We start from the raw sequence: 570,366 nt of genomic DNA, 5'->3' as shown, positions 1-570,366 counted from the left end.
TGAATGGGGCAAGATTGACGCATTTGTCATAAAGAGAGAGGGTGACAGATCTCTTCATAAGGGAGTATGGTTAAACAACAGAGAATTCTCTTTGGCAATACAATACTATTTTTATAGGTAGAATGTCAGACTGTCAGCCTGAGGGCGGCCTTGCAGTTAAGGCCACCACCCATGGCACATATGTGTATCTCCTGCCTGCGTGTGTACAAATCCCGGCACCTACTGAACCTACTTTAAGGGGTGGAGGGGGTAGGAAAGAATGTAAGACTGTCACTGAGATTACTGCTGATAATTTATGTCCTCCCTGAGGTGGATGAGTACATCATTGTCTTAATAAGAAGCTAAATCACAGAAGCTCTGATGTTTCCAAGCCATTATTTAACTCGTACTAGGTCAGGGATATTCAAACCAGAGCCTCAAGGTCTGTAGTAGTGCTGGTTATTTTCTTCCTCCGGTAGTTCATTGATTTATTTATGTCTTTGATAGGCCAGAGAGTCCGCTGACCTGGGGGTATCCCAAGCTTTGTCTGTTGTTAGTTTACCACAACAAACTGCATAAAGAAAGCAAATGCTGACAGACCACCTTCACTGTAAAATAAAAGTACATTTTAATATACAATTGTAAGGCAACCAGCTGAAATAGGATTGTGAATATGCTCAACAAAATAGCATTAGATTGAGTGAATTGATTGATCAATTCAACTTGAGAATTAATTCAACCTTGTTTGCATATTTCTCAGTGTAAAATTATATTTTTATTAAAATACATTACATATAGTAATATCCTCCATGTAGCCTAACTCTTACACACTCACATGGACACACGCACACACACACACATTTAAACAAAACAAATATTATACTTTTTTTCATGATTACAGATCAATTAATTTATACATTTATAACTAGTAGGTTTTAACAAACCTTTTTTATTTTTGTACTTACAGTATGTATTGTATAGACATCTATATTTTTTTGTGGTGTAATTTCATATATGCCTTGTGCTTCCAACCACACCTGCAAACAGTTTTTTTTCTTTCTATATTGCTATCTATCACTTGTTTTCTTTGGTGTAAATGAATAAATACATATATACAGTACCAGTCAAACGTTTGGACACACCCTACTCATTCAAGGGTTTTTCTTTATTTGTACTATTTTCTACATTGTAGAATAATAGTGAAGACATCAAAACTATAAAATAACACATATGGAATCATGTAGTAAACAAAAAAGTGTTAAAAAATCTAAATATATTTTAGATATTAGATGTTCTAAGTAGCCACCCTTTGCCTTGATGACAGCTTTGCACACTCTTGGCATTCTCTCATCCAGCTTCATGAGGAATGCTTTTCCAACAGTCTTGAAGGAGTTTCCCACATATGCTAAGCACTTGTTGGCTGCTTTTCCTTCACTCTGCAGTCCAACTCATCCCAAACCATCTCAATTGGGTTGAGGTCGGGTGATTGTGGAGGCCAGGTCATCTGATGCAGCACCATCTCATTATTGGTCAAATAGCCCTTACACAGCCTGGAGGTGTGTTGGATCATTGTCCTTTTGAAAAATAAATGATAGTCCCACTAAGCACAAACCAGATGGGATGGAGTATCACTGCAGAATGCTGTAGTAGTCATGCTGGTTAAGTGTGCCTTGAATTCTAAACAAATCACAGAGAGCATCACCAGCAAAAAAAAACACACCATAACACCTCCTCCTCCATGCTTCACAGTGGGAACCACACATGCAGAGATCATCTGTGCACTTACTCTGCGTCTCACAAAGACACGGTGGTTGGAACCCAACATTTCTAATTTGGACTCATCAGACCAAAGGACAGATTTCCACCGGTCTAATGTCCATTGCCTGTGTTTCTTGGCCCAAGCAAGTCTCTTCTTATTATTGGTGTCCTTTAGTAGTGGTTTCTTTGCAGCAATTTCACCATGAAGGCCTGATTCACGCAGTCTCCTCTGAACAGTTGATGTTGAGATGTGTCTGTTACTTGAACTCTGTGAAGCGTTTATTTGGGCTGCAATTTCTGAGGCTGGTAACTCTCATGAACTTGTCCTCTGCAGCAGAGGTAACTCTGGGACTTCCTTTCCTGTGGCGGTCCTCATAAGAGCCAGTTTCATCATAGCGCTTCATTGTTTTTGCGACTGCATTTGAAGAAACTTTCAAAGTTCTTGAAATGTTCCACATTGACTGACCTTCATGTCTTAAAGTAATGACGGACTGTCATTTCTCTTTGCTTATTTGAGCTGTTCTTGCCACAATATGGACTTGGTCTTTCCCAAATAGGGCTTTCTTCTGTATAGAAAAAATGAAGAAAATCCCTTGAATGAGTAGGTGTGTCCACATTTTTGACTGGTACTGTTGTGTAATTCCTATTGGAATCCAGCCAGAGTGAGGATATCCAACAATTGGAACTTTTAATCACCCACAACCTGCATTGAAAATGACTGCCAGGGTAGAGAATATTGATTCTTCTTCTATGGTATTATGGTGGTTCGCAAACATTCGTTAGAGGTGCATGCCACCACCTACTGTGTGGGCTGTATCCGCCTACTTTTTCTGTATACCACCCCTACCTTGTCACAACACAACTGATTGGCTCAAACACATTAAGATAAGACTCCTGAACAGGTAATCAAATGGCTAACAGGACTATTTACATTGTGTACCCCCCCCCCCCCCCCCCCCCCCCCAACCCCTCTTTTACACTGCTGCTACTCTCTGTTTATCATATATGCATAGTCACTTTAACTATACATTCATGTACATACTACCTCATTTGGCCCGACCAACCAGTGCCCCCGCACATTGGCTAACCGGGCTATCTGCATTGTGTCCCGCCACCCACCACCCGCCAACCCCTCCTTCATGCTACTGCTACTCTCTGTTTATCATATATGCATAGTCACTTTAACCATATCTACATGTACGTACTACCTCAATCAGTCCGACTAACCGGTGCCTGTATTTAGCCTCGCTACTGTTATAGCCTCGCTACTGTATATAGCCTCGCTACTGTTATAGCCTCGCTACTGTTATAGCCTCGCTACTGTATATAGCCTCGCTACTGTTATAGCCTCGCTACTGTTATAGCCTCGCTACTGTATATAGCCTTGCTACTGTATATAGCCTCGCTACTGTTATAGCCTCGCTACTGTATATAGCCTCGCTACTGTTATAGCCTCGCTACTGTTATAGCCTCGCTACTGTATATAGCCTTGCTACTGTTATAGCCTCGCTACTGTATATAGCCTTGCTACTGTATATAGCCTTGCTACTGTATATAGCCTTGCTACTGTATATAGCCTTGCTACTGTATATAGCCTCGCTACTGTATATAGCCTTGCTACTGTATATAGCCTCGCTACTGTTATAGCCTCGCTACTGTATATAGCCTCGCTACTGTTATAGCCTCGCTACTGTTATAGCCTCGCTACTGTATATAGCCTCGCTACTGTTATAGCCTCGGTACTGTTATAGCCTCGCTACTGTATATAGCCTCGCTACTGTTATAGCCTCGCTACTGTTATAGCCTCGCTACTGTATATAGCCTCGCTACTGTTATAGCCTCGCTACTGTTATAGCCTCGCTACTGTATATAGCCTCGCTACTGTTATAGCCTCGCTACTGTATATAGCCTCGCTACTGTTATAGCCTCGCTACTGTTATAGCCTCGCTACTGTTATAGCCTCGCTACTGTATATAGCCTCGCTACTGTTATAGCCTCGCTACTGTTATAGCCTCGCTACTGTTATAGCCTCGCTACTGTTATAGCCTCGCTACTGTATATAGCCTTGCTACTGTATATAGCCTCGCTACTGTTATTTTTCACTGTCTTTATACTGTTGTTTTTATTTCCTTACTTACCTATTGTCCACTTAATACATTTTTTGCGCTGTTGGTTAGAGCCTGTAAGTAAACATTTCACTGTAAGGTCTACACCTGTTGTATTCAGTGCACGTGACAAATAAACTTGGATTTGATTTGATATAGAGGTCCTGGATGGCAGGGAGCTCGGCCCCAGTGATGTTGGGGCAGTATACAAATTGGAGTGGGTCTGGGATGATGGAGTTGATGTGTGCCATAACCAGCTTTCGAAAGCACTTCATGATTACAGATGTGAGTGCTACAGGGCGTTAGTCATTGTGGCATGAAGCCTTAGAGTTCTTGGGAACAGGAATTATGGTGTCAGCTTCATGTGGGGATTACACAAAGGAACAAGGAGAGGTTGAAAATTACATTGAATATGCCTGCCAGCTGATATGTGTATTCTCTGAGAACGCTTCCTGGCATACCGTCCAGCCCCACGGCTTTGCAAGTGTTGACCTGATTAAAGACTTTACTCATACCGGCCTCGGACAGCAAGATCACCCAGTCCTCTGGGTCAGCGGAAGCCCTCATGCGTGGCTCGGTGTTGTTGTTGTCAAAGCATTTAGTTAATCTGGTAGGGAGGCATCGTTGGGCAGATCACGGCTGGGTCTTCCTTTGAGATCCTTAATGGACTGTAGCCACTGGCACATGCGGCAGGAGGCAGAGCCTGTGCGATATGATTTCCCCTTATTCCTATATTTTCCTTTTGCTCATTTGATGATTCTGCAGAGGTCGTAGTGGAACTTCTGGTACTTGTTTTAATTCTGAGTTACTTTCATTGATTCAATAGTCCCCAACCTCATCTCCACCCAACCTGACACCACATATGGATCAGCCAGAAGGCAAGGATGCAGTTTCTCAAAAAATCTCACTCCCAGTTGGCCAGAATCATCTTTGTCATCATCGGGCGCCATTGTCCTCGCTAATGATGTGCAGTTCGCAAATTATACGTTCTTTTATAACAACTCTTTTAACTGACTCGAGAGTCATGATTCGTTTTTTCTGAGTGACTCGTTCATTTTAGTCACTCATTGACCTCATAGTGCTGGCCACAATGAGTCCTACAGCAGAATTAATACACGCTCATCCTGCTCAGCAGCTCCAGAGACATGCTCCGATCACCAACTGTCTGTCATATGCGCACAGGGAAATACTGATGATTGTGAGCATAGAGAAGAAAAAGACATTTAGAACTGATAATTGATCGCATGGTGCGCAAATTACATTGTGCTTATCATCCTCATGAGAGTCAAGCAATGCATTCCGCCAAGAGTAATTCACAATTTATTCCGGTTGTGGCCACAACTAGGTCTCGTTTCAAATGTATCAAGAAATAATCGTGTCTGTATGCCTAGCAATCAACAATGGTACATTGTTTAAAGCGCACTTTTACAAGTCTCACTCACAAATGACAGCTCCAATAAGTCTCCTTTGGTGAATGACGTGAACAAAAGGCTTGTAGAGTCGTGACTCTTTCGAGTTTTCAGTTGATTGTTCGCCGATAGGTGATCCTGCCTGGCCCCTATGGTGAACAAGAGGCTTGTAGAACCATGACCCACACTGGCACACACAGGCCGAATCAACGTTGTTTCCAAGTAATTTCAAACCAACATGGAATAGACATTGAATTGACGTCTGTGCCAAACTTGGATGAATTTTCAGTTCATTGTTCACCGGTCCTGCGTGCTCTGGGCACTACTGACTCAAATGAACGAAATTAGCAGAAAGATTTGTTGTTTTGACTGAACGAGTCAAAAAGATCTGAATCAGTAAAAAAACGCTACCCTTTCCATCACTAGTCAGTCCGCCCATGACGCCAAAGAAGACGCTTTTGATCATTGACAGCAGGAAAGGGATTATCTCAAAGACCTCAAGATGCAAACCAACTTCTGGTAAAACGACAATACTGTGTAGTTAACTGAACTAAAATGGTTATTTATATGCATCATTGCTACATTTCTACATGTTTTATTGGTTTCAAGGAGCTGGCATAGCATACCTAATGACCCGAAAAACAACAACCGTGTTTACACTTCGATTTATTGAACTGATGAGTAACCCGTTGAACTTTCTGCAACGATCAGTAGTCTCCATATCTGATTATGGCAATGTCTGTTGTATATTCCATAGTATACTTTCCAGTTTTCTATTTCTTGTTCCATCTTTTACTGCCTCTCCCTTATTTAAAAAAAAATACAGAACAATCCTCAGTCAGTCTCACTTTCTGCTCCACACCCCTTCGCTGACAGGCTCCCCTGGGGTCATACTCTGTGCTACAAGTACCAGCAGAAGCCTGCACTTCTGTGCCAAAAACATTAACGCCTGTCGGCTATAGAGCCACACCTCAAGTTCTTACACATACTATTTGTGACAGGTATTCAGCTGGTCTTGGAGGCCAAATGTAAGTAATTTTTTGTATAAAAATCAATTGAAAAGTAGGACTAATTTGGCTGACCTGGTGACTTACTGATTTTGTGCCTTCACACACAGAACAGATGTATGAAAATGGGTCAGTGAAGAACATGACACTGAATCATGAACCACGACAGCTCATTAGGTTTAAATGTATATGATGACGAATTCCCCAAATATTCTCAACCTGCTGCAGATCCTCTGTACAGTCCAGCATTGCCAGGCTCCTGGGAAAGTTGTTGGTACATGCCCAAGAGACAGTGTCATACCGTTGGTTGGCTGTAGTATAGTAGAGATGCCGGCGCTTACATAAATAGGTGTGGACTAGATGAGTGCGCCCGATCGCACCACTGTCACATGACTGACAATTAAGCCATGAGCCAGATGATCTAGTTGGCTGCAGCTTGGTATCACTGTGTGGTCTGGATGGGAGACTGCTTGGCCAATGGTGCTGCTTTCCCAGGTCTCATTGGCTGGATGACAATGTGTGTTACTCCATCAATCTGTCTGTACTGGACCAATCATAACTAGTGCCATTGTTTTGACAGAGTTTATGTATATATATAAATATATATGCACTGAAGTCTCTTGAGAGGGAACAATCCCTAAACCTACTATGGGGAGTTTGTAGAGTCAATATTGGAGAAAATCGATGAGGATAAATACCATGATTACTATAACACAAGATTAGGATGGTATTTGGTATTTTATTAAGATCCCCATTAGCTGTGAACTGTGAAAAGATCCATGGTGGCATGTCTGGTGGGGTAAGTGTGTGTCAGAGCTGTGTGTAAGTTGACTATGCAAACAATTTGGAATTTCAACACATTCATGTTTCTTATAAAAAGAAGAAGTGATGCAGACAGTCTCTCCTCAACTCTTAGCCAAGAGAGACTGGCATGCATAGTATTTATATCAGCCCTCTGATTACAATGAAGAGCACGATGTGCCACTGTTCTGGACCAGCTGCAGCTTAACTAGGTATTTCCTTGCAGCACTGGACCATACGACTGGACAATAATCAAGATTAGACAAAACTAGTGCCTGCAGAACTTGCTTTTGGAGTGTGGTGTCAAAAAAGCAGAGCATCTCTTTATTATGGACAGATCTCTTCCCATCTTTACAACCATTGAATCTATATGTTTTGACAATGACAGTTTACAAGGTAACGCCAAGAAATGTAGTCTCCTCAACTTGTTCAACAGCCACACCATTCATTACCAGATTCAGCTGAGGTCTAGAACTTAGGTAATGATTTGTACCAAATACAATGCTCTTAGTTTTAGAGATGTTCAGGACCAGTTTATTACTGGCCACCCATTCCAAAACAGACTGCAACTCTTTGTTAAGGGTTTCAGTGACTTCATTAGCTGTGGTTGCTGATGTGTATATGATTGAATCATCAGCATACATGGACACACATGCTTTGTTTAATGCCAGTGGCAAGTCATTGGTATAAATAGAAACGAGTAGAGGGCCTAGAGAGCTGCCCTGCAGTACACCACACTTTACATGTTTCACATTAGAGAATCTTCCATTAAAGAAAAGCCTTTGAGTTCTATTAGATAGATAGCTCTGAATCCACAATATGGCAAAGGTTGACAAGCCATAACACATATGATTTTTCAACAACAGGTTATGGTCAATAATATCAAAGGCTGCACTGAAATCTAACAGTACAGCTCCCAAAATCTTCCTATTATCACTTTCTTTCAACTAATCATCAGTCATTTGTGTCAGTGCAGTACATGTTGAGTGCCCTTCTCTATAAGCATGAAGTCTGAAAGTCTGTTGTTAGAAATAGCATTGTATTTGGTCGAACACAATTTCCCCCAACAGTTTGCTAAGAGCTGGCAGCAAGCTTATAGGTCTGCTGTTAAAACCAGTAAAAGCTGCTTTACCACTCTTGTGTAGGGGAATTACTTTGGCCTCCCTCCAGGCCTGAGGACAAATACTTTCTTCTAGGCTAAGATTAAATATATGACAGATAGGAGTGGCTATAGAGTCAGCTACCATCCTCAGTAGCTTTCCATCTAAGTTGTCAATGCCAGGAGGTTTGTCATTATTGATCAATAACAATAATTTTCCCACCTCTCCCACACTAACTTTATAGAATTCAAACTTGCAATGCTTTTCTTTCATTATTTGTTTTTTTATGCATGAATACTTTGGCTCACTGTTCGTTGTTGGCATTTCCTGCCTACGTTTGCCCACTTTGCCAATGAAGTAATCATTAAAATAATTGGCAACATTAAATGGTTTTGTGATGAATAAGCCATCTGATTCGATGAAAGATGGAGTTGAATTTGTGTTTCTGCCCATAATTTCATTTAAAGTACTCCAAAGTTTTTTTTATCGTTCTTTATATCATTGATTTTGGCTTCATAATACAGTTTCTTCTTCTTTTTGTTGAGTTTAGTCAAATCATTTCTCAATTTTCAGTAAGTCAGCCAGTCAGATGTGCAGCCACTTATAGGTCACTCCCTTTGCACTGTCTCTTTCAACCATACAGTTTTTCAATTCCTCATCAATCCATGGATCCTTAACAGTTCTAACAGTCAGTTTCTGAACAAGTTCATGTTTATCATTAGTTGGGAGAATCAATTTCATAAATTCATCAAGTGCAGCTTCTGGATGCTCCTCATTATGCACATCAGACCAACAAATATTTTTTTACATCATCCACATGTATGATCTCTTATATATTATTTTAGGCCCAGCTGTTGGAACTTTGGCTTTCCTGGATATAGCCACAATATTGTGATCACTTCATCCAATGAGTACAGATAGAGCTTTAGAACATAGTTCTACAGTATTAGTAAAAATGTGATTGATACATGTGGATAATCTTGCTCATGTAGTGTTTGTAAACACCCTGGTAGATTAATAACCTGAACCAGATTACAGACACTGGTTACAGTAAGAAGCTTCCTCTTGAGGGGAAAGGAAGATTGAGAATTTTACATGAAGCAGACTGACATTGTACCTGACCTTTTTCCATGACCTCATTCCATAACACAAGGTTGAGCTGTTACATATAAACTGTATATAACCTGTATACTGTACTGTATAGTAAAGTATTGTCCACTCAGAAGCAACAAGATGCTTTTGGCTTCTCCCACAACATACTGTACTGTATATCAACAAGATTGTGAAACCTGTATGAACAAATCAAATCAAATGTTATTGGTCACATACACATGTTTAGCAGATGTTATTGTGGGTGTAGCGAAATGCTTGTGTTTCTAGCTCAAACCTAAAAGTAAAAGAATGGAATTAAGGAATATATAAATATTAGCAGGTATATCTCTCTGGTCACCCCCAAATCCAATTCTTCCTTTGGCCACCTCTCCTTCCAGTTCTCTGCTGCCAATGACTGGAATGAACTACAAAAATCTCTGAAACTGGAAACACTTATCTCCCTCACTAGCTTTAAGCACCAGCTGTCAGAGCAGCTCACAGATTACTGCACCTGCACATAGCCCATCTATAATTTAGCCAAAACAACTACCTCTCCCTCTACTGTATTTATTTATTTATTTTGTTCCTTTGCACCCCATTATTTCTATCTTTACTTTGCACATCCTTCCACTGCAAATCTACCATTCCAGTGTTTTACTTGCTATATTGTATTTACTTCGCCACCATGTCCTTTTTTTTGCCTTTACCTCCCTTATCTCACCTCATTTGCTCACATTGTATATACTTATTTTTTCTACTGTATTATTGACTGTATGTTTGTTTTTAATCCATGTGTAACTCTGTGTTGTTGTATGTGTCGAACTGCTTTGCTTTATCTTGGCCAGGTCGCAATTGTAAATGAGACCTTGTTCTCAACTTGCCTACCTGGTTAAATAAAGGTTAAATAAAAATAAATAAAAAAATTAGGATGAGTAATGTCGGAGTGGCATAGACTAAAACACAGTAGAATATAATACAGTATATACATATGAGATGAGTAAAGCAAAAATATGTAAACATTATTAAAGTGACTAGTGTTCCATTATTAAAGTGGCCAGTGATTTCAAGTCTATGTATATAGGGCAGCAGCCTCTAACGTGCAGGATTACGTAACCGGGTGGAATCCGCCTAGTGATGGCTATTTAACCGTCTGATGGCCTTGAGATAGAAGCTGTTTTTCAGTCTCTCGGTCCCAGCTTTGATGCACCTGTACTGACCTCACCTCCTGGATGATAGTGGGGTGAACAGGCAGTGGCTCGGATGGTTGTTGTCCTTGATGATATTTTTGACCTTCCTGTGACATTGGGTGCGGTAGGTGTCCTGGAGGGCAGGTAGTTTGCCCGCGGTGATGCGTTGGGCAGACCACACAACCCGCTGGAGAGCCCTGCGGTTGCGGGTGGTGCAGTTGTTGTACCAGGCGATGATACAGCCCGACAGGATGCTCTCAATTGTGCATCTGTAAAAGTTTGTGAGGGTTTATTCAGCCTCCTGAGGTTGAAGAGGCCCTGTTGCACCTTCTTCACCACACTGTCTGTGTGGCTGGACTATTTCCGATTGTCAGTGATGTGTACGCAGAGGAAGTTGAAGCTTTCCACCTACTCCACTGCGGTCCCGTCGATGTGGATAGGGGTGTGCTCCCTCTGCTGTTTCCTGAAGTCCACAATCAGCTCCTTTGTTTTGTTGACATTGAGTGAGAGGTTATTTTCCTGGCACCACACTCCGAGTGCCCTCACCTCCTCCCTGTAGGCTGTCTCATCATTGTTGGTAATCAGGCCTTCTACTGTTGTGTCGTCTGCAAACTTGATGATTGAGTTGGAGGCGTGCGTGGCCATGCAGTCATGGGTGAATAGGGAGTACAGGAGGGGGCTGAGCACGCACCCTTGTGGGGCCCCTGTGTTGAGGATCAGCGAAGTGGAGGTGCTGTTTCGCACCTTCACCACCTGGGGGCTGCCTGTCAGGAAGTCCAGGACCCAGTTGCACAGGGCGGGGTTCAGACCCAGGGCCCTGAGCTTAATGATGAGCTTGGAGGGTACTATGGTGTTGAATGCTGAGCTATAGTCAATGAACAGTATTCTTACATCGGTATTCCTCTTGTCCAGATGGGATAGGGCAGTGTGCAGTGCGATGGCGATTGCATCATCTGTGGATCTATTGGGGCGGTAAGCAAATTGAAGTGGGTCTAGGGTGTCAGATAAGGTAGAGGTGATATGATCCTTATTAACTAGCCTCTCAAAGCACTTCATGGTGATAGAAGATAGTGCTACAGGGCAATAGTAATTTAGTTCAGTTACCTTTGCTTTCTTGGGTACAGCAACAATGGCAGACATCTTGAAGCAAGCAGACTGGGATAGGGAGAGATTGAATATGTCCGTAAACACTCCAGCCAGCTGATTAACGGCTTTCAAATACACCCCTCTGTCAAAGGGTAAACAATACTTTTTTTGCGGTGAATCTGTTGCCTTGTGATGTGGGGATGCTGAATTCCGCACACTCCCTGGTCGCAGATAGATTTAGGACTTAGTTTCAACTCTGTGTGTGAAATAAAGGGCCTCTCTCATTGATACGCCCCCTTCATTGATAGGCCTACACCTCCATCACATATTTTTCTAGGATGGCAAGCCCCGACAAGCGGCAAAGCCCATCCTAGAACCCTTTGAAGTGAAATGTGAGGTTTTTAAAGGTTGAAGGAGATTAGTTTGCCTTGTCCCAGCCTGCATTGTGCTAGGGGTATCAACTGTACATTATTTGTATGGAGCCCAGTCTATCTGCTCTTATATTTTAAGCTGACAACCAGAACAACCCACTGGGCACATACTGGTTGAATAAACTTTGTCTCCACATGATTCTCAATGAAATGACATTCAACCAATGTGGAATAGACATTGAATTGACCAGTTCTAACACATTTCTTATGTAATTTACCTCAATGTGGACTTTAATATTCAACTTGTCTAACAATCTGCTGTCTGCACTAAATCAAATCAAATCAAATGTTTTTTGTCACATGCGCCGAATACAACAGGTGTAGACTTCACAGTGAAATGCTTACTTACAAGTCCATAACCAACAATGCAGTTTTAAGAAAAATAAGAGTTAAAGGAAAAATTTAAATAAAAGTAACAAATAACTAAAGAGCAGCATTAAAATAACATTAGCAAGGCTATATACAGGGGGTATCGGTACAGAGTCAATGTGTGGGGGCACCGGTTAGTAGAGGAAATTGAGGTAATATGTACATGTAGGTAGAGTTAAAGTGACTACGCATAGATAATAAACAGAGAGTAGCAGCAGTGTAAGGGGGGGGGGGGGGGGGGGTAGCCATTTGATTAGCTGTTCAGGAGTCTTATGGCTTGGGGTTAAAAGCTGTTAAGAAGCCTTTTGGACCTAGACTTGGCGCTCTGGTACCGCTTGCCGTGCGGTAGCAGAGAGAACAGTCTATGAAGGGTGGCTGGAGTCTTTGACCATTTTTAGGGCCTTCCTCTGACACCGCCTGGTATATAGGTCCTGAATTATTGTATTTAACCTTTATTTAAACAGGGAGTCACATTGAGATAAAAAAATATATATTTTACTAGAGAGCCCTGTACACGTTACAATAAAAACAGAATATTAAAACAACATACACATATACACTACCATTCAAAAGTTTGGGGTCACTTAGATGTCCTTGTTTTCCATGAAGACATACATGAAATGAGTTACTAAATGAATAGACGTCAAGACGTCATAAATAATGATTTGTAATTGTGTCCTTCAAACTTCCGGTGACTGTGCTGGCCACTCCATCATAGACAGAATACCAACTGACTGCTTCTTCCCTCTTGCATAGTTTGGAGCTGTGCTTTGGGTCATTGTCCTGTTGTAGGAGGAAATTGGCTCCAATTAAGCGCCATCCACAGGGTACGGCATGGCTTTGCAAAATGGAGTGATAGCTTTCCTTCTTCAAGATCCCTTTTACCCTGTACAAATATCCCACTTTACCACCACCAAAGCACCCCCAGACCATCACATTGCCTCCACCATGCTTGACAGATGGCGTCAAGCACTCCTCCAGCATCTTTTCATTTCTTCTGCGTCTCACGAATGTTCATCTTTTAAGGAAGCTGCCAGTTGAAGACTTGTGAGGCATCTGTTTCTCAAACTAGACTAATGTACAGTACTTGTCCTCTTGCTCAGGTGTGCACCGGGGCCTCCCACTCCTCCTTCTATTCTGGTTAGAGGCAGTTTGCGCTGTTCTGTGAAGGGAGTAGTACACATCGTTGTACGAGATCTTCAGTTTCTTGGCAATTTCTCACATGGAATAGCCTTCATTTCTCAGAACAAGAATAGACTGACGAGTTTCAGAAGAAAGTACTTTGTTTCTGGTCATTTTGAGCCTGTAATCGAACACACAAATGCTGATGCTCCAGATACTCAACTAGTCTGAAGAAGGCCAATTTGATGTTATTTTAATGGTGTCACGTGTGCTCCCTCTCCGGCTGCTTGTTAGGGCGCACACCTTTCACCAGCGTTACGCACATAATGACACTCACCTGGACTCCATCACCTCCTTAATTACCTGCCCTTTACAGTATATGTCACTCCCTTTGGTTTCTTCCCCAGTCGTCATTGTTGCTGTTTCATGTCAGTGCGCTGTTTGTGTTTCTTGTTTTGTTCATTTATTTATTAAATGTATTCACTCCCTGAACTTGCTTCCCGACTCTCAGCATACATCGTTATAAATGGACAATAATGGACAATGCTTTTCTTTCAAAAACAAGGACATTTCTAAGTGACCCCAAACTTTTGAATGGTAGTGTATGTGTATAAAACAATATAATTCAGCACAATAAACAAAAATAAACATATTTAATGAAAGCAATCACATTCAACTACATAGAGGTCCTCAATCAATGATTTAAACTGCCTGAGTGGCACCAGCACATCTTCCTGCTGTCACGCCCTGACCTTAGTTCCTTTTTTATGTCTCTATTTTGGTTTGGTCAGGGCGTTAGTTGGGGTGGGCATTCTATGTTTTGTTCTATGTTTTGTATTTCTAGGGGTTTGGCCTGGTGTGGTTCTCAATCAGAGGCAGCTGTCTATCGTTGTCTCTGATTGAGAACCATACTTAGGTATCCTCATTCCCACCTGTGCTTGGTGGGTAGTTGTTTTCTGTTTTGTGTATTGCACCTTGCAGAACTGTTCGTTTGTCGCTTTGTTGTTTTTGTTCAAGTGTTCGTATTTATTAAAAGTATTATGAATACTTACCACGCTGCACCTTGGTCCTCTTCTCCTTCTCCCGACGACGTTCGTTACACCTGCAGTGATCTCTGCATATTGTTCCACAAATTAAGGGCAAAACAACAAAATGTAGATTTTCCCAAATCTGTGGAGACTGAAGGGATCTCTAATGTTATCCATTCCTGTGAACGGGTTTGGTAACTTATGATTCTTATCTTAATTAATGATGTTACATACAGAGGGAGTTTCTGTAAGATTTCTTTGTAAATAAATAAAAGAGAATGCAGCTCTCTTCTTAGAGACAGAGAGGTCCATCCCACATTTTTATAAATTAATGGACCCAAAATCGATCCCTGAGGAACACCTTTTTGAATTTCAAGAAATTCAGATTTAACCCCATCTATTAAGATGGCCTGAGGTCTGTCGCTAAGATAATTCTGAAACCATAAACAGGCTGTATATCCCAGGCCTACTCTTGATAATTTCTTCAGCAAAACAGAATGATCAACAGTGTCGAAAGCCTTTGACAGCTCAAATAACAAGGCAGTCGAGCTCTTTTTAGCATCCAAGGCATTGACAAGATCATTAACAACTAGCGTGGTTGCTGTGGTAGTACTATGCCCAGGCCTAAACCCTGATTGGTTTATATTAAGAATACAATTATCAGATAAAAAGGAACAAAGTTGGACATTAATGTCACACCATGATCTGTTTCACCTGTCTTTGTGATTGTCTTCAACCCCCTCCAGGTTTCGCCCATCTTCCCCATTATCCCCTGTATATTTATACCGGTGATCTCTGTTTGTCTGTTGCCAGTTCGTCTTGTTTGTCAAGTCAACCAGCGTTTTTGTATCAGCTCCTGCTTTTCCCCAGTCTCTCTTTTCTCGTCCTGGTTTTGACCCTTGGCTGTCCTGACTGTGAGCCCACAGTCACCCACTCTGCCTGAGACTGCCTGCCGTCCTGTACATTTGCCCCGTCTCTGGATTACCGACCTCTGCCTGACCTGACCCTGAGCATGCCTGCCTTCCTGTACCTTTGCCTCTGTTGCTGTAATAAACATTGCTACTTCGACACGGTCTGCATCTGGGTCATACCTTATCCTGATAGTAGGAATTGGCCATGACTGACCCAGCAGACCCGGGCCAGCTGCACGACGCCATCTCCTCATGTGAAGCCACCATCGGGAGGCACGAGGAACTGCTTCGTAGCCTTATGGAGGGGATCCAAATGTTGGCTGAACGCCATGACCGGGCATTGAACAGTTTGCTGGAGAAATTCCACGGGTTGTCTGGGAGGCAGCCTACCACGGTGGTAACCCCACAGCCCGACAGTAACCCAGCTGCTAGCTGCACCGTCTCATCGGCCACTCCATCTTCTCAAGAACCCCGTAGTTTACCCCCCCCCCCCCCCCCACACACCTATGGTGTTTCTAGCTCAGAGTGCCCTCATTTTCGAGCTTCAGCCCTCCTCCTTCCCCTCGGATCGCTCCAAGGTAGCCTATCTCATCACGCTGATGTCCGGGAGGGCTCTCACCTGGGCTAATGCTGTATGGGAACAGCAGCTGGCTATATGCATTAGTCTGGAGGGGATCGTGGGAGAGGTGAATAAGATTTTTTACAGCCCGTTCTCCGGGAGAGAAGCTGCCCGGGAGCTAATCCAGCTTCGGCAGGACTACTGCAGTGTGGCTGACTACTGCAGTGTGGCTGACTACAGTATACGCTGAATTTCCGCACGTTGGCAGCGGAGAGTGCTTGGAACCAGGAAGTACTGTTCGATATGTTCCTGCATGGCATCTTGGAGGAGGTCAACGACGAGCTTGCTGCTCGGGAGTTACCTACGGATCTCAATTCCCTCATCGCTTTGACCATCCGCATCAATGGACGACTACGGGAACAACGGAGGGAGAGGAAATTTGACTTTGCTCGCACGTCCAACGATTCCACCTTGCCTCCGAGTCATCCCGGAAGTCCCAGACGATCCCGTTGCCGAGAGGACCCGAGGCCTCCCGACCTTCCCCGAGAGTCGCCGGAGCCGGCTGAGTCGCCGGAGACGGCTGAGTCACCGCTTCCTGAGCCTATGCAACTAGGTAGAGCTGGGCTATCGCCAGCGGAACGGCAATTCAGGATCAACACGAAGAGTTGTCTGTATTGCGGGACTCTTTGTCATTTTGTGGCCTCTTGTCCTTTTTAAGAGATCAGGCTCACTGGTCAGGCTCACTGCGAGTACTCTGGTGGGCCATAGGTAGAACTTTCCTGCTTCCCTTGCTCACAACCCTGTTCATGCCATTCTGCTGTGGGGTAGCCGGTCTAAATCTTTTCGTGTCCTCATTGACTCCGATGAGAGTTTTTTGGACGCTACCCTGGCTTCTGAGCTAAAATCACTGGCCATTAGGAGCGCCAACTCTGGGTGAGCATTTTGTCAGGATTTGGCCAGGATTGTTCAGGTTTTGGTCACTAGATGCCCCCATTGTGCTTTTTTGACCCTTTTGTTTTTTCCCTTGTTCCAGTTATTATTTGCACCTGTGCCTCAATTCCCTTGAAAGTATTTAAACCCTTAGTGTTCCTCAGTTCTTTGCTCTGTGTTTGTATGTTAGCACCCAGCCCCAGCCATGCTGTGAACATTTGTTTCTCTAGTTGGATTTTCTTGAGGTACTCTGGTTTTGTTCTTGTTTATTTTTGATTATTCTTTTGAGGTTTGTTTTTCCCTGCTGTTCTTACCACTTTGTGGATTTTCCTTGTGTCTTGGAGGATATACATTTTTTCTCTTGGAATTACTGTTGACGTTGTGGATTTATATTTTTTGCCTGAAGATCTTTTCCTTTTTACTTTATTAAACCACCGTCTCTAGTACCGCTGTGTCTGCCTCATCTTCTGGGTTCTGCCGACTATTAGTGGCTCAGTTTACTAAGTGACTGTTTCTCACACCGGGTCCTGACACATTTTCTTGTTTGCTTATTTAAGGCACCATACAGCTCTTTGAATGCGCTCTTAGTGCCAGCATCGATTTATGGTGGTAAATAGACAGCTACGAAAAATATAGATGAAAACTATTTTGGTAAATAGTGTGGTCTACAACTTATCATGATGTATTCTAACTCAGGCAAGCAGAACCTCGAGAAACTTCCTTAATATTAGAGATCGCGCACCAGTTGTTTTTAACAAAGAAATACACACCCCCTCTTCTAAGCTTTCCCAAAGCAGCCGTTCTGTCCTGCCGATGTAAACAGCTGGATTTATATTTACCATATTCAGCCACAACTCGTAGAAAAATAGGATATTTAAATTCTACAGATCACGTTGATAGGATAGTCTTGGACTGAGTTCATCCAGTTTTGGATGTGATAGCTGTTGTGATAGCTGTTCTGATGTCCAGAAGCTCTTTTCGGTCACAGGAAACGATGGCGGAAACATTATGTACAAACATAATTGAGGCTGTTCTGAGGGCAAAAGGGGGTGCAACTCAATATTAGGAAGATGTTCCTAATATTTTGTACACTTAGTGTAGAGGGAATGCTGCCACAGGGTATTCCTTATTTCCTGTCAGAATATTCCTTTACATACACTCAATTAGTATTTGGTAGCATTGCCTTTAAATTGCCTTCAAACGTTTTGGGTAGTCTTCCACAAGCTTCCCTCAAAAAGTTGGGTGAATTTTGGCCCATTCCTCCTGACAGAGCTGGTGTAACTTAGTCAGGTTTGTAGGCCCCCTTGCTCACACACGCTTTTTCAGTTCTGCCCACAAATTTTCTATAGGATTGAGGTCAGGGCTTTGTGATGGCCACTCCAATACCTTGACTTTGTCGTCCTTAAGCCATTTTGCCACAACTTTGGAAGTATGCTTGGGGTCATTGTCCATTTGGAAGACCCATTTGCGACCAAGCTTTAACTTCCTGACTTATGTCTTGAGAGGTTGCTTCAATATACCCACATAATTTTCCTGCCCCATGATGCCATCTATTTTGTGAAGTGCACCAGTCCCTCCTGCAGAAAAGCACCACCACAACTTGATGCTGCCACGGTTGGGATGGTGTTCTTCAGCTTGCAAGCCTCCCCCTTTATCCTCCAAACATAACGATGGTCATTATGGCCAAACAGTTCTATTTGTGTTTCATCAGACCAGAGGACATTTCTCCAAAAAGTATGATCTTTGTCCTCGTGTGCAGTTGCAAACCGTAGTCTGGCTTTTTTATGGCGGTTTTGGAGCAGTGGCTTCTTCCTTGCTGAGCTGCCTTTCAGGTTATGTCGATATAGGACTCGTTTTACTGTGGATATAGATACCTTTGTACCTGTTTCCTCCAACATCTTCACAAGGTCCTTTGCTGTTGTTCTGCGATTGATTTGCACTTTTCATCTCTAGGAGACAGAACGCATCTCCTTCCTGAGCGGTATGACGGCTGCGTGATCCCATGGTGTTTATACTTGCGTACTATTGTTTGTACAGATGAATGTGGTACCTTCAGGCGTTTGTAAATTGCTCCCAAGGATGAACCAATTTTTCTCTGAGGTCTTGGCTGATTTCTTTTGATTTTCCCATTATGTCAAGCAAAGAGGCACTGAGTTTGAAGGTAGGCCTTGAACTACATCCACAGGTACACAGGCCTATCAGAAGCTTCTGAAGCTATGACATACTTTTCTGGAACTTTCCAAGCTGTTTAAAGGCACAGTCAACTTAGTGTATGTAAACTTCTGACCCACTGGAATTGTGATACAGTGAATTATAAGTGAAATAATCTGTCTGTAAACAATTGTTGGAAAAATGACTTGTCATGCACAAAGTAGATGTCCTAACTGACTTACCAAATCTATAGTTTGTTAACAAGAAATTTGTGGAGTGGTTGAAAAACAAGTTTTAATGACTCCAACCTAAGTGTATGTAAACTTCTGACTTCAACTGTATATGCTGTATACCCATGTATTTTTCAGTGGGCATTGCATATACTCAGTTCTTCATCCCACGATGGATATCAAAGTAGTGTAGTGGAGGTATACACCATATCAATTAATAAGGTTTATGGAACAGATCAGAATGTTTAGCTTAAAATGTCGATAAACTCTTATTTCTTCACATTTTAGGTGCAGCAATGTGCACACGGGGGTTAGGCCTACGCATGAATGCTTCAAAATGCAATTTGCAGGAAAACACCATTCTAAAATGAGCACCGCACATGTGAACAGTTTCATGGACAGAGATGGAAATATCCGTTAGAAATTTAGAAAGAGGGGAGATCTCAAGATGCAACCCTATCATGGGTTGCTAATATGACAAGGATAATGCCCTTGGCTCTTAGACAATGAAAGAACGTTGAACGAAAACCAATAGAACAGCAGAATGCATAGAAGGAAGTCTTTATAAAATAATTGCCTCCACGTTTCTATAGTGGGATTTTGGCTATAGGCTACTTTGAAGCAAGGTAAGACATGCCTCATAATATGAAGTAAAACGTCCAGGTTTCAAATAATTAAGGGACAGGAAAAATGTACAGATGCTAATGATAGGCTTAAATTCTAATGGTAGTTGGAAAGGCTTTCCTGAAAACCTTTCTCAGTTAAATGCTAACTAGCTACAACGTAGCCTATGCTTACCTGGCAGAATGATATCATGATTATTTGCATTTATCCAGTGGCCGTTAGTTTAGCTAACTCCATCTCATGTGCTACAGAACCACCTAAACAAACAACAGTGCTAGGTGCCTGTGCACTTGACTTAAAGAGTCATTCTCCCCCCCCCCCCCCAAACCTCAAAAGTGGTCTATTGATGTGGTATAGCATTGTTATGCACTTAGATCATCCAATTTAGTTTTTTCTTCTATTCAAAAAGTGGGACTGAAACCTGAAAGAAAAAGGAAACTTGTGAATTTCTGACTCAGTTGACAGCCTCAGTTATCTGTTTCAATAGTAGGCCTACTATTAGCCTACGTGCACAGTACAGCTTGAGTTGGCCTGACTGTGAAAGACCAATATGGAAGTTATTATTTTAGGTCATTCAGAGTGTATGTCGCTGATTCTCATATAATTTGTCACACAGGGTGCCTTTCCTGAGTTTGGGATAAAAAATATATAATTTGGAGTACACCCACTTCTCCAGGCACCTGTACAACACTGGGTGACTGCTGTGTTATTGTTTGAACTGCAGGTTGCCAACTGCAGGGGGAAAAGCACATCTCTTTACTCCTTCACCAAAATGTACTGTAAGTACACTGGCTGCAGTGGCACTCGTACTCTCCTGCTATAATGACAAATCTTAAAATCCAACGTAATGCCCTATTCTGTGCCGATTAGTGCACTTAGAAGGTGGCACCGTGGTAGTATCTTGGCTTGTTATACGGTTTATCTCCTTGTATGCATATCTATCCTTGGCCGTAAAGAGCATGGAATCCACAGCTGTCTCAAGTGACGGTGTCTCAAAGAGGCCCCAAAGGAGACAAGCAGGTTTTTGATTTTAGAGCTTTTTGAGTCGATGCGACATGGAGGTCAAATTCAAGATACAACCCAGCTAGCACATAACATTCTGAGAACCATATGTTTCTTAGAGCTTGGTGAGAGCGTGGTTGTCCTATGGTTATTTTGCACACAACCTTCCTACAACTTTCTGGGAATTGTTGCTTTACTTTGGAACATTCTCAGCACAATTAAGGAACTTCACAAAAGAAAACGTTATTTTCTTGGTATTTTATTACTTTAACAGAACTTTCCTAAAAGTTCTAACATGGTTACATTTAATTTACATTTTGGTAATGTTTTAAGAACGTTCTCCAACTGGTTTGACATTGGAAGTGTTCCCAAATAGGTCAGTGAACGTTAAGAAACTACGTTCTTCTGTGGGAATTTCAATACGTCCGCATAACGTTTTCTGCAGTCATGTTCTCAGAACATTAAGACAACTTTTTATTTAAAAACAATATACATTCAGTTCTTATCATCAACAAAACTCTCTCTATCCTCTGTTGGCTGACACACTAATTGGCCACACCTTATCTTGTTTCATTTGAAATGGAGTCGGTTTGAATAGACTAAAATAAACAGCTTTAACGAGTCACGCTAGCTCCATCCTGGTGGCGCAGTGGACTAATTCCATGGACAGAGAAAAGAAGATCATAGGTTTGAAACTCACTGATGCCGTGCCACAATAAAATATAAATGTTTTTGCATGATTAATGCCGAAGCAAATTAATTTCCATTTGTCCTACAGTATCTGTGCTTGGAGATCAAAATAGTTAACCTAAGCTAGCAGTGTTATTAAAAGTCTTATTTAAACATTCAGTGAATGTTTTAAGGGAGATATTCAAAAACATTTTGTTCACAACATTTAGAGAATGTTCATTTCCGTTCTCAGAACGTTAATAAATCGTCCCAGGAAAACTTTCAGGGAAACATAGTAAAACATTTTCAGAACCTCCCCGCCTCCTAACATTTTTCCCAGAACAGGCTAAATTTTCACTTCCGTTCTAAGAATGTTTAAAAAGTGTTCAGTTTTAATGTTCAAATTACGTATGGCTTTGTTCTCAGAACCAATGGGAAACCAAAAACATACGTTCCCACAACTGGGAAGAACCATTTGAACAGTTTTCTACTACATGAATGTGGTGCTTTACATTAATCTAACAATTCATAAGAGATATAGGTTGGAGCACTGCATGCCAGAATGTATGTTTTATGCATAGTAAATACATGATATGTGCACTCAGGCTGCATTAGCTGGCCATGTATCTCATTGGTATCAGGCCAGCCTACTTAAGGGAAAGCCCACCTAATTGATAATGTCATATTTTTGTACATGTTTGTATTTTACATGTAGTATCACACCACTTCAATTACAGCATTCTGAAAAAGGGAGTGGTCAACAGCCTATGAAGGAACATATCAAGGTGTTGGGTGATGAGGAGGAGTGAAGATATTGTTATACTATGCTGCCCCCTAGTGAGCAGTGCAAAATAACTCAATCTGACTTCTATCACAGAGTACACCACATTTTATACTGCTCCCTCTACTGGCTGAGAGGACGTATTGAGAGCGCTTTGTCTCTGGTAGGCCTTCAACTACAGGTAACTGCCAAAATAATGGAAACATTTGTGTAAATGAGGGATACAAAGTGAATTGAAAGCAGGTGCTTCCACACAGGTGTGGTTCCTGAGCAAATTAAGCAATTAACATCCCATCATGCTTAGAGTCATGTATAAAAATGCTGGGTAGGCCATAATTTTTTGCTTACCATGGCTATGCCCCCATAGGATAACAATTCCCCCATCCACAGAGCACAAGTGGTCACTGAATGGTTTGATGAACATGACAATTATGTAAACCATATGCCATCCAATAGAGTTCCAGACACTTGTAGAATCTATGCCAAGGTTCATTGAAGCTGTTCTGGCTCACGGTGGCCCAGATACTTTATGTTGGTGTTTCCTTTATTTTGACAGTTACCTGTATGGTTTCTTTAAATTACATTTTTGACAGTCACTCAAAGTTTTTGTGTTCTGAGCGCAAATACAATTATTGCATATCTAGGCTGCTAGTGGTGAAATGAGAATATAAAAAAATACATGTTTTTTGGGACATGTTGTCTAAAGGCTTCTTAACTTATCTGGGATATGTGGGACGCTAACGTCCTACTTGGCCAAAAGCCAGTAAAAATGCAGAGCGCCAAATTCAAATAAATTACTATAAAAATCACACATGAAAGACACAACAAGCTACACTTGTTGTGAATCCAGCCAACATGTCTGATTTCAAAAAGGATTTACGGCAAAAGCACACCAAACGATTATGTTAGGTCAGTACATAGCCACAGAAAAACACAGCCATTTTTCCAGCCAAAGAGAGGAGTAACAAAAAGCAGAAATAGAGATAAAATTAATCACTAACCTTTGATGATCTTCATCAGATGACACTCATAGGACTTCATGTTACACAATACATGTATGTTTTGTTCGGTAAAGTCCATATTTATATCCAAAAATCTGAGTTTAGGCGGGACGCTACTGTCTCACTTGGCCAAAAGCCAGAGAAAATGCAGAGCGCCATATTCAAATAAATTACTATAAAAATCGAACTTTCATTAAATCACGCATGAAAGTTACCAAATTAAAGCTACACTGGTTGTGAATCCAGCCAACATGTCAAAATTCAAATAGGCTTTTCGGCGAAAGCAAACAATGCTATTATCTGAGGATAGCACCATAGTAAACAGAGAGAGAAGCATATTTCAACCCTGCAGGCGAGACACAAAATGCAGAAATAAAAATATAATTCATGCCTTGTTGGCACTCCAATATGTCCCATAAACATCACAAATGGTCCTTTTGTTCGATTAATTCCGTCGATATATATCCAAAATGTCAATTTATTTGGCGCGTTTGATCCAGAAAAACACCGGTTCCAACTTGTGAAACTTGACTACAAAATATCTCAAAATTTACCTGTAAACTTTGCCAAAACATTTCAAACTACTTTTGTAATACAACGTTAGGTATTTTTTTACGTAAATAATCGATAAAATTGAAGATGGGATGATCTGTGTTCAATACAGGATTAAAACAAACTGTAGCTAGCCTTCTGGTCATGCGCCTCTAACAAACAGGACACAACAAGTGACCCCGATTCAAAATGGCCATACTTCTTCATTACACAAAGGAAAAACCCTCAACCAATTTCTAAAGACTGTTGACATCCAGTGGAAGCGGTAGGAACTGCAAGAAGGTCAATTACAAATCTGTATTCCCAATGAAAATCCATTGAAAAGAGAGTGACCTCAAAAAAAAAGAAAACTGAATGGTTTGTCCTCTGGGTTTCGCCTGCTAAATAAGTTCTGTTATACTCACAGACATGATTCAAACAGTTTTAGAAACTTCCGCGTGTTTTCTATCCAAATCTACTAACCATATGCATATCTTATCTTCTGGGGATGAGTAGCTGGCAGTTGAATTTGGGTATGCGTTTCATCCAAACGTGAAAATGCTGCCCCCTATCTTAGAGAAGTTAATGCATACAGAAAGGAAATGGAAGCAACGTTGATTCAACCAGTGTGTGCCCAGTGGGTCATCACTGCATTCAGTCTAGGACATAGACATGTATGTCACTGTGTTACTCGTACTGCACGACACTGGTGATTATTTTGGTGTTATGCACAGTAGAAGGATGTGCAATATATTATCACAGCCCAAAAAAGGCTTGTGTAGAGGTGTGGAGTCATTTGTTGGGGTGCTGTGTATATCACCTTCAACTTGTGTCCCTTCTCCTTTACTACCACTGGATGCTTCTATGTCTCTTCCTGTCACGTTCCTGACCTGTTTTCCCTTGTTTTTGTATTTGTTTAGTATGGTCAGGGCGTGAGTTGGGGTGGGCATTCTATGTTGTGTGTCTAGTTTGTCTGTTTCTGTGTTCAGCCTAATATGGTTCTCAATCAGAGGCAGCTGTCAATCGTTGTCCCTGATTGAGAATCATATATAGGTGGCTTGTTTTGTGTTGGGGATTGTGGGTGGTTGTTTCCTGTCTCTGTGTTTGTGTTCTGCACCAGATAGGACTGTCTCGGTTTTCACGTTTGTTGTTTTGTATTGTTGTAAGTGTTCACAGTTCGTTAAATTAAACATGTTGAACACTAACTGTGCTGCATTTTGGTCCTCTCCTTCATCCCAGGAAGAAAGCCGTTACACTTCCCCATTTTCACTTTTACTAACGTCGGGCTTGCTCGACATTGCAGCCGACAGCCGACTGACTGATCTATAAAGAACCTTGCATAATAAATAACTACTCTTTATTATATGTAGATCAGTCAGTCACAATTTACCCATGGTTTTGATTGTCTTGAACAAAGCCATTATCTCCGTTTTTTTTTTTTTTTACACCTTTTTCCTCCCCAATTTCATGGTATCCAATTGGTAGTAGTTACAGTCTAGTCTCATCGCTGCAACTGCCGCACGGACTCAGGAGAGGCGAAGGTCGAGAGCCATGCGTCCTCTGAAACACAACCCAACCAAGCCGCACTGCTTCTTGACATAATGCACATCCAACCCGGAAGCCAGCCGCACCAATGTGTCAGAGGAAACACCTTACACCTGGTGACCTGGTCAGCGTGCACTGCACCCGGCCCGCCACAAGAGTCGCTAGTGCGCGATGAGACAAGGATATCCCTGCCGGCCAAACCCTCCCTAACCTGGACGACGCTGGACCAATTGTGCGCCGCCCCATGGGCCTCCAGGTCGCGGCCGGCTGCGACAGAGCCTGGGCTCAAACCCAGAATCTCTGTTGGCACAGAGTGCAGTGCAGTAACTTAGGGGCCTCCCGGGTGGCGCAGTGGTCTATCTCAGGTTTTTACACTGACTTCATGACATCGGATGCTCATTTATGTGTGCAAGCCAAGTTGGGAAATTCTGAGTGACAGGGTTGAACACAGCTCATAATTCTAGATTACGCAATCATGGCTGCCATGTTGGAATTCACAATAAAAATGTTTTTTTATTTAGCTTGGATAGTCAGTTAAGAACAAATTCTTATTTTCAATGACAGCCTAGGAACAGTGGATTAACTACCCTGTTCAGGGGCAGAACGACAGATTTTTACTTTGTCAGCTCGGGGATTTGATCTTTCAACCTTTCCGTTACCAGTCCAACGCTCTAACCACTAGGCTACCTATATGCATACAGAATCAAGACGAGAAACTCAGACAACCCAAGCAGTTTCCAGTAAACACATTTAATTGTTTGGTAGCAAAAACAGCACCTCAGGCAACAGTACACTGTGGGCAGCTTCCTTGGCGTCCAATAGAACACGACAGGGAAGTCATGCTACTTCTACTTAAGCCTAGCAGACATTTTAGACTAGTTGACCAAAAACACGGCTGCTGCACTGTTACATTCACACTCACTCTGAGCAACACTACTCATGAACACAACGTTATCATCCATTTCATGCAACTGAACTCAGAGAATGGCCCTCTATACAGTTAACAGGGTTGCATAGGTTTGGACAGAATGTACTACAAGTTGCAACTTATGGTTTTGCTTATTTACTTGTGGTGTAGCAAACTGCAGGCATTTTGTTTTAGTACAGAATTAGAAAAGGCAAAAGACATACAGTATGAACAAGAAAAATATTATTTGGTCCCTTTCAAATCTTTGGTTGGATTAAAAATGTTTATTGCTTAACAGCCACATTTATATTTCTTCTCATGTAGCATTGTTTGCCTTTCACTTGAATTGTTACAATGGTGAGCAAGAGAGTAGACAAGGGGGCATTATCCAGTCGCTCAATCATCCACCACTTCAGAGGACTCAGAAACAACTTTGCCATCCTTGGTCTCGATCATCTTGATGACAACACTCTTCTTGTTCTGGGTGGTGATGCTGGTGCCGCTGCCACCGCCGTAGCGGCTGCCGCCGCCGTAGCCGCTGCCAGAGCTGTAGCTGCTGCCACCGCCGTATCCACTGCCGTATCCACCACCGTATCCGCCAGAGAAGCCACTGGAGTAGCCGCTAGTGTAGCTGCTGTTAACACTCTCAGAGGGGAAGGAGTTGTAGCTAGCTGTAAGGTGACACAGAGAGAGACAACAGGTGAGTAGGGGCTGGCTAAATATGAATATCAAGATGTTATGAATGCACCACAACACATAAGGGGAAAACACAGGGTTTTATTTGAAGAAAGCAGGTACTTACAGCTCTGTTTGGTTATGTTGATGGACTGGATACCAGTTGCTAGCCTGGTGGTGAAAAGAAGACCCTTTTGAAAATGTATGTTTTTGGTAATAAATGTCCATTATCTTATATTAAGATTACACTGTACTTTCAAATTGATGTTTCCCATTTCCGCTCACCTGTCTTCCTCTCCTTCCAGCAGTTTCCTGTAGGTGGCGATCTCAATGTCCAGGGCCAGCTTGACGTTCATCAGGTCCTGGTATTCCCTGATCTGCCGGGCCATGTCCTGCTTGGCTCTCTGGAGGGCATCCTCCACGTCCCTGATGCGGAGCTTGGCGTCCTTCACTGCTATCTCACCGCGCTCCTCAGCCTCGGCTATCTGGTTCTCCAGGTTGGCACGCTAACAGATGACAAAGACGCAGCATGTCGCTACTTCTGCTCTTTATCAAATTGATAATGCCGTTGAAAAATACTCTATTCTGTCAACATCATGTGGGTCTACATGCCACCAATCTAATTCTTAGCACAGAGATTCTTTATTGTGTACCTGTCCCTTGACGGAGTCGATCTCAGACTGCAGCCTCTGGATCATACGGTTCAGGTCGGAGATCTCTGTCTTGGTGGATCTCAGGTCATCCCCATATCTGGTGGCAGATGTCTGCATCTCCTCATACTAAACATCCAACAGAGGCGAAAGTGGATGGTTTGTTGGTAATACATGGTTAGTGTGGACGAACCATGTGACATCAACTTATGTTCATTTGAACCACATACAATGTACTGAAAGGCTATTAGCAGACCTGAACATAATTAAGTGGCCAAAGGGAGAAAAAATATATTTAAGCCCATTACTGTACCTTGCTCTTGTACCATGTCTCCGCCTCTGCCCGGCTCTTGTTGGCGACGTCCTCGTACTGGGCGCGCACTTCAGCCACGATGGCATCCATGTCCAGGTTACGGCTGTTGTCCATCTCCACCACCACTGAGGTGTCCTTAATCTGGCACTGAAGCTCACGCAGCTCCTGGAAAGAGCGAGAAGGAAAGAGAGAGAAGGTGAGAGAGACCATTAAACACTTGGCCTACTGCAGACAAGGCTTTCAGACGTCTGCCTTCCCCAGAGATAAAAACCCACCCAGATTGAGTCCATCAGTTTGACATCAAAGTCCAGATACCAAGCAGATCCGTATGCCATAACTTAGTGAATAAATAAACTATACGCAAATACATCAGAGCAGTTGTTGGAAGCCGCCAACAACACAACTGGTTGTAATGAATGAGTGTCTTATTAACAACTGAAGTAGCTAAGCGATGAGCTCAGTGCCGTACCTCCTCATAGATCTGCCTCAGGAAGTTAATTTCATCTGTCAGACTCTCCAGCTTAGCCTCCAGCTCAACTTTGTTCATGTAGGCCTCATCCACGTCCTGAGTGGAACATTCACAATCAATACGTTACTAAGATGGCAAGATGACAATAAGAGAATGACAGAAAAACGAATGGGATCCAAACTTAAGTTACTAACCTTCTTAATGAGCACAAAGTCATTTTCGCACTCTGTACGCTTGTTGATCTCGTCTTCATACCTGAGAAGAAGATACAGAGCCATTGTTAGCTTTTTTCTGATATTCATATATTCAAGATTACATTTTATATATTTCTATGTCATAATTATATTGTAACTATTTATTATGTGTTATTATAGTTATATAGGTAATGTACAATTTTCACACTAGGGGGCATGAGTGCTACGTCCACAACAAATATGCGTCTGGGAATTGTTTTCTGCTGTGGTAACTTGACTCCATGCCAAACTTGTGTGGTGTTTCTTTACTTTGTGCTTTTTCTCCTAAGGACATAGACTGCTTAAATGCTCATATAATTTGTCAGGACTGACACACTGATGTGTGCGCCATGATGCAGGTGTGTGACATGAAGCTGAAAGACATCCAGCTCTGTCATCTAAATGAGTTTCACCTCCAGATATATGAAATAGAATGGTCCCTCCAGGAAACGCTTATTCAATGGAGTAATCCCTATGATATGAAAACAATTGACCGCAGTTGGGTGTTGTCCATCCATAGTACTGAAATGACCTATTACTGGTGTGTCCTGTATTACTGATTAAATCAAAAACTCCATGAAACTCCCTTTACTAACATGCATTCCATGACCTTATCTCTACAATGGTGCTATGCACTGGGACAGAAGCCTAATCACAGCATTTGCTGAGAATGTGGCTGAGGGTCTGCTAGGTAAAAGGAGTAACATTTGTAGTCACTTCTTCTTGAAGTCTAACTCACTTGTTCTTGAAGTCCTCGACCAGACCCTGCATGTTGTGCAGGTCAGCCTCCAGCCTCATCTTGTCGTTACCCAGGCCGTCGAGCTGTCTGCGCAGGTTGGCGATGTAGGCCTCGAACATGGCATCAATGTTGGAGCGGGTGGTGGTCTGTCCCTGGAGGAGACCCCACTTGGTCTCCAGCATTTTGTTCTGCTGTTCCAGGAAGCGTACCTATGTGTAGAGAGAGGGGGTAGATGTTTATTCATTTGATAGGCACACTGAGTTTATCATATTATATTGTTGCCTTTGGGACTTTTTCTGTTTTTATATGAGAGAATAAAGAGAATAATATAATTTTTGAATAAAAGGACATTAGGAACTTTGATGGTGGGCTAACATGACTCATCCATGACAATCATGTCATCCTCATTAAATTAGGGTGTTTATTGCTTCAATTAGTGTTTGGAACTTGTACGGACAGCTGCCTCTGTTTTCAGGATAGACCTAGCAAGCTGTTTTTCCAAGGAAGCTATGACGTGCATCCTGACAGGAGGCAGAGGGGGCAGATGGAAAGAGCTGGTGATTTAGGCTTCCTTCATGTTTTCCTGTTTTAAAAGGGCACGGTCGGGAAGTGGAGAAAAGAGAGGAACAGGACAAAGTTATAGGCGGGGCTTCATCCAAACGGCTAGAATGTAAATATTTGATTGCAGTATACAGGTAGGTGTAATGGGGGAGGGGGAGAGCATGCAGACTGACATGTTGGCTACTAACAATAGGGTGAGAAAATAGATAGATGGCTGTCAGTGGACAATGCTCCTGGCTGAGCCTCAGGTGAGATCAGGAATTCTCCTGAAATGGCTGCGTCAACTGGTATTGGTTAAGAGTCAATACTTAGAAATAAGTATAAAAGGGAATTGTTATCACGATAAGAAAAGAGAGTCTATTTGCACATTTTTATTTAGTTTCTTTGGAAACATGCAGAGGTGAAATCTCTTTCTGATTAGTGTTGCTCCTTTTTATGTAATCAATCCACTAGTGTTAGCTCGAACATGAAACCAGCTGCCCTTTTAAAATATTAACCCACTGGAGCAGCCTACGCATGTGGGACAGATAGGCCAGTAGAAAACCCAGAAAGAAAACGCCCCCCAGGCATGAATGAAAGCAATATCAAACATTGCTATCACTTGTAAATGTTATCTATTGATGTTAGACCGTGTTCAGATGTTGCCCTCCATCTACCAGTATAGGCTACCCTATCAATGAACTTCACTCCATTGTTCCAAGACTTGTTAGGAATGTGAAATGTGCGTAAGCATAGCAATGATGGTGATGACCAAATGCTCCTGTCTGTGTTTCAGGTGTATGACCTTTTTTGTCATGTCATCCAGGGTAGCGGCGGGTCACATACACCCCTCCGCAGGGTCAGGGTAGCCATTCCCAATGTAAACCAGATCACTAGCTATGAGCTATACTCTAACCAGAGACAGACACCCTTCTGTATAAACTCTCTCCCCCACCCCACCCTGCTGCACATTTGTTATTCATCACTATAAAAGGACAATTACTGCAAAACCATGAGATGTGAATTCTTGAGAACCCAGGGAAAAACGATCACAAGTAGTTAGTTTGACTGTATCTGTGCTTTGTTCAATAACAGACTTTTCTACATTTCCTTCCCTTTTCCAAACTCATGAGTTTGCTTGTGCTTGTAATCAACCTAACATACTGTAACAGAGCTCTAATGGCGTGTACCAGCATTACACAACGTGGACTTTTCTATGGATCTTCTCTGTTGTTCCACATTCATTACACAACAGACACCTCAGCATTCTAATGGCTAATAGAGATAGATTCATAAAATCCCATAGTACATGACTGTCTCTACTTCACTTTTACATTTTCTGGCAGTTTACAAGCTCCAGGCAAACTACATTGTCAGATATCTTCATAGGCACAGAAAGACAGACAGACAAGTTACCAGGACTGACCTTATCAATGAAGGAGGCAAAGCGGTTGTTGAGGCCCTTGATCTGTTCTTTCTCATGGGTGCGGACGATCTGGATGTTGGGGTCGATGTCCAAGTTAAGGGGGGCAAGCAGGCTCTTGTTCACTTGGACAGCAGTGATGGGGGCATGAGAGGCGCCACCCATCCCCATCCCCATCCCCAGGCCCATGCCACCTCCATAGGCAGAGGAGCTGGAAATGTAGCTGCCGCCTCCACCACCGGCACCGAACCCACCTCCCATGCCTCTGTTGGCCCCTCCATAGGAGCTGCGGGCGCTGTAGCTCTGGCGAGAGACCCCCTGGCTGGGTCCAGAGTAGGACATGCTGCTAAAGCTGCGAGGGGCTGCCCCGGAGGAAGAGGACTTGACTGTGTAGCTGGTGGTTTTCCTGACCGACATCCTGGCTGGTCTTGAGTGGTTGGTGAGTGCAGGAGAATAAGGGGGAGATAGAGTGGCAGGTGGCTTGTCTGGAGTACTGGGGAGACCTGAGTGGATAGACAGAGAATTAGCTACAACACTGGTTTTAAGAGCCTCCCTGGTGGGAGGGGCCAATGGCTAACTCTCATTGGCCAGGCCTCTGGGTGAATGGTAGGAGAGGGAGGAGTTGTGCAGTGTAACAGAACACTTTTAGTTTCTAACACAAGCCCACGAAACCGTAACCTGGCTTTTGGAGCCTGTTAGGAAAAACACCATTTTGTTGGTATTTTGGGGTGTTTTTTCCCGTGATGGAGGTACGGCATAGGGGCTGGGGCTTTAGAATAACTGTTAGAATGTGAAATCTGTGGTGAAATATGAGAGCAGTATGTCCTCAGCAGGCTATTGTGTAAACAGATCTGATGTCTTGTGTCAGTCCTTACCCTGCTCCTTGCTAAACTTTCTGATCTATTTATGTTGTTGTATGCTCAGGTATTATTGTATTTGAGTAAGTTTGGATGGTAACACTTTACATTAATATAAGGCTTTCTAGGCTTTATAAGTAGATTGTTAATCATTAGTTTAGTTTAGGAATCAATAATAAACATAACACATAGCAAATTGGTTTAAATGGTGTGATTTTCTTACTAATCACACTATTTGCCAAGCATCAAAACATCAACCACACAATTTCAACCAATGTCTTACTAACCGTTTTCTACAGATTCATAATGATCTATAAGTAATAGTGTATCAACTGACTTATGAACCCTTTTTAATATATTCATCTGTTAGAGATTTCTGAAATGAATGTTGAATGTCATGAAGTTAATCAGCCTCATATGAACTTTGTTTTACCTTTTCTTGAGCATTCCCTCAGCTTATTCAAATTGTCATGTAGTTGAACAGTGTCACCTCTTAGCATACAGTTGAAGTCGGAAGTTTACATACACTTAGGTTGGAGTCATTAAAACTCGTTTTTCAATCACTCCACACATTTCTTGTCAACAAGCTATAGTTTGGCAAGTCGGTTAGGACATCTACTTTGTGCATGACAAGTCATTTTTCCAACAATTGTTAACAGACAGATTATTTCACTTATAATTCACTGTATCACAATTCCAGTGGGTCAGAAGTTTACATACACTAAGTTGACTGTGCCTTTAAACAGCTTGGAAAATTCCAGAAAATTATGTCATGGCTTTAGAAGCTCCTGATAGGCTAATTGACATCATTTGAGTCAATTGGAGGTGTACCTGTGGATGTATTTCAAGGCCTTCCTTCAAACTCAGTGCCTCTTTGCTTGACATCATGGGAAAATCTAAAGAAATCAGCCAAGACCTCAGAAAAAAAATTGTAGACCTCCACAACTCTGCTTCATCCTTGGGAGCAATTTCCAAATGCCTGAAGGTACCACGTTCATCTGTACAAACAATAGTACGCAAGTATAAACACCATGGGACCACACAGCCGTCATACCGCTCAGGAAGGAGATGCGTTCTGTCTCCTAGAGATTAACGTACTTTGGTGCAAAAAGTGCAAATCAATCCCAGAACAACAGCAAAGGACCTTGTGAAGATGTTGGGGGAAACAGGTACAAAAGTATCTATATCCACAGTAAAACGAGTCCTATATCGACATAACCTGAAAGGCAGCTCAGCAAGGAAGAAGCCACTGCTCCAAAACCGCCATAAAAAAGCCAGACTACGGTTTGCAACTGCACATGGGGACAAAGATCATACTTTTTGGAGAAATGTCATCTGGTCTGATGGAACAGAAATAGAACTGTTTGGCCATAATGACCATCGTTATGTTTGGAGGAAAAAGGGGATCCTTGCAAGCCGAAGAACACCATCCCAACCGTGAAGCACGAGGGTGCATCATGTCGTGGGGGTGCTTTGCTGCAGGAGGGACTGGTGCACTTCACAAAATAGATGGCATCATTGGGGCAGGAAAATTACGTGGATATATGGAAGCAACATCTCAAGACATAAGTCAGGAAGTTAAACCTTGGTCGCAAATGGGTCTTCCAAATGGACAATGACCCCAAGCATACTTCCAAAGTTGTGGGAAAATGGCTTAAGGATGACAAAGTCAAGGTATTGGAGTGGCCATCACAAAGCCCTGACCTCAATCCTATAGAAAATTTGTGGGCAGAACTGAAAAAGCATGTGCGAGCAAGGAGGCCTACAAACCTGACTCAGTTACACCAGCTCTGTCAGGAGGAATGGGCCAAAATTCACCCAACTTATTGTGGGAAGCTTGTGGAAGACTACCCAAAACGTTTGACCAAAGTTAAACAATTTAAAGTCAATGCTACCAAATACTAATTGAGTGTATGTAAACTTCTGACCCACGGGGAATGTGATGAAATAAATAAAAGCTGAAATGAATAATTCTCTCTACTATTATTCTGATATTTCACATTCTAAAAATAAAGTGGTGATCCTAACTGACCTAAGACAGGTCATTTTTACTAGGATTAAATGTCAGAAATTGTCAAAAACTGAGTTTAAATGTATTTAGCTAAGGTGTATGTAAACTTCCGACTTCAATTGTAGCTTAAAATAGTCAAATTTGACACATGACAAGGATTCAGAGGCTCGTCAGTAAATCTCATAGAATGAAGTTGCCAAGCAGAACTATTGCTCTTTGTTTCAATCCCTGGTTGCATACATGAATGAACTTGTATGAATTACTGCTGCCAATAGGCCATGTCCTGATATCATATCACAGACACCGTTTTTTGATTAATTGACCTCATAGGCGCTTTACTATTAGTTAAATAATACTTTTCTGAACCATCATGTTCTCAATCAGCCATAGTTGTCTCTCAGCACAACCAGTTATAAATGGAAACCGGGACAACCGCACCAACTGGCTAGGTTCTCATTCAAATTCCCCCAATGGGACTTGTAGTAGTATGGAGCGAGGCCTGAGGCTGCATGCATTATCTGTGTCTGGGGCAATATGTTACAGAAAACCATGTCAGAATATCATGGTGATGAGATGATGATGGTTAACTGTGTTGTGATTTACTGAAGACTGACAAAAGTTGCAGGCAAGTAGACATTTGTCTAGGTATAGTGCTGTTGTGTTCGCAATCTTGATTACCTCAATACTACTTGTATAATGTAGGAATATGTGTGGCCTGCCATAACGAGTAGGGTAATCTTTTCAGGAAGAGAATTCCAGTATTATTGAGCTGTACAACATCAATCAGCATATACAGTGGCTTCGGAAAGTATTCAGACCCCTTGACATTTTCCACATTTTGTTATGTTACAGCCTTATTCTAAAATTGATAAAATTGTTTTTTCCCCCTCAGCAATCTACACACAATACCCCATAATGACAAAGCAAAAATACTTTACATTTTGTAAATGTATTACAAATAAGAAACTGAAATATCACATTTGCATAAGTATTCAGACCCTTTACTCAGTTCTTTGTTGAAGCACCTTTGACAGCATCAAGTCTTCTTGGGTATGACGCTACAAGCTTGGCACACCTTTATTTTGGGAGTTTCTCCCATTCTTCTCTGTCGGTCCTCTAAAGCTCTGTCAGATTGGATGGGGAGCGTTGCTGCACAGCTATTTTCAGGTCTTTCCAGAGATGTTAGATCAGGTTCAAGTCTGGGCTCTGGCTGGGCCACTCCAGGAAATTCAGAGACTTGCCCCAAAGCCACTCCTGCGTTGTCTTGGCTGTGTGCTTAGGGTCGTTGTCCTGTTGGAAAGTGAACCTTCGCCCCAGTCTATGGTCCTGAGCACTCTGGAGCAGGTTTTCATCAAGGATCTCGCTGTACTTTGCACCGTTCATGTTTTCCTCCATCCCGACTAGTCTTCCAGTTCCTGCCTCTGAAAAACATCCCCACAGCATGATGCTACCACCACCGTGCTTCACCGTAGGGATGGTGCCCGGTTTCCTCCAGACGTGACACTTGGCATTCAGGCCAAAGAGTTCAATCTTGGTTTCATCATGGTCTGAGAGTCTTTAGGTGCCTTTTGGCAAACTCCAAGCCAGCTGTCATGTAGCTTTTACTGAGGAGTTACTTCCGTCTGGTCACTCTACCATAAAGGCCTAATTTGTGGAGTGCTGCAGAGATGGTTGCCCTTCTAGAAGTTTCTGCTATTTCCACAGAGGAACTCTGGAGCTCTGTCAGAGTGTCCATCGGGTTCTTGGTCACCTCCCTGACCAAGGCCCTTCTCCCCCGATTGCTCAGTTTGGCCGGGCGGCCAGCTCTAGGAAGAGTCTTGGTTGTTCCAAACTTATTCCATTTAAGAATGTATAGTTATTTATTTATTTAACCTTTATTTACCTAGGCAAGTCAGTTCAGAACAAATTCTTATTTACAATGACAGCCTAGGAACAGTGGGTTAACTGCCTTGTTCAGGGGCAGAACAACAGATTTTACCCAGTCAGCTCAGGGATTCAAACTAGCAACCTTTCGGTTACTGGCCCAACTCTCGAACCACTAGGCTACCTGCCGCCCCAGAATGATGGAAGCCACTGTGTTCTTGGGGACCTTCAATGCTGCAGAAATGTGTTGGTTCCCTTCTCTAGATCTGTGCATTGACACAATCCTGTCTCTGATCTCCACTGACAGTTCCTTCAACCTTATGGCTTGGTTTTTGCTCTGACATGCACTGTCAACTGTGGGACCTTATATAGACGGGTGTGTGCCTTTCCAAATCATGTCCAATCAATTGAATTTACCACAAGTGGACTCCAATCAAGTTGTAGAAACAACTCAAGGATGACCAATGGAAATGATCAATGGAGTTCAATTTCAAGTCTCATAGCAAAGGGTCTGAATACTTAAATAAATAAGTAACATTTCTAAAATTTCTAAAAACTGTTTTCGCTTCGTCATTATGGGGTATTGTGTGTAGATTGCTTAGATTGCTTAGATTTGTTTTTTATTTAATCCATTTTAGAACAAGGCTGTAACGTAACAAAATGTGGAAAAAGTAAAGGGGTCTGAATACGTTCCGAAGGCACTGTATGTTATGTCAAGAGAGAGGCTAGCATTTGTCTACTGTTTTTTTTTGTTGGGTGTGACCATTTGTGTTAATAAATAAATAATTTGTGATCGTACACAATACCTTGGCACTGTTTCCCCTCACCTCACCTTTCCTCTCCAGTCTCAGAGTGAGTCACGACTCCTTGAGCCAAACCGTCCATTCCCTCTCGTCCCGCCAACGAATCCCTTGCCCTTGTCATTGCCATGGAAACCTTGAGAAATACATTATGGACTCCCTCACTCTCTTGAAATAGATCCAAGTGTGTGAGCTGTGTGACTGGAATGTCCACAGACTGTTAAACCGTCTTACATACCATGAAAAATATGTGCAGGTGAGTGACAATATCGACACAATATTGTCAATGCAAGAGCCATATACAAATCTTGAAATATATTCATTGAAGCACCTTACAATTTCTTTTTGGGCACTTACTACCATTTCAGATTAGCATGGGATGTGGTTATCAGTTGACCCTATTGCTTTCAAAACAGTTGACCTATTCATTCCAAACTTGCATCAGAGCGTCCTCTACTTAAGCAATAAGGCACGAGGGGGTGTGGAATATGACCAATATACCATGGCTAAGGGCTGTTCTTAGCACAACAGATCGTGGAGTGCCTGGACACAGCCCTTAGCAGTGGTATATTGGCCATTCACCACAAACCCCTGAGGTGCCTTATTGCTATTATAAACTCGTTATCAACGTAATTAGAGCAGTAAAAATACATGTTTTGTCCTACCCATGGTATACGGTCTGATATACCATGGCAGTCAGCCAATCAGCATTCAGGGCTCTAACCACCCAATTTGTAATAATCAATTTATCACCTGATCTAATCACCTTTCGCCTTATTTGGCCTCAAAAGTGTCAGTGAAGTATTTATGACCACTCCTTTCTTAACTGTACATCAGGGAACAACATACAGGACCCCTTTTCTACTGTCTGAAGAGTCTCTGTCCCTCCCCGTGCAGTGCGCACACGATGATGATTACTTCATCGACTGTGTTTACCTCTTTTGTCTTAGGCTGGTATCTATTAGATAACCTCTTAGCTACAGGCTTACTGAAGAGTTCATCCCTCGTGGACTGATTCTCGTGGACAGATGACACGGCAAGAATCTGTCAAGGCTTACGTAGAACTATGTGATTACGAGCAGCTGTAGTTGCTAGTTTTTCGTTTTTGTCATTGATTATTTGGATGAATCGGGATTGGGTGAAGGCAGTGCTTAAACTGGTGCAGTTATTTTCAAGCCATTGTGCAGATGATAAACGGTTTCCAAGGGTTTGTCCGAGAGTTTCCATTTGCGAGGAAGGAGACTTCGCTTCCTTCCTTTGCACAAAGGTAATCACAATTGTTAATGGCATTCCACCCAGAAGCTAAAGAGGAAAATGACAATCTTTCGCAAGCACATTTTCCTTCTGGCTATCCGAGATTACTGAAGAATCATCTCATTTTAAATCATGTAAAGTGGTCATTTTACATACAGACCACTTTACAGAGAGATCATTTTATTGATGGACGTTCAAGCTTTGTGTGCAGTCAGCTCTGGGTAAAAGGGCAGTAAGAAATATCTCTCTCAACCTTTGACCCCCACAGAGGACCCAGAAAGGGTGTGTCTAGGTCTGGGTGTGTATGTTGTGGAACTTGTGCAACTCCCTCAGGTCATAAATGCTTTAATCCAATGAATTGTTCTAGAATAAAGGGGTGGAGATTGAATCTCATGACCATAAATATGCGCAAAATAGGTGTTGACAAATTTATAAGGATTTATTCAGTTGCGGTGCTTTCACAAACATTCTTCTTTATTGAGGACATCAGATGCGCTGTGGTGAAATATCAGTTCCAAGCAAAACCCAGACCACTTTCAATGTGTAAACACAATGATAATAGATTGATGTCAATATGGTGTTTATGTTTTGTTCGACTGTTGTTAAACTGTTGTTCAATTATTGTTGTGTTTATTGCTCAAATGTGGGTACTCAAGTAGCCATCGCTGACAATGCATGTGCATGACCTAAGAGTTGTAAGGCCATTGTAAAGCAATCGCTCTGCACCATACTTCAAACTGCTGAAATGCGACCCTGCCTCTAAAATTGCACATACCCTTTTCTTACTGTACTTTCACCCAATTGTCTGGTTCTTAGATCCTGTTTGGAGACATAAGAAGGTTAACCACATCCCCAACCTCAAGTTAAGAAAACAAATAACATGTGTATCAATGGAAAAGCATGGTCCTACAGCGCTGAGCCCGATTGAACATTGCCTTCAAAGTGGGTTTTTGACTCCAGTTCTGCTAGAACATTCTCTTTCTCTCTCCCATTCCGGAGCATTTTCTGTTCAGTGAAAACAGACTCTTTATGTGAAAGATGTGTGTGGGGCTTTTGTTTGCTGCAATTTCTGCTGTTCTTTGAGGATCTTTCTTTCACTTTCATGAAACTCTGTGCTGTCCTGCAGTGATCCTTTTCTAATGGCTTTTCCTCTCTCTGCCTTCGCTGCCACACCCACTGTCGTTATGGCAACAGTGTTACCACAGATCACTGATGACTTTGCCAGATATTCTTGCCATACTCTTGCCATGGAAAGTTGAGGGATGTTGCCATGGATACCGGGATAAGTATAGCCATACAATGTGTAATCACTTGTGAGGATATACCGCAAAACTGCATGCATAGTGGATCATTTGTGACTAAAGTGTGCTTGACGATTTGAACAGTGCAATCTCATTCAAAGACATACACATGCATGCAGCAAGAAAATACCTGCAAATTCAAAAATTGTGGTTCACCAACAAATGTAAATATTGACAGTCCATCCTCCTGGCACATTTTCTGTGCAGGAACACCTCCCCGTCTCCACTAGACTAAACACACCTGTAGTAAAAATGCAAAGACAAATAAATTGACATTGTGACTTTGAATGGAGAGGAAGCATCTGACTTACGCTTGTTTATAAGTCAACGTGTACAGTTTGTGATTTTCTAGCCATCAGGTTTATGTCGTAAAATATTAAAGTATGAATTGTAGTCCACTTCCTATTCCCTGTCCTTAATCAGACTCATTGATTTAGTTACGTGTCTGTTTTCTTTTTTTTCTTTTTTCTTTTTACATCTGGCAACAAAACATGGAGCTCTACGAAAGTAATCAACCAACTCTTCATTGTCATCAATCAATTTCATCACATAATAAAAACATTATCTAAGAAGGAAAGAAATTCCCAAAATTCACTTTTAACAAGGCACACCTGTTAATTGAAATGCATTCCAGGTGACTACCTTATGAAGCTGGTTGAGAGAATGCCAAGAGTGTGCAAAGCTGTCATCAAGGCAAAGGGTGGCTACTTTGAAGAATCTAAAATATAAAACACTTTTTTGGTTACTACATGATTCCATATGTGTTATTTCATAGTTTTAATGTATTCACTATTATTCTACAATGTAGAACATAAAAAATAAAATAAAAATCCTGGAATGACTAGGTGTGTCCAAACTTTTGACTTTTACTGTATACATATATGATCTAATCAGATTACTTTTTATTTCCAATAGGAAAAAAAGTAGTACAACAGAATTCCAATAGGATTCTGATTGAGATGACATACAATCCTATAGGATTGTGGTGGCAGGTAGTCTAGCTAAAAATCTAAATGTATTGGAAAAATCACTAATCTTATAGGACTTTTTGACTAGGGCAAAAAATGGGAAAATTTGTGTTTTATATATTTCCACACTATGAGGTGAGAATAGTACTGTGAAATTGTGAAAACTATAATAATTCCTTTTTAGTGTAAGAGCTGTCTGAAAAGACTGCCTGTTTTTGTGGGATGGAGTTTTTGTGACATCACCAGGTGGTAAATTAGTTAAATGACCAATAAGAAAGAGAGTTCCAAAACGTTCTGCTTTCCTAGCAAAATTATTGCTTGAGAAACTGCTCTTTGCCAAGAAACTATTTTTGCTTCTTTTTGACAATTGTTTTCTATTACAATCACAGTAAGCTACTTAATTGTAACCCAGGAATGATTTGATGTTGAGATAAAAACTGCTGCATTGGACCTTTAAGGAAGAGTGTTCAAGTAAAACCTACATCAAGGCCCTCAAGATGTGGAAAACGTTCAATGTTATACAATCACAAAGCTGACTCATATTGTCAATTTTATAAACCACTTTTCCGCTGGTAGTGTATTTGCTGCCAGAATGTATACAAGGATTCTCACAAAATTAGTCATAGTGAGAAGGGCTCTTCGAGAACATTGAGGTGAACAGATGTGGTTTATCCATAGACTGTAAGGGTTTATCACTGACTTTCAATACAGCTTATTACGTTACTGTGGTAAAAGTACCCTCATTTGAAGTTAGGAGGATAAGTTCTATGTTAAATAAATGGAAATGTAATTCTCCCCAGAGAGCATCAAATGTTGAAGTTTTACTTCCAGAAGCCTGTGGGACATTGGGAACTGCATGGAAAAGAAAAACATCATGGAGGACTTTGGCTTCAGCCTTGGAAAGCGTAAAGAGTATTTGACCGATATCCCTCCAACTTTATTTCATAATAAATCACTATGCACTGACAAATCACTTTGGAAGTTGGGTGTGTATGTATCAACAACGTGGTCTTAGGGCAATTCGTATTTTTCTGTATGTAAATCTGTGACACTCCAGTAATGTATGATATATTACTTTACGTTCAGTTACATTATGAATACAATAGCTATCGTACAATATCATATGAATTATAGGACATATAGTGTCATACGTCTTACCTGTTCGCACAATGGTATATGAATTGGCTGAAGTACCTAAATAATCTTGGAGGACGTATAGTATTATATGTCTTTCACTTAGACCAGGTTGCTTGTTGCGCTGTAACCACAAAGGAGAATTGTAGGGAGTATTTACGTTGGCGCTCAGGGGAACTAACGGCAAATGCTGGATAATATACGTCAAAGGTTAGGAGAACTAAAATGACAAAGATTAGGTGAATTTAGGTAGCAGGTTAGGTGAATGGTGTTCCATTTTAGAATTAGGGTTAGGGGGAAGGGTTAGCTAAAATGCTACATGATACGTAAAGTATGTTTCGTATGCCTCTGAGACCAGCCTGGTATCAAAGAGGTACAGTAATCTTTTCAACAGGACTCTAAAATGTCCTAACAGTCTTGACAGTTGCACCTTTTCTCATCGCTGAGCTGGTCCATTACTCATAGCGGTGATGTTCACAGACGTGTGAGAGATTCATTCATAAAAACAGCCGGTCTGTGAAGTAATCATAGGGTACAGTAGCTACCGTGAGATATCTTCTACAGACATGACTCACACGTTGCGCCTATCATGATGAAGGATAGTTGCCAAATCCCTTGGCACCTTGTTATATAGACATGGGAGGTGATATCTCTCTGTCTCTGGCTTCCCCACTACCTTCATTGCTTCCTACCCACCCACACACACACCTACTCACCTTAAGACCTTGACTATGAGACATACCCTACCATATAGTTGTTGTAAAATGTGCAGGTTCTAATTACAGGTTTCTAGAATGAGTGTTTCACAACACTGTGTGTGCATACACACATACAAACACATGCACTCTTGTCACCCATCGAGATTGTCTCATCATAATCCCATATGGAATCTGTGGGTGACAGTTGAGTGGCTGTGTCTTTAGCCTTTGGTCGTTACCAGTCACACTTTCTGTCTGTGAGGCACAGTCAACATGTGGTTGCCAACAGGTACATCTAGAAGACATGATTATAATCATGTAACATGCTCAGAGTCACATTCCAGATAGATTAACAGCATGTATTTTACAGTTCAATGTAATAATTATAGACAACAGAAATTGATCAGAATACATTTTTTCTCAATGTTGCAATGAATGCCCTGCATATTTGTCCGTGTTTTACATTGTAGTTTGTGTAAATAAAGCAGGGAGGTGATGTTAGATGGGGCTTATGCATTCCAGCTAAATTATATTATAAGTATAATATGTGACCTCATGAGCTTGACATTTTTTTTATTTCAACTTTATTTAACCAGGTAGGCTAGTTGAGAACAAGTTCTCATTTACAACTGCGACCTGGCCAAGATAAAGCAAAGCAGTGTGACACAAACAACAACAGAGTTACACATGGAATAAACAAACATACAGTCAATAATAGAATAGAAAAGGTCTACATACAGTGTGTGCAAATGAGGTAGTATAAGGGAGGTAAGGCAATATATAGGCCATAGGGGCGAAATAATTACAATATAGCAATTAAACACTGGAGTGATAGATGTGCAGAAGGAGCAAAATAAATCAAATAAATAACAGTATGGGGGATAAGGTAGTTGGATGGGCAATTTGCAGTTGGGCTATGTACAGGTGCAGTGATCTGTGAGCTGCTCTGACGGCTGGTGCTTAAAGTTAGTGAGGGAGTGATTTTTGCAGTTTGTTCCAGTCATTGGCAGCAGAGAACTGGAAGGAAAGGTGGCCAAAGGAGGAATTGGCTTTGGGGGTGACCAGTGAGAAATACCTGCTGGAGCGCGTGCTACGAGTGGGTGCTGCTATGGTGACCAGTGAGCTGAGATAAGGTGGGGATTTACCTAGCAAAGACTTATAGATGACCTGGAGCCAGTGGTTTTGGCGACGAATATGAAGCGAGGGCCAGCCAACGAGAGCATACAGGTCGCAGTGGTGGGTAGTATACGGGGCTTTGGTGACAAAACAGATGGCACTGTGATAGACTGGATCGGTAGGATAGTCAGTTTTATGAGGGTATGTTTGGCAGCATGAGTGAAGGATGCTTTGTTGCGAAATAGGAAGCCGATTCTAGATTTAATTTTGGATTGGAGATGCTTAATATGAGTCTGGAAGGAGAGTTTACAGTCTAACCAGACACCTAGGTATTTGTAGTTGTCCACATATTCTAAGTCAGAGCCGTCCAGAGTAGTGATGCAGGACGAGCGGGCAGGTGTGGGCAGCGATCGGTTGAAGAGCATGCATTTAGTTTTACTAGCATTTTAGAGCAGTTGGAGGCCACGGGAGGAGAGTTGTACGGCATTGAAGCTCGTCTGGAGGTTAGTTATCACAGTGTCCAAAGAAGGGTCAGAAGTATACAGAATGGTGTCGTCTGCGTAGAGGTGGATCAGAGAATCACCAGCAGCAAGAGCGACATCATTGATGTATACAGAGAAAAGAGTCGGCCTGAGAATTGAATCCTGTGGCACTACCATAGAAACTGCCAGAGGTCCGGACAACAGGCCCTCCGAAATGATGTAAGTAACTCTAGTCTGAGTCAAACTGAGGAGAGAGACTGCTCTATTCGTCATAATATGGTTCCTGGTCTGAGAATTAACGACAGTAACAACAGTTTAGAAAAGTTACTATTACTGTGCATTTTCTTTTAAAGCTAGAATCCTTAGTTACCACACCCATTTTTGGACTATATATATATATATATATATATATATACACATACATACAGCATCATTTGTTTTTCAACAGGACAATGACCCAACACACCTCCAGGCTGTGTAAGAGCTATTTGACCAAGAAGGAGAGTGATCCAGTGCTGCATCAGATGACCTGGCCTTCACAATCACCTGACCTTAACCCAATTGAGATGGTTTGGGTTGAGTTGGACCGCAGAGTGAAGGAAAAGCAGCCAAGAAGTGCTCCGCATTTGTGGGAACTCCTTCAAGACTGTTGGAAAAGCATTCCTCATGAAGCTGGTTGAGAGAATGCCAAGAGTGTGCAAAGCTGTCATCAAGGCAAAGGGTGAGTACTTTGAAAATTCTCAAATGTCAAATATATTTGGATTTGTTTAACACTTTTTTGGTTACTACATGATTCCATATGTGTTATTACATCGTTTTGATGTTTTCACTATTATCCCACAATGTTGAAAATAGTAAAAATAAAGAAAAATAATTGAATGAGTAGTTATGTCCAAACTTTCGAGTGGTACTGTATATATTTATATACAAGGGTAATGAATAGTTTACTTGCCAAACCTGAGTGGATAGTTTTACTCAAACAGGCATTTTCTAGCTTCCTGCAAGTTGGCCTAAATTATAGTGCCCAGGGGTCTGATCTAAGCTGACTGTTGAATTTAAAGAGATCCATTTAGATCTGATTCTCTGTCACATACAAAGCAGGGCTTGGGGTTAGCTCTCTAAACTAAAACATGTGTCATTGCTAGTACTGAAGCTAGACGTTTCCTGTTACCTTAGCTGCAGACAGCCTTCAGCCACAGACTGACAGTGGTATTCTATAAAGCCTTGTCATGTCTTACCCCATAATGTGTTATCATAAGCCTCTTATCTTATGCACGATCACGTGTACAAGCGTGTAGGAGTGATGCTTATGCCTGCAGGAGAGTGTTTTTCTAGGTGTGTGTGCCTGTGTGCTGTGTGCATGCCTGTCTGTGTATACATGCACATGCTATGTGTGTCTGATCCTGTTGGTGTCTATGCATGTCTGTGTGATTGCATCTTGGTTTTTATGTCTATTGGCATCCGGTCTGTATGTTCTTCTCCTTGCATTTTTTTGTATGAAGATAGTATGTGGCCCCTGTTTGAGCTTTGCTCTGGGTTCTTATCTGTGCTCGAGTGTGTCTGTGTTTGCACGAGTACAACAGCAGCTTGATTACAGTATTTACATTGTGCAGCTCTAATGTTTAGGTGTAGATTGAGGGTCTCAGAGCACACTCTTCTAATGAGGTTTGGTTAGTGATAGAGTGGGGTGTGCCTTGGCTGCTACTTACTACTCACATAATAGTCATGATTTGGGATGTATGGCTATTGGCTACTATTTAAATGACATGCACAGAATGGAATAGCTGTTTATCTAGACACTATAGAGGTGCAACGCATTAATCTGTTTGAAGATCTGTTTTTGAGTAAATAGAAATTCAGTTTTCTGTATTGCCTTGGTTGTGTTCCTCAGTAGAGTTTCTCTGATATGTGTGGGAGGGGCTCTTACATCCCCTATAGGCAGGCCAAAGCAGCAAACATGCATATCAATCATCAGGTCTGAAGTGTGAACCATGTTCCTTAAGGAGGTGAGAGAGTGGACAAAACTAGACGTTTCTGTTGAATGTCTACCAACTTGAGTAGTTCAAATGGTGACAAAGCTGTCTGTGTGTACATGCACATAGACTTTGTAGAGGATAGAGAAGCTATTTTTTAAGTGTGCAGTTTTCTTACTGGCAACTTCTTGGCATGGGATCACTCGAAAGCTGATATCTCTAATCTCACACTTAATTACAAAAAAATAAATAAAATACATAACAAAGTGTCTTATCTATGCAAACTAACAAAGACACTTTTCAACATTTGTCAGAACACCTTTAACGTGACATGAAGGCGTGTCAGAATGAGATCCACAATGTTGACAGAAACCTTTGGGTGGACTGTAGACTGTACCTCAATTTCATCCTCCTCGCCCTGAGAAGTATCTACTCAGAACCTTAGCAGGAATGCAGTTTTGGACATCGCCATGAGCCAAAGGTAATAAAGTCAAACACAATAGCGAAGCAAAACAGGAGGCACTCACAGAAGGGAAATGAAATGGTCTGACTCATTCCCCAAAGGCTGCTTCTGTTTAAGAAAGCAACGTTTGAAAATTGTAGTTCTAGCCCTCAATTTCTGGATCTGTAGTTCTCAGCTCACCACTCATGGAGGTTATTATTACTACTCCTTTCCACAGAGGTGCAGACTTATTATGTGCTGCCTGGCTGCTTATAAACTTGCCAAAAATAGCCCGTAACCAGAAACAAGGGGCTGTATAAAACAAAGAAACAGGAGGAAAGTCAGCACACGTGCAATGCACTTGGGCAAATATTTCCCCTGTGTTGCTCGCGTTGCCAACCAGATTTTTTCCCCCGTGGATCAAGCTAGCATGGGCCAGGAGTCCAGCAACACCAGAGCCCTTTGTCCAGGCCTGTTTTACAGCAGGGAGGACTGGGGAGCTTTAGGTCTGTGTGAAAAGCTTGCAGGAATGATGGCAGGGGATAGGAATGCACTGAAACGGGCAGACAGAGGAGCGGGTGAGGGGTTGGAGAGGTGGAGTTAGAGGGCAGTAGAGAGTGAGCAGTATTGCTGTGGAACAGATGCAGCAGGGATAAAGATTAATAGGCTTCAGGAAAAACATGTGAGGTGTTCAATTCCTCACTTCTTCTGTCCACAACCCATAATCCAGCTCTCGCCGACTCTGTAAAAAGAGACATTGTATCTGCTGCAGCCTACCTCACCTGTGACCTTGTGTTAAATGTGCCTGAGAGAATGGGAATATTAATTCTTCAAACACACCATCTTGCTACACCCGGTTGAATGTTAAAGAATGCTGAACGGTGGCCATGTGCATTTCTTATCTCATTGTTCTTTCACTCAGCACTCCCACACTGTTCTGATAGGGAGCTGCTTTGGTTATTCTCAGAGAAGGAACACTCCCTGCACAATCATTTTGTCAGGCATTTGGGTTGAATTATGAAGAGACTTGGCCTGTGGTTAGCGTTGCTGGAGGGGCCTCAAGGGAGAGAGGAGAGCAAGTTTATTGTGTTACCCAGTCCACACTATCTGGGGACAAATGTGTGTTGTGTGTCCCACATCGGCATCTGCTCTGATTGCGTAACACCCCCAAAAAAGGCCAAACCCAGATAAGAAATGTAATATGTTTCTTCCCAACTCAATATTCACACATACCCTGTCCTTCTGGTCAGTTAGATCTTGTTGTCTGTATAATCAGCTGATGGACAGCTCAGCTGGAGTCCACGTTTACACACAGTGTTATCTTAAGAAGTGGTCACAAAGTAAATCCTCAGAACATGGGGCTGTTTTGGGTTGTTTCCCTGTTGACAGTCAGAGCATTTATTTGGGGTGACTTTGGGGTGACTTTTTTCTGTATCCCTGCATGGGGCTTGGAACTAACACTGTTTTGCCAGTTTTCCAATGGGTTCAGATAAGTTGTTCTTTTATTTGATTACATTGAGAACGTATGACAAGCATTGTGCAGAGGACTAGTACTCTAGGTCTCTGTATGGTGAAATTAGCATATTTGGATATGTTAACATGAGATTCAGGACATCTTGTTTTCCTGCCTAGCATGATTATGTCAATTGACCCAAGTGGGGAATTAGTATTCATAGTCATATACTATGTCATAAAATGGTACTTCAGTAAATGATGGGTCAACAGAAAATGCAACGACTCATAAGTAATCAAAATGAATATATATATTTTTTTGTCACATGCGCCGAATACTCCAGGTGTAGGCCTTACCGTGAAATACTTACTTACAAGCCCTTAACCAACAATGCAGTTTTAAGAAAAATAAGAGTTAAGAAAAGATTTACTAGATAAACTAAAGTAAAAAAATAAAAGAGCAACATTAAAATAACAAAAGCGAGGCTATATACAGCGGGTACCGAGTCAATGTGCGGGGAACAGGTTAGTCGAGGTAATTGAGGTAATATGTACATGTAGGTAGGGGTAAAGTGACTATGCATACATAATAAACAGCGATTAGCAGCAGCATCAAAAAGGGGGGGGTGGTCAATGCAAATAGTCTGGGTAGCCATTTGATTAGCTGTTCAGCAGTCTTAAGGCTTGGGGGTAGAAGCTGTTAAAAAGCCTTTACGACAGACTTGGCGATACGGTACCGCTTGCCGTACGGTAGCAGCGAGAACAGTCTATGACCAGAGTGGCTGGAGTCTTTGGCAATTTTTAGAGCCTTCCTCTGACACCACCTGGTATAGAGGTCCTGGATGGCAGGAAGCTTGGCCCCAGTAATGTACTGGGCCGTACGCACTACCCTCTGTAGCGCCTTGCGGTCGGAGGCAAAACGGTTGGCATACCAGGCGGTGATGCAACCATTCAGGATGCTCTCAATGGTGAAGCTATAGAACGTTTTGAGGATCTGAGGACCCATGCCAAATCTTTTCAGTCTACGGAGGGGGAATAGGCGTTGTTGTGCCCTTTTCATGACTGTCTTGGTGCGTTTGGACATGATAGTGTCGTGTCTTTACTATCATTAACTGAAGACTTAGTTTTTATCAAAGATTCTCTGTAATTATTATTACGCGATTAAACTGATTAATCATGTAACTGTAATTAACTAGGAAGTCGGGGAACCAAGGAAAATATTCAGATTACAAAGTTATAATTTTCCTAATATAACTTTTCAGATATTTTCATATCTGATCAATAGTCTTCTGAATGAATGAATTATTTAATTTACCTCACGTTAGTCTCAGTCCAAACGTCGTAAATTGTTGGTTATCTGCACGAACCCAGTCTTCACTGTGAGTCATCCATACATCAATTGTCTTAAATCATTTATTTACTAACTAAGTAATTCACAGAAATGCATAAACAAACAGTAGATAGTTAATAGGAAATGATAACGGAGTTTCCCTAGTGGGATAAACCGGTATCCCGGCTTGGTGGACAAAAAGGGAAGTGGGGGTCAACTGTGATGAGACACTACAAAGTTGATAATTATAACAATGGAAATGCTAATCCTTGGCACATGAACGCTCACTCATTCGGGAACAATTGCAATCAATATATATATTTACACTCAGTGTGTCGTTGGGATCTCTGTTGAAAAGTTAGTTTTTGTTGGAGAGTTTTCGTCCTCTCTCTCTCTCTCTCTCAGTCGTGGTTAGAATGGATAGTTCAGAGTGACATTCATTAATTTCGTTATAGATGTTTCGGTAGTTGGTCTGCAACATTTGCTAGCTGCAGACTAGTAATTAATATCAAAGACTTGTTCTTATTCTGTCGGTATCGATAGTCTAAGAGTTTAACCACGTGGGATGGTTAAAAGATTCAGCAATCGTCTCAAACCTTGGCCCTCTTGTTATCGAGGTAAGCTGGTCTGCAACATTTGTCCTCTCGTAATTGAGAGAAACATGGTCTGTTGAGAAATTGTCAAAGTTGGGGTTTTATTCGGGAGTTGCAGAAAAGGGCCTGTCCCAGGATGCAGGACCCTAACTGGGCTCATGGGCGGTCCTCTGATTTAGTTAAACTCAAAAGGGAATTGGAGTTTCCTTCATTAAACAGTCCAAAATCACATTACACAGTTTTACAAACAGTATCATCCTCACTCATTCATCTTATACAACAATTAGATGTAAACCTCATATCTGAGGCTATTATATAAACAGCGTTATGGTAATGTGGTCCTATTGTCTCCCATGAGTTTCACCAAGTTGTAACAAACGGACCAGTTCGTAGCTGGAATCTTCACCGATCTTTTATACCTTCTCTGGAACATAAATGTTGTTCGGACCTCAAGTTCTGTGAGGTGGAAGAAATTCCTTTGTTCTCTATGAAAATTTACTCTGTCTCTATACTGTGGCCATGAGGAGATAATCTCCTCCAGGAATTTACGACCTCTCTGACCACAGCAGCCTAGTTGTAGGAGACAGAGAGAGGGGGATGGTACTCGCTGTACCCAAAGAGGGCAACGTCATGACAATAGTTTGTTGGTGATGTGGACACCAAGGAACTTGAAGCTCTCAACCTGCTCCACTACAGCCCTGTCGATGAGAATGGGGGCGTGCTCGGCCCTCCTTTTCCTGTAGTCCACGATCATCTCCTTTGTCTTGATCACATTGAGGGAGAAGTTGTTGTCCTGGCACCACACTGTCAGGTCTTTGACCTCCTCCCTATAGGCTGTCTCATCATTGTCAGTGATCAGGCCTACCACTGTGGTGTCATCGCACTTGGGTTGGTGTGTTGATGCACCCTACCCTGCTCTGAGAACAATGAGCTGAATCTATCTTCAAAAACATATAAACTCAAGTACTTGTGGTTGTCAGAAAAATGATACACTCCTATAAAGATGTGACAACCTGATTTGTGTAACTTATTTTTATTGTTTTACCTTTATTTAACTAGGCAAGTCAGTTAAGAACAAATTATTTTTTACAATGACAGCCTACCAGGAAACAGTGGGTTAATTGCCTTGTTCAGAACAACAGATTTTTACCTTGTCAGCTCAGGGATTCGATCCAGCAACCTTTCAGTTACTGACCTAACGCTCTAACCACTAGGCTACCTGCTGCCCCAGATTGTTCTCATGGAGGCCTATTGTTCTGTTACATTCAATTGTGTTTTAATTAGCATTAGTTTTGTATCCAGGAAAATTCTTGGGATTCCAGATCCAGGAAAGGAGTGGTTAACTAGCAGGACCGACTGGTCTATCTGACAGCACAGGCCTCCTGGCTAACCTCAGAAGACTAATGGGGGAGAATCTGGGGTCACGGAGCAAGAGACAGGAGGCACTGAAAGAAGGATAGTGAGAGTGTAAAACAAGGCAAATGGTGCAGGTTAACTGAGAGATAGAGAGAGCTACAGGACATTTCTTTCCACAGGGCCGTGGGACAGGGATGCAGCTTAAGCCCCAGCCTCTTTAACATATATATCAACGAATTGGCGAAGGCACTAGAAAAGTCTGCAGCACCCGGCCTCACCCTACTAGAATCTGAAGTCAAATGTCTACTGTTTGCTGATGATCTGGTGCTTCTGTCACCAACAAAGGAGGGCCTACAGTAGCACCTAGATCTTCTGCACAGATTCTGTCAGACCTTGGCCCTGACAGTAAATCTCATTAAGACAAAAATAATGGTGTTCCAAAAAAGGTCCAGTTACCAGGACCACAAATACAAATTCCATCTAGACACCGTTGCCCTAGAGCTCACAAAAAACTATACATACCTCGGCCTAACATCAGTGCCACAGGTAACTTCCACAAAGCTGTGAACGAGCTGAGAGACAAGGTAAGAAGGGCCTTCTATGCCATCAAAAGGAACATAAAATTCGATATACCAATTAGGATCTGGCTAAAAAAACTTCAATCAGTTATAGAACCCATTGCTCTTTATGGTTGTGAGGTCTGGGGTCTGCTCACCAACCAAGAATTCACAAAATGGGACAAACACCAAATTGAGACTGCATGCAGAATTCTGAAAAAATATCCTCCGTGTACAACGTAAAACACTAAATATTGCATGCAGAGCAGAATTAGGCCGATACACTCTAATGATCAAAATCCAGAAAAGAGGTGTTAAATTCTACAACGACCTAAAAATAAGCGATTCCCAAACCTTCCATAATAAAGCAATCACCTACAGAGAGATGAACCTGGAGAAGAGTCCCCTAAGCAAGCTGGTCCTGGGGCTCTGTTCACAAACACAAACATACTCCACAGAGCCCCAGGACAGCAACACAATTAGACCCAACCAAATCATGAGAAAACAAAAAGATAATTACTTGACACATTGGAAAGAATTAACAAAAAAACTGAGCAAACTAGAATGCTATTTGGCCCTAAACAGAGAGTACACAGTGGTCCACTGTGACTGACCCAAACTTAAGGAAAACTTTGACTATGTACAGACTCAATGAGCATAGCCTTGCTATTGAGAAAGGCTGTCGTAGGCAGACCTGGCTCTCAAAAAAAGACAGGCTTTGTGCACACTGCCCACAAAATGAGGTGTAAACTGAGCTGCACTTCCTAACCTCCTGCCAAATGTATTACCATATTAGAGACACATATTTCCCTCAGATTACACAGATCCACAAAGAATTCGAAAACAAACCAATTTTGATAAACTCCCATATCTACTGGGTGAAATACCACAATGTGCAATCACAGCAGCAATATTTGTGACCTGTTGCCACAAGAAAAGGGCAACCAGCGAAGAACAAACACCATTGTAAATACAACCTATATTTATGTTTATTTATTTTCCCTTTTGTACTTTAACTATTTGCACATCGTTACAACGCTGTATATAGACACAATATGACATTTGAAACGTCTTTATTCTTTTGTAACTTCTGTGAATGTAATGTTTACTGTACATTTTTATTGTTTATTTCACTTTTGTTTATTATTTACTTCACTTGCTTTGGCAATGTTAACATATGTTTCCCATGCCAATAAAGCCCTTGAATTGAATTGAGAGAGAGAGAAGTTAAAGGGTACAGGAGGAGGGGGGAGCTTACAGGTCTGTAATTTCCTATTGAATTTTTTATTTTTTATTTAACCTTTATTTAACTAGGCAGTCAGCATGTATTGTTAAGATACATTTCATACGTACTTATTGTTGAGCTAAACACATTATAAAAGTGATGGTAATGTGCCTGTTATTTTCTTTCCGCTGGTTGTAGTTGGAAACCAGTCACAACACCTTTTATTTGGTGGATTGATGGCAGCTGATAAGAACCTGCATTCCCAGAACACTGCCAGGGCTGGCCAGATATGATCATGGAGGCGGAGGTGATGAAATACATGTTATTTATTTATTTTAAATATAACCTTAATTTAACTAGGCAAGTCAGTTAAAAACAAATTCTTATTTACAATGACGGCCTACCTCGGCCAAACCCAGACAACGCTGGGCCAATTGTGTGCCACCCTACGGGACTCCCAATCACAGCCAGATGTGATACAGCCTCTTGCACTGAGATGCAGTGCCTGAGACCACTGCAACACTCGCATAATGTCAACAAGTCTGCATTGAAACAAGAAACCCATGTGAGGCGTCTACAAAGAAAACCATGTGGGGAAACGAGTGCAAAGAAAAGAAAAGGGCGGAGACTAGAGAGACCCCGTCATTGTGCTTACCTGTTCTTTACCTACTATACCTTGTAGCCTACCTGTGCACAGAACACCTACCCTCTTCTGCCCCCTACTGAAGTTTAAGAAAACAATGGTGCCCTGCACAGTGGCTGTTGAATGTGTAACTATCTATGACATGAAGTAAGATACAGCCTTAGACCCTTGGCACTTGTATTACTATTTAGCCGCGCAGTGCGTATACACTTGGTTTTTCCTCCCTATTCGCCAGTGATTAGACAAGATAAAATGTCTCTTCTGCAAAGGGTTCAATACTGTATCTAATGTTGACCACCTAGTCAATCACAACTGACCCAGTGCCCTGGAAACCCATATATTTACACCTCTCATTTCAAGGAAGTGCCATTGACTCAGGCATGTGTGACTAAGTAGATGTATTCCTTACCTAACAGCTGCACGTTCCATCTACACACGTCTGAAGTTTCCTGCTCTTCACTCAAAAGGTTTTAACCATCTAAAGCAATGTGGGAAAAATAATCATATAAGGTTTTCTTCTGGGTGTATTGACAAACCAAACAGAAACCTCCAGAAATCAAAATGACCTTGCATTCTCACATCTCTTGTGAAATACGCGAGTGGGATGTTGAATAGATAGATGTAGCAATAAATAGAGAGGAGAGAAGAGTGTGAAATGGGCACCGAGAGAAGAAGTCAGTCGAGAAATAAAGTAATGGGACAGGTCAAGGCCTTCCTTCCAATGTCACTCTGATATCGTTCGATAGAAAGCTGTGCTTCTTGCCGACGACTCTGCTCAGTTCTTATAATGTCATGTTTCCACCTTGGGATATGGGGTCAGAAGGAACAAATTCCTACATTGCAGCTAAAGGGTCAGATCGAAAGAGAGACAGAGACATATTAAAGAGAGAGAGAGAGGGGAGAATGAAATAAGAGAAGAGAGGCAGTGACGGGCAAAAGAGAGGGAGATCTTTTTGGGTCACTGAACTGCAGCCGCTTCTGCTTTTTCCACAGGGTGTGTTCATTGGTCATATGATGCTGCCACTCCCATGTCAAAAGGCCAGATGTTAAGCAATTTATTTTTTGGTTGTTATTTTGATAGAGGCACCACATTTCACACATGGATAGGGAATGTCTAAAGAAGCATTTTTGGCTATAGTGCCATCGCAGATTTTGTGCATTACCACCCTGGCGGTCATTTCCAATATGGCTGCCAACCAGCTCATGTTGGACAGGAGTCACATGGCCATATCCCCATACATAATTGGTATATACAGCCCAATGACAGCTTAAAATGCTAGATGGGGTCTGGAGAACACAATAAAATGGTCTGAATATGCTACATACATTCCCCTACGTATTTATTTGGACAATGAAGATACAACTTTTAGTTCTATACCCCGGCATTTTGGATTTGAGATCAAATTCATATGAGGCGACAGTACAGAACGTCACCGTTTATTTTGAGGGTATAATCATATATACTGTATTTGTTTTTACATTTCGTTTCTGAACACTTCTACGTGAATGTGGATGCTACTGTGATTATGGATAATCATGAATGAATTGAGAATAATGACGAGTGAGAAATTTACAGAGGCATAAATATCATAACCCCAACCCCCCCCCCCCCCCCCCAAACCTCCCCTGTTATTGGTAATGGTTAGAGGTTAGCATGTCTTGGGGGTATAATCGTTGTGCCTCCATCTGCCTTTCTCAATAATCATTATCCGCAAAACATATTATTTTATTAATATTTACAATAAAAGGTACTCCAAAATGACACAATACATTATTTGCCACTAATTTCTATTGGGCACAACATAATCTGAAACACAATCAAAACAAACTGCAAATGCATCCAACAAATGTGTAGAGTCAAGCTTGATGTAATCATTGCGTGCTAGGAATATGGGACCAAATACTAAATGTTTGACTAATTTAACATACATGTAAGTTAACTTGTCCCCAAAATTATGCAACCTTTAAAATGGGGGGATGCTTTCGTTTCAAAACGGTAAAAGAGATGAAAATACCCTCAAATAAAGTGGATATTCTGTATTGTCGCCTCATATGAAACATTTGATCTTTTGAGTATAGAGCCAAATTAAAAGTTTTACTGTAGCTTCACTGTCCAAATAAATATGTAGGGGAGTGTATATGTATTCTTCAAAAACATAATAGAAAAGTGCTGACAAAGTGCCCAAAATTAGAGTTTTTTTTGACATTTTTTTCATGTCTAGTTCCACTATTTTACATGTAAACACTACAAGTTATATTAAGTGTTCCCTGAAGTCTACTGTTTAAAATGATGCATAATATCATCAAATGAAATGTTATTGGTCACATACACATGGTTAGCAGATGGTAATGCGAGTGTAGCGAAATGCTTGTGCTTCTAGTTCCGACCGTGCAGTAATATCTAACAAGTAATCTAACAATTTCACAACAACTACCTTATACACATAAGTGTAAAGGGATGAATAAGAATATGTACATATAAATATATGGATGAGCGATGGCCATGCGGCATAGGCAAGAGGCAGTAGATGGTATAGAGTACAGTATATACATTTGAGATGAGTAATGTAGGGTATGTAAACATTATATAAAGTGGAATTGTTAAAAGTGACTAGTGATACATTTATTACATCCAATTTTTAATTATTAAAGTGGCAAGAGATGAGTCACTATGTTGGCAGCAGCCACTCAATGTTAGTGATGGCTGTTTAACAGTCTGATGGCCTTGAGATAGAAGCTGTTTTTCAGTCTCTCGGTCCCAGCTTTGATGCACCTGTACTGACCTCGCCTTCTGGATGATAGCGGGGTGAACAGGCAGTGGCTTGGGTGGTTGTTGTCCTTGATGATCTTTTTGGCCTTCCTGTGACATCGGGTGGTGTAGGTGTCCTGGAGGGCAGGAAGTTTGACCCCGGTGATGCGTTGTGCAGACCTCACTACCCTCTGGAGAGCCTTACGGTTGTGGGCGGACCAGTTGCCGTACCAGGCGGTGATACAGCCCGACAGGATGCTCTCGATTGTGCATCTGTAAAAGTTTGTGAGTGTTTTCCAAAGCCAAATCCAAATTTCTTCAGCCTCCTGGGGTTGAAGAGGCACTGTTGCGCCTTCTTCACCACGCTGTCTGTGTGGGTGGACCATTTCAGTTTGTCCGTGATGTGTACGCCGAGGAACCTAAAACTTTCCACCTTCTCCACTACTGTCCCGTCGATAGGGCGGTGCTCCCTCTGCCGTTTCCTGAAGTCCACGGTCATCTCCTTTGTTTTGTTGGCGTTGAGCGTGAGGTTATTTTCCTGACACCACACTCTGAGGTCCCTCACCTCCTGCCTGTAGGCCGTCTCGTCGTTGTTGGTAATCAAGCCTACTACTGTAGTGTCATCTGCAAACTTGATGATTGAGTTGGAGGCGTGCATGGCCACGCAGTCATGGGTGAACAGAGAGTACATCATATTACATCATGTGTGAATATTTACAAATGTGATAAACTTGAACTGTACACATCTCTCTAATTATAATCCCATAGGAATGCATTATGTCCTGCAGAGAGACAGGTCACCCATTTCCACAAAATGTCTTTGTGATGACACCATTCAACCTTTACAAAAAGCTAGCTATAGTCTAGCTATAGAGCACAGGAGGTTGGTGGCACCTTAATTGGGGAGGACGGGCATGTGGTAATGTCTGGAGCGGAATAAGTGGAAAGGTATCACGCCATTCCATTTGCTCCATTCAAGCCATTATTATGAGCCGTCCTCCCCTCAGCAGCCTCCACTGCTATAGTGCCATTGTAGATTTAACCTATTGTATTTTAAAAAGGGACCAGTATTCCAAAGTGGCCGCCAACCAGCTTCATCTGTTCTTCTTAGGCAGGAGTCAAAAGGCTATTTCTATCAAAAATAATCGGTACATGAAGGCCAATGACGGCTTAAAATGCTTGAGGTGCTGTGGAAAATATAACAAAATGTCCCAAGTATGCCAGATATATGTATCCTTTCAAATGTATACAGAATAGTGTTCAAAAGGTGTCATCAAATGACATTTTAGTAATTTTCAACTGGCCATAACTTCATCAATAAGTGGTATATTAAGCCCAATAATGGATTACAATGTTTGAGGGGGTGTGGAAAATACAATAAAATGTCCCAGTTATGCCAGATATACAGTACCAGTCAAACGTTAGGACACACCTACTCATTCAAGGGTTTTTCTTTATTTTTACTATTTTCTACACTGTAGAATAATAGTGAAGACATCAAACTATGAAATAACACATATGAGGAATGCTTTTCCAACAGTCTTGAAGGAGTTCCCACATATGCTGAGCACTGTTGGCTGCTTTTCCTTCCCTTTGCGATCAAACTCATCCCAAATCATCTCAATTGGGTTGAGGTTGGGTAATTGTGGAGGCCAGGTCATCTGATGCAGCACTCCATCACTCTCCTTCTTGGTCAAATAGCCCTTACACAGCCTGGAGGTGTGTTTTGGGTCATTGTCCTGTTGAAAAATAAATGATAGTCCCACTAAGCGCAAACCAGATGGGATGGTGTATCGCTGCAGAATGCTGTGGTAGCCATGCTGGTTAAATCACTGACAGTGTCACCAACAAAGCACCCCCACACCATCACACCTCCTCCTCCATGCTTCACGGTGGGAAAACCACATGCAGAGATCATCCGTTCACCTACTCTGCGTCTCACAAAGACAAGATGGTTGGAACCAAAAATCTCAAACTTGGACTCATCAGACCAAAGGAAAGATTTCCACCGGTCTAATGTCCATTGCCTGTGTTTCTTGGCCCAAGCACATCTCTTCTTATTATTGGTGTCCTTTCGTAGTGGTTTCTTTGCAGCAATTCGACCATGAAGATGAACATTCCCAAGCTGTCTTTCATACCATCATGGTCACCTAATCATCCCCAGCTTGGGGATTGGCTCATTCATCCCCCTCCTCTCCCCTGTAACTATTCCCCAGGTTGTTGCTGTAAATGAGAACGTGTTCTCAATCAACTTACCTGGTAAAATAATGGTAAAATAAAATGTTAAAAAATGAAGGCCTGATTCACACACCTCTGAACAGTTGATGTTGAGATGTGTCTGTTACTTGAATTCTGAAGCATTTATTTGGGGCTGGTAACTCTAAAGAACTTATCCTATGCAGCAGAGGTAACTCTGGGTCTACCTTTCCTGTGGCAGTTCTCATGAGAGCCAGTTTCATCAAAGCGCTTGATGGTTTTTGCAACTGCACCAAATAGTATACCACCCCTACTTTGTCACAACACAACTGATTGGCTCAAACGCATTAAGAAGGAAAGAAATTCCACAAATTAACAAGGCACACCTTTTAATTTAAATGCATTCCAAGTGACTACCTCATGAAGCTGGTTGAGAGAATGCCAAGAGTGTGCAAAGCTGTCATCAAGAAAGACCTAGTTTTAAGCTGCAGCTGGCCCAGAACAGAGCCGCACATCTTGCTCTTCATTGTAGTCAGAGGGCTAATATTAATACTATGCATGCCAATTTCTTTTACCTGAGAGTTAAGGAAAGACTGACTGTGTCCCTTCTTGTTTTATAAGAAACATTAATGTGTTGTAAATTCCAAATTGTTTGCATAGTCAACACACAGCACTGACACACATACTTACCCCACCAGACATGCCACCAGGGGTCTTTTCAGGTACAGAACAAATTTAAGGAAAGGTATAGTATTATACAGAGTCAGGAGTGCATGGAACTCCCTCCGTCTTATATAGCGCATATATATATATAGTGAACAGCAAACCTGGTTTAAAAAATAAAGCAACACCTCTCGGCACAACGCCTCTCCCCCATGTGACCTACTTGTTGTGTATATGTACTGAAAGGTACTGTATGTGTAACTGATCGATACAAAAACATGTAGTGTGTGTGTGTATGTAAATTGTGAAGTATTTTGTCTGTAATGTATTTTTCGTTGTGTGTCGGACCGCAGTAAGACTAGCTGTTGCCGTTGGCGTCGGCTAATAGGGATCCTAATAAATACTCACATGCCAACACCTGTGTCAACGCCACAGTCCAAAGATATTGCTGTTGAGAGTCAGGTTGTGATTATATTTGAGTTATTTAGCAGGCGCTCTTACAGTAGTGAGTGCATACAGTTTTATACTTTATTGTACTAATCTACGAGAGCTTGGCAGGCACCTAGATGCTTGGACTTGTAAAACAGACTCTCCTGACAGTTCATGTAAGAGGGGAGGAGTTTTTGTGTATTAGGGTTGTACCATTTGCACCTCCATACTTACCGTAGTTGTATACGCAGAGCATCATAATGTGTATTCAGATCACATTCCAGATAAGTGGTTGAACTAATTCCTGTCTCCCATCTCATCATTATTGTATTTTTATAAAGACATGGTTTTGGAACCCACAAGGCATAACAATAATTGTGTCAAATCACCACCATAATAGGAGTTCAAAATGTCCAGTATTTCTGTGTTCATATTTCAGAACAACATATGGATTCTTTATACATTCAGAATAGTTAAAAATGCATTCTGAGGGAAAATAGCCACTCTAGGAATCATCACTAATCCAAATGGGTCTCTAAATAGATAAAAATACAAAATATGTTACAACTTCCCCCGGTCTCCCCTTACTAGTGAGCGTGCAACTTTCAAACAACTTCCCCCGGTTTCCCCTACTACCGGAGCAAGGAAATTCTGATGAGCGTGACTAGGGTTGAGGATATTTTTCAACTAAAGTAAAGGACAATAATGTTACGAGTAAAGTAGGAAGCCCAGGTTTCCATTGGCGATAATATCATGAAAGGAGTTTAGAAATTTGGTCTGGGGAAACAGTTTTATGCGCTGACTAAAGGGGGGCTGATAAGAGTTTGAGTTTTTACTCCACTGGTCTCGGCTGGTCTCAGGAAATAATTACAAGTCCTCATTGTCCGAGGCCGAGTCAAGACGGGGTAAACACAGTCAATATGGGGTTTGAGACTGGACTCAAGTACTACAACACTGCTCTCCAGACCCCCCCTCAAACAATTTAAGCCGTCATTGGGCTGTATGTACCTATTATTTATGCTGATACGGCCACGTATCATGCCCAATTTGGCCCCATGGAGATGGTTGGCAGCCATATTATAAATTGCCACCAAGGGGGTAATATAAAAATGTGCACTATAGCTAAAACACTTCTAAGGACTTGTCCTAGCTGTGTGTGCAATTTTGTGCCTATATCACAAAAGTCACAATTCCCCTCAAATGTTACGATTAGCCGCTGAACTAAAAGGCTACTGGTGGAGACAGATTGAATCATGATCCACACCCCTGTTAAAGGTTCCATTTCCTGGTTGCTAAAATTCTAATAGTTTGCCTAATTCCCGTTTATGTGACAAAACAAGCAATCATTTTATGACCTAAACCGCTGTGAAATATATTTTCAATAAGCAGAAATATTGTATTTTCAGCTTTTTGAAGCTGGTGTACAAACAACGCAAAAACAAAACGTAAGAATGGAAGCATAGAAATAGTGCACAGAGAACCTATCTACTGCTTCTTAGACTTGCTTTCAATGAGAATGACAGATCCATAACTCATATTTCTATCTGAATTTGGTCAGGTCGCCCAAAAAGTTACATATTTCAGAATATGAATACTGTATACAGTCACAATAGAGACATAGCACAGAGTCAGAATGTCCAATATATATTATATTTGTCATGAAGAAATAAGAATGGTGCAATTTAATTGGTCATGCTTTATAGATTTGTACTAAAATGAGGAGACATGACTCAAAAGGTCAAGACTCTTATTGTCTATCCCAGACACCAAAATGCCAACAAGTCATTGCCAGACAGATAGATTAATCTTGAACTTAGACTAGAGATATACCCCTTGTGACTGACAGAGATCGCTCTACTGTTTGATTTCTTGATAGCAAACCATGAAGAGAAAAAGTAACTTTCCAGGTCGTTTTCATACTCATGTGGTGCTCTCAGCAAATACATGAGACATTCCTCTGTGTATGTGTGTGGCGGCCTGGCGTGGCGCAGCGGGGAAAGGGGCCAAGGAAGGAGTGACTGAGCAAGCCTTTCCCAATTCACGCCAGTATGAATAAAGTTGAGCAGTATGCTGCTGCCACTGTGGCGTGACATGGAAAAAAGAAAAGCAGTGGAATATGTGATGGTTTCCATGGTTGTAAAGGAAGGGTTCTCTTGGGACTGGGGATACCCCATTTGGAGGGGGTTTTCCAGACCAATCATCCCTATTGTAGGTTCAGTTAAGTGCACAGACTGTTGCTGGTAGCTAAGGTATAATTACAATTCTGTTAACAATTTGTGACTCAGATCCTGAAATAGACTCACTTCCCAAAAATGACTTGGTTACCCACGTGTCAACTGAAAGCTTTTACAAACTCCTTGATTCATTTATTGGACTAACATTGGGAGATTCTGTAGCTGCCGGTTCCTGATCTTACTTGGTGAAGAAGCTGAGTGGCATTTTTAAGGACCAAAAAAATTGACAGCTGTGCCATATAAATTGCAAAATAGTTGGGAAGAGATTTTCGATGTACCGATTCCATGGCACATGGTTTATGAATTGACACGCAAAACGACACCGGATTCAAAACTTTTTCATTTTTCAATTATTATACAAAATTCTTGCAACCAATATCATGTTATATACATGGGGGTTACAATCTTCCCAGCTCTGCAGATTTTGCTGCGAGGAGGCAGAGTCATTAGATCACTTATTTTGGTACTGTCCATATCTAGCTCGTTTTTGGTCACAGGTCCAGGAATGGCTGAAGAATTGCAACATTTACCTAGAAGTAACGCTGCAGATAGCAATACTGGGTGATTTGAAAAGTCATAGTCAATCGATCAATAATATAATAATTATTTTTGCAAACATTTTTATCTTTAATTTACAATCTGTAGAAACTATGAGAATAGAAAGGTTCAGTACTTTTGTGAAGCATCACAGCACAGTTGAAAAATGTATGGCAAATAGAAATCCAAAATGTTTGGTGTCAAGAGATAGATGGGAGGGGTTGAATGGAGCTGAAGGGTGGGACTAATAAAACCAAGATAACAAATGTAAAACATACAGGGACTGTAAAATGTACATAGGTTCAGAACTTTTGTGAAATAGCACAGTTACAAATAGAAATCAAACTGGATGGACATCAGAAATAGAGGAAGGACTAAAAACAAACCAAATGTAACTATTACTCCTATTGGGGCAGGGGTGGTAGGGTTTGCGGGGAATAATAAAGGTATATCCTAAAAAAAAAAGTGCATGTATGTATGTATGTATATGTATGCATGTTTATGTATGTATATATGTATGTATATAGATATATTTACCCCCAAAATATATGGTGGATCAAAAAATACAATAAAAAAATAGGTTCTATTTGCCTCAACGTTCCATGACACTAAGGCATTGTTAGCAGAATAGATGGATGCAGTTCAATGCATGATTCACCAACACATTTCTTGGTACTCCCAAACATTTTTGCTATTAGGTTGTAAATCACAGCTGGCCTGGTACATTGTTTGCTGCCTCATTCGGGATGCACTGTTACAGTTTCAATGGCTCAATATTTTGGACAAAAACAGTAATGATCACAAGTCAGTCATAACGTGGGCTAATAAGCTAGTGTATCTATTTGCGTAGATACAGAGTGTGACGTTAGCTAGCTAGGATGATGTCATGTCATTGGAGGAGTTGGTGAGTGACTGACTTTTTCCCCTCATATTGTTTTTCGGTGGCTATACTGTACACAGCTAAGGATGCAGGTGTCATTTGGTTAGCTAGCAAGAACTTGAATGACTTTTATCCAGTTAGCATATCGCTTGCATTCGCAAATTCACTCTAGCTATCAACTCCGATTTCGGGGCACTCTCATCTAAGTGTGCCAGAGCGCAGAATAAGTGATGAATTTACAAACCCACAACACCCACTGAATATATGACCGACCGATGCCTGTAAACATAGGCAAAGAAAGGAATAGTTAGTTACGAACACTCTTGATAAAATGTAAACAGCCTAGCCAGCTCTGCTAGGGTGAGTAAAATGGTAAGTAAGGTGTTTTTTCAATTGTGTTGGATGTAGCTAGCGAGCAAGCTAGACAACTTTAGCCAGTTAGCTTTGGGTGCTTGGTTGGGTCAATCATGGATTGTTGGCAGGCAAGCTGCAGAAGGGTGAGTAGGCTACAATTCCCCATCGTTTATCAGTGCAATTTTGACGGCCAACTAACTGAAAAAGTTTGAGAGGGTTTATCTAATGTTCCTTTGTTAGATTTTATCTCATCTTTCTCTGGCTAGCATTAGTTGTTGATCTTTTTGTTGTTGATGTACATAACCGAGGAAGAGAGAGCCTACCTTTTTCCATGGTTGTTTGATCAATAGGACTGTTAATGTAATGACACATTTGCAGAAATCCATTCAGATGTATTTTGTGGCTTTTGGCGAATGCGTTCTAATGATCTAAAGTCGCGCTGTTGCAACTGCTGCTTGTAAACACAGTCCAGTTCAAAGTGAATGATGGCAGGCCTGTGTGGCAAATAAAGGCCTACTGTAGCTCTGATTGGCTATGGTGCACCGGTCTGTGTAGACTCTGGTCCTGGACGAGACAGATGTTTTATTAGGTTTTATTTACTGTAGTTAATTGTCCAAATGCACGGCCGCTTTCCCACTCCATGGGTGCATTCGTAAATTCACTTTGGCTATCTACTCCGATTTCAGAGCACTCTCCTCTGAGTGTGCCAGAGCGCAGAACTACTGATGAATTTACAAACGCTCAACACCTGTTGAATGTGGCCGGTGTCAGAAAACGTTGGCAAAAAAAACATAAGTTGTTGCCAGCAGCACAGCTACAGTCACCAAAGCTCTAGATAACATGAAAACAGCCTAACCACATCTGCTAGGGGGAGTAAAATGGTCAGAGTGAGGTGTTCTCTCATACATGTCTGGAAGTAGCTAGCAAGCTGGTCAAAGTTTGCCAGTAGCTTGGGTGCTTGACTGCCGTTGTGAGGTCAGAACGCTCGGACCAATCCTACTCCTACTCTGAGAACGAAAAGCTCTGAATTGATGAACAGACAATCTGACAATGCTCTGAATTTACTAAATGCCCAGAGCGCAGTCTGAGCACACTCTGACACTCCAGAATTAATTTACGAACACACCCTACCTACGTTGCTATAGAATTTTCACAAATGCCTTAGTATATGTAATTCCCAAACATTCGAAGAATATATGAAAACGTAAAAATGACAGTATCTAAGTGCTCGCTTGTCAGAAAGTGTCATATTCTTTCTGGCGGTGTACAGTATATGAACAGATTTGAATAAGATTTCATGTTGGTAAAATGCTGTCAGTTCCACTTTAAGATTTCATTGAGAGGCAAGGGGAAGGGAATGGATGAGACAAAGCAATTATTTGATCTTTCACACCACTGGCCTTCAGTGTTGTTGTTGGTGGTGAAGAATCTGCCTACTGAGTTCTAGGGATACATATAGGTCCCGAAATAATACAAAGAGGGTGACATCCCAGCCACATCTGCAGCTCTATCCAACAGACATTAAAATGGAACTGGAATATATTTTTATTTATCACAATTTTCTTTAACCATTTTTGGTCTTTAATTTTATATTTAATTCTTTCAATTTTTTATCAATTAGTATATTGGAGTTTAACCACAATATTTGTTCTGTCTTTTCAGGTGGATTAATCTGAAATTGCAACCAACTTTCTAAGGCTTGTTTAAAAAATGTGCGATATTTGGGAGATTATTTCATTTTCAGACAACTGAAAGTGAGCAGTTGTAATCTGAATAAAGGGGAAAAGACCATCCTTGAACATGGGGTGAGACTCTCTTACTCATTTATTATAGAACCATTTTGGATTTAAGTATAACTTTTGTATGACTGCTGCCTTTAGTGAGAGGTCTAATACTTTAATATTGAATCATTCTGCCCTTCGAATTCATATTCACCCTTTTAATTTTGTCTGGCTTGCAATTCCAAATAAAATTGAATATTTTTTGTTCACATAATTTAAAAAGCAGGTCACTAGGTAGACCCTGGCAGCAAGATCTATTTTTGAGAACTTTCTATTAAAATGTATTGGAGTGAGATTTCTTTCATTCGGGATATGTATACCGAGTATGTCCACAATCGTGTTGATCACGTGGACTGGAATATGTTGGAATATGCCTCAGAGAGCAACATCGACCACTCGGTGAGTGAGTTTACAAAGAAGTGCAATGGAGATGTTGTACCCACTGTGACTATTAAAACCTACCCTAACCAGAAACAGTGGATGGATGGTGGCATTCGGGCAAAACTGAAAGCGCGCTCCGTCGCATTTAACCATGGAAAGAGTTCTGGAAGTATGGCTGAATATAAACAGTGTAGTTATTCCCTCCAAAAGGCAATCAAACAAGCGAAATGCCGGCACAGGGACAAGGAGGAGTAGCGATTCAACGGCTCAGGCACGAGACGTATGTGGCAGGGTCAACAGGAAATCACAAACTACAAAAAGTTAAACGGCCACGTCACCAACGTCACACTTCCAGACAAACTAAACACATTATTTGCCCACTTTGAGGATAATACAGAGCAACCGTCGCAGCTCGCTAACAAGGACTGTGGCACCCCTCCCCCTCCTTCTCCGTGGCCGACGTGAGTAAAACATTTAAACATGTTAACCCTCGCAGGCCTGCTGGCACAGACGGCATCCCTAGCCGCGTCCTCAGAGCATGCGTTTACGGACATATTCAATCGCTCCCTATCCCAGTCTGTTGTTCCCACATGGTTCAAGATGGCTGCCATTGTTCCTGTACCCAAGAAGGCAAAGATAACTGAACTAAATGACTACCGCCCCGTAGCATTCACTTCTGTCATCATGAAGTGCTTTGAGAGGCTAGTCAAGGATCATGTCACCTCCACCTTACCGGCCAGCCTAGACCCACTTCAGTTTGCATACTGCCCCAACCGGTCCACAGATGACGCAATCGCCATCACACTGCACACTGCCCTATCCCATCTGGACAAAAGGAATACCTATGTAAGAATGCTGTTCACGGACTACAGCTCAGCATTCAACACCATAGTACCCTCCAAGCTCATCATCAAGCTGGAGGCCCTGGGCCTCAACCCCGCCCTGTGCAATTGGGTCCTGGACTTTCTGACGGGCCACCCCCAGGTGGTGAAGTTAGGAAACAACATCTCCACTTCGCTGACCCTCAACACTGGGGCCCCACAAGGGTGCATGCTCAGCCCTCTCCTGTACTCCCTGTTCACCCACGACTGCATGGCCATGCACGCCTCCAACTCAATCATCAAGTTTGCAGACGACACAACAGTAGTGGGCTTGATCACCAACAACGACGAGACAGCCTACAGGGAGGAAGTGAGGGCACTCGGCGTGTGGTGCCAGGAAAATAACCTCTCACTCAACATCAAAAAAACAAAGGAGATGATCGTGGACTTCAGGAAACAGCAAAGGGAGCACCCTCCTATCCACATCGAAGGGACAGCAGTGGAGAAGGTGGAACGTTTTAAGTTCCTCGGCGTACACATCACTGAAATGGTCCACCCACACAGACAGTGTGGTGAAGAAGGCACAACAATGGTATCATTTTTATTGCTATCTATCTGTACTGTTAGTCCTTCAATTTCCTTTGTTAATATGGACTCTTTTGACCTAAATTGCTTTTGTTTTATAGATGAGTACTGAATTGCATGGCCTCTAAAGGCCCATTTAAAAGTGTCCCATACAATAAGGGGATCTGCTGTACCTATGTTATGTCAGAAAAAGAAATTCTTCTGTCCTATTTAAAAACAAGTTATCATCCAGTAGGCTTTGATTAAATTTCCAATATCCCCGCCCACGTGGAAATTCTGTAAGAGTAATATATATGCCAATTATGTGATGGTCCGACTGCATTCTGTCCACTATCAACACTTTTTAAACTTTTGGTGCCAGAGAGAATGACATAAGAAATTAATCAAGACGACTAGCGTGATTGAGCCTCCGCGATGTATATCTCACTAGGTCAGGGTATTTAAGCCTTCATATATCCACTAATTCCAATATATCCATGACATTCATGATTACTGTTAATTAATATCATCACCCCTTTTGAATTTCTTTGCCCATGGGAGAAATATATTTCGCTTTTCCACAAAACTTAATCTAAAATTGTTGAACGAGTTTCCTGTAAACAATAGATATTATATTCCTTCTCTTCTAGCCAGGTAAATACTGATCGTCTTTTCTTATTATCTGCTAAGCCATTTCAATTATAACTGGTTATACTTATTTCATCAATTACCATAATGAGACTCAAGTTTCAATTCTATTTATCATAATATATGTTTGTAAACGTACAATTAAAAAGTAATAATGATCGAGTGTCTATATAGCTGTACCATGATATTTGCATTGCTACTAAGTAAACCTCCAATTGGTCCCCACTATTCCACCTGCTAAAACCCCTCTTCATCCCGAGTTGGGTTGTCATCCCAATGCCCGGCAGATCACCCCCGACCCACCGCATCCCATGGCCCCGGAGAGACCGGGACCCATCCTTCAAAAAGAGCACACAGTGCCACCCACAGAACAGAAGCAGATCAACCGCCAAATGCATTTCCATCGCTCTCACCTTGATTTGTATTATATACACTGCTCAAAAAAATAAAGGGAACACTTAAACAACACAATGTAACTCCAAGTCAATCACACTTCTGTGAAATCAAACTGTCCACTTAGGAAGCAACACTGATTGACAATAAATTTCACATGCTGTTGTGCAAATGGAATAGACAAAAGGTGGAAATTATAGGCAATTAGCAAGACACCCCCAATAAAGGAGTTGTTCTGCAGGTGGTGACCACAGACCACTTCTCAGTTCCTATGCTTCCTGGCTGATGTTTTGGTCACTTTTGAATGCTGGCGGTGCTTTCACTCTAGTGGTAGCATGAGACGGAGTCTACAACCCACACAAGTGGCTCAGGTAGTGCAGCTCATCCAGGATGGCACATCAATGCGAGCTGTGGCAAGAAGGTTTGCTGTGTCTGTCAGCGTAGTGTCCAGAGCATGGAGGCGCTACCAGGAGACAGGCCAGTACATCAGGAGACGTGGAGGAGGCCGTAGGAGGGCAACAACCCAGCAGCAGGACCGCTACCTCCGCCTTTGTGCAAGGAGGACCACTGCCAGAGCCCTGCAAAATGACCTCCAAAATGACCTCCAGCAGTACTACTCCCTTCACAGAACAGTGCAAACCGGCTCTAACCAGAATAGAAAGAAGAGTGGGAGGCCCCGGTGCACAACTGAGCAAGAGGACAAGTACATTAGAGTGTCTAGTTTGAGAAACGGATGCCTCGCAAGTCCTTAACTGGCAGCTTCATTAAATAGTACCCGCAAAATACCAGTCTCAATGTTAACAGCGAAGGGGCGACTCCGGGATGCTGGCCTTCTAGGCAGAATTTTAAAGAAAAAGCCATATCTTACACGGAACCCAAACCGGCTGCGCGCGTGCGCCATCGTGCGCTATCGTGCATAAATGTATTTTGCCCCCCCCACACCAAACGCGATCACGACACGCAGGTTAAAATATCAAAACAAACTCTGAATAAATGACATTAATTTGGGGACAGGTCGAAAAGCATTAAACATGATTGCCAATTTAGCTAGTTAGCTTGCACTTGCTAGCTAATTTGTCCTATTTAGCTAACTTGCTGTTGCTAGCTAATTTGTCCTGGGATATAAACATTGAGTTGTTATTTTACCTGAACAAGGTCCTGTACTCCGACAAATTAATAGTTTTTTAGTCATCTCTCCTCCTTCCAGGCTATTTCATCGTTGAACTTATATGGTGATCGCATCTAAACGTTCATAGTATTATCACGACTACCGGCAAAACAGTTCGTCTTTCAATCACCCACGTGTGTATAACCAATGAGGAGATGGCACGTGGGTACCTTCTTCTATAAACCAATAAGGAGATGTGAGAGGCAGGACTTTCAGCGTGATCTGCGTCAGAAATAGGAATGACTTCTATTTTAGCCCTTGGTAACGCAGACGCTCGTTGGCGCGTGCGCGCAGTGTGGGTGCAATAATTGAATAACATGGATTTCTAAATGTATTTTGCGACGCTCGCGCACGCAACGTGTCCGGTCTGGTCAGCATGTTAGACTGGCCAATAAAAAGAAAAATATTTAAGATGGGCAACAGAACACAGACACTGGACAGAGGAACTCTCTCTAGAAGGCCAGCATGCCGGAGTCGCCTCTTTACTGTTGATGTTGAGACTGGTGTTTTGCAGGTACTATTTAATGACGACTCCATTCTCATAGAGGAGTAGTCTTTGTGTCTCTTTACAATTGGTTATCAATATGCAGTTTATCTACTATGAGAGCTACGCGTTTCCCTTTCAGTCTCTTTTCCTTGAAAATTGGATACAGAACTTTGCGCTGTTCTGTAATTTCCTTAGGGAACTGATCATTCATGCCAGCAAATCTTTAACCCAGGCTTTTAACCATTATTTTGTCTTTAAAGAAAGCACATTTGGCAACGATTGGGAGTTCATGAAGTTGTTTTTTTAGCATAAACTGGGAATATTATATTTTTGACTGATACCATGATTGTCTGTTTCATATCTGCAAAGTAGTTAAAACACTGTCAGTTCCACTTTAATGCGGCATTTTGAGAATTTAGCGCAATGAGCCATGTGCATTCTTGTAGACTCTTTATCATCTTGAGTAAAAACAGAGTGTTTTTTCACTGTGCCCATCCACTCAAATGAACCCATTGTGTCTCTAAAATCCCAGCCTCTATGCAGGGAGTTACTAACAGAGAAGTCAAGCGAGCGACTCCAGCTGTGCCTAGCAAATGCTTGTGAAATATGGTGTGTCAACTCCACTGAGACCTGCCAAGAACTGTCTGGGATCGTTTCGTATGAAACCGGCTATGTGCTTCCAAATGAAACCGAATCTTTGTTTTCTGTTGCCATGGGCACCATGGGATCGTTTTGGAATTTTCCTGTGGTTTCGACGTCAGAGGGAGGATTCCTAATGGTAATTACTGAGAATGTGTGGTGTGGAATAGGGGGAGATAGATAGCCAGAGTGGGAATGAGCGTGCAAGAAGGAGAGAAAGCGAAAGAATGAGAAAGAAAGAATTTCTGAGCGAATAAAGAGTTTGTAGAAATAGAAGGAGAAAGACAGAGAGGGGATTGTAATGTATGTGTGTACGCGTGTGCGTGCTGTGCATACTGTATGTCCTTGTCCTTATAGCTTGTCCTCCAGGGCCGTGTCTCACTCTCCATCACCACCCTATGTCATAGCTCCCACCCTATAGACCTCACCCCAGTTATATGTCGTTCACGTTACCAACTCATTACGGCAGGACGAAATCGGATGTCATTGTTTACAATTAGGACAGAACTGCAAATTCCACCAGGGCAGGCGGCAGACGGCATGGGCGCCAAAAGTAAAAATATCTCTACGTTGACTGTGGCGGCAAAGCCAAACCAGATGTTAGCCCTTGTGACTATTCTTAACTAAAACAATACAACAGTGAGTCATTTATATTTAGCAATATCATCTAGCGTCTAGCTAGGAAATATTGTGGTTCAAAGTGCTGTATTTATTTTGTTTAGAATTTTTGACATAACCCACTGTGCACATACATCAATTCAACATCTATTCCACGTTGATTCATGTAATTTCATACAAGCGGCTATATCGGTCCAGTAATACAGGCCCAGTTATTCCCTTTGTGAATAATTGTTATTTTATTATTATGATTTTTCAGGGGGTGCTGCTACTTCCCGCGGCTATGATGCCGTCTGATCAGACTTTCTTTGAGTCTGTAATGTGAGCGCGGCATTAGCACTCATTTACAGATTCGCTCCACCCGGTATAGCTCACCCCACCTTCTCACACTCATCCCAACCCAACCCAGAGACCCCCACCCTCCGACCCTCCAGACCTGGACAATAGCTGCTGTAATTTGCTCAACAGGAATCCAGGAGTCATCTTTACGGTCAGCCTGCAAGCTGATGCATTGAGCCCACCACCAGGAAACCTGAAAAGAGAATAACACCCCCCCCCCCCCCCCCCCACACACACACACACACACAGACCTGTGATGTCAGGTGGGTTTACACTAGGTGAGTGATGTCTGTGGTGCACCATTCACCCTCAGGAATGTTGAGCACACCTGAATTGTTTGCAGCCATCTGCATCTGCACAGTCGTATGAATCAGATGAGCTTTTCTTATGCCATGCTACATTACTAAGTCCATCCATGTGACATGCACTTCTGTTTGTTGTTTATCAACTTGAGACAGCCTGTTGTAGCTAGTTGATCGAAGGGGCTTTGTGTGTTTAATGGGAGTTTCTGGGAAAGGTCTATTGTCAGTTGTAATTTTCAGGGGTGAGAGATGTCCTGCCAAGTCACATTGAGAGACTGACCCTGGGTCGGCTAGTCTCTCCAGTGGCTGGCTTTAGATATAAGGCCCTCTGTGGGTGTTCCTTGAACTTGAACAAGATGTGCATGGCTAGAACAGAGCCTTACAGACCGTCTAACAATCCTGCTCAGTCAGAGCCTAAGAGGAAACTCATTCTTACTCCAGTGAAAAAGGGCTCTCTGAAGATGGGCCAAAGCCAGAACTCAATGGGGCCAATCACGGTCAGATCACGAGGCTCATCTGAGGACAGTCCAAATAACTCTTCCCAGAATTTAAAAGTAAAAGTGCAACCCGGCAAACCCACTCCTCCCTTTAACAGAACTGGTATGACTCAACCACCGTAGCCTCGTCTACACCTTGCGCTAAGATGCGAGTTTCGTGATCTGATCAATAAATCCAATCACTATCTGATCAAGGTTTGTCACATCTACACATTGTATTAAAATGTGTATCTTATCCGTCCACTGTGTCCTCATTGTAACCAGATTAGCTGGTGCCAACCTATATGCAAATGATTTTACAGTTATACTTATTTATTTTAAGACAATTACTGATGCCATAAATTAATGATGCTACCCGTCAATATTTTAGAGGCCGGTATATGTCTCCAAATGTTTATTGATTGAAAGCATTTTAAAAATTGCACAATAAGAACTTGTTGTCTCTCAAATACATCATTACAGTTGTTAGTTAGCTAGCTAGTGAATTTGATCCATATAAGTCCAAACACCTCAAAACACAAAATGGTATCAAGAACAAGATACCACTACAGTAGCTGAAACGAGCCATCTACGATTACCCACATGGCAGCTTCTTTTCATTGTTGCCAGCTATCTGACCGTTCACAAACACACTGCCTTTTACCCCTGCACACACATAATTTTCGTGAATTTGTCAGGCAACCCTATCTATACACCTGCCTTCCAAAGTTTTTTCAAGGTATGATTAATTCATAATGTGAAACAATATGGTGCCATAGTAGCCTACAGTCAAGTTATCCTACATTTCCCTCACATTTTGGTCATTTAGCAAATGCTCTTATCCAGAGTGTCTTACAGTCACTAAAGTTGTCCTTAGGTTTCACAGGAACCATTAAGTAGCACTTTTTACAACCTGTTTATGAAGGACCATAAACTATTATGAGTTTACTGACATTATGTTGAGAATAGAGATACCGCTAGTCTTGCATCACCATATTCCCAAGTCTCCATCAACCGGGAAGCTTCGTACAGAGGCTAATGCCAGGATTAAGTCCGTCATGCGTTAGATCCTAGTTATAGTGTAACGGATGTGAAATGGCTATCTAGTTAGTGGTGGTGCGCGCTAATAGCCTTTCAATCGGTGACGTCACTTGCTCTGAGACCTTGAAGTAGTGGTTCCCCTTGCTCTGCAAGGGCCGTGGCTTTTGGGAAGCGATGGGTAACGATGCTTCGTGGGTGACTGTTGTTGATGTGTGCAGAGGGTCCCTGGTTCGCGCCCGGGTCGGGGCGAGGGGACGGACTAAAGTTAAACTGTTACAATAGCATGCTTGACATTGAAAGTTAATTTCCAATTGAGCCGACATTTGCAGCGTTTAGCTTGAAAGCAATCTCTGCGAACGCGGTTATATTGCCTTTAAAAGTTGCACTGTCTACAAGGGCAATCGGATTGACTCCTGGCCTAAGATAACACTGTGTTATCCAAGATTGTGAAAAAGAGGACTAATTTTAAAAAGGTGGGTTAGCAGGGTGGTTTGCTTATGAGATGGAACACTTCAGATAAGACAGACAAGCTCCAACAGGATGGGCCACATGGAGACAGTTATCCCTATCTGCATTAGCCCCCATCAACATCTCTGTGTCCCAAGCCGGTGTGGCACCAGGGAGGACCAGGCAAGACTCTGCAGGCACGGCCTTACAACTGGATGAGCTTGGAATGCTAACATTAGCAAACCATAAAAAATACCATATGAGGTCTGAGTGGCTGTGCCTTTGGAAAATATAACTCACATTATGGCTCACTGCATTTGGATCAAACATTCCATTATTTTATAACCACCACACCAAAAGGGAATATCTACTGTACATAGGGTACCTTCTCAAACTGTCTAAAACAGAGTTTCTCATGGTTCTAACCACGCATATGCCTCCAAGAGAGGCAAAGATAGTTGTTTTAAATTTGTCAGGAATTCTTTCTTGACTTAATTTCCTGCCTCATGCTCCTTCCTGATTCTCTGGGACAGAAATACCTTCTACTGGGATGAGAAAAGAGACAATAATACCACAGGCAGCATAAAGAAAGTGATCTTTGTTTTATCGGCTTTGTAGGACAGGCTTGTTAGTTCATGGCCTCGTATATTAGGTATATTCAAACACTGCTATACTATTGGTGGTACTATGTGTAAATACTGTAGGTGCCTGTGTGTACACTGCTAAGATATCCACAAGGAGAGAGTGTGCGAGAAAGAGAGAGGTAGATAAAGAGAGAGAGAGAGGCCACCCTTACCACCCTTATCTTTGCATTGTTCTTATGCTCTTAGAATTAATGGGGCAGTATCAATTTACTACCAAGGGAACGGCATCTGAGAAAAAAACCCGCCTTTAACACTTTTCTCTTGTTGGGAGCCAATTGCAGCTTTCCACATCTCAGTGGGGAATGTCCCGGGTAAAATTACAGGGGGTCTCTTCCGGATATGTTTACAAGATTAGAGTTGTCTTTGTTCCTGCATGTCTGCACAGGGCTAGGCTAATTGTTCTTTTCTTTAGCTTGTCTGGAACTCATATCCTCAGATAGGTGGAGGACAATTAGGTCCATGTCCGGTTCTTTACATAATCTCATGTGGTGTACTAATAATGAGGGGTTTAACTGGTCTACTCTGTTTCATTTTTCATTATTTTTTATATAATATGCTTATATTTTGGGTTCTGATGGGTTTAAGACAGTTGAACAAAGCTCATGCGAATAAGTTATATTCTTCAAGAATCAATGGCTATATATAATTGATTTAAAAAGGTCCAAAAATGGATGTATCAATCCTGAATTGCCCCTTTAACTTTCTGTGTGGTTTGTGATGCAAACTGGCAAGGACATGAGTCGCATGTGATTCCAGGTTTTCAAGGTATGCCAGTGAGGAAATTGAGAAACCCTGTATATGGAGTGGAACACAAATACATTAATAACACATGACAGTTCAAACACAAGCAGTTAATATAATATATAATCATATTTGGGCACATGATTAATCACAAATATGTATAAACAGAAAATATTTCTGATCACCATCATTCAGTTTGACCCGTCCATACTTATTCTGTGACATTACAATTAAAGAGATGGCAATCTCAAATTACCAACGGATTTTGATAGGAAAAGCTACAGACTGAGGCAAACAAAAATAGTACCATATCACTCACATTTGAAGAAGTGTACTTTAGAGTTTCACTTTTGAGAGAGCAAAGCCAGACATGAGGACAAAGGAGTATGAAAACTGCTTTTGGGGCATAGAGGAGAGAGGGAGGGAACTTGGGCAGAGGGGAGTGTCTAGTGGGAGGGACTGTGGGGGCCTGCAGGCTTATATAGTTAGAACGGCTTCCTCTCTGCCCCTGCTCTGTGTGTCTGTGTGCTCCGGTTTCTGCTGACCCACTCTTAACTCTCTGTGCCTCTCTCAGTCTCTCTCGTTCCAACGAAAATGAGTGTCAAACGAAGCAGCGTCAGGGGACCTGGTAGTGGGTACAGCCAATCCATCACTCGCAGCTCTGCTGCTCCCGCCTACCGGGCCGCCAGCACCTATGGTGGGGCTGGGGGTCAGGGAACCCGCATCTCCTCTGTGTCCTACTCAGGTGTGCGCAGCGGGATGGGAGGGATGGGGATGGGAGGCTCCGGGGGCTCCATGTCCAGCAGCATCCAGGTGAGCTCCAGCGGGGACACTGCTCACATCATGGGCAATGAGAAGTTTGCCATGCAGAACCTCAACGACCGTCTGGCCTCTTACCTGGAGATGGTGAGGAACCTGGAGCAGGCCAATGGCAAACTGGAGCTGAAGATCAGGGAGGCCATGGAGAAGAGAGGCCCAGACGTCAACGACTACAGCCGCTACAACGCCATCTTGGATGACCTGAGGAAGAAGGTGAGAGGGCTGTGGGAGGAAGGAAGGTGCTATTGGCTAATATTAGAGATGCTGGAGAATCTATACTATAGAGCTTTAGGGAAGTAATGTATCTTTCAAATGCAAGTTCACTGTCCTAGAATAGCTGACCCAACAGATAAGACAGTAACAGTGTGTCAGAATGTAGTTTGGGAGTGAAAGAGGGAAGACAGTGGCCCTACTTAATTTCCTTGTCAGGTTATTCCCCTTGGTAGTAAAGACCCAGGTCAGCTGGTTTGTTCATTAGAGCCGTGCTGATCAGTGATGGCAGTGTGCCAGCATCTCCAGGCAGAAGGGCAAAGGCAGACATAAAGCAATAAGAAGGGGAATTCCAAGGGGCTCTGCTAGCTGACTTTCGACATGGCCAGAGTTCTGGGTCCAGCTAGCTTTTTTGGAACACAGAGATGGTTAGCAATAAAAGGATTATCGATGATATACTGTAACCACTGACAAGTTTCCCCATGAAAGCAAGGATAGCTGTTACAGTTCAAGATAAAGTTCAAGAGGTTGTTTTTATATTGTCTCTCTGCTTTGGTGAGTGTATAAAAGTTAAATGGAAATACAATTCACTAGTATCGATGAGAAAGAAGGGAACTCACACCTTATAGTACTATTTGATGGTGTGGTCCTTACTTTTAGGGTGGAGCAAGGTAATGAGTTTCGGAGTCAATGTGTGCCATTAAAAAGTTGTCCATCTAACCGTCTAAGTAATTCCAATCCCATTCATCTGATAGTGTTACATTCATATATATATATATATACTGAAAAATTGACATGTGGGTTTGTAATGCCTTTATGTGTGTACACTGTGGGAAAATTCTGTGAGTCATCCAACTGTAAATGAGAGCTGATGATACTTCAAAATAGGCTAATTATCTGGGTGGAAAATACTGTTATAAATCAAATTATAGGCCTAATGCATTTGCATTTGCATTAGAGTATACAGCAAATCCTTTATACTATATTTAATTTTTTATTAAAAAAATACATATCTGAACAACTCTTTCCATTGGATTCTGGAAGATTCTAGTCATCCTACTATGGCTTGGCCATTTGGACCTTGCTGAAGCAACATGCCAAAGTAACAACCCAAAGTGACAGAGTAACTATGCAAAATAGGGAGATTATATGGTAGATGTCAGATACCAATAGTGAAAGACAAAATGCAAATAGGACAGACTATCCCCACAGCATTCCTATTGCTTTGTCCTTTGAAAAGAAAATCTGAATAAGGACGTTGAACTCAGCCTTGAAAAAAAGAAATGGGAAAAGCAACATGAGTGGTTTAAATATTTGTTTAGTCTGCTGCTCTTGTTTTGGATCTCATTATGAAGCCTTGCATAAAGGGTTAGGGGAGGAAGGGAGTTAGGGCTGATGTTTGCCTTGCTATTAATGCTTGTCTTTGTTGGCTTTACCAACCGCCCATGGTCTCTAATCGACCCCCGACTCCATAGATTAGAGTCCCAACAGGTTTCTTTTTCTTTGTCATGATACAAGGATGTGGTTGTTAGTTCAAATGTTCATCCTTCAAAAAACAAGGCTCATCTTGCCAGGAACAACAGGATATCCAACCCCAGTAGCCATCCCACACACACACACACACCAACCTCCCACCTGATGCAAATCCGCTGCCTTCTTCCTGGCACGTCAACTAGCTCACCAGCAGCTTGGCTGTTTGTTAATGATTGCCCAGATTGTGTAACCTGCACACGCATCCATCCCCACCCTTATCTATTGTACCATGGAGAGCAAACACTGTGGCCGTGGGGTAGCTGGCCTTCACTGCTCCGGCTTCGAAATTCCCACACCTGCCTTTTCACTTCGATACCCATTACAGAAAAGGATTGAAACTGTTGTGAAAAAAAAATGACATTAAAAGCGTGTTGACTTTAACTCATTCCTCCTCGTCATTGGTAGGTGTTTGATGCCACAAAAGACAACGCCCGTCTGTGTCTTCAGATCGACAATTCACGCTTGGCTGCTGATGACTTCAGGGTGAAGTAAGTCATGCTTAGTAGAGCACAAAACCAACCATCAGTCAGTTGCTGACACACCTTAATTAACGGCAGCGCGATGCACATCCAATGAAAACAAAACAAAGACAGTTGATGTGCCAAGTTATCTGCATACCCTCTATACTATTAGTGACACTTTAGAGAATATTCCACCGTAGCTCTCCAGGTCACTGTATCTGATGCTGTTTTCTGTGTGTCTTGCAGGTTCGAGTCCGAGCTGTCCATCCGGCAGTCTGTTGAAGCTGACATTGTTGGCCTGAGGAAGGTCATTGATGACACCAACATGGGCCGCATGAACCTGGAGAGCGAGATCGAGTCTCTAAAGGAGGAGCTCATCTTCCTGAAGAAGAACCACGACAATGTAAGCTCTTGACCCAACCCCACCCCTCAACCACCAAACCATATATATTACACATGATCCAACCTCACCTCTCTTGCACCCCCAAATGTATATTTACCATATTCCTTGTCATTACAATGGTTTAGCAAGAGTAAGACCTAGCATGCCTACATAGGAGACAAAGTCAACCTTACTGTATAAACAGGGGTGTTTTGTGTGAGAACTTTTGGATTTAGCGGTAGGTGCGGCGCAACCATAGGATTCCCCCAAACGGCCTAAACATGGACGCTGACTTCAGTCTTCAAAACATATTGCTTAATGAATGTTAACGTTGTTGTCCTTCTACCCCAACAGGAAGTGATGGAGATGCGTAACATGATCTCCCAGTCTGGAGTGCAGGTGGATGTGGATGCTCCTAAGGGACAGGACCTGGCCGCTATCATGGCTGAGGTCCGGGCCAAGTATGAGAAGGAGGCCCTGAAGAACCAGGAGGAGCTCAAAGCATGGCACGAAACACGGGTAACACCTAGCAGCATAATCATTTGAAAACAGTGCTGACTTTAAAGTGAAACCGTCACATGCACAGCCACAGAAACGCCCTCTTAACCAATGATTTTTAAACTGACCTATATCCTCTCTCCCTTCCAGATCACAGAGGTGCAGTCTGTGGTGTCACAGAACACAGAGGCCCTGCAGGGCGCACACACGGAGATCAATGACCTCCGCAGACAGCTCCAGACACTGGAGATTGAGCTGGACTCACAGAAGAGCTTGGTAAGATCCCTCAATAACACTATACTCACCCAGCCAGTGTGTACAAAATACATCACGGCATCAATGCCATTGGTTAAGTTCATGTTAATTTACAAGTCCAACCACCTGTCCTGACGGTCTTCCTCTTTCTCTCTCTAACAGAAAGGTTCTCTGGAGGGAACCTTGCGCGACACAGAGATGCGCTGCAACATGGAGATGGAATCCTTGAACAACATCCTCATGGGTCTGGAGTCTGAGCTGACCAACCTCCGCTCCAACATCCAGCAGCAGACACAGGAGTACGAGCACCTGCTCAACATCAAGATGAAGCTGGAGGCGGAGATCGCCACATACAGAAGACTGCTGGACGGAGGAGACTTCAAGTGAGTAAGACAGAGGGTGAGATCGCCTTAATTGGTGTTGCATGTGTACTTCCAACCAATGAAGTAGACCTGAGAAAGATAACGAGGTTTGTTGTCGGCCAAGAGACTATTGGGGTAAATGGTGATCTAAAGAGCCATTTTCTATCTTGGAGGCACAAGTAGCCATATTGAAACCTGGTTTCTGTTGGCTGACAGTTGTGAAACTCTCTCCCTCTCAAGGCTCCAGGATGCTCTGGAGGACCAGCGGACAGTGAAGACCAAGGTGATGACCGTCACACAGACTCTGGTGGATGGGAAAATTGTCTCCTCCAGCACAGAGACCAAGGAGAGGAAACAGTGAGACCACACCCATCGTTCCCCGTCATCCTTAACGTACAACACCAATCGACACCTCATAGGCATACGATAGCTTTCTTCTTATCCAGCTAGATGTTATCTCATCACTTTATTTATTTCATCATTGTTTCTTTTGCTTTTGGGTCTTAAGTGTTTTGTATCTTACGCATGTAGGCATACATACGTTTATAGTATACATTTGGGACGAAGTTGGTTTAACTAATGTTTTAGACCTTTAAACTAGCAATTGGATGAAGTAAAATATCTGTCTATCTATTAACGTTCTTTTTCTACCATTGTCATCTTAGTTTCCTTTCTGTCCAATTGAATTTGCCTGATGTGATGTACCTTCATTGTCCAATAAAATTTTTACCAGAATCTTGACTATTGTCTTTCAATGGCTGTGCACTTCTTTGAACATTTTACTCCCAACATGCACTATTGCTGCATAATAGAACAAACAGGTTTTCGCGGTTATCACTTTTCATAATGGATTGTGGTTAATGTCAAAATAGCAACTTTACTACAACAAATTGAAACTAATAACAAATGCACATTGAACAGAGAAGGACAATTATTTACACAGATGATGAAGGTGGTAGTTGTATTTGCTCTATTTTCTTCTATAGGTTAACTACTGATAGTGCTTTACAAAAGATCACATAGGTGAAAGTAATATTTGCTCTATGGGTTAGCTATGATAGTGCATTGCCGCGCCATCGTCCTCTACCCTGTTTCCAACCCAGGAGGTTTCTACCTCAGGTTCGAATCCTCCGAGCTCCCCCTTCATCAGACCGCGAGAGTCTGAGGCTCCGGCCCCTTCGTCAGCCATGGTGGATTCTACGGCTGGCTCGGGTCCACCATGCCCCAGCTTCCATCGGTCCTCAAGGGGTCTCCTGAACCACTCATCAGCTGTTATCATCGGAAGCTCTATGGTGAGAAACATCTCGGTTCCTGGGGCAAAAACCATGTGTTATTCTGGGGCACGAGTACAGGACATTACTAGGCGGCTTCCTACCATTCTACGACAACTGCCGTGGGCTGACACTGTCATAATCCATGCGGGCTGAAACAACATTAAGGAGGGCTAGCTTGGAACTGCTGAAACTGGATTTTAAAGAATTGATTCTAGCTCTGAAAAACACTAAAAAGTGGACGATTATTTCAGAACCTGTGCCATGGCTGGGCCGCTGCAACGAAAGATTCAGCAGGCTACTGGCATTACACATCTGGCTAAAAGACTGCTGTAGCTCTATAGGTATAACTTTCATAGAGAACTTTGACACCTTTTGGAAACAGAAAATTCTCTACAGGAATGATGGAGTCCATCTAAATCATCTTGGGTCCTGGACCATTTCAAGGCCGTGTTGAGACAATGATTTATCAGTGACCCAAACCCTCCTCAGATCATCCCTACCATTGTGTCGCTGAGTTGTCGTAGCGCTGCTGCAAATGTACATTTTCCCAGAGGTGTTGTCAGTCCTTATGTAAATAACCTCATTTATCTTCCTCTAGCTCCTCTGAATAAATCTGTCAATCCGACAGTTATTCCCACGAGGCACAAATGTAATGTGACATTGAATCCAAGTTTGAAACACATTCGGATTTGCAAAAAGTAATCAACCAGTACTGTTTTCAACCAGCATTTCAACCAGTGTTGCAAACATTGAAATTAGGGTAAACTTCAACATAAATACAATGACTTAACCTGACTAACAGATTGTTACGTCAATCTAATTTCAACGTAATCATCAAAACTATGTATACATTGGGGCGGCAGGTAGCCTAGTGGTTAGAGCATTGGGCCAGTAACCGGAAGGTTGCTGGATAGAATCCCTGAGCTGACAAAGTAAAAATCTGTCGTTCTGCCCTTGAGCAAGGCAGTTAACCCACTGTTCCCTGGGTGCCATGGATGTCCATTAAGGCAGCCCCCCTCACCGCTCTGATTCAGAGGGGTTGGGTTAAATGCGGAAGACACATTTCAGTTGAATACATTCAGTTGGACAACTGACCCATTTACATTGAAATTGCATTGACAAATCCACATACTGTAGAATGGTTACAAATCTCACATAGAATTTACGTGGAAATTGCAACACATTTCATGTTGTAAATACATTGAATATGCAACATCAGATCCATGTTATATTTTAGATATTGACTTCAATGTATGTGATATCTATGTGATAGGTATATCTTCCTGTTGACCTGAATATTGACTGGCTTTCATCGAGCTGTCCACTCAATTAAAAGCTGCAAACTGTAACCAGTGCCTGCAACCTGGTTCAGGTTATCAGTCAACGTACCAGGGTATTTACAAACAGCACAGGAATGAAATCATCCACATGTATTGATCACATCTTTACTAACGCTACAGAAATCTGCTATAAAGTAGCATCCACATCTATTGGATGTAGTGATCATAATATAGTACCCATATCTAGGAAAACCAAAGTTCCTAAGGCTGAGCCTAACATAGTGTATAAGAGATAATACAAGAGATTTTGTAGTGATTTCTATGTGGTGTGTAATGAGGAACAACCAGATGCTGCACTTCACACATTTATGAAATTGCTTATACCAGTTACTAATAATGCACCTATTAACCCTTTCAGTCTCGAGACCCCAGCAAAAATCAGCTTTTCGTATACAGTGAATTCGGAAAGTATTCAGACCCCTTGACTTTTTCAACATTGTTACGTTACAGCCTTATTATAAAATGTATAAAATTATTATTTTCCCTCATCAATCTATGCACAATACCCCATAATGACAAAGCGAAAACAGGTTTTAGACATTTTTAACCATTTGCTATGAGACTCGAAATTGAGCTTCTGTGGAGATGGGAGAACCTTCCAGAAGGACACCATCTCTGCAGCACTCCACCAATCATTTGTGGTAGAGTGGCCAGACTCTTCAGTAAAAGGCACCTGACAGCCCGCTTGGAGTTTGCCAAAAGGCGCCTAAAGGACTCTCAGATCATGAGAAACAATATGTTGCCAGAGAATTGAATGTTCATTTCTCTACCATAAGTCGCATCCAAAGTCATTTTCAAGAATTTGGCAGTAGGTCCAACCGGCCTCACAACCGCAGACCACGCGTAACCATGCCAGCCCAGGACATTCACATCCGGCCTCTTCACCTGTGTGATCGTCTGAGACCAGCCAACAGCTGATGAAACTGAGGAGTATTTCGGTCTGTAATAAAGCCCTTTTGTGGGGAAAAACTAGTTCTGATTGGCTGGGCCTGGCTCCACAGTGGGTGGGCCTAGCTCCCAAGTGGGTGGGCCTATTCCCTCCCCGGCCCACCCATAGCAACGCACCTGCCCAGTCATGTGAAATCCATAGATTAGGGCCTAATGTATTTATTTCAATTGACTGATTTCCTTATATGTGACCGACCACCTTGATTCGGTCTTATGTAGCAAAATTTGAAATTGTGTTTTTTACATTGGATAAAAGCAGAGACAGAGTTACAAACGGGTACAGTATATCATACACTGCATTTGAGGAACAATGGGAAATTAATTCTGCTTTGAAAGTTGATAAACTTATAACCTCGCTTTTGAGAAAATTGCCTAGTTTCCTGAAACAGATCACATATGAACTGTAACTCAGTAAAATTGTTAAAATTGTTGCATTTCTATTTTTGTTCAGTATATGTATGTACCTTTGCACCATTGCTTTCCCACCAAAGAAATGATGACACTTCCTGAATGTGGTGACATTTTTGAAAGGGGTTGTTTTCTTAAATGGAGAATTACAACAAACTAACAGGGTGGAAAGAGATATCAGGGACACACAGAATCTTTTTTAAAAAAAGTATAAATACAATAATCATGAAAAAAAAAACACTTAAATGTAATAATTTAACTATAAAATAATAAGAAATTTGAAATATTATTTTAAGGCTTATATTTTTCATGGAATAACACCCGGGGACATGGCAAAACTGCCTACATCCACTGAAAAAAAATGCATAAAATTCCCTTGCAATATCAGATTTTTGTATTTTTAAGGACAGCCTTTTGGAATACACATTTTACACTAAATAAGAAGAGATATTTCCTGGGGACAGAAAAGGCACCACATTGTAGGAATGACCCAGCTGCCACCACTATTCCAGTGCCATTTCAACTTCAACATTTGAAACATCATCAAATCACCTATGCTTAGTCTAATACAGTGACAACTAAAATATTCCAAAAACAATTTAGTCCGATCAATGTGAGCTAAATATAAATGTGGCTTTCCATTGTTCCGATTTCTGTGAGTGTGTGTAAGTAGAAAAAACATGTTGACGCACCCTACTTGCAGAGCAACGCCAATGACATCCTCCTTTTATTCATGTTGCCAAAATGGTCTATGACTCTGTCATACAGTACACACTATTAGTTTTTGTTGTCCTGGACTACCTGGCTAAAATGCTTGCTCGCTAGCCTAACTTACTTTCATGTGCAGCTAGTTAACATTAGCCTATTGTCCCTTTCCTAAATTAGCCATGGACGGAGATAGGGATTTGGACTTGTGGTTTTACTTCAATTCTCCGTACTAGCTAATGATTATAACGGTAAATCTGATTCAACCATGAATTCATACATTGTGTGCCCGGCCTGAGAGGATGGAAGTTCAATATGTAGCTAGATGTAGTATTTTTTTCTTGGTACATTTTTGGGGGAATCCTGGCTTCCCTTGGCATCCATCAGTGGCGGCCAGTGCCATTTTAAGATGAGGGAGGACAATTTTTTTTTTATGAGTATGGCCTTATTTTTATTACAGCACATTGGATGACTGTCATTCATATTCCATTCACCTAGTTCAATGTAACATAGATAGGTTCAGACTACCACATTATACTCAAATTTTCCCTATTCCCATTATGAGGTTGCTACGTACAAACTAGCCTATGAATGAAAGTTGACAACGTAGGTGCACAAGTCGAGAGATAGATTTGAAGTGATAGACAGTGACACGTGGACAGACAGTTACACATTCAATACCGCCTTGCACACACTTGCCTGCATCTAGCTGATCTAGGGTGTAATCATTAGTTGTAAACAAACGTTTTCTATTGGACAAATTCAGGTATTGGACAAATTCAGGTATGTTTATCCCAATTTTGTTCCGGTTAAGAAACGTTTTTCAACAGAATTGATGGAATGAATACACCCACTGATCACATGCAAACAGTTCACTTCCGTAGGCACATACAAACAGTTCATTATATTCCTTCTCGCATCTACATGCTCTCCTCCTCTCACCTTTTCCCTTTGCTTGTGGATTTCACTGCAGAACACATCAGCTGTCTGTGACCAGGCGAAAAAACCTTTCCAAGCCAAACCATCATATCATAACCTAACGCTACATCATTGTCGCCATATTAGCTAAAGTAATGTCATAGTAAACATAGCTAATAGAACTAACGTAGCTAATAGTACCGTGTGCAGTCAGTAAGCTGTTTGGCAGTTACTAACGACCCACTTAGCTGTTCAACGAGTGGTCTGAGGCAGGCATTGGATTCCAAACATTTTCAAGTGCAACGTTAATAACGATGGTCTTGGGAAACGGCTCTGAGATTTAATGATGCTCCTACGAAGGTTATTTTGGAAAACCGAGCCCTGATATGGAAAGTGATGTGACTGTGTTTTAGTTACAGTATCCAATGGGTCTTTCATCTGTGCTTTTTTGTTTTTACGTTGTTGTCGAAGAAAAAAAAAACGACAAAATATTTCCGAACAAAGACTCTGGTTGTCCCCCAGACACTGATGGATAGCAAAGATAACTTCCCAGTCAAGAAACATCTTCTCTCTCATCATTATCATCCTCATCATGACACACCACAACACTCGTAGAATAACAGTTAATTGTTCAAAAATGATAAATGAGACAATAACAATAAACAATGCGCTGGCTGTCTGTCTGTCTGTGTGTGTCTATTTTCATTTAGTGTGACATGTATAGTACATTATGAAAAGTCAGTTCGTTTCCTCTAAATGCATACAGAAGAACTGCAAAGTTGATGCGAGGTGAAAAGCAATACTACTCAAGCAACAAACTTAAAATCCCACACAATTTTATAGAGCTGCAAAAATAATTGTCCCTAGGTCACTTAGCACACTTCATCCAGCTCTGTTCCCAGTCTAGACAGAATGTTTTTTCTCATGAAATCTCAGTTTATTCTTCATTTTGACCCAAAGTTCTCTATATACCCCCCGACTGCTGGACTGGGCCTCAATTCCCATGCTATTTCACATTATTACTCACAGTGCACTCTTGCTTTGGTTTATTTTCATTCACATTAGCTAGTCTGCATTTTGTTTGTTTTAAGTACCATTGACATCATTTGGTCTCTATGGTGATCCACTTGTATTGGTTAGTTAGAATATTTGTTCAATTAAGAAAAAAAACTAGACCAAAATATCAAGCAAAGGTTGAGAGAGGTTATGACACCTAAAATATTGTTGCCCAAATCATGATTATCTTATCTCTTCCTGCATTCCAGTTGTTATGTAAAACATGTGTAAAAGTTAGTCTGCTGATGGTGGTTCCTCCTCTCTACCTGACCATGCACTGGCTAGTGTTGTATATTTTGTTAGAGCCAGAGATCTTCAGCCGCCTTGCATTAGAGGGATGAAAGTAAAGCAACTGGTGTATCAGGGAGACGGAGCATTCCAAGCTGATTCCAAATGGGGCGTGCAGAATATCTATACTGCATACCTGCCAATCCTCTGCATCGCTGGGCTCCACTGGACTCTCTGGCCAGGAGAATAGCCATGCAGCTTATCACAAGTGAGCCCTTTAGGTCCATATAGATCATCCACACTATTATTCTGTCTCTCATCCCATCCAATTCAAAGGAATACACAGGAATGTTCATGGAGTTTTTCCTTGGAGGAAGTAGGCCAATTATATTCATACATCAAATTGTGTTTTTTACAGAAATCTATTATAGAGTAGGAGGGAGAACATCTTTGGCTTCGCTCTGGGTGGTTTGAGCCCAGTCATGGTCAGTGTTGTAACCTGACATGAATGAGAATTAAAGCTTGTGCTCTAAAATGGGATAAAATTGGAATGAACAAACAGCAAACTTAACGGAAGGGAGAGACAGGCAAAGACTAAACAGCGCAAAGTTATTGTCCAGTTATCTCAACCTATTTTATCTCAGCCTATTTTATAACTTCATTCAGAGTATATAAACAACCCTGCAGCATCAGATGATGAACAGTCACTTCAGAATAACAGACTTCAAGCATGAGTCAAATACATTTTTGGTCAAAGGTTGCTAATAACCACTCTCTTCTCTACCAGACACATCTGTAGGGTGTGGCCTTCTCTGCTCAGAGTCAGAATGGGCAGCGTTCCCTCCCAGACTGCTCAGAGAGAGGGGGAAGACAGGGGGAGGGAAACGGGTGGATTAAGTAAGAACAGAACTGGGAAAGAGGCCACTGCCCAGCTAGCTGCCGGTCTCTTCCTCCATTTCATTTTTCCATTTCTGATGCATGGGTGGAGAGCTGGAAATGTCAGACGAACCGCACAAAGACGTGTTTTTGCTGCTTTGGTAGTGCATGAGTCACTCAGTCTGGTCACAGTGGTCTGTCCCAGTGGAAAGTCCAACCAGCGAACTCAACGACCAGTCACAGAGAGCCACACAGTATAGTACAACTAACATGATTACCCCTTTCGGCTAAAAATACAAAGAAACCAAACTTCTACTTCTTGCTGTAAGATTTCACAGTGTGCATGAGCTCTTCCAGTAAATCTGTGAGGAGTTACCATGAAAACAGATCTGAGAGTAAAATACATTTTGAAATAAACTCAGAAATGATTCACAAACTATCACGAAATGAAACTAAACAAATGTGAACTTGTTATTCTATGCCAGTACCAATGCAAGCGCGGAATCTAAAACCTAACCTTGGCATTCGTTGAATGAGTAACTACCACAGATTCCAGAATTGAAGGTAAATGATTAAAACACGCGGTAATGGTGTCTGGCTACAGTAGCTCAGGGTCCTTTCGTTCCTTGTGTGCAACGAACACTATACTTTGCCATGTGAATACCGTGTAGAGAAAGGAATTTTATAGCAGGAAGGGGAGAGTCGATATTTACAGTGAACAAAGGTTCACCCACCCACACCTTCACACCTGCTGAGTTCATCAACAGATCTTTCCGCCAACATGAAAGGCCCATGGACACAACAGGTTCACTGTGTTCTGGACAAGACATTGGAAAACAAAGTCCAGCTAGTTTCCGTTATGAGTGGAAAACGTTATGAGTGGAAAACATGGTCTTGGGTAGTCCTGTCCACCCCATTTACATTCCTTTGTATCTGGGCACTGAGACAGAGGTACAAGTCAGGCCAGAGGAATGTAGGGAGTGGAGACCAAGTCATGGGGTTAAATGTCAACAGTACTTTGATGATTAGGTCAGACATTCCCTCAGAGTCCTGTCCACAGCCCTGTCTGAGTGCTAATTGTCTAAGAATCCATCTTAGAGATAACCCTCCCCCCTATTTGTTATATGGGTATATTTGTTGTGAAGGTCCTTGGTCTTCAGGACATTGTGTCAATACTTTGTCTTGACATCACTCTAGTAACATGTTGGATGTTAAGTGAGTTTAGTGACGAAATTCACGTACATCCATCAAGTTGGCATGAGGTTTGATTTACTCAGAGGCAAATGGGGTCATTTAAGGCATAACAATCCTGTTTTTGCCCAGTTGTTCTGGCAACCATCACAGAAAACTAGCTCTGTAACAGATATCAAGTCAAAGTTGTCATACACATGGGATACATTATTTGTTTACAGAGCAAGTTTTTTGGGAATGTTGCCAGAGAAACAGGGCAAACACACTCATGGCTTCTGAGTAAACCATCTTTAGGCTATAAAATAGATAAGAAAGTAGCATTCTACATAAGCATTAGCTGTGAGAAATGGCTGCCATCTCTGGCCTGGAAACCTGTCATCAAGGTGTGTGACTGTCACCACACAGCTTTAACAGAGACCACAGTGAGGACAGGATCATCAAGGGACTGTCACCATCATCACACCCCTCTACTGGCCAGGCCCCAGGCATGGCTGGTCACAGCACTTTGCACAGCAGTCATGCCGCTTTAATCCTAGCTACTTCCCGCTCCTCAGGAATGATGACCCACATGGGATTCCCTGTTACCAATTACTAATCCACAACAAAACATTACTTTTGGAATGCCTTGGCTTGTATCCTGGTTATAATTTCAGATCACTTCCCGTATTTTCTGATAACAGCCATTGGACCATTTCAGAATACCACAGAAAAAAAGTTTTAATTACATACAGTATAATTACCAGCAGGCTTTGTATAAATCTAATTTCATGCTTGCTTAATCACTTTTCTTATCTGAGTATTAAATCAGAAATTCCCGGCATGACAGCTCTGACTATGAAACAAGACAGGAGCAGCCCAGGCCAAGTTGCAATCGTGCAGCTTGGCTAAGTCTACTGTGTTCCCCCCTTTGGACTAGTTGGCTTTTGGCCTCCCATTCCAGTCAGATATGACCAAAAAAGGGTACTTTCTGCAACTGCTGGGAATCAGGCAATGTCTCTCGCCTACACAGCAGTGGGAAAATGACTCAGTAGTTGTCGGGCAGAGTGGAGGAATGTTGCAAACTGCTACTTGACTTAGCACTAAAACGCTTAAATTATTATACCAAGGGTCTCACAGAAGCCAGGAATGATTTACCTGACTGTAAGAAACGTGTTATCTGACAGTGATATCTGTTGAATTATCATGTTGTTTTACACTGTATTACCTGCTTGATCATCATGCATTTTGATGGGCCAGATTACTGTAGCGTCTGAGGTGTCTCTCGTTGGAGCTTTGCAACTCACTGCCTTCAGGATTGTCTGAAGGCGCAACAGGAAAATATCATAGCTCGGTCCTTGTTGTTGAATGCTCTTTGGTCTGGCATCTGTCTGGAGATAATACTGTATGTCTGAGCCAGGAGACGTGGGAGTGTGTGTGTGTTTCTCACAGGGAGTGTGTGTGTGTGTGTGTGTTTCTCACAGGTAAGGCTGACTCACAGATGAAAGATATTGTTGCGTAGAAACCCGAAGGGGGTGGCCAGCAGAGATAGATGGGATGGGCTGAGGGAAGCTGAGGGTTGTGGAATTGGAGACAAGTGGGAGTGGAGTTGCTGTGTGAGAGATAGAATGATGGTCAAAGATAAAAGTTTAAAAAAATAATAATAATAATTAAAGTACATTTGAATGACACTAAGTGGCAGTGTTTTTACAACTAATGCCGGTTTGCCTGAGGTTGATGCCATGCAGGTGTTTGTACACATGCATATACACACACTGTCATTCAAATAAACAGATACAAGAACACACAAATACATGTAATAGTGCCAGACATGCACACAAACATATAAAGTAGGCATTGCTGTTATGATTTCAGTTGGCCTTGATGTCCTTTGTTTTACATGTATTATTTTTTTAGATATTATTTTGCATTGTTGTTTGCTGTTTTCTTCCATCTTCCTTTTGTCTCTTTAGTTCATTCTCTTGGTTGTTGGTGCATTGGGGGGTTCTTGGGGGTGGGGAATGGAATTAATTGTTGTTTTTTTTCCCTTGGGGGGGACTGTGTGAGGGGTCTCGAATGGTTGAGGGACAGCTATTGGGGAACTATGGGGGGGATCTTGGAGGGTTTGGGTTTACATTTTTTGGCCTTGAGCAGGGCATTGACCCTGGATGCTTCTGTGTGTCGCTCTGAATGGGAATCTGTTGGATGACTGGTATGATGTAGTTATTGAGCGGCTTCACTGCAAGTATATTGTATGTTACGAATATTCAATACATTTAAAAAAAATAATAATATTATTTAAAAAAAGGCTGACTCACAGAAGAGAGGACACACACAGACATAACAGCAGGGCTTTCTCACAGCCACACATATGTGCATGCAGCACAGGACAAACAGTCATAGTGAAGGAATATGAGAATGCTGCTAAGGCTTAAACCTGGACATGACAAAACAGTGTCAACTGACACGGTACGAATTCAACCCATACCATTTCAGTTGCACTTTCACTGCTCACTTAACCCTGGTGTTACGTTCTGACCTCCTCCCAGGGCTTCTCCGGCTAACTTATCAAACGCCAGCCCAGCTAAACGCTCCTTATGAAAACAGGAAAAAGAGAATTGACAGTTTGGTAGGATCAGGATGTTTAAACCATATCTGGTCTGTTTATACAAAACATGCCCCGTGGGAACAAAACAGGTCATTTTTTAAAGCTGACACATCAGGTACTTAACTAAATGCACAACAGTAACATGAACCATTGATCCTTTTTTACATTTTCATTTCCCCACCTATAAGAATCAGAGAGGATCTTTGCCAATCATCAGGGCCCAGTTTTTCTAAAGTTATCTGATCGGATTTCAGCAATATAATACAGTATATACATATGAGATGAGTAAAGCAGAATGTAAACATTATTTAAACATTATTAAAGTGACAAGTGTTCCATTATTAAAGTGGCCAGTGATTCCAAGTCCATGTATATAGTACAGCAGCCTCTAAGGTGCAGGGTTGCGTAACGGGCTGGAAGCCGGCTATTTAACAGTCTGATGGCCTTGAGATAAAAGGTGTTTTTAAGTCTCTCGGTCCCAGCTTTGATCTACCTGTATTGACCTCGCCTTCTGGATGATAGCGGGGTGAACAGGCTGTGGCTCGGGTGGATGATGTCCTTGATGATCTTTTTGGCCTTCCTGTGACATCGGGTGCTGTAGGTGTCCTGCAAGGCAGGTAGTTTGCCCCCGGTGATGCGTTGGGCAGACCGCACCACCCTCTGGAGAGCCCTGCGGTTGCGGGTGGTGCAGTTGCCGTACCAGGCGGTGATACAGCCCGACTGTAAAAGTTTGTGAGGGTTTTTGGCACCAAGCCAAATTTCTTGAGGCTCCTCATTCTATTTCTATGCATTTAATTCTATCCGATAGACAAAATCCAGATCTAAGTTTTTTATATTTGGCCCCTGGATAGGGATAAGGATTTGGTAATTCAATCTGACATTTAACAACTGTGGTCAGTTGTTGCATTTATTTAAAACAATATATATATCTACTTACATAAGAAGTGATATATATGCAGGCTCTATTATTAATCAAGGTACCTTTATTCATATAGTATACTCAACACCGTTTCCTTATGACAGTGTAGAAGTAGTACCACAACCTGTCCAGTAGATGAAAAGGTTGTTCAAACCACTGAAAATCCTGATTCTGTGATCTTGATATTGTGGTATCTGGATCAGAATGATCCTATAAGATTATTTTGGGGGAAAAAACTGCTAAAAAAAAAACAGCCAGGTTGATCTGATCCTGGATCACAAAAAAGAAGATTACAGAATATATAATATTCTGATCCAGATTTTAAAAATTGAAAAACTGTGCTCCAGATGATGATGATGCATATAATGTACCACAAGGGTGATATGACCTTAAGTGGGCCCTACATTTTGAAGCCTGCTATGTATCTGGCACAACAGGCATATCTTATCTCCTGACTGTAGACATTACTGCTGAGATAACACGTTCATCATCAAAGCCCAGACAGGCCAGGCAGACACACCGAGAAATACTAGCTACCTTGAGCTGAGCATTGAATTTCTTAAAGAGTTGGCTCTGTGCCCATCAACACAGACTGGGATGAATTCTCAAGGATTCCGATAATTAAGAGAATTGACTCAAACTACCAAAGCTGACAAAACTGCTAACAACAAAATAATGAAAACTGGCTGCTGTTTTGACCCAGATCACTATTCCCTCACATGGTATTGGTGAGGATATCAGCCAACAACACTCTCTCACAAAACAATACTTCGTCATAGTGATGCCATTTTCAGGGTTCACATGTGAACATGTATGGATGGCTCCTACCGGTAATCTTAAGACTTCAAGTACTGTTCAATGTAATAATACTTTGCTCAAAGACCCTCCTGTGCTATAGTCTATGTTGCCACAGTAGCAGCAAATGGGGGAATGACAGCCACTTCTCTTGGGTGAGTTCGAGATAGTCAGTATCAATCACTTGTGAGCGACAAAAACAAACCCAGGACAGTAAATGGAGTCCTGTATCTTAGATTCCCAACCTAGATTCCTCTGTCTCCCCTCATCGGTGCTCATCAGTGAGGATGAGGAGAGTAAAGATTTCCGTGAGCGAGGCATCTGTAAAACCTCAGGAGACTAGCTTGCCTGCCAAGAGTGACAGTGGGAGAAGGGAGGGTGTCATTAAAACTGAGCTTAAACATTGTGATTAACTGCCACTCCTGCACACGCTTGAACAGTTTCAGATGGAGCATGATCCACTGCAAACATCCCACTTAGCTCTGTAAAATCATATTTACCAGGCTTTTACTCAACTCTTGTTTGCAAAGCAAGGAGTGTGAGAGAACAGATCTTTACTCAATCACGCGGTTCGTCTGCACACCTTTTGCAATGTTGACAGACCTGCCTTTTGTGGTGCACGAGCGGTGATGTTTGTGCAAATAGCAGAGTCCAATTCAGTACAGCTGCACGGCCGCTGCAGTTATGGCTTTACCGACCTCCCCCAGGTTTTAGCTCATCTTCTGGCCTATCCAATGTCTTTTCACAGGTCACTCTGACATCTGCGATTGCATATTTTCTCAAGACAGCACAGACACAGCTTGAAAGGTCATAAGGATAAATTGTGTTTACTTGACTTCTCTCAGTTAAATAGTACAATAAACTATTGTGTGCTCTTCCAAACCTCTAAAAGCACTTAACTAAGTCCAGCAAATCCAGCATGGTCAGTGCGGTTCTTTCTAAAGAGACAGTGTTCAAGTCAATCTTTTGATTATGTAATGAACTTGAGCCACACTCCTTCTGCTTTCTGTGCAAAAACATCTAATAAATGATCCTGTCAATAACCCCTGAATAATCTTGAGTGAACCTGGCCACGCTGTTCCCGAGGGAGATCCATCTTGGCATCCTGACTGGATGCACAATTATGACTTGTTAAGCTTTTAGTGGAATTCATTTGTTGTGGCTATTACATGCCAATTACACATTAGAGTGGAACACAGCCTCCTTTACAAATTGTACAGTCTCCTTGCGAAAAATATGGATATTACTGATATGGCTTAATATTAAAATAGCATCTGGAAACTGATAAGGTGAGACCTATAACAACTGAGCTGGTGGTGTTGCACTGTGAAGCCACAATCAGCAGAACCCATGGAACGTAATAAATATCGTAATATAATGTCATTGCTAAAGGGCGTCGGAACTGCGCGGAATACGCATCCATGTATATCTGGAGGGCTTTAGATCAAACTGATGGTGGAGGTGAGAGTGAAATGAGACCTCTGTTATACTACCAAATCTATGGAACTGTGCACTCAATGTCCTTGAACAAGTCCAATTTGTTATTATTAATAGTTTGAGAGGTGTTCTATTGTCCATGGTACTGTATCTGTCTGTACACACAGGCAACACATTGATAGAGTATGACTGATCATAATGAGATGCTGTTGAAACATGCAAACAAAGTACTTACAGTAGTCAATTGGCAGGTGCTGTCTGTTGCTTTTCAGTGGACCAAGAGAACAATCCCAAAACAAAAAGGACAAGAACCCACTTGCACTGACAAGAATCTAAATCCAAAAATTATTTTCCAATGAAAAATGTTCTGAAATATTTGTCTATCATCCCATCTAGCCTATTCTTTAGAAATGGTACCCACATGTTGTGTATATACAGTATACTGCTGGTAGTATACAAAAACAAATCTGTCGTCAATTACCCCCTCCTCCCCCCGATGTCACACACACACACACACACACACACACACACACAAAGAAACCACATTGAAATGATTTCCAGGAAGACAGGTCAGCACCAGAAAAACTGCCTAAAGGAGCAGGCAACACAGAGCAAAGAAGCAATGCTCCACGAGCTTAGCTCAACCAACCACTGACTGACTGGCATCCATGTCCCGTGCTGGAACAAGGACCTTGTGATAGAAGAGAGAGCATGAGCTCGACTCACTGGTTTTCCACCCTGTCACACACACCAGCAGCTTCTAGCTTGGCAACATACAATGGTGCAGTCCAACTAAATCAGCCCAGAAATTAGTCGGACCTCACAACGTTACATTGACTTTATGATTTAATAAGCAACACTCACATAGACACCCATAGACACACACACACAATCAGACCAGGATTTCATGTCTTGTCATTGAGCAGAAACTCTGACGTTCACCAGTGCTTTCCACAGTAATGAGGATCAAGGCAAAAACACATACAGTACATTTGATATACTGTACACATATGTTTAAAATACTTTGGCCTTGGACAAACATAACAAAATATCGATAAACATACATAAAGACGTCAATAGTGCAGTTTTGCAAGTGAGGGTTAAAAATGAGCTTTCCTCATTTTGCCTTCTTCTACAACAGCTGTATCTTTTCACTTGACAGAAAGAAAGTACATAATGAGATATTTGTCCAGCACAACCTAATGGCCATATGTCAAACTAGCACGTTAAGTCAAACAAAATTAGATAAAAGTGGAAGACCAAGGTTTTCATTTCAGTCGTATCACAGTTACATTGTACTCCAAAGTCTAAAGGCTACTGTGTGGAATGCATGTGGGAGCCACTGTTTCCAAAACACTGATTGAAGTGTTTTGGAGTTACTAAGTATTTCAGGCCTTGGTTGCGGTGACCAAGGAAATGAGGGAGGGAGTTAAGACCGCCCCTTGGCCCTAACAACAGGGCCGGCCCTATAGCCTTTTGTGGGCCCTAGGCGAGATTTGATATTGGACATTTTAGTGACCCCCCCATCTTGACGGTGGAGAGAAAATGTTTTGTGTTAAAGTTAATTTCCTGTAATTCTACACATGTTGCTATGGGGAATAGAGAAGTTTTGCAATTTTGAAACAAATTTCATGCAATTCTACTAAGTTTCACACGGGGCAGAGAAAACATTGAAACGAAATTGGGATCCTTAACAAAAACATTTATCACAAAACATAATATGTTTTATAGCCTAACTAGATGATAGGCTATAAAGGCCACGGGGAAGTTGTGTAATTGAAAAGTAAACTCAGCGATATGACGTAGATGCAGAAAGCAAACAGCATAGTGGGTCAATCTCCGCAACAACCAAGACTGTTGAAGTGCAAGGTTCAACTTGTCCGCTGTTTAGGTGCCTTGGCTACCACGCTGTGATGATAGGCCCTGCTTTACTTAAGTTGCAAGACATTGCAAGCCAAGAAATTACGAGATACAGCATTCCATTGCAAGATACAGCTTTTGATTGCTGATAGATAGGCCTAGTGCACGGTTCTGACTGTCTGCCTGGTGGCCGACCTGCCTATACTGTGCCCCTGTGCCCCTCCCCTCTCTCTCCGTCCCTCACTAGCTCGCTATGGAAAGATGACAGTGTTTGTGTTCTCCTAAGTACAGCAACTAATCCGTTTCCTCCGTTCCAAAAATACTGAATCTTAGGAGTCTAATCTTGACACTCAGAAATGGGCGTTGACATCGGGCGGCGAATTGCAAGGATTTGAGGAATCAATTATTTTGGAGTTGACCTCACCACCACGTCACCGTTGTTAACAGAAAAAACTCATGTCAGAGAAAGGCAAGCGACCAGCAGTGAAGTCCTGTATGGCAATACTTTGAGAAGTTAATTGAGAAGGAAATGCAAACTTTGCGAGGTGGAAGTGAGGTACAGTAATGGTAGTACAGGTGCAATGCTTAACCATCTGAAAGGAAGCACCGTGAGATCAAACCGTTGCTGGCAGCAGCTGCATTGTGAATTCACGTGGGATTTTATGCATTTTATGCTGTTTAATCATTAAGAAAAATGTTCCATTTGTCACATCCCTACCCTGGGCATATGCCCTGTGTGCCTGGTCGGTATTCAGCCATGATTACTAGAAGTTTAGATCGCTGGCTAGACTAACTCACCAATCTTAATTGTTAGCTGACATGGCTAATTGAGTGACTGTCAGTGACTGACATAACAAGAGAAAATCTGCTGATGCACAACCACATTTTTAAATTGCACCTTGTGTATTCTACTATTCTAACTCTCAACAGTAAGCCGAGACCCCACCAAGTTCCTAAAACAGATATTTGTAAAAAAGTATTATAACTTTTTGGTCGGGGGCCAGGGGCCCTAAGCGACCATCATATTAGTGTCATCATGCAATGGAATTAACACAGTGAACATGCGTACAAAATGTTAAATTGGACAACAGATCCCCTTCTCATGAATTACTTTTGAGAACCTCGCTTCAATTCTGTTAACTAGGCTTACACCGCCCCCCAGTGGTGATAGAGTGACCTACACCATTGCAGTGCAGCCCTGTAGGTGGACACGTTGCGAAACATGCACGCGGAAACTTGCGTGCCCACGTCTCCGGGATCCAGGGCAGGCTGTCGATCTCCAACATGGCGGCGTTAGGTGAGGATTATGTTAGCTAAATTCTGCATGGGCCGGGTGTGGCAAGCATGGAGATATGCATTGAGTAGCGTCGACTAAACATTTTAGAAAGGGATGGACTCACCTTTTGAAATACATACTTTCTCCGGGTGTTTCAGAATTGCGTGCTCTGTGTCAGGGCTGTATCACGATCGACGCTGCAGGGTGGGAGTGGGCATGGGACCGAGTAAACATCGCACTTACAGTTTTTTCCCCCCCCAGGAAGAGGATCTGGTCATTGACCACAGGAATGACCATGCGTCTTCATAGATATTGTTTGTTTGGGACTACGATAGTTGCATACTGTGCCGACAGTGAGTTATCTGCTGGGTTTTTAGAGGTAGTTACCTGTAGACGCTTGACATCTATACTATATATACCGAAGTATGCGGACACACCTTCAAATTAGTGGATTCGGCTATTTTAGCCACACCCGTTGCTGACAGGTGTATAAAATCGAGCTCACAGCCATGCATTCGCCATAGACAAACATTGGTAGCAGAATGACCTTACTGGAGAGCTCAGTGACTTAAAACATAGCACTGTCATAGGATGTCACCTTTCCAAAAAGTCAGTTTGTCAAATTTCTGCCCTGCAAGAGCTGCTCCGGTCAACTGTAAGTGCAGTTATTGTGAAGTGGAAACGTCTAGGAGCAACAATGGCTCAACCGCAAAGTGGTAGGCCACAGAAGCTCACAGAACGGGACCGCCGAGTGCTGAAGCATGTAGCGCAAAAAAAAATGTCTGTCCTTGGTTGCAACACTCACAACCGAGTTTCAAACTGCCTCTGGGAGCAACGTCAGAACAAGAACTGTTCTTCGGGAGCTTCATGAAATGTGTTTCCATGGCCTAAATCACCATGCGCAATGCCAAGCATTGGCTGGAGTCGCGTAAAGCTCGTCGCCATAGGACTCTGGAGCAGTGGAAACGCGTTCTCTGGAGTGATAAATCATGCTGCACCATCTGGCAGAGAACACTACCTGCCCGAATGCATAGTACCAACTGTAAAGTTTGGTGGAGGAGGAATAATGGTCGGGTGCTGTTTTTCATGGTTCGGGTTAGGCCCCTTAGTTCCAGTGACGTTAAATATTAACGCTACAGCATACAATGACATTCTAGACGATTCTATGCTTTCAACTTTGTGGCAACAGTTTGGGGAAGGCCCTTTCCTGTTTCAGCATGCCCCTGTGCACAAAGCGAGGTCCATACAGAAATTGTTTGTCGAGATCGGTGTGGAAGAAGTTGACTGGCCTGCACAGAGCCCTGACCTCAACCCCACCGAACATCTTTAGGATGAATTGAAACGCCGACTGCGAGCCAGGCCTAATCGCCCAACATCGGTACCTGACATCACTAATGCTCTTGTGGCTGAATAGAAGCAAGTCCCCACAGCAATGTTCCAACATCTAGTGGAAAGTCTTCCCAGAAGAGCGAAGGCTGTTATAGCAGCAATGAGGGGATCAACTCCATGTTAATGCCCATGATTTTGGAATGAGATGTTCAACGAGTAGGTGTACACATACTTTTGGTCATGTAGTATATTTAAACAAGAGAGTTGACAGCTGGCTAGCTTACGTTGACTGTATCTGGGGCATGCACAGTAGACCAGGGTGAGGTATTTATGTTTTGTGGGGTGTGTCAACATCTGATGGAGGATGGTAAATCAAATAGGGACCCTTGTGCGTCATGGCCTCATTTCATGCCATTGTGAGCTCTCTGCAAGTCTGTAAAGGGAACATCCACACAGCACTGAAATGGTCTGACTGTGAACCATATGGCCGGCTTGGAATGACCCTTAAAAATCAGGGAAATGTTAGTCTTGCAGGCTTATCATTTTTCCTTCACTGACTCACTAAGGGACCATCATCGACCCAGTGCAACATCCCCAAACACTTTTGCCTGATTCACACTATAGGCCCAAAAGCAAACCAAGCCGAGCTGGCTTGGTTACGCAGCCACCATTGTTGCTGGAATCATATTGGAAAGGACAGCGTGACTGTGAAAATAAAATATCCAAGCCAACACAGTAAGGTTTTGGGTCGGCCCTTTGGTATGAATCAGGCAATTGAACCAAGAGGAGTGTGTATGCCACTACATGATGCACTAGGTCTATGTTGGTCTGTTAGGCTATGAAGCAGGCACTCTGATAGCAGTAATACAATTTCCCCATCACAGTCAGTCTTATAAGAGACGTGTCAGAGAGCTGTTTGATGGTAAATGTTTTCCTCTACTCACAGCAGCTAAGAAGAAGGGGAATAAGAAGGTGAAGACCCTATCTCTGACTGACTTCCTTGCTGATGACAAAGGGGGCAACGCTCCCACAAGTTACGCTCCCACCAAGCCCGCTAGCAGCTGGGCAGACGAGACAGATGACCTGGAAACAGAGGGTGAGATACTTCAGAAAAATAAACAATCGCCATAGATATTTTCTCCTGTTTAGGCCTATATGTTGAGTGTTTTATTCAACCAGGATAATGTTGGCTACTGTAATTCGTTTAGGCCCAATCCTGTTTTGTGATATTCACCTTTGGTGTAAGTGCACCTGTGCTTGGTATTCATAGTCAACGTGTCAACAGCTGCTGACACGTCTTATTGTTAGGATCCGTACATACAGTACCTAGCCAGCGTGACCTTAGAGGCAATTTGCAGTACAAACAACAAAAGGGACACCCTGCCACTGTTTTGTTAAATAGCTACGGGATGGTGCTGGATAAATGTAACCACTCTTAAATTAATAGACAGCTATGGATGCAAGGACTCTCAACATCCATGAGATCAAAATTATAGATCAAATCAAATGTTATGCCACATGCGCCGAATACAACAGTGAAATGCTTACTTACAAGCCCTTAACCAACAATGCAGTTTTAAGAAAAATAAGTGTTAAGTAAAAAATCGCAGCAGTAAAATAACAATAGCGAGGCTATATACAGGGGGTACCAGTACAGAGTCAATGAACGGGGGCACCGGTTAATTGAGGTAATATGTACACTACCGTTCAAAAGTTTGGGGTCTCTTATAAATGTCTTTGTTTTCCATGAAAACACATGAAATGAGTTGCAAAATGATAGGAAATATAGTCAAGATGATGACAAGGTCATAAATAATGATTTTTAATTGAAATAATAATTGTGTCCTTCAAACTTTGCTTTCGTCAAAGAATCCTCCATTTACAGCAATTACAGCCTTGCAGACCTTTGGCATTCTACAGTGGCTTGCGAAAGTATTCACCCCCTTGGCATTTTTCCTATTTTGTTGCCTTACAATCTGGAATTAAAATGCATTTTTGGGGGGTTTGTATCATTTGATTTACACAACATGCCTACCACTTTGAAGATGCTGCAAGTCTCTTGGGGTATGTCTCTATAAGCTTGGCACATCTAGCCACTGGGATTTTTGCCCATTCTTCAAGGCAAAATTGTTCCAGCTCCTTCAAGTTGGACAGGTTCCGCTGGTGTACAGCAATCTTTAAGTCATACCACAGATTCTCAATTGGACTAGGCCATTCCAAGGCATTTAAATGTTTCTCCTTAAACGACAAGTGTTGTTTTAGCACTATGCTTAGGGTCATTGTCCTGCTGGAAGGTGAACCTCCGTCCCAGTCTCAAATCTCTGGAGGACTGAAACAGGTTTCCCTCAAGAATTTCCCTGTATTTAGCACCATCCATCATTCCTTCAATTCTGACCAGTTTCCCAGTCCCTGCCGATGAAAAACATCCCCACAACATGATGCTGCCACCATCATGCTTCACTGTGGGGATGGTGTTCTCGGGTTGATGAGAGGTGTTGGGTTTGCACCAGACATAGTGTTTTCCTTGATGGCCAAAAAGCTACATTTGTCTCATCTGACCAGAGTACCTTCTTCCATATGTTTGGGGAGTCACATGCCTTTTGGCGAACACCAAACATGTTTGCTCAGTTTTTTTCTTCAAGCAATGGCTTTTTTCTAGCCACTCATCCGTAAAGCCCAGCTCTGTGGAGTGTATGGCTTAAAGTGGTCCTATGGACAGATACTCCGAACTCTGCTGTGGAGCTTTGCAGCTCCTTCAGGGTTATCTTTGGTGTCTTTGTTGCCCCTCTGATTAATTCCCTCCTTGCCTGGGCTGTGAGTTTTGGTGGGTGACCCTCTCTAGGTAGGTTTGTTGTGGTGCCTCATTCTTTCCATTTATTTTATAATGGATTTAGTGGTGCTCCGTGAGATGTTCAAAGTTTTGGATATTTTTTTATAACCCATCCCTTGTCTGTACTTATCCACAACTTTGTGCCTGACCTGTTTGGAGAGCTCCTTGGTCTTCATGGTGCCACTTGCTTGGTGTTGCAGAGTCTGGGGCCTTTCAGAACAGGTGTGTGTATATATATTGAGATCATGTGACACTTAGATTGCACACAGGTGGACTTTATTTAACTAATTATGTGATTTCTGAAGGTAATCGGTTGCACCAGATCTTATTTAGGGGCTTCATAGCAAATGCATATGCACGCACCACTTTTCCATTTCCTTCTTTTTTTTTTAAATGTCACTTCACCAATTTGGTCTATTTTGTTTATGTCCATTACATGATATCCAAATAAAAATCCATTTAAATTACAGGTTGTAATGCAACAAAATAGGAAAAATGCCAAGGGGGATAAGTAGTTTTGCAAGGCACTGTAGTTGTCAATTTGTTGAGGTAATCTGAAGAGATTTCACCCCATGCTTCCTGAAGCACCACCCACAAGTTGGATTGACTTGATGGGCACTTCTTACGTACCATACGGTCAAGCTGCTCCCACAACAGCTCAATAGGGATGAGATCCGGTGACTGTGCTGGCCACTCCATTATAGACAGAATACCAGCTGACTGCTTCTTCCCTAAATAGTTATTGCATAGTTTAGAGCTGTGCTTTGGGTCATGGTCCTGTTGTAGGAGGAAATTGGCTCCAATTAAGTGCCGTCCACAGGGTATGGCATGGCTTTGCAAAATGGAGTGATAGCCTTCCTTCAAGTTCCATTTTACCCTGTACAAATATCCCACTTTACCACCACCAAAGCATTTCAGACCATCACATTGCCTCCACCATGCTTGACAGATGGCGTCAAGCACTCCTCCAGCATCTTTTCATTTTTTCTGCGTCTCACAAATGTTCGTTGATTGAATTAAATTAAATTAATTTTGGGCAAAACTCCTTTTTCTATTCTGGTTAGAGCCAGTTTGCGCTGTTCTGTGTAGGCAGTAGTACACAGTGTTGTATGAGATCTTCAGTTTCTTGGCAATTTCCCACATGGAATAGCCTTCATTTCTCAGAACGAATAGACTGACGAGTTTCAGAAGAAAGTTCTTTGTTTCTGGCCATTTTGAGCCTGTAATCAAACCCACAAATGCTGATGCTCCAGATACTCAACTAGTCTAAAGAAGGCCAGTTTTATTAACAGTTTTCAGCTGTGCTAACATAATTGCAAAAGGGTTGTCTAATGATCAATTAGCCTTTTAAAATGATAAACTCTGATTAGCTAACACCACATGCCATTGGAGCACAGGAGCGATGGTTGCTGATAATGGGCCTCTGGAAGCCTATGTAGATATTCCATTAAAAATGAGCCGTTTCCAGCTACAATAGTCATTTACAACATTAACATTGTCTATGCTGTATTTCTGATCAATTTGATGTTATTCTATGGACAACAAATGTGCTTTTCTTTCAAAAACAAGGACATTTCTAAGTGACCCCAAACAACGGTAGTGTCCATGTAGGTAGAGTTAGTGACTATGCGTAGATAATAAACAGAGAGTAGCAGCAGCATAAGAGTGGGGGGGCAATGCAAATAGTCTGGGTAGTCCTTTGATTAGCTGTTCAGCAGTCTTATGGCTTGAGGGTAGAAGCTGTTAAGAAGCCTTTTGGACCTAGACTTGGCGCCCTGGTACCTTGTGCTGTGCGGTAACAGAGAACAGCCTATGACTAGGGTGGCAGGAGTCTTTGACAATTTCCAGGGCCTTCTTCTGACACCGCCTGGTATAGAGGTCCTGGATGGCAGGAAGCTTGATGTACTGGGTCGTACGCACTACCCTCTGTAGTGCCTTGCAGTCGGAGGCCGAGCAGTTGCCATACCAGGCAGTGATGCAAACAGTCAGGATTATTTGGTACAGGTACAGCTAACTAGCGCAAAAATTATATTGCGATATTGTCAAAACTATGCGATATATCGTCAAAAATAATATTCCTAAATGTAACTATCGTCCCCCCCACCACTATCTTTGAGTCTAGACAGTGATTACAATGGAGGAAAACAAACTTATATTTGGGGTTCTGGTCGGGTATGATAGTTGAACTAAGCTCATGAGGCATTTATACATTATATTCTTAATTAAGAATCAATGGGTATATATGTGGACACCCCTTCAAATTAGTGGATTTGGCTATTTCAGCCACACCTAGCACACCGCCATGCAATTGCCATAGACAAACATTGGCAGTAGAATGGCCCGTACTGAAGAGCTCAGTGACTTTTAACGTGGCACCGTCATAGGATTCTACCTTTCCAACAGTCAGTTTGTAAAATGTCTGCCCTGCTAGAGCTGTCCCGGTCAACTGTAAGTGCTGTTTTTGTGAAGTGGATGCGTATAGGAGCTACGTCTAGGAGCTGCCACACAAGCTCACAGAACTAGACCGCCGAATGCTGAAGTGCATAGCACGTAAAAATCATCTGTCCTCGGTTGCAACACTCACTACCGAGTTCCAAACTGCCTCTGGAAGCAACGCCAGCACAAGAACTGTTCTTCAGGAGCTTCATGAAATGGGTTTCCATGGCCGAGCAGCCGCACACAAGCCTAAGATCACAATGCCAAGTGTCGGCTTGAGTAGTGTAAAGCTCACCGCCACGGCAGCCAATCAGTCCTGTCCATTTGTATGTCTGATCCTTTTGATCAGAGTTTTAAGAGTTTTTATGTATTAATGACCCTGATCCTGTTTACAGAAGCAAACACTTTTGATGTGAAGGTGAATGCTGTATATAACAACTATGTCTTTTTGACGAAATATATTTTTTGAGAAGGCTTTTTTTCCTGCCTCGGGCCGCTCGTAAACTGTAGCCTACACCTTTTTGGAGTTGGAGCCTGCCGAGTCAGGAGCGTCTGTCTGCACGCTAGGCCTGCTACGTGAGCGCAGGTGCGCACTGAAGGCTAGGATAGGAGAAGCGGTTGCCAGATTGGAAAATCTGATGCACCGCGGGCAAATCTACGTCGTTCTACACAACGTCTACTGGTTGTTGCACACCTGTGCTGAAAGAGCTATAAAACACGGCATTATGTATCTGTTACTGTACTTGCTCTTTACTCAGTGACATCCTGGATTAAATGGGATGAATGATCAATGGGATGAGTGAATGATCTTCGCCTTATGCCCTATAATTTGCAAACACTCTGACGAGACCATCATGTCAATACCACCAGGTTCTCGCGCTGCAATTGCATTTGTACCACTCTAACGCAAGTGGGCCTTCACTTGATGGTGTACTTCCAAAATCTCAATCTCTTGAATTACCTTTTTTCTGTGTCGAAAGACTCAGCTTGTTTTATTGACAATGGTGCTGGCTCGCCAAGTCCTCACGCATTGGGCAACTGAGATATACCTGGGCCGGTAGATGCAATGCAATCTCTACTGACTGCCTAGGATTTTAAAATCAGAGCAGGTTTTGGCCTCTTGCATGTTGTCAGAAGTCTATTTCCAAAAATAGATATGATTTAGAATATGTGCCAATACGGCAAATGCAGACATAATGGTTTTTATCTGAAACTTGGCTAAAGAAATAACTTGATTTTATTGATGATACACGGTTTTTAGAAAGGATTGGATGAGTAAAGGAGGACGGGTTGCAATTTATGTGAAATCCAAGTTTAACACTTGAAATTCTCTCGATTTACCAAACCCAAACATTTGGAATTTCTTTAGGTTAAAGTGAACGTATACAAGGACTCCCACATCACTGTACTCGGCTGCTACAGACTGCCCCCGGCTTCGGGAGATGCAAGTAACTCTCTGATGTCCTACACAAGCTAAATGACTCTGAATTCATTCTTTTAGGAGATTTGAACTGGGTCATGATTACATCCGTATTGGACTCTTTTAAAGAACTGTGTGACTCTCTGAATCTCGCTCAATTAATCAATGCGCCTACAAGACCGAGTCCGAGTACAAGACCTAACAAATCAACGCTATTGGACATTCTTCTAACGAATACCCCTCACAAATACACTGGACTGGGATATTCTGTAATGATGTCAGTGATCACTGTGCAATAGCTAGTGTTAGAAATACAACAATGACCAAAGCCAAACCCTGTTATAGTTTAAAAGACATTTTAGACAGTTTGATGAGCAAGCGTTCTTACATGATCTTTACCATAATATTGACAGAGTGATAAGCACGCCCCTGTGAAGAAATTTAGACTCAGTGGTTTTCAGATGACTTAGCAGAATTCATTAGAAAGAGAAATGTATCTTGGGCTCAAGCTAGACATACATATGCTCCTGTTGACTGGGCCTCCTTCAGTGCACTAAGAAATAAATGCACAGGATTGATCAGGAAGTCCAAATCAGATTTCTATCTAAATGCAGTCACAGAGAACCTAAACAACCCTACCAAGTTCTGGAAGCTAATCAAATCAGTGTCAGGTTCTAATGTATCCTCTGACCTTCCTGACCATTTAATGATGGATTCTAATGAAGTGAAGGATAAAGCCGATATTGTAGTTTTTTTTTAACAAGCATATCTGCTGGTTCAGTTTTTAATAATGGTGGGGCCCAGGCCTCTAATGTAAGCTCTGTTACAGTCAACTGTGATATAGGCCCTCGTGAACCAATTTAACTTTGAGCCTGTTTCTTATGCTGAGGTCTATAAAGCATTAAAGGCAGTAGACGCTAAAAAGTCTGCAGGTCCAAACAACCTGGATCCCTACCTCTTAAAGATAGCAGCTGGTATTATTACTGAACCTGCGGTTCACATTTTCAACTTGAGTCTCTTGACTAATTCCATACCCAGCATTTGTGAATCAGTTTATGTCCTCCCACTGCTAAAGGGTTTAGATCCCTCAGATGCTAATATCTATCGTCGTATTTCCAAACTCCCAATCCTGGTCAAAGTATATAAATCCCTTGTGAACGCAGTTTCTTTTTTTTTCTCTTTTTTTTTTTTTTTAAATTGAAATTAACATAGTGAGCAGGGTTCAGTCTGGCTTTAGATCGGGACACAGAACCACAGCTGCAGCTATAGCAGTGGCAAATGACATCATAAATGCACTTGATTAAAAGCAACATTGTGCTGCTCTGTTTTTGATTTATCAAAGGCATTTGATTCAGTTGACCATGAATTGTTGGTAGCTAGACTCAGTAACATTGGTCTCAGTGAAGAGACAGAACTCAATGTGTATATACTGACAAAAGTCTAGCTTTCTAGAGATTAATAGATGTGTGCCTCAGGGTTTCGCTTTAGCTCCTGTGTTCTCAATTTTATTAATGATTTGGGAAAAGGGATGCAACCAGCAAAGTTACATCTATATGCAGATGATACAGTCATATATTCATGTGCTCCTTCTCTGGTTCAGGCTGTTGAAGAGTCCAGACTGCTTTTCAGTCACTGCAGGCCTCCCTTTATGGTCTCAAACTGGTCTTGAATGTACAAAAAACGAAATTCATGACCTTTACCAGAGCTCGCACTCAGCCAGAGAAGGTTAGTATTGTCACATCTGGTGGCTTATCCATTGAAAAAGTGTCATCCTACAAATACCTAGGTATATAGTTGGATGACAAGTTGTCCTTTAAAGTTCATATGAATGATCTTGTAGCAAAGCTTACATTGAAATTGGGTTTTTATTTTCGTAATAAGGCTTGCTTCCCACTTATGTCTAGAAAGAAGCTTGTTCAGGCCACTTTTCTCTCTCTGTAATTGATTATGGTGACTTGTTGTATATGCATGCAGCCTCCTCCATTTTACAGAGACTGGACTCTGTTTATTATGCATCCTTGTGCTTTATTACAAATGCCAAGTCACTCACCCACCATTGCACCTTGTACCAAATGATAGGTTGGACCTCACTTTATATGTGCAGGAAGCTACATTTGTATGTGTTCATCTACAAAGCCCTTTTGGGTAAACTCCCTCTTTACCTCTGTACTCTGGTCTCCTTCACCACCAGCAGATACCATACCCGGTCTGCTAGGTGGGTGCTACTTAAAGTCCCCAGGATATATACAGTATTACAGTATTAGACTGCCTTCTCGTCTTGTGCACCAAAGGCATGGAATAGTCTACAATCCATGCTTCATCTAGATATGTTAGTGCCCCTGAATTAATTTCAAATATTGATGGGAGACTCTGTTACAGAGGAGTGTAAATGCTTTTTTTAGGCTGGATCATGTTTTAATTGTATGTATTGATTGTTGCTGCTGCCTTAGCCAAGTCTCGCTTGGAAAAGAGTCTCTTGGTCTCAATGGGCTTTTCCTGGTTAAATAAAGGTAAAAGAGCAGTGCTAGCAGGTTCTCTGGAGTTATGAATTACGCTTCACCATCTGGTAGTTCAAATGACGAATCTGGTTTTGGCTGATGCCAGGAGAACACTACCTGCCCGAATGCGTAGTGCCAACTGTAAAGTTTGGTGGAGGAGGACTATTTGTCTGGGGCTGTTTTTCTAGGCCCCTTAGTTCAAGTGAAAGGAAATCTTAACTCTACAACATACAATGACATTGTAGACGATTCTGTGCTTCCAACTTTGTGGCAACAGTTTGGGGAAGGCCCTTTCCTGTTTCAGCATGACAATGCCCCCGTGCACAAAGCGAGGTCTATACAGAAATTGTTTGTCGAGATTGGTGTGGAAGAAGTTGACTGGCCTGCACAGAGCCCTTACCTCAACTCCATCGAAAAACCTTTGGGATGAATTGGAACGCCGACTGCGAGCCAGGCCTAATCACCCAACATCGGTGCCCAACCTCACTAATGCTCTTGGGGCTGAATGGAAGAAAGTCCCCGCAGCAATGTTCCAACATCTAGTGGAAAGCCTTCCCAGAAGAGTGGAGGCTGTTATAGCAGCAAAGCGGGGACCCAACTCTATATTAATGCCCATGATTTTGATTTTGGAATGTGAGTATGTCCACATACTTAAAATCCCAAAAATAGATGGACCCTTTAACCGCCAATCTCTCTCAATTCTCTCCCTTCTCCGTCCAGTGTCCACCTCCTGGCATACAGAGGAGGATATGTACAGGGCCCCGGCCATCGACCGCTCCATCCTGCCCACAGCACCCCGTTCAGCCCGGGAGCCAAACGTTGACCGCGCCCGTATCCCCCGTGGTCCCCCTTACACCGCCTTCCTGGGCAACTTGCCCTACGACGTCACTGAGGACTCAATCAAGGACTTCTTCAGGGGTGTGGGGGTAAGTGCACTACGAATGTAAAAACATGAAACCGTATGTAAAATGTATACACGCGTGACTGTAATTCGCTTTGGACAAAATAATCTGCTAAATGGCATATTTTATATTATTATATTATAAAGGCCTCAAATTCAAGTCTGGAACTCGAAACCAGTTCCACTGCTCATTTTAATTATTTCCCTAGAGTCAGGGACTGATTTAGACCAGGGACACCAGGTGGTAATTAATGATCAGGTAGAACAGAAAACCAGCAGTAGTCTGGACCTCGTAGGGTAAGATTTGAATACCCCTTTTATAAAGTATTTGTCAAGTTGCTGCTAGTATTTGTTCATCCAAACCCAGACGTATGTGTTTGAACCCTGTCTCTTTCTCTCTCTGTGTAGATCAGTGCAGTGCGTCTTCCTAGAGAGCCCAGCAACCCAGAGAGGCTGAAGGGGTTCGGCTATGCTGAGTTTGATGATGTGGAATCCCTCCTGAGTGCCTTGAGTCTAAACGAAGAGGTGAGTCAATTTTACAAAGTGCGCGACAAGGGAAAAAGTCAGTGAAAACACCATTCAATAGGTTTAGCCACTAGATGGCATCCATTTGTTTTTTAAAGGCCCAGTGCATTTTTCCACACTGATGCAGGAATAATATTGTGAAAATGATAATGCCTTTCTACTGTAAGAGCTGTTTGAAAAGACTGCCTGAAATGTCAGCCTGTTTTGGTGGGATGGAGTTTTGTCCTGCCTGGTGACATCACCAAGCTGTAAATGAGTTAATAGGCCAATAAGAGAGTTCCAAACCTCTGCCAATAACAGCTAGTTTTCAAATTTCCCCTCCCCCTTAGACCACTCCCAGACAGTCCTACCAAAATTCTTGCTTGAGAAATTGCTCTTTGCAATCTTAAAAAATAACTGATATTGGCCCAAGATGGAAGGAATGTTGAAACATAATTAACTAAATTACAGTTAACGAAAATGTATGCTTAATCCATTATAAACTAATGTATAGAATTGATTATACAAGTTCTACAGCACAACGGCAAAGTCATGTCTTAATTAAACCTCTTGACGCTAGGGGTCAGATTATTATTATTTCTTTTAATAACGTTCCCAAGGTAAACGGACTATTTCTCAGGTCCAGATCGTAGAATATGCAGATAATTTACAGATTAGGATAGAAAACACTCCAAAGTTTCCAAAACTGTCAAAATATTGTCTGTGAGTATAACAAAACTGATTCTGCAGGCGAAAACCTGAGAAAATCTAACCCGGAAGTGATTATTTATTTTTTTAATCTGTGTTTCCTGGGCCGTCTTTCTTCCATTTAAAGGGGTATCAACCAGATTCCTTTTTCCAATGGCTTCCTCAGGCTGTGACCAGGCTTTAGACATAGTTTCAGGCTTTTATTTTGAAAAATGAGCGAGATTTTTCAAAAGTAGTCAGGTGTCCTCTCTCTCTCCTCAGATTAGTTCCTGCGCGCGAGAGGGTAGCGCTCCATTTTCTTTTTCTCTCTTATTGAGTAGGTTACAGTCCGGTTGAAATATTATCGATTATGTTTGTTAAAAACAACCTGAGGATTGATTATAAAAAACATTTGACATGTTTCTACGACCACTACGGATACTTTTTGGAATTTTCGTCGAACGGAACGAGGCTTTGGTTTTCTGAACATAACGCGCAACCCAAATGGCGTTTTTTTGTTATAAAAGTAATATTTATCGAACAAAAATAACATTTGTTGTGTAACTGGGAGTCTCGTGAGTGCAAACATCCGAAGATTATCAAAGGTAAGCGATTCATTTTATTGCTTTTCTGACTTTCGTGACCAAGCTAACCAAGCTAATATAAGGCTAACTGTTCTAGCATTGATTGATACACTCACAAAAGCTTAGATTGCTTTCGCGGCAAAGCATATTTTCAAAATCTGACACGATAGGTGGATTAACAACAAGCTAAGCTGTGTTTTGGTATATTTCACTTGTGATTGCATGATTATAAATATTTTTTGTAATATTTTTGAATCTGATAAGTTTGGGAATTTTCTTCTGGCTTTCAGGACCGGAACGAGGCTTTGGTTTTCTGAACATAACGCGCAACCCAAATGGTGTTTTTTTGTTATAAAAGTAATATTTATCGAACAAAAAGAAAATTTATTGTGTAACTGGGAGTCTCGTGAGTGCAAACATCCGAAGATTATCAAAGGTAAGCGATTAATTTTATTGCTTTTCTGACTTTCGTGACCATGCTAATTTGGGGCTAGCTGTTCTAGCATTGATTGATACACTCACAAAAGCGTATTTTCAAAATCTGACACGATAGGTGGATTAACAACAAGCTAAGCTGTGTTTTGGTATATTTCACTTGTGATTGCATGATTATAAATATTTTTAGTAATATTTTGCGCCCTGCAATTCAGCGGTTGTTTAGGAAAATGATCCCGTAAAAGGGATCCGTAGCGCAGAGAAGTTTTAAGTGTAAAACTAACCTTTTTATGCCTGTAAAGTACATGTTGGATAAAACATTTCACTACAGGCCTGATGGAAACAGAACATTTGTTGATAAACTTTCCAAAAGTTGATAAAGTATGCTAGACAAGGAGGCATCTTTGCGTATCTGTAAAATGAATTATGCGAGAAATGTTGGTGGATAGCTTTTATGGGCAAATATTGATATATACTGAACAAAAATATAAATGCAACATGCATTATTTTTAATGATTTTACTGCATTTCAGTTTGTATAAGGAAATCAGTCAATTGAAATAAATGGATTTCACAACTTGGCAGGGGCGCAGGCATTTGGGAGCCAGGCTCAGCCAATCCGAAGGAGTTTTTCCTCACAAAAGGTCTTTATTACAGACAGAAATACTCCACTTATCCAGCGTGACAGTGGCCATCGAAAGTGAGCATTTGCCCACTGAAGTCAGTTACGATGTCAAGTCAGGACCCTGGTGAGGGCAACAAGGACGCAGATGAGCTTCACTGAGACTTTTTCGGCAGAAATGTGTGCAGTTTGTGCAGAAATTATTGGATTGTGCAAATCCACAGTTTCATCGGCTGTCCGGGTGGCTAGTCTCAGACAATCCCACAGGTGAAGAAGCCGGATGTGGAAGTCCTGGGCTGGCGTGGTTACATGTGATCGGCAGTTGTGAGGCCAGTTGGACGTATTGCCAGCTCTGAAGGACGCTCCTGCAGTCAGCATGCCAATTGCACGCTCCCTCAACTTGAGACATCTGTGGCATTGTGTTGTATGATACAACTGCAAATTTAAGAATGACCTTTTATTGTTCCCAGCACCTGTGTAATGATCATGCTGTTTAATTAGCTTCTTGATATGCCACACCTGTCGGGGGGATGGATTATCTTGGCAAAGGAGAAATGCTCACTAACAGGGATGCAAACAAATTTGTGCACAAAATTTGAGAGAAATGTTTTTTGTGTGAATGGAACATTTCTGGGATCTTTTCTGCTCATGAAACATGGGACCAACACTTTACATGTTGCGTTTTATATTTTTGTTCAGTATAGTTACAGTGCATTGGGAAAGTAAAAAATAAAAAATAACCATCATATCGATGTAGACTTGGAGTCACGCAATGACATGTTGTGTGGTCCTCCCACTACGATTCAACGGGAAAGCATGGAGTTTTAGGCTACAGATTAATACATTTATGATGAACTGCACAGGGTGGTGAAAGTGCAAGGTGATGAGCTTGATGCACCTTTCCAATAAATATCGAGGGTCTTCTTCTAGTGACAGGATGATCGATGCTTGACTGCTGTTTGACAAAAAAACAATATTCTCGCTCTTATCCATAATTATCTCATCATGTAGACTAGACTACCTGCACAGCCTAACCACACTACGTCTGTTGTTTGCTAGAGTGCACGTGACAAGACCAAAGCAGACATTTGCTATTTAACCCAACAGTTTTTGTGACAAACTATCGGTAGAGTGGAAAACGCGATGGAGACACAGATTTTTATTCGGTACATGAAAACGTAACCGAAAAAGTAATTTTTGTGTGCACTACGTCATCACGCACTGATTTTTATCCGCAACCAGTCCGTTTGGGGTGCAGTGAGATACCAGATGGGTTGGACGATACTTTTCTCATCAATCATCTTGAAAAAACGTAAAATCAACCAATCCTCCATCGTTAACACAATGAAAAGGTAAAATGCTTTATTATCTAAATCTTGAAAGTGTGCGGGCGATGGAGAGAAACGAAACGGTGCAGTTTGAGGCCATGTGTCGGAGAGTGATGCGGGCGCAGAGGTGGGGGTGTGAGCGGGGGGGTCTGGGCAGGTGTGACGCTATCGTTTGTATGTGTACGTTTTGTCATGTAGGAAATAAATATACTTTTTTTATGCTCTTTGCTGGGCTATTTTTGTTTTCAAATAAGATGGTCAAAAAATGAAAACAATCACAGTAAGGTACTTGTTACCCAGAAAGGATTTGATATTGAGATAAAACAGCTGCATTGGACCTTTAATGTTTACTCTTTCTCCATGCAGAACTTGGGAAATAGAATAATCCGTGTGGACATTGCAGACCAGTCTAATGACAAAGGTGTGTATCTTATCTTGAAGCTACAGTACTACCATACACATTTTTGCAGCTGTGCATTCTACACACACTTGCTCAGTTCAGATGAACTTGATTAAGCATCAGAAGAGTTTGTCTCCACTTCCTTTCTGACTCGTCTGTGTCTCTCTCAGGGAGGGATAATCACTCCATGGGTGGCCGGGACAGGGACCGGGGGGGAGACTTTGGCCCAGACAAGACAGACTGTGATGACTGGAGGGCTCCTCGGCCCAGTGGAGGAGAGAGTGACGACGGGCCGCCTCGGAGAGACGACGCCTTTGGAGACCGTGAGTACAGTACAGGTCAGAAACCTTATGTCCTCTATGTGGGGTAGATTGACCCCCTAAACCCCCCCGCCCCCTCTCTGTCTTCGTTTGCTCCAGGGTCACGGGACCGCTACGAGTCAGACAGGCCCAGAGGAGATGATCGCTACGGAGGGGGCCAGGACAGGTTCAGGGATCGCTATGATGACCGGGATCGCAGAGATGACAGAGGAGGTCAGTTGGAATGCCTGGTCTTACACCAGTACACCTATACACATTCAGCATTTTAGTGCGAAGGCTTACTAATGTAGTATTTCTGCCGCTTCCCTCAGGTGGTTTTGGTGGTAGTGGTGGTGGTCGCAGGGCATTTGGCACTGGTTACAGGCGCGATGAGGGAGGACAGGATAGCTACCGGCAGGATAGCTACCGACGGGATGACTACCGGGTTAGTGGGGATCGTTATGGTGACCGTGGTAGTGATCGATACGAGAGACGGGAGGAAAGCCGGGATGACAGAGGTGAGAAAGTTTCATATTAAAATACATCTCATTCTTCATGTGCACCGGCACAGTGAAACCTGCACTGTACCAGGGTGTACTTTTTGGCCATTCTTAGGTGCTATCGAGAGGCCCAAGTTGATCCTGAAGCCCCGTAGCGTACCCAAAGAGGTGGAGCAGAGCAACACCCCGTTTGCCCCCTCAGGCAGGGCTGCCTCCATCTTCGGCGGGGCCAAGCCAGTGGACACAGCCGCCAAGGAGAGAGAGGTCGAGGAGAGGCTGAAGAGGGAACAGGAGAAACTGCAGCGACAGCTAGAGGACAGGATCCCAGACCGCAAGCCCAGAGAGAGGTATGTGACGAAGGGCAGAAGAGCGTAGGCTAACATGAGGAAATGGAGTAAAGAATATACTTCATGTATAGGATGTTATTGATCCTGGTCATCCCTCAGGCACCCCAGCTGGCGCAGTGAGGACCAACCTGCAGAACGCTCTCGGACTGGCAGCGAGTCTTCCCAACCAGGCAGCCAGTCTGGCAGAGGTGAGAATTTGACTGGCTATGATGGGTAATGCAGTCAGCCATTATATCAGTACTGTAGTCGCTGAGATGTCTTTGGAGGGTAATGTTGTGATTTCAGCTGACTTCTTTGGGAGGGTTGGTCTAAAATAATAGAATACACATTTCCTGTTGGACATTTGTGGACGTTGGACAATAAAGTCCTATTTTCTTCTTCCTGTCCCATTGCCAGCCTCCAAGCGCAGGGAGAGCGAGCGCTCGGTGGACAGTGGTCGTGAAGAGGAGCCCTCCTCCCCTGTGACCCTGCCCCCTCCCAGACAGGACGGGCAGGCCCTGAAGGTGGTGCTTGCCCCGCCCCCTAAGGAGAACGCCTGGGCCAAGAGGACCACGCCCGTTGGGGGCTCCAGTGAGGGCTCGGCTGGGCTACCTGTCGCCCCCAGCAGTGACACAGCCCCACAGCTCACCAGGTTAGAGGTCACCCCACCCTACAATCCACATGCCCCTAACACCTACAGTGGTTCCTCAATTAAAAGTTTTGAGATTATGCCGCAGGACATTGAGGTAATTTGTGGATTTGTATGTTACCCTGCGCCACTGCTTCATATGCTCCAGACCACCGCAAGGCGGTGTTAGAGCGCTGATTATGCTTTTGGGTACATTGTAAAATGTTGGTCCCATGGCGCTAATGTGTCTCTAGCTGAGTGAATGCTGTCAATAAATGGGCAATATGGCGCAATATGGCCGCCAGGGATGTACTTGTCCCATCGCGCACTAGCGACTTCTGTCGCGGACCGGGCGCAGTGCACGCTGACACGGTCACCAGGTGCACAGTGTTTCCTCCGACACATTGGTGCAGCTGGCTTCCGGGTTAAGTGGCCATTGCGTCAAGAAGCAGTGCGGCTTGGTTTGGATGTGTTTCGGAGGACGCACGGCTCTCGACCTTCGCCTCTCCCGAGTCCGTACGGGAGTTGCAGCAATGAGACAAGACTGTAACTACCAATTGGATACCACGAAATTGGGGTAAAAAAAAAAAAAGAATGGGCGAGATAAACCAGATAGAAACTGATAATTGTGCACGACTTCACAATTGCATTTGAATGAACTGAATGATGAGGATGAAGAAGAAGAGGGTGATTGAATTTAGAACAATAGTGTAAGAATTGCTATTCCTCTGTCCTGCATGCACACCCAAAAAAAAAACACTTCATCAAGGGAATCTAACTGGACTGTAGCATATTACTTCAACTGTTAGAATAAAAACCTTAGTTTAAGTTCAAATAAAAATGTTCAGTTATATTCCATGATATTCGTCAAATATACTGTGAGTGTTGACTGAATATAATCACCTAGTGACGTCTGCTAAATAAACAAGTTGATGGCGCAGTCATATAGCCTCGGCTACTAGGCACAGATAAAATACAACTCAAAAAAAAGTTTAACATATTTTCAAGGCCTGAGCTATTTAATTGATTCGTTTTATTTATTACTTTTACTTGTGGAATGTTACCATCTGCTGGAGCATGGAGTGGAAGTGCTCTGTACTGTAAGAATGTTACCATCTGCTGGAGCATGGAGTGGAAGTGCTCTGTACTGTAAGAATGTTACCATCTGCTGGAGCATGGAGTGGAAGTGCTCTGTACTGTAAGAATGTTACCATCTGCTGGAGCATGGAGTGGAAGTGCTCTATAATGTAAGAATGTTACCATCTGCTGGAGCATGGAGTGGAAGTGCTCTGTACTGTAAGATTGTGACCATCTGCTGGAGCATGGAGTGGAAGTGCTCTATAATGTAAGAATGTTACCATCTGCTGGAGCATGGAGTGGAAGTGCTCTGTACTGTAAGTTCGCAACAATGCTGTGGGCCAGGTGGAAATGGTTTAGCAGCTTTTCCCAATACATTGGAATACAAAAGAAGCAATCCACCCTTGATGTCAATGTCAGGTTTTTCTTTTCACTGGATCTCCGTTAGGATATTGGTTAGACTACAATTAGGCTGTGGAATAATGTAGCCTGAATAAATAAGGAGCAAGCCTATTATTTTGCTCAATTGCGTACAGTATAGGCAACTCCAAATGCCCGCAGAGGTTGAGTATTGAACACGAGACTCATGTTGCGGTTAATTTATTGTTTAATTATTCAAGGCTCCCTTTGTTTTTTCATTTTATAAAATAAAATGCTTGAACGAATGAGTGATATACAGTACCAGTCAAAAGTTTGGACACAACTACTCTTTTCAGGGTTTTACTTTATTTTTACTATTTGTAGAATAATAGTGAAGACATCAAAACTATGAAATAACACATATGGAATCATGTAGTAACCCAAAAAATATTAAACAAATATAAATATATTTAGCCACCCTTTGCCCTGATGACAGCTTTGCACACTCTTGGCATTCTCTCAACCAGCTTCATGAGGTAGTCTCCTGGAATGCATTTAAATTAACAAGTTTGCCTTGTTAATTTGTGGAATTTCTTTCCTTAATGCATTTCAGCCCATCAGTTGTGTTGTGACAAGGTAGGGGTGGTATACAGAAGATAGCCCTATTTGGTTAAAGAGCAAGTATATATTATGGCAAGAACAGCTCAAGTAAGCAAAGAGAAGCGACAGTCCATCATTACTTTAAGACATGGAGGTCAATCAATCCAGAAAATTTCAAGAACTTTGAAAGTTTCTTCAAGTGCACTCGCAAAAACCATCGAGCACTATGATGAAACTGGTTTCTCATGAGGACCGCCACAGGAAAGGAAGACCCAGAGTTACCTCTGCTGCAGAGGATAAGTTCATTAGAGTTAACTGCACCTCAGATTGCAGACCAAATAAATGCTTCAGAGTTCAAGTAACAGACACATCTCAACATCAACTGATCAGAGGAGACTGTGTGAATCAGACCTTCATGGTCGAATTGCTGCAAAGAAATCACTACTGAAGAACACCAATAAGAAGAAGACTTGCTTTGGCCAAGAAACACGAGCAATGGACATTAGACCGGTAGAAATCTGTCCTTAGTTCTGGAGTACACATTTTAGATTTTTGTTTCCAACCGCCGTGTCTTTGTGAGACGCAGAGAATGTGAACGGATGATCTCCGCATGTGTGGTTCCCTCCGTGAAGCATGGAGGAGGAGGTGTTATGGTGTATTAGTGCTTTTCTGGTGACACTGTCAGTGATTTATTTAGAATTCAAGGCACACTTAACCAGCATGGCTACCACAGCATTCTGCAGCAATACGCCATCCCTTCTGGTTTGCGCTTAGTGGGACTATCATTTGTTTTTCAACAGGACAATGACCCAAAACACACCTCCAGGCTGTGTAAGGGCTATTTGACCAAGAAGGAGAGTGATGTAGTGCTGCATCAAATGACCTGGCCTCCACAATCACCTGACCTCAACCCAATTGAGATGGTTTGGGATGAGTTGGACCACATTGCTCAACATATGTTGGAACTCCTTCAAGACTGTTGGAAAAGCAAACCTTGCTGAGATGATTCATGTATTTTTTCTCAAGCCAATACGTCTTGATGCCCTTCACCAGTTCATCTTTGCTTTGTAGGCTTGGCAGAGTTACAGATTCATGTTTTCAGTTGATGCCAATCAAGTTTTGATCAGGTTTAAATCAGGAGACCTACATTAACATATTTTTAGATATACTGTAGGCCTACCATAGGCGAGGTGAGTCTCACTAGTGTTGAGTAATCTGCTGTGAAAAAGTGTTTTAGGTCTACTTACTCTGCTGGCGTCTTGACCCAGATCATGCCCTCATTTGCAATGCAAACCCAGGCGGCAATGTGTTTTGAGTCATTGTCTGAGAGATCGCTCAATCATCATAGCTACAGTATGTGCTATAGCATAATCAAAGTGAGGACAGTGGGAGGTCTGCTGTATACTTATGGCCTATTGTAACTTGGAGTCACACTATGCCAGTACTCATCACCCCACCCTAAACTCCACCATTAACACAGTTACCATTTTAAAAAAGTATCTGTTTATCTCAGAAATTTTTCATTGAGACCAAGGAGAACAGACGGAATGGACATAGCCAGCTTCTTTCTATGGTGCTACCCGTTCCAGAGATACGGGCGATATGGAGAGTCAGGCGGAGAATGACGCGTTGAAGAGGGTGAGGGACGAGATGGAGTCACAATCCATGCCAGGCACACCTGTGAGCTCTGGAACTCCACCTCCGACAAGCAGAGGCAACAATCGTGGCCATTTCGTCAGGTCGTCTGTTCACCTTGACATTTCCATTCCTCTTCCTCTTCTGACACCAGAACTGCTCACCATGAGTGGACACAGAATACCAACTGGGATGGATCCCGAGGCAAATTTGGCTTACCAGTGAACCTCCGAGTGTTCATCATGAATACTGTGTTTCAGAAGTTTCTGTCCATGAGTGACGCAACCCGAAAAAGCATAAAAGACAGATTTAATGAGTACTTTAGGTCGCTGAGAAAGTCAGGACATGGCCTGCTCTCCCTTATCTAAGGACTTAGGCATACAGTATATCTAGGCTACAGTAAACATCTCATTATTCGGTTGGTTTTTGTCACACTGCACAGTAGCCTAATAAACACATGCATTTTGAAACAGTAAAAAAAAACATCTAATTCAATATTTCTACCACTAGATGCTGTGTTTTTATTTTTTGAGTTCTTGGCTTACAGTAGTGATGGACTTTGGTTCACGCATTGATGAGCCATTAAATTGGACAATAGCCAACCAAAACCATCATAATAGCTAATTGGTGATCGAAACTAATTTGTATCTGGCGGGCAAGATACAATGACAAATGTAACAACCCCTACAAATATGTCAATTTATTATAATCCACATAATTCACCCTACAAAAATCTCCCAATTTCTGTCTCTAAGTACATTTGACCGTCATGCTCATCGGTCTATTGAACAATTTGCATAATTGTATTTCTAAACTGGTAATTAAAGTGCGCCTCCCATTCACCTTTCAAGTGCAGGCAACACGTTATCAGCGCGTCACACACCACTTTACAATGTGAGCTGGAGGCCTTTTGAAAACATGTTTTCAAACACTTGTTTTTCACAAGTGTAGCAGGTTGTGAACAACGTTTCCACACGTTTGCAGACTGAGAATTGTAAATGACTGTAATGAATACATTCGTTCAATACATTTGAATACAAAAGATGCCATCCACCTATGATGAGCTATTAGCTGGACAATAGACTGTTGCCGAGTTGATTTCTATTATTATAGACTTGAAATCTATTAATGGATGTTTGCCTAGTAATGATAATGACATGAAGAAGGAGATCAGAGATCAAGAAGCAGGGTAGGAGAATCTCTGCTTATTACAGTATGTGTGATTTCATCTTTATTTTTTTTCTGACAATTTCAAACAGTGTAAACAACAAATACAATAATCATTTTATTGTAATAAACAAATGATAATCAATCCCATATAGTCTGGTTCTAACAAACAAGGTTTTAAAGTCCTTAGTACAGTCAAGATTTTAAAAACAGTTGAATGAATTCCTGAATTCGGTTGCTTTAGCCGACATGTTGCGTTTGATTTATTGTTTAATTATTCAAGGCTCCTTTCTCTTCTCTGTGCTGGAGTTATTTTAAGAACTTGATGGTATAGCAATAGCCTAATAAACTTGAAATGAACTTGAATCATCTCTCTTCATTTTACCCACAAGAAAATCACTAATAGTCTATTGTCCCATGTAGCTCAGTTGGTAGAGCATGGCGCTTGCAACGCCAGGATTGAGAGTTCGATTCCCATGAGGGACAAGTATGAAGAAAAAAAAATACGAAAATGTATGCAATCACTACTATAAGTCATGTCTGGGGCGTCAGGTAGCCTAGTGGTTAGAGCATTGGGCCAGTAACCGAAAGGTTGCTAGATCGAATCCCCGAGCTGACAAGCTAAAAATCTGTCATTCTGCCAACTGTTCCTAGGCCGTCATTGTAAATAAGAATTTGTTCTTAACTGACTTGGTGAAATAAGGTAAAAACAATAAATAAACCCAAAAATGTATATATCGTTTTTTATTTTTTTATTAATGCCAGTATAATTTAGCCACTTTGACATGCATCATCCAAACAGCGGCTGAAGGGAAAATGCGATCTAATGCCAAAGTCTCAGCGACTTCTTGCCAATGTTCAAACGCTCTCCATACTACATCGGCCTGATGTATCATGTATACATCGGGCAGACGTCGGCGAGATGTACAGTACCAGTCAAAAGTTTGGACACACCTACTCATTCTAGGGTTTTTCTTTATTTTTACTATTTTCTACATTGTAGATTAATAGTGAAGACTCAACTATGACATCATAACACATATATAATCATGTAGTAACCAAAAAGTGTTAAACAAATCCAAATATATTTTAGATTCTTCAAAGTAGCCACCATTTGCTTTGACAGCTATGAACTCTCTTGGCATTCTCTCAACCAGCTTCACCTGGAATACTTTTCCAACAGTATTGGAGTTCCCACATATGCTGAGCAATTGTTGGCCGCTTTTCCTTCACTCTCCGGTCCAACCCATCCCAAATCATCTCAATTTGGGTTGAGGTCGGGTGATTGTGGGGGCCAGGTCATCTGATGCAGCACTCCATTACTCTCCTTCTTGGTCAAATAGCCCTTACAATGCCTGGAGGTGTGTTTGGTCATTGTCCTGTTGAAAAACAAATGATAGTCCCACTAAGCGCAAACCAGAAGGGATGGCGTATTACTGCAGAATGCTGTGGTAGCCATGCTGGTTAAGTGTGCCTTGAATTCTAAATAAATCAGTGTCACCAGCAAAGCACCATCACACCACCTCCTCTATGCTTCACGGAGGGAACCACACACACACACGTAGATCATCCATTCACCTAACACTGCCTGTTCACCCTGCTATCATCTAGAAGGTGAAGATGGTACAGGTGCATCAAAGCTGGGACCAAGAGACTGAAAAACAGCTTCTATCTCAAGGTCATCAGACTGTTAAATCAAATGTTATTTGTCACATGCGCCGAATACAACAGGTTGTAGACCTTACAGAGAAATGCTTACTTACAAGCCCTTAACCAACAATGCACTTTTAAGAATATATATATATATATATATTTTAAATACACACAAAAAATACACAAAACAAAAAAAAGAGATAAGAAAAACAAATAATTAAAGAGCAGCGGTAACAGCCTTCACTAGGTAGCTTCCACCCAGTTACGTAACCCTGCACCTTAGAGGCTGCTGCCCCATATACATAGACTTGAAACCACTGGCCACTTGAATAATGGAACACTAGTCATTTTACATTTTTGCTTTACTCATCTCATATGTATATACTGTATTCTATTCTACTGTATTCTAGTCTATGCCACTCTGACATTTCTCATCCTAATATTTATATATTCCTTAATTCCGTTCTTTTACTTTTAGGTTGTGTGTACTGTTGTGAATTGTTAGATTTTACTGCACTTGAAACAAGTCCAAATCTATTTAATATACCTAATCACAAAGAAATCCATTAATATTTTGTTTAGGAAGGTCATAAAAAAAACATGATACTAAGACAATTTATTTTAAAAGAACAGAATAGCATGTTTCAAGATGTGTTTCTCTGTGCTATAGTAGTTGGGGCTATGGTTGCTTCATGTTAACAAAATTAATAACTTGCTATGCTTTTTAAGATGGGGTATAGCAATCAAAACGTCTGGCCTGCGTGGACCTCTGTAGGATTATTTGAGAAAGTAAGCAAGCACCAATAAGCTTCATGAAGACGCCCTCAAAGATGCCCTCTGGTGGTTTCAACAAGCATTAACGGCAACAAAGTCTGACAGTAAAATACTATGACTCATGCACTGTAACATGCTGTACCATTCCACAGCATTCTGCAAGCTGTGCTGCAGTATGAGCCAACTTTTAAATGAGGACCCACTATATGAACAGGGATGCCCTACCCTGTTTGATATTCTAGCAATGCACCTAACTGAGGACAGTTTTAGTCAACCATGATTCAGCAGTACATTTCTCCATGGGCATATTCCATTGACATGTCTTTTTTTTCAGCTCCTCAAGCTTAGCTGACGATGAGGCAAATAAAAAAGGTAAAGATTGGTTGCTGACACTGAATTTACTGCTATATTGAGATTTTAGCGATGTTCAGACTTTTCAATTGAAAACTCATACATTTTTCCGCAATTCTGTACAGAGGTCGAGCTCAGCGAATAAGTACAGTATGCAGCCTTGCTATAATGGACGCAGACCCACATGACAATATGGAGGACAATGCAGACAGAGGTGGAATGACAGAAGTGAAGATGTTTGATGCCAAAAGAGTGAGATCTCTGCTCTGCACCACAACCTGGCTGGAGCAGCACTACAGCTCCCTTCCTGCTAACCTGCTTCAATAGAAACCCACCCACAGTGCTGACTGGCTGCACCTTCAGGACTGGACCTAAACATAGAGAAATAATGACTGGTTTTAAGTAAAAGAGACTGGAGGTTGAAGTTTTAATCATTATAACAATTTTGAAAGGTGGGGGTTGAGAAAACATGTATTGCTACGGGCGTCGTCGCCACCCACCACCAGTCTAAATGCTGGACTATGTAAGCTGTCTGAGCTCTGTAAGCCTGGTTATGCTAATGATGGAGCGCCTGTGTCCAAGAGGGACAGACAAGAGTTTTAATAAAAGAAAACAGACAAAGTCTCCTTATTTTAGGGGGCTTTGCTGACATACCTTAACTTTTTATTTGACTATGAGGGAAGCAATGTTTGTGTTCCTCTGATCATCATTAGCTGCTTCTTTCCAGGGTCTTTCCCAATACACCGTCAATGGCTTCCTGCTTCCTTCACAGAAAGGAACCGCTTCCTTGTCTCATCCGGACCTGCCTGGAGGTCAACGCCAAGGCAACCATGTCATGGAAAATCATATGAGCTGTGTGATAAATGTTTTGGAGGCATGCTCTTCCCTCACTCTTATCCATGGGCCAAGTGTTGACTGGCATTTAATGCAGAGGATGTTTCAGCATTGTCGTATGTAACCCCACTATCACATGTAACTGAAGAGGGAGATCTCATTAAATGTTTCTGGATGTTTCTGTTTCTCTATCTGTTACGTGCATGACTGTAGAACCAGACTCTTACGGTTCTTTAAGCCATGAGAATGTCAAGTCACCCTTAACTCATTATGGGGAGCTTTTAAAGAGTGGGAGAGCTTGATCAAAATGGATATAAGGATTTTTTTATTTAGTTATACCCCAAGGATAATGGTACGCCACTGCTAAATTATGCCGTTTTGATTGTGGAATCTAACCCCTTACTTCCCATCTTAAAACAATATTCACCCAGGTTTCGGTTTCTAGGTGTATTTTTGTCACATTTTAGGTTCTCTTGTTCACTTCAAACAGATGAAAATACAATATTTGAATATTTATCTTGTAATATCCTGTCTATACAAACCACCTCTTTCTTCACATCCCTGACCTGTGTGACCCTCAGGTTGTGACCTCTAACCTTGTGTGACAGGACTCATTAAGCACAGCATTTTTTGGGGTTCTCTGCTTCGGAACGCGGATAGTAAACAGGCATTTCTGTGTAATTTTGAGGGGGGAGAGCAGGGAACAGGACCCAGTGTGTCTGAGGAGTGTACTGTAGCCTGAAGCCGGTCCAGCTGCATGTGCTCCGAGTCACTGTTAAACTCTTGACATTTTCCCAGCATCTTTTCCTGCTTGTCTCCCATATGGTCTATTCCTGGATACCAATGCAGGCGCCTCCGCCCCCAGGGGAAGTCTAGATGTCCTATCCTGGGAGGGAGAGACAAAGCCCCTGGCTGTGTTCAGTCAAGGTTAAGGGGGGTCAGTAATGGGAAATGTGTGGAACTTTGCCTCAGATCTGAATTCATGGTTGAATTAAAGAAATTTTACAAGGTAATACGCTCACCACAGCTTTGAGGAGTCACAGTTGAACTTTCTTCCCAAAAGCAACTTTTATTGGTCACTTTTGAATGTGAATATTCAATTTCCTACCTAACCGCCTATTATTTGTCATTCGCATACATTGTTAAAAAATTGTTTTACTCTTAATAGTATCCTCAATATCATGATGGTTCCAATTTGGCACATTTCCATCACATCGCTTGTTCTGTACCCGTTTCCTCCATTTTCCATAACTACAACCTTTTGCCACTACTACGTTTCATATCTGGCCTTTGTATCGGGGGAGATAACATATTTAAAAAATGTCCCAAGTTACCTACTGACAACAATTCCCAATCCTAACATGAGGATTGATTGATATTTGGTCCTTTACTTCCTGGCTTGCTAACTCCTAGACACTAGAGGGATAGTTTACCCAAATTACGTATTGCTTTCCTTACCCTGTAAGCAGTCCATGCTTTGTTGGTTTTACTTTTTAGGATTTTGTGGCACAAGTCAATGGTACCTTTGGTATATTAGCATTTTTGCACTTCATTTCCAAATCATCTACTGTATATGTAACGTCAATAAGTTACACAATCAATTTTTAGATACTTTAGGATGATTTGGACATGATGTACATTTTGTACTGTCATTTTGTAATTTGGGTGAACTATCCCTTTAAATATAGCCAGCTTTCACTTAGCCTTTTACCAGGAGCAACCTCCCTAAAGGGAAGATGTTGGTAAGTCCCACATATTGTACTTGAATATACAGCACTTCATTTTGGTTACTTTCCCTTTTTGTCTTGTGGTCTGTGATATGGCCCATGTTTTATTCTTTCCTGTTTATGGATTATGCCCACACTTGGCGCAAATCTGTCCTTGGTCAAACGGCAAAAAATGTAGGTTTACCATATGCAGACAACTATGTTCTATTTGAGTTCATGCTAATGTGTGTTTGGATGTAGAAAGACACAAAAAAGTGGTAGGCTAAAGGAGGGTGCCCCTTAACACCGATAATCATTTGAAAAATACTAGCTTTGAGAATGTGGCTCATTCATTTACATCGCTGAAACAATGCACAAAGACAACCGGTGTAAAATATAGTGTTTATTAATATATCATATATGTACATTGTAGTATAATAAAAATTTATCACAGAAATCTGTGATGTTGATTTGCAACATTTGAAATTTGAAAAGGAGCATAGAAGTAGACATAAGGAAATAAATTGACATGAATTTATTTTACAAATTTTGCAATGGCCTTCTCTATCTCCATTGAAAATCTATGGTTTGAATTGAAGAGGGCAGTCCATAGGCGCAGATATCATGGAAAGTATTTTTTTTAAATAGGGGTGTCAATCATTTTGATCTTTTATAGATTGTTTATTATTACCTGTAAATAAATACAAATATTGAGCAATTGTATTAGTATAAAATAATAGAATTGCCCCCTTTTTTTGCATACAATATACTATAGCTCAGTATTTGTATTATGTAGTTCATATAGTCTTTTTTGCTCATCTTTATGAAGTGTGACAATAATTTTGGTCGAGACTATCTTTCTCGCTCTCCTCGCACTTTGTCTCTCAGGGTTTCTCTCATCCCATATTTGGTCTCTATGATCTCTCTGTCTGTCCTTACTCTCCTCTGTCATATTTTTCAATGTATAGAAACCCACGGTGAGTGTTTTTTCAGTATGGTTATATGTGTCACTGTATCTGGTATGCTTTGATAACCAGTACTGTCTGGAAGCCCAGCTACAGATCCTCAGCTTCATCCAAACCCTCTCCCTGTGATCAGTCTGCTCCACACAGGATATGGGCTGTAAGCTGATTAAAAGGAGTTAATTGTACTGTGGTTGAAGCAGGATTCAGTTGTAAACACAAGCGGGGATCTGGAAACAGACACAACTGGAGGGGTGGGAAGAGAGAGAGTTGGGGGTGAATACCTGCAAGGGCCGTCTGGAGGGAGCAACACATTTACAACAACAAGACATAGCCTGGCCTACTGCTGTTTTCAGTCTACCGAGGTAGGAGGGGAAAGAGAGAGAGAGGAAAAGGGGGGTGGAGTAAGGGAGTGAGAGACAGGGTTTGGAGGCACATCAAGAATTTTCCTTTTAAGGGGTACGGTCTCCAAGTCCTGCGAGTTCACATGCAGCAGCCAAAACACTCTGAACAGGATAAACAAAGAACACCGAAAAGACAGAGGAAAAAACAAAGCAAGAATAATACTGTTATTCTCACTCTAGTATAAAGGGCCTCTTTTGGGAGCAGTAGCAAAGTGTGAGAATGGGTAAAAGTAAGTTAACTTTGTCTACTCTAGACCAAATGATAGAGGTTTAGAGTAGATGGATGGCCATAGCAGCACTTCTGACCACTTCAACTCTGCTGGAAGTATTTGGAATTGATGTTGCAAGTTCCACGTTTGTAAGTAGCATAGGGAGAGGAGACTGCCTCCACGCTAAGAGGTCTGTGTCTTTTAGAGCATCCAAACTGCAACTATTGTGGTTTTGTTGCTTTGTGAACCCATTTCTAGACAATACATGCAATGTCTGGCAAAATGACTGTGTATGTGTGAGCAGGAAACAGAGACGGTTTCAGAGCGAGAGAGGGAGGGAGAAACAGAGAGGTATTGTATATGCGTATGAGAGAAGAGAGTTAGTTAGAGGGAAGGAGAGAGGGTAACAATTTGTGCCTGGGAGAGAGGGAACGAAGGAGAGAGACCATATATGTACTGTATGTCTATATGTGAGTATTTGAAATGGGGGGATGCATATGTCTGTGTGAGACAGAAGGAGAGGAGGGAGAGAACATATATCCTCTGGCCCTTGGCGAGTGTGCGTGAGGCTGAATGGGAGCCAGGAAAAGGGGAAGGGCCTCGCGTCCGCCGACAAAAACAGCTGCCTGAAAGTACGCAGGAAAACAGTGTCTGGTAGAGTATAGGGAGCGGGGGACAGGGAAAGAGAGGACAGGAGAGAAAGAGAGCACCAGGGCCCACTTCTCTATATGGGTTGCGCCCTGAGTGCGGAGCCTTGCTGTGGGGAGGAAGCAGAGCCTGTGCCCTTGGTGAGAGGGTCACTGAAGCGCCGAGGTCCAGAGAGGTCCAACAGCGTCAAGATGAAGCTGACCAAGGTGAGTGTCTGGGTGGGCTTGTCTAGGGTTATGCATGGGGCCACAGCTGGTCCAAGACAAAAGAGCTGTATTTTAGGAAACCTTGCACATCATGCATGATATACTCATACATTTGAGTGCATGTGTTTGGTCTGTGTATATTAGCGTGCTTGTTTCTTTGAGTTGTGTCTGGTGTCTGTGCCCAAGTTTGGGTGCAGGGTTTGAATTACATGGGGCTATGGAGGGATGGCTACCCCCATAAAAAAAATCATGGCCCCCTCATCAGAATGGAAATTGTCAAAGAAAGAGACGTCGGGCACCCCCAAGAGTCTGTGTATAATTGGAACCCTGTTTGGGTACATGAGTGTTATTGTAAGTCTCCATGGTTACAGCACATGCTGTGGAGCGTGGGAATGCTTAGCCCCCTGGACGACGTCAGTCTATTGCATCCAACTGACCGTCAGTATGGGTGTGGGAACTGGAGTCTGCAGTCAGAATGGATCATCCTCTTTTCATGCTCTCAAGCTATTCATTTAAATGATTATTTACTTATCACAGAGCTGATGTACAGTATTGGTGGCCTCTGAGGAATTGATTTAATTTTGACTGGTTTGGCTGCAGCTGGTAATGTCAAAAATGCGCCATGAACAGATAAGTATGGAAGAGATATCATTGACTTCTTAATAAATACACTTCACAACAGTGTCCTTCTGGCCGATGCATGTTTTCCTGTTGCTAGAATGGCAATGCTTTTTATTGGGTGCCAAAGGCAAGGTGGTGGTTATACTGGTGGTTGTTTTTAAGCCTCACAGGTTATGTGCTATGAGTCATGATGCGTCACAGCTTTGTTATACTGCTGGCTACAGTACATCCTATGAGTGGGCTGGCTGTGTTATCATAGAGAAGCTCCATTAATGGCTTATAGTATTCAATTACTTGGCAAGCAAAAGAAAAACACAATTTGCTGTAGCCAAATGCACAACAGGGATCAAAGCCAGAGGTGTAATTTCTGCTTGGCGATTGAATCTATCGTGATATGGTATTCACTCTTTCAAAGCCTATCTTGATCACCAGAGAACATTGTGATATTGGCTTATGATCCCCTCACCCTAAGCCAGAGCTGGGCAGCTCTCCATCTCTTGAATGTGAAGATAGAGTACAACAACACTGTAGTGACTCGATTGGAATAGATGACTAGATGTTCCTCTTGTTCCACCTGTTACAGATGTAACACACAGTGGTTCTGCAGGCTCAGATTACTCATCCCTTCAAAGGTCAAAAGAAAATAGTTTGAATTCCTTAAAGAACCAACGACGCTTTAAACTGGCACTGCCTTACAGCGACCATATTCCACAGGCATTTTCTACACACCCAACACAGAAAAGAGCAGTGGCGAATCAAGGGTAAAAATAGCCTCTACGATCCATAATGCTCACTCAGACACAGACACAAATACACATAAACACACTGTTCCACTGGCATACATAACCACAAACTCACTCATATGGAAACTCACTCACTTCCTGTTATCTGTGGTCAAACTTTAGTCAAACCCCAGGGAAGCTTTGACTAGACTTGACTCCTCTGGTTTAGAACAAAACTGTCACCAGTACTTGAGGAATGTTTGTGTGTGTGGGGCAGAGTATGAGATGAAAGTAGAGAAATGGGAAAAGGAAATGTAAAGCCTTTCCTTTCTCCAAAACCTGCCACCCCAATAAATCCCAGACCCACCCATTTAAATAACAGAACCTCTGAAGATAATATTGTATGCAAAAGAGTGTTTTTTGAAAGAGTAGGAAATGTTTTGGGAATGAGCTGGAATTTGGCAGGGAGAGTAGGGAGGGCACATAAAGTAAGTGGGATATGATTCAGCATTGTATTACGCTCGTGGAAAATGAATGTAAATATTCCCAAGATAAATACAACCCCAAAGAGACCCTAGCTTTGTTTACTCTCGTGCGTATGTATTCATAGTCAGTCTCTCTCTCTCTCTCTCTCTCTCTCTCTTCTCTCTCTCTCTACAGCTGTACCATATCAACCTTTGGCTTAGCGCTGTCTTACACAATCATTCCTCAAGCAATACAGCTCCCCCTTCACTCCCCTTTCCCCCACCCCATTTCCTCTTGGCCAATGTTCCCACTCTCAAAACCTTTTTCCTTTACCTCCATGTTGCTCCATTCATTTCCCCTATTCCCCAAAGTGTTATATCCTTTGTATTTAGTGAACTTAAGCTAAAAGCAGTATTTTACTTTAGAGGTATCATTCTATATGTTCAGTACCGATGAGGATCAGTCAGGCTCACTCGGACTCAGTTTCTCAGTATCTCTGCACAGTTAAAGTTGTAATGATGCGAGGCAGTTCTGCCTGATTTGAACTCGACAAAGGCTTATCCGACCCCCTATTTGAGGTTCAAACGCTGTTGCTCCCCCCTCTCTATTGTAGTTGTCTCTGTCCATATATCTTTCTTTGTAAATAACTAGACATGTCCATCCGCAGGTTAGCGTTTTTCATCATGAATCTTCCTCGGGAGGCAGCTCTGCAGAGTGGTCACTTGCTGGCACAGCTTGCAAGTCATAAAATCTGATTTGAAACCTAACCCTAACCTTAACCACGGTGCTAACCCAAATGCCTATCCCTAACATATTTTTGTTTTCATGAATGTTTACAATTTTGCAGCTGCTATCTAAGGGGAAATCTCTCAGTTCTGCCTCCAGGACAAGACTCATGACAATAAACATCAACCTGTTGTCCATCCATGTCTATGTGTATTTGAGGATGTGACAGTAAAATTTGTTCTAGGGCCAATTCAACAGCTGTAATCAAATCCCCATCCCTCATCTATCCCCCAACCCTACCCTCCTCTCCAAGTCCCAGACTCCAAGCATCTTGTCAACTCGAGGAAGTACCCCTGTATTTTGTTAAACTCTCCTGTGGCCTTCCTGCCCCTCCCTCCCTCCCCCTCTCCTCCACTCCTCTCCAATAGAAAAAAGCTACAGACAAATAAACGTCCCCGGTCCCTCCGTTTTCACATGAGCCGGAAATTCCATGGCGCTTAGGCCTTTTTTACGGCTGGACTGAATTACCCTATGTGTTGTTCTGGGATTCCTGTGAGTTACACTCCAATGATGTAGTGGTTAGATAAACGTAGGTCCCGGACACAGATATACTCAGTCATTATAGTCATGTTTCTAAGAACTATTCTCTTGAGCATTATGGCATTTAATAGTTTCATCTTGGCTTCTAGTTGGCTGGGTAGAAATATCGACATAATGCTTCCATCTATCCCATCCTCTCAGATGGACAGATGTGGCTGGGGAATAGGGGCTAGGAGTTGATTTGGAACTCACAAGACCACCTCTGGATTGTGTGAAAATGTGCTACGCCACAGAACTGACGCACTTGCACACTACTTGTTGCACCTCTCTCTTCCCCCCACGTGGTGTAGCTCTTGTGCTATTGGTAACATGACACGAGTTTGGCTCACCTTTATTATGCCAATGTCTAATCTTGCAACCTGTGTGCATGCATTAAAAAGTGTGTGTGTCCGTGCCTGTGTGCGAGAGAGAGGAGAGAGAGAGAGAGAGAGAGAGAGAGAGAGAGAGAGAGTCAGAGAGGGCTACATAACCACACAAGGTGCCTTTTTGGCGGGATTGTGTCTGGAGAGTATTTACAAGTTTGGATCTATAATTGTCTTACCACAATTATACCAAAACAACCATGACAGTTTAGAAAATTAATGATGGTTAACATGCAATGTTAGGACCATTTTGACTTGCCCCCAGAAATGACATATCTAATTCCCAATCCTCACCAATCCTGGGGAAATTTCTTCACTCTCCCCTCCCAGATCTGACCAATCACAGAGTGGAATTCCAGTCATTCAATTCCACAATAGCCTTTCCTTTAATGGCTCCACCCACAGCGACAGAGCAGAGGGAGACTAACAGAAACAAGGTAACCTTTAGTTGCAAACTATGTTTTGAGGACTTTTTGGGGATGTAAGAGAACTTTTGAACTAAAAAGTCTAACTCGGACCTATGCCTCGAGGCGTAGATTTAAAGGAAAAAGAAATGAATAAGGTAAGAAAATAATGGAAAAGTAATTATTATTGAAATGTATTTTTATTGTAGGACTAGTATTACATAGTACTACTTATGGTCAATCAAATAAAGCAAATTCGTGAGGGAATCAAAGTGTTACATTGGGGTGTGGGGGACTGTGCAAGCATCCTCTTTAACAGTATTCATCCCATTAATTTGCGCACGCTGCGCTTGCCATCTCCCTCAAAATGTTGTCATGCTGACATCAATAGCTATAGTCTCTTGTCAAATGTTCCAGTGCTGTTAGCTTTTTTTTAATAAACAATGATCTTTTTCTGTAAATGTTTTTGCACGGTTAGATTAGTGGATTAGTCATCTTTCCAAACTCGCTTGTTCTTTGACAGTACACCCCACTAGTCGAAAGTTACACAGCAGCACATCGGACAGGGTTATCTGTCCGACTGAATGAGATATTCCAGACTCTTCCACAGGGTAATCATCCTCTGGTAAACTATACTCATTTGAAATTCTAGAGTACTAATATTGTGGTTTTACTCTGAGATGAATACCCTCGCCTTAGTGGAGTCTATTTGCCCAATTACAGTATAATTTTACATTTACATTTAAGTCATTTAGCAGACGCTCTTATCCAGAGCGACTTACAAATCCGATGTCATAGCAGGCTAATTGAGCAGTATTCTTGCAGGTCTGATACAGAAAGCCTTAAAGGAAAGTGGTTAAAGGATCATATGACTCCATGCGCACCCCTCCCCTCCCGCATCTCCATCCCCAATGTGTTCTGTGTTTATTACTGCGTCATAGCAATTTCCCAATCCTTTACCATTATTATGATTTTGTGAAAGTGTATTTTGATCTCCTTAGCGGTGTGTGTGTGTGTGTGTGTGTGTGTGTGTGTGTGTGTGTGTGTGTGTGTGTGTGTGTGTGTGTGTGTGTGTGTGTGTGAAAGCATGGTCCTAAAAAGGTATGTAAATGTGAGGAGTCCTAAATTGGTTAGAAATGCAAGACTGTGTGTGTTTGCGGGTGTGTGAACTTAATGACAAATGTCAATTTTAATAACCAGCTGGTGATGGTAAACCAGGTAGTGTGTGTGTGCTTTCTTGCATGTGTTGTGTACAATGTGTGTGTGTGAGGGGGAGACGTGGATGTGTGCTTTATGTATCATCCAATCAATCTCCTCCAATATCATATTCCCATGTCAAAAGTTTCTTCCCTGCGGTCTGAACACAATAACATGAGGGAAACCACAGTGGATAGGTAACACGATAACATTGTCCAATCTTTCCTTTGGCAGTGATAACCGTGTTACTGCTAATAGACTGGCGCTGCTGTGTACTGCAGTGACCTGAGCATGTAATTTATCAGTTGATAGATAGGGCCCACTCCAGCAGCAGTGTTGTGGTTCAGACTCTGAGGGAGAAAGGAGCAGAGACACAGTAGAACCAGCCCAAGTCTCATCGTAGGATTACCTATCTACGATCAGTTTTGCATTTTAGATCAAAATGAATAAGAATACAATGGAAAGGGGGGACCTGATCCTATATCAGGAGTGCTACTCTGAGAGATATGAATACGGCCCCTGAACAACAGGATCAGGATTGGGAATGTGAGAGGAGAGGACCCTAGCCAGCGACAGCAGCAGTGTGGCTGACCACCAGAGGTTAAAACAGTGAGGAGGGCTACACAGGAAGTGTGTCATGGCGCAGCGCTGACCTCACCACTGGAACAAGCTGTCTCTGTTCCCTCCGCTGCCTGTCCCACCCTTTTGAGACACACTGGCCTTCTGTGGAGGAAGGGACGGAGGCTGCACAGAGAACACACACACACGTGTACACACACACACACACAAACACGTGCACATCCACACACACATAAACACGTGCACACACATTCAAACACAGACACACACACATCCGCATCTTTAGACTTTCTATTAAGGGAAGGGGAATACAGAGAGAACACACACACAATTATGCACACACACACACACACACACACACACACACACACACACACACACACACACACACACACACACACACACACACACACACACACACACACACACACACACACACACACACACACACACACTTGATCTACTTCTGTGACACACTGGCTTTAAATCGAGGGAGGGGGACTGTACTGCACACCCACACATATACACAAACAACCCCTGTAACAATATGAGTCACAAAGACTTATAGTGGAGAGAAGATGGCATATTACAAATGTTATTATGCTACCGTAATAATTTTACCAGATGGCACATAAAGTATGATGCTCTTGCACTGAACAGTGAACATTCTAAGCTGCTCTGCAGCTCTTCAGCTCTTCTCCTTCAACTCTTCTCCCTCAGCTGCTGGTGCCCCTCATCCAGCCAGTGCGCCACAACATCAGAGGAGTTGACATTCAGGTCCAAATACAGCTTCAGTTGTTTAGATATTGGAGTCTAAAGGGAAACCCAAGAGAAGACCTACCCTTATGGAGTATCTTTATAGTCCAGCTGCCTTGGGCCCTTGGCCTCGCTTTAGCCTGGGGTCAGTGGGTCCAGTCCGGTAGAGAGAGTGCCACACAATAACCATCATTGTGTAAACTAAATATCAACCTATTTTTGGAGGGGAAGAGGGAGTCAGAGCATCCAGGGGGTCTGTAGGGATGGATGTGTGTAGCATCTGTGTTGGCTCCTCCCTTCAATCACGCTTCTGTTCTGCGGGCTTCTGGTAGACAGGGAGAAGGAAAGGGAGGGATTATTTTCAAAAAGCGGTTCTTTGACTAAGGAACTTCTGGTTTTCTGGGCTGGACGACATAAAAATAAGAGAACAGAACCCTTTTGTGTGCTGAACTGCTGTTGATGCCTGGGGGGTGAGGGGGGGGTGGGGGAAGGGGGGCTGTCCCAGAGCAGACGGGAGACACAGGGACTTGGCGATAAAGGTTGTCCCATTACACTGACTGACTACACAAACAGTCAGGATTGTGAGGTAGCAACTCACTGGTGTGTACTTGAAGGGTGTTTTTAGGAGAGGAGGGGTTGTAACAGAGAACTGTCTGCAATTTTTTTTTAACCCAGAGTCTGAAGTTCTATTTGGGCGGCTAACGAGGTAAGATGTTATGCATGCCCATTTTAGACATACTTTGCCATGATGGTGAATGGGATATATAGCCTGTTGGTGAACATTGCGAACTTGTAATAATAAATAATGTTTGTATAAATAAAGTACAGTATGAGGAGAATGTTAGCATGTTTTTGTACAAATATGTAAACTAATGACTGGAGAGCGAAAAATCATGAAAACCACAGACAAACTTTGTAAAGACGGAGGGAAAACCAAGATATTTGGTTTGAATCAACTCAACCAGTCTAAGTTTTCAAGTTGCTGTGTACACTTTGAAAAAGGAGTTTCCGGCTGTCCCCATAGGAGAACCCTTTTGGTTATAGATACAACCCTTTTTAGTTACAGGTAAAAACCCTTTTGGGTAGAACCCTCTGTGGAAAAGGTTCTACATGGAACCCACAAGGGTCCTACCTGGAACCAAAAAGCATTCTTCAAAGGGTTATCCTATGGGGACAGCAAATAGGTTCTACACAGCACCTTTTTTACTAAGAGTGTAGCAGTTTCACTAGATACCCTTATCTATCTTTTCCCCCCCATCTCTCTTTCCCTCCATCCTGTCCTCACAGCTCTCATTTGGCAGATGATTATCCAAAGAGAGCCAATCATTCCTATTATGTCATACAGAAGGAACCATGTGGCACATGTCTCACATGGGGGACATTTTCATTTGTTACACCTTATTGTTATCGTATGGCCCCAACTTGCACATTGTTTCAACTGAGTGTTTACCATCTGTGGCCGGCTGCTTGTGCTTATGTCAGTATCCAGGTCCGTGTTCAGTATTGCACAATGTTGTGAAGTGTTCACAATGACTGGAATGTCTCTCTGACAAGTAAAGTAAGGAGTCATGTCAGAGTTTTATCTCTGCAACATTCAGTACATTGCACCTTTTCTGAACTCATCCCAGGGTATGCAGGCGCTGCAGTCCGTCCGTCCGTCTGTTTCTCTGTCTGTCTGCCAGGTGGTCTGTAATGCAGTGATCGTGTCTTTTGCAAAAATGTTGTGAAACCATGCCCAGTATGTGTGAAACTGCTTACAATATTTTACTCACACACAACAGTAGGCTTGCGGTGAAGTTAATTAATGTCTCTATTTAAACTTTGTTCCCGGTCCACTCCATGGCTGCAGACAGGCAGAAAGTTTCAGAGAGACACTTGTTTAGTGTCATGCCTGGTATGCTTGGGGTCAGTGGTGAGGTGGGGCCATGGGTGGGCAGGGAGAGGGGGGGGGGGGGGTGCCAGCCCTGGGTGTCCACACAGTTGCATAGTGAACATGGTAAGCACAGTCTCCTGCCAGCTGTCCAAATAGTGCCCAGTCGTAGCGGGAGAGGAGAATGGAAAAGTGTGCAAACAGCCCCTTTACTGAAGAGGAAAAGCACACACTGCCGTAACAAAGGTTCATTATATGTTTCAGTTTGATTTCCGGACCAATGAAAACAGACAGGCTTTGAGGCAGTAGATAGATTGTACTGTACACACATGAACATGGACACACGGCCATGCATGGACACTTCTGAGGGCTTACATTAACTGGTGGATTTGCCCTCAGTATATCTGAGTGGGTGTTTCTATGCCTTCATTTTTTCCACAAACATTCTCCATCCTTTCTTTCCTTAGTTCACGACATAGGGAGAGAGTGTGTGAATGTGTGTCTGTGTGTAAGAGCAGAGCAACCATTTGTTTACATTGGCTTAGTTAACATGCCATGAAACGTGTAACTCCCATACCCCTGCAGTCTCATGTTCAAAGCCAATTTCATGTTGTGAAACAAAGTAGGATCATGGGCGTGTTACTAGAAGATTACCTCCGTTAGGGGACCAACCATCCAGAGGTTCTGGAGCAGAAATAAGGATCAGCAAAACCTGACTGCAAAACTCCTTTCACTCAAACACGCCAACAACCTGCTAGTGTGTGTGCTTCTCCCTAAGTACTGAGTTTCTGACTGTGTGTGTACCTGTGTGTTGACAGACGGGCAAGGAAGAGCCCCATGTCTTCAAGGAGAAGACCTTTAGGAAGAGGCGTCAGTGTGGGGTGTGTCGTCAGAGTGTGGACAGCACAGGGTCCTTCTGTCGAGGTGAGTGTCTCTCTCTCCCGCTTTCGCTCTCTCTCTTTCTCTCGCCACCCTCCTCCATGGAGGATCCTGTTCAGCTGGCACTCCTGTCAGCTCTAGCTAGCTGTCTCTCTCAGAGCCAACAACCTCCTGACTGTAAGCTGATTGTTGTCTAGGGAGCTCAGCTTAGTTAGATCATGTTTTTAACAATGCTACATCAAATACACAAAATTAACCTGGATGATGGAAGCTGACTAATTGCTCCATTCTCTGTCTCCCTTTGTTCCATTCTCATCCTTCTCGTTCCAGTGTGTAAAACAGCCACTCACAAGAAATGCGAGGCAAAGGTAAGACTCCAAACTGATTCACTCCTGCGTAACTTGCCCAACTCTGGAATTGTCCTCCCTGTCCCTACCCTATGAGCTAGATGCCACCTCTGAGTTGAGATGCAGCGGGTTAAGGAAGGCTACAGTTTCTTTCCACTGATGTGAAGGCTTCACTGTTCCATTCCCAGAACGGGGACCGGCCGCACCCAAGCCCCACGTTGCTCCATGTGAAAGGGTCATTGATGGAGGAGTGAATGCCAACTTTGGCCTGGGGCAGGGAGAGACTTGGCAGACTGCGGCGGCGGGCGCCATGCATTATGGAAGAAAGCATGTGGCAGAGATTGCCTTCCAATCTTCGTAGCATCTTTTCCATCTGACGAGAGACCATTAGAAGATAAGTGGGGGTGGGTTTGGAAAGTAGCAAATCAATAAAAGTCCATAGCCAGTTGTTTTTTCAATATAATTTTCATATTTGATGATTTCTATCTAGGAATGGGCACAAACTCGTCTGCAGTAGACCTGGAATAGTATGTAGGCCACTCTTGTCCTGTGGATTGTAAAGGTCTGGCTGTGTTTCCTCAAATTAATGATTTTTGTCAGAGGGATATTATTTCCACATTGTTGTGTTGTTTGTGGCCTGGATGTGTTTGGGTTTGGAGATGATAGCTGAGGCTGTCCTGTTGACTGGGGGTGGTCGGTGCCCAGGCAGCGATAGCCATCGGTCCTGCCCAGGAAGGGAGAGGCCAGGCCAGCCTCCGGGGGCATGGCCATCTCAACTGTTATCTGGCGTTAAGAGCCAGCGCTGAGGGCTAAAGGGGCTCGCCCATGAAAGCTTGGGATTCAGGAAGCTCGGATCGAAGGAAGCTGCCTGGGGTTTTATTGAAACCACATACAGAAGAGCAAACACAAACCCCAAATACACATGGTACAACATCCGTCTGGCCCTGAGGGTTTTATAAGTTATTGTCCACGAAAATCTGTCTGATTTCAATAAAAAGACCAGCCTCTGTGTTATGCTAGTGTAATAACCTGAGCTTTATCACAGTCATTGAGAATGAAAGAGAGAGCGAGAGATCGACAGATGGTCAGGTCAGTGTCAGGCCAGGGCCCGTTTCCACATAGCGGGTCCCAACCTGTGCATATACAGATGTACGGTCTTAAATTAAGCCAGTTTGCTACAGCAGGAAAACAATCCTGCAGCAAGAGGAAATGTGAATTATTATGGGTATTATAATTAATGGAGATAGTTTGAGGGGTTGATACATTTTTCGTTAGGGCAAATCAAGTCTGACATTTTAGAGTGGAAATTACAAACTTTCGAAACCTTTTTAAACCTTGAATACACTACAAGTTTGCATTTCCTGCTGTGCAGGAAAATTCTCAGCAACAGATGAGTGATCAAATTAAGATCCTACATCTGTACTCTTCTTCATTATGATCTAAAAGGTAAAACTGATCCTAGATCAGCACTCCTACTCTGAGAGGCTTTGTGGATACGGGCCCAGATCTGTATTATCACTTGTCTGACCGCTTGCATGATGACGAGTTTCTCACACGACTGGCCTATCCGAGTGATGTTTTTTCTCGCCTGAATCTAGGATTACAGGGACTCTGCACAACTATATTCAATGTGCAGGACAAAATTGAGGCTGATTAAGAAGTTGGAGCTCTTCTCTGTCTGCATTAACAAGGACAACACACAGGTCTTTCCATCATTGTATGATTTTTTGTGTGCAAATGAAGCTTACGGACAATGTCAAATGTGATATAGCGAAGCAGCTGAGTGAGTCTGGTGAACAATTACGCAGGTACTTTCCCGAAACGGATGACACAAACAACTGGATTCGTTATCCCTTTCATGCCCTGCCTCCACTTACTGATATCTGAACAAGAGAGCCTCATTGAAATTGCAACAAGCGGTTCTGTGAAAATTTGCGCCCAGAGTATCTTGCCTTGGCAAATCACGCTGTTAAGACACTGATGCCCTTTGTAACCATTTACCTATGTGAGAGTGGATTCTCGGCCCTCGCTAGCATGAAAACTAAATACAGGCACAGACTGTGTGTGGGTAATGACTTAAGACTGAGACTCTCTCCAATACAACACAACATTGCAGAGTTATGAGCATCCTTTCAAGCACACCCTCATTCTCATAAACCTGTTGTGAGTTATTCACAATTTTCAATGAACAATACGGTTTTATATGTAGGATGGTTAAATAAAGAGCAAAATTATTTATTATTATATATTATTATTTGTGCCCTGGTCCTATAAGAGTTCTTTGTCAATTCCCACGAGCCGGGTTGTGACAAAAACTCACACTCATTCTTATGTTTAATAAATGTATCGTATAGTGTGTTACAATGATGGCAAAAAAACTAAATTTGAGAATGGTGCTAGAGGGGGTACACAGCTGGAGGTTGAATGTTGAAGGGGTACGGGACTATACAAAGTTTGGGAACCATTGACATAGACTGACCATTTGAATCCAGGTGAAAACAATGATCCCTTATTGATGTCACTTGTTAAATCCACTTCAAATCAGTGTAGATGAAGGGGAGGAGACAGGTTAAATAAGGATTTTTAAGCCTTGAGACAATTAAGACATGGATTGTGTATGTGTGCCATTCAGAGGGTAACTTCGCAAGATAAAAGATTGAAGTGCCTTTGAACAGGGTATGGTAGTAGGTGCCAGGTGCACCGGTTTGTGTCAAGAACTGCAACGCTGCTGGGTTTTTCTCGCTCAACAGTTTCCCGTGTGTATCAAGAATGACCCACCACCCAATGGACATCCAGCCAACTTGACACAACTGTTTGAAGCATTGGAGTCAAAATGGGCCACCATCCTTGTGGAACGCTTTCGACACCTTGTAGAGTCCATGCCCTGACAAATTGAGGCTTTTCTGAGGACAAAAGGGGGGTGCAACTCAATATTAGGAAGGTGTTCCTAATGTTTGGTATACTCTGTGTGTATCTTATCACCATAGGAACACGTTTAAGGTTAACAAATAATGTGACAAATATTAGAGTGAGGAAATCTTACCTGCTTCGATGACATCTGCTTTGCCAGTCCAAGAGATTTTTAACTTTGGCAGAAGGATTGCAGCAGCAATAAGTTAGGGATCTTCCTTCATTCCTCCAAAGCGCTTTCAGAGACCCTCTCATGAGTGGCAGGGACATCTTGCACGATGCTTCCAGCCTCTTAAGTTTTGATTGTAGCAATAAGATCACCGGCAGCAGCCACCCCATATGTGTGTTGGTCTCTGACTATAGGATGTTCAAAGCCGCCACCTGCCGTCACCACAGGCCTCATCACGGTCAAGAAGGCTATTTCTGTAGGGCTCAGCCTGTAAGACATAAGCACATTTTAACACCTGTTAGAATAGTCATAGTTCATGGACAATAACTGTTTTAGAAATAAATTACATACATTTATATGTTATCATGGCAGATATCTTTGCTTGTTTGATGGTTCCTTGGTCTGGTTGTTTTTGCATGCTGAGGTGAGGTTATTGTAGACCGTCATCTTTGATGGAGGTTCCCTCTGAACAAAAATATTCCATCTATGTATGCAAAATGAATGTCACATGACCTCATGAAACACACAGAGATTGGTTTTATACAAATGAATGTGAACAAACCCATGTGCTGTTCTCTCTCACTTCATATACACACTCAATAAAATTATAACGATGTGTATGCAAAACATTACTTGTGAGAGACACTGATGCTGAAAGAATACATCAATCAGGTTAATGTAATACATTTTAGGCTTAAACACTTGACTTAAACACTCATTAAGGTGTCATGAATGGCTTCATAAAGGTGTTATGAATGTAAAGTTTAAGCCCCAGATATAGTAAAGATCTCACAACCTCAGACCAATTTGGCAACCGGCCTCACAACCGCAGACCACGTGTAACCACGCCAGCCCAGGACCTCCACATCCGGCTTCTTCACCTGCGGGATCGTCTCAGACCAGCCACCCGGACCGGACAGCTGATGAAATTGTGGATTTGCACAAGTTTCAGTGCAGCTCATATGTGTGCTCGTCGCCCTCACCAGGGTCTTGACTTGACTGCAGTTCGCCATCGTAGCCAACTTCAGGTGGAAAATGCTCATCTTTGATGGCCACTGTCACGCTGGAGAAGTGTGCACTTCACAGATTAATCCCGGTTTCATCTGTACTGGGCAGATGGCAGACAGAGTGTATGGCGTCGTGTGGGTGAGCGGTTTGCTGATGTCAACGTTGTGAACAGAGTGCCCCATGGTGGCGGTGGGGGTATGGGCAGGCATAAGCTACGGACAACGAACACAATTGCATTTTATTGATGGTAATTTGAATGCACAGAGATACCGTGACAAGATCCTGAGGCCCATTGTCGTGCCATTTATCCACCGCCATCACCTCATGTTTTAGCATGATAATGCATGGCCCCATGTCTCAAGCATCTGTACACAATTCCTGAAATGTCCCAGTTCTTCCATGGCCTGCATACTCACCAGACATGTCACCCGTTGAGCATGTTTGGGATGTTCTGGATTGACATGTACGACAGTGTGTTCCAGTTCCCGCCAATATCCAGCAACTTCGCACAGCCATTGAAGAGGAGTGGGACAACATGTGTCCACAGGACCCAGTCAACAACTCTATACGAAGGAGATGTGTCGTGCTGCATAAGGCAAATGGTGGTCACACCAGATACTGACCGGTTTTCTGATCCACTCCCCTACCTTTTTTTTAAGATATCTGTGACCAACAGATGCATATCTGTATTCTCACTCATGTGAATCCATAGATTAGGACCTAATTTATTTATTTAATTTGACTGATTTCCTTCTATGAACTGTAACTCAGTAAAATCTTTGAAATTGTTGCATGTTGCATTTATATTTTTGTTCAGTATATTTAGCCTCACAACTACGTTTTTTTTACCATTTTCTTGGTAGTGTACAGTAGCTAGCTAAAAGAAGAATACAATTTGACCCATTCTATGAGACTTAGCTACAGAGTCTGGCTTTTATGTTATCCAAATTTACACAGAGAAAGTACATATCTAAAATTCCTAGGTCCCACTGGGCACAGCCACCACCACACGTAGTGACAATGACGTGCTAGGCACAATAACGGCTATCATCATCGGATGGTGGTTAGCCATGTAGCTAACTAGCTAAATTAGCTGCAAGGATAGCTAGCTTAGCAGCCGCCTCCATCATCCTGGGTAAGCAAAGCTTGCATTGCATGATTACACTCTCCCCTCTCCTGTGCTTAAAGGAGAACTGGTCACTGAGATGCGGCCAGGGATTTTCCTCCTCGGCTTTAACACTGGGTCTATCTGTGTCTGGATTGTCTCATCTCCTCAGTCTCCATTGTTTTTCACATACACCTCTTTTATAAAAAAATATTTTCCTCTGGGGACCCAGATCCTCAAAAAGTTCTACAGCTGCACCATCGAGAGCATCCTGACCGGTAGCATCACCGCCTGGTATGGCAACTGCTCAGCATCTGAACGTAAGGCTCTACAGAGGGTAGTGCGTACGGCCCAGTACATCACTGGGGCCAAAGTTCCTGCCATCCAGGATCTATATACCAGGCGGTGTCAGAGGAAGGCCCAGAAAATTGTCAGAGACTCCAGTCACCCAGGTCAAAGACTGTTTTCTTTGCTATTGTACGGCAAGCCATAAGACTCCTGAACAATTAATCAAATGGCCACCGGACTATTTACATTGACACCCCTCCCCATTTGTTTTGTACAGTGCTGTTACTCGCTGTTTATTATCTATGCATAGTCACTTCACCCCTACCTCCATGTACAAATTACCTCGACTAACCTGTACCCCCACACATTGACTCGGTACCGGTACCCCCTGTATATAGCCTCGTTATTGTTATTTTATTGTGTTACTTTTTATGATTTTTTACATTTGTTTATTTGGTAAATATTTTCTTAACTCTTTCTTGAACTGCACTGTTGGTTAAGGGCTTGTAAGTAAGCATTTCACGGTAAGGTCTACACTTGTTGTAGTCGGCACATCTCACAAATAACGTTTGATTTGATTTGATTTGATTGGCCTGTTTTGGCGTGATGCGTGAAATTTGATTTGATTGGTCACTGACTAAACAACATGAGCAGTTTTATGGCTCCGCAAACCTTCCGTGCCATTATGATCTACTATTATGTATAGCCTACAAAATTGTGCTCTGTAACAGATGGTTTTAAAAAGGTAGCAGAGTACAATACTTCAAAACATACTTACAGTGTAAGTAAAAGTACAGTTACTGACGTTGAAAAATACAAAAAAAAAGTAACTACTTGGAAAAGCAACTCAATTACAGTAACAAGAGTACTTGTTACTTCCACCTCTGAACAAGACCTTTGGCTGATCTTCACATTAACCCTAAATGTCTGAGTAGGGTATGTAACAACTCAGTTCCTCATTTAAGAGTTTAAGTCACGTAGTTTCTACCATGCATCTGGAGACATCCTAATTCACTAGCCATCTGTGAACCATTGTGCTCTCATTATGACTGAATTTACAACCTTTTACAGACAAGTGTTGCCATGAGCCTGGTGACAAACTGTCCCGTAAGTTACTGCCAATGCTCCCTTGGGAAAAAAACCCTGGTCTCCTCTTCCCAGAATAAAGCATTTCCTGGAAAAGAGGGGGACCAGAAAAAAGAATTGTCTGTGTGCTTCTCCCTATGGCTTCTACTCTTGTACTTGTCTTGTGGAGTTGTGGTTAGTCATCCAACCACGACGTCAACAACCTACAGCTGGCTCACCTCTTGTCTTTCATGAGCGATCCCACGTCAAAAATACATCAATATGCCAAAACAGTGTTTTATTTATGCTTCTTCTCTGTAGAGAGAACAGTTCCTACTTATCTGTGAGCTGGAGTGGAACATGTGGTCTACAGGGAGCGAAGGGGGACCAGGGATAGGGGAGGGGGTCCAGGATTAAGGGTCAGGGAATGTTGCCCATGATGAGCTACCCAATAAGGCAGGAAGAAACATTTCCGCTATTTCGGGAGGAATAGTAACGCCCAGCTGGATATTGGTTGTAATTTACGGGAAATCAGTTGAAGGTGTGGGGGGGAGGGGTACAGTACTGTAGATAGGAAGTGGTGGAGGGACAGCAGACAACTGTAAGAGGAAGGCCTGTAGATCCGGTTAACCTCTACTGTTTTTCTAACCCTGTCAACAACACAGAGCTGACCCAGCATCCTCTCTGCTCATCTTCTATTTCCTGTCAGACCCAAGCTCAGAATAACAGAAAAATAGGGATGTGTCACTGGTAAATAATTATCTTAAAATCCAGTTGTTATATATTTATCTCTAAATTAGTTTATATAGAAATGTCCTACAGGAAGTGTTCAATAGAAATAGAATGAATGTGTCTCATCATCATCGTTAGGGACTCTGAGTCACCACCCCGTCACAGAGTCATGGTAATTGCCGGGGTAGATAGCGTGGCTTGTTGTGAATGTGGGCAGACTTGTGAGTGAGTCAGTGTGATGCTGATCAGCGTTAAAACCATAAGCGTGACAGCTGGCTTAGCAGGTCTGGGACTCTGCCAGACGACCTTTGGTAGAGGGGAAATAAGCCAGGCTAATTGGCCACTGTTTTGCTCTGTTCTGACTGCACAACGTTGAAGGCTGCATAGTCTCCCTATCTTCCCAAGAATGTCTTTCCACTTTCTCCACTACAGGGCAGACCATGGTAATGTGTCTGGTGCCGTATTCAGTAGTCATTACATCCAGGTTATTGCCATTTGTAGATACATACATGCTTTGAACTGACTATACATTGTATAATGTGACTGTATAGTGAGTCATGGCAGTCAGTTCGTTGCTGTGTACATGGGGCAATGACTCCTTACCACAAAACATTTCTCTTAGAACTAGAGGAAGAGAAAGAGGCATCGCCATCTGAGGAATGTATCTGTTCAGATTTCAGCAATATTAGTGGGACAGCAAGAGACTAGCTCTAGCTAGAATGGTCAGGACGAACCCATTTTAAACAACAGAGGGAACAGGGAGGAAGAGGAAACTATTTAGACACGATGGCTCATGTTGGTTTGTTCACAGGGGATTTTTCCAGTGTTGATCTCTCACAATCTCGCATTGCTGATTTTTTCGTTTCTGTTTATTTACCACTGTTTATTTTTGTCCAGCATTGCTCTTTGAATACTTCTTGCACTTGGAGGAGGCGGGGTTGTTGTGGTCACTGTTGACTCTGGCTCTATGACTGGGAGTCCCACACAGTAATTACAGATACCAAAAGGGACACATGTGACCTCTGTCCTATCTGTTCTGTTCTGTACCCACCCTCAGCTGTTTGGTGAGAGAGATGGAGAGAGCGAGAGAGAGATAGAGAGAGTGATATGGGGGAGGGAGATACAGAGAGATGGAGAGAAAGAAAGATGAGAAAAGAGGGGGGAAAATGAAGGAAAACGTCAAGAGAGGGAGAAAGAGACGAAGTAAGAGAGCGAGGAAGAGAGAACGAGAAAGGGAAGGAAAGAGAGAGACGGGAAGAGAGAGGAAGAAAGAGATAGAGAGGGAGACAAATATAATGGACAGAGTTTAAGCCAGATGGATAAAGAGATCATTCCCTACAGCAGTTTATCTCTGTCCTGGCATTCGAGGCCCCCAACGTTAGCTAGTTTTCTCGCATGATTCACTTTCAGGGACTCTCAGAGACAGCACACCTTGCAATGATTAAGGGGCATTAGGTCTGCTTCAGACTCCTCATGACAGCGTAGTAAAAATGAGTGAACGGGGGTTGGGGATGGGGTGTTTGAATAATGAAACCTAGCTCAGAGATATACAGTCAGGTACCTCCACTGGGACTTGAACCTTTGACCTTAGTCACACCCCACTATCTTCTATATCAGGAGGGTCTATGAGAATGGACAGCTGCCTGAGGGACACTAACCAGCCTCATGCCTGTTGGGCACTATGACATCACCAGCCCTCTGAAAACACCCTTGTGATGAAAGCACAAGGCCATCTGGCATCAGCTTTCAATTCTGATTGGCTTCCCTTTCATCATTGCCCTCTGATTGGCTGTCCCACAGGGAGAGCAGTTGGCTAATAAGCATCAAATATAATTGTCTTGGACAAATGCTATGTCAAGACAACAATTGGTTACAGTAAGACAAAGGACAAATACACTGAGTGTGCTCTTTCCATGACATAGACTAGACAGGTGAATCCAGGTGAAAGGTATGATCCTTTATAGATGTCACTTGTTAAATCCACTTCAATCAATGTAGATGAAGGGAAGGAGACAGGTTAAATGAGGATTTTTATGCTTTGAAACAATTGAGACAATGTGTGCCATTCAGAGGCTGAATGGGCAAGACAAAAAAAAGTCCCTTTGAACGGGGTATGGTAGTAGATGCCAGTGAGTGTGACAGGAACTGCAACACTGCTGTTTTTCACACTCAACAGCCAACCAACTTGACACAACTGTGGGAAACATTGGAGTCAACATGGGCCAGCATCCCAGTGGAACGCATTCGACACCATTCCCGATGAATTGAGGCTGTTCTGAGGTGTTCCTAATCATATTTACGAATGTGCATACCATGTCAGTGAAGTCATAGAAATGCCATTTCTGTGTGTGATTTTCTCCTATGCTAATTGAAAGCTGAGAAGAACCAGATGGTGATTACACAACCAGAATATTGTTGTGAAATTCCTGCCATGTGGGTTTCAATCACCACTCTATTAGACCTCAGTCTGTTTTGATATGTCATGAGGTTTTGTGACTCAATGTGGAACAGGGTTACAACAGAGTTATGGCGGATACAAAGTGTACAAATCCAGTGAAGTTTCTATGGTTACACATACAGCCTTAGCATGCTCATTGTCAGTTTTCAAAAACTGTTTTCGAACTCTGTTTAGTGATAGGCTTGATGGAATTAAAAGAGACTGTTGAGAGACTCAACTCTTGAACAAAACACGAATCGGACTTGACAGAGAAAGGCTGAATTAATTATCATTGGGGTGGGGCCGAATCACAGTTGATGAAGTCCAATTGGCCCCAGTTCTGCTCACTAATGATATTGTTTACATGATGTTCGTATCCCCATTACTCCTCCCTGTCTCCTCCCCTGTTCTCCACTCTACTTACAGAAACACCTGCTGGTGTCAGTGGACATGAAGCAGACCCCCTTTGTTCTCTTATGCACCCTAGGATTTCCCCTATACACACACACTCACATACTCATACGTATAACATACCAGTAATGCTCCCTCATCATCAGTTATCTCTCCCATAGCTAGTCTTGCATAGCACTGAAGAGATGCACTCACAGTGAGTGCATTAGCCATGGTCCCTGGCTTTAATGGATCAAGGACATTGGTTGGACCAGTGGCCCATCTAGAAGAGGCAGAGAGGGGTTAGCACCATGAGCCTTACCAGCTGGGCCTGTTTGGAGAGCGATATAGTGGGAGAGGTACATGGAGGGAGAGCGGGAGTGAGGGAGAGGGGAGGGGGAGAGCACTTGAAGGAAGCGTGTGCGTAAGTGTTGGCCCAGGAGATGGAATCTGGTGTGTTTGTTCTGGAGTAATGCTCCCCTGCTGCAGGCCCCATCGCTCGCTCTGAGAGGGGAGGGCAGCAGGCCGGGAGAGAGAGAGAGAGGGTGAATGCTGCTGGAGAGAGGGAAAGTTTGACAGGGAGTGAGAGGGGAAAAGAGAGGAGGGAGGGAGAACGCTGGATAGAGGGATTATTGGAGAAAGAAAATGTTAGCGAGAGGGAGAGAGAGTCAGTTTGGAAGAGAACGAGGGAAAGAGAGGATGTGGCCGGAGAGAATTGGTTAGAGGCAGAGGAGAGGGACAGTTGGACAGAAAGACAGTGGACAGTGTGCTGTCTGGTTCACCTCCTGGCCATCAATCAATCAATCAAATGTATTTATAAAGCCCTTTTTACATCAGCAGATGTCACAACGTGCTATACAGAAACCAGCCTAAAACCCCAAACAGCAAGCAATGCAATGCCATGTTGTTCTTGTGTTAGCAGCAGTACCCTAATACATCCTTTTAATGTGGTTCTTGTTATTGTTTTCATAGTTATGTGGTCTCAGTTTCACAAGCCCAACTGGCAGTCAGGACACAAGATAAGATCTGCTATGATTCTTAAAGAACAAAAGTATTATCCGTCATGGGGACAAATTGTTCCACTGCTTGACAGAATAAAGCAGTGGTGGTTCCATGAACTTTATTGTAATCAATCAGAAACAAGCTCTGTGATGTAGTCATGTGTCTCATTACAGCACATTGTCTGTTGACACCACCCTGCTTAGCCTATAGCCACCTACTGTATGAGGAGGAGAGGTTTGAGGCCCACACATTTTCTTAGAAATGCACACAAGCACACTAGCTATATCTGGCTCACACACACTCAAACACAAACATACTCCCACCCAAGGGGTCTGTCACTTCCCTCTGTACACAATGAGTTATACAAGCCTTTGCCCTTTCCTGTGGCCAAACAAACAGGCGTAACAGGGTTGGGGAGTGGAAATGCTAGGACATACTCTGGCCCGCAGTGTGCTTGGCCATTACGTAAGCATGACTGTGGTCCTCAACCCTACCTCAAATCTACCAGTGCTTCCTTCCACTTGCTCCGGAACATAGGTCTGGGTTCACGATCTGCAGACCATTGCACATGGGAAATTACATTGTGTGTGTGTGTGTGCGTGCGTGCCTGAGTGCGTACGAGACAGCAAAGGCTGTAGTGTTGTCAAAGCAAATGTTTCTAATAAATGCTTTAAACCAGCATATTAGTTGTACTTTGTAGTGCTTTGTGTTTATATGAATCAGTGTGAACATGACCAACATGATTATGTGCACATGCTCCCTGGCTACCAACTGTGCCATTGTGTGAGTGACACCAAGATGGAGTGGGTTAGCAAGATATATTATGCAACCTCTGGTTTTTCTCAGACCGTCCCACCAAGCGCCCCCAGAGAAGGTTGGGACTTGCATACCATACTCCCCTTGTCCTGGTATTTCTACTGTAATCATGTCTTCATGGGATGACAGGGCTCTCGTATCTGGCTTAGATGTGTTTTTCTCTCTTTATCTCTCCGTCTGTCTGAGGGAGCATTTCCTCTGGCGCATCTTCCCCGGCCTCGCCAGCCTCACCACTCCCTTCCCTCTTTCCTGGAGAAAAATACAAGAAGAAAAAAAACAGACGGCGGAAAGCGAGACTTAGCGGATAGCCTCAGAACGTGCAATGTGTATGTTTCACTGTCTGTTTTGGTTCGATCATGTTTCTCGTTGGAAAAATGGTCTGTTGTTCTGTTTCAGGTGACCACAGCATGCATCCCAGCTCCATCTGATCTGGTAAGTTGACCCTCTGTCTCTCACTCTTTAAATAGTCTTTCATTCCTTCACTTTATGATATAAACAACAAGCTGTAACCATCCATAAATCTGCAGTGCTGTTGGAAAATGGCAGATGCCCCTCTTTTCCTTGGCTAGTAGAGTGGGCTTGGTTTGTTCTTGGATGAGAGTGTTGTCTAGAAGTCAGGTTGCTACAATAAGTAGTATAGGTGGACCTTCAGGAAGGAAGCCTGTTTGTTGAATCACCATATATCTCCCCTTGTTGCCTACAGCAGCGCAGAGGGACAGCTCCATCCCGACACGTCCAACACCTGGTGAGAAGACTTTTCCAGACACACTTTTCTCACTTCCCCTCCACAAATGAATGTTCATGCTGTTCTTCTTGTGAGTGTGAGAAATGGTTCTAATTGAATTTCTCTCTGTCTTCAGGGTTCCACAAAGTCTCTGACTTACACCAAACAGAGAACCATCCTCCCCAGGTAACACAGCTCCCTATGATAACCCAATTCAATTCATTATTTAACATGTCTCTCTCTGGAGGAGGAGGAGAAGAAGGAAGAGGAGGATGATGAAAAGGAGGAGGTACTGGATGATTAAGAGGAGGATTTCACACTGACTCCTATCTCCTCCTCTTCATTCTCTTCTTCTCTTTCCCAGTCTCTCCCTTTTTTATCACTCCTCCTTCCTTCCCTCTTTTTATTCTACACCTCCTCTCATTATCCAACTACACTTCCTCCTGTTTTTCTCTCGACCCCATTTTCAAATCAGGCTACACCACATGGGGTCGCGACCCCTAGTTTGGGAAACGCTGAGTTAATGTAAGGGAGGCTGCAAATGAAAGGTTTCAGTGTTTCTGTTTTAGAGCTCAATGGAGTAACACGACATCAATCTGTAGACCACCTCATAACCCCTTGCGTTTTTCCTCTGGTCAGGAGTTTCAGTGTGGACCGTGTGATGGAAAGAGTCATGGAGGGCCACTATGACTTTGACCTGACCTACATCACCGAGAGGATTATCTCCGTGTTCTTCCCCCCTCTGCTGGACGAGCAGCGCTACCGTCTCAACCTCAAGGAGGTGACCGCCATGCTCAGGTCCAAGCACCAGGACAAGTTCCTGGTGAGTACATTATATGCTGCCGCTGTCGACATGGGCTGGGTTCAAATATCTACGCTACTATCATACCACTCCAAATGAAGGATTGTGTTGGGCATGTATTATAAGTGGTAGGCTGGTATGGATTTTTGGAACGTAGCCATACACTCCGTGATGCTTTCATATGTGCTTTCATAGCCACCCAGAAAAGCAACCCAGAAAAAGGTTAAAAATAGCCCACATGAACATACGTAGCCTGAGAAACAAGGTTCATGAAATCGATAACTTACAGATGACATTCATATACTGGCTGTCTCAGAAACTCACTTAGATAATTCCTTTGATGATACAGTGGTAGAAATACATGGTTATAACATCTATAAAAGAGACAGGAATGCCAATGGGGGAGGCTTTATGTATTCAGAATCATATTCCTTTTCTGAGCCGAGATCACTTTCTGAATCAAAATGGAGGCAGAATGTTTTTTTTTAACATGACTTAAAAGCCGTAAGCCTATGCAACATTAACCTATTAAAAACAGTACTGTAGCAATGAGGTTTGTGCAGTAGGCTCAATACATTATCACTGCATATTGGTTATTCTTGAATTGCCCTGCCATTGTTGTTCTTCTCAGACCATTTAAAAATAATATATGATCAGAATGTTAATACAGTGCATTCGGAAAGTATTCAGACCCCTTGACTTTTTCTACATTTTGTTACCTTACAGCCTTATTCTAAAATGGATTAAAATTAAAATAAATCACTTTCACACAATACCCCATAATGGCAAAGCAAAAACAGGTTAGACATTTTTGCAAATGTAAAGTCATAAATGTACATACACTTAGGTTGGAGTCATTAAAACTTGTTTTTCAACCACTCCACAAATTTCTTGTTAACAAACTATAGTTCTGGCAAGTCGGTTAGGACATCTACTTTGTGCATGACACAAGTCATTTTTCCAACAATTGTTTACAGACAGATTATTTAACTTATAATTCACTGTATCACAATTCCAGGAGGTCAGAAGTTTACATACACTAAGTTGACTGTGCCTTTAAACAGCTTAGAAAATTCCTGAAAATTATGCCATGGCTTTAGAAGCTTCTGATAGGCTAATTGACAACATTTGAGTCAATTGGAGGTGTACCTGTGGATGTATTTCAAGGCCTACCTTCAAACTCAGTTCCTCTTTGCTTGACATCATGGAAAATCAAAAGAAATCAGCCAAGACCTCAGAAAAAATTGTAGACCTCCATAAGTCTGGTTCATCCTTGGGAGCAATTTCCAAACGCCTGAAGGTACCACATTCATCTGTACAAACAATAGTACGCAAGTATAAACACCATGGGACCACAGGGGACCGCTTGGCATTCAGGACAAAGGGTTCAATCGTGGTTTCATCAGACCAATCTTATTTCTCATGGTCTGAGAGTCCTTCAGGTGCCTTTTGGCAATTGGGCTGTCATGTGGCTTTTACTGAGGAGTGGCACTCCTCCTCCGATTGCTCAATTTGGCTGGGCGGCCAGCTCTAGGAAGAGTCTTGGTGTTTCCAAACTTCTTCCATTTAAGAATGATGGAGGCCACTGTGTTCTTGGGGACCTGCAATGCTGCAGAAATGTTTTGGTACCCTTCCCCAGATCTGTGCCTCGACAAAATCCTGTCTCTGAGCTTTGCGTACAATTCCTTCAACCTCATGGCTTGGTTTTTGCTCTGACATGAACTGTTTAACTGTGGGACCTCATATATACAGATGTGTGCCTTTCCAAATCATGTCCAATCAATTGAATTTACCAGAGGTGGACTCCAATCAAGTTGTAGAAACATCTCAAGGATGATCAATGGAAACAGGATGCACATGAGCTCAGTTTTGAGTCTCATAGCAAAGGGTCTGAATGCTTATGTAAATAAGGTTTGTTTTTTTAAATACATTTTTTTGTTTTGTTTTTTAAAATAAATTTGCTAAAATGTATAAACCTGTTTTCACTTTGTCATTATGGGATCTAGATGAGTGCACTGACTACTTCCCGAATGCACTGTATTTCAGACCAGTTTATTACCCATTCTGACACTGACTGTAACTCCTTGCTAAGAGTTTCAGTGGGCTCACTAGCTGTAGGTGCTGATGTGTAGAGTGTGCAATCATCAACATACATAGTCATTTCAGCTGGTGGCTTATCATTATTGATGGATGGCAATTGTTTTTCCACCTCTTCCACACAAACTTGACCAAATTCAAAACAGCAGTTCTTCTCTTTCAATATTGTATATTCAATACACACAGAGATGGGCGGTATTTCTGTTACTTTTTAGTGTTTGTCATTTGTATTTCACTGGCCTAAACTACAGTCCAATGTATTTTCTAAATGCTAAATACTTTTCAACAGTCCTGATACAAATTATTTAGGGCCTTTTTCAAAAATAAATAGAAATTTAAACAACTTTCCTTTTTACATTTACATTGCATTTTAGTAATTTATCACGGGGCTCTAACAGTTTCCACAGATAGTTTCTTAACAGGTGAATGTTTGTCAACAATTTGCAAGAATAATTGTGCAAAAACTCAAAGTGCTGCATCTGGATTCACCTCCTTATACACATCAGACCAACATCTTTGACAATGTTCTGAGAACATTTTGTATGATCTCTTATGAATAACTTTAGGCTCTGCCTTTGGTACTTTGGCTTTCCTTGTTATTGCCACAATCTTATGATCACTACAGCCAATGGGAACTGATATTGCTTTGGAGCAAAGTACTGCAGCATTAGTGAAGATATGATCAATACAAGAGGATGTCACAGATCCAACACTATTGGAATACACTAGTTGGCTGAGTGATAACATGGTTCATGTTACAGGCATTAGTCACAGTAAGAATCTTCCTCTTGAGAGGACAACTAGATGATAACCAGTCAATGTTCAGGTCACCCAGAAAATACATTTCTCTCTTAGCATCAGAGACCTTGTCTAACATCACACACATATTCTCCTAGAGAGAGAGAGAGACTCATACACCAATTCATGTTGTTACTCGTATGACCAGAGAATGTGAAATACTCTGAACATTCATATCCAAGCATAACTGACCAAATAATGAAAGACAAGCAATGTCATTTTGAATTCTGTAGTGAGTGTGGAAAAGGTGAAGAAATGATTGCTGTCTATTAATAATGACAAACTACCTGGTACTGACGAGGATGGAAAATTAATGAGGATAGTAGCGTACTATATCTCCACTCCTATTTGCAATCTCTTCAATCTAAGCCTACAGGAAATGGTGTGCCCTCAGGCCTGGAGGGAAGCAAAAGTCATTCCACTACCCAAGAATAGCAAAGCACCCTTTACTGATTCAAACAGCCGACCAATCAGCCTGCTACCGACTCTTAGTGAACTTTCGGAAAAAATGGTGTTTGACCAGATACAATGCTATTTCACAGTAAACAAATTAACAACAGACTTCCAGCATGCTTATAGGGAAGAGCACTCAACATGTACAGCACTTACACAAATGACTGATGATTGGTTGAAACAAATTGATAATAAGAATATTGTGTTAGACTTCAGTGCAGCTTTTGACATTATCAATCATAGTCTGATGCTGAAAATACGTATGTGTTATGGCTTTACATCCTCTGCCATATCTTGGACCTGTCTAATAGAACACAGAGGGTTTTCTTTAATGGAATCTTTTCTAACCTAAACCAGGTAGAGTGTGGTATACCTCAAGGCAGCTGTCTTGGTCCTTTACTGTTTTCTAGCCTTGAGTAAAGCCTGTGTGTCTACTGTATGCATGCTGATGACTCAACGTTATACACATCAGCTACCACAGCAAGTGAAATCCCTGCAACCCTTAACAAAGAGCTGCAGTCAGTTTTATAATGAGTGGCTGGTAATAAGTTAGTCCTAAATATATCAAAAACTAAAAGCATTGTATTTGGGACAAATCACTCGCTAAACTGTAAACCTCATCTAAATACTGTTATTAAAAATGTGGCAATTGAACACATTGAGGAGACTAAACTGCTTGGTTTAACCCTATACTGTAAACTGACATGGTCAAAACATATTGATGCAACGGTTGCTAAGATGGGGAGAGGTCTGTCAGTGATAAAGCGCTGCTTTGCTTTCTTGGCATCACAATCAACCAAACAAGTCCTACAGGCCCTAGTTTTATCATACCTGGACTACTGCCCAGTTATATGGTCAAGTGCTGTAAAGAAGGACATAGGCTAATTACAGTTGGCCCAGAACAGAGCAGCACAGCTGGCCCTTAAATGTACACGGAGGGCTAATATCATGAACTAATATCATGCGTGTCAATCTCTCCTGGCTCAAAGTAGAGGCGAGATTGACTGCATCGCTTCTTGTCTTCGTGAGAGGTATTGACGTATTGAAAGCACCGAACTGTCTGTTCAAACAGCTAACACAGCTCAGACACCCATACATACCCCACAAGACATGCCAACAGGGTTCTCTTCACAGTCCAGAACTGAGGCTGGGAAACGCACAGTATTACATAGAGCCATGACTACATAGAACTCTCTTCCACATCAGGTAACTCAAGCTAACAGTAAATTCAGATAAAACAACACCTCACAACACAGACTGTGAAGACACACACACACACACACACACACACACACACACACACACACACACACACACACACACACACACACACACACACACACACACACACACACACACACACACACACAAATTGTAATATTGAATTGTTGTAATATTGTACATTTTATATTGTGGATGTGTAATGGTGGAGCAGTGTAAACTTGTATAGTGCACAATGTCTTGTGTGATGTATTGTTTTATTTATGATGTAGACTATTGTTTTGTTGTGATGTGTTGTTCCTGTTTGGACCCCATGAAGAGTAGCGGATGCCTTGGCAGCAGCTAATGGGGACCTTAATAAAATACTAAATACTAATATGTGCTTTTATATGTGTAGCTTGAGTGCACACATCATTCATCTCAAATATGAATTTTGCTTTCAGCTCTTCAATCTCTCTGAACGACGCCATGACATCACCAGCATGAATCCAAAGGTGTAATTTTTTTAATTTTCCGTATCAATTCTGTATCGGTTCCACTTTCTGTGACTTATTATAGTAACATACTTTTTCTATCTTCCTCACTATTTTCCCATGACATCCAGGTTCATGACTTCGGCTGGCCTGACCTCCATGCCCCTCCCCTGGACAAGATCTGTGCCATGTGTAAGGCCATGGAGACCTGGCTGACCTCCGACCCCCAGCATGTGGTAGTCTTGCACTGCAAGGTCAGGGTTCGGCCTGCTTTTGACTGGGTTTTAAAACGGCTGTTTTGTTGTTTTAGGGGCTTTTAAAGAGAACACAAAGAAAACAGAATGCTGGGTTTACCCAGATGACTTGCATTCACTTTACAGAAGCTCTTTGATATATTGAAGGGCAATATGTAATCTCATCTTTGTATCTTTTCACTGTGAAGTGTTGAAATCGCTGTGAAGTTGGTGGTCAGAATGTTCTTATAAGGGTAGTGACGTCCTTATCTTTACAACAGTAATAATCAGTTTAATGCCTCAAGCCTTAGGCTAAAAACAGTTGGTACTTTATGTCCTGATGGCACGGATCTTCCTCTTCCAGGGCAACAAGGGCAAGACAGGAGTGATTATTGCAGCCTACATGCACTACAGCAAGATCTCTGCAGGGTAAGTGTCCTGTCCTGCATCCAAAGCCACAGTTTCCACACTGAGCATGGTTTAAGGCTGTAGTAATGGAAACTGGCTTGTTCTTTGGCTCAAGCCTGCTGCATTCATGTACTTCTGGCTCTTAGAGAGCCCATAATGGGAATGTTATGTAAATGTTGTATAATTCTCTCTATGAAGTATGTATTCTTCTTGTGCAGTGTGTCGGTTTCATTCTGTGTTTCTGTGTTTGAGCAGGGCAGACCAGGCCCTTAGCACACTGGCCATGAGGAAGTTCTGTGAGGATAAAGTCTCGTCCTCCCTCCAACCATCCCAAAACAGGTAAGGACAATCTACAGACATTTTGTCTGTATCACTAACCAACAAGCAAGCCCCATCTTTTTATTTTTTGTCTTAAGTGATGTAGGCTTACTAACCCCCCCCCCCCCCCTCTCAGGTATATCTACTACTTTGGGGGGCTCCTCTCTGGGGCGATCAAGATGAACAGCAACCCACTGTTCCTCCACCAGGTCCTCATCCCCACACTCCCTAACTTCCAGGGCGAAGGAGGTGAGGCCATGCGAGGGGCACTACGCATTTGTACACCCTGACTGACATGCTCAGATAAGACCACTCATTCCCCAACCTCAGGGAGCTGAGTCGGTTTTGAGTCTATGTTTACAGTATACTGTGGTGTGCGTGTGTGTGTGTGTCTATGAGTGCATGTCTCTGCACAAGGCTCTGAGATATGGCCCTGTGAATGACAGCAGTGTTTTCACATGGTCAAGTTCTACCTCCACCCACACACTGGCCTGTTTATCTTTAATCGTATGACAAAGGACAAGGGGAGAGACAGTTAGCACATTCCACTGTGTAACGCTGAACACCGCCTCTCTTTATCGTTGCCCAGGTTACTTTCCCTTCCTGAAGATTTACCAGTCCATGCAGCTGGTCTACACCTCAGGGATATAGTGAGTCTGCATCACTTTATGTCCTACATTATTATTAACCAACACAACTGACCGAAAAGCCATAGCTCTAACATACTGGACAGGATGTGCCTTTACTTTTCCTTGTCTGTGTGCGCCTATCTGTTTGTATTCATATGTTGTGTGTTGTGTGTTGTCCACAGTGACTTGCAGGGTTCCGGGGGCCGAAGACTGTGTGTGACCATTGAGCCTGCATTGCTGCTGAAGGGAGACATCATGGTAAGTCTGAGTCAGACAGACAGTCTGACAGATTATTCCACTGTTTCTCAAGTTAAGTCACTGCCTTGCCAATGCCTGTTCAGAAAGTAGATTGATTCTCCTCTCCTCCATCTCATTGGTTGTTCTGCTCCCTTCCCACATCTCTGTCTCCCCTTGCAGGTGAAGTGTTACCACAGACGGGCCCAGAGTGCAGAGAGGGACACAGTGTTCAGACTGCAGTTCCACACCTGCACCATCCACGGGGCACAGCTGTGGTTCGGCAAGGGGGAGCTGGATGAGGCCTGTACTGGTATGGAGCGGGAGGGTCTGGGGAGAGGGCAGGGAAAGGCTCTTCTTGATACATGTATGGAAAGGATTTATTATCAATACAAGGCCTTCTTGGCAGTAACGGTTAAGCCAGTGTGGAACAATAAAACTTGTTGGTTCATTGTGGTGGTTAAGAGAAGTGGAAATTACTATATTGAACCGATGTGTCAAAATGAATCCCTCAGGGTTCAATACTTAATTGTATAATGAACACACTAATTTCCTAATTCCCCTGTTTTTACTTTCTGTTAAATTACTTCCAGCTGAAAAGTTGTGGCCTGTATTGTAAAAGCACCAGGGGATTATGTGGAAGTAATTAGCCCAATTGAACCAACCAAGCCACTGTAAAGGAAAACATTAAAACGCACCCGATAGATGTGGTAATTTCTTTTCTCAGATGAACGATTTCCCTCGGATGCAACTGTAGAGTTTGTCTTTTCCTCTGGACCAGAGAAGATCAAAGGTTTGTTCTTACTATGTGTCTCGTCTTCAGCTCTATCATTTCAGGAGAATTTACAATGTAACAGTACCAGTGAACACAATAGCAGTTTGTATTAATGTGCTTGTGCTTAATCATATGTCTAATCATATGCACTATCCCCTCAGGGCGTGAGTACCAGAGGAATGACCCTGCTGTCACAGTGGATTACAACACAGCTGACCCTGTGGTGCGCTGGGACTCCTATGAGAACTTCAACCAGCGCTACCAGGACAGTCTAGAAGGTACAGAAAGGCTCCCTGAATTTCTGGTGGGCTCTATCTCAATCATACAGCTTAAAGTAACTGCCCAGTGAAAATGTCACTTTCAAAAGTTAATATTTGATTAACTCATATCCAAATAATGTTGTTGACTCGTCCTATACACTTCAAAAACCCTGCCTCAAACTTGTATCTCAAGCCAGAGAGGGATAACTAGGCCCAAAATCTGTCTTTCACCACCATTTTTTTTGCACACCGAGCGAAAGGTCAATGAGTGTCAAAATTGGTGAAAAAATTATTTAATGGCTTATTTGCTACGTGAGGTTTATTTGATTGAATAGAAGTGTTGTAATGCTTAGGTAGTTATGAGTGTACTGATATAAGTAGGGCACGTGACATCCCGGCAACTTTAATAAAAAAATTACTTCATATCAGAGTTGTGCTTGTTAAGGAAGGATGCTATGAAGGATGCTTGGGACGTCCCAATCCCTAAACCCTGACCTTAACTGGTACCTTAACCATTTTAAACGTCAACTTCAATGGGGGGTAGGGACATACCAAGGATCCCAGATAGCAAGGACTGTTGTGGTTGGTCACACATGTATCTGCCCTCTCATTGGCTAGAATGGTCCCAACTTAACATTGCCTCCTCCTGACTGCCTTCCATTTTTTAATTTTTATTTTTATTGTTAGAGCGGCCAATGGAGTATCTGTATAATATAATGGAACATCTGTATGCAAACAGACCGTTTAAAAAATGCTTGCTATTTCCTCATAGAACATCCCTGAGGAGGATGAGTTGGCCAATCAGCGGTCTAGAGGATGAGCTGGCCAATCAGCGGCCTACTTGTGTGAATATTTTTTATGACTGGGATACGGCCACACCATTTTGTTGTTGGGGTACACCCACCATTCCAACACAGCTGATCTTTAAGATACTTAATTTAAACAATTTGGAAATAAAACCATTTCACTCATATTGTAAATAATTATAGGTCATATTTCATAGAAATATGGAAACACTGGGCAATTACTTTATGGCTATACTGTCGATGCTGTACTCTGAAGGTACAGTATGTTAAATCTCTACTCTCTCTCAGACATAGCCCACACCAGGGGTCCAGTGGATGGCAGTCTGTACGCCCAGATAAAGAAACGTCGTTCAGGCCCAGGTTCAGGCTCCCTGACCTCCACCAATGGGAGTCCAGCAGGCACCAGTGAGGAGAGGCCGAGTCAGAACCAGCTCCTCTCCCCTAGCTCTGACTCGCTCAATCACTCCGGCCACACTAGCCACTCCGGCCACTCTTCCCACTCTACGGCCCACCCAGAGCGTCCAGAAGAGCCCAGAAGGCCCCCGCCCCCCACTCGGCACGAGAGGGAGGAGCTGGAGCGCCTGCTGGGGGGCATCGAGGGGGAGAGGGACAACCGGGACAGGGAGAGGGAGACTGCCATCCTGGATGACGGGGACTCGTCCTCTCCCTCTGAGCGTACAGGTACCCTGAGGCTGGGCCGCTCCTGTTCCTGCCGGGTGGGCTACCGCTCCCAGCACTGTGCCAAGCCCGGTTGTGACCGACTCCACCTCATGCCCAACAGCTACTGCCTGGACAGAGCCCCGGGCACCAATGGTCATCCTGGGGCACCGCCCTCGGCTAACCCTGCCACCGTCCCCTCACACATGGACCTGTGCCAGCACTACAGCCCCCACCCTCACCCTCATCAGGCCCTGCCTCCCCCTGACCTGGTGTGGGACCGCCAGCAGGGCCCGCCACACTACCTGCACCGCTCCTGCTCTGAGGGACCCTCTCATCACCCCTCTCTGTGCCCCTATCCATCCCAGGAGCTGACCCCTCACCCCCACACCCTTCCCCCCGGGCGCCTGCTCTGTAGAAGTGATGACTATGGTCCGTACCATCACCCTCCCTCACACACCCATCACCACCCTCACCACACCAAGTCCTCCGGCCCCTACCACGACATGCTGCTGCTGGAAGGTCTGCCGCCCCCTGGCTGCCCCTGCCGGGACTGCCTCATCAGGAGGGAGGACTCAGCCTTCCGCGGCCTGCGGCTGGAGCGAGGAGAGAGCTTCCACTGGGACAGAGAGGCAGAGCTGCAGCATCGTGAAGCAGGGCTGAGGAGGGGGAGGGAGTCTGAGCTGCCCAGAGGGGTAGAGATGCACTGGGAGAGGGAGGCAGTGGGACTGAGAAGAGGCAGGGAGATGTCACTGCATTGGGACAGGGAGGCAGAGCTCCAATGGGAGAGGGAGAGAGAGGCAGACTATTGGCACAGGAGGGCCACAGTGTCTTCCTATGGGCCCCAGGGACACGAGCTCCCTGCCTTCACTTTTGACCCCCTGCCGTCAGGCCACCCTGCGTACCCAGAGCCGTCTCGCTCCCACGCCAACTCCCACCTGGATCTGAAGTACAGCAGCAGCAGCAGTGGCTACCAGACCCCCCACCAGGCCTACCCCTGCTCCCCCTACCAGCCCTCCCCCTCTGAAAGCAGGGGCTATGCCTCAGGCTACCAGTCTGAGTCTACCTCCCCTCTGCCCCCTCCCTCCACCCTGTCAGGCCCCTGCAGCCACACCACAGGGCCAGCAGACCACCACCCCGAAGCCCACCCTCAACAGTACCTCTCCGACAGCCAGACAGGTGAGACAACCTCGACTGACAGCATTTTAGAAAATCATTTCATGAAATTACATTTAAACCAATGTAGGAAATACTTTGTCAATTGTCAGTTCGGTGTCACATAAAATAATTCCCTCTTTTCTCTGTCTTCCATAAGATGGAAGGGGGATGAGTGAGAATGTGGGTTGGAGAGACCACATCTCCCAGGGTTCCTTCAAGAGGATGCATCAAGATGCCCATGTCCCATGTTCCACGCCTTATGACCGCTCTGGGCCACCCACTCCTGTTCATACCAGCAGCCCTCTGCGCACACAAGAAAGGTATTGTCTTCATTTTAACATCTGCATGTCACATATCAGTCGTGTGTGTCGATTGAAGACATTCTCCAGAACTTTGGCAACTACTAAGTATTTTTTTACTTCCCACTTTGGGCTGGATGTGTAAATGTGCAGTTCATACATGCATAATCTATACTGTCTTACCTCAATTAGCCACGAAATCCCTAATTTGAAAGCAACTGTTTTTCTCAAAGCTCTGCTGCCCCATTTTCCCTACATTTTCCCCCACGTGGGCCAGCCCCCTAGCAATTCGAGTTCTAGCCAAGGAGCTTTAGCCCCTTGCAATTTGAGTGATAGCTAGCAAGATGCACACACAGAAGAGCGAGCAATGACATGGTGCACATATCTGCACATATGTGACGTAGTAGCAATTTTCGGGGACCACTTTTGGCTTATAAGCGCTACTTTCAGAACTACTGGCTAAATAAACTCAGCAAAAAAGAAACATCCTCTCACTGTCAACTGCGTTCATTTTCAGCAAACTTAACATGTGTAAATATTTGTATGAACATAACAAGATTCAACAACTGAGACATAAACTGAACAAGTTCCACAGACATGTGACTAACAGAAATGGAATAATGTGTCACTGAACAAAGGTGGGGTCAAAATCAAAAGTAACAGTCAGTATCTGGTGTGTCCACCAGCTGCATTAAGTACCTCAGTGCATCTCCTCCTCATGGACTGCACCAGATTTGCCAGTTCTTGCTGTGAGATGTTACCCCACTCTTCCACCAAGGCACCTGCAAGTTCCCGGACATTTCTGGGGGGAATGGTCCTAGCCCTCACCCTCCGATCCAACAGGTCCCAGACGTGCTCAATGGGATTGAGATCCGGGCTCTTCGCTGGCCATGGCAGAACACTGACATTCCTGTCTTCCAGGAAATCACGAACAGAACGAGCAGTATGGCTGGTGGCATTGTCATGCTGGAGGGTCATGTCAGGATGAGCCTGCAGGAAGGGTGCCACATGAGGGAGGAGGATGTCTTCCCTGTAACGCACAGCGTTGAGATTGCCTGCAATGACAACAAGCTCAGTCCGATGATGCTGTGACACACCGCCCCAGACCATGACGGACCCTCCACCTCCAAATCGATCCTGCTCCAGAGTACAGGCCTCGGTGTAATGCTCATTCCTTCGACGATAAACGCGAATCCGACCATCACCCCTGGTGAGACAAAACTGTGACTCGTCAGTGAAGAGCACTTTTTGCCAGTCCTGTCTTGTCCAGCGACAGTGGGTTTGTGCCCATAGGCGACGTTGTTGCCGGTGATGTCTGGTGAGGACCTGCCTTACAACATGCCTACAAGCACTCAGTCCTGCTTCTCTCAGCCTATTGCAGACAGTCTGAGCACTGATGGAGGGAATGTGCGTTCCTGGTGTAACTCGGGCAGTTGTTGTTGCCATCCTGTACCTGTCCCGCAGGTGTGATGTTCGGATGTACCGATCCTGTGCAGGTGTTGTTACACGTGGTCTGCCACTGCGAGGACAATCAGCTGTATGTCCTGTCTCCCTGTAGCGCTGTCTTAGGCGTCTCACAGTACAGACATTGCAATTTATTTCCCTGGCCACATCTGCAGTCCTCATGCCTCCTTGCAGCATGCCTAAGGCACATTCACACAGATGAGTAGGGACCCTGGGCATCTTACTTTTGGTGTTTTCACAGTCAATAGAAAGGCCTCTTTAGTGTCCTAGGTTTTCATAACTGTGACCTTAATTGCCTACCGTCTGTAAGCTGTTAGTGTCTTAACAAACGTTCCACAGGTGTATGTTCATTAATTGTTTCTTGTACATTGAACAAGCATGGGAAACCGTGTTTAAACCCTTTACAATGAAGATCTGTGAAATTATTTGGATTTATACAAATTATCTTTGAAAGACAGTGTCCTGAAAAAGGGACGTTTCTTTTTTTGCTGAGTTTAGGATACAGAAGTACCAGACAATTTCCTTAAATAAACATTTCAAAATGTAATGTAAGAATATATTGCATATCTCTTTTAATATGACTTTCTATTTTTTTAGGCCCAGTCTAGGTGTACAAGAGGATGAAGTTCGATCGACTGACATAGTCAACAGTGACTTTGAATCTGCCCAGTCTCAGGATAGGCCCGATAGTACTGCTGCTCAAGTGTCTCAGCCCAACCAGCAACACATCCCTGACCCCTCACAGTCTTCATCCGTGACACCCACACCTTCCCCCACCCAACTCAACAGCCACTGCACCACACCGACACATCCACCCTCACCCAACCAGCCCCAGAACCACTGTACCACACTCTCACCTACAACCAGCCAACCCAGCAACCACTGCCTCCCCGTATCACCCACTCAGACCCCCCCTGAGAAAGTTATCCCACCTGGTCCAGAGATCACCCTTCCTACAGAGACTGCTGCACCGCCTCCTCTTGCCCAGCACCAGCCACCCAACCCCAACTCTGCACCTGGCACAACGGGACCCTGCCCAGCTCAGGGCCAGCTGAATGGAGCATGTCCACCCAGGGAGTTGACCCCAGAGGTCCCTAAATCCATCTCGACCCCCACTTCGGCTCCTTCCTCCCCCCAGCCTCCCATCAGCAGTCTGGAGGGCTCCCACTCCTCAGAACCTCCTGTGCCTGGCTTCGCCACCCTGTGCCGGAGGCTGATGCTGGGCACTGAGCCCCCAGGACCCCTGCAGCATTACCCTGGCATGGAGGGCAGTGCCAGTGGGCACTCTTCAGCCCCTGAGGGACATGACACCCCCACTTTCCCCACCTCTGCCACCGGCTGCTGTGCCCAATCTGCCCCTCATGTGCCATACTCGGGCTACACTGCTGTCACCATCCCCCAGCCCCCACTCCCAGAGAAACGGCGGCAGTCTGCCCAGCCAGGATCACCTAACGGCGGGGTGGGTACCCTGAGGCCCTCCCTTTCACAGCACCATGTCACCTTCTCTCCAATGGTGGGGGAGATGGCACCCCCTGCAGGCCAAGGAGAAGGAATGATATCAGTGGAAGGAGAGATGGCAGGCAGAGTCAGTGTTAAATTTGTCCAGGACAGCTCACGCTTCTGGTACAAGCCTGGCATCTCCAGGGACCAAGGTAACTTAAGTTACTTTTTAACTCATCATAAAGAAAGCTGTTTGACTGTTATGCAATATGCATGAAACTTTTTTTAATGTCTATTTTCTGTTTGCCTGTAGCCATAGCTGCGCTGAAGGAGAGAGAACCAGGGGCGTTTCTTATCCGGGACAGCAACTCCTTCCAGGGTGCCTATGGCCTGGCACTGAAGGTGGCCATCCCGCCCGCTAACGTCAACAACCACAGCAGCAAAGGTATGACTCAACAACTGCCCGAGCCTTTTGCCTTCATCTCAACACCCTACATTTCCTCGACACAAAGCACTTCAATTTCAGCTAGCTAATAGTGTTCTTCATGTTCTCTCCCTAACACACACATGGTAGCCAATCCATTAGAGCAGCTGGTGCGACACTTCCTGATTGAGCCGGGCCCCCGTGGAGTGAAGATCAAAGGGTGTCAGAATGAGCCCCATTTTGGTGAGATGTTCATTAAGAATAGTATACTCTCAGTTTTGGGCTATATTGTTTTAGTTTGTTCAGTATTCAGCTATTTAGGCATTCAGTCATTATGTTCCATAGTTGTTGTTCCCAATGGATCATTTAGTCTAAGGGCTCTATTCAGTCCGTATCGCGGAAGTTCAGCATTACAGCGAGATTGAAATTTAAAGGCAATGTTCCCACGTTAGCGGACACTGCATTCACAGTAAACGCTGCATATGTCGGCTCAATCAAAAATTACCTTTACATTTCTATCGTGCAATCGGTAACAATTCAGCGATACAGATTGAATAGAGCCCTAAATGTCTGTGTTCCACAGGGAGTTTGTCTGCATTGGTGTACCAGCACTCCATCACCCCCATTTCCCTACCCTGTTCCCTGCGGATCCCAGAAAAAGGTCTGCAGTCACTCACATTATGGCCTATTATTAGCTAGCCGGCTGGAGTCATTTTAATGGGAACCAGTCCCCACCGAAGTAAACATAAGCTGTTTGATAACCATTGATGCTCAGTACCCTCTCACAATCTAATCCCTAGACAATTTGTGCAATAATAGTACATAGACATTTTATGTTTGTAGCACTTTTCACTGATACATAATGCATAGAATTATAACCTTCTGGCAAGGTTGAAATATTTCCAGCAATTTCCTCCAGATGGAGACAGAGTATAGATATTGATTCAAATACCTTTATCTAATTTGTACATCCCTGTGTTGCAGATCCCATTGGAGAAATGCAGGCGCTGCAGTCGACTGCCAGTAACATGAGCACTGCTGCAGACCTGCTGAAACAGGGTGCAGGTGAGGCTGCATTCCTGCTGTTGTGTGTGACATATATGAACACCATGGTGCTTTATAATGTAATACATCTTATTTTCCACAGTATATAGGGCATAAAATATGTTGTAGTCCATGCAACTGATAATGATGGAGGAAGTCACGTTTTATACATTTGTGTAATATACCAGTTTTTCTCATATTCAACAGTGACCTGCCAATTGCTAATGAAAATGCTTTTAAGCCTACCTCCACTTGTAAATTAAATCCATTCGTCTATCCTTCTGGATGAATGGAAAATTGTTTGCGGTGCATAATATCCATTTTGTCAGGTTATTGTTTTTGTTAGCTTCGTTGACGTTAGCTGACACTCAGGGGATGCCAGGACCAAACTTTGTAGACGCCCCAAATAAGCACTGTTTATCAATTTTTTTAAAGGCAATACGCATGTGCAAACTATGAAATCCACTCAATTAAATGAATGAAGCTAGCAAAGCCCTATGCCTGAAACGTCCATCAACAGTTACTGGAGTGCATTTCAGTTAACGGGAAGGAAGGCACTGCATACGACGATCGTGATGCATACCCTGGCGACTCGAGGTTTTGATCCAGTTTTAGTACATTTTGGGATTTGAGAGAAAGAAAAAAAAATCTTTGAGAAAACAAATATTAGATAACTAAAACAATACTTAAATATAATTGTCTTTTCAATTTGACTTTCATAACAGCTATTTTGATTAAATTGTCATTACAGAGTAAGCACTGCCTACCCTGACTGCACATCACTGACACACACACAGATGGTGTGTTTGAGCAGTAATGCTAACAAAGCCCACAGTAAATTTGGTCGGTGAGTGAAGGCGGGGGAGGTGCATCTGCGACAGTCAAAAGTTGGGACACTGTGGGGGTTTTCCAGCAGCAAGGCTCAGGTCAATATGGCAGTGTCAACATAGCTGCTATTGTTTATAAAAGGTTTTCTTTACAAAATGTTGAAATAAACTTATGTACCCCCATATCATACTCACAAACTGAAAACATAACATGTGTACAATTAACTTGTTAGATGTTAAATATCACTTTTTATTCCCTGTAGCTTTAGAATCATGGCAAAGGTGGTTCCTAGTTCAGTCACGTTAACGTGGGTCAACCAAAAACACCCTAATGATTGCTTAACTCAAATCAAATTTATAAAGCCCTTTTTACATCAGTAGATGTCACAAGTGGTTATACAGAAACCCAGCCTAAAACCCTAAACAGCAAGCAATGCTGATTTAGAAGCACAAATGAAGAAGCAAAATTATTTTATTCATTTTTTTTTTTTTTTTACATTTGTAAAGTTCATGCAATCGATATGTAGGCACATGTCGAACTATTTTTATCCCCATAATGCAACACACTTTGAAAGGCGGTGACCGACTAGACAAAATGTATCTGCTTGAACGCGCCCAGCATTAAGTAGTGTTGTGGTAATTTCAGTTCTTGAGGACAGTGAGCAGATGATTGCGGAAGAGTGTGCACATACACGTGCGTGCGCCTCTACATCGGTGTGGCCTGTGTCTGGCCCTGTGATGTCACCAGCTGCAGCAGAGTTCCGGAGGCTGGTCGGTTCTCTCCTGTCGACCAGCCGTAGAACATTCTGGAACAACACAATTGGACATTCCATAGATCACAGCACAGTAAAACATTCTAAAACATCACATCAGACAGCACTGAATCACAACACGTTATTACATCACAGTACTGTGTTAAAGCAGTGCTTCTTAATCCTGGTGCTAGGGATCCAATGGGGTGCACATTTTAGCTTTTGCCCTAGCACTGCACACATCTGATTCCATTCTTCAAAGGTTTGATGATAAATTGATTAGTGTAATCAGGTGTCTAGTGCTAGGTCTCCTGGACCAGGATAGAGAAACTGTTACAGCATGGCTCTTGCAGCATCAGGGTTTTGGGTTCGATTCCTGCTGAGACCACCCATATGGAAATGTAAGCCGGCATAGCTAAATACTGTATATTACATCATTATATTGTGTGTGTGTGTGTGTGTATGGACAGCACTGTCGCACACTCACTCTGCCACATATTCCAGTGGTGTCCAGGAAGTGACATCAGCGTCAGGCATGAACTTCCTGTTCATAGGCGTATCCAAGGTAATGCTGTCAGAGTGCAAAAGATGATTACAGACTGGTGTGAATGTGTGCCCGTTTGTCTGTGTGGGTGTGTCTGTCTGTCTTACGGTAGTATAGTGACAGCAGCAGCTTGTGGAGGGAGGCCACTGTTGGTTCCCGCTAGAGACTGACACAGCTGGTGGACCGCTGCCTTCGCCATACCATAACCCAACATACCTACACACACACGCAAGAGGGAGAGAACAATATATGGAATCTACTGCTCACATTCTTAATGGATGCCAATCATAAAAGCCAGGCAGTGAGGGGTGGCAACGCAGATGCAAAATAGGGAGCGGAACAGAATGGATGGGTGGGAAAACCAGAGACAGCTCTGTGATGGAGAGAGAAGGGATATTTGTTAATTGATTTTTGAGTGTGTGTACCTGGGGTTCCGGTCAGGGCAGCCTGGGCTCCAGACAGTGTGAGCAGCCCCCCTTCTCTCAGGTGTCTGGTTGCTAGGTGACTGGAAATGGTAGACGTCCACACACTCTGCTTCCACATCAGATCACTGTTCTTATAGAGAGCTACACACACATACAATCATTGTCTTATACAGGGCTGAAGAGAGGGAAAGAGAGATCAGTGGTTGTCCGTGTGTCTGTCTGTGTCGAGCCCTGACCTTTAGCCTTGGCGCTGCCTCCGGCCCATCCTCCCGCCACACACAGGATGGCATCCACCTTCTGGTCGCCTAGCAACGACAACACATCCGCTGTCACCTAGGCAACACACACACACACACACACTCCATGATCAACATGGGCATACATACATCAACATGGGCATACATACAGCATATAACAGACACAGCCTGGCTTAATGTCCTCTTCTCCCTCATCTCCTTCCCTCTGTGGTGTTGAAGGAAATAGCTGAGGGAAAGAGACGAGACAAGGAGAGGAGGAGCGGGGAGGGTCTCACCTGTTCTGCCTGGTCAGTAAAGGAGTCGGTTGGTTTGACTAGGATGTTGACGCTTGCCTCCTCATTGGCATTGATGTCAATACACGCCACCCACTGGAGAAACACACACAGTACTGTAGGCAGGGCTGCAATTTGAGTGTGGCTTCAGCTCTATATATTCTATTTATTTAACCTTAGTTCGGTTAAAAGATCTTTGAGGTTAGAGAGCTCTTTAGCGAGGGGTACCTGGCCAGTTAAGACAGTTCCTAATTCTACTGGCACCAACGTTACACCTTAAACCTGGGGGTGTATTAATTCCGCCGATTTTGTTTCAAAACGTTTCTTAAACGGAAGCAAACAGAACAAAACGGGGAGCGACTTACCTGAATTTGTCCAATAGAAACTCTCGTTTTAGGGGTGTATCATTAGTGCACACAAAGTAGCAAACCGTTGCAAAACGTTTGGCAACGAAAACGACCGTTTCAATTAGACAAATTCGGGCTCCGTTTGCTTTTGTTTGGTTCCGTTTGTTCCTAGTGAATACACCTTACAAGAGCTACCATAATAACAACACTAGAAGTCTGACAGTCGGCATCAGTTATATTTCTATACTGTTCATATACCTGACGTTGTTGAAGCTAATATCGTTCATTGTAGCTTTACAAAGAAGAACAACAGTTTGTCTGTCTGTCAATTCTCACCCAGTTTTTAGACTTGAAGTATTGGACACAAGTGGCCCCTAGTGCTCCTTTCCCGCCGTAGATGATGACTTTTCGTGCCTCTCCCGCCGCCATACTAAAGCTTTGTCTGGTACGTTAACTAATGTCTGTCCGCGGACAGAAGGGGCTGTTGTAGGTTCTAGAACTAGACTGTAAACTCCTCCGTTCAGACTTTGCTATTCCACCTGGTCGTCACTAGTTACCGCAGCCACAAAGTCAAAATTATGGCTAAACCCCTCCTATTTCTACAATTTATCTTCTTAAAATCAGATTTTAAACTCACCCTTAACCCAAACCACACTGTTAACATTATGCGTAACCTTAAATTTAGACAACAACAAAAACGTTTTTTCATTAATGTTTCCGATTATAGGCATTTTTGACTTTCTGGCTGTGGTAACTAGTGACTACCCTTCCACCTCAATGATCAGTTCACCCGGAACTAGTTACTAACGAAATACCGCCCCAGAGCCCGGAGGACCAATAGAAATTCTCCAAAGCGAAATCTGACCAATCACTAAAAGAGTGTGAGCTTTTATTTATTTTTTAAAGTTTATAAAATGTTTATTGACCTTACATGAATATACAGTCTTGATCATACATGCAAGTTACATTGATGGCCAGGTAGAACATACCTACTTTAGGTCAATGCATTTAATTACCAGGAAATTACCACACAAGCTATACACTTCCCAACACTAACATTTCTCCCACAATCGTTAAGACTTAACTAAGAAATAAAAATCCCATAAATCATACATTCTGTACAGTACAAGCAGCACATAGCGCCAGCAGGCATCTCATAGGGTGAGTTGTTTTTCAAGGTCCTTGATCAGCGAAGACTTCAGCTGTGAAATAGTGGCAATTCTCATCTGCTTCTGACTAGAGTACTTGTTCTTAAGCATATGAAGAGTGTGAGCTCGTTTGCCCAGCAGGGGGAGTTGGGACGTCACAGTACTAACTTTCCGTGTTGAACTTAACTGTTCTGATACCGTACTAAAAAAACAGAACAGAGCACACTGGAATTAATGAATCACTGTGATGTGAGCTGATATAATTCCTATGTGATGCATAATGCATTAGCTGCTATTGATACAGTACTATGTAATGCCGAATTTGAAAAACTTGCCTAGTTAAATAAAGGTTAAATAAATACAAATGTCGAATTTGAAACTAAATCATTCTCTCACAGTTCCCTTCCTGATTGTTCTGACTTTTTCCTGTCCCACCCCTCTCCCGTCCAGCCTGCAACGTGCTCTACCTGAATTCTGTGGAGACTGAGTCACTGACTGGACCACAGGCCATCTCCAAGGCAAACGGAGCCACGCTGGCACGAAACCCCCAGCCAGCGGCCACAGTGGTCCACTTTAAAGTGTCTTCACAGGGCATCACACTGACTGACAGCCAGCGCAGGTAACATTACCACTGACAAAATCATATGGTCTAAATGTCACCCACATAAGTCATTAGTGATTAGGAAAGAAAGCAGGAAGAAAGGTCATATGGATGTATTGTGGTAGATTAGTACATATGATCGTGATATCAATGGTCACACTAAATGGTCTTTCTGTCGGTCTGTCTATAGGGTGTTCTTCAGGAGACACTACCCAGTCAACAGTGTGACTTTCAGCAGTATCGACCCCCAGGACAGGAGGTGGGCACTGGAGTAGCACACAAACACAAACCATTCACAAACAATTTAAATGTCAGTCAACCATGACGTATAACATGAATTACATGAAGACTGTGCCCTTATGCAATCTAATACACCTCGACCACACTGTTTATAAACCATCTCAGCTAACCATCTAAACAAGAGAAAACATTGAGGCATTTCCATTCTGTCATCACCATATTTCATTCATCCTTTGCTGTAAACCTGCGCATGGATCTGTGTGTGTGAGCTTGAAATATGTGTTTCTGAGTGTGTGATTGTGTGTGTGTGTGTGTGTGTGTGTGTGTGTGTGTGTGTGTGTGTGTGTGTGTGTGTGTGTGTGTGTGGGGGGGAGAGAGAATGTGATGTGTTTATGCCTGGGCAATGCAGGCCGTGGCTGTGACTGCACCTGTACCCATGCCTGTGCTTGTTTGAGAGCTCTGTCTGTCAGTGTGGGTCTTGAGTCCGGTCTGTCTTTCTCTTTGCTTCAGGTGGACTAACTCAGACAGAACAACATCTAAGTAAGTGCTCTATGTGTGTTTGTGCATATGTTTGTTTGGGAGTGTGATGTGTTTGTATGTGTATTGATCGGTGTGACACGATGTTTGATTACCTGCATGGCATCATATTGCTTTTGTGCCTTTGCCATCATCCCAGTAAATACAGTATCTGTTGATCACGGTCACGAATTCATGTTCACAAATATTCATGCTCACAGCTTCTGTTTTATGCCAGTTCATAGGCTTTATGTACATTTGTGTAGTTCGATGATTATTTATTTTTTATCGTATATTAGCTTAGGAGATATTATCATAGCCTGATCCACCATCCTGACCGCTACGCACTTCACTGAATCCGAGTAGCGGAATATAATGTACTGTAAGCTCGCGAGATCAGGATAATCAGATGAGGCTAATATTATCCTTCCAGGTTCTACCTTCTACTACGGTAACTTTGTTTGGTTACCTGGCCCATATGTTAGTCTCAGCCTGTTCCCGTCTAAAGAGTTAGGCCTAGATTCGATTAAATCAGATCAAGCAATAACCTGTGATAGCAGACACAGATATTTTGGCGGTTTTCGGAGGTGGAACTGCTTTGGAGCAACTGCTCCGCTTAACTCGTGTTAGAAGTTCAGAATCAGAAAGTGTAGGCTATTATAAAAGTAATTATGCTCAAAATAAAAAATAATTTCTACGAAATAATGAGGATTGCTATCATCCTAATCGAGGTGTAGATTACATCTCACATTCCAGTGTTCAAACTTGTATACAAGGCTGCATAGAATTTCTCTTAATGTGACTCCGTTCAGCCAATGGCAATGTCCGCTTTAGGTATAATGCCGGGTGCCACTTATGGATTTGACAGCTCTGACACTGCCAAAACGGATCTGATTGAATTGAGCCTTTAATCACAGAAGTCTCACTCATAGTATTAAACCAGTAAGAATGGGCATCAATATGTCTAAATAGGGGCTTGATTCAATCTGGAACGCAAGAATAATTGCAATATAGCGCAATTTATATTTAAAGGTAATTTCCGATTGAGCCGGCATATGCAGCGTTTACCATGAATGCAGTTTCCGCAAACGCAAGAAACCTTGTCTTTAAATGTCAATTGCGTTATAATGCGGATCTTTCGCAGTCAGGTTCGAATCTAGCCCTAGGTGTGTATTTCTAACCCTCTGATATCTATTTCCTCTCTCCCCTTCCTCCTTCTGTTCAATAGGGTGTTTGGGTTTGTAGCCAAGAAGCCAGGCAGCATGGCAGAAAATGTGTGTCATCTGTTTGCTGAGCTCGACCCGGAGCAGCCAGCCTCTGCCATTGTCAACTTCATCAACAAGGTGATGTTAGGGCCGCAGCGCAGGTAGAGAACCAAGCCAAAGACCCGTCACCGGTGTTAGACTGTCAACAGTGTTACATCTCCCAAAGAGGAGGCTTCAAAACAAATGCTTTACAGACCCACAAAGCACCATTGGCGGTGGCCTCTTCTCAAAGACTGAGTTTTGAAACCAAAAGGCTCAACATTTCAAACATGACTGCCATTTTGAATTATAGTCAAAATGTATTAGTTGTTTAAATGTCTAATATCTAAAAATGCCTTAAAGGTCCAATGCAGCCATTTTTATATCAATATCAAATCATTTCTGGGTAACAATGAAGTACCTTATTGTAATTGTTTTCAATTAAAATGGTTAAAAAATATATTTTTCTCAGCAAAGAGCAATTTCTCAAGCAACAATTTTGCTAGAACTGTCTGTGAGTGGTCTAAGCGGAAAACTGAAAAACTAGCTGTTATTGGCAGAGAGGTTTGGAACTCTCTTATTTGTCTATTAACAAATGTATCGCCTTGTGATGTCACCAGGCAGGCCAAAACTCGATCCCACCATAACAGGTGGATATTTCAGGCGATCCTTTCAAACAGCTCTTAAACTAAAATGGCATTTATCATTTTCAGAGTATTATTCCAACCTCAGTGTGGAAATACATATAAAACACAGGAAACCTAGTTTTTAACAGCACTGGGCCTTTAATTTCCTATTGCCTTAAAGTTACCAAAGCCTTGTCGTCACTTGCTAGTCATTTAAGGTTTCAGGTATGCAGTAAGCAGCCTAGTCCACCCACAGGCCTACCAAAGACTACTCTTAATTACACATAAACCTTGCCTCAACCCTGTCACTCTCCCCAGTATAAGTCAAACAAAATGTTGAAGATGTAGTCCTACAGTAGGCTACAGTAGAAAGTAAAAGTGAACGTGAGAAACGTCTATTTGTAATGTGCAAGGGAGAGAGTGTATGTGGTTAGGGTATCAGTGTGTGTAGAGGCTAGGGCACAGATATGGTCAGTACTAGAGATTATGGGGTATTGTTATGTTTTGTTCACATGTACGTTCGTATGAATTGTACTCTAGAAAGAAAAGTTTGTAGTAACCAAGGAATAATGGTGTGCCGCACCAATGCCGTCTCTAATGTATTGTATTTATACCTATGGCTTTTTCTGTTAAGAGCAATACACAATAATATTGCTGCAAATAGTCATTGTGTTCTATTCCACAATTTTTTTTGTGGGTCAATTATCTAGACTATGGGGCAAATACTAGTCCTTACTATACTGTATAACATTGAGAAATGTATTCAAACATTAAAAACAAGACAAGAATAAGTCACAATATCAATGTAACTCCCACATATATTTTTACCTGTATGACTTTATGTACAAAGTTAACACACAAAGCAGACAGTTGTCTAAGGTCCTATGTACTTAACCAAAGACAGAGCACTCCTGTATTAAGATTTAATCGTTCATATTTTTAAGCTTCATGTATTTGTATTCTTAGTGTTTTGCATTGTTTTTGTAAGAAAAAGAAAGACACTACTTTGTATGACAGCGGTAATATATTGTGGTCTGTTTTCTTATTGATTTTTATATGTAGTAATATATTTTCTCACATGCAGCTAGGAAAGGGAGGACAAAAGGAAACATTTGTAAGAAAATCTATGTTATATGCTATTTTTTAAGAAAGCTTTGTATGCACAAATAAAGAATATAATAAATAAAAAAAATAAAAAATTCTGGTACCAAATCTGACTTCTGCTCATTGGATTTATTATCACTAGGTTTCTAAACTGTACTCCAGAATTTAAAGCCTCATGTATTTTGCTTAATTTTTTAAGAGCAAGAATCAGGCCTGAAAACAAAGATGTCACAAACAGAGGAGACATACAGACAGGTCCCAAAAAATAACCATCTTTATTAGTTGAATTATTTTTCGCCATTTTAGAATTCTGCATTTGAAAAATATACATTTATTCAAAAATATCTAAAAAGCAAGATCCGTCAAGTTATTTTTTTACATCGCACATCATCCGTTTTAATTTCACCTTTCTCCATTGTAGCCTCGTCCCATGATCTTTGTGCTCTTGTCAACTCATTGCTGTCATTTTCATGCCAATCCCTGTCAGTCATTGTCAAACAGACAGGCACTCAGGCCATCTCTATTGCCATTTAGTGCAATAGCACTCTTCAAATTAAACAGCCAATCCGCAAACTTGGAAATACCACACAAACGTACAACTTTTTAACGTTCTCGAAATACAACTCTGAAACTACATTTCAAGCCATTTCAATAGCTTATTCTATGTAGGTCTATGACAACAAGAGGGTGTGCTTTGGAATGTAAACAACATTACCAAGATGCTCAACATAATAGGACAGTGGGTGAGTTAATTTAATTAAAGTTATCCTGACCTGGTTAATACCACAGCAGTTGCCATTACAAAGATCCCTTTTACAAGCCACTACGGAGTTATGTCCAAGCTGGGCCTCCAGACAGACGTCCATACATCATACTGTGCTAGTGCTGTGTACTTGGCAAGACTATGCTTTTAGTATTACAATCCTGTCTAGACTACAATCTTGTCTAGACTTAAAGGGTTGGATTTACTAGCTAATTGTGCTCAACTAAAACATTTGCAGTTTCCCCCATGATTTAGGGCAGTCAAATGAACGATCCCAAAAACATAAGACTGCCTTATGAACATTGCCTTTACCATCTTATCTTACGTTTAATCTTCAACTGTTGCACATAGTGCCTTCAGAAATAATGCATACCCCTTGACGTTTTGTTATGTTACAGCCTGAATTCAAAATTGATTAAATTGAATAAAATTTCCCCCCTCACACAACTACACACAATACCCCATAATGACAAAGTGAAAATATGTTTAAATTGTATTTTTTTGCAAATGTATTGAAAATGAAATACAGAAATCAAATGTATATAAGTATTCACACCATGAGTCAATAGTTTGTTGAAGCACATTTGAGACGATTACAGCTTTGAGTAATTTAGGGTTTTCTGCATCAGCTTTGCACATCTAGAGTTGGGGATTTTCTCTCATTCTTCCTTGCAGATTTTCCTAAGCTTTGCTACGTTAGATGGGGTACGGTGGTGAACAGCAATCTTGAAGTCTTTCCACAGATTTTCAAAGGGACTCAAGTCTGGGCTTTGGCTGGGTAACTCAAGGACTTTAACATTCTTGTTCTGAAGCCATTCTCGTGTTGCTTTGGCTGTATGTTTGGGGTCATTATCCTGTTGGAATGTAAATCTTCACCCTAGTCTAAGGTTGTTTGCACTCTGAAGTAGGTTTTCATCAAGGATTTGCCTGTATTTGGCTCCATTCATTGTTCCCTCTATCCTTATCAGTCTCCCAGTCCCTGCCACCGAAAAGCATCCCCATAGCATGATGCTGCAACCATCATGCTTCACGGTAGGGATGGTGTTAGATGGTTGATGAGCTGTGCCTGGTTTTCTCCAGACATAGTGCTTTGCATTCAGGCCAAAAAGTTCAATTTTTGTCTCATCAGACCACATAATTGTTTGCCTTATGATCTCAGTCTTTCACTTGCCTTTTTGCAAACTCCAGGTGTGCTGTTATGTGGCTTCTTTTCAGGAGTGGCTTCTGTCTGACCACTCTCCCATAAAGCCCAGATTGGTGAAACTCTGTAGAGACAGTTGTCCTTCTGGCAGGTTCTCCCATCTCAGTTAAGGAACTCTGTAATTCTGTCAGAGTGGTCATTGGGTTATTGGTCACCTCCCTGACCAAGGTCCTTTTTGCCCAGTTGCTCAGTTTGGTCGAACAGCCAGCTCTAGGTAGTTCCATATTTCTTTACATTTTCCAATTATGGAGACCAAACTTTCAACATTCTAGAAATTGTTTCAACTGTGGGACCTTATATAGACAGGTGTGTTTCTTTCTAAATCATGTCCAAACAATTGAATTGGCCACAGGTGGACTCCAAGGAAGTAGTAGTGGCATCTTAAGGATGATCAAAGGAAATTGGATGCACCTGAGCTCATAGCAAAGGGGTGAGAATACTTACGTAAATTAGATATTTATGTATTTGATAAAACCTTTTTTTTCTTCACTTTGTCATTACGGAATATTGTGTGTAGATTGGTGAGAAAATTCAGGCTGTAACAACAAAATATGGAATAAGTCAAGGGGTATGAATAGTTTCTGAAGGCCCTGTAGCTGCTTTGTTGCTTGCATGTGATTGGCTGTGGTCTTGGGGGTGGCATACAGCCTGGGAGACAGGCTCAAATGCCCCACGATAGCTTAGATGCCCCAAGAGCTCTTAGCTCAAGGTAAAGGACATTTATCTTGCTAACATTCTAACTTATAAACTGATAATGTGCTCCAAACACAAATGAAAGCTGAAGATGTTCGCATGAAATGTACCATCCATTAGTGTAACAATCAATAAAAACATATGCACTGATCCACCATGGGCTCTGCCGCTTCAGCCATACTGTCCACTCCTATTTATCTTGTGATCTCAACAAAACAACTTTTTTTTCATGTTGTGATCATGAGTTAAATACGTTGTGATTATTTATTTATTCGTATGTCCTCTCTGGACTTCAGCATTTGTGGGTTCGATTACAGGCTCAAAATGGCCAGAAACAAATAACTTTTTTACAAAACTCACCAGTCTATTCTTGTTCTGAGAAATGAAGGCTATTCCTTGCAAGAAATTGCCAAGAAACTGAAGATCTCGTACAACGCTGTGTGCTACTCCCTTCACAGAAAAGCGTGAACTGGCTCTAACCAGAATAGAAAGAGGAGTGGGAGGCCCCGGTGTACAACTGAGCCAAACACCAGTCTCAACGTCCACAGTGAAGATGCTCCAGGATGCTGGCCTTCTAGGCAGAGTTCCTCTGTCCAGTGTCTGTGTTCTTTTTCCCATCTTAATCTTTTCTTTTTATTGGCCAGTCTGAGATATGTCTTTTTCTTTGCAACTCTGCCTAGAAGGCCAGCATCCCGGAGTCGCCTCTTCACTGTGGACGTTGAGATTGGTGTTTTGCTTGCATTAATCGACTACACAAATGCTGATGCTACAGATACTCAACTATTCAAATGAAGGCCAGTTTTATTGCTTCTTTAATCAGGACAAAAGTTTTCAGCTGTGCTAACATAATTGCAAAAGGGTTTCTAATGATTATATTGGCCTTTTAAAATTATAAACTTGGATTAGCTAACACAACACTCCATTGGAACACAGGAATAAAAGTTGCTGATAATGGGCCTCTGTACGCCTATGTAGATATTCCATAAAAAAATCTGTCGTTTCCAGGTATAATAGTCATTTTCAACATTAACATTTTGATTGGGGCAAAAAAGTATTTAGTCAGCCACCAATTGTGCAAGTTCTCCCAATTAAAAAGATGAGAGAGGCCTGTAATTTTCATCATAGGTACACTTCAACTATGACAGACAAAATGAGAAATAAAAATCCAGAAAATCACATTGTAGGATTTTTTATGAATTTATTTGCAAATTATGGTGGAAAATAAGTATTTGGTCACCTACAAACAAGCAAGATTTCTGGCTCTCACAGACCTGTAACTTCTTCTTTAAGAGGCTCCTCTGTCCTCCACTCGTTACCTGTATTAATGGCACCTGTTTGAACTTGTTATCAGTATAAAAGACACCTGTCCACAACCTCAAACAGTCACACTCCAAACTCCACTATGGCCAAGACCAAAGAGCTGTCAAAGGACACCAGAAACAAAATTGTAGACCTGCACCAGGCTGGGAAGACTGAATCTGCAATAGGTAAGCAGCTTGGTTTAAAGAAATCAACTGTGGGAGCAATTATTAGGAAATGGAAGACATACAAGACCACTGATAATCTCCCTCGATCTGGGGCTCCACGCAAGATCTCACCCCGTGGGGTCAAAATGATCACAAGAACGGTGAGCAAAAATCCCAGAACCACACGGGGGGACCTAGTGAATGACCTGCAGAGAGCTGGGACCAAAGTAACAAAGCCTACCATCAGTAACACACTACGCCGCCAGGGACTCAAATCCTGCAGTGCCAGACGTGTCCCCCCGCTTAAGCCAGTACATGTCCAGGCCCGTCTGAAGTTTGCTAGAGAGCATTTGGATGATCCAGAAGAAGATTGGGAGAATGTCAGATGAAACCAAAATATAACTTTTTGGTAAAAACTCAACTCGTGTTTGGAGGACAAAGAATGCTGAGTTGCATCCAAAGAACACCATACCTACTGTGAAGCATGGGGGTGGAAACATCATGCTTTGGGGCTGTTTTTCTGCAAAGGGACCAGGACGACTAATCCGTGTAAAGGACAGAATGAATGGGGCCATGTATCGTGAGATTTTGAGTGAAAACCTCCTTCCATCAGCAAGGGCATTGAAGATGAAATGTGGCTGGGTCTTTCAGCATGACAATGGTCCCAAACACACCGCCCGGGCAACGAAGGAGTGGCTTCGTAAGAAGCATTTCAAGGTCCTGGAGTGGCCTAGCCAGTCTCCAGATCTCAACCCCATAGAAAATCTTTGGAGGGAGTTGAAAGTCTGTGTTGCCCAGCACCAGCCCCAAAACATCACTGCTCTAGAGGATATCTGCATGGAGGAATGGGCCAAAATACCAGCAACAGTGTGTGAAAACCTTGTGAAGACTTACAGAAAACGTTTGACCTCTGTCATTGCCAACAAAGGGTATATAACAAAGTATTGAGAAACTTTTGTTATTGACCAAATACTTATTTTCCACCATAATTTGCAAATAAATTCATTAAAAATCCTACAATGTGATTTTCTGGATTTTTTTTTTCTCATTTTGTCTGTCATAGTTGAAGTGTACCTATGATGAAAATTACAGGCCTCTCTCATCTTTTTAAGTGGGAGAACTTGCACAATTGGTGGCTGACTAAATACTTTTTTGCCCCACTCTATATGTTAATGTTGAAAATGACTATTGTACCTGGAAACGACAGATTTTTTATGGAATATCTACATAGGCGTACAGAGGCCCATTATCAGCAACTTTTATTCCTGTGTTCCAATGGAGTGTTGTGTTAGCTAATCCAAGTTTATAATTTTAAAAGGCCAATATATCATTAGAAACCCTTTTGCAATTATGTTAGCACAGCTGAAAACTTTTGTCCTGATTAAAGAAGCAATAAAACTGGCCTTCTTTTGAATAGTTGAGTATCTGTAGCATCAGCATTTGTGTAGTCGATTAATGCAAGCAAAACACCAGTCTCAACGTCCACAGTGAAGAGGCGACTCCGGCGTGCAGATGCACTCACACCTGCCTGCTGCCATTCCTGAGCAAGCTCTGTACTGGTGGTGTCCCGATCCTGCAGCTGAATCAACTTTAGGAGACGGTCCTAGCGCTTGCTGGACTTTCTTGGGCGCCCTGAAGCCTTCTTCACAACATTTGAACCGCTCTCCTTGAAGTTCTTGATGATCTGATAAATGGTTGATTTAGGTGCAATCTTACTGGCAGCAATATCCTTGCCTGTGAAGCCCTTTTTGTGCAAAGCAATGATGACGGCACGTGTTTCCTTGCAGGTAACCATGGTTGACAGAGGAAGAACAATGATTCCAAACACCACCCTCATTTGGAAGCTTCCAGTCTGTTATTCGAACTCAATCAGCATGACAGTGATCTTCTGCCTTGTCCTCGTCAACACTCACACCTGTGTTAACGAGAGAATCACTGACATGTCAGCTGGTCCTTTTGTGGCAGGGCTGAAATGCAGTGGAAATGTTTTTGGGGGGAATTCAGTTCATTTGGATGGCAAAGAGGGACTTTGCAATTAATTGCAATTCATCTGATCACTCTTCATAACATTCTGGAGTATATGCAAATTGCCATCATACAAACTGATGCAGCAGACTGTGTGAAAATTAATATTTGTGTCATTCTCAAAACTTTTGGCCACGACTGTACACTGTTCAAGAAAAGGTTCAATATCCCTACCCATCGAGATGAATGAACCAGAGATCCCGTTACATTTAATCAAATTCCTAATTCTATGGAATGAATGCCCTTTATTGAGACATCATGTCCAGAAAATCTCTGGTACATGCAACCATAGATATAGTGTCAATGCAGGCAACTTTGTATAGCCCAACATGTATGCTCCAACCATTCATGTTTCAGTCATTTAGCAGACGGTCTTACAGTAGTGAGTGCACACATTTTCGTACTGGTCCCCCATGGGACTCGAACCCACAAACCTGGCTTGCAAGCGCCATGCTCTACCAACTGAGTCACACGGAACCACATTCATGTGCATATTGTGAACACACAGTCAGAATTTCACATATTGTCCAGCAACACGTTCTACTTTTATTACAAGTCAGAAATGCTTCCCATTGGTTGATTCTGATACTTTCCAAGTGGGAAACTCAGGTATCACCATAGGTAAAGGACTCTAGATGGCTAAAACCCATTTTGGCATGGACATCGCCATTGAGGGCTTCCACCATTTTAAAGTAGTCAGCTGGATGGGACTTCCGATGGGTTAAGGAAGGATCACACGATTCCATCAGAGGGATCAGCCAATGAATTATACCCATTGTTTGTTTGCAAACCATAGAGATAGAGGACTCATCTTTGTATCTGTGACATAGTGTCTTTGACAGCATGGGCAGTGCCATTGAGGCAATCTCCATTTTTAAGTAGTCAATTTTCTTCTTCACGATTGGCTGATCCCTCTGGATGACCCGGTTGAACATGACTCCAACAGGGTTACCAGGAGGGATCAGCCAATGAAGTTGGAAGGCCCACCCAGTTGACTACATTAAATAGGTGGAAACCCGCAATGCCGCTGCCCATGCTAATACAGCCTTTTGGCCAATAGAGGCCTCTATCATTCTCTATGTTGCCAACTCATAGAAGTAGTAAGAAGAAATGGACTACTTCAAAATGGAGATTGCCTCAATGACACTGTGCTACTTGTGTATAGTATAATAAACCAAGTTATGAAATAAAATACAGATGGTCTTCGCCATAGTGTGTAATAGACATAATGGGATTTCAATGTATTTTCCACAGTTGCTTCTGATTCTAATCAAATGGTATTATTACACACATCTTGGTATGTGCTTTTTCATGTTATAACCAATTTAATCCCAGCCTTAATGTTCCTTATTGATGCTGGCTTCACACAGATAATTCACTGCTGTGGTAACTTCCTGTGACTATGAGAAAGGCTGTTTTCAAAATTAGAGGCAGTGAAACTGTATAGCTTAGCCTTAAACTTGTGTGCATTACTTCAGATTTGTTTTTGCATTCTCTGTACACTATTTTGATAGTGCTTACAAATGCAATGTCATTACAAAAAGCCACTCCGTAGCAATTGCCAGTGTTTTCCAGGGAGTCCTGGGTTCCATAGAATCAATAAAAACATATACAGCATACCCATTGGCATACATACAAAGGGATAAATACAAAAGCATATCTAAAATCACAGCATACACATCATATGCGGTAGCCTACATAGAAAACCACGCTCACGTTACAGCTATATGTACTGCTCTTTTGAAGGTGGACATGCTCGATAGCTCTCGTGTGGATAAGTCCAGCTTGTTCCAGTACAACGGTCCAAAGACCTGCAGACTGCCTTGAAAGGCCATGTTTTTTTGCTAATGGTTGTGCCAGTAGGTGCGGGTCCCATTGGTCATAGGCTTTGACTGCTGCTGTGGTGCGCCCCCGGTGTTGGTAAATTGTCAGGATGATGTCCTTGGAGATGAAGTCTCGTCTCCTTCTCAAAACCCATTGGAGCAGAAGCTCAGAGGGGAGGGACATCTGGCTTTTTCATCCAATGGATTTTGGAGGAGACAAGGAGAGAAGAGCATGCAATTGCTCATCTCAAGAGCAGTACACATGATTTATTAAATGTTTTGAGTTACAGTATTTTCATTTACACCCAGAAAAACACTTATGCCTACTAACCAAATGTAAATATTACATTATAAAATAAATTACTCTTAAGGAAGCCAACAAGTATCTTTATGCAGTTTGAAGATGGCATTGTGATCCATCTTTGCAGAACAAATATAGAAAACAGCAAAAGCTTGATGAAACAGAAATACAAACATCAGAAAATGCTAGTCTGTAAAATGTAAATACACTGCTCAAAAAAATAAAGGGAACACTTAAACAACACAATGTAACTCCAAGTCAATCACACTTCTGTGAAATCAAACTGTCCACTTAGGAAGCAACACTGATTGACTATACATTTCACATGCTGTTGTGCAAATGGAATAGACAAAAGGTGGAAATTATAGGAAATTAGCAAGACACCCCCAATAAAGGAGTGATTCTGCAGGTGGTGACCACAGACCACTTCTCAGTTCCTATGCTTCCTGGCTGATGTTTTGGTCACTTCTGAATGCTGGCGGTGCTCTCACTCTCGTGGTAGCATGAGACGGAGTCTACAACCCACACAAGTGGCTCAGGTAGTGCAGCTCATCCAGGATGGCACATCAATGCGAGCTGTGGCAAGAAGGTTTGCTGTGTCTGTCAGCGTAGTGTCCAGAGCATGGAGGCGCTACCAGGAGACAGGCCAGTACATCAGGAGACGTGGAGGAGGCCGTAGGAGGGCAACAACCCAGCAGCAGGACCGCTACCTCCGCCTTTGAGCAGGAGGAGCACTGCCAGAGCCCTGCAAAATGACCTCCAGCAGGCCACAAATGTGCATGTGTCTGCTCAAACGGTCAGAAACAGATTCCATGAGGGTGGTATGAGGGCCCGACGTCCACAGGTGGGGGTTGTGCTTACAGCCCAACACCGTGCAGGACGTTTGGCATTTGCACAACAGCATGTGAAATTTATTGTCAATCAGTGTTGCTTCCTAAGTGGACAGTTTGATTTCACAGAAGTGTGATTGACTTGGAGTTACATTGTGTTGTTTAAGTGTTCCCTTTATTTTTTTGAGCAGTGTATTTTCTAAAACATCTTAAGATGCTTAGTCAATGCATCAATATATTCTCTCACTACCCTTATCCACTGGGAAAAACAGGACAGTTAGTTACATTTCAATACTGAAATTATTGTATTTTGGAATTAAACATTCAATACTGAAAATAAGTTAATTAATTTCCTGCAGTGAATAAAACTTAAATTACATAAATATGATGGATAAGAGTTCTATAAGGCTAAAGTTGTGAAATACATTATGGAATTTGAAAAGTGATTCCATCCTCTCAAACTCAGCTCATGTTCTTTCTAATCATCTCAAGAGCAGCTTCCTTCTCCTTCAAGAGATCTTTCAGTCGTTTGATTCTCTCATGACGCTTGATTTCTTCAGGGTCCATGGGTGCTATAGAGCAGAGATAACTGGTTGGGATCTCTCCAGCTGTACTACTTCCCTGCTCACTCATAGTTGAAGGACATTGGATCTCCATAGATGCTTTCTCTTTATCTTTCGCTTGAGCCTTTGTGGACTTTCTCCCCTTTTGTTTAGTCGACTCTGCAACTGCACTGGTACGGTTCCCTGAGGACCTGGTGTTTGGTGGTTTAGATGAATCAGGCTCCTCTTGTGAAGTGGATGATGTGCTCATTGCTTTGACTTGTGTTCCAGTCACCTCACATGGACATGCAGTGCATCTTCTCCCCTTTCCCCTTCTTCTTCTTCTAGAGTTTGGCTTTATGTTGCTTGCTGTACCACAGCAGGGCCTAGGAGCGCAATCCATAGCTTCAGTGTTTGTTTGTGGGTGGACAGATGAAACGGGTGAGTTTGAGCTTCGTTTTGAAATATGCACCAGATCGAGATCTGGCAGAGGTTTGGAAGGGACAACTGTTTCATCTGTGGTGGAAATAAAATAATTGACAGTCGGTTCCTCATAAACAAATATCTGTTCACCATCAAATAACATGTCCAGCTGAGGAGTTTGACTGGTAAGGGGCTGCAATATCAACTGAGGAGTTTGACTGGTAAGGGGCTGCATGTCCAGCTGAGGAGTTTGACTGGTAAGGGGCTCTGGGTTTTCTGAACTTTTAAATGCATTTTCAACTTTTTCTATTTTCTGCCTTTTAGCATTTTTTGGGCAACTATCATTGTTCCTTGTGGCAGAGACCTGTGAGAAAACAATGTTTTTAATTTCAGAGTGGGAAATACAGTAATAAACTCAGCAAAAAAAGAAACGTCCTCTCACTGTCAACTATGTTTATTTTCAGCAAACTTAACATGTGTAAATATTTGTATGAACATAACAAGATTCCACAACTGAGACATAAACTGAACAAGTTCCACAGACATGTGACTAACAGAAATGGAATAATGTGTCCCTGAACAAAGGGGGGGGGTCAAAATCAAAAGTAACAGTCAGTATCTGGCATGGCCACCAGCTGCATTAAGTACTGCAGTGCATCTCCTCCTCATGGACTGCACCAGATTTGCCAGTTCATGCTGTGAGATATTACCCCACTCTTCCACCAAGGCACCTGCAAGTTCCCGGACATTTCTGGGGGGAATGGTCCTAGCCCTCACCCTCCGATCCAACAGGTCCCAGACATGCTCAATGGGATTGAGATCTGGGCTCTTCGCTGGCCATGGCAGAACACTGACATTCCTGTCTTCCAGGAAATCACACACAGAACAAGCAGTATGGCTGGTGGCATTGTCATTCTGGAGAGTCATGTCAGGATGAGCCTGCAGGAAGGGTACCACATGAGGGAGGAGGATGCCTTCCCTGTAACGCACAGCTTTGAGATTGCCTGCAATGACAACAAGCTCAGTCCGATGATGCTGTAACACACCGCCCCAGACCATGACGGACCCTCCACCTCCAAATCGATCCCGCTCCGAGTACAGGCCTCGGTGTAACGCTCATTCCTTCGGCGATAAACGCGAATTTGACCATCACCCCTGGTGAGACAAAACTGTGACTCGTCGGTGAATAGCACTTTTTCAGTCCTGTCTGGTCCAGCGACGGTGGGTTTGTGCCCATAGGCGACGTTGTTGCCGGTGATGTCTGGTGAGGAAACTGCCTTACAACAGGCCTACAAGCCCTCAATCCAGCCTCTCTCAGCCAATTGTGGACAGTCTGAACACTGATGGAGGGATTGTGCATTCCTGGAGTAACTCGGGCAGTTGTTGTTGCCGTCCTGTACCTGTCCCGCAGGTGTGATTTTTGGATGTACCGATCCTGTGCAGTGGTCTGTGGTCTGCCACTGCGAGAACGATCAGCTGTCCGTCCTGTCTCCCTGTAGCGCTGTCTTAGGCGTCTCACAGTACGGACATCGCAATTTATTTCCCTGGCCACATCTGCAGTCCTCATGCCTCCTTGCAGCATGCCTAAGGCACGTTCACGCAGATGAGCAGGGACCCTGGGCATCTGTCTTTTGGTGTTTTCAGCGTCAGTAGGAAGACCTCTTTAGTGTCCTAAGTTTTCATAACTGTGACCTTAATTGCCTACCGTCTGTAAGCTGTTAGTGTCTTAATGACCGTTCCACAGGTGCATGTTCATTAATTGTTTATGGTTCACTGAACAAGCATGGGAAACAGTGTTTAAACCCTTTACAATGAAGATCTGTGAAGTTATTTGGATTTTTACAAATTATCTTTGAAAGACAAGGGTCCTGAAAAAGGGAAGTTTCTTTTTTGCTGAGTTTAGCATCTTGGAAAATACTGTTCTAATGAATGGTAAAACAATGTGGACTTTGCCAAAGTTGAGTTTGGAGACAATCTAATAGGCAACATCAATATACAGTACAAAATCCATTAGAAAGCTTTAGAAAAGTAGAAAATTATAATTTACCTGTGTTTCATTATGTACCCTCTTTTTTGTCACAAATATTGATCTCTGTAACAATTTGCGAATAGCCTCTATGGTACGTTTGTTTGTGGTCCCAATCTGAGGAAACACCTTAGGGTTAGCCTTGGGCTTAGAATCTATCCTCTTCAAACATATCTGCACATCAGATGTGATCCCAAACATCTGTTTCAGCAGGCGATCACAAGTTTCCAGGGATTCCTGGTCCAACATGGAAGTCTGCTGCTCAGGAATGGGATCTGATGAGCTCTGAAATTTGGGAATGATCAAGATTAAAAGTTTAGAAAAACTTGGCCCTTGAGAGTTTACCTTATTAGCTATCCTACTGATCATGTAGTTATGTGAATAGTGGGTTGTCTTACCTTTTTTTTGTGTGTCTCCATTTCTGTTTGGAGAGCGGTGCTTTCAGGAATGTTCTCCATTTCTTGAGTGGAGGCATTGTACTGACTATTTCCAATGCTTTGGTCAGTGGCATCATTCTGGATGTTCCCCATTTCTTGGGTGGTGGCACCACTCTGAATGTTCTCAATTCTGAGTCCAGTTGCACTGCCATAAAAGTCTTCCATGTGCAGTCTTTTCCAATCCTGACCAGTGATGTTTTGCTGACGGGAGTTCAACTCTTGGCCTGTTGCAATACCTTGACAGTCTGCCATGTCGTGGGCAGTACCAACATTCTGACACCTTTCTATTGAAAGGCCAGATACATTGTTCTGACTATCCACTACCTGGCCATTCAAATTATTTTGACTACGTACCATTTCTTGTTCAGCTCCGAAGTCATCCAGCAAATGAGACATTTCTCCTTCACCTACTTTAGGCACCGCTTTGGGTGGAAGGTATGAGACAAATATTACATTGGAGTCTTCGTCCTCATCAACTTCAGACTGTCTGAAAAGTTGCCTTGTTACATCCCTTGTTGATATTGCCTGGCATGTGAGGTCATCCTGGGAATCATCGTCACAGAGGTCAATGATTTCATCTGGTATGACAATGTGTTTTGGGTCTGGTCTGGTTTTATTTGACAATTGTGATCCAGATGAGGAGCACAAGGGTAGGGAGGGCGGTAAGCTGATTCTCTGATTGAATCCAACATTTTCCTTTGCCTGCGTGGAGGAGGTACCCATGCTCCTACTGGCCTCCAAGGGTTTTGATGGTCTGTTACAAAGCGCAGGGGTTTTGTTAGCTACAAAATACACCTTCCCATTGTACATCACTAAGGCATTGTCCTTCTCTTGTCCAATTTTTGTCTGACCCTCTTGGGAAGTTGAATGGTTTTTTGCTGTGTGATCACACGTTTTGCTGGCTTTTTCCATCTCTGCCACAGTTTTCAGGATATCTGAGGTCATAGAAGATGAATTCACAGGAACACGGCATGGAGCAGGTAAGCCATCCGCCTCCTCAATCACCCACTTAATAGGAGTGACCAGTCTTTTACCATCCTTGGCAGTAATAGAACACTGTCTTGAGCCTGTTGAAGAGCATGTAGAAAGTGTTTGGCCAGATGACCTTGGAAGTCGGCTGAGTGAGGGGGCTGACTTCGGAGATGTTGGTACATAATTATGCTTCATGGTTTGGACAGGGGACACATAAAGAACCATTGGTGAATTTGAGGCACAGGTCGTTGATGAAGTAAATATCTGTCTCTTTATGGCTGGGGGGAGTGCGGATGCTGGGAGGGTTTTGACTTGTGCATTAGGTGGAATTTGAAGGTATTGTCCATTTGGAAGCGCTGGGGATTTCACAGTAACTGGCAGCTTTTTCTTATTTATAAGTGATTGGCCAAATGTGTTCCCACAGGTAAACTCAGGTGATGTCAAGGATCCTGCACTTTGGGCAACTTTTGTTGTTACTATTGGAGTCTGGATGCGCACTGAAGGATATATTCCTGTCAGATTGGCTGGATTTGGAGAGGTACTCACGTAAAATGGCCTTTTATTCACAAATTGTTCTTTAGCTGTGGGTCCCGAAATAGATATGTTACTCTTCGAAATTGATGGAACATTCGAGGTATAATCTCGTTTAGTTTCAGCAATGTCCTTTATAGTGCCCGTTGGTGATCGAACAAACTGTCCGTTGACTTTTTGAACAGGGATTAGATTCATAACAGTTCTCCCATTGGTTCCCACAGCTGGCATCGCTTGGTAAAAGACACCTGTCCCACTGAAAAGGAAAAATAAAATATATATAAACATTTCACAGCAAGACACCAGGTAATTCAAAACTTTAGACAGTTAAACTCTCGAGAGAAAGATTTACCAATCTTTCCCTTAAGAAGGTTAGGCCTGTGTTCAATACAATACAGGCCACCTCTTAATTGAGAACAAATCAATGCAGTTAGATTTGGTTGTATTCAATACAACAGTCACTCACTCATACACTGACACATCACACCCTTTCCTTGAAAGCCCTACTCCCTACTTTTTCTTTAATAATTCTCTCTTTCTGAGATTGTTTTTGTTTTTGGCATTGTTTTTGTATAGATTTCTGTTTCTTGTGGTTCTTTGATACTATCTAAAATATCTTAGGGGCCTTGGAAAATATTATATAAATCCCATGTATTCTTATTATTAAAGCGCCAAGCCTTATTGTTTTTGTGTGATTCTCCTTGCATCTCAAGCCCAGATTGTCAAAAAAGTTATACAAATGGGCATACAAGTAAAACAGTCAATCCCAGAACTGAACGGCCCACAGGTGGCACTATAAAAGGCACTTAATAACAGGTAGACTCAGTGAAAAGACATTGCCACGAGCAGCACCGCAGATATTGAAACTTCCCTCTAACAGTCACACACAGTATCTGCGCAAGAGGACCAAAACAGCAGAGAAGATGAGCCTCACCCTTCAACACTCTTAGTTGTTGCGGAAATTGACCACCTATGATGTTGATTTTCTGCATCTACGTCATAACGCTGAGTCTACCTTTAAATTCAAACGCTCAGTCCACCACGCCATTTGATGGAGAGCTAAGAAATTTAGTATATGCAATAACGACAGAAATGTTATTGGCACCCTTGATAAAGATTATCAAAAAAGACTGTATAATATAAATAATACAAATACTGAGCTGTATTGTATTCACATTTCATATATATATACACACACACAGTTGAAATCGGAAGTTTACATACACCTTAGCCAAATACATTTAAACTCAGTTTTTCACAATTCCTGACATTTAATCCTAGTACAAATTCCCTGTCAGTTAGGATCACCACTTTATTTTAAGAATGTGAAATGTCAGAATAATAGTAGAGAGAAAGATTTATTTCAAATGTTTCGGGTAGCTTCCCACAATAAGTTGGGTGAATTTTGGCCCATTCCTCCTGACAGAGCTGGTGTAACTGAGTCAGGTTTGTAGGCTTCCTTGCTCGCACACGCTTTTTCAGTTCTGCCCACAAATGTTCTATATGATTTAATTTGATTTATTTTACCTTTATTTAACTAGGCAAGTCAGTTAAGAACAAATTCTTATTTTCAATGACGGCCTAGTGGGTTAACTGCCTTGTTCAGGGGCAGAACGACAGACTGTTACCTTGTCAGCTCGGGGATTCGATCTTGCAACCTTTCGGTTACAAGTCTAACGATCTAGCCACTAGGCTACCTGCCGCCCCTTCCAGGATTGAGGTCAGGGCTTTGTGATCGCCACTCCAATATAGAGGTCGACCGATTATAATTTTTCAACGCCGATAACGATTATTGGAGGACCAAAAAAAGCCGATAGCGATTAAATCGGACGATTTATATATATATATATATTTATAATAAATGACAATTACAACAATGCTGAATGAACAATGAACACTTTTATTTTAACTTAATTAATATAATACATCAATAAAATCTATTTAGTCTCAAATAAATAATGAAACATGTTCAATTTGGTTTAAATAATCCAAAAACAAAGTGTTGGAGAAGAAAGTAAAAGTGCAATATGTGCCATGTAAGAAAGCTAACGTTTAAGTTCCTTGCTCAGAACATGAGAACATATGAAAGCTGGTGGTTCCTTTTAACATGAGTCTTCAATATTCCCAGGTAAAAAGTTTTAGGTTGTAGTTATTATAGGACTATTTCTCTCTATACCATTTGTATTTCATATACCTTTGACTATTGGATGTTCTAATAGGTACTTTAGTATTGCCAGCCTAATCTCGGGAGTTGATAGGCTTGAAGTCATAAACAGCGCAATGCTTGAAGCATTGCGAAGAGCTGCTAGCAAATGCAGAAAAGTGCTGTTTGAATGAATGCTTACGAGCCTGCTGCTGCCTACCACTGCTCAGACTGCTCAATCAAATCATAGACTTAATTATAATATAATAACACACAGAAATACGAGCCTTAGGTCATTAATATGGTCAAATCCGGAAACTATCATTTCGAAAACAAAACGTTTATTCTTTCAGTGAAATACGGAACCGTTCCGTATTTTATCTAACGGGTGGCATCCATAAGTCTAAATATTGCTGTTACATTGCACAACCTTCAATGTTGTCATAATTACGTAAAAGTCTGGCAAATTAGTTCGCAAAGAGCCAGGCGGGCCCAAACTGTTGCATATACCCTGACTCTGTTGCACAGAACGCAAGAGAAGTGACACAATTTCCCTAGTTAACAAGCGCATTCGCAAAAAAAGCACTGTCGTTGAACCAATGTGTACCTAACCATAAACATCAACGCCTTTCTTAAAATCAATACACAAGTACATATTTTTTAAACCTGCATATTTAGTTAATATTGCCCACTAACATGAATTTATTTTAAATCACCCGTTTGGCGAAGTAGGCTGTAATTCAATGATAAATGAACAGGCACCGCATCGATTATATGCAACGTAGGACAAGCTAGATAAACTAGTAATATCATCAACCATGTGTAGTTAACTAGTGATTATGTTAAGATTGATTGTTTTTTATAAGATATGTTTAATGCTAGCTAGAACCTTACCTTGGCTCCTTGCTGCACTCGCATAACAGGTAGTCAGCCTGCCACGCAGTCTCCTCGTGGAGTGCAATGTAATCGGCCATAATCGGTGTCCAAAAATGCCAATTACCGATTGTTATGAAAACGTGAAAATCGGCCCTAATTAAATCGGCCATTCCGATTAATCGGTCGACCTCTACTCCAATACCTTGATTTTGTTGTCCTTAAGCCATTTTGCCACAACTTTGGAAGTATGCTTGCGGTCATTGTCCATTTGGAGGACCCATTTGCGACCAAGCTTTAACTTCCTGACTGAGGTCTTGAGATGTTGCTTCAATATATCCATATAAAACAACCTAAGTGTATGTAATATATATATATATATATATATATATATATATATATGAGTTGAAGTCGGAAGTTTACATACACTTAGGCTGGAGTCATTAAAACTCGTTTTTCGACCACTCCACAAATTTCTTGTTAAAACTTCTTAAGGCTAGGGGGCAGTAATCGGAAGTTTGGATGAATGAGGTGCCCAAAGTAAACTGCATGTTACTCAGGCCCTGAAGCTAGGACATGCATATAATTGGTAGGATTGGATAGAAAACTCTAAAGTTTCCAAAACTGTTAAAATAATGTCTGTGAGTATAACAGAACTGATATAGCAGGCGAAAACCCGAGGAGAATCCATTCAGATTTTTTTTGGGGGGGGGGGAAACAATTTAAAATGCCTGTCTATGGGAATATCAAAGGAATACCTCCCAGATTGCAGTTCCTAGGGCTTCCAGCAGATGTCAACAGTCTTTAGAAAGAGTTTCAGGCTTGTTTTTTGAAAAATGAGCTAGGATTCGTAGTTTTTCTAGTTGGCTCCCATTTTGGCTGTAGTATTGTGGCGAGTGTCGGTGAGGGTCAGCACTTCGTTATTTGTCTCCGGTAATGAACATACTATTCTGTCTTAAATTGTATATTTACATATTAGGGTACCTGAGGACTGATTAGAAACGTTGTTTGACTTGTTTGGCCTAAGTTTATTGGTAACTTTTGGGATTCATTTGTATGCATTTTGAACGAGGGAAACCGGTGGATTACTGAGTCAAGCGCGCCAACTAAACTGACTTTTTTGGGATATAAAGAAGAACTTTATCAAACAAAAGGACCATTTGTTATGTAGCTGGGACCCTTGGGATTGCAAACAGAGGAAGATCTTCAAAGGTAAGTGATTTATTTTATCGCTATTTCTGACTTTTGTGACGCCTCTGCTTGTTTGGAAAATGTTTGTAATGCTTTTGTACGCGGGGCGATGTCCTCAGATAATCGCATGTAAAGCCTTTTTGACATCTGACAAAGCGGCTGGATTAACAAGAAGTTAAGCTTTTAAACGATGTAAGACACTTGTATTTTCATGAATGTTTAATATTACGAATTTTGTATTTTGAATTTCGCGTTCTGCAATTTCACAGGATTTTGGCCAAAGAGAGCCCGAAGAGGTTTTAACAAACAATCGTTTTGGCCAGTCGGTTAGGACATCTACTTTGTGCATGACACAGTCATTTTTCCAACAATTGTTCACAGACATTATTTCACTTATCACAATTCTATCACAATATCACAATTCTAGTGGGTCAGAAGTTTACATACACTAAGTTGACTGTGCCTTTAAACAGCTTGGAAAATTCCAGAAAATGCCACCATGGCTTTAGAAGCTTCTGATAGGCTAATTGACATAATTTGAGTCAATTGGAGGTGTACCTGTGGATGTATTTCAAGGCCTACTTTCAAACTCAGTGCCTCTTTGCTTGACATCATGGGGAAATCAGCCAAGAAAATCAGCCAAGAAACAAATTGTAGACCTTAACAAGTCTGGTTCATCCTTGGGAGCAATTTCCAAACGCCTGAAGGTACCACGTTCATCTGTACAAACAATAGTACACAAGTATAAACACCATGGGACCACGCAGCTGTCATACCGCTCAGGAAGGAGACGCGTTCTGTCTCCTAGAGATGAACGTACTTTGGTGCGAAAAGTGCAAATCAATCCCAGAACAGCAAAATACCTGGTGAAGATGCTGGTACAAAAGTATCTATATCCACAGTAAAACAAGCCCTATATCGACATAACCTGAAAGGCCGCTCAGCTAGTAAGAAGCCACTGCTCCAAAACCGCCATAAAAAAAGCCAGACTACGGTTTGCAACTGCACATGGGGTAAAAAAAGAGAGTACTTTTTGGAGAAATGTCCTCTGGTCTGATGAAACAATAATAGAACTGTTTGGCCATAATGACCATCGTTGTGTTTGGAGGAAAAAAGGGGGAGGCTTGCAACCCGAAGAACACCATCCCAACCGTGAAATCCAGGTTGTTCTTCAAATCAGTTTTGGAATACACAGTCCAAACAGCAAGTTATCAAATCGGATGTGTGTTTTTAGACAGCAGTCATTTGCTGACATGGCTACGCAAATTGACATAGTAACAACGGGTTTGCTTTTGAGCCTTGATATTTAACAGGATGTGCAACCTCATCTCCCCCCTCTTTAACGCAATTGATTTCAACGTGATATATCGATATGAGTTGACTAATAAGTGTTGCATTTCTCATTGTTTTGGCGACCCTCAAATCAAAATGCATCACTTTTGCAGGTTGTTCTCTAACCAGTGATGTAAAGAATCTCCAGTTTCCAAGTGTAAAAAAAAAAAAACTTGTTAGTTTCAACAGTGCATGCAACCTGATTTCCCCCCTAATTCATAGTGATTTAATACCACCTGTAAAAACATGGTTTTGGTGCGCGTGCAATTTACAACGCATTCGGAAACTATTCAGACCCCTTGACTTTTTACACATTTTGTTAAGTTAGACGTTTTCTAAAATGTATTAGTTTTTTTCCCCTCATCAATCTACACACAATACCCATAATGACAAAGCAAAACGTTTTTTTTTTTAAATGCACAATTATAAAAAATAAAACATTGAAATATCACATTTAGATAAGTATTCAGACCCTTTACTCATTACTTTGTTGAAGAACCTTTGGCAGCGATTACAGCCTTGAGTCTTCTTGGGTAAGCTAGGCACACCTGTATTTGGGGTATTTCTCCCATCCTCTGCAGATCCTCTCAAGCTCTGTCAGGTTGGATGGGGAGCGTCGCTGCACAGGTATTTTCAGGTCTCTCCAGAGATGTTTGATCAAGTTCAAGTCTGGCCTCAGGCTGGGCGACTCAAGGACATTGAGACTTGTCCCGAAGCCACACTTGCGTTGTCTTGGCTGTGTGCTTAGGGTCGTTGTCCCGTTGGAAGGTGAACCTTCGCCCCAGTCTGAGGTCCTGAGCAGGTTTTAGTCAAGGATCTCTCTGTACTTCGCTCGGTTCATCTTTCCCTCGATCGTAGTCCTTGCCACTGAAAATCATCCCCACAGCATGATGCTGCCACCACCATGCTTCACTGTAGGGATGGTGTCAGGTTTCCTCCAGATGTGACACTTGGCATTCAGGCCAAATAGTTCAATCTTGGTTTCATCAGACCAGAGAATCTTGTTTATCATGGTCTGAGAGTCCTTTAGATGCCTTTTGGCAAACTCCAAGAGGGCTGTCATGTGCTTTTTACTGAGGAGCGGCTTCCGCTCAATTTTGAGTCTCATAGGGTCTGACTACTTATCTAAATAAGTAGTTTTATTTTTTAATAAATTAGCAAACATTTAGAAAAAAACTGTGTTTTCGCTTTGTCATTATGGGCTATTATGTGTAGATTGATGGGGCCATTATTAATCCATTTTAGAATAATGCTGTAATGTGGGCACCATTGAGAGCATCCTGTCGGGTTGTAACACCGCCTGGTACGGCAACTGCACTCGAAAGGGTGATGCGGTCAGCCCAAAGCATCACCGGGAGCACACTGCCTGCCCTTCAGGACATCTGTTCACCACACTGTCATCCAGAAGGCGAGGTCAGTACAGGTGCATCACAGCTGGGACCGAGAGACTGAAAAACAGCTTCTATCTCAAGGCCATTAAACTGTTAAATAGCCATCACTAGCTGGACTCCACCCAGTACCCTGCCCTGAACTTAGTCACTGTCACTAGCCGGCTACCACCCGGTTATTCATCTCTGCACCTTAGAGGCTGCTGCCCTATGTACATAGACATCAAATAAAATGTTATTGGTCACATACACATGTTTAGCAGATGTTATTGCAGGTGTAGAGAAATGCTTGTGGACATGGAACACTGGCCACTTTATTAATGTTAACATACTGCTTTACCCATTTCATATGTACACTGTAACTCTAGTCCATTCAACTATTGCTGTACATATAGGTTGGGTTGCACCAACATGGATTAAAGTTGTTGCACCAAATTTTAAACCTAGTTTTACATTAATTGGGGGCGGCAGGTGGTTGGACCAGTAACCGAAAGGTTTCTGGCTCGAATCCCTGAGCTGACAAGGTAAAAATCTATCGTTCTGCCCCTGAACAAGGCAATTAACCCACTGTTCCCCGGTAGGCCGTCATTGTAAATAAGAATTTGTTCTTAACTGACTTGCCTAGTTAAATAATTGTTAGTTAAATAATTGTTACATTTAAAAATGAATCCTAGTTAAATTAAATCATTCCTCTAATCTAAGTTTAGTTTTCACTTTAAACCTTGATTAATTTTAAGCCTTTTGCTGAATGAATTTAAAATATATATATGAACTTGAGGTGGTTTAACTGATAAACCAAAACAAATTCCTCAGAGAATATTTAGAGACAGGTTGAATCTTGTTGAGTTTTTGCCGCCCCGCGTTCCACTAGCAAAGCATAGGCTGGGGCGACACCATGCCTGTTAGTTAGCTAGCCGGAGAAAATCGTACCTGAGAGGCGGGGGCGAAGGACACGGTCTACCGGTGGCTACGTCCAAAGGATCCCGGATAGCAATGATCATTTGAATAGATTTGGCTTTTTCCTTACCTTCCAGTTTAATCCTTTCTTCAATTCAATTGATGTCACCTATTCCAAAAGTTTAAGACCCCAGCCCTCATTCCAACTAACATGTTTTTTGATACAGAGATGATCAGATTTTCTTCGTTTAATCTTACCTGAGACACGCGCCTTGAGATGCCATTGTTTTACCTTGACTACTGTATGACACGATATTCAAGTTACTCATCGTTATCCAATGAGTTAGCTTGCCTATCAGTTTGAAGCGCCGAAAGGCAGCGGGCACCCCTTAACAATTTATATAAAGCATATTTATGGCTAACCGAAATTACTGGCAACGTCGTAGGCTAGCTAGCTAATATCTGTTGGTAACGTCGTTTGATGACAGCTGCGCCATCGAAAGTCAGCTAGCCTAGAGGCATCGTGCTGCTCAGAGTAACGTTAGCTACGTTGCTTTGGCCCTGTATGACTGTCTAATAAACTGGTCAACTAACTCACCTAATTTATATTACATCACTGGTAGGCACTACTTTCTACTGGAAAATAGTTTAACTTTCCAAAACTCTCTGTTAGCTATCGTAAAACTATTTCCGTTGATTTCCTTTTTTGTTGCGTTACACTTCCGCGAAACGTTACCATGGTGCACGTTCAAGAATTTGAATAATTCAAGTTTGTCAATGGCTTCAGAATTCCGCTCAAAACTGTGATACGGGCTCATTGAGACCCGTATCTGTTTCAAACGATATTAATCAAGGTTTCAGTCTATTTCTCTGATCTCCTTCCAACGCAGAGAGCGAACAGAATAGATCAAAACATTAACAGCATAAAAAAAAACATTGACGATCTTGAATCCCCACTTGAGACGTCTACAAAAAGAAAGCATAACTTCCGGGGACAATATACAATTTCCGGTGGGATTTAGAGACCTCGGTTTTGTCTAGAAGGGATACAGTTTTTGTCCAAATTGACTTTTCGTAGCAGGATTAGGATTTACAGCAGTTTAGGAGAACTAGTTTAGGAAAAGGGTTAGGGTTAAGTAAAATCTAAAATAATGCTTATGTTATTTGTAGTTAGATGTGCTTGCTGAAGGCAAAGCACAACTCTAGATTTCTTACATACTCATATTATTAGCATTATTTGATTTCTCCCCCCACTCTAGAGCTTAAACGTTCAGGTTATCCTAACTTCAAATTCTTTAAAATCTTTATCAACTATAACTATGTGAATTATGTGAACTTTTCTGGTATTATTTGACTTCTTCCTTCCGCTCAAGAGCTTAAACGATTTAAGCTATTATCAAGAAAGCAACCTCCAAATGGGCAAACTGATCCAACTATAAGTAAACAGTAGTTGGTATTCAAAATTGCCTGTTCTTTGGCGAATGCTACAAGACCAACTTTAAAACGTTCAGGCTATCCTAACTTCAAATTCCTTAAAACTTTTATAAACTATAAACAATGTTAATTAGCATAACCCTTCATGGATTCAATGCCAAACATATGAACACAGTGGTAGACATTTTAAATGCTACTGTTCTTTAACCATTTCAACCAACAACAAAAAACTAACATTAACATTTTCAAAACATTATAAATGATAACTATTTAAATTGGCATAAATTAGCATATAATACCCACCAACAATAATTGTAAATCTTGAACTGTTCAAGCTACACACCGAACCACATGATCAGGCTATCCTATTGATCAACTCAATCAATCAACCATCCAATCTTTTCATCTACCTACCGTTTCAATTCTAACCAGTTACGATTACTACTGCAGTCACAACCACTACTAGAACTTATTTCAAAACTATAAATACTTTAAAAAATCTAGCAAACACATTTTCTTTAGGGAAGGTACATTTCTGGTTATTTCAGTTATATAATTGTTCTCCCTCTTTAGAAGCTTGCAGGGCAGGGTTTTCACAAAAACATCTGTAGAGTCCAAACGGTTTAGCAATTGTGTTGTCCGTTTTGAAAAACTATGAAATAACAGATACGGAATCATGTAGTTACCAAAAAAAGTGTTAAACAAATCCAAATATATTTTTGATTTTAGATTCTTCAAAGGGTGGCTACTTTGAAGAATCTCAAATATAAAATATATTTTGATTTGTTAACACTTTTTTTGGTAACTACATGATTCCGTATCTGTTATTTCATAGTTTTGATGTCTTCACTATTATTCTACAATGTAGAAAATAGTAAAAAATAAAGAAAACCCCTTGAATGAGAAGGTTGGTCCAAAATTTTTGTCAAAACTTTTAACTGCTACTGTATATAGTACCAGTCAAAAGTTTGGACAAACCAACTCATTCAAGGGTTTTTCATTGTTTTTACTATTTTCTACATTGCGATACGCCATCCCATCTGGTTTGTGCTTACTGGGACAATCATTTGTTTTTCAACAGGACAATGACCCAACACACCTCCAGGCTGTGTAAGGGCTATTTGAGCAAGAAGGAAAGTGGAGTGCTGCATCAGATGACCTGGCCACCACAATCACCCGACCTTAACCGAAATGAGATGGCTTGGGATGAGTTGGAGTGCAGAGTGAAGGAAAAGCAGCCAACAAGTGCTCAGCATATGTGGGAACTCCTTCAAGACTGTTAGAAAAGCATTCCAGGTGAAGCTGGTTGAGAGAATGCCAAGAGTGTGCAAAGCTGTCAAAGGTAAAGGGTGGCTACTTTGAAGAATCTCAAATATATTTTGATTTGTTTAACACTTTTTGGGTTACTACTTGATTCCATATCTGTTATTTCATAGATTTGATGTCTTCACTATTATTCTACAATGTAGAAAATAGTAAAAATAAAGAAAAACCATTGAATGAGTAGGTTGGTCCAAACTTTTGACTGGCACTGGTATGTACAGTTGAAGTCTGAAGTTTACATACACTTAGGTTGGAGTCATTAAAACTCGTTTTTTCAACCACACCACACATTTCTTGTTAACAAACTATAGTTTTGGCAAGTCGGTTACGACATCTACTTTGTGCATGACACAAGTAATTTTTCCAACAATTGTTTACAGACAGATTATTTCACTTATAATTCACTGTATCACAATTCCAGTGGGTCAGAAGTTTACATACACTAAGATGACTGTGCCTTTAAACAGCTTGGAAGCTTTAGAAGCTTCTGATAGGCTAATTGACATAATTTGAGTCAATTGGAGGTGTACCTGTGGATGTATTTCAAGGCCTACCTTCAAACTCAGTGCCTCTTTGCTTGACATCATGGGAAAATCAAAAGAAATCAGCCAAGACCTAAAAAAAAATGTGTAGACCACAAGTCTGGTTCATCCTTGGGAGATATTTCCAATCGCCTGAAGATACCACGTTCATCTGTACAAACAATAGTATGCAAGTATAAACACCATTGGACCACGCAGCCGTCATACCACTCAGGAAGGAGACGCGTTCTGACTCCTAGAGATGAACATACTTTGGTGCGAAAAGTGCAAATCAATCCCAGAACAACAGCAAATGACCTTGTGAAGATGCTGGAGGAAACAGGTACAACAGTATCTATATCCACAGTAAAATGAGTCCTATATCGACATAACCTGAAAGGCCGCTCAGCAAGAAGAAGCCACTGCTCCAAAACCGCCATAAAAAAGCCAGACTACGGTTTGCAACTACACATGGGGACAAAGATAGATCTTTTTGGAGAAATGTCCTCTGGTCTGATGAAACAAAAATAGAACTGTTTGGCCATAATGACCATTGTTATGTTTGGTGGAAAAAGGGGGAGGCTTGCAAGCCAAAGAACACCATCCCAACCATGAAGCACGGGGGTGGCAGCATCATGTTGTGGGGGTGCTTTGCTGCAGGAGGGACTGGTGCACTTCACAAAATAGATGACATCACGAAGCAGGAAAATTATGTGGATATATTGAAGCAACATCAAGACATCCGTCAGGAAGTTAAAGCTTGGTCGCAATTGGGTCTTCCAAATGGACAATGACCCCAACCATACTTCCAAAGTTCTGGCAATATGGCTTAAGGACAACAAAGTCAAGGTATTAGAGTGGCCATCACAAAGCCCTGACCGCAATCCTATATAAAACTTGTGGGCAGAACCTAAAGTGTGTGCGAGCAAGGAGGCCAACAAACCTGACTCTGTTACACCAGCTCTGTCATGAGAAATGGGACAAAATTCACCCAACTTATTGTGGGAAACTTGTGGAAGGCTACCCGAAACATTTGACCCAAGTTAAACAATTTAAAGGCAATGCTACCAAATACTAATTGAGTGTATGTAAACTTCTGACCCACTGGGAATGTGATGAAAGAAATAAAATGCTGAAATAAATCACTACTATTATTCTGACATTTCACATTCTTAAAATAAAGTGGTGATCCTAACTGACCTTAGACAGGGAAATTTACTAGGATTAAATGTCAGGAATTGTGAAACTGAGTTTAAATTTATTTGGCTAAGGTGTATGTAAACTTCCGACTTCAACTGTATGTATTTATGTATCTATGTATAAACTCAGCAAAAAAAAAGGTTCTCTCACTGTCAATTGCATTTAATTTCAGCAAACTTAACATATGTAAATATTTGTATGAACATAAGATTTAACAAATGAGACAAACTGAACAAGTTCCAGACATGTGACTAACAGAAATGGAATGTGTCCCTGAACAAGCGGGGGGGGGGGACCCTCCACCTCCAAATCGATCCCGCTCCAGAGTACAGGCCTCGGTGTAACGCTCATTCCTTCGACGATAAACGCTAATCCTACCATCACCCCTGGTGAGACAAAAACGCAACTCTTCAGTGAAGAGCACTTTTTTCCAGTCCCGTCTGGTCCAGCGACGGTGGGTTTGTGCTCATAGGCGACGTTGTTGCCGGCGATGTCTGGTGAGGACTTGCCTTACAACAGGCCTACAAGCCCTCAATCCAGCCTCTCTCAGCCAATTGCGAACAGTCTGAGCACTGATGGAGGGATTGTGCGTTCCTGGTGTAACTCGGCAGTTGTTGTTGCCATCTTGTACCTGTCCCGCAGGTGTGATGCTTGGATGTACCGATCCTGTGCAGGTGTTGTTACACGTGGTCTGCCACTGCGAAGACGATCAGCTGTCTGTCCTGTAGCGCTGTCTTTGGCGTTTCACAGTACGGACATTGCAATTTATTGCCCTGGCCACATCTGCAGTCCTCATACTGCCTTGCAGCATGCCTAAGGCACGTTCACGCAGATGAGCAGGGACCCTGGGCATCTTTCTTTTGGTGTTTTTCCAGAGTCAGTAGGAAGGCCTCTAGTGTCCTAAGTTTTCATTACTGTGACCTTAATTGCCTACCGTCTGTACGCTGTTAGTTTCCTAACGACCGTTCCACAGGTGCATGTTCATTAATTGTTTATGGTTCATTGAACAAGCATGGGAAACAGTGTGTAAGCCCTTTATAATGAAGATCTGTGAAGTTTTGGATTTTTACAAATTATCTTTGAAAGACAGGGTCCTGAAAAAGGGATGTTTCTTTTTTTGCTGAGTTCATATTTTAAAACATTACAGTATAAACCTGGTATTTACTTGAAATGAGCCGCAATGTTTTTGCCTTGTGTCCCAGTCTGTTTTACTTCGTCCATTGTTATGAAAATACAAGTATCACAGATAGAAAGGACATAACACAGAATGTAATTGTATTATTCAATGACTGTCATAGAACGTTTGGCTGCATGTAGGTTAATTTAATCATTGACCAGACATGAGTTACTGTAAATTGTTATTTCCTTAACTATACAGCTGCTAGACTTTAAAAAAAGCACTACAAATTATGAAATTAACATCCCAGTAAATGAAAAATTAGAAAGAAAATCATAATATAACTACAGTATACAATTTTAAAATATGAATTAGGTTATGGATCATAAAAGCACAATTTACATGTGATACATTTATCATAGAACAGCTACAACAAGTTATCTTGGGTCTAAAAGGGTCATGGGTCATTTTTGTGGTGCTGCTTGCTGCGCTCAAAGTTCAAATGATTTAAGTTTCAAACACTACTTCAAATTAAGCAAGAGCCTTGTTGCCATTATGTGAAATTAGTCTAAGCTTCTCTTGGTGAGAGATGCAGAGCTGCACACCGGTACATGACCTCCTGACAATAATGTTATAGATGGTGATGTTCTGTCTTTCCGGCTTGCAGGCTTTGACACTCAATAACTTGTTGCAATATTCTCTATGGTAAATAACAAAGTGATTTTGGGTCACCTTACGTGATAACAATATTTCCCTTATTTGCCTATGATTTCATGAATTTATTAAATTGTGTTTCATATTTCAAGATGCCAAACATATGGGCTTACAACACACAGTTAACACAACAAACAGTTGAGCTGATGTAATGTAATCATCTTAGTACAAAACTTTGCAGTGTGTGTCCCCTATTTGTATATCCATTTCCTTCCCCTTCACTGTTACTAATAAAATGTAAGCCATCTTCACTTTAAGAACATATGCAGTAATCTGCAATTTTGCTTTCAAAACTGTCTCCAGAATCTCAGGAAATTGACACCATTCTCCAATATAGACCTACACTGTGTACAAAACATTTCCAAGAGACTGACCAGGTGAACGCTATGCTTCCTTTTTGATGGCACTTGCTAAATCCACTTCAAATCAGTGTAGATGAAGGGGAGGAGACAGGTTAAAGAAGGATGTTTAAGCATTGAAACAATTGATACAAGGATTGTGTATGTGTGCTAATCAAAGGGTGAGTCTCTTTGAACGGGATATTGTTTGTGTCAAGAACTTTAAAGCTGCTGGGTTTTTCACACTCAACAGTTTCCCGTGTGTGTCAAGAATGGTCCACCACCCAAAGGACATCCAGCCAACATGACAATTGTGGGACGCATTGGAGTCAATATTGGCCAGCATCCCTGTGGAACGCTTTCGACACCTTGTTGAGTCCATGCCCTGACGAATTGAGGCTGTTCTGAGGGCAAAAGGGGGAAATGCAACTAAATATTAGGAAGGTGTTCTTAATGTTTTGCATACTCAGTGTAAATAATGATTATAAAATGACATTGTCCAGGTCATGCTAGTTGGTGACCTCAGGATTCTTGTTTGTTCAGTATAGAGTCCAGGATTTTCTCGCACATATAAAGGCACCGAGGCACGTGGAAGAAACCTGAAATAAAATGAAAGGCAGATTAATAGTCAGTGTAATCAGACGTACACAAGGTCAAAACATTTGATCTGATTCATTTATTTTGGGCAAAGAAACCAGTCTGATGAAGGTCCACCATGACCGAAACGTCTGTTTTTAATTAATTCATAATAAAATAGAAGAGTGTCGCGCCTCCACCACTTTTTGGTTGGGGGAAAGGAAGCCTTGCATTCACTTTAATCAAATACAACCACATTGTATTTACTATATTCACTAGAGTGGGTGATATGGACATATAGAAACAAGGGCAAAACATCAAATAGTACAGATTGAGCATATATCAAACCAATGTATACATCACTGTATTGCCTCAAACAACAGGAGGTACAATTATTTGTGCCCGTCATGGTTTCTGACTAACCCCTTCTCTGGCCTGTTAACATTCTCACCTTTGAAAGGCCCTCCTTTAAAATCCAGTGCCACTTTCCCTTGCTGGGTCAAATATCCAAACCACTCGCCATTCTCCGCATCAGAAAACTGCATAAACAGGCAGACAAACAGCACACCATATTGAAAAAGGTTAGCTCCTCAAAGCAGTTTAGCTTACTTTTAGCTGCAATATCTAATATTTGTGTTACTTATTCTCTACATACAAAATGACACCCATTTCCATGTATTGTCTATTTCTAGCAGAACGATAGCAAATTAAAAAAATAAAAACACACAATTAGACTGGAGTTCACTCACATGGCTGAAGGTGTAGTCGTACACTTGAGAGAATCGCTCCAGCAGGGCTGGCTCTTTGGTATGGCTGTAGGCCATCAGGTATGCGATGAGAGCCTCACAGTGCGGCCACCATAGTTTCATACTCCACTCCAACTGTGAGAACAGAACACATTGGCCCTGGATCACATTTCTATAGTACTTTGTTCCCTTATTTAGTCAAAGGCCTTGAAAGGGTTGGACAAGCACAAGGTTTGGTACCCTCAGTTGCCATTTCATCCATATTACTTTCACCCATTCAACCCTTTGTGATGAGTGTGGGTTTGAGCTGCCAAATGACTCCTACACTGATTTTTATGCTATAGTTGGTTGAACGACTCATGCATTTGCAGCAAGCGTAGTGTTCTATTGATGGGTTCTGACTTCCAAACTTAAAAATAGGAAATATACTTATTCGTGTTACTGAGGGAGAGAGGGAAATGTAGAACGTTTACATTCTGTCAGGATATGTTATTGTTAGACATCAGGGATCCTATGGGGAGGAGTGAGGAGTTGGGGCCGAGGTCAGGTCAGATGAAGTGAGGAAGAACAGAAATCACTAAGGTTCTGTCTAGCAACAGACGTGTAAAAAGGAAAGGGGGATACCCTGTCAGTTGTACAACTGAATGCCTTCAACTAAAATGTGTCTTCAGCATTTAACCCAACCCCTCTGAATCAGAGAGGTGCGGGGGGGCTGCCTTAATCGACATCCACGTCTTCGGCGCCCGGGGAACAGTGGGTTAACTGCCTTGCTCAGGGACAGAACGACAGATTTTTACCTTGTCAGCTCAGGGATTCAAATCCAGCAATTGCCTGTCCAGATGTGTAAGGAGGGGCTCAGCATAGGAGAAAGGGTTAAATACCAGTGCTTGTGTGAATATGTTTTTTGTCTTATGCAGCTGTATGACCCAGTGGGTGAATCAAGTTGTTTTGAGCTTTACTAAGTGTCCGTGAGTTCTTTACTCTATTTAGAAAACTAACAGTATGCAGGGGTGAAAGTAAGGCGTTACGGTCCGGTACAGCATCCCAGCAAAATAAATAGTGGGGGTACGCCGTATCGGTAAAACATTGACAATCAAATAAAAAAACATGACTGATTGTGTTTATGTCAAAATGAAAAATAATAAAAGTTAAATGACAAATCTTTTAAGACTAGGCCCACAGAGAGCCTACTGAATTAATAGGGATTCTATATGTATTTCTATGATTAGGCCCATAAAATGTTTTGGTGCACACATAGGAGGCCCATACCAGAAATAAATTATGTCTACTTTCACAGGATGTACCTGTGTGGGGCAGTAACCGTCCACATCCAGGAAGTAGAGGAGCCCTCCGTGCTCCTTGTCCCAGCCTGTCAGAAAGGGGATCTCCATGAACTTGTCCACTGCTGTCCTTTGGAGCTCCTGGTCCCCATTTTCCAAACCGTACTGAAGCAGGAACCAGCCTGCTTCCAGTGCATGGCCTATGGCAAATGTGTATATATAAAATAAATAAGGAAACAACAGGCAGGCAATACAATGGTAACAACCCAGTCATCTTAGATATCACTACATGTGCAGTATCCAGTCTAACTAAGTAACTAGTGTTATTACACAAAACAGAAAACGTATAGTATTAGATGACTTGACATAAGTAATATGGAGCTTATCAAACATTATCTACAGCAGTGTCGATCCTGGAGGGCCAAAACACTTCTGGTTTTCACCCTCTCCTTCTAATAAGGGACTAATTCAGACCTGGGACACTAGGTGAGTGCAATTAAAAACCAGGTAGAAACAAAAAACAGAAGTGTTTTGGCCCTCCAGGACTGGAATTGAACAGCCCTGATCTAGAGAAATCTCCTTTAGTTGAGTACAAAGGGTATCACCTGGGTTCTGCAGTCGCCCCTCACAACCAGGAAGTTCCTTTCCTTCTGATGAGACACTTTCCAAAATGGCCGTACCACCTCTCTGTACAAAGACACAGTCATAGACAATTCAATGGAACCAATGGAAATGCCCCGAAACGTGCAAACGCCTCCCATCTGACCCTCCAAACGGGCTCAATCAGACACAATATATATAAATATCTGAACCTAGGTCTGGTTGTTTCATATTCGTAAGCCTACAGTTCTTTACCTGAAGGTGTTGAAGGATCTGCTTTACGCACCAGCCCCCAACCTCCCTGTACTTGTCTACCTCCTCCCCGCTGCGGGCCTCCGTGAGCTGCTGCACCAGACACAGCAGCATCATGGGGACAGCCATGCTGCAGACCGGGGTGTCTCCAGAAAGCTGGGGCTTGCCCAGGCCTGATGGGTCCACCCTGACCCAGTGGACCAGCTGGTCCATCATTTGTGCTGCTTCCGCCTAGTAACAACGAGAGCATATGAGAAATAAAATAGGCCATAATACAGGCAAACCCCACTAAGGGTTCTGTGTTCTGATTGGGGGCAAATATCTGCTAGCCATTCGGCTCAAATTTGATTGGGTCTTTGATGCATGGCCCTTTTCGCCAAAACGGAAGTGTCCCCCCCCACAGAAAGTAAAGAATTGGTTTCACTTTAGGTTAAAGGGGTAATCTGCATTTCAAACAACAACAAAGTGGTGACCCCGCCACTGTTGGTAAACAGCGAAACGATGGGGCTGGAGAAATGTTCTGTCTATAATTCAGAGACAGCACTATGGATGGAAGGTTCATTCCATGATTTCAAAATTATAGTTTTAACTATGTAAAAAAAGCTTATATTTTGGGTTCTCATGGGCTCCACAGTTAAACTAATTATTAATAATGAATTAAAACATGGCTGTATCGATCACATATTGCCACTTTAACAACAGAGAATTTTATTGTGGACGTGTTTAGTGCCCCGGGCTGTTTTACCTGCATGTCTTTGTCTCCTGTGACCCTAGCCAGCTCATCCATGGCCATGACATAGAAACACTCGCTGAAGATGGTCCTCTGCACTTTCAGGGCTTTACCGTCCCTGGTCAAACAAAAGGCACACTTCCATGGGCTGCCACTACTGGGAATGCGAGCGAAGCGTCGCAAGAATGCACCTCCTAAGAAAACAGAAAAAAAAACATTAAAAACATTAACAAAGTTTGCTTGTCACAACTAGAATTGTGTACCAATATCCCTATAAAGACCACAAACGGTTATTACCACACTCCTGCTTGTTTTTCTGCAGCCAATTAAAAATGTGGTATACATTTTTAAGTTCCGATGACACATTGAATAGCAAACCGCAAAAACGAAGAGGATCACTACTCAATGTTTACCATGTTTACCATAAAAAAAAATATATAAAAAGCAGTACGAGTTTGGTTTTTAATAGGAAAATAAGCTGTTGCATGTCCAGACTAGTTTCATAGGATAAGGTTGTGTTCTAGATCCGGAAAAGCCTGAAACTAACATTGGAGTGTTTTTTCTGTTTCATTACATCTTTCTGTCTTCTACTGGAAATGTGTGTATCTTCATGCTGTTGATAACATTGGGTGCGCTTCTTTCTGCTTTTAGTCATGACACCTGTATTTTGTATTTGCTCATATCCTGTATGTAGCCTACACCATACTAAGTGGTTCAAAACAGCTATTTTCTCTGTTGCTTAAGTACTGTCTTCGCTCAGGTTAAGTACTGTCTTCGCTCAGGTTGTCAAAGACTGACTAATTTTTTTATTTATTTAACCAGGTAGGCCAGTTGAGAACAAGTTCTCATTTACAACTGCGACCTGGCCAAGATAAAGCAAAGCAGTGCGACACAAACAACAGAGTTACACATGGAATAAACAAACGTACAGTCAATAACATAATAGAATAAAAGTCTATATGCAGTGTGTGCAAATGGCGTGAGGAGGTAAGGCAATAAATAGGCCATAGTAGCAAAGTAATTACAATTTAGTAGATTAACACTGGAGTGATAAATGAGTAGATGATGATGATGATGTGCAAGTAGAAATACTGGGGTGAAAAACAGCAAAAAAGTAAATAAAAACAATATGTGGATGAGGTAGGCAGATTGGATGGGCTATTTACAGATGGGCTGTGTACAGCTGCAGCAATCAGTTAGCTGCTCAGATAGCTGATGTTTAAAGTTAGTGAGGGAGATAGGTCTCCTACTTCAGCGATTTTTGCAATTCGTTCCAGTAATGGGCAGCAGAGAACTGGAAGGAAAGGCGGCGTTGGCTTTGGGGATGACCAGTGAGATATACCTGCTGGAGCGCGTGCTATGGGTGGGTGTTGTTATCGTGACCAGTGAGCTGAGACAAGGCGGAGCTTTACCTAGCAAAGACTTATAGATGACCTGGAGCCAGTGGGTCTGGCGACGAATATGTAGCGAGGGCCAGCCGACGAGAGCATACAGGTCGCAGTGGTGGGTGGTAAATGGGGCTTTGGTGACAAAACGGATGCATCCAGTTTGCTGAATAGAGTGTTGGAGGCTATTTTGTAAATGACATTGAAGTCGAGGATCGGTAGAAAATTTCTGTTTGAAAACCTAGCCTTTGCTTTCCTGACTGACTGCGTGTATTGGTTCCTGACTTCCCTGAAAAGATGCATATCGCGGGGACTATTCGATGCTAGTGCAGACCGCCACAGGATGTTTTTGTGCTGGTCGAGGGCAGTCAGGTCTGGAGTGAACCAAGGGCTATATCTGTTTTTAGTTCTACATTTTTTGAAAGGGGCATGCTTATTTAAGGTGAAGAAATTACTTAAAGAACGACCAGGCATCCTCTACTGACGGGATGAGGTCAATATCCTTCCAGGATACCCGGGCCAGGTCGATTAGAAAGGCCTGCTCGCAGAAGTGTTTTAGGGAGCGTTTGACAGTGATGAGGGGTGGTTGTTTGACCGCGGACCCATAGTGTATGCAGGCAATGAGACAGTGATCGCTGAGATCCTGATTGAAAACAGCAGAGGTGTATTTGGAGGACAAGTTGGTCAGGATAATATCTAATATATATCTATGAGGGTGCCCATGTTTACGGATTTAAAAGTATGACAGAACTTTGCAGGTTATCTCTGCAGTAGATTGCAACTCCTCCCCCTTTGGCAGTTCCATCTTGTTGGAAAATGTTGTAGGGTATGGAAATCTCAGAATTTTTGGTGGCCTTCCTAAGTCAGGATTCAGACATAGCAAGGACATCAGAGGTTGGCGGAGTGTGCTAAAGCAGTGAGTAAAACAAACTTAGGGAGGAGGCTTCTGATGTTAACATGCATGAAACCAAGGCTTGTACGGTTATAGAAGTCAACAAATGAGAGCACCTGGGGACACGCAGGACCTAGGTTAACCTCCACATCACCCGAGGAACAGAGGAGGAGTAGGATGAGGGTACGGCTAAAGGCTATCAAAACTGGTCGTCTAGTGCGACAGAGAATAAAAGGAGCAAGATTTCTGGGCATGGTAGGATAGATTCAGGGCATAATGTACAGACAGGGGTATGGTAAGGTGTGGGTACAGTGGAGGTAAACCTAGGCATTGAGTGACGATGAGAGGTTGCATCTCTGGACGCACTAGTTATGCTGGGTGAGGTCACAGCATGTGTGGGACAAAAGAGGTATCTGAAGCATGTTGAGTGGGGCTATAGGGGCTCCGCAGTAAACTAAAACAATGATAACTATCCTAAACAGTATAGAAGGCATATTGACATTAGAGAGAGACATAAAGCAATCACAGGTGTTGATTTGGAGAGCTAGCTAAGACATCAACGAGTAAGACAACAGCTAATCAGCTAAGACAACAACAACAGGTAAAATGGCGATGAATGGGAAGAGAGGGTCAGTTAACTACACACAGGGCCTGAGTTCGAGGCTGGGGCCGACAGATAAACAAAAATAAACAAAATGGAGTACCATGATTAATGAACAGTCCAGCAGGCATCAGCTATGTAGCCAAGTGATCATAGGGTCCAGTGAACAGCAATAGATGAAACAGGGAAGCCGCTGGGTAGTAGTTACTACGCTAGCAAGCGGGAGACACGGCGTTCAAAAAAGTTACCAGGCCGGGGCTAGTAGAAGCGTCTGCTCCGACGTCTGGCAAAGGCTGGTTGAGTGCACAACGGATGTAATTACATCGGCAGACTAGTCACGATGGAACGGCGGGGCTCCGTGTCAAAGGGTCCAGGCCAGTTGGCAAAAGTGGTATTGTAGCTGGAGTAATTTTGTTTGCTAGCCGGGAGATGCGCCTGGCTCGCGGCTAACTGGTGCTAGCTTCGGGACAAGGGCGTTAGCCACTATAGCCACTTGGTAGCAGCTAGCTAGCAGCGATGATTCGATTTAAAGGTCCAGAGCTTACGGCAAGAATCCGGTGGAGTAGTGGATGCTAATCGTGTTAGTGAAGAGTGAAGAGTCCGGGAGGCATCAGCTGTGTAGCCGAGTGATCACTGAGCAGGCCGGGAGTTGGCCCTGGCTCAAAGCTAGCTTCGGGGCTGGGCCACTCAGTGGCAGCTAGCTAGCTGTGATAATCAGGAGTAATGGTCCAGGGCTTTTGGCAGGAATCCGGTGTTATAGTGGAGAAAACAGTCAGATACTGGCAGGCTAAAAGCGGCTGGTTTCTGTGCAAAAGGTAAAGACCGCTAGCAGTGGCTAACAATGACTAAATAGCTAGTAGCTAATTAGCTGGTTAGCTCCTGATGCAGGTTCTGGCAATAAGGTCTAAAAATAGCAGATCAGTATCACATTGGGTGAGGCGGGTTGCCGGAAGATATATTTAATTTAAAAATGGAAAAAGAAATTGAAAATAAATTGAAATGTATACAAAAAAAGACAAGACCAAATGTACATGGGAGAACAACAAACAACATCTGCACTGCTACACCATCTTGGATTTTTTAAAACTTTGCATCCGTTAAATGAGTCAGAATACTGGCACAGCAGGTGAGGTGACCTCTTTAAAGGACTCGCATTGATCGACTAAATCACTAACAGAAAACATTTCACCATCTACCACCTTTGGAAAAAGCTTGGAGCTTGCTTACTTGGGAAATTCCTTGCAAAGCTGACAGGACTCAACAAAACAACCTGATAAGTGTTTGGAAATCCACTCTAAAATGCTTTAACAGTCTGAATATGTATGTATTTTCACTCCCAATTACTGACAAAGATGCTGTGCAACCAGCAAACCCCCATACCAGATTTGGCGGCTTCCAGGATCTCAGGCTTGTTGAAGCGCTCCATTGTCCTGTATAGGCGGCAATACATCCACACCTGCAAAGATACATTGATCCAAGTGAAAATGTGAAATTATACTTTGAGCAATGTTCCCTCTAAGCTGCGCAAGTGCGAGGGCATGCAGCCCATTACTGCCACGCAGAAGAAATATCAGCCAGCGCAGAGAAGCACAAGATTTAATTGAAGTTCACTTACTAGAATTTTCCCTGTTAGTTAACACTATCAAAGTTCCCCTTTACTGTTAGAAATGTGATCGGACCCATGCAATATTAGCCACTTTCAATGCAACATACTGAAACAAAACAAACTATGCAAGACTTAGTGTGCAAAACTAACTATGCAAGAGATGTTGTTGTAGGCAGAACGCATTGGAGTAGGATTCTATTGCATTGACAGGCCAGACTCAGGCCCGTACTCTACACAGACCTGAGCTCCATAACCAATCAGAGCTGCAGTAGGCCTATATGCAAATCGACCATTGCCATATATGGATCTGTGCCATTCACTTTGAACTAGATTGTGTTTACAGCACGAGCGGTCATGAGTTGATGCGCTTGTTTTGAGTTCAAAGCAAGAGCTACATGTAACCACGTGTGCACATTTGTTCATATCCTTTGCTAGTTAGTGAGTTATTAGCCCAGTTATAGATACTTTGTAGTCAGAAATGGGGGAGTGACTGCTTCCTACAAAAGCACAAAACGTGTGCATTTCTAGCCAACTTTGAAAAGTGAGTAAATGAAAGAGCTTTTTTTTTGTCTTAAAGGGGCAGTGTTTTATTTTGAGACAGCTTATTCAAGCCTAAGTAGCCAATAGGCAGAGGGCAGCATAATTTGTCTGATTCTCTGTAATAATGGTATGGGAATAATTATGCATTTTATTTTGAAAAGTGGTTTCTTGCATCAAACACCACAACATTTTCAGTCACCTCTTTGTCTGAAGGACAAGTGGATAGACCGGTTAATGTCAGGCCTACACTGAAGACAACACATTGACTGCAACTGTAGCCACACATTGTCTGCAACTGTAGCCACACATTGTCTGCAACTGTAGCCACACATTGTCTGCAACTGTAGGCTGAACGATAGAACATCTATTTCCATGTTCAAATGTTATGGGATGCATTTTCTTCACTCTGGTAGGCCTACATTATGATCAAATAGCCACAGCAGCCTACTTGACCACTGTTACAACGGTAACTTAAAGTAGGTACAGCCTCAGTGTTCACAGTAAATGTGCGCTGGAAGTTGCACTGAATTTGCACAATGTTCAAGTTTGCGCTCAGCAGACCTGAAATTTGCTCAAGGCCAAAAGAAAAGACTATTGCTTTTTACAAAGTACATTCATAGGAAAACCCACCCAATAATCAAATCAAGTTGCACTGCAACAGTCAGCAGAATATGCACATCAATGTTATTAGCAGCCCTTTGCATTGGTCTGGCTGTTTGGTGTTGAGCGGTAAGGCAATCACTGAACATTTGTGGATGAGTTTACCTGTCTCCCCTGCAACCAGACATATTTCAGCTCATCGTAGATTTTTCCATCTTTCCCTATACAAGTGAAAAATCCACTGGAAAAATACATTGTTTAACATGGTTAATTGATCTCATCTCACAGACATGGCATACATACTATCCTACAGCTAGACAATGCTACACTTTTTATTTTTGTAAAAATTAATTATTATAAAGAAAATGTTCAAATAACAAAACATTTCGACAAATATTTGTGAATATCTGATCAAATGGTTTTACCCATATTGTGTGTCATGAGAGTATTTCTGCCAGAATTCCACCACCTTGTCCAGCTCTGTGCGCATCTGCTCTCGATACCGCTGCAACTTCTCGACAGACATCGCACCTTCCAAAAACAAGACAATCGATCATCAAGCCAGATGAAAATTGGTAGGTCTACACGTTTGTATAACAGTGTAATGTGAATGCCGTTATTCAGATATCCTAAATACTATTCTTGCAGGACCCGTTCAGGAAAGCATAATGATGGTTTATGGCTATGGTGTGAATCCTATTTTTGAACACGTGACAAGTTAGACATATCAATGTACTTTCTAATAGATACCTTACGTTGGGCTTGTCTATACACTTCAGCTCTATAGAGAAGTGGATTATTTTAAAGCGCTGCGCTTAGTTACCTTTTTCCCAAGCGTAGTTCTAGATTTTCACTCTTGTAACGGAGCTTCATTCGATAAATGCAGACGTATGCCGTCTTAGACGCGAACGCAACCGTGGTCAACACAGTGTACAGACAAAAAAAAAATAGGTTACTTCAAGAGGAGGACGTTTAAAGTCTTATCATATGACTGCTTGTCATGTGGGGTCATGTGCTTCCCTAGATCGGTCATGTGAGGAGCAGGGAGAATTACAAAATAAAAGCAAACCCTTTTTATTCAATGGTAGAATGTAGTAGGAGGCTAAACCAATGAACCTCTCAACCTAAGCATACCCCCGCTGTTACCTATGAATAAAGACACACAATTCATATAGGATCACGAAACTTAGTTATGGGCTACATTTCAATGACAATGATTTCTAACTTCTAATACAAACAACTTGTATTTCATATTTGTTATTTAGCTTGTAATGTATTTCTATTGTCTACAGTGTTAACATTTAATGTCAACATACTGTGTACTGTGCAATGCTTTAGAAACATCCTCGGATGCATAACTACTTTTAAATACAGTACCGTTCATAAGCATGAAAAATACAGTTAACACTTACATGTTTCTAATATTATACATGGAAATATAGAAACACAAAATATAGCATTATTTAGAGATGTAGATAAGACGTGTTAGGAACATAGTTACTTCATGACATATGAATTATATACAAGCATTTCGCTACACCCGCAATAATATCTGCTAAATATGTGTATGTGACCAATTAAATTTGATATACAGTAGCCCCTGCTCATGGTTTATAAAAATATGTCAAATAAGTTATGTTTAACTTATTCAAACCAACTATTTTCATTTGTTTGACATGGAACAAAGCTAACAACCCCATGTTTCCCCCCAATCTGATTGAAAGAGAGACAGAGACACTTGCCTCAACTCACAATTGATAATTTGAGCGCCACAGCAAAATATAAAGTAATTTTATGCATAATCAAATTCAAAGAACAATATCTACAATTGTACCTTCTTTATACTATGTGTGCCTCCATTCTAAAGTACCATTTTATTAGAGTCCTAACACTGCAACCATAGATCCACACCCTTTGACTGACCCATTGAACAGCAATATAGTATTTCATTCCCCCACAGCTAGTTCAATGTGAATATTTGTCGATGTTTGTCCTTGGTTATATATATTTCCAAGTTCCCGATATCCTTATGCTTTCAAAGCGTATCAGTGATGTTGTATGAGTTTCTGACTAGTCTCTGCACACAAACACAGTATTGTCAATGTGTGGGACTGTGGAAGTGGAAGGAAGACATTTTGTAAAAGTTGGGAGAGAGCCAATGCTGATTCATGTCCTTTCCCAGGCATCATACAGTACAACAGTCTATTCTGAATCAGTCTATTCTGAGCCTGTCCACACAACTATGGAGTTTGTCCCCCCTTTGCTGCTATAACAGCCTCCACTCTTCTGGGAAGGCTTTTCACTAGAATTAGGAACATTGTCATTGTATTGCTATAGCGTTAAGATTTCAATTCACTGGAACTAAGGGGCCTAGCCCGAACCATGAAAAACCGGCAGGGACCATTATTCCTCCTCCACCAAACTTTACAGTTGGCACTGCATTTGGGCAGGTAGCTTTCTCCTGGCATCCGCCAAACCCATATTCGTCTGTCGGTCTGCCAGATGGTGCAGCTTGTTTCATCACTCCAGAGGACGCGTTTCCACTGCACAAGAGTCCAATGGCGGCGAGCTTTACACCACTCCAGTTGACGCTTGGCATTGCATATGGTGATCTTAGGCTTGTGTGCAGCTGTTCGGCCATTGAAACCCATTTCATGAAGCTCCCAACGAACAGTTCTTGTGCTGACGTTGCTTCCAAAGGCAGTTTGGAACTCGGTAGCTAGTATTGCAAATGTTTGTCTATGGAGATTGCATGGCGGTGTGCTCGATTTTATACACCTGTCAGCAACATGTGTGGCTGAAATAGCCAAATCCACTAATTTGAAGTTGTGTCCACATACTTTTGGCCATGTAGTGTGGCTCTGGGTGTAATGGGTTAATTTAAGGTTGTTAAATACAGTAGTATGGCTTGGTACATCACGACATGCTTGACATGAGGATTCACTATTGGTGATGGAAAGACATTGGAGAGGTTTGAGGTACACTAAGAAATAGGAACACATGTTTTCATGACCAAATTATCTAAACTTTTGTTGCTTCAAATGTATAACACGACAACTAAGTCCTCCTCACATAACATATTCAAACCTAGGAATTAGATGTCTCTTACACAGTTTTCAATAATGAGTTGTTTTAATAGGCATGATTCGTTTTCAGGCAATGTCCTTCAACTTCTGCATAGTTTCCCAAACTCTTAAAATTAGGTTGATAACCATTTATGATATTTATCCACTACAACAAAAAAACATTAGAATGGCAGCCAGATGCTCAACATGGAACTTCAGAATGCTCCTAGAACGATAGGCGCTTGAGCTCCAAATTGGACTAGGAACACTTGTTTGGGTCTTTCCAGATGATCAGACTCTGCTTTGGAATCCTGATGTCCTGATAAAATCAGAGTTAGTGTGTACGGTGTAAAGGGCTTATGCTTATACTCATCTTTGTGGTACCTACTTTTTGTGGGCTAGCAGCAGTTCCTTGTGCTGCTCCTGGTGAGTCCTGGATGCCTTGATAGGGTTGGACTATGGCCCTGAGGGGCCCTCGCTTCTGTCATTGAACTCTGCTTTGACACCATTATCTGGGAAATGCATGTCTACATATATACTAAGTGTAACAAAATATTAGGAAGCTGTTCCTAATGTTTTGTACACTTAGTAATATGTAGATATTGAACCCCTCAATTCGGCATGGACTCTACAAGGTGTCAAAAGCTTTCCACAGGGATGCTGGCCCATGTTGACTCCAATGCTTCCCACAGTTGTGTCAAGTTGGCTGGATGTCCTTTGGATGGTGGACCATTCTTGATACACACGGGAACCTGTGAAGCATGAAAAACTGAGCAACGTTGCAGTTCTTGACACACTCAAACCAGTGCATCTGGCACCTACTACCTTACCCCGTTCAAAGGCACTTAAATCTTTTGTGTTGACCATTCACCCTCCGAATGGCACATATACACAATCCATGTCTTAATTGTTTCAGGGCTTAAAAGTACTTCTTTAATCCATCTCCTCCCCTTCATCTACAATGATTGAAGTGGATTTAACAAATTACATCAATAAGGGATCATAGCTTTACCTGGATTCACATGGTCAGTCTGTGTCATGAAAAGAGCAGGTGCTCCAAATGTTTAGGTAGGTAGGGTATCTGTCACGCCCTGACCTTAGAGATCCTTTTTATGTCTCTATTTGGGTTGGTCAGGGTGTGATTTGGGGTGGGTATTCTATGTTCTTTAGCTCTATTATTTGTATTTCGATGTTTTGGCCGGGTAGGGTTCTCAATCAGGGACAGCTGTCTATTGTTGTCTCTGATTGAGAACCATACTTAGGTATCCCTTTTTCCCACCTGTCTTTGTGGGAGGTTAACTTTGTTTGTGGCACATAGCCCTTTAGCTTCACGGTTGTTTTGGATTGTTTATTGTTGGCGTCATATAAATAAAGGAATATGTACGCTCACCACGCTGCACCTTGGTCTACTTCTTACGACGGCCGTAACAGTATCCCTAAAGTGGAAATCTATTATTCATTCAATCTTGTGGGCAACTGCAGTACCCAAATGGATGGTTGGGAGAGAAGGAAAACAGTTGCAGTGAGATGACTCTGATGACGGAGATATGATAGCAATATTGGCATCTTACTGATTAGAAAAGTAGAAGAGCGCGAAAGGGAGAGGATAATATCTGAGGTAGAAATCAAATTGTTTGAGTGAGGATTTAGATACACATTTACATAACTATGTTAAATAAATCGTTAAAAAACAATTGGAGAAAAAATGTTGATATTCTAACCCCGATCATAACTGGCTGCTGACATCAACAACACTAATCTCAATTCAAAGACAAGGACAGTTAACTACTATATTACAATGCATTATGCAATGCATACACAAAGATATACATTTGTCAAACCTGCATTCATTTGTGTTGTATAGATCAACAAATTGTAATTATTTTGGTTAACAATTCACACAACATAGCAACAGAGCAATCACCCAGTATGTACAATTGTTTTGGTATACAAAAAGTATGTAATGACAAAACACACGAATCTCACGATACATGGCCCCATTCATTCTTTCCTTTACACGGATCAGTCGTCCTGGTCCCTTTGCAGAAAAACAGCCCCAAAGCATGATGTTTCCACCCCCATGCTTCACAGTAGGTATGGTGTTCTTTGGATGCAACTCAGCATTCTTTGTCCTCCAAACACGAGTTGAGTTTTTACCAAAAAGTTATATTTTGGTTTCATCTGACATTCTCCCAATCTTCTTCTGGATCATCCAAATGCTCTCTAGCAAACTTCAGACGGGCCTGGACATGTACTGGCTTAAGCGGGGGGACACGTCTGGCACTGCAGGATTTGAGTCCCTGGCGGCGTAGTGTGTTACTGATGGTAGGCTTTGTTACTTTGGTCCCAGCTCTCTGCAGGTCATTCACTAGGTCCCCCCGTGTGGTTCTGGGATTTTTTCTCACCGTTCTTGTGATCATTTTGACCCCACGGGGTGAGATCTTGCGTGGAGCCCCAGATCGAGGGAGATTATCAGTGGTCTTGTATGTCTTCCATTTCCTAATAATTGCTCCCACAGTTGATTTCTTCAAACCAAGCTGCTTACCTATTGCAGATTCAGTCTTCCCAGCCTGGTGCAGGTCTACAATTTTGTTTCTGGTGTCCTTTGACAGCTCTTTGGTCTTGGCCATAGTGGAGTTTGGAGTGTGACTGTTTGAGGTTGTGGACAGGTGTCTTTTATACTGATAACAAGTTCAAACAGGTGCCATTAATACAGGTAACGAGTGGAGGACAGAGGAGCCTCTTAAAGAAGAAGTTACAGGTCTGTGAGAGCCAGAAATCTTGCTTGTTTGTAGGTGACCAAATACTTATTTTCCACCATAATTTGCAAATAAATTCATTAAAAATCCTACAATGTGATTTTCTGGATTTTTTTTCCTCATTTTGTCTGTCATAGTTGAAGTGTACCTATGATGAAAATTACAGAGCTCTCTCATCTTTTTAAGTGGGAGAACTTGCACAATTGGTGGCTAACTAAATACTTTTTTTGCCCCACTGTATATTGTTATAAACATAATACAAATAAATTAAAAGGGTTATGGACCACCAACATCTCGACCCTAACCGCTATGTCTCATACTATGTTGCTCAAGTCGGTAATGGGTTACCCGGCTATTATGGTTCCCCGACCATGTACGGTTCGGGGATAGGAGGTATATTTCGTAACCTCTTTAGGATGGTTTTACCGTTTATGAAGAGAGGCCTCAGCATAGCCAAACCACATTTAAAATCAGCGGCTAAAAATATAGTAAGTGAGGTTGTAGCCAATGCTAAGACCAGAAGGGCGTCACCAGATGCCGAGCATCAAGAAGGCTCGGGGCTTATGATGTTGTCTCAAAGACCAAAAAAGAGACCCCCGGGTAAAAGGCGCCGGCTTGCCCCTAAGAAGCGGAGGTTAACAGTTAAAAGAAACACAGTAAGTCAAAGACGTGGTAAAGTGAGGAGGTCTGGACCAAAAACTACAAAAAGAATACTCTGAAGTATTTTCTAAAAGAACAAGCAACATGGCTCTTTTACACCGCATGTCCTCTGAAGCTATAAAGACAGAGCTCGATCTTTTCACGGCCCCCCTTAACCCAACATTCAATAGAGAGGTCCAGTTATGTGGAGATAGCCCCACTCTCGGCTATTACCGATAACGGTCCTATAGAATTTTTCATACCAGGCCACGGTGACAACTATCTGAACTTCAACAACACCTTGGTGCATTTGCGTCTAAAAGTGACCAAAAGAGATGGTACTAATAATGCAGACGATGCCAAAGTGAGTCTCATTAATTACCCCGTGGCCACCATCTTCTCCCAAGTGGATGTGACTTTGGGTGAACGCCTAATCAGTCAAAGCAGTGCCACATACCCTTATAGGGCCATCATGGAGTGTTTACTCAACTACTCCGAAGACACTCTCAAGACACAATTCAGCGCCGGGTGGTTTAGCAAGTATACTGCCGGAGTCTCTATGGAATTGACAGACCCTTCCACCGGTGCAAACAAAGGACTGGGGGCACGCGCTCGCTACTGTGCCGAATCTCGAGAGTTTCATCTGCTAGGGCCTATACACTCTGACATTTTCTTTCAAGAACGTTTACTCTTATTAAGACTAAAATTAACCAGGGCCAAGGATGAGTTTTGCCTGATGTCTGCCCAGGACGGGGACTTTAGTTTAAAAGTGTTGGGGGCAACGCTTTTTATTAAAAAAGTGTATGTATCTCCGGCAGTTCGTCTGGGTCACTCACAGGCTTTGATGAAAGGAAATGCCCTTTACCCTCTCCAAAGAATTACCATGAAAACCTTTAGCATACCTGTGGGCAGTAGAATCTGCAGTCAAGAAAACCTTTTTCTAGGCCCTTTACCCCGATACGTGGTTATAGGTTTGGTTGATCACGCCTCTAATACAGGCAGCTTCGATAAAAACCCATTTCATTTTCGACATTTCAATGCAGAGTATGTAGCTCTCTGTCAGGAAGGACGTCAGGTCCCTGCTAAGGCTTTCCAACCGCAATTTAATAACCGGATATCTGTGCGAGAATTTTACAATCTATTCCTGGCTACAGGGAGGCATCTAAAAGATCTCTCTTTACCTATTGACAGAAATGATTTTGCAGAGGGTTACACATTGTATGCTTTTAATTTATCACCTGATGATGAAACCTCAGGAAATCTGGCTATGGTGTCCCAAGGTAACCTCAGACTGGTAATGCGTTTCCGTACACCTTTAGCCTGTACAGTTAGCATGATTGTTTATGCATGCTCTGATTCAATCTTGGAAGTGAATGCCTGAAGACAGGTCTTAGTGGATTATTATTAAGGATCGTTGAGCAAAGACATGAATACCCAAGAGTTGGAAGGGCTCATGAGCCGATTGATTGGAAAACAATTTTGTGGTGTTGGCTTGTGATGAATTACCTATTGAGAAATGGCCGGAGCGGCCGGCCATGTTTATTGTCAATACCCATCCTAAACACATGCCGGGTGAACATTGGCTCGCTGTGACATTAGAAGCCGAAGGAGGGGAAAAAATCTCAACTTTTTTGGATTCCTACGGCTTCCCCCCCGGTTTTTCACATTTCCCCAAATCTATTAAAGAGCATCAAACAAGTGCAAGATAACCTTTCCACTACATGTGGTCAACACTGTGTATTCTACCTATGCCAAAGAGCCCGGGGAGTTTCTTTTGAAGATGTTATGTCTCTTTATAATGATGATTTAAGAAGTAATGATAACGTTGTAGCTTGTTTTGTTAGAAAATATCAAAAGTGTTCAAATGTGTGTCCTTTAAGACCGTGTAATCAAGGCATATGCTCACGTCAAATGTTTCAAGAATGCCACAAATGTTAAATTGCTTAATTTTTCAAATAAAATGTATTGAATTTAATCATAAAGTCATTCAAAAGTCTAACCACCCTGAGAGATCGGGATTAGGAAAAGGTCCGGAGACATTCAGGGGGGTAAATTAGTTATCATCATCCCTTTCATAGGGGGAGGGGTTGTTGGGGCATCTTTAGGGGTGCTGTAGCTCGTTGAAGGTTTTTGTTTTAAAGCATGAATCTGTTGACGAAGCTTATAGTTGGGTACCCCCGAGAGGGGAATGTTGAGGATTGCCAGGGCGATATCTGTATTACAGATCGATATCTGTATTCCCATTCATGTGAAATCCATAGATTAGGGCCTAATGAATTTATTTCAATTGACTGCTTTCCTTATATGGACTGTAACTCGGTAAAATCTTTGAAATTGCTGCATGTTGCGTTTATATTTCTGTTCAGTGTAGTATGGTCTACAGCTACAGATGCCAATCCTCACCAACTAACAATACATGTAACAAATTTACAACATGTGGGGTCATTCTTATTTACAGATATCTGAACAAGGCTCAAATGCAATATAACAACAGGTAGCCTACTGAGTGGTGGGTCATGCCAGTGCACAGGCATTAGACTGTATTGATTACACATTTAATGTACACAGTAGTAATGGTTTACATTTCAAGAGCTTAATACATTTTGTAAATTAATGTGGCAAAATGGTAAAAGGATGCCAATAGGGATAGGAGGACACTACCTGATCAGGAAATACTATGGTCACTAGTTATCAAATGTATTGGAAAAGTTACAGTACTCTACCACTAGAGGGAAGCAAGGTCAAAATGTACATGTTCAAGCCAAAACAGAAATCCTGATCAGAGTTAAAGCCTTTCAGACACCAAAGTCGTTCACATAACAGCGTTTAAATACAGTAATGTCTAACACAGGGTTTTATGGAACTTTTTAAAAGGAAGTGCATTGAAGGTATGTGTATTTTCTCACAGAAAATGACCTTGAGACAACCTTGACCTTGAGACCTTACAACAACGATTTAATACTTTAGGGAAAAAGTGCACACTCATACTATGTTTCCTCTTCATTCAGCTTTACAGTAACCAAGGCGAGGTGAATAGTATAGCGGAAAAGTACAGATATCTCCTAGCCTGGTCCCAGATCTGTTTTTCCTGTCTGACCACCTCCTAATTACCATAGGAGTTGGCAAGACAACACAAACAGATCTGGGACCAGGCTAGATATCACCTACATTATCTCCACAATATAAAATGACAGGAAGTGTGGCATTGGAATGATTTAAGCCTTCCTAGAAACACATGTTAGTGTGCTTACTAAAAATGAGTAACAAGTCACAGGACCTATTTGCAACACAACTATTTGCGTGGTCAGAATACAAACCTTTTATTTCTCACAATTTTCAGACTCAGCTCCTTTAGTGTCCACAACAAGAATGCATCATGTTGAAGTCAACAAAAACACTAGACAGAATTCCTCTCTTACAAAAACATACTTTCACGATACATACAAAAGGGTATTAGTTATATAAGTCAATCATGTAGTTTCCAGTACAAATAATGGTCTTTGTGTGTGACTTTTATTACGACAATTTCACACCTGGTTGAGAGAAAAGTCCATTGAACTAATGAACAGTCTGACCATGTTTATGTTCCACATAAGAATATCCTTAAAGGGACATTACACTCCAAATGCAAAGTTGTCAGGTGTTTTTATACCTCAAAAGAAGTCTAATGGGAAGATGGATCCATGTCCAACACCATTGATTGTGTAGATACAGATATCGTCCCCAAATGAATGGAAAAGTCCAGATCACAAACCATAATTGTTCATTCACGAATCTGTTTATTAATTAAGCTCCATGGTGCTCGTCTTGGTGCTGATCCGTTTATGAATGGAAAAGTTTAGCACCATTTCCATTCATAAACATAAGCATCTTGGGTGCTCATCTTTTCCATTCACTTGAGGTTGTGCCATATCCTTGGATCTATAAAACCCATGGTGTGGGACGTAGACTTCTTTCAACATAAGACCACTTTTGAGGTTTGAAAACACCTGAAAAACGTTCCTTTCAGAGTGTAGTGTCCCTTAGAGTACAGAAAATGGTAGTAATAAGCCACTGATTCCTCATAGTAAAAAATGGTCCCACATGCACAGAGGTACAGAAAACATTGCATAGGCATGACAACTACAGAGTATCAACAATATTGAAAGAACAGACTGTATTCAGAGCCTATAGAAAATCTATATAAAACTAAATGTACATGAGGTGCATGCTATTTTACATTTAGAAACTAGTAATTCAGCATTAAAAGTTTCCTCTTAAAAAAATAATAATAATCTTATAGCAACTGTTTACTTATACCAAGAAGTATACTGTTTTGTACTGTTTGAGTTCCCACCTACAGTAAATGTAGTGAGTAGTTGCTGAACAGGGTCATCAACACGACATCAAATCAGAATATAGCATCCATATGATAAAATAACATTCTGGAATTCCGATTACTGCATGGATTTGCTAACTTCCATAGTCTGGTAAGCATGAAACAAATAGACTAGAGAGATAAAAGGCACTGAAGTCTTCTTGCTCCACTAAACAAAATGGGGTCGTACCTTGGACACCGCAACAACTTAATCCTCTGAATACTCCTAATGAAAACAGTGCTGGCAGTCAAGGAGCTGGTATTGCTGTATAGTTCGAGAGTGATGAGTGAGTGAGCAATGGGTGCCATTATCCCAGCTGCTCAGGACTCTTTGTCCCTTGTGTCCTCTATTGAGCACAAAACAGCAAATGAAAAGAGCTGGACTACACCTACTGCCTTCAGAGCCCAAACCTATTTCACCGTGGCTACAGGGCAAAGGCTTCCAACTATCAATGAGCCTCAGTCTCTTTCTCAATTATCCTGTATTGACAAGCAACACAGGCAGCAACACACAGACACTGTCTGTGCAAAGCCATTCATTCAGTCGCCAAATAACACCTCTTTCAAAATTCCAAGGAGCAGCTGTCTAAGTAGCTATACAGAATACAAAAACTTGAACATAAATAATAATACATTTAGCGCACCATGATGGCTGACTTGACTGAGGATGAAGATGGAACTTGAAATTAAATCAGTAGGAGTATAAAAAAATATGGTCAGCTGCATACAAATGAGACTTGGAACAGGGCTCATTGTAAAGTAATCAAAAGGCATCTAAGACATTGAGCGAGCATTTTTCCCAATCATATTGATCCTTTGAACCGAGCTTCAATTACCTTGTAAGATTCAATGTCCTTGTAATCACAGTCTGAAATCAGAAGTGTGCTCTCTGTCCAGCAAGTGTTGACCCAAAGTTCCAATCAAATCCCAGTGCCCCACGTTTGGAACTGTGCTCTCTGCTCACTCCCCTTGAGTGTCAGGTCTAAAAAAGCCAGATAAGCATGACAAGTGCCATCAAGATGATTTAGCCACAGATGCAAGACAAGGGGCCATCTGATTACATCTATTGTAGCAGATGTCCACCCATAGCGGGCCTCAGAGGATGCAGTACCCTGCTTTGATACCTAGATGGCACCAAGTCTCAGAGCTGGGGCACTTTGTCCTCATACATTGGTGGTGGAGTGAGCGGCTCAATACTCATCCCTCCCGGCAGCTGAGAGTTATCCGTGTTCTTCATATGGATCTTCTCTGATTTAATCCTCTGAATTTTAAGGGGAAGGAGATTGAGGCCTGTTCGTCTAGTGTGGTGGTTAGGCGCAGCAGCAGAGGAGGCAGGGTTAGCGGAAGTGGCTGTCATCTGGGTGACCTCTGACCCTTCGACCTCTATCTGCACACCGTCCACCAAGTCATCGTAGGAGGGAAGCTGGGAGGAGCTGTGGCGCAGGTGGCTCTGGCGTATGGGGTACTGGCCGCTGCCCACTGCCTCCTCGTAGCTGGGCACGGTGTACCTCTGGGTTCGCTCCTCGGCCCTGTCGACATTCATACACGGACATGAATAACTGTGCTTTCAGAATGGATTCTGTTTATCTTTTACATTGTTGCTACTGTGTACTGTAGGCTATGCTGTGTGTACGATTAATTACAGTCCTGATGGTTTTGCAACAGTTGTCCAAATCAATGTGTGTTATGTGGAGTTTACGTCAAGGGGCTTTAAATGAAAAGTTACTAAAGAAAGCACTGTAGTAAGACTCAAAGCACTTAAACATGGGAAAGCAATCTTTTTAGCAAATGCCCAGTGTTGGTGCAGGCATCCGCTTCAGCCAAAGCAAAGTAATTCACATGATTGAACAAATCAACTAACTACTTGAATCAGCTGTACACGTGTTAGAGCTTTGGCTGCTGCAAAGCCTGCACACACACACACACACACACACACACACACACACACACACACACACACACACACACACACACACACACACACACACACACACACACACACACACACACACACAGTTTAAAGGGAAATTTCACCACTTTTCAACCACATGTTCATCATCTCCAGCACCACCCCAAAATCAACATATGTGAAACGGTGGGTTTCTATGTGTTGTAATAAACAAATATAGAAGATACAGTTGAAGTCGGAAGTTTACATACACCTTAGCCAAGTACATTTAAACTTCGTTTTTCACAATTCCTGATATTTAATCTAGGTAAAAATTCCCTGTTTTAGGTCAGTTAGGATCACCACTTTATTTCAAGAATGTGAAATGTCAGAATAACAGTAGAGGGAATGATTCATTTCAGCTTTTATTTCCCAGTGGGTCAGAAGTTTACATACACTCAATTAGTATTTGGTAGCATTGCCTTTAAATTGTTTAACTTGGGTCAAACGTTTTGGGTAGCCTTCCACAAGCTTCCCACAATAAGTTGGGTGAATTTTGGCCCATTCCTCCCGACAGAGCTGGTGTAACGGAGTCAGGATTGTAGGCCTCCTTGCTCGCACACGCTTTTTCAGTTCTGCCCACACATTTTCTATAGGATTGAGGTCAGGGCTTTGTGATTGCCACTCCAATAACTTGACTTTGTTGTACTTAAGCCATTTTGCCACAACTTTGGAAGTATGCTTGGGGTCATTGTCAATTTGGAAGACCCATTTGCAACCAACCTTTAACTTCCTGACTGATGTCTTGAGATGTTGCTTCAATATATCCACATAATTTTCCTACCTCATGATGCCATCTATTTTGTGAAGTGCATTAGACCCTCCTACAGCAAAGCATCCCCACAACATGATGCTGCCAACCCCATGCTTCACGGTTGGGATGGTGTTCTTCGGCTTGCAAGCCTCCCCCTTTTCCCTCCAAACATAACGATGGTCATTATGGCCAAACAATTTTATTTTTGTTTCATCAGACCAGAGGACATTTCTCCAAAAAGTATGATCTTTGTCCCCATGTGCAGTTGAAAACCATAGTCTGGCTATTTTATGGCGGTTTTGGAGCAGTGGCTTCTTCCATGCTGAGCGGCCTTTCAGGTTATGTCGATATAGGACTCATTTTACTGTGGATATTGATACCTTTGTACTTGTTTCCTCCAGTATCTTCACAAGGTCCTTTGCTGCTGCTCTGGGATTGATTTGCACTTTTCGCACCAAAGTACGTTCATCTCTAGGAGACAGAACCTTCCTGAGCGGTATGACGGATGTGTGGTCCCATGGTGTTTATACTTGCGTACTATTGTTTGTACAGATGAACATGGTACCTTCAGGCATTTGGAAATTGCTCCCAAGGATGAACCAGACTTGTGGAGGTCTACAATACATACAGTGTATGTAAACTTCCGACTTCAACTGTAAGTGTTTTCCGATGACAATATCCGGAAACACTGATTACATCATCTGGTGTACATCATGTGATGTTAAACATCTAGGAGCAGGAAAAGGTTAGTAAAGTAGTAAAGGGATTGCCCATCCCTGCAATGAACCCTGAGCAAACAAACCTGCTGGGGTCAGTAATTATTTCAGTTATTATTCAGAAGCTACAGTACTCACGTCTCTCCGTCCTCCTCGCTGGCAGCTACGTTGTCTGCCCCCAGAGTCTGGGCCTCTTGAAGCACTCGCTGCTCCCGCTGCTTGTTCCTCATCCCCAGGCACAGGGACAGCATGAGCATGACCACCCCAGCCCCGACCAGCACAAAGGCCACCGACGAAGCCCTGCCCCTGTTGTCTGGTTTGGGGTTCCCTCCTCCGGTGCCACCGCTGTTGTTCCCGGCCGTGTCGGAGGGCACCACACTCCACACAATCATGACGATGCCCAGGGCCACCAGTCCCACCCCTAGGGCACACAAGGCATACTGGGAACCCGAGTTTCCAGGACTGTTGTTGTGGTTTCTGGCTACAGGGGGGTTCGGGGGCACCCCACTTGTGCCTGTACTGCGCATTTTCCCCAAAATGTAGGCCCTCCTGGTGTTCAGTCAAAGACTGAGGTGAAAGACAGTCGATTAGGGCACAGATAGAACACTGATACAGTAGAGAGGTTAATATGCGGAGTTAACAATAGCCTTCCAATACAAATCCCAATATAACATGTATAATTGGGAAAACTGATTGCACTCAAACTGTGATAGAATTTGGATAAATAGAGAATCATTGTTCCAGTAACTTCAATATAGGCGAATTAAAAACATGAAAATTAAATCTGTGAAGATATACACACTACCCTAAGGGATGGGGCTGGAGAAATATAACCACTGTCAAATCCATAGAGAAAGCTACGGATGCAAGGACACACCATCCGTGAGATAAAAATTATCATTTTAGGAGTTAATCTTAACCCTTTAACCTAACATGCTAAGTAGTTGCAAAGTAGGTAAAAAAACGTTTGGGTTGCTAGACGTTCCAGTTATACGCCGACCCATCCACCCAGACTAACCACCTACTTTCATTTTTTTTGCCTTAAGACACCTTCTGTCTTACATAACCATACCAAACAAAACATATACTAATTTGTGTGTGATTTACATTTACTGTGTTACGTCTAATCTATAAAACCAGGCTGGGCACAGAGGGTAATCTGTAAGGCTGAAGTTACACAAAGCAACATTCAAAACAATTTTGGTTGCAGTTGTTAATCTCTTTGACATCGTTAGTGACAACTTCGCTGTTACATGAAGCAACTCAAACGTAATTAAAATAGCATGCAACAGCCAATCAAATTGAAGCTGCTTCATCATATTGGTAGCAAATATTCAAACGAGAACTTTGAAGGCCGAAGTGGAGAAGGGTTCCATGTGAACAGCAGTTGAACATGGGTCAGTCAGTCCTAAGAGATGGGCGATGGAGTCGGGTTCAGATCCCCGAATCCAGAGTGGTGGAGACGGACGCCGCGAGGCGTCCAGTGCGGTAGCGCGACCAATCCCGGAGAAGCTGGCGGGAGCAACGGGGAGAGTTCTCTTTTCTTTGTGAATGGGTTCGCCCCGAGAGAGGGGCCCAAGCCCTGGAAAGCGTTGCTTTCTGGCGGAGTCCGGTGAACTCTCGCTGGCCCTTGAAAATCTGGGGGAGAGGGTGTAAATCTCGCGCCGGGCCGATCTATAAGCCCAGGATGATAGTTAGGCGGGCAAAAAAAGACATTACAAGAAAGGGAACAAATATATAACTTTTAAAAAACGGTTGCCGGACGGAGGGCCACCAAACAAAGGCAGATTGGAAGGCCGTCAAGCAAAATAGACCAATGAAGTGCGGGTAAATGGCGCGAGTATCTACGACACTCTGAAGACGGAAAGTCTCCCTTTCCTCTGTGTGGGGTTCTGGGCTGGGAGGGTGGCTTCGGCCCTCGCCCGAGCTCAGCTCCCCACGTCGCCCGGGTTGCGCCTGACTGGCTCAAACCCCCCTTTCCCTATTAGGTACGGCTGCATGGCGTCGGCCGTGTCCGAAGGGGATCGGGGGTTGCCGGTGAACCGGGTCTTCCCACCTCGGCATTCAGTATCAAGCGCTTTGGTCTTGCCCAAGAACCTTGTGTGGCTCCGGGTACCAAGTCAACCGCTCTGCGCCCTGGTGAAGGCGGGGGTTCAATGTCTCCCCTCATCGTCGCCTTGGCGCCGGTGAAGCACCAGTATGCTCTCGTTTCAACCTCAAACATGTTTGTGAACTATGGCCTCTCGCTCTGGAGAAGGGGGGAAAGGAGGGCAACCTCCCCAACCCCGCCTAGCCACTAGCCTCAGCGAGGCTCTGGGCCAGGAGGGTGACTTTGGTCCTCGCCCGAGCTCAGTTCCCTGCATCGCCATGTCGCCTGGGTTGCACCCGACCAGCTCATCTAAACTCACCCCATGTCATCTGCTGTGTAGGCCGTCATTGTAAATAAGAATTTGTTCTTAACTGACTTGCCTAGTTAAATAAAATAAAAAATTACATTGTGGTTTCACAAATTATTTATTTACCCAACTATTTGCATATTGTAACAGCATGGTTATTTAGTACAATTTAGCTAGCTAGCTAGCACAGTTCATGGTGGACAATTTCAGTTGAAACTGGTCAGGGAAAGGTTCACTTCAAAAATGACATTTACTGACTTCCAAAACATCTACATAAACCATGGCTAGCCATGATGTCAATATTTTTTATACATCTCCTGTTGTGCTATTCCGGGATGCTGGCCTTCTAGGCAGAGTTCCAAAGAAAAAGCCATATTTCAGTCTGGCCAATAAAAAGAAAAGATTAAGATGGGCAAAAGAAAACAGACACTGGACAGAGGAGCTCTGCCTAAAAGGCCAGCATCCCGGATTCGCCTCTTGACTGTTCACATTGAGACTGGTGTTTTGCGGGTACTATTTAATGAAGCCGCCAGTTAAGGACTTGTGAGGCATCTGTTTCTCAAACTAGACACTCTAAATGCACTTGTTCTCTTGCTCAGTTGTGCACCGGGGCCTCTTACTCCTCTTTATATTCTGGTTAGAGCCAGTTTGCGCTGTTCTGTGAAGGGAGTATTACACAGCGTTGTACCAGATCTTCAGTTTCTTGGCAATTTCTCACATGGAATAGCCATCCTTTCTCAGAACAAGAATAGACTGACGAGTTTCAGGAGAAAGTTTTTTGTTTCTGGCCATTTTAAGCCTGTAATCGAACCCACAAATGCTGATGCTCCAGATACTCAACTAGTCTAAAGAAGGCCAGTTTTATTGCTTCTTTAATCAGCACAACCAGTTTTCAGCTGTGCTAACATAATTGAAAAAGAGTTTAAACTTGGATTAGCTAACACAACGTGCCATTGGAACACAGGAGTGATGGTTGCTGATAATGGGCCTCTGTACGCCTATGTAGATATTCCATTAAAAAATCTGCCGTTTCCAGCTACAATAGTCATTTACAACATGAACAAGTCTACACTATATTTCTGATCAATTTGATGTTATTTTAATAGACAAAAAAATATATATTTCAAAAACAAGGACATTTCTAAGTGACCCCAAACTTTTGAACGGTAGTGTATGTAAATTTGATATTTAAGTTTTTTATTTTTAATAAATTAGCAAAGAATTCTAAACCTCTTTATGCTTTGTCATCATGGGGTATTGTGTGTAGATTAATGAGAGAAAAACACAAGTGAATCAGTTTTAGAATAAGAAAAAGTCCAGGGGTCAGAATTAGATTACTTACCAAGCAAAGTCAGCCTCTGAATGTCAAAGAAACTAAACAATGATATCCCCATATCTATCGGAATCACGTCTTTCCTGGGTATTTTACAGCTTGTTTATAGCATAAAGCATCGTGGACCAAAGCGCTGTAATAGACCTTTATATAATTGGGTCAATTTTATTTTCTTCAAAATCTTAAGCTAACAACGGATAGGACTGTGCTTTTTTCTATTTCCTTAAAATGTAGGCATGGTGGGTGGAGGAATTGACCAACAAATACGGATATAGCACCCTATAGCCTAATTTCATCTGTCAAACAAGTAGGCCTACCTCTTATTTCTTAAATAGGAAGAAATAGGCTCAAACACAAAGCCCTCTTGTTGTTAGTGAAATGAAGACTGAAGACTTTCAGCACCATGAGCTGTCCATATCCGACTGATTGTGACGCGGCATCTGCTTCAAGTTTCAGCACCACAATACAATGTAAGCTACTCGAATCTGGCTTATTGTAAGGTCAATAACTCAAATACATTAAGGGCCAGAAACACATTGTTAGTAATAAAATCAATTATAGTAGTAGCAAGCTATCAAAGTCTTTCTCTGGTCCTCCTTATCTTCACTGTCTCCTTATCAAACTGTTCAGAACATAGGCTACAGGCAAGTCCGCGCACGCGATATTATTTATTTTTTGGACTAGGCCTAATCAAAAAAAATGTAGGGAAGAAACCTTTGACTCTTCTCCTGACCTGCCATCCTAGACCTACACAGCACAGCATTGGTTAAGCAGCACACAAAACCATTTTGCCCAGCATGAGCAGAGCAGGGCACAGGGTTGAAATATCCATTGCAGTGTGTAATGCAGCCTAGTTTGATTTACACCATCCCAGTAGCTATTTTAGAAGTATAACTTTGCAATGTGCTACTCCGAGCATACACTTCGTAGCCTATAGGCTATGGATAATTTGATTGAGACCACACTAAATAGCCTATAGGCACAATTGATATTGCGTGCACAGTGGAGAATCAGAGATGAGGGGTGGCATCGGGCACACAGCGATATATAGCCTAATAAGTAACTAATTCTAAAACACTAAGAAATATTTACATTTCATAAATTACAAGATCCTCCCCTGGACTAGATTAAATTGAATCTGATTGAAATTGAAAAAGCATGACCCTCCCTCATTTTCCTCCAGGTAACCATTCTGTAATTGTCAATGGCATGCTCCTTAAGAGTACATCTTGGGCTAAGTAAGGCTGTATATTGCAATTTAAGTATGCCCCCAATGCAATTATGAAGTCCAATACATCCACAGTGCGATTTCAGATGTTTTACTTTGTATCAAATATTTTGTTGAATTTATATAACGTTCCAACTTTGTTTAGCATTATCTAGTCCAATTGTGGCATCTTCCATTTGTATCCGTTTTCGCAGTTTCAATGAAGAACTTTTATTTTGAAATCAGCCCGCAGAGTCCACTATTGTTGCTCACAACACACGCGTCTTTGTCCCAGTAGCCCAGTATAAAATCTTACCCGCTCGGGAAACACAGGGGTGTGTTCGGAAAAACAAAGAAATTAACCCATATTATTCTCGTTCTAATAGACTATAGTTTCGGCTATGTATGTATGTCAAAGTTACTAAACTGATAAAAACCAAAGATGTTTGTAATAATAAAGAAATGGGGTGGTAGTCTACACGGCCTTACCTTGCATAGCTGACAGACAAAGATTCGCGCGATGTGATGTTTTCATTTGTAGCCATCCATTCCAAATAGTTCCTTTGTAGTTGATCGCCCCCGATCAAATCAATTATGTATGTAAGCTATGTCTTGGAAATTCACTATTGTCACCTATTTTCAAACCAGGAACTTTCTCTGACGGAAGGGCTAAAGAAAAAGTAACAACATATAAGAATATTTATGCTTGATCCGAAAATGTGAACGGAAGCTTCGTATGGAGGGTGTGACGCATTTGCGGGGCCTGGATTCATGCAGAGGGAAAATCAAGCGCTGTACCGCATGGCCATGTGCCGGACATGTACACTAGCAAGCGGTAAATTGCCGTCTTCCGCTTAGGCAGCCCATTGTGACTCGCTTGTGGGCGTGCTGGCAGCAAGTTCCGAGGGTGCGTCAAGAATTCAGCATAGCAAGTTTGTAAGAAGGTCTGGTTATTAAATGTGTAAATAGTTCAATAGTAATACGCTCTGGTGACAAACTTTGCTGCCCTGTTTCCAATTGTCCACATGGCTGGGAGAACCTATTCAAGTAAGTAAATACATTTTGAAAATGTAAAAACAACAACTATGTGTTATTAGCTAACTAGCTACAGTGCAGGCTAACTCAAATGACCTGCTAAATGAGCTATCTAGTTGGCCAGCTAGCTTTCTAGCCAACTTTACATACAGTATAGGTAACGTTAGTTAGCCAAGTTAATTAAATATCACCCAGGTACCTAACTTCATATTAGCTAGCTATCTTGATGTATTTATCACTGTATAAAACTAACTCCAAATGCATTTGTAGATAGCTAACTAACAGCCATGGAGGAGGGTGAAAGGATAGCAGCCCCAACTGTCAGTGAGAGAGGAGGCTATTCTGGATAGGGCTGGTACTTGTGTGTAGTTCCAGTCCCTAGAAGTGAGGACAGAGATAATAGTAACATACTATTCAGTGCAGTGTAATTTTAGTACAATGAAGTCTGTTTCTTGTGAGGTTCTGTCCTCAGATAAAGAGAGCTATGAAAGCCTGTCCCAATGAAGAGCAGTGGTTCTCAATCCTGGTCCTAGGGACTCAGAGGTGCACATTTTTGTGTTTGTCTTAGCATTGCATAGCTGATTCAAATGATCAACTCATCATCAAGCATCAAGTGGTATCTGTATTAATTTGTGATGCTATCCTTGATATGATCCTGTTATTGTCACATGCATCTATCAATCCAATGTTATCATTACTTGTTATAAGGGATATTATACTTTAGTCATCCACAATTACTTGATTCAAAAGTATAATAATGACTATCTTCCATATTACCACAGATACCTTGTAACTGTAGATTCTTTCAAAACGATTGCCTACAGTTACCGTGTAGGGCACTGCAAGGTTGGGTGACCAGGGCCATCTGGGGCTCCCTCCTGGAGGAATTCAGGTGTGTGTGAAGGCTACCTGTGTCCTGCATAACTTCATGAGGATGGACACGAGGACCAGGAGGGGATCTGCAGCTTGCTGCCGCGTGCCAGAGGAGGAGTCTGCTGCTCTGCAGGATGTTTCAAGGATAGACTACACTATGCACAACCAAAGGCTCTTTATAGAGCCATCCACATTGCAATAAGAGTATTCTTCCATTTACTTAGCTATGTCAACTGCTGTTATTCAATTCCTAGTTTCTCTCCCTTTGATTTCTACTTCTCAGGTGAGGGTGCTGTTTAGGTAAGGGTGTGACGTCTGTACAAAAACAAACCAGGATATTATAAGTCACCCATATTGAATACATTTAGAACAATTAGACACCCACACCTACACACTCATGTATCAATCTGATTGATGGATTGTGTTGTGCAGTAAGCAGGCTCTGGTGTATAACTGTGGCTCCTTCAAAGAATAGGCAAGAGTGCCAACCATGGAGAATAGTAAGACACTTCATTATTTCTATAACTACACTAAATTATTTATCCTCGTGTGTCCGTTCATGTTTTTCAGCATAAAGTACTCTGCAGCCACTTTTAGTGTGGACACCAGGTGAGGGCCACACACACAGATTCCTGTTGAACACTGTCTCTTTAACTACCTTATTTTCTCAATAAGTCTTCTTCACTTCATCCCTCTCCCCTTCTCTGTAAAGCCTCTAGGTTATATCAGCTGTGTCTGTGAATCCCTCCCGCATATGAACTGGCTACATAGACGGCACAGCATGATCAGAGGTCACTTGGTCAGGTCAACAGGAAGTATTATTAAAGGGATGCTTTACATTGAAATGGAGATGTAGTAGTCCCAGAGTTAATGATCCAAGGTCAGTTTTGCATTTCATCTCCTGATGATTATGACTGAGTGTTAGAATAAAAAACAAACAAGGCTTAAGCATGCTCTCTCTCCATCTCTTGTCTGCAGATATGTTTTGCTGTGAAAGAGGATGCCAACCCACAGTCCCGTCATCGCCACCTCACCCGCTCTTAAGATGACCATTCGTGCCGACTGGGAGTCCAAGGCTGGTTAGGAGACACCACTAGAGACACTTAATGTAATTGTGATGAACTGAGATAATATTAAGGTAGCACTGGGATTCATTAATCATATGCTGCCTTCCCTGCTCCTATGGTCCTTACCTCTTTCCCTTTATTTTACACCTCTCTCGCCACCTTTCTTCCTCTGTTTTTATAATGCACAACAGATGTGCATTGAAGTACAGATTGAACTTGTATTTCTAATAATACAATTATAATATTTATAATGCATGTATTTATAACACTTGGATAATTAACTTCTTTCAATAAAGCATTTCACATTCTCTACTGGTTGAAATTAAGTCTCATTTGATGAAATACTACTCCTGTCCTGTGTTTATCAGATCAATGCAGATGAAGAAAATTAGATATTGAGATGAACCGGTTTGAGTATTTACATGATGCATAGGAAGTGTAATGTACTGTTTTAAAAAAAATGTTTATTCTACTTCTGTATATATGAATCATAAATCAGCCTTTTAACTAGTTAAATCATGTTTCTAGTCTATTGCATAGTTACAATGTGTAACCATTGATGTCCCAGGACCAAGATTGGTAAACACTGTTGAAGTGTAATACATACATGCAGACACAGCATCATTCAAAGACTGGAATTTGATACACCTGGAATTGGAAATGAATGAAAAATTCTCAGTGTGCAGTGAGATGGCGGTTGCATTGTCAGTGGACCTATTCGGCGGTAAGCAAATTGGAGTGGGTCTAGGGTATCAGGTAGGGTGGAGGTGATATGATCCTTGACTAGTCTCAAAGCACTTCATGATGACAGAAGTGAGTGCAATGGGGTGATAGTCATTTAGTTCAGTTACCTTAGCTTTCTTGTGAACAGGAACAATGGTGGCCATCTTGAAGCATGTGGGGACAGCAGATTGGGATAGGGATTGATTGAATATGTCCGTAAACACACCAGCCAGGTGGTCTGCGTATGCTCTGAGGACGCGGCTAGGGATGCTGTCTGGGCCAGCAGCCTTGCAAGGGTTAACATGTTTAAATGTTTTACTCACGCTGGTCACGGAGAGGGAGAGCCCACAGGCATTGGTAGCGGCCGTGTCAGTGGCACTGTATTGTCCTCAATGGAGCAAAGAAGTTGTTTAATTTGTCTGGGAGCAAGACGTTGATGTTCGTGACGGGGCTGGTTTTCTTTTTGTAATCTGTGATTGACTGAAAACCCTGCCACATACATCTCGTGTTTGAGCCGTTGAATTGCGACTCTACTTTGTCTCTATACTGACGCTTTGCATGTTTGATTGCCTTGTGGAGGCAATAGCTGCACTGTTTGTATTCGGTCATGTTTCCAGTCGCCTTGCCATGATTAAAGGCGGTGGTTCGCGCTTTCAATTTTGCGCGGATGCTGCCATTCATCCACGGTTTCTGGTTAGGAAAGGTTTTTATAGTCACAGTGGGTACGACATCTCCGATGCACTTGCTAATAAACTCGCTCACCGAGTCGGCGTATATGTTATTGCCTGAGGTTATCCGGAACATATCCCAGTCCACGTGATCGAAGCAATCTTGAAGAGTGGAATCCGATTGGTCAGACCAGCGTTGGATGGACCTGGGCACGGGGAATTTTCTGTTTTAGTTTCTGTCTATAGACTGGGAGCAACAAAATGGAGTCATGGTCAGATTTGCCGAAGGCAGGGCGGGGGAGGGCTTTGTATGCATTGCGAAAGTTAGAGTAGCAATGATCCAGAATGCTACCAGCTCGTGTTGCGCATTCGATATGCTGATAGAATTTAGGAAGTCTTGTTCTCAGATTAGCTTTGTTAAAATCCCCAGCTACAGTAAATGCAGCCTAAGGATGTATGGTTTCCAGTTTACATAGTCCAGAGGAGTTCTTTCAGGGCCGATGAGGTATCTCTGAATTGCAGAGCGCCAAATTACAAAAAAAATGCTAAAAATATTTATATTCATGAAATCACAAGTGCAATATAGCAAAACACATCTTAGCTTGTTTTTAATCCACCTGTCGTGTCAGATTTTGAAAATATGCTTTACAGCGAAAGCAATCCAAGCGTTTGTGTGAGTTTATGAAATGTTTGTGGCTTAGTTGCAAAACAGGAAGCCGATTCTAGTTTTAATTTTGGATTGGAGATGCTTAATATGAGTCTGGAAGGAGAGTTTACAGTCTAGCCAGACACCTACGTATTAGAACCATCCAGAGTAGTGATGCTAGTCGGGCGGGCGGGTTCGGGCAGCGATCGGTTGAAGAGTATGCATTTAGTTTTATTAGCGTTTAAGAGCAGTTGGAGGCCATGGAAGGAGTGTTGTATGGCATTGAAGCTCATCAGGAGGTTTTTTAACACAGTGTCCAAAGAAGGGCCCGATGTATACAGAATGGTGTCATCTGCGTAGAGATGGATCAAGGAATCACCCGCAGCAAGAGCAACATCATTGATGTATACAGAGAAAAGAGTCGGCCCGAGAATTGAACCCTGTGGCACCCCCATAGAGACTGCCAGAGGTCCGGACAACAGGCCCTCCGATTTGACATACTGAACTCTATCGGAGAAGTAGTTGGTGAACCAAGCGAGGCAATCATTTGAGAAACCAAGGCTGTTGAGTCTGCCAATAAGAATGGTGTGATTGACAGAGTCGAAAGCCTTTGTCATGTCGATGAATATGGCTGCACAGTAATGTCTCTATTTGAGCCCAGGTCATGTCTATGTGGCCATGAGGTGAAGGAGTCAAAGAGGAAAGGCAGCCATTTGGGAGAATTGGGATGGAGCCCCGTCACAGATGGACTCTGCCGGCTGGGGGAAGCTGCCACTCCTGTGACAGAAGATGGCAGCCCTCCCAGCATGACGAGGGAATAGGATTACAGCATACCACAAACAAACAAACACAGGGAAGAGAGGAAAGCCACGTGGAAATTCAGTGTTATTTATTTTATTAAAAAATAATAATCCTCATTTAATTTCTTCACATTTTTGTTGCCATGCCATTAAAAGTTATTTACAACCCCCTCAAGTGCTAAACATCTTCTAGTCCTCACGGCTTGAGCCTCATTTGAGACCAATTATTTTACTTTAAATAAAACTCTTTAATAGCAATTTCAATAATGTTTCCTCATTTATAAAATGTTTTAATATTCAACCAAGAAATGAAAGGGAATTATGTTGCAGCATAAAATTATATAATGTTAATTTGATAGGGTGTTCCAGCAGGAGAAGAGGCTTTAATATTCCGATATATATTCCTGTTTTACGGATATTCCATTTAAGGACCCTAAATAATAATTCCAATAAATGGACCCTAAATGCACCGTCAAGATGTAGACAGCCAACCACATGACATAGGGTATGCAACCTGTAGTTGTTGACATAAGCGTCTGTGAGTGAGATGCCTATGAATGAGATACAATTTGTATAGGGTCCCATACACCAGCGATTCTCTACTGGTTTTGCCAAGGGACCCAAATTGTCTGTTACGACCCACTTCTAGCAATATTAGCTTTGCATTTTTTTGTTGTTGCCAAAATGCCATCTGGAAAGCAATTTTTTATTATAATTCCTTCAAATGTTCTACCTAGCTTAGTAGTTTAAATTCAGACTTGAGTATTTTTCACCCCCCCAATTTATTTTATTAAAAAATACTTTTAGAAATATTTTTTACTCAGACACCTGCGGCCCATTCAAAACCTCCCGCAACCCCAGTTGAGAATTGCTGCCACACACCATAATCTTTTACATGTTTATTGGGGGACCTCCAATTACTAAAGTAGCAATTTCATATGAATTTGTTTATTTTCCTTTCCATTCTCTAGAAGGTAGGATGAACCGTTAGCCAGCAGTAGTTCAATGTCAATGTGGATTTCCTATAAAGCAAGGCAGACTTCTGTTCAGGGAAAAATGATAAAAATATAATCTATCTAGGTTTTTTTTCCAGAGAAAAACACTATTAACCCTTGGTACCTATTTAATTGCCTTTTCAGCTATGGCTTGAACCCCCAAATTTGATGGGTGTTTCTTGGTCTAGCCCGGGGGAGGGATATGGTGTGCCTTATTGACACGTTCCTATGTCAATTCCTGCTGCCAACAGGTTGCAAGGTAGTGTACTTTTCAGTATGGACCAGTGTTGTCTACTGTATAACATTGAAATTAGAGCCACTTGTAACAGTGAAACCATAACAAGCTTATAGGCTATATCGTGTTTCAGAGCTGCAAGTATATTCCATCTACTTGAAAAGGGCATCAATTAATTCTGCAGTTTTGAGGATAAGGGTAATTTAGAATAAAAGCTGAATTTATTATTTCGGATTTCCCTCTGAACAATGTGATAATCCTCATAATTAAAATAGGATTAAAACTCTCGAGCTGCTTTGCTCTCTGAAAGCTGTTGAAATGTTGGACTTAATACCGGGTTGCAAAGGGTGGGAAACTTTCCATGGGAAGTTAAGCCCTGGAATTTGGGGGATTTTGCTTAAATTCATCAAAAAGTTAGCTTATAACAGTGAACCTTTTTTTGTGGGATACACATAAGGCAATTCTAGGTCTAGTGGCATATTTTGGTTAAACTATCCCCAATTCAATGGAATTGCAACCCTCTGTATGCACAGTGCATTCTTCCATCACATGTACAGCTGATTCTCAAGGTCTTGCACACTAATGAGATGCTATTGAGCCCACATTACTACACTGTCTGAGCGAAGGACTACATGCTTTCTGCTTTAGCAGTCTGCTTAGGGTCATTGTCTTGCTGGAAGGTGAACCTCCCTACCAGTCTCAAATCTCTGGAAGACTGAAACAGGTTTCCCCCCAAGAATTTTCCTGTATTTAGCGCCATCCATCATTGCTTCAATTCTGACCAGTTTCCCAGTCCCTGCCGATGAAAAACATCCCCACAGCATAATGCTGCCGCCACCATGCTTCACTGTGGGGTTGGTATTCTCGGGATGATGAGAGGTGTTGGGTTTGTACTTCTCCACAACGTTGTCCCTGACCTGTATGGAGCGCTCCTTGGTCTTCATGGTGCCCTTTGCTTAGTGGTGTTGCAGACTCTGGGGCCTTTCAGAATAGGTGTATATATACTGAGATCATGTGACACTTAGATTGCACAAAAGTGGTTTTTATTTAACTAATTATGTGCGTTCTGAAGGTAATTGGTAGCACCAGATCTTATTTAGGGGCTTCATAGCAAAGGGGGTGAATACACTTTTCAATTTTCAATTTTTTGGAATTCTTTGAAACAAGTAATTTTTTTCATTTCACTTCACCAATTTAAACAATTTTGTGTATGTCCATTACATTAAATCCAAATAAAAATCTATTTAAATTATAGATTGTAATGCAACAAAATAGGAAAAACACCAAGGGGGATGAATACTTTTGCAAGGCACTGTATGTTAAAAATGTTTTTGGGAGATACGATGGATCATTGGGGATCATTCAATATTCCATTTATTTTGTTGTTCTGTGAAATCATCCCATGTGAAGAGGCAACTCAATTAAAGTTCAATTCGTAACTACATTTATTATTATTTTTCTATTGGAAGGATTTAATCATTTGCAATTATGTCTACTTATGATAAGGTAAAAGGTTTATGTTTATGTCTCCATATGATATGGTAAATATATCTAATGCAAAAACATCTACATTGAAATGGTATTCATATTAATTTGTATATATTCCCATTAATTCCCACATCTGAATATTCCCCAAAATGTGCAACTCCACCGGTGACCTTTCAGGGAATTCCTCAGAATAAGAATTTGAGGATGTCCATCAGATGTCCACTAGTTTGACAAATAAATTGCAAAGGGATGAGCTATCCATGCCTATTTAAGATATCTATGAAAGTCGTAAAACTCGTATTTTAGAACTAGCTCCCTCCCTAACTCCTTTTGACTGATAGTCAGAAAAATGAGAGAGGTCCTGCCAACAGTTTCTAACATTCAGATATTTTATCAATAGCCATGCTTTTAGGAAACGGGGAGCATGCTTTACATGCTTGAATCAGTGACAGCAGGATTTTTGGTCGATTTCCTCAGCTTTCAGCCTCTTTTTCCTCTGGGGGAAAACGTATTTATGCTTGCCATAAATAACAAAGTGTTTGTTTCCTTCCTCTCCGGCAACTGAGTTAGGAAGGACGCCTGTAACTTTGTAGTGACTGGGTGTATTGACACTCCATCCAAAGTGTAATTAATAACTTTCTCATGCTGAAAGGTATATTCAATATCAACTTTTTTTTTCATATACCAATAGGTGGCCTTCTTTTCGAGGCATTGGACAACTTCCCTGGTCTTTGTGGTTGAATCTGTTTGAAATTCGCTGCTCAACTGAGGGACCTTACAAATAATTGTAGGTGTGTGGTATAGAGAAATTTTTACTCCTAAACGTATTTATGGCTGCCATAACAAATAGTTTGAATACTTATTGAGTCAAGACATTTCAGCTTAAATTTGTTAATTAATAATAAAACAAATCTCAAATCTAATTCCACTTTGACATTATGGGGTATTGTGTGTAGATCAGTGATACAAAATCTCAATTTAATCCATTTAAAATTCAGGCTGTAATACAACAAAATGTAGATAAAGTCAAGAGGTGTTTCTGAAGGCACTGTATACCATGTGTTATAGGGAAATAATGCACGCTCTAGAATGGCCTTCAAGCCAATCAGAAACATATTCAACAATGCCATGGTATAACTCAACATTATAGTTTTAACCATGTTTTGAGGCTATACAATATTTGTTTACAATTACATTGTTTAATTTTTTTTTGACATCACATCATAGTTTGACGAGAGGTTAGTTGAGGAGTTTGCACATTGCCTACAGGAAACCTTCCTCAAAGTGGTCGCGTGGAGGGATTGGACCAAGCATGACAATTAATGGGGAGTATAAGTTAAACAAGAAGCAGGGAGGAGGTCAAAGATTATATTTTTTTTTTAAAAGTCATTCCAGGGAAAAAAGACAAGCACAAAGTGCATAATGAGTGTTATTTACACATACAGCAGTCCTTCAAGTTTGCAGTTATCGAAAACAAAAGTTCCAAATAATAAAGACAATTAAGAGAATCAAATACAGACATTTTTTGCTCGGCAGATATAGTAAACATATCCACAAATAGGGGAAAGTGGTGTAAGTCGAGCTACAGGGTTTGTTGCGCCACTCATTGTTTCTGGGAAACTATATACAAAATTAACAATGTGACCAAATATGTAGGAAGAGGTCATAATTTCATGGAATCTGTGAAGGAAGAAACCACATGGAAAAAGTGGTAAGCAAGTTAGGCCCCAAAAGTGTTTACAAAGTCAAATTCATTTATTGTGTTATAGGTTTAATTTTATTTTATTTGAACTTTATTTAACTAGGCAAGTCAGTTAAGAACAAATTCTTATTTTCAATGACGGCCTAGGAACAGTGGGTTAACTGCCTTGTTCAGGGGCAGAACGACAGATTTGTACAATGATGCATGAATCTAAACCAGTGGTGTCAAACATATGGAAGGTGTTCAATCCGGCCCGCGGGTGGTTTGAGTAAAAAAAATTATATTCAGAAAAACTAATATATATATATATATATATATATATATATCTATACACACACACTACATGGCCAAAATCATGGGCATTAATATGAAATTGGTTCCCTCTTTGCTGCTATAAAATCCTCCACTCTTCTGGGAAAGCTTTTTTTCCATTAGAACATTACACTGGGGGTGACTTGCTTCCATTCAGCCGCAAGAGCATTAGTGAGGTCGTGCACTGATTTTGGGCGATTAGGCCTGTCTCTCAGTTGGTGTTCCAATTCATCCCAAAGGTGTTCGATGGGGTTGAGGTCAGGGCTCTGTGCAGGCCAGTCAAGTTCTTCCACACCAATCTTGACAAACCATTTCTGCATGGGCCTTGCTTTGTGCCCGGGGGCATTGTCATGCTGAAACAGAAAAGCGGTCTTTCCCAAACTGTTGCCACAAAGTTGAATGCACAGAATCGTCTAGAAGGTTATTTATGCTGTAGGGTTAAGGTTTCCCATCACTGTTCCAAAGGGGCATAGCCCAAACAATGATAAAACAGCACCAGACCATTATTTCTCCTCCACCAAACTTTACATTTGGCACTATGCATTGGGGCAGGTAGTGTTCTCTTGGCATCCGCCAAACCCAGATTCGTCCGTCGGACTGCCAGATGGTGAAGCGTGATTCGGCATTCCAAAGAACGCGTTTCGTTTCCACTCTTCCAGAGTCCAATGGCGCCGAGATTTACACCACTCCAGCCGACGCTTGGCATTGCGCATGGTGATCATAGTGTGTGGCTGCTCGGCCATGGAAACCCATTTCATGACTCTCCCGATGAACAGTTCTTGTGCTGAAGTTGCTTCCAGAGGCAGTTTGGAACTCGGGAGTGAGTGTTGCAACTGAGGACAGCAGCTGTTCTGAACATCAGTTGGAGTCTCTATAAGCTTCAAAATGTGGTCTTAAACCTAGCATGAAAGTGCATTCTTGTAGCTGTGTGGGCTAATATACAGTTGAAGTCGGAAGTTTACATACACCTTAACCAAATACATTTAAACTCAGTTTTTCACAATTCCTGACATTTAATCCTAGTAATAATCCCTGTTTTAGGTCAGTAAGGATCACCACTTTTATTTAAAGAATTTGAAATGTCAGAATAATAGTAGAGAGAATGATTTATTTTATTTTATTTATTTCATCACCTTCCCAGTGGGTCAGAAGTTTACATACATATTTGGTAGCATTGCCTTTAAATTGTTTAACTTGGGTCAAACATTTTGGGTAGCCTTCCACACGCTTCCCACAATAAGTTGGGTGAATTTTGGCCCATTCCTCCTGGCAGAGCTGCTGTAACTGAGTGAGGTTTGTAGACCTCCTTGCTCGCACACACTTTTTCAGTTCTGCCCACACATTTTCTATAGGATTGAGGTCAGGGCTTTGTGATGGCCACTCCAATACCTTGACTTTGTTGTCCTTTAGCCATTTTGCCACAACTTTGGAAGTATGCTTAGGGTCATTATCCATTTGGAAGACCCAATTGCGACCAAGCTTTAACTTCCTGACTGATGTCTTGAGATGTTGCTTCGAAATATCCACATCATTTTCCTACCACATAATGCCATCTATTTTGTGAAGTGCACCAGTCCCTCCTGCAGCAAAGCACCACCACAACATGATGCTGCCACCCCCATGCTTCACGGTTGGGATGGTGTTCTTCGGCTTGCAAGCGTTCCCCTTTTTCCTCCAAACATAACGATGGTCATTATGGCCAAACAGTTATATTTTTGATTCATCAGACCAGAGGACATTTCTCCAAAAAGTAAGATCTTGTCCCCATGTGCAGTTGCAAACCGTAGTCTGGCTTTTTATGGCGGTTTTGGAGCAGTTGCTTCTTCCTTGCTGAGTGGCCTTTCAGGTTATGTTGATATAGGACTCGTTTTACTGTGGATATAGATGCTTTTGTACCTGTTTCCTCCAGCATCTTCACAAGGTCCTTTGATGTTGTTCTGGGAGTGATTTGCACTTTTCGCACCAAAGTACGTTCATCTCTAGGAGACAGAACCCGTCTTCTTCCTGAGCGGTATGATGGCTGCGTGGTCCCATGGTGTTTATACTTGCGTACTATTGTTTGTACAGATGAACGTGGTACCTTCAGGCGTTTGGAAATTGCTCCCATTGATGAACCAGACTTGTGGAGGTCTACAATGTTTTTTCTGAGGTCTTGGCTGTTTTCTTTTGATTTTCCCATGATGTCAAGCAAAGAGGCACTGAGTTTGAAGGTAGGCCTTGAAATACATCCACAGGCACACCTCCAATTGACTCAAATGTTGGATGTCAATTAGCCTATCAGAAGCTTCTAAAGCCATGACATAATTTTCTGGAATTTTCCAAGCTGTTTAAAGGCACAGTCAACTTAGTGTATGTAAACTTCTGACCCACTGGAATTGTGATTTTGTGAATTATAAGTGAAATAATCTGTCTGTAAACAATTGTTGGAAAAATGACTTGTGTCATGCACAAAGTAGATGTCCTAACCGACTTGCCAAAACCTTTGTGGAGTGGTTGAAAAACGAGTTTTAATGACTCCAACCTAAGTGTATGTAAACTTCTGACTTCGAATGTAGTCAAAATAGTTGCTTGGGGTAAATTTAGCTATTTGGGAAGGGGCAGGTTTGGGAAGGGGCAGGTTTGGGAAGGGGCAGGTTTGGGAAGGGGCAGGTTTGGGAAGGGGCAGGTTTGGGAAGGGGCAGGTCAATGGCAAGTTGAAGTGCTTTCTTCCCAGGCGTGAAGGCAATATCGCTGGGATATGCATTAACTGGGCCTGGCCTATGTTAAAAGTGTTTTTAAAAAGTTAGGTGTTTAACCTGAATTAAAAGATGCTCAAAATGATTAAGACAGTGATTGTTATTGGGTTGAATTGTGTTTGGGAAATAAAGATAGACGGTGGTGGTAATATTTCATTCAGAACAAAAATTTGAAGGCATCTCAACTCCATAACTGGAATAAGTTGTGCCAAGAGACCACTTTGGACAAGCTATGTTACGTTTACATTAATTCTGATTCTTTCCGGGGATACACAACATCCTAAAATGTAGATATCTTTGTTAGACAGAATATGATTTCCCTTGACGTAGTGATGCTGAATGTAAAAAAATGTCTCAACATACCCCACTCTCCCCTAAGGGTGGTTACACTGCCCACTCTATTTACAATACTGTACATACAGATGCAATTTGCTTGTTATGTTTTGCACTTCCGCGAAGCATGATCCGCCTCAGGCTTCTCAGATGGCCTCCAACCATGGACACCACACAAACGTACACACACACCCACACATACGGCCAAACACACACACACACACACACACACACACACACACACACACACACACACACACACACACACACACACACACACACACACACACACACACACACACACACACACACACACTGACAGAAAACATTCTTACACATCACCACTCAAGGACACAGGTGGGACTCTCTGCCACCTTTTCACCAGTCTGCATCTTCCTCTATGTAATAATCGGGAGTTGAAGTACCATCAAACAGACCCGGTTCCATTGACTTGCGCTGCTTTCCCCGGGCGAAGACACGTGACAGAGAACCCAGGCCCATCTTCTCTTTCTTCTTCTTACGCTTCTGGTCCTCCAGATCCTCTAGTGACTGCAGGGAGAGAGTGGCGGAGAGATCAGAGATAATGAGACAGCTACAGTGAGTGAGGGAAGGAAGGCGATAGAGAGAGAGAATGACGGAGAAGGACGAGGTGATACTGAGTGAACTAGCCAGGCACGTGTCTGTTTTCGAATAGGCAGCACATTCAAAGTAATTAACACATTAAGAGATAGGGGAAAAACCGCAGTTGAAGTGGCTTGTATAATGTCAACATAATAGTTTCACAGGAAAATATCTAACACTAGCCAGAAACCAACACCTCAGCCCAATTGTGATTATCTGTCAATATTGAATTCCTCTCATTTGTAATGCAACTCTATGTAGGCATATTAGGCAACTATCACAAAGAAAACCCACTTTTTGTTGAAGTCTAAGTCTGGCTGTTCTGGTGAAATTCCCTCAACTACAGCGCAAGGGACAGGCTTTCAGAGAAAGGGAGGTGGAGTAGAGTGGCCTGGTCCCATATCCGTTTACACTGTCTTGTCAATGAGCATGGGAGTTATTTACAGATGTTGGCAGAGATTAGGAGTAGAGTAGAGTTGTGAAGGAGTTGATTACTTGGAGCGATGCGGTGGTGGGCGGGCAGCTCTTACATTGCAGAGGGAGTGTGTCCTGTGGCGAGGGGAATTTATGTCACTGGGGGTGGATGAGCGGTCACCCTCCATGGCCGAGGCATCTGAGATAATTAAGGGCTGGCGGGAGTGACACGGGCTCACCCTGACCGCAGCCACTGGACGAAAGAAGAAGGGGGAGGATAAATGTTGGAAACAGGTTTAAAACAGGTAAATGGGTTGTTAAAGGTCAATATTTTATTTTATTTTATCATTCATCTCCAACACCACCCCAACATCAGCCTGAAATACTTTTGACAATCTGGTGAGCATCATATGATTTTAACCTACTGTGAGCAGGCAACGGTTTGTAAAGTCAGACGAATATATACAGATACGTTTTTTTCAAATGTTACCATGCCTCAAGATATCAGGAAGATATCGCTGCAATGCATCACCAGTGTCAGTCACCCTGTGTGACTGTGAATGAATGCGTGTGAGTGTGTGTGCGTGTGTGTTTCTTACCTTGCCTGTCGGTGAGGTGGCATGTGTGGATGTGGTAGAGGGTGTGCTGACTCTGACGGATGGCTGCGGTGAGGGGCAGGTCCGCGTGCATCACCCACTCCTGGTTGTTGCCGTTGACAACCGCCTCAGTGGGCATGGCCAGAGAGTGCCGCTTAGGCACATCCTTGGTCAGGGTCACTAAGGACTGTTTTGCCTGGGAGGGAAGACATACACACACACACACCCAAACACATCAGCCCCATGCAGCATTAACCACTGCATATTTTTAACCACTGCCGGAAACATCTTCCGGTGCCGACAGAGATGGCCGCCTCGCTTCGCGTTCTTAGGAAACTATGCAGTATTTTGTTTTCTTGTTAAATATTACTGCACGGTCGGAACTAGAAGCACAAGCATTTCGCTAAACTCGCATTAACATCTGCTAACCATGTGTATGTGACCAATAACATTTGATTTGATTTTGTGACCTTTTCCTACAGAAAGATAGCTATTCATGACTCTTCGCAAGTTAGAATTTAATAGAGACGGCCTGCCTATGAGAGGGAACTGGCCCAATGAAATCGCAGGATTTCATAGCATAAATTATAACACAGAGTAAATAGACCGGACTGGGGCGCTCAAATGTGCGTCCGTTCAGTCAGAACTCCTGGGTCTGCTCTAGTCTCCCTCCCAATGAGTCTCTCGTGCCAGACAGTTTACTGCCGCACGTGAGACTAGATCTGCTCTATCAGGTACATATAGCGCTAAAGCAAAAATCTAATTATCATAAAATTGTAAATAAAAAAATGTAAGATCATAAGTCATGGGAGCCTGGGACCTGATATACCAGACAGCTACATCCAACAAGACCTGAAGGATACGCTAGCTAGAACCTTCTCATCACTGATCTGGCAGAACAAAAAAGCCTGGCCAATTTATTATTTCCCCCAATGTTGTTCATCAGGTTCTACTGTAGGTGACAGGGGCGATATGATGTGTGGACTAAAACCGTATAAAACCGGGTGTATCACAAAGCATGATCAAATTAGTCAGCTACAGTAATTTTGTGAAACATTAAGAAATAGTTTGGTAAATTTCATTTTAGTAGTTAGCTCCCATTCAATTTCAAGTCTTTCGAAACTAATATCAGACTAACTCGGAAATATGAAGTCATGCTTTGTGACATTATGTTAGCATGACACAAGTCATTTTTCCAACAATTGTTTACAGACAGATTATTTCACTATAATTCACTGTATCACAATTCCAATGGGTCAGAAGTTTACACACACTAAGTTGACTGTGTCTTTAAACAGCTTGGAAAATTCCAGAAAATTATGTTGTGGCTTTAGAAGCTTCTGGTAGGCTAATTGACATCATTTGAGTCAATTGGAGGTGTACCTGTGGATGTATTTCAAGGCCTACCTTAAAACCCAGTGCCTCTTTGCTTGACATCATGGGAAAATCAAAAGAAATCAGCCAAGACCTCAAAAAATGAATTGCAGACTTCCACAAATCTGGTTCATCCTTGGGAGCAATTTCCAAACGCCTGAAGGTATCACTGTACAAACCAATAGTACGCAAGTATAAACACCATGGGACCACGCAGCCATCATACCGCTCAGGAAGGAGACGGGTTCTGTCTCCTAGAGATTAACGTACGTTGCTGCAAAAAGTGCAAATCAATCCAAGAACAACAGCAAAGGACCTTGTGAAGATGCTGGAGGAAACGGGTACAAATGTATCTATATCCACAGTAAAACAAGTCCTATATCGACATAACCTGAAAGGCCACTCAGCAAGGAAGAAGCCACTGCCAGACTACGGTTTGCAACTGCACAAAGATCTTACTTTTTGGAGAAATGTCTGATGAATCAAAAATAGAACTGTTTGGCCATAATGACCATCGTTTTGTTTGGAGGAAAAAGAGGGAGGCTTGCAAGCCGAAGAGCACCATTTAAACTGTGAAGCACGGGGGTGGCAGCATCATGTTGTGGGGTTGCTTTGCTGCAGGAGGGACTGGTGCACTTCACAAAATAGATGGCATCATGAGGTAGGAAAATTATGTGGATATATTGAAGCAACATCTCAAGACATCAGTCAGGAAGTTAAAGCTTGGTCGCAAATGGGTCTTCCAAATGGACAAACTTTCAAAGTTGTGGCAAAATGGCTTAAGGACAACAAAGTCAAGGTATTGGAGTGGCCATCACAAAGCCCTTACTTCAATCCCATAGAAAATTTGTGGGCAGAACTGAAAAAGTGTGTGCGAGCAAGGAGGCATACAAACCTGACTCAGCTACACCAGCTCTTTCAGGAGGAATGGGCCATAATTCACCCAATTTATTGGGGGAAGCATGTGGAAGGCTACATGAAATGTTTGACCCAAGGTAAACAATTTAAAGGAAATGCTACCAAATAATAATTGAGTGTATGTAAACTTCTGACCCACTGGGAATGTTATGAAAGAAATTAAAGCTGAAATAAATCCTTCTCTCTACTATTATTCTGACATTTCACATTCTTAAAATGAAATGGTGATCCTAACTGACCTAGACAGGGAATTTTTACTAGGATTAAATGTCAGGAATTGTGAAAAACTGAGTTTAAAGGTATTTGGCTAAGGTGTATGTAAACTTCTGACTTCAACTGTATGTAGCAAAATTTGAAATAGTTTTTTTTACATTGGATAAAAGTAGAATCTCAGAGCTACAAAATGGTATATCATACACTGCATTTCTGAGGAACAATGGGAAAGTAATTCTGCTTTGAAAGTGGATAAACTTACTTTTGAGAAAAGGGCCTTTGAATGTTTTGGTACCTTCTGGAGAGCTCTCCTTTGTCTACACCCATTCAGCATTGTTCACACCCTCTTAAACCATCCCCACCCATCTCTTTAAGGATTCACATTTGAGGTCATGTGCTAAGCAATGAGTCGTGTAGTAAAGATTATGACTAAAAGTGGTAGTAGCCTACAATAAGGGAAAAACTCCAGGTAAGCAGAAAGTGTCCAGATTATAAAATATTTTATAAAATTAGATGACGAAATTTGATGAATTGGACAATATTCCTGTCAAAATGTAACGAGTACTTTTGGGTGTGTATGGAGTAAAAAGTACATTATTTTCTTTCAGAATGTAGTGAAGTAAAAGTAAAAGTTGCAAAAAATATAAATAGGAATGTACAGTACAGATACCTCCAAAAAATACTTAAGTAGTACTTAAAGTATTTTTACTTTCGTAATTTACACCACTGCCCAAATGCCTTCACATCAGTACATTAGCATACTTTATATACTGCTATACACGCACTTATTACATAGTATTCCATACATAAGTTAAGACCATGCAACCTGAGTTGAAACCTGAGTGAGGTGCACATGTACAGTACATAAACAGATGCATGCGCCATATATTTATATGGTGGACACTTGAAACGGTCACATGATATTGTTGTGGTATATGTTAATTTTATATATCAATATTTTGCTAAGTCTTGCTAAGTGGATTGGTCTCTACAGAAGGTGTAAACGGTACAGCGAAATGGTTACTTGCATAGTAGCAATATCAGAAATAGATAGTGCCGATATAAATAAAATGATATACAGTATATACAAGAACAATATCAATAACGATATCAGTGATAGATGAGGTAGTTATATGCATACAATCAGGGGTAAAGTGGCTGAGCAGCGAGATAAAAAAAGCAGCAGCAGTGTGTTAGGAGAGAGTCATTTGAATAGAGGCACTGCAGATAGTGCTGATGACTGGTCCGTCCGAACCACGCATGAACAAGGGAATCTATTTTCGGAGAGCCTGTTTCTGTCCTGCCCTTGACTTTGGTACAGAGCATGTGATGTCCACAGCCTCTGACGCAAAACTCCCTGATCTTCTCAATAAGATAAGTTTGTCTAGCTGTGTCCAGTCCAGGTGGTGCTTGTACAGGCAGACCATCTATGGGAGGAAGGATGTCAGCGTTGTGCAGCAGCTGAAACCTGGTCCTGACTGAGTCCGAACGCTCCTTGGTGACAACAACACCAGGCTCCAGAGCATCGAAGCTGTAAAACAGGAAATAACATAAAAATGTAGAAGACATTACAACCTTGCACCTCATCAATTCACCTCCCAAGTTTAGATAAGAAGAATAACCTCACACAATGCAATGAAAATGATTTTCACCTGAAGTGCTGGTACTGCTTGATCTGTGGCAGCAGTACTCTGTACTTCAGGTGTTGTTGCCAGCCATAGCTTTCCACCAGCACCGTACCATCCTCCAGTCCAACCAGCTGTGGGATGTTGACCTGTCATGGTCCACCAGGCAAAATACCAGAGCACAAACTTGTTCTTGTTTTGGCCACTGCAGTTATCACAATTCAGGTCCACACGTGTTTCCCCAACTCCATAGTTGGTGAAGAAATGTTGCATGTAGTTGATGACTGTGCTGCTGCCTTTTCTTGCTTGGGCCAGCTCTCTTTTTAATGGGAGGCATTAGACCATTCTCTTTTTATGACTGGTGGAGGAGAGTCAGGTGTTTTCTACTGATGGTGAAATACAAATTCCAGATACAAATATTTTTGTTTAGTTTGCACAGCTTGTTTGGCCTGTTGTGTTCCACAGATTTCAAACATGGTCAACTTCTTCCGTGACAAACAACACTGTTGATCGCCGTTTCTTCCCCATCACTGTCATCAGAAGACTCTAAAATGTCTTCAATTAAAATGTTTTTACCTACATTAGGGATTTCCTCATCATCTGATTCATTTTCAAAGTCAGAGAAAGTCAGCATGGCACGATCGTCCTACAGAAAGTAGTCCATTACAACTTTTTCCCACTGACCTTTGTCGATAACGCCTCAGGGCAGCAATGTTATTGAGAGCAGTAGTAACATATTTTCAGTTCTCCATGGCTAACGTTATATCTTTAAAAAAAACTGCAGTAGAAAGGATTATCTATTAAGCTCAGTTGTCCTGAGTCTGCACAACTCTGCCAGGACCTAGGATCAAGGGAGATACTCAAGGGAGAACTCCAAGAGTGTGCAAAGCTGTCATCAAGGCAAAGGGTGGCTACATTGAAGAACCTCAAATATAAAATATATTTAGATTTTTTCACTATTATTCTACAGTGTAGAATAATAGTAAAAATAAGAAAAACCTTTGAGTAGGTGTTCTAAAACTTTTGACTGATACTGTAAGTTTATTAGTTTAATGTCTGCATCTGCTCCACGGGTCTCTGCCACAGTGTCGCACATCATCTTCTGGCAGAACAATGGGAGGGAGTGTGAGAGTTAGGAAGTGTGTGTGTATATTTTCAGGTGTTTGTGCTCTTATCCGCTTATTAGAAAAGTGTGTTCAAGGGTGTGCACGATGGGTAAAGGTTCACATTGTTGTACTGTACAGTGAAATAGGAAAGATGTCTTCACAATACTGTCATGCCATGCAGCAAGCTACGAAGAACATTATCATGATTTTCGCCACAATTATCACCATCATCTTCACTAACACCACCATAATCATCACCCATATCATCACGATCATCGTCACACCATCATCATCCTCGTCACCATGATTACCAACAACGCCACCTTAATCACCCATTCACAATCCTTAGACATGCAGGACAGAGTGCTAACCATCTACCTGGTCAAACATGGGGAACTCTGTTAGTGAATTAATTAATGCCGTTTTTTAACAATCACACCAGATGATCCTTCCAGTCAGAAGTTACATGAAACCAAGACAGGGGTCAATCAGATTGAGCACGTTCAAATCATGCCTTTAGGAGATTATACAGCCATTGGCATCAACCAGGAGCTTAGTTATACACGTGAATACCAGACCTGGGTTCAAATAGTATTCAATTGCTCGAGCGTGCCTGGAGTGCCAGATGGACGGGTTGGTAGATTGGTTTCCGTTGCGCCAGGCAAGCTCAATCAAGCACAGCGATAGCATTTGGAGGATTTCCAATACTATTTGAACCCAGGTCCGGTGCAAACAAGACTCCCTGAAAGAATTTCACACAGGAGAGAAGATCAGGGGGATGGGGGCACGCTTCGAGAGAGAGAGAGGGTGTCACAAAGAGGGGCGAGCAGGGGGACCGATCTTACCGCCATGACCCTAGGGGAGGGCTGCCTGTCGACGGGGCGATCAAACACCCGGTATTCCATTTTCTGTGTCACACAGTTACTTATCTGAGGGGGGAGACAGGGAGGGCACACACACACATTGAAAGGGTCTGCTCTTCACGTTGTGTAGAAGAAGTGTAATGATCCAGCAACACAGATGCAACAAACCTCTGGGTTTCCACTTACCCTGGATTGCTGACCAGGCTCGAACAAGTGTGTGTGTGTGTGCACTTCTGTATCTGTGTGCTTTTGTGTGTGCATGTGTATGTATGTACAGTGGTTCTTCCTTTAAAAGTTGCGTCGTACTGCAACAGTGTTTGCGGGCTGCCACAAAATTCTATGGAAGTTATTAAGTGTCAGCCATTGTTGCCATTAATGGTAGTTAGTACTAGTTTGCCCACCAGAGGGCATCTTTGAGAAGCTAAGTTATTGAAACGATATGGAGCTGTAGGCCACAGAGTCAAATGGAGCCTTGAATAGAACAGACTATATTGGATAGATTTTTAGAAATGTAGCTTAATTAATTTGATGATTATTATGGTTTTTCTAACAGAAATGCATTTCTTACTGTAGCTGATGTACTGAAGGCCTAAGGGTTTCCGTTTGGAAAATATGGCACTATACAATGAGTTTCTATTCCAAGAAAATGAAAATGCATTTGTTACTGTAGCTGTTTTAGCGTAACTTACTTATTGGCATAAAGGCCTACTTAAATATACAGTACATCAATCAATCACTCATTCATTTGTGCATGTCATCACACAGCATACAAGTTATCCATGTCTTTAAATACAGTCAAGCATTTTAGTTATACAACTGAATAACAAAGGGAGCTTTGATTCATTTTACAATCACGGCTAAAGCGATTTAATTAAGGGATTCAGTTAGGGAAATATGGCGTTGTACAACGTGACCGGTCGGGAGTATGCCTAGGCTACTAAGTGACTGCGAGTGAAGAGCAAAATAATCCTTACATTTCCACATAAAAATCTGATTTATTTATAAAGACCAGTCCCCATGCTCTGTCATTCATTGATATTTATTCCCATAGTAATTTGTTATGGATCCATCCAGATGTGGTTAGAAAACAGTGCATTTGGTGGGCTATGGAAAATATATAGGAGAAGTGACATGTCTTGCAAACATCCATTGATACTGTACATTTAAAGTCCCTAAACTCGGCAAGAGTCTATTGTCCTGCTGATAGTACATCATGGGTGGATGGCTTATAGCCCATCAAGAAAACGTTGTTTGCAGAGTCGACAAACAGGAGGTTGAGTTCCAGAGCTCACAGGTGTGCCTGGCATGCGACTCCATCTTGTGCCTCACCCTCTTCAACTCGTCATTCTCCGCCTGACTCTCCACCAATACCACATGACTCTGGACCAATGCATCAGCTGATAAATTTTACAATCACGGCTAAAGCGAATTCAGTACTGGTTTCAGTTAGGAAAATATGGCGCTGTACAACGGGACCTGTCGAGAGTAGGCCTAAGCTACTAAGTGAAGAGCAAAATATCCTAATATTTCCAATTAAAGTCCCATGCTCTGTCATTCAGTGATATTTACTCCCTATTGTCCTGCTGATAGATGAAATAAACATCTTCATTTTGAAAGAGTATTTTTATCATAATTTTTTTAACGAAAGCTTAAATACTGTACAGTATATGCTTGATCCGACATTTTGCAAGTTGCATGAGGTTTGGAGTTAGAAATGTAAAACTTTAGAGTTCTTAATACATTGCAAGTTGGGGGGATTTTTTTCCCACACCTACAGTAGCCGAGCTATGAGACTATCTTTTTTAAAGGTTGAAGAGTCTATTGTCCTGCTAATAGCCCATCCTGGAAATGTTGTTTGCAGAATTCACAGCCTGCTACGCTTGTGAAAAACAAAATATCTCCAACATTTATATCTAAGGGGCTTTTATATAATTATAATGCAGGGTTAATAATAATAATAATCATCGTTGGATAACAGATCGGCTCTCGGAACTCATTAAGAGAAGACTTCTATCTTCAATATAATCATTAATTCAGAAGGTTATTAAACCCATAGGTTTTAGGCCTGCAGTAGGTTATAATAAACAGAAAATTACGTGTCAATTCATAAACCATGTGCCATGGAATCGGTACATCGAAAATCTCTTCCAAACTATTTTGTAATCTATATGGCACAGCTTTCAATTTTTTGGTCCTTAAATGAAACTGGTATATATTTTTTTATTTATCACAATTGTCTTTAATCAATGTTGGTCTTTAATGCAGGGCCGACAGACAAGTTCCTTATTTTGATAAAGGTTCCAATTGATAAAGTTTTTTTCATCAAATAGTATATTTGAGTTTAAGTACAATATTTGTTGTATCTTTTCTGGTGGATTAAACTGAAATTGCAACCAACTTTCTATGGCTTGTTTAAAAAAATAACGATATGTTGGAGATGATTTCATTTCAAAATAACCGAAAGTGAGTGGTTGTAATCTGAATAAAGGGAAAAAAGCCATTCTTGAACATGGGGTGAGACATTCTTACTAATTTGTAAATAAAGGCAGTTTGTTATTTAGAATGATTTATTTCTGTTTTTAGAGGGAGAGAAACCAAAAGCCCACCGTGCCTATTTTTCGAAAATCGTCAATTCACATGTCAAGTGAAATTCCCCCTTTGTATTTACCCAAGTTCTCTCTTAACTCCAAGACCACCAACAGTTTTTTGTTGTTGTTGCCTGATGCAGGACTCTAGTGCCAGAGAAGACTCAGACTGAAAACGCCTCCATTAATTTACGATTAGATAGTCAATTTGTGCCACAGTTTAGACTACCGATAGATCAGCATTCTAACTCCCCCTTGTGATAGTGTGGTGCAATGACAGAATGCCACCGTCTACCACTAATGGTCACGGCATAAGCTCGTCACTTTTAAAGGAAGAACCACTGTAGGTGTGTGTGTCTCACCATGGCCAACTCTGCTTCCAGCTCCTTGATCCTGTTCTCCTTCAGGTCCAGTTGGGAGCGCAGGGCGCCGGCATGCTCTGTGGATTCCTTGGTCTGCCGCCGCAGGTTCCACTTCTCCCTTTCCAACAGGTCCTTCTCCTTAGCCAGCGCCTTCACTGCATCCTCACTCTCCTGACAGAGAGACAAGGGAAGAGAGGGAGAGAAGAAAGTAAGAGGAGAGGGGCAGAGAGAGGGAGGGGGAGAAAGAGGGGCAGAGAGAGGCGAGAGACAGATAAGAGAAAGGGAGAGAGCAAAAGACCAGAGTAATAGTGTTAGATCGAGTAAGGAATCAGCACACATTCATTCATCTATTCAATCACTTATCCCATAACATAAGTTCATGACAATCATTACACAACTTCTGTGAAGCGTGCGATTGATGTGTACTTTCTATATTAATTACAGCTAACTACTCAAGCCTTTTGCTGCATGCCCAGCATTGTATGTCTGTGTGTGTGAGACGTGTCATACTTTTCTGTGCTGTTCGTAGTTGCGGATGAAGTCCCTTAACTGCTCCTCTCGGCTCTCTAGCGTGGCATAGAGCTGCTGCATCTGGTTGACGAGATCTGCTTTCTCCGCCTTCAAATGCTTCCGGTCCGCCTTCATCGCTATGGAGATAATAAGAGAGACCCGGTTAGCATAGCTTCTATCCACCTCATTTTCAAACATTGCTATGGGCACAGCCAAAGAATGGAAGTGATGGATTCAACTTCTGCTTTACTTCCCTACTGCGGCGCGCCTGTGGCAAACTAAATTATTTGAAGGAGTCAATTTATAGAGTATAAAAAAAGTAAAGTAAACAAGTGTATAAATGTAATGTAATATTTATTTCATTGAAGTTCGCTAACGTTAGTTAGACCTACTAGTGGGCTAGTTCTGTTGTGATAATAACGTTAGTTGTGTTGTGTCAAAGTTAAAGGCCATCCAACAAGCCAAAAACTAAAACGTTGGTGAGCATCCACACTAGAGAACACTGACAGTTTATCGTTCTGCAGCCCTACACCTGTCAATCAACTGATCAATGCATATTGCTTGCTGCCTATTTATAAGGTGGTAATACAAGACCATTCATGAAGTCTCTAATGTACAGATACTGGTTCAGACCATTCAATGCTTTCAGGGTGTGTTCATTATCATAGTGACAACTGCAAATAACACTTCAATGTAGGCTACATGTAGTCTCAATGAAAATAATATAGTAACTCGTATTTAAAAGTAGAGATTCAAAAACAAACACTGTTAAACCTGCACATCTATTACAGCATGTCATTGCCTCATTGCTCAAGTGGTTTGCAAGTGATTTCCATTTTTCTAATGGTTGACAATTCCTTTGGGTCTTCTTTTTCACTGTGCTCATCTCTCTGTCTGTCCTGTGCAACTATTTGCAATGCATCAGTGCAACAATGTTATCATAATTGGCCAAAAGTGATCACACCAATGCACTTTCTCTCTTCAACATTCCCCAAAATGCATTTTCTATGCTGTAGGCCTGCTTTACATTCATCAATTAACAAGAGCAAGCCTGCTTCTATTAAGCCTAGTGTAAATATTAAAAATAAATAAATGTCCTATAGCTTTTCCTGGGATTTCACGAGAAGAGGAATGGCCTATTGCAGAGAGGCTTGCGTAGCCTATAGCTCAGGGGTAGGAAACCCTGTTACTGGAGTGTTGCAGGTACTGCAGGATTATGTTCCAGTGAGGCACCACACCTGAACAACTGAGCTAATTGATCAGTTCAATGGTTGCCTAAATTCAACACACCTGGTATTCCAGGTTGGTTAAATCAAAAACACAAAGTGCCTGCAGCACTCCAGGACCAGGGTTGACTACACCAGCTATATAGCATGTACACGGGAACAGCTGGAAGAGAAAGGCTAGTGATGTGTAGCCGAAGTAAGAAGCTAAATATTAGGCCATTCATTAGCCAAATAGTATGGCTATAGGCTAAATATTTATCTTTTAAAGTGCAAGAAAAAAAGTTTACAGATTATGAAATGGCAGATATGTAACACAACGTGCCATTGGAACACAGGAGTGATGGTTGCTGATAATGGGCCTCTGTACGCCTATGTAGATATTACATAAATAATCAGCCGTTTCCAGCTACAATAGTCATTTACAACATTAAAACCTCTTGGCAATAGGGGGTGCTATTTGCACTTTGTAATAATTTCGTTCCCAAATTAAACTGCCTCGTACTCAATTCTTGCTCGTACAATATGCATATTATTATTACTATTGGATAGAAAACACTCTCTAGTTTCTAAAACCGTTTGAATTATTTCTCTGAGTGAAACAGAACTCATTCTGCAGCACATTTCCTGTCAGGAAGTGAGATTTCTGAAATCGAGGTCCCTGTTCTAGGGTCAGTTTATAAGTCCCCATGTAAGCTATGGGGCTACATGCACTGCATACGCCTTCCTCTAGATGTCAGTAAGCGGTGAGAATTTGAATGGAGTGGATTGCACCATCTGGGGCCCTATATAAGACCGTGGAACGGAAGTACCGTTCTTTTCAACGGGGCGCCTGGCGCAAGAGGGACATCACAATGGCGTCCTGCAAAGCTTTCGTTTTAGCAGTTCTATATCTCCGGTCATGTTTTTATTCGTTATAGTTGTTAAAGACATCATAAGGTAGTTAATTTAAACCGACTTATAGCAGTTTATATCAGTTTATTGCGATTTTCTGGGATTTCTTTGTGACGCGCTATCAGGAGTTGGACACCTTTCCGGCACATAGCTAACGTTAGCGGCTATTTCGACAGGAGAAGAGGACATCTTTCAACCAAAAGACGATTGTTCTGGAGAAAGGACACCTTGCCCAAGATTCTGATGGAAGCTCAGCAAATAGTAAGCAGTCTTTATGCTGTTAATTCGTATTTATGTTGACAAATGTCAAATAATAATTCCGCCATGAATTTCGGTGCGGTCTCGCTTTAGCGCACGCTGTATTGCGCAGTAACGTTAATTTTAAAAATCGAACACAGCGATTGCATTAAGAACTAATTTATCTTTCATTTGCTGTCCAATCTGTATTTTTTAGTCAAGTTTATGATTACTTATCGATTAGAATAGGTGCCTTTCCCAAGATTTCTCCTGACATTTTCTTTGCAGCTTGGCTACTTTTCTCATTGTATAACCACGATTTGTGCCGCTAAATATGCACATTTTCGAACAAACTCTATATGCATTGTGTAATATGATGTTATAGGACTGTCATCTGAAGAATTCTGAGCAGGTCAGTGAAAAAATTTATATCTTTTGCTGGGTTATACGTTATCGCTATTTTTGGCTTGAATCAATGCTGTTGTGTGGTTTGCTATTGTGGTAAGCTAATATAATGCTATATTGTGTTTTCGCTGTAAAACACTTAAAAAATCTGAAATATTGGCTGGATTCACAAGATCTGTGTCTTTCATTTGCTGTACGCTGTGTATTTTTCAGAAATGTTTTATGATGAGTATTTAGGTAATTCACGTTGCTCTCTGTAGTTATTCTAGTTGCTTTGGTGAGAGTTGTGATGGTGGCTGCAATGGTAAACTATGATTTATACCTGAAATATGCAAATTTTTCTAACAAAACATATGCTATACAATAAATATGTTATCAGACTGTCATCTGATGAAGTTGTTTCTTGGTTAGTGGCTATTTATATCTTTATTTGGTCGAATTTGTGATAGCTACTGATGGAGTAAAAAAATGGTGGAGTAACAAAAGTGGTGTCTTTTGCTAACGTGGTTAGCTAATAGATTTACATATTGTGTCTTCCCTGTAAAACATTTAAAAAATCAGAAATGATGGCTGGATTCACAAGATGTGTACCTTTCATCTGGTGTCTTGGACTTGTGATTTAATGATATTTAGATGCTAGTATTTACTTGTGACGCTATGCTAGGCTATGCTAGTCAGCTTTTTTACTGATGGGGGTGCTCCCGGATCCGGGTTTGGGAGGAATTAGAGGTTAACAATATCTACACTGTATTTCTGATCAATTTGATGTTGTTTTAATGCACAAAAAATGTGCTTTGCTTTCAAAAACAAGAACCTTTCTATGTCACCCTGAACTTTTGAACGCTAGTATACAATTTCATAGAAACTTTTAAAATGGTCATTCATTCTCATTGTTGTTTCTAATTACCACTTTTGTATCTTTATCTTTGAAAATTATAACTGGATTAGCATGTATTCATTTTGTGAGAGCTGCCAGATACACTACATGACCAAAAGTGAGTGGGCACCTGCTGTCGTATTTCTGGTCGATATGCTGGTGAGTTTCCGCCACTCTGATATCCAAAATGTATTTCCGGCTGTATGTAATAACAAAAAAATTATCAAACTGCAAAGATGCTAAGAAGCTAGAAACCGAGTGGCCATGTCTATCGGCACCACCTTGATAACCTAATGAAGCCGGTGACGGAAGTGGTTAGCTCGTTAATGTTATCGGCAAAGTCTCTGAACATATTCCAATCAGCGCTAGCAAAGCAATCCTGTAGCATAATATCTGGTTCTGATGACCATTTCTCAACTGAGCGAGTCACTTCTGATTCTTGTTTGAGCTTCTGCGTGTGACCAGGAAGCAGGAGTACAGAGTCATTATGTGATTTGCCGAATGGGAAAGATGGATACCTAGTCAGTTGTACAACTGAATGCATTCAACTGAAATGTGTCTTCCGCAATTAACCCAACCCCTTCTGAATCAGAGAGGTGCGGGGGGCTGCCTTAATTGACATCCACGTCATCGGCACCCGGGGAACATTGGGTTAACTGCCTTGCTCAGGGGCAGAATGACAGATTTGTAACTTGTCAGCTCTGAGATTCGATCCAGCAACCTTTCGGTTACTGGCCCAATGCTCCTACCCACCAGGTTACCTGCCGCCCAGGGAGAACTTTATATGCTTGCGGGTAGATTAACAGTGGTCTAGGACTCTATTGCCCCTAGTGGCAAAGAAGACTTGTTGATTTTAGTTGGGCATCACGTGTCTTAATGACGTGGAATAAAGTTTGCCGGCAAACGGGGAAATCAGCCTCCGGTTTCAAGTCTTCCTGCCTGTTTATAGCCTCATACAGATCGTTACAGTTGAATTCAGAAGTTTACATATACCTTAGCCAAATACCTTTAAACTCTTTAATTTTCACAATTTCTGATATTTAATCCTAGTAAAAATTCCCTCTCTTAGGTCAGCTAGGATCACCACTTTATTTTAAGAATGTGAAATTTCAGAATAATAGTAGAGAGAATGATTTATTTCAGCTTTTATTTATTTTTTAGTTCTGACGACACATTTTATATAAAATTGAGGTCAGGGCTTTGCGATGGACCTCTCCAAATTCTTGACTTTGTTGTCCTTAACTTCTCTAGGGTAGGGGGCAGCATTCGGAATTTTGGATGAAATGCATGCCCAAATTAAACGGCCTGTTTCTCGGGCCCAGAAGATATGATATGCATATAACTGGTAGATTTGGATAGAAAACACTCTACAGTTTCCAAAACTGTTAAAATAGTGTCTGAGTTTAGCAGAACTGATTTGGCAGGCAAAAACCTGAGAAGAATCCATTCAGGAAGTAGTTTTTTCTTTGGTTTGTAGTTTTCTATTCAATGCCATTACAGTATCCCTTGACTTAGGACTCAACTTGCAGTTTCTATGCCTTCCACTAGATGTCAACAGTCTTTAGAAAGTGTTTCAGTCTTGTATTCTGAAAAATGAGGAAGTAAGAGCAGTCTGAATGAGTGGACCCTAAAGTTTCACGGAGCTTTTTCTTGCGCACAACCGAGAGAGTGCGTTTCTTGTTTACATTCTATATTGACGACGTTATTGTCCGGTTGAAATAGTATTGATTATTTAGGCTAAAAACAACCTGAGGTTTGAATATATACATCGTTTGACATGTTTCTATGAACTTTATGGATACAATTTGGATTTTTTTGTCTTCCTGTTTTGACTGCGTTTGAGCCTGTGGATTACTGAAGAAAACGCGAGAAGAAAACGGAGGTTTTTGGATATAGACTTTATCGAACAAAAGGAACATTTATTGAGTAAATGAATGTCTGCTGAGTGCAACCATATGAATATCAAAGGTAAGGGATTAATTTTATCTCTATTTCTAAATTGTGTAACTGTTCTATCTGGCTGGCTACTGTTTGTAATGATTTGTCTTGTGGGCTATGTTCTCATAATCGTAATGTATGCTTTCGCCGTAAAGCATTTTTAAAATCTAACGCCGTGGTTGGATTCACAAGAAATTAATCTTTAAACCTATGTAAAATATGTTTTGTTTTCTGAATTTTTATAATGAGTAGTTCTGTATTTGAATTTGGCGCCCAGCAGTTTCACTGGCTGTTGAAGAGGTGGGACGTTACCGTCTCACGTGCCCAAGAGAGGTTAAGCAATTTTGCCAAAACTTTGGAAGTATGCTTTGGGTCATTGTCCATTTGGAAGACCAATTTGTGACCAAGCTTTAACTTCCTGACTGATGTCTTGAGATGTTGCTTCAATATATCCAGATATTTTTCCTACCTCATAATGCCATCTATTTTGTGAAGTGCACCAGTCCCTCCTGCAGCAAAGCACCCCCACAACATGATGCTGCCACCCCCGTGCTTCATGGTTGGGATGGTGTTCTTCGGCTTGCAAGCCTCCCCCTTTTTCCTCCAAACATAACAATGGTCATTATGGCCAAACAGTTGTATTTTTGTTTCATCAGACCAGAGGACATTTCTCCAAAAAGTACAATCAGTTGCAATCGGTTTGCAGTTGCAAACCGTAGTCTAGCTTTTTTATGGCGGTTTTGGAGCAGTGGCTTCTTCCTTGCTGAGCGGCCTTTCAGGTTATGTCGAAATAGGACTCGTTTTACTGTGGATATAGATAAATTTGTACCCGTTTCCTCCAGCATCTTCACAAGGTCCTTTGCTGTTGTTCTGGGATTGATTTGCACTTTTCGCACCAAAGTACGTTCATCTCTAGGAGACAGAACCCGTCTCCTTCCTGAGCGGTATGAGGGCTGCGTGGTCCCATGGTGTTTATACTTGCGTACTATTGTTTGTACAGATGAACGTGGTACCTTCAGGCGTTTGGAAATTGCTCCCAAGGATGAACCAGACTTGTGGAGGTCAAAAGAAAAAAACTGAGGTCTTGACTGATTTCTTTTGATTTCCCCATGATGTTAAGCAAAGAGGCACTGAGTTTGAAGGTAGGCCTTGAAATACATCCACAGGTACACCTCCAATTGACTCAAATTACATCAATTAGCCTATCAGAAGCTTCTAAAGCCATGACATAATTTTCTGGAATTTTCCAAGCTGTTTAAAGGCACAGTCAACTTAGTGTGTGTAAACTTCTGACCCACTGGAATTGTGATACAGTGAATTATAAGTGAAATATTCTGCCTGTAAACAATTGTTGGAAAAATGACTTGTGTCATGCACAAAGTAGATGTCCTAACCGATTTGCCAAAACTATAGTTTGTTATCTTCTTATGGGCAGGTGGGATGGTAGCGTCCCACCTGGCCAACATCCGGTGAAATTGCAGAGCGTGAAATTCAAACTACAGAATTATAAATATTTAATTTTCATAAAATCACAAGTGTAATACATCAAAATAATGCTTAACTTCTTGTAAATCCAGCCGCTGTGTCAGTTTTCAGAAAGGCTGTACGGCGAAAGCACACCATGCGATTATCTGAGGACAGCGCCCCGCATACAAAACCATGAAAAACAATTCTCAACCAGGCAGGTGCGACACGAAAGTCAGAAATAGTGATATAATAAATGCCTTACCTTTGATGATCTTCTTCTGTTGGTACTCGAAAAGGTCCCAGATACATCACAAATGGTCCTTTTGTTCGATAATGTCCTTCTTTATATCCATAAAAACTCAGTTTAGCTCTCGCACTTCAGTCAATAATCCACCCAGTTTCCCTCCATCAAAATGCATACAAAATGAATCCCAAACGTTACTAATAAACTTTTCCAAACAAGTCAAACAACGTTTATAATCAAACCTTACGTACCCTAATACGTAAATAAACAATCAAACTTAAGACGGAGAATCGTTATTGTCTTTACCGGTGAAAAATACCAAAGAATGCGCTCTCTTCCACGCTCTTGGAAACACTACAGACAAAATAGGAGCCACCTAGAAAAACTAAAATTTCTGGCAAATTTTTCCAAAAACCAGCATGAATCTCATTCTAAAGACTGTTGACATCTAGTGGAAGCTCTAGGAATGCAATCTGCAATCTGGGAGGATTTCGCCTTATAATAAAAGTGACAGCCATTGAAAACAGAGGTAGGATGATTTTATTTGGGGGGGGGGGGTGATTTGTCCTCGGGGTTTCGCCTGCCATATCAATTCTGTTATACTCACAGACATAATTCTAACAGTTTTAGAAACGTTATAGTGTTTTCTATCCACATCTACCAACTATATGCATATCCTAGCTTCTGGGCCTGAGTAAGAGGCGTACCCAAAAAAATTGGGTACGCCTGAAACGCTTTTCATCCGGATGTGAAAATACTGCCCCCTACCCAATAGAGGTTAACAAGAAATTTGTGGAGTGGTTGAAAAACGAGTTTTAATTACTCCAACCTAAGTATATGTAAACTTCCGACTTCAACTGTAAGTGCCAGCTTGTTTTTTTTCTTGTCCTAAGGTGGAATGTGTACAATATCAAATCAAATCAAAACAAATTGGTCACATACACATGGTTAGCAGATGTTAATGCGAGTGTAGCGAAATGCTTGTGCTTTTAGTTCCGACAATGCAGTAGTATTGTCGGGGTGGCAGGTAGCCTAGTGGTTAGAGTGTTGGGCCAGTAACCGAAAGGTTACTAGATCGAATCCCCGAGCTGACAAGGTAAACATCTGTTGTTCTGCCCCTGAACAAGGCAGTTAACCCACTGTTCCTAGGCTGTCATTGTAAAGAAGAATTTGTTCTTAACTGACTTGCCAAGTTAAATAAAGGTTAAATAAATAAATATCTAACTAGTAATCTAACAATTCCCCAACAACTATTTAATACACACACATCTAAAGGGGTGAATGAGAATATGTACATATAAGTATACGGCTGAGCAGCATAGGCAAGGTGCAGTAGATGGTATAAAATACATGTGATATGACTAATGTAAGATATGTAAATATTATTAAAGTGGGTTTGCTTAAAGTGTCTAATGATCCATTTATTAAATTGTCCAGTGATTGAGTCTCAATGTAGGCAGCTGAGTTAGTGATTGCTGTTAAGTGATAGTTAGTGATTGCTGCCTTTTAAGATAGAAGCTGTTTTTCAATATCTCGGTTCCAGCTTTGATGCACCTGCACTGACGTCACCTTCTGGGTGAAAGTGGTGTAAACATGCAGTGGCTTGGGTGGTTGTTGTCCTTGATGATATTTTGGCCTTCCTGTGAAATTGGTGCTGTAGGTGTCATGGAGGGCAGGTAGTTTGCCCCCGGTGATGCGTTCTGCAGACCGCACAACCCTCTGGAGAGCCCTGCAGTTGAGGGCGGTGCAGTTGCCATACCAGGCTGTGATACAGCCCGACAGGATGCTCTCGATTGTGCACCTGTAAAAGTTTGTCAGGGTTTTGGGTGACAAGCCACATTTCTTCAGCTTCCTGATGTTGAAGAGGCAATGTTGCGCCGTCTTCACCACACTGTGTGGGTGGACAATTTCAGTTTGTCTGCCGAGGAACTTAAAACTTTCCACCTTCTCCACTGCTGTCCCTTCGATGTGGATAGGGGGGTGCTCCCTCTGCTGTTTCCTGAAGTCCACGATCATCTCCTTTGTTTTGTGTTGACTTTGAGTGAGAGGTTATTTTCCTGACACCACACTCTGAGTGTCCCCACCTCCTCCCTGTAGGCTGTCTCGTCGTTGTTGGTGATCAAGCCCACTACTGTTGTGTCGTCTGCAAACTTGATGATTGAGTTGGAGGCGTGCATGGCCACGCAGTCGTGGGTGAACAGGGATTACAGGAGAGGGCTGAGCACGCACCTGTGTGGGTCCCCAGTGTTGAGGATTGGCGAAGTGGAGATGTTTCCAACCTTCATCACCTAGTGGCGGCCCGTCTGAAAGTCCAGTACCCAATTGCACAGGGCGGGGTTGAGACCCAGGGCCTCCAGCTTGATGATGAGCTTGGAGGGTACTATGGTGTTGAATGCTGAACTGTAGTCAATGAACAGCATTCTTACATAGGTATTCTTTTTGTCCAGATGGGATAGGGCAGTGTGCAGTGTGATGGTGATTGCGTCATCTGTGGACCTGTTGGGGCGGTATGCAAACTGAAGTGGGTCTAGGGTGGCTGGTAAGGTGGAGGTGATATGATCCTTGACTAGCCACTCAAAGCACTTCATGATGACAGAAGCGAGTGCTACGGGGCGGTAGTCATTTAGTTCATTTATCTTTGCCTTCTTGGGTACAGGAACAATGGTAGCCATCTTGAAGCATGTGGGGACAGAAGACTGGGATAGGGAGCGATTGAATATGTCTGTAAATACACCAGCCAGCTGGTCTGCGCATGCTCTGAGGACGTGGCTAGGGATGCCATCTGGGCCAGCAGCCCTGCGAGGGTTAACACGTTTCAATTGTTTTATTCACGTCGGCCACGGAGTAGTAAAGTAATTTGCAAATAAATAAATTAAAAATCCTACAATGTGATTTTCTGGATTTTTTTTCTCATTTTGTCTGTCATAGTTGAAGTGTACCTATGATGAAAATTACAGGCCTCTCTCATCTTTTTAAGTGGGAGAACTTGCACAATTGGTGGCTGACTAAATACTTTTTTGCCCCACTGTATAAGAAATGATAGTGGATACATTTTGTGAAAATAAAGTAAAAATACACGGCGAAAGAATCAAAATAGCAAAGTTGGGTCGTAGCTCGGAAAACAGCGGCAATACAGTACGGCGACATCTAATATATGCACCATCTTTGACTCATCACATACGATGCTGCTACTGTCTATCTATCCTGTTGCCTAGTCACTTTACCCCTACCTGTATGTGCATATCTACCTCCATTACCTCGTACCCCTGCACATCGACTCGGTACTGGTATCTCGCTCTTATCCAGAGCGACTTACAGGAATAATTACTCATTGTATATTTATTCCACATGGTTTTTTTTCTCTCTGCATTGTTGGGAAGGGCCTGTAAGTAAGCACTTCACTGTTAGTCTACACTTGTTAGTCTACACTTGTTGTTTACAAAGCATGTGACAAATAAAATTTCATTTGATTTGACCATCCCAGCGCAAACTTTTCACAAGGACAGATTCACCTCCTTTTTATCCCCTCTGTTCACCCACGGTCTCCAGGAGACAAATCACCATGCAAACGTGAACAAATCACCATGCCAACGTGATGTATGACTGAACCACCAGGCCGGACCGCAAGAACCCCCTCATTGGTCAGGCCAACAAGAAGCTCCGCTCCTCTCTGCACATTCTTTTTCTTTTTTTGTATTTATTTCACCTTTATTTAACCAGGTAGGCTAGTTGAGAACAAGTTCTCATTTACAACTGCGACCTGGCCAAGATAAAGCAAAGCAGTTCGACACATACAACAACACAAAGTTACACATGGAATAAACAAACATACAGTCAATAATACAGTAGAAAAAGTCTATATACAGTGTGTGCAAATGAGGTAAGATAAGGGAGGTAAGGCAATAAATAGGCCATGGTGGCGAATTAATTACAATATATCAATTAAACACTGGAGTGAATAGATGTGCAGAAGATGAATGTGCGAGTAGAGATACTGGGGTGCAAAGGAGCAAGATAAATAAAGAAATAAATACAGTATTGGGATGAGGTAGTTGGATGGGCTATTTACAGATGGGCTATGTACAGGTGCAGTGATCTGTGAGCTGCTCTGACAGCTGGTGGTTAAAGCTAGTGAGGGAGATATGAGTCTCCAGCTTCAGTGATTTTTGCACATGCTGTGGAAACTATATCAAAGCCCCCTTTGCATCGGCAACTGTTCGGCAACAAAAACTCTCTACAACCCGGCAAAGCCTTGTTCATTGTCACAGTGCATGGAGGGGTGGGGTGCATTCATAAACAACCAGAATTGGGGTTGTCTCAGTTCATTCAGAGAGCCAGAGGTTCTGTGCTAAGCCAGACAGGCGCTAGGAAATCGCCAGGGTGCCTCATTTGCTGACTACCATATTAATTGCTTCCATTCTCAGAAGCACGGGGGGCTTGTCCAAGACTGGCCCTCCAAAAGTCATAATATGAGACTGGGCAAACCACAAAGGATCCGGGCAAATAAACCTTGAGCTAATGTTGTGTGTAGGTGTTGAGTTTGAGGACAAGGCAGTGTAAAAATAAATGTTGAATTGATGTCTTTTCAAACACTGTCTCTGTGATGAAACCAGCACCTGTGTATGTGTGGATGTTCGCATGTGTGTATGTTTGTGAATTAATGCATGTGTATTAACATACACTATGTGCGTGCGTGCGTGCGTGCATGCGTGCGTGCATGCATGCATGCATGCATGCATGTATTCATCAGCTCAAGGGCACTCCAGGTAACAGTGGGATTGAGAGAACAAACCACACTGGTAAAACAAATGCATTGCCAGCAGCAGGACACAGACCAATCTACCCCATCTACCCACGGTTCCCCAAACACATCACAGACCAAAACCATACCCCATTTGTTCAACCTTATCTCATCATTGTCTGTGAGACACTGGCAAAAGTGGTTTTGACCACACAAAGCACACTCTCTTTTGACAATAGCAGCTGGGGTTCTTTCATACTGTGGCTGTGCCCGAAACGGAACACTATTCCCTATATAGTGTACTGGTTTTGAACAGAGCCCTGTGGACTCTGGTCAAAAGTAGTGCACTATTAGGGAACAGGTTACCATTTCCGACACAGCCTTTATATTGTGAGCTGATAGCACACTAAAAGCCTTCTCTGTAGTGCACCTGGAGTGTTTGGAGAGGAGATGGGGGGGGCATGAAGTGGTGAAGTGGCTTCATTCAGTAGTGTGTTGGGAACATCATGTTCCTGTGGGAGCTCTTGTGGCTCAAGAGGATCCTACTTCCTGTGTCTTGTGACTGAACCACAGTGGGAAGCGGACTGATGTGTTTTTTTCCAGTGGAAAATGAATATATCACTTTTGTTGTTGTGGGCTTTCAGTTTTATAGTTTTCCAAGACGCAAGCCAACCAACTGGGAAAAACCGGACAATGTCAAATCAATATTTGATTTTGGTGGAAATTCAATTGAGTATTCAACAAATGTTATTGCAACCCTTGAAAATGAGAGTCTGTACCGTTGCTTACTTTTTGTGAATTCAACCCCCAATATTTATTGATGTTAAGTCAGTATGTACAAAATATATTAAATATGACATTTATAACATAAATCATGACTCAAAATGTCTCAGAAAAAAAAACATCACTGTTGTAAAGAATTAATACAAGATTCATGTGGTTGTGATGAGGCATGTGTAGGAGATGATGTGAAGGATTTTTGAGGGAGTGTTATAAAATTATCCTCATGTATCTTTTTTGTCACAGAAAAAAAGTGACTCCTGCTACAAAAACACTATCAGACACAATGTTTGTAGTATCAATGGATTTAAAAAAAAAATGCATCTCCAGGATTCAGCCTTATGTAGGAATGATATCTTAAATGGCACCCTATTCCCTATGTAGTGCACTACTTACAAAATAAAAGTAGTGCACTACAAAGGGAATAGGGTGCCATACAAGCTTGGTCTACTATTTTGGTGATTACAGTGTGAATCTGACCAGACATCTTCAGAGATGTTTGAGACAGTTTTGGTCCTCTAATTCCAGTCCCAGAGGTCCGCTTCAGCTCAGGCCCAGCACTCAAGAGAAGAGAGCCTCTTGAGTCATCAAAATCTCCCTTTCGGATAATGACGTTCTTTTCCCTAATGACTCTGTTGCCTCTCCAAATTACAGAGAAGGGCCAGGCTTTTAACATGCTATCAGCTCCAAGCACAATTGGGAGAGAACATAAAAAGAGCCTTTGGACTATATGATGGGGATTCATTGTCTATTTAAGTCTGGAACTTAGAAATGCCTGTTACATGAGTGATCTTCATGTGATGGAAGAATTCTGGCAAGTCTGAAATGGGACCATATTCCCTATATAGTGCACTACATTCCCTATATTGAATATTGCCTGAAGGATCTGGCCAATAGTAATGCACTATATAGGCAAAAGGGTTATTTTCAGGACTTGGCCTTGGTTATGTCCGACTACTCAGTATTTCTATGCTGTTATGTTATAAAATGTTAACCTGCACTGTGCTACAATGAGGGGTCACTGTAAAACCTAACCTATACCCAACAGCTCTGTCATGACCTGAAATGTACCATTTACCCACAAGCCTCCAGACTGACCTATGACCCTCACTGCTGTAGAGACCCTGTAGTTTGCAAGCGAGCCAGGGCAACCAGGGGAGAAACCATTAATAATGGATCAAACATTCCTCATTAACTGGTAGTCCAGGGAGCCTCAGATATGAGTGTGTGTGAAGACCAGTAGTACAGGGGCAGAGAAACAGCAGATACTTTGATACAAAGATGAAGATGAAATTAACTCAAATTAAATTGAGCTGACAGATTTATTAGCTTGCGCTGAATTTGAGAAACCCTCTCAACTTGATTATCCGATTCAGTCATTACTGTGACTGACCCAAAACTTGGCACTGCAGTGTTGCTCTTACAGCGTTGGTGAATTTGAACACACTCGCCATTTCTTGACCGTATTTGCGGTTTTTATTTAATCCTCTCACTTTTGACACAATCTGTATCTATTCAGCATCAAAGACTAGGGACTATATTTTAACAAATCTAACACAATGGTCAATCTATGCACTGGGCAGTAATGCTATATATTCGGGGGGGGGTGTCAGAAATATTTGAGCTATTTTTACAAGTACAATTATTGGCGCAGTTGCTGGCACTGGCGTGAAAGGGCTGGGTTTTGATGAATAAACAAGTTGTGGGTGTGTCGATGGCTTGGCCCCTCATTGGCCTATCCGAACGTCCTCCATGGCTAAATATGTAGTTGCTTCAAGTTGTGAATTTACGGTCTTTTATGTATTGCCATGGAATAAACTCAAATTCCAATGTTAGTCTGCTAAACAGCTTACAGAAACAAAATAACAAAATGTAGACCTATCCCATCTTTGCTAAATATATTAACTTGAGCCTGTTTGCAGTCCACATTGTTGTAAATAATTGCATGGCTTCAATGTTGAAATACCTACATAGCTGTAAGGTTCTGTGTTTTTTTTCTTAGTCAACCTTGTGTTCTTGAACGTAGCCCTGTTTCTTTGTGTTCTTGAACGTAGCCCTGTTTCTTTGTGTTCTTGAACGTAGCCCTGTTTCTTTCTATTCTTGAACGTAGCCCTGTCTTTCATTTTTGTTCATTGATTTCACCTGTGTTAGTTACTCACCTGGTCTCATCAGCTCCTTGTGTAGTTCAGTTCATTCTGCTTGTGCCTTTGTGAGGTATTGTTCGTTTTGACTCTACTCTACTAATCCTTTTCCTAGCTCGTTTGTGAGAACCAGTTATAGCCTTCCGTCCTAGTTTTGATTCACCTGCCTGTTTGCCTACCTGTGTATGACCATTGCCTGCCTGTGACCACGATTCCTGCCTTCTGGGAAGGCGAGATAAACACCTGCCGCGCTCTGCGTGTGTATCTACACTTTTTTCTCCCTGAGTATTCATTACAATAGCATTCACACTGATGTAGGGGCTAGGCCTACTGTACATTTTATTATGGCTGAGCATGGACATGCCAAATGTTGTCAATAAGCCAGATTAAATAAACTGAAAAGAGTGAATAATTCAAATCATATTCTATCCAAAACAACTTGTTTTAAGTAGGCTATATACACTTACAGGCACCATAATTGCAGTGGGCAAATAATATTAAAACAACGCAGACTATGGAGGGTTTTACGCACATCTAAACTTTTCAGTCGCTGGACAAAGATCCAATATAAAGAGAAAGGGAGAATGTCCACTCCCCCTTATACTGCTCCCAAATATAATTTTTTATATACATATTGGAATCATCTTACAAATCGCATTCACACTTCTCCAGAAGTTGCTTTGCAATGCACGACACGGACGTCCTCACCATAAAACCAGGACAGTTTGGTTTTAATAAAACAAATCGTATTTTTTTCCCATTAACAAATAAATACAAGGTAATGATATCATAAAATCGTCAAGATAAAAAAAATGCGCATTGCTACTATAACGAACCAGCCTTCGTTATAGTAGTCCTATGGTAAGCCTACGGAGGGCTTGGGTTTTAAAAACATGAAACGGAAAACAAACAATTATTACAGGAAAATAACTTCTAAATACGAGGTTTGCCGGTATTCACAGAGGTTCTCATCTGTTGTTTCATGATGGGCATGGACCCACCTTAACGCCAGCTGAAAATAGAGCACTATATGTGGCACTGGCGGTTATTCATAGAAATATGCCTATACTTTTCAAGACAATGAGCAGTAGCTATGGAAACCACCCCTCACAGATTCTAGCATTTCAGTGCTCTCTATAACCCTTATTTCATTACATTATCGAGCGAATTAAGAAGAAAATGTCAACGTAACTTGTAGCGACGTAAGAAGCAAAATTCGGTTTTCAATCAAAATAATGATTATTGCGAGCTAACGTGACGTAACAAATGAATTTGCTTGTCTCAAGAGAAAATATAATTTTCCTGGATTAAATTTACCAGATCATTTCCATCAATGGATGTCAATTTAACTTGTTTGACTGCTATCGATTGTAAATAAATCCCTTTTTCGTATGTGCATAACTATGGATAAAACTGACAGGCGAGTTTGAGTGATGAAAGTTGGACAGAGGGTCATGAAATCTCTAGGCAAGAAACACTTGGACAAACTTAAAAAACAAATGTTATTTTCGGGCAATTGTGCCAGATGTTGAGTACAAACCGTTGGGTTTAAAAAATGGATAATGCAAATAGCTAAGCCTAGGCTACTGAATAAAATCTGGGTTTATGATTGTAGTTAAACTTTGTCACGGTTTTCTTATCTAGATGTAGGCCCATGATAGGCCTACATCTAATTTCAGACAGTTTACAGTAGCCTAGGAAAAATGTCAAATGAACGATTTAGCAGCTTGCTTAGTTCAAATTGATTTATTCAACGAGGCGATTTTGAGGTAAGAAAGTGCTTGTGTTGCCCAATAGATATAGGCTAATGCTGGAATAGGCTACTGAGAATGGGGGTCATAGTTTCAATCACTGTATCAAATATTCAAAATATGGATATGATCTGAATATACTTGTCAACAACAGCCATTTAAAAACACTTTTTTTTACCTGTAGCATAATCTGTTACCATCAATCTGATGCATTTCAACAAAAGCTGATCGGCAATTGCGATAGATCTGTGACCATGATCACAATTGATAACTTCCAATTGAATTAACAAAATATGGCCTTCAAAAATGGCATAATAACACAAGGCTACAACAGCAATAAACTGGCTAAATAGGCTATTTATTAAATCCGTTTGCCAGCTCCAGGTAGGCTATACAAGTGGCCAAATGGATTTGCAATGACTCCAGTGATATCGTAATTTCAACATATTTATTGTGTCAAATGGTAGGCTACAGTAGCCTACAATGGCATAGAAATTAATAGGCTGCTTGATGGCCAACAGACACAACTGTATCATTCTCCACATTTAATGTCAACTTCATTGTGGACTTTCCCCCATAACAGAAGCACACAAGGGAGTTCCATTTAAAATGTCCACTCACGCAGCGCTCAAGACCCAACAATTCGTATAACCCTTAACTCGCTTGATAAGGTTTTCCATAAAGTCGACATTAGAATGGAGTTAAAACCATCTCTTCCGAGTGAATTTATAAAATGTGCTCTAGTTCGCTTAATGTCTATTCAAACGGTTTTCCAGTGCATTTGTCACCGTTATTTCTTATAGATCATTAGTTCTAGTGTGTTAATATTTTTAGGGAAAAAGGGTTTATGTCTGTCTCATTACTCTGTGTAATGTCTGTCTTTTTATGCAGCGAACATGAGGCTCGGTAATGGTGAGGCGAGCGACCAATCACAATTCATTATACCGAGGTGCAATTCATGAAACAAGATTTATTTAAAGAAGACCATCTGAAGTTTATCTATGGATTTTGGCCTGCTGATTGGTTAATGTCTTGTTTGGGGATTGGTGGATAATGGTACTCTACAACTCCTTGGAGACAAATGGACGGTGAAGATTGAACTATGAAGGAGTGAAAACCCTTTGATTATTTCTCAAGATGAAAAATCTTCAATACAAAAATAAAAAAAGGCTTGGAAGTTTGGAGCACATGAGCCTGGCTGAATTCATGTGTTTCACTTTTTTTCTATGTTGTTTTGAAAGGAGCCTTGATTTGTTAACCTCAAACTGTAATTAATTGAATGTGATCAGGTTAATCCTTTACACTTGTGGGAATTGGCCTGTGTGGGTCGGGCTAAATTGAAATGTTTCTTACAGAAGAAATATGAAAAGCATATGCATAACCATGAAGATTATGGGGAAATTATTAAACCAAAGGTGAGGACACAACAGTTAATCTAACACAAGACATTACACTGTTGATTTTATATGCATTTTACATTTACTGTACTTTTCGCTGCATTTTTTGATAACGAAATCTGAAAATACTCTGGATACATTCAGTAACATGATAAGAATATTCCTGGAAAATGTGGGGAAGGTGCAACATAAGACAAAATAAGTACAAGTGTTTGAGTGAGAGGACTAACTGATGACTCCAAGTGTGCACCTACGTAATTTCAATGCACTTTTATGATTCAAATAAGTGTCTTCAACTATAAGGTGCCTTTCTGAGCTCTCCTATCTGTGCCGTTGAGGAACTAGAGAAACAAATTTGTAGTTGTTTTGAACACAACCCTGCCTTCTCACCATCACGTAATTTATAAATTACAATCTGGGTCAGGTGGGCATCATTTGAAAGCTTGTTCTATTGCCAACATTATTAGGTAAGTTGTAAAATACCAGTTCCGTAAAGTGTTAGACTTTCACAATGTAATTCAAGTTAACATATCGTAATTTTGGTGTGCATAGAGAGGAGTCATGAGTGCATTCACGTGCGTGTGCTGCGGACAATTTTCTTCACAATAGACAAACATACCCTGGGTTGTTCTGAACAGAATGAGCCTATGACGCCATGTCATCTTGTAACTGTACATCAAACAGTGTTCATAAACGTTGACACGGTATATGACATGGGTATCATGCTATGCAGATGTGAAGTGCACATTTGGACTCATAGATGTTCGGCTTGCTTGTACGGCATCAAAGCTGTAGTTGTTGCAATCCTCAACGTCTCATCTTTTAAAATGCATTGAGTACTCTTCATTTACAGCCTTTGCCTCACTCAGACAACAAAACATTAGCAAAAATTACCCAATTAGCAGGAGGGGTGGGCCAACTTCTTGTCGTGTGAAGTGCTCAAATTCAGAACGGCTGTCAGTCAAAACCAATACGCTGTGAAGCGCAAGACCAGAGCTCTGACAATTAGCAGTGTATAGCATGTTACTGTGCAGCCACTGTATTCCAATTTACGCATTTATCGGTGCCCAAATCTGCCATTTTCAACCCGTATATGGGTACTAGTGTAAAGGCCTACGTCAAATATTTGTATAACTAAACCAAGATAGACCACAGCCTATCATTTCAAATGGGAACATTTGCCATAGTGGGCAGAACATGCAAGGTGGGCAGAGCTAAGCATGAGCATTCTAGCATTAATTTGCATATTTATGTTGGGGAATGCCTACTTTGAAGTGCTCAATTCACCTTTGCACTCCTGAACAACAACGCCATTTGTGGAGACTTTGGCAAAGGGTGAAGTCTACAAAACTTAGCAATTCTGTTTATAACAGATTGTAGTTTTGGGAACAGAAAACTCTGAGATCAAATGTTTCACTGATGAGTAAATTATCAGAATGTCAGCCAAAATCCATCTTCTCCCACTGCTGGCCACTGGTATTCCTTTTACTACCATATTTGGTAGTGAATGGAAACACCAACCGGATGCTTCACATTTATACATCCGGTGAAATATCTCTCATTGTTCTACCTGTGGCTACGTGGTCCAATGAGAGTATCAGAATATTTTGAAGATAAATACACAACGCAGAGGATGAGAGGACAAGAGTACTAGAATTAACGATCAATAGGGAATTGTCAATGTAAATAGTTGGTTTTCAGTTCAGAATCTGTGGAATGTTAACCCTGGACTCAGAGCTACGGTGACACGTTTTCATTGGTCTGTATATTGAGTCTGGAGCAGGATACATGTTATTTGGCCACTGGCCCAGTTGTACTGCAAGGACTTCTGATTGGTCAACCCCAGGCTAGGGTGGGGGGTTATAAATGACATCCTGTTCCTTTGTTCTGTGGAGAAAAGCTGAGGACAGGGGAGACTGAACATTACCTCCCAGCATAACATCTATGATTTGTCCTTCTCAAATACATCTATTTTTCTCCCGCTGATTTGCTTTGGAGTTTATGTTATTGAAGAATAACCAACTGCTAACAAGAGTGTGGTGACTCTATGGGTAGCTTTGGGGTGTGTGTGCGTATTCTGAGGAAGGGGTCCAGAGTGTGGGGCTGTGTGGCTTTCTCGAGCACGTCGTAGCGTGAAACATCACTAAATGCACTCGGCAGACTGTGCTTTGATAATGCATTGCCATCTGAGGCTTTCATTTCTGGCTGTATTAACTGGAAATCCCTGAGATAGCCATTCCACAGTGCTAAATTACTCATTAAAAACTGGCAGTGTGGACAAACTACACTTTGACTAATTGATGCATATTACATATCCAACTTGTTTACAGAGAAATTGTGCCACCCGAAAGGGACTCGGATAAACTTGTAAACACCACAGAATGAGAACAGTACAGCTGCAGTACCTGGACATTTCAATTCTATAGATCTAAAAGGGGCCCTTCTTTTGGCAAAGGTAGGTTAGGCTATGTCTAAGATGCTTCCATTCCTCATTTCTTTCAGCTGTAATGTTCTGTTTAGCTATGTTCACTCCATGCCCTGCACTGTTTAGATCATTTGGGTATGTTTCTTACCCTGTTCTTCTGCTGCCCACTCCTGCTAGCTCTAGTGTCCATTGGCATCACAACAAACTTACAATTGTGAGTGGGTGGCAATTACCCACCAACACAATTACAGCGTTCTACGCCCAATAAAGGGCATGTAGTGGGCTAAGCACAGGGCTTCACATGGAGATTGGGCTGTGCTAGAGTCATACAAAATGAGAGGAAAATACAACAAGACCTGAAGTGAGGGAAAGAGAGAGAGGGAGGGATGGAGAGAAATAACTGATAAGAGGGCTTAGTGCATCTGGGATTGAGAGGAGGGGGGTAAGTGGATCGGAGGTGCCCTTGTTACATTTTACTGCTGTGCTCTCTATGGGCAGGCAACAGCAGAAGAGGCATGGTGCCGTCCACATCTCTGTCACTCATCTGTAGCACTCCAGCCTCCTTTTTCATCCCAACAGATAAACACAAAACCACAGTTGTCATGCATCACATCAATCTTTGGGAGCGGCAATCAAAGTCCCTGTGAGAGCTTGTAATCTCAAAACTGGGCTCAAGCGAGGATTTCATTTGGGGATCTGGCTGGCTGTTTACAATATGGCTGCCTCACAAACAGCGGGTTAAATCAAACAGAAATGACACTCTGCCTCAGTTTAATTTGCGGCAGTCGAGCATCATTTCATTTGACAAGATACTCTCTAGAAAACTTCTGTTTCCCACCAAAAGGTAATTCAAACCAAAGGTCCCTCAGCCTGAACTAATGACTTCTCTAGTGGGCCTACGCTACTCTGCTAACTCAGGTAACAGTGAGGAAGGAACATGATCTGTTTGAACAAGAGGCTGAATTGAAAAGTCCACTGGTCTTTTAACTGCTGCCAGTATTATAGGGTTGTCATGGTTGCATTACTACTTTGGCCCCACAGGTTTGCTCTCCTGGATTTAGCTAATCGCTTTCAAAACAAACCCACAAACTAATTATCCCTGCTACTACTCGTTAGTATGACGAGAGAGAGAGACTTTCTTTAATGAAACATTCTCATTTCATTAAAACCTCACCACCCCCCCTTAAAAATAAAACACATATATCCTGTACTGCATACACGTACCATACTCACCTTTCCCTCTACCACACGATACAAAACAACATCACAATAACCAAAAAAAACTCACCACTTCTCCAACCGTATATCTAAAAAATCTTCCCCAGCTATACAGACAGCTCCCCCAACACACCATATCTCCTGAAACATCTCCACACTTTTTATCATTCTATAGAACTCAAATTCAACCCTAAGACGCGCAGAGACCACCCCATTAAATAATAGTAAAGGGTCTGTTATCCTCCACCTTTGACCCTGTTCCTCCTTGTTAGCCAAATAGTCAACTTCACCTGAGCAAACAGAAATTTCAACAAATTCCTTCTCATTATTCGAATACCTGTACCCCATTATAAACATCCCAACAGTAAAAACCACCCCCAACCTCTCACACAGACATTCCAACAGAGACATTAATGTCATTTTAACCTGGCGCACACAGAAAACACATTAATCACAGTTTCTTTCATAACACAGAAAGGACACACCTGCCCGGTTCAACCCGTGCCAACCAGCTGTTAGTGGCCAGGGCTCCATGAAGAACCCTCCACTGGAGGTCCCCTGACCTCTTTGGTACTGGGGGTTTGTAGAGCCCCCTCCATCTAAAACCCACCATACTCTCCACCCCACATACCCCCTGCCACTGATGTGCCTTCACTCCTGTTAGACTCCTAACCTTAATGCAGAGGTTGTAGAGGGATTTACCTCCCACCCCTTCAAACTCCCCCATGCTCGGAGTGTTAAAATCAAACAAGTCCTCCAGACCCCCTTGCCAGTCTCCAGTCTCTGCCATCACCTGCAGTGGCGGAAACATTGGTGGCCCCTCCCCCTTTAGCCGCTCAAACACCCCCCTTACCAGCTCAGACAGTGCCTCCTGGACCTCCTTCAGGAATCTCTCCAGCAGTCTAAGAGACGTTATTCCTGTTTGTTGTGCCAGGACTTCCGTGGGTTTTCCACCCTTCCTCTCCCAGCAGTCGCAGCCTTTGTAAACTCTCTGCCATCAGTTGCCTCTGGTTCAGTCGGCCACCCTGCAATCTCAAAGGGATGGCTGGGTTGTGGAAAATAGGCTCCTCCCACACCCACAGCCCAGGCTCCACACCCCCTTCTCGTGTGGGCCTTAGCAGCTGCCAGGCCCTCAGCACTGCAGATTAAAAATCGGAGAGACAGCTTTATGAGGAACATCTGTCGGTCCAACCGTAATCCGCCAGCTCTCCTCAGCAGCGTGCATGCCGGTTCCCTCCAGCCAACATCAGTATGGTACAGCAGTCTCTGCACTGCCTTTAGCCGGAAAGCAGCCATCCTGCTCTCCAGTTCCACCAGGCACTGTCCTCCTTCATGGATGGTAATGTACAACACTGCCGCCCTCAGCCAGTGATGGCCCGACCAGAAAAAGTCCACCAGCTTGCGTTGCAAGTCTGAGAGCAGACCGGCAGGGGGGTTGAGGAAAGCCAGTTTATGCCACAGGGAAGATGCCACCAGGTTGTTTATTATCAGCACCCTCCCTCTATATGACACTTGGGACAGGAGACACCTCCACCTGGCCAGTCTTGACACCACTGCCTGTGACAGCCCATCCCAGTTCTTCCTGAACCACCTCTCCGCGCCCAGGTACACCCCCAACACTTTGAGGCCTTCACAACCCCACTGCAAACCCCCTGGAAGAAGAGGGGCCCTATCCCCCCATGCCCCACTTAACAGAGCTTTGCTCTTGCCCCAGTTTACCTTAGCTGATGAAGCTCCCTCGTACACCTTCAGACTGGTCTCTAGTGCCTGCATATCCTGACCATCACAGAAATGTCATCTGCATATGCTGACACTGCTATGCCTGTCACGATATCCATGCCTGTCCAGCACACTCCCTGCAGTCTCCTGCGTAGCAGTCTCAAAAAAGTCTCAATGGCTAGTGTATATAACTGCCCAGATAGGGGGCATCCTTGTCTAATTCCCCGTCTCACCCAGACTGGCCTACTGAGCCCCCCTCCCACCTTGATCATACATGACACAACAGCTTCACACAGGTCAAAAAACTCTTCACAAACCCAAACATCACATTAAACAGATACTCATGGTCCACTCTATCAAAAGCCTACTCTTGATCTAAAGAGATCATTCCAAAGTTCACATTAGAACCGCTCGACAAGTCCAACATGTCCCTGATTTAAGAACAATTTGTCCGTGATTGAGCGTCCCGGTACACAATATGTTTGGTCCTTATGTACTATCGAGTCCAGATGGGACTTCAGTCTGTAAAAGAGGACCGTGGCAAATTTCTTGAAGTCCGCACAGAGCAATGCTACAGGCCTCCAGTTCTTAAGTTCACAGAAGTCCCCTTTTTTGGGCAGGAGAGTCATAGCCACCCGACGGCAGCTCATCGGCAACTCTCCTTCCCCGACGCATTCACGCAAAAGAAGTCCAGTCCAACTATTCCCCAGAATTTCTTATAAAACTCCACTGGGAGTCCATCCACCCCCGGGGGACATCTGGGTTACGGCCTCTGCCAGTTCATGGGACAACAGAGGAATGTCCATTTCATCCCCTAGGGAGTCCTGCTAACAAGACCTGAGCACACATAGGATCACACATTTCTGCACTATACAACTCCACAGTTCGCTCCCGCATCTCTCCCACCACAGAGGTCACCCACTCATCAGACAGCCATAGACAATGCATACCCTTGGCTTCACTGCTCTGTCTTTCCAAACCAAAGAAGAAGGAGCTGGGAGCATCCATCTCCTTGAGCATGGAGAACCTAGCTCTTACAAGTGCTACATTGCCTTGCCCCACCATCTCTACCTCCATCTCAGTAATACAACGCTGTAGTCCTCCCAATACTCTCCTAGCCTCTGAGGATGAGAGAGCTGTATACTGTTGACAGAAAAGCCAACTTTGGACTTTCTCCACATCCCACCATTGACTCAGACTCATACTCTTCTCTTCGCTGCCCCCCCCTCCCCCCCGCTGCCCCCACCTTTCCTAAAAGGTCTGGAAACCTGAGCAAAAAGTGGCATCTTGTAAGAACTTTACATTAAACTTCCAATAGGATACATGCCGGGGCCCTGGTGAATAAGACAGCCGAGCCATGGTTATGTGGTGATCCGAAAACCCCACCGGGAGAATGGTGGCACCCAACAGCCTATTGCTCAAATTCCTGAACATGTAAAAATTATCAAGTCGGGCTGCACTCACCCTAGCCCCAAAAACCTTCACCCATGTATACTGTCTTGTGTTGGGATGTTTAGTTCTCCTAACATCCATTAGGTCGAACTGATTAATGATGTCCCTTAAACTTGTTATGGCTGGGGGCAGCATTTTCACGTTTGGATGAAAAGCGTGCCCAGAGTAAACTGCCTGCTACTCAGTCCCAGTTGCTAATATATGCATATTATTAGTAGATTTGGATAGAAAACACTCTATGTCTGTGAGTATAACAGAACTCATATGGCAGGCAAAAACCTGAGAAGTTCCACTTCCTGTTTGAATTTTTTCTGAGGTGGCAGATTTTCAACCAAGCTCTCATTGAAATTACAGCGAGATATTGATGAGTTTTCACTTCCTACGGCTTCCACTAGATATCAGACAAAGTTCTATTGACTGTTGATGACTCTAATGTGAAGGGGGGCTGAAGGAGACAGGAATTAGTCAGGTCTGCCACGAGCTGACCATGCTTTCACATGCGCATTCACATGAGGAGGACCTCCGTTCCACCGCTCTTCTGAAGTCAATCTAATTCTCCGGTTGGAACGTTATTCAATATGTATGTTAAGGGGAAACATTTGGAATGGCCAAGTCAATGTCTTGGAATGGCCTCAATCCAATTGAGAATCTGTGGTATGACTTAAAGATTGCTGTACAACAGCGGAACCCATCCAACTTGAAGGAGCTGGAGCAGATTTGCCTTGAAGAATGGGCAAAAATCCAAGGGGCTAGATGTGCCAAGCTTATAGAGACAAACCCCAAGAGACTTACGGCTGTAATTGCTGCAAAAGGTGGCTCTACAAAGTATTGACTTTGGGGGGTGAATAGTTATGCACGCTCAAGTTTTCAGTTTTTTTTTGGTCTTATTTCTTGTTTGTTTCACAATAAAAAATATTTTGCATCTTCAAAGTGGTAGGCATGTTATGTAAATTAAATGACACAAACCTCCAAATTTGTTTATTTTAATTCCAGGTTGTAAGGCAACAAAATAGGAAAAATGCCAGGGGGGTTGTAAATATTTTTCCTGTTATGGTGAATAAAAAGTTGGCTACTGTTAAACTCAAAACATTGTTCTGGTAATTACATGAGCGGGCTAGCCTGCTAGAGAGATATCAAGCTAACGTTAGCAACAAACCAGGGGTTGGAACCAAAATTATTTCCAATTGTTTCGTTCTGAACAGACCTATTATTTTCTTTGGGTTTCATTGTTCTGACCACCAAAATAAAGTTCTGTACCGGTTCAAACCCCAAAAAGTTACGGTTTATATTATTCCTTTTTTTAACCTCTGAAATATTTATTATTTTACATTAAGTTCGACATTAAATTACTTCACCAATCAGTGCAGATAGAGCAGCTTACTATGGAGCGGGCAAGCTATAGTTGTTAATGTGTGATGGAAAGACAAGTGTAGGGTGCGAGATGCGACCAAAATTTTGTGGGTGGGAAGAGAGCGAGAGAGGGTGGAGGCTTGGCTTGAAGTACTAGGCATCTTTTTATGACGCATTATCTGAATTAGGCCCACAGAATTATACCTACAAAGGAGCTGCTTCTATGGAGGAACTTTGAATGTCTTTGAGCGTCCGAGAGTTTGCTTAACGTTGGACCAGCGCTAACGTTAGCTAGCTAGTTAGCTAAAAAGCTTTTGTGTGCAGAATGGCACCAGAATTAAAAACATGTCTTACCTTTTTGTAATGCTTAACTAGCATTGAAAAAGTTTAACTATTTTCTAATTAAAAAATCTCTTTCACTAATTTCTGAATCATGTTTGTAACATTGTCAGTAGGCTATAATAATGTATGCTTCGGAGGGGGAGGTAGCCTACACATGCTCAAATACACTGGCAAAGATTTCCAGCTGGCATGAGTAAGTTTCTGAGTGACAGAGTGAGGGCTTTGCATTAGCACTTCGTAGATTTTTTTGTGGGACTGACAAAAAATGCCCGGAACATAAAAAATAATGGTTCTGCTCCGGAACAGTATAGATCACTTTCGTTCTGTTCCTGTTTCTGATTCAGCTCTTTTACAGTTTTCGGTTGTGTTACCTGAACTAGTTCCAACCCCTGCAACAAACCACAACATTGTCTAGAGAAAGTTGCTTTAGTTGCCTGGCGCTCTATATTGACATGTCTTAAATGTCTTTAAACAGATAGTTTTTTTAGTATTAAAATAGAGTAGGTAACATTGCTGTTTGGACAAGGCTGCTGCAATGTCATGCAGACTGCCATTTTTGTGTTTATAGTTTTTCATAATGACCAGGACAAGTTTGATGTCTGACAACAATGAAATGTTCATGATTTAATGCGCACAAAGACGGTAAGATGTAAGGTGATGTTTACACTGTGGGATTTGAGGGTCTTTTAAATACATTACAGCAATCAAGTCAGTTGCAGGAAATAAAAGTACAGGCTTTGTTGTCGACAAACCTTAAATTTAGGTATAAAGAAATGTTTGCAAAAACTTGGTGGAATGCTAAAGTTGGTGGACAAATGTGTTGGTTTGAAAGGTTATTGTGTATCCATCTAATTTTCAACTCTGCGGACTGTTTTGTCACAAAAACTGTTGAGATAAATAGCATACTTACCCAATTTGGTTTTAGTGCATGCTCTATAAAAAACAGTTAGCTGATGAAGTGGACAGGGTACGATATATAATGAGAGACGAATAAAAGCAAGATAATAAAAAAATGGACAGTCAAGCATCGATCATCATGTCACCAGGATCATTCAAATGATAGCCTATCCTCGATATTTAATGGAAATTTGCATGAAGCTCATCTCGTTATGAAGTTATTATATAAGTTATTACATCTGCTTATAAACTCTGCTTTTCCATGTTCTGCTTTTCCATGTTCCATGTTGTGGTGCTAGTAGGGTACAACATCATAGCGTGACTCAAAGTTTACTGCGTCCATGATCGTCCATGACTGCGTCCATAATTTATTTCAAAGACCCCCAAAAATATTCCACCTTTGTTGACATTGTACATGTTTCCATAAGGCTTATCGTGACTTTTTTATACTCCCGAGTGGCGCAGTGGTCTAAGGCACTGCGTCTCAGTGCAAGAAGCATCACAACAGTCCGAAACCAGGCTGTATCACATCCGGCCGTGATTGGGAGTCCCATAGGGTGGCGCACAATTGGCCCAGTGTCATCCGGGTTTGGCCAGGGTAGGGCGTCATTCTAAATAAGAATTTGTTCTTAACTGACTTGCCTAGTTAAATAAAAATTAATCCGCATGAATGGAAACCGGGTTATTGTAGTGCAAAAAAACTGTATAAGCTCTATCTACGGGTGTCATGGCAACTAATGTACTAGCTTGTTTTTCACTCTTTAGTATCAACCCCCCAAAATATGTCAGACTCTGGCCTTATACTTTGATGAGTACCTGCACCAAAAAGGCTATAGTTTTAATCTACAGTAGCCAACAAAGTACTCGCACATCACTTCACCTCAATGACTATCAGTGCTTGAAGCTATTCCAGAGCAATGAAAACAAACTGATATTAATTAAGAGATGACAACAAGCAATTATCTTTGTCCTCCCACGCAGCTGAGCTTGATCATAGAGCAGAGCTGTCCTGCTAAACTTCGAGGCTCTGTAAGCTGACTGAAGCCACTCTTAATTAAGCTTTCATTACCTGTGATTGCTGTTAGTGCCTGCAGGGGTCTTTTGGCTTTGGCCTTCATTGCAGACCATCATAAAACATTCAAGTCCGGATGCTAGTAACATTAAGGTCACAAGGGTAATATTGTATTACTGAATTGTATGCCATTATATTACATGATTTTGTATTACTTTCTGTGTAACAGCATAGGCTGCTGACGACAAACAGTCGTAGACAAAATCCCATGATGTGTTTATTTTGATATCGAACGAGATCATTATTTTTCTTTGATTGTGATCCATAGAGCTGTTTAAAGTTAAATGGGGCTTTGTGACCTCAATACCCCTGGAGTTACTATCTGCACTCTATTTTGGGATGTGTGTTTGAGCCTTTGCACTCTTGTTTACAGCAGGGCTAGGCATCCCTGGTCCTGGAGTGCCATTGGCACTTCAACATTTTTATTGAATCTCTCGTCTGTTTATTCCACTTTCCACTGTTTAGCCCCCGCCCGCTTACTCACCCTGCAGTACCTCCTTAGCATGGTCCAGTTCCTGCTCCTTCTGGGCCAGCTGCACGCGGAGTTCGGTGGCTGAGAGCACGTCAGCAGAGCAGCTTCCTTGGCCTTCCTCCAGGTCCTTACTCAACATATCCTTCATCTGTCTGAGCAGGTGCACCTCCTCCTGGAGCTGGGCCACCTCCCCCCGAAGCAATACTTTGGAGGTAGAGAAGGAAAAAGAGAGAGGTTAGGAATCAATTTGTTATGAAATGGTGGTACTCTATACTGTGCTGTTAAGTAGGCAGGGAAGAAGAGAGAGAAAGAAAGAGAGAGAGAGGGAGATCGTTTAGGGCCCTAAACTGTACTGTAAACTGTGCTGTAACAGAGGACAAGAGGGAGGAAAGGAGGGAGGGACAGAGATATACTGGGTTGTTAAATATCTATGTTAGTTGTTGGAATTACTGGTATCTCAGACCACCTGCTGTTGTAATCAAATGCTTTGTAAAGAACAGGTATAGACTAAGAGTGAAATTACGAGCCCCTGCAAACAATGCAGAAATAAAACATTGAAAAATAATAGAAAAATAAGAACACAATTAATAAATACTCAATGAGTAAGGATAACTTTGCTTAATACACTAGGACTGTGATGATAACAGTATCACAATATTTTTTCCATGGCAAAAATGAAAACACGAAGCAGACCAATCTCTTTGGTCCTTTAAAACCCTGCTGTATGTACAATATTGTGTGCTATAGCTTGGAAAATAAATTAATGTGCCTCTAGATGTCAATATAATGATAGGTTTCCAACATTAGGTCTGTTTTCCTAAAGAAGTTAAATTCGCTTTGTGTTTTGTTTCTTTGCCTGAATACTAACGAGTATCACGATACTGGTATCGTCCCTAACCCTAATATACACACGGATGATGTGTAATGGTACAAGGTAATTGAGGTAGATATGTACATATAGGTGGGGGTAAAGTGACTAGGCGATAAACAGTAGCAGCAGTGTATGTGATGAGTCAAAAGAGTAAATACAGATAGTCTGGATATCTATAACTATTTAGCAGTCTTATGGCTTGGGGGTAGAAGCTGTTCAGAGTCCTGTTGGTTCCAGATTTGGTGCATCAGTACCGCTTGCTGTGCGGTAGCAGAGAGAACAGTCTATGATTTGGGTGGCTGGAGTCGTTGACAAATTTGAGGGCCTTCCTCTGACACTGAAGTCCTGGATAGCGGGGAGCTTGGTCCCACTAATGTACTGGGCCGTACGCACTACCCTCTGTAGCTCCTTGCGGTCAGATGCCAAGCAGCTGCCATACCAAGCAGCAATGCAGCCAGTCAAGATTATCTCCATGGTGAGGTTTCCTGAAGTCCACGATCAGCTCCTTTGTCTTGCTGGCATTGAGGGAGAATTTGTTGTCCCGACACCACACTGCCAGGCCACTGATCTGTCTCATCATCGTCGGTGATCAGGCCTACCACAGTCGTGTAGTCAGAAAATGTAATGATGGTGTTTGAGTCGTGCGCAGCCACGCAGTCGTGGGTGAACAGGGAGCACAACAGGGGAGTAAGCACACACCCCTGAGGGGCCCCCGTGTTGAGGATCAGCATGGCAGATGTGTTGTTGCCTACACTCACCACCTGAGGACACCCGTCAGAAAGTCCAGGATGCAGTTGCAGAGGGAGGTGTTTAGTCCCAAGGCGCTGAGCTTAGTGTTGAGCTTGGAGGGCACTATGGGGTTGAACACTGAGCTCGAGTCAATGCGCAACATTCCCACATAGGTCTTCCAGGTGGGAGAGTGCAGAGTGGAGTGCAATAGAGATTGTGTCATGTGGATTTGTTGGGGTGGTATGAAAATTAAGTGGGTCCAGGGTGTCTGGGATGATGGTGTTGATGTGAGCCATGAGCAGCCTTTCGAAGCATTTCATGGCTACAGATGTGAGTGCTATTTGGCAATAGTCATTTAGACCAGTTACCTTGGCGTTCTTGGGCACAGGGACTATGGTGGTCTGCTTGAAACATGTAGCTATTACAGACTGGGTCAGGGAGAGGTTGAATATGTAAGTTAACTTCTTATTGCTGGGGGGCAGTATTGAGTAGCTTGGATGAATAAGGTGCCCAAGTAAACTGCCTGCTACTCAAGCCCAGAAGCTAAGATATGCATATTATTAGTAGATTCGGATAGAAAACACTCTGAAGTTTCTAAAACAGTTTGAATGATGTCTGTGAGTATAACAAAACTCATATGGCAGGCAAAAACCTGAGAAAAAATCCAACCAGGAGGTGAGAAAACTGAGGTTTGTAGGTTTTCAAGTCTTTACCTATCCAATATTCAGTGTAAAATTTGGTCCGATTGCACTTCTTACGGCTTCCACTAGATGTCAACAGTCTTTAGAACCTTGTTTCAGGCTTCTACTGTGAAGGGGGAGAGAATAAGAGCTGTTTGACTAAGAGTGAGCTCTGTTCCTTTCATTTCGAAAGACAAAGGAATTGTCCGGTTGGAATATTATTGAAGAATTATGTTAAAAACATCCTAAAGATTGATTCTATACATCATTTGACATGTTTCTACGAACTGTAATATAACTTTTTTGACTTTTCGTCTGGACTTGAATTTGGATTTGTGAACTAAACGCACAAACAAAAAGGAGGTATTTGGAAAATAAATGATGGACTTTATCGAACAAAACAATTTTTTTTTGTGGAACTGGGATTCCTGGGAGTGCATTCCGATGAAGATCATCAAAGGTAAGTGAATATTTGTAATGCTATTTCTGACTTCTGTTGACTCCACAACATGACGGGTATCTGTATGGCTTGTTTTGGTACCTGAGCACTGTACTCAGATTATTGCATGGTGTGCTTTTTCCGTAAAGCTTTTTTGAAATTTGACACAGCGGTTGCATTAACCTGTTGAGGACAGAGGGCGCTGTTTTCACTTTGGGGGAAAATCGTGGCCAATTTAAACGGCCTCGTACTCAATTCTTGCTCGTACAATATGCATATTATTATTACTATTGGATAGAAAACACTCTCTAGTTTCTAAAACCGTTTGAATTTTATCTGTGAGTAAAACAGAACTCCTTTTGCAGCAAACTTCCTGACAGGAAGTGGAAAATCTGAAATCGATGCTCTGTTCTAGGGCCTGCCTATTAATGTCCTTGATATTTATTAGTATAGATGCACTTCATACGTCTTCCACTAGATGTCGACAGGCAGTGAGAGAAGAAATGGAGTGTATAACTTGATCTGGGGTCGAATAAAAGCTCTCGGCATGACGTGTCACCAGTTTCCTGTTTTCTGGAGAGCGTGTGAAGGGACCTGGTTTTGCCTTCTGATAAGCTGTCGTTATGGACGACTAATATCTCCGGCTTTGATTTTATTTGATACGTGACAATATCATCGTAAAGTATGTTTTTTCAATATAGTTTTATTAGATTATTGAAATTTATTCGGGACGTTAGGCGTGTTGCGTTGTGTGCCTTTGTTCAGGAAGGAGAGCTTCGCGCTACTTTGCTAGCTTTCCGTGCTAATTGACTGGAGAAGAGGACATTCTAAATCCAAACAACGATTGTTCCCGACAAAGGACCCCTTGTACAACATTCTGATGAAAGATCATCAAAAGTAGGACCCATTTTATGATGCTATTTCATATATCTGTCGAACATGTTGTACTAGTCGTTTGCGCCCAGATTTTGGGTACTCTCTCGCTATACCTAAGCTGGATGTCGTAATGAAGTTATTTTTAGAATTCTAACACGGCGATCGCATTAAGAACTAGTGTATCTATCATTTCCTATACAACATGTATTTTCTAGTAACGTTTATGAATAGTTATTTGGTCAGAATAGTTGGAGTGTCATAAAAATATCCGCACATTCTGGGAAAAAGATGCTACGTTAGCACAATGTATAACCACTGATTTCAGCTCTAAATATGCACATTTTCGAACAAAACATAAGTGTATGTATAACCTGATGTTATAGGACTGTCATCTGATGAAGGTTTATGAAGGTTAGTGAAAATTAATATCTTTTGCTGGTTTATTCCCTATCGCTAACGTGCCTATTGCTATCGCTAACGTGCCTTGATGAATGAATCCGGTAGTGTGGTAGGCTATTGTAGTAAGCTAATATAATGCTATATTGTGTTTTCGCTGTAAAACACTTAAAAAATCGGAAATATTGGCTGGATTCACAAGATGTTTGTCTTTAATTTGCTGTACACCATCGATTTTTCAGAAATGTTTTATGATGAGTATTTAGGTATTTGACGTTGGTGTCTAATTACTCTGGCTGCTTCGGTTCTATTTCTGACGGTAGCTGTGATGGTAGCTGCAATGTAAAACTGATTTATACCTCAAATATGCACATTTTTCGAACAAAACATAGATTTATTGTATAACATGTTATAAGACTGTCATCTGATGAAGTTGTTTCTTGGTTAGTTTGGTTGGTTCTTGGTTAGTTAGGTTGGCTTTGTGCATGCTACCTGTGCTGTGAAAAATGTCTGTCCTTTTTTGTATTTGGTGGTGAGCTAACATAAATATATGTGGTGTTTTCGCTGTAAAACATTTTAAAAATCGGACATGTTGTCACGTTCCTGACCTGTTTTCTGTTAGTTTTGTATGTGTTAGTTGGTCAGGACGTGAGTTTGGGTGGGCAGTCTATGTTTTCTGTTTCTATGTTGGTTTAAAGGGTGACCTAATATGGCTCTCAATTAGAGGCAGGTGTTTTTCATTTCCTCTGATTGAGAGTCATATTAAGGTAGGTGTTTTCACACTGTTTGTTTGTGGGTGGTTGTTTCCTGTGTCAGTGTGTGTTGCACCATACGGGACTGTCTAGGTTTGTTTGTACGTTCGTTCTTTTATGTAGTCAGTTTTCCTGTTCATGCGTTCTTCGTGTTTAATGTAAGTTCGTCGTCCAGGTCTGTCTACTCCGTTTGTTGTTTTGTTAGTTTATAGTGAAGTTCGTGTTTTCGTCTTTTCTTTAAATAAATCATGTCAACTCAAGACGCTGCATTTTGGTTTAATCCCTGCTCCTCCTCTTCGGATGAAGAGGAGGAGGAGAACCGTGACAGAACCACCCACCTATCCAGAACCAAGCAGCGCAAGTTCGAGCAGCGGCCAAGAGATCAGGACTCATGGACTTGGGAGGAAGTATTAGAGGGAAAAGGAAACTGGGCGCACATTGGGGAATATCGCCGCGCTCGTGAGGAGATGGAGGCAGCGCGAGCCCAGGAGCGGTGGTATGAGGAGGCAGCAAAGAGACGTGGCTGGAAACCGGAGAATGAAGCTCAAAACCGGATTTATGAAGGTATGCGGCTAGCACGGAAGCCCGTGAAGAAACCCCAAAAATTTCTTGGGGGGGGGCTAAGAGGTAGTGGGCCAAGGGCAGGTAGGAGACCTGCGCCCACTTCCCAGGCTAACCGTGGAGAGCGGGAGTACGGGCAGACGCCGTGTTACGCAGTAGAGCGCACGGTGTCTCCTGTACGTGTGCATAGCCCGGTGCGGGTTATTCCACCTCCCCGCACTGGTAGGGCTAGATTGGGCATTGAGCCAGGTGCCATGAGGCCGGCTCAACGCGTCTGGTCTCCAGTGCGTCTCCTCGGGCCGGCATACATGGCACCAGCCTTACGCATGGTGTCCCCGGTTCGCCTACATAGCCCGGTGCGGGTTATTCCACCTCCCCGCACTGGTCGGGCGACGGGGAGTATTCAACCAGGTAAGGTTGGGCAGGCTCAATGCTCAAGGGAGCCAGTACGCTTGCACGGTCCGGTATTTCCGGCGCTACCTCCCCGCCCCAGCCCAGTACCACCAGTGCCTACACTACGCACCAGGTTTCCAGTGCGTCTCCAGAGCCCTGTTCCTCCTCCACGCACTCTCCCTATGGTGCGTGTCTCCAGCCCAGTGCCTCCAGTTCCGGCACCACGCACTAAGCCTCCTGTGCGTCTCCAGAGCCCTGTACGCACTGTTCCTTCTCCCCGTACTCGTCCTGATGTGCGTGCACTCAGCCCGGTGCCACCAGTGTCGGCACCACGCACCAGGCCTATAGTGCGCTTCGAGAGGTCAGTGTGCCCTGTCCCTGCTCCCCGCACTAGGCTTGAAGTGCGTGTCTCCAGTCCGGTGCCTCCAGTTCCGGTACCACGCACCAGGCCTACAGTGCGTCTCAGCCGGCCAGAGTCTGCCGTCTGCCCAACGGCGCCTGAACTGTCCGTCTGCCAAGCGCCGCATGAACTGCCCGTCTGCCATGAGCCTTCAAAGCCGCCCGTCTGCCATGAGCCTGCAAAGCCGCCCGTCTGCCATGAGCCTACAGAGCCTTCCGCCAGACTGGAGCCGCTAGAGCCTTCCGCCAGACAGGAGCCGCTAGAGCCTTCCGCCAGACAGGAGCAGCCAAAGCCTTCCGCCAGACAGGATCAGTCTGAGCCATCCGTCTCCTCAGCGCCGTCTGAGCCATCCGTCTCCCCAGCGCCGTCTGAGCCATCCGTCTCCCCAGCGCCGTCTGAGCCATCCGTCTGTCCCGAGCCATTAGAGCCGCCCGTCTGTCCCGAGCCATCAGAGCCGTTAGTCAGTCAGGAGCCGCTAGAGCCATTCGTCAGTCAGGATCTGCCAGAGCCGCCAACCAGACAGGATCTGCCAGAGCCGCCAACCAGACAGGATCTGCCAGAGCCGCCAACCAGACAGGATCTGCCAGAGCCGTCAGCCAGCCATGAGCGTCCAGAGCCGTCAGCCAACCATGAGCTGTCCCTCAGTCCGGAGCTGCCATGTATCCAGAACTGCCCCTCAGTCCAGAGCTGTCTCTCTGTCCGGAGCTGCCCTTCAGTCCAGAGTTGCCCCTCTATCCTGAGCTACCTCTCTATCCTGAGCTACCTCTCTATCCTGAACTACCTATCTGTCCTGAGCTACCTTGTCCCGGAGCTGTCCCTTATTTTGATGTTACCCGGTATATTAGGTGGGTGGAGTAAGAGGGTGGTCATTCTGAGGGAGAGACGTAAGCTGGGATTGACTATGGTGGGGTGGGGACCTCGCCCAGAGCCTGAGCCACCACCGTGGTCAGATGCCCACCCTGACCCTCCCCTAGACTTTGTGCTGGTGCGCCCAGAGTTCGCACCTTAAGGGGGGGGTTATGTCACGTTCCTGACCTGTTTTCTGTTAGTTTTGTATGTGTTAGTTGGTCAGGACGTGAGTTTGGGTGGGCAGTCTATGTTTTCTGTTTCTATGTTGGTTTAAAGGGTGACCTAATATGGCTCTCAATTAGAGGCAGGTGTTTTTCATTTCCTCTGATTGAGAGTCATATTAAGGTAGGTGTTTTCACACTGTTTGTTTGTGGGTGGTTGTTTCCTGTGTCAGTGTGTGTTGCACCATACGGGACTGTCTAGGTTTGTTTGTACGTTCGTTCTTTTATGTAGTCAGTTTTCCTGTTCATGCGTTCTTCGTGTTTAATGTAAGTTCGTCGTCCAGGTCTGTCTACTCCGTTTGTTGTTTTGTTAGTTTATAGTGAAGTTCGTGTTTTCGTCTTTTCTTTAAATAAATCATGTCAACTCAAGACGCTGCATTTTGGTTTAATCCCTGCTCCTCCTCTTCGGATGAAGAGGAGGAGGAGAACCGTGACACATGTTGACTGGATTCACAAGATGTGTATCTTTCATTTGCTGTATTGGACTTGTTAATGTGTGAAAGTTAAATATTTCTAAAAAATATTTTTTGAATTTCGCGCTCTGCCTTTTCAGTGGAATGTGGGAGGAGTTCCGCTAGCGGAACGCCGGTGCCAGACAGGTTAAGGAGAAATATATCTTTAATTTAATTAATTGGAAGCAAAACATTACACGCCAATGTAAACTGAGATTTTTGGATATAAATATGAACTTTATCGAACAAAACATACATGTATTGTGTAACATGAAGTCCTATGAGTGTCATCTGATGAAGATCATCAAAGGTTAGTGATTAATTTTATTTCTGATTTTTGTGACTCCTCTCTTTGGCTGGAAAAATGCCTGTTTTTCTGTGACTTGGCGCTGACCTAACATAATCGCATGGTATGCTTTTGTTGTAAAGTCTTTTTGAAATCGGACACTGTGGTGGGATTAACAACAAGTTTATCTTTAAAATGGTGTATAATACTTGTATGTTTGAGGAATTTTAATTATGAGATTTCTGTTGTTTGAATTTGGCGCCCTGCACTTTCACTGGCTGTTGTCAAATCGATCCCGTTAACAGGATTTCAGCCGTAAGAAGTTTTAAGACACTTGCCAGTTGGTCAACGCATGGTCTGAGTATGCGTCCTGGTAATCCGTCTGGCTCCGCGGCCTTGTGAATGTTAACATGCTTAACCTTTTCACGCGTGACTTCCAAATATCTCTTACGGTCAAGTTGCACAACGGGATAGTTAACCCTCAAACCAAAGCACGCTGCCTGCCCAATGAACTACAGTTGAAGTCGGAAGTTTACATACACTTAGGTTGGAGTCATTAAAACTAATTTTTCAACCACTACACACATTTCTTGTTAACAAACTATAATTTTGGCAAGTCGGTTAGGACACCTACTTTGTGCATGACAAGTCATTATTCCAACAATTGTTTACAGACAGATTATTCAATTTGTAACTAAATTGTTTTTTTATTGGAAGTATTTAAACATTTGCAAATATGTTTACTTGTGATAGGGTAAAATGTTTATGTTTCTGTCTCCATATGATATGGTAAATATATCCAATGCAAAAAACATCTACATTTAAATGGTATTATATTAATTTGCGAATATTTCCGTTAATTCCCACGGAAAGTTTCCACCTCTGAATATTCCCCAAAATGTGCAACCCTAATGGTAACACAGAGGGGGAGTGGGGGAGGGACTGAGAGAGTTTATATTTGTTGTAAATATTACTGCAAACTTCTGCCCTCTGTTAGTAGTTGAGCAACACAGTGTAATCTCATGTCAATGAGGGTCATAGCAAGAAAGGCCACCACTGAAATCATCACAGAAATCAATATACACTTGTGTATTGATGTGTACTGTATTTTTTTAGATAGATGCTTCTACAGCCAAATTAATTGAGAACAAGACAGTTCTTCAGAAATTTAGGTAAAACTCTGACTAAATGCAGCTAAAACATCAAATGATTTTCATACAGAGAAAAAAAGTCCTAGTTGGATTAAAAATAAGGCTAGGGGGCAGTATCTTGAATTTCCGGATAACTGACGTGCCCAAAGTAACCTGCCTGTTACTCAGGCCCAGAAGCTAGGATATGCATATAATTGGTAGCATTGGATAGAAACCACTCTGTAGTTTCTAAAACTGTTAAAATAATGTCTGTGGGTATAACAGAACTGATATGGCAGGCAAAAACCCGAGGAAAATCCATCCGGAAATGTTTTTGTGTGGAGGTCACAGGCCTTTTCAAAGCAAGCCTATGGGATATACAAAAAAATAGCTCACAGATTGCAGTTCCTAAGACTGTTGACATCTATTGGAAGCCAATCTTCTTTGGGATAGGGGGCGATATTTTGACGTACGAATGAAAAGCGTGCCCAAAGTAAACTGCCTGCTACTCAGGCCCAGAAGCTAGGATATGCATATAATTGGTAGATTTGGATAGAAAACACTGTAAAGTTTCCAAAACTGTTAAAATAATGTTTGGGATTAATTTTGTATGCATTTTGACCGACGGAAACCGAGTGGATTATTGACTGAAGAGCGCCAGCTAAACTGAGTTTTTATGGATATAAAGAATACATTTTTCGAACAAAAGGACTATTTGTGATGTAACTGATTTCATGAAAGTTTAATATTTATAGTAATTTAATTCGAATTTGTCGCTTTGCCATTTCACCGGATGTGAAACCTATCCCAAAGAAGTTATACAGGGTTTCATGCTTGTTTCTTGAAAAATGAACAAGTAGTTGTAGTTTATCCAAGGTGTTCTCATCGGGAAAGGTAGGCTTTTGGTGCACGTGAATGAGGGCGCGCTCTTCGTTCTTTTCCTTTTCTATTGAACACCATTCTTTCCGTCTGAAATATTATCGTTTATTTACATATTAGGGTACCTGAGGATTAATTAGAAACATTGTTTGACTTGTTTGGATGAAGTTTACTGGTAGCTTTTTGGATTCCTTTGTATGCCTGTTGAAATCAATGGCGCCAACTAAACATAGTTTTTTGGATATAAAGAAGCACGTTTTCGAACAAAACAAAGATTCATTGTGTAGCTGGGACCCTTGGGATTGCAAACAGAGGAAGATCTTCAAAGGTAAGGGATTTATTTTATCGCTATTTGTGATTTTTGTGAAGCCGGTGCTGGTTGAAAAAGTATTTTGATGTGGGGCGCTGTCCTCAGATAACCGCATGGTATGCTTTCGCCGTAAAGCCTTTTTGAAATCTGACAACGCAGTTGGATTAACAAGAAGTTAAGCTTTATTTTGATGTATGACACCTGCATGTTCATGAAGGTTTAATATTACGATTTTGTAATTTGATTTTGGCGCACTCCAACTTCACCGGATGTTGTCGATTTTGATCCTGCTAGCGGGATCCGATCCCTAAGAGGTTTTTTAGCAGACTAATTTATATAAATATGAGTTGAGTTATTCTTCGAAATGCCATACTTCATCAGGCACAGGAGAAGCTGGAAAAAACAGCTTATCCCCATTTCATCTGCCTCAGCTGCCAACTGCCAAACATCAAACAGACAATTCTTATATCCCAGCCTAAGACAGAAACGACGCAGTAATGAATGGGGAAAGTAAGAAGAGAAACACAGTTGCACCTGCCAGAATATTTAGAGAGGAACTGACAAATTAGCCAACGAGCGATAGTACTTGACCTTGATAAAGAGCAGAACAATCGTTTTCATTGAAGTGCCAAGGTTGAAGTTGTGGATCCACTAAAAAATGATTTTGTGGTTCATTGCAGAGAGCTAACAATAGCCCAGCAGCTGAATATCAGTTGCCTATCTCCAAGGTCATAACCTTATGCCTTACATGATGAGCAAACACAAATGTCTGGATGTAATAATCATTATTCTCTTTCGCGATGCTGTTCCATCTACAGTTTATAAAGGGTTGCTCTATGAGTTCCACAAACTACACATAATATGTCCATACCAGACTCAAACTTTATACAGGGATGACACCCTCATCCATAACTAAATGTCCTTATTAACCTTCACAGTGGCCAATGAAATCAGAACAGTTGGGTTGTAGTTGTTGGTTTGATCATCCTCTCTTTCCCACATGAAAATCTACTACAGTATAATGTAAAATACTATACTACAGTATTTCATTTGCATATACCCAACTCATCCCCATATCCTAATTTGTGCCACCAATGAGTGAGAAACCTACATGCCAAGTACAGACCATATATTGTGTTCGCTACAGGTTATCGAAAGAGCAGAAGCTCTGAACTATCTGTTCAGACTCCAGTCCTACCTACCTACAGGTTATGGAAAATGTGATATTTTAGTATTTGTCCAGTAGGTTTCCTCAAGAAACAACCCCCCACTACTATGTCAAAGATAATAATCAAACAAAAACACTATAGTAATACTAGTGTTATACAGTACTATACTAAACTGTACATTCCCGTGGAGGGTCCATCTTAACTCTGTTAATTTGTGCCTAGCGGGCACGCCGCCCGCAGCTATGCCAACATTCTCCAATCAGCACCACGCCACTGAGACCACTCTCATGTGTTTCCTGTTTCAACCGAGTCATGTTCATTAGGCACAAAATGGAGGAAAACGGAATGAAAACAGGGAGGGAATACCTTCACTTTCGTTTTCCGTTGCAAAATGTTGCATGGCCAAATGAACATGACCAAGCATTTGCAAACATAAGGCAGCATTGGATTTACCACCTCTCTCAGCATGGAGCTTTTCACTCATCACTTTGAAAGAGTCTGTCTCTTCACAGAAGCCATAGAAAAGCTTTCAGATAATTGAAATGATTTTGGGGGACCTGCATTAGGCTGTAGTTTAGAACGTTCTGTACTTTCTATTTGTGTTCACTGACTGAAATGTAAGTGGCTCTGGATAGAAGAGCGTCTTTTAAATAACTCAAATGAAATATAAAAGGGTTATTAAGAGAGGGGTCGAACAAAACCATCGGAGTGGTGAGTGTGTTTCATTATGCTGAGGTGTAGTTAATGGAGCCTATAATAGAACCACATTTTTTTACGGAGCAACCCAAGCAGTAATACCGAGTCCACAGGCCATTTCAGAAACACCAATTCACTCTTACGAATGTTTAAGAATTCTATTATAGTCCTGCCCTCAATTCAATTACGTATTTGCTTAGTAAGCCTCTATTGATTGTGCTACTGCAGCACAATAGATGAGTCATAAATAAGGTAGCACAGAAAATTGGGTTTTATCATCTTGTCCAAACACACCACGAGTCCACACACCAAACAAGCTGTGCTAATCAATTACGGGGCTGGCTGAGGCAACGCTCATTTGCATAGGAGGTCGGAGACAGTACAGCCCGGTGGTCAGGAACTTGGGCAATATCCAATCAAAACTGATAACCGCACGTTCACGGGGGAAGGGAAAGCAACTATCCTGAACTGTGCACGGTAAGATTAGTGGGTTCAAGGTTTTTTTGTTTCACAACGGCCTGCTAATGTATCTGTAATTACCTGGTGAACCAGATACGCTTTGATTAGATGTTGTTATGTCTACCACCACAAAACTCTGGATTTCAGGTTTTAATTGAATAGCACTCTGTAGTCTATAATCCAATTCAAACGAAAACGTTTTTTTTAAGCGATCGAACGAGTGTGCTCACGCTGGAAGTAGAATGTATATGAGTGAACAAGAGAAAAAAAGACAGGCCTGGCCGCGAGCGTCAAATTAGAAAGGAAGTTGATTTTTCTAACGTCTACGCGGAGCAATGCTGGTAAAATAAGCGAACAAATTGCGTGGGTCGTTTGTAGAAAAGTAATTAGAGGAATTGTTATAATCTTCCCTATGCCAAGTAGCTTACATTTTAAATTACATCTTTAGTCTAAGGTTTATCAGTCAAATAGGCTACATATTTGAAAACAATTGCAGCCTACCTGTGTTGATTTCAATTAAAAGGCACATAGCATAGGCAGGCTACAGCTAGAAAACTCGAGGTCCCGTTTGTAGAAGAACAAGACTGGGTTGTCGATTAACAACTCTGGTTTATTATCTACAACATCATTGTGAGCTAGCCAAGCAACAACAGTTTAGCATAGGTACGGTGGCTCCCTTAGGCCATCTAAGGTGAGTCAAAAGGAACTCACAAAAGTAACTCCCAGGGGCTATATACCGAACAAATACAACTGTTTGTTATGGATTTTCAAGACAACGCAGCGTATGTGAATTGATTCTGTCTACTCTCGCACGCAATGCAAATTTCACGCCGTTGACGGGCATCTCTCAATGTGATTTTGGCTTAATGAGAACAAACTGTAACATCAAAGATGTAAGTTAACACAACTTAGTCAGAAGAGGGTGATATAACTACATTCATACACGCATCCCTTTGAAAGAGACCTCCGGCAAGTACCAAAGCCATCTTTGATGAGTCTGTCTGCGAATACAAAATGTATTGCTGGATTCAGGGTAAACTTTGAACATTGTTATTAGCATAAGCATAGTATATAAGAAGTGGAAGTGACTGGTTTTTATGTCAGAAGTTAATGGTTCTCTGTAGAAAGACAGAGTGGCTGTGGAATGTGCTGGGTGGAGTCATGGAGTGCGATAGGTAATACGGGTGGCCATCTGTGGATTAGGCGAAGGAGGGGTTGAGGTCAGGAGGTCAGGTCAGATCCCCTGAAGGGAGAAATAATGGTTTATTATCCTGTTACCCTCTTCCTGTCGAACCATAAGATGTAAGGATTGGAGAGAAGGAGGGGTGTCTAAAGTGGAGTATATATATACTTGTGATGTTGGGAACATGTCTTTGTCTGAATACAGTTGTCGACCCTTTGGGAAGAATTCAACTTGGTTCAGCTTCTCTAGTGTCCGTGAGTTATTTACTCTGAAAAATTAGAACCCAACAGTATTTATTGGTCAAATATTTGGGGAAGCCTGGCATTCATGATTACACGCCACTTGCTACATTGAAGTTAGCGAGAGAGCAAGTCGCAAGGACAGTGGCACAACGGGCAATATGCTATTCCTCCTCTGCCTCTCTGTAGGCGAGCGAAGCACTGAAACATTCAAGATAAGAGAGTGAGAGGTGGTGGTGGTGGCAGTGGCAGTGGTGGGGGAGGAAGATGGTGGCCCATTTGTCAGCGTCTATGCATCTTTCCGGCTAGGGACCAGGCGAGCGAGCACCACAGCTATGCATTAAAAATGACACCCAGTGTGAGTTTCCTGATAAATGCAATCTCTCGTGTTCTCCTTCCTATCTTCCTCAGGACTATCTGGTTATTTACCATCATTGTGCCTGCCTGTGTAGTGTGTACTGAGAGACTGGGTGTGCACCTTGTAGCTAGTGCTCTTTTTATTGAAGCATAGGGACACCCTCATGGCTATGGCCCTGACTGAGACAATAGCAAAGTATGAAGGCATACATCGTATGTGGATGGATGTGAGGTTATGAAACAAATAGAGTCATACCTGTGAGCTCAATAAACAACTCCTAGTGCAGTGCAGAGTTAATCACTAAGACGCAAAATACCTTTGTGACTGAGCAAAATAAAAACGTTGGTCTCTGATAATCTATGCAGTCACTCAGGTTGTACAGCAATTAGTATTCAGTCACTCCGACACCACACTTGCTGTCAGTTCCCTGAGTGAATAAACAAGTTTATACCTTGGAAAAGCAAATCACACACAATCCCTTATAACAGGCTTCCTCATTGATTGCAACTGCTATTAGCATCATCCAAAAATGGTTTACAATTCACAGGAAGAACAATAGCCTAGTCAATTCTTCACATGGACGTCAATAATGTACTACAAAGGAGTTTTTTTTGACAGTCAGACCTGTGAGCAGGGGCGGACTGAAACAATCATTTAGACCCTGAATTTGACTCCATACCAGGCCACCCTGTTCACGCAAACCACCAGTCTGCTAAGTTTGTAGGCTAACCCTATTTGTTTATGTAACGGGTACCAAACTAGTCATACATTTGGACACTATGTTCATCTGGGAAGAAAGTTATCCACATTACAAAATACAAATATTTGGGACTGACCAAAATGTAGCCTATCTGAACACTGTGTTTTCAAGGTATGCTATGGCTATGGGTGCATGTACAAGGCTAGACACACAAAACAATTAGCCTACACTTTTTAAAAAGAGACTGAGATATACAGAGTTAGCTCAAATGTTCAAATGATTATCTTTATATTCAAGCGTCAAGTATATCAAAAGTATCAAAAAACTTCACACACACACATTCACGGAACTTGAACATAAGCTACAATGTAAGTAAGTATAATACAAAAGTCGAAAAAGCACTCCTCTACAAAAAACTGTAGATTACAATGTTCCCTCACTGGTGCCCATAAAGCCAACAGCACACAATAAACACATCTATACACTGAGTCAATGAAATTGAACATTGGCTACATGGCTGCACGTATAATATGAAAGTCCAAAAAACAAGCCTCTGTACAAAAGCTTTAACTCACAGCAAATGTTCCTTCACCCTTGTCAGCCTGTTAAGGAAGAGTTATAGAATAGCTGCTTCAGAGTAACCAGTAAGTAATTACCACTAGTGACAATGTAAGCTCAAAAAACTAGCCATGATTGTCGGCCATGTTTTCCAAGTTATATGCAGATTCGTGTCTGTGTCCTCTGTAGCTAAGCCCACATTTACCAATAACTTTAACTACATCAATCACACGTTCCATGACCTGCCTCCTCTTTCTGACCTGGTCTCGTTGAACTGACGTTGAACTTATCACTCAGAAGGGTACAGATGTCTGCTTTGAGGAAAAAGGCTTCTGCATTTTCTCTATGGGTCTTGCTTCTCTCATGTTCCTGTACTTTCTGATGGGCATGTTTCCAGACCTGCATGCCTCCTTTGACAAATGCACTATCACTGGCTGAAGGTTTTGCGAATGCAAGACATACTGAGCAGAACAAGGAGTGAGTTACTTCATTGTATGTCAGCCATTTTCTGTTTGTGCCATCTTTGGAGTGGAATACATTGGGAATGACTCTGAGGGGTTTGTTTTGGGTGGTACTGAAAAAATAAGTAAAAATCCTTGGACTGAGGATGGGCTAAATAATCAAATGGATTTTCGCTGTCCCTTTCTATTTTCCCTGTACTGGGCTCTGAACCTCGCTCTCTCTGCACATCTGGTTGCTCTGCAGCATGAGATTAACATCGTAAATAAACATAACTTAAACTTGTATTACTTGTGCAATCATCGATTGTATGCCCTCGGATTACAGTCCTACTGATAATCTCATAAATAAAGTACATATTAATCTAAAATCATAGCCTACATGTTTAGGGTTGTACCTGAAGGTTCCTGCTCTGAGTCTGACTCTGAACTGACCACCATCTCCAGTTCTGCAGGAGAACCTGAAGCTCTAGTGCTGCTGCTGCTGCTGCCGCCTTCTCCACCTTTGCAAAGAAAATACTCTATTATCATACTCAGTATCATTAGTGTATCAGTAGGCTACATTAAAACAGTTCTGGAAAAAATTTAGAGTGGTCTCTTAATTTTTCCCAGAGCTGTATATTATTGTAGTAACTTGTAAGGCTGGTACTAATGGCGCTAATGATCTTTGTCATTTCCTGTGCTGTGTCACACAGGCTACTGTGTTATGTTCATGGATGTATTATGGTTACGTTACTGTAGCCTGTTTCACTGTACAGTGTATGTGCACTTTCCCTAGCTTATGTGGCATGAGTCATGATCGAATGCTGGCAAGTCCATAGTCTAGGTTGACTATTTTACTAGTCGAAACATATTGCCTTCAATGTCATATTATGATCGCTATGTTGCACTATTTGCTATGATATAATTCCTCCACGAAGACGTACGACGTGCAGACTGTTTGGCCTACCGGCCGTTGTGTCACTATTATTAGCTAGGCTACTTAGCTAGCCATGCTGGGTGTCGTGTGTGTGTGTCAGTGTGTGTGGTTTAGCTAGTGTTTTTGACTGACCTGGTCCCTTACTGGCGAACATGTCGCTTATTTTGCAGCGTCTGTGGCAAGGGACTTTCTCTTTTTTATTCTCTCCCTCTCTTCTCCACCTTTCCTCTTCTGACTGTCCATTTCGCCGTGCGACTTGTCTAAAATGTTATCTGTAGAGAGGCAGGTAGACGGTTGCTATGTGCGTCGCGGAAAGACCTGATGTCATTTTTGGTGTGCGCACCCTCGCGCGGGGACACTGCAGCGAGTGAGTGAGAGTCGCGCCTGATGCGTGGATTCTCCATCAACTCATTCCTGCTTGCTATATTATTGCTGGTCAAGTTGACTATTCACAGCAGGACAAAACGACCCTCAGGCCCCCGGGAAATGTCCCGGTGCTCCCGAAGACCAGTCCGCCATTGCCTGTGAGTTCACAGAAAGGGAGAGGTGTGTGTGATACACGGTGAATGAAACAGGGACGATAATGAAGATAAAGCAGTGTTAGTTTGGTGAGGAGCAGCACTGTTAGAGACGGTGGGCTATCTGCAAGGGAATGAGAGGAATCTGTCAGGGCTGTACACTCCTCAGCATTTGTGGCGTAATGAATCTTACACTAGACGAGCCTTCACTGCCACCTGTGCCTCCCCGATTAACGCATCCAACTAATTTGCCAAACAGGGGGTAGCTTAACATAGCCACAAAACTTGAGGAAGCACTTGACTCTCCAAACTGGAGCTAACAGCCGGTCTGGAATAAACTGCTGAAGTGGACCTAGTATACCTGCCAAATGGAACAAAATCCCCTGCCTAATTTCAACTAGTACACCTGACTGCAGGAAGCTCACCAGGCTAACCTTTTAATAAAATGCCAATCTTGCATATCCAACTTGAGCTAGCACATCCATCAACTTGTGGCCGGCACCCAAACATAGATTTCAAGCTTTATAGACCGGTTGTCTGTAAACATCATGAAAATGTGCGCGCGCATTAACCTGTTTGGCGTGCAAGCCCGACGTCGGTACACTTATGACAACAGCCACTTCAAGTGCAGGGCGCGAAATTCAAAAGATATTTTTTTTAAATATTTAACTTTCACACATTAACAAGTCCAATACAGCATATGAAAGGTACACATCTCGTGAATCCAGCCAACATGTCCGATTTTTAAAATGTTTTACAGGGAAGACAAAATATGTAAATCTATTAGCTAACCACGTTAGCAAAAGACTCCACTTTTATTACTCCATCAGTTTTTGACTCCATCAGTAGCTATCACAAATTCGGCCAAATAAAGATATAAATAGCCACTAACCAAGAAACAACCTCATCAGATGACAGTCTGATAACATATTTATTGTATAGCATATGTTTTTTTTCGAAAAATGTGCATATTTCAGGTATAAATCATAGTTTACATTGCAGCTACATTCAGAAATTGCACCGAAAGCAGCCATAATATTTACAGACACCAACGTCAAATACCTAATTACTCATCATAAAACATTTCTGAAAAATACATAGTGTACAGCAAATGAAAGACAGGCATCTTGTGATGCCAGACAATATTTCCGACAACAAGTGTTCATTGTGCAAATGTATTTATTAAAATGATCGAAGCTTGATGATTAGTTGATTATTTCAATCAGCTGTGTAGTGCTTGGGCAAAAACCAAAATGGAAGCCCTCGGGTCCTGAGGACCGAGTTTGGGAAACCCTGGTCTAAACCAACCATATCTGTTTTGCTCTATAGATGCGCACGAGTCAGTTTTGTTGCTAAACAACCAACCCATCTATTTAAACTTGCTTTGAAATGTGAGCTACTAGGCCTACACCAACCAAAACAGTGCTATATGATAGGTGGGAAAAGGCTGCATAAATATGATCCCCAATCAGAGACAACGATAGACAGCTGCCTCTGATTGGGAACCATACCAGGCCAACAAAGAAATAGAAAACATAGACTGCCCACCCTAGTCACACCCTGACCTAACCAAATAGAGAATTAAAAGGATCTCTAAGGTCAGGGCGTGACAATAACATATGCATGCATTAACGCCCTTCTATCCCTCCCTCCACTCCACCAACCAAATCTGCCTTTACTTATTCATAGAAACAGTAAATAATCTTCGTGTAAATGACTAAATGTGGCTATTTGCATAATGGCAGCCATGTTGATATGCAATGGGATCAGTCAATTATTGGGATGATGGTGCTGTCCTGTGTCTCTATGCACTGATGGAGCAGGCATAGACACGGCTGTCACACTATGTCATACAGTAGTAGCCAGTATATGTCACTTATAAGATGGAGGATTGTCAGGACTGACCAGACACCAGCTATAAAAACCAAGACATCTGCACCTCTCTGGGAATTTCTTTACAAAACTACACATCTACACCAACCGGTAGGCTTGTCTCACAAGGCTCTAGAGTATTGTGCAAAGCAGTGGTTTAAAGTACACAAGTAAAAAATACTTTTAAGTAGTATCTGTAATTTACTATTTATATTTTTGACAACTTTTGCTTCACTACATTCCTAAAGAAAATAATGTACTTTTTATACCATACATTTTCCCTGACACCCAAAGTACTCATTACATTTTGAATGCTTAGCAGGACAGGAAAATTGTCAAATTCATACAAGAGAACATCCCTGGTCATCCCTACTGCCTCTGATCTAGCAGACTCACTAAACACATGCTTTGTTTGTAAATGATGTCTGAGTGTTGGAGCGTGCCCCTGGCTATCAGTAAATTAAAAAAATACAAGAAAATGGTGCCTTGCTAATATAGGATTTTGAAAGTATATATATACTTACGTATATTTTAGCAATTTTATTTACTTTTGATACTTAAGTATATTTAAAAACAAATACTTTTACTCAAGTAGGATTTTACTGGGTGACTTTCACTTTTACTTGAGTCATTTTCTATTAAGGTATCTTTACTTTTACTCAAGTATGAATATTGGGTACTTTTTCCACCACTGGTGTAAACACATGCATACTGTGTTAATTTAAGCATCAACCTTCACATCTTCCTGCACCCCTTTGAACTTGCCAACAGTGGTTAACAAGAAACGATTGAGAGAGAGTGAATCGTTTGTCTGTTTATTACCTCAAAAGTCTCTTCAATCATTGCAATGAGTATCTCATTCCGTATCACATCAGAGAGTTTTGCTCTCCTTTCTCGGGGGCTCTCTGTGATTACCTGTCAATAGGAGGGCCCCTCTCTCGCTCCCTCCTTCTCCCTCTCTTTTTCTCATTGTCTCTCTCCCTCTACCCCTCTCTCTCCTCCTCCTGTCACTCTCATTATAAACAGTGGAGATTCTGAATCCTTCCACGTGTGTGTCTGAAAGGTCTGGCAATCTGTCAATGTCCGGCGGCCACGAGGCAACTGAAATTGGACTTGGCTGGAATGGGAACTGAGTTTGAAAATTGATGGGGAATGACAGCAACTGTCTAGAGGGGTTGCATTTTTAGATTGGTTTTCCCACTTCAGACTGAGTGAGAGAGGGAGATGGTGTGGGGGGTTCAATTGAGGCTTGTTACAGGAGACAAAATCAATTAACGTGCTTCATGTCCCCGTAGAGTTCTCTTTCGGCTGAGTGGAAATTCCCTCCAAACCTGGGCGCAAACTCACAACACCTCTGCACATCAGCACAATGACACTCAAGAAGCACTGTCAATACGAATGAGACCAGATAAGCCTAGGCATTTGTGGTTCTGGCACAATGGTACTTCTAGGTCTCAGGGTGACGTCACTGCACAATGGTTACGAGTGCACACCCAGTTAACTAGCTAGCGATTCCACTTCGTCTATAAAGGCCTTGCTTTAGTTCTAACAGCTTAGCCACAAATACTTCCCTTCTCTTATCATGGTGTTCCCTTTGACCAAGAAAAGCAAGTTGATATAAACGGACAAATAGCCATAACAGCTACAGTGCCAAGAGATCAATTCCTTCAAAACAAATTAGTCTCCTAAAGAATGCGACAGTGAATAAAAGGAAAAGATGCAGTGCTTATGAAGGGTTCGCTAGCAGGGCTCCCAAACATTTGTCCGCTGAGATTGAGAAGGCTATCTAAGCCTTATCCAAGGGGCTCAATACAAGGACAATATAACTACCCAAAAGAGGAATGCATTGAATCAAAAAGGGAGTGAAAGATTGGTCTGAGTCAGGAATGTGGCAAGCGGCAAGTATGTTCTTGACAGGAGGTAACAGCCTTTTTCCCCATATTATTGGGGGACTTGGCAGATTCAAACAAAAACAGATGTAAAATCATTAATCAATAATTTTGCTGAATACAGCTTAACCTGTCACAACAACTACTTAAGACATGTTTATATTCCAAATATAGTACATGAGTCCTATCATGAAATCATTTAAGATATCGTATTATGCAAGAAGAACATTTTTGCTTTGATCAGTGATCAAACCCACGGTCAGTGAGAGGGAGATTGAACAAGGAATTTGTTTCAAACACAGTGGCTTTTACGTATGCAGAAGGCAATAGGTCATTTTCAGGATGATAAATTCTACATGCCATGGTAATAAACCAACCAGAAACGTCTGCTATTTCCAAGGTGGAACTGATAGGGATATAACACACACCAAAGCCTGGTTAGCTCTGCCACTTGTGGGAACGTTAAACACGTCCTTGCCCCAGGTATGTGAGTCTTGGAAGAGGCCGATCTCAGAGGTTAAGATGTGAAACAAATAGAGCTGTCACTAGAATTTTCTTTTAAAGCCTCGCTCCACAGTGCTCACATAGCCTTAGAACTCAATTCAAGGTCCCCTCTAGGGATGAAACAGTTACTGGTTTCACGATAAACCACGGTACAATTCCCAACGGTTAGTATTAGAGTTTCAAATTTTAATTATCATTAAACCATGTTTGATTGCCGAGGTTTGAAAAACTCACGGTAAATACTGTCCAGCATCAACCAAAGTTAGCAACAGTCTGATGCAGGCGCAGCATGCAACGTGGGTTTTGTTTTGTGTGAGAACATGGCGGATGGCAGTGACTGCGCTCGGGAGATTTTTCAGCCTTTTAACAGGACCAAATCTGAAGTGTGGTCGTATTTTGGGTTTTACAAGAGCGCTGAGGGAAACTTAATCGAAGATGGTCACCCTGTCTGCAGAACAAAAAAATTGCTGAGAAAGGGGGAAACACTTCAAATCTCGAGTCATCTTCGTGACCACCAACCACTACTTTATAGCGAATGCAAGGTAAGTTAACTTTTAGCTCAATGCATGATGTGGGGACTTCGGAATGGGGGAAAATGTAATGGTTTGTCTGTCTAACTTGCTAATAGCTTGTCTATAATGTAAACTGAAGCTTTCAGTGTTACCTAGTCTTGTAAAACACGACGTGTTGTTCTGCTGCTGAATGCGTCGTGTGTCTGCAGACTCTATTCGCCCATTGCACACGATAACACATTATGTAGTTTAGTCACCCAACCAACATATTTTGTTCATTTAAAATCCGGCAGTCGTCGATTTGGTTGTAAAAGTGTTCCAACAGGAGAAACACTATAGACTCCTATACACGACTCCTGTATTTATGTCAATTGTTGGGCTCATTGCAATTTAATTATATTAATGTCAACACCTGCACATTGGATTTGTTTACATATGGTTGTATTGTTCTTACATGCACATTGCTTTACTTGTGTTGCTTTTATATGCACATTTCATTTGCTTACTTAAGGTTGTATTCATTTAAACCTACACTAGGGAAACTTTTACCTCTCATGGTCACATGGTGCCATCTTTAATGTTAATAAAACTTGGTGAAATGATTTCAGTGTGTGTATCAGTACTTTTTGAAAATGTCCAGCACATTGCAATACTACTGCTAACCGTGATAATTTTTGTCACTTTAATCGTGGTATGAAATTTTCATCTCTAGTGCCCTCTAAACAGAATGAGGTAAATAACCTTTTTCAAAGTGGAATCATATTGAGCTAGCCTGGCTGACCCGCAAACCCACGTGGAACACAGCTGTAACGGGTGTCTAGTTCTTCCTCCTCCTCAGACGAGGAGAGGAGAGAAGGATCGGAGGACCAAAATGCAGCGGGTTGTGAATACATAATGATTTAATTATAGACGAAGACGAAACACGAAGAACACTTGAAATGATTACAAAATAACAAAACGAAAACGTAGACAGACCTGAACTATGAGAACTTACATGTAAGACGAAGAACGCACGAACAGGTACAGACTACAACAAAACGAACAAACAAACCGAAACAGTCCCGTGTGGTGCATAGACGCACACGGAAGACAATCACCCACAAACAAACAGTGTGAACAGCCAACCTATATATGATTCTCAATCAGAGGAAAAGTCAAACACCTGTCTCTGATTGAGAACCATATAAGGCTAATTACCAACCACCTAAACATAGAAACACAAAACATAGAATGCCCACCCCAACTCACGCCCTGACCAACTAAACACATACAAAAATAACATAAAACAGGTCAGGAACGTGACAACAGCGAGCTAGAGTTTGTTTGAATTAGCCTGGCAAATATTGAGCATGCATGAGGGAGGAAAGGGAAAGTTAGTGAGGGGTGGTGCTGGGGAGTATGACTTGCATGCGCACGCAAACACATAAAGATACGCACCCAGTCACACTTATTTGTGACTAGGTACCAATCATCTTAATATATTTCACAGAGAGCTTCTCATTTCACCAGTGGTACTTTTTCCTCATTCCTGTGCTCATCACTTACCCACACACACTCCGAAACCTGAACTAAAGACCTCGGTTTAAAAGCTGACAGTGTTTTATATGACAGTGTTTTTATATACTTTTATTTTATTTTGAATCCTGCGGCTCTGTTGGGCTAAATTGCTGTGAGCGCTGATATCTGTCCCTGGATCCTGCCAGATTCCGTATAGGGGGAGAGACGCGAAAGCCCAGCTAGCATAGCTGGCTGGACAGTCTCAAGTGGAGGCCGCTATTGAACATTTCCAGCATTGCAGGAGCTGTGTTTACTTTGCTTTGTTCTGGGACAATGTGGACCGCGCTGACTTTCAATGTAGCAACTGCTTGCTTGTGGAGGACTACAGGAGCGAAGTAGCTCCTCTTAGCAAGCAAGTAGCAAACCTACATAAGCTACTGGGGAACCCACGCCCACCTACTTTTTATTTTTCTTCCACCCCAGTAGCTGGACGCCGCTCTGGTCTGGTGGAAGTTTCTCCGCCGTGTCGGCTCTCCACAGCCGACTGGCCGGTGCTGGGCAGGGTTCTTTCCCCGGAGAACAGAGCTGTTCTCGACCCAACCAACCAGCCATGGAGGGGTCCTCTGGGAACGGGGATCTCCATGGAGATGTTGAGCCCAGAACTGACACAGACTAGAAACAGCTTTGCCGCCCTGGATCCAGAGGTTCCGGCGCCTTCCTCCTTGGTGGCTTCCAATCAAGGTCGCCGGTACCTGCTTCTTTGTCCTCGGTTTTGTTTCCCTCTCCAGTGGCTTCTACTTCAGGTTCAGGTCCTCGGGGCTCCCAGCCTCACCAGACCGTGAGGCTGCCTGAGAGACCCGGCCCATTCAACATCACCAGCTGTCATCATAGGCAGCTCTATGGTGAGAAACAGCTCGGTCCCGAAGGCAAAATCCCTGTGCTACCCAGGAGCACGAGTACAGGACATAACAAGGCTGCTTCCGACTGTTCTACCACAGATGCCGGGAGCTGACACTGTATTAATCCATGTGGGGTCAAACGACATCAAGAGGGCTAGCTCGGAACATTTAAAATGGATTTTAAAGAACTGATTTTAACATTAAAACTCAAAAAAACGGCCAATAATTTCAGGTCCGGTACCATCGTTGGGCCGCGGATGTGAAAGATTCAGCAGACTGCTGGCATTACACGTCTGGCTAAAAGACTACTGTTGCTCTGCTGTCACTTTTATTGATAACTTTGACACCTTCTGGAAAAAGAATATACTCCACAGGATATCCATCCAAATCATCTTGTCTTCTGGAATCTGTCCACACATTTCAAGGCTGCGTTGAAACAATGACTGGTAAATGATCCAAGACCAACTCAATTAATCCCTACCATTGTGACAATGAGTCATCATAATGCTGCATCAAATGTGCATGATCTTAGGGGCATTGGCAAACACAATGTAAGTAATTTAATTTATGTACCCCTAATTGCACTGAATACATTTGTTTATCCTACAGCTATTGTAAGCAGTAATCATGAGCCTATAAACGAGAGTTACACTGTTAGCACTGAGGCAGTGTGCAATAGTAGGAATACCACTTTATTCAGCTCACCCTACACTATCAGCTAAGTCTACCTCTGATAAGCTTCCCAGTAAAGCATTAAAAACAATCAAGCAACCCAGAAAAGTGCTAAAAATAGCCCATATTAACTTCTTGTCAATATGGGGGCGCTATTTTCACTTTGTAAAAATTCGTTCCCAAATTAAACTGCCTCGTACTCAATTCTTGCTCGTACAATATGCATATTATTATTACTATTGGATAGAAAACACTCTAGTTTCTAAAACCGTTTGAATTATATCTGTGAGTAAAACAGAACTCAAGTTGCAGCAAACTTCCTGTCAGGAAGTGAGAAATCTGAAATCGGGCACTCTGTTCCAGGGTCAGTTTATTAATTTGCATGTAATCTATGAGTCGACATGCACTGCATACGATTTCCCCTAGATGTCACTAAGCAGTGAGAATTGGAATGGGGTTGCTAGGTAGATCTGAGGCCGTATAAAGGCTCTTGGAACGGGGGGTGCACTCTTTTCAACGTTCGTCATGACGCGAGACAGACCTCAGGATGGCATTCTGAAAAGCTCTCGTTATAGGCCTTAGATATATCCGGCTCTGATTTTATTCGATATAGGTGTTAAAAACATCATAATGTAGTTATTTTAAACCGAGTTATATCAGTTTATATCAGTATATTGCGATTTTCGGAATTTTCTTTGTGCTGCGTTATGAAGAGTTGGACACGTCTGGGCCACATAGCTAATGTTTGCTGCTAATTCCTAAGTTGAAGACGACAATCTACAACCGAGCAACGATGATTCTGGACAAAGGACAACTTGCACAAGATTTTGATGGAAGCTCATCAAATAGTAAGAACTATTTATGCTGTTAATTCGTATTTCTGTTGAAAAATGTTAAACTATAATTCCGCCATCAATTTCGGCACGGTCTCGCTGTAACGCACGCTGTATGTCGTAGTAACGTTAATTTTACAAATCTAACACAGCGGTTGCATTAAAAACTAATGTATCTTTAATTTGCTGTCCAACCTGTATTTTTTAGTCAAGTTTATGATTAGTTATTGATTAGATTAGGTGCCTCTCCCAAGATTTCTCCCGACATTTTGTTTGAAGTTTGGCTACTATTCACATTGTATAACCACGATTTGTGCCGCTAAATATGCACATTTTCGAACAAACTCTATATGTATTGTGTAATATGATGTTATAGGACTGTCATCTGAAGAAGTTTGAGAAGGTTAGTGAAAAAATGAATATCTTTTGCTGGTTTATTTGCTATCGCTAACGTTATGTTGAATGAATGGGGCTGTGTGGTAGGCTATTGTAGTAAGCTAATATAATGCTATATTGTGTTTTCGCTGTAAAACACTTAAAAAATCTGAAATATTGGCTGGATTCACAAGATGTTTGTCTTTAATTTGCTGTACACCGTGTATTTTTCATAAATGTTTTATGATGAGTATTTAGGTATTTCATGTTGGTTTCTGTAGTAATTCTAGCTGCTTTGGTGAGAGTTGTGATGGTGGCTGCAATGTAAAACTATGATTTATACCTGAAATATGCACATTTTTCTAACAAAACATATGCTATACAATAAATCTGTTATAGGACTGTCATCTGATGAAGTTGTTTCTTGGTTAGTGACTATTTATATCGTTATTTGGTCGAATTTGTGATAGCTACCTATGCAGGAAAAAAATGGTGGGGAAAAAAAGTTAGGCTATGCTAGTCAGCTTTTTTGATGGGGGGGATCCCGGATCCGGGTTTGTGACTCATTATTAACATATGTAGCCTAAGAAACAAGGTCCATGAAGTCAGTAACTTGCTTGTAACAGATGACATTCATATTCTGACTATCTCTGAAACTCACTTAGATAATACTTTTGATGATACAGTGGTAGCAATACATGGTTATAACATCTATCGAAAAGACAGAAATGCCAACGGAGGCGGTGTTGCGGTCTATATTCAGAACCACATTCCTGTAAAGCTTAGAGATGGTCAAATGTTAAATACTGTTGAAGTAATATGGCTACAGGTTCACCTGAAGCCCATTCTTGTGGGAAGCTGCTATAGACAACCAAGTGCTAATAGTCAGTATCTGGATAATATGTGTAAAATGCTTGAAATTGTATGTGATATCAACAAAGTATATTTTCCGGGTGATGTAAATATTGACTGGCTATCATCAAGCTGCCCACTCAGGAAAAAACTTCAAACTGTAACCAGCGCCTGCAACCTGGTTCAGGTTGATAACAATATAATAGCCATATCTAGGAAAGCCAAAGTTCCAAAGGCTGGGCCTAATATAGTATATAAGAGGTCATACAATAAGTTTTGTAGTGATCCATATGTTGATGATGTAAAGAATATTTGCTGGTCTGTGGTGTGTAATGAGGAGCAACCAGACGCTGAACTTGATGCATTTATGAAACTACTTATTCCAGTTACTAATAAGCACGCACCCATTAAGAAAATGACTGTAAAAACTGTTAAATCCCCTTGGATTGATGAGGAATTTAAAAATGTTATGGTTGAGAGGGATGAGGCAAAAGGTATGGCAATTAAGTCTGGCAGCCCAACTGATTGGCAAAGGTACTGCAAATTAAGAAATCAAACTGACAAAAAAAAAAGAAAGTACACTATGAAACAAATAAAGTATATAAAGATTGATAGTAAAAAACTTTGGGGTACCTTAAATTAAATGTTGGGGAAAAAAACAACTTGGCTCCTTATTGAGTATTATTCATTGAGTCAGATGTCTCATTCATCACAAAGCCCACTGATATTGCAAACTACATTAATGACGACTTTTTCATTGGCAAGATAAGCAAACTTAGGGATGACATGCCAGCAACAAAAGCTGACACTACACATCCAAGTATATCGGACCAAATTATGAAAGACAAGAATTGTACTTTTGAATCTGGTAAAGTCAATGTGGAAGAGGTGAACAAAAATTATTGTTGTCTATCAACAATGACAAGGCACTGGGGTCTGACAATCTGGATGGAAAATGACTGAGGATAATAGCAGACAATATTGCCACTGCTATTTGCCACATCTTCAATTTAAGCCTACTAGAGAGCGTGTGCCCTCAGGCCTGGAGGGAAGCTAAAGTCATTCCACTACCCAAGAATAGTAAAGCCCCCTTTACTGGCTGATCAATCAGCCTGTTACCAACCCTTAGTAAACTTCTGGGAAAAAATGGTGTTTAACCAGATACAATGCTATTTTACAGTAAACAAATTGACAACAGAATTTCAGCATGCTTATAGGGAAGGACACTAAACAGGTACAGCACTTACACAAATGACTGATGATTGACTGAGAGAAATTGATGATAAAATGATTGTGGGGGCTGTCTTTTTAGACTTCAGTGCAGCTTTTGACATTATTGATCATAGTCTGCTGCTAAAAAAACATATGTGCTATGGCTTTACACCCACTGCTATAATGTGGATAAATAGTTACTTGTCTAACAGAACACAGAGGTTGTGCTTTAATGGGGCGGCAGGTAGCCTAGTGGTTAGAGCGTTGGACCAGTAACCGAAAGGTTGCTAGATCGACTCCCTGAGCTGGTAAAAACCTGTCGTTCTGCCCCTGAACACGGTAGGTAACCCTTTGTTCCTAGGCCATCATTGTCAATAAGAATTTGTTCTTAACAAGTTAAATAAAGGTAAAAAAAAAATGGAAGCCTCTCAAATATAATCCAGTTTGAATCAGGGATTCCCCAGGGTAGCTGTTTAGGCCCCTTGCATTTTTCAATTTTTACTAACGACATGCCACTGACTTTGAGTAAGCCAGAGTGTCTATGTATGCGGATGACTCAACACTATACACGTCAGCTACTACAGCGACTGAAATGACTGCAACACTCAACAAAGAGCTGCAGTTAGTTTCAGAGTGGGTGGCAAGGAATAAGTTAGCCCTAAATATTTCTAAAACTTAAAGAATTGTATTTGGAACAAAACACTCACTAAACCCTAAACCTCAACTAAAATCTTGTAATAAATAATGTGGAAATTGAGCAAATTGAGATTACTAAATTGCTTGGAGTAACCCTAGATTGTAAACTGTCATGGTCTAAACATATTGATGCAGTAGTAGCTAAGATGGGGAGAAGTGTTTCTATAATAAAGCGATGCTCTGCCTTCTTAACAACACTATCAACAAGGCAGGTCCTACAGGCCCTAGTTTTGTCGCACCTTGACTACTGTTCAGTCGTGTGGTCAGGTGCCACAAAAAGGGACTTAGGACAATTGAAATTGGCTCAGAACAGGGCAGCACGACTGGTCCTTGGATGTACACAGAGAGCTAATATTAATAATATGCATGTCAATCTCTCCTGGCTGAAAGTGGAGGAGAGATTGACTTCATCAATACTTTTATTTATGAGAGGTATTGACATATTGAATGCACCGAGCTGTATATCTAAACTACTGGCACACAGCTCGGACACCCATGCATACCCCACAAGACATGCCACAAGAGGTCTCTTCACAGTCCCCAAGTCCAGAACAGACTATGGGAGGCACACAGTACTACATAGAGCCATGACTACATGGAACTCTATTCCACATCAAGTAACTCATGCCAGCAGTAAAATTTGATTTATATAACAGATTAAAAACACCTTATGGAACAGAGGGGACAGTGAAGCAACACAAACATTGGCACAGACACACACACACACACACACACACACACACACACACACACACACACACACACACACACACACACACACACACACACACACACACACACACACACACACACACACATAACATACACACTATACCTACACATGGATTTAGTATGGTAGATACGTTGTAGGGGGGGGGGGAGTATGTGCCTGAGGGCACACAGTGTGTTTTGAAATCTGTGAATGTATTGTAATGTTTTTAAAATTGTATAAACTGCCTTCATTTTGCTGGACCTCAGGAAGAGTAGCTGCTGCCAACGGGGATCCAAAATAAACAAATACAAACACAGACACACTTAACACACACCGAAACAAAAACGCACAAACAGCTCTTTACTGGCCATTGATGGTGAATCTGTAGTTCGCGGATCATAGTGCTGACTGGCTGAGCTCTGACTGCTGATGAAGGCAGTGTTGCTGTATCTGGAGAGTCCTCACTGTGCATTAGCCAGTCAATTCACATAAGCAGAACAATCTGGAGACGCCTGAGGAGATGACAGGGTCATGCAACTGATGAAAATGAAAAGTGCAGGGAGCCGATGACATAGCCCTTGGATACTCCATTATAGAAATCGCCTGCTAACATTCTTTTTTGGAGACAGTGATGAGGGGGAGTCGGGACTCATCTATAAGAGAGAGAGAGAGAGGGGATTGCTCAAATTGATACTCATTGATGAGCTGGAGTGTGCTCTGTGCAGAATCTAAACGGTCACAGTTTATTTGGATAGTCCGAATACTATCAACAAACTATCTGTTGATAAGCAAGTGCTTGTTAAGGTTATGGTTAGGATTGGGTTTAGAATAAGGTTTAGGATAAGGGTTAAGGTTGGAGTTAGGGTTAGTAGATAGTTAGTGGACATGTTACTGAGCATCTACAGATGGACTATCCAAATAAAGTGTTACTGGCTAAACCACAACTTCCACTGTTCTCTTACAAACCAGCTTAACTGTATGATTTCAGTCTAAACATATAGAGATGGGATGATTATGAAGATGCTACTAAGATTCACAACCTGGGTATGGAGTTAATCCTGTAAGGCCAACTTGTGGTGGGTGAAAAATGCCTCTGAAATTGACCAGGCATGATGATCATGCATGTCAGGGTTAGAGCTGCAATACACTCACAGTAGGCTAGCTAATACACACAGTTCTGACACACAGCTGGACAGACTAGTAGTGGCGGATGCCCTGTCTAGGCTGAGACTATCGTGAAACCTACAGGAATGTGACATGCCTCACACTGGCAAGCCTATTTCATGCTCCAGGTCCTCAGAGCAATGAGGGTTGCACTTCTGGGAGTGTGGGTTTCGAAAAGATAATGTCAGTGACTGGAAAACATCTCAGAGGAAAGATGAGCTACTTTCCCAAGCGCATACCTACCAAATCTATCCCCATCACCCTAAAAGCCATATCTTGTCTGTCGATTGTATCAACCAACCTGGCCATGACCGGGATACATCTCACAGTGGTGTATACACCTATATCTTTTTCAGGGACTGGGTAAAGAAAGACAAACTGAATGCAGAAAGGATATGTACACGCTGAGTTATTTTACATGTATTGTGTAGAACAGATAGCATTGTCTTTTAAGTAGATTAAGGAACAGCTCTATTTAGGGAGTGGTCAAAATTGTTACCCGGAAGAAAATGGGGAAGGGTCATGCTTTTACAATATCAGTCAGGTTTTATTATTTGTTATATTTGGTCCAGGGGAGGGTCATGTCATTTGTAATCAATTCAAATGTCATCATGCTCAGTGTTAGATAATTAGTTGCTTATTAAATCTCGATGTGTGCCCGAATCCCTGCTGAGCGTGCAATATCAAGTGTGCCTAGTGTGGTCTCAACAAAATGATCCATCGCCTATACTATAGGCTATAGGCCTAGGCAATTCGAAGGACGGGACAAAGTCATACTGACATTGCAACAATTTTTATGATTTTACTGAGTTACAGGAAATCAGTCAATTTTAAATAAATTGATTTGTCCCTAATTTATGTATTTCACATGATTGGGCAGGGGCCAGGCCCAGCCAATCAGAATGAGTTTTTCCAACAAAAGCTTAATTACAGACAAAAATATTCCTCAGTTTCATCAGCTATCCGGGTGGCTGGTCTCATACAATCCCTCAGGTGAAGAAGCCAGGTGCGGAGGTCCTGGGCTGGCGTGGTTACATGTCGTCTGTGGTTGTGAGGCCGGTTTGACGTACTGCCAAATTCTCTAAAACAATGTTGGAGGCGGCTTATGGTAAATAAATTAACATTAAATTATCTGGCAACAGCTCAGGTGGACATTTCTGCAGTCAGCATGCCAATTGCACACTCTCTCAAAACTTGATACATCTGTGGCATTCTGTTGTGTGACAAAACTGCGCATTTTAGAGTGGGCTTGAATTGTCCCCAGCACAAGGTGCACCTGTGTAATGATCATGCTGTTTAATCAGCTTCTTGATATGCCACACCTGTCAGGTGGATGGATTATATTGGGAAAGGAGAAATGCTCACTAACAGGGATGTTAACAGATTTGTGCACAACGTTTGAGAGAAATAAGCTTTTTGTGCATATGGAACATTTCTGTGAATCTTTTTTATTTCAGCTCATGAAACATGGTACCAACACTTCACATGTTGCGTTTATATATTTTTGTTAAGTACAGTACCATTCAAAAGTTTGGACACACCTACTCATTCAAGGGTTTTTCTTTATTTATACTATTGTTGTCACGTTCTGACCTTTTATTTTCCTTTGTTTTGTCTTTAGTTAGTATGGTCAGGGCGTGAGTTGGGGTGGGCAGTCTATGTTTAGGTTTGTCAATTGGCCTGATATGGTTCTCAATCAGAGACAGGTGTTTTGCATTGTCTCTGATTGGGAACCATATTTAGGTTGCCTGTTTTCACTGTTGGTTTGTGGGTGTTTGTTTCCTGTGTCCGTGTTCGTGCCACACGGGACTGTTTCGGTTAGGTTACTTTGTTATTTTGTATATTTTGTCGTGTTCAGTTAATTATATTAAAACATGGACACTTACCACGCTGCGTCTTGGTCCGATCCCTGCTACACCTCCTCTTCAGACGAAGAGGAGGAAATCAGCCGTTACAATTGTGTAGATTTATACTACGTTATAGAATAATAATGAAGACATAACGGCTATGAAATAACACATATGGAATCATGTAGTAACCAAAAATGTGTTAAACAAATCAAAATATATTTTATAATTGAGATCCTTCAAATAGCCACCCTTTGCCTTGATGACATCTTTGTACACTGTTCCAAACTTAGACTATCCCCCTTTTCAACAATAGGCTGTATAGAAATCAAAATGTCTCTGGTGTTGCAGTTGGAGCTCATTAGTTGTCATGCTCTGTTGTGGTATTAAAAAAGATTTTGCTAGTCTTTTTTTTCTCAAACCCACAAAAAATGACTGCATGAATCTATTATAATGGTGATAATTTTACCCCTACCCTTGTCTGCGGTGTTCTGTGAATCCACAACCTTCTGACTTAATAACAAAACAAAGAACAGTTTCAAAAACTGCATATCTAAGGATTTGGTCTGTCCTAGGTGTGAGGGTAAACATTAGGCATGTTCTCTGCTATCCATTTTATGAACTTCATGTTCATGTTACTTCATGTTACTATGTTTTGTTCGATAAAGTTCAAATTTATATCCAAAAATCTCAGTTTACATTGGCGCGTTATGTTCAGTAATGTTTTGCTTCCAAAACATCCGGTGATTTTGCAGAGAGCCACATCAATTTACAGAAATACTCATCATAAATGTTGATGAAAATACAAGTGTTATGCATGGAACTTTAGATAAACTTCTCCTTAATGCAACCGCTGTGTCAGATTTCAAAAAAGCTTTACCGAAAAAACACACCATGCAATAATCTGAGTACAGCGCTCAGAGCCCAAACAAGCCATACCGATACCCGCCATGTTGTGGAGTCAACAGAAGTCAGAAATAGCATTATAAATATTCACTTACCTTTGATGATCTTCATCAGAATGCACTCCCAGGAATCCCAGTTCCACAATAAATGTTTGTTTTGTTCGCTAAGGTCCATCATTTATTTTCCAAATACCTCCTTTTTGTTCACGTGTTGAGTTCACCAATCCAAACTCAAGACGCGCGGGCAAGTCCAGGCAAAAGTTTAGACGAAAAGTTCAAAAAGTTATATTACAGTCCGTAGAAACATGTCAAACGATGTATAGAATCAATCTTTAGGATGTTTTTAACATAAATCTTCAATAATGTTCCAACCGGAGAATTCCTTTGTCTTTAGAATTGCAATGAAACGCAGGTCGCTCTCACGTGAGCGTGCGTGATCAGCTCATGCCACTCTGGCAGACCCCTGACTCAATCAGCTCTCCTTCCCCCCTCCTTCACAGTAGAAGCATCAAACAATTTTAGAAACTTCAGAGTGTTTTCTATCCAAATATACTAATATTATGCAAATATTAGCAACTGGGCCTGAGTAGCAGGCAGTTTACTCTGGGCACCTTATTCATCCAAGCTACTCAATACTGCCCCCAGCCATAAGAAGTTAAAAAAGCTGCCCAGATGGAGGAGTTGAAAACAGACTGACTGTGAATGAGCCGATGCGTCTTCCTATGGTATGTCATTGGAAATGGTGGCTGGAAGCTGCCAGCTCTCCCCATCAATGATCTCTTTATTTGGCATCCTCCGTTTATCAGCCTGCATTTGCCAGCCTCTCTCTGCTTCAGTGAATTAGCAGTTAGTCAGGTAGCAAATGGATACTCCTAAAATACCAGAAAACTATCTGCAGTCAACATAGAGAGACAGAAACAAACAATGATTGTTCATTTTGGAGGCTAATTACTCCAACCTTTTCCTGCTGTGTTTACAATGAAGGCAAAATAGATGCACAAATGAGTTGTTGCTTTCCAAGTATGGTGAGAGAGAGGCGATAGACAATAATGTTCTTTCACTTCCTCTTCTGGGCAGATTATTATTCCAGTTTGACGGTGCCTGAAATGAGACTGGGTCAGGAAATAATTGCTGCAGTGGTCTAAGTGTAGGACAATGAGGTGCAGTAGAATTGCCATTTAAAGAGGAAATTGATTCTCTGCTTGATCATTTTCAACATGCTATGCAAGTGAATATGAAGTATTGCCACTTTATTATTAGAGCAGTGGTGTGTATTCATGGATGCTAAGGGAAGCCAGGCTTCCCCAAAAAATGGACCAATAAAAAAAAAAATACAATAATTGATCTTTCGTCTCTCTGTGTTTCATCATTTTCCTTCAATTCACCAAGAGGCTGAATGCATCTCACAGGAGAAAGCATCCGAGCGAGCAAAGCAGCTCCCATCTTTCTCTATGTGTAGGCCATCTATCTGATGCTGTCTGGTCCAAATGAGTATAACATTGCTGCTGCCCGTAGCATTGAAGGCAAGGGAAGCCAGCGAGCATTTAGCTTCCCTTGATAAAAACGTATACAAAATTAGCCAATCAACTGTGAATGGTCCTGGCGTTTTCCGAAAAAGTGTCAAAGGAAGCCAGCTTTTTGGCATCACTCCTATCAAATCCCATTGAGAGCATACGTCATTGACAGAAAATGCTGAATTGTTGCATCTCATTGTGTTGTTGTTAAATAGTACCCGCAAAACACCAGTCTCAACGTCAACAGTGAAGAGGCGACTCCGGGATGCTGGCCTTCTAGGCAGAGTTCTTCCGTCCAGTGTCTGTGTTCTTTTGCCCATCTTAATCTTTTATTTTTGTTGGCCAGTCTGAGATATGGCTTTTTCTTTGCAAGTCTGCCTAGAAGGCCAGCATCCCGCAGTCGCCTCTTCACTGTTGACGTTGAGACTGGTGTTTTGCGGGTACTATTCAGTGAAGCTGCCAGTTGAGGACTTGTGAGGCATCTGTTTCTCAAACTAGACACTCTAATGTACTTGTCCTCTTGCTCAGTTGTGCACTGGGGCTTCCCACTCCTCTTTCTATTCTGGGTAGAGCCTGTTTGCGCTGTTCTGTAGTGTAATTCTTCATACAGGCCAATGATTATAACGGTGATTCTGATCCAACCATTAATTGTGCCCCTGGCCTGAGAGGATGGAAGTTCAATATGTAGCTAGATTTTGAAGGCTAATGTTAACTAGCTAACTTTGCCCATGAAGGGAAGTTAGGCTAGCGAGCAAGCATTTTAGCCAGGTAGCCTATAACAACAAAACATTAAAACGTGTACTGTATGACAGAGTGACCGTTTCGTCATCATGAAAGAGAGGAGGATGGCATTGGCGCTTCTCTACAAGTATTGACGAACACACACACACACACACACACACACACAAATCAGATCCATGGACAGCCACATCATATTTAGCTTATGTTGATTTCACTAAATTGTTTTTGTTATCTTTTAGTAGTCACTTAGTAGACTAAGCAGAGGTGATTTGATGATGTTGAAGTTGAAATGGAGCTGTTTTCTTTGACTTGCTGTAACTCTGTGGTTCTAAATCAAAAGTTGCTTACAGTAGCTGTCCAAAAATGTCGGAAACATTAACTTGCTTGACCATGCTGTAGGTCATGTAACAGTCTGTTACTGTACATGCAATATGCTTTGTGGGCTTCACTGGACAGAGGTTGCAATCCAGTTTTGTGATAAAACAAAGGTGTGGTTGAATTCATTCTGCCACTGTGCCATCTTATTGTCACGGTCGCAAGGCATATGAATTAACAGGTTATAGAGCAAACAACGCAATACCACAACGCATAGGTTGTAATATGGCTTTAAGGGGGGGGGGCTTGGCTTCCCCAGGGTTTTTACCCATGCACTATTACTGTATTAGAGACACTTTAGAGACACATATGACAAATACAAAGCTGTAAAATTAAACGTGATATGTTGCTAAGTATGTTTCTAGTGAACAACAAGCCATTACCAGAAGAGTACCAGCCACCAATATTTGACAGCACTAGGATGAAAGAGAATAGTGAGGTGACATCATCTTCTCTTGAATAACAGAAGACCCTTTCCGTTGACGTTAGTTGGCATAGCATTTGCTAGGTCACACAAATGATCTCTCACTGTTTGAAATGAAAATGTGTGTGTGTATGTGCAGGCAAGCATGTGTGTGTTTGTGGGTTGTTCAAACACGACCCTTGTCCTGAAGGGTATCATACGAAGGAAGCTACATCTACGCAGGCTTTTATAAAGCTTGCCAGCTGCAGTTAGCTTCACATTCCAGCTCAGGCTTCATCCTTACTACGATGGTGGATATTGCACTGATAAACCGGTACAGTGCATTCAGAAAGTATTCAGACCACTTGACTTTTCCCCCATTTTGTATGTTACAGCCTTTTTCTAAAATGGATTAAATTAATTGTTATCCTTATCAAATCTACACACAATACCGCATAATGACAAAGCAAAAACAGGTTTTTGAGCTCAGGTGCATCCTGTTTCCATTGATCATCCTTGAGATGTTTTTCCAACTTGGTTGAAGTCCACCTGTGGTAAATTCAATTGATTAGACATGATTTGGAAAGGCACACACATGTCTATATAAGGTTCCACAGTTGACACCGCATGTCAAAGCAAAAACCAAGCCATGAGGTCGAAGGAATTGACTGTAGAGCTCCGAGACAGGATTGTGTTGAGGCACAGATCTGGGGAAGGGTACCAAAACATTTCAGCAACATTGAAGATCGCCAAGAACACAGTGGACTCCATCCTTCTTAAAATGGAGGAAGTTTGGAACCCCCAAGACTCTTCCTAGAAGATCAATCGCCGGGAGAACTGAGCAATTGCTGGGAGAAGGACCTTGGTCAAGGAGGTGACCAAGAACGCAATGGTCACTCTGACAGAGCTCCAGAGTTCCTCTGTGGAGATGGGAGAACCTTTCAGAAGGACAAACATCTCTGCAGCACTCCACCAATCAGGTCTTTATGGTAGAGTGGCGAGACGGAAGCCACTTCTCAGTAAAAACCACATCACAGCCCGCTTGGAGTTTGCCAAAGGGCACCTAAAGATTCTCTGGTCTGATGAAACCAAGATTGAACAATTTGGCCTGAATGTCAAGCGTCTAGTCTGGAGGAAACCTGCCACCATCCCTTCGGTGAAGCATGGTGGTGGCAGCATCATGCTGTGGGGATGTTTTTCAGCAGCAGGGACTGGGAGAGATCCTTGACGAAAATCTTCTCCAGAGCGCTCAGGACCTCAGATTCGCCTTCCAACAGGACAATTACCCTAAGCACACAGCCAAGACAATGCACGGGGGGCCCAGCCAGAGCTCGGCCTTGAACCCGATCTAACATCACTGGAGAGACCTGAAAATAGCTGTGCAGCGACGCTCCCCATCCAACCTGACAGAGCTTGAGAGGATCTTCAGAGAAGAATGGGAGAAACTCCCCAAATAGAGGTGTGCCAAGCTTGTAGCGTCATACCCAAGAAGACTTAAGGCTGTAATCGCTGCCAAAGGTGCTTCAACAATGTACTGAGTAAAGGGTCTGAATACGTATGTAAATGTGATATGTTTTTTTATTTTTAATACATTATTTTAGTTTATGATATGTCATTATGAGGTATTGTGTGTAGATTGAGGGATTAAAAAAAAATCTAGTTCAGAATAAGGCTGTAAGGTAACACAATGTTGAGGGGTCTGAATACTTTCCGAATGCACTGTAATTACAGAGGCAAGATCAGGCCACTCACATAATTAAAATGGGTGCAGTCAGCATGCTGTGACACATGCTCATGCACCCAGGTACACACACACACGCTCATACACACAAGCGTACACACACACACCCATATACAGTGAGATCCAAAAGTATTTGGACAGTGACACACACACACACCCTGTCACGAGAGGGGAAGTATATGAGGATGTAAGGGGGGTGGTCTGCAGGAGGGCATTTTTCAAACAGCTTTTTCCTGCAATCTAGAGCCATAACCATGCCTAATTCTATGTAAGAAAAATATGTTTCTGCATAGGTTATCTAAGCATAACTCTTTAACTGTTCAATTAGCATTTTAATTAATGATGCACATTGATTCTTTAAGAACTTTTATGCCTTAGGAGTTTAGTACAACTGCCACACTGGTATATAGTTTCATAACCAACGCAATTGTAGTCTTTTCTAAAGTCTATCAACCTTGTCAGCAGACATACCAGCTGAGACAGTTAGACAAGGTACTCTGACTTGATTTATAGCCTGAAATGGCTTGGTAGCTAGTTAGGAGTTTGTGAACCTATTTAGCTGGCTAGCTAAAACCAACTTCAATAACTTGCTAGGTGGCTAGTATTACAGAGAAACAAACATTTTTTATTTTTTACTTATTTATCAAGAAGGAATCAATAGGCTACATACAGTAACTTGATCAAATTAATTCACAAACATACTGTATCTCCTGCGAGTCCTGCCCATCACCGGCAGCTAAAATCTAATCAAATGCTTTGTGTGTCACTCAACACTCTCTTGCCTCCTCCACTGATGAAATATTTGCATGGAAACAAAATTTGAGGTTACACCTCACAGATTAGGTTGTTTTTTCTGTTGGTGTAAGGCTAGTTGAGAGCTCCATGAACATGGTTATGCCTAACATTTTTAGAAGCATTAGTGTTGTGTTTTGATATTCTAGCTTTGTCCCTTTAGGGCACCTGTAACCCCCTTTTGCTTACCTAGGTTGAAATGCTTGGAATGTTCTTCCTGTGAAATGTTCATTTCTACTCCCGTCTCATGTCCTGTCCTTATATTATTTGTATAAGTAATACAGTGTGCTATACAACAAAACTGACGACGAGAAAGAAACGTTATTACGTTTTTGCTCATTATCTTCGGCAGAAAGTCTGAGTTAAATTCGTTTTTTTTTTTTGCTGTAGAAAGACGCAAACAAAACGTGGAGCTAGCCAGTCGAATGATGCTAGCTAGCTTAGGATGTCACAGCAACGAGAGCCTCGAGGGATAGGAAGAGTTTCGCTGCGGGAGAAAGTGAAGTCATCGTGAGTTAACTTCTCTAGGGTATGTGGGGCGGTAGCGTCCCACCTCGTCAACAGCCAGTGAAACTGCAGGGCGCCAAATTCAAAACAACAGAAATCCCATAATTTAAATTCCTCAAACATACAAGTATTTTACACCATTTTAAAGATACACTTGTTGTAAATCCAGCCAAAGTGTCCGATTTCAAAAAGGTTTTACGACGAAAGCACACCAAACGATTATGTTAGGTATGAGCCAAGTCACAGAAAAAGACAGCTATTTTTCCAGCCAAAGAGAGCAGTAACAAAAAGCAGAAATAGAGATAAAATTCATCACTAACCTTTGATGATCTTCATCAGATGACACTCATAGGACTTCATGTTACACAATACATGTATGTTTTGTTCGGTAAAGTTCATATTTATATCCAAAAATCTGAGTTTAGGCGGGACGCTACTGTCTCACTTGGCAAAAAGCCTGAGAAAATGCAGAGCGCCAAATTAAAATGAATTACTATGAAAACTACTATAAAATCAAACTTTCATTAAATCACACATGAAAGATACCAAATTTAAGCTACACTGGTTGTGAATCCAGCCAACATGTCAGAATTCAAATAGGCTTTTCGGCGAAAGCATACGATGCTATTATCTGAGGATAGCACCATTGTTAACAAAGAGAGATAAGCATAGTTCAACCCTGCAGGCGCCACACAAAACGCATAAATAAATATATAATTCATGCCTTACCTTTGACAAGCTTCTGTTGTTGGCACTCCAATATGTCCCATAAACATCACAAATGGTCCTTTTTTTCGATTAATTCCGTCGATATATATCCAAAATGTCCATTTATTTGGCGCGTTTGATCCAGAAAATTACAGGTTACAACTTGCTCAAACGTGACAACAAAATATCTCAAAGGTTACCTGTAAACTTTGCCAAAAAATTTCAAACTACTTTTGTAATACAACTTTAGGTATTTTTTAATGTTAATAATCGATAAAATTGAAGACGGGATGATCTGTGTTCAATACAGGATTAAAACCAACTGTAGCCAGCTTTCTGCTCACGCGCCTCTCACAAACAGGACACTTCGAGTGACTCTCGTTCAAAATGGCCGTACTTCTTCATTACACAAAGGAATAACCTCAACCAATTTCTCAAGACTGTTGACATCCAGGGGAAGCGGTAGGAACTGCAAGCATGTCCCTTAGAAATCTGGTTTCCCAATGAACACTCATTGAAAAGAGAGTGACCTCAAAAAAACAAAATCTGAATGGTTTGTCCTCGGGGTTTCGCCTACTAAATAAGTTATGTTATACTCACAGACATGATTCATACAGTTTTAGAAAATTCTGAGTGTTTTCTATCCAAATCTACTAATAATATGCATATCTTATCTTCTGGGGATGAGTAGCTGGCAGTTTAATTTGGACATGCTTTTCATCCAAAATTCCGAATGCTGCCCCCTACCCTAGAGAAGTTAAAACAAGAAAAAAATAGGGTCGGGGTGTAAGGGACCGTCTGAAAAGTGTGAGAACGAAAAATAAACCGAAAATGTCTGCATTGGTTGGAAATATAGGAACATTTGATGAATCTGTGGCACAATGGAGTTCTTACACAGAACATTTTGAGTACTTTGTGTTGGCAAATGGGATTAAAGCAGAAGTCGTTGTGCCAACATTTTTCACTGTTATGGGACGAAAAACATTAAATCTACTTAGCAGCCCAGTAATGCCTGAAAAACCTGGTAATAAATCATATGATGAAATTGTGGCTACCTTAAAAGGACATTATTCTCCCAAACCACTGATAATCGCAGAGAGATTCAGGTTTCATAAGAGAAATCAAGAGGAGGGGGAATCACTCACAGTTTGTGGCTGTATTGAAACAGTTATCTGAACACTGTGAATTTGGGCGATCAATGAGTGACACTATACGTGATAGGTTAGTGTGTGGCATGCGCAGCGAAGCAATTCAGAAATGCCTTTTGACTGAGAGTAACTTAACAATGCAGAGAACAATAGAAGTGAGTACGTCAATGGAAATGGCAAATAAAGATGCACAACAGCTAAGTGCATAAGGTGTCTACGGAGTTAAAAAAACAAGGCAGGAGGTGGCAAGCCATGCTATCGCAGTGGGAAACCAGGTCACTAAGCAGAGGAGGGTTGGTGCAAAGACTGCAGAAGTTGTGGAAAAAAGGGTCACATCGAACATGCATGTAAAAACAAAAAGAGACAATCATACAAAAGTACTGAACAAATGAAGAGCACAAAAAGAAATTGCATAAAATGGAGCACACAGAGGGATACCCTGTCTGAAAGGGAAGAATCTTTGCATGTTTTGTCCATTTCAGACAATGGACACGGATACTGGATGACACCGCTACTGGATGGAAACGCAGTATGGATGCAAGTGGACACTGGAGCAGCCATATCTTTGCTGTCTGAGACCGTATACAAGGAGAAACTACATCACCTCACACTACAGCCCACAAAGATGACGCTGAAAACATACACCGGTGAGTATGTTCCAGTGAGAGGAAGCGTGATTGTTACAGTGGAGCTCAACAGACAGAAGGTAAAGCTACCACTCTACATTGTGAAAGGCAACCATCCAGCATTGCTAGGACGCACATGGCTGAAAAAGATCAAACTAAACTGGCAGGAAATTCACATGGTTGCAAAAGAGGACACAAACCTACAAGGGATATTGAGGAAACACGCGGATGTGTTTAAAGGAGAACTTGGCAGTATGAAGGACATAACAGTTAAACTGACCGTGAAACCAGACAGCAAACCAAAATGCTTCAAAGCTAGACCTGTCCCATACGCCATAAAACCAAAAGTTGAAATTGAGCTAAACAGACTAGTCGAGAGTGGAGTATTGGATCCAGTGAATGATAGTGAATGGGCTACACCCGTTGTTCCAGTCATAAAAAAAGATGGATCACTCAGACTCTGTGGTGGTTTCAAAGTCACCATTGACCCAGGCTTGACTGCTGAAAAATATCCACTACCCCTCATTGACGACCTCTTTTCTGGTTTAGCTGGAGGACAAAAATTCAGTAAGATAGACTTATGGCAGGCCTATCTACAGATGCATGTGGACCAAGAGTCACAAGAACTGTACAGGTACCAGAGGCTTCCTTTTGGAATCACCTCAACTCCGGCCTTGTTTCAGAGAGCTATGGACCAGATACTGATTGGGCTCACTGGGGTCCAATGTTACCTCGATGATCTACTCATCACCGGCAAAGACGAGCAAGAGCACCTGAGAAACCTGAACGCTACACTACAGAGAATGGAGGAGTACGGTCTGAGGGTCCGGAAGGAAAAATGCACATTTTTCTGTCCCTCTGTTGAGTACCTGGGCCACGTCATCAACAGTTCGGGGCTCCACAAGGCGCCATCGAAGGTGAAGGCCGTTGCGAAACTCCATCCCCACAGAACGTGAGTCAGCTGAGATCATTCTTAGGACTACTGACCTACTACGCAAAGTTTGTGACAAACCTAGCTAACATATTAAAGCCACTGCATTAACTTTGAACAAAACCAAACAGTGGAAGTGGACAGACAGATGTGAGGAGGCCTTCAAGAAAGTGAAAACAGCCTTAGCTCAGTCAGAGGCAGTAACCCACTTCAACCCCAACTTGCCATTACAGTTGGCATGTGATGCATCGCCTTATGGCGTTGGTGTGGTTGTCTCACACATCATGCCATCAGGTGAAGAAAGGCCAATTGCTTTCGCATAACAGACCTTAAAACATTTCTGGGTTTGGGCCTCTGGGGGCAGTATTGAGTAGTTAGTATGAATAAGGTGCCCTATGTAAACTGCCTGTTACTCAGGCCCAAAAGCTAGGATATGCATATGCATTGGTAGTATTGGATAGAAAACACTCTAAAGTTTCCAAAACTGTTAAAATAATGTCTGTGAGTATAACAGAACTGATATGGCAGGTGAAAACCTGAGAAAAATCCATCCAGGAAATGCTATTATTCCATTCAAAGCCTATCCACCATACAAAGACTTATGAACCAGTTCACGATCCCTACGGCTTCCACTACATGTGGCCAGACTTTAGGCATTGTTTCAGGCTTTTACTCAGAAAAATTAGGGAGAAACACCACTTTCAATGAGAGGCCAGTGGAAATTTCCATCGATGTGTCCTGCGCGTGACCAGGAGCGAGTCTTTCTTGTTTTTCCTTTTCTATTGATAAAGCTATTGTCCGGTTGAAATATGATCGATTGTTTATGACAAAAACAACCTGAGGATTGATTATAAACATTGTTTGACATGTTTCTACGAACTTTTATGGTACTTTTTTGATTTTTCGTCTGCACGCTGTGACCTCGCTTTGTGCCATTGGATTACTGAACAAAACTCACCAACAAACGGAGGTTTTTGGACATAAAGAGGGACTTTATCGAACAAAACAAACATTTATTGTGTAACATGGAGTCTTGTGAGTGCAACCATATGAAGATCATCAAAAGTAAGTGATTTTATTGCTATTTCTGACTTTTGTTACTCCTCTACTTGGCTGGTTACTGTTTGTAATGTTTTGTGTGCTGGGCGCTGTCCTCAGATAATCGCATGGTTTGCTTTCGCCGTAAAATATTTTTGAAATGTGACACTGTGGTTGGATTAACAAGAAGTTTATCTTTAAGCCGATGTATAACACTTGTATGTTTTAGGAATTTCTGTTTTTTAATTTGGCCCTCTGCAATTTCACTGGCTGTTGGCCAGGTGGGACGCTAGCGGAACACCTATCCTTAATAGGTTTTAAGTAAAGCCGAGAGCAATTATGCACAGATAGAGCGTGAAGCACTCGCCATTGTGTTTGGAGTTAATACATTTCATCAGTTTCTGTTTGGCCGACGATTCACACTGCTGACGGACCATAGACCCCTCACATCCATCTTTGGTCCCCACACCGGCATTCCGTCGCTTGCAGCGATGGCCATTATTGTTATCTGCTCACCAGTACGATATCAAGTACAGAAGGTCTGATTAGCACTGCAATGCAGACGGCCTCTTAAGGCTTCCCTTACCTATCTACCTATTACCTATCGCACACACTGAGCACACCCAGGCTGAAATCTTCTACTGTCGGACAGCCTACAACCTTACCTAGTGAGGAGAACCGATGTCACAGTTCAATTTGGATGCTTGCTATGGGGTTTTCGAGTCATCAAACCGCCGCAAATGAGAAGGCAGGTGCTTGAAGAACTCCATTCAGGGCACTGTGGCATGGTGCGAATGAAGGAGATTGCACGCAGCTACTTTTGGTGGCCAGATTTGGACGCAGCTATCGAAGACAAGGTCAAGTCATGTTCTGCATGTCAAAAGATGAGGGAAATGCCTCGGCTAGCACCACTACACCCATGGGACTTCTCAGAGGAGCCTTGGCAGCGAGTCCACATAGACTATGGAAGCCCACTGGAGGATCGTATGTTCTTAGTCGTAGTTGACGCACACAGCAAATGGCAGTAATGAAAAGCACCTCAGCGGAGAGAACCATCGAAGAGCTATGGTCAATCTTCAGTCGCTTCGGCTTGCCAACGCAACTCGTTAGCGATAATGGCCCCCAAATGGTGTCTGAAGCGTTCCGGTCATTCATGGAAGCAAATGGAATTCAGCACATCAAGTCAGCGCCGTATCACTCTGCAAATAACGGCCTCGCTGAAAGGTTTGTCCAAATGATGAAGCAAGCTTTAAAATAAATAAAAAATAATCAAAACGGCTCCCTCAATAGGCGCCTAAACACCTTTCTGTTAACCTACAGAAACACTCCCCACGCTACAACCAAAGTGGCACCCGCATCAGCCATGATGAAAAGACAGCTTTGCATGCGACTCGGCCTCCTGAGACCTCAAGAGAGCACAGTTGGGGAGACGGAGCAAAGCAAAAGACAGAGGCTTCATAGCTGGAGGGAGAGTTCTTGTTAGGAACTACTGCAAAGGTCCAAAGTGGATACCAGCCACAGTGGTTGCACAAACAGGGCCTGTGTCCTACACAGTTGACACACCGGAAAACATCATCTGGATGAGACACGTTGATCAACTGTTGCCAGGAACCAACCTCAGAGATGACTCCTGTCAAGTGACAAACCAAGATCAGCTACTGGAGACCTACCATGACTACAAGCCATCCCCTGAAGCAACCTACAAATGTGGAAAGTGCTCCAGACTCACCTGAACCAGTCAGAGTGCCTACTCAGGGTACTGTTGCACCCCAGTCTGGGCATACACCATCACCACTCAGACTCAGAGACAATGGGACTGTAGACTCACCTGTAGGTTGTCATTACCCTGCAAGAGAAAGACGACCCCTGACAGGTTGACTATTTAGTTCAGACTAACCTCTAACCTAAGTCTGGGAACTGAGGCAGTCTACCCTCTTTCCCTAGTTTAGAAAATGTTATTCTGAAAAGTTCATTTATTTACATTAATAAGAGAACTTATGTTAATAAGAAAACAATAGGCAAAACAGTGAATATTTACTTTTTCCTTATGAGTCATCAAAAGTAAAGGGGGAGGAATATGTTGTGTATTGATATTCTAGTTTTGTCCCTTTAGGGCACCTGCTTGGAATGTTATTCCTGTGAAACGCATTAAACAATGCCCACGTAAATTTCTACTCCCGTCTCATGTCCTGTCCTTATATTAGTTGTATAAGTACTACAGTGTGCTATACAACAATTAGACCAGAACCGTAACACAATTCTAGATGTTCAAAACTCTAGATGTGCAATACCATTGATCACTCCCACTGTCCTGTGGGTTTTCAAGAAAGGCAAATTAATGAAACTGTCTGAATTACATTCCCCTGCTAAGCACAATAGATTGAGCTCTAGGGCCTATTATAGTGCTATGCTGTGTTTGTCTAATACCATGCAGTAGATAACACTGGTAGGTAGACACTAAAGCAAGATTAAACATCAGTATCTTAAAACAACTGAAGAGGCGCAAAGGATTTCAAAATCCACCCCAGTTAACCAAACAGTATCAGGAGAGAGGGTAGGAACACTGGCTTGGATATAGTATGCATGAAGAATGAAGAATGAAGAACCGTAACACAACCTCCAAATTTGAACATAAATCATGAAGATTAGGCTATTTTCCAATCAGTGTGTCCCTTCCGCAAAATACCACTGACAGATCATTTTTATAAATAATTATACTAAATGTGGCCTTAAAAACCCCCAGGTCCTGTCTCACAGCAGATGTCAGAGTCCAGGATGGGATAGAGATAATGACACATGCACCAGGGGGCTAAGCCTTTCTCTACCACACCTTTTCAGATTGAGTGATTGACAACATGACATGGATTACATAGTGGTGGGGGATGACCTCTTGCTAAATCACTAAATTGGCAAATAATCATACTGTACAATTCTCATAGGCTGAAAGAAGTCCATTCAAAATGATGCATTTGTAGTGCACAATACTACTTCATTTATAGTTACCTACTTCACCACACAGGAACTCATGTCACCAGAAAATCAGAGACGAAGAAGATCTGGCTTTAGCCCTAGAGATGGCTGCTTACTGGTCAACTACTGTGTACTCTTGAAAGTGACATCACCACTAAAGGTAGGCACATAATAGGTTATCACTGAGGTGTCTTTCACAAAGAGGGTATTTTACAAACACAGAGAAGTGGTGTGACCTGCCATAGGGCCTGACACATTGACCTGTCATTTCCACACAATGCCTGTGAGATCTGACAGCTCTTGAAACAGATGCTCATGGTTAAAAACCAGTGGCAACTAAAATAACAACTGGAGTTGATTTAATTTCAATTCATGAAGTAAACTGGAATTTCAGTTTACTTCCTGAATTTAATTGTAATTGAGCCCAATCCTGGCCACAACTACTGTAGTCTGGACTTGCAAAGTTTACAAGTACTAAGACCAAATCTGACTAAACTAGAATACATACATGTACATATTACCTCAACTAACCGGTGTCCCCGCACATTGAGTCTATACCGGTACCCCCCTGTATATAGTCTCGCTACTGTTATTTTACTGCTGCTCTTTAATTACTTATTACTTTTATTTCTTATTCTTATCTGTATTTTTTTAAACTGCATTGTTGGTTAGGGGCTCGTAAAGTAAGCATTTCACTGTATGGTCTACACCTGTTGTATTCGGTGCATGTGACTAATAAGATTTGATTTGATAGAATGGACTACATTTGAGACTGAGGAGTTGAAAAGGTTGCCTGTCTGAGAAATCTGTGTTGAGCTTTCCTGTTCTGGTTTGCACTCCAAAATTGGTGAGATGCTATTCGGGTAATGTTGGCATGAGAGCTGAGTAATTGAACATGATTGCTAATATGTAGCCACACCTTGGATAGAAGTCGGGCTCTCAGATTCAATGAAACCTTTGAATATGTTTGTTTGTTTTGTATATGCGGCAAAAATGACGTAGCGACCACACCCTGTGGCTAAGCCAGCAACAATTACTCAACGTTGTTGTAACTATACAGATAAGTCTGTCACTTAACCAACTTAGCTGGTGATGTTACTATGACTACAGGTAGTGAGGAATCAAGTACTGTAGCTATGGATACTATGCTCTGACGGTTAACAGGTGACAGGTAAATATAGTTACTATTTGGATGGTAGAGGCCAGATTCTGGCTGCATGGTTTGGAATGGGTAAAATTGGGCTAGCAAGTCAGACCAGGTCAGTCCTGGAACAGAGGTGCTCATCCACTGGAAAAACTATTTAGTAAACTGAAATAAGAATAAATACGCATTTTTAAAACTATACTGAAACTATTAGCTTTGGTTGCACAGGAACACAGGCCATGGACATGGAGCTACAGCAGGACCCGGAAATTAACCTCTCCAAAAAAGAGCTCACTGACGCGCAACTCTGTCTTATCTACTTTTCTACCTACACTACCGGTCAAAAGTTTTAGAACACCAACTCATTCAAGGGTTTTTCTTTATTTTTACTATGTTCTACATCAAAACTATGAAATAACACATATGGAATCATGTAGTAACCAAAAAAGTGTTAAATCAAAATATATTTTATATTTGAGATTCTTCAAATAGCCACACTTTGCCTTAATGACAGCTTTGCACACTCTTGGCATTCTCTCAACCAGCTTCATGAGGGATTCACCTGGAATGCATTTCAATTAACAGGTGTCCCTTGTTAATTTGTGGAATTTCTTTCCTTCTTAATGCGTTTGAGCCAATCAGTTGTGTTGTGATAAGGTAGGGGGGTATACAGAAGATAGCCCTATTTGGTAAAAGACCAAGTCCATATTATGGTAAGAACAGCTCAAATAAGCAAAGAGAAATGACAGTCCATCATTACTTTAAGACATAAAGGTCAGTCAATCCGGAACATTTCAAGAACTTTGAACGTTTCTTCAAGTTCAGTCGCAAAAACCATCAAGCGCTATAATGAAACTGGCTCTCATGAGGACTGCCACAGGAATGGAAGACCCAGAGTTACCTCTGCTGCAGAGGATAAGTTCATTAGAGTTACCAGCCTCAGAAATTGCAGCCCAATAAATGTTTTCAGAGTTCAAGTTACAGACACATCTCAACATCGACTGTTCAGAGGAAACTATGTGAATCAGGCCTTCATGGTCGAATTGCTGCAAAGAAACCACTACTAAAGGACACCAATAATAAGAAGAGACTTGCTTGGACCAAGAATCACCAGCAATGGACATTAGACTGGTGGAAATTTGTCCTTTGGTCTGGATTCCAAATTGGAGATTTTTGGTTCCAATCGCCGTGCCTTTGTGAGACGCGGTGTGGGTGAACGGATAATCTCTGTATGTGTATTTCCCACCGTAAAGCATGGAGGAGGAGGTGTTATGGTGTAGGGGTGCTTTGCTGGTGACACTGTCTGTGATTCATTTAGAATTCGAGGCACACTTAAAACCTCTTAGGGATATATCCCTTTTTTTCAATTTTCGCCTAAATTACATATCCAAATCTAACTGCCTGTAGCTCAGGCCCTGAAGCAAGGATATGCATATTCTTGGCACCATTTGAAGTTTGTGGAAATGTGAATTGAATGTACGAGAATATAACACAATAGACCTGGTAGAAGAAAATACAAATAATATCTTCTGCAAGAATATCATCAAATCTGTAAACTTGGACTTTGATTTAGCTTAGTATTAGTATTAGTAGCCATATTATAAGTTCAACATTTGCAAAACAACCAGGTTTCATAACTTCATAACTCTGAATATCCTTATAATTATTGTCCACAATGAAAAGACATGCTGTGGTACAAGGTTATTAGCTACATTTTACGACATATACATGGTTTCCAGATACTCCCATAAAGCCCAGCTCATTGGCTATCTAGCTAGCTTTGTTTGACCCCGATTGGTGCTTATTTGACAAAGATACAGTCGCTCAAGTGATAGCCGCCCGCGTCATCGGCCGGCTATGAATGCGTCGCTCTATGACCAAAAACACTGTCCTATATGATATACTACACCCCTAATGAAATAGTGAAGTCTTGTTACCTTCTAGGATCTCTGAGGAATAGATATGAACGTGATTTGACTCGTTGAAACAATGTTTACGATGAGATTTTCCCAGATTCCTTTCTTTGCAAATTGAACGAGTGGAAATACAAAATCGATCGTGCATGCTATATGGACCTTTTTAGGACATGAAAAAAGATTTTATCTAACAAAACGACACTTCATGTTATCTCTGGTACCCTTTGGATGATAAACCAAAGCAAGATTTCAGAATGTAAGTACACCTTTCACCTTCAAAGGTGAATTTATCAAACCTATCGCATTGAAAAAAGTGTTTTTTTGTTAGGAGCTCTCCACAAACAATAGCATGGCATTTTTCACAGTAATATCTACTGTACATTGGGCAGTGCAGTTATATTAACAAGAATTTAAGCTTTCAACCAATATAAGACACTTATATGTACCGACATTTGTTGTTTCTCTAAAATCTGCGATCGTGACACAAAACGCTGCATGAGTTACAACTGTCCCGTTAACGGGATGCCTATCCCTTCTTCGGGATTGGTGTCCCTTCCACGGGACGGTTGAGCTAACGTAGGCTAATGCGATTAGCATGAGGTTGTAAGTAACAAGAACATTTCCCAGGAGATAGACACATCTGATATTGGCAGAAAGCTTAAATTCGTGTTAATCTAACAGCACTGTCCAATTTACAGTAGCTATTACAGTGAAAGAATACCATGCTATTGTTTGAGGAGAGTGCACAATTTCAAACAAAGTTATTAATAAACAAATTAGGCACATTTGGGCAGTCTTGATACAAAATTTTGAACAGAAATGCAATGGTTCATTGAATCAGTCTAAAACCTTGCACACACACTCCTGCCATCTAGTGGCCACAATCTAAATTGCACCTGGGCTGGAAAAATACATTATGGCCTTTGCATTTCAGATGCTGTTGGTTTTTTCTTTGTATTATCTTTTACCAGATATATTGTGTTATACTCTCCTACATTCCTTTCACATTTCCACAAACTTCAAAGTGTTTCCTTTCAAATGGTACCAGGAATATGCTTATCCTTGCTTCAGGGCCTGAGCTACAGAGAGTTCGATTTGGGTATGTCGTTTTAGGCGAAAATTGGAAAAAAGGGGCAGATCCTTTTAACTTCTCTGGGATATGTGGGACGCCAACATCCCACTTGACCAAAAGCCAGTAAAAATGCAGAGCGCCAAATTCAAATAAATTACTATAAAAATCATGAAATCACACAAAGATCAAAGATACCAAATTAAAGCTACCCTTGTTGTGAACCCAGCCAATATGTCAGAATTCAAATAGGCTTTACGACGAAAGCACACCAAACGATTATGTTAGGTCAGAGCCAAGTCACAGAAAAACACAGCCATTTTTCCAGCCAAAGAGAGGAGTAACAAAAAGCAGAAATAGAGATAAAATTCATCACTAACCTTTGATGATCTTCATCAGATGACACTCATAGGACTTCATGTTACACAATACATATATGTTTTGTTCGGTAAAGTTCATATTGAAATCCAAAAATCTGAGTTTAGGCAGGACGCTACTGTCTCACTTGGCCAAAAGCCAGAGAAAATGCAGAGCGCCAAATTCAAATAAATTACTATAAAATCAAACTTTCATTAAATCACACATGAAAGATACAAAATTAAAGCTCCACGTGTTGTGAATCCAGACAGCATGTCAGAATTCAAATAGTCTTTTCGGCGAAAGAAAACGATGCTATTATCTGAGGATAGCAACAGAGTAAACAAAGAGACAGAAGCATATTTCAACCCTGCAGGCGCGACACAAAACGCAGAAATACAAATATAATTCATGCCTTACCTTTGACGAGCTTCCGTTGTTGGCACTCCAATATGTGCCATAAACATCAGATTTGGTCCTTTTGTTTGATTAATTCCGTCGATATATATCCAAAATGTCCATTTATTTGGCACGTTTGATCCAGAAAAACACCGGTTCCAACTTGTGCAACGTGACTACAAAATATCTCAAAAGTTACCTGTAAACTTTGCCAAAACATTTCTAACTACTTTTGTAATACAACTTTAGGTATTTTTTAACATTAATAATCGATAAAATTGAAGACGGGATGATCTGTGTTCAATACAGGATTAAAACAAACTGTAGCTAGCTTTCTGGTCACGCGCCTCTATCAAACAGTACACTTCAAGTGACCCTCGTTCAAGATGGCCGTACTTCTTTATTACACAAAGGAAAAAACATCAACCAATTTCTAAAGACTGTTGACATCCAGTGGAAGCGGTGGGAACTGCAAGAAGGTCAATTAGAAATCTGGATTCCCAATGAAAACCCATTGAAAAGAGTGACCTCAAAAAAAAAAATCTGAATGGTTTGTCCTCGGGGTTTCGCCTGCTAAATAAGTTCTGTTATACTCACAGACATGATTCAAACAGTTTTAGAAACTTCAGAGTGTTTTCTATCCAAATCTACTAATAATATGCATATCTTATCTTCTGGGGATGAGTAGCTGGCAGTTGAATTTGGGTATGCTTTTCATCCAAACATGAAAATGCTGCCCCCTATCCTAGAGAAGTTTTAACCAGCATGGTTACTACAGCATTTTGCAGCGATACACCATCCCATCTGGATTGCGGTTAGTAGGACTATCATTTTGTTTTTCAACAGGACAATGACCCAACACACCTCCAGGCTGTGAAAGGGCTATTTTACCAAGAAGGAGAGTGATGGAGTGCTGCATCAGATGACCTGGCCTCCACAATCCCCCGACCTCAACAAAATTGAGACGGTTGAGGATGAGTCGGACCGCAGAGTGAAGGAAAAGCAGCCAACAAGTGCTCAGCATAAGTGGGAACTCCTTCAAGAAAGTAGATCTGTTTACATTCTTTCTTAAGATTAAATTTAAGAACGTTTTCTCAAAACACTGTTTCAGGCCTAGAAACCCAACAACAAACTGGTACCCATTTTAAGCCCAAAACCAAATTCTGCCCTACAGGTAACAACTCCGACTAATACATATTCAGAAGAACCTCACTAGGTTTTAGTGATGAACATTTCTATATGTATATCAGTAATGAACGTTTCCATAGAAAATTAAGTGTTGATCCCACACAGGTATTCCAAAGGGATATATGCTCTTATCTGGAGCAAGCCCTATTAGAATAAACTCATCTCAAAACCTGAATATGAATACCTTTGCTGCAAATGTGCCATACGTCCATACCTGGACATTTTGCAGAAATTACACAAACCTAAAACACAACAAGGCAATTATCCAGGCAGACCAGTCGTTAAAAAAAACATTGGATTGGTGTAAATATGGGCAAAAGAGTTTCCTTCCACCATATTTCTTGTACCAGTCGAGGCACTTATCCTTTAAATCCAAGTCACATTACGATTGATTTATCATTTAAACCTAACCAAACCTATCTTCTGGCCATGGAGTTGTATGGAGTCCTCTAGTGGCCAAAAGCCTGTGTTCGCATAGGGCAGCACCATTGAGGACTTTTGCTATTTTGGTTTAGTCAACTGGGCGGGACTTCCAACTTCACTGGCTGCTCTCTCCTGATGACCTGTTTTGCATAACCTGATGACCCGCTTGGAGTCGTGATAGTCGGGTCATCAGGAGGGATCAGCCAATTAATTTTACTGATGAAGAAGAAAATTGACTATTCAAGATGGAGATGGCCTCAATGGCGCTACCCATGGTCTCACAGATGCCATCATGACATAGCTACAGAGATGTTATGTATATCTAATGGTCCTGGCCCATCCCCTTATGTATTACTGCTTCCCAGTGGCAAGAAGTGACATCCCCAAAAAACAAACTATAGGTTCCTAGCCTCCCACGCATAGGCTACTTTCTGCTCCTGACACTAAAAGTACAACTGAAACTAAATAACATAAAAACGAAATAGAAATGCTTTAATCAAACTGAAACTAAATAAAAATTATTAAATCAAGTCTGAAAACTAACTGAAAATAAATAGAATTTCAAATAAAGATTTTTAAAAAACAAATAGAAATAAAAACTAATATTAAATCACAAAACTATAATAACCTTGCCATGAACCACCTAATTTGAAAATGGACCATTAAGGGAAATACATAGCTACATAGTGAGCTATAGACAATGCTGTCACACACAAAAAGCTTGAGTGTAAAATACACATTCATGTGCACCCAATAACCCTAGACACTGTTAAAATTAAAATATTAAAAAACAATACTGCCTTTACGATTCCGACACAGCCAAAAACTTACCGTTGTTTCGAGAAACACATACACATTACAGTACAAATAAACAAGGACATCACTGAGTCACCTATTCACTAACCCATTACAAAAGGTCTTTAGAAAGCCATACAAGATAACCCTAAAGAGCACTGTCTGAAAGAAAAGCTTCCACTCAACAACCCAGAATTAATTCTGCCAATAAACAATTGGAATGAGTCAAAACTCATTCAACCATTGACAAACCACATCAATTTGAATAACCACTGCATCTGAATAACTTTAAAATAATGAAAATGAGAAGCTATTCTACCAATGAGCAACGTAGTACAGTAGGTACTGTGGTGTTGAAAATGTGATTGCTGTAGTGTTGAGATTGGTCTAGGGTAGTATCGTTCACTCCCATGTTTAAACAACAACAAGCAGTGAGGTCAGGGCCAAGTCTCTAAACCAGGGGTCTCCAACAGGTCGATATGAGTAGCTCGCCAAACAATTCTGAAAGTACAGTACAAGCAATTTGACAAGTATCAGACACCGCAAGCTCCCAGATACTATCTAATCAATGCAACATTGACATTATCCCACAATATCTGCCAATACATTTCCAGCAACTGTGCCTGTCTGTCTGTGTGGTGCATGCATCACTGTCTCTCACTTCGTGTGTAGGTAGCTAGTTGATGTGATAACCGTCTTGTGGGTTGACAGAAATACTTTCCCAAAAACCTTCTCAGGAAAATGTTTACTTCAAAGTAGGCTTAACTGGCAGACTAAGTATACATGCACGGTGCTACACCGGGCTAGGGGGGGCTATAGCCCTGTCACAATTCTGCGTAGCCCCAGTTAAGCCCCTCAAACATTTTAGCAGTCGCTAAAATCACTATAACATGCTGACCACACCGCTCGCGCACTCCTCATTGGAGATGGCAAGTGGATGATTGAAAGTGGGTGATTGAAAGACGAACTGAGTTCATCGGTCGTCATGGTAATGACTAGAAACAAATTGGTTGACCGTTTTATGTGTGGATTAATTGTCGGAGTAGAGGACCTTGTGCATTTCAGGTAAAATAACAACTCAACGTGTATATTTACGCTGCTGCTACTTTCTGTTTATCATATATGCATAGTCACTTTAACTGTACATACTACCTCAATTGGGCCGACCAACCAGTGCTCCCACACATTGGCTAACCGGGCTATCTGCTTTGTGTCCCACCCGCCAACCCCTCTTTTACGCTACTGCTACTCTCTGTTCATCATATATGCATAGTCACTTTAACCATATCTACATGTACATACTACCTCAATCAGCCTGATAGCCTCGCTACTGTTGTTTTATTTCTTTACTTACCTATTGTTAACCTAATACCTTTTTTCCATTATTGGTTAGAGCCTGTAAGTAAGCATTTCACTGTAAGGTCTACCTGTTGTATTCGGCGCACATGACAAAAACTTTCATTTGATATCCCAGGACAAATTAGCTAGCAACTGCAAGCTAGCTAGCTAAATTGCCATACATTTTTAATGCTTTTCCACCTGTCCCCGAATTAATATAATTGGTTCAGAGTTTGTTTGCATATTTCAACCTGTGTGTTGTGATCGCATTTGGTGTGGGGGGACAAAATAATTTTGCGCATCATGGCGCACGTCCTGTTTGGGTACGGGTAAGATTGTGATGATAGCGAGCTCGTTTTACACCATGCGTGCACAGTTGACAGGCATGGGGTAAATGCACTTTTCGTTGTGGCTGCACTGTGGATATTATTCCTTTCATTTCTGACATTGTGATAGACATTTAATTCATAACATTATAACCAATGCACAGCAGGACGCATGTATATCGTTGGCCTACAAGTTATTTTTGTTTGCAATAGAAATATAATCACTAAGATTGTGATGATAGCCAGTTCGTTTTACAAGTGTGTGCACAGTTAACAGGCATAGGCGAAATGCCTTGCACTTCTCGTTGTGGCTGCACTTTGGATATTATTAATTTAATTTCTGACGTTGTGATAGCCATTTCATCCAAAACATTATTACCAATGCACAGTTGAAGGATTATGCATATGGAATAAATGCACTTCCTGTTGTTGCATTTTGGATGTATTGTGTTGTTATTGCTGAAAGACATGTCATTGCCTTGCCATGTCACGCCTGCTCCCGCTCTGGCCAAATTAAATTAAAAACTACATTTATATCAAATGTGCTGTGCGCCATATCTGCTTCTATTGAAAAAACTTTGAAGTCATGAAAATCGACTTCGGATTTTAGCTCCGGGAGAGAAAAAATCCTGGCGCCGTGCCTGTAAGTATATCAATTGTATCTATTATTGGTTATATGCAAACTTTGCCATGAAATGAGCAACAGCAGTACAGAACCATTGCTAGACCGGCACATTAGATGGCACATTCGTAATTTGCTGTAAGCGTAATTAAAAGGCCAGATGCTCAACTAAAGTTGAATTACACTCCATAATCTATTTGTTTGTTTTCTTCCAGACCCCCCCAAAATGTGTCTTCTGGTGTGGTTTAACCATTGACATTTATCAATTGACTTGGACTCAGAACATCCAATTTCTTTGTTTCCCTATGAACAATTGTGATTTTGAGATTGAAAAACAAAAAATCTAAAACCAGGAGAAAAACCCCCCAGAAAACTTAATTTGGAAAAATATAAAACTGAAAACATAGTGTACCAGAGAAAGTATTGTACTAAGGACATGGGGAAGAGTTGCAGGGGAGAGGAGAAGAGAAGAACGTGCCTATTTGAAAGCTAGAAAAATATCAGTATCTCACATGTTAAATTTTTTAAAAGTAGCTCTCATGCTAGAAAGTGTTGAAGATCCCTGCTCTAAACGGTTACATGACTAGCGGCAGCCGGCAGGTGACTGAACATCCCACATGACACCTGACCCATACGTGAAGACGCTGTTCTCTGTGTTTTAAAAATACACAAACATACACAAAACAGTGCTTCAAAAACCAGTCCCACAGGTCTCTGCTACAGCCCCCCAATCAACACATTAAAAACACCAGGCCTCAGTCACAATCTCAATTGTTGTGTTAGTGTCGCTTGAAACCTGGTCAGTGCATGACTGCTACATGCAAGTAGTCAGGGAGAGCTATGACAAGCGGCCACACTTTTCCACTCCTCCTCCACTCACCAGGTTTCCCCTCCTCCCTGTCCGATTTCATCCCCTCCTCGCAGGAGAGCTTTCCCGAGGATTCCACTGTCAGGTCCGGACAGGGAACTCTCACGACAGACACGACGGGAATTTGAACAACACTCAAGGAAAAAACACTCTTCTTCCACTGCACTATATTCAGAAAACTCTTTCTCTCTCTCTCTGTACCTGTTCTAGGAAACTCCCACAGGTTTAGAAATACATATTCCACTACTCCCCTCCCCCTTTGCTCCAACGGTTCACTGGGGGGGAGGAGCTAACTAGAGCTGGCACACACACACACACACACACACACACACACACACACACACACACACACACACACACACACACACACACACACACACACACACACACAGTTTAGGGGAGGAGTTACAGCAAGGTGCAGGCTTGTAGAAGGCAGGTGAGATTGTCCTCCCTTCCCCTATAGGCTCCTTCAAACACTGCTAAATGTAGGCCTATTGTATGATACACTGCTGGGATGTTTGACATCACTTAAATTCCAATTTCCAAGGAGGATGCTGCCTGATATTCCTGATGGGCAAGTATACCATTTCTCATTCACAGAATTTACTTTCTCTGTAACTGGTTCTGGAACAAGTTCACTGGGCCCTTACTTGCTAATATATTTTAAATCTAGATTAGTGATTCAACAACATGAAATATAGAGGAAATTATCCAATCATTGAAGGATTTAGACAGGCTAAATGATTCATTACACACGAGTGAGACCCACCAATTGATATCCATTGTTACTTTTTCATACCGGCCAACATGTGTCGTTAACACCGCATCCAGCCTCAACAGAATGTGAGCCAGTTGAGACCCTTTCAATAAAGGAGGCCCAAACAAAATAAGCTTTTGCAGTCTGTTGTTGTCTGTGCATAATGGACAAAGTGAGGTAATTGAATACTGCCGGCTGTAAGGGGGGGCTTGTGTCCCCTCGCTATCCCCCACCCCACACCCCCCGCCCGGCCAAGTTCAACTGATATGCTACTGAATAAAGTGGGAAATTCATGTGAACAAATAGCTGCTTTCTGCTGGACTGGGGGACTTGGGAGGGGGTGCTGTATGCTGATTTTACTCTGTGATAATGCCCTAGGGGCTGAGGAGGAATGCTAAGAAGGCTGAGCATGTCAGACCAGGGTCTTGTTCAATAGGCACCAAATGGAAGAAAATGGACTGAAACAGGGAGAAACTACCTGGACTTGTCCAATAAGAAACAATAATTTTCATTGTCCATTGCAAATGATTTGAAAATGTTTTCATTTGTGTGCCTTGATGAACACATCCCAGTTGTATTATGGCTAAGCGGTCTGTGCTTTGCCTCAATGCTGATAATTTCTCCTCTCAATCCCCTTTAACTTTCTAAGTAGGCCATACTGGAAAGAGGAGGGGACATATCAACACATTATTATACCTTTATTTCATAAGGAACACAAACTGAGACCAAGGTCTGTTTTACAGCTGGGCCCTGCGTATACAGTTTAGGTACAATGATTAAAAAATGACACTAGACAAACAAAACGATCACAGATAACACAAAAAATACAACAGCAGATTGTTACATTTACACATAGGTTATTCCCCTAAAAGCACAATAACTTGCATTACCTGAAGCAGTTACAAGCAATACAAAATAAAAATCCTCCAATAAATGTTTAAAATGGGCAAGGGGGACAAGAGTCTCACGTGTCAGAATTGGTTTAGGAACTATCTTTCAGACAGAACACAATGTGTATATACTGACAATCACAAGTCTAGCTTTCTAGAGATTAATATAGGTGTGCCCCAGGGTTCCATTTTAGCTCCTGTGTTGTTCTCAATTTTTATTAATGATTTGGGAAATGGGATGCAACCAGCAAAGTTACATCTATATGCAGATGATACAGTCATATATTAATGTGCTCCATCTCTGGTTCAGGCTGTTGAAGAGCTCCAGACTGCTTTTCAGTCACTGCAGGTCTCCCTTTATGGTCTCAAACTGGTCTTGAATGTACAAAAAACTAAATTCATGACCTATACCAGAGCTAGAAGCCTGCCAGAGAACGTTAGCATTGTCACATCTGGTGGCTTATCCATTGAAAAAGTGTAATCCTACACATACCTATGTATATAGTTGGATGACAAGTTGTCCTTTAAAGTTCATGTAGGTAATCTTGTGACAAAGCTTAAATTGAAATTGGGTTTTTATTTTCGTAATAAGGCTTGCTTCCCACTTATGGCTCGAAAGAAGCTTTTTCAGGCCACTTTTCTCTCTCTGTAATTGATTATGGTGACTTGTATATGCATGCAACCTCCTCTGTCTTACAGAGACTGGACTCTTTATCATGCATCCTTGCGCTTTATTACAAATGCCAAGTCACTCACCTACCATTGCAGGTTGGACCTCACTTTATATGCGCAGAAAGATGCATTTGTATGTGTTCATCTACAAAGCCCTTTAGGGTAAACTCCCTCTTTACCTCTAGTCTGGTCTCCTGCACCACCAGCAGATACCATACCCGGTCTGCTAGGTGGGTGCTACTTAAAGTCCCCAGGACATTCACAGTATTAGGCAAGACTGCCTTCTCATCTTGTGCACCAGACACATGGAATAGTCTACAATCAATGCTTCATCTAGATATGTTAATGCCACTGAATTAATTTAAAATATTGATGGGAGACTCTGTTACAGAGTAAATGCTTGGAGGTTAGCGCTAGCTACTGCTAACCACATGCATTTTAATACACAACCTTGTTGGGTTATGCTATCAACTCCTAACATGCATTTTCATACTGTACACAACCTTGTGGGCTTATGCTAGCTACTAGGGCTGGGTGATATGATGATATATATCGTGTGACAATAGAAAAACGTATATCGTTTCATATTATGCTCTATCTGTAATATGAAACATATATCGTTTCATATTACATGGTAATCATACTCGGACCAAGGCGCAGCGTACGTAGAGTTCCACATGTTTATTAAATGAAACTCACAAAAACAATAAAGAGCAACAAAACGTGATGTTCTGTAGAGCTCACAGGCATCAACACAAAAAACAAGATCCCACAAAAACCAGTGGGGAAATGGCTGCCTAAATATGATCCCCAATCAAAGACAATGATAAACAGCTGCCTCTGATTGGGAACCATACCAGGCCAACATAGAAATAAATGCACTAGATCGCCCACCCTAGTCACACCCCGACCTAACCAAAATAGAGAATAAAAAGGCTCTCTATTTTCAGGGCGTGACACTATCGTTTATTTCATTGTGCCGCAAATCACACTCTTCACGGCAATATTTTTCATCAATTGGACGACACTTTGCGTGCCGTGTGGAAGGACATTTGCAACACAAACAAACATGGAGGAGAGTCAACGTGACACAGAGCACGGAGACACAGAGCTCGTACCTAAAAGAGAGAGAGAGAGAGTCTAAGGATGAGACCCAAAAAAGTACAGTTGAATGCTCAAAACAAACACCCTGACTCAGACATTGCAAGAGGCTTTTGCCCGCGTCATACCATATGGCAAAGAATCACGAAGATGGAAGGAGATAACAGCTGCCGTTACAACTTACATCTGCAAAGACATGGCCCCAATTTACATGGTCGAGAAACGGGGGTTTCGTGAGTTGGTGCTAACACTCGACCCAAGGTACCAAATGCAAACCGGTTACTAGCTACTGCTAACAACATGCATTTTCACACAACCTTGTGGGGTTTGCTAGCTACTGCTAACATTTACAGTCACAAGGGGATGTGGTGGTTTAAAACATAAAATAGACATTTCATGTTGTAGTAGGCTAGGTCAATACAATACATTTGACTGCAGACATGCTTGCAGTCAAATGTATTGTATTGACCTAGCCTACTACAATCTAAATTGCACCTGGGCTGGAATAATACATTATGGCCTTTCTCTTGCATTTCAAAGATGATGGTACAAAAAAAATACAAAACAGTTGTTTTTTTCTTTGTATTATCTTTTACCAGATATATTGTGTTATTCTACTACATTCCTTTCACATTTCCATAAACTTCAAAGTGTTTCCTTTTAAATGGTACCAAGAATATGTATATCCTTGCTTCAGGGCCTGAGCTACAGGCAGTTAGCTATAGAGGACGGGCTCATTGTAATGATTGGAATGGAATTTATGGAACTGAGGTTTCCATATGTTTGATGTGTTTGATACCGTTTCATTTATTCCATTCCAATGATCCTGTCCTCCTATAGCTCCTCCCACAAGTTTCCTCTGTTACAGAAATTTGTAGGCGGCTTAACTTACCCTTGCCAAGAGACAATTTTTTTGGGACAATCTATGTTTTCAAAACTGTAATGTTTACATTAATTCTGATTATTTCCAGGGTAAACAACATCCTGGAATATATGTAGATGTATTTGTTAGAAAGAATACCTTGACGAAGTGATGCTGAGTGTAAAAATAGCTAAACTTACCCCACTCTCCCCTGCTGTAATGTATGCACTCTGTATTTATTTTGAAGTGTCTCAAATTAAGGTCAGACACAATTCTGGTCTCAGTGAGCACATATAGATTAATAGAGGTCACATGAAATAATGCTGAATGTAAAAAACACCTGATATTGTCATAAACCCTCAAAGTTCCATAATGGGGCGAAAATGGCAGCCATCTTGGTCAGGGAGAAATCTAAAACCACTCTAATTGGTGATATATTTATTGCTTTTACTAATGGAGGAAAATAAAATTAAGGCATGTGATGTACCAGAAATTGTGTAATGGAATTGTTAGCACTGAGGCAGTGTGCAATAGTAGGAAGACCACTTTATGCAGCTCACCCTGCACTATCAGCTCCAATGTAAATAACATGTGTAAGTCTACCTCTGACTATTTTCCTGAATTTCCGCCTGACTGATGTGCCAAAAGTAAACTGACGGTTACTCAGGCCCAGAAGCCAGGATATGCATATAATTGGTAGCATCGGATAGAAAACCCGTTGAAGTTTCTAAAAATGTTAAAATAAGGTCTGAGACTATAACAGAATTGATATGGCAGGCGAAAATCTGAAGAAAAACTAACCAGATTTTCATTTTTTTGAGGTCCCATGCTCTTATAATGGAAAGCTATGGGTCCTATGTAATTCCGGCTCCCAGGTTGCAATTCCTATTGCTTCCACTAGATGTCAACAGTCTTTATTCAAGGTTTCTGGCTTGTTTCTTCAAAAACAATAAAGAATTTTGAGTTTTTGTGAAGAGACCACATGAACAATATCAGTCTTTCGGTGCGAGAGGAAGAGGGCGCGCGCTTACTCATTTTACTTTCCTATTGAACATACTGCTTTCCGTATGAAAGATGATAGTTTATTTACATTTTAGGGTACCTGAGGATTACATAGAAACATTGTTTGACTTGTTTGGACAAAGTTTAGCGGTAGATTTTTGGATTCCTTTGCATGTTGAACGAGTGGATTACTGAAATCGATGGCGCTAACTAAACAGACTTTTTTGGATATAAATAAGGATTTTATCTAACAAAACGACCATTCATGTTGTAGCTTGCAAACAGAAGAAGATTTTCAAAAGTAAGTGATTTGTGATTTTGTGAAGCCTGTGCTGGTTGAAAAATATGTTGATTTGGGGCGCCGTCCTCAGACAATCGCATGGTATGCTTTTGCTGTAAAGCCTATTGTAAATCGGACAACACAGTTAGATTAACAAGAATTTAAGCTTTTAAATGATATAAGATACTTGCATGTTCATGAATGTTTAATATTACAATTATTTATTTGAATTGCGCGCCCTCCAATTTCACCGGATGTTGTTGACAAGAAGTCCCTATCACTAAGAAGTTTTTGAAATCATCAACATGTATTGATCACATTTTTACTAACGCTGCAGATATTTGCTTTAAAGCAGTATCCAAATCCATAGGATGTAGTGATCACAATATAATAGCTATATCTAGGAAAACCAAAGTTCCAAAGACTGGACCTAATATAGTGTACTGTGTAAGAGGTCATACAATAAGTTTTGTACTGATTCATATGTTGATGATGTAAAGAATATTTGCTGGTCTGTGGTGTGTAATGAGGAGCAACCAGACGCTGCACTTGACACATTAATGAAACTACTTATTCCAGTTACTAATAAGCACGCACCCATTAAGAAAATGACTGTTAAAACTGTTAAATCCCCTTGGATTGATGAGGAAATGAAAAATGGCATGGTTGAGAGGGATGAGGAAAAAGGTATGGCAATTAAGTCTGGCAGCCCAACTGATTGGCAAACATACTGCAAATTACGAAATCATGTGACTAAACTAAATAAAAAGAAAAATTAACTACACAATGAAACAAAGATAAAGTATATAAAGAATGATAGTAAAAAGCTTTGGGGCATCTTAAATTACATTTTGGGAAAAAAGCCAACCCGGCTCCTTCATTCATTGAATCAGATGTCTCATTCATCACAAAGCCCACTGATATTGCAAACTACTTTAATGACTTATTCATTGACAAGATAAGCAACAAACGCTGACACTACACATCTAAGTTTATCGGACCAAATTATGAAAGATAAGAATTGTACGTTTGAATTCCGTAAAGTCAGTGTGGAAGAGGTGGAAAAAATATTGTTGTCTATCAACAATGACAAGCCACCAGGGTCTGGCAATCTGGATGGAAAATTACTGAGGATAATAGCAGACAATATTGCCACTCCTATTTGCCACATCTTCAATTTAAGCTGACTAGAGAGCGTGTGCCCTCAGTCCTGGATGGAAGCTAAGTCATTCCGCTACCCAAGAATAGTAAAGCCCCCTTTTACTGGCTCAAATAGCCGACCAATCAGCCTGTTACCAACCCTTAGTAAACTTCTGAAAAAAATTGTGTTTGACCAGATTCAATGCTATTTTACAGTAAACAAATTGACAATAGTATTTCAGCATGCTTATAGGGAAGGACACTCAACAAGCACAGCACTTACACAAATTACTGATGATTGACTGAGAGAAATTGATGATAAAATGATTGTGGGGGCTGTCTTTTTAGACTTCAGTGCAGCTTTTGACATTATTGATCATAGTCTGCTGCTGGAAAAACATATGTGTTATGGCTTTACACACCCTGTTATAATGTGGATAAAGAGTTACTTGTCTAACAGAACACAGAGGGTGTTCTTTAATGGAAGCCTCTCAAAAATAATCCAGTTAGAATCAGGAATTCCCCAGGGTAGCTGTTTAGGCCCCTTGCTTTTTTCAATTTTTACTAACAACTTTGAGTAAAGCCAGAGTGTCTATGTATGCAGATGACTCAACACTATACACGTCAGCTACTACAGCAACTGAAATGAATGCAACACTCAACAAAGACTGCAGTTAGTTTCAGAGTGGGTGGCAAGGAATAAGTTAGCCCTAAATATTTCTAAAACTTAAAGCATTGTATTTGGAACAAAACTCACTAAAACCTAAACCAAATCCTATAATAAATTATGTGGAAATTGAGCAAGTTGAGATGACTAAACTCCTTGGAATAACCATAGATTGTTAACTGTCATGGTCAAAACATATTGATGCAGTAGTAAGTAAGATGGGAAGATGTCTGCGATGCTCTGCCTTCTTAACAACAAGGCAGGTCCTACAGGCCCTAGTTTTGTCGCACCTTGACTACTATTCAGTCGTGTGGTCAGGTGCCACAAAAAGGGACTTAGGAAAATTGTAATTGGCTCAGAATAGGGCAGCACTGCTGGCCCTTGGATGTACACAGGGGCTAATATTAATAATATGCATGTCAATCTCTCCTGGCTGAAAGTGGAGGAGAGATTGACTTCATCACTACTTTTATTTATGAGAGGTATTGACATATTGAATGCACCAAGCTGTCTGTCTAAACTACTGGCACACAGCTCGGACACCCATTCATACCCCACAAGACATGCCACAAGAGGTCTCTTCACAGTCCACAAGTCGAGAACAGACTATGGGAGGCACACAGTACTACATAGAGCCATGACTACATTGAACTCTATTCCACATCAAGTAACTGACGTAAGCAGGAAGTTAGATTTAGAAAACAGATTAAAAAAACACCTCATGGAACAGCGAAGCAACACTAACATTGGCACAGACACTTGCAAACACACACACGCAAACATACGCACTATGCATACACATGGATTTAGTACTGTAGATATGTGGTAGTGGTGGAGTAGGGACCTGAGGGCACACTGTGTGTTGTGAATGTATTGTAATGTTTTTAAAATTGTATTAACTGCCTTAATTTTGCTGGACCCCAATGGTGATCCATAATAAATATAAATTCAAAATAGTCAGCCTAAAATATTTAATACCATTTTAAATACAGTTGATACAGGTTTTATACCCATTTTCGATTTTAATAGCCTATAAAATATATGTAAACAGACCAAAAATGTCTCGGATTTTGTTTTCTTGGAAAGATGTGAGTGCTATTATATGATACAATATCAGTACTTGCTGGATTTACAACTTGTCTAAGTCCTATCATCAACTGATTTGAGCCGGTGTATGGCTGTGGACTGACTGCATTGTTTGAATGGAACGTTGGCATTTATTGGCAGTTAATTTGAAAAATGTATGGCATCATTCCTCCAAAACTGACTGGCTAGCTCGATAAATTCTTCACATTCATTATTTTACACTATAACTGCACTGACAAAACATGGTTTACCAACTCCCTGACCAACATGGCTGACCTTTGGAACGGTGTACTAGAATAGGTTCATGTCTATTCTAGTATTCTTATTCCTAATTATATCGCTTCATCACTATTAGCGTCAGCCAGGGCTAAATGGGGTGGTGAAGAGGAATGCATAGATCTGTTGTAACCTCACAGTTAGGGGGCTTTCACACGTGCGGTTTTCCGAACTCTGGTGCGTTTACCCCCTTAGTTCTGATGTGACCATTCTATCCACAATCGGGAGTACACTAAACAACTTAGTGTTCCGATTCAATTCAATCCGTACTGTGGTTCGCTGCCAGTGAGAACGCAGTATGGACCAAACACAGGAAAATAACCAGAGTTGTATTATTGATTGTTTGACTGCAAGCATTTGTTGAAATGCACACAGCGTCATACAGTAACTTGAGATCTTTGAAACATTCTTAAGGTAGCAGCACATGACCGTATCCGATGCAGATTAGCGGAGATGGGGACTTTTCTGGGGATATAGGCTACTGAATATGGTCGCAGTTAGAGCAGCGATTGCTCTGTTTCCTCCCTCATGTTGTTATTTATTTTATTTGCACCAAAGAAAACAAGTGGGACAACAATACAGATAAAATATATATATATATATACAAAACGGTGTGCAGGTGTGGTTGAAAGCCCAAGGGCTTATATGAAAAAAATACAATACATATTGTTGGAACACCAAAGTGAAGGTAATATGAAGATTGGAACACACAAGTGATACTTTATGGTAATCATAAATAGATTTAATGTGAGTATTTTTGTCCAATACACAAATTACTTGCATAGATGCTTGGTTTTGTTTAGGAATTTTTGTTTGTTTGGCATTTGGCAATGTGAAACCAACTGAACCAAATGAAAAAAAAATACAATGTAACAAATAGTCTAACTTTGATTTGAAATATAGCTCAAAACTGTGTGTGAAAACACCTTTAGTTTCAATTCCTCCCTACCCCCAGGCACTCGGACAAATAACTGGTAAAGTTGTGGTATAGGGGTAACATCTGAATGTGAGGGGATGTCTGTGCACATAATTAGAATAAGGACACTAGCATAAATATTATAGCTATCTTTATGTTTTAAGTCTCTTGTGTGCAGACGCCAGTGAAACAACAATTTCATTGTTGGGCCATATCAGTCATCCCTGTCTTTCTTACTCTCCAGTCTCTCTCACTCTCTTCTTTTCTCTGTCTCCATATCATCTCCTTTTCCCAATATTCTCATCCCTATATCTGACTAAGCCCTCCCTCTTCCCCGATACCCCCCTCTCTCTTCATTGTTCTCCCTTTCTTTCCTCTTCTCCCTCTGTTTCTCTTCTATATTCCTTACTTCCGCCCTTTCTCTTCTCCTTAGCCCAATGCCCTTCTCTCTCTCTATCTCAAACGCTCTATCCTTCTTTCTCTCGCTCTCTCACGTTCTATATCCTTCATTCTGTCTTCTCTCTCACTCCCTAATCAGCACAGGGGAACCATAATCCAGCCGTGCGCCTCATTGCAGCTGCCACTCAGCCAAGCTGCAAATCCAGCCCCTTCCACCCCTGCCGTCCCCACCGCCGTTACCACGTCACCCAATAGTAGCTGCCAAATAGGCTTTTTAAAAGCCACTTGAACTTCAGGGAAGAAGTGAAGAGAAGTATTAAGAGTAGAATTGGCTTGTCAGTCTGTTGCTTGTGGGGGCAGAGAGTGGCACGAAAGGGGGAGAGTGAGAGGTAGAGTAAGGTCAGAGCCACCGACTGGATCTTGGCGGCCATGTCGCTCACAGACAAACTGATGGGGAACTTAGAACTGACAGACGGGATGGATGGACAGGCGAATAGAGACATACGGACAGTGGGACGCAGGCGCACACACGTACACCACATAGTACTCAAGGTCAAGTGCATGGCCTCCAATGGAGATTAATACATCAACCTTGTCTTGATGAGACAGGGAGGACAACCTTTTTCACCAGGGTTCACCTCTGACCAATGCCATGTGTCTATATATTTTGGGCCAGAGGACACACAGTCTGAAACATTGTGACTGGACAGTTTTCATAACATTTTTATCCAGCCGGTCACCTGTTATACAAGTCAGTATTCAACGTCCATCCATGTCTGAGGATGTTGGAGATGATGTGGAAATTGGCTACTAGGGGCTAAAGTAAGTGCTGTTACCTTCATGCTGGTTTTGGTTTTGCCTGGGCGTAAGCATCTGCCTCCGGTGCCAAAGGATGCATGTTTGAATCCAGCGATAGAAAGTTGTTTGAGATTTTTGTTTTAAGCCTATCCCCAAACCTTAACCATTCAGAGTTAATGCCTAACCTTAATACTTGAGACAGATATGAGACAGATATGATCATATCATACTTGAGACAGATATGACTTCCGCAAGGTTATTAAAATGCCACTGGCTGGCTATATGAGAGAACTAGAAAGGATAATACGATATGACACACATCACCATGTCAAAAATGCAAGCAAAGTCTGCAAATTATGCTTCACCTAGATGCACTTGTGCCCCTCACTGAGTTTAAAACTCCAGTGCAGAACTCTGTATAGAAGGAGTGTAAATATTTCCTGTAGATCGTGTTGTTGTGTCTTTACACTGAACAAACATATAAACACTACATGCAACAATTTCAAAGATTTTACTGAGTTACAGTTTTTATAAGGAAATCAGTCAATATACTGTACATTCGGAAAATATTTAGACCCCTTGACCTTTTCCACATTTTGTTACGTTACAGCCTTATTCTACAATAGATTAAGTTTTTTCCCCCCTCATCCATCTACACATAATACCCCATAATGACGAACCAAAAACAGGTTTTTAGAAATGGTTGTAAATATATATTTTTTTAAATGATTGAAATATGACATTTACATAAGTATTCAGAACCTTACTCAGTACTTTGTTGAAGAACCTTTGGCAGTGATTACAGCATCAAGTCTTCTTGGATATGACGCTACAAGTGGGCCACATCTGTATTTGGGGAGTTTCTCCAATTATTTTCTGTAGATCCTCTCTGGGCTCTGTCAAGTTGGATGGGGAGCATCGTTACACAGCTACTTTCAGGTCTCTCTAGAGATGTTCAATCGGGTTCAAGTCCAGGCTTTGGCTGGGCCACTCAAGGACATACAGTGACTTGCCCCGAAGCCACTCCTGCATTGTCTTTGCTGTGTGCTTAGGGTTGTTGTCCTGTTGGAAGGTGAACCTTTGCCCCTCTCTGAGGTCCTGAGCACTCTGGAGCAGGTTTTCATCAAGGATTTCTCTGTACTTTGCTCCATTCATCTTAACCTTGATCCTGACTAGTCTTCTAGTCCCGGCCGCTGAAAAACATCCCCACAAAATGATGCTGCCAACACCATGCTTCACAGTAGGGATGGTGCCAGGTTTCCTCCAGAAGTGATTCTTGGCATTCAGGCCAAAGAGTTCAATCTTGGTTTCATCAGACCAGAGAATCCTTTAGGTGCCAAGTAGGCTGTCATGTGGCTTTTACTGAGGAGTGGCTTCCGTCTCGGCACTACAATAAAGGCCTTATTGGTGGAGTGCTGTAGAGATGGTTGTCCTTCTGGAAGACTCTCCCATCTCCACAGAGGACCTCTTGAGCTCTGTCAGAGTGACCATTGGGTTCTTGGTCACCTCCCTGACCAAGGCCCTTCTGCTCAGTTTGGACAGACGGCCAGCTCTAGGAAGACTCTTGCATCTGTTGGTCAGAAAACCAGTCATAATTTCAAGCGCAGTACATCTCTTTCGCATAGAGTTGATCAAGCTGTTGATTGTGGAATGTTGTCCCACGCCTCAATGGCTGTGCGAAGTTGCTGGATATTGGCGGGAACTGGAACATGCTGTCGTACACGTTGAGCCAGAGGATTCCTAACATGCTCAATGGGTGACATGTCTGGTGAGTATGCAGTCCATGAAATAACTGGGACATTTTCAGCTTCCAGGAATTGTGTACAGATCATTGTGACATGGGCCATACATTATCATGCTGAAACATGAGGTGGTGGTGGCAGATGAAAGGCACGACAATGGGCCTCAGGATCTCGTTACGGTAACTCTGTGCATTCAAATTGACATTGATAAAATGTAACTGTGTTCGTTGTCCGTAGCTTATGCCTGCCCATACTATAACCCCACCGCCACCATGGGGTACTTTGTTCAGAACGTTGACATCAGCAAAATGCTCGCCAACACGATGCCATTTAGCCTTTTAGTCATTGTTAGCCACTGCTAGCGTCCTTTACCTTCTGCACAGGCAGCAACCGTATTATTTTAGCCTGGATAATACCTACCAGCCTCGGACTGTTTTTCTCCACTACAACGCCGGATTCCTGCCGTAAACCCTGGACCATTACTACTGATCATCACAGCTAGCTAGCTGCCACCGAGTGACCCAGACCCGAAGCTAGCCCTGAGCCAGGCCCACCTCCCGGCCCACTCTGTGATCACCCGGCTACCCAGCCGATGACTCCCGGACACGGCTAGAATCCACTACTCTTACTGGATACGTAAGCTCTGGACCTTTGCAGCGGATCATCGCTGCTAGCTAGCTGCTACCGAATGGCTAACGCCCATGCCCCGAAGCCAGCACCAGTTAGCCGCGAGCCAGGTGCATCTCCTGGCTAGCAAACTAAATTACTACAACTACAATACCTCTTTCGCCATCTGGCTCGGACCTTTTGTCGACACGGCGCCCTGCCGTACCACCACGACTGACCCGCAGACGTAATTCCATCCGCTGTGCCCTCAACCGGACGTTGGAGCAGACGCTTCTACTTATCCTGGCCTGCTAACTTTAAATGCCTTGACTCCCGCGTGCTAGCGTAGTAACGACTACGCCGCGGCTTCCCTGCTCCATGTATTGCTGTTCACTGGACCATATGATCACTTGGCTACATAGCTGATGCCTGTTGGACTGTTCATTTATCACGGTACTCCATTTAGTTTATTTTTATTTTTTTGTTTATCTGTCGGCCCTAGCCCCGAACTCAGGCCCTGTGTGTAGTTAACCGACCCTCTCTGCCCATTCATTGCCATTTTACCTTTTGTTGTTGTCTTAGTTGATTAGCTGTTGTCGTCTTACCCATTGTCTTAGCTAGCTCTCCCAATCAACACGTGATTGCTTTATGCCTCGCTTTATGTCTCTCTCAAATGTCAATATGCCTTGTATACTGTTGTTTAGGATAGTTATCATTGTTTTAGTTTACAGTGGAGCCCCTAGTCCCACGTTACATGCCTCAGATTCCTCCTTTGTCCCACCCCCCACACATGTTGTGACCTCACCCGGTATAACCAGCACGTCCAGAGATGCAACCTCTCTTGTCACTCAGTGCCTGGGCTTACCTCCACTGTACCCGCACCCCACCATACCCCTGTCTGCACATTATGTCCTGAATTTGTTATACCACGCCCAGAAATCTGCTCCTTTTATTCTCTGTCCCCAACGCACTAGACCAGTTTTGATAGCCTTTAGCCGTACCCTCATCCTACTCCTCCTCTGTTCCTCGGGTGATGTAGAGATTAACCCAGGCCCTGCGTGTCCCCAGGCACTCTCATTTGTTGACTTCTGTAATTGAAAAAGCCTTGGTTTCATGCATGTTAACATCAGAAGCCTCCTCCCTAAGTTTGTTTTACTCACTGCTTTAGCACACTCCGCCAACCCTGATGTCCTTGCTGGGTCTGAATCCTGGCTTAGGAAGGCCACCAAAAATTTGGAGATTTCCATACCCATCTACAACATTTTCCGTCAAGATATAACTGCCAAAGGGGGAGGAGTTGCAATCTACTGCAGAGATAGCCTGCAGAGTTCTATCTTACCCTCCAGGTCTGTGCCCAAACAGTTAGAGCTTCTAATTTAAAAATGAATCTCTCCATAAATAAGTCCCTCACTGTTGCCACCTGTTATAGACCCCCCTCAGCTCCCAGCTGTGCCCTGGACACCATATGTGAATTGATTGCCCCTCATCTATCTTCAGAGTTCGTTCTGTTAGGTGACGTAAACTGGGATATGCTTAAAACCCCGGAAGTTCTACAATCTAAGATTGAGGTCATCTATCTCACACAAATCATCAAGGAACCCACCAGGTACAACCCTAAATCCGTAAACATGGGCACCCTCATAAATATTATCCTGACCAACTTGCCCTCCAAATACACCTCTGCTGTTTTCAATCAGGATCTCAGCGATCACTGCCTCATTGCCTGCATACACTATGGGTCTGCGGTCAAACGACCACTCCTCATCACTGTCAAACGCTCCCTAAAACACTTCTGCGAGCAGGCCTTTCTAATCGACCTGGCCCGGGTATCCTGGAAGGATTTTGACCTCATCCCGTCAGTCGAGAATGCCTGGTCGTTCTTTAAAAGTAATTTCCTCACCATCTTAAATAAGCATGCCCCTTTCAAAAAATGTAGAACTAAGAACAGATATAGCCCTTGGTTCACTCCAGACCTGACTGCCCTTAACCAGCACAAAACATCCTGTGGCGGACTGCAATAGCATCGAATAGTCCCCGCGATATGCAACTGTTCAGGGAAGTCAGGAACCAATACACGCAATCAGTCAAGAAAGCAAAGGCTAGCTTTTTCAAACAGAAATTTGCATCCTGTAGATCCAACTCCAAAAAGTTCTGGGACACTGTAAAGTCCATGGAGAACCAGAGCACCTCCTCCCAGCTGCCCACTGCTCTGAGGCAAGGTAACACGGTCACCACCGATAAATCCATGATAATCGAAAATTTCAATAAGCATTTCTCTACGGCTGGCCATGCTTTCCTCCTGGCTACCCCGGCCAACAAGAGCCCCCCCGCAGCCAATTGCCCGAGCCTCCCCAGCTTCTACTTCACCTGAATCCAGATAGCAGATGTTCTGAAAGAGCTGCAAAACCTGGACCCGTACAAATCAGCTGGGCTAGACAATCTGGACCCTCTCTTTCTAAAACTATCCGCCGCCATTGTTGCAACCCCTATTACCAGTCTGTTCAACCTCTCTTTCGTATTGTCTGAGATACATAAAGATTGGAAAGCTGCCATGGTCATCCCCCTCTTCAAAGGGGGTGACACTAGACCCAAACTGTTATAGACCTATACCAATCCTGCCCTGCCTCTCTAAAGTCTTCAAAAGCCAAGTTAATAAACAGATCACTGACCATTTCAAATCCCTCCATACCTTCTCCGCTGTGCAATCCGGTTTCCGAGCTGGTCACGGGTGCACCTCAGCCACGCTCAAGGTACTAAACAATATCATAACCGCCATCGATAAAAAACAGTACCGTGCAGCTGTCTTCATCGACCTGGCCAAGGCTTCGACTCTGCCAATCACCGTATTCTTATCAGCAGACTCAATAGCCTTGGTTTCTCAAATGACTGCCTCGCCTGGTTCACAAACTACTTTGCAGACAGAGCTCAGTGTGTCAAATCGGAGGGCCTGTTGTCCGGACCTCTGGCTGTCTCTATGGGGGTGCCACAGTGTTCAATTCTCGGGCCGACTCTTTTCTCTGCATATATCAACGATGTCGCTCTTGCTGCGGGTGATTCCCTGATCCACCTCTACGCAGACGACACCATACTGTATACATTCGCTGTATACATTCGCTGCCCGCACACGCCCGCCCGACTAGCATCACTACCCTGGATGGTTCTGACCTAGAATATGTGGACAACTACAAATACTTAGGTGTCTGGCTAGACTGTAAACTCTCCTTCCAGACTCATATTAAACATCTCCAATACAAAATCAAATCTAGAATCGGCTTTCTATGTCGCAACAAAGCCTCCTTCACTCACGCCTTGTAGTCAGTTTTAACCTTGTAAAACTGACTATCCTACCTATCCTCGACTTCGGCGATGCGTTCTACAAAATATCTTCCTAAACTCTACTCAGCAAACTGGATGCAGTCTATCACAGTGCCATCCGTTTTGTTACCAAAGCCCCATATACCAACCACCATTGCGACCTGTATGCTCTAGTCGGCTGGCCCTCGCTACATATTCGTCGCCAGACCCACTGGCTCCAGGTCATCTATAAGTCTATGCTAGGTAAAGCTCTGCCTTATCTCAGCTCACTGGTCACAATAACAACACCCACCCGTAGCACGCACTCCAGCAGGTATATCTCACTGGTCATCCCCAAAGCCAACACCTCCTTTCCTTCCAGTTCTCAGCTGCCAGTGACTGAACGAATTGCAAAAATCGCTGAAGACTTATATTTTCCTCACTAACTTTAAACATCAGCTATCTGAGCAGCTAACCGATCGCTGCAGTTGTACATAGTCCATCTGTAAATAGCCCACCCAATCTACCTACCTCATCCCCATATTGTTTTAATTTACTTTTCTGCTCATTTGCACACCAGTATTTCTACTTGCACATCATCATCCACTCATTTATCATTCCAGTGTTAATCTGCTAAATTGTAATTACTTCGCTACTATGGCCTATTTATTTCCTACCTCCTCACGCCATTTGCACACACTGTATATAGACTTTTATTCTATTATGTTATTGACTGTACACTTGTTTATTCCATGTGTAACTCTGTGTTTTTTGTGTCGCACTGCTTTGCTTCATCTTGGCCAGGTCGCAGTTGTAATTGAGAACTTGTTCTCAACTAGCTTACCTGTTTAAATAAAGGTGAAATAAAATAAATAAAAATAAATACACGTTGTCTGCGTTTTTGAGGCTGATTGGAGGTACTGCCAAATTCTCTAAAACAACATTGCTTATGGTAGAGAAATGAACATTCAATTATCTGGCAACAGCTCTGGTGGACATTCCTGCAGTCAGCATGCCAATTGTACGCTCCCTCAAAACTTGAGACATCTATTGTGTTGTGTGACAGAACTGCGCATTTTAGTGTGGCCATTTATTGTCCCCGGCACAAGGTGCAGCTGTTTAATTATTATGTTATTTAATCAGCTTCTTGTTTTTTGATATGCCACACCTATCAGGTGGATGGATTATCTTGGCAAAGGAGAAATTCTCACTAAGAGGGATGTAAACAAATTTGTGCACAGAATTTGAGTGTAATAAGCTTTATGTGTGTATTAAACATTTCGGATATATTTTATTTCAGCTCATGAAACCAACACATTACATGTTGTGTTCATATTTTTGTTCAGTGTAAATGTATTGACTGCTGCTGCTTTCTTGGCCAGGTCTCCCTTGTAAAAGAAACTCTGCACTTGCGTTGATTCCCACCATTCGTTCAATTGGTAAAGCTCGTCCTCTTATCAGCTGTTGCCAAAATACAAGTCTTGAATGATGATTCTCTTCCTCAAACGTGTGCTGTGAATTCTACTAGATGAAAATCTGAATGACTATGACATTTAAAGCACTCGATTTTCAAAATGTCACATACTATAAAACATACCATTTGGGCTTTTTAGGGGTCCTAAGCGAGATTTGGTTGGGGGCCCACACCCCCACCACTTCACGAGCAAAACATTTTAGTGGCCCCCTTCTTGAAGGCAGAGAGAATGTTTTTGTTTTAAAGTAAATTCCCTGTAGTTCTTCACATTTTGCCATGGGGTGGTTAGAAAATTTTACATTTTAAAGCTAATTTTAAATTCTACACATTATGACTTATGCCATGTTCATATTGTATTTGAGTGAGAGTGACTAATAAAATCAATGGGGCCCACTGTAGGTCAGGTCCTGTGGGCACGTGCCCAAACTGCCTGGTCAGGAATTTGGCCATTGATACTACAATGTTTAGAATGTTGGCTTGACTATCTACCAAACTAAAAATATGTTTGCTGACATGGGCTAATTGAGTGACTGTCAGTGACTGACATAACAAGATAAAAACTGCAGAGGCACAACACAATTTAGAAATTGCATCTTGTGTATTCTACTATCGTAACTCTCAACATTAGGTTGAGACCCCAACCAAGTTGCTATGGGGAATTGTTTAGTTTTATTTATTTTGGGGGGCCCATAGCGTCCGCAGGGCCCAAATCGGTCGCTCATGTCGCTTATTGGGTTGTGCCGGCCCTGCCTACTATTTAGAACGCAAGTACGGATATTCGGAGAATCTCAATGGGCTTTTTTCCTGTTCCCTCTTTCTTTTCCTCTCATTCCCTCCCTCTCTCTCTCGCTTTTTCTCGGTATCCTCTACTACCTCTTACTCTTTACCTTCCCATTACAGCAACCAAACTCTGCATGAGTGCAGATAGCATACAGTACACGGGTCAGTGGCATACCATAAAACTCACACATGCACAGACAGACAGACAGACGCACTACACCCATTAATAACCAACCACTGACATCACCGGAACTTAAATGTGCACAAGCAGCACCTGTCTTCTAGTTAATGCCCTCCTCCTCTCTTTCTTTCTCTCGTGGAGGAAAGGAGGGGTAGAGAGAGAGAGAGAGAGAGAAGGAGAGAAAGAGGAAAATAAGGAGAGTGGAGAGAGAGAGAGAGAGAGAGAGGTAGGGAGAAGGAGAGAGAGAGAGTGAAAGAGGACGGGAGAGAGTTTCAGTCCTTGTCCGTGATGAATTCGCTGATACCACAGCAGCCTGTTCCCATTCCGAGGAAACTCACGGTGATATACAAGGCATTGGCCAATGCAGAGGAGGTGTGTGTGTTTCCCTGAGCTTGCACGTTTACAGCACCTTGGACCCGAGACTTAAACAGCAGCTACGTCACGCTGTTGCTGCTCCTGCACAGGGGTGTGTGTGTGTTGGGTGTGGCGTGCGTGTGTGTACTTGTGTTTTCATACATTTTAATGTGTACATTCTTAATTTATAAATTTCCTGCAATTCAACCCATGTGCCTTGGGGTGGGGAGAAATGTTTGCTCTTTGAAAGCAAATATCCTGCAATTCTACACATTTTGCCATGACTTATGCCATGTTAATATGATATCGGAGGGAGAACTACTAACAAAATCAATGGGAGCCCCCTGGACACGTGTCCTGTCTGTCCGGTCGGTATCCGGCCATGATTACTGCAAGTTTAGATAGTCTATCCAGTGGGTTGGCAGGTAGGCTAGTGGTTAGAGCATTGGACATGTATAAATATTTGTATGAACTGAACAAGTTCCACAGACATGTGACTAACAGAAATGGAATAAGGTGTCCTTGAACAAAGGGGGGGTCAAAAGTAAAAAGTCACTGTCAGTATCTGGTGTGGCCCCCAGCTTCATTAAGTACTGCAGTACATCTCCTCCTCATGGACTGCACCAGATTTGCCAGTTCTTGCTGTGAGATGTTACCCCACTCTTCCACCAAGGCACCTGCAAGTTCCCAGACATTTCTGAGGGGAATGGCCCTAGCCCTCATCCTCCGAGCTAACAGGTCGCAGACGTGCTCAATGGGAAAGTGACCTGGGCTCTTCGCTTGCCATGGTAGAACACGGTCTTGCGGGAAATCACGCACAGAACGAGCAGTATGGCTGGTGGCATTGTCATGCTGGAGGGTCATGTCAGGATGAGCCTGCAGGAAGGGTACCACATGAGGGAGGAGGATGTCTTCCCTGTAACGCACAGTGTTGAGATTGCCTGCAATGACAACAAGCTCAGTCCGATGATGCTGTGACACACCGCCCCAGACCATGATGGACCCTCCACATCTAAATCGATCCCGCTTCAGAGTACAGGCCTCGGTGTAACGCTCATTCCTTTGATGATAAACGCGAATCTGACCATCACCCCTGGTGAGACAAAACCGCGACTCGTCAGTGAAGAGCACTTTTTGCCAGTCCTGTCTGGTCCAGCGACGGTGAGTTTGTGCCCATAGGCAACGTTGTTGCCGGTGATTTCTGGTGAGGACTTGCCTTACAACAGGCCTACAAGCTCTCAGTCCAGCCTCTCTTAGCCTATTGCGGACAGTCTGAGCACTGATGGAGGGATTGTGCGTTCCTGGTGTAACTCGGGCAGTTGTTGTTGCCATCCTGTACCTGTCCCGCAGATGTGATGTTCGGATATACCGATCCTGTGCAGGTGTTGTTACACGTGGTCTGCCACTGCGAGGACGATCAGCTGTCCGTCCTGTCTCCCTGTAGCACTGTCTTAAGCGTCTTACAGTACAGACGTGGCAATTTATTGCCCTGGTCACATCTGCAGTCCTCATGCCTCCTTGCAGCATGCCTAAGGCACGTTCACGCCGATGAGCAGGGACCCTGGGCATCTTTCTTTTGGTGTTTTTCAGAGTCAGCAGAAAGGCCTCTTTAGTGTCCTAGGTTTTCATAACTGTGGCGTTAATTGCCTACCATCTGTAAGCTGTTAGTGTCTTAACGACCGTTCCACAGATGAATGTTCATTAATTGTTAATGGTTCGTTGAACAAGCATGGGAAACAGTTTTATCTTTGGAAGACAGGGTCCTGAAAAAGGGATGTTTCTTTTTTTGCTGAGTTTATATTTTTATTTGTTTAACACTTTTATGTTGTTGTATTTAAATCAAAGCTCAATTGTATTCTTTTCCCCAAAACTTTCAGCACCCATATCTTCCAATATATGTCAGGTGTGATCTGGTCTCTTGGAAATCCAACCCCTACGGGAGGGCAGCTCCCACTCAGTCCAGTCCAAGCTGTTCACTGTCTTGGCACTCCAATGGTGGAACCAGCGTCCCCTTGAAGCTAGGACAGCAGAGTCCCTGCCCATCTGGCGCGGCATGTAGCCTAGTGGTTAGAGCGTTGGACTAGTAACCGAAAGGTTGCAAGATTGAATCCTCGAGCTGACAAGGTAAAAACATATGTACAAGGCAGTTAACCCACTGTTCCTAGGCCATCATTGAAAATAAGACTTTGTTCTTAACTGACTTGCCGAGTTAAATAAAGATAAAAAACATTTGAAACACAACCTTTTCAAATAATATTTTAAATAAACCCACAACACCCCCTCCTTTATTGAGGAAAATTTTTGTGGTTGTCCCACCTCGCTATCTTAAAATGAATACACTAACTGTAAGTCACTCTGGATAAGAGCGTCTGCTAAATGACTAAAATGTCAAATGTAGATAGACATTCAGTGCATTCACAAAGTATTCAGACCCCTTCCCTTTTTCCACATTTTGTTACGTTACAGCCTTATTCTCAAATGGATTTTTTTTAAATCCCCCTCATCAATCTACACACAATAACCCATAATGACAAAGCGAAAACAAGTGTAGACATTTTTGCTAATTTATTAAAAATGAAAAACAAAATACCTTATTTACATAACAATTCAGATTCACTCCTATGAGACTCAAAATTGAGTTCAGGTGCATCCTGTTTCCATTGATCATCCCTAAGATGTTTCTACAACTTGATTGGAGTCCACCTGTGGTAAATTCAATTGATTGGACGTGATTTACAAAAGGCACACACCTGTCTATATAAGGTCCCAAGGTCAAAGCAAAAACCAAACCATGAGGTCGAAGGAATTGTCCGTAAAGCTCCGAGACAGGATTGTGTCGAGGCACAGATCTGGGGAACGGTACCAAAACATTTCTGCAGCATTGAAGGTCCCCAAGAACACATTCTTAAAAAGGAAGAAGTTTGGAACCACCGAGACTCTTCCTAGAGCTGGCCGCCGGGCCGAACTGAGCAATCAGGGGAGAAGGGCCTATGTCAGGGAGGTGACCAAGAACCCGATGGTCACTCTGACAGAGCTCCAGAGTTCCTCTGAAGATAGAACATTCCAGAAGAACAACCATCTCTGTAGCACTCCACCAATCAGACCTTTAATGTAGAGTGGCCGAGACGGAAATCACTCCTCAGTAATAGGCACATGACAGACCAATTGGAGTTTGCCAAAATGCACCTAAAGGATTCTTAGACCATGAGAAAAAAGATTCTCTGGTCTGATGAAACCAAGATTGAACTCTTTGGCCTGAATGCCAAGCGTCACTTCTGGAGGAAACCTGGCACCATCCCTACGGTGATGGTGTTGGCAGCATCATGCTGTGGGGATAGTTTTCAGTGGCAGTGACTGGGAGACTAGTCAGGATCGAGGGAAAGAAGAATGGAGCAAAGTACAGAGATCTTTAATGAAAACCAACACGATAACGACCCTAAGCACACAGCCAAGATGACGCAGGAGTGGCTTCGGGACAAGTCCCTGAATGCCCTTGAGTGGCCCAGCCAGGGCATGGAATTGACCCCAATCAAACATCTCTAGAGAGAACTGAAATAGCTGTGTAGGGACACTCCCCATCCAAACTGACAGGACTTGCAAGGATCTGCAGAGAAGAATGGGAGAAACTCCCCAAATACATGTGTGCCAAGCTTGCAGTATCATACCCAAGATACCTCAAGGCTGTAATTGCTGACAAAAGTGCTTCAACAAAGTACTGAGTAAAGGGTCTGAATACTTATGTAAATGTGATATTTCATATATATATATTTTTTTATAAATTAGCGAACATTTCAAAACTGTTTTTTTTTGCTTTGTCTTTATGGGATATTGTGTGTAGATTGATGAGGGGAAAAAATATTGAATCCATCTTAGAATAAGACTGTAAAGCAGGGGTTCTTAAACTTTTTCAGCCTGGGACCCAAATTAGAAATTGTGTGTTTTCCTGTGCCCAAGCTTAGGAAAATATGCAACTATACATACATATTGGTACATTTCATTGCCTATTAATGTCTATTAATGTTTATTTTCCCCCGTTAAAAACACTCCTACATATCTGTCTAGGTTGGATGTGTTGCTGTTAAAATACAATACATATTTTTTATTCTGAACTGGAATGAACTGATTGATCACATCACACAGATGTAGTTCAGAAAACACACACACACACACAGTCCTAATGAGAGGTGTGAGGCTGGTTGACGTTCTCAGAACGTGTCTATTCTGAGGTCATGCTCAGCCTTGAAACTGTTCCTGTCACGACTTCCGCCGAAGTTGGCTCCCCTGCCTGTTCGGGCGGTGCTCGGCGGTCGTCGTCACCGTCCTACTAGCCGCCACCGATCCCTTTTTCGTTTGTCTGTTTGTTTTGTCTTATTAGTTTCACCTGTGTTTGTTATTTTTGGTTAATGAGCTTCCCTATATTTAGTAGGTACACCCGCCCTTGTTTTGTGCGGGATTGTCTTTATGTTACGTGTGTGTGTTTTAGGTGGATTATTTTTCCTATTTACTTGGCACCCTGTGTTTTGGGTTGTCAAGTTGTTCTCTGCGCCCTGTATGTTTGGGCTTATAATTTTTTTGTGTGCTATAGTAAAAGGAGCACTTTTCTTAAGTGGAACTCTCTGCGTCTGATTCCTTCACCCACCTAGTCCCGCGTGACAGTTCCTGTACTTGTTTTTTAAGTATGTCAGAGTTGAGAACCCTGACTCACATAGGTATGTGGTGCCAAACTGGACCAGAACATCTACTGCTTTCTCAGTCAGGCAGGAGACCATTTCCTGCTGTAGATGAGCAACCCAGAACTGTGTGAGTGTGTTATCAGTCAGGCAGGAGACCACTTCCTGCTGTAGATGAGCAACCCAGAACTGTGTGAGTGTGTTATCAGTCAGGCAGGAGACCACTTCCTGCTGTAGATGAGCAACCCAGAACTGTGTGAGTGTGTTATCAGTCAGGCAGGAGACCACTTCCTGCTGTAGATGAGCAACCCAGAACTGTGTGAGTGTGTTATCAGTCAGGCAGGAGACTACTTCCTGCTGTAGATGAGCAACCCAGAACTGTGTGAGTGTGTTATCAGTCAGGCAGGAGACCACTTCCTGCTGTAGATGAGCAACCCAGAACTGTGTGAGTGTGTTATCAGTCAGGCAGGAGACTACTTCCTGCTGTAGATGAGCAACCCAGAACTGTGTGAGTGTGTTATCAGTCAGGCAGGAGACCACTTCCTGCTGTAGATGAGCAACCCAGAACTGTGTGAGTGTGTTTGCCTCAAAAAGCTTCTGGCTTCAAATCAGTTTATTCCAGTTAAGAATACAAACTATTGTATTTTAACAGCAACAGTTCCAACCTAGACTCGTTTTCAACAATCATGTCTACAGTAAGATCTACAACCGTAGGCCTGATCATTTTTTAAACTTTAACAGTACAGATGAAGATAATTTGCTTTGGCTAATGTTAGCTATTAACGTTAGCTGTGTAAAAGGCCAGGGGATTGTTTGAAAGAGAAACTTACATCTACTACAATGAGAGTTAGTACTCCCTTATTTCTGCTGATCATCACCTGTTATAAAATGACAACAATGCCTTGCTAGCTGACTTACTTTCCACTGTTGAAGCACTGTTTCCTGAAGCATTCTGCCCTGTTCTGAAAGAAATATCTGGGTTTACCATCATGCTGTGGATGTTTGGTCAGGACGTGTCGTTTTATTAATTTGTTCGTTTTGAGAGAGTCATTACTAAGCACCCCGTACAAAACACATTGTGGGCGCTCCTCGTTATGAAAGAGGGAAACTCATCGCTGTATATCATGCACGGCGCTACACCGGGGCTAAGGGGGCTATAGCCCCGTCACAAATCTGCGTAGCGCCAGTTAAGCCCCCTCAAGAGTACAGTAGAGCACAATACAGTACACTATGGTATAGCACATTATAGATATCTATGTTTTGGCCAAATAGAAGTCAATGTTTGGCCCTGAGGGTTGGAGCCCCCCGGCTGGCATCGCAATACTCTCCCATTTTTCCTGAAGTGTGCGCTTGTCCACTACCCAAATGGTGGTCCTCTGTATCATGGCGCATGCAACTTTAAAATGGAGATAGTCTCAATGGCGTTGTCACAGACACCATAATGACAGATACAAAGACGAGACCTCTATCTTTATTGTCTAAATTGTGTTGGTTTTGACTGTTTCGGTTGGGACAATTTTTACTTATGTTGGACTTTAAAGAATCCCCATAGCTAACATATGGCTGGCTATCTTTCATTTGAACAAATGTACATCCCATCAAACATTTATTTTTGTCCCAAAACCGTGATTTACATATTTCTTGATATAGTAGATGTTCAGTACTTACACTTCTTAAAAATACATGATATTTACCAAATTACTCACCATGTGGCCATGCTGGAAAGTAGTGCAATCCCATCACCTGGGGATATGTGTAGGGGTGTGGCTTAAGGCACATTCATTTTTCAGTCTTTTAGTTAAATAAAGGTTAAATTATTAAAAATAAAAACGTGTGTGTTTTGGTAGGGACATCAAAAGGTGGGACAGCACTTTTTTGAGAAAGATGTTTAAAGATAAACAAAACTACTAATTAGATCATTATCTTTCAATGTTATAATATACCAACTCAACATGTTCTATTGAAATAATAGTGTAAAAAGAAAATCATTAATTGCTTTATTTTCAAACATGAAGTTTAGGACTCAGGGTTTGAGACAACCACCTCTGAATATAAGTAGGTGTATAAACAATGACTTTGTACTATGTTAATTTAACAATATCTTTGTTATTGCTTTGGATTGAATCAGAACATATCATGATGTATATAAATGTTTGGAGACTAATCTGATTTTTTAAAAGTTATTTTGGGGCGGGACTGCAATTTGCACCACTTCTGTAGATTCACCCAAAGTGGTTCCTCCTTTAAAAGTTGTGAGCTTACACCGCGGGACTTCATTGCTGCAGACCACCGCAAGGGGAAGTTAGAGCACTCATTATGCATTTGGTTCCCAAGGTTTTTATATGACCAATCATATCGAGTGGTTCCAATGACATTACATTTACATTTACATTTAACCTGTCTCGCCCAGGCTTTCCGCTAGCGGAACTCCTCCCACATTCCACTGAAAATTCAAAAAATAGATATTTTTAGAATTCTAACACTGCGATTGCATTAAGAACTAATGGATCTATCATTTCCTATACAACATGTATTTTTTTGTAATGTTTATGAATAGCTATTTGGTCAGAATAGGTGAGAGTCTAATAGAAATATCCGCACATTCTGGGAAAAGGAAGCTACGTTAGCATAATGGATAACCACTGATTTCAGCTCTAAATATGCACATTTTCGAACAAAACATAAGTGTATGTATAACCTGATGTTATAGGACTGTCATCTGAGGAAGGTTTATGAAGGTTAGTGAAAATTGATATCTTTTGCTGGTTTATTCGCTAACGCTAACGTGCCTATTGCTATCGCTAACGTGCCTTGATGAATGAATGCGGTTGTGTGTAGGCTATTGTAGTAAGCTAATATAATGCTATATTGTGTTTTTGCTGTAAAACACTTAAAAAATATGAAATATTGGCTGGATTCACAAGATGCTTGTCTTTCATTTGCTGTACACGATGAATTTTTCAGAAATGTTTTATGATGAGTATTTAGGTATTCCACGTTGGTCTCTATAATTACTCTGGCTGCTTCGGTGCTATTTTTGACGGTAGCTGTGATGGTAGCTGCAATGTAAAACTGATTTATACCGCAAATATGCACATTTTTCGAACAAAACATAGATTTATTGTGTAACATGTTATAAGACTGTCATCTGATGAAGTTGTTGGTTGGTTCTTGGTTAGTTAGGTTGGCGCATTCACCTTATGATATCCAGTGGAACAACCACTTTACAATAGTGCATCTAACTCTTTAAAGGGGGGGGGGGGGGTTAGAAGGATTACTTTATCCTATCCTAGGTATTCCTTAAAGAGGTGGGGTTTCAGGTGTCTCCGGAAGGTGGTGATTGACTCCGCTGACCTGGCGTCGTGAGGGAGTTTGTTCCACCATTGGGGTGCCAGAGCAGCGAACAGTTTTGACTGGGCTGAGCGGGAACTGTACTTCCTCAGAGGTACAGTGACGAATGACGAATTTGATGCGAGCCACCCGTCCCTGGTGACATTCTTCAGCAAAGATGGCTGACAAAGCATTATGCTGGAAGCAAATTTAAGTAATATCGTCATAACGAGTCAAGCAAAACATGTACAATTGAGAGGAATATGTTAGTTATAGAGACAAACAATTGTGCATATTTTTTTGTCATAAAGTTAATTTACGAAAATCAGTCAGTCATATCCAATACCAGGTGTATCAAACTCCATTTTTTGCATGATGCATGTATGTATTACAATTATACACTTCAACAGTGTTTACCACTCCTGCTCCTGGGACATCAATGATTACACATTGTAACTATGCAAAAGACTAGAAACATGATTTAAGTAAAAGCTGATATGTAATTCATATTTACAGAATAAAAAACAGTACATCTTGCCAGCACGTCCAGAAGCGAGCCACTCAGGCGTAGAATGACGCATGAACGAGGGCGAGGAACGAGATGGGAGTAACAATCCACGCTATTTGCTCTGAGACCGGAATAATAATGTAATGAAACAAGCAGGGAGCAGGTTTTAAACCCTCAACATTCTAGCCCGAAGTCCAGCATGCTATCGACTGTGCCCAAATGTATTAATTGGGGTTGGGGCCGATTGTGACTAAAAACACTTTATCAATTGGAATCTTAAAAAATGTGGAAACAGGAAAAAGTATTATTATTCGTTTTTCACAAGCGTAGCAGGATGGCTATTAGCTGAACAATAGACCATTCAACCTTTACTAAGGAATTGTCTAATAGCCGGTCTCCTGCGTGCCCTGCGGGGATTCTTTGGCTAAATAGCCCAGTACTGTACTGTACTGCACTGCCGACCGTCACGTTGTACAGCGCCATGTTTTCCGTTCCGTCCTAATGGAAACCCAGAGGGTTTTTCATTTTTTTCTTGGAATAGAAAAACCATAATATTAATCTAATTAATTAAGCAAGTACCAGTCAAAAGTTTGGACACCTACTCATTCCAGGATTTTTCTTTATTTTACTATTTTCTACATTGTAGAATAATAGTGAACACATCAACTGTAGCAGGTGTAGCCCATCATGCAAATGTTTCCTATTAGCAAGATAATAGACTTTGTATAACCTGGCTACTGTTGTGAAAATCCCTCAAGCATCGAATACATTTCAGGTTAAGTACTCTAAAGTGTTAGATTTAACTCAAAACAGTAGTACAGTATTTCTTCATTAATAAAATAACGAGAAAAAAGACATTCAAATGCAGATATTTATATAAACTACATTTTAGTCGCACTTCCACCCAGCTCCACGACCACAGGTAAAACCCTGCATTGTTGTATCGTCAATTTCTCTAGCCAAAACATCTTGATGGCCTTGACCAGTTCATAGTTGCTTGTCGGGTTGGCACAGTTACAAATTAATTTTCAGTTTCAGTTTTCAGTTGATGCCAAACAAGTTCAAATCAGGAGACCTACATGTAGAGATGAAAATAATATTTGTAGATGTACTGTAGGCCTACCGAAGGTGTTTTCATTTATTTATGTATTTTTATTTAACCTTTATTTTACTACATAAAGGTCTACTTACTCTGCTGGCGTCTTGACCCAGTTTATGCCGTCATTTGCAATGCAAACCCGGGCGGCAGTGTTTTGGGTCATTGTCTGCATTTGGAGAAGAAAAATATAAATTTAGCCTAATAGCCGAAATTAGGTACAATAATATAAATATACATGTAAATAGGCCTCAACATAACAAAATATTGCTACCTTGAAAGAAATGATGTGTACCCAGAAACACCTTTCTGACATAGGGTTCAGCATATCTCTTGATGATTTCTTCCTCAAAGAATATGGGCCAGGTTCCTGGCGAGACATGGCCCCCCACACATGGAGTTTGAGCGGATGCTTGGGACTCAGCTTGCTTGATCTTCTTCCTTTGTTTCTGTAGCAATTTTGAGCAAATTGCTCAAGGGCCACGGTTGATTCGTCTGTGAAGATGACGTTATTGAATGTCTCACCAGTTTTGATCCATGCCTGGGCCTGCAGGACACAAAGTTCTTTGTTTGTCAGATGAATCATTGGGTCGAAACTCCAGAACAGTACAAAACAAGCGAACACACATGGGTAATGTTATGATGATTTTTTTGAAATAATATATATATAATTTCTTACCGAGCCTTTCCATAAGTCCACGCAAGTTTCTTCAACTGTCTTCTGACTGTAATTAGAGCGATGTTGATGTTGTGCCGTGATGCCAGCAGATTACAGATTGCCTTTGCAATCGCTCATCATCTTCATGAATATAAGCAAGTGATGTCTGCTAAATAATCAAGTTAGGTTTCTTTAGAAATTAATAATTCTAAATAACAAACTGGCTTTATTTACAAATTAGTGAGAATGTCTCACCCCATGTTCAAGAATTGCCTTTTTCTCGCTCACTCTAAGTTAAATGTAAACAAAATCTCCAACATGTTGATTTTATTATTATTATTAATTAATTTAGAATTATATAAAAGCCCCTTAGGATCTGTGAGAATATCTAACGGAAAATGGCCCTTAGATATTAATTTAGAGTCCTCCAATCCTCTAAATGTAATTGGCGGAGAGACACATCATTGAATTATTATTATTTTTCGATATACTGTAGGCCTACCATAGGCAAAATGAGTCTCACTAGTGTTGAGTAATGTGCTGTTAAAAATGGTGTAGGTCTTATTTATTTAAAGAACATATTGAAGTTAGAAGCCAAAACCTACAACTATTTTAGCACCGTTTCCCGCTGCTCTGAGGCAAGCATGGGGACTGGTCTTGATTAGTCAATTAGATTTTTATTTTCACTTAATATCCGTTTGGGTATTGGTTAGACAAGAATTAGAAAACTAGGGTGCAGAAATGTTATGCTCTTAGTGTAACCTTTATTTAACTAGGCAAGTCAGTTAAGAACAAATTCTTATTTACAAGGATAGCCTACTCCTTCCTCCCGTTGTACAGCGCCATATTTTTCATTCCCATCCTAACGGAAACCCTGATGGTTTCGTTTTTCTCTGAATAGAAACACCATAATATTAAGCCAAATTTCTGAAAATCAATCTCATATACTATGTTATTACAAAAAAAGGTTTAAAATTCTCTGGTAATGCCAATACGGAAGACTATCTAATGCTTCTCAAAGATGCCCTCTGGTGGTCAAACTAGCAATAACTTGCATTAACAGAAAAAAGGGCTGACAAATAGATAACGTGCCACAGAATGCTGCAGCATCCCTCAAGGTGTGCCGCAGTATGACGCAACTTTAAAGGAGGAACCACTGTAGGTGCCCCAAAAGCACTGATCCAAGGTCAGTTTTACTCATTACCTCAAAAAACATGCAATTTGGACTCTGGTATGGTACACTGATCCTAGATCCCGTTAGTCTCACTGTTCATGCAGCCTTGCACTGACAATAATACACTAGCACTGAGCTGAAGTCCTAAATACAACGTCATGATTTTCCAGCCAGCTCCAGGCACAGGGAGAGCCTGACTGGGGCTGGAGGATCCATACTGGATCTGTCTGCGTTGCCAGGTTGGATTACCCAGGAGGGACTTGTGTGCACTGGTGCGATCATCAGTTACCAGTGCTCTCACCATCCCACAGGCCTATATAGAGGCCAGGACATGGACACTATAGCTGTACTGAATCTGAAAGCAAACGCTCTGTTAGGTATTATAGGGTATAGGAGCACATTCAAAAAGATACATTCCAAAATATTAAAAGGGGTGCAACCAGACAAAGTTGCACACTATCATACTCCAATGTATTTCTTGATAACTTGAAACAATGTTGCTGCAGGCCGTATCTACACTAGGGTTGCCCGTTTATATGTCGCTACAGTGCGTAGAGAGTGTAGGTAGTGGCTTACCTTTGTCCAGAGAGGAGTCTGGGGTGCTGAACTCCATGAGGCTGCTGATATCACTCTTGTAGCAGAGATCGGTGGCTGGCGGGTTCTGCCTCTGGTGTACAGAGGGATCTGTAGGAGAGGACAGGACAATTGGTTTAGAACACACTTGAGTTTTGGTAGGCGGTGACTGTGTGTGATTTAATGCATGTGAGTGCATGGGTGCGAGAGGGGTGTTGATAACAATGGCAATAGATAGACCGATGGCATAACATTGTTTACGTACAAGAGTTAGTATGTGTTGGTTTGCCTTTAATGACTACAACAGATAAGGATTTTCAAGAAAGAATGATGAAGAGTGTGTGTGTGTGTGTGTGTGCAGACGTGTATGTATGTGTATGCTTCCACGTGTGCGTGTGTGTGTGCGCATTGGTACACAAAGCGCGCGGGTGGAAATGAGAATTGGTAGAAGAAATACAATGCCTGTGTTGAAGGAAGGGATGAATGCAACCACACTAAACATTCATCATCTTGAACGATTCCTGTCAATGCAAACCAATGACCAATAACTGTCCCTCCTCTCAAACCAACACGCATGTATGTATAGGCTGATAAGTAGTGTTCACCATAGTACTGCACCATTTGTCATCAGGATTACTGAGTACTTCTAAGCATTTATACCCACTGTTGAGATATAAGCAACATTAGCATTTCCTAACCAGAAAAGCAAGTGGGTCTTGTTAGTCATACATACAGCACAATATGTATGTAATACGAATGCATATACGCACATGCATGCTCACACGTGCACACACAAACACCACTGCTGTGCTTTTACATCAGCCAGGATAATGGTTAGATTCACAGTAATATCTGTGTCCTCCTTCTGCCGTTCTCCTCTTCCTCTATCCCCATCCCTTCATCTACCCACCACCGCCTATTAATGCCTTGTTATCTGGCTGAATTAATTACAGTGATTGAAGACAGATGTAGGAGATTAATAAATAGATCTGGGGGGGATGCAGCATGTTGTCCTTATGGAGAGATCACTCCTCTTGCCTCTCTATATCAGCCTGTCTGTGCCCTTGGCGACTGCTCTTTATCAGTGAGCATAAGGTGGATGAGGGGAAAGTTAAGTATGGCCCTTGAAGTGAGTTGTCTAAGGAAAATGGTTGAGGAGCAGACCCTATGAGAAAGCACTGGCTAGTGCCCTAGATCAGGTGAGAAATTATTCTAGAGGCAGTAGACAAGTGCTATATATGGGGTGAGAATCTTATGTGCCAAGGATCTTTAGTGCGGTTTATCCACAGATGTAAAAATAGAAATACAAAGGTGTGGCGTTCAAGAGGCCTAGGAGCACTAGCCTGTGAAAGTAGAGCTAGCTGGGCTAAAGCTTTTGTTTATTGTCAAATAGATACACAGAACTTGTGTGTCTTTGAAAGAATCCCATTTTGTGGCAAATGGAGTCATTGGGTACCCTCCTGGATCAATGCATTTTCAGCTAATTGTTTTTTTCTTTGTGTGTGTACAAGGTCTCACTGCTTCATATTGATCCAAAGCTGTGACTTGTGTCAAAGATTGGCCATTATGTGAGCTGCATCGTGTGTGTGTGTGTGTAAAACAGTAAGAGAAGGTATGTATGTATAGGACTGTTTCTGTCTCTGGACATGTGTGTGTATGAACAAGACAGCATAATATGCTTTGTGTGTGTAAAAATGTGCATACTCATACAATTTATAATTCTAACCATCACCGAAACACTAGCCCTTTATTCACAGTAAGATAATGTAGGCTGTTCAGCAAACTATAGTATCATGACACTAGGTGAGACCCAAATGCAGACACAGGAGGCAGATGGTTGGAGATTAAGATGTTTAATAAATCCAAAGGGAATAGGCAAAAGAATGGTCGTTCGTGGACAGGCAAAAGGTCATAACCAGATCAGAGTCCAGGAGGTACAGAGTGGCAGGCAGGCTCGAGGTCAGGGCAGGCAGAATGGTCAGGCAGGCGGGTACAAAGTCCAGAAACAGGCAAGGGTCAAAACCGGGAAGACTAGAAAAAGGAGAAAAGGCAAAGCAGGAAACCGGGAAAAACTGCTGGTAGGCTTGGACATACAAGACAAACTGGCACAGAGAGACAGGAAACAGGGATAGATACACTGGGGAAAACAAGCGACACCTGGAGGGGGTGGAGACGATAACGAGGACATTGAGCATAGAAACCCCATACATACTCCTAACTGCTAATAGTTGCACATTCCTTATTGGCACAATAACAGCGTTTCAAATCATAACTCAAATTGAGTGGAGGAGGATAGCTGGGTAGAAGTGGGAGCACGTAAGGAAGGCAATTTGACAGTTAGTATTTCCCTGTTGCCTTGTCTTCTCAGTGCACCTACACAAGGCTGCGATGAAGGATTAATTCTTATTCAAACCTGAGCTGCAGCCTATCGTTGAAATCATGCTGTTTTGGCTAATTTATTCAGCCTATGAGACGGCAGAATCACTTTCACCGCTCCCTCTTCCTCCTCCCTCTCTGTTTATCTTTCTCTCTCTACGCAGCTGCAATATAAGCCTTCAAAGACACCACTCACCTATTATCGCCAACGAGTGTGGATATCTGCCACAGGGAGTTAAGGCAGATAAGTCATTTTCAGCAGCAGGCAGAAAGTGAGAAACACGTACCTACGTGCCTTCAGACCACTAACGATGCATCCATTAGACATATGGAATTGAAGACAAGAGAAAGGGAAAAACTGCACTCTCCTAGTTGTGTTTGTGTTTGTGTGTGGTAGGTGCAACGCAAATGAAAGCAGGTCATCTATCTCTTCACTTTTATTTAACTGATTGAAAGACTTCTAAATCAAAAATAATATTGGTTAACCAGTAATCTGATCAACTGAATATAAACAGAGCCATCTACAGTATTGTCACAATCTTAGAAATGAGCAGACCAAGGCGCAGCGTGAGTATAGTTCCACATATTTATTTAAGTGAAACTAACAAAACGTACAAAGACCGTGAGGACGTAGTGCCCAAACACACTAAAACAAATAATCAATATCCCACAAATGCAGGTGGGGAAAAAGCCTACCTAAATATGATCCCCAATTATAGGCAACGATTACCAGCTGCCTCTAATTGGGAACCACCAACCTAGAGATCTATCAACTAGATAAACCCCCCCAGTCACGTTCTGACCTAAACACCATAGAGAACCGAGGGCTCTCTATGGTCAGGGCGTGACAAGTATACAGTATGACTGACTTCAAAGTGTGTCACAACGAAAACCTGATCAATGGGATAATCTTACTTAATAAAATGCATAGAACAAATGTGAACATCTACATCATTTTCACTAGCCATTTTTGTCCGAAATTTACAGTATTTTTATGATGATGTGCTTTCACCAGAAGCTGGAAATGTACGCCTGAGAAATGCCATAAATATATGTTCCTACTCGACCAGTATACTATGTTTTCTAGATTAAAACATTTCTCTGCAGAGACATACAATCAATGTCGCTGACTATGATTGCGTAATTGTGATTTAGAAGTGAAAATTAGTACTGCTCTACAAAATAGGCCACATCACTTCAGCGGCAACCCATACATTTCGTTATCAATAGTGGGCCATTTAACTAGTAAAGCACACTACTGAGAGAAAAAAGTTATTTCTCTCAGATGAAATAAATAATTATTTCCTTACAGCGAGAGAAACAAGATTCACATCCCATGTGGCTTCGTAATGCAATTATACAAATTACTATATTGATGCAGAACAGGGTGTCAACAGAGAACTCTCCTATTCTCCCCGTTCTGTCAACACCATGCTAGCTACAGAAACAATCATTTGAGATGTTGTGTCATGCACATTATGCTGGGAAAGTATAGAGGGAAAGTGGAAAGTATAGACATACAGTAAGGCTTAACTTGAACATTCACACTGTTTATAATTTGTACCCTTAAAGCTAAATATTTAGGCAAAAATCCATTCCTCTCAGCATGTAATGGACTCCCAGGTTGTGCTGCCTGCACCTGAAATCAATCAATCAATCAATCAATCAATCAATCAATCAATCAATCAATCAATCGAGAGAGAAAGAGACCAGTTCTGTCAGTTGCACTACAGGCTACCAGGTTTGGATTTGTCGTTGTTGTGGCTTGGACACCAAATACTCACTTTAACAGACACCAAGAACTGGCTTCAATGCTATTTACGGAATAAGGCCAAATTACACTCATCGGCTTCCAAAATGGATATTCATGCTGCATCCAAGTTGGGTGTTCATTGCTTGGAGGGCTATCCTCTTCTTTATCCCATTTACATACTGTAGCAGCATATTGCTTTGTTTGAGTGTGAACACAGAATCAGGCAACACCGTATGTGTGGCTGTGTCAAAACACACTTCACTCTAATCCCTATGAAAACAATAAAATTATGCATGTTGACCATTGGCAAACTGAGGGATAGCCTTAAGTGCCTTTACTTCACTGTCCCTACTCTTTCTTTCTTTCTCTCTCGTCTAACCCTCTATTTTTCTCTATCTTATTCCCATACCATATTGCCTCCCGGGTGGCGCAGTGGTCTAGGGCACTGCATCGCAGTGCTAGCTGCGCCACCAGAGTCTCTGGGTTCGCGCCCAGGCTGGGCTGGGTTCGCGCCCAGGCTCTGTCGCAGCCGGCCGCAACCGGGAGGTCCGTGGGGCGACGCACAATTGGCATAGCGTCGTCCGGGTTAGGGAGGGTTTGGCCGGTAGGGATATCCTTGTCTCAGTATGTAAAAATGTAATAAAATGTATGCACTCTACTGTAAGTCGCTCTGGATAAGAGCGTCTGCTAAATGACTAAAATGTAAAATGTAAATATCTTCTCCTCCTCTCTCTCCCTACCTCTAATTCTGTGTCCACCCCCCCTCCGCTCTCTCTCCATCTCAGTCCAGGTTTGCCAGAAGGGCTGACTGTCACCACACATGTACTTCAAGGCATATATACAGTCAACACAGAGCTGCACCAGAAGTGTACCATTCTAATGCTAACATCTAACCTGTGGATAAAGCCGTAAAGTTGTTTTCTAGACAAGTCAGGAGAGAGTTTGCCAAAATTATCCCTAGCAAACGTGTCACTTTATTTCTCTTGACAACCAAGCCACATAGTCGTGAGAGAGTGCCGATTATAAAACCAATGTTTGTCTATTTGTGAACGAATTAAGCACTTTGCTGTTCTATGAGTGGCGTGGGTCTGGGTTGTCGAGAGAAATACAAAACGAAAATTGTAAAATCAATGGTTGTCTGTGCGTGAACAAACAGAAGTACCACATTAGCTACAAAGCTTTGAGGAAACTCACTCCAAACGTGTAAGAGTGGAGCCAGCAAACCAACATTGGTTCTGTGAAAGTTTCCAGAACATTCGTTAGGTCGCGGCAAATGTTCTCATAACACAAAAAATGTCCAGCCGTGGTGATAATTATAGAATGTTTGTATAAAATATTCGCCTGATGTTGCAAGAACGTTCATTAGGTTGTGGGAGCATTGTGTGGTCATGACAAGAGATGTGTTCCCAAAACACAAAAACTGTCCAGTTGTGCTGATTATTACAATGTTTATATCAGGGTGCACAAACATTCCTTTGATGTTGCAAGAATGTTGACAGAACAGCCTTTCTGAGTTTTTTTTATGGTTCCCAAAAGCATAAAGGTTGTGGGAACAGCGTGTGTACATTACAAGAGGTATCCAAAACACAAAGTATGCTCAGTAGTGATGACTTTCATACAATGCTTAAGTTAGCCCTCCTTTTGGAAAAGCTGACCACGACTCCATTTTGTTGCTCCCAGCCTATAGACAGAGACTAAAACAGGAAGCTCCCGCGCTCAGGTCTGTTCAACGCTGGTCCGACCAATCTGATTCCACGCTTCAAGATTGCTTCGATCACGTGGATTGGGATATGTTCCGCACTGCGTCAAACAACAACATTGACGAATACGCTGATTCGGTGAGCGAGTTTATTAGCAAGTGCATCGGCGATGTCGTACCCACAGCAACTATTAAAACATTCCCAAACTAGAAACCGCGGATTGATGGCAGCATCCGCGCAAAACTGAAAGCGCGAACCACTGCTTTTAACCAGGGCAAGGTGACCGGAAACATGACCGAATACAAACAGTGTAGCTATTCCCTCCACAAGGCAATCAAACAAGCTAAGCGTCAGTATAGAGACAAAGTAGAGTCGCAATTCAACGGCTCAGACACAAGAGGTATGTGGCAGGGTCTACAGTCAATCACGGATTACAAAAAGAAAACCAGCCCCGTCGCGGACCAGGATGTCTTGCTCCCAGACAGACTAAACAACTTCTTTGCTCGCTTTGAGGACAATACAGTGCCACTGACACGGCCCGCTACCAAAACCTGTGGACTCTCCTTCACTGCAGCCGACGTGAGTAAAACATTTAAACGTGTTAACCCCCGCAAGGCTGCAGGCCCAGACGGCATCCCCAGCCGCGTCCTCAGAGCATGCGCAAACCAGCTGGCTGGTGTGTTTACAGACATATTCAATCAATCCTTATCCCAGTCTGCTGTTCCCACATGCTTCAAGAGGGCCACCATTGTTCCTGTTCCCAAGAAAGCTAAGGTAACTGAGCTAAACGACTACCGCCCTGTAGCACTCACTTCCGTCATCATGAAGTGCTTTGAGAGACTAGTCAAGGACCATATCACCTCCACCCTACCTGACACCCTAGACCCACTCCAATTTGCTTACCGCCCCAATAGGTCCACAGACGACGCAATCGCAACCACACTGCCCTAACCCATCTGGACAAGAGGAATACCTATGTGAGAATGCTGCTCATCGACTACAGCTCAGCATTTAACACCATAGTACCCTCCAAACCCGTCATCAAGCTCGAGACCGTGGCCCCGCCCTGTGCAACTGGGTACTGGACTTCCTGACGGGCCACCCCAGGTAGTGAGGGTAGGTAACAACATCTCCACCCCGCTGATCCTCAACACTGGGGCCCCACAAGGGTGCGTTCTGAGCCCTCTCCTGTACTCCCTGTTCACACACGACTGCGTGGCCATGCACGCCTCCAACTCAATCATCAAATTTGCAGACGACACTACAGTGGTAGGCTTGATTACCAACAACGACGAGACGGCCTACAGGGAGGAGGTGAGGGCCGTTGGAGTGTGGTGTCAGCAAAATAACCTCACACTCAACGTCAACAAAACAAAGGAGATGATCGTGGACTTCAGGAAACAGCAGAGGGAGCACCCCCCCCCATCCACATCGATGGGACAGTAGTGGAGAGGGTGGTAAGTTTTAAGTTCCTCGGCGTACACATTACGGACCAACTGAATTGGTCCACACACACAGACAGCGTGGTGAAGAAGGCGCAGCAGCACCTCTTCAACCTCAGGAGGCTGAAGAACTTCGGCTCGTCACCAAAAGCACTCACAAACTTTTACAGATGCACAATCGAGAGCATCCTGTCGGGCTGTATCACCGCCTGGTACAGCAACTGCTCTGCCCACAACCGTAAGGCTCTCCAGAGGGTAGTAAGGTATGCACAACGCATCACCGGGGGCAAACTACCTGCCCTCCAGGACACCTACACCACCCGATGTCACAGGAAGGCCATAAAGATCATCAAGGACAACAACCACCCGAGCCACTGCCTGTTCACCCCGCTATCATCCAGAAGGCGAGGTCAGTACAGGTGCATCAAAGCTGGGACCGAGAGACTGAAAAACAGCTTCTATCTCAAGGCCATCAGAATGTTAACTTCTTATGGCTGCAAGCCCGACGTCGGTACACTTATGACAACAGCCAGCTCAAGTGCAGGGCGCGAAATTCATTTTTTTTTTTTTTTTTTATATTTAACTTTCACACATTAACAAGTCCAATACAGCATATGAAAGGTACACATCTTGTGAATCCAGCCAACATGTCCGATTTTTAAAATGTTTTACAGGGAAGACACAATATGTAAATCTATTAGCTAACCACGTTAGCAAAAGACACCACTTTTTTTACTCCACCAGTTTTTTACTCCATCAGTAGCTATCACAAATTCGACCAAATAAAGATATAAATAGCCACTAACCAAGAAACAACTTCATCAGATGACAGTCTGATAACATATTTATTGTATAGCATATGTTTTGTTAGAAAAATGTGCATATTTCAGGTATAAATCATAGTTTACATTGCAGCTACAATCAGAAATTGCACCGAAAGCAGCCATAAAACTTACAGACACCAACGTCAAATACCTAATTACTCATCATAAAACATTTCTGAAAAATACATAGTGTACAGCAAATGAAAGACAGGCATCTTGTGATTCCAGCCAATATTTCCGATTTATTAAGTGTTTTACAACGAAAACAAAATGTAGCGTTATATTAGCTTAGCACAATAGCCAGAAACACTTGGGCGCCGACGACTAGTTCACATCTACGACAGATATATGAAATAGCATCATAAAATGTTTCTTACTTTTGCTGATCTTCCATCAGAATGTTGGACAAGGTGTCCTTTGTCCAGAACAGTCGTTGTTTGGATTTAGAACGGCAACTTTCCCTCTTCATTTAGCACGCGCACTAGCCAAGTGGCACGGATCTCTCCAACGTCAACAAAGTCAGAGAACGGAACACGGCAAAACTCCCGAAAAAATTTCAATAATCTGATTAAACTATATTGAAAAAACATACTTTACGATGATATGGTCACATGTATCAAATAAAATCAGAGCCGGAGATAGTAGTCGTCCATAACGGCAGCTAAACAGAAGGCAATCCCACTGTCCACCTCGCGCTCCCAAGAGTACCGGAAATGAGGGACACGTCATACAAAGAGCTTGTATTCCAATTCAGACCAAGATAAACACGAAATTTCTTCTCTCACAGCCTCTTGACATCCAGGGGAAGGTCTATGAAGTGCACGTATACTCTTACGTATCATGCCCATGTATAGGCAGGAAGTAGAACAGAGCGTCGATTTCAGACTTTCCACTTCCTGGTCAGGAAGTTTGTGCCAAATGAGTTCTGTTTGACTCACAGATATAATTCAAACGGTTTTAGAAACTAGAGAGTGTTTTCTATCCAATAGTAATAATAATATGCATATTGTACGAGCAAGAATTGAGTACGAGGCCGTTTGAAATGGGCACCTTTAATCAGAGCTACTCAATACTGCTACTGCAGCCATAAAAAGTTAAACAGCCACCACTTACATTGAATGGCTGCTGCCAACATACTGACTCAACTCCAGCCACTTTTATAATGGAAAAATGTATGTAAAAAATGTATCACTAGCCACTTTAAACAATGCCACTTCATATAATGTTTACATACCCTACATTACTCATCTCATATCTATATACTGTACTCTATACCATCTACTGCATCTTGACATCTTTATGTAATACATGTATCACTAGCCACTTTAAACAATGCCACTATTATATGTTTACATACCCTACATTACTCATCTCATATGTATATACTGTACTCGATACCATCTACTGCATCTTGCCTATGCCGTTCTGTACCATCACTCATTCATATATTTTTATGTACATATTCTTCATCCCTTTACACTTGTGTGTATAAGGTAGTTGTTGTGAAATTATTAGGTTAGATCACTCGTTGGTTATTACTGCATTGTCGGAACTAGAAGCACAAGCATTTCGCTACACTCGCATTAACATCTGCTAACCATGTGTATGTGACAAATAAAATGTGATTCAATTTGATTTAGATTCCAGAGGACATCCCCTTAATGCTGTAAGAATGAAATGTCCGTTTTTATGATGTTCATAGCATATTGGTTTTAGGTTTACATAATATTCCATTGACGTTCAAGCAATATACATTTTACCTTGTCTTGGAGGTCCTCAGAACAGTCAGTAAGAGAGCTTCCCTGGTGGTGCAGAGGATAAACGACCTGGCTTGGGAACTAAACATTGCAGGTTTATACCCCACGTGTAGATGGTCGGCACGTGTAGATTGTTGTAAGTGTAGACTTACGACATTAAAGGAATGTCCTGTGCAACCTAACTTAAGCATTGTATGAATGTCATCAAAACTGAGCCAGAGGAGGCTAGTGGGAAGAGCTATAGGAGGACGGGATCATTGTAATAGCTGGAATGGAATTTATGAAACCGTATAAAACACATGGAAACCACATGTTTGACTCCGTTCCCCCTATAGCTCTTCCAGCCTCATCTGAACTGAGCATATTTTGTATTTTGGGAACCTCTCTCTTGTAATGTACCCACACAATTCCCAAAACCTAATTACATGTTCTGGGAACATTTAAAGAACTCAGAAAGTCTGTTCTGTCAACATTCTTGCAAAATCAAAGGAATGTTTTTTTGCACCCTTACCTTTCCACCCGTGAGTTCCAAATATCTCTAACGGTCACCCCAGCGTGAGTTGTTTTATGCACATGATGTCAGAATACACTCATGTTCCAAAATGTGATTGTTACGCAACAGGACAGTTAACCAGCACTGCATGCTAATCATCTATAGGCTATGTTTCAACTTGTCAATTTCAAATTATGTTCTAACAGTTTGAATTGAGGTGTGTTCCGCCTCCTCATTAATTCACATAGAAGTTACCCATTTCACTGTTGTGGACAATTCATGTTGGAGGCTTTACTGAGCTGGACAAACTTCTCTCCCTAGTGTTTACGCAGATCTTGCGCAAACTTTTCCCCTGTGGCACATTTTCTGTCTGGTGCTCACATTGCATTCATTGTTGTTTTCCTTACAAATAATTACTTTGGAAGTGTGCGTTTCTATCAAAGTAAGTGCCTTATTTTCTGAATATCGTGTTGTCGTTTCTACTGTAGCATACAGTATGTATGGAGCATAATGTATTTACAGTTTTATTCACGTTTTCAAGTACTGGTGACAAATAATGCACTATGATTATAGCATAGATTGTAAGGCCCACAGATAGTAGAACCATTTATCCACTTCTATAAAGCCCCCTAATAACCCTGGTGGTCAGGTCTTCCCTTCGCTCTCTTATCTGTGCCCGTCACTTCTCTTCTCTCTTCTTCAATGAGACGTCTATTCTTCCTCAGATGACTGACTTCCTCATGTGCTCTCCTTCCTTCTCCTCTTCTTCTGTCGTTCCTCTCCCACAATTTAAGGAGGTTTCTCAAAACTGCCAAGCGCCGAAGTCCAAGAAGCTTGGCTTCCTTCTTTTGCTTTTTCAAGCTACCCTATTTTATCTGCCCATTCGGGAGAGAAAAAACCCCATTAAGCCGTGAGAATTAGAATGAAAGCAGCTCCTAATGAGAAGTCGAAATGGTTAACTGATTGAATGGCCGGAGCGGAGCCTTCTCCAAAACAAATATTCCCAACCCAGATAGTCTTTGCCTCCTTTTCTTCCCTCTGCCATAACTTTAATTGCATTAGCATTAACTGGTCTTGAAGCTGTCGGACTCCTGATAAACCTCACTGTATTCAGGGCATCAATTACTGCTAGCGGGATAGCAGCGAGAATCACCTGCTTCAGGACCCCATTCAAGGTGCCCTATAAATATCCTGCGGGTAAATAGACTAATGGACCTGCTTATGAGCCGCTACAGCTAGCCACCCATGCTAACCATGTTTGTCCATCCTTACAACTGGTTGTTAAACCTCTTTGGGCTAGGGGGCAGTATTTTCACGTTCGGATGAAAAGCGTGCCCAGAGTAAACTGCCTGCAAGAAGCTAAGATATGCATATTATTAGTAGATTTGGATAGAAAACACTCTGAAGTTTCTACAACTCTTTGAATGAGTAGTTACCTTAAAAGACTGCAGTATATCAGTCTCTGACTAATGTGCATGTATAGCTAGTAAATCAATGATTTATAACTCACTTGATTTGAGCATGGTATTGACAACGCCATGGTTGTGGGTTTGATTCCCACAAGGGCAACATTTACTGAATATACCAAATATAGGTTTTATATAGGCAGTGACATCTCATAATGTATCTCATTGGCTGAGGAGATTCAAAGCCAGGCCACATGGGGACTGACTGAAATGGATATCATGTACTGAGGTAGTCAGGTACTGTAAACCCAGAGGGCTGAGCGTTAGCCATTAGCTTCAGTGACCTACAGTCTGTGGAAGACAAAGCTATCGGTAGACTAGCGAAACATGGCAGAAATAAATACCTCATAGCCAGAATAATGCAATGCAAATTAACCCACTCCCATGATTCCTCAATTCGCTTCCCTGCTTCCTCCTCCCAGCAGTGTTACTGTATGAAATGGTAATGCTCAAGACAAGTCTGTGGTACGCTACTATCTTTTGAAGGGGAATGCTGCCAAGCTCCTCAAATTCCACGTGACTGAATATACTCAAATGACACTTTCACTTTCTCTGATGTATAGGGACGACAGAGCGTGCAGAGATGGAATATTTGGCATTTGATTTAACTGAAGCCGGGTCTCGTTTTTTGGGCTTAAAGGGGCTCTTTGAGGGGTGTTGCCTAGCCTATCTGGGACTGAGAGCACTAGGTTGGGTGCGGGTTGATGACATCATGATGGCACTTGAGACCCGTTTGCAGGTTTGTTCATAACATATCCTGCATAATATTATAATACATGCTCCATGCTCCGGGGCTTTTGGGAACGCTGGAGAATTGGAAGTGACTGAATAGAGACAGAAAGAGAGGAGAGGGAGACAGGGAGAGAAAGGGGGAATGAGAATGGGGGAGAGAGAGAGAGAGGGATGATAAAAAGCAGAGAGAATTTTACCCCCACTTCCAATCTGTCTCTGGAGGACAGTGGATGATGTGGCAACGCTTCCTGTTGGGCTTGGAGTGATGGAATAATAACGTGTGTGTGTGTGTGTACGCACGCACACTTGGGTGCGTTTGTGCATGCAACGCCACTTTCAATTCTACACTGCACCAACCACTGACATCCATATCTTCCTACTGTGGCAAGTCCACAGAACAGTTTATTTGTGTTCTACCCATTCAGTTCAGGCCTATGCTAATCGTATCAGTAACATTATAAGCACTAACCTTGGGTGAGACTGGGCACGCTGTTACCCTTAGAAATCTTTAAATGCTTCAGGGCTCACACACAGTGAGTCTGTTGAAGGGCACACATTGTCACACAGTGTGTAATGTCAAATGTTTGAAGGTGCCTTGTCTGGTGAATAGCACTTCATTATCTTTTGCTGAAAACTGAAGTGAAGAAACAGGCCGATTGCTTGAAGTCAGCATACTGTAACCACAGAATATGATGTGCATGGTAGAGTACTGCAATGATTTCTGCTGAAAAGCCTGACTGCAATTATACAGCTGAAGCAGCATCGCTATTCTGTCACCAACGAAACCAGACACACACACACACACACACACACTTCCCCTTCATGAATCATAGACCCTCTCCTCCCAAGCTTGTCTCTTACTGTATTTATACACATTTCTTGTGCCCCCTCTTCTCTCTTACTAATGCTTTCTTTCTCTCTTACTTTCTTTCTCCTCTCTCATCCCTTACTCTATCACATCTCTCTCACTCTCGCTACACAGTTTAACATTAGTATAATGGAAAGAAATTGGGCCAGAGTGGCCCTCATAGGAATTGCGCTGGCTTATGGGGAGCTAATGCTAGCTGGTTGCCTGAGCTGAAGGGAGACTGTCATCAACACTGAATGTGCCTTAACTGTGACAGCTGGACTGAGATCTGAGCAGTGTTAAGAAGAGAACATAAACATTTAAAAAGTCATATGTTTTGTCTTGAATGCAAATTTTAAGAGGGGGGAAGAGAAGAGCGAGCAAATGAGCATTTCTGTCCCATACACCATGATGGTGGGATATGAGGGAGTCACGTAATGGGAAAGAAGGGACGTTGAATGGAGATCTACGTGGATGTTTGACAGAGTCGTCCTCATACTTGGTTGTGGTAGATGGTGTAAGAGAGTGAGACGCAACAACCGTCAACCCAACCCCCTTTGCCTGGTTCCATGTCTGTTTGTTCTGTCTTTGGCATGACAATGACCATCGCAAGTTGGCTATACAAATAGCACAAACAGCTGACACACCAGAGGCTGAGAGCTTGGTCCCACAGCACTGCAGTACTGTGTGGGTCAAACAAACTTAACCTCAGCCTTTTCAGTAGTGTTCCCTGGCCGCATGGCTCTTTAGTTCCACCTGGGGAGAGCATCTGAGGAGAATGCAGCTTTAAGCTTTACTCGGCTGCAGCAAGCTGCCTTTCTGGGTCTATGTCTGGGTCAGTTTGACCTAAAGCAGAATGTCTTAACCCAGCAGGACTGAGAGGAGACAGAGACAGGTTAAAGAGCTTACTAAACTCAGCAAGAAAAGAAACGTCCCTTTTTCAGGACCCTGTCTTTTGAAGATAATTCGTAAAAATCCAAATAACTTCACAGATCTTCATTGTAAAGGGTTTATACACTGTTTCCCAATCTTGTTTAATGAACCATAAACAATTAATGAACATGTACCTGTGGAACGGTCGTTAAGACACTAACAGCTTACAGACGGTAGGCAATTAAGGTCACAGTTATGAAAACTTAGGACACTAAGAGGCCTTTCTACTGACTCTGAAAAACACCAAAAGAAAGATGCCCAGGGACCCTGCTCATCTGTGTGAATGTGCCTTAGGCATGCAAGGAGGCATGAGGACTGCAAATGTGGCCAGGGCAATAAATCGCAATGTCCGTACAGTGAGACGCCTAAGCCAGCTCTACAGGGAGATAGGATGGACAGCTGATTGTCCTTGCAGTGGCAGAGCATGTGTAACAACACCTGCACAGGATCGGTACATCCGAACATCACACCTGCAGGACAGGTACAGGATGGCAACAACTGCCCGAATTACACCAGGAACGCACAATCCCTCCATCAGTGCTCAGACTGTCCGCAATAGGCTATTACGTTTGCTGAAAATAAATGCAGTTGAGGGAGAGGATTTTTTTTTTGTTGCTGAGTTTATAACAGCAGCCCCTCTGCAACAGAAGGACCAGACCAGGCTATCACGATCGTCATGGGAAGAAGTGGACCAAAGCACAGCGTGGTACGTGTTCATTCTATTTATTTATTAAATTAACACCGACAACAACAAAACGCTGGAGGCCCCGGACTGGGGACCGTCGCTGGAGGCCCCGGACTGGGGACCGTCGCTGCAGGCTCCAGACTGGGGACCGTCGCTGGAGGCCCCGGACTTACCAGGCTGGGGAGAAACACTGCAGGCCTGGTGCGTGGAGCATGCACAGGACTCACCAGGCTGGGGAGACACACAGGAGGCCTGGTCCATGGAGCAGGCACAGGACTAACCGGGCTGGAGAGAAATCCTGGAGGCCTGGTTCGTGGAGCAAGCACAACCCGTCCTGGCTGGATACCCACTTCAATCCAGCAAGTGCGGGGCACCAGCACAGGACGCACTGTGCTGTAAAAGCACACTGGAGGTCTGGAGCTTAGAGCTAGCGCAACCCCTCATGGCTGAATCACCACTTTAACCCGGCACGTTCGAGGCGCTGACACAGGACGCACTGGGCTGTGCAGGAGCACTGGAGACACCTTGCACTGGAACCGTGACCAACTCCGCTCGCCCCCCATTTTTTGGGGGGGTTGCCTCTCGTGCTCCCGTCTCTGCCGTAACTCCTGATCTCTCCGCTCCTCTCTATCTGCCTCCGCCTGTTTCCTGCAGGCTCTTGTCGCCTACCATGATCTCCTCCCATGTCCACGATGTCCTAAACTCCCTTCTCTCCTGTGCCCAGGATCCCTTCTCCTCCTGGCCACGCTGCTTGGTCCTTTTGTGGTGGGTTCTTCTGTCACGATCGTCATGGGAAGAAGTGGATTTTATTTTCTATTTATTTATTAAATGAACACCGACAACAACAAAACAAAATATGAATGTGACGTTCTACAGGGCAAAATACCAACCAATGCAAAAATAAGAACCCACAAATGAAAGAGGGAAAAAGGACTACCTAAGTATGATTCCCAATCAAAAACAACGATAGACAGCTGCCTCTGATTGGGAACCACACTCTGCCAAAAACAAAGAAATAGAAAACATAGAAATAAAGAAACTAGAATGTCCACCCTAGTCACACCCTGGCCTAACTAAAATAGAGAATAAAAACCTCCTTATGGCCAGGGCTTGACACTATCTTGGTCACTTCTGAGGTTTGTACGGATGGAACTTAAGACCGTATTCAATCAAATCCATGATTTCTATTGTAAGGCAAAATCATACTGACTTTTGTGAGAAAGAAAAATACACAAAACAAGGGTTGAAAGTGGATATGAATTCCTTTCTTGCAGACATGGACACATTTTATGTTCCCCCTAACGGAATAATCAACTTATTCCCAGTTAGGATTGATTAGAGCCCAACTAACAGACTAGTAGTTATAGGGAAGAGAAGAATTAAGATCAGAATAAGAAGAGATAGCTAAGGTAATTTTGTGAATTTTCATCTTAGCTATTAGTGATAGTTTTTTTTCTTCCATAATTATTGTCTGTTTAAGGCAGCTAGAGGAGTCTGGTCATGCAGTGATGATTTAGCCTGCGTGTGTGTGTGTTTGGTTTTACCATCCTTGTGGGGACCAGATCCCTTTGTGCTCGCCGTCTCCCCATTTCGTTTCAATGGCCGGCCCATCTGTTAGACCTAGTGGTCTGTCTTTTGAACAACAGAAAGAACTGCTTCTCTTACAACATGATCGTGTTAAGATAGAGCATGACCGTGTAAAGTAGGAAAAAGATTTGGCATTTAAACAGGATTTGGAGCGTGCTAAAATCAAGCTGCAACAAGAGCGGCTCGAGTTGGTTAGGGAACTAAAGCTCTCAGGGTAGAGTTTGCTCTGGGAAGGTGACCCAGATTTATCTAGGGGTCGCTCTCTCGGTTGTGCCCCGGACTCATTTGATATTGTTGGAAACTTACGGTTTTTGCCAAAATTTTATGAGAAGGACCCTGAGATGTTTTTTGTTTGTTGTTTGAGCGTGTTACTGACTCTAGGAGTTGGCCTGATTCTGACCGCACTTAATGTTGCGGTGTGTGTTGACTGGTAAAGCGCAGGAAGCATATTCAGCTCTTGGTGTAGCCGACAGTGTCAGTTATGATAAGGTTAAAACGGCTGTGTTACAGATTTACGAATTGGTTCCTGAGGCCTACCGCCAACGAACTTTAAAAAGGGCTGACAAAAAGAATCATGTTGAGTTTGCGCGAGAGTTATCTTCACAGTTTAATTGCTGGTGTTCCGCCTCTGCGGTTATGACTTTCCAGGGGCTGTGTGATCTGATTATGTTAGAGCAATTTAAGGACACAATCCCCGATCGTATAGCCACGTACATTAACGAACGAAAAGTGAAGACTGTCTCTGAAGCTGCGGTTTTGGAGGACAAGTATGTTTTGACTCACAAAAGTGTCTTTGCAGAGCCCGGTATTCGGAGTGTGTGGGGGGTGTTTGGAGAGATTTGGGTCTCGCCCACCGAGATACTCTGGTTCACTGGCAGAGGGTTGAGCCTGACTCCCGTGGTAAAGCTGACTTCGGTCAAGACTGTCACTACTGTCAGGGTTCAGGTCATTGGAAAAACGAATGTCCGGTTCTCAGGGCTAAGGGTAAATTCAGTACTTGCGCTTACGTTAAACATAAGCCTACGGTATTAGCAGCACCTGTCCCACATCAGTTCACTCCTGTCACTCTGTCTCATGCCCAGGGGCATGCGAAAGTCCATATTTACCCGGACTATTTACCTTTCATTACAGAGAGTTTTGTGTCAATGTTAGGAAGCAATGACCTAGTGCCAGTGAAGATACTGAGAGACACAGGTGCCTCTGAGTCGTTTGTGTTAGTCTGTGTTACCCTTCTCTGCTGAGACTGATTCAGGGTTTTAATTAGGGAAACAGGTTTGAACACTGTCAGTTCCATTGCATAAACTGATGTTGGATTCTGAACTGGTGAAAGGTGAGGTTGTAGAGTTGCGTCCTTTGTTGACTATTGAGGGTATTGATATTCTCCTTGGGAATAACTTGGCTGGTGAGCATGTATGGCCTGTCGTGTCTCCATCTCTAGTGGTTTCCGTTAAGCCATCATTTGTAGGGAATCCTAATGAGAGCGTGCAGAGTATCCCAGAGGTGTTCTCTGCACGCTGTGCCGGCTAACAATGATGGCACAAATAAATCTGTCACTACTTTCCCTGTTATCCCATTAACAGTGCCCTGCTCCGATTTAATCAAGGAGCAACGGGCTGACCCGACATTAGCAGAGTTGTGTGACCAAATAGTGTCTGTGGAACAGTTGGGAGATGTCGCCCATGGCTATTTTCTCCAGGATGATGTCCTGATGAGAAAGTGAGTGTCTCGTGGTAGTTTTGTGGGGAAGGCTATTAGTCAGGTTGCAGTACCAGTTAAGCTTTGTGAGTTGGTGCTGAAAACATCCCAAAGCGATCTTGCTGGACATCTGGGCGTGAGTACAACCTACAACCGCATATTAAAGTGGCGTTATTTAAGGTTACTAGTGATACCTTTATTAAGTCCATTTATTAAAGCGGGCAGAGATTTGAGTCTGTATATTGACAGCAGCCTCTCTATGTTAGTTATGGCTGTTTAACAGTCTGATGGTCTTGAGATAGAAGCTGTTTTTCAGTCTCTCGGTCCCAGCTTTGATGCACCTGTACTGACCTCGCCTTCTGGATGATAGCGGGGTGAACAGGCAGTGGCTCAGGTGGTTGTTGTCCTTGATAATATTTTTGGCATTCCTGTGACATCGGGTGCTGTAGGTGTCCTGGAGGGCAGGTAGTTTTCCCCCGGTGATACGTTGTGCAGACCGCACTACCCTCTGGAGAGCCTTGCGGTTGAGGGCGGTGCAGTTGCCATACCAGGCGGTGATACAGCCCGACAGGATGCTCTCGATTGTGCATCTGTAAACGTTTGAGTGTTTTAGGTGACAAGCCAAATTTCTTCAGCCTCCTGAGGTTGAAGAGGCACTGTTGCACCTTCTTCACCACACTGTCTGTGTGGGTGGACCATTTCAGTTTGTCTGTGATATGTACACCGAGGAACTTAAAACTTTCCACCTTCTCCACTACTGTCCCATCGATGTGGATAGGAGGGTGTTCCCTTTGCTGTTTCCTGAAGTCCAAGATCATCTCCTTTGTTTTGTTGACGTTGAGTGTGAGGTTATTCTCCTGACACCACACTCCGAGTGCCCTCACCTCCTCCCTGTAGGCAGTCTCGTCGTTGTTGGTAATCAAGCCTACCACTGTAGTGTCGTCTGCAAACTTGATGATTGAGTTGGAAGTGTGCATGGCCACGCAGTCATGGGTGAACAGGGAGTACAGGAGAAGGCTGAGAACGCACCCTTGTGGGGCCCCAGTGTTGAGGGTCAGCGGGGTGAAGATGTTGTTTCCTACCTTCACCACCTGGGGGCGGCCCGTCAAAGTCCAGGACCCAGTTGCACAGGGTGGGGTCGATAATGGCTCTATATAATACTGTAAAACCACAGTAATTTTCAGTCCAATTAGTACATACTAGCAACACGCATAACCACCAAACCAGACAGGCAAATTCAGGGCAGCTAAATCAACTCAAGCCAAGGACAAATCACCTTAAATCTAAAGTTTTATATAGAGCTACAGCTGAACGGAACTGAACTTTTTACCAATCCATATTTCTCAGGCAAAAAGTAAATCCACCTTCAAGAAAAAAATAAAAGAACATCTAATGCGATAGACCATATGACTGGACAGCAAATAGAATGTATCAACTGAATGTTAAATGTGTTTCCTGTCAGGTATTTTAATTATCTGTATTGTCTACTTGTTGAATGTTTGTGAAGTCTTGATTGTGGTTGTTTGTAATGTCTTGTTAATTGGTGTTGGACCCCAGGAAGATTAGCACGCATTATGGCGTTAGCTAACGGGGATCCTATTAAAAAAATTACAAAATTAAGCTTTCTTGAATTTGTTCTGGATTTGGGGACTGTGAAAAGACCCCTGGTGGCATGTCTGGTGGGGTAAGTGTGTGTGTGTCAGAGCTGTGTGTAAGTTGACTATGCAAACAATTTGGGATTTTCAACACATTGTTTCTTATAAAAAGAAGTGATGCAGTCAGTCTCTCCTCAACTCTTAGCCAAGAGAGACTGGCATGCATAGTATTTATATCAACCCTCTGATTACAATGAAGAGCAAGACGTGCCGCCCTGTTCTGGGCCAGCTGCAGCTTAACTAGGTCTTCCTTGCAGCACTGGACCACACGACTGAACAATAATCAAGATTAGACACGACTGAACAATAATCAAGATTAGACTTCCTTGCTGTCTGAAGTTTTGCTTTCCTTGATCTCTTATACACTGCTCAAAAAAATGAAGGGAACACTTAAACAACACAATGTAACTCCAAGTAAATCACACTTCTGTGAAATCAAACTGTCCACTTAGGAAGCAACACTGATTGACAATAAATTTCACATGCTGTTGTGCAAATGGAATAGACAAAAGGTGGAAATTATAGGCAATTAGCAAGACACCCCCAATAAAGGAGTGGTTCTGCAGGTGGTGACCACAGACCACTTCTCAGTTCCTATGCTTCCTGGCTGATGTTTTGGTCACTTTTAAATGCTGGCGGTGCTTTCACTCTAGTGGTAGCATGAGACGGAGTCTACAACCCACACAAGTGGCTCAGGTAGTGCAGCTCATCCAGGATGGCACATCAATGCGAGCTGTGGCAAGAACGTTTGCTGTGTCTGTCAGCGTAGTGTCCAGAGCATGGAGGCGCTACCAGGAGACAGGCCAGTACATCAGGAGACGTGGAGGAGGCCGTAGGAGGGCAACAACCCAGCAGCAGGACCGCTACCTCCGCCTTTGTGCAAGGAGGAGCACTGCCAGAGCCCTGCAAAATGACCTCCAGCAGGCCACAAATGTGCATGTGTTCAGGAGTCTTATGGCTTGGGGGTAGAAGCTATTTAGGAGCCTCTTGGACCTAGACTTGGTGCTCCGTTACAGCTTGCCGTGCGGTAGCAGAGAGAACAGTCTATGACTAGGGTGGCTGGAGTCTGACAATTTTTAGGTCCTTTCTCTAACACAGCCTCCTCCCTATTGGTTGTCTCATCGTTGTTGGTGATCAGGCCTAACACTGTTGTGTCACAAGCAAACTTAATGATGGTGTCGAGTCGTTCCTGGCTGTGCAGTCATGAATGAACAGGGAGTACAGGAGGGACTGACCACGCACCCCTGAGTGGCCCCCGTGTTGAGGATCAGCGTGGCGGATGTGTTGTTACCTACCCTTACCACCTGGGGGTGGCCTGTCAGGAAGTCCAGGATCCAGTTGCAGAGGGAAGTGTCTAGTACCAGGGTCCTTAGCTTAGTGATGAGCTTTGACAGCACTATGGTGTTGAACGCTGAGCTTTAATCAATGAATAGCATTCTCACTTATGTGTTCCTTTTGTCCAGGTGGGAAAGGGCAGTGTGAAGTGCAATAGAGATTGCACCATCTGTGGATCTGTTGGTGCGGTATGCAAATTGGAGTGGGTCTAGGGTTTCTGGGATAATGGTGTGGATGTGAGCCATGAGCAGCCTTTCAAAGCATTTCATGGCTACAGATGTGAGTGCTACGGGTCAGTAGTCAGTTAGGCAGGTTACCCTCTTTGGGCTAGGTGAAATTGCAGAGCGCGAAATTCAAAATACAAAATTCGTAATATTAAACATTCATGAAAATACAAGTGTCATACATCATTTACAAGCTTAACTTCTTGTTAATCCAGCTGCTTTGTCAGATTTCAAAAAGGCTTTATGGCGAAAGCATACCATGCAATTATCTGAGGACAGCGCCCCGCATACAAAAGCATTAAAAACATTTTCCAAACCAGCAGAGGCGTCACAAAAGTCAGAAATAGCGACAAAATAAATGACTTACCTTTGAAGAGCTTCCTCTGTTTGCAATCCCAAGGGTCCCAGCTACACAACAAATGGTTGTTTAGTTCGATGAAGTCCTTCTTTATATCCCAAAAAAGTCAGTTTAGTTGACGCGCTTGATTCAGTAATCCACCCGTTCCACTAGTTCAAGATGCATACAAAGGAATCCCAAAAGTTACCAATAAACTTTGTCCAAACAACATTTCTAATCAATCCTCAGGTACCCTAATATGTAAATAAACGATAAAATTTAAGACGCAATGTCGTATGTTCAATACCGGAGCTAAATAACAAGGTGCGTGCCCTCATCCACGCACGCCACAAGACTACAGTCAAAATGAGAACAACCTTGAAAAACTACAACTACTAATTAATTTTTCAAAAAACAAGCCTGAAACACTTTCTAAAAACTGTTGACATCTAGTGGAAGCCATAGGAACTGCAATCTGGGAGGATTTCCTTTGAATTTGCCATAGACAAGCATTTCAATGGGTGGTGACCTCAAAACAAAATTCTGGATGGATTCTCCTCGGGTTTTCGCCTGCCATATCAGTTCTGTTATACTCACAGACATTATTTTAAGGTTTTAGAAACTTCTGAGTGTTTTCTATCCAATACTACCAATTATATGCATATCCTATCTTCTGGGCCTGAGTAACAGGCAGTTTACTTTGGGCACCTCAGTCATCCAAACTTCCGAATACTGCCCCCAAGTTTTAACTTAGTGTTCTTGGGCACAGGGACTATGGTGTTCTGCTTGAAACATGTTGGTATTACAGACTCAGATAGGGAGAGGTTGAAAATGTCAGTTCAGACACTTGCCAGTTGGTTAACGCATGCTCGGAGTACACATCCTGGTAATCTGTCTGGCCCTGCGGCCTTGTGAATGTTGACCTGTTTAAAGTTCTTACTCACATCGGCTGCGGAGAGCGTTATCACACAGTCGTCCGGAACAGCTGATGCGCTCATGCATGTTTCAGTGTTACTTGCCTTGAAGCGAGCATATAAGTAATTTAGCTCGTCTGGTAGGCTTGTGACACTGGGCAGCTCTCGGCTGTGCTTCCCTTTGTAGTCTGTAATAGTTTGTAGGCCCTGCTACATCCGAAGAGCATCGGAGCCGGTGTACTACGATTCGATCTTAGTCCTGTATTGATGCTTTGCCTGTTTGATGGTTCGTCGGAGGGCATAGCGGGATTTCTTATAAGCTTCCGGATTAGAATGGCATTTCTTATAAGCTTCCTTGAAAGTGGTAGCTTTACCCTTTAGCTCAGGGCGAATGCTGCCTGTAATCCATGGCTTGTGGTTTGGGTATGTACGTACAGTCACTGTGGGGACGACGTCATCGATGGACTTATTGACTGATGTGGTTATTCCTCAATGCCATCAGAAGAATCCCGGAACATATTCCAGCCTGTGCTAGTAAAACAGTCCGGTAGCTTAGCATCTGCTTCATCTAACCACTTTCTTATAGACCGAGTCACTGGTGCTTCCTGTTTTAATTTTTGCTTGTAAGCAGGAATCAGGAGGATATAATTATGGTCATATTTGACAAATGGAGGGCGAGGGAGAGCTTTGTACCCATCTCTGTGTGTGTAGTAAAGGTGGCTTAGAATTTGTTTCCCTCTGGTTGCACATTTAACATGCTGATAGAAATTAGGTAAAAGTGATTTAAGTTTCCCTGCATTAAAGTCCCTGGCCACTAGGAGCGCCAACCTCTGGATTACGTTTTCCTGTTTGCTTATGACTGTATACAGCTCATTGAGTGTGTTTTTTTGCCAGCATCGTTCTGTGGTGGTATGTAAGACAGCTACGAACAATACAGATGAAAACTCTCTCGGTTGATAGTGTGGTCTACAGCTTATCATGAGATACTCTACCTCAGGCGAGCAAAACCTCGAGGCTTCCTTAGATATCGTGTTGTTGGTTACATAAATGCATAGGCCCCTGCCCAGTGTCTTACCCGAGGCTGCTTTTCTGTCCTGCCGACAGAGTGTATAACCCGACAGCTGTATGTTCTTAATGTCGTCGTTCAGCCACAACTCAGTGAAACACAAGATGTTACAGTTTATAATGTCCCGTTGGTAGGATAAACGTGCTTTCAGTTCGTCCCATTTATTTTCCAGCAATTGAATGTTAGCTAGCAGGAAGGAAGGCAAGGGCAGATTAGCCACTCGTCGCCTGATCCTTACAAGGCACCCTGACTGTCACGGTTGTTATGATAGACGGACCAAGGCGCAGCGTGATTCGAGTTCCACATATTTTATTTGTGAAATTTAAACAAAAACAAAAAACAAACAACGACCGTGAAGTAACAGAGCGCACATCAGCACTCAACAAAACAATATCCCACAAACGCAGGTGGGAACAGGGACACCTTAAGTATGACAATAAACAAACAACGACCTTGAAGTAACAGAGCATGTATGATCGAATATCAGCTGCCTCTAATTGGGAACCATACTAAGAGCACCAACATAGAAATGCATCGAATAGAACACCCCCTAGTCACGCCCTGACCTACAACACCATAGAGAACCAAGGGCTCTCTATGGTCAGGGCATGACACTGACCTCTTTCCCGCGAAACCTCCGTTTTCTTCTCCAGCGAATAACGGGGATCTGGGCCTGGTCGGGTGTCTGTACTATATCCCTCCCATCCGACTCATTGAAGAAGAACTCTTCGTCCAGTTTGAGGTGAGCAATCGCAGTTCTGATGTCCAGAAGCTCTTTTCAGTCATAAGAGAGGGTAGCAGCAACATTATGTACAAAACAAGTTACGAGAAAAAACTAACAAAATAGCATGGTTGGTTAAGAGCCGATAAGACGGCAGCCTTCCCCTCCGGCGCCATCGTGAACACACACACATACACATACATATACAGACTATGTATTCACTTACTCCTGTGTCCAGATAGCTAATCAATAACTGTACTGTCAAAACCCTGCTCATAAAATGTGCACTGCTAACTAGATAGTAGGTAGGGTAGTTCCTCACGTTAGTTAGTTAACTTAGAAATCTTCTGTCAGTGCAACTTTTGAGTCAACATGTTGAAATATAAGTTACTTGAATCTGTCAATAATTATGAATAATATCATCATGAGCTAACAAAATGTGCTATAGTAATAGCAAGCTAACAAAGATTATCTCCGGTTCCTATTCTCATTTTAGCACTCTCTCACTTTTTTTGGGACAAATCAAAAATGACTTTGGAAAACCACTTTGACTCCACCTCCTAAAGTGCCACCGTTCACAGAAATCCTGGTTTTAGGCAACACTAAAAAGGCAGGACAGGTCAGGTCAGGGCTCATGTTTGGAGTATTCATTACAGTGTGTAATGCAGTGTAGCCTAGCTTGTTTTACACCATCCCAGCAGGGCAAAAAAAACGGGGCTGAGACAAAATCATTCGGGGCTAAAGTCCGAAAGCCCGGGTTAGGAGTTAGAGTTAGGGGTTAAGGTTAGGGTTAAAGTAAAATAGGATTTTGAATGGGAATCAATTGATTGGTCCCCACAAGGATACTAAAACAAACGTGAGTGTTATTACATAGCATAACATGTGAAAGCTGACAAGGGAGGGATGAGAAAGAGAAAGGCAGAGGATGAAAGACAGAGGAAGAATTGTTTGTGTGTGATGGAAATTCACTGTCTAGCAGCTGCAGCTTCAAAGGAACATTTTACATTTAGTGGCATTCAAGCATATGTGTAACTATGTAATAAGATGTAGATTAATTTATCCGGTAATAACTATAGTGAAAATGAGCAGAGTGATGTTGTGTTGTTATCATAATATCATTGTGTGGTTCAAAGAATTATAGGCTTACCGTATTGTGTTAGTGTAGTTTGGAGCTGAGTGTAGCCTAGTCTAGTCTAGAGAATCCCAGACAGTACAACAGCGGTCTGAATTCACCAAGGTCTATCCCCTTAAGGCGTGAGACATCCAATGCATACTTTCATGAACTCAGCACTTCTCCTTTCAACTAAGAATATCCAGCGTCATGCATACGAAATGAAAAATACATCAGTAGAGGAAAAAACTGCTTTTGTCATCCCACCTTTCTAAGGTCTTCGAAAGCCAAGTTAACAAACAGATTACCGACCATTTCGAACCCCACCGTACCTTCTCCGCTATGCAATCTGGCTTCCGAGCTGGTCATGGGTGCACCTCAGCCACGCTCAAGGTCCTAAACAATATCATAACCGCCATCGATAAGAAACAATACTGTACAGCTGTATTCATCGACCTGGCCAAGGCTTTCGACTCTGTCAATCACCACATTCTTATCGGCAGACTCAACAGCCTTGGTTTCTCAAATGACTGCCTCACCTGGTTCACCAACTACTTTTCCGATAGAGTTCAGTGTGTCAAATCGGAGGGCCTGTTGTCCGGACCTCTGGCAGTCTCTATGGGGGTGGCACAGGGTTCAATCCTCGGGCCGACTCTTTTCTCTGTATACATCAATGATGTCGCTCTTGCTGCTGGTGAGTCTCTGATCCACCTCTACGCAGATGACACCATTCTGTATACTTCTGGCCATTCTTTGGACACTGTGTTAACTAAGCTCCAGACGAGCTTCAATGCCATACAACTCTCCTTCCGTGGCTTCCAACTGCTCTTAAATGCAAGTAAAGCTAAATGCATGCTCTTCAACTGATCACTACCCACACTTGCCCGCCCGTCCAGCATCACTACTCTGGACGGTTCTGAATTAGAATATGTGGACAACTACAAATACCTAGGTGTCTGGTTAGACTGTAAACTCTCCTTCCAGACTCACATTAATCATCTCCAATCCAAAATTAAATCTAGAACCGGCTTCCTATTTCGCAACAAAGCATCCTTCACTCATGCTGCCAAACATACCCTCGTAAAACTGACTATCCTACCGATCCTTGACTTCGGCGATGTCATCTACAAAATAGCCTCCAACACTCTACTCAGCAAATTGGATGTAGTCTATCACAGTGCCATCCGTTTTGTCACCAAAGCCCCATATACTACCCACCATTGCGACCTGTATGCTCTCGTTGGCTGGCCCTCGCTTCATATTCGTCGCCAAACCCACTGGCTCCAGGTCATCTATAAGTCTTTGCTAGGTAAAGCCCCGCCTTATCTCAGCTCACTGGTCATCATAGCAGCACCCACCCGTAGCACACGCCGCAGCAGGTATATTTCACTGGTCACCCCCAAAGCCAATTCCTCTTTGGCCGCCTTTCCTTCCAGTTCTCTGCTGCCAATGACTGGAACGAACTGCAAAAATCATTGAGGATGGAGACTCATATCTCCCTCTCTAACTTTAAGCACCAGCTGTCAGAGCAGCTCACAGATCACTGCACCTGTACATAGCGCATCTGTAAATAACCCATCCAACTACCTCATCCCCATACTGTTATTTATATTATTTATTTTGCTCCTTTGCACCCCAGTATCTCTACTTGCACACTCATCTTCTCCACATCTATCATTCCATGGGTTAATTGCTATATTGTAATTATTTTGCCACTATGGCCTATTTATTGCCTTTACCTCCCTTATCCTACCTCATTTGCACACACTGTATATAGACTTTTTCTATTGTAGTATTGACTGTATGTTTGTTTATTCCATGTGTAACTCTGTGTTGTTGTTTGTGTCGCACTGCTTTGCTTTATCTTGGCCAGGTCGCAGTTGTAAATGAGAACTTGTTCTCATCTGGCCTACCTGGTTAAAAAAGTTTTTTTTTAAATAAAAAAATGTTTCTGGCTTGAAAGAATGATTACTAAAAGGACATTCATTTTCTCTCACAGACTGAAGTTTTATCTGTAATGGTGTCTATGTGGTGATATCCTTGGCCATTAACTAAGACAGGGCATTTAAATAAGTCTACGTTGCTTAGGTAAGACTGAGTCAGAGTTGGCACCAGCTCATGTAATAAGGTGAACATTCCTTGGAGAACAAAACACTTTCTCCCGAGTATCTGACAAAGTTAATCTGCGGTTGGTTTAGATGAAATACAGGTGAGTTGCAGTGTATTGAGAAAGTCCCTTTAATGCTGTTTTGTTCACTTCTATATCTCATTCTCCCTGTTTTGAGTACAGAGAGCCAAGTACTGTCAGTGTGATAGAAAAAAGTGTGTTCAAGGACACAACCACAAGCCTAGTCAAGCCCTTTTTTTCTTTCTTCTGCCCCCGCTCTCTCTGTTTTTTTTCTTTCCTTGACTTTCTGACTTTCCAATTTCTACCTTGATGAATTAGCATTGGATGAGCTAAATAAGTTTCATTGTTTCAATAAAGGATGGTTTAAATTCTCTCACACATACCAAATAGAGTACACCGAGGAGGAGCATTGGCGTGCTCTGTAGTATTCATTTAAGAGCGGAGGCATCTCCAGGCGCTTGTAAGATGGTCGTTAGCATTCCATAAAGCTTAATAAAGCTGTGTCAGCCAGTTCAGATGCGGGAGGGGTTCACCAAAACAGCTGATATAACCTAGAGGATATAGGGAGAAGGGGGAGAGGGATGAAGTGAAGAAGAGAGACTGTTATTGTGTGTGTGTCTGGTCTCACCTGGTGTCCACACTACAGCGTATTTTATGCTAAAAAACAGACGCATGAGGACTAACAATAGAAGATAATGTCAATAGAAGATACTGTATGTGACGCAGACACCTATTGGAGTGTACCTGAAACATTTAAGTGTAGAGGGCTATGTGTCTCACCTCTTGGTTATTGCAAGGCTAACCCCCAGGGAAATCCTGTCTTGGTAGCAACAGATAGTCCAGTGAAAATGGCTGTGTTTATGTTGTATAAATCTGAAAATTAGTAGCTGACATCTTAAGGGTTTATTAATTAATGCATGTGAGACAGGTTCCATGTACAACAAGACAGACAGAGAGGAAGAGAGAAAAAGAACACAGAACAGTTTAATTACCTCTGGTTATGGACACTTTGCCAGCAATAAAGCTTCCAAAGCCTGTTCCTCGGACAGTGAACATCTGGCAATATCTACATTTCCGACCCCTTGATCAGCTCGCTCTCTGAAAGTAAAGAAAATAGCTTATTTTTTGTAGATATGAAAACAATAACTGAGATATGACCATTCAATCTAAAGCAGCAGATGTCATTTTCAGGATACGTCAATACAGCACAGAAAGCTTAACACCAGACTGGTATTGTGGTTGTTCATTAGGTGATGGGAAATATGCAATGATACCTGCACCATCTACACGCTGCAAAGACTCCCTAACTCTTCGTGACAGACATGTTGTGTTCTTTCATCCTTCTGTAAAAAAGCTGACCGTTTACACTGTCATGAAATGATTATATATCGACTATGAAACAAATATGACATGACCTGCTTATGAGTTGCCATGAAAGAAAATTAGATGAATTCAACTGAAAATGGTGAGAACAGGCGTTTGTAGCTAAATGCTTGTGGTTAGCTTGAGAATAATAATTGCATGATTTATCATTCTACGGTATGTATGTAATATAGTAGAATGTTATGAACCGACACTGAGCTAACTACTAGCTATGTAAAAGTTGGACGGAAGAACGCCCAGAGCTGCTTACTTGAGATGCCATCATCACAGTCCTTCTTTGTAGGTGTCCGCTATGGGCTTCCTTTGTGTCGGAAAAAAGTTGCTTTCAGAACAATTATTTTTGATTGAAAATAAAAAAGTTTTGCTCTTGACAAAAAGACACAAATGTACCTCCACAGCATATAACAATTTGCCTTTTAGCAAGCTACCTAACGTTAGTAGTTACACATCAAACTTGCCTGTATATTAACTATAGGCTATCTAACTACCCAACGTTTGTTGACTTGATTATTCCCGTCATTCTTAGCTTAGCTAAATGTTATACTAAATGTTATAGTCGTTGTGCATTCTCAATGGACATTCGGTGCTTTCGTAAATTCGCAAAATAATTAATTTACGAGCGCTCAACACCCGTTGAATATGGCCAGTGTCAGTAAACGTCAGCAAAAAAAGCGTAATGAAATTGTTTCCAGCAGCAGTTACAGTCACCAACGCTCTGGTTAACACAAAAACTGCCTTACCAGCTCTGCTAGGGCAAGTAAAATTTGTCAGAGTGGTCTCATTTGTGTCTGGAAGTAGCTAGCAAGCTAGCCAACGTTAGCTTGGGTGCTTTACTGCCGTTGTAAGGCCGGAACGCTCAAATCAACCCTACTCCTCGGCCCGAACGTCCAGTGTGCACTCAGAGAGCGAAACGATCTGAATTCACAAACTGACAATCTGACAATGCTCTGAATTTATGAGCATCACATTGTACAGCGCTATATTTTCTGTTCCATCCTAACGGAAACCCAGAGGGTTTTTCGTTTTTCATGGAATAGAAACACCATAATATTAATCAAATTAATTAAGCAAGTAGCAGTCAAAAGTTTGGACACACCTACTCATTCCAGGATTTCTTTATTTTTTACTTTTTTCTACATTGTAGAATAATAGTGAAGACATCACAACTATGAAATAACACCAGTCTCCCGCGTGCCCCGCATTCTGTAGTACAGACATGGCCTGCTCTCCCTTATGTAAGGAATTAGGCACTTTCCCATGTTTACTACAGTATGTATTGTAGACTGCACGGTAGCCTAATAAACAAACACATTTCGTGAATAAAATAATGCAAAAAAATGCTCTTTCAAATTGCAGATGTTGATTTAGTTATGGATCCATAACAAATTACTATGGGAATAAATATCACTGATTTACAGAAATATTGGAACAAAGTTGTTGAATGAAGGCAAACAATTTAGAATCCTCCAATCCTGTGCCCTACTCCCAACCGTCACGTTGTACAGTGCCATATTTTCCATTTCATCCTAACAAAAACCCTGAGGGTTTCATTTTTCTCTGAATAGAAACTCCATAATATTAATCAAATTAATTAAGCCAAATGTCTTAAAATCAATCCCATATACTATGTTACTGCAAAAAAAGGTTTTAAATTCTCTGGTAATGCCAATATGGAATAGTATCAAATGTTTCTCAAAGATGCCCTCTGGTGGACAAACTAGCAATAACTTGCAGTAACAGAAAAAATGGCTGACAATTTAATGACGTGCCACAGAATTCTGCAGCAGCCCTCAAGGTGTGCAGCAGCATGACACAACTTTTAAAGGAGGAACCACTGTAAACAACAAGAAGAGGTCAGAGAGGTCAGTGTCTGAGCAAGTTTTGCTCAGAGCTTCAAGCTGATCCTACAAGGCATTAAAATGGACTGTTAAAAAGTCTTCAATCTCTTTTTTAGCACCAGGGGAAAATTAAAGAGCTATTGAGTCAGCTCAGTTCAGGGCTGCAGCTAACAAGCTCCTGTGAGACTCATTGGTGGAGAGCAGACGGAGAATGGTCAAACGTGTCAGTCGATGTTATACCAGAGAAAAGACTAATGTGGAAAATGCTGTGCCGTAAAAAACTCCAGCTCTGGCTTTCTAACAAGAGTAATGCATAAGGAGACAGAGTATTGAACCCAAATGTCGAAATTTCTGCAACCCAACCAGGGCATCACAGTGAACCATACCACTCACATTTCAACCTGGGCTGGAATTGAGGGGGAACATGGGAGGGACAAAGTACCCAAACTTATTTGGAATTGTTTTTGAGCTGAATTCCAATTAATTCTACAGTGGTGAGTTCTCAGAATGATGTTTTTCTAATTCCACCACTAATGTCAACCAATACTGACACTAGAATGATGACCACGACACACAGTGTGTTATAAAGTGGATGCACATACTCTTGGATTGCTGAGCACAATGAGTGACAAGACTGACATGATCACCACGTATTTGATAAAAACGCTACAAAAGCTTCATTTAAGGATCGGTAATCCAGTCGGGACAACTTCTGGTGAAACTGGAGGGCACGCAATTCAAATAAAAAATCATAAATATTATGGAATCTAAACATTTATGTACATATAGGTGTCTTATATCGGCTGAAAGCTTAAATTCTTGTTAATCTAACTGCACTGTCAGGTTTACACTAGCTATTACAGAGAAAACATGCCATGCAATTGATTGAGGATGGCGCCCTACATAAAATATTTTTCCACCGGCACAATTTAAATGTTCACTTACTTTTTGAATAATCTTCCACTGATTTGTTATCCAAAGGTTCCCAGCTATAACATGTAGTGTCGTTTTGTTAGATAAAATCATTCTTTATATCCCCAAAAGTCTGTTTAGTTGGCGCCATCGATTTAAGTAATCCACTCGTTCAACTTGCAGAGAAAGGAATCAAAAATTCACCCCTAAACTTTGGTTCCAACATGTCAAAATAAGTTTCTATTTACTCCTCAGATACCCTCAAATGTAATCAAACTATAATATTTATTTCGGAAAGAAGTATGTTCAATAGGAAACCAATTTTAGCAGGTGTGTAATGTCTTCATGGTGAGCGCAAACACGAATTTCCAAGACTGTGTCCTTCTACAAAAATTGATTTCTTATTCGTTTTTGAAGTTACAAGCCTGAAACCTTGAACATAGACTGCTGACACCCTGTGGAAGCTATAGGAATTGCATCCAGTGAGATACATTTCAATATGACCTTTCTCTTGCATTTCTAAGAGGATAGTCTCTCAACATCAAAAACAATTGTGTGTTTTCCCTTGGATTTTCTTCTACCATATCTATTGTGTTATATTCTCCTATATTATTTTAACATTTCCACAAACGTCAACGTGTTTTCTTTCCAATGGTACCAATTATATGCATATCCTGGCGTCAGGGCCTGAGCTACTGGCAGTTTACTTTGGGTACATAATTCAGGCTGGAAGTGGGGGAAAAAGGGGCCTAGCCCTAAGAAGTTTTAAACTCACTACCTGCACTTGCTTTCCATCTCCCAGCGCTATCGTTACAGAATACTGCCTCAACAAATGGAAGCAGGAGGAAATCTCCAAGACGGTCGACGAACAGGGATACCTACAGTTGAAGACGGAAGTTTACATACACCTTATCCAAATACATTTAAACTCTGTTTTTCACCATTCCTGACATTTAATCCTAGTAAAAATCCCCTGTCCTAAGGTCAGTTAGGATCACCACTTTATTTTAATAATGTGAAATGTCAGAATAATAGTTGAGAGAATTATTTATTCAGCTTTGATTTCTTTCATCACATTCCCAGTGGGTCAGAAGTCTACAGAAGTTTAAGTACAATCAATTAGTATTTGGTAAAATTGCCAATAAATAGTTTAACTTGGGTCAAACGTTTCGGGTAGCCTTCCACATGCTTCCCACAATAAGTTGGGTGAATGTTGGCACATTCGTCCTGACAAAGCTGGTGTAACTGAGTCAGGTTTGTAGGCCTCCTTGCTCGCACACGCATTTTCAATTCTGCCCACACATTTTCTATAGGATTGAGGTCAGGGCTTTGTGATGGCCACTCCAATACTTTGACTTTGTTGTCCTTAAGCCATTTTCCCACAACTTTTGAAGTATGCTTGGGGTCATTGTCCATTTGGAAGATCCATTTGCAACCAAGCTTTTAACTTCCTGACTGATGTCTTGAGATGTTGCTTCATTATATTCACATAATTTTCCTACCTCATGATGCCATCTATTTTGTGAAGTGCACCAGTCCCTCCTGCAGCAAAGCACCCACACAACATGATGCTGCCACCCCTGTGCTTCATGGTTGGGATGGTGTTCTTCGGCTTGCAAGCATCCCCCTTTTTCCTCCAAACATAACGATGGTCATTATGGCCAAACAGTTCCATTTTTGTTTCATCAGACCAGAGGACATTTCTCCAAAAAGTACGATCTTTGTCCCCATGTGCAGTTGCAAACCTTAGTCTGGCTTTTTTATTATGGCAATTTTGGAGCAGTTGCTTCATCCTTGCTGAGTGGCCTTTCAGATTATGTCGATATAGGACTCGTTTTACTGTGGATAGAGATGATTTTGTGCCTGTTTCCTCCAGCATCTTCACAGGGTCCTTTGCTGTTGTTCTGGGATTGATTAGCATTTTTCGCACCAAAGTACGTTCATCTCTAGGAGACAGAACGCGTCTCCTTCCTGAGCGGTATGACGGCTGCGTGATCCCATGGTGTTTATACTTGCATACTATTGTTTGTACAGATGAACGTGGTACCTTCAGGCATTTGGAAATTACTCCTAAGGATGAATCAGACTTGTGGAGGTCTACAATTTTTTTCTGAGGTCTTCACTGATTTCTTTTGATTTTCCCATGATGTCAAGAAAAGAGACACTGAGTTTGAAGGTAGGCCTTGAAATACAGCCACAGGTACACCTCCAATGGACTCAAATGATGTCAATTAGCCTATCAGAAGCTTCTAGAGCCATCATGTTCTGGAATTTTCCAAGCTGTTTAAAGGCACAGTCAAGTTAGTGTATGTAAACTTCTGACCTACTGGAATTGTGATACAGTGAATTATAAGTGAAATAATCTGTTTGTAAACAATTGTTGGAAAAATGACCTGTGTCATGCACAAAGTAGATGTCCTAACCGACTTGCCAAAACTATAGTTTGTTAACAAGACATTTGTGGAGTGGTTGACAAACGAGTTTCAATGATTCCAACCTAAGTGTATGTAATCTTCCAACTTCAACTGTATGTAGATAAGACATTTGCAGCAAGTTCGCTACAAACAGTAGAATGTTTATATTTGTTTTTGTAATATTTGCTCGTCAGTCAGTTAGTGCCGGATATGGAATTTAGGGTAATAATTCAAATATGTAGTACAAACACAGTGTGTGAATAGTAGATATGTGTATCTGGCATATTTTGTAAGAGATGTGTACTAAAAGTTTGGGGAAAAATAGAATAGAAATTTGATAATTTTTTTTGCCCCAGTTTGCACACAGGTTAGTGTTTTTTGTCATGAATCTAGAAGCATTTCTGGAAGCATTTCTGCAGACTGGTAACTAGCTGGCACAGCCACAAAGTCATAATCTAACCTAACGTTAACCATAATCTTGTCCACACAGATAACCCTAATGCCTAAACCTCACCTTAAATTAAGACCAAAAAGCTTATTTTTAGTTTTATGAAATTTTGCAGGAACAGATAAACGTCAACCTGCAATTTGCACCACTTCTGTAGAATCCAACAATGCAGTTAAGAAAAATACCCCCAAAAAAGAAACAAAAGTAACAAATAAATAAAGAGCAGCAGTAAAATAACAATAGCGAGGCTATATACAGGGGGTACCGGTACAGAGTCATATACAGGGGGTACCGGTACAGGGCAACGGTTAGTCTAGGTAATTGAGGTAATATGTAAATATAGGTGGAGTTATTGAAGTGTCTATGCCTAGATAATAACAGAGAGCAGCAGCAGCATAAAGGGGGGGGGGGGGGGGGGGGGCAATGCAAATAGTCTGAGTAGCCATTTGATTAGATGTGAAGGAGTCATATGGCTTGGGGTTAGAAGCTGTTCAGAAGCCTTTTAGACCTAGACTTGGCGCTCCGGTACCGCTTGCCGTGCGGTAGCAGAGAGAACAGTCTATGACTAGGGTGGCTGGATCTTGGCCCCGGTGATGTACAGGGCCGTACGCGTTACCCTCTGTAGAACCTTGTGGTCGGAAGCCGAGCAGTTGCCATACCAGGCAGTGATGCAACCTGTAAGGACGCTCTCGATGGTGCAGCTGTAGAACATTTTGAGGATCTGAGGACGCACGGCAAATATTTTCAGTCTCCTGAGGGGGAATAGGTTCTGTTGTGCCCTTTTCGCAACACTCTTGATGTGCTTGGACCATGTTAGTTTGTTGGTGATGTGGACACCAAGGAACTTGAAGCTCTCAACCTGCTCTATTACAGCCCCGTCGATGAGAATGGGGGCGTGCTCAGTCCTCCTTTTCCTGTAGTCCACAATCATCTATTTTGTCTTGATCACATTGAGGGAGAAGTTATTGTCCTGTCACCACATGGCCATGTCTCTGACCTCCTCCCAATAGGCTGTCTCGTCATTGTCGGTGATCAGTCCTACCACTGTTGTGTCATGGGCAAACTTGATGATGGTGTTGGAGTCGTTCCTGGCCGTGCAGTCATGAATGAACAGGGAGTACAGGAGAGGACTGAGCACGCACCCCTGAGGGGCCCCAATGTTGAGAATCAGCGTGGCGGATGTGTTGTTACCTACCCTTACCACCTGGGGGCGGCCCATCAGGAACTCCAGGATCCAGTTGCAGAGGGAGGTGTTTTGTCCCAGGGTCCTTAGCGTAGTGATGAGCTTTGAGGGCACTATGGTGTTGAACGGTGAGCTGTAGTCAATGAATAGCATTCTCACATAGGTGTTCCTTTGTCCAGGTGTGAAAGGGAAGTGTGGAGTGGAATAAAGATTATATAATCTGTGGAACTGTTGGGGTTTCTGGGATAATGGTGTTGATGTGAGCCATGGCCAGCCTTTCAAAGCACTTCATGGCTACAGAAGTAAGTGCTACGGGTCAGTAGTCATTTAGGCAGGTTACCTTATTTTTCTTGGGCACAGGGAATATGGTGGTCTGCTTGAAACATGTTGGTATTACAGACTCAGACAGGGAGGGGTTGAAAATGTCAGTGAAGACACTTGCCAGTTGGTCAGCGCATGCTCTGAGTACACATCCTGGTGATCCGTCTGGCCCTGCGGCCTTGTGAATGTTGACCTGTTTGAAGGTCTTACTCACATCGGCTGCGGAGAGCATGATCACACAGTCGTCCTGAGCATAGAAGTAATTTAGCTCGTCTGGCAGGCTCGTGTCACTGGGCAGCTCTCGTCCGTGCTTCCCTTTGCAGCCTGTAATAGTTTTCAGGCCCTGCCACATCCGACAAGCGTCGGAGCCGCTGTAGTATGATTCGATCTTAGTCCTGTGTTGATGATTTGCCTGTTTGATGGTTCGTCAGAGGGCATAGCGGGATTTCTTATAAGCTTCAGGGTTAGAGTCCCGCTCCTTGAAAGCGGCAGCTCTAACCTTTAGCTTAGTGCGGATGTTGCCCGTAATCCATGGCTTCCTGTTGGGGTATGTACGTACAGTCACTGTGGGGACATACTCCTCAATGCCATCAGAAGAATCCCGGAACATATTCCAGTCTGTGCTAGCAAAACAGTCTTGTAGTTTAGCATCTGCTTCATCTGACCACTTTTTATTGACCGAGTCACTGGTGCTTCCTGCTTGAATTTTTTCTTGTATGCAGCGGGATAGAATTATGGTCAGATTTGCCAAATGGACGGCGAGGGAGAGCTTGCATGCGTCGCTGCGTGTGGAGTAAAGGTGGTCTTTACTTTTTTTGCTCAGATTGATGCATTTTATAGTTTTACTCATTGTTAATTTTCATCTTCATGTGTTGTTTTATAGTTATATGTTTTTTTCCCTCAGTTTTTTTCCCTCTGGTTGCACATTTAACATGCTGGTAGAAATGAGGTAAAACGGATTTAAGTTTCCCTGCATTAAAGTCCCCGGCCACTAGGAGCGCCACCTCTGGATGAGCATTTTCCTTTTTTCTTATGGCCGTATACAGCTCATCGAGTACGATCTTAGTGCCAGCATCGGTTTGTGGTGGTAAATAGACAGCTACGAAGAATATAGATGAAAACTCTCTAGGTAGATAGTGTGGTCTACAGCTTACCATGAGACACTCTACCTCAGGCGAGCAAAACCTTTATACTTCCTTAGATATTGTGCACCAGCTGTGGTTTACAAAAATACATAGTCCGCTACCCCTTGTCTTACCAGAGACTGCTGTTCTATCCTGCCAGCACAGTGTATAACCCACAAGCTGTATGTTATTCATGTCATTGTTCAGCTACGACTCTGTGAAACATAAGATATTACAGGTTTTATGTTCCCTTGGTAGGATAGTTGTGGTTCATCCACTTTTTTATCCAGCGATTGTACGTTGGCCAATAGTACCGATGGCAAAGGCAGATTAGCCACTCGTCGCCGGATCCTCACAAGTTACCCCGATCTCTTTCCGCAATACCTCCGTCTCCTTCTCCTGCAAATGACGGGGATGAGGGCCTGTTCGGGTGTCGACTCATAAAAGAAAAATTCTTCATCCAGTTCAAGGTGTCCAGAAGCTATTTTTGTTCATAAGAGATGGTAGCAGCAACATTATGTACAAAATATTTACAAACAATGTGAAGAAACAAACAAAATAGCATGGCTGGCTAGGAGCCCATTAAACGGTAGCCATCCCCTCCAGCTCCATCTACACACAATCCCCCTTTAATGATAAAGCAGAAACTGCTTTTTAGAAAAAAATTCAAAATTTTGCAAAACGGAAATATTACATTTACATAAGTATTCAGACCCTTTACTCAGTAATTTGTTGAAGCGCCTTTGGTTTGACGCTACAAGCTTGGCACCCCTGTATTTGAGGAGTTTCTCCAGTTCTTCTCTGCATATTCTCTCAATCTCTGTCAGGTTGGATGGGGAGCGTCGCTGCACAGCTATTTTCAGGTCTCTCCAGAGATGTTATATCGGGGTTCTAGTCTCCAGACTGTGGCTGGGCCACTCAAGGACATTCACGCCATTCCTGTGTTGTCCTGGCTGTTTGCTTAGGGTGGTTGTCCTGTTAGAAGGTGAACCATTGCGTTATTTGTTATTTCATGGTTTTGATGTCTTCACTATTATTCAACAATGTAGAAAATAGTAAAAATAAAGAAAAACATTGAAATGAGTAGGTGTGTCCATAAGTTTGACTGGTACTGTATATATATATATATTCTCTCTTTATGTAGTGTTGTGTTGTCTCTCTTGTTGTGATGTGTGTTTTATCCCTTATTTATATTGTATTTATTTTAATCCCAGGCCCCCGTCCCCGCAGGAGGCCTTTTGACATTTAGTAGGCCGTCATTGTAAATAAGAATTTGTTCTTAACTGACTTGCCTAGTTAAATAAAAAATAGATATATATATGAGAGAGCGAGAGCGAGAGCGAGATGCATATTGAAGACGATATTTCCTATTGAGATGCTTGACTCTCCCCCTGTACATCTTAATGATGTTCTTACGAACAGTCATTTATTTCAATAAAGCGAGCGTGATATTCTGTGCGGAGGGAGATAATGTGGACAGGCAAGGAGCAGCTGCAGCCAAATAAGAGTCAGTGATTTAGCCAGTAGCCTGACAAGATATTTAGCTAGATCCCAGGGGGGACAGGGCAAGGGCAACTCAGGACTCAGCTGGCCCCAACGCACAGACCATTAATCATCATTCAAATGAGATTGGACATGTCCAGGCACTCATCTGCTCACAACTGTCCCTTCCTGATTTTCTGTGACCTCTGACCTCACTGGCAAACACCTGGTTCATTTTCATTAGGCACCAAGCGCAAGAAAACAAACTGAAACAGGGAGGGCCTTTCGGGAGTTGTCCAATGATAAACTGCTATTTTAGTTACCTGTTGCAAATCATGTTGCACCTTTTTTTATTTGTTGAGTGTCCCAATTATTACAACCCTGCTAACTAATGAAATAACTTGCTAATATTAACCACATTTCAAGTCCAATACATGTCAGTTGCAAAAATGAAATTCACTTATCTTGTTCACCTGAACACCTCCATTTTTGGAGCATAAAGGTGCAGAATTACAATCTCCAGCCTGTAAATGTTCTTTGTAAGTACATCCGTCGGCGATCAGGAGGAAACATTGTCTACCTTTCTAAATAGCACCGTTAGATAGCAGGATCTAAGAACATGATGTTTAAAAGGATATGAACCGTAAGGAGGAATATAATATCCTCGTCAAAGTTCAGATGCTTCATTTAAAGTTTCTTTGATTCAATGGGTATTTTTGACAGCGAGGTAACATTTTGATATTCAGTACAGTATGTTAGCACTCAAAAAAGAAGACTCGTATTGAAATCAAAAACTAGATTTTCCAACTGAAACCTTGGATGATGGATGGAGTGAAAGAAGACCACAAATTGGCTAGGATCTGTTTTGACATTCGCCATGCAGATCTGTATGGCATTTCAAAAGATGGTGAGCGTATCAGTGCTGTTGACATCTTCAAGTCATCGATGATGATGTTCATCACGCACTGTCCAGAGCATGACCTAACCTAGCGGAATGCACACACAGCCCATTGTATTCATAGCATAATCCTGTCAATCATCTCATCCTGCAATACATTCTGATGCTACAAGCCCTTTACACTTCACCTATTTTTGCAGACAGACAGACAAGCCAGAGACAGGCAGGGAGGCAGACATGCAGGGTTGTGCCTGCTCACAGCACAGTCTGTTCTTAGTGCTTTATCAGTCCATCTCTGTTATCTTGTATTGACAGGCAGAGGATCTGATAGATAGACATAGTTTGACAATCTGATTTCTTACCTCTTTTCAGAATTTCTGGCAGTTACACCAAGCAAAGCGTACGCCAATCAACAACATTGAATGTGGTATCAGTGTATTTTGTGTGTGCAGATAACACTGCTGGTGATTCGTTGTCTAATGTTATTGTCAGGGTGTTGGACATTGTGTTTCACCACTTTTGTATGCATTATTCCTGCCGACTCCTTACCAGGTCTCCGTCGCAAAAGAAGTTTCACCTCAAGCGATCTACCTGTTCAACTGAGGTTAAATAATGAATACAATTTACAATGAACATTTGAGGTATAATATCCCATTACGATTCCATTGCTGAGGGGTAGATATAAAATGGCGCCGGAGAAGAAGGCTGACGTTTTACTTGTCCCCAACCGTTTTCTGTTTGTTTATTTGCTTTGTTTGTAACATATTTGTAAACTTATTTTGTACATAATGTTGCCGCTACCGTCTCTTATGACCGAAAATAACTTCTGGACATCAGGACTGCAATTACTCACCACGGACTGGCAGCATGCTTTTTTTCCTTTAACGAGTTAAAGAGGAGGCGGAGAAAAAGGGACCAGAGGGCGGGCTGCCTTCTGAGAATTTCTGGCGATTGAATAAACCCCCCACTTCCTTCCATTCTGCGAGCAAACGTGCAATCTTTGGACAATAAAATCAATGACCTCCACGGAAGATTAAACTACCAACGGGACATTCAAAACTGTAGTATCTTATGCTTCACGGAGTCGTGGTTGAACAACCTCAACGTGATCAAGACAAAGGAGATGATTTGTGGACTACAGGAAAAAGAGGACCGAGCACGCTCCCATTCTCATCGACGGGGCTGCAGTGGACGGCAGCACGGCAAGCGGTACCGGAGCGCCAAGTCTAGATCTAAGAGGCTTTTAAACATCTTCTACCCCCAAGTCATAAGACTCCTGAACATCTAATCAAATGGCTTCCCAGACTATTTGCATTGCCCCCCCCCCCCTATTTTACACCGCTGCTACTCTCTGTTGTTATCATTTATGCATAGTTACTTTAATAACTCTACCTATGTGTACATATTTCCTCAACTAACCGGTGCACCCGAACATTGACTCTGTACCGGTACCCCCCTTGTCACGTTCTGACCATAGTTCTTTTGTATTTTCTTTGTTTTAGTGTGGTCAGGGTGTGAGTTGGGTGGGTATGATCTATGTTTTCTGTTTCTATGTGGGGTTTCTCGTTTGGCCTGATATGGTTCTCAATCAGAGGCAGGTGTTAGTCATTGTCTCTGATTGGGAACCATATTTAGGTAGCATGTGTTCTATTGTGTTTTGTGGGTGGTTGTCTTCAGTCTTTGTGTGTCTGCACCAGATAGAACTGTTTCGGTTTTCACTTTTGTTGTTTTTGTATTTGAAGTGTTCTGTTTTTTGGATTATTATTAAATTAAGATGAACACTAACCACGCTGCGCTTTGGTCCTCTCCTTCCACCGACGAAAGCCGTTACACTCCTGTATATAGTCTCGCTATTGTTATTTTACTGCTGCTCTTTAATTACTTGTTACTTTTATTTCTTACTCTTATCCATATTTTTTAAAACTGCATTGTTGGTTAGGGGCTCGTAAGTAAGCATTTCACTGTCAGGTGAAATACCTGTTGTATTCAGCTCATGTGACTAATAAAATTTGATTTGATCAACTTTGATTTGATTTAGATAAGGTAAAGACAGAAAGAAATAGTGGACTGTTGCCTGAGTATCACAGAGTGCTCTCGCCTCTGGAAGATCAAAATAGCTGGAAGATCAAAATATCCAAGGCGAAATTAGTATGCTGATAACAGAGACCACACAGTCACCTGATTTGAAAGAAAAAGAGAGGAGGCTTTCTATGGCTGTGTTATGCCACTACTGTGTTTTCAATCTGAAATACAAAAGTCTCACTATCTCATGCTCCTGGAGGCAATGACTTTGGGAAAACACGTTCCTTGTATATACAGTGCCTTCGGAAAGGTTTCAGACCCCTTGACTTTTTCCCAAAGAAATGTATTTGTAATAATTTTGCTTTGTCATTATGGGGTATTGTGTGTAGATTTTAGAATAAGGCTGTAACGTAACAAAATGTGGAAAGAGTCAAGGGGTCTGAATACTTTTATCCAAAGTGCCTTACATCAGTGAGTGCAAACATTTTCATATTGGTGGACCAAGCAGGTGTCACACCCACAACCCTGCCATTGTTAGAGCCACGCTATTATCAACTGAGCTACACAGGGCCACCTTTTGTTTATACTTTACAACAGCTTGTCATATTGTCTGCATAACGTCTGCAAACATGCTTATAGCAGTGTTTGAAACAATTACGTCAATTAGCTTCAGCTTCTGTGCCCATGCTTAGTAAGGTGGTACCGATATAGCGGACAGAGAAAGATTAGCCTTGATGCCACATCTCTATTGATTTCATTAATGACTGGCTGGCTGGCAGCTGAGTATTGAAGCACCACTAGGGTACACTAGTGTGGTGAGGGGGTGCCAGGCTAATGGTATCCCAACACCGGCTTTGATGGTGGGGGGGCTTGAACCCATGCCAAAGGAAGCGGGCGGCACACAAACTAGAGAGTGATTACAATAACAAATTACCGGCTCATTAGCGAGACCCCCAGAGTGGTACTGTGACACACACACACACACCACATAGGGTCTCCAGGGTGGCTTTGTACACAGGAAAAGGGCAGCACCCAGAGGAAGCCCTGGGGAAAGAACAAGCTCTGTTCAATTGGCTAATTAATGCATCCAGAATAGACTGGGGAGCTAGTCTAGCGCTGTGCTGTGTGGTGCCTTGGATGATACTCCTCTATAGAACACAGAGACAGCCTTTGCAAACAACCCTTGTAAACTGGTTCACCTCAACTTTTTAACGGGGCTAAAACACTCAAGTTTTTAATCCTCTATCTCTCGACACGTTCAAGAAAAAAGTAATGGCCTCTAAACCTTCTAGCTACCTACTGGATCCTAATCCAACTAAACTACTGAAAGAGCTACTTCCTGTGCTATGTTGAACACAATAAATGGCTCCCTATCCTCCGAATGTGTACCAAACTCACTAAAAGTTACATTAATAAATCCTCTCCTGAAAAAGCCAAACCTTGACCTGGAAAAAAATGTACATCGGCCTATATTGAATCTCCCAAACATCTCATAATTGTTTGAAAAAGCTGTTGCGCAGCAACTCACTGCCTTCCTGAAGACAAATAATGTATATGAAACAATCCAGTCTGGTTTTAGACCCCATCATAGTATTGAGACTAGAGGTCGACCGATTATGATTTTTCAACGCAGATACTGATTATTGGAGGACCAAAAAGCCGATACCGATTAATTGTCGGATTTCTTCATTTTTAAAAATGAATTTATTTGTAAATGACAATTACAACAATACTGAATGCACACTTATTTTAACTTAATATAATACATAAATCAAATCAATTTAGCCTCAAATAAATAATGAAACAATGTTCAATTTGGTTTAAATAATGCAAAAACAAAGTGTTGGAGAAGAAAGTAAAAGTGCAATATGTGCCATGTAAAAAAGCTAACGTTTAAGTTCCTTGCTCAGAACATGAGAACATATGAAAGCTGGTGGTTCCTTTTAACATGAGTCTTCAATATTCCCAGGTAAGAAGTTTTAGGTTGTAGTTATTATAGGAATTTTAGGACTATTTCTCTCTATACCTGTCACGGCCGTCGAAAGAAGTGGACCAAAGTGCAGCGTGGTGAGCGTACATTTCCTTTTATTTTAGAATGTCGCCAACAAAACAAGAAACAAAATAAACGACCGTGAAGTACCAGCAAAACACCACTCTCAACGTCAACAGTGAAGAGGCAACTCCGGGATGCTGGCCTTCTAGGCAGAGTTCCTCTGTCCAGTGTCTGTGTTCTTTTGCCATCTTAATCTTTTCTTTTTATTGGCCAGTCTGAGATATGGCTTTTTCTTTGCAACTCTGCCTCGAAGGCCAGCATCCCGGAGTCACCTCTTCACTGTCGACATTGAGACTGGTGTTTTGCTGGTACTATTTAATGAAGCTGCCAGCTGAGGACTTGTGAGGCGTCTGTTTCTCAAACTAGACACTAATGTACTTGTCCTCTTGCTCAGTTGTGCACCGGGGCCTCCCACTCCTCTTTCTATTCTGGCTAGAGCCAGTTTGAGCTGTTCTGTGAAGGGAGTAGTACACAGCATCTCTCGACCATCCTGTCTCAGTCTCCAGTATCTATGCTGCAATAGTCTATGCTGGGGGGCTAGGGTCAGTCTGTCCTATCTGGTGAAATTCCCCTGTCCACCTCTCAGAGCCTGGTTCCTCGCTAGGTTTGTTTCTAGGTTCCTTCCTTTCTAGGGAGTTTTTCCAAGACACCATGCTTCTACATCTGCATTGCTTGCTGTTTGGGGGTTTTGGCTGGGTTTCTGTATAAGCACCTTGTGACATCTGCTGATGTAAAAAGGCTTCACAAATACATTTGATTTGATGGCAATTAGACACAAAGTCAAGGCTCAGTAGGAGCATTTGCAATGATTCATTGAATCTGGCTGTGAAACCCCTCCCTAGCCCTACAGATGGTTTACACCATGCCCAGTCTGTGTTGACTGCCCCATAACTGACCCGGAACGGGGAGAGGGAGGGGTAAAGCCCTTTCCTGCTGGGACGAGTCGGTGGACAGTATTTACCAGCATTTTACCGACTGACACCCTCCCAGTCCCATTATTATGCATGGAGTTTGTGGACAGTATGTCACTCAGGCCCTGCAGCCATTACAGGCAATTTATGTGAAAAGCACGACTCGGCATGTGACAGAACACACCACAAACACATAGATCACTGGGCAGCAGATTAAGGGAAGATGAGGGAGAGACAGGGTTTAAAACCTCTTAGGGCTCGTGGACCACTAGCGGTCCACCTACGACAACATCCTTTGAAATTGCGCCAAATTCAAAATAAAAAATCATAATATCGTAATTCATGAAAATACAAGTGTCTTACAGCATTCTTTAGCTTAGAATCTTGGTAATCGAACTGCGTTGTCCGATTTACAATAGGCTTTACTTCGAAAGCATATCAATCGATTATCTGAGGACAGCGCCTCACAACAACATATTTTTTCAAACCAGCACAGGCGTCACAAAATCACAAATAGCGATAAAGTAAATCACTTACCTTTGAAGATCTTCCTCTGTTTGCAATTCCAAGGGTCCCAGCTACACAATTAATGGTTGTTTTATTCGATAAAGTCCTTCTTTATATCCCAAAAGTCTGTTTAGTTGGCGCCATTGATTTCAGTTATCCACTCGTTCAACATGCATACAAACGGAATCCAAAAGGTTACCGGTAAAATTCATCCAAACAAGTCAAACGATGTTTCTAATTAATCCTCAGGTACTCTAATATCTAAATAAACAATAATATTTAAGACGGAGATTAGTATGTTCAATAGGGAAGATAAATAACAAAGAGAGCTCACCTCATTCACGCGCGCAACAAGACTACTTTTCTAATGAGAGTCACCTTGGATTAACTACAACTACTTTTCAAGAAACAAGCCTGAAACCTTGTATAAAGACTGTTGACATCTAGTGGAAGCCATAGGAACTGCAAGTTGGGAGCTATTTATTTTTATATCCCATAGCCTTCCATTGAAAAGACCTGTGACCTCCAAAAAAAAAAGAGATTCCGGATGAATTTTCCTTGGGTTTTCGCCTGCCATATCAGTTCTGTTATACTCACAGACATTATTTTAACAGTTTTATAAACTTGAGAGGGTTTTCTATCCAATTCTACAAATTATATGCATATCCTAGCTTCTGGTCTTAGTAACAGGCAGTTTACTTTGGGCATGTCAGACAGCCTAAATTCAGGATACTGACCCCTAGCCCTAAATTAACCTCTAATTCCTCCCAAACCTGGATCCGGGAGCACCCCCATCAGTAAAAAAGCTGACTAGCATAGCCTAGCATAGCCTCACAAGTAAATACTAGCATCTAAATATCATTAAATCACAAGTCCAAGACACCAGATGAAAGATACACATCTTGTGAATCTAGCCATCATTTCTGATTTTTAAAATGTTTTACAGGGAAGACACAATATGTAAATCTATTAGCTAACCACGTTAGCAAAAGACACCACTTTTTTTACTCCACCATTTTTTTACTGCATCAGTAGCTATCACAAATTCGACCAAATAAAGATATAAATAGCCACTAACCAAGAAACAACTTCATCAGATGACAGTCTGATAACATATTTATTGTATAGCATATGTTTTGTTAGAAAAATGTGCATATTTCAGGTATAAATCATAGTTTACCATTGCAGCCACCATCACAACTCTCACCAAAGCGACTAGAATAACTACAGAGAGCAACGTGAATTACCTAAATACTCATCATAAAACATTTCTGAAAAATACACAGCGTACAGCAAATGAAAGACAAACATCTTGTGAATCCAGCCAATATTTCAGATTTTTTAAGTGTTTTACAGCGAAAACACAATATAGCATTATATTAGCTTACCACAATAGCCAGAAACACAACACCATTTACCAGCAGCAAAGGTTAGCAATCGTAACAAGCAAGCAAAAGATATATAATTTTTGACTAACCTTCATAAACTTCTTCAGATGACAGTCCTGTAACATCATATTACACAATGCATATAGGGTTTGTTCGAAAATGTGCATATGTAGCGGCACAAATCGTGGTTATACAATGTGAGTAGTGGCCAAACTTCAAGCAATCTGTCCGGCGCCATCTTGGAGAGGCACCTAATCTAATCGATTAACTATTCATAAACTTGACTAAAAAATACAGGTTGGACAGCAAATGAAAGATACATTAGTTCTTAATGCAACCGCTGTGTTAGATTTTTAAAATTAACGTTACTGCGCATACAGCGTGTGCTAAAGCGAGACCGCACTGAAATTCATGGCGGAATTATTGTTTAACATTTGTCAACATAAATACGAATTAACAGCATAAAGACTTCTTACTATTTGACGAGCTTCCATCAGAATCTTGGGCAAGGTGTCCTTTCTCCAGAACAATCGTCTTTTGGTTGAAAGATGTCCTCTTCTCCTGTAGAAATAGCAGCTAACGCTAGCTATGTGCAGGAGAGGTGTCCAACTCGTGATAGCGCGTGACAAAGAAATTCCAGAAAATCGCAATAAACTGATATAAACTGCTATAAGTCGGTTTAAATTAACTACCTTATGATGTCTTTAACACCTATAACGAATAAAAACATGACCGGATATATCTAAGGCCTATAACCGGAGCGTTCTAGAGCCACAGCCAGATATCCTCCCTGCGTCAGAGCGAAGTGAAAAAAGGCCGGACACTTTGTTCCGAGGTCTTTTATAAGCTCTCAGTTCTGCCTAGCAACCCCATTTCAACTCTCACTATTCGCTGACACCCAGGGGAAGACGTATGCAGTGCATCTCAACCAATAGAAGACAGGCAGATTTATAAACCGATCTCAGAACAGCAAGCAGATTTCTGCATTCTCACATCCTCATAGGAAAAATGCTCTAACTCGAGTTCTGTTTCACTCACAGATATAATTCAAACGGTTTTAGAAACTAGAGAGTGTTTTCTATCCAATAGTAATAATAATATGCATATTGTACGAGCAAGAATTGAGTACGAGGCAGTTTAATTTGGGAACGAAATTATTACAAAGTGCAAATAGCACCCCCTATTGAGAAGAAGTTTAAAGGTCTAATGAAGCTGTTTTTATCTCAATATTAAATAATTTCGGGGTACAATTAAGTACCTTATTGTGATTGTTTTCAACTAAAATTGTTAAAAAAATACACAAAAATAGATTCTTAGCAAAGAGCAATTTCTCAAGCAAGAATATTGCTAGGACTGTCTGGGAGTGGTCTGATTGGAGAGGGGAAAACTGAAAACCAGCTGTTATTGGTTTGGAACTCTGACTGGTCATGTCACCAGGCAGGCCAAAACTCCATCCCACTAAAACAGGCTGGAATTTCAAGCAGTCTTTTCAAACAGCTCTTACACTAAAAGGGCATTATCATTATTAGAGAATAGTGAGGGTCAATGGACAGCTGGCTGTCCATTGATATTCAACTTATTAATGAGTAGAGATAAGAGAGGGCTTGACAAAACGAAGAAAAAAACAACACTCTGGACAGGTCCTGATCTCCTCCCCTCCATGTTTCTAGCCAAAATCAATATGTCATAGCTACCACAAACGATGAAGAATCAACAACAGCCCAGTCATTTCTGGGTTTCACTGAGCTGCTATTTTTGTAACTGCTGGAGTAGTATTGAACTAGAAAAGGCACATTTCCTGAAGAAGTTGTCCGTGCTTGCTTCAGCTGTCTAAAAATATGAATAAATCAGAAGTATGTCAGATTACATTGTGAAGCAAGCACATTAATAAACCCTGGTATTCTAATCTATAGCACACTCCCATATGGCACAGAGAGTGAGACCCCCCACATCCACGGCCTAAAGCTCCATCATCATTCCTTTTCTCCAGAGGTCTGATTAATTAACAATTTTAGAGCACTAATTATGTGGGCCCAGGAATTGATTTGATTTAATCTTGATTTAACGAGAAAGTTCCCTGCGAGACAGGTGCTGAGCAGCTGGCAGAGCTGAATTAAGCAGCGCAGGGAATCTGAAAACATGAGGCCTGCCAAAGCTAGCCACCCAATCTGGGCTGTTTTAAGCCTGCCTGGTCTCATAGACTAGACGTAACATAGTAAATGTTATCTGGGAATTTGTATGATATGTTACGTTTGGTATTGTAAGAATATTTTAAGAGAATACACAACGCAGAGGATTAGAGGGCAATAGGGAATTAACAATCAATGGAAATTTGTTGTTTTTAAGTTCTACATCTGGTAAGAATCTGTGTAGGGGTTTCAGTCCTGGACTCATAGCTACATGTGGCAAGATCTCATTGGCCTCAATCATTTACACATTGAGCCTGAAACAGGATGCTTGTTATTTGGCCATTTGCCCAATTTTACTGCAAGGAATAATAATTGGTCAAACACAGGCTAGGGTTGGGGGTTATAAATTACATCCGGTCACTTTGTTCTGTGGAGAATCATTGAGGACAGGGAAGAATGAACATCTACCATATTACTTCTTAGCATAACAACTATGATTTGTTCTCTTTGAATAAACCTATTTTTGTCCCCCTGATTTGCTTTTGGGTCTGTGTTATTGAAGAATAACATCAACTGCTAACAGTATAGTTACATAAGACAGAAGGCTACTAACCTTTACGGCTAGGGGTTCCGCTAGCGGAACGTTTCGACAACATCCGGTGAAATGGCAGAGTGCGAAATTAAAAAAAATATATTTGAAATATTTAACTTTCATACATTCACAAGTGCAATACACCAAATTAAAGCTGAACTTCTTGTTAATCAAGCCACCATGTCAGATTTTAAAAAGGCTTTACGGCGAAAGCAATCCATGCTATTATCTGAGGACAGCACCCCATCAAACAAACACACGACAATCATAATTCAACCAGCCAGACGCGACACAAAACTCAGAAATAACGATATAATTCATGCCTTACCTTTGAAGATCTTCTTCTGTTGGCACTCCAATATGTCCCATAAACATCATAAATGGTCCTTTTGTACGATAAATTCCGTCGTTATATCTCCAAAATGTCCATTTATTTGGCGCGTTTGACTCAGAAAAACACCGGTTCCAACTCGCGCAACATGACTACAAAATATCTAATGAGTTACCTTTAATCTTGATCCAAACATTTCAAACAACTTTCCTAATACAACTTTAGGCATTTTTTTTAAATTATTTTTTTTAACGTAAATAACCGATACAATTTAAGATGGGATAAACTGCGTTCAATAGCGGATAAAAACAAAGTGGAGCGAGCTTTCAGGTCGCGGGCCCCAACCACAACAGTACACTAGACTCGACCCTCGTTCTGAACAGCCCTACTTCTTCATTTATCAAAGGAAAAACATCAACTAATTTCTAAAGACTGTTGACATCCAGTGGAAGCGATAGGAACTGCAAGCAAGTGCCTTAGAAATCTAGATTCACATAGAAAACTCATTGAAAACACTATCACCTCAACAAACAAAAAAATACTGGATGGTTTGCCCTCGGGGTTTCGCCTGCCAAATAAGTTCTGTTATACTCACAGACATGATTTTAACAGTTTTAGAAACTTTAGAGTGTTTTCTATCCAAATCTACCAATTATATGCATATCCTAGCTTCTGGGCCTGAGTAGCAGGCAGTTTACTTTGGGCACGCTTTTCATCCGGACGTGAAAATACCGCCCCCTAGCCCGGAGGTTTTTAGGCAAAACTAAAGTAGGGTGGTTGGTCTGGGTGGATGGGTAGGCATATAACGCAAATGTCTAGCAACCCAAAGGCTGCGTGTTTGAAACGCATCATGGACAACTTCAACATTTTAGCTACTTGCAACTACTTAGCATATTAGCTAACACTTCCCCTAACCCTAACCTTAAGCCTTAATAATCTAACTCCGAACTTAAACCCTAACCTTAACTTTAACCCCTAACACAAACCCCTAGCCTAGCTAATGTTAGCCACCTAGCTAACATTAGCAATAGTCACCTAGCCACCTAGCTAATGTTAACGAAACAATTTGGAATTCATAACATATCATACGTTTTGCAAATTGCAATTTGTTACATATCATAGGAAATGGATGATGGACATCTATAAATTAATACATACTATACAAAACATATTAATTGGATTGTCCCGGATTTACATTTACTATGTTATGTCTACCCCCTGAGTCCAGGTTGGCTAAGCAGGGCACAACGTTGTGGAACGTTCATGTCAGTTCTATTCACAACATTTCTGTCTGCAACTTTGCACAGCATTAGCCTACTGATGATCTTTCTGGTGAGGCCGGATTGGTAAAGATTGGCGTTCATACTATCGAATAAATGGTAGTATGAAAGCACATTTCAGGCAGGTGTTTGGTTTTACTGGCTGTGTGGTTTTGGGCATCTAAGAACACAGGAGATGTACTGTAGTTTGTTGGATAATTGCTTCAGGGCAAACATCAGCTTGGCATAACTTCTCCAGGAGGAAGAAATCAGAGTGGAACAAATGATAATTGGCACAGGGGTACTCACCCACACACCTTTACCTGGCAAAGACTCTCTACATGCGCACTCACATACACACGCACGCACACACACACACAGACACTCTCACACAAACACACACACCTTTTAATACACACTTTTACTGTATTAGTTATTCTTAAAGTGGGCGCAATTATCAATCTTAATGTAGTCTCTTGATCAGAATATGCCAGCTGATTGTTTGTGTACAGTCTTGAACACAGTCACTAACACACATGCCTGCATACTTACAAGCTCTTTCTTCATAATGTGTTTTGATTGAGCGCTCCCTCTTAAATTAGCTCAGGTTTTGGATCGGGAAAGATACCACAGTAGCCGGGCTATAAAAAGTCTGTTGTCCTGCTAATAGGAAACATTTGCATGATGGGCTACATTCTTTATTGTAACCACAATGTCACACATTATTTGTATCTACCTTTCCAATTACTTTTAGAGTTTTGGAATTACAAATGTGCTCTTTATTTTTAGTTACATTGTTTTAGTTCGAACGTGCAGACTTTTTTTCTTTAAATGATTGTTTTATGTAGGATGCTACATTTTTGACCAGTTGCAATTGTAAGTAGGCCTAATAAAAAAAATCCTACTTCTATTAGGCTGTCAAGCCTCATAACCTACCTCAGCCAGTTAAGTTATTTTGTATAGGTCTAGACTCCGAAGAAATAGACTCCAATTAAGCCCTCTTGTTGTAAGTAAAGTTAAATTCAAAATTCAAAAGGCATTGCACATCTGAGCTATCTTTTTTGCAGGTGCATGGCAACAGCCGATAAGATGAGGAAAAAGAAGATGGAACTCGCACACTGCTCTTGATCGTATCACTGATCTTTAATAAGCTTTACATATCGGCCTACAGGGCCTTCGTCAGAGTTTTTTTTAAATTAGCACCCTTATGTAGACCTAGTCACACCCACATCCGTTTCACGCATCGAAAGGGGTTGGAGGCGAAGGAAAAACAAATAAGTGCTACCAAATATAACAATAGGCATTTCATAAATATTCAAATAAAGTGTAGAAAAGGCCCATGGAGTTGGTGGAAGAATCCTTTAATTCATGGCCACTTGCTCAGCTGGGCCAGGGGCGCTTTAATTAGGTCAGGTGGAAATGTCCAACAGATCTCAACTCCATAAAATGACGAAATCGCCATCGCCCGATCTCGCTGCTTTCTCTTCCTTAACTCCGTCTAATCCAGAAGTTCTGTGCGTCCATGAATCCACGTAAATCCACCGAATCTGTGACCTTTCATCTGAACTGTCTGTTGCGATCGGGAGAGCGGGCCATCAGTTATTGTTTATAGTTATTACCGCGGAGCGCGGCTTGGAGCGCACGCTTCAAACATATTGTGTAATGTAAATGGTCAATGATCACGGCCCTACAGATCATCACCGGCCAATTATGCCATCGATATATGGTTAATATGGAATGAAATTACATGTACATATGAAGACAAACTTGAAAGGGTGAAATTTGAATCGTCATTATTTGCTGAACTGATCAATTCTGATATCAAACTATTGGGGATTATAGATTTAATAACCGATCACTGTTTGAATTATTTGTATTATTCTTCTCGTGATTATGATAAATAGTTACGAGCCTAAATGACTAAAGGATGATTCCTATTGACTTCTTAATGAACTGGATTGCTGAATTTCCTAATTATGTTAATAATGAATGATTGCTATGATTTGATCTTTGTGATTATGAATTTGATTGAAAACATGTTACTCTGTTTCCTTTGTTATGCAGCACAGACTACCCAATAAATATACCAGTTTATGGTTAAAGGAATTCCTTCCTCAGTCTCATCCATTCCTCTGTCACCTGACCCGTGACACTGTCAGTCATCCAACCTGTCCAGCTACCCACACAGATTCCACTAATCTTTCAATGATTTTTGTAAATTAAATTTATGACAAAAAAAATGCACAATCGTTTGTCTCTACATTAACTAACATATTCCTCTCAATTGTCCTTTTTTTGCTTGACTCGTTATGACGTTATACCTATTTACATTTGTTTCCCAGAAATGTTTTGTCAGCCATCTTTGCTGAAGTCACCAGGGACGGGTGGCCCGCGTCAAATTCGTCTTTGGAACAACTCGATATGATTGCTCATATAAAAATCTTGGGACCCAAATGCATAATGAGTGCTCTAACTCCCCCTTGTGGTGGTTTGGAGCAATGAAGCCATGACGCTGGGTACCTCTAAGTCCTGCGGTGTAAGCTCGCAACTTTTAAAGGAGGAACCACTGTATTTCCAAGAATGCCCACCAGAGAACAGATTGTGAACCACTAGAAAGGAATAACAATATGTGACCTGTTTCAGAAACTAGGCATATGTCGCAGGTCACTACTTCACAGGAGATTCGCTTGGACGTAAACTTTTTTTTAAATCAAAATGCGTTTTTTGGCAGAAATGCTTTCTCCAACGTGTGAACTTTCATGTGCCTTAATAACAAACTTGTATGCCATCTGTAAATACGGATACAATTGTTGCTCAAGTGTTGCTCTCCACTTTCTGGACGACCGAGTTTTGAAATCAATGGAATTCGAGTATGATAGCTAAGGAGATGGAGAAAAAACCTGTCTCCAGATTACATCTTCAAACTAAGGACAACCATGTCATCTGTGCAGGAGATGCGTCTATCCATGATGTATACGGTTAAGATCGTCTAGCTAGCTACATTTTCAGATATTACACGTTTCAAATTTTGCCAGAAATTGATTTCATTTCAAGTTAAAGTGTACTGTTAGCTAGCTAACATTATGTGTATGATCTCATTATTCTTAACTCACAGCCATTTGCTTGGCAAGTTATAGCCTAATGTTACTTAACTAAAATGTAATCTGGTTGGTTAGCTACCTGCAGATGCATGCAGGGTAGTAACATCATGAGTTGGGATTATGGTTCATTGTTTAGCTAGCTAGCTACATATCAGAACAAAAGACCCCTCTAAGCAAGTAACCATTTCGGGTGCGTTCGTATATTGAGTCTGCCCATCTACTCCGATTTCCAGAGCACTCTCGTCAAAATGTACCAGAGCACAGAATAACTGATGAATTTATGAATGCTCAACACCTGTTGAATATGGCCGGTGTCAATAAACATTGGGGAAAGAGTGTATTTAAATTGTTGCCAGCAGCACAGTTACAGTCACCAACACTCTGGATAACATGAAAACATCCTAAACAGCTCTGCTAGGGTGAGTAAAATGGTCAGAGTTTGGGTGGGGGCTAAAGGTTGAGAGGGTGTGAATGATGCTGAATGGGTGTAGACAAAGAAGCACTCTCCAGGAGGAACCAAAACATTCAAAGGACATTTTCTCAAATGTGAGATTGCAAGTTTATCAAAGCAGAATTACTTTTCCCATTGTTCCTCAAATGCAGTGAATGATATACAACTTTGTAGCGCTGTGTCTCTGCTCTTATCCAACGTAAAAAACAACATTTGAAATTATATTTTTCAATAACAAACCACAAAAAAACATTTTGTGACTGTTTAGGACAATGAAAATTACAATTACAATCAAATGGAGTTATATGTAGATATATATATATAGATACAGTTGAAGTCGGAAGTTTACATAAACTTAGGTTGGGGTCATTAAAACTCCTTTTTCAACCACTCCACAAATGTCTTGTTTACAAACTATAGATTTGGAAAGTTGGTTAGAACATCTACTGCGTGCATGACACAAGTAATTTTTCCAACAATTGTTTACAGAAAGAGTGAATTATAAATTAAATAATCTATCACAATTCCAGTAGGTCAGAAGTTTACCTACATTGTGCCTTTAAACAGCTTGGAAAATTTTAAAAAATGATGTCATGGCTTTAGAAGCTTCTGATAGGCTAATTGACATCATTTGAGTCAATTAGAGGTGTACCTGTGGATGTATTTCAAGGCTTACCTTCAAACTCAGTGCCTCTTTGCTTGACATCATGAGAAAATCAAAAGAAATCAGCCAAGACCTCAGAAAAATAATTGTAGACCTCCACAAGTCTGGTTCATCCTTGGGAGCAATTTCCAAACGCCTGAAGGTACCACGTTCATTTGTACCAACAAAAGTACGCAGGTATAAACCCAATGGGACCACGCAGCAGTCATATTGCTCAGGAAGGAGACGGGTACTGTCTCCTAGAGATCAAAGTACTTTGGTGCAAAAAGTGCAAATCAATCCTAGAACAACAGCAAAAGACCTTGTGAAGATGCTGGAGGAAACAGGTACAAAAGTGTCTATTTCCACAGTAAAACGAGTCCTATATCGACATAACCTGAAAGGCCGCTCAGCAAGGAAGAAGCCACTGCTCCAAAACCGCCATAAAAAAAGCCAGACAACGGTTTGCAACTGCACATGGGGACAAAGATCGTATTTTTTTTGAGAAATGTCCTCTGGTCTGATGAAACAAAAAATAGAACTGTTTGGCCATAATGACCATCATTATGTTTGGAGGAAAAAAGGAGGAAGCTTGCAAGCTGAAGATCACCATCCCAACAGTGAAGCACGGGGTTTGCAGCATCATGTTGTGGGGGTGCTTTGTTGCAGGAGGGACTGGTGCGCTTCACAAAATAGATGACATCATGAGGGAGGAAAATTATGTGGATATATTGAAGCGACATCTCAAGACATCAGTCAGGAAGTTAAAGCTTGGTCGCAAATGGGTCTTTCAAATGGACAATGATCCCAAGCATACTTCCAAAGTTGTGGGAAAATGGCTTAATGACAACAAAGTCAAGGTATTGGAGTGGCCATCACAAAGCCCTGACCTTAATCCTATAGAAAATTTGTGGGCAGAATTGAAAAAGCGTGTGTGAGCAAGGCGGCCTACAAACCTGACTCAGTTACACCAGCTTTGTCAGGAGGAATGTGCCAAAATGCACCCAACTTATTGTGGGAAGCTTGTGGAATGCTACCCGAAACGTTTGACCCAAGTTAAATAATTTAAAGGCAATGCTACCAAATACTAATTGAGTGTATGTAAACTTCTGACCCACTGGGAATTTGATGAAAGAAATAAAAGCTGAAATAAATCATTCTCTCTACTATTCTTCTGACATTTCACATTCTTAAAATAAAGTGGTGATCCTAACTGACCTAAGACAGGGAATTTTCACAATAATTAAATATCAGGAATTGTGAAAAACTGAGTTTAAATGTATTTGGCTAAGGTTTAAGTAAACTTCCGACTTCAACTGTATGTAAAAAAACAGTAACACATATTTACACAGGCAATTATTATTTTTTATTTTCCCTTTATTTAACTAGGCAAGTCAGTTAAGAATTTTCAATGACAGCCTAGGAACACTGCCTTGTTCAGGGGCAGAACAACAGATTTTCACCTTGTCAGCTCAGGGATTTGATCTTGCAACCTTTCGGTTACTAGTCCAATGCTCTAACCACTAGGCTACGCTGCCGCCCCAAATTAATACATATAATTTGTCTTACCAAAGACCCCTTTGGCTCAGACAAATGTAGATTGTACAGTACAGCATAAACATGAAAACTGACTTCCGAACAAATATCTGATGTGGATATAGTGCATTTGGAAAGTATTCAGACCCCTTGACTTTTTCCACATTTTGTTAATTTACAGCCTTATTCTAAAATTATTTCAACAGTTTTTTACCTTCACCAATCTACACACAATACCCCATAATGACAAAGCAAAGATAGGTTTTTATAACATTTAGTTAATTTATAAGAAATAAAAAAACAGAAATATCACATTTACAAACAGTACCAGTGAAATGTATGGACAGACCTAATCATTCAAGGATTTTTCTTCATTTTTTACTATTTTCTACACTGTAGAATAATAGTGAAGACATCAAAACTATGAAATAACACATATGGAATCATGTAGTAACCAAAAAGGTGTTACACAAATCAACATTTATTTCATATTTGAGATTCTTCAAAGTAGCCACCCTTTGCCTTGATAACAGCTTTGCACACTCTTGGCATTCTCTCAAACAGATTCGTGAGGAATGCTTTTCCAACAGTCTTGAAGGAGTTCCCACATATGCTGCTGTTTGATGCATTTCCTTTCCTTCACTCACTTGTTTGATGCATTTCCTTCACTCATTTCCTTCACTCATTTCCTTTGATGCATTTCCTTCATCCCAAACTATCTCAATTGGGTTGAGGTCGGGTGATTGTGGAGTCCAGGTCATCTGATGCAGCACACCATCACTCTCCTTCTTAGTCATGTAGCCCTTACACAGCCTGGAGGTGTGTTTTGGGTCATTGTCCTGTTGAAAAACAAATGATAGTCCCACTAAGCGCAAAACAGATGGGATGTTGTATCACTGCAGAATGCTGTGGTAGCCATGCTGGTTAAGTGTGCCTTGAATTCTAAATAAATCACTGACAATGTCACCAGAAAAGCATCCCCACACCATCACACTTCCTCCTCCATGCTTCATGGTGGGAACCACACATGCGGAGAAAATCCGTTCACCTACTCTGTGTCTCACAAAGACACAGCAGACCAAAGAACCGATTTCCACCGGTCTAATGTCCATTGCTCGTGTTTCTTGGCCCAAGCAAGTCTCTTCTTTTTATTGGTGTCCTTTAGTAGTGGTTTCTTTGCAGCAATACAATACAACAGTTGATGTTGATATGTGTCTGTTACTTGAACTCTGTGAAGCATTTATTTGGGCTTCAATCTGGGCTGCAGTTAACTCTAGTGAAATGATCCTCTGCATGAGGTAACACCTTTCCCGTGGCGATCCTCATGAGAGCCAGTTTCAGACCATTACCTTAATGTAAAATAGAACCTACCCAGATAATGGTTACCATGTTCTCAGAACTTAAGATAATGTTCTTAACACGTTTCATGGGAATGTTGCAAAAACATTATGAAAAATGTTTGTTACTGAGCCAATCAAGGCCCTGATTGGTGAACCACTGATACATTCATAGCTCTTTGTCGGTTTGCAAGGTTAGAGATACTTACACACAGAGTGCTTTAAACGTACATATTTCACATACATGATTATATTGTGCATGTTCATTTATATAGTAATTATTATTTAACATGTCCTCACTTGTCCTCTCTGTTCACAGCATTCAGATCTAGGGCATGTGCTTATTGGACCAGTGTAGTTAGGCCCTGTCTAGAAGAAAGCCTAACCCCTCCTCCCTTGGCACTTGTGCAGATCTGAAACAACTTGATAGGTGTAAGCAATAGGGTGAATGCACTTTGAAGTAAATATCAGCTCTGTTAAAAGTGCCCTCAAGAAAAATGTGTATTGATGATAGTGATTCAGGAGTTTAAACAGGTTAATATGCCCCACCAACAATAGCCAACTATACAGAAAGCCCTTAAATTGTTGAAATAAGTCAATCAAATCAATGATGAGAGAATAGTCAAATTAACTGATAACTGACACAGACATTGTGGCGTAGCAGGAAACTCTGAATCCGGTGAACCAAGAGGTTGGGAGTTCAAATCCCAAGTGAGTTCATGTTGCATAATCTTTACTGTATAAATGAACATGCACAATTTAATTATGTATGGGAAAGTGTATCAAATATGTAAGTTAAAAGCACTATGTGTGTTTGAGTATCCCTTGCCAACAGCCAAAAAGAGCTGTGAATGTATCAGTGGTTCACTAATCAGGTTCTTGAAGGGCTTGGCAATAGTAACAAGGTGTAATGAAGCAGTTTTGGGGCGAGAATTTTTTTTTGGAACCATCAGGCGACATCTTGACAACTGTCACACAGAAATGTTCCTTTAACTTTCCCATGAAACGTGTCTAGAACATTATTATCTTATATTCTGAGAACATGGCAACCATGTTCTGTGTATGTTTGGTGGAACGTTGATGGAATATTCTCCTAACCCTCAGAAAACTGGACACAAGTATGTTCTTGCAACGTGCCATAAACGTGCCTAGAACCGTCACACCCTGATCTATTTAACCTGTCTTTGTGCTTGTCTCCACCCCCCTCCAGGTGTCACCCCCATCTTCCCCATTATCCCCAGTGTATACCTGTGTTCTCTGTCTGTTGCCAGTTCGCTTTGTTCGTCAAGCCTACCAGCGTTTTCCCCTTGCTCCTGTTTTTTTCTAGTTCCTGCTTTCTAGTTTTCCTGGTTTTGACCATTCTGCCTGCCCCGAGCCTGTCTGCCGTTCTGTACCTTGTCACACCACCCTGGATTATTGACCTCTGCCTGCCCTGACCCCAAGACTGCCTGCCGTTCTGTACGTTATGGACTCTGGTCTGGATTAATGACCTCTGCCTGCCCTTGACCTGTCGTTTTGCCTGCACCTTGTTCTCGTATATAAACTTTTGTTACTTCGAATCTGTCTGCATCTGGGTCTTCTCCTGAAACGTGATAGTACGAAATGGCCATGACTTACCCAGCAGACTCAGACCAGCTCCGCAATGCCATCTCCTCCCAAGGAGCCACCATTGGAAGGCACGAGGAGTTGCTTCGTGGTCTCAGGGAAGGGTTCCAGACAATGGCCAAACGCCATGACCGAGCATTGAACACATTGCTTGAGCAATTCCGCGGGTTCTGTTAGGCAGCCTACCATGACGGTATCTTCCCAGCCCTTCAGTAACCCGGCTGTTAGCAGCGCTGCCTCCCCGGCCACCCCAATTTCCCAGGAACCCTGCTTACCTCCCCCGAAACGCTTCGATGGAGCGTCGGGCACCTGTCTGGTGTTTCTCGCTCAGTATTCCCTCCTCATCGTGCTGTAGCCCTCCTCCTTCCCCTCGGACCGCTCTAAGATAGCATACCTCATCACGCTGATATCCGGGAGGGCTCTTGCCTGGGATACGGCAGTATGGGAACAACAGTCGTATGCTTCAGTCTGGAGGGGTTTGTGGTGGAGGTGAAGAAAGTTTTGGATGCTCCATTGTCCGGGAGAAAGGCTGCCCAGAAGTTACTCCAGCTTCTTCAAGATTCCCGCAGTGTGGCAGACTATGCGGTGGAATTCCGCAAGTTGGCAGCTGAGAATGCCTGGAACTTGGAAGCGATATTCGACATGTTCCTGCACAGAGTATCGGAGGAGGTAAAGGAGGATCTTGCAGCCCGGGAACTACCAATGGATCTCGATTCGCTCATCGCCTTGACCATTCGAATCGATGTGCGACTACGGGAGAGGAGGTACGATTTCACTCGGCCGCCAAAGGCTTCCATCTTGCCTGCGAGACGTCCTGGAAGTCCCCGACGGCTCCATTGCCAAGAGAACCCGAGGCTGCCCGAGTTCCCCTGAGAGTCTCCAAAGTCTGCCAAAGTCTGTAAATGGTAATGGTAGAGTTACAGTGGGGCAAAAAAGTATTTAGTCAGCCACCAATTGTGCAAGTTCTCCCACTTAAAAAGATGAAAGAGGCCTGTAATTTTCCTCATAGGTACACTTCAACTATGACAGACAAAATGAGAAAAGAAAATCACATTGTAGGATTTTTAATGAATTTATTTGCAAATTATGGTGGAAAATAAGTATTTGTGAAAACCTTGTGAAGACTTACAGAAAACGTTTGACCTCTGTCATTGCCAACAAAGGGTATATAACAAAGTATTGAGATAAACTTTTGTTATTGACCAAATACTTATTTTCCACCATAATTTGCAAATAAATTCATTAAAAATCCTACAATGTGATTTTCTGGATTTTTTTTCTCATTTTGTCTGTCATAGTTGAAGTGTACCTATGATGAAAATTACAGGCCTCTCTCATCTTTTTAAGTGGGAGAACTTGCACAATTGGTGGCTGACTAAATACTTTTTTGCCCCACTGTAGCTATATGGACACTAAATCACTATGGTGCTTTTTAAAGGTGAGATTACAAACATATATTATGATAAATACATTTGAAACTTCTATCTCATTATGGTAAATGGTGAAATACACTACCTTTCAAAAGTTTGGGGTCACTTAGAAATGTCCTTGTTTTTTAAAGAAAAGCAAACATTGTGTCCATTAAAACAACCACAAATTGATCAGAAATACAGTGTAGACATTGTTAATGTTATAAATTACTATTGTAGCTGGAAACGGCAGATTTTTTTATGGAATATCTACACAGGCCCATTATCAGCAACCATCACTGCTGTGTTCCAATGGCACGTTGTGTTAGCTAATCCAAGTTTATAATTTTAAAAAGGCTAATTGATCATTTGAAAACCATTTTGCAATTATGTTAGCACAGCTGAAAACTGTTGTCCTGATTAAAGAAGAAATAAAACTGGCCTTCTTTAGACTGGTTGAGCATCTGGAGCATCAGCATTTGTGGGTTTGATTACAGGCTCAAAATGGCCAGAAACAAAGACCTTTCTTCTGAAACTCGTCAGTCTACTCTTGTTCTGAGAAAGGATGGCTATTCCATGTGTCACGATCGTCTTGCTGTGAGAGATTGGACCAAGGCGTGTGCAAAATACATCTTCTTTTATTTAGAAGAGAGAGGGAAAAAACACGAAACGAATACTATACACAAACTAACAAAATAACAAACTGACGACGTGAAGCTAATATGACAAATAGTGCTGACACAAACACTACACATAGACAATTACCCACAAACACATGATGCCCATGGCTGCCTTAAATATGGCTCCCAATTAGAGACAATAAACCACAGCTGTCTCTAATTGAGAACCAATCCAGGCAGCCATCGACATACAAACACCTAGACAAGACATTACCCCATTAAACCTACAAACCCCTAGACAAACCAAAACACATACTTCCCCATGTCACACCCTGACCTAACTAAAATAATACTGAAAACAAAGATAACTAAGGCCAGGGTGTGACACCATGCGAGAAATTGCCAAGAAACTGAAGATCTCGTACAACGCTGTGTAGTACTCCCTTCACAGAACATCGCAAACTGTCTCTAACCAGTATAGAAAGAGGAGTGGGAGGCCCCGGTGCACAACTGAGCAAGAGGACAAGTACATTAGAGTGTCTAGTTTGAGAAACAGATGCCTCACAAGTCCTCAACTGGCAGCTTTATTAAATAGTACCCGCAAAACACCAGTCTGAACGTCAACAGTGAAGAGGCAACTCCGGGATGCTGGCCTTCGAGGCAGAGTTGCAAAGAAAAAGCCATATCTCAGACTGGCCAATAAAAAGAAAATATTAAGATGGGCAAAAGAACACAGACACTGGACAGAGGAAGATTGAAAGAAAAGTGTAATGGACAGACAAACCTAAGTTTGAGGTGTTCGGATCACAAAGATGAACATTCGTGAGACGCAGAAAAAATGAAAAGATGCTGGAGGAGTGCTTGACGCCATCTGTCAAGCATGGTGGAGGCAATGTGATGGTCTGGGGGTGCTTTGGTGGTGGTATAGTGGGATATTTGTACAGGTTAAAATGGATATTGAAGAAGGAAGGCTAACACTCCATTTTGCAACACCATACCATACCCTGTGGACGGCGCTTAATTGGAGCCAATTTACTCCTACAACAGGACATTGACCCAAAGCACAGCTCCAAACTATGCAAGAAATATTTATGGAAGAAGCAGTCAGCTGGTATTCTGTCTATAATGGAGTGGCCAGCACAGTCACCAGATCTCAACCCTATTGAGCTGTTGTGGGAGCAGCTTGACCCAATGGTATGTAAGAAGTGCCCATCAAGCCAATCCAACTTGTGGGAGGTGCTTCAGGAAGCATGGGGTGAAATCTCTTCAGATTACCTCAACAAATTGACAACTAGAATACCAAAGGTCTGCAGGGCTGTAATTGCTGCAAATGGAGGATTCTTTGACAAAGCAACGTTTAGAGGACACAATTATTATTTCAATTAAAAATCATTATTTATAACCTTGTCAATGTCTTGACTATATTTCCTGTTCATTTTGCAACTCATTTCATGTATGTTTTCATGGAAACCAAGGACATTTCTAAGTGACCCCAAGCTTTTGAACAGTAGTGTAAGTTTAGCCAGTTATAATTGTAATCGCTTAGCAGATAATAAGAAAAGGCAATCAGTATTTACCTGGCTAAAAGAGAAGGAATATAATATATATTGTTACAGGAAACTCATTCAACAATTATAGATGAAGTTGTGTGGCAAAGGGATTGGGGTGGAATGTATTCCTCCCATGGGCAAAGAAATTTACAAGGGGTGATGATATTAATCAACAGTAATTTTGATCCAAATGTGCAAATTGTCCAAACAGATCATCAAGGTAGATGGATGATTTTAAGTATGTTATTGGACCATAAACAGATGTGTCTCATTAACCTATAAGGTCCAAATAATGATGAGCCACGCTTCTTTGAAAATGTATATAATAATTTATCAACTTTACAAGCAATAGAAAACTCTATTATTATGGTTGGAGATTATAATACGGTTTTAAATACCTCTATGGACCGTAAAGAAAATCACACTACAAACGGTCACCCTCATGCACTTAATTAAATCACGAATGTCATGGATATATTGGAACTAGTGGATATATGGAGGCTTAAATATCCTGACCTAGTGAAATATACATGGCAGAGGCTCAGTCAAGCTAGTCGTCTTGACTCATTTTTTATGTTATTCTCTCTGGCACCAAAAGTTTCAAGTGTTGATAGGGGACACAATGCAGTCGGACCATCAAATAATTGGCATATACATTTGTTTTACAGAAATTCCACGTGGGCGAGGATATTGGATATTTCATCAAAACCTATTGGATGATAACTTGTTTTTAACTAGGACAAAATAATTTATAACTGACTTTTTCCGACATAACTTATTGTATGGGACACTTTTAAATGTGTCTTTAGAGGCCATGCAATTCAGTAGTAATTTCTAAAACAAAAGCAATTTAGGTCAAAAGAGTCCATATTAACAAAGGAAATGGAAGGACTAACAATACAGATAGATAACAATAAAAATTGTACCATAGAGGCTCAGACTAAGGAAAAACTAGAAGAAATGGAGGAACTTATTCAAGAAAGATCAAGTGTAATATATTATACAAATCATGCGAGTTGTATGGAATATGGGGAAAAATGCACCAAATTATTGTTTAATCTTCAACATAGAATGCTACAAAAAATAATTTACTGAAACTTGTTACAAATGACGGAGTCACCCATGATTCACCAAATAATATTTTGAAAGAGGATGTAAAGTACTTTAAGCATATGTTTTTATTTCAGTTTCCTAAATCTCCACTAACTTAAGCTATTTGTATGGATTTGTATTTTATTAATAATGTAAAATTAACAGCTGTACAGAAAGACTCATGTGAAGACCAAATTACAGAGGAAGAACTACTTGATGCAACTAAACACATTTAAGTCCGGGAAAACTCCAGGGCTGGATGGCATACCAGTGGAGGTATACCAAACCTTTTTTTAATATACAGCCTCAGAGGATCTAGATACTTTTTCTAACCTCTCTGGATTACAACCAAATTATTATAAATGTACTATATTACATCCCCACAGCATGATGCTGCCACCACCATGCTTTCCCAGACGTGACGTGACGCCCAGCCAGAGCCCGGACTTTAACTCGATCGAACATCTCTGGAGAGACCTGAAAATAGCTGTGCAACAACGCTCCCCATCCAACCTGACCGAGCTTGAGAGGATCTGCAGAGAATGTGAGAAACTCCCCAAATACAGGTGTGTAGCGTCATACCCAAGAAGACTCGATTCTGTAATCGCTGCCAAAGGTGCTTCAACAAAGTACTGAGTAAAGGGTCTGAATACTTATGTAAATGTGATATTTAAATTAGCAAACATTTCTACAAACCTGTTTTTGCTTTGGCATTATGGGGTATTGTGTGTAGATTGATGTGGAGAAAAAACGCTTTAATACATTTTAGAATCAGGCTGTAACGTAACAAAATGTGGAAAAAGTCAAGGGGTCTGAATACTTTCTATCTGCAATATTAAAGCTGATCTACCCCCCAAAAATGTATATAAATAAATAAATAAATAAAAAGGACGATGGGGGCCACTGTATTGTTGGGGACCTTTAAAGCTGCAGAAATGTATTGATACCTTTCCCCAGATCTGTGCCTCGACACAGTCCTGTCTTGGAGCGCTACTTAGACCTCATGGCTTGGTTTTTGTTCTGACACTGTCAACCGTGGGACATTACATAGACAGGTGTGTGCCTTTCCAAAACATGTCTAATCAAATGAATTTACCACAGGTAGACTCCAATCAAGTTGTATAACCATCTCAAGGATGATCAATGGAAACCCGGATGCACCTGAGCTCAATTCTGTGTCTCATAGCAAAGGGCCTGAATACTTATGTAAATAAGGTATTGCGGTTACCTGAAAATGCTTTGTCATTATCGGGTATTGTGTGTAGATTGATGAGGTGAAAAAAATTATTTTATCAATTTCAGAATAAGGCTGTAATGTAACAAAATGTTTAAAAAGTCAACAGGTCTGAAAACTTTACGAATGCACTGTATATGCTAATCTGCGCGCAAGGTAGTGCATTTTTGGACTAGGCTTAATCCAACATGATTTTCGGAAGAGGCCTTTGACTCTCCTGAACTGCCACAGTAGGCCTACACAGCACAGCCATTGGTTAGGCAGCACACAAAGATCTTCGTTTAACAAGAGCAGAACAGGCCTGGGCTAAGGGTTGGAATATCCATTACAGTGAGTAGTGCAGCGTAGTTGTATTTACACCATCCCAGCAGCTATCTTAGAAATATAATTCTGCTCTGTACTTCTCCGAGCATGCACTTCGTAGCCTATAGCCTGTAGGCTATGGATCATTTGATTGAGACCACACTAATTAGCCTCTAGGCACACTTGATATTGCGCGCCCAGTGGAGAATCAGAGATAATGGCACACGTCGATATATAGCCTAATCAGCAACTCATTCTAAAATGGTGAGAAACATTGAAATTGCATCAGTTACAAAACATGACCCTCCCATGGACTAGATTTAAAAAATACTAAACCTACCCCTTAATTTAAATTGTAAAAGCATTTCCCTCCAGGTAACCATTCTGTAAATGTTTATCCATCCCTTATGACCTGCCATTAATCACATGGACATCTACAGACAATTTCTCTACTTATCAGTATGAGAGAGAAAATGAAGCGCAGACAAACAACTAAAGTCCAAATCACATTACCCCACAGGAGCATGACACTGCTCAATCAGTTCCATATCTCCAATGTCCTCCCACTCCCATCACCCACCAGCCCCGCAGCCGATCCCCAAGGCAGGGTCAATGACATCCGGTTCCAGCACCCCTATCCCCGTACACCCAGCAAAGTTAAACAAATGACTCCTCTCACCCCCTTTAAAGAAAACACTTTGGAAGCCCTACTAAAATGTATTCTGCGGATGGCAGAAAAGGGATGGCAGTCATCTTTGAGCCAAGTGCTTGCTTTGTTTTTCTTGGCGGTAGATGCTTTGGAGTTATCCATCATGGCTGCCAAGGAGAGGTGTGATTCGACGGGCTCTCCCGCCAATTCCCTGTGGCCCACAATGCAGTGCAGTGGAGACTAAAACGCTGTGTTACTAGGAAACAGCCATGGAGGCCACTTGAATGCCAGATTAAGGCAAAAAAATCAGAAAGTCAGATGTTCAAGCTAGCCAGAGACTGATGAAACTAACTAAATATGTGAAAGTTTGCACTGCATATCCATTGGCAAGAGTCTATATAAGTGAAAAACTGTACATATTTTGTATTTCTGGTGTACATTTATATTTCCCTTTAAATTTGCATTCCCACAAAGCTGGCCTGTCAGAATGTCAAGTTTTAACCCGTCAAATAAAAGTTTGCGTTTCTGGAGGCCCCAGCTGCCTTTAATGACAATGTACTGTATTAAGATGCAATGGCCTCTCCGCACTTTTAATTGAGACTGATAGAGGGAACAGATGCGTTATTGCCCTCTGTTCATCAAGTTACCTTTCTGCATTAAGGAGTTGAATCTGTCTCTGTCTCTGTCTCTGTCTCTGTCTCTGTCTCTGTGGGGAGGAAACAGAGAGTGAAGCAGTGAGGTAGAACCTTTTCCTCATCTGGTAATGAGCCTAGAAAGTTCCTTGCCAAAAGTGCCCTGTCGCTATGGTGACGGAGTAAATCTATTGGCTGTTCCTCTTCTTAGCATGGTTTGAAGCCCCTATCTAGAGAAAACACAGTTAAAGTTAACATTATCTGTCGTCTGACTCTATTTCAGCACCACCGACACCAACCAACACTAAGTTCAGAGCTCTGTGCCTCTGAAAATGTCCAAGAATGGCTTATTTTAAGTTTGACATACCACCCCATCACTTTCTCTCCGTCTCTATTCTCTTTCCCTTTCTCTCTCTTCCTTTTCCTCTTCCTACTACTCTGTATAAATGACCAAAGCACTTGTTCACTTAACACCGCTCAAGTGTTTTTTTGTCTGTTGTGGTATTAAATGCCCTCTTTGTCCTCCTGCAGCTGCTTGTTCTATGTGCACACTGCTCAAACTGGTCTCCAGTTTCTCCCCAAGGCTGCTTCCCTTAATTGTTCACTTTCATTAATTTTAACAAAAATATAATAATTCTGGCCTTTGAGCTTGATGTCAGACAAAATTATAATTCACTGTCTCCCTTCTCCTAATTTTACTAGAGTTGTGTGGTAGTGTTGGTAGTGTTGTATGGTAGAGAGGAATACTAATGCTACCACCTGGACCACTCTCATATTTACCCTTAAGCTCATTAACCTGACCAGTAGAATTGAACCTAAATGAACCCATTTGATTTCAATGACTATACAGCACAGTAGTCCAGCATCATCCCACAGAAATAAACTGTATGTTGTAATTTCCATCCATGAGAGTGCACTTGGCTGTCCTAGATAACAACACATTGTATGTAACTGTTGATTGAGGTTTGGGGGATTGAGGTCTAACCCAGCACAGATGGTATTTGTTCTGTGTGATGAGAATGATTTCCAAGGTTTACTGTTTATATATATATATATATATATATATATATATATATATATATATATATATATATATATATATTTGAGAGAGAGAGAGGTGGATATATATCATTTAGCAAAACAAGTGATTATGTGTCTCTCTGAAATGAAACCATCAAGTGATAGATTAAACAAATACATGTCTGTCATAGAACATGCCATGATGATTAGATAGTGAAAAAACATACCAACATCTTCCAACATTTCTGAAAATGGATATATAGCGTTTTGCGATGAAACTCTTAATTTATTATGTTAAAATAGGTCAGAAGAAACCTCAGGACACAAAATGTAAATTGTAATCAGTCTGATAATGTATTGATTGATCCAGAAGCCATAAATACTAGACTGTAAATACTAAAATACGATAATAGTATATTTTCTGACTATTTTCTGACTGTTGCCTGCAAAGCTAATGGCCCATCCAAACTACACCTACACTATATTGAAATTAATTTCACAAATATAATAGATGTGGCCTAAAGAAAAAACTTTGAAATTCACAATAGTCTGATGGGTGACAATATTAATCAATTGTCAAATTGAGAATGAAGAGACTGATGACCAGAGCAGCGTGCATTGACAAAGAGGGGAACTGAGCTTACCAAACAGCACATTTTCGAATAATATTACGGAGGTCCATGCAGGCCAGATGTTTTGATTGACATACCCTATCGGAATGAAAAGATTAGAAGGTTTCTAATTAACCTAGTTTTGCCAAACAACTTTTTCCTAGAATAACCGCAGATCCACGTATTCCTCATGTGAGTACTGGCGACAATCAGCTATAGCCAATCAGCTAAATATCCTTTCTATTTTAGTCTGTTATATTCCATTATATTCTTACTGTAAAATATGTGTTTTGACTCTGGTACGGTCTTATCCAGAGCGACTTACAGTAGCAATTAGGGTTAAGTGCCTTGCTCAAGGGCACATCGACAGATTTGTCATAGTCAACCTTTCGGTTACTGGCCCAACGAGCTTTCGATTACTGGCCCAACATTCTTAAGCGCTAGACTACCTGACGTAATGTTTTCTAAATAAACAAGTTGATTTCATTGCTATGGTGCAGACACAGTCTGGGCTACTAAGCACAGATAAATAAACCTGAAAATATGCTATTCTGTTCATTGGAAAATAAACTGTCTAAGTATCATGTTTTTTGTGACGTTCCTGAACTAAATATTAAATGGATCTCTTTCTGATTGTGTGTATTAAATTAATTTAGACGACTTGCAGCTATTGGCGATTCTACTATTAAATATGCATACAGACATTTTGACCGTCATAATTCCTGACATTTAATCCTAGTAAAAATTCCCTGTTTTAGGTCAGTTACGATCACCACTTTATTTTAAGAATTTGAAATGTCAGAATAACAGTTGAGAGAATGAATATTTCAGCTTTCATCACATTCCCAGTGGGTCAGAAGTTTACATACATCCAATTAGTATTTGATAGCATTGCCTTTAAATTGTTTAACTTGGGTAAAACGTTTTGGGTAGCCTTCCACAAGCTTCCCACAATAAGCTCCTGACAGAGCTGGTGTAACAGAGTCAGGTTTGTAGGCCTCCTTGCCCGCACACGCTTTTCCAGTTCTGCCCACAAATTTTCTATGGGGTTGAGGTCAGGGCTTTGTGATGGCCACTCCAAAACCTTGACTTTGTTGTCCTTTTGCCACAACTTTGGAAGTATGCTTGGGGTCATTGTTCATTTGGAAGACCCATTTGCAACCAAGCTTTAACTTCTTGGGGATATAGGTGCTGTTTCGCATTAGCATAATTTGTTCTACAGATTAAACTGCCTAGTACTCAATTCTTGCTCGTACAATATGCATATTATTGTTATTATTGGATAGAAAACACTCTCTAGTTTCTATAGCCGTTTGAATTATGTCTCTGAGTGGAACAGAACTCATTCTACAGCACTTTTCCTGATATGGAGTGAGATTTCAGAAATCTTGGCCTCTGGTCCCAGGTCAGTTTTAATGTCCTGTAAATGCTATGAGGATACAAACACTGCCCACGCCTTCCTCTAGATGTCAGTAAGTGGTGACAATTTGAATGGAGTCGATTGCGCAATCAGGGCCTGTATAAAAGGCCAAAGACCGGATGTACCGTTCTTTTGCTCCCTGCGCCTGACGCACGATGGACGTCGGACCTGCTCTCTTACCAAGCTGTTGTTTAGCCAGTAATATATCGCCGGTCATGTTTTTACTCGTTATAGGTGTTAAAAACATCATAAGGTAGTTATATTAAACCGTTTTATAGCAATTTATATCCGTTTAGTGCGATTTTGAGGCATTGCTTTGTGATGCACTTTGAAGCGCCGGGCACGTTTCGGGGTCCCGGTCGAACGTTAGTGGGCATTTCGACGGACAAGAGGACATCTTTCGACCAAAAGAAGATTAGACCCAAGAAAGGATACATTGCCCAAGATTCTGATGGAAGATCACCTCATAGTAAGAAATATTTAAGATGATAAATCGTTGTTCTGTCGAAAAATTTTAAACGCATATTCCGCCATTTTTTTTGGTATAGCTTCGCTTGGCGAACCCTGTATTGCACAGTAAGGATAATTTTAGAAATGTAATTCAGCGATTGCATTAAGAACTAATTTGTCTTTCGATTGCTGTCCACCCTATATTTTTTTGTAAAGTTTACGATTAGTTATTCATTACGCCAGATCACTGTCCAAAATGGCGCCCGACATTTTCAGGCTAGTTTTGCTAGTATTGTCATTGTATAACCACGTTTTTTTGTGGCTAAATATGCACATTTTCAAACAAACTCTATATGTATGTTGTAATATGATGTTACAGGAGTGTCATCGGAAGAATTCTGAGAAGGTTAGTGAAAAAATTAATATATTTTGGCGATGATTACGTTATCGCTCTCTTTGGCTTGAATCAATGCTCGGGTAACGTTTGCACATGTGGTATGCTAATATAGCGATTTATTGTGTTTTCGCTGTAAAACACTTAGAACATCTGAAATATTGTCTGAATTCACAAGATCTGTGTCTTTCCATTGCTGTGAGCTGTGTATTTTTAAGAAATGTTTTATGATTAGTAATTAGGTAATACACGTTGCTCTCTGTATTTATTCTAATCGAGTTGTGATGGTGGGTGCAATTGTAAACTATGATTTCTACCTGAAATATGCACATTTTTCTAACAAAACCTATCCTATACAATAAATATGTTATCAGACTGTCATCTGATGAGGTTTTTTCTTGGTTAGTGGCTATCAATATCTTTATTTGGCCGAATTGGTGATAGCACCTGATGGAGTAAGAAACTGATGGAGTTAGAAAAGTGGTGTCTTTTGCTAACGTGGTTAGCTAATAGATTTACATATTTTGTCTTCCCTGTAAAACATTTTAAAAATCTGAAATGGTGGCTTTATTCACAAGATCTGTATCTTTCATTTGGTGTCTTGGACTTGTGATTTAATGATATTTAGATGCTACTATTTAATTGTGACGCTATGCTAGCGATGCTAATCAGTGGGGGGGGGGGGGGTTGGGGGTGCTTGTCAAGTGGGACGCTAGCGTCCCGCGACCCCAGAGAGGTTAACTTCCTGACTGATGTCTTGAGATGTTGATTCAATATATCCACATACATTTTCACCCTCATGATGCCATCTATTTTGTGAAGTGCACCAGTCCCTCCTGCAGCAAAGCACCCCCACAACATGATGCTGCCAACCCCGTGCTTCACGGTTGTTCTTTGGCTTGCAAGCCTTCCCCTTCTTCCTCCAAACATTATGGCCAAACAGTTCTATTTTTGTTTCATCAGACCAGAGGACATTTCTCCAAAAAGTATGATCTTTGTCCCCATGTGCAGTTGCAAACCGTAGTCTGTTTTTTTTATGGCGGTTTTGGAGCAGTGGCTTCTTCCTTGCTGAGCGGCCTTTCAGGTTATGTCGATATAGGACTCGTTTTACTGTGGATATAGATACTTTTGTACCCGTTTCTTCCAGCATCTTCACAAGGTTCTTTGCTGCTGTTCTGGGATTGATTTGCACTTTTCGCACCAAAGTATGTTCATCTCTAGGAGATAGAATGTGTCTCCGTCCTGAGCGGTATGACAGCTGCGTGGTCCCATGGTGTTTATACTTGCGTACTATTGTTTGTACAGATGAACGTGGTACCTTCAGGCATATGGAAATTGCTCCCAAGGATGAACCAGACTTGTGGAGGTCTACAATTATTTTTCTGAGGTCTTGGCTGATTTCTTTTGATTTTCCCATGATGTCAAGCAAAGAGGCACTGAGTTTGAAGGTAGGCCTTGAAATACATCCACAGGTACACCTCCAATTGACTCAAATGATGTCAATTAGCCTAGCAGAAGCTTCTAAAGCCATGACATCATTTTATGGAATTTTCCAAGCTGTATAAAGGCACAGTCAACTTAGTGTATATAAACTTCTGACCCACTGGAATTGTGATACAGTGAGTTATAAGTTAAATAATCTGTCTGTAAACAATTGTTGGAAAAATTACTTGTGTCGTTCACAAAGTACATGTCCTAACCGATTTGCCAAAACTATAGTTTGTTAACAAGAAATTTGTGGAGTGGTTGAAAAATGAGTTTTAATGACTCCAACCTAAGTGTATGTAAACTTCCGACTTCAACTGTCTATTAAGTATTCAGATCCTTTGCTATTAAACTCGAAATTGAGCTCAGGTGCATCCTGTTTCTATTGATTATCATTGAGATGCTTCTACAACTTGATTGGAGTCCACACACCCATCTATATAAGGTCCCACAGTTGAGAGTGCTTGTCAGAGCAAAAACTAAGCCATGAAGACGAAGGAAATGTCCATAGAACTCCGAGACAGGATTGTGTCAAGGCAGCATTGAAGTTTGGAAGAGCTAGAGCTGGCCACCTGGCCAAACTGAGCAATTGGGGGAGAAGGGTCTTGGTCAGGGAAGTAACCACCAACCCGGTGGTCATTCTGACAGAGCTCCAGAGTTCCTCTGTGGGGATAGGAGAACTTTTCAGAAGGACAACCATCTCTGCAGCATTCCACCAATCAGGCCTTTATGGTAGAGTGGCCAGACGCAAGCCACTCCTCAGTAAAAGGCACATGACAGCCTGCTTGGAATTTATTTGGAATTATGTACATGTAGATATGGTTAAAGTGACTATGCATATATGACGAACAGAGAGTAGCAGTAGCGTAAAAGAGGGGTTGGCGGGTGGTGGGTGGCGGGACACAATGCAGATAGCCCGGTTAGCCAATGTGCGGGAGCACTGGTTGGTCGGCCCAATTGAGGTAGTATGTACATGAATGTATAGTTAAAGTGACTAAGCATATAGGATAAACAGAGAGTAGCAACAGCATATTCATCATTTTAGGCAATGTTGGAATTATTTAATTGTTTTGCTTACTTTGTGTATTATAATTAGCTCATGTGCTTTTTTTGACTAGGAGGAGATACTATATAATGTTATTGGGTCTGTAACTATGTTTGCCAGTGACAGTCTCTTCCCATTCAAATATTTATTTTCAACTAAAAGTTCAGGAATAGACCCATGTAATTCCAGTTCAAATTGCGAGTGTTGTTTTGTTTGCGCAATGCGCTGTCTGTGCGTCGGTATATTGTATATAAAAGGGGATCCACATGATTATATTTTCCTTCCTTTTTAGACCACATAGGCGTAATAAAATACTTCAAATGGTAGGCTAACCGAGAGTCAGTCAGTCACTCTCTCTCGATTTAAAGAAGAGTTAAGGCCTCTACATCTTGCAGAGTTTATCTGAACTAGCATCTATCTGAATTTCTGGTGGTATCCATTTTGAAAGTGCTGAACAAATAGGCCTAGCTCGTTTGCTTGCACTTGCTTAAACTTAAAGCTAAGTGTTAATGATATAAGAATAAACAATATGAATTTACTGAACATAAATGTAATAATGTTTGTGTATGATTAAAAAGTAAAATCTCATCTTGGTGTTTGTTATTATTGAAGGAGAATGCAGTTCTTATCGACTTACACAAATCCACAAGGAGTCAGTAGTAACCACATTTGTTTAAGCAAGTCAGCCATATCAGCTATGTTTTTTAAAAAAGGCAGTAAATTAGTCTGAATGAACTGTTTCGCTGCCAAACAAGACTCCGCTGATAGCCAGGTGTAGCGGTGGTAAGGATTCACTCCATGGTGCTGTTGGGACAGCTTTATGTAGGCCTTAACAGTTTGTGGGCACCATTTGTTACCGTTATAGTGCAATTTGTGTATTGTTTTGTGTTGTGTAGTGGCTTTGTGTTAAGGCTGGGCGCTGCTGGTGAAGAAGTCAGGTGCAGGAGAGCAGAGTTGTGAACAGGCGCACACGTTATATGTCAGGAGAGAATAACAGTAGCAGACGCAACTACGTCAAAAACCTCTATCCAAAACTAGGCAAAATTGATATTGCGCAAAAATAGACACAACTAGAATAAGTTAACAAAGTAACAATCTCGTGTAACAATAAACACGGAACAAACCAGCGTATGCGAACAAACACCACGGAACACAAAGACATGATGGGGAACAGAGGAATGAGAACCAGGTGTGCAGGGAACAAGACAAAACAAATGGATACATGAAAAATGGAGCAGCGATGGCTAGAAAGTCGGTGACGTCGACCGCCGAACGCCGCCCGAACAAGGAGAGGAGCCGACTTCGGCGGAAGTCGTGATACTTTGCTGGCATGCATCTAGATTTTTATTTTTGAGTTTGCCCCACCAAGATTTACATGATAAAATCGTCATTGCCCATTACCCTAGCAAACCTAGCCATACCCCCACCACTTTAATACTTCCTGCCTTTATCAACATTGCTAAGCCTCTTGTCATTAGCTAGCTAGTATCATGTTTCTACTACTCTATCTCAAATCAAATCAAATTGTATTGGTCACATACACATGGTTAGCGGATGTTAATGCGAGTGTAGTGAAATTCTTGTGTCTGGGACAAGGCAGACAGTTCCATTTAGCATAGCCATCCTCATGCGGCCAACATTCCTTTCCCTCCTGCCCAGAGGTACTTTGGTCTCCACGCTCCGCTCTGATCTATTTCTATTTCTATTCCTGCCTCTCCTCTCATCAGCTCTTCTCATCTCGGCCCAACTCAGTGACCTCCACAGAGTCTTAATGAGGAAAAAGGAAACGCAACACACACACACAACTCCTCTCTCTCACTGTCAGCATCCTCAGACAGCTAATGCAGCTACACACATTAGCGCTACTCGCCAACTGCTTGAGTATAGCTTTAGCGTTAGCAGCTGGGGAATAAAACGAGTCAGCGTGATTGAGAGCTCTCCAACAGCAGCCGCTCGCCACCATGACGGCTTGTTAACTTTTACTGCCTCAGAAACCCGGATCCGGGATCACCCCCCACCCCCCCACACTGATTAGCATCACTAGCATAGCGTCACATTTAAATAGTAGCATCTAAATATCATTAAATCACAAGTCCAAGACACCAAATGAAAGATACAGATCTTGTGAATAAAGTCACCATTTCAGATTTTTAAAATGTTTTACAGGGAAGACAAAATATGTAAATCTATTAGCTAACCATGTTAGCAAAAGACACCCTTTTTCTTTGTCCACCATTTTTTCTCAACACCAGTAGCTATCACCAATTCGGCTAAACTAAGATATTGATAGCCACTAACCAAGAAAAAACCTCATCAGATGACAGTCTGATAACATATTTATGGTATAGGATAGGTTTTGTTAGAAAAATGTGCATATTTCAGGTATAAATCATAGTTTGCCATTGCAGCCACCAACACAAATCTCACCAAAGCGACTAGAATTACTACAGAGAGCAACGTGTATGACCAATTTACTCATCATAAAACATTTCATAAAAATAGACAAAGCATAGCAATGGAAAGACACAGATCTTGTGATTTCAGACAATATTTCAGATTTTCTAAGCGTTTTACAGCGAAAACACAATAAATCGATAAGTTAGCATACCACATGTGCAAACATTACCAGAGCATCGATTCAAGCCAAAGAGAGCGATAACGTAATCATCGCCAAAATATATAAATTTTTTCACTAACCTTCTCAGAATTCTTCCGTTGACACTCCTGTAACATCATATTACAACATACATATATTGTTTGTTCGAAAATGTGCATATTTAGCCATAAAAAAACGTGGTTATACAATGAAAATAGTAGCAAATCAAGCCTCAACATGTCGGACGCCATCTTTCATAGTGATCTAGTTTAATCGAAAGCTAATCATATACTTGACTAAAAAATACAGGGTTGACAGGAATCGAAAGACAAATTAGTTCTTAATGCAATCGCTGATTTACATTTCTAAAATTATCCTTACTGTGCAATACAGGGTTCGCCAAGCGAAGCTATAGCAAACAAAATGGCGGATTATGCGTTTAAAATATTTCGACAGAACAACGATTTATCATATTAAATATTTCTTACTATGAGGTGATTTTCCATCAGATTCTTGGGCAATGTATCCTTTCTTGGGTCTAATCTTCTTTTGGTCGAAAGATGTCCTCTGTCCGTCGAAATGCCCACTAACGTTCGACCGGGACCCCGAAACGTGCCCAAAGCTTCAAAGAGCATCACATATAAATTCCTCAAAATCGCACTAAACGGATATAAATTGCTATAAAACGGTTTAAATTAACTACGTTATGATGTTTCTAACTCCTATATCGAATTAAATTACAGACGGATACATTTCACGTTGATAACCGAGCCTCTGAAAATGGCATCCCGAGGTCCTCTTCTGCGTAATGGCAAGAGTCGAAAGGGGGGCTACCCTCACTCCTTGGCCTTTTATAACCTCTGAGAGCTACGCAGAAAGCCCATTCCACTTCTCATTGGTTACTGACATCCAGGGGAAGGCGGGTGCAGTTCATGTCGTTCCATAGGATATACACAGACTTTTAAAACTGATCTGAAATCAGAGCTTCGCTCTCAGACCATCGCAGTACCTGTCATGGATTTCGCTGTAGAAAGAGTTCTGGGTCACCCACAGACAAAATTCCAACGGCTATAGAAACTAGAGAGTGTTTTCTATCCAATAGAATTAATAATATGCATATTGTACGATCAAGAATTGAGCACGAGGCAGTTTAATTTGGCGACACCCGGAAAAAAAAAATGCTAACTGCTCCCCCTATTGACAAAAGGTTAACATCTTTTAAGCTCTGGTACGGTACGGAGGCAGGGGTGAGAGGCTTTGATGTCGTTATCATGCGGCTGTGATAAATGCATCACAGGATTGGAGGCTAAAGCATGAAAATCTGTCATTATTCCCCAAACGATGTTCTGATACGCTGCAAGCCCTGAATTTTGACTTCACAGGTTTGACATTTTTTCCAGGTTTATGCTTGGTTGATAGATATCCAGCTTGTTTAATATGCCCTAATATTGCAGTTCAATTAAAATCTGGATTAAGGTCTTTCAAACCCTCATTTAAATCACAGCAATACGATTATAGTATTTCAAAGCAGAAAAGATGGGGCATTGATTTCCCTGTTACTGAAACATTATACACTTCCCTGTATTGAATAGGTAAGGAGGGCTGTACCCTTGGCAGAGGTGGTATGGAAAGACAACAAACAAGGGATCCAATTTATGGAACATCCTAATACGTTTTGGCATCGTTTTTTCTGTATTTTCGTTGGGGTGATCACACAGCTTGCTGATACTGAATAACCTTGCAGTAAAAAATATATGGTCAAAGTTTGGTGTATGCATTGAAGCAGGTTAAGGAGAGGAATCAAAGCTTTCCTGTTTTTGTATAACACTTACTGGAGGAAGGCCTTGACAAAGCCAATGCAAGATTTAGTGGCTAACGTTGGTGAGTGTGTGTGTGTGTGTGTCCTAGGTCTCTGAGGCAACGGAGAGAGGCAGAGACATAGGTTCTTAAGTCTAACTGTACCGTGCCGCCCTAATCCACACTCTTAAAAGGGCAGCTTTAACTTGTTGAACTAAAGCCCAGGGTAGCCCCTTGAATGCATCACCATGGTAACAAGTACTAATGTGCGCCTCTGACTTTTCACAAAGCTGGCAGCACACTGATGACCTCACAAAATGCTGCCCATTTCTCTTAGTGAATTTTTAGTTCAGTTCACTCTTTTTCTGTACTGCAAATAGGCCTACCTAACATGCATCCCTAAGCAGAAATCCAAATTATACGACAGATAAAAGCAAAATCCTGCCTGTGTCAAAAGACAGACATGGGCAATGAATAAATTAACAAAGCTCAACATTGAGAAGTTGAGCCCGGCTGGCTTTGGACAGCGCTAGCCATCTTTCCGCTGGATACTGCGGTTCCTCTATTGTTTGAGTGGAACATTGCTCTGTGGGCAGGCCAGCTACCCACGGAGGGGTCAGCTACCCACTCTCATCTCGGATCTGGTAGGATAAAAAAGCATGACGGTGACTGGCCAATTTGATCATTTCCCCCATTATGTTCATTATGTTCTACAGTAGGTGAAAGGGCAACATGTTGAGTGACTAAAACAGCATAAAACCGGGTGTATCACAAAGCATGATCACATTAATTAGCCAACTACAGTAATCTTTTGTGGTTTGGTCGATTTTTTGGGGGGTCAAGCAGCTAGCTAGCTAGAGCTTGCTGGTAACTTACTAACTATTTAGCTCCCATGCCAATTTGAAGTCTATCTAAACTACATTGAACAAAAATATAAATGCAACATGTAAAGCGTTGGTCCCATGTTTCATGAGCTGAAATAAAAGATCCCAGAAATGTTCATATGCACAAAAAGATGATTTTGTGCACAAATTTGTTTTACATCCCTTTTAGTGAGCATTTCTCCATTGCCAAGATAATCATCCACCTGACAGGTGTGGCATATCAAGAAGCTGATTAAACAGCATGATCATTACACGGGTGCACCTTGTGCTGGGGACACTAAAAGGTAACTCTAAAGTGCAGTTCTGTCACACAACACAATGCCACAGATGTCTCAAGTTGAGGGAGCGTGCAATTGCCATGCTGACTGCAGGAATGCCCACCAAAGCTGTTGAATGTTCATGTTCATGTTAATTTATTTACCATAAGCCGCCTCCAACGTCATTTTACATCCGGCTTCTTCACCTGTAGGATTGTCTGAGACCAGCCACCCGGACAGCTGATGAAACTGTGGGTTTGATCAACCAAAATATTTCAACATGTCAGAAATCGTCTCAGGGAAGCTCATCTGTGTGCTCGTTGTCCTCACCAGGGTCTCGACCTTACTACAGTTCGGCATTGTAACTGATTTCAGTCGGCAAATGCTGACCTTCGATGGCCACTGGCACGCTGGAGAGATGTGCTCTTCACAGATGAATCCCGGTTTCTACTCTACCGGGCAAATGACAGAAGTGTGGGCAAGCGGTTTGCTGATGTCAACTTTGTGAACGGTGGCGGTGGGGTTATGGAATGGGCAGGCATAAGATACGGACAACGAACAGAATTGCATTTTATCGATGGCAATTTGAATGCACAACGACACCATGACGAGATCCTGAGATCTTGTCATGCCATTTATCCGCCGCCATCACCTCATGTTTCAGCATGATAATGCAGAGCCTTATGTCACAAGGATCTGTACATAATTCTTGGAAGCTGAAAATGTCCCAGTTCTTCCAGGGCCTGCATACTCACCAGACATGTCACCCATTGAGCATGTGTGGGATGCTCTGGATCAACGTACGACAGCGTGTTCCAGTTCCAGTCAATATCCAGCAACTTCGCACAGACATTGAAGAGGAGTGGGACAACTAATTCTCTAATTCTCTCTCTCTTTATTTCTCTCTCTCGGAGGAGGAGGACCTGAACCCTAGGACCATGCCTCAGGACTACCTGGTCTGATGACCTTGCTGTCCCCAGTCCACCTGGCCGTGCTGCTGCTCCAGTTTATTATAATTTGATCCTGCTGGTCATCTATGAACATTTGAAAATCTTGGCCATGTTCTGTTATAATCTCCACCCGGCACAGCCAGAAGAGGACTGGTCACCCCTATTAGCCTGGTTCCTCTCTAGGTTTCTTCCTAGGTTTTGGCCTTTCTAGGGAGTTTTTCCTAGCCACCGTGCTTCTACACCTGCATTGCTTGCTGTTTGGGGTTTTAGGCTGGGTTTCTGTACAGCACTTTGAGATATCAGCTGATGTAAGAAGGGCTTTATAAATAAATTAGATTTGAGATTTGATTTAGAAGTGGTTCATGAGGAAACATTACAGGAACATTCTGCTAATGTTGATGAATATGTTATTCAAGACATCCATAACAAAAAGGTCTCATTGTGTGACATAATGACATGATGGTTCTAATAACGTTTCCTGAACATACTTCAGCAATAAAATGTTGGAGCAATAGAAGTTCTTCTAAAAAAAACTTCATGGAATATTCAGTTAATGTTGGAGATATTACCAATAACAACTACAGTGCCTTCAGAAAGTGTTCTTACCCATAGACTTATTCCACATTTCATTGTGTTCAACAAAAACATGTCTCACCCATCTACACACAATACCCCATAATGATGAAGTGAGAACATGTTTTAGAAATGTTTGCAAATTTATTGAATATCAAGTACAGAAATATTCACACCCCTTAGTCAATACATGTTAGAATAACATTTGGCAGCGATTACAGCTGTGAGTCTTTCTGGGTTCGTTTCTAAGAGCTTTGCACACTTGCATTTTATAATATTATTATTTAAAATATTCGTCATGCTTCTTGATCATTGCTAGATAGCCATTTTAATGTCTTGCCATAGATTTTCAAGCAGATCAAAAGCAAGTCAAAACTGTAACTAGCCCACCCAGGAATATTCAATGTCATCTTGTTAAGCAATTTCCAGTGCATATTTGGCACTGTGTTTTAGGTTAATGTCCTGCTGAAAGGTGAATTTGTCTTCTTGTGTCTGTTTTCCTCTAGGATTTTGCCTGTGGTTAGCTCCATTCAGTTTATTTTTATCGTAAAAAACTCTAGTCCTTTGCCGATGACAAGCATACCCATAACATGATGCAGCCACCAACCACTATGCTTGAAATTATGGAGAGTGGTCCTCAGTAATATGTTGAATTAATAACTTCACGATGCTCAAAGTTATATTCAATGTCTGCTTCAATATAAACCAATTGGTGCCCTTCTTTGCGAGGGATTGGAAGACCTTCCTGGTCTTTGTGGTTGAATCGGTGTTTGAAATTCATTGCTCGATTGGGGGACCTTACAGAGCATTTTATGTGTGGGGTACAGAGATGAGGTAGTCATTCAAAAATAATGTTAAACACCGTTATTGCACACATAGTGAGTCCATTCAATGTATTATTATTCCTGAACTTATTTATGTTTGCCATAACAAAGGGATTGAATACTTATTGACTCAAGACATTCCATTTGTAATTCATTTGTAAAAATTTCAAAAAAACACAATTCGACTTTGACATTATTGGGTATTGTGTATTGGCCAATGATAAAATAAACTAAAACTAATATATTTTAAATTCAGGCTGTCACCCAACAAAATGTGGAAAAAGTCAAGGGGTACTTTCCAACGGTGCTGTATAACAACAAACAAGAAACATTCTTGTGAGACTCTTAGAAAGTTATTCAGTAAGGTTATGACATGACGATCCAGAATTGGTCTAAAACATACTTTAACGATAAACATTGCTGCAATGTTCTGCTAATATTTATATGTAATGTAACATTGTCTTATGAAGTTGCCAAACTTTCAAAGTAATGGTATTTCAATCTTCTCATATCATTATACTGTATTTTATTAGAGTATTGTCTAAACATAGTGTGGCAAAGAAGGGGGTCGAGTGATAAATGGCAGATATGTGAGAGCAGAACTAATAAACGGGCTCTGCCCGATCACTAAAATGGCCACCCCGATCAGAACTACAGATCACAAAATGGCCGACTGCCAAAACTACAAGTCCCAGAAGCAAGGGGAACCCTCAGAAGGTGGAGCCGACACACAGATAAAGGGTCAAGAAAAAACAGGAAGAGGGAGAGAGGGGTGGAAGGATCTATGAACCGTAGAGAAAGAGACAATAGATATTGGCCGGATTTACCGTGTATGAGCTGGACTGTTTTGGACTTACCTGTTGGCGTTTGGACCTGGACATACCGAGAACCCGATTCGTGTACCGAACCCTGCTATCCTTGACCTTGCCAACGACCTGGGTGGACCATGACGGAGAAACAAACACACAGGTACTGTCCTGTTCGAAAGAACTCTCATTCTGGGGTAATTTGGTGACAGTTTCCCACTTTATTTGTGACAAACGCTCATAACCTTGAAGAGGTTTGCCACACGTGGTGGAGAATGTGGGCATATGGACTAACCATTCCGCTGGTTAGGTTAAAAAAAAAAAAAAAAAAAAAAAAAAAATCAGTTAGCACTCCAAAGGGGAGTCAGGTTTTTTTTTTTTTTTGTGGCTTTGTTTGGTTAGGACAGTTTCTCAGGAAAATGAGTATGGAGGGAGCCATACAAGCCCTGTTACAAGCGGCGGCCACCCAACAAGAGGCAACTAGAGCTCAACAAATAGCTCATCAGGATGCAATGCGAATGTACCAGGACACGTTACAGGTCCAGCACCGCACCAACCAGCTGCTCAGAGAAGAGCAAGAGAGAAACACCCGGGAGTTAAGAGAAGGCCTAAAGGGGCTAGCGGACCAAATTGGGGCTCAATTACCAGCTGCAAATACCCAGAGGCGGGCCAATCATTTTCTTCAAAAAATGACAGCACAGGATGATGTGGAAGCATATCTTACCACCTTCGAAAGGACTGCAGAGAGGGAGAAGTGGCCGAAAGAAGAATGGGCAGGGCTTCTGGCACCATACCTGGCAGGGGACGCTCAAAAAGCGTATTTCGACCTGGAGTTGAAAGATGCACAGGATTACGATAAACTAAAGGGAGAGATTCTGGCAAGACTGGGAGTGACCGATACCGTGAGGGCACACCGCTTTCACCAGTGGTCCTACCGATCTGGACAACCGCCCCGAACACAGATGTTCGACTTGATTCACCTGGCACGGAAATGGTTTGCGACCGGAGACCCGTTCCTCCGCCGAGATTGTCGAGACCATCGTACTCAACCAGTTTCAGCGAGGTCTACCCCAAGAAGTGCGACGATGGGTTGGCCAGAACGAGGTACTTTCCGCCGACCATCTCGTGGGCCTAGTTGAACGGTATTGTACGGCAAGAACAGCTGAGCAGGTGGTCCCAAAGATGCCATATGATGTAATATTGGGTAGACACTTTCCTAACTTTGCGAAGTTAGGCCAAAAGAATGGCATATTTGAGAAGCCAACAACCCTGACCAAGCAGGAAGAAGCATGGGGCCTTCAACCAAAGCCAAGAAAAGAGGTCTCCCAGGGGCCAACCTCACAGGTGCTAGTAGGGGAGGATGAGGATGAAGTGGCAAACCTCGTTGACAACGAACAGCCCGGTACTAGTGGGGCTGGGGTCGATCTGAATCCAGAGGATGACGATCTAGAACCAGCAGACCTGGCAGGGTCCTTGACTAATTTCGGGACGGCCCAAAACCAGGATCCAACCCTGCAGCAAGCCAGAGCAGACGTGCAGGTCGTCGATGGTACTCCCATAAATGATGGGATGAGGCCTAATAGTTTCCCCCACTTCATTATGAAAAAGGGTTTGGTGTACAGAGTCTCAAAAATAGGGGTTGATGTGGTTGAACAGTTGTTGGTCCCCACCCGGTACCAGAGGACAGTACTGGATCTAGCTCATGGGCACATTCTGGGTGGACACCTTGGTATCGATAAAACCCGAGACCGGATTGTAAGGAGGTTTTACTGGCCAGGAATTCAGGCTGAAGTGGCTCGGCATTGTGGATAGTGCCCAGAGTACCAGTTAACTTCTTGCGAATATAGGGGGTGCTGTTTCGACTTAGCATAAATTCGTCTCCAAATTAAACTGCCTAGTACTCAATTCTTGCTCGTACAATATGCATATTATTGTTATTATTGGATAGAAAACACTCTATAGTTTCTATAACCGTTGGAATTATGTCTCTGAGTGGAACAGAACTCATTCTACAGCACTTTTCCTGACAGGGAGTGAGATTTCAGAAATCTTGGCCTCTGGTCCCAGGTCAGTTTTAATGTCCCTGTGAATCCTATGGGGATACAAACACTGCCTACGCCTTCCTCTAGATGTCAGTAAGTGGTGACAATTTGAATGGAGTCGATTGCGCAATCAGGGCCTGTATAAAAGACAGAAAGGCGGAAGGAGCTTTCTTTTCTTCAATGCGCTCGACGCACGATGGACGTCGGACTGGCCTCTTTCCAAGCTTTGGTTTAGCCAGTAATATATCGCCGGTCATGTTTTTACTCGTTATAGGTGTTAAAAACATCATAAGGTAGTTAATTTAAACCGTTTTATAGCAATTTATATCCGTTTAGTGCGATTTTGAGGCATTTCTTTGTGACGCCCTTCCAAGAGCTGGGCACTTTTCCTGTACATACCGAACGTTAGTGGCCATTTCGACGGGACAAGAGGACATCTTTCGACCAAAAGACGATTAGACCGGAGAAAGGATACATTGCCCAAGATTCTGATGGAAGAACAGCTCATAGTAAGAACTATTTATGATGATAAATCGCTGTTCTGTTGAAAAATGTTAAACGCATATATCGCCATTTTTTTTTGTGTAGCTTCGCTTTGGCGGACCCGGTATTGCACAGTAAGGATAATTTTAGAAATGTAATTCAGCGATTGCATTAAGAACTAATTTGTCTTTCAATTGATATCCAACTTTTATTTTTTTAGTCAAGTTTATGAATAGCTTTTGATAAAAATAGGTGTCTTTCCAACATGGCGCCGAGCAGATTGCTTGAGTAGTTGGACACTATTTCCATTGTGTAAGCACGATTTGTGCCGCTAAATATGCACATTTTCGATCAAACTCTATATGGATTGTGTAATATGATGTTACAGGAGTGTCATCGGAAGAATTCTGAGAAGGTTAGTGAAAAAATTAATATATTTTGGTGATGATAACGCTATAGCTCTTTTTGCCTTGAATCAATGCTCGGGTAACGTTTGCACATGTGGTATGCTAATATAACGATTTATTGTGTTTTCGCTGTAAAACACTTAGAAAATCTGAAATATTGTCTGAATTCACAAGATCTGTGTCTTTCCATTGCTGTGAGCTGTGTATTTTTAAGAAATGTTTTATGATTAGTAATAAGGTAATACACGTTGCTCTCTGTATTTATTCTAGTCGAGTTGTGATGGTGGGTGCAATTGTAAACTATGATTTCTACCTGAAATATGCACATTTTTCTAACAAAACCTATCCTATACAATAAATATGTTATCAGACTGTCATCTGATGAGGTTTTTTCTTGGTTAGTGGCTATCAATATCTTTATTTGGCCGAATTGGTGATAGCTACTGGTGGAGAGAAAAAATGGTGGACAGAGAAAAATGGTGTCTTTCGCTAACGTGGTTAGCTAATAGATTTACATATTGTGTCTTCCCTGTAAAACATTTTACAAATCAGAAATTATTGCTGGATTCACAAGAAGTGGATCTTTCATCTGGTATCTTGGACTTGTGATTGAATGATATTTAGATGCTAGTATTTACTTGTGACGCTATGCTAGCTATGCTATTCAGCTTTTTTACTGGTGGGGGGGTGGGGGGTGCTCCCGGATCCGGGTTTCTGAATCGGTAGAAGTTAACAGCTCCCCGACCAGCTGTTAGAAGCCCGTTAGTGCCACTCCCCATAATCGAAACGCCATTTGAGAGGATAGCGATGGATATAGTGGGCCCACTACCCAAGTCTGCCAGAGGACACCAATACATTCTGGTCATTCTAGATTATGCCACTCGCTACCCAGAAGCCATTCCCCTTCGGACGATGACTTCCAAAAATATTGCCAAAGAATTAGTGCTCTTGTTCACCAGGGTAGGGATTCCAAAGGAGATCCTTACTGACCAGGGGACCCCCTTTATGTCCCGCCTTATGGCGGACCTTTGTAAATTGTGGCAGGTGAAACAGTTGAGGACATCGGTTTACCATCCTCAGACGGACGGGCTGGTTGAGAGATTCAACAGGACCCTGAAGTCAATGCTCAGGAAGGTAATCGATAAGGATGGGAAAAACTGGGATTGCATGTTGCCGTATCTGATGTTTGCCATTAGAGAGGTTCCTCAAGCCTCGCTGGGGTTTTCTCCCTTTGAGCTGGTATATGGGAGGCACCCCCGGGGAATCTTAGACATCGCCCGGGAAACCTGGGAGCACCAATCCACCCCGTATACTAGTGTCATAGAGCACGTCACGGCAATGCAAGACAGGATAGCCACAGTCATGCCCATCGTCCGAGAGCACATGAGACAAGCACAAGAGCACCAGCGGCACACTTATAACCGGCAGGCTACCCTGAGGGAATTTCAACCGGGAGATAAGGTGTTAGTGCTGATCCCCACGGTAGAGTGCAAACTACTAGCCACATGGAAAGGACCATATGAAGTACTGGAGAGAATAGGAGAAGTGAATTATCGGATCCGACAGCCAGGTCGACGGCCACAGGAACAGATCTATCACATAAACCTGTTAAAAGCATGGAGAGAGAGAGAAACACTAATGGTCACATACCCTACACACACTCAGGGGGCAGCCGAAGTAAATATTTCACCTACTCTGTCCCCAGCACAAGTACAGGAAGTAAAGACCCTGATCCAGAAAAACAGATGTGTTTTCAGAGGTACCCGGCCGAACTGAGGTTACGGCTCACGATATCGTTTCCCTACCAGGGAGAAAAGTGAGCATGAGGCCATATCGGGTACCCGAGGCTCGACAGGCCGCAATTAGAGCAGAGACAGAGAAAATGTTGACAGCTGGAGTGATCGAGGAGTCACATAGTGAGTGGTCTAGCCCAATTGTGATGGTCTCCAAGCCCGATGGGTCTTTGCGGTTCTGTAACGACTTTCGGAAGGTAAATGAAATCTCCAAGTTTGATGCCTACCCCGGGCCCGAGTAGACGAACTACTGGAGAAAGTTGGTAAAGCTCGGTACATTACGACCCTGGACCTGACAAAAGGGTACTGGCAAATTCCTCTGACCCCCAGGGCCAAAGAAAAGACAGCCTTTGCAACCCCTGACGGTTTGTTTCAATACACCGTCATGCCATTCGGCTTACACGGGACCCCAGCCACCTTTCAACGGCTCATGAACAAGGTCCTAAAACCGCACCAAGCATACGCCGCAGCTTATTTAGATGACGTGGGAATCTACAGCCCTGATTGGGAATCCCACTTACCCCGGGTACAGGCGGTGTTAGACGCCCTTAGAAAGGCAGGGCTCACGGCGAACCCTGCCAAGTGTTATGTGGGGTTAGGGGAAACAGAGTATCTGGGATACACCGTGGGAAGAGGGTTAATCAAACCCTAACGTAAGAAGTTGGAGGCAATTAGAGAATGGCCGAAACCAGTAAATAAGAAGCAAGTTCGAGCGTTCCTAGGGCTGACCGGTTACTACCGGAAGTTCATCCCAAGTTATGCCACAGTGGCCGCCCCACTCACCGACATGACTAGAGCCAGAGGGCCAAACATGGTCAAATGGGATGAAAGGGCCACCAAAGCATTTAGGACATTACAGGAGGCTCTCTGCTGTAATCCAGTGCTGGTGGTACCAGACTTTGAGAAAGAGTTTGTGGTTCAGACGGATGCCTCAGAGGTCGGCTTGGGAGCAGTGCTATCCCAAGAGGTAGAAGGGGTGGAACACCCCATCCTGTTTTTAAGCAGGAAGCTGGAACCACGGGAAACCAACTACGCGGTCGTTGAGAAAGAGGCGCTGGCAGTAAAGTGGGCTCTAGAAAGCCTGAAATACTACCTGCTGGGGCGCCACTTCACCCTCATCAGTGACCATGCCCCACTCACCTGGATGCATAGGGCTAAAGAGAAGAACGCTCGGGTGATGCGGTGGTTTTTGAGTCTCCAACCGTTTCACTTTGACTTGAAACACAAAGCAGGGAAGGAAATGGGAAATGTGGATGGGTTATCCCGCATGCACGCATATTTTGCTGCGGTAGCCCGACCTAGGGGGTCGGATCTAGGGGGGGAGATGTGTGGCAAAGAAGGGGGTCGAGTGATAAATGGCAGATATGTGAGAGCAGAACTAATAAACGGGCTCTGCCCGATCACTAAAATGGCCACCCCGATCAGAACTACAGATCACAAAATGGCCGACTACCAAAACTACAAGTCCCAGAAGCAAGGGGAACCCTCAGAAGGTGGAGCCGACACACAGATAAAGGGTCAAGAAAAAACAGGAAGAGGGAGAGAGGGGTGGAAGGATCTATGAACCGTAGAGAAAGAGACAATAGATATTGGCCGGATTTACCGTGTATGAGCTGGACTGTTTTGGACTTACCTGTTGGCGTTTGGACCTGGACATAACGAGAACCCGATTCGTGTACCGAACCCTGCTATCCTTGACCTTGCCAACGACCTGGGTGGACCATGACGGAGAAACAAACACACAGGTACTGTCCTGTTCGAAAGAACTCTCATTCTGGGGTAATTTGGTGACAGTTTCCCACTTTATTTGTGACAAACGCTCATAACCTTGAAGAGGTTTGCCACAATAGCTATAGCTTTTTTAAAGAATGGTACCTGTGATCTGCCATCTTCAAGCCCTGTAGGCTGCTTAGTTTGCTGTGCCACTAGGATCCTTATGTTTCTAGTGGATTTCCCTTTGTACTGAAATCCTTAAATTTTGATCCAAACTATGGCTATTTATTTTTTATTTAACCTTTATTTAACTATATGTCTTAATACATATGCACATTTATGTACACCTCACCACAATCTACCAGGCAATACTTTTTCAAGAAATTAAGTTTGTAGGGAAAATAAAAGTTAAAACATCCCAATTTAACAGTATATAAAGAAGAATGGTACAGTAATAAATAAGAGGGTACTTATTTTGTATTTATTTATACTGAACAAAAATTATAAACGCATCATGCAACAATTTAATTGACCCTTGTGTTCACTGTTAATTTTATTATGTATTGCTGTAATATCATTGATTTATGTTATTGTGTTCTGTGACACTGATACTAATTACTGATAGTAATCTCTTTTGTCAAAAGGTCGCTGTCCTTTCCGGCAGTATATGCCCAGCAAGCCAGCAAAGTATGGCATTAAGATATGCCACCCATATCGTGACGCACAATCCAGCTACGCTTGGAAGATGCAAGTCTACACAGGGAAGCCGACCAGTGGAGGCCCGGAGAAGAGGGTTGTGCTTGATGTGACGTGTGACAATTTCTTCACCTTTTATGAACTCAGCCAGCAGCTCTTGAAGAGGAAGATCACCATGGTTGGCATAGTTAGAAAGAACAAGCCTGAGCTGCCCCCTGCACTTCTTGCAACAAGGGGGATTTAACGAATGTCACGGGGAGAAGGAGAAGAGGACCAAGACGCAGCGTAGTAAGTGTTCATAGTAAATTTAATTAAATAAACTAAACACTGAATGACAAAAACAACAAAGAGAGTGAACGACACGAAACAGTCCTGTAAGGTGAAAAAACACAAAACAGAAAACAACTACCCACCAAGCACAGGTGGGAATGAGGCTACCTAAGTATGGTTCTCAATCAGAGACAACGATAGACAGCTGCCTCTGATTGAGAAGCACACCAGGCCAAACACCTAGAAATACAAAACATAGAACAAAACATAGAATGCCCACCCCAACTCACGCCCTGACCAAACCAAAATAGAGACATAAACAAGGAACTAAGGTCAGAGCGTGACAGGGGAGAGAGGCCTTCTTATTAAAGTTTGCCTCCACCCCCACCACCACTCTAGTTTGTGGAATGTGGTCCTCCTGAGCACACTGCACATAATGGCTGAGATCAGTGATCGTGAGGACAGGAAGCCAGCTATCATCCTGGACTACAACCACAACAAAGGAGGCGTGGACAACCTGGACAAGGTGATTGGAACTTACAGCTGCAGGAGGATGACTGCCCACTGGGCCATGGTCATCTTCCATAACATCAATGATGTGTCTTCATACAATTCCTTTGTGATATGGAACAAGATCAACCCTACCTGGATGCCTGATAAGCGGAACTAAAGGAGGGTGTTCCTGGAGCAGCTGGGAAAGGCACTTTCAAAGAAGGGAGCACCTCCCCCTCACAGCAGCCTTTGCGGCGCTTGTGAATGCTGTTCAGGGGGCTGAATCTTGTCCTGATCCACCTGAGGCTGCAGCTGGGGCAGACAAGAGAAGGAGATGCCAATTCTGCCCCCCAGACAAAAAAACAAATACCATGTGAGAAATACATCTGCAAAGTCCATGCACACACACTTGCATACTGTCCATGTGCTAATTAGAGTTGATTGATTTATGTTCTTCACGTTTTTGTATCTATTATTTTATTTGTATTTATTGTTGTTGTTTATACACCTTGTGGGTGGGGACAATGGTTTTAAAAAATGGGAGAAGACTAGTATTTTGTAGTTGAAATCTTATTTCTGCATTGTGAAGAGGGAAAACCCAGATATTCACAAAGTTTGATGAATGACAGGTTGTTTCTTCATGCAAAATAGATTTGGGGTTCAAAATTCAATTAAGCTGCTTTATTTTAGGGGTTGTGAAGGTGGGTAATTTTTTACCCTTAGGACAAGGGGAGTATAGAGAATGTTAAGACTACACAAAGGTTAAAAAAGTTTCAATCGTTGAAGCTTCTTGCTTGTCCAGTGTTTGTTGCACAGAAATAATAAAGTGTTTCTGCAAAAGTTCACCTCTGCGCCATCACAGACTGGTCTTCCATGGCTGCCTGACTCTGTCAACATCTGATCCTGCTCAGATGAGGCATGACAAACAATTACCTTGGTGTACATTTATACTTTGATTCTATTCTTGAAAAATATAAAGGTTAAATAATTTAAATGACCATTATTCCCAGATCCCAGACTGTAGCCTACCCATCAACTCAAGATGAAACTTTGTAACCATTCACTGATTTTTACAATATACTGCAAAATTCACCTGAGCTCCATATACTGGTCTTCCCTGGCTGTCTGACCCTGCTGGGACACCTGTCACCATCTGATCCTACTAAGACATGATGAGCATCGTATTACGTACTGACTGTGCACCATGACAGTGATGCCTGTAGAGTTTCTATCTTGTCAGTGTGAAAAGTAGGGAATTAGCTAGGGAAACTGACAGATCCATAGTGTTACATTGCTATACTGACTAATAAAAACAAATATTTTGCTGAAGAAACCTCATAATATATCGGTCTTCAATCGTTTGGCTTTGATTGAGGAAAAAATAAGCCAACTTTTGGCTAGCTCTAGCTAATGTTACACCATAAAATGTACATTTCCATACACACAACAGCTGTTAGATACTGCTACCTGACAGATAGCTAGCTAGAGGCTAGCTAGAGCTGAACTGGCTGTGGTAGCTACTAGCTAGCTAATTACCTGCTAGTAGTTTCAGAGGGGATGAAACTTTCATTCATAGGCTAGGTTGTAGCAACCTCATGGCACTGACCACCACTGATACAGTGGGGAGAATAAGTATTGGATACACTGCCGATTTTGCAGGTTTTCCTACTTACAAAGCATGTAGAGGTCTGTAATTTTTATCATAGGTACACTTCAACTGTGAGAGCCGGAATTCTTACTGTTTGGTTGGTGATCAAATACTTATGTCATGCAATAAAATGCAAATGAATTACCTAAAAATCATACAATGTGATTTTCTGGATTTTTGTTTTAGATTCCGTCTCTCACAGTTGAAGTGTACCTATGATACAAAATACAGACCTCTACATGCTTTGTAAGTAGGAAAACCTGCAAAATCGGCAGTGTGTCAAATACTTGTTCTCCCCACTGTATATACAGTGCCTTCAGAATGTATTCACAGCCCTAGACTTTTTCCACATTTTGTTGTGTTACAGACTGAATGTTACATTTATTAAATTGAGATGTTGTGTTACTGGCTTACACACAATACCCCAAAATGTCAAAGTGGAATTATGACTTTGCATATCCCTTTGCGCATGGTGAAGTTATTAATTACACTTTGGATGGTCTATTAATTCACCCAGTCACTACAAAGATACAGGTGGCCTTCCTAACTAGTTGCTGGAGAGGAAGGAAACCGCTCAGGGATTTCACCATGATGCCAATGGGGACTTTTAGTTTCAGAGTTGAATTGCTCTTATGGGAGAAAACAGAGGACGTATCAACAACATTGTAGTTACTCCACAATACTAACTTAAATGACATTTGAAAAATGTGCAAAGCAATCATCCTGTTTGCATTAAGGCACTAAAGTAAAAGTGATAAAAATGTGGCAAATAAATTAATTTTATGTCCTGAATACAAAAAATGATGTTTGGGAAAATCCAAAACAACACGTCACTGAGTACCACTCTTCATATTTTCAAGCATGGTGGTGGCTGCATCATGTTGTGGCTATGCTCATCATCTGCAAGGACTAGGGAGTTTTTTATGATAAAAAAAACAGGATAGAGCTAAGCACAGGCAAAATCCTAGAGGAAAATCTGTTTGTCTGCTTTCCAACAAACACTGGCAGACAAATTCACCTAAAACACAAGGCCAAATATACACTGGAATTGCTTAGCAAGACAACATTGAATGTTCCTGAGTGGCCTAGTTTAAGTTGATTTAAATCAGCTATGGCAAGACTTGAAAATGGCTGTTTAGCAATGATCAGCAATCAGCTAGACAGAGCAAGTGCAAATATTGTACAATCCAGGTGCTCTTAGAGACTCAGGGTTGTGAATACTTATATAAATGACATAATTCTGTATTTCATTTTCAATAAATTTGCAAAAATAAATAAAAAAATAATGTTTTCACTTTGTCATTATAAGGTATTGTGTGTAGATGGGTCAGAATTTTTTTTTTTTTAATCTATTTTGAATTCAGGCTGTAACACAACAAAATGTGGAATAAGTCAAGGGGTATGAATACTTTCTGAAGGCAACGTACACACCATATACACACTCACTCACACACACTACATTGACACTCCCGCACAATACCCACACACATTCACATACGCATACACGTATGGGAAGGGCTTATAAGAAAGCATTTCATGTTAAAGTCTACACCAGTTGTGTTCGGCGCATGTGACAAATCCAAATATGAAACGGGCAAAAGACATCTCGGCCAACATCGAGGAGGCTCTACCTAGAGACTTTTCATCTGCATTTTTAGTAGCTGTCTACATACCACCACAGACCAATACTGGCATTAAGTGCGCACTCAATGAGCTGTAATCTGCCATAAGCAAACAGGAAAACGCTCCCCTAGAGGTGGCACTCCTAGTGGCCGGGGACTTTAATGCAGGGAAACATATCCGTTTTACCTAATTTCTACCAACATGTTAAATGTGCAACCAGAGAAAACAACTCTAGATCACCTTTACTACATACACAGAGTTTACAAAGCTCTCCCTCGCCCTCCATTTGACAAATCTGATCATAATTCTATCCTCCTGATTGCTGCTTACAAGCAAAAATTAAAGCAGGAAGTACCAGTGACTCGGTCAATAAAAAAGTGGTCAGATGAAGCAGATTTATTTATTTATTTTATTTTACCTTTGTTTAACTTCTTGCCACTATAGGGGGTGCTGTTTCACATTAGCATAATTTCCTCTACAGATTAAACTGCCTCGTGCTCAATTCTTGATCGTACAATATGCATATTATTGTTATTATTGGATAGAAAACACTTTCTAGTTTCTAAAACCGTTGGAATTTTGTCTCTGAGTGGTACAGAACTACTTCTACAGCACTTTTCCTGACAGGGAGTCAGATTTCAGAAATTTTTACCCCTGATCTGGAGTCGGTTTTAAGGTGCCTGTAGATGCTATGGAGAAACCGACACTGCCTACGTCTTCCTCTGGGTGTCAGTACGTCATCACGCTTTGAATGGAGTCGATTGCGCAATCAGAGCCACTATAAAACCAGAAAACGTGGAAGTACCTTCCTTTCCCTTCGCGCGTCTTACGCAAGATGGACATCGGACTTGCCTCTTTCCAAATGGTTGTTTAGCCAGTGATATTTCTCCGGTCATGTTTTTAGTCGTTATAGTTGTTAAAAACATCATAATGTAGTTAATTTGAACCGTTTTATAGCAATTTATATCCGTTTAGTGCGATTTTGAGGAATTTCTTTGTCGTGCACTTTGAAGCTTTGGTCACGTTTCGGGGTCTCGGTCGATGTTAGTGGACATTTCGAAGGACACAGGACATCTATCGACCAAAAGAAGATTAGACCCAAGAAAGGATACATTGCCCAAGAATCTGATGGAAAATCACCTCATAGTAAGAAATATTTAATATGATAAATCGTTGTTCTGTCGAAATATTTTAAACGCATAATCCGCCATTTTGTTTGTTATCGCTTCACTTGGCGAACCCTGTATTGCACAGTAAGGATAATTTTAGAAATGTAAATCAGCGGTTGCATTAAGAACTAATTTGTCTTTCGATTCCTGTCAACCCTGTATTTTTTAGTCAAGTATATGATTAGCTTTCGATTAAACTAGATCACTCTGAAAGATGACGTCCGAGATTTTGAGCCTTGATTTGCTAGTATTTTCATTCTATAACCACGGTTTTGTATGGCTAAATATGCACATTTTCGAACAAACTGTATATGTATGTTGTAAAATGATGTTACAGGAGTGTCATCGGAAGAATTCTGAGAAGGTTAGTGAAAAAATTAATATATTTTGGCGATGATTACGTTATAGCTCTCTTTGGCTTGAATCGATGCTCTGGTAACGTTTGCACATGTGGTATGCTAACTTATCGATTTATTGTGTTTTCGCTGTAAAACGCTTAGAAAATCTGAAATATTGTCTGAAATCACAAGATCTGGGTCTTTCCATTGCTATGCTTTGTCTATTTTTATGAAATGTTTTATGATGAGTAAATTGGTCATACACGTTGCTCTCTATAGTAATTCTAGTCTAGTTGTGATGGTCGGTGCAATTGTAAACTGTGATTTCTACCTGAAATATGCACATTTCTCTAACAAAACCTATCCTATACCATAAATATGTTATCAGACTGTCATCTGATGAGGTTTTTTCTTGGTTATTGGCTATCAATATCTTAGTTTAGCCGAATTGGTGATAGCTACTGGTGGAGAGAAAAAATGGTGGCCAAAGAAAGTGTATTTTGCTAACGTGTTTAGCTAATAGATTTACATATTGTGTCTTCCCTGTAAAACATTTTATAAATCTGAAATGGTGGCTTTATTCACAAGATCTGTATCTTTCATTAGGTGTCTTGGACTTGTGATTTAATGATATTTAGATGCTACTATTTAATTGTGACGCTATGCTAGCGATGCTAATCAGTGTGGGGGGGGTGGGGGGTGATCCCGGATACGGGGTTGAGGTTCGGTAAAGGTTAACCAGGTAGGCAAGTTGAGAACAAGTTCTCATTTACAACTGCGACCTGGCCAAGATTAAAGCAAAGCAGTTCGACACATACAACAACACAGAGTTACACATGGAGTAAAACAAACATACAGTCAATAATACAGTACAAAAACAAGTCTATAAACAATGTGAGCAAATGAGGTGAGATAAGGGAGGTGAAGGCAATAAAAAGGCCAAGGTGCCGAAGTAAATGCAATATAGCAATTAAAAACACTGGAATTGTAGATTTGCAGTAGGTGAATGTGCAAAGTAGAAATACTGGGGTGGAAGGGAGCAAAATAAATAAATAAATACAGTAGGGGATGAGGTAATTGTTTGGGCTATTTATAGGTGGGCTATGTACAGGTGCAGTGATCTGTGAGCTGGTGCTTAAAGCTGGTGAGGGAGATAAGTGTTTCCAGTTTCAGAGATTTTTGTAGTTCATTCCAGTCATTGGCAGCAGAGAACTGGAAGGAGAGGCGGCCAAAGGAGAAATTGGCCCTGGGGGTGACCAGTGAAATACACCTGCTGGAGCGCGTGCTATGGGTGGGTGCTGCTATGGTGACCAGCGAGCTGAGATAAGGTGGGATTTTACCTAGCAGGGTCTTGTTGATGACCTAGAGCCAGTGGGTTTGGCGACGAATATGAAGCGAGGGCCAGCCAACGAGAGCGTACAGGTCGCAGTGGTGGGTAGTATATGGGGCTTTGGTGACAAAACGGATGGCACTGTGATAGACTGCATCCAATTTGCTGAGTAGAGTGTTAGAGGCTATTTTGTAAATGACATCGCCGAAGTCGAGGATCGGTAGAATGGTCAGTTTTACGAGGGTATGTTTGGCAGCATGAGTGAAGGATGCTTTGTTGCGAAATAGGAAGCCAATTCTAGATTTAACTTTGGATTGGAGATGTTTGATGTGAGTCTGGAAGGAGAGTTTACAGTCTAACCAGACACCTAGATATTTGTAGTTGTCCACATATTCTAAGTCAGAACCGTCCAGAGTAGGGATGCTGGGCGGGCGGGCAGGTGTAGGCAGCGATCGGTTGAAGAGCATGCATTTAGCTTTACTTGCATTTAAGAGCAGTTGGAAGCCACGGAAGGAGAGTTGTATGGCATTGAAGCTCGTCTGGAGCTTAGTTAACACAGTGTCCAAAGAATGGCCAGAAGTATACAGAATGGTGTCATCTGCGTAGAGGTGGATCAGAGACTCACCAGCAGCAAGAGCGACATCATTGATGTATACAGAGAAAAGAGTTGGCCCAAGAATTTAACCCTGTGGCACCCCCATAGAGACTGCCAGAGGCCCGGACAACAGGCCCTCCGATTTGACATACTGAACTCTATCGGAAAAGTAGTTGGTGAACCAGGCGAGGCAATCATTTGAGAAACCGAAGGTGTTGAGTCAGCTGCACAGTATTGTTTCTTATCGATGGCGGTTATGATATCATTTAGGACCTTGAGCCTGGCTAAGGTGCACCCATGACCAGCTCTGAAACCAGATTGCATAGTGGAGAAGGTACGGTGGGATTCAAAATGGTGGGTAATCTGTTTGTTAACTTGGCTTTCGAAGACCTTAGAAAGGCAGGGTAGGATAGATACAATGGGACAAAAAAGTATTTAGTCAGCCACCAATTCTGCAAGTTCTCCCACTTAAAAAGATGAGAGAGGCCTGTCATTTTCGTCATAGGTACACTTCATCTATGACAGACAAAATGAGAAAAAAAATCCAGAAAATCACATTGTAGGTTTTTTATGAATTTATTTGCAAATTATGGTGGAAAATAAGTATTTGGTCACCTACACACCTGTTTTGCTAGCACAGACTGGAATATGTTCAGGGATTCTTACGATGGCATTAAGGAGTACACCAGATCAGTCACTGGCTTCATCAATAAGTGCATTGATGACGCCGTCCCCACAGTGACTGTACGTACATACCCCAACCAGAAGCCATTGATTACGTGCAACATCCACGCTGAGCTACAGGTTAGAGCTGCCACTTTCAAGGAGCGGAACTCTAACCCGGAAGATTACAAGAAATCCCGCTATGCCCTGCGACGAACCATCAAACAGATAAAGTGTCAAAAAATAAAGTGGCAGGGCTTGCAAACCATTACAGACTACAAAGGGAAGCACCGAGCTGCCAAGTAACACAAGCATACCAGACGAACTAAACTACTTCTATACTCGCTTCGAGACAAATAACACTGAAACATGCATGAGAGCATCAGCTGTTCCGGACGACTGTGTGATCACGCTCTCCACAGCCGATGTGAGTAAGACCTTCAAACAGGTCAACATTCACAAGACTGATTACCAGGATGTGTACTGCGAGCATGAGCTGACCAACTGGCAAGTGTCTTGACTGACATTTTCAACTTCTCCCTGTCCGAGACTGAAATACCAACATGTTTCAAGCAGACCACTATAGTCCCTGTACCCAAGAACACTAAGGTAACCTGCCTAAATGACTACCGACCTTTGGCATTCAAGTCTGTAGCCATGAAGTGCTTTGAAAGGCTGGTCATGGCTCACATCAACAACACTATCCCAGAAACCCTAGACCCACTCCAATTTGCATTCTGCCATAACAGTTCCACAGATGATGCAATCTCTAATGCACTCCACAGTGCCCTTTCCCACCTGGACAAAAGGGACACCTATGTGAGAATGCTATTCCCTGACTACAGCTCAGCGTTCAACACCATAGTGCCCTCAAAGCTCATCAATAATCTAAGGACCCTGGGACTAAACACCTCCCTCTGCAACTGGATCCTGGACTTCCTGCTGTGCCGCGCCCAGGTCGTAAGGGTAGGTAACAACACATCTGCCACGCTGATCCTCAACACGGGGGCCACTCAGGGGTGCGTGGTCAGTCCCCTCCTCTACTCCCTATTTACTCATAACTGCACGGCCAGGAACGACTCCAACACCATCATTAAGTTTGCTTATGACACAACAGTGGTAGGCCTGTTTACAGACAACGACGAGACAGCATATAGGGGGGAGGTCAGAGACCTCCTGGCCGTGTGGTGCCAGGACAACAACCTCTCCCTCAACATGATCAAGACAAAGAAGATGATTGTGGACTACAGGAAAAGGAGGACCGAGCACGCCCCCATTCTCATCGACGGGGCTGAATTGGAGCAGGTTGAGAGCTTCAAGGTCTTTGTTGTCCACATCACTAACAAACTAACATGGTCCAAGCACACCAAGACAGTCGTGAAGAGGGCACAACAAAACCTATTCCCCAACAGGAGACTGAAAAGATTTGGTATGGGATTGACTCTGTACTGGTACCCCCTGTAATATAGTCTCGCTATTGTTATTTTACTGCTGCGCTTTAACTACTTGTTACTTTTATTTCTTATTTGTATTTTTTTTAATGCATTGTTGGCTTGTAAGTAAGCGCATGTGACTAATACAATTTGATTTGATCTATTGTGGCATCATGTTCTCTAAATATCACTATTCCCCCAAAATTAGAGCTTTTGGTTATAGATGTGGCCATAAGCCAAAATACACATTTATCTGTTGTAAACCATTTTAAGAATATTTGTATTGAATTTAACTGAATGCAAAACCCACACGGATGAATGTTACTTATTCAGAGTTTTCATCAATTGGCCTGGACTAGGCTGCATGAGATAGTTTGAAAAATTGTTAAAGGACAGAACACAGTGTGTATTGACCGATGGCATCACATTTGGTTTCCTGGACACAGCAAAGGGTGACCCACAGGAATCGATTCTTGGTCCGGTTTCTTTTGATTGTATACGTAAACTGAAATGTTTTATCTGTAAAAAAAACTATATACGGTTGAAGTCGGAAGTTTACATATACTTACGTTGGAATCATTAAAACTCATTTTTCGACCACTCCACAAATTTCTTGTTAACAAACTAGAGTTTTGCCAAGTCGGTTAGGACATCTACTTTGTGCATGACACAAGTTCTTTTTCCAACAATTGTTTACAAGACAGATTATTTCACTTATGTATCTGTATCACAATTCCAGTGGGTCAGAAGTTTACATACACTAAGTTGACTGTGCCTTTATACAGCTTGGGAAATTATGTCATGGCTTTAGAAGCTTCTGATAGGCTAATTGACATCATTTGAGTCAATTGGAGGTGTACCTGTGAATGTATTTCAAGGCCTACCTTCAAACTCAGTGCCTCTTTGCTTGACAATATGGGAAAATCAAAACAGATCAGCCAAGGCCTCAGAAAAGAAATGTAGACCTCCACAAGTTTGGTTCATCCTTGGGAGCAATTTACAAATGCCTGAAGGTACCACGTTCATCTGTACAAACAATAGTACGCCAGTATAAACACCATGGGACCACGCAACCGTAATACCGCTCAGGAAGGAGACGCGTTCTGTCTCCTAGAGATAAACGTACTTTGGTGCGAAAAGTGCAAATCAATCCTAGAACAACAGCAAAGGACCTTGTGAAGATGCTTGAGGAAACAGGTACAAAAGTATTTATATCCACAGTAAAACGAGTCCTATATCGACATAACCTGAAAGGCCGCTCAGCAAGGAAGAAGCCACTGCTCCAAAACCGCCATAAAAAAGCCAGACTACGGTTTGCAACTGCACATGGGGACAAAGATTGTACTTTTTGAAGAAATGTTCTCTGGTCTGATGAAACAAAAATAGAACTGTTTGGGCATAATGACCATCGTTATGTTTGAAGGGAAAAAAGGGTAGGCTTGCAAGCTGCAGAAACACCATCCCAAACGTGAAGCACGGGGGTGGCAGAATCATGTTGTGGGGGTGCTTTGCTGCAGGAGGGACTGGTGCACTTCCCAAAATAGATGGCATCATGAGGGAGGAAAATTATGTGGATATATTGAAGCAACATCTCAAGACATCAGTCAGGAAGTTAAAGCTTGGTCGCAAGTGGGTCTTCCAAATGGACAATGACCCCAAGCATACTTCCAAAGTTGTGTCAAAATGGCTTAAGGACAACAAAGTCAAAGTATTGGAGTGGTCATCACAAAACCCTGACCTCAATCCTATAGAAAATTTGTGGGCAGAACTGAAAATGCGTGTGCGAGCAAGGAGGCATACAAACCTGACTCAGTTTACTAGCTCTGTCAGGAGGAATGGGCCAAAATTCACCCAACTTATTGTGGGAAGCTTGTGGAAGGCTACCCGAAACGTTTGACCCAAGTTAAACAATTTAATTGAGTGTATGTAAACTTCTGACCCACTGGGAATGTGATGAAATAAATAAAAGCTGGAATAAAACAATTACTCTATTATTCTGACATTTCACATTCTTAAAATAAAGTGTTGATCCTAACTGACCTAAGACAGGGAATTTTTACTAGGATTAAATGTACTTGGCTATGGTGTATGTACACTTCCGACTTCAACTGTACGTATATACTCTCACCTGTATATAGATGACACTGTAGTGTATGCTATTGCACCCACAGCTGCCCAGGCTCTGTCAGAGAAACAATGTTTCTGCCCTGCATAAAGCCTATGTTGAACTGAAATTGGTACTTAATGCAGATAAAACCAATGTTATTTTCCAAATCTGATGATTTATGTATATATACTTTGGATGGTGCCCTCATTGATCTTGTCTCTGCTCATAAATATCTGGGCATCTGGATTGAAAAAGAGGTATCTTTCAAAAACCATGTTGAGTTAGTTAAATAAACTGAGAATTAAAATAGGCTTCTTCTATAGGAACAGGTTCTGTCTTTTGTTAAATAGCAGAAAACAAATAATTCAGTCAACATTAATGCAAAGTGGAAAGACTAGACGTGAAGATTAGTTACCTCTGGAAAATATTGAATTACAGCTCTTCGACTGCATCATGTTCTAAATTGAGTCCAGCTGTGAAGACACAGCTATTTTGGTTTAATTTAATTTTGAGGCGAAGCGTTTGTCTTCCTTTGTGCTATTAAGTGAATACTAAATGAGTTGTTACCAGAGGTATAGAAGTTTATCCCAGATCTCAAAAGGAAATGCCCCAAATGGCTATTCTCCATAGCAATGTCAAATACTTGACTTCCTAGGCTAGAAGTATAATTAACAACAATCTCTAAGTACCTCATGAGCCAAGAGTCCATAACACTTTAAAGCAGAGATGGGTCATATTCCCAACTTTCTAAACCACACCTGAGTTTTACAAGTACATGACATTTAAAATGATTTGGACTATAGATGAGGTAATAGATTAAAAGGATTTAAACAGATAAAGTTTGTTATTAAAGTTTTATTACATCATTTCCTGTGTACTATAGTCTCTCTGTCATGTCTGGTTGGAGATACAGTTGACACTTCCTACTAGAGGGCATAGCACCCCACAGATGGTAACACAGCTCTACTTGGCTGGGATCAGGGCTAGATTAGTGAACGGGCATGCAGCACACGTGCCCAGTGTCAAGTGCCCACCCACCCCATTTAGCATATGATAGTAAAATTGCAGGAGATTAGCTTTAAAACAGCACCATTTTCTCTCAGCCTCATGGCAAAATGTGAACAAAAGCATAAGATGAACTATAAATAGCCAAACAACAAATCTCTGTCCCTTGGCAAAAAGTATAGAATTGCAGGAAATTTGCTTTAAAATTGCAACATGTGGGTTTTCATCACGACTCAGGATATGACCCAGATGTAGACACAGGTGGCGGATAGTACAGTTCTCAGATTATTTATTAGAAACACGGGGCAGGCAAAGGGCAGGTCGAGGGCAGGCAGAGGTTCGTGATCAGGTCAGAAACTAGGAAATAGAACTAGAGAAACAAGAAGGCGGGAGAGAACGCTGGTAAGACCTGACAAGACAAGATGAACTGGCGACAGACCAACAGAGGGACACAGGTATAACTCCACAGGGGATAATGGGAAGACAGGCTACACCTGGAGGGGGGGTTGAGAAAAGAGCAAAGACCGGTGAAAAAGACCAGGGTGTGAAAGGTTTTAGGCAAAAGAAGGAAAATAATTTCGGCAAAACTAAATATGTGTTACTATTAGTTGGCAGGGGACGTTACTTTAACAATATTGTTTTTTGATGTACTTTAGTTCTAATAACTGTTAAGACGTTTTCTGATAGATGTTTTATAAGACCCAGACCTTTTCCAGCTGTTTGACCAGGAATCAAAGATATTACTTATGCCTTATTCCTAAGATGGCAAATGGTTGAAAAATTGATCTATGCCTTCTTTTACCAAAAATATAGACCTTGAGCCTTCATTTGACACCCAATTTGATATATGCTCCTATGTTGATGCTCATGGGTTCTTTACATGGAAATGACTGTGTTAAAAATATTCAGATGTGTGTGTATACGCATCCATCTGTCTCCCCTCTGTCAGTGTGACACTGGGGCTTCTGTGACACATCTGCTCTTTACCCTCCCCCTCATGACCCCCGCACAGCCCTCCCACCTTCAACTGATCCTCCTCATATCATCTCACATGCTGGCGTTGCCCATCCAAGCTGCTGGAGGCATTATCCAATTTGTCTGCCGCTCTACAGGGTTGGGCTCATGCCTGCCGCTGTGAGGCGTCCCTCTCCGCAGGCTTCCGTGGCACCTGATGGCAGTGCCCACCTGCCACCAGCTGGCCTGCCAGCCTGCCCGTGCCATTGATGGATAGGCAACCGTGGTCCACACACTCATTCACAGCCAGAGCTGGCGGTGTGTGTGGGTGTGCGTGCGTGCGTGCATCTGTGCATTCATCTGTGCATATTTGGTAAGGCAGAAAGAGCAATAGGACATCAGTGATTCTTGAGTTTGTTCATGTCTGTGAATGTATGCATGTGCATGTACCATATGTCTTGGAAGACAACCAAACCGTTGCTTCAAATCAGATGCAGCAGGTCAGACCAAGGGGCAGATGGAAAGCCATGAAAATGGTCATTGACATACAGTACACCCATACACCCTGGGACAACAAAAAAATACTCTGCTCAGGCTGCGCGCATACTGCGTACATGTAAGACAAACGCATAGCACAAATGACCCCAAAATCTCTATTTTCTACTATCTGCACATCAAATATCTAACTTTTGAAATCTACAGTATCTAATGAGAAATTGATTTAGACTGAGAATCTCCACAAACGTAAACAGAAAACACACACATACACAGGGTTTTGAACGATTCTTGTGAATATAAGCCTAGGAGGCCTGAACTATAGTCTTCCACCTTTGTACTGTTTCTGTGTTCATCGTCAGAGTGTTGAGCTCGTTGGCTTAGTCTAGACTCAACACCATTTGAGGGGTGACTTAAGGACAACATTCCAGGCGAGGCATTATGCACAGAGAGTGGAGAGACGGAGAGTTGGAGATGGGAAGAGGATTTCATAAATAAGCTTTACTGTCATACATATTCGCCTTTCTTACATGTATTTAAACCTTTCTATGGTGTGTTTTTTTTTATTGTGTTGCTGTATTTAAGACAATGTTCTGAATTGGCTAGCTGCTAATATCATTGGATAGAACATTTTATTATATCCAGAATTGTTTACTGAAACTGTAAATTTAACAGGAACAATTTTAAGTGGCAATTTTACTTTTGTGGCCAAGTCCCCCAAAACTTGAATTCTACTCTAACTCATTCAAATTGCAGCGTCTTGAGTGCGATACTGTCACACCCTGGCCTTTGTTATATATATTAAAAAAAGCAGCAGCAGCGATGTCAAGACTCCTGGACTTGGGAGGAAATCCTATACGGAAGAGGACCCTGGGCACAGCCAGGGGAATATCACCGCCCCAAAGCAGAGATGGAGGCAGCACGGCGACACGGTAGGAAGCCCGAGAGACAGCCCAAAAAAAATATTGGGGGGGGAGGGGCACTTGGAGCAGTCGGCGAAGTTGAGGGGTGAGTCTGAGATTGTCGAGGAGTTATTGGACAGATTGGAGGAGAGTGAACGAAGGGGAGATTATGAGACATTCGAGGAGTTGTTGACGAAATTGGAGGAGAGTGAAGAGAGAGAGCTGTTGGTTTGGCAGAGTATGCATGGCATTCTCCCTGAGGAGCGTGTTAGCTGTCCGATGCCACCTGTGTCAGTTCCTCGTACTCAGCCTGAAACTTGTGTTAAAGTTCCGGAAGATTTGATGCCGGCTATACACACCAGGTCTCCAGTACACCTTCACAACCTGGTGTGTCCTATTCCTGCTTCTTGCACTCATCCTGAGATGCGTGTCCCCAGCCCGGTACCACCAGTTCCGGCACCACGCACCAAGCCTCATGTGCGTCTCCAGAGCCCTGTACACACTGATCCTTCTCCCCGCACTCGCCCTGAGGTGCGTGCCCTCAGCCCGGTACCACCAGTCCCGGTACCACGCACCAGGCCTATAGTGCGCCTCGAGAACTCAGTGTGCCCTGTTCCTGCTCCCCGCACTAGCCTTGAGGTGCGTGTCTCCAGTCCGGTACCACCAGTTCCGGCACCACGCACCTGCCCAACGCCGCCTGCACTGCTCGTTTGCCCAGCGCCGTCTGAGCCACCTGCCTGCCCAGCGCCATCTGAGCCATCCGTCTGCCCAGCGCCATCTGAGCCATCCGTCTGTCCCGAGCCATTAGAGCCGTCAGTCTGTCCCGAGCCGTCAGAGCCGTTCGTCAGTCAGGAGTCGCTAGAGCCGCCAGTCAGCCAGGATCTTCCAGAGCCGCCAGTCAGCCAGGATCTTCCAGAGCCGCCAGTCAGCCAGGATCTGCCAGTCAGCCAGGATCTGCCAGAGCCGTCAGCCAGCCATGAGCAGCCAGAGCCGTCAGCCAGCCAGGATCTGCCAGAGCCGTCAGCCAGCCAGGATCTGCCAGAGCCGTCAGCCAGCCATGAGCAGCCAGAGCCGTCAGCCAGCCATGAGCAGCCAGAGCCGTCAGCCACCCATGAGCAGCCAGAGCCGTCAGCCAGCCATGAGCAGCCAGAGCCGTCAGCCAGCCATGAGCAGCCAGAGCCGTCAGCCAGCCATGAGCAGCCAGAGCCGTCAGCCAGCCATGAGCAGCCAGAGCCGTCAGCCAGCCATGAGCAGCCAGAGCCGTCAGCCAGCCATGAGCAGCCAGAGCCGTCAGCCAGCCAGGATCCGCCAGAGCCGTCAGCCAGCCAGGATCCGCCAGAGCCGTCAGCCAGCCAGGATCCGCCAGAGCCGTCAGCCAGCCAGGATCCGCCAGAGCCGTCAGCCAGCCAGGATCCGCCAGAGCCGTCAGCCAGCCAGGATCCGCCAGAGCCGTCAGCCAGCCAGGATCCGCCAGAGCCGTCAGCCAGCCAGGATCCGCCAGAGCCGTCAGCCAGCCAGGATCCGCCAGAGCCGTCAGCCAGCCAGGATCCGCCAGAGCCGTCAGCCAGCCAGGATCCGCCAGAGCCGTCAGCCAGCCAGGATCCGCCAGAGCCGTCTGCCAGTCCGGAGCTGCCCCTCAGTCCGGAGCTGCCCCTCAGTCCGGAGCTGCCCCTCAGTCCGGAGCTGCCCCTCAGTCCGGAGCTGCCCCTCAGTCCGGAGCTGCCCCTCAGTCCGGAGCTGCCCCTCAGTCCGGAGCTGCCCCTCCGTCCAGTGGCGCCCTATGGGATGGTATTCAGTCCGGGACTCGCCGTTCCAGAGGCGCCACCAAAGCGGGTAGTGACTATGGTGGAGGGGGGTCCACGTCCCGCACCCGAGCCGCCACCATAGGAAGGCCCACCCGGACCCTCCCCTTCTGTGTCAGGTTTTGCGGCCGGAGTCCGCACCTTTGGGGGGGGGGTACTGTCACACCCTGGCCTTTGTTATATATATTTTCTTGATTAGTTTAGTTAGGTCAGGGTGTGACATGGGGGAGGTTTGTGTGTTTTGTATAGTTTAGGGTGTATGTATTGTTTAGGGGGTTTTGTAGTATGTATGGGGTTGTGTTCAGTGTAGGTGTTTAGGAAAGTCTATGGTTGCCTGATTTGGTTCTCAATCAGAGACAGCTGTTTATTGTTGTCTCTGATTGGGAGCCATATTTAAGGCAGCCATAGGCTTTAGGTGTTTGTGGGTAATTGTCTATGTTGTACGTTAGTAGCTTGTGTGTGCACTTTCGTTTATAGCTTCACGGTCGTTTGTTGTTTTGTTTTGTAAAAGTGTTCGTTTTTGTGTTTCGTCATCTCTATTAAAAGAAGATGTACTCATATCCCGCTGCGCCTTGGTCCGCTTATTATGACGATCGTGACAGATACAGTAATTCTATTCACCCTCCACTGCACAAAATACCCCAACCTCTTTGGTTACACATTCACTTCCTGCCTAGGATCCAAAAATAAAAATCGGTCTAAGGAGCATGGCTTATGCACAAGACAGTGGTCAAACAAAACATGCTATTAGGGCCCAGTACATAACATGTATGTCTATTCAGTCATCCACTTCATGAGAAACTGGACTGACTGTGGGAAAAACCCACTGGCTTCATTCTTAGCCCAGGGTCGTGTTCATTTTGCACCATACGGAAGAAAGATGATATTAACAAAAATGAGCCACCTGCAATTGTCCAATAAAAAATGTAACATTTTAGTTTTCGGTTGCAAAATGTTTTAAAACGCTTTCTGTTGGTAGCCCTAATAAACACGACCCAGGAAATGTTGCGCTGAGAATATAGGAAAGAAAAGCAGGGACACTGCTGACTCCTACCACAGATCATTGCTTTGCTTCTAATGGAATTATAACCCATTACTGTGCAGTACTAGCATCCTGTGCAGGGTGTGTACTTGTACATCAAGCTGCCTCACGCTACAGAAACAGGAGAAAGGCTCCTACATGACCTATGGGCCATTCTGACTCAGACAAGGCTTACTTGTCAAGCACAGACAGTAACTTTTCTACAAATCCCGTACATGAAGACAGTATAGTGACATCGAAGTCATCCAAAGGGCTCAATCCACACACAAAAAGCGTTCTTCAAAGGGTTCTCCTACGGGGACAGACGAAGAACCCTTTAAGGTTCTACGTAGCACCTTTTTTGCTAAGAGTGTACATTAGCAGATGGACATAGGCAGAAATCACATCTGTTCAGCGACTGCCACTAGAAATTTAAAAGGAACAGAAGAAAATGACATCTTGAATAATTGCTGTGGCGACAATATCCCAGACCCTGCCGCAGACACACACACATCACATCTTTTTTTTAAACACTGGGGGTTTGGCTGCCACACACTTCTCTTTACTTGCCATCTCGCCCATTATTTCAGTAAAACCTATTATCTTGGCTATGAGTGGATTCCTGTAGGTAATAAGCTTCAATTGGTTTGTCCTGATATAGCCCCAAATAACACCCTGTCCTCTTTCCTTGTCCCCTTTCCTTGTGTCCTTAATAAATTCCTGATCATTGATAGGTGGAAGAACCAGAAAGGTTGCCAACATATATACAGCCTACTTACACCTATGCAGTATCAAGACCTTTCAAATCGGTGATCATAGTTGAAGAGCTTGGGCAAATATCTTAAAATGGAGGCAGTCTAAGAATATTGTTTTAAGGTTGTTGTTTTAATCAGAGCAATTTTTCACTCCTAATTAATCCTTTCATTAAATTAATGAGGGTTTTAATGATTTGTTCTCAGTAGTTTAGCCGAGTATACAGTATTAGAACCATAGTAGTGCCATACAAAGGCTTGGGAAAAACTTGCTCCATTGACTGATCGCATCGCCTAGCAGTGCCATCCTTCTTGAAGCGACTTTTTCCAGGAAATAAAGGGACTTTTCGCTTGGTGGTAGGAAATGTGAGAGCAAATCCCATCATAGAATTGTTCTAGTACAGGGCGTTTCTCTTTCTCCCCCCTCCCTCCCTGGTTCGGCATGACAAGCCCTTGCTAGGTAGTTGCAGTTAATGGCACTGGTATGTGCAACGTTACTGATTACCAAGCATAGGCGCACAGGCCATCTGTCCAGGACTATAGGAGAGAGTCATTAGCTGTTACATCAGACAGCTGAAGGACAGAGGGTGAAACCAATCGACACACTCTGGAGACCTCTGTGCCTCATTAACGTACACAATATGTTAATATAACCATATTGGCGTGTGCCGTGAGAACAGGAACAGGATGTCCAGACAGGATGCCCCTATATTGGCACTCCCTAGAGCACCTGATAACTTCCCGCCAGGATGTCCTGGCCAGATGCCCAAATATGGGCATGCACACGTCATCCGGACATACGTTTGACGTGTGCCGTCTACTTTATTCTCTCTGGTGGGACAATGTGTTTTTCTGTGTGTGTGTGTGTGTGCGCCCGCACACTTGCACGTGCCACGTGTGTGTGATCAGAGGCATCATGGTCATAGGGGGCACATGTCCTTGTGCCCCTTCAGATTGATCCTTTTAAAAAAAAAATGCAGACATTAAATGAATTACTAAACTTCATGTTTAAGCCCACTCTTGATCATAATTAAATATAAAAATATCTCAGCTGTATTTTGCAGAGGGGGCAAACTGACTGGACCCTACCAAGTGGTTCCTTCCAAGGTGCGCCATGGAGCAAAGATACTGTATGCTAGGCAGGACGCTAGATACTCTAGTGCGTGCAGACACTGTCGTCAGTGGAGGAGGAGAGAGAGTGTTGAGTGACACACACAGCATTTTAATTTGATTTTAGCCGCTGGTGATGGGCATGATTCGCAGGAGGTATGTTTGTAAATTAATTTGATCAAGCTATGTAGCCTATTGATTCCTTCTTGATTAATAAATAGAACCAACAAGTTTTGTTGTTCCTCTGTAATACTAGCCAACTAGAAATTTACCAAACTCATAACTAGCTTCCAAGCCATTTCAGGCAATCAAGTTAGAGTAGCTAACTATCTTAGCTGGCAAGAATTCTAAATTATAGCAAAGCAAGGAATTACTATGTACTTTTTAAGACTCACATTAATTTCAATCTTTTACCCAGATTTCAGCAAATATGCAGAGAAGCATATTTAGTTTCTTTAAAAAAAGAAAAACAGACAGAAGGATAGAAATGGCTCAAGAGGTATGCTTAGATATGCATAAAAAATGCCTAGGCATGTTAGTGCAGTAAATTGAGCTGTGTGATTTACAACAGTCAGAATGACACCCTCATTAAAATGACAAATGAACAAGCAAAGAAGTACAGTTGAAGTCGGACGTTTACATGCACCTTAGCCAAATACATTTAAACACAGTTTTTCACAATTTCTGACATTTAATCCTAGTAAATATTCCCTGTCTTAGGTCAGTTAGGATCAACACTGTATTTTAATAATGTGAAATGTCAGAATAATAGTTAAGAGAATGATTTATTTTAGCTTTTATGTCTTTCATCACATTCCCAGTGGGTCAGAAGTTTACATACACTCAATTAGTATTTGATAGCATTGCCTTTAAATTGTTTAACTTGGGTCAAAAGGGCCTCCCGGGTGGCGCAGTGGTCTAGGGCACTGCATCGCAGCGCTAGCTGTGCCACCAGAGTCTCTGGGTTCGCGCCCAGGCTCTGTCGCAGCCGGCCGCGACCGGGGGGTCCGTGGGGCGACGCACAATTGGCCTAGCGTCGTCCGGGTTAGGGAGGGTTTGGCCGATAGGGATATCCTTGTCTCATCGCGCTCCAGCGACTCCTGTGGCGGGCCGGGCGCAGTGCGCGCTAACCAAGGGGGGCGGGTGCACGGTGTTTCCTCCGACACATTGGTGCGGCTGGCTTCCGGGTTGGAGGCGCTGTGTTAAGAAGCAGTGCGGCTTGGTTGGGTTGTGCTTTGGAGGAGGCATGACTTTCGACCTTTGTCTCTCCCGAGCCCGTACGGGAGTTGTAGCGATGAGACAAGATAGTAATTACTAGCGATTGGATACCACGAAAAATTGGGGAGAAAAGGGGGTAAAATAAAAAAATTAAAAAAACTTGGGTCAAAAGTTTTGAGTAGCCTTCCACAAGTTTCCCACAATAAGTTGGGTGAATTTTGGCCCATTCCTCCTGACAAAGCTGGTGTAACTGAATCAGGTTTGTATGCCTCCTTGCTCGCACACGCTTTTTCAGTTCTGCCCACAAATGTTCTATAGGATTGAGGTCAGGGCTTTTTTTTTTTTTTCAATAACTTGACTTTGTTGTCCTTAAGCCTTTGGAAGTATGCTTGGGGTCATTGTCCATTTGGAAGACCCATTTGCAACCAAGCTTTAACTTCCTGACTGATGTCTTTAGATGTAGTTTCAATATATCCACATAATTTTCCTGCCTCGTGATGCCATCTATTTTGAGAAGTGCACCAGTCCCTCCTGCAGCAAAGCATCCCCCACAACATGATGCTGCCAACCTCGTGCTTCACAGTTGGGATGGTGTTCTTCAGCTTGCAAGCATCCCCCTTTTCCTCCAAACATAACAATGGTCATTATGCCCACAGTTCTATTTTTGTTTCATCAGACCAGAGGACATTTCTCCAAAAAGTATCATCTTTGTCCCCATGTGCAGTTACAAACTGTAGTCTGGCTTTTTTTATGGCGGTTTTGGAGCAGTGGCTTCTTCCTTGCTGAGCGTCCATTCAAGTTATGTCGATATAGGACTTGTTTTACTGTGGATATAGATACATTTGTACCCGTTTCCTCAAGCATCTTCACAAGGTCCTTTGCTGTTGTTCTGGGATTGATTTGCACTTTTCGCACCAAAGGTCGTTCATCTCTAGGAGACAGAATGCGTCTCCTTCCTGAGCGGTATGACGCCTGCATGGTCCAATGGTGTTTATACTTGCATACTATTGTTTGTACAGATGAACGTGGTACCTTCAGGCATTTGGAAATTGCTCCTAAGGATGAGTGAGACTTGTGGAGGTCTACCATTTTTTTTCTGAGGTCTTGGCTGATTTCTTTTGATTTCCCCATGATGTCAAGCAAAGAGGCACTGAGTTTGAAGGTAGGCCTTGAAATACATCCACAGGTACACCTCCAATTGACTCAAATGATGTCAATTAGCCTATCAGAAGCTTCTAAAGCCATGACATCATTTTCTGGAATTTTCCAAGCTGTTTAAAGGCACAGTCAACTTAGTGTATGTAAACTTCTGACCCACTGGAATTGTGAATCAGTGAATTCTAAGTGAAATAATCTGTCTGTAAACAATTGTTGGAAAAATGACTTGTGTCATGCACAAAGTAGATGTCCTAACCGACTTGCCAAAACTCTAGTTTGTTAACAAGAAATTTGTGGAGTGGTTGGAAAACGAGTATTATTGACTCCATCCTAAGTGTATGTAAACTTCCGACTTCAACTGTATGCTTATATAACCTATGCAGAAAAATATATATTTTTTTTTACATAGAATTAGGCATAATGATAATGGCTCTAAATTGCAGGAAAAAAGCTATTTCAGGTGTTTGAAAAATGCACAATTCTCCAACTTCATAAAACTAGACAAAATAAAAAGTTTCTTGATTTAGCCTACTTGTCTCGAATTTACCAGTGTCAAAGATATGGATTTGTACGCACAGTTACATATCACATACAGCATATTATGTAACCAACATTCCCTCTGAACTGCGAGCGTGCACGGCTGCGCAGCTCCTGGAGTAGTCCTGTGCAGAAGTTTGTGACTGCTCAGCTTTTCCAGGCATTAAGCAGCCAGGCATCCGACCCGAATTTGTCCAAGGAAGTTTTGAGGGAGGCAGCCTCACATGGGAGGAACAGGAGGTACATGAGGTACAAGGCTGTTTTGCGTGTGTGAGAGGGTGCGGGCATGTCTGTCCATATCTACATCCAGTACACCTCTTAACACATGTGGATCCTTGTTTCAAACTAGGTTCATTAGCCTACATATATCACTATACTTATTATAAAATATCCACATTTGTATGATACTGTATGTGTATGGAATTGGGGGGGGGGGGGGCTCAACATTTTTGGGCAGTGTACAGTAGTGGATCCCCAGGCGCTAGCCTGCTAACAGGGTTGGCACTGCTTTCCCAGTCCCAGGTCTGCAGTGTTCCCCCAGGACCTGGTACGGCGGATTGCACAGTGAACCCACGACCTCTCCGACACACTCTCTTCCCCTCTGCAACAACTAGTGATGAATTACATCCCCCTGGCCCTGTTCTTTTTCACACCTCACTAACCAAGGCTCCTAGCTCAGGCTGGAAAGAGAGGAGTGTGGGAAGAGGGGAGGAGGGAAGGAGAACAAGACTGGGCAAGGGAAGAGGTAAGACCACGAAACACCAGTACATGTACACAATAAATACTATGGCTTCCTCCAACAGTAATCCTCAATCAAATGAACTAAAACCATTCAATTGTCCTGCACGTGGAGACATTTGTAACAGCTATACAAGATTTAACATCCTTGACAGAAATTACATGAGGTATGGTTTAATTATGAGTAAAATACCAGTTGTCATATTATGCTTTGATAAGTGGGCATGCTTGTGGTCTCTCAGGTGAGCAGTCGTTCCACCAATTCAGTGCCTTTGGAGTGTAACAAGTATAACTTGGTCCCCCCAAAAATGTTTGATTTCACCTAATTGTAACATTCTGTTATAAAAAGCACATGTTCAACTTTTTAAAAAAAACAAGGTTTTCCCATGTCAAGATAAAAATGACTATGCCGAAGTGTCAAATAAAGTAACAGGGACACACCGTAACAGGGTTGATGATTTCTTCTTAAATCAGCCATAAATCCCTTGTGACAGGGGGAATGGAAGCTTGTTGTGTGCAACAGGGATTGGCAATTAAATGCAAGCTTCACCCCCCAAAAATAATGAAATTGTTAAAACCTTTCTATCCTGTCTATCTATAACTGACCCGCTCACTTTTTCACCACAAAACAACAGAATATGGCCCAAAAGAGTAGAACTAGCTCACCTGCTTTTACTCTATGATTTGACTATTAGATGTTCAATGTTATTTATTTAAAAAATTATTTGAAAGGAATAGTTTCACTGTGTTGAAATGAGAGTTCAGTTCACATAACAGGGTTTACTTTAACATGAGGGACAGGTGTAAATGAATTACTAATCACATGAAAAAAATGATGGTGAAGCTTGGAGAAAGTTTGGGATTAAGTGGGTTAAAATCTTAGAAGTGACACAGGGTTGACGGAGGGACATGTCAAAATGCTGAATTTTAGCATTGTTACTCATATAAAAATCTAAATCGGAAATATTTAATTCTCCATGTGGTCTATATTAAAGGGCACTTCAGTTTATATAACAGGCTTTTAATTTCATGGAACGACCCTTCAATGGTGAAGCCCCTATGAGGGAGGGTGACATTTAAACTTGCCCGGCGGAATGCTTCTAGTACCTTGCAGAGGTACCTTTCACACACCCCCACACACACACACACACACACCTTGCTTCCAGGCAAGGAAACAGCAGGTGTGTATGTGTGTGTGCGTGCGTGATTGCGTGTGCGTGCGTGCGTGTGCATGCATGCACATGCCACTAGTGTGTGATCAGAGGCTTCATGTGTGTGTTTGTTTTACAGGGGTGGAGGGGACATAGCAACGCACCCACATCAAATCAAATGTATTTATAAGCCCTTCTTACATCAGCTGATATCTCAAAGTGCTGTACAGAAACCCAGCCTAAAACCCCAAACAGCAAGCAATGCAGTTGTAGAAGCACGGTAGCTAGGAAAAACTCCATAGAAAGGCCAAAACCTAGGAAGAAACCTAGAGAGGAACCAGGCTATGAGGGGTGGCCAGTCCTCTTCTGGCTGTGCCGGGTGGAGATTATAACAGAACATGGCCAAGATGTTCAAATGTTCATAAATGACCAGCATGGTCAAATAATAATAATCACAGTAGTTGTCGAGGGTGCAACAAGTCAGCACCTCAGGAGTAAATGTCAGTTGGCTTTTCATAGCCGATCATTAAGAGTATCTCTACCGCTCCTGCTGTCTCTAGAGAGTTAAAAACAGCAGGTCTGGGACAGGTAGCACGTGCGGTGAACAGGTCAGGTCACATGCTTTTGTTTCAGCCACATGTCAACTGGACTGTAAAAAAAAGCCAAGGTAGGGAAATCACACCACAGACAAGCACGCACACACACAAACAAACACACACATTCTGCAGCGTGCGCAGCCATTTAAACAGTGCTTGGAAACAGTAACCTACAGCAACCCTAACAAAAGAAGGGGAAAGTATTGAACCAGCCAGAATGCCAGAAGAGAAAGTGAAGAGTATGAGTAAGGGGGGGGGGGGGGGGGGGGGTTACTCAATCACTCTCCCCCCACCCTCCGCTCCTCCACTTCCCCTTTAAAGTGCACCCTCAAAGTGTTCTTCAAACGCAAACAGTGAGGGGACTTGCTGAAACACAGAGGGCGGTGAAATTGGACATAAAACAAGGGATGGATCACCCCCCCTCCTCTGATCCATCTTATTTGGAGCTTCTTTCTCCCCCAAACACGAACACAACACACATACACAAACACACGCACATAATTCCTCAAAGGCAGAGACACATACTCTCTCAAACTGTGAGGTAAAGCTTTGCACAGGTTTTAACATTTAGCACGCACACTCACATACACACAGACACACGCGTACCCATGCGTCATGGTAAGTGCTCTCACAACACATAAGACAGTTACACACACACTGAGTTTCTCTCTCACACACTCTCTCTGGGTCTGTCTCTCTTACCGTGGTGGTGGTTGTGCTGCGGGTCGTGATTCTCCATGAATGGGTCACGCTCCCGGTCGGTGGCCCCAAGCTCAGCCAGTCTGCTGCTGGTGGCCGTCAGCTCCGATCGAAGGTTGGTCACCTCCTGGCTGGCCGACTGGCTGGCCCCGTTGATCCTCTGAGCCAGCTGCTTGTTCTCATCCATCATTTTCAGGATTTTGGCCTGAGGAGGGAATCCAAACAGGAGGGTGTCATGCTGGTGTCATGTTGACCATGTCCAGGAACAAACTGAAACTGTCTCGTGTGTTAGTTTTTATTCCTGTTTTTATACTCCTTTCTTAAGAAAAAAACAGCAGGTAAAATCCTTCCGCAGCAGGTTGTCCTTTTCCTCAAAGTAGCATCTGGCTCAGGGGAAATGTGGTGTGTAACTGTTATCCAATGTGATGTGTGTGGTGTATGTGTGAGTGTAACTGTGTGTGACTATGTGTGAGTGAGAGAGTTCTGGAACAGAATGAGAGCGAGAGAGGGGGCGGGGGTGTCTATGTTTGTGTGTGTCTGAGTAAGAGAGAGCAGGCTTCTCCCTCTGAAATGTCCTCCTTGCAGCTGACTGCCGAAAGGACACCTTTTTAAATGGACTGTACCAAGTCCAGGGAAACCACGGGGAGAGAGAAGTAGTGCTCCTGTACAATAGAAGTAAAATGCAGCGGAGTTGCTCAACTCTTTTCAGTACTTTTCCATCGTGAGATTTAGCAAGGTTTTGTTTTTCTTTGACATTAAGGGAAAACATGCAGAACAAATCTGTTGGTGAGAGAATCTGTGAATGGTGTGTCTTGCTCTCTCTCTCATAGTGGATGGACTCTTGCACTGCGGAAAGGAAAACATTTCTTGAAGAAGAAGAAAACTACATTTGTGGGGGTACAACAAAGCACGTTGCATAGTCAGCGTTTCCCAAATGAAAATGTTGGCTTTCTCCTGACTTAGGCTGAGGCTCAGTCTGGTGTGGCTGGTTATTGTCCTGCAGTGTTAATGTGTCAGTGTCACGGTCTTCTGGATCTCATGTGTTATTGGCTGAGTGAGCAAGACTAGAAGCTTAAATGACCAATATAGTCAGTATAGTGAATGTGTTAAATAGAAATGTATCGTGTAGAGCTGACATCATTCCTTATGCTAATTAAAATCATTTCTACAATAAAGTTACATAAGATATTGACCTGCATGGCAGAGAAGCATGAGAGAGGCATGTCTGTTCTACACGATACATTTCTATCTGAAAGTTCCATGACAATGTTGTACTGGACAAGCCCCTGCTCTCTCCCTTTCTCTCTCACTGTCACGGTATTCGTCGTCTGAAGAAGAGGAATCATCAGACCAAAGCGCAGCGTGGTAAGTGTTCATGCTTGTTTTATTCAAACTGAACACTATAACAAAAATAAAGAGAGAGGGGCACTAGAAAGGCACTAGAAGCATTCCCCCTGGCAAGTTTAAATGTCACCCTCCCTCATAGGGGTTCCCCCACCATCCCCCACTGCAGAGTGTCACAGTACCACAGCAAGATTAATAATTAATAATAATAATTTTAGGTCTGATATCTAATATTTGCACTGGCACACTCCCCATCATGAATTTAAAAGCACCCAAGCTAGCACATTAGTTTCCCTGGATGTTCTGGGAACATTGATAGTTTTTTTTTAATGTCAAATGAGAGATTACTTACTTCCGTGTGTGTGTGTACTTAAGCTGTGTCTAGTGACACATTCCAGCAAAAAAGTTTCCAGAAATACTAATGATTACACCCTAGATCAGCTAGAGGTAGGCAAGAGTGTGCAAGGTGGTATTGAATGTGTCACAGGGTGTCATCCTGATTAGTCCAATTTGTCTCTCAACATTTGCACCTACATTATAAACTTTGATTCATAGGCTAGGTTGTAGCGACCTTATGATGGGTATAGGGTATCATGTAGCAGTCTAAGCCTATCGATGTTACATTGAACTGGGTGAATGGAATATGAATGACAGTCATCCAATATGCTGTAATAGAAATAAGCCTATGCTCATAAAACATTTATAATCCTCCCCAATCTTAAACAGCACTGACCACCACTGTAGAGTACAGTATATTGTACTGTACTCTAATGTACTGAACTATACTCTACTTTACTGTACTCTACTCTGCTGTGCAGTGCTCTGCTGTGCTGCGCTGTGATGTCCAAACTTGTAAAAAATGAGTTAAATGACATTCAGTAATGATGTTTTTCTGTATAGTACAGATCAGGGACCCTTGATGTAATTCCGTTACCGGATGTAAATCCACTTCACTTTACTGTAGTTCAATAACCAAAAGAGGTGCCATGTCATAGCTGACACCCAATTATTTCTGCAGACAGATTTCATTCTTATTTCGGAGCAGTTATTTGGCAGTTTTGGGAAAACGTGGTCACATAAATCCTGAGGTACCCTTACCAAAGTTTGCATCTGCACAGTTCTTCCACTAAATTAGTCTTTGTAAATCTTCTATGGAAATTGTTCAAAGTAATCATTTTGCATGAAGGTGTATGGTTTGTTCAACTTCAAAATCAATGTTTTGTTTGGCATACATTTTAAAGTGTAATTCCGTTTCCTTTGAATTGCCCAGTACAGACATCCCCCTCGGGTGATCTGAAGTGCTCTGATTGGGGACAGTGGACCGGAGCTGGACACAGCAGCTGATCTAGGATCAGTGGCTTGGTGGCGTGTACTGGGGTTACATTAGCATGTGAATAGAGCTAGGGAGGAGTAAGAGCAGTGGAGCGGAGGTTGGAGCAAAGGCTGCCTCTCTCCTGTCCTGCTAGTCTGACAGCCACACAGACAGGGTCTCAGTGTGGGCAGTATGCCACAGATCTGTCTCACCAAAGATGCCCATAGTTCAGAGGAAGACCAACACCCTATAGCTTAGACACTGCCTCCATTTGGAAGACATATACAACCGTTTCTGTGTCCTACAGAACTGTTATGAGAGTTACGCATGAGTGCCAAGGTCCAGCCTCACGATTGTACTACATCAGATAGCCAAAACTACTGTGGCAGAGCTGTCCTGAGTAAAGGTTGAGCATTCATATGTGGAAATGTGCTTTTGATTAAAAAACATTTTAGGACAAGCCTCAAAAACTATTGTTTTTGTAGTGGACTATTAGCTAAACACGCTAATATGTCCCCAAAAAAACACATACAGTGGATTGCAGCAATCCCTCATCTACACACAACCTTTGAGGAGACAAAAATAGTAAGCCATCCTGCTGTAACGGTGAACTAGCGTTTCTACTCAATAATGGGTAGTCTGGGCCTTACAGTCAAGGTTGAGGATGTGCAAGGAATTCAATCTGAATGTAAAGATATGCACAAGCCACTGAAATCCCACACGTACAGTTCAGGGATATTCCACACCTCTGCAATGCAGCCTCTGGACTGCACCAAAATCACCTGCACTTTGATCTTATCTGGAAATTCTAGTTACTGCTTTTGAACGACTCGACCAGCCCCGTCTTGTGACATGAAATAGTTTTATTTTCAAGAGTAACTGGTGAACAATTTAAATTGTTTTTTTTTTGTCCCTGGATGTTATCTTGCTCTGCTATCGTGATCATCTTATCTTTTTGATCATCTTTTTTTCTGCAAACTCACAGGGACGAATGAAGAGAGAGCGAGCACAAAAGAGAGAAACAAATACAATTTTATTTGTCACATGTTTTGTAAACCACAGGTGTAGACTAACAGTGAAATATTTACTTATGGGTCCTTTTTCCAAGATAGCAGAGAGACCTAAAGAACGGTTTTAAACGATCTTAGCTATTTTATGCGTGTATTAATCACGTACAGTACTAGTCAAAAGTTTGGACACACCTATTCATTCAACCTACTCATTCAAGGGCCAGTCTGAGATATGGCTTTTTTTGTACAAGATCTTCAGTTTCTTGCCAATTTCTCGCATGGAATAGCCTTCATTTCACAGAACAAGAATAGACTGACGAGTTTCAGAAGAAAGGTCTTTGTTTCTGGCCAGTTTGAGCCTGTAATCGACCCACAAATGCTGATGCTCTAGATACTCGACTAGTCTAAAGAAGGCCAGTTTTATTTCTTCTTTAATCAGCAGAACAGTTTTTAGCTGTGCTAAAATAATTGCAAAAAGGTTTTCTAATGATCAATTAGCCTTTTAAAATGATAAACTTGGATTAGCTAATACAACGTGCCATTGGAACACAGGAATGATGGTTGCTGATAATGGCCCTCTGTACGCCTACGTAGATATTCCATAGAAAATCTGTCTTTTCCAGCTACAATAGTCATTTACAACATTAACAATGTCTACACTGTATTTCTGATCAATTTGATCAGGACATTTCTAAGTGACCCCAAACTTTCGAACGGTAGCGTACATGTAAATATATGGATGAGCATTGACAGAGAGGCATAGGCAAGATGCAACAGATGTTATAAAATACGTATATACATATGAGATGAGTATCGCAAGATATGTAAACATTATTAAAGTGGCATTAAAGTGACTAGTGATCCATTTATTAAAGTGGCCAATGATTTCAAGTATGTCGGCAGCAGCCTCTCTGTGTTAGCCTTGATGCACCTGTACTGACCTCGCCTTCTGGATGGTAGCGGGGTGAACAGGCAGTAACATCTCCTATGGACTTCCTTATAAACTCTGTCACCAAATCAGCATATACGTCAATATTATTCTCTGAGGCTACCCGGAACATGTCCCAGTCCGCGTGATCAAAATAATCTTGAAGCGTTGAACAGTCCTTAGCATGGGTACATCCTGTTTGAGTTCCTGCCTATGGAAAGGGAGGAGCAAAATGGAAAATGAAGGAGTGCCGCACACTCAGAGCTCAGATGCAAAAATGTAATGTCCAACGTTTCGACAGGCAAACTGTCTTCATCAGGGTATAATCACAAACACTGCAGGGTGACTCGTTTATATAGTGTCAAAAGACACACACACAGGTGTCTGTAATCATGGCCAAGTATGGCCTAATATCATTGGTTAATTCTCAAATATTAAAATGACATACAAAGAACAACATGACAAAACAAATGGATAGCATATGATCATAGATTCAATTTAGACTACATAAGCCTACAAACAATTACAATGGCAAAGTCACAATAATCACAAGAATGGCTTCAGATCAAAGTCTACGTTGAGACCGAAGGGAGCAAGGGTCTTTAAGGGGGTACATAAATAATCAGATTAATACTGCCATTGAGAAAATTCTAAACAAAACGAGACATGAAAATGGGAAATGGGGTGCAACTCAATATTAGGAAGGTGTTCCTAATGTTTTGTACACTCAGTGTATGATCATAACCCAAGAATAAAGAATTGTTTTACTTTAGCAACCTTGCCAGCAGGCATGCCAGCTAAGATACAGTAGATAGACAAGCTAGTCTGACTTGATTGATAGCCTGAAATGTTATGGTAGCTAATTATGAGATTGGTAAACTATATAAATATTAACGCAGAATGTAAAGTACATAAGCACAAAAAAGCTTATTTCTCTCAAATGTTTTGCATTAGTGAGCATTTCTCCTTTGCCAAGATAATCCATCCACCCGGCAGGTGTGGCATATCAAGAAGTTGACTAAACAACATGATCATTACACAAGGCCTCTCTAAAATGTGTAGTTTTTCCACACAATACAATGCCACAGATGTAAAAAATGTTTGAGGGAGTGTGCAATTGGCATTCTGACTGTCCACCAGAGCTGTTGCCAGAGAATCAAATGTTAATTTCTCTACCATAAGCCGCTTCTAACATAATTTTACAGAATTTCGCAGCACGTCTAACCGGCCTCACAACCGCAGACCACGTGTAACCACGCCAGCCCAGGTCCTCCACATCCGTCCTCTTCACCTGTGGGATCGTCTGAGACCATCCACCTGGAAGGCTGATGAAACTGTGGGTTTGCACAACCGAAGAATTTCTGCACAAACTTTCAGGTTCTTGATTTGACTGCAGTTCAGCGTCATAACCAACTTCAGTGGGCAAACGCTCACCTTCGATGGCCACTGGCACGCTGGAGAAGTGAGCTCTTCAAGGATGAATCCCGGTTTCAACTGTATCGGGCAGAATACAGACAGAATGTATGGCGCAGTTTGTGGACAAGCAGTTTGCTGATGTCAACGTTGTGAACAGAGTGCCCCATGGTGGTGCTGGCGTTATGGTATGGGAGGCATAAGCTAGGGACAATGAACACAATTGCATTTTATCGATGGCAATTTGAATGCACAGAGATACCGTGACGAGATCCTGAGGCCCATTTTCATCCCATTCATCCGCCGCCATCACGTCATGTTTCAGCATGATAATGCACAGCCCCATGTTGCAAGGATCTGTACACAATTCCTGGAAGCTAGAAATGGAGATAAACAACATTCCACAGGCCACAATAAACAGCCTGATTATTCAAAAGAGAAATGTTGCGCTGCATGTCAGAGAATCTCCTCATGTACCCGTGGTTTTGGATATTCATGGCTCCAGAAGCACAATCCCCTGATTGACTGGGCTACTGGTTCTATCGTGGGTTGGAGCCTGTTCTGCCATGTTCATTGTCTTAAGTCTGCCCAGCCTGCCCCGGGACGTCTTCCTGCAGGCTTGAGAAGCCTCAGAGAAGTCTCCCTCTGCATCAACCCTATGACTGCGCCATTGACCTTCTCCTGCGCGCTACACCTCCTCGGGGGCAGGAGGGAGATGAGTGGAAAACAGCCTTTAACATGGCTAGCGGACATTATGAGTACTTAGTTATGCCATTCTGACTGACCAACGCTGCCGCGGTGTTCCAGGCTCTCGTCAACGATGTGCTCCGGTACATGCTGAACTGGATCGTGTTTGTCTACCTCGACAACATCCTTGTCTTTTCCTGTTCAGCTCAAGAACACGTCCGACAAGTCCTTCAGCGTCTCCTGGAGAACCAGCTTTGTGGAAAAGTGGAAAAGTGTAAAGTCCATCGCTCCACCATCTCCTTCCTAGGATACATCATTGCTGCAGGACATATACAGATGGATCCAGACAAGGTGATAGTGGTGGTGGATTGGCCTCAACCCACATCCAGAATGCAGCTGCAATGCTTCCTGGGGTTTGCTCATTTCTACCGCTGCTTCATCCGGGGTCACAGCATCCTGGCTTCCCCCCTCTCAGCACTCACCTCTCCCAAGGTTCCCTTCACGTAGTCTCTAGCAGCTGACCAGGCGTTCTCAGACCTCAAACGTCGATTCACTACAGCCCCTATCTTAATCCATCAGGACCCGTCCCGTCAGTTTGTGGTGAAGTGGACACCTCGGATGTCGAAGTGGGGGCAGTCCTGTCCCAGCGTTCTGCCCAGGACCAAAAGCTGCACCCCTGCGCTTTCCTCTCCCATCGTCTTAACTCTGCTGAGAGGAACTATGATGTGGGAAATCGAAAACTCCTCGCCTTCAAGATGGCATTGGAGGAGTGGAGGCACTGGTGGGAGGAGGCGAAACACCCATTCTTAGTGTGAACTGACCATAAGAATCTGGAATATCTCCGCACCGCCAAGCGCCTCAACTCTATGCAGGCATGTTGGCCCTGTTAATCACCCTTTTCAAATTCACTCTCTCCTGCCACCCGTGGTCCAAGAACGTGAAACCTGACGCACTCTCGCGGTTGTATTGCCCCGCTGCTACACTGTCTGACCCTGAGACCATCCTCCCTACTTCCTGTCTAGTGGCTGCAGTCACCTGGGATACAGAGAGCCATGTCCGTAAGGCGCAGAGTTCCCAGCCGGAACCCGAAGGACGTAAGACTAACCGGATGTTTGTTCCGGACTCTGCCCTTTCCCCGGTTCTGGATTGGGAACATTCCTCAAGACTGACCTGCCATCCAGGCTCCTGTCAGACCCTGGCTTTCATTCAATGACGCTTTTGGTGGCCTTCTATGGTACCGGATGTCTCCACATTCGTGCACAAAATAAGGCTCTGCAGCAAGCTCCAACTGGCCTTCTTCAACCTCTCCTTGTTCATCACCGCCCATCGTTCCATATATCCCTGGTGCAATCCGTCTTCCGGATCCTTAGCCCCTCTGCTGTTCATCTTTTGTTGCCCCGCACCCTCCGTATCCATCCTACGTTTCATGTGTCCAAGACAAAATCTGTGTCTCACTGTCCATTGTCTTCTGTTTCAAACAAACACTTGAGAAACAGGAAAACGGGAAAGCACGCTGGTAAGACCTGACAAGACAAGACGAACAAACAAACAGAGAACACACGTATAAACGCTCAGGGGATAATGGGGAAGACGGGCGACACCTGGAAGGGGGTTGGAGACAAGCACAAAAACAGGTGAAACCGATCAGGGGGTGACAGCAAGAGCCATTTTTTAAGGTATCTGTGACTAATAGATGCATATCTGTATTCTCAGTCATGTGAAATCCATAGATTAGGACCAAATTAATTTATTTCAATTAACTGATTTCCTTTATATGAACTGTAACAGTAAATTCTTTGAAATTCTTGCATGCTGCATTTATTTTTGTTCATTGTAAATACAGTACCAGTCAAAAGTTTGGACATACTTACTCATTCAAGGGTTTTTCTTTATTTTTACTATTTTCTACATTTTAGAAAAATAGTGAAGACATCAAAAATACGAAATGACACATTAGCAATCATGTAGTCACCAAAAAAGTTTTAAACAAATCAAAATATATTTTATATTTCAGATTCTTCAATGTATCCACCCTTTGCCTAGATGACAGCTTTGCATTCTCTCAATCAGCTTCAAAACAAATGCTTTTCCAACAGTCTTGAAAGAGTTCCCACATATGCTGGGCACTTGTTGGCTGCTTTTCCTACACTCTGCGGTCCAACTCATCCCAAACCATCTCAATTGGTTTGAGGTCAGTTGATTGTGGAGGCCAGGTCAGCTAATGCAGCACTCCACCACTCTCCTTCATCAAATAGCCCTTACACAGCCTGGAGGTTTGTTTTGGGTCATTGTCCTGTTGAAAACAAATTATAGTCCCACTACGTGCAAACCAGATGGGATGGTGTGTAGCTGCAGAATGCTGTGGTAGCCATGCTGGTTAAGTGTGCCTTGAATTCTACATAAATCACTGACAGTGTCACCAGCATACCTCCTCCTCCATGCTTCACGTTGAGAACCACACATGGGGAGGTTGGAACCCAAAATCTCAAATTTGATCTCATCAGACCGAAGGACAGATTTCCACCGGTCTAATGTCCATTGCTTGTGTTTCTTGGCCCAACCAAGTCTCTTGTTCTTATTGGTGTCTTTAGTAGTGATTCTTTGCAGCAATTTGACCATGAAGGCCTGATTCACGCAGTCTCCTCTAAACAGTTTATGTTGCGATGTGTCTGTACCTTGAACTCTGAAGCATTTATTTGGGCTGCAATCTGAGGTGCAGTTAACTTTAATGAACTTATCCTCTGCAGTAGAGGTAACTATGGGTGTTCATTTCCTGTGGCAGTCCTCATGAGAGCCAGTTTCATCATACAGCTTGATGGTTTTTTGCGACAGCACTTAAAGATACCTTCAAAGTTCTTGAAATTTTCCAGATTGACTGACCTTCATGTCTTAAAGTAATAATGAACTGTCGTTTCTCTTTGCTTTATTTGAGCTTTACTTGTCATAAAATGGACATGGTCTTTTACCAAATAGGGCTATCTTCTGTATACCAGCCCTACCTTGTCGCAACACAACTGATTGGCTCAAACATATTAAGAAGGAAAGAAATTCCACAAATTAACTTAACAAGACACACCTATTAATTTAAATGCATTCCACGTGACTTCCTCATGAAGCTGGTTGAGAGAATGCAAGAGTGTGCAAAGCTGTCATCAAGGCAAACGGTGGCTACTTTTAAGAATCTCAATTATAGAATATATTTTGATTGTTTTGAACACATTTTTCCTTACTACATGATTCCAATATGCGTTATTTCATAGTATTTATGTATTCACTATTTTTCTGCAGTGTAGAAAATTGTAAAAATTAAGAAAAACCCTTGATTGAGTAGGTTTGTCCAAACATTTGACTCTGTATATCAAGCTAACGTGTAATGTGATGCAGAATGTACATAGCTCACGTTAGCTAGCTACCTTGCTAACAGCAGCTAACTGTAGTCCATTTGTATTCAGGGCAGGCACTTGTATACTAGCTTGCTAGCTAATCATAGGATGCAGCCAGCTTGCTTTCAATAATGTTTCAACTCGAACTGGCTAGCGAATATTAGCTAGCTAGCCAACTCATTTCAACTATGACAAAGGTGTGATAACTAACCCGGATTTGCCAGTTAGGTAGTTAGCATTCGGGGGCTTCGTCTTCTAACCCCAAACAACATGCTTGTTCTCATAAAAGTGTATTGTCTATTTTCTAGGGCAAAAAATAAATGAAAGATGGTACTTGTCCACTGCAATAATAGCAAAATGTATCAGCAAGTGTTCATCTACGTACACAGCTGGTTGCATAGTAATTAATGTTTTAATGTCCAGTTGTCTGTGGTTTATAAGAATATTTCATCAACGTCCCAACAAACATACACAGAGCATGATCACCACGTTTTCTCAATATAAGATATTCATGTTCTAGACACGTTTCACGAGAACGTTGAAAGAACATTTGTGTGTCCAGTTTTCTGAGAATTAGAAGAATACTCCATCAACGTTCCACCAAACATACAAAGGACATTTTTGCAATGTACTCAGAATATAAGGTATTAATGTTCTTGACACATTTCATGGGAGCATTGTCTCATAAATTGTCTCATTACAGATCACGCCCTGTTACTGTTCCCAAGCCAAGCAAGGCCTTGATTGGTGGCGAACCACTGATCCATTCATAGATAGTTGTCTGTTGGCAAGGTTAGGGATGCTCACACACATTGCTTTTAACATAGTGTTTTCAACTTACATATTTTGACACACATGATTACATTACATGTTTACACTTTTTTATGATTGCCTCACTAGCGACTCCTTCATTTCATTATCTACTATTCATGTCAAAAGCTGCTGGGGGGAGAAAGTGTAACCCAAATGGATGGATTCCTGCAAGGAGAGGAGCGGAAAGGAGAGGAGTAAATATGGAGACTGAGATGTAGTAAGGAGAACGTCAATTAATGATAGTCTGAGCTATAGTCAATAAATGTTGTGTGTGTCGAGAACTAATTTCATTATTGCATACATGAAGGTTCAACATATTACGGTATCACACAATAGGAGGTGGAAACATTGATAGATAAAATCAATAATGTGGAATCGCCTAAATAGTACAAGGAGCCTTCTATCTAGTAGAGATCTATTATCTCACAGAAGAACATGGTGACCCAGAGATTAAGTAGTGCACTTGATAGCTGCAGTATGTAATAGGCATAGAGTGTGACAATATCAGTATCCATTCATTAACACTGAGATACTTATACATATTCACATCAATTAAAACTATTCTCTATGGCAAACCTCACTTTTCATTGTTCAACTGAATCCCCTGACAAACATATTACAGTAGGCTATGTACTATACTTATGGCAGTACGCCTTGTGTATTTTGTATTTCTTCCTTTTTTGTGATTCATCTGAAAATAAAAATGGGCCATAAAATGCACAGACAAATGAATAGAAAAGTCTATATTTTTACCTAATGTCTACCAGTGGGAAGAAGATGGCTCATCTTCGCTAGTCTGAAAGTAGTGAGGAAAACCACATAAAACACCACTGCGAGATATAAAATATTTTTCACAGAAAGACTGGTTCTTTCAGTAGGGAGTTGGTGGTTGGTGCGGCAGATAGCCTGACTTTTTTGAGAAACGCTCCAGAGCATGCCAACCTGGGTGAGGAAATTGAACATAAAACTGTGATCTTATTTTAACTTGGCAGCAGCCTGTCCTCGGGCTGTGATTGTGAAATTATGGAGTCCTTTCATAAAAATGAGTGCTAAATCCCCATAAACCAAAATTTAGAGTCGGAAAGAAAGCCTGTGATTGGTTCAACAACTATCTCTCAGATATAACTTAGGTGGACAGACACAAAACGAATTTCCTGGACATCACAAAAGGGGTTCTGCAAGGCTCCATTTTAGGACCTGTTTTGTTTAACATTTACATTATATTTAGGCAAATCTATGAAAAACTGTAAACTTCTAGATGCTGATGTTCATATAATCATCTTAATTGATTTAATAATACAAAAATATGAAATTAGGGTAGCTTCACACACTTCATTTGAATGTAAATTCATGATTCCCTGAATTACAGGAATTAACCTAATGTTCAATAACAACTTGTGTTGTCTTCTCTCGTCACATTGCTGCTAAACAGTAGAGGACAGAATAGGTGCTCTAAGCTAAATCTCTCTGTCCTCTCTAGGTGAGGGCTGGCTGCCTCCAGCTTATGCCAAGAGGACTCGATAGATTGTCGCACACAGTGTCCTTTGCCAACCTCTTTCTCAGTGTAAACCTGTCATGCTTACTAAGTAGACACAGTCTTACCTTCAGCAGCAGGACAAATGAAGAGACCTCTGTTCTCCTCCTCCAATCTTTAGCCTGCAGTTTCCACACTGACTGGTGTAGACGTACAGTCATTTACATTTTATGAGCTCCAAGGTTTGGCAGAGCCAGTTAAATACGGGTTTGAATTCGACAACATACGGTGATCGCCACAAATAGTCATATTAAACATTCCTGAAAATACAAGTGTCTCACATGCTTCAAAAGCCTAGAATCTTGCTAATCCAAGTGCGTTGTCAGATTTAAAAAAGGATTTACTGCGAAAGAATATGATGCGATTATCTGAGCACAGAGCCCCATACCAAACTACTTTTTCAACAAGCACCGATATAACAAAATCACAGATTGCATTGAAATAAATCGTTTACCTTTGAAGATCTTGCTCTGTTTGCAATCCCAAGGCTCATTGTTACACAATGAATGGTCTTTTGTTCGGTTAAATACATTTTTTATAGCCTAACACGAAACATTTTGTGAACGCTTATCTCGTTGAATTTCGTGTCATTCAATTTTCGACGAAACATCCGACGACTAAACCTGACTTTATCCTGTCATGTTTGATTTCCTTGCAATCAACTGTTTGTTTGTAACACAACCAAACTTGATGGGTCATTTCGCGGGACGTTGTTAAGGCTGCGAAGGTTCAACTGAGATAGGAACAATAGCACACCTGAACTTGGTTACAATAATTGTTTAATTCAAAAGTTAATAAATGGCAAATGCAATTTCCGTATATACGGGTTCAATGTATCATCACGCAGGATAAGACAGAGAACTGACTTGTTCCTGACAAAGATATTATAATATACTCATGACAGAGATAGTTCCCGCTTCCGAGCCGGCCTGTCAGAGTAGAGACTGGGCGTGGTTTAGACTCACCCAGCCTATCGTTGGTGTTGGCGCCTAAGCTAGTCCTAGCCCCTTAGCGCATGTGATGTCCCGGCGCTGTTGCTGTGTAGATTACGCTCCCTCACCCCAGAGACTGAGGTCAGACAGCTCTGCAACATTGTCTGAGCTATTCGCACCTGCATACAAAGCCCACTGTTCTCGCTCAAGGCTAACCACAGCTTCCCAGCACACTTATCTGGGGCTAACTGTTACTTCCAGCACACACACACAGACACCCAGGCGCCCAGGCCAACAGTTGCTAATATTCAACCACATTGAGTATTCAATCACATATAGTATTGGGTTGTAGTGCATAATTCAGAACCTCACAGATGATCTTCGTGTGTATAGTTTATCTGTTATTGTCTATTGTACACCATAGTCAGCAGTTTCCTGATTCACCCCCCTCCCTCTGCACCCCTCATGTGTCTCTCTAAGATTAGCACAGTTTCGGTCACACAGAACAGAGCCCTTCTTGCCACACACACACACACATTATTGTTCATATCTTACGGCCTTGTACTTTATTGCATACACACACATATTTCAGGCTGTGGCCTCATGGTTAGGCTATGAGAACTGTTACTCCTGAGAACAAAGACAGATTGTCAGGTTTACATGAGTCAGTAGTTTAAACTTTAATTAATGCAAAATCCTTCTAGTTTATAGTTATTTTAGCACGCTAAGCCTAGCAAAACCCCACAACGTATTGACCCGAAAAAAACGATTGGAAGACAACAACTAACGACCTTATTGTGCACCAATTATATGACCACTGTTTCGTTGATTGACTGTATTTTAACCCAATGACCACTGATCGTCTTGAAATCTAGCTGGGTAGATAGCCAATGAGCAGAGATAAACGGCAATATGTAATGTTTGTGTTTTGGAAGACCAGCCCATGTAGTAAACTCTGGCGTAAAGATCGTCATTCGCCATTGAAGAATCATACTGGAAGGAACCAAACTCATTACGCACAGCACTGTTTCGGTAACAAGCATTTTCAGATGTTTATAAATCGAACACCATGGCGAATAAGTCAGGAAAAGCTAAATCTAAGACTAGATATACGAATGTAGACAAAATTATAGAGGAAATTGATCGTGAAAGTGAAACATATGCTTTTGGAAGACGACTCAGTTAGCGACCATGACTCAAATGGAAGCATATTTTTTGAACGGAGAGGACATTGTTTTGGACTGGTAAGTTCTTCTCATGCTAATGCCGTTGTTTGAAATTAATAATATAAAATATTATTTGTGATTGTTTTTACCTTTTATTTGCAATATATAAAAATGTAATGAAATGTGTAAAGTACACATTGGCTACACTTCCTCCAGCGCATGCTTCCTCAACTCAGTCTACATATTATGGATTAGAGGGAGCATGGTCGAGATGCGTGTGTCTGCCGCCAACGTGTCCATCCCCAAAGTGTGTCCATCCCCCTCTGAAGCTGGTTCATCCAGCTGGACCCCTGCTGTCTCTGGCTCCACACCTCCCGGGCCATCTAGAGGTAAACTGTTCATATTTACTCTTGAGGGCTATATAAATAGATTTGATTTGATAGAGGACTGAGGGTCTTCCAAATATTGAAAGTGTGTAAATAGTTACCCATGTTATTTTGTAAATGTATATTTTTTCCCCCCCATTTTTTTATTTTATTTTATTTTTCTCAATTTTTGGGGGGGGTGTGTTAGAATACCATTTTGGTATATTGTATATAGTTATTTGTTTCAAAATGTATACCTTCACCAATTTGGCCACTTGGGTACATTTGGGCTACTTGTGTGGGACACCTGGGTGACTTCATGATAAATGTCATGTAGCACACTCATTTTGGAAGTTATCATTCTGAAACTTTGCACAAGTACTGTTGCCCTCTTATGTTGTTCACTGAAATTGTCCCCATCTTCATATCTGAATGTTTGTTTTATCTTGTTCATTTTAAAGATGATGATACAACAATTAAAAAGAAAAAACGTATGGTTTTTTCATTGTATTATCTAAACCAGATCTATTGTGTTATATTCTCCTACATTCAATTCACATTTACACAAACTTCAGAGTGTTTTCTTTCAAATGGTACCAAGAATATGCATATCCTTGCTCCTGGGCCTGAGCTAGAGGCCGTTAGATTTGGGTATGTCTTCAGGCGGAAATTGAAAGAAGGAGGGGGGTAGGTATAAGAGGTTTTAAGAGGACTGACATTTTTTCTTGAGCAACTTGTGGAAATGCCGTTTTTGTTGCTTTATGAATCAATGGGTACGTATGTAAAAATGACATTATGATATACCATATGTATATTCAAAGATCTTGAAAGAAAAATGATATGCACAATTACACTGAGTATGCTGCCAATCAATGCATTATCACAGTAAATATAGTACTAAGCAAATAAAATTGATGTAACACTTGATCTGTCCGTTTTTTAACTATGCCGTAAATCATAAATCATTAATTATCGATAGAACCTAATACAGAATAAACACCTGGATTTCTTATTGGCTAATCTAAGCTATCTTTGTGAAAGTCTAAGTCAATCTGTCACTGGCTACTGATGCATTCTACTGCAGTGGTAGCCGGTGGCCTTAAGGCAATGATTCATTCCTTCTGGCCCCACTCCTAGAACCAACTTTCCTCACCTCTAGATTGCTGTAGAGACAACAAGGAACCAATGTAATTGCATTTTCCACCTCGGCTATAGAGCTGCGACTCAAACTGGCACTTGATTTTTATATGTCCCTTTATAATTTCCATTTATGTACATAGGATTCAGTGTATAGCATTTTAGCATATTAAAACAAAGGAAGTGATCATATTTGTCCAGCCTATGCTGCTATGCTTGCAGATGTGCATGCTGCGACCCCAATAAAAAGTATTTCATAACTCCAAATAACAAAAACGTAGCTAGGTTGTCGTAATATTTAAGCTGTTTTGCAGTGCATGGATCACCGGTGCTGTTGAATGCTGCGTTGCTGTATGGCACACTCAAAATGTCTTGTAGTTGAGTAGCCAGCCTCGGCTACTGCTCAGATGTTGTTGTAACAGGCCTACATGTATCTCCTTTGCATGGTGTTCTGTTTTTTGGTTATTCATTGTAAAGCTCTAAAAACCGAAGCCATTTTAGTAGCCTAGCTAGGACCCTGTCATTTCCCTCCATTGCTCGCTGGAAACAGCACATACAAAAGCAGCGCAATTGACATTGAATTCACTGATGCCAGCGCATCAGGCTGTAATTTCATGAGGTAAATGACTCAACTGTTGACTCATTTTTACTCGCTTGTGTGTTCTATTGTCCTTTAGTAGTAATTTATACCCGCGTGTGTATCCTTTATCTTATACATTTTTGACAACCAAGATGACATATTCTGTAGGCTACAGCAATGACCCGTTGGAAACGAAACTTGGCATGGACATTTAGCCTAAGTACAACACATTTAACTTTCAGTCTGGTAGAATAATAGTGATGATATGGTACAGTGCACTGGCTGGCTCGTGTTTGGGTCTGGGAGGAGGGGTGTGTGTGTGGCAATGCACTGCCTTTTGGCATGCAGCGCGTTGGCTGTGCTTGCTGTGACTTGTAGTGCAGATATTTGCAGGTATTATGGAAGTGGGCCAAAATTAAGTGACAACCCAAATCATTGCGCGGGCCAAAAATAAATGTGTCACGAGACGGATTCGGGCCAGGGGCCTTGTGTTTAACACGTGGTTTACATATTAGCATAGACGCTAACCTTATACTGCATATAGTGCCTTCGGAAAGTATTCAGACTTTTTCCACATTTTGTTATGTGACAGCCTTATTCTAAAATATAATAAATAAAACAAAATCCTCATAAATCTACACACAATACCCCATAATCACAATGTGAAAACATGTTTTTAGATTTTTTTTCAAATTTCATTTTTTTATTATTTATTTATTTACTTAAGTATTCAGACCCTTTGCTTTGAGACTTGAAATTGAGCTCAGATGCATCCTGTTTCCATTGATCTTCCTTGAGATGTTTGTACAACTTGATTGGAGTCCACCTGTGACATGATTTGGAAAGGCACAATCATTCAAACAGGCAAAACGTCAGTACAGAGACAAAGTGGAGTCACAATTCAACGGCTCAGACACATGACGTACACTACCGGTCAAAAGTTTTAGAACACCTACAGATTCAAGGGTTTTTCTTTATTTTAACTTTTTTCTACATTGCAGAAGAAGACATGAAGACATGTGAAGACAGCGGTAAAGACATCAAAACTATGAAATAACACATATGGAATCATGTAGTAACCAAAAAGTGTGTCACAAAAAAAAAAATACACTGCTCAAAAAAATAAAGGGAACACTTAAACAACACAATGTAACTCCAAGTCAATCACACTTCTGTGAAATCAAACTGTCCACTTAGGAAGCAACACTGATTGACAATAAATTTCACATGCTGTTGTGCAAATGGAATACACAAAAGGGGGAAATTATAGGCAATTAGCAAAACACCCCCAATAAAGGAGTGCTTCTGCAGGTGGTGACCACAGACCACTTCTCAGTTCCTATGCTTCCTGGCTGATGTTTTGGTCACTTTTGAATGCTGGCGGTGCTTTCACTGTAGTGGTAGCATGAGACGGAGTCTACAACCCACACAAGTGGCTCAGGTAGTGCAGCTTATCCAGGATGGCACATCAATGCGAGCTGTGGCAAGAAGGTTTGCTGTGTCTGTCAGCGTAGTGTCCAGAGCATGGAGGCGCTACCAGGAGACAGGCCAGTACATCAGGAGACGTGGAGGAGGCCGTAGGAGGGCAACAACCCAGCAGCAGGACCGCTACCTCCGCCTTTGTGCAAGGAGGAGCACTGCCAGAGCCCTGCAAAATGACATCCAGCAGGCCACAAATGTGAAAAGAACCACTCCTTTATTGGGGGTGTCTTGCTAATTGCCTATAATTTCCACCTTTTGTCTATTCCATTTGCACAACAGCATGTGAAATTTATTGTCAATCAGTGTTGCTTCCTAAGTGGACAGTTTGATTTCACAGAAGTGTGATTGACTTGGAGTTACATTGTGTTGTTTAAGTGTTCCCTTTATTTTTTTGAGCAGTGTATTTACAAAATAATACATATGGAAGCAGTCAGCCTAGTACATCAGGACACACAACTGCAACGCGTTTCAACTACTAGAGTCTTCCTCGGGGAACGTTGTATGTACATACAACGTATTCTTTAGTAAATATATTCTGTTAATAGTTCACTAAAGTTTATTGTTAGGTACCGGCTACCTACTCGTATTAATGTATATCATACAGGAATCTCAACTAAAATATATATCCCAGACAAGATTAAAGAATGGGACAAAGTGAATATAAATTGGTGCTTGCATCCGTAGCAGTTTGTACGAATTTGAGTGGTTACATAAAATACATGTTGACAGAATGGCTGCGAGACAGAGACTGTTGCTGTACTCCCAGGTAAGGCCCTTGCTTCCAAGACCACTGAAAATCTCCAGTAATCAGTCAGGGAGCTTGAAGAAGATGTGTGTCATCATCCAAGCCCATGTCACAGCATGCAGTGGCCTGATAGGGAGATGACAAATGCATTATGTACCTTTCATCCCCAAAGCCATGTTCACTACATGTTGCTGAACAATTAAACTATTTTGTTAGTGTCATTGATATGGAAATTCATATACAAATATTCAGTTCATAAGCATTGACTGTAATACCTTTAGGGTCCTATGGTGAAAGACTGCTGTGGAAGGTATTGGGCAACAGCTTTCTTCTCGGGCCAGTATTTGCAGAGCTTCTTCAGAGTAGGAATAGTGATCTAGGACCAGCTCCCATTATGATATATAAGGCAAAACTGATCCTAAAATCAGTACTCATACTCTGGGATGCTTGTGAATACGGGCTCGGGTCTGTCTGCATGCTGCTTTCTAGGGATCTACCTCCCTCTTCATCTGAAATGCAACACCAAAAACATGAATAAGAGTTAGCCTAGTCAGTCAGTAACTTAGTTAACTAATGAAAACCTTAAGGAAATGTGCACAATCCTATTCAGCCACATTATACCAAAACAACAGCCTATTCGCAGTGAAATCAAGAGGGGCATTTTTCTTGCCAACTTTTTCAGTCAGCGGTGCATCAACAAACAGGCAGGGGAACTAAGTAGTAGTCAATACAATAGTCAGTATTACAGCAGGCAAATATATAGTTGATATTTTCTAGAAACCTAGCTACAGTCCACTTACAGTGGTGGTGGTGAACTGATGGTGGGAGTTAGGTAACGTTAGCTAACGTTCCCCCAGCAGTTTCAATCTAGCTAGCTAATGGCATTTTTACCAACTTTATCAATCAGATGGATAGCTTAGCAAGTATAGTTATTCATTTCCCCCTCGCATCTAAAGCTGCCTGATGCCAGTTGCTAGGACGAATAAATCAGAAGCCAGCTAGAAATGTCAAGTTCATGCCTTTTACCAACAAAAAACAGGTACACGTATATAAGAGACAATTACATTCAAGCAGATCTTTTTAGTTTTATTGTAGGACTTCAAGCCGAAGAGTAATAGCTACTTATTTGTAGAACCTGTGTCTTCACCAGATGTTATCCCCAGTCAGCTCCAGAGTCTCCACCAACGAACGTCACGGGCAAAATCACAGGCTGTGTTATACACTTGAGGGGGCGTTGCATACTAGCACTCATGCGTCACACATTTTTTCTTTAGTAGCCCAAAAAAAAGATAAAGCTATGTTTTTTAGTATTGCCACAAGGGGTGTACATTCAATTTATTTTGGGACATTTAACTTGCAACATGGCCTTTAAAACAGCAATCAAACCCACCCCACAACTTACGCCATCCAAATCATGTTACGCTAATAACGTTACAGTGAAACAGGTTTATGAGATTACAACCTTCCCAGAACCTTGGATCTGTATGCGTGTTAAAAAAGAACATGAAAAGGACTTACAAAGATTATTCTGAGAAATGTGTATTAGTCACTCACATTTTTTAAAAGCCGAGCTCGCATTCCATCCTGAAGGTCATTGGTGGATAATATTGATGAATGCAGATAGGAAAAATGTGGTGCGGTTTGGTGTGAGGCCCCTTAAGGAATGAGGAACAATTCTGAATAATGGCCAGTTATCCTAAAGAGACATCTGGTTGGTTAATATTGATAAAGCGAAGGGCATTTGTTTAAAGAGTTCACAGGAAGCGGCCGGCTTCTTCCAGTCCCAATTACAGATAGAGCCAGTCCTTGTTTAGCTGACACTAAATGCCTCTCGGGGAGAGGACACAATTTCCTGCAGTGAAGATTAATTTGTTATAATTTCATATTTATCTATTGGAGGAGGCTGAATTATCAGACGGTGCTAAATTGAAAGACAGCCAAGCGTTCGACGGAGTCAGCAGGAAAAAAAGAAGCTCTGATGACACATGAAGAGAAAATGAAAGCATTTTGGAAAAGTTGATGTAAGGACAGTTTTAATTTACTGAGTCAGAGAAGATATGCTTACTCATTGAAAAAGCCAAGACCCCTTAAATCTAAAATGCTGATAGGTAAATTCTAATTAAAATTAGGGCAAAATGGCTTTGATATGCGTGGTACGGCTAAGTCAAAGGGTTTATGCTTATACTTGTGCAGGAAAATTTGTATTAAACATGTTAAATGTTTTAGCATCCAAATTACAACTACGATGACTTGAGAAACGTGAACTAATGCATTAGTCTTCAGGGGACGGCATGGTCATTCTGCAACCACAGAGGTAGGGGACTTTTACTGTTAATGCAATTTAAATGACTGAGGGTAACAGGGATACGTCAATGTGTTACAAATGGAAAGTGAAAGGCACAAGTGAACTTCATCGTTTTGTGAGTGGTTGGGGAAGTAATGTTGTGAATTGTTTGTGAGAGTTATCCAAGACAGACTGGGGTGATAATACTGATGGAGAGAGAAGGTTTTGTTGGAAGAGTGGCTGTTGTCAGTAGGTCTTGAAATGTATCACAAATTACACATTTTAAAATCAGTGTGTGCGTGCATATGTGCATGTGTTCCTATGCATGATTATTCCCCCACAAAATATCATAACATTTTCATTCTAAATCAACATCCAAATATTTAGCAGACATCATTGAGGGTGTAGCAAAATGCTTGTGTTCCTAGCTCCAACAGAGCAGTAATATCTAACAATACACAACAGGTAAAATAATTAGTTACGAAATATAGAAATTTTAGGACAATCAATGTCAGAGTCCGGAGTATGTATTTATATATAGTACCAGTCAAAAGTTTGGACACACCTAATCATTCCAGTGTTTCTCTTTATCTTTACTATTTTCTACATTGTAGAATAATAGTGAAGACATCAAAACTATGAAATAACACATTTGGAATCATGTAGCAATTAAAAAATGTTAAACAAATCAATATATGTTATATTTGAGATTCTTCAAAGTAGCTACTGTTTGCCGTATGACAGCTTGGCTTTCTCTCATCCAGCTTGTTCAGTTGTGTTGTAACAAGGTAGGGGGGTATACAGAAGATAGCACTATTTAGTAAAAGACCAAGTCCATATAATGGCAAGAACAGCTCAATTAATCAAAGAGAAGCGACCCAGAGGTTTTTGTCCGCCTCTGGGTGTGTGCCAGCTGTAAAACCTTTTGAGGATCAGAGAATCTTTTTTCTCATGGTCTGAGATTATGTCCCTTTTACTGAGGAGTGGCTTCCGTCTGGCCACTCTACCATAAAGGCCTGATTGGTGGAGCGCTGCAGAGATAGGTGTCTTTCTGGAAGGTTCTCCCTCTTCACAGAGGAACTCTAGAGCTCTGTTAGAGTGACCATCGGGTTCTTGGTCACCTCCCTGACCAAGGCCCTTCTCCCCTGATTGCTCAGTTTGGCTGGGCGGCCAGCTCTAAGAAGAGTCTTGGTGGTTCCAAACTTCTTCCATTTAAGAATGATGGAGGCCACTGTGTTCTTGGGGACCTTCAATACTGCAGGCATTTTTTGGTACCCTTACCCTGTGCCTCAACACATTGCTGTATGGCTTGATGTTCGCTCTGACCACAATTGACATGCACTGTCAATTGTGGGACCTAACATCACCTCCAATCAATTGAATTTACCACAGGTGGACTCCAATCAAGCTCCATCCTGCACGGTGTTGGGCAGTAAGCACAACCCCCACCTGTGGACGTCGGGCCCTCATACCACCCTCATGGAGTCTGTTTCTGACCGTTTGAGCAGACACATGCACATTTGTGGCCTGCTGGAGGTCATTTTGCAGGGCGCTGGCAGTGCACCTCCTTGCACAAAGGCGGAGGTAGCGGTCCTGCTGCTGGGTTGTTGCCCTCCTACGGCCTCCTCCACGTCTCCTGATGTACTGGCCTGTCTCCTGGTAGCGCCTCCATGCTCTGGACACTACGCTGACAGACACAGCAAACCTTTTTGCCACAGCTCGCATTGATGTGTCATCCTGGATGAACTGCACTACCTGAGCCACTTGTGTGGGTTGTAGACTCCGTCTCATGCTACCACTAGAGTGAGAGCACCGCCAGCATTCAAAAGTGACCTAAACATCAGCCAGGAAGCATAGGAACTGAGAAGTGGTCTGTGATCACCACCTGCAGAATCACTCCTTTTTTGGGGGTGTCTTGCAAATTGCCTATAATTTCCACCTTTTGTCTATTCCATTTGCACAACAGCATGTGAAATTTATTGTCAATCAGTGTTGCTTCCTAAGTGGACAGTTTGATTTCACAGAAGTGTGATTGACTTGGAGTTACATTGTGTTGTTTAAGTGTTCCCTTTATTTTTTTGAGCAGTGTATATATATACACACTATTATATACACTTTTATCCAACGCAACTTACAGTAATGTGTCGTGTTAAATGGCTGCAAGCCCGACGTCGGTACACTTATGACAACAGCCAGCTCAAGTGCAGGGCGCGAAATTCAAAATATATATTTTTAAAATATTTAACTTTCACACATTAACAAGTCCAATACAGCAAATGAAAGGTACACATCTTGTGAATCCAGCCAACATGTCCGATTTTTAAAATGTTTTACAGCGAAAACAGCACGTATATTTATGTTAGCTCACCACCAAATACAAAAAAAGGACAGACATTTTTCACAGCACAGGTAGCATGCACAAAGCCAACCTAACTAACCAAGAACCAACCAAACTAACCAACAAACAACTTCATCAGATGACAGTCTTATAACATGTTATACAATAAATCTATGTTTTGTTCGAAAAATGTGCATATTTCAGGTATAAATCATAGTTTACATTGCAGCTACAATCAGAAATTGCACCGAAAGCAGCCATAATAATTACAGACACCAACGTCAAATACCTAATTACTCATCATAAAACATTTCTGAAAAATACATAGTGTACAGCAAATGAAAGACAGGCATCTTGTGATTCCAGCCAATATTTCCGATTTATTAAGTGTTTTACAGCGAAAACACAATATAGCGTTATATTAGCTTACCACAATAGCCAGAAAGACAAGCCATTTCCCAGCAAAAAAAGTTAGCGATCGTAACAAACCAGTAAAAGATATATAATTTTTGACTAACCTTGATATTCTTTATCAGATGACAGTCCTATAACATCAGGTTATACATACACTTATGTTCGAAAATGTGCATATTTAGAGCTGAAATCAGTGGTTATACATGTTGCTATCTTAGCTACTTTTTCCACAACGTCTAAACAGCAACGATATTTTTCTGACACTTTTTCTGACACACATATTCTGACCAAATAGCTATTCATAAACATAACTAAAAAATACATGTTGTATAGGAAATTATAGATCCATTAGTTCTTAATGAAATCGCAGTGTTAGAATTCTAAAAAATAACTTCATTACGACATCCAGCTTCGGTATATCTAGAGTACCCCAAAGTTGGGCGCCGGCGACTAGTTCACATGCACGACAGATATATGAAATAGCATCATAAAATGTTTCTTACTTTTGGTGATCTTCCATCAGAATGTTGGACAAGGTGTCCTTTGTCAAGAACAATCGTTGTTTGGATTTAGAACGTTCATTTTCCCTCTTGAATTAGCAAGCGCACTGGCCAAGTGGCTCGAAGCTCTCCATGTCAACAAACGGAAGAGAACGGAACACGGCAAAACTCCCGAAAAATTTTCAATAATCTGATGAAACTATATTGAAAAAACATACTTTACGATGATATGGTCACATGTATCAAATAAAATCAAAGCCGGAGATATTAGTCGCCTATAACGGCAGCTAAACAGAAGGCAAATCCAAGTACCCCTTCGCGCTCTCCAGAAAACAGGAAATGACCAAGATAAACACTAAATTTCTTCTCTCACCGCCTCTTGACATCCAGGGGAAGGTGTATGAAGTGCACGTATATTAATACGTATCATGCCCATGTATAGGCAGGAAGTAGAACAGAGTCTCGATTTTAGACTTTCCACTTCCTGGTCAGGAAGTTTGTGCCAAATGAGTTCTGTTTGACTCACAGATATAATTCAAACGGTTTTAGAAACTAGAGAGTGTTTTCTATCCAATAGTAATAATAATATGCATATTGTACGAGCAAGAATTGAGTACGAGGCCGTTTGAAATGGGCACCTTTTATCAGAGCTACTCAATACTGCCCCTGCAGCCATAAAAAGTTAACATCTTCAATATGCGCCTTTGAATTCGGTAAGAGGGACACGCTGAGTTGTGTCCCTGATGTGTCTGTCTTCACTTGTAGCCTACTTCTTAGCTGAAATTGTAACGGCTTTCCTCCTCCTCTTCATCCGAAGAGGAGGAGCAGGGATTGAACCAAAATGCAGCGTTTCGATTTGACATAATATTTATTTACAAAACGGAAAAACACGACAACACTTTAACAAACTACAAAACAATAAACGACGTAGACAGACCTGGACGACGAACTTACATGAAACACGAAGAACGCATGAACAGGAAAACTGACTACATAAAACGAACGAACAAACAAAACCGAAAACAGTCCCGTGTGGCGTAACATACACAGACACAGGAGACAACCACCCACAACAAACAGTGTGAAAACACCTACCTTAATATGACTCTCAATCAGAGGAAATGAAAACCACCTGCCTCTAATTGAGAGCCATATCAGGTCACCCTTTAAACCAACATAGAAACAGAAAACATAGACTGCCCACCCAAACTCACGTCCTGACCAACTAACACATACAAAAACTAACAGAAAACAGGTCAGGAACGTGACAGAAATGCCTGTGAGAAGTAGGCTATGCGTGGAAGTCAGTAGATGCTTAACATGTTTATGTTAATTAACGGTCAATTACTGTGAGACCAGCAGTTATGCTTGACAATCACCGGCTGACAAAATGTCATGAACGCCACAGCCCTAGACTCAACAGATGTTATTGTTAGGTTTTCTTTACTGCAGTGTCTATTAATTGTCCAAGCACACGGCTGCTTCCAACTCTATATTGCTGTACAATTTTCACAAATGCCTTAGTATACATAATAATATAATTCCCAAACATTCTAAGAATTTATGAAACGGTGAAAATGACCATCTACAGTAAGTGCTCGCTTGTCGGAAAATGTAAAACAAAAGTGTAATATTCTTCCTGCGGGTATTCTTCCTGGGGGTGTATATGAACAGATTACATGTTGCTAAAATGCTGTCAGTTCCACTTTAAGGCTTAAGCAGTGTGTTTATTCTCTTCATAGTGTAACGTTCGTCATCTGGAGGAGAAGAAGAGGACCGAGATGCAGCGTGGTATGTGTCCATAATGTTTTAATAATAAAACTGAACACTGAAACAAAACAATAAACCGACAAACGAGCAGTCCCAAAAGGTGAAACACAAAAACACTAAACAGGAAATAACCATCCACAAAACACAACAGAAAACAGGCTACCTAAATATGGTTCCCAATCAGAGACAATGACTAACACCTGCCTCTGATTGAGAACCATATCAGGCCAAACGAGAAACCCAACATAGGAACACAAAACATAGATAACCCACCCAACTCATGTCCTAACCAACTAAAACAAAGAAATAACACAAGAACTAGGGTCAGAACGTGACACATAGACCCATAGTTTAGGGCCACAGGATTTATCTCAAGTAAAAAATGTTGCCGTTAGACCGGGAACACATCTGAGTAGGAGTCACAGACACCCCCTCTCTCACATCTCTGACACTCATCCCGAAATTGAGGGCAGAACCTTTGACCTGAAGAAATACTGGCTCTGCCAAGTAATATGGAGAGAAATCAGAGCCAAACAGAGAGAAAGGAAGTGGATGAAGGAGGAGAAGAGTAGGGTAGTTGGTAGTCCTGGGGCTATCACCATGCTGTGAATACGTATGTACTGTATTTGCACACAGTGCTATCTGGACCACCTTTTTATTCTGTTTCCATAGTGACACACACTAAGGCGTCCGTCCCTTCTGGACTGATGTTTTCCACTTTGACCGCATCAATATATAAACACGTGAGATTATGAAACCATTTCATCTGACTGGTCTGTTGTCACGTTCCTGACCTGTTTTCTGTTGTTTTGTATGTGTTTGATGGTCAGGGCGTGAGTTTTGGGTGGGCAGTCTATGTTTTCTGTTTCTATGTTGGTTTTGGGTTGCCTGGTATGGCTCTCAATTAGAGGCAGGTGTTTGACGTTTCCTCTGATTGAGAGTCATATTAAGGTAGGTTGTTCTCACTGTTTGTTTGTGGGTGATTGTCTCCTGTGTCAGTGTCTGTATGTTACGCCACACGGGACTGTTCCGGTTTTTGTTTGTTCGTTCGTTTTATGTAGTCTGTTTTTCCTGGTTCATGCGTTCTTCACGTTGTATGTAAGTTCGTGTCCAGGTCTGTCTACATTCGTTTATTTGTTTTGTAATTATTCAAGTGTTCGTCGTGTTCTTCAGTTTTGTTTATTAAATCATTATGTATTCACAACCCGCTGCGCCTTGGTCTACTCTCTCACCGAAAGACGACCGTTACATCTGTGGTCAGATGATGCCGAGAGCGGCTACATCAGTGGCTTCCGGCTGTGAATGTCTACAGGACAACTCTGTCGTCCAGCGATCAGAACATTGCCTCTGATTCCAAGCATTGCTTGGACTGTGATCCAAGGCGAAGAACCCAGGAAGACACACAGCCACATGTGAAACAGCATTTTTTAAATTTTTGTATTTATTTCACCAGGTAGACTAGTTGAGAACAAGTTGTCATTTACAACTGCGTCCTGGCCAAGATAAAGCAAAGCAGTGCGACACAAACAACAACACAGAGTTACACATGGAATAAACAAAAATACAGTCAATAATACAGTAGAAAAAGTCTATATACAGTGCATGCAAATGAGGTATGATAAGGGAGGTAAGGCAATAAATAGGCCATGGTGGCGAAGTAATTACAATATAGCAATTAAACACTGGAATGGTAGATGTGCAGAAGATGAATGTGCAAGTAGAGATACTGGGGTGCAAAGGAGCAAGATAAATACAGAATGGAGATGAGGTAGTTTGATGGGCTATTTACAGATGGGTAGTTGGTGCAGTGATCTGTGAGCTGCTCGGACAGCTGGTGCTTAAAGCTAGTGAAGGAGATATATAGCATGAGGGCCTTTGAACTGTTATTGGTAGGATACAATACACAGGCATTCCTCCATTCACTTTAGACACTTTAGACACGTTTCACTTTTCACAATAGTTTGGAATGTTAGTTTATATAGAGTTATATAGATTTATTTCTTACTGTTTGCAGATCCAAGGATAGATCTGAGAAGTGTCTGAACAAAATGCGACTACAGAATTGGCGCTAACTTATCTCTAATAGGACAGCATAGAACCAACTGCAAAACTATTAGTCCTACTGTATGGTACTGTACTTAGTTTGCAATTGTTGAGAAAGTATGTCTACAGCTCCCGCATAGGGACTTCTAGAGCTAAGTATGAAGATTTCACTCAAGGAGAGTCACGATTTCTCTCCTTTGTCCAATGGAGGGTCACACAATGCAGGTAAGCTGAAAAACACTGGTTCTGTCAGACACAGCTCGGGTGTGTGACGGGCCTGTCAGAGAATGGTTCTAGTAAAATGGGTACTGTTGGTCAGGTTATGCAAATATCCCTACTTATCTCCAATGCCTTCAGTGATGTCAGCCTTTTCTTTCCTGAGTCTTCCATCCTGAGGCATTAGGATTAGTTAAAATTGGTTAAGACTGTCTGAGAACCCTTGCGTTTAAAAACACACAACATAAAACCATATAAAACAACATATGTACAACATATGTTGAAGGAAATAGTTTCCTAAATGTTCGTTAACCAATTTAATTATAACAAAGCAAACACTTTGTCCGTTTATAAGAATTTGTAAGATTCTTATTTGCATAAAATAGACAAAGACCAGTGTCCAAATTAATCAATAGTGTTTATTATGGAGAGATCTCTGACCAAAAAACAATGTACATTAGGTTATATATCACACACAGCGTCATAGCTTTCTAAATGTCCCTCTTCTCCGACAAGGACAAAGCTGATCAAAAGTCCATTCCAACACACTTACGCACATACCTTACACACAATATCTGGATTATCTCCTGAAGTCTCTCCACAGTTTATTACCACTTAGCTGACAGTTCCAGTCCCCCCCAGATACGGAAAACCTAGAGGGGCTTGAGCTGTCTTCCCTTATCCCCACAGAGTTATAGCTTAGTCGGTTCAAACATAGGTTAATGATCCACTTAATTTTCTTTAGACTCATACAGACATCCCTTTCTTTCCCCATACATGCTACATAACCTCTTCCTTATGAACTAACATTATTTATCAATATAGAAAAACATGGTAGAATTCAATTAGTTATAGTTATAGTTAAATGTATACATCGTTTAGTCATGTATTCATAAAATTCATAACACATAATAAGTGCAAGTACGATAATAAGTGGAAATATGCATGTTTTTGTGCAAAATACAAGGTCAATGACAATCAGGTCAGCAAAGTTAACACACTTTAGTATTTACCACAACTTTATCCATTGGAATAGGGTTAAGACAAAAATATCAAAAACAACTTTCTATTGATGGATTCGAACATGCAACCAGAGGCAGATGCCTACATCCATTCGCCAACCCCAACCACAACGCCCTAGCAAAACAATAGCCTACTTGAAGGTAACAGCATTCACTGTTGCCCCTAGAGGCCGTCTCCTGACATCCTCAGACATGGATGGACGTCAAATACTGACTTGTATCACGGGTGACCTGCCTGGTGTGTGTGTGTGTGTGTATGCAATACTGTATGCTGCTCAATCTTTTAAAAATCAATCAGCACAGGTGAATCTCAGATACTGTACCACTATGTACAGTCCTTACCCGTTTTATTGCAGCCAAGGACATTCTGAAAGGCTTTTCATTGGCATATTTTTGTGTGGATTCATGGCTCAACAATATTTTGCCTGCATAGAAGGTCATTAACAAACCACATATCCAATGCCCCCAATGGATGAACAAAATTGGGTAATTAGCTTATTCATCATGATCCCTTTTCATCTAAAACAGCTTAACTCAGATCCTGTCTTTCATTCCACCTGATCATAGAAATCTCTCTATGGGACTCCCATTTGATACCAGCCAGATCCAGTTACGTCAGCCCTCTCAACGTGCAGCCAAATCAAACAGGATTCAGAGATTGACCTAATCAAACCAAGCACTCTTAAGGGAACCAGATTGGTTTTCAGATCAGAGAAGCATACTGATCTAGAATCATGAACCATTTGGCCACTGGTTAAATGGCTTTACTCCTGTATTTGTATTTATTATGGATCCCCATTAGCTGCTGCCAAGAACTCAGTCCGGTGTTTCACCTTGAAGGGCACACATTTATCTTGACCGCCTCTCTGGGGATCAGGAGGGGGCGTTTAGTCATTACTCTCCCGCCACCTCTGCTCTGAGATCAGTGTGAGGACTAGCGGTCTTGGGGTCTCGGGGTCCCAGAGGCACCTTGACTCTCCAACTGTGGATCAATGGTGAGACTATTAACAGCTAGTTGTTGTTGAGGCCATGCAAGCTCGCTAGCTGGAGCCACGTCCCACAGTTGACTGCAGCCTGCAGACATTGACCCCCAGTAAGGGAGTGTTAAAACGGGGTGGGTGCTTGGTTGTGGATGTGGATGTGGATATGCAAGGCATGCACAATCACTTGCCCCTCCCCTCTCCCCCACCTCACCCCTCTTTCCAATCGATAGCCCAATTATTTTTTGTTTCCCTATCAAAGATCTAGCTGGAGATGTGTCGTTAGTTATTCTGCATAGCGATGGCCCTTTGGATAGGGGGAGTGTTCTATGTCCCTTGTATTTCCACTGTACAGGCTGGGAGTTCTGCATGGCCAGAGATCTTTACTGGCGTTGAGCCCCACATTAGCCTGTTATATACACACATGCAGGCACACATACACATGGACGCAGACATACACACAAATGCATGTAGATGGACGCAAGCAGGCACACATACACACACACACCCCTCACTGCCCCTATAGAGACATACAGTATGTAGACACACATAATGCACAAGACTATGAACACAAAAAAACACACTGGCTCCATTCACGGCATTGAAAACACATCATTCAAGCATGTCATAAAACAGATAGGTACAGTATTACTAATTCCCCCCTGTAGCTTTAGGGTGATTAATCAGTCTACTAATGACAAATGGGTCAATCAATGTTGAAGCAGAGATACAATAAAGAAACATGAGGAGATTGTTTGAGGATGTAACGAGTGCGCTGAGAGTTGGGAAGGAGGTACAGGAGTGAGTGTTTTAATTAATAAACAAAACAAAACAATAAACACAAACAACGCACCAACATGAAACAGAGTCAATAACACCTGAGGAAAGAACCAAGGGGAGTGACAGATATAGGGAAGATAATCAAGGAGGTGATGGAGTCCAGGTGAGTGTCATGAGGCGCCGGTGCGCTTGACGATGGTGACAGGTGTGCGGGATAATCAGCAGTCTGATGACCTAGAGGCCGGAGAGGGAGTATACTTGACAGGGGATCAATCATTCCGAAATGTATATTATTTTATATTAATATTAGAAAAGACTAGTGTCTTAAATTATAGCACTCAAAACAATGTAATTAACCAAAAAAGGATGTTTGACTCTTATCCTTTTACATATTTGCAATTTGATGAGCAATTTATCAAACCTTGTATATTTTTATTAACTCTACACTAAAATTAGCAGAAGACTTACATAATTAGGTAGATAATTAGCCTATTCTTTGTCATAATCTAGCAACAATGGAATCATAAGTATCCATCTGTAACGATCGTCGTAATCCTCCTCGTCTGAGGAGGAGCAAGGATCAGACCAATATGCAGCGTGGTATGTATCCATATTTATTCGAACACTTATTCAACACGAACAAAAACAATAAACAAAACGAAACCAACGACGCTACAGTCCTGAACATGCGAATCTAGAAAACAAAGAACGCAACGAACAGGAACAATCACCCACAAACAAACAGTGAGAACAGCCTACCTAAATATGGTTCCCAATCAGAGAGAACGTAAAACACCTGCCTCTGATTGAGAACCATATCAGGCAAATCAGACAACCCTAAACCAAACATAGAAACACATAACATAGAATGCCCACCCAGCTCACGTCCTGACCAACTAAACAAAGACTGAACAAAGGAAATAAGGTCAGGAACGTGACACCATCCATATATTTTTTATTTTGCATGCATTTCTAAAATGGAATAGAGCATTACAGTACATCAGCACGTCAAGAGTCTATTTCCCGCCAGACCACAACAATTCCCATTGCGTTATTGTGTCTTAATAAAAATGTTTTACCTTTATTTAACTAGGCAAGTCAGTTAAGAACAAATTCTTATTTTCAATGACGGCCTAGGAACAGTGGGTTAACTGCCTTGTTCAGTGGCAGAATGACAGATTTTTACCTTGTCAGCTCTGGGATTCAATCTTGCAACCTTTCCAACGCTCTAACCACTAGGCTACCTGCCGCCCCATCATATTAAATGAATATATACTGAGGGATTTATTAGCAGAATAAGTATTTATTACCAAATGATAAACAAATAAGTTTGCTTTACAGAACCATTTGTTTTTTCAGTTCTACATCAAATTTCCTGCAATTCTTTACATTTTGCCATGGGGTGGGGGATACATTTGTGCCGTTTTAAAGCTCATTTCTTGCAATTATACATATTTTGCCACGACTTATGCCAGGCATGTGCACTGTGTGCCCGATCGGTAATTCGGCCATTAGCTAAAAAAATGTAACTGACATGGGCTAATTGAGTTACTGTCAGTGAGTGACATATAACAAGAGGAAAACTGTTGCAACTAATCTTGGAAATTGCACCTTTATTTTAACTCTCAACAGTATGTTCAAACCCCGACCTCTGTGTCCTCATACGTAGCTACAGTCCTGCAGCAGACAGTTTGGAACTCACAACAAATACTGCATTTGATTCATTAAACACACCTCCAAAGAGTCTATTTATGCTATAGTAGCTATACTCAGGGGTGAAAGTAGATTTAATTTCTTCCCAGTACATGACTCGTATGTGTGCAAGCACTTGCGAGTGCAGGAAAAAAATGTATGGACCTAATCATAGAATCCCTATTAATTGAATAAGATCTAGTCGTAAAGATTTGTCATTTAACTTTTAAAATGTATTCAGTTTTATAGTGGCATAAACACAACCAGTCAATGACTTCAAATGGCTCCTTTACTACGCTATCTGTGCACACTCATCCAATCGCAACATATTTCCAGCCTCCAAACAATGTTGAACGAATGGAAAGAGACATCTGTTACAAAAAAATCCTTAAAAGTGTAATGACATTCGGCGATTGTCATTAGGTCCAGAATTAAAGCGTCCACTGCTGTTCGCACATGTCTCGGTGTCAGCCACTCATCTTTGCCTTGGCAAAATCTCAGTGTTCTCGTCGAACCACATCACATTTTGGAGCGGATACCACTTGTTTTCAAGTCCATTCCCAAATGTGTCATGCCTCTGACATGCGGAAATGATAAATAATGGTGTCATGGCCTAACAAAATGTTTTACATATTTTTGTTATTATTGTGATAGGCTGATGTTTTACTGGTACAGTGTACCTCCACTATTTATTTTGACTGGAAACCATCCCGGACCAGCTTAATTTTTTTCCACCCCTGATTAGGGATGGATAACAATTTACATAATGGTTACCTGGAGGAAAATAGGGAGGGTCATGCTTTTTCAATTTCAGTCAAGGGGAGGGTTTAGTATTTTTGTGTTTGTAATGTTTTAAAATTAGTTGCTTTTTAGACTATATATCGATGTGTGCCTGATGCCACCCATCATCTCTGACTCACTGGGTGCGCAATATTATAGGTTATTTAGTGTGATCTCAATCAAATGATCCATAGCATATAGGCTATGAAGTGCATGCTCGGAGAAGCACAGCGCAAAGTTATATTTCTAAGATAGCTGCTGGGATGGTGTAAATACAAATACACACACAGCAATGGATATTTCAACCCTGAGCCCTGGCCTGCTCTGCTCTTGTTGATCAAAAACTTTTTTGTGTGCTGCCTAACCAATGGCTGTGCTGTGTAGGCCTACGGTGGCAGGTCAGGAGGAGAGTCAAAGACTTCTTTCCTGAAAAGGCCTAGTCCCAAAATGAACTATCTTGCTCGCAGACTAGCCTATAGCCTATGTTCTGTTCAGTTTGAGAAGGACAGCGGGAAGATGAGGAGGATCACTATTACCACCACTACTACTACTAAAATGTATTTTATTAAAAACAATATGTTTCTTGCTCATGATGTATTCATCAGAGTAATTGACCTCACCATAAGCCAGATTCAAGTAACTTACATTGTGGTGCTGAAACTTGAAGCAGCAGCCGTAGCACAATCAATCGGAAACGGACAGCTATTCAAATGTGTTTTTTCCTTGCCAAGAAGTTTCCTTTTGTGCGCAATTACAATGAACAGTTTATACGGTCAATTTCAGAAAATGTTATATAACATAAACATACTTTTGACAAGTAGGCTATGGAGCAATGGAATGTTTTGCCTTGTGTGGTATGTTTTGTGGGATTTGACACTCTTATGTAGGTGTCATAACCAGCCATAATATAACGCAATATACAGTCGTGGCCAAAAGTTTTGAGAATGACACAAATATTAATTTCCACAAAGTTTGCTGCTTCAGTGTCTTTAGATATTTTTGTCAGATGTTACTATGGAATACTGAAATATAATTACAAGCATTTCATAAGTGTCAAAGGCTTTTATTGACAATTACATGAAGTTGATGCAAAGAGTCAATATTTGCACTGTTGACCCTTCTTATTCAAGACCTCTGCAATCTGCCCTGGCATGCTGTCAATTAACTTCTGGAACACATCCTGACTGATGGCAGCCCTTTCTTGCATAATGTAACGAACGTCGTCGGGAGAAGGAGAAGAGGACCAAGGTGCAGCGTGGTAAATGTTCATTTTAATGTTATAAAATAAACTGACCACTGAAATGACAAAAACAACAAAGAGAGAGAACGAAACGAAACAGTTCTGTAAGGTATACACACAAAACAGAAAACAACTACCCACAAACACAAGTGGGAACAGGCTACCTAAGTATGGTTCTAAATCAGAGACAACGATAGACAGCTGCCTCTGATTGGGAACCATACCAGGCCAAACACATAGAAATAAAAGGAGGACAAGGACAACATAGAACACCAGACATAGAATGCCCAACCAAACTCACGCCCTGACCAACCAAAATAGAGACATAAAAAGGATCTCTAAGGTCAGGGCGTGACACATAATCAATGCTTGGAGTTTGTGGGTTTTTGTTTGTCCACCCTCCTCTTGAGGATTGACCACAAGTTCTCAATGGGATTAAGGTCTGGGGAGTTTCCTGGCCATGGACCCAAAATATTGATGTTTTGTTCCCAGAGCCACTTAGTTATCACTTTTACCTTATGGCAAGGTGCTCCCTCATGCCTGAAAAGGCATTGTTCGTCACCAAACTGTTCCTGGATGGTTGGGAGAAGTTGCTCTCGGAGGATGTGTTGTTACCATTCTTTATTCATGGATGTGTTCATAGGCAAAATTGTGAGTGAGCCCACTCCCTTGGCTGAGAAGCAACCCCACACATGAATAGTCTCAGGATGCTTTACTGTTGGCATGACACAGGACTGATGGTAGCGCTCACCTTGTCTTCTCCGGACAAGCTTTTTTCCAGATGCCCCAAACAATTGGAAGGTGGATTCATCAGAGAAAATGACTTTACCCCAGTCCTCAGCAGTCCAATCCCTGTACCTTTTGCAGAATATCAGTCTGTCCCTAATGTTTTTCCTGGAGAGAAGTGGCTTCTTTGCTGCCCTTCTTGACACCAGGCCATCCTCCAAAAGTCTTTGCCTCACTGTGCGTGCAGATGCACTCACACCTGCCTGCTGCCATTCCTGAGCAAGCTCTGTACTGGTGGAGCCCCGATCCTGCAGCTGAATCAACTTTAGGAGATGGTCCTGGCGCTTGCTGGACTTTCTTGGGTGCCCTGAAGCCTTCTTCACAACAATTGAACCGCTCTCCTTGAAGTTCTTGATGATCCAATAAATGGTTGATTTAGGTGCAATCTTACTGGCAGCAATATCCTTGCCTGTGAAGCCCTTTTTGTGCAAAGCAATGATGACGGCACGTGTTTCCTTGCAGTTAACCATGATTGACAGAGGAAGAACAATGATTCCAAGCACCACCCTCCTTTTGAAGCTTCCAGTCTGTTATTCAAACTCAATCAGCATGACAGAGTGATCTCCAGCCTTGTCCTCATCAACACTCACACCTGTGTTGACGAGAGAATCACTGACATGATGTCAGCTGGTCCTTTTGTGGCAGGGCTGAAATACAGTGGAAATGTTTTTGGGGGATTCAGCTCATTTGCATGGCAAAGAGGGACTTTGCAATTCATCTGATCACTCTTCATAACATTCTGGAGTATATGCAAATTGCCATCATACAAACTGAGGCAGCAGACTGTGAAAATTAATATTTGTGTCATTCTCAAAACTTTTGGCCACGACTGTATGTCACAACAGGTCTAAACATATGTCATGACAATGTTATGGAAAAAAACATTATTTGAGAAATGGTGGTGGTGGAAACGCCTTTACGCGCAAATATTGATATAATAACCAACAAGCCAAGTGAACAAACAGATCACCGACCATGTCGAATCCCACCGTACATTCTCCGCTATGCAATCCGGTTTCCGAGCTGGTCACGGGTGCACCTCAGCCACGCTCAAGGTCCTAAACAATATCATAACCGCCATCGATAAAAAACAGTACTGTGCAGCCGTCTTCATTGACCTGTCCAAGAGTTTCGACTCTGTCAATCAACGTATTCTTATCGGCAGACTCAACAGCCTTGGTTTCTCTAATGACTGCCTCGCCTGGTTCACTAACTACTTCTCCGATAGAGTTCAGTGTGTCAAATTGGAGGGCCTGTTGTCCGGACCTTTGGCAGTCTCTATGGGGATGCCACAGGGTTCAATTCTCGGGCCGACTCTTTTCTCTGTACATATATATATCAATGATGTTGCTCTGCTGCGGGTGATTCTTTGATCCACCTCTACGCAGACGACACCATTCTGTATACATCTGGCCCTTCTTTGGACACTGTGTTAACAAACCTCCAAACGAGCTTCAATGTCATACAACACTCCTTCCGTGGCCTCCAACTGCTCTTAAACGCTCGTAAAACTAAATGCATGCTCTTCAACCGATCGCTGCCCGCACCCGCCCGCCCGACTAGCATCAATACTCTGGACGGTTCTGACTTAGAACATGTGGACAACTATAAATACCTAGGTGTCTGACTAGACTGTAAACTCGACCTTCCAGACTCATATTAAGCAACTCCAATCCAAAATGAAATCTAGAAATGGCTTCCTATTTCGCAACAAAGCATCCTTCACTCATGCTGCCAAACATACCCTCGCAAAACTGACTATCTTGCTGATCCTTGACTTCGGCGATGTCATTTACAAAATAGCCTCCAACACTCTACTCAGCAAATTGGATGCAGTCTATCACAGTGCCCTCCGTTTTGTCACCAAAGCCCCATACACCCACCATTGCGACCTGTATGCTCTCGTCGGCTTTTCCTTGCTACATATTCATCGCCAAACCCACTGGCTCCAGGTCATCTATAAATCTTTAAAAGGTAAAGATCCGCCTTATCTCAGCTCACTGGTCACCATAGCAACACCCACCCATAGCACGCGCTCCAGCAGGTATATTTCACTGGTCATCCCCAAAGCCAACACCTGCTTTGGCCGCCTTTCCTTCCAGTTCTCTGCTGCCAATGACTAGAACGAATTGCAAAAATCACTGAAGTTGGAGACTTATATCTCCCTCACTAACTTCAAGCATCGGCTGTCAGAGCAGCTTACCGATCGCTGCAGCTGTACACAGCCCATCTGTAAATAGCCCATCCAACCAACTACCTACCTCATCCCCATATTTGTTTTTGTTTTTTTTTTCTGCTCTTTTGCACACCAGTATTTCTACTTGCACATCACTCGTGTCAATTGCTAAATCATAATTACTTCGTCACTATGGCCTATTTATTGCCTTAGGTTAAATAAAGGTGAAATAAAATAAAAAAATAAAGAAGCATATTGAAGTAAACTTTATTCACGCGATGATACGGTGTGTGGTCCTCTCACTACGATTTGGGAAACCATGCAGTTTATTTGGCTACAGATGAAAACAGCTTATGATGAACTTCACAGGCTGGTGAAAGTGCAAGGTGATCTTGGTGCTCCTTTCCAATAAATATCTAGGGTCTTATTTTAGTGACATGTTGATCGATGCTTGACTGCCGTTTGACAAATAAAAACATTCTATATCTATAACAAACTCATCATCTAGACAAGCCTGCTCGCACTGTATCTGCGAGCTGTTGGCTGGAGCTTACGTGCCAAGTGATTTTTATCCACAACAAGTCAGTTTGGTGGAAACACACCACTGGTGGGAAAATATAAATATTTTCTTAGTTTAAAAAATATATATATTTGCAGGAAAATCTTTCACCAACTGGATGTAAACCTAGCTAATGACTGAGATATGTGGTTGTCCCACCTAGCTATCTTAAGATGAATGCAGTAACTGTGACTTGCTCTGGATAAGAGTGTATGCTAAATTACTCAAATGTTCATGTAAAATGTGTATTCAGTGATGTGACATGCTTCGAACATCACTTCTAGAAATATAATTAATAGAGCTGGCACTTTTTCCTATTCTAACTGACAGACATATCTGTTCTAAACAATACATTTGTATCTGAACGTTTTGTAACATTACATGCTCCTGAACAGGCCCATGTTGTCTTTGCAATACTCACTCTCAGCTCCACTTTTTATTGCTTCTGGGTGCAGATTGACATAATGATTAGATACTGTACTGTTATAATGGCTTCCGGGGATTTCAATTTGGTGAGATGTTTAACATTGGTTGGAAACACCAAAAAATAATTGCTGTTCACTCTCGAGATGGGAAACTTGTAAGGTATGAACAATTTATAACCCTTTATAGTTTAACACAGGGGTGTCTAACATACGGGCCGTGGGTGGTTGGAGTTTGTGTGTGTGTGACTGTGTGTGCACGATCATGAGTGTGTGCCTAATCCTCTGTGGTGGCATGTGTCTGGCGTTACTCTGATGATTAAAGTAGAGTGGAGGTCAGAGCGATGGGTAACCTGCTTCATCAGTGTCTCCCTCCTGTGAGTGTCAATGTCGCTCTTACTCCCTCTCTCCCCCCCAATGTATCTCTCTATTCCTATCCCCCCCCAGCTATCCCCCTCTGCTTTCCATATTCCCATAAGACACAACCTTCCATCTCCTCCCAGCTTGATGGGAGGATACACGCTAGATGGGCCTTTGGAAGAGCAGGAAAAGCAGGGGGAAGCAGGCTCTAGTCACTGATGTGATGTTTTTCCATGCTATTGGCATTACAAGTTGGTGCAGGACAGGTAGGTATGTTAGCAAGTGAGATGTAAAACAGAAAAATTATTTACAAGACCAAATGGTACTACTACATACTAGTTGATTAAGATACATTAAAAGTATCAAAGTGTGAGGTGACATTTACTTTCAGTGCAGTGAAATATTTTTTTATAAGATCATGTGACATACATAGATGAGCGTAAAACCACTTAATGACTAGACAAACCTATACCTGAGGCCTCCATCGAAATCAAACCAAACACTAACTCAGTACCAAACACTTATAGATTTATTTGACAGGAACAATGCACATTACTCAACATTTCTGTAAATGTGCCAGATTTAGCCAAACAGCGTTATTTCCATCTGTAGTCCCCAGGCAGGTAGCTACTGTTGACTTAACACCATTCCGTACAAATTTGCGCAACCGTGGCATTCAAACAAGAATTCAATGAAAATGAATTGGACTATAGTGAAATCAAAATCTGGGGTGTGAACTTTGTTTCTATTTTGATTGACATGGTAATGGTCCGATAGTATAGGAGAAAAATTGAAAAAAACGGACTCCTCTGATGCTGTACGTGAAATTGCGACGTGTCATGACGTAACGTACAGCATGCGCAGATTAAAACAAGAAAGGTACAGGGACAGGATAAGGGTGGAAACCTAGTTAATTGTACAACTGAATGCATCATTTTTTTGCGTTATTACTGCAAGCCTTAATGACTCTCAAAAGCCGCGACAACCGCTGTTTACTTCTGAAGATAACTTTAGCTCTGCCCTAAAAACCCAATTCAAATTGTGGTTAACAATGGTATTCATATTACATTTGACCTGGAAGTATTACATTTTTTGTGCGCTAAAGTAAGGTCAATTGTACATTACAGCGTGATGTACAAAGTGCTTTAGCTAACTATAAAACATTTATGGAATTGTATCAACTAAATACACAGAAATCAGCTGTGGAAGGGTTGGAAAAAGCAATCCCTAGCTGATTCAGTTGAACCTCAGCCATAAAAGAAGGGATACAAAATAAGGGCTGAAGGGCCAACAACGAATGAAAGAACCCGGAGCCAGGGTGGCAATGACAACCTGTCTCAGCATGGCTGGGCAATGCTGGAATGGTGTGGTGTGGTATGGATCAGTATGGTAAGGTGTGTTAGTTCTCGAGACCACAACTTGAGTGTCTCGGTCTTGTCTTTTGTACTCGGTCTTGACTTGTCTCTGACAGTGAGGACTCATAATATCTTCTTGAGACCAGCTGAGTAAAAAACTCATAATTCCATTCAGTCAGCGCATAAAACCGCTTCGCCAGGCCAAATATATGCACTCCTTTCTTGAAACAGTATAACAGCCTTTATATCTATTATAGACATGTTTGTGCAACGGCGAACGTATAGGCCTTCAGTGTTTGACAGGTTTGTGATTCTGAATGGACAGCAATCGTAATACCAGCACACTCATCTAGGAGAGTGCACTTTTTGTAAAACACAAAGGGCCAGTGGAGGGTTTGTGCAGGTATAAACCGTATTCCCACGTTTTTTTCAGTGGGTATTGCTAATACCCACTTCTTAATCCCTTCTGATGCATATCAAGTACTGGCGTGGAGGTACACAGCTTATCAATTATGTAGGTCAATAGAGAAATCATGCACAAAGTAGCTTACACAATCGCAAAGCAAGTGAAATCAGAGGCAATTTAACCTGTAAATCTTGGTGGGTCAAAAACAAAAAATATATATTTTGATGCATGCCAGCAAGCCACTACACAATATATGAATTACACTATAACGGTGCCAAATGGTGCCCACAAACTGTTAGGGCCTACATAAAGCTGTCCCAACAGCCGAGTCCCAACACCTTGCCACTGCTACACCTGGCTATCAGTGGAGCCTTGTCTTACAGCGGAACAGTTAATTCAGCCTCATTTACAGCTTTAAAAAAAAAAACATAGTTGATATGGCTGACTTGCTTAAACAACTGTGGTTTCTGCTGACAATTGAGATGTACAAACTATGGCATAAGGGGACGACGAGCGGATAAGAGGCAATTCATAATTTCAAGTAAGACATTAATGAGCGAGCTAGGACGGACGTAGTCAATATAACTATTTGTTCAGCACTTATGAAAAGTACAGCGACAGAATTCAGAACATGAGCCATTCTAACAGTGTTCTCCCTATACACCAAGTCAGAACTGTAGGATAAATAAAGGGGGCATATAAGTAGACGATGAAAGGTCTTACCATATTTGAAGATTACATTTCTCTAAAACAGGCTATAGGCTACATGCGCACCACCAAGTCAGAACAGTAGGCTAAACGATGGGAAAAGGGACCAAATTATTAGGGTGAGGCACATGGGCCACTAACAGCTTACGACACAACATACACTTCATATTACTTTCTTAGCTACGTTATGCATATCTCCCTGGCATATTACATCATTTATGCAGCAGCAGACAATACATTTTTGTACTCACCTTGTTGTGCTGTGCTCACTTGAACAGGAAGGTGGCGTGGCGGTCCTTTGTGGGCACATTTCGTCATTAAACTTTGTCATTAAAGTCTGTCATTCTCTCGATTTATGGTGCTTTCAAGACAACGTGGAACTCGTAAAAAACAAGGCGGAATCATGAAGTCAGTGATCTTCAGGTTGGATCTCTACAAAGAGGCCTGAGTTCCAGACTTGCAATTCTGAGTTGGATGACTGTTTAAAACATATTTTCGCAGTCAGATAATTATTTTTTCAGAGTTCCCAGTTTTCTTGAACTGATATTTCCCAGTTCAGAGTTTCCAGCGCATTGTTTTTAGGATTGACAGCATGACCCATGTTGAATGTTTATCCTTTTAAGCTTGGAAAAGAGACCTTTAATCCCAGAATTGGACAACACACCCACTCCACTGAATAGCAGGCTAGTGATTGCTTTGCAATGGTGCAATTAGCCACTGATTCATTCCATACCACTCATTGTTGAATTTGCGATTTCCAACTTGTTGTGTAATGTTTATGTCCAATGGCCGATGAGCACTAATACGTTTTATCTATAATTTCTCTTCATTATATCTCTTCATATGACAAGGATTGAAAAAGATTTGCCAGAAGATTGCCAACTTGATTCATGATGATGACTGGTAGCTTGCTATTTAAGATTGTGAAAGTATGACTTTGACAGTCCAATCAAAGCTACTGTAGATATAATGAGATTTGACGTAATTGTATTTGTGGCCAATGATCTTGAGCCTTCTTGGATGGGCACTTCTAATGTAATTCTATGGAAGCACCCAAGAGGTTTGAATTTTCTAGCTTTACCCGTAGATTTTGCGGTGACGTAGTGTCCCCATGAGTGACAGAACACTGAGCCAATTACGGCGCAACTATAGAATATTACCAACCCCTACGCTCCGTATTTTCCACTGGCTGCACCAACACCACAGAAAGCACTGAGCTAGGCTGAAACACTTGCATTTTGGAGATGCCTTACTCAAGAAAGCTTGAGTACATTATTTGCAAACTGATATGTGACACGTATGAATGCCAAAATAACATGCAAAACAGGCAACAAAGGTTTTTATTAATGACGGGTCGCCACTGCATGAAATATATTCACATGCGCGCCGCACACATAGGCTAGTTTCAGCGGAATATCATCTGCAGGCAGCAAGAGTGTGCACCTCTTAACTAGTTTTGGCATGGAGCTGTTTACAGAAGAATGACATCGGTAGCCGGTAGGGTAGGAAAGACGTTTCAACTTATGATATCTACCAGTAAATGCTAACTAAGGCAACAATGGGTATGGTATGCAAACCAGGTATTGAAAAAGTTTAGTCCGAAGTGTTGGTTAGTAGGCTATTTGTGATGTGCAATTGTCATCAGGTGCTGTTTGCATCAGGGGCGTAGACATGGATGGGCCTGGGTGGACAGAGGCCTACCGACTGGGGAGGCAGGCCCTGACAGGCCCACCCAATCAGATTGTTGTGGTTTAAGCATTGTTGTGGACAATAATTTATTTTTTCAATATAAAAAAGAGTGAAATCTGAAAAATCTATAGGAAAACTCATTAAAAAAACAGAAAAACATGATTTTATTATTTTACACAGGGTGCATTTACTTAGATGGGTGGGCCATTCTCCAGTGACCACTACACCACTGCATAGGGCCAATGGAAAGACAGCAGTCACACAGCATGATGTTGAAGGATAAACCAGTAGGTTCCAATCCTAAGGATACAAAAACACAACCATTAATCATTTCCCAATTCGAAATGTACAACTATTACTTCACATTGCAAAAGACATATCATGTTTAGCACACAAAGTAACCAGTAACGTAAATATTAAAGTGGAACTGACAGTGTTTTAACTACTTTGCAGATATGAAACAAACAGACAATCATAATATCAGTAGAAAATATAAAATTACAAGTTTATGCTACAAAACCAACTTCATAAGAGGTTTTAAAAATAGGTTCTATTTGATTCAAAGTTCCATGACGTACACTAAGAAATTGTTAGCAGAATAGATGGATGCAGTTCAATGCATGATTAATATAAGTCACCAAATCATTTATTTGTAGTCCAAAATAATATTGCTAGCAGGTTGTAAATCATAGCTGGCCTGGTACATTGTTTGCTGCCACCATTTATGTAGCAAGCTAAAAACACAGAGCGTATCATTGCTAGTTGCCACGAGGATGCCATGTCATGCCATTGGAGGAGTGGGTGAGTGACTGACTTTTTCCCCGCATATCCTTTTTCAGTGGCTATACACAGCTAGAGATGCAGGTGTCATTTGGTTAGCTAGCAAGAACTTGAATGACTGTTATACAGTTAGCATATCTCTTGCGTTCGCAAATTCACTCTGGCTATCTACTCCGATTTCAGAGCACTCTCATCTGAGTGAGGTGTTCTCTCATTTCTGTCTGGAAGTAGCTAGCTAGCAAGCTAGCCAACTTTAGCCAGTTAGCTTCGGTGCTTGGTTGGGACAAGCATGCATTGGCAGGTAAGCTGAAGAAGGACGAGGAGGCTACAATTCCCCATCGTTTATCAGTGAAATGTTGACTGCCAACAAGCTGAAAAAGTTTGAGACGGTTTATCTAATGTTCCTTCATTAGATTTTATCTCATCCTGCTCTAACTAGCATTAGTTGTGGATCTTGTTGATGTGCACAACTGAGGGAGAGAGAGCCTACCTTTTCATGGTTGTTTGATCAATAGGCCTGTAAAGTTCCCAAATGTAAGAGGACTCCCAAGGTGTTTATATATTTGCAGAAATCCATTCAGGTGTAGTTTGTGGCTTTTGGCGAATGCTTTCTAATGATCTAAAGTCGCATTGTTGCAACTGCCTGTAAACACACAGTCCAGTTCAAAGTAAGTGACGGGAAAATTACTAAGTGGCAGCTTGTTTTATTTAAGTGTCATATTCTTCCTGGGGGTGTATATGAACAGCTTTTAATACGATTTAATTTAGCTAAAATGCTGTCAGTTCCACGAAAGATTCACACATGTAAGTTATTTTCAAAGAGATGGCTAACAACAGCAAGCGTGCTGCAATATAAAACAGTTCCACTCACCAGATGATGATCATTGGAAACTGAACTTCTTGTTGAAAGTTATTCTTGAAAAGGGAGAAGCTAACGAATTAGCAACACCATCCTCTTTGAGAACACCTGCTGCAGCCACTGCAAACTAGCCAACAACAATAGCTAGCTAGCTAGCTAGACCATGGGAAAACTACTGCTCGCTATTGCGCAGTGGCCTGTTGGTCTTCAAAAAGGCAGACGTTTCCATAAGTTTTTGTAAAAACGGTTCCACTCAATTCAAAATGTGATTGGTTGATTCCACTTGTAACTCCAAAATGTTGCAGTTGAAGGGCCTAGGGCTCCCGAGTGGCGCAGTGGTCTAAGGCACTGCATCTCAGTGCAAGAGGTGTCACTACAGTCCCTGGTTTGAATCCAGGCTGTATCACATCCAGCCGTGATTGGGAGTCCAATAGGGTGGCGCACAATTGTCCCAGCGTCGTCTGGGTTTGGCTGGGGTAGGCCATCATTGTAAATAAGAATTTGTTCTTAACTGACTTGCCTAGTTAAATAAAGGTTCAATTAAAAAAATCTATATAAAAAACACACACACACACACACACACACACACACACACACACACACACACACACACACACACACACACACACACACACTTGTCATAAACAGGCTGACTTGGTCAAGAACTGGATGGATGGTTAGAATGAACCTACATTGCTGGAACTCCATTTGTTGGTGTTTCTAGATGCCATGACTAATCATTATGTGTTTTGTCTATTTTTTTATATATTTTTTTACTCTTATTTAACTAGGCAAGTCAGTTAAGAACAAATTCTTATTTTCAATGACAGCCTAGGTTCAGGGGAACAGCCTTGTTCAGGGGCAGAACGACAGATTTTTTTTACTTTGTCAGCTCAGGGATTCAATCTTGCAACCTTTCAGTTACTAGTCCAAAGCTCTAACCACTAGGCTACCTGCCGTCCCAGCTGTGGAATAGCAATGAACCTGACAAACTACTAAAGCCCCGAAGCTTGTTATGTTACACATCCAAATGATAAGTGCAAATTTACTCCCAGATTTATCAGGAACATGGATGAAATATGTATTCTGTTATAGCAGGGGGTGGTTGCTTGTAGAGTAGCCTACATGAGGGAGACATTGAGTGCATTTCAAAAAAAGTTTTTACTCAAATCAAAGCTATTGAAGGAAACTAAACGCAGCCACTGGTCAGCATTAGGATAATTCATCATCATGTGTCATCATCATATTTTGAATATGTATTTTTAGATGGTATATGTTAATTTGGGTATAATGAAAATGTCAATCATTGAGTTGATGCCAGTTTTTGGTTACGAGTAACCATGATTACTGGTATGCTCCATAGGGAGGGGCCATTTGTATCAAGGTACCTGTTTTTAAGATGTGCTTCAGTTCTGTTCTAGTTTAGGTATGTGAGCTGTGGGGAGTCTGTCACTAGCCTGATATACCCCAACCAGCTATAATTGGTTTGACAGGGTAGGCCTGATTGAAGCTTAGCTTTTGATTTAATTCAAGCCAGTGTTTTGATAGTATTTGAGAATCTGTATATTTTTGCACCTGATCCTGCTGCCTCCTGCTACTTTGTATGCAAGTACAATGGAAAAAGCTCTAGTTACATTAATATAATATACACTGCTCAAAAAAATAAAGGGAACACTTAAACAACACAATGTAACTCCAAGTCAATCACACTTCTGTGAAATCAAACTGTCCACTTAGGAAGCAACACTGATTGACAATAAATTTCACATGCTGTTGTGCAAATGGAATAGACAAAAGGTGGAAATTATAGGCAATTAGCAAGACACCCCCAATGAAGGAGTGGTTCTGCAGGTGGTGACCACAGACCACTTCTCAGTTCCTATGCTTCCTGGCTGATGTTTTGGTCACTTTTGAATGCTGGCGGTGCTTTCACTCTAGTGGTAGCATGAGACGGAGTCTACAACCCACACAAGTGGCTCAGGTAATGCAGCTCATCCAGGATGGCACATCAATGCGAGCTGTGGCAAGAAGGTTTGCTGTGTCTGTCAGCGTAGTGTCCAGAGCATGGAGGCGCTACCAGGAGACAGGCCAGTACATCAGGAGACGTGGAGGAGGCCGTAGGAGGGCAACAACCCAGCAGCAGGACCGCTACCTCCGCCTTTGTGCAAGGAGGAGCACTGCCAGAGCCCTGCAAAATGACCTCCAGCAGGCCACAAATGTGCATGTGTCTGCTCAAATGGTCAGAAACAGACTCCATGAGGGTGGTATGAGGGCCCGACGTCCACAGGTGGGGGTTGTGCTTACAGCCCAACACCGTGCAGGACGTTTGGCATTTGCCAGAGAACACCAAGATTGGCAAATTCGCCACTGGCGCCCTGTGCTCTTCACAGATGAAAGCAGGTTCACACTGAGCACATGAGCACATGTGACAGACGTGACAGAGTCTGGAGACGCCGTGGAGAACGTTCTGCTGCCTGCAACATCCTCCAGCATGACCGGTTTGGCGGTGGGTCAGTCATGGTGTGGGGTGGCATTTCTTTGGGGGGCCGCACAGCCCTCCATGTGCTCGCCAGAGGTAGCCTGACTGCCATTAGGTACCGAGATGAGATCCTCAGACCCCTTGTGAGACCATATGCTGGTGCGGTTGGCCCTGGGTTCCTCCTAATGCAAGACAATGCTAGACCTCATGTGGCTGGAGTGTGTCAGCAGTTCCTGCAAGAGGAAGGCATTGATGCTATGGACTGGCCCGCCCGTTCCCCAGACCTGAATCCAATTGAGCACATCTGGGACATCATGTCTCGCTCCATCCACCAACGCCACGTTGCACCACAGACTGTCCAGGAGTTGGCGGATGCTTTAGTCCAGGTCTGGGAGGAGATCCCTCAGGAGACCATCCGCCACCTCATCAGGAGCATGCCCAGGCGTTGTAGGGAGGTCATACAGGCACGGAGGCCACACACACTACTGAGCCTCATTTTGACTTGTTTTAAGGACATTACATCAAAGTTGGATCAGCCTGTAGTGTGGTTTTCCACTTTAATTTTGAGTGTGACTCCAAATCCAGACCTCCATGGGTTGATAAATTTGATTTCCATTGATCATTTTTGTGTGATTTTGTTGTCAGCACATTCAACTATGTAAAGAAAAAAGTATTTATTAAGAAAATTTTCATTCAGATCTAGGATGTGTTATTTTAGTGTTCCCTTTATTTTTTTGAGCAGTGTATATAATGACATTAGTGATATTTAGCATGATCCTTTCCTACAGTAACATCCAAAGTGTTTGTAAATGAAACCATAGTTACAGAACTAGACCCCTAAGGATTGCCCAAATATTTGTTCTTCCTCTTCGTTCAGGGTAGAGGTAGGTGGACTCTTTCCGTCTAGGAACAACACAGCGTTCACAGTGGAAGAACACCGTTTCCTAACTGTCACGCTGTCAACGACTTTTCCCTTTCTGGTCCAGAATGTTCCGTGTGTCCATCAGACGCCCATCCTGTTTTTGTTTCCCTGCTCTTGCCCTGTGTGTCCTGGCACCCTCTCCTTTAGCTTCCCTCTAGCTAATATTTTACACTCGCAGTCAGAAAGACTAGAGTGTGTGCCAAACAGAGAGAGTGAGCGAGTGAGTGTGTGTCTGTGTAGTTTCTATGAGAGTGTTTGTGTGTGGGAAAGAGAGAGAGTGTGTGTCCTCACAACAGCAGTACTTCCTCAGCTCCCTTCCATTTACCATTAATCCTTCCTTAGTCTGTGAAATGTCACTACTCGCAACAACTATTCTGGCGGCCGCCCACATGGTGGAAATTTTGATAACAGAAAAATTATTACATTTAAAAAGATACTTGCTTATTCTTGTGCATTCACTTTTAAATTGCTACACTGGCTGACGCCAACCATTTTTATTACATATCAATGTGTTTGTTGGAACTTTATTCAGCTGGGTAGGTCAACATATGTCAAGCGTTTTCTTTTTCAATAACGAGTCATGGACTGTCATCATTCAGAGTTGAGCAGTAATCATAGGCTGTCACAAAGATACTGTGCGTCACTTGATGTGACCTGATGATGTGACAGTGACTGTCAGTACTGATGTGAGTTCCTTGAAGCACATGCACCAAATCTCTCTGACCGTCGGCAATAGAAACATGAAAAAAAAATTGTTACGTAATCGTGAGTTTTTCACTGTGCCTGATATTTTCAAGAAAACAGGCTTACTCTTCAAATTTTCCCACCAAAGGCACCACCGATAAGAAGTGAGGGAGCTGGAGAAGTTGTCTTTACAGACAACTGAGGTTGAGAGTATTTTAGTGGCATGGATGCTGTGTCTTTGAAGGTGAGTAGTACAGAAGTTACCATAGTTGAGGCCAGCACAGAAGTTAGCCCTTATTAATAGGCTGCTGAGGGATGTGTTCTGAAGCAAGGGCAGAGAGAGAGAGAGCGAGAGAGAGAGGCCCAGTCTAGAAACAACCCCTAGCCTCTAAACCCTCAGTACTTAATGTACAGTACATCAAAAATACACATTTCCCTCTAGACTAGTCGTTTCTAAACTGAGCAAAAGAGAGGAGGATATTCAAAGGGTCACTTAACCTACTACTTGGACTGTTGGTTTTCATTCCTCCACCTCAATAATTATCTGAAACACAACTGACTACATATTTTTTCATGGCTGTCTGGATCTATATTAGCCTGGTTCCAGATCTGTTTGTGCTGTATAGCCAGCTCGTATGGTCGTTTATATGGCAATGACCATAGGAGTTTGTAAGATGGCACCAGTAGCCTAAATCTGGGACCAGGCTAAATCTATATCTGCTGATATGGTAAGGATTAGAAATAGTTGTAGCTTTTCTCACTGTTTGAGTGCCCTCCACTGGGCAATCATTGAACCTGCAAACCCAGAAAATAGCACAGGACTTTAAAGAGGGGGCCCAAAATGTCTGCCTTTTTATACTCTTAATTTACTGATCATTGGGAAGCTACCATCCCACCTGGCCAACATCCGGTGAAATTGCAGAGCGCCAAATTCAAATTACAGAAATCGTAATATTAAACATTCATGAAAATGTGTCATACATAATTTAAAAGCTTCATTTCTTGTTAATCCAGCCGCGTTGTCAGATTTCAAAAAAACTTTACGGCAAAAGCACACCATGTGATTATCTGAGGACAGCGCCCTGCACACAAAAGCATTACATACATTTTCCAACCAAGCAGATGCGTCACGAAAGTCAGAAATAGCGATAAAATGAATCACTTACCGTTGAAGATCTTCATCTGGTTGCAATCACAAGGGTCCCAGCTACATAACAAATGGTCATTTTGTTCGATAAAGTCCTTCTTTATATCCCAAAAAAGTCAGTTTCAATGGCGCGCTTGACTCAGTAATCCACCGGTTTCCCTCGTTCAAAATGCATACAAATGAATCCCAAAAGTTAACAATAAACTTCTTCTAAACAAGTCAAACAACGTTCCTAATCAATCCTCAGATACCCTATTATGTAAATAAACAATAAAAGTTAAGACGGAGAATACCGGAGTCCATTACCGGAGATAAATAACGAAGTACGCACACTCACCGGAACGCGCTACAAACACTACAGCCAAAATGGGAGCCACTTAGAAAAACTACAAATTCTAGCTAATTTTTCAAAAAACAAGACTGGAACGCTTTCTAAGGACTGTTGACATCTAGTGTAAGCCCTAGGAACTGCAATCTGGGAGGACTTCCTTTTATATTCCCATTCCCAGCCATTGTAATCACAGGTGAGCTGGGGAAAAAATAATTCTGAATGGATTGTCCCGGGGTTTTCGCCGGCCATATCAGGTCTGTTATACTCACAGACATTATTTTAACAGTTTTGGAAACTTTAGAGTGTTTTCTATCCAATACTACCAATTATATGCATATCCTAGCTTCTGGGCCTGAGTAACAGGCAGTTCACTTTGGGCACCTCATTTATCCAAACTTCCGAATACTGCCCCCTAGCCCGAAGAAGTTAAGCTAGACATGTCTGTTTTTTTGCATTGGATGCGTCTCAATCCACGACATCTGCCTATGTCGCACTTCCGCATCTGCGGGGAAAGGTGACAGAGCTAGAGTGGTGTTTGTCAGAACATGAGACATCCAGAAAATTGTCTTCTCACAAAACCATCTGTTGCGTCCAAACAGTTTGGCCTACAAATGCCTCTATGAAAAGATGAGACTCTCACGAACACGATGATGTTATCCATTTTGCTCCACGACCCCCACAAGCGTCTTGGGACTCGTCTGAAGTTGGGAAAGCCGATCTGCCAATTTCTGTCTGTAGAGTCCAAATGTTTGGGCTACACACTAATATGACTCTTACAAACACGTACAGTACCAGTCAAAAGCTTGGACACACGTACTCATTCAAGGGTTTTTCTTTATTTTTACTCTTTTCTACATTGTAGAATAATAGTGAAGACATCAAAACTATGAAATAACACATATGGAATCATGTAGTAACCAAAAAAGTGTTAAACAAATCAACATTTATTTGAGATTTGAGGTTATTCAAAGTAGTCACCCTTTGCCTTGATGACAGCTTTGCACACTCTTGGCATTCTCTCAGCAAGCTTCACCTGGAATGCTTTTTCCAGCAGTCTTGAAGGAGTTCCCACATATGCTGAGCACTTGTTGGCTGTTTCTTCTTCACTCTGGGGTCCAACTCATCCCAAACCATCTCAATTGGTTTGAGGTCGGGTGATTGTGGAGGCCAGGTCATCTGATGCAGCACTCCATCACTCTCTTTCTTGGTCAAATAGCCTTTACACAGCCTGAAGTTGTCATTGTCCTGTCGAAAAACAAATGATAATCCCACTAAGCGCAAACCATATGAGATGGCGTATAGCTGCAAAATGCTGTGGTAGCAATTTTGGTTAAGTGTGCCTTGAATTCTAAATAAATCACTGACAGTGTCACCAGCAAAGCACTCCCACACCATCACACCTCCTCCTCCATGCTTCACGGTGGGAACCACATATGCGGAGATCATCCGTTCACCTACTCTGCGTCTCAGAAAGACACTGCGGTTGGAACCAAAAATCTCAAATTTGTACTCACCAGACCAAAGGACAGATTTCCACTGGTCTAATGTCCATTGCTTGTGTTTCTTGGCCCAAGCAAGTCTCTTCTTATTATTGGTGTCCTTTGTAGTGGTGTCTTTGAAAAATTCAACCATGAAGGCCTGATTCACACAGTCTCCTCTGAACAGTTGATGTTGAGATGTGTCTGTTACTTGAACTCTGAAGCATTTATTTGGGCTGCAATTTCTGAAGCTGGTATCTCTAATGAACTTATCCTCTGCAGCAGAAGTGACTCTGGGTCTTCCTCATGAGAGCCAGATTCATCATAGTGCTTGATGGTTTTTGCGACTGCACTTTCAAAATTCTTGACATGTTCTGGTTGAGAGAATGCCAAGAGTGTGCAAGCTGTCATCAAGGCAAAGAGTGGCTACTTTGAAGAATCTCAAATTTAACATATATTTTGATTTGTTTAACACTTTTTTCATTACTACATGATTTCACATGTTATTTCATAGTTTTGATGTCTTCACTACTTTTTTACAATGTAGAAAATAGTAAAAATAAAGAAAACCCTGGAATGAGTAGGTGTGTCCAAACTTTTGACTGGTACTGTATGTGTCAGACAGGTGGCTAGCTACTGGCAGAGAATTATATTGCAAAAATATTGAAAGGCTCTGGCTAGCTTTACTAGAAGAATGAAGTAAGAAGCTTACGTTAATTAAGCCTCAGCAGGAGCAAAACATACGCTACTCAGTTATCATAATAAGTGATGTGGTGCTCAGTGGTGAGACAGTCTGCAATGCATGCAGGAGGAAGCAGAGGAGACAGAGAGAAGAAGCAAGCAGAGAGAGAGGTTAGTACAGTCATTTACAAACTTTGGGTCAGGGCCACATGTAGGGTCCCCTGAGAAGATCTGCCCTAATCTTATCAAAGAAGTTAGAAACTTTAAAAATATAAGATATGTTTCAATATGAACATCTCCACATGGCCTATATTCCCTAAAGGTTTACATTAAAATTGAATGAAAATGCAAACAATACGGTTCTAAAATTTTTATAACTTTTTGTTTTGTCGCTTTTTCTATGTCAGTTTAAATAATTCCTCTTATTTTCCCCCTTTTAGGGGTATAACAATACATTTGTATAGCTAATAGCTATGAGTTTGTAGATTGACTGAGGTGAATGAACCTACAGCAGCCTAGTTCAGATGCATCATAGCGCATGAAAGAACAATGAAGACAGACGCACAGCTCAAAAGCAACCCTATTGATGTTGTTTAGGGACAGTCCAATTATCCTACCTAGACTCTTCTACAACAACACAATGCAATTAATAATATCATTATTGTTTTCAAGTGAGTACAAAATTCTACTCTAGGCTGCAGTAAAAATATAATTTGAATATAATTTGAGCATGCATAACTATTCACCCCCCAAAGTCAATACTTTGTAGAGTCACCTTTTGCAGCAATTACAGCTGCAAGTCTCTTGGAGTATGTCTCCATAAGCTTGGCACATCTAGCCACTGGGATTTTTTCCCCATTCTTCAAGGCAAAACTGCTCCAGCTCCTTCAAGTTGGATGGTTCCGCTGGTGTACAGCAATCTTTAAGTCATACCACAGATTCTTAATTGGATTGAGATCTGGGCTTTGACTAGGTCATTCCAATACATTTAAATGTTTCCCCTTAAACCACTCAAGTGTTGCTTTAGCAGCATGCTTAGGGTCATTGTCCTGCTGGAAGGTGAACCTCTGTACCAGTCTCAATTCTCTGGAAGACTGAAACAGGTTTCCCTCAAGAATTTCCCTGCATTTAGCGCCATCCATTATTCCTTAAATTCTGACCAGTTTCCCAGTCCCTGCCGATGAAAACATCCCCACAGCATGATGCTGCCACCACCATGCTTCACTGTGAGGATGGTGTTCTCAGGGTAGTGAGAGGTGTTGGGTTTGCGCCAGACATAGCGTTTTCCTTGATGGCCAAAAAGCAACATTTTGGTCTCATCTGACCCGAGGACCTTCTTCCATATGTTTGGGGAGTCTCCCACAGTACTTTTGGCTACACCAAACGTGTTTGCTTATTATTTTTTTTAAGCGATGGCTTTTTTCTGGCCACTCTTCCGTAAAGCCCAGCGATGTGGAGTGTACGGCTTAAAGTTGTCCTATGGACAGATACTCCAATCCCCGCTGTGGAGCTTTACAGCTCCTTCAGGGTTATCTTTGGCCTCTTTGTTGCCTCTCTGATTAATACCCTCCTTGCCTGGTCCGTGAGTGTTGGTGGCCGGCCCTCTCTTGGCAGGTTTGTTGTGGTGCCGTATTCTTTCCATTTTTTAATATTGGATTTAATGGTGCTCCGTGGGATGTTCAAAGTTCCTGATATTTTTTTATAACCCAACGCTGATTTGTACTTCTCCACAACTTTGTCCCGACCTGTTTGGATAGCTCCTTGGTCTTCATGGTGCCGCTTGCTTAGCTGTGTTGCAGACTCTGGGGCCTTTCAGAACAGGTGTGTGTATACTGAGATCATCTGACAGATCATGTGACACTTAGATTGCACACAGGTGGACTTTATTTAACTAATTATGTGACTTCTGAAGGAAAATGGTTGCACACGATCTTATTTAGGGGCTTTATAGCAAAGGGGGTGAATACATATGCACGCAACACTTTTCCATTTTTTTTTTTTTTTTCATTTCACTTCACCAAGTTGGCTTACTTTGTATATGTCCATTACATGAAATCCAAATAAAAAATCCATTCAAATTACAGGTTGTAATGCAACAAAATAGGAAAAACGGCAATGGGGGTGAATACTTTTGCAAGGCACTGTATGTCTATGAATACAGATGCATACATGGAAAAACAGATGGTCCAAAAACACATAAAGAGGAAATTTTCAAGTGTCTGTCTTATATCTTGGAGATATAACAAAGACCAGGGAGTTATGTTTTTAATTTTTTGACCCATATAAAAAAAGGGCACTAGACAACTTCCATATACAATGAGTGCCTGAAATCAGTATGCTTTGTTTATTGGTTGTGTGGTGCATTGGCACGAAACCTGATGGTGGAAAATTCGTTGCATATATTTTATATAATTATAAATGTGGCATCAAAATGTTGAAAATCAGATTTCCCCCCAGCTGTTCATTGTCTTCAGCCAGCTCTGATTGTAGCGTAGGCCTAAGGAAACAGGCAGGGAGAGTGAGCTGTCCGTGGTGGTCAGCGAACGCTCAACCTTCTGGCCCATAGCCCTGCATGGCATCGATTGTCCTACAAAAGCATGCTGAAGTGGCAAAGTCGATATCCAGGTAGGCGTATATAAACACAGGTTCGGTACAGTTATTGTTATTTGTGGTCGTAAACATTATTTTGAGTTAATTCTATGAGAGGGGAGGGTGTGCAATTTATTTTACAGTACAAGGGTAGGGTCATGTGAAAATATTTTTATGTTGGTGAGGGGGTGCATTTTTTTTTCACCTTGAGTTGGACCAGACCAAGGCACATTTGCAGACCAGTCATAGTGTGCATTTTGTCAATATTTATAGGCATTAACAGATTAACTGAAAATACGGCATTCTCATGTGTTGTTTGTCGTGGATGATCATTCTCCCAAGTCATCCTATAATGAATGTAGTTACCAATATGCTCACACATTTCCAGTTATTCAGGCAAGTTTACCGTGCCTTCTCGACTTTCTCCGAGCAGCCTCGCTGCGGTGTAAAGTACTTAAGTAAAAATACTTTAAAGTACTACTTAAGTAGTTTTTGGGGGTATCTGTACTTTACTATTTATATTTTTGAGTTTTACTTTTTTATATTCATAGTTTTACTTTTACGTCACTACATCCCTGACTTCATATTTACAACTAAATACTTTTGGAAGTATCATTTCACTAGGTATCTTTACTTTTACTCAAGTATGACAATTGGGCACTTTTTCCAACTACTGCGCACACCTAAAACCAAGAACAAATTTTTATTTGTTGTCAATGTTATACTGTCTATGTGGTCAAGGGGGAAAGAACACTTTTGACAACAACCGAAGCATCTTTTGAAAGAGCAACATTTCAAACATTGGCACATTCAAGTGCATAGGGACTCCAAAATGATAATTCCCAGGGTGATTGATGAAATATGAAGAAGAGAGAGATCAAATACACATCACAACCCTGTGAGACAACAGCAAAACCACTGAACAGAGAAACAAGAGCAAGGTAGAGAAGGAGAACGAGGGAGAGAGAGAGAAGAGAGAGCGGGAGAGAAAGAGAGAGTAAATTGCTGATTTTACAGCTACAGAGGTCTGTGCGGTATTATGGAAATGAGAAGCGAATGGAATGCATCCTTTTTATACTTTTCCTTCCACCTTCCCACTGTCTTCTTTTTTCTCTTGTAAGTAAATCTCACACTACGTTGCTCCTAGGGCCTATGGAGGAGAGATGACGAATGAGTAAAAAAAAACAAGGCAGCAGCATAGCATCAGCGCTTTATCTGTTCTGCTCGGAGAACAACCATCATGGGAAACAGGAATCCACACACATGAGAAACGGCTGAGAAAATATATGCATCTAATGTGAGAGGATGTATTAGTAGATGCTCTGAGGCAATATGAAAAGTGCTTTTCTGTGCAAAGGGAATGATATACACTCAGTAGCCAGTTTATTAGGCATGCCCATCTATTACCAGGTCGGACCCCTTTTGCCTTCAGAATTTAGGGCAGGAGCCATCTCCTGTTTCTGAAGCATGAGACAGAGTCAAGAGTAGGATTATGTAGTGTTATGTATATTATGTATTTTATTTGTTCTTTTGTTTCCTGTTTGGACCCCAGGAAGAGTAGACGCTGCCATGGCAGAGGCTAATAGGAGAACCCAATAAATACTACTAAATACTACTAAGGGATCTAACATGTGCCAGGAAAACATTCCCCACACCATTACACAACTGCCACCAGTTCATTCACACCATGCAAGATGGGACCATGGACTCATGCTGATTACACCAAATCCTGACTCTGCCAATGTAACCGATGTGAAATGGCTAGCTAGTTAGCGGTGGTGCGCGCTAATAGCGTTTCAATCGGTGACGTCACTCGCTTTGAGACCTTGAAGTAGTGGTTCCCCTTGCTCTGCAAGGGCCGCGGCTTTTGTGGAGGGATGGGTAACGATGCTTCGTGGGTGACTGTTGTCTGTGTGCAGATGGTCCCTGGTTCGCGTCCGGGTCGGTGCGAGGGGACGGACTAAAGTTAAACTGTTACACCAACAGCATGACACAACTGGAACCGGGATTCGTCGACAAAGCAATGTTTTTCCATTCGTCAATTGTCCGGTGTTGGTGATCCCATGCCCGCTGGAGATGCTTCTCCTTGTTTTTAGCTAGCAAGGAGTGAAACCAGGTGTTGTCGTAATAGCCTATCTGTGACAAGGACCGAAGAGTTGTGTGTTCCGAGATGCCATTCTGCACAACACTGTTGTACTGAGCCATTATCTGCCTGTTGTGGCCCGCCAGCTAGCTTGCACTCTTCTTGCCATTCTCCTTCAACCTCTCATCAAAGAGCTGTTTTCGTCTACAGGACTGCCGCTGACTGGATTTGTTTTGTTTGTTGCACCATTCTTGGTAAACCCTAGACACTGTCGTGAGTGAAAACCCCAGGAGGCTGGCCGTTTCTGAGATACCGCAGCGCCTGGCACCGATGATAATACCGCGCTTAAAGTCACTTAGATCACACGTTTTGCTCATTCTGACATTCAATCGTGGGTTTGGCCGGCTGGATTTCCTTGTGCTTTAGCTACTCTTTGTGGTGGGCCGGGCTCTTCCAAGTTGACTTTGGTTGCCAGCTGGATGCTGTTTCCTCCAAAACATTGGAGCGGGCTGGCTTCCAGGTTAACTTCTTATGGCTGAAGGGGCAGTATTGAGTAGCTTGGATGAAAGGTGCCCATTGTAAACGGCCAGCTCCTCAGTCTCAGTTGCTAATATATGCATATTATTATTAGTATTGGATAGAAAACACTTGCCTGCCATATGAGTTCTGTTAATCTCACAGACTTAATTCAAACAGTTTTAGAAACTTCAGTGTTTTCTATCCAAATCTACTAATACTATGCATATCCTAGCATCTGGGCCTTAGTAGCAGGCAGTTTACGCTTTTCATCCAGACGTGAAAATACTGCCCCCTACCCCAAAGAAGTTAAACTGAAGCAAATTATACGAAACGTTGATAAACATTCCTGAATTTGTCCAATAGAAACTCTCGTCTGCAAAGAGTCATGTTGCGCAACATTTCTATAGGCTATGCAATTACCTGAGAAAGAGTTTTGATGGCCTCTATTAAAAAGAGCAGGATCACATCAGCTTTCTATGGGCTAGGCCTACTATGTTTATTTCTCAACTTTCCTAATATTAGGCACATTGCCTCGCTTCACAACAGCCTATCCGGCTGGCATAAAAATGCGTCCATTCCATTAGGCATCGCTTTGTGTTAGGCATAAATACTTTTTTTCTGCCACTGTTCCGACAGGTGCATGATAATGGTCCATTCTAAATCAAAACTAATTTCACAAAAATATGATTTAGTATATGTGAAGACAAGATTAAATCAAGAATAGTCTGGTGGGTGACAATATTATTACTTGTGGATGATGTTTCATCACTTGTGAATGATGCCGAGCATGTGCAGTAAAGCAAGAAAAAGCACATGCCTTTTTTTGTTGACTTTTTCAGATTATAGTCACACACATCATGTCGCCTAACCCATAGGCCTATATATTTTGATAAGGTTTGTATCGCAAATAAAGTGGCCAAATTATAGGCCTAGGACCCCTGGAACACGGTTAGAGAGCACAGAGCCTAGTGAAACATGGATTCTTATAAGCCCAGTCATTGCACAATTGCATGTAAAAACTGAGTTTTGACTGGATAGTATTTAAAAGAGGCTCTCAGCTTTCTCGTGCTGCTAAATGTAATGCTTAATTCTTAAAATTAAGCACATTAATCCGCTTTACATCCTGGCATACAGTACATAGGCGGCACACTTTATATGACTGGAGACATTAGCAGAATATTTTTTAACACAACAAATTACAGGGTAGCCTACTCTGCTGACACTGACAAACAGATCAATAAAAATGACTTTGTCCATATTATAGGCCTATGAGCAGGGGAGACACATAGAATATGACGTCCATCTAAACTGGAGAATGAAATGATTGTAAAAAACAACAACTTTTAAGTAGCACTGACCCAACAATGATAAAGTGAGTATACGCTGTGTGCACTCACCGGGTATATTGTCAATACTCTCTGCTGGTGACAATAAGATAGGCTATACGGTTGTTTGCTCACTTAAATGGAGAATTCTGATAACTTAAGTTAACTACTCAACACATGTCATGCACTGCAGTGTTAGCTAGCTGTAGCTTATGCTTTCAGTACTAGATGCATTCTCTGATTATTTGATTGGGTGGATAACATGGCAGTTCATGCTGCAAGAGCTCTGATAGGTTGGAGGACGTCCTCTGGAAGTTGTCATAATTACTGTATAAGTCTATGGAAGGGGGTGAGAACCATGAGCCTCCTAGGTTTTGTATTGAACTCAATGTACCCAGAGGAGGACGGAAACTTGCTGTCCACCGGCTACACCGTAATTATACCCTACAGAGCGCTCTTACTGTACTGTACACCTCCATCGCAAAACAGTGTGCTTTAATCAATTATTTAGTATAGTTTAAGGATAACTTTGTAAATGTTTCACTATTTTTATGAATTTCACAGAGGAGGATGGTCTTCCCTTCCTCCTCTGAGGAGACTCCACTGAGATTCCCCAGTGATGCTTTCTCCCACAGATAGGGACACCACTAAATTACCATAATCATTAGATTCCAACTTCACCAACACTTCAAAGCAGCACCAGCACCACATTTCCCCACACCATTTGAGAATAACAATAAGTTTCTCAGGTTGAATTGGAACTGCATGTAAAAACGTTATGACATTAACAGAAAGTCTGAGGACAAAACAAAGAAAGCTGTTAAGACTTGAGATGCATTCAAGGCTTTTGGGGGCAGGTTGCCAATTGCCATGGCATCGGCCCATTCACTTTCAGTATCGAATAGGTTGCCTATCTCCATTCCTTTCAGATAACTGAAGTGTGTCTTTTTGCTTTCATCAAAACCCTCAGGGACACAAACAAACACCTAGTAGCACAGGGTCCGCCTCAGTTTTGGGGGTTAAGTGCTTTGCTCAAGGGCTTAACGGCATGATATGGCATCTAACTAGGATACTGATTCCAGCAACCCTCCGATGGCCGGCTAACTCCCCACCAAATCTTGGACTCGAAGTTCCTGGCTTACCTCTCTAGGCTACCTGCCAGAGCCCTGCTCTATTCTGTGTTTGGAAGATTGTACCCATTTCTTTCTCCTCAGGCCATTCCGTTGGAAATCTGTCATCTGGTTTAGTTAATGGACCATTAACTACAATATGAAAATTAGGCACATTAAACATCTGGCAAATTGAGCTCATTTGGTGATTATGTCTGTAAAGTCAACGAGCAGGAAACACAAACAAATGAAATACCTGCAGTCAAGTCTATTAGAGATAATCAACATCATCGTGTTTACAATAATAGGCTGATTTGAATGAACGGGAATCAATCATAAGGTTTTTTATTACGAGCTTGCCTAAATAGTTTGAGTTGCATTTCTCATACATTTGAGTAAAGTAACTGAAGATTTTAGATTCAACATAATGAAATCTTGTTGCATTGTTATTATGAACGCACTTAACCCAGAAAAACAAGCTAGGAGGACGACCAATGAAGAAGAGCTAAAGAAAGCGCTAACTCGATCATAACTAGTGATGGGAGACGGGACCAAATCATTGTCTTATGCCAAGTCCATCAATATTAGCAGCCTTGAAAGAGAGGTAACAAGTAAAGGAAATTATTCAAGACTATTAGAAAACAGTTAAGCCGTGTTCACATTGGCAGTTTGAAGTGACTCAAATCCTATTTATTTGCATATCATAATTGGAATCTGTTATTTTTCCTGTAGTCTGAACAGCCAAAAAGCACATGGAATGTGATAATTCAAGCCACAGTCAGATACAAATGAGATTCCTGGCCATGTGACTTGTCTGAATGGTCAAATCTGTTATTTGGCATATCTTGTTGCGTGCTAGCTACTCTGTTGACAGTATGAGAAGAACATGTGGTAGCTAATAAGTTTGTTATTTGAAACTGCTTTTTTCACCCGATTTGTCCAACTTATCACCTCTAAAATGTAAACAAAACACTATAAAGAGTTTATATAATGTGTCGATAGTGGGTTTTATGTCGAATTTGAATCGGGTTTTTAGGGCGGCGCTAAAGCTATCTTCAGAAGTAAACAGCGGCTGTCGCGGCTTTTGAGAGTCATGATGGCATGCAGTGATGACGCAAAAAAGAATGCATTCAGTTGTACAATTGACTAGGTATCCCCCTTACCCTGTATTTGTTTGTGATTTATCTGTGTTCGTTTTATTTGTCTTGTGTAGTTTCTTAATCATTGTACCTAAACTGTATGTGTAAACATGTATACGCAGGGCCCAGCCGTCAATGTTTTGATAGGTGTTTTGTAAAACATGGATGTTTGAGTTTAAGAGATTATTACATTTCAGTTTATTTATATGATCGAAGTTGATGATGCTCTGCGGCTGATGCTATACTGCTCCCAGAAAAATAAAATACAGATTTAGAAAATGGCAAGGACACTTGAAGGCTACATAAAGCACAGGTTTACTTTACACATTAGACTGTATTTTGATTATTAGACCATTATTAGACCAGACCGTGACCATATTGTAACGAATGTTCTCCTCCTCGTCTGAGGAGGAGCAAGGATCGGACCAAAATGCAGCTGGTGATGAATACATGTTGATTTATTAAACAAGACGAACACGAAGCACACTTGAATAACTACAAAACGACGTAGACAGACCTGAACATGAAAACTTATAGAACACAAAGAACGCACGAACAGGAACAGACTAAACAAACGAAACAGTCCCGTGTGGTAACAACACTGACACGGAAGACAATCACCCACAAACAAACGGTGTGAACAGCCTACCTTTATATGGTTCTCAATCAGAGGAAACGTCAAACACCTGTCCCTGATTGAGAACCATATAAGGCTAATTACCAATGAACCTAAACATAGAAACACATAACAGACTGCCCACCCAGCTCACGTCCTGACCAACTAAACAAAGCTAAACAAAGGAAAATAAGGTCAGGAACGTGACACATATCCAGGAGGAGGCAAGGCCTCGAAGTGGATTATGACCACTTCACTGGCCTTCCTGTCACATGTCACCAAGACAGGAAGCCATGAGGACAGCCAGTTCAGGAAATTGAGAAAAGATAGGTCAATGGGAGGGCAGGAAACAGAGGGAGACACTGACCAACATTGGCGTCTGTCCAGTGTTAGTGTACAGTACACTCTTTTTAGATTACATTCACCTTTGTACAATATACTTCTGTGTTATCATACCATGCTGACACCACAGACAGAATTATACAGAATGGTTCTAATAGTTGGATGGCATGAAGCACCTGTCATTGGTGCAAGTACACTGCTGAGGCAAAGATTGTATTCACCATGGTGACATAATTGAACTCCAATGTTCAAATGAAGATGGCTATTTTTGTTAGAGTGGATATGATGGAGAGACATGGAGAAGAGAAAGGAGTGAATAAGAAAGAATTGAGTTTTCTTCTGTTCAGATTTGAACACCATATCTTTCCTCTACAGCAGCATGGCATAGACAACATACGCCAATCAGGAACATCAACTAAACACATTCCATCTTCGCTGCCTCAGACGCATTCTCGGAATCAGATGGCAAGACCACATTCTCAACACCACGGTCCTGAACACAGCCAAAATCCCAAGCATGTACACCCTACTCAGCAAAGGCACTTGAGATTGGTTGGACACATGAAAGAAAGACCAACCTGCACCTGCTACAAACTAAATTTGCAATGGCTGTTGCAAAGATTGCTACTCAAGGAGTGGCATATCTAGCCACACAAGTCGCTGCACAAACAGAATTTGACCTCCAAAGGCACAAAGCATTTTGTCTCAATGCCCTATTATTCCCCCTTCAGTTTTTACTTTGATCATGTAAAACATTGCCTCGCTTCAAGTCCTTAGGAAACTATGCAGTATTTTGTTTTTTTAATGTATTATTTCTTACATTGTTTTGTGTGTATTAGGTAGTTGTGGGGAAATTGTTAGATCACTTGTTAGATATTACTGCACTGTCGGAACTAGAAGCACAAGCACTTCGATACACTCACATTAACATCTGCTAACCATGTGTATGTGACCAATAACATTTGATTTGATTTGAATTGGAGAATGCAGCACTAAACTACATGGAGTGCAGCAGGTTATCATGCATGTAATGCCAAGGGAAGCAGGAGCCAAAGTAATGAAAAATACATTTAAAATACAACACTGCCCCCTTCTGACAAAGGTTGAAAAACATAATTTAGCCACCATATGACATTACAGACATCCATATCAGACACATTGTAAGGCCTACTGCAGTGTAGTAATTTCAAGTCTGTGGATCCGAGGAGAGAACAGAATATTTCTGACTAAAGATTCTGATCGAGTGACGATGTACAGAGAGGTTATGACTGTGTTGACATTCTATTTCGAGCGAGTCATGTTTAGAACATACCCGTTTACCTGAAATACACCATAAGTGCCCAGAAATCAATCAAATCAATGAGGGGAAACCCCTCTATGTATCGTGGCATGATTTATTAAGGAAGAGCGTGACAATCTTTAACCTCATGCCGATGTTTGAATCGTACCAGACGGAAATGTGACATTGGCACGGCATGTTAACCCCAAATGGGCGTTATCATGCATCAGCATTATCTGCCTGTAGCATTTTGTACCACATCCTATTCTTCAATGTCTTGACTGACTGTATCAGAGACAGCCATGCTTTTGGTTGGACATACAGCTGTGCTTGTTGGATGCTCTTTGTAGGTCAAATCAAATCAAATTTTATTTGTCACATACACATGGTTAGCAGATGTTAATGCGAGTGTAGTGAAATGCTTGTGCTTCTAGTTCTGACAATGCAGTAATAACCAACGAGTAATCTAACCTAACAATTCCACAACTACTACCTTATACAGACAAGTGTAAAGGGATAAAGAATATGTACATAAAGATATATGAATATGTGATTGAGGCCAACCATGGTGCTGTGAAGGTGTCCATGGACTGCAGTCAAGGCTGACTAGTGGAAGAGAAGATAATGAGGTGGAATGATCTCGATCATAGGGTCAAAGTCCTGATACACACCAAGGAAACACACACGTTTGAGCACACAGCACATTCTCAAGCACATACTGTAGTAGCACAACTTACCAAAACCATTAACACACTCTTAAGCACACAGTACATGAGGTTCTTCAATTTTCCAAGCCCCCCCTGCATGTCTCTCTCATTGTGTCAGTCTTCCCATTACGGCAGTAACAGAGAGGATTAGTGCTGTTTAATGAGCTTTGCAGGGCTGAGAGTTCTGCTACTTTCTCCGCTATGTAGACTGCAGACAACCCCAAGGGTATGCTTCACAGATAATTAATGCTTTTCACTGTCTAATGTGTGCTGTGAGTGTGTGTGTGTGAGCCAGAGAGAAAGAGTGTGTTACTTGTATGTGTGTGTGTGTGTGTGTGTGTGTGTGTGTGCTTGAGAAGCAGCGTCCCTGAACTTATGAGCTCAGCAAGGCGGCAGAGAAATCGAACAGCTTCCTGTATCTGTCTCGCACCCTCTCAGCGTGAAAAAAAACTCTCCAAGCAGCTCTCTGTTTCTGCGGAAGTGAACATGTTGTCAATCCTCTCTATTCGTGCTCTTATTCATGTTCTTCTCAACTGCTGCAGTGACAGCATTTCAAAATCCTGCCACCTTTTCCATGTCTTCTGTGCAGAAATTCTCAATAAGGAATGGGATCGAGAGGGTGTTTGAAGAGGTGCCAACCTGTTGACCTGTTTTGGAAAGAAAGTGTTTATGTGCTGAGCTCAAAATGTGTCTTGAAATGAAGCGTGTTATCAAGATTGTAATTGTTTTTCACTCACGTAAAAACAAAATGAGGCTCGGCATAGTCAAAACACCATAATAAACACAGTTTTGAGGATAGAGGATCACAGGACAGTGTCTGGATGAATTATACATTCCTGTGCTTCCTGTCTGTTACTTTGTATTCTGGTGCTTTGGTCCCAGTGTGATTTAATCTTTGCCAATACAAAGAAAGGTGAGGAATATAAAGGACATCTCTCTGCCAAACAAGACCACAATATATTTTTCCTTCTTGGACATTTCACACATTCTTTGAATGGTCTCTGGTAGAAGATGAAGTTTGATTCCCACATGGGCCACATATTACATTTTAGCCATTTAGCTTACATGAGCAATTAGGGTTAAGTGTCTTGCTCAAGGGCACATCAGCAGATTTTTCACCTAGTCGGCTCGGTGATTCAAACCACCAGACATTTGGTTACTGCCATAACGCTCTTAACCGCTAGGCTACATGCCACCCCAAATGACCTTGTCATTGTATTATTATTAACATGGTAGAACCACCTAAAAAAGACACAGGCATAGGTTTTTCTGTCTAAAGGTGATTTGATCTAAACATTTGTAAACACAAGAGCCAAGAGGTAAAGTTTGACAAATGTAAAACATCTCTCAAGTTATCCTCTGTTTGTTGTTTTTTAATTGAAGAGTAGATCTCATAATTCCCTCAAAATTCCTCATTGCCAAAAACATCATATCCATGCTCGTCCAAAGACAGGGCAATTTGAGCCCAGAAACAAACTCCACCAGTACTTCTGAAAGTATTTGGGAACCATTTTCAGCACTGCATTTGAAATATGCTCAAAATGCTAACAGGAAGAAATCAGTCAAGAGATTGTGAAAGTTTTTGACAGATGACATGCACGTCTGAAGACAGAGATATACATACAAATCACACTATCAAACTGTTTCTCCACCCACCTCAACAGTATTGTATTTCTTTCAAATACTTTGAGCATTTGATAGAGCCTGCCTAGAGTGCCAGATGACCACGGTTGGCACTTTCTGGACTATTTTATTGGTTTCATTAAACTAGGGAAGTTAAATCAAGCGCAGCTAAAGTATTTAAAAGAAAACCAATGCCATTTGAACCCAGTACTGCCACACACACACACACACACACACAGCCTCTCATCTCCTATCAACCCTAAATAGAAAACATTGCATTCAGGAGAGTGGTAAGTTGGTGCCAGTTAAGACTGGTTGATAGGAGATAGGAGAACACAGCCGTGCGTCAGTAGCCCAAAACTCTCAGCCTAGACTTGTGAAGTCTGATTATCAGCGCGGTGAGCAAGAGGGGACATGAATCGAATTTGACAGGACCATTTCTTCTCCCAGTCCCAGATAAATCCACGATAATCGAGAATTTCAATAAGCATTTGTCTATGGCTGGCCATGCTTTCCTCTTGGCTACCCCAACCCCGGCCAACAGCTCTGCACCCCCCGCAGCCCAAGCCTCCCCAGCTTCTCCTTCACCCAAATCCAGATAGCAGATGTTCTGAAAGAGCTGCAAAAACTGAACCCGTATATATCAGCTGGGCTAGACCATCTGGACCCTCTCTTTCTAAAATTATCCGCCGCCATTGTTGCAACTCCAATTACCAGTCTGTTCAACCTCTCTTTCGTATCGTCCGAGATCCCTAAAGATTGGAAAGCTGCCTCAGTCATCCCAGTCTTCAAAAGGGGTGACACTCTAGACCCAAACTGTTATAGAACTATATCCATCCTGCCCTGCCATTCTAAAGTCTTCGAAAGCAAAGTTAACAAACAGATCACTGACCATTTAGAATCCCACCGTACCTTCTCCGCTGTGCAATCCAGTTTCCGAGCTGGTCATGGGTGCACCTCAGCCACGCTCAAGGTACTAAACAATATCATAACCGGCATTGATAAAAGACAGTACTGTGCAGCTGTCTTCATCAACCTGGCCAAGGCTTTCGACTCTGTCAATCACTGTATTCTTATCGGCAGACTCAACCGCCTTGGTTTCTCAAATGACTGCCTTGCCTGGTTCACTAACTACTTCTCAGATAGAGTTCAGTGTGTCAAATCGAATGGCCTGTTGTCCGGACCTTTAGCAGTCTCTATGGGGGTGCCACAGGGTTCAATTCTCGGGCCGACTCTTTTCTCTGGAAATATCAACGATGTCGCTCTTGCTGTGGGTGATTCCCTGATCCACCTCTACGCAGACGACACCATTCTGTATACATCTGGTCCTTCTTTGGACACTGTGTTAACAAACCTCCAAACGAGCTTCAATGCCATACAAAACTCCTTCCATGGCCTCCAACTGCTCTTAAATGCTAGTAAAACTAAATTAATGCTTTTCAACCGATCGCTGCCCGCACCCGCCTGCCGACTAGCATCACTACTAAGGATGGTTCTGACTTAGAATATGTGGAAAACTACAAATACCTAGGTGTCTGGCTAGACTGTAAACTCTCCTTCCAGACTCATATTAAACATCTCCAATCCAAAATGAAATCTAGAATCGGCTTTCTATTTCACAACAAAGCTTCCTTCACTCATGCTGCCAAACATATCCTCGTAAAACTGACTATCCTACCGATCCTCGACTTCGGTGATGTATTTTACAAAAATAGCCTCCAACACTCTACTCAGCAAACTGGATGCAGTCTATCACAGTGCCATCCGTTTTGTCACCAAAGCCCCATATAACACCCACCACTGTGACCTGTATGCTCTCGTCGGCTGGCCCTCGCTACATATTCGCCGCCTTTCCTTCCAGTTCTCTGCTGCCAATGACTGGAACGAATTGCAAAAATCGCTGAAGTTGGAGACTTCTATCTCCCTCACTAACTTTAAGCATCAGCTATCTGAGCAGTTTACCGATAGCTGCAGCTGTACACACCCCATCTGTAAATAGCCCATCCAATCTACCTACCTCATCCCCATATTGTTTTTATTTACGTTTTTGCTCTTTTGCACACCAGTATTTCTACTTGCACATCATCATCTGCACATCTATCACTCCAGTGTTATTTTGCTAAATTGTAATTACTTCGCTACTATGGCCTATTTTTTGCCTTACCTCCTCACGCCATTTGCACACACTGTATATATACTTTTTCTATTGTGTTATTGACTGTACGTTTGTTTATTCCATGTGTAACTCTGTGTTGTTGTTTGTGTCGCTACTGCTTTTCTTTATCTTGGCCAGGTCGCAGTTGTAAATGAGAACTTGTTCTCAGCTGGCCTAACTGGTTAAATAAAGGTGAAATATATATATATTTTTTTTAAACAATGATGCAGCCTCAGGTGTCAGACGCTGATGCATATCATCAAAAACAAAAGGGAATAAGTAAAGGGTTGAATGCATAATGAGCCTGCTCTGTCAGGGTTGGGTGGAAATAGTGGAATAAATAAGTAGAAATAAAATGTAACTGTCATCTGATGATGTCCTGTCTCCATTGCCACATTGCTGCTGGTCAATAACACCACTAGATACCTAATAAGCTAAAATATAGCAAACAGATCAAGTGTTTCAGCTCTCCCGGTGGGAAACGAAGTTCCACCATCCCTTTGAGGTTACCAGAGTCCATGCACACCCTAAATCTAAATCTGTGAGCCCTTACTGAAGCATGCGCTCAGCAGTGCCATCACCTCTCCCAGCGTGAGAGAACTCTCTCTGGCAACCCAACTAGCCGACCAATTAAGAGGCGATAACATCACACTTACATGTCATTCTGCTAATGTAGGTTTTTTTGTGATACAATTTTAACACAGTTGATAAGAATACATTCGTTATAGTTTACATGGCATCACTGCCGCTCCTACGCATGTGTTTCAAGACTTACCTTCATTGTATGTTGTATGTTCTGAAACCTAACATTTGCTGTCCCTCTACCCACACTGGTTATTCTAATCCACTGTCTGTGTTAGGGAACAAAGCATACGTTTTATTGCGTCAAGCCGGTCTGCTTCCTCGTGGAGAAAAGCATATGTGGAGATGACTTGTCGAGATGGGAGAGTTTGGATGCCTGAAGGGAGGATTTGGAGTCAGGGAAGCGGAGGATTAGGCCTGAGACTGACACTGACTGGGTGAGCTCTACAATTCTCTGGGCTTCTTCCACCTACTGCCAGAGATATCAGCCAACAGCCATCACCAGGGCCAAATATAGACATGATAAACAACAGCAGCCCAGCGAGACAAGGAAAGTCATACACTGGAGAGATTACGTAGACTGGAAGACAATCACTACAACCACGATTAACTTACGATGATTAAGGAGAATAAGAGTTATAGGAAATTACATTTGTTTCTATTTGTTTTTGTATGTTTGTCTATGAAGCCTTGTGAACTATAGCATAAAAAAAAAATCACACAAAAAAAGTTGACGGACTAAATTTTAGTAAAAGCAGTGGCGCTCAATGTAAAAGTTATCTTCATGCACTTTTATTTGTAGTCAAAGTGCGTAAAATAAGACGAGTTTCTGGAATACATCCATCAAGTTAGCAAAGAATTCAGATTCTTATTAGCATGACACCTCTGCATCGCTCTGTGCTTATCCAAAGTCAGACCAAGGATATCCTTACCCAACCCTGTGCAATCATCTCACTGATAGAATCACAGTAAGCATATTTTTTGCTTCTATAGTCTCCATTATTAATGTTGACCAGAATCTATATGCCGGGGAAAGACCGCTTTGAAAGAGAGCACAGTGAGATCTGTATTACCAATGACCCCTCTGTCTGGAAGATATGGGGTGGGTAAGTGCATCTGCTATTGGTGCTTGTATAAGAGTTCGGCCTCAGTGGAGGACATAGAGAGGAAGAATCCTGCTCAAGAATGAACTGGTCCTCTTTTCTTTGGTCGCGGTTCGTTGGCGAAGTGCTTACTCGTCTGAAGGTTAAGAGAAGAAGAAGATGTCCGACATAGGACGGAAGAGCGTGTACGAGAGGAGCCACTGTGAATTGTTCACAGGGCAATAAATGTCTCACAGCCCATTTCTTTAATCAAAACCACAAACTGCCCTGATAGTAGTTTCCCTCCAGAAGAGCTTTTCTTGTCCATTTCTAATTTTGCATGTATGGTTGAAAACTGTATTACTTTTACACATCTACTTGATAACTGCTGCATGGATATCTACTCACATTACTTTCATCTATCCTTGTTCCTGCCCCTCAGAGTCCAAGAGTGACAAATAGGCTTCCAACCCAGGTCTCCTGCCTAGGAGCTAAGCCAAAGCCAACTCTTCAGTTCTCAGGCATACCAATCATCCGATCTGTTTATTCTACATCAGGAATGCCTTTTCCCCACTGTGAACAAAGTGGGCACAGAAGGGAGCCAACAAGTTCCCATGTGATTCCTGATAACCTCTAGAGGTGGCAGGAAACTCCCTTGGTTTCGACTCCCATGAAGAGGACTAGGCCCATTGGTGCAGACCGATGGTTTGTACCCCTTTATAATTGTGTTGGCAATAATGAGCTATATGTTCACATCATCCATAGGCCTTTCAAAAAGACTTAGTTTTGGCACATAGGCACTGCATTAAGTGGTTTACCTTATTCACTTCCTTTTCTTTCAGACCGTTGAGTGTGGCCGTTGGAGTTTCTAACATGTTGCAACCGTCTTTTCACCAATACAGACTTAATGTGAACGAAACAGTGTTATGCGAGTTAGAGATGTGTTGGGGAGAAGTGTTTGGGATCAATCAGGGGTCAGGTTTGAGAGTAATCAGTCAAATTCCAGCAAATATAGTTGCACTTGTATTTTTTTCAAAAACCCAATTCTCTCAGAGATCTTCAAAGAGGTCTTAAACCGTTTTTTGTTTTGTTTTTCATAGACATTGTTTCATTCTGAACCAATTTTTGGTCTGACTTTCAAATTGTGAACAATGACATGCTAATGACATGGTGTGCTAATGACATCATCCCTCACCTGAAAAACTGTTAGTGGTGTTTTGTTAATTCCGCCAGCCTCTCTAGAGGCACTGACTCACCAGGTGTAGATGATATGTTACGCTGCTGCACACAGAGAAAATAAAAAAATATGCACATCCAACTTATCAGGACAGAAGAACGTATCAAAGAAAAAAGGAAAAAGAGAATGTCCGCAACTCTGCGATGCTATGCTCTCTGCTATTTAATCAGATGCACAACAAAATACAATGTTTCGATACGAGTTTTATCTACATCAGGTCTTACACCACTGTGAAACACACGTACCTAAATAACCTCCAGAGCAGGGTTCCCCAACTGACGGCCCGCGGGTGGTTTTATTTGGCCCGCCAAGTTTTCATTTTTTTCTCTCAAAATAATAATAATTTCATTGTTGGACATGAAGACTGAAGACTGGAAAAACACCAGGAAATCAGCTCCAAGTGATTTTTATTTAGGAAATCTGTTCCCAAGTATTCCCACACATAATAAAGAGACACGTGATCGTATTCAAATGTAAGCAAGGTTGAAATGATTGTTTTACTAAAACATATCTGTTTGGGCTTCTTGCGGTCAATTTGCAGTCTACAAATTATTTGTAATTATGTTCTGGCCATTCGCTCAAGAAAAAAATTGGTCAGCGACTGAATCTAGTTGATGATCCATGCACTCGAGTGCCTTCGGAACGTATTCAGACCCATTTACTTTTTCCGCATTTTGTTACATTGTAGCCTTATTTTAAAATGGATTAAATTTAAAAAAAATCCTCAGCAATCTACACACAATACCCCATAATGACAAAGCAGAAAAAGGGTTTTAGATTTGTATTGGTCCCACAGTTGACAGTGCATGTCAGAGTAAAACATAAGCCATGAGGTCGAAGGAATGGTCCATAGAGCTCCGAGACAGGATTGGGGGAAGGGTACCAAAAAATGTCTGCAGCATTTAAGGTCCCCAAGAACACATTGGCCTCCATCATTCTTAAATGGAAGAAGTTTGGAACCACCAAGATTCTTCCTAGAGCTGGCTGCCCGGCCAAACTGAGCAATCGGGGAGAAGGGCCTTGGTCAAGGAGGTGACCAAGAACCCAATAGTCACTCTGATAGAGCTCTAGAGTTCCTCTGTGGAGATGGGAGAACCTTCCAGAAGGACAATCATCTCTGCAGCACTCCCCCAATCAGAACTTTTGGTAGAGGGGCCAGATGGAAGCCACTCCTCAGTAAAAAGCACATGACAGCCCAGTTGGAGTTTGTCAAAAGGCACCAAAGGACTCTCAGACCATGAGAAGCAAGATTCTCTGTTCTGAAGAAACCAAGATTGAACTCTTTGGCCTGAATGCCAAGCTCATCACCTGTCTAATACCATCCCTACGGTGAAGCATGGTGGTGGCAGAATCATGCTGTGGGGATGTTTTTCAACGGCAGGGACTAGGAGACTAGTCAGGATTGAGGGAAAGATGAACGGAGCAAAGTACAGAGATGAAAACCTGCTCCAGAGCGCTCAGGACCTCAGACTGGGGCAAAAGTTCACATTCAAACAGGACAACAACCCTAAGCACACAGCCAAGAAAATGCAGGAGTGGCTTCGGGACAAGTCTCTGGATGTCCTTAAGTGGCCCAGCCAGAGATCGGCCTTGAAGCAGATTGAACATCTCTGGTGTCACGGCCGTTTAAAGGAGTGGACCAAGGTGCAGCGTTGTGAGCGTACATACTTATTTAATATAAGAATTCGTCAACAAAACAATAAACATCAACCGAAACGTCAACATAGTGCTCACAGGCAACTAAACAAGGACAACTACCCACAAAATCAACTTGGAAAATGGCAACCTAAATAGGCTCCCCAATCAGAGACAACGATAAACAGCTGTCTCTGATTGGGAACCCACTCAGGCCACCATAAACCTACATACCCCTAGACAATACAAAATCCCCATAGATAACCAAAAAAAACTAGACAAGACAAAACCCCTAGACAATACATAAACTAAACAAACCACCCTTTGTCCCTGACCTAACCAAATAACTAAGAAAGCACATATACTAAAGTCAGGGCGTGACATCTGGAGAGACCTGAAAATAGCTGTGCAGCGATGCTCCCCATCCAACCTGACAGAGCTTGAGAGGATCTGCAGAGAAGAATGGGACAAACTCCCCAAATACAGGTGTGCCAAGCTTGTAGCATCATACCCAAGAAGACTTGAGGCTGTAATCGCCGCTAAAGGTGCTTCAACAAAGTACTGAGTAAAGGGTCAGAAAACGTATGTAAATGTGATATTTCAGTTATTTCTATTTTATACATTTGCAAAAAAATTCTAACAACCTGTTTTTGCTTTGTCATTATGGGGTATTGTGTGTAAATTGAAAAAACGGGTCTGAATACTTATATATAATTTTCCGGTTTCACTGACCATGTCTTAAAGTAATGATGGACTGTCGTTTCTCTTTGCTTATTTGAGCTGTTCTTGCCATAATATGGACTTGGTCTTTACCAAATAGGGCTATCTTCTGTATACCACACCTACCTTGTTACAACACAACTGATTGGCTCAAACGCAGTAACACGGAACCCAAACCGGCTGCGCTCGTGCACCATTGTGCGCTATCATGCATAAATGTATTTTGTCCCCCTACACCAAACGCGATCACGACACGCAGGTTAAAATATCAAAACAAACTCTGAACCAATTACATTAAATTTGGGGACAGATCGAAAGCATTAAACATGTATGGTATTTTAACTAGTTAATTTGCACTTGCTAGCTAATTTGTCCTATTTAGCTAGCTTGTTGTTGCTAGCTAATTTGTCCTGGGATATAAACATTGAGTTGTTATTTTACCTGAAATGCACAAGGTCTTCTACTCTGACGATTAATCCACACATGAAACGGCCAACCGAATCGTTTCTAGTCATCTCTCCTCCTTCCAGGCTTTTTCATCTTTGAACTTATATGGTGATTGGCATCTAAACTTTTACCACGACAATCGGCAAACATTTCATCTTTCAATCACCCACGTGGGTATAACCAATGAGGAAATGGCACGTGGGTACCTGCTTCTATAAACCAATGAGGAGATGGGAGAGGCAGGACTTTCAGCGTGATCTGCGTCAGAAAGAGAAAGGAGTTCTATTTTAGCCCTTGGCATCGCAGACTCTCGTTGGTGCGCGCACAATAATTGAATAACATGGATTTCTAAAATTATTTTGCGACGCTCACGCACGCTACGTGTCCGGTTTGGTCAGCATGTAAGAAGGAAAGACATTCCACAAATTAACTTTTAACAAGGCACACCTGATCATTGAAATGAATTCCAGGTGACTACCTCATGAAGCTGGTTGAGCGAATGCCAAGCGTGTGCAAAGCTGTCATCAAGACAAAGGGTGGCTATTTGAAGAATCTCAAATATAAAATATATTTTGATTTTTTTTCACACTTTTTTGTTACTTCATGATTCCATATGTGTTATTTCATCATTTTGATGTCTTTACTATTATTCTACAATGTAGAAAATATTAAAAATAAAGAAAATCCCTGGAATGAGTAGGTGTTTCCAAACTTTTGATGTAGCAACTACAGATTTCCCCCTTAACCATTAGTCTCTATCTGTCTTAGCTTGTCTCCCTCACCACAAACATAGATTTGCTTGAGCCAAGAGAATATCATTGGAAGAAGCCAGTTAACCAATTAATTACTGGTCATCATGTACTAACTGATACATTTATATCGCTGACATTACAGTAATCATTTTGATCATGCCCTGATGCTGGTTAACCAAAGGCATGATAGAAGCAAGGCGTTATCAGAGGAAGCAGGGGACATATGGTATCAGCTGTGGAGATGCTCCCACACACCCAGTCTGGCCATACTGATAAGATTCCCTCTAGGACTGTGAATAGCTCAAAGAAGAAGTTGCCTTTATGCACAGATTTAGGACCAGCTTACCTTCTCTCCAACCTAGCATTCACCATTTGACAGTAGAACTTAGTATTGTTTCAGATCAGTGCTTATATAAGCTAAAATGACAAGGTGGTATTAAACAAGTCTAGTCAGAGGCCTACTTGCTTCAGAGTAAGTGGTTGTCAATCTAGCTAGTCACATTGGGTCACATTTCAAACTTGATACACTATTTGAACTTTCTTAAGAATACTCCATTGCTTACAAAATCCAGTAATATTGTACACTAACTCCCATAAGAGTAATGTCTCATTGGATTATAGTTGCAGGCCTTGTATTTACACAAAGTATTCCATTTGGTAATTATTTATTCTTCTTTGGTATTGTTGCAGGTAAAGCCTTTGGCTGCGTAGGGGGCTACATTGCTAGTAGCACCACCCTGGTGGATACGGTATGCTCCTTCGCTGCAGGCTTCTTCTTCACCACCTCACTTCCCCCAGTGGTCCTGGCTGGGGCCCTGGTGTCTGTGAGGGTCCTGAGGAGCTCCGAGGGGCAGTTGCTACGCAGGGGAATGTCAAACCGGAGGAACGAGGCAGCTGCTACTGGAGAAAGGACTGCCTGTGATCAAGATACTATAGCACTGCTACTACATCATTTATATTGATGAGGAGACAAGACACCATTGGATAGGTTGTGCAGAGCATTATGGGTAGTGTAGTACATCATGCTCCAATAACTACTTCCAAAGATGATGGATAAATGAAAATGTCTTACTCGGGCTGTTTACCATTGGAAAAAATTGTCACACTTCCGGTCTACTTAAGGGGTGGCTCTCCCATAGACACTAATGCAATAGAAGCTGGGTATTGTCTACTTAGTTAATTGACTGCATATGAACCAGAAAAAAATGAGCCAGTGAGATGTCTCGCTTTCTCTTCCATCGCTGCTACTACTACGTCATCCCTATAAGGGATGTTCTATTACAACTACAGCCTTAAGCAGTGGATATCCTATCTGTGTCACTGTCACCCCAGTCATGAGAGTTACTGTGTCATTACTAGGGCCCTGCCTTTTTCTCAACTTCTTGTTCAGTGGGTAGTTTTTCCTCCTGCACCGAGAAATTGATTGTTCCTTCTCAAGCCACTTGTAAAATACATGTTTTTAAATCGCCACATCTTAATAGCTGAATCAACAACAAAAAAAAGATCTGCTTACCACAAATTAAGCTTCTAATCATGTAGATTGTCTGTGCACCTCTCATTTAACTGGGTCATTTATATGAGTTCTGTTGGAAAGCTTTTGACAAATAGACCCTAAAGGGGATGTTCATTTTCTAAAGATTAATTATCTGAGTTAATTATCTGATGTGTTAATTATCTAATGATTAGGGGGCTGTGGGAGTGCCTTAAAAAGCCTGCAGTGACACCTTGAGTATAATTGTAGGTTGAAGATGTTGTAGTAGGCCAGGTAGTGTGTGTGTGTGTGTGTGTGTGTGTGTGTGTGTGTGTGTGTGTGTGTGTGTGTGTGTGTGTGTGTGTGTGTGTGTGTGTGTGTGTGTGTGTGTGTGTGTGTGTGTGTGTGTGTGTGTGTGTGTTGGTAACGCAGAGCTCAACTCCAAGGTGTGTGACATCTTGCTAGAGACACATCTACGTCCAGGCCATCAACTACCCGACCGTTGCCCAGGGTGAGGAGCTACTGCGTCTGGTACCCTCCCATCACCATAACCCCGAAATGATGGAGTACTTTGTGTGTGAGTGACCAAGCCACCTGCTGCTACTGCTCTGACACGGTTTACAATAGATCTGGGCCTATGTCCAAAAAGCATCTCAGAGTAGGAGTGCTGATTTAGGATGATTGCCAGAGGCCTGTTTAGGTATGGCAAGAGGTGGGGCTACTTCTTAACGGGCCAACGACTGTCTCCTGCACCTTCTGTGAACGCCCACTGCACTTTTACCTGATGAGTAAGTGGGAGAAATCCTACTTTGGCAACATGGAGCCTCAATACACAACTGTCTCTGCATAGTAAAAACCAAAGAATGATTTACATTAAGATTTACATCCCCATATGTATCTTCATTCATTCATTTTGCATCATTATCATTACATTATCCCTCTTATTCCATACCAGCTTTCTTTCGAACAATCTACGTATTATGCAGACTACACATTCTAATCTTGTTATCTCATTCAGTATTTATTTTCTGTATTTGGTGTTTCTAAAGTAACCTGCCTTCCCCAAAATGGATATGAATACATAATTCCAGGAACTAAAATGTGTCTACAGGTGTAGCTACCTTGTGCACTGAATAAATGTCATCAACCGCTGAAAACCCTCCCACTTGCTGACCAACAGACTTTCTCGTGGAGCTTTCTTTAAATACGGTTTTCAGTACATTTATCTTAAGCCATCCCTTTAAATACGGTGTTCCCTTAATTATAATTTTGTTGACAGACTCACAAAAAAACATTGCGATAACGGGTTCAGAATGTAGAGATCAATGAAAGAAAGCCATCGAAATATATGCATATTAGTCTCAGTTTCAGTATCAACTGGTAGATTTAAAAATACTCTGATCTTGTAGAATATTTATACACATTTTAGGGATAGGAAAGTATGTAAAATCATTAAAAAAAACAGGTTTGGAAAGCCTTTCATCCTGAAAGTTGCCACATTCAAGTTCAATCCATGAAATATTGGAAGGTGGGGAAAAAGTGTACAATAGGGGTTGAACAATAGTCCTTCACGTCTACCGTAATCATGGAACTGTATGACAATGGTCCAGTCGTCTTGAACCATGCGCCAGGCTCCAGGTTTAAACTGCTGTGTGGGCTGAGTTCCATAGTGATTCAAATAGGCTACATGTCCCAAATTATTGCACGTTAGCCTAATATGATCCACTATTGCTAGCGACCCTCAGTAACAACTACACAGACGTGACAGAGGAAAGGAAGGTGAAGGGAATGGAATGATGCAAAATGTAGGCTACAAACTGAAGGAAACTAACAATAAAGTGACAGTTGTAAATGTATGTGAGTATTACTGACGGTGGCTCCAAATAGTGGCTAACATTTAATATGATACAAATTGTAAAATAAAAAGCCCGGGCATATAATTAAACATTCTAAAGCACATAAATCAACTCAGCGGGTTGGGCGCTACAGAAGCCTATAGCTTGGGTTGCCAGATTTCATTCCCACAAATTATGAGGGCATACAATAAAAATGTGTAGCTTTTTATAGCCTACTTTACTGTGGAAAAGGGGCCGCAATACTGTACGTCATGTTGATATGATTTTCAGTTTCTTTCCAAATGACTGGTTTCACATTTGTCTCCAGGGATCATAATAAAAAAACATTCTATCTGAAAAAATAAATTAGGCTAGATGCTTTTTTCACTTGGTTCGCAACTTGACTTTCCGGCAGGTTCGCTAGACCTTATTCATGGTTTCCTCGCCCGTAAAGGTGGTGGAATTATTAGGAAATTAAGTCAAGGTTAGAATATGGCGTATCTGTAGACACATCCACCACACCTCCATTTCTTTAATCTACACCCCAAACACGTACCTTGCTGACACTGGAATTTGCCCATGCTTAAATTCAATCTCAGGTCTGAATTTGCCCCTTTAGAAAGTAAAACCTGCACATGGGCACTTTCTAAAATAACTATTTAACCTCACGGTGATATTTTGGTTGTATAGATTTCTGTATCAATTCTCAGATGCTATGCTCTGGTATCCCGCAAATGTAAATGACAAATTATGATTTGTCTCAATGACATTGAAGCGGAATGAACTAAACACAATCAGTCTTTAACTTGAATGTAACAAATTGAATGTAAAAAAAAAAGTAATTGCTGTCGAAGACATTTGGTTTATTACACATGAATTCAAAATTACACAAAAATAAATGGAAATAAAACAAAAGTTGTTCTGTGTAGTTGCATCTTTAAGTTTCTTACCTTTACAGCCTTACTAGTTATGTAGTAAAATAGTCAAACGTAATTACACAGAAATAACCTGTGTTACTTGTTTGTTCCTTTGGGATTCTTTCAAACAACCACCACAAGGCACCATATAGGCCAGGTATCAAGTATATTTAATTGAAGTAAGCACCAGGGAATATCCATTGTTTCCACGCCATTTCCTATTAAATGTCAGGCACGTGATTGCAAAATACTCACAAATTACAAATAAATTCTAGGACTTTTCCATGTTTACAAAAACACTACCCAAGGGAAATGCTCATTATTCTATTAACCCTCATTCTGAATAAGATATAAATGCAGCTTCCCCTTTGACATTCTAAATATTTTCGCGGTAGCAATTAACTGAGGTTTAGTGTACATAAAAACAAATTGTCACAGGGTTACTCTAAGTGAGCTTTACTTGGAAGGGTTTCTTCCAAAGTACAGTACAATGGTATCTCAAGGGACAAAGGCCCAAAGACACTAGTCTAGTGTACAATGCAGGGGCTGCAGTGCTCCCGCTTGACCCTGGCCCTGAGCCTGCGCAGCTCCATGTGCTCGCTGTCCACCAACAGGCCGCTCTCGGTCAACTTCCAGGCCTTACTGAGCTGCTGCTCTCCGTAGTGCTGCAGGGCCATACGAAGGAAGCACTCGGCCAAGCGGGACCTTCCCAGCCCGGCCTCCACACACTGCAAAGCCTGGCCCCGGTGGAGCTCCAGGGCCCGGCTGAAGTCGTCCAGGGCGGGCCCCTCGTGAGAGCACAGCACCAGGCTGCGGCCTCGCTGACACAGGTCCTCTGCCCAGACGTGAGGCTCTTCTGGGGCTCCGGAGATTGTAGTGTCGGAGGGGTCACCGTGGCTCTGGATGACCCGGTCCAGGTCGGCCACAGCCCGTTCGTGCAGGTCGAGCTGGGCGAGGCAAGCGGCCCGTTGGCGCAGGAACTGCGGTCGAAGCTCTGCCGCGGCTCGCACAGCCACGGTCAGGAGGGCCAGGGCCTGCTCCCAATGGCCACTCGCTGAGACACTGCCTGCTTCCTGGGCTGCTGCCTATGGTAACATAGACATAATTGTGTGAGTACATATTATGATGAGAGTTGACTGTTACATCTCGTAATAAGAGTTGATTA

General features: G+C 42.0%; 9 protein-coding genes and 2 long non-coding RNA genes across 17 annotated transcripts; 4 read left to right on the top strand and 7 right to left on the bottom strand.

Annotated features, from left to right (window-relative positions):
* Window positions 1-26,138: 26,138 nt before the first annotated feature.
* LOC120060977 (keratin, type II cytoskeletal 8-like) lies at window positions 26,139-31,866 on the bottom strand. The gene is made up of 9 exons (XM_039010436.1): window positions 31,361-31,866; window positions 29,395-29,603; window positions 28,617-28,677; window positions 28,423-28,518; window positions 27,954-28,118; window positions 27,644-27,769; window positions 27,276-27,496; window positions 27,118-27,161; window positions 26,139-26,986 (listed from the first exon to the last, which is right to left on the bottom strand). Exons 1-9 carry the CDS (start codon window positions 31,772-31,774, stop codon window positions 26,712-26,714), a joined length of 1,611 nt encoding a protein of 536 aa, XP_038866364.1. The 5' UTR covers window positions 31,775-31,866; the 3' UTR covers window positions 26,139-26,711.
* Window positions 31,867-75,437: 43,571 nt separating this feature from the next.
* LOC120060976 (keratin, type I cytoskeletal 18-like) lies at window positions 75,438-80,205 on the top strand. The gene is made up of 7 exons (XM_039010435.1): window positions 75,438-75,976; window positions 77,912-77,994; window positions 78,214-78,370; window positions 78,704-78,868; window positions 78,998-79,123; window positions 79,265-79,485; window positions 79,705-80,205. The coding sequence occupies exons 1-7, from the start codon at window positions 75,539-75,541 to the stop codon at window positions 79,823-79,825; spliced, it is 1,311 nt and encodes a 436-aa protein (XP_038866363.1). The 5' UTR covers window positions 75,438-75,538; the 3' UTR covers window positions 79,826-80,205.
* A 16,064-nt stretch (window positions 80,206-96,269) lies between these two features.
* LOC120060975 (eukaryotic translation initiation factor 4B-like) lies at window positions 96,270-123,647 on the top strand. Of its 3 annotated transcripts, none has more exons than XM_039010434.1 (14): window positions 96,270-96,559; window positions 97,148-97,300; window positions 99,558-99,704; window positions 108,513-108,718; window positions 109,102-109,218; window positions 113,219-113,273; window positions 113,423-113,575; window positions 113,672-113,785; window positions 113,884-114,069; window positions 114,167-114,398; window positions 114,498-114,586; window positions 114,795-115,029; window positions 122,606-122,643; window positions 122,748-123,647. In XM_039010434.1, the coding sequence occupies exons 2-14, from the start codon at window positions 97,288-97,290 to the stop codon at window positions 122,765-122,767; spliced, it is 1,605 nt and encodes a 534-aa protein (XP_038866362.1). In that variant the 5' UTR covers window positions 96,270-96,559; window positions 97,148-97,287; the 3' UTR covers window positions 122,768-123,647. The 3 variants fall into 3 exon arrangements, with proteins under 3 accessions (XP_038866362.1, XP_038866361.1, XP_038866359.1); XM_039010433.1 differs by having other exon boundaries at window positions 99,555-99,704; XM_039010431.1 differs by lacking the exons at window positions 96,270-96,559; window positions 97,148-97,300 and adding an exon at window positions 97,560-97,632 and having other exon boundaries at window positions 99,555-99,704.
* Window positions 123,648-126,582: 2,935 nt separating this feature from the next.
* On the top strand, window positions 126,583-173,388 carry tns2a (tensin 2a). 3 transcript variants are annotated; one of them, XM_039010427.1, is made up of 28 exons: window positions 126,583-127,591; window positions 136,712-136,817; window positions 137,103-137,140; window positions 149,438-149,473; window positions 149,745-149,786; window positions 149,902-149,951; window positions 150,405-150,588; window positions 155,580-155,630; window positions 155,741-155,863; window positions 156,207-156,271; window positions 156,506-156,589; window positions 156,705-156,817; window positions 157,158-157,218; window positions 157,380-157,455; window positions 157,615-157,744; window positions 158,159-158,224; window positions 158,368-158,484; window positions 159,561-161,108; window positions 161,245-161,407; window positions 163,448-164,502; window positions 164,604-164,735; window positions 164,865-164,957; window positions 165,298-165,375; window positions 165,699-165,779; window positions 170,781-170,949; window positions 171,122-171,190; window positions 171,682-171,711; window positions 172,916-173,388. In XM_039010427.1, the coding sequence occupies exons 1-28, from the start codon at window positions 127,466-127,468 to the stop codon at window positions 173,055-173,057; spliced, it is 5,028 nt and encodes a 1,675-aa protein (XP_038866355.1). In that variant the 5' UTR covers window positions 126,583-127,465; the 3' UTR covers window positions 173,058-173,388. The 3 variants fall into 3 exon arrangements, with proteins under 3 accessions (XP_038866355.1, XP_038866356.1, XP_038866357.1); XM_039010429.1 differs by lacking the exon at window positions 126,583-127,591 and adding an exon at window positions 131,506-131,649; XM_039010428.1 differs by lacking the exon at window positions 171,682-171,711.
* Window positions 167,040-169,742, bottom strand: LOC120060974 (dihydropteridine reductase-like). Its single transcript, XM_039010430.1, has 7 exons — window positions 169,519-169,742; window positions 168,839-168,931; window positions 168,543-168,639; window positions 168,307-168,447; window positions 167,989-168,097; window positions 167,825-167,908; window positions 167,040-167,391 (listed from the first exon to the last, which is right to left on the bottom strand). The coding sequence occupies exons 1-7, from the start codon at window positions 169,609-169,611 to the stop codon at window positions 167,292-167,294; spliced, it is 717 nt and encodes a 238-aa protein (XP_038866358.1). The 5' UTR covers window positions 169,612-169,742; the 3' UTR covers window positions 167,040-167,291.
* A 10,547-nt stretch (window positions 173,389-183,935) lies between the features above and the next one.
* Window positions 183,936-197,225, bottom strand: LOC120060971. 2 transcript variants are annotated; one of them, XM_039010425.1, is made up of 4 exons: window positions 196,777-197,225; window positions 187,153-188,950; window positions 186,776-187,039; window positions 183,936-185,092 (listed from the first exon to the last, which is right to left on the bottom strand). In XM_039010425.1, the coding sequence occupies exons 1-4, from the start codon at window positions 196,845-196,847 to the stop codon at window positions 184,226-184,228; spliced, it is 3,000 nt and encodes a 999-aa protein (XP_038866353.1). In that variant the 5' UTR covers window positions 196,848-197,225; the 3' UTR covers window positions 183,936-184,225. The 2 variants fall into 2 exon arrangements, with proteins under 2 accessions (XP_038866353.1, XP_038866354.1); XM_039010426.1 differs by having other exon boundaries at window positions 197,117-197,225.
* A 6,302-nt stretch (window positions 197,226-203,527) lies between these two features.
* LOC120060610 (renin binding protein) lies at window positions 203,528-213,945 on the bottom strand. Its single transcript, XM_039009987.1, has 11 exons — window positions 213,797-213,945; window positions 213,399-213,504; window positions 213,139-213,214; window positions 211,608-211,683; window positions 207,365-207,543; window positions 206,623-206,850; window positions 206,373-206,454; window positions 205,792-205,967; window positions 204,491-204,622; window positions 204,193-204,280; window positions 203,528-203,764 (listed from the first exon to the last, which is right to left on the bottom strand). Exons 2-11 carry the CDS (start codon window positions 213,497-213,499, stop codon window positions 203,688-203,690), a joined length of 1,215 nt encoding a protein of 404 aa, XP_038865915.1. The 5' UTR covers window positions 213,500-213,504; window positions 213,797-213,945; the 3' UTR covers window positions 203,528-203,687.
* An 8,795-nt stretch (window positions 213,946-222,740) lies between these two features.
* LOC120060970 (transmembrane protein 51-like) lies at window positions 222,741-232,878 on the bottom strand. The gene is made up of 3 exons (XM_039010424.1): window positions 232,637-232,878; window positions 227,350-227,778; window positions 222,741-225,322 (listed from the first exon to the last, which is right to left on the bottom strand). The coding sequence occupies exons 2-3, from the start codon at window positions 227,736-227,738 to the stop codon at window positions 224,935-224,937; spliced, it is 777 nt and encodes a 258-aa protein (XP_038866352.1). The 5' UTR covers window positions 227,739-227,778; window positions 232,637-232,878; the 3' UTR covers window positions 222,741-224,934.
* Window positions 232,879-234,613: 1,735 nt separating this feature from the next.
* LOC120060609 lies at window positions 234,614-235,302 on the top strand. The gene is made up of 3 exons (XR_005478250.1): window positions 234,614-234,664; window positions 234,768-234,935; window positions 235,034-235,302. It is a non-coding gene; the product is annotated as an uncharacterized LOC120060609 (long non-coding RNA).
* Window positions 235,303-246,006: 10,704 nt separating this feature from the next.
* LOC120060968 (kazrin-like) lies at window positions 246,007-490,806 on the bottom strand. 2 transcript variants are annotated; one of them, XM_039010422.1, is made up of 8 exons: window positions 490,329-490,806; window positions 375,139-375,246; window positions 286,001-286,192; window positions 256,947-257,083; window positions 256,437-256,607; window positions 247,394-247,586; window positions 246,911-247,047; window positions 246,007-246,308 (listed from the first exon to the last, which is right to left on the bottom strand). In XM_039010422.1, exons 1-8 carry the CDS (start codon window positions 490,513-490,515, stop codon window positions 246,138-246,140), a joined length of 1,296 nt encoding a protein of 431 aa, XP_038866350.1. In that variant the 5' UTR covers window positions 490,516-490,806; the 3' UTR covers window positions 246,007-246,137. The 2 variants fall into 2 exon arrangements, with proteins under 2 accessions (XP_038866350.1, XP_038866351.1); XM_039010423.1 differs by lacking the exons at window positions 375,139-375,246; window positions 490,329-490,806 and adding exons at window positions 253,472-253,555; window positions 299,038-299,131.
* On the bottom strand, window positions 372,276-373,790 carry LOC120060969. Its single transcript, XR_005478292.1, has 3 exons — window positions 373,005-373,790; window positions 372,826-372,899; window positions 372,276-372,709 (listed from the first exon to the last, which is right to left on the bottom strand). It is a non-coding gene; the product is annotated as an uncharacterized LOC120060969 (long non-coding RNA).
* Window positions 490,807-570,366: the final 79,560 nt, after the last annotated feature.

The sequence above is a fragment of the Salvelinus namaycush genome, chromosome 16 (assembly GCF_016432855.1).
Source record: "Salvelinus namaycush isolate Seneca chromosome 16, SaNama_1.0, whole genome shotgun sequence".
Taxonomy (NCBI): Eukaryota; Metazoa; Chordata; class Actinopteri; order Salmoniformes; family Salmonidae; genus Salvelinus; species Salvelinus namaycush.
Note: the sequence above shows the minus strand (reverse complement) of the source record. Positions and strands in the feature narration are given on the sequence as shown.

Excerpts from the sequence above, each read along its gene's own strand:
- LOC120060977 (XM_039010436.1), bottom strand. The coding sequence starts at position 31,774 with ATGTCGGTCAGGAAAACCACCAGCTACACAGTCAAGTCCTCTTCCTCC. Across the intron at positions 29,604-31,360 it reads TTGCCTCCTTCATTGATAAG|GTACGCTTCCTGGAACAGCA; the intron begins GTCAGTCCTGGT and ends CTCTACACATAG. Across the intron at positions 28,678-29,394 it reads GTCGAGGACTTCAAGAACAA|GTATGAAGACGAGATCAACA; the intron begins GTGAGTTAGACT and ends TCTTCTTCTCAG.
- LOC120060976 (XM_039010435.1), top strand. The coding sequence starts at position 75,539 with ATGAGTGTCAAACGAAGCAGCGTCAGGGGACCTGGTAGTGGGTACAGC. Across the intron at positions 78,869-78,997 it reads AAGCATGGCACGAAACACGG|ATCACAGAGGTGCAGTCTGT; the intron begins GTAACACCTAGC and ends TCTCCCTTCCAG. Across the intron at positions 79,486-79,704 it reads CTGGACGGAGGAGACTTCAA|GCTCCAGGATGCTCTGGAGG; the intron begins GTGAGTAAGACA and ends CTCCCTCTCAAG.
- LOC120060975 (XM_039010431.1), top strand. The coding sequence starts at position 97,569 with ATGACCATGCGTCTTCATAGATATTGTTTGTTTGGGACTACGATAGTT. Across the intron at positions 108,719-109,101 it reads ACTTCTTCAGGGGTGTGGGG|ATCAGTGCAGTGCGTCTTCC; the intron begins GTAAGTGCACTA and ends CTCTCTGTGTAG. Across the intron at positions 113,786-113,883 it reads TCGCAGAGATGACAGAGGAG|GTGGTTTTGGTGGTAGTGGT; the intron begins GTCAGTTGGAAT and ends CGCTTCCCTCAG.
- tns2a (XM_039010427.1), top strand. The coding sequence starts at position 127,466 with ATGGGTTGCGCCCTGAGTGCGGAGCCTTGCTGTGGGGAGGAAGCAGAG. Across the intron at positions 127,592-136,711 it reads TCAAGATGAAGCTGACCAAG|ACGGGCAAGGAAGAGCCCCA; the intron begins GTGAGTGTCTGG and ends GTGTGTTGACAG. Across the intron at positions 156,272-156,505 it reads TACAGCAAGATCTCTGCAGG|GGCAGACCAGGCCCTTAGCA; the intron begins GTAAGTGTCCTG and ends GTGTTTGAGCAG.
- LOC120060974 (XM_039010430.1), bottom strand. The coding sequence starts at position 169,611 with ATGGCGGCGGGAGAGGCACGAAAAGTCATCATCTACGGCGGGAAAGGA. Across the intron at positions 168,932-169,518 it reads ACTTCAAGTCTAAAAACTGG|TGGGTGGCGTGTATTGACAT; the intron begins GTGAGAATTGAC and ends GTGTTTCTCCAG. Across the intron at positions 168,640-168,838 it reads TTACTGACCAGGCAGAACAG|GTGACAGCGGATGTGTTGTC; the intron begins GTGAGACCCTCC and ends TGTGTTGCCTAG.
- LOC120060971 (XM_039010425.1), bottom strand. The coding sequence starts at position 196,847 with ATGAGTAACTTGAATATCGTGTCATACAGTAGTCAAGGTAAAACAATG. Across the intron at positions 188,951-196,776 it reads TCTCAAGGCGCGTGTCTCAG|TGGGACAGGTGTCTTTTACC; the intron begins GTAAGATTAAAC and ends TTTCCTTTTCAG. Across the intron at positions 185,093-186,775 it reads GGGTACATAATGAAACACAG|GTCTCTGCCACAAGGAACAA; the intron begins GTAAATTATAAT and ends GTTTTCTCACAG.
- LOC120060610 (XM_039009987.1), bottom strand. The coding sequence starts at position 213,499 with ATGTCTGTCGAGAAGTTGCAGCGGTATCGAGAGCAGATGCGCACAGAG. Across the intron at positions 211,684-213,138 it reads TCTGGTTGCAGGGGAGACAG|GTGTGGATGTATTGCCGCCT; the intron begins GTAAACTCATCC and ends GTATCTTTGCAG. Across the intron at positions 203,765-204,192 it reads TAAAGGAGGGCCTTTCAAAG|GTTTCTTCCACGTGCCTCGG; the intron begins GTGAGAATGTTA and ends ATTTTATTTCAG.
- LOC120060970 (XM_039010424.1), bottom strand. The coding sequence starts at position 227,738 with ATGCGCAGTACAGGCACAAGTGGGGTGCCCCCGAACCCCCCTGTAGCC. Across the intron at positions 225,323-227,349 it reads AGCGAGGAGGACGGAGAGAC|GGCCGAGGAGCGAACCCAGA; the intron begins GTGAGTACTGTA and ends GAATGTCGACAG.
- LOC120060968 (XM_039010422.1), bottom strand. The coding sequence starts at position 490,515 with ATGATGGATGAGAACAAGCAGCTGGCTCAGAGGATCAACGGGGCCAGC. Across the intron at positions 247,587-256,436 it reads TGGAAGCAGAGTTGGCCATG|GCAAAACAGTCCTTAGTGAC; the intron begins GTGAGACACACA and ends CTTCCCTCCCAG. Across the intron at positions 246,309-246,910 it reads GGACACACTCCCTCTGCAAT|TCACTAGAGGATCTGGAGGA; the intron begins GTAAGAGCTGCC and ends CTCTCCCTGCAG.